The 558,887-nt window shown below is 47.3% G+C and overlaps 6 protein-coding genes and 1 long non-coding RNA gene across 17 annotated transcripts; 5 read left to right on the plus strand and 2 right to left on the minus strand.

Moving 5' to 3' along the window:
• Positions 1-14,150: 14,150 nt before the first annotated feature.
• NINJ2 (ninjurin 2) lies at positions 14,151-98,545 on the plus strand. 2 transcript variants are annotated; one of them, XR_012643904.1, is made up of 5 exons: positions 14,151-14,241; positions 91,292-91,523; positions 94,508-94,697; positions 96,261-96,524; positions 97,341-98,545. XR_012643904.1 is itself a non-coding variant. In XM_074983778.1 (4 exons), exons 1-3 carry the CDS (start codon positions 14,209-14,211, stop codon positions 94,672-94,674), a joined length of 432 nt encoding a protein of 143 aa, XP_074839879.1. In that variant the 5' UTR covers positions 14,151-14,208; the 3' UTR covers positions 94,675-94,697; positions 96,261-98,545. The 2 variants fall into 2 exon arrangements, 1 of the variants encoding a protein (XP_074839879.1); XM_074983778.1 differs by having other exon boundaries at positions 96,261-98,545.
• Positions 98,546-99,104: 559 nt separating this feature from the next.
• Positions 99,105-203,764, minus strand: B4GALNT3 (beta-1,4-N-acetyl-galactosaminyltransferase 3). The gene is made up of 20 exons (XM_075000571.1): positions 203,605-203,764; positions 136,720-136,817; positions 132,133-132,210; positions 123,979-124,074; positions 123,496-123,586; positions 122,036-122,136; positions 121,592-121,659; positions 118,468-118,546; positions 117,955-118,021; positions 116,365-116,508; positions 115,246-115,355; positions 114,554-114,654; positions 113,123-113,202; positions 111,141-112,170; positions 109,703-110,001; positions 108,560-108,713; positions 107,026-107,098; positions 105,733-105,886; positions 103,816-103,942; positions 99,105-103,023 (listed from the first exon to the last, which is right to left on the minus strand). Exons 1-20 carry the CDS (start codon positions 203,762-203,764, stop codon positions 102,915-102,917), a joined length of 3,219 nt encoding a protein of 1,072 aa, XP_074856672.1. The 3' UTR covers positions 99,105-102,914.
• A 554-nt stretch (positions 203,765-204,318) lies between these two features.
• LOC142019422 (uncharacterized) lies at positions 204,319-231,757 on the plus strand. Its single transcript, XR_012647072.1, has 3 exons — positions 204,319-204,458; positions 204,660-204,785; positions 231,620-231,757. It is a non-coding gene; the product is annotated as an uncharacterized LOC142019422 (long non-coding RNA).
• CCDC77 (coiled-coil domain containing 77) lies at positions 215,069-236,003 on the minus strand. Of its 7 annotated transcripts, none has more exons than XM_075006259.1 (12): positions 235,879-236,003; positions 235,056-235,114; positions 231,587-231,803; positions 229,749-229,891; positions 228,184-228,280; positions 226,831-226,903; positions 226,429-226,523; positions 223,916-224,064; positions 223,341-223,596; positions 218,557-218,673; positions 218,269-218,421; positions 215,069-216,744 (listed from the first exon to the last, which is right to left on the minus strand). In XM_075006259.1, the coding sequence occupies exons 2-12, from the start codon at positions 235,091-235,093 to the stop codon at positions 216,598-216,600; spliced, it is 1,485 nt and encodes a 494-aa protein (XP_074862360.1). In that variant the 5' UTR covers positions 235,094-235,114; positions 235,879-236,003; the 3' UTR covers positions 215,069-216,597. The 7 variants fall into 7 exon arrangements, with proteins under 7 accessions (XP_074862360.1, XP_074862337.1, XP_074862340.1 ...); XM_075006236.1 differs by having other exon boundaries at positions 226,429-226,526; XM_075006239.1 differs by having other exon boundaries at positions 226,429-226,526; positions 235,859-235,904.
• A 10,941-nt stretch (positions 236,004-246,944) lies between these two features.
• Positions 246,945-323,994, plus strand: KDM5A (lysine demethylase 5A). 3 transcript variants are annotated; one of them, XM_075006308.1, is made up of 28 exons: positions 246,946-247,467; positions 249,603-249,680; positions 251,980-252,102; positions 252,896-253,066; positions 254,370-254,504; positions 262,518-262,623; positions 263,962-264,050; positions 272,692-272,850; positions 274,914-275,033; positions 276,202-276,360; positions 278,801-278,982; positions 282,345-282,507; positions 285,111-285,230; positions 286,657-286,851; positions 286,982-287,163; positions 287,436-287,560; positions 287,885-288,035; positions 292,190-292,307; positions 297,012-297,367; positions 297,916-298,054; positions 299,000-299,179; positions 299,562-299,717; positions 308,819-309,370; positions 310,601-310,744; positions 315,290-315,449; positions 315,765-315,985; positions 318,338-318,748; positions 321,404-323,994. In XM_075006308.1, exons 1-28 carry the CDS (start codon positions 247,303-247,305, stop codon positions 321,614-321,616), a joined length of 5,073 nt encoding a protein of 1,690 aa, XP_074862409.1. In that variant the 5' UTR covers positions 246,946-247,302; the 3' UTR covers positions 321,617-323,994. The 3 variants fall into 3 exon arrangements, with proteins under 3 accessions (XP_074862426.1, XP_074862417.1, XP_074862409.1); XM_075006325.1 differs by lacking the exon at positions 308,819-309,370 and having other exon boundaries at positions 246,945-247,467; XM_075006316.1 differs by lacking the exons at positions 262,518-262,623; positions 263,962-264,050 and having other exon boundaries at positions 246,945-247,467.
• A 33,918-nt stretch (positions 323,995-357,912) lies between these two features.
• Positions 357,913-421,196, plus strand: SLC6A13 (solute carrier family 6 member 13). Of its 2 annotated transcripts, XM_075006338.1 has the most exons (15): positions 357,913-357,935; positions 360,837-361,052; positions 368,935-369,069; positions 373,175-373,315; positions 374,046-374,130; positions 379,083-379,215; positions 387,860-387,994; positions 401,341-401,444; positions 414,101-414,225; positions 414,952-415,064; positions 416,532-416,669; positions 418,048-418,150; positions 418,541-418,641; positions 419,514-419,684; positions 420,707-421,196. In XM_075006338.1, the coding sequence occupies exons 2-15, from the start codon at positions 360,842-360,844 to the stop codon at positions 420,824-420,826; spliced, it is 1,815 nt and encodes a 604-aa protein (XP_074862439.1). In that variant the 5' UTR covers positions 357,913-357,935; positions 360,837-360,841; the 3' UTR covers positions 420,827-421,196. The 2 variants fall into 2 exon arrangements, with proteins under 2 accessions (XP_074862439.1, XP_074862450.1); XM_075006349.1 differs by lacking the exon at positions 387,860-387,994.
• A 22,285-nt stretch (positions 421,197-443,481) lies between these two features.
• Positions 443,482-519,615, plus strand: SLC6A12 (solute carrier family 6 member 12). The gene is made up of 16 exons (XM_075006364.1): positions 443,482-443,647; positions 461,273-461,459; positions 466,783-466,993; positions 472,626-472,760; positions 473,398-473,538; positions 475,635-475,722; positions 477,967-478,099; positions 481,901-482,035; positions 488,661-488,764; positions 490,059-490,183; positions 491,665-491,777; positions 493,129-493,266; positions 494,931-495,033; positions 500,412-500,512; positions 502,030-502,200; positions 518,615-519,615. The coding sequence occupies exons 3-16, from the start codon at positions 466,804-466,806 to the stop codon at positions 518,777-518,779; spliced, it is 1,842 nt and encodes a 613-aa protein (XP_074862465.1). The 5' UTR covers positions 443,482-443,647; positions 461,273-461,459; positions 466,783-466,803; the 3' UTR covers positions 518,780-519,615.
• The last annotated feature ends 39,272 nt before the right edge of the window (positions 519,616-558,887 follow it).

Raw genomic sequence — 558,887 nt, forward strand, 5'->3', positions numbered from 1 at the left:
AAGTATCATCGGAAACTTAATTGCAGTAAATAGTCAGGGCCCTAGTTTTAATACAGACCTGAAAGATGGAACCTTCTGGAGCAGTCTGCCAGGAATTAACTCAATATTGATTCACAAGAAAGAGGGCCACCAACTGGAATACCAACATCACTTTGTGTGGCACTAGATTTTCCTGGGAGACTGTAACTCCATCCCCCAACTAGTACAAAGAAAGTGGGAGCATCATGAAAGATACATTTACAGGTTCACTGAGAACAAGATTTTTCTCATTTTGTACCAGTTTCCATAAGTGATATCAGAGTGATTTACACAAATCCTGGGAATAGGATTAATCAATCTTCTGCTGGCAAATAAAACTTATAAGCCGCATCTACACGTGCCGGCTACTTCGAAGTAGCCACGCCAACTTCGAAATAGCGCCTGCCACGTCTACACGTGGCAGGCGCTATTTTGAAGTTGAAATTGACATAAGGCGGCGAGACATCGAAGTCGCTATCCCCATCAGGGGATGGGAATAGCGCCCTACTTCGACATTGAACGTCGAAGTAGGGCATGTGTAGCCGATCCGCGTCCCGCAACATCGAAAGAGCAGGGTCCGCCATGGTGGCCATCAGCTGAGGGGTTGAGAGACGCTCTCTCCAGCCCCTGAGCTCTATGGTCGCCGCATGCAGCGGCCCCTTAAAGCTCCCCACCCCCCTGCGTTCCTGTGCAGGAAGCTGAGAGCACATGCAGGCAGCAGCACTGCCACGTGGCCAGCCTGCAAGCATCTCTGCAGCTCCAGGCCACCACCCCTGCAGTGATGGCCTCCCACCAGCCCCCCAAGCGACCCCAGGGCAACCCCCTCAAGGGGAGCCAGGGCTCCCAGCCTGGCAGCCAGCCCGGGAAAAGGCAGCAGGGCCCCTCCTGGATGGAGGCCGAGCTTCGGGACCTGCTGGGGCTCTGGAGCGAGGAAGAGGTGCTCCAGGTAATGGGGAGCAAGAGGCGGAACGCGGATGCGTTCACTCAGCTGGCCGAGGGCCTGGCTGCCCGGGGTCACCCTGCCCACACTCCTGATCATGTCAGGAGTAAGGTGAAGGAGCTGCGGCAGGGTTACTCCTGGGCCCGGGATGCGGCCAGCCGATCTGGGGCCGCCCCCACCACTTGCCCCTTTTACAGGGAGCGCAGGTCCATCCTGGGCCCCGGTACATCTCCTCCCCGCCGGTCACTCTTGACACCTTGGCCAACGAGCCCCAGCAGGCTCCGGAGGCAGAGTCTGCCCCGGAGGCAAGCTCCGCACCCCAGGGGCCTCCCCAGGAGCCCACCCCTGGGATGCCAGAGGAGGAGGAGGGGGAATCCTCCTCCAGCGATGGGGGGCTCCACATTGCGCTGCCATCCCGGAGCTCCAGCAGGGCGTCTGCCCAGAGGGTGTCCCCCGACTGTGGGAGCAGACCATCAGGTATGTACCCCCCTGGTGCACACCCCCCGGGGTTAAGGGGCGGGGACAACAGACATGACCAGGGCCCTCCACATGCCCAGATGACCATGGCCCCAAGGACAGCAGTGGCATGTCCCTCAGAAGAGTGCATCAGCCCCTGCCCCCCAGCAAGACAGTGCCATGCCCCATCCCTGGGGATGGGGGGAGCGGAACCTAGGGTCCCCCAGGGTGGGGTGGGACACCCATCAGCAGCAGCAGCATCTCCCGGGGACGGGGATGGGGACCCAGCAGCAGAGGGGTGGGGGGACAAGGGCCACAGCTTGGGGCCCACACTAACGGCTGTCTCCACTCTTCTTCCCCCCTGTGTTCCGCAGCTGCACCATCAGAGGGCCTGGAGAGCGCTGGCGAGGTGTCAGTGGTCCCGGAGAGCCCACTGGGGCCATCCCCTCGGCGGAGCACCAACCAGCCCCAGGACGAGGCCGCCAGAGGAGGAGCCACCACCAGAGGACAGCAATGGACCCCCAGCTGCTTGCGACCCTCCGGTGTCAGCTGGAGGTGTTGGAGTGGCACTTGCGGGTGGAGGAGTGGTGGCTGGAGCTCCAGGAGCGAGCGCTGGCCTGGCGCCAGGAGGCATGGGGGGCCTTCATGCGCACCTTCGACCGCATAGTGGACAACCTGGCCCCCCCATGCCGTGCCACCCGCCGCTCTGCCCGCCCTGCCCGCTCCACCCGCCGCTCCAACCACCATCCCACCACCGTCTGCCAGCCTGGGGCCTCCCGCCGAGGGGGACCTGGGGCCTGCTGACACCCGCCAGCCATACCTGCTGGTTCGCCCGGCCCCCAGCCAGCCTTGGCCAGGGCTCAGGCCGAGGTGAGGGTCGCGCCCGCCAACCCCGGGCGCTGGACAGTAGAGGGGTGCAGGGCCCAGGATGTGGCCCACCCCCCTTTGTACATATCCCCCATCATACCTATTTGTTGTATATAGTTTGTGTTACATCCCTGCTCTGTTATATGGTACCTGCCCCCCATGTAAATAGTTCCCCCTTTTGTTCTGCTATATATATATATATATATTTATTTGTATTATTAATAATAAGAAAAATCACTGGTTTTGGTTTCAAAAACAACAGGTCTATTTTTATTTGCAAGAAAAGTGTGGGGAGGGTGTGCTCTTGGGTACTCTGTGGTGTGGGCGTGGGGGCAGGAAGTGTTGTGGAGGATGGAGGGGTGCAGTGAGGGGACTGCCAGTGTTCACCCCGCGGCCTGGTCGAAATGGGCCCGCAGGGCCTCCCGGACCCGGATCCCCTCGGGGTCCACCTGGCGACTGGAGGCAGCGGGTGGCTGCATGTCAGCCCTGCCAGCATCCACAGCCCAGCCCTGAAAGAATGCCTCCCCCTTGCTCTTGACCAGGTTGTGGAGTGCGCTGCACGTGCCCACAATCTGGGGGATGTTGGTGGGGCCTGCATCAAGGTGGGTGAGGAGACACCTCCAGCGCCCTTTGAGGTGGCCAAAAGTGCGCTCAACCACCTGGCGTGCATGGTTCAAGCGCGTGTTCAACCGCTCCTCGCTGGCTGACAGATGGCCTGTGTAAGGGTGCATGAGCCAGGGCCGGAGGGGGTACGCCGCGTCTGCAACTACACAGAGGGGCATGGTGGTGTCCCCCACAGGGATCTCCCGCTGGGGGATGTAGGTCCCCGCCTCCAGCCGGCGACACAGACCCGAATTCCCGGGCGTCGTGGGTGCTGCCAGGCCACCCGACATAAATGTCCAGGAAGCAGCCCCGGCTGTCCACCAAGGCCTGGAGGACCACAGAATGGTAGCCCTTCCTGTTCAGAAAGCATCCTCCGCTGTGCTCTGGAGCACGGATGGGGATATGGGTCCCATCCAGAGCCCCGAAGCAATTTGGGAAGCCCAGGCTGGCAAACCCCGCAATGGCAGCATCCGGGTCCCCAAGCCGCACGAGCCTGTGAAGGAGCAGGGCATTGATGGTGCGGACGACCTGCAGGGGAAGGACATGGGAGAGCACCAGTGAGGGGTGTGCAGGGTGTGTCTGGCCCTCCCCCGCCCAGGACTCCCTCCCCACAAGGCTGCCCTCCCCCCCGCAGGGCTGCCCTCCACCCCAGGGCTCCCCTCCCTCCTCGTGGGTCCTCTTACCTCCATGAGGACAGCCGCGACAGTGGCCTTGCCCACACCAAACTGCTGCCCCACGGATCGGTAGCTGTCTGGAGTGGCCAGCTTCCAGACAGCGATGCCGACCCGTTTCTCCACAGTGAGGGCACGCCGCATGAAGGTGTCCTGGTGCCTCAGTGCAGGGGTGAGCCACTGGCAGAGCTCCAGGAATGTCTGCCGGCTCATGCAAAAGTTCTGGAGCCAGCACTCATTGTCCCACTCACCGAGCACCAGCCGCTCCCACCAGTCAGTGCTCGTGGGGTAGCTCCACAGCTGGCGGCATGTGCGGCGGGGGGGGCGGGGGGGCGGAGGACAGCAGGGTCTGGGGCTGCTTCCTCCTCCCCTGGGGGCAGCTCCTCTTCTTCTTCTGTGAATAAAAGGTGATCAGCTGCCTCCTGCATGGCATCGAGCAGGGCGAGCACTGCTCCTGCAGGGGAGGCTGTGTGGACCTCTGCCTGCTGCTGCTGCTGCTGCTGCTGCTGGGGGTCCATGGTGCTTCATGGGGTGTGTGTGCTTGTGGCTTTGCAGACCGTGTGCTGTGCAGGCTGAGTGTGTCTGGGAGGGGCCCTTTAAGGGAGCGGCTAGCTGTTGCTCCGGAAGTGCTAGTCCGCCCTGTGACCCTGTCTGCAGCTGTTCCTGGCACCCTTATTTCGATGTGGGCCGCTTTGGAGTTTAGACGCTCCCCTGCAGCACCTACTTCGACGTGGTGCTGCCCAACGTCGACGGCACCAGCCCTGGAGGATGTGTAGACGTTATTCATCGAAATAGCTTATTTCGATGTCGCTACATAGAAATAAGCTATTTCGATGTAGCATTCACGTGTAGACGTAGCTATACATTGGTTTTGATGTGGGAGACAAAACGGATGGCAATTTTTTTCAGTTTACACACACACACACACACACACACACACACACACACACACACTGGAGGAACGGATAGGCTGATGTAATATGTTACAGGTCATCCCACTGGGCTTATCTGCAGAAGATATGACTTTGTTATAGTCTCCAGTTCAATAGTCTTGCTATGTTAGCTTGTGTTGTAGCGGCTCGTGTTTTTTTTTAACTCAGTCCCTGGTGTGTCCCTGCTGGCAGTTGTCACACTGACCCAGCAGTGGCGCCTTTCATGCATGCTCAGAGAAAGGTGTCTATTTCGTAATTGTGATGGGATTTCACAGGTGCAGTAGAGAGCAGGATTTGGCTTACTTCAACATATTCACTGGACTAGATTCAGATCTCAGCTGTACCAATGTAAATTTGGAGAATCTCCACTGAAACCTACTAAGTTATTTCAAATTTACAACAAAGTAAATGAAAACAAAAACTGGCCTAATAATACTTAGTTAGTCCTGCTCGCTGAATGATCATCAGTGCTACAAGAAGTTATTCTAAACATCTTTCATCCCAAAAGACTAATTAAAGGAACAATGCTTTAGCAATTGCCTGTCGTTACAGTCAGAAACGTAATTTCCGACTTGGGATACACAGATGAATATGACCGTTGATGCTCTCTGGTTATCAGTTTCCATTAATTCACATCCTGGATCTGATTGAAAAAGGTGCTGAATATGTGCAGTGGTAATGTTTGCAGGGACTAGCCTCCTATGGAGGTTTGAGGTCAGTACTCCTGTCTGAAATGAGGATGCCTCTGGTCTTTTAAACAGCTATCTTTATGCCCATTCATCTATGAGGAGCACATGTGTTAATTTGTGCTCAGATATACTTAGGCACATGCAACTCAGCTTCCATACTCATTTGGGTCTCAGTCCTACAAGGTTTGGAGCAGTCTGGCCCTGGTCCAGAGAAGGGATCATTTATCCCCACTGGATTTAAAGGGGCTACTTAGGTATTTAAAATTAAGCGCATGCTGGATCAGACTCTAAGTGCTTAGCACTTTGCAGGATTGAATTCATTCTCCTTTACACCTGCAAGGAATCTTTGGCTACACAGGAGAAGATTCTCACCTCACACCAGATTTATACTTATGTAACTATTGATTTCAATAGAATTATACCTGATGTAGCCTGGTTGAATGGAGAATCAATCTCTTAGTACATTTGAACCTAAAATTAAGTGCACCATTGTTAATGCACCATAAAAGCAACTGAAGTCCAGAACTTATTGTTCAAATCTGCATTAACTTTTATTTATTTAGAGCGTGTGGATCTGTTTCTTCAACTGTAGCTTTTCAATGGACTTTGTATGCGTCTGTACAATGCTTGGCACAGTGAGTCTCTGAGCTGGACAGTTTGCTACTATACAGCAATATGTATGTTAACTACTATTACTTCAGTTCTCTTAGTGTAAATCAGCTGCAGCAACCTGTGACTTGATGTGGTTTCCATTATATATGGGGTTTACAGTTTGGTTCAATGCCTCTCAGCAACCCCCCTATACATATTGTTCCAGCACTCTATGCCAATTGTCTTCAACGGCCTTTATATCAGTCATTAACCATTATTTAGCCAAGCCCTACGTACTTAACTTTTAAATGTTTTTTAATAAATTAGTCCTTCCACTACTTTTTGTCACTCTTTGCTCAGTTGCTTGAAGCTTGTCAATATTTTTATTGCAGTGAGGTGTCTAAAACTGAATCCAATGTTCCAGGTGCAGAGCTGTATAGGAAGATTTTTTTTTTCTCCCATTTTACACTCCTCTTACCTCAACATACTCACTTACAACAAGATAATTCTCTTAGGCTATGGCCTTACAGCAAAATTGTTTTGAGATAGCAGCCATTATTCTGAAATAACTTTGTGAGCATCTACACTGAGTGCTTGCTAGTTTGAAATAAATTCAAACTAGCAGGCATGTTATTACAAATTTCATAAACTTCATTGCAGGAGGAATAATGCCTATTTTGAAATAAGCACTGTTAAGGCATGGAATAGTGCTGTTTCGAAATAAGCCATAATGGTGTCCAATGACACTATTTCTAAATATGGACTATGTGTTAGACCATGATATTTAGAAATAGCTGGGTGCTATTTCAAAATGCATTCCTATGTGTAGCTGTGTTATTATGAAATAGAATAGCTATTCCAAAATGGGTTATTTTGAAATAACTCTGCTGTGTAGATGTAGCCTTAGGCTTTGTCTACATCTGCATTCCTCTTTCAAAAGAGGCATGCAAATGAGGTGCAGATTTACATATCTGGTGCCTCATTTGCATATTCTTTTGAATGAAGAAAAGCAGTGTGGATGCAGCTCTTTCGAAAGTAAACTCCATCTTCAAATGAACCCTTCTTCCCCTTTTTTATGGATGTCACTAGATCAGACAGCCAGGCAGGAGGGTGCAGCCCGCATCCTCTTGCAGCCCTGGGGAGGGGGCTGCAGCAGAGCCCACATCCCTCCAGCACCCCAGGTGTAGGTTCACAGGGCTGGGGCTACCATCTGCCAGCAGCCTCTCAGGGCTGGGGGAAGCCCCCTTCAGGGCCAGAGCTAGCTTTCCCCAACAGTCCCATGGGGTAGGGCCAGAGCCAGTTTTCCCCCGCAGCCTAGAAGGTTTGGGGCTGGAGCCGGCTTTTTCCAGCAGCCTCCACAGTGTGGGCCGGAGCTAGCTTCCTGGCAGAAGTTAGAAGAGCAGTCCAGTGGTGAGGGGGCGGGGGAGAGGCATGGCTTGGGAGAGGTGGCAGGGAACCTTCCCTGGTCCAGCAAATTCTCTTGTCCAGGACCAGTCAGGTTCCAGCCATGCCAAACCACGGAGGTGGAACTTGTAGTGGCATTAACCTGGTTTAATGAAGCACAGTAGTCTCAGTCTGCTGCAGCAAAGGTTAAATCACTCTATTGGGCTCTGCTAACCCTACCCTGTCCCCCTTGCAGGAAATGCAGCTGTGAAGCAGGAAGAGCAGGGCTTTGCAGCTCAGTTGGAATCAGGCCAGGCCCCATATGTCCTTTCTAGAAAGCAGAACTGCCAGCTGAAACCATGACTCTCTGTGATGGGTGATGACTCTCTAGAGCTGGCCTGGAGAGAAGGCAAACTGCTGCCCTGGGAGACTGACAAACTGAAGAGGGAATGGAGAGCAGGCCACCTGGCAAGGAAACTGGGACCCAGACCAATGAGGTTGTGAAGCAGCCCCACCAGATGCCTGGAGGAGGTAGGCCAGGGAAATGATGTACTGGTCCTTGTTGTGTTGCCAGGCGGTAAGGCAGTGACCCCATTTTTCCCTGTCAGCCTTCTGATGGGCTCACCTGTTGCTTCCAGCACCTGGGCTGGGACTTGGTGGAGCAGGCTAGGCATATGGCCCCCTATCACTTGTCCCACACTTGGAACTGGGTGAGCACTAACCCTTAGGCGAGAAGGCCTAATCTACTGACTGACTGCTTGGCCCTCTTTCAGGAGCAGTCACCTAGTCACAAGTTAGGATTCCTGACAGGGTAATCTGATGTGAGTGTTGATTCCCTAAAGCTGCAGGAGTGAGTGCCCCGGCCCTGACAAACAGGAAACTTTACACCTGGGAATTAAAAAAGTTGTGTCAGTTCAGCAATGGGTATTCCATGAACTTATTTTTTCAGGTTTACCTCGCAACTTCATTGTTGGTTTAATCCCTTACAGTGCTTGTCATTTTCCTAACCCACATTCAGGAAAGCCCATTGGAAGGAGGCATGAGAGTCTGAATGAGGGACCCAATTATCTGTTCTATCAAGAGGCTTTCATTCCTGAAGAGTGGAATAACTGCCACTGATGTCAGTGGGAGTTATTTGGATCCTGTGAGAGGAGAAGTAGGCTCCCCAAATGGCCTATAGAAAAGTGGCGCCCCCTATGATCAACAACTCTTAGACCTAAGGACTGCTTCAAAATCATGAAATCTATATCCAGGTTAAGTCTTTTTTCCCATAGATGGAATTCCATGAGAACGGATCACAGTGTTCAGAGGTGCCCAGCGCTAGCCCTGCCCTCACACAGAGATTTGGGGAGAAGAGGTTGTATGTGAGAACACTGGAAGGAGAGTGCAAATGGAAGTGCAGGGGGTGGGTCATTGTTCTGACCATTTCCCAAGAGACAGGCTCATAGGAGTCCCGTGGAAGAAGGAAAAGTGCAAAAAAGTGTGGGAGGGTGTCACATGGGATTAGTTCTCTGGCCTTCTCTCACCCTCACATTTGAGGATGGTTGTCAGCATTGCCAGTCACAGCAGGGTAGGAAATGCTTTTAAGGTCAGAGTGAGACCTGGGCTAAATTGGTAATTGCATTGAAGTCAATGGAAATATTCTAATGATGAATTTATCCTTATGGCAATAACAGCAAGCTTTTAGGTCCAGAGATCCTATTGAAGCAAAAGTTCTTTTGAATGTTTGGAGGGTCAGAAGAGGAGGGTTTCTCATGGCTGTCAAAAGGCTAAGTTGTTGGTAACTGTAAGGTAGCTAGTAACTATAAGCAGGTGGACTCTGTACAGTTTTCAGGGTGGGAAATAGGTATGCAAAGGAAGAATTTGTGGTTCAATATAATAAACACAGAAGAATAAGATCTCAGGCATGAGAACAACTGAAACATTCTCTTAGATTTGTCCTACCTTTAATTTTATCATTCATCTTTACAGGTTCTTTCTCTCCCCAGCTTCTTCATTCCTTTCTCCTTCTCTAACACAGAGGCACCTATCTCTGTCTGACTGAGGGCCATTGCGCCAACTTACTCAGAGACTGAAGACTTCATCTTGCAAATGGCAGCCTCCCTTCCCCTCACAGGTATTTGTATTTTGCCTTTTAAATTTTCCACCAGCTTGATTAGAAACCTTTATTGGTCTCTACTGATTTCCAGTTTGAACTGAAGAATCAATAACTCAGTCCAGTCATAGCCCCACAAACCAGAAGCTCAAATGGTTTGTTACTCAGTTTTTAAGTGAAAGAACCAGCTGAAACATTCAGCTACAAGTTCTAGTACACATGTAGCCTATGGAAGGTGTAGTGTATGGAGTCTACAAATGATAGCATGAAGTACTCCAGCTTGAGCCAAGCAGAAGTCTTTGCCCACTTCTCAAAACACCCAGGGTGGCAACATTTTGTCTATTTCTTGAGTGATATCCCTCTCTGGACAACGGCGTGGTTCTAATGTCAGCATGAAGTGGGGGCTGGATCAGCCTCTTGAATTCCCATTTCCCATGGTGATGGCCCAGGAAAGATTATAAACAATCTGACATCAAAGCGCTGAGGGTTCACCAAGATATAGTTCCCCATACTCATCACAATTTCACCTTTCTGAACTCTTCAGGTGAAAACTGAAACAAAACAAGATTGCAACGTTTTCCTGAGAATTTCGGTAGTCATTTAGTAACGAGATCTATCTAGTAACTGGGGTCTGACCTCCTGTAGCCTGACCTATCTGTATCTTTTTCTCACTTTGTTTATAGTGCACCACAAAACTAAAATAAAAATTTAATTCTGCAGAAATTAAAATAAATGTATTTTGTTTGGATTAATTACATTGTTCAGGGAACAGAGAGGAAGCCGTGCTAGTCTATACGCTATCAAAACAAAAAGCAGTCAAGTAGCACTTTAAAGGCCAGCAAAATAGTTTATTAGGTGAGCTTTCGTGGGACAGACCCACTTCTTCAGACCATAGCCAGACCAGAACAGACTCAATATTTAAGGCACAGAGAACCAAACAGTAATCAAGGAGGACAAATCAGAAAAAATGATCAAGGTGAGCAAATCTTGACCTTCCCCCCGCCCCGCCACCCCTCCACTCTCTGATTTGCTCACCTTGATCATTTTTTCTGATTTGTCCTCCTTGATTACTGTTTAGTTCTCTGTTCCTTAAATATTGAGTCTGTTCTGGTCTGGCTATGGTCTGGAGAAGTGGGTTTGTCGCACGAAAGCTCATCACCTAATAAATTATTTTGCTGGTCTTCAAAGTGCTACTTGACTGCTTTTTGTTTTGATTCTTCAGGGAAGTGAGCTTTTGTAGTATTGATCAGGCCTTAGAAGCCTGAATCTCATGGAGAGGCAGTGGAACAAAGGTTTCTAAATTCCTAAGTCAATTTTGAAAATGGGACTCAGGCTCCAAGATTGCTTAGGTACTTTTGGAAAATTTAGGCTCTCTAGTAAGCCCTACAACATGGGATATCAGTCTGCAGGCTGGTGGGAAGGGTTGCAGTGTTCCAAGGAGGATTACAAATGGGTCATAGCCTTCCTCCCTTTCTTTCTGACTAGTTTGAAAAAGTTTCCTGAAACTGTTGGAGGGAGAATCTCAAAAATATATTCTCTCGTAATACAAGGTCATGATCTGGGAAAGGTTGAGAATACCACCCTGCAAATGCTCCTCTTAACCAAGTCACAAGACCAAAGTTCCTTTGGAGCACGGTGATGCATCTTAGCTCTCCCAGGGAATCTGTTTCTATATCTCCCCTTAAGACAGAGTGGAGTCCCCTCCGCGACCAGCAATTTCTGATGACTGGTGCTGAGGGAACAAGTTCATGGCTCTATCTTCTTATCCAGTTCCATTGCAGAGGCTAGCATCCTTAGTGGTAGTAGAACCTTAAGAGCAAAAACTCCCATTGTACCTGGGCCCTGTGTAAAAACTCAGGGAACAAAGGGAAGAGGCTGCTTTGCACTCTCACCCCCTAGAACAAGAGCTAGGTACAAGCTGCCTTCTACAGCCAATAGCTCTGCAGTCACCTTGTACTGCTCTCTTCTCTCTAGAGATTCTTTTCCCATCAAACTCCCTTTCACATCCTCATGTGCATATAACAATTACTCAGTTTTACTCTGTTCAATCATTTGTTACACCAATAACCAACTCTGGACATCTCTTGTCTTGCCTGCACTCTGTGCAGCACTTTATGGGCCCTAATGAGCACTTTCCAACCAAGGCGATGGCAGATTCTGGTTGTGACAGTTAATGATTGTTATATGTTTGCAGTACTATAGCCCTACTGGTCATGATGAAAAGCTGAAGAGCTTGAAAAATTGTCTGTTTCATCAGCAGAAATTGATCCAATTAAGAATATTACTTCACCCACCTTTCTCTCTACTAATTAATTCAAAAAACATATTAACTCTTCTTTGCAATCAGGAGTGATCAGAACACCTTTTCTGTCAACACTGGGATTTTTCATTTGAGGACTTTCGTCTTCCCTTGGCAGTTCAGAGAGTTAAATGGAAACAAACCCATTTTGCTATTTTCATGCAGATTTAGACTTATCGCTTTGCTATTAATAGGACATACAAAATAATCTCCAAGATCAATTTTTTTGTTTGAAATTATATCATTTTAATGCATTTGAGTCCAGATGGCCTCAGAGAACCTGCATAGAGTCATTACTACTAATATGCTTCTGCAGAAAAAGACTCTTTCATGCTATCTTGGGAGAGGGAATGGGGAACATGATTTGATTTAGTTTTGCTTGTTTGGAAGGACACAGGGTTACAGTAGGTCTTGCTTAATTACTCTGGATTTTATGAAAACACGGCATAAGGATATTATTCTTTGGGACATCTCTCTGGAGAATATGCCAACAGTTTCAGCATAACACTTAGATAAGTGCTTGAGAGAAGCTGGTTTAAAAGGCCCTGTGTTATATATTTGGTGGTCTTGTCTGAAATTAGCTCAGTATTAATAGCTAGATATTTAATTCACTTCTCACCACAGAATATTTTGGGCCTACCATGATACAGGCAAGATACCTAAGGACAGCATATCTTTGTCAAGAACTCTTGCGTCTTTCCCTGTAGATCCAACTCACAAAGATCAAGTATAGCACAAGTCCTCCTCAGCTTTCAGGAGTAGGTTTGAAAGATGTGGTAAACACTAGGTATATAAATTATTCATTATTACACTGCACCTATATATAATCTGAGTTGTGGTATCTTATTATAGACAGCTTTAGAAAAGTAATTTAGAACAGGTCATTCTTTGTATTAGTGCCTCTGCAGTTGTACCTTTGTAGGGAAACTGGTAGGCAATACTGAGATTTCAATCCTAACATGTAAATAAGAAAAGGAAATTGCTATACTTTGTTTTCAAAATTTCTTACACAGAATTTAAAAAATTAAATGGGAAGCTACTGTCATAACAGCCTTATGTAGATTAGGACTCAGAAGCCTGCATTCTGACCCCAACCCAGGCCTCACACGTTATAAGTAATAGTCACTGACTTCTATGCCAATGAGGCTGATGAATTGTACATGAATGCATGCGATGGACAGGTGAATTTCAAATGGATGTCAGATAAGGCTTTTATGTAAACAGTGGTCACCTTTTAAGAGAACCAAAATGTTTTTTTCTTACCATTTCAGAAATACATTACAGCAGCTTTGCCAGCTGCTTGCTTTTTCATGCTTTCATACAGAAACTACATTAACTATATGCCAAATGATGGGACGAAAGTTGCTCATGTAGATAAGCCACAGAACTGAAAGTCAAATGATCTGGGCTTTAGTCCTCACTCCGCCAGAGACTTTTCGTGTGACCTCAAGCCTGCCACTAACACGTACCTCTGTGCCTCAGATAATACATCTTTACAATGTGAATAATACAACCTACTTTACAAGACTTTTGTGAGGCTAAATACATTAATTTCTTGAAACGGTGCCACAGAACTGCTAAGCATTAGCATTGTCAAACTGGACCTTCTCCTGAGACATATCAGTACAAGGGCAGATTCCCCCGAGAGAGACTCCTCCACAGACGTGGAGACACAGAAAAGGGTAAACACCGGGTAACTACACGCATACTGCAGAGCACGCTTCTTAACAAGAGAGTTTCCTTCCGTAAAGATAGAACTTTCAATGCTGTTCTCATTGATTGGTGAAGTTGCCCTTCAAAGGACAAAACATGTCCACCCAATCCTTGATTGCTGTAAAGTTTCATAGCTACATTGAAGTCAATAGGGCTATGTGGATGTTCACTAGTTGAGAATCCCACTTGTATTAACTTCATGATTCGTGACTTGATTTTGGCTGCGTACATTTCCATTCTAAAGCAATTTTTGGTCCCTTCTCACCTATCAATTAAAAGAGAACCTCATTAGGGGCTGGGAGACCAGGGATAAAAATTCCCATCCCAAACGACTTTTTTCTCGGTTGGGAAAGTAAGAAGTAACTTAAAATGGATTTAGAATGGAAATTCTATCTCAGCTTTCTCTAATGCTTTTCTGTGATGTAAAACAACAGCAAAGGAAAAAGACTTTCTGGCCCTAACCTCCTCAGCCACTAGTTTCCACATCATCTTCATATGGTAGCCCTGATGTGAACACAGGGGCTCTGTGGCTACAGAGAGGGTTCAGGATGGTTGCTAAATACTTTGTACAATCTGTACCATGACCCCTATGGTACGCTAGCTGCATCACAGAATTCCAGCTTGAGTGATCTCACAGGGCTCAGCTGGATCCAGGGAGTTTATGGAGAGAGCGAGACATACTGAACAAAACTGTCATATCCAATTTAAGAGGGATGTTTATTCCATGGACCATTCAGCATCTTGAAGACAAAGAATTTGTATGCCACCCCCTTCCTCCCCCGTACACTTGTGCCAAGACGGGCGTCTCGCATCAGGCGTATGAATAGCAGGTCTGTTTCAGCAGCTGTGCTCTCCTACCCAAAAGAAACGTTAGAGAGTCCCTGAGACTGAAGAGTCCCACGTTACTGTGCAGTCTGCAGTGGGCTGAGGAAGAGATCTAAGGGCAAAAGGATGGCATTAGAAGGGGAAATCATCAACCTTCAAGTGAGTGCATCTTGGGGAATTACCAAAGGGGAAGTGGGAGGGCAGAGGGAGGCAATATCAATTCCTGTCACTCACTCGTCTCTTTTGAAAACTCTTGGCTGAAATTTTCAGTTCCCTTTGGAAAGCGACTGATTACAGGCTCTTCTCCACGCTCTGCTAATGAAAGTGTCGATTAGCTCCTTATTGTGAAGGAGACTAGATGAAAGAGGGGGCTACTGGACCTTATTAGACAGACCTATTTTTGTGGAGAGAGTAAAACACCAGAGGTGGTTCGCGTCCAGGTCTGAGAGGGAGGCAGTGTGAATTTTACTAGCTGTAAGAGTTTGAGCTGTTCCCCTCCTCACAAAGCCCTTCTGTGTTTGGCAGAAAGTGCTCCCAGTCTAGCGAGGAGAAAAGAAATACATACAGCAACTGCTGAGCGGGAGAGCACGAGCCAGGCTTTTGTATGTGGGACTGATAGAGAAACAACATTTACTGATAAAACTCCTTTAGCAGGTGTTTGTTTTTGAAGGAGGGTGTTCCTTTGGACTCTGTCTAGCTTTTAGGAAAGGGCAACTCCCCAGGGGTTTAGAAAGAAATTATGAGAGATTGCAACTCAAACCCCTGATCAGAAACATTTGCAAAATTTGGGAAAGTTGCAGTTCAGATCTGCACCTGGTAGCTACATTCAGCTCCTAGATTTGGGGGAGTTTGAACCAGTATCCAAACTTTGCAGTTGGGCTCCATCTTTACAGTGGCCTAAGCCGCATTTTTAGATCTGAACACAGATTCCTTAGGGAAATTCAGATCTCGGTCAAAATTTCTAGAGACTATAGTGCACAGAACTGAGTCTGTTATAGAAATCATCAGAGCAGTAATGAAGAAGGCTCCAGAGAGTGGCATAACAAAGAAAGTAACAGACAAGGGCAGGGCCTGATGCACACAGATTCACAGGGTCACTTCAGCAAAGGAATGTGTTGCAGGGCAAACTCCGAAATGGCTGGAAAGGGTGTCTTCAGATACGACGGGGGGGAAAAGGCAGTGAGCAGAGGTAGCTTTGCCAATTAGCAAAGCTGGATGCTGCTATGGATGCCTCTATTTGAACAGGAAACAGAGAGGGGCTGATATTTCCCAAAACAAGGTAGAAAGGGTAAAGGTGGAGAGTTGTACAAACCAGGAACAATTGTAAAAGGAAACAGGTCAAGAAATATGAACTAAAAACAATAAAGCCGCCTTCATAGGAACCTAACACACTTGGGGAAAATCCAGATTTGTGCACTAACACAGCCATGGTAACAGAACAAAACAACCCCCAAATCCAAATACAACTGAGATTCAAAAAAGTTTGGCTCTGCATTCAGATTTGAACCTTGCAGATTGGGCCCACCTCTCATGTGAATGAAGGGCCGTTAAGAGTAATTTCAATCAAGGGGGACAGGATGTGAGCAAATGAAAAGAAAGAGGTGAGTTTGATTTCAAAACTAAAATTAACATGTTTGTTTCTGAACCAGGCAAGTGCAAGGTGTCATCCGCTTCTCTGCCAAATCCCATAAGACACAGTGTTTTCATGAGGTTCTCCTAATGGCACCTCATGGGATTTTGCTAAACCAGAGTTTACAAAACTTAGGCAAATACTCATAGGTTCCTGCATCCTCATCATCAGAAAACCTCCATGATACTGGCAAAGGAAAAATAACACTGTGGATTATGTAGGCGAGGGAAGTACAGGGGTCTTTGGAGGACCAGACTGTAAAATAGCCTTAAAGGCAGAGCAAAAGAAGCAGGAGATGAAAGAGGAAAAAAAGGAGTGAGGGGACCACAGTAATATGCTCATTAATTAAAGGCTCTTTTTGGGATGCCCTTTGTTTTTTTGTTCTGGCTAATGAAGTGTAGGTGCCCACTCTGAAGTTCAGCAGTGAGAGCCCCTGGAGGCCCCTGAAAGTACAAGCACTGCATGCTCTGGGACAATCCCACAGCTGTTGCATGAATCTTTATATGAAAGTGCTACTGTAGGCAAGTACATTAACAGCCAAGAAATCTAACGTATTGCATTTGGCTTTATTCTCTAGACATTCTGTGCCCAAATGGTTGCTCCCTGCCAATGAGGATTTTTATACTGCATCACATTTATAGACTTTCCATTTGCAAAAAGATTTCAAAACCAATGATTCTTTAGCCTGCGGTGTAGGAGGTATTTAGGATTATACAGGCTGTAGTGAGAGGTGATCAGTCTCCTCTTCTTTAGCCTGTCTGATAACATGAAAAAAAGAACTCACCAGGAGAAGTTAATAGATCAAATAAAAATAAATACTTCTTCTCTCATCTCAGTACATAGTTAGCGTATGTAAATTTTTGTCCTGCAGGAGGAGTCAAATATTGTAGCTGGCACTAAATAAAGGAGAGGATAATTTTATGACCAATAACAACATTTAGAGTTATGCAAGCTACAAGAGGCACTTTCTAGTCCCCTACTTCAGTTAATGGTCTATGGACATCAGGAAAAGTACCCCTCCTGCCTCCAAACAACACTGTGTAGCAGAGAAGGTATATTAAAAAGGATATCGGCCAAATGTCCCTGGATAGAAGACACTGCTGCTTTCCAAACACCAAGTACCTAGCATTTTTCCACTCTCTCCCTCCCACAGACTCGCCAAGTCCAAAGTACTTGCATAGAGTTTATTTTTCAGTTCCCACTTCTAGGCACACATACAAAATATCTAAGTGCACACAGGTCCTAAAACAAGACAGATGAAGTGAAAAGTGCTCTATATTAAGCTAGACTTAATCTCCTTCCCCATCCAGCAAAAACCTGGGTAAATAGATAAAACTATAACTCCCATTAAAAGGTGTGTCTGTATTTTTTCACCCCAAACATCTCTATTCATGACTTTCAGATGTTGCCAGCAATGGCAGCTTCCTTCTTCATTAGAAAGCAACTGGTATTGGCTGTTGGCAAGAAGTCAGAAAAGCTGGACCAGTGTTTTAATGTGTTACATCAAGTTCTATTCTGAGATAACTGGGAGCTTAAACAACTTTTGGGATATCCGTACAAATAAAACCAAACGTGCCACAAGACGTCCCAGCCTGCCTCAAAATTGGTGCATGATACTGTAGTGATAGATGATTTAGAAATTTAAGAGTTTGGTTAAATGAATTAGCTTAGAGTTAGTTGACTATCACAACATAGTATCAGTGAACATATGCTCTTGTGTGATACTGGTTACCACCTTATTATTTGCTATTCATACACAACTGGGTGAATGGGTTTGGATTCAAAGGGATGCATGCAAGATGAATGTTGTTCATATTAATGTGTGAAGAAACATATTTGAAGATGAGTGCCCTCTGTAAGCTTTTGTTAGATTTTTTAGATTGCTATTCTTCTTAAAAAGTTACATTCATCAAATGCATAGAACAGAAATGATACCTTGCAATCTAAGGCTGTGTCTACATGGCAAAGTTATCTCAAAATAACAGAAATTGTTTCAAAATAACTTTGGCAGTGTCCCAACGAAGCACATGCTATTTCAAAATAAAATCAAAATAGCGGGTTTGTTATTCCAGTAAACCTCTTTCCAACAGCAATAGCACCTATTTCAAGCTCACTATTTCTAAATAGCATCTATTAAGACATGGAATAGCGCTATTTCGAAATAAGGCATAATGGACTCCAATGGCACTATTTCGGAAAAGCACCACGGACCCGGAAATGCTATTACAAAACAGCTGGGTGCTATTTCAAAATGCATTTTGTATGTGGATGTGTTATTTCCAAAATCCTATTTCTGAATAGTGCTGCTGTGTAGATGTAGCCCAAATTATCAATCGTACATCACAAGTAACAAAGAAAGAACAAGTTTCCTGGGGGTAATTAGTTAATTTCAGCAAAAACAATGAGGCACCATAAAGACTAACGTTTGGTCATAAGCTTTTGGGGGAGGGAATCCACCTCATGTATCCTGAGAAATGGGCTTGAGCCCACAAGACTAAACAGATTGAGTGAAGAGTTTGAGAATACTCCATTGATTGAAATTTGCTTGCATAAACTATTCAGTGATTACTTGTGAATATTGAGCATATTTGCATAAATCAGAATGGATTTATAAACAATTGGTAATCAGAAAAAAACCTCCCAAATAGTAGTTTGACCAGATCTTGATCAAATAGATTTTAGACTGGCCTTTTAATACAATTGCTTGGCTTTAATGAGTGGGGCTGTCAACCTGGCCGTTGGCACTTTCCTAAAACATTCACAAAATGAATGGAAAGTCCCACATAAGCCATAAATTCTCTCTCTCACATCCCACTTTTCACACTGTGCCTGATGATGAAATGTAGTGGGTTTGTTCACAGCTAGCCAAGACTTTTATTTATTCTTGTTTTTGTGGCTTTAAGCTTTTCCCTCCAGGCAGCATCATGGTTTCAAGATCTCTGTATGGTACATGCTCGTCTGCATAGCCAGTTTGTGCTTTCTAGTGCTGCAGAGACCTTTACTCTCACTCAGCAATTTCCAAGAAATGTGGCAATGTGATGTTATAATCCAAGCAATGTTCGTGTCCAAGAGGGTTTCAGTAATGTCATTGGGCACCAAGTAAAAATTATACCGTATTTCAATAATGATACTCTGCATTCATACAGATTCTTTCATGTGAGGATTCCACGTGCTCTACAAACACTAAGTAAACCTCATCATATTCTTGGAAAGCAGGGAAAGATTATCTTTATTTTTCAGATGGAAAAACTAAATATCATTAACTCAGACTGTGGAATTTATGAAGAAGAACAGACTGTGTACAACACAAAGTCTAAGGTGGGATTGGAGGAATGTAGAGGGTTAGGAAGAAAATTCACTGTGGAAACAAAGTTCTTCTAATGTAAGCAATGAAACCAGAGATGTGAAATCTGATATCATATTGGGGAAAGGGAAAGGTCTTATGTCTGTTCCCCAAGTTGCAGGGATGTGTGATTCTGCACAGCAATATCCAGGCTGCCTATCACACTAATGATAGAAGGCTCGGAGAGGTGGTGCTAGCACATCACATTGGAGAAAGGGATTTTTTATAGCAGTACTAATTTGATCTTTGTTATCAAGTAATATTGTGATATTTCTCCTCATTCCTACAAATTCCTCCTGCTCCTGCTCCATTCCTCTGCCTGGGTGTGAACAGCAACTTTACTTAGCATGTAAGGGCATAATGGAAATCTTTCAAGCACGGTATTTTATGGGGAGGGGTCTTGAAGAAATTGAATCAATGGTAAAGGAAATCTAGAAGCTGAGAGTATTGTTGCATGTGATGTGTGCATACACAAACACACACACACACACACAATAGGGGTCAGATTAATCTGTGGTGTAACTACACTGAAATTAGAGGCCTTCAACTAGAGATTAATTTGGTCCCAGGTGCTCTATCTAGGAGAGATTTGGTGAGAGAAAGGCATCACATTTTAATTAATATTTATGAGAAGTCTTATCCATGCTACTAACTCAGAAGTCCAGGACAACAACAGAGTTAAGAGTGGGTAAATATATAGAGGAGTAGAAGCTATTGGTGGGACATCCTTCAGGTAGATGCAGAACACACTAAATAGTGAATTAATCCTGCTGTCTATAATTCTCCCTGAAACACTATGCACAAAGACACATTGGTGGCTACCTTATCTTCCCTAAAAGGCGACATTCAAAGACCCTGGGAGACCATGTTCCCCCTCCTTCTAACCTGATACTCTCCTTCATTCCTACTAGCCACCTGTTAGATGTATTTCACCTCTTATACACCATGCACATGTACTGATCTGGTTAGGCCCGGCCTTCGGGCAAGGTGAGCAGGATGGTTGCCTTGGACCCTGAATATAGCATCCATTGCCCACCATCTGGACCTATCATCAGTGTGCTGCCTTGGGCCTTGCCCACTGGTGGGGCCCCACTGGGCCATCTCTGGATCTGATACGCAAGTCCACTCATACATGAAAAGGCTTGCTCGCATGAAAGACTGCGTGTGCTCCCACTTTCAGTGCAGATGAACCTTAACAAACACACACACACACAAATATATATATATATATATATATTCTTTACAGTATGACATCAAATCTGGACTCCCCCAGAGCCTGCCCAGCTCTCCACTGAGCGAGTCGCTGAGCAGCAGAGAATCTGGCCCTCTGTGTCTTGACATTGCAGGGAAATTGAGAGTGCTGCATCACCCAGTTCAGCTTTTATAGGGTATCAGTGCAGCAACATTCTCTTCTTGTTCTGTCACTTCTCTCATGCTAAGCAGAGGTCTCCTGGTGTTGTACTTTGATAAGAGATCCTCAAGGATGCCTAACTGCAGAAGGACATAGTATACAACGATACAGTAGGTGGAACTTTTGATCATTGCATGCATTATAAAATCCATAGCATCCTTTGGAAGAGATATTGGGCCAGACCCTCCGCTGGTGTAAATCAGCATAACTACTCAGCACTACTCAAATCACTGGAGTCTTGATAATTTAAATGACTTGAGGATCTGGCTCATGGTTTTTGCCCTGCTGTATGGCCAAAGTACAACAGGGATAGTTATGTTCTCCTGCCTAGACTGAGTTCTGCAATTTCTGCTGGAAACAGATTCTTGACTTCTGGTCCTTAACTGTTCTATAAGGCAACTATTCACTGTTAAACAGCCACTCCATTTTACCCTTGTGGCAAACATAGTGAATCCCGTGTCCAGTTTGAAGGTTAGCTTTTAAAATACATTGTGATGAGATTGCTACGGTGCATGAATATGAGATGTTGTCGTTACTCTGTGCTGACAAGCAAGAGTTTGAATAATGCGTGGCCTCATTTATGTGTAAGATTAACATAATTTCTGCTACTACTGAGACCAGTAATAGAGAAGGAAAAAGTTAATGACTCAGTGCAAACAGTATATAGTAAGATGAAGGCCTAAGCCCATGCAGCACAGGCCTGGTCTGAGGCCTAAGGCCAAGCAACAATGGACAATACATGGTTAAAAGCAAAGCTAAGTTGTGAGGAAGAAGCAAGTCCCTGAGAACAGAACATGGCACAGACAGGGCTGAGAGTACAAAGCACTAATTAGTAATCGGCCCAGGTGCAGACCAATAATTGGTACCTGTCACAAGTTGAAGTCACAAGGTACCACCAGCTCATTAAAAAAGACCTTGGGACCAACTTGTCACAGATACAGATCCAGGTTCAGGAAAGGGTCTAAAATGACAGCGTGATGGATAAGAGATGATCTAATCAACCCATGAAGTACAGGGTGATGGGTGGTAACCTGACAACATCAGAGGCTGGCAATCTGATACATCAGCAGTAAGGTGTGATTTGCGTGTATCTGTATGTAAAGTGGTGTCTTGGGGGAAGTCTTTGTATGACCTAGGGGACAGTGTAAATTTCCCACTGACTGAGTCATTCCATTGCGGCAGGTACATATGTGCAGTGGTTTGGTAGAGTCTACCTGACAGCTGTTAATGCACTTTGCTCTTCAGTAAACCAGGCCAGGCTCCTTCGATCCTCATCTGCTCTGTGGTCTTTGGGGAACTTGCAGGGTCTGCTGTGATCATTGGGCCCACATCACTGAACACACAGGCAAGCAGCCTTCTGGTTATCATCATCAGTGGGGGGCAAAGACCCATGAGGACACAACGGCAGTAAATCCGCTGAACTACACGGTATGGGGAACTTTCCCTCCAGTGCCTATAAAAGTCACCTGCCATGCTGTAAATTACTGAAAGTGAGAGGAAATAGAGTCTAAAGATTCTCTTAAGCTTATGTCATTCTGGTAATGAATTCCAACCCTCGGTCTGTCCGGCCGTTTCCACACATGCCACTTTCTTCAAAAGTGGCATGCTAATAAAGGGCCCAAAATATGCTAATGAGATGCAGATGTAAATTCCCCACACCTCATTAGCATAAGGGCACATGATTTGGAGTCCAGAAGATGTTCTTCCGGGCTCCAAAACGCTGTTTAGAAGCACGGCCCCCAAGGGGTCTTCTGGAAGTCCTTCTTCTGGAGGCCCCTTCTTCCTGAAAATTTTTGGGAAGAAGGGGCCTCCAGAAGAAGGAGTTCCTTCTGGAAGAGCCCCCAGGGGCTGTGCTTCTAAACCACATTTTGAAGTGCGGAAGAACGTCTTTCAGACTCCAAATCACGTGACTTTATGCTAATGACGTGCAGAGAATTTGCATCCGTGCCTTATTAGCATATTTTGGGCCATTTATTAGCATGCCTCTTTTGAAGAAAGTGGCCTGTGTAGAAACGGCCCCTGAGTGGAAGACTGAGCAGGTGTCATTGTTGCATAAGCAATGTCCCACTGTGTGCAATGGAAAGAGCCAGTGATAAACAAGCCTTACAAAAGTTTGGGTGACAATTCAGGTTTCTAAAAGGTAACCTACATCTCACAGTGCCCTTCAGGTGCCAAATCCATCTTTAGTGTATTTCTGCTGAAGTCAATTGGGTTATCTCAAAGATGAATTTAATCCCTTAAATCTGAAATGCATGCAACAGGTTCTCTCAGGAGGTCTTGGATAACTTCTTAGAACAATCCTCTTTGTGATTATTAAATATTTGTATTGCAGTACTGCCTAGAGATTTCAGTCAGGTCAAGGCCTCATCATGCATATATAATATATGCACCAATGGGTTTTCGTGAACCCCTTTACACAATATTTGGTGCTAGATCCCTAATCAATATGTAGCACAAGATGACAAGCTAGAACAGCCCATGAAAGCTTATGCTCCAAAATATCTGTTAGTCTATAAGGTGCCACAGGACGTCTTGTTGTTTTTGAAGATACAGACTAACTCGGCTGCTCCTATGAAGCTAGAACAGAAGTTTAGCCTGTTCCTGTTCTACATTATCAGACCTACGAGCCCAGTCCTGCTCCCACTGTATCTGTACAGCTCTGAGCGCTCATTATATGAAAAGATTATCAACATCTGCTTCCATCTGAGATAGAAACACGCTTAAGAACTGACTTTTTCATTGCCTCTCAAATCCTCATATGCCAGCCAGAATCCTGAAATAAACAGAATCTTTTCTAAACATTTCAGAACCATAAAGAGCTAGTTCAAGTTCAAGAGCTAGAAATAGGCGAAGGTTTGTGAGATGGTTATATAATAATTAGGGGGTTATCCACCTGCCCTGAAAGAGAACAAAGGTGAGGCTGAGTCATCACAAAGCCTTGTGTCGGGGGATTCCAGCACCGACTCATATCCAATGCTACAACATTCCCAAGGGTCAGCAAAAGAAGGGCTTGTGGGACGTAATGTCATTGGCTGTTGCTGCAAAAATCAGCAATTGGGCTTAATCAAATGGAAGCACATAATTTCTTGTCTGCAGTACTCCAGGAGCTCAGGGAGACTCATAGGTACTTGGAGGCATGTAAGGTGAAGAGACACATAGTATGGGGACTAAACACATTTTAAGAATAACGTGTTTTTTCTTGATCTGCTGTTAAAACTCACAAGAGTAGAGTAAGAAGTAGTAGAGAGGGATTAAAAGCTTGGGGAGAGGGTCACAAAAACAGCTGTCATAAGGAAAGAGAGATGAGATGTTCTGTGGCTGAAGAGGTAAGACAAACCCATGTGGTTTCCAGAGAGAAGGAGGGGGATGCCAAGGACCTTTGGTGGCGCCATTTGTAGGTAGAGCAAAACAGCGAGTCAGCACAGCTGCACCAAGACCATGATCGAGGGGCAGCTTGGAAAAATAAGGTCAGCTGATGGGTGGAGGAAATACACACAGGGACAAAAACATCCCCTCCTCCCCCTGCCCTTTCCTCCAGCCCATCCTGGTTGTTTGGCACCTTTTTTAGGTCAGTGGCCTCTAGTATTTTATTGTTTAGTTTTAGAGACTCCACCTTAGCACACAGTAAGTGGGAGGCCATCCAAAGCCACCTGGGAGCTTCCTTCCCTCACAAGGGGCAGAGAACACATGGCCTGTGAACTCCCCCACCTGCTCACAGGAAGGAACGTTATATGGCTGACAGTCCACATGCAAACAGTGAATGAGCCATTTATTTCTGCTTAACACCACAGGGACAGTTGAGTGCCTCTAAACCAGTGATGGGAACCTGTGGCAGGTGGGCCACATGTGGCCCATCAGGGTTTTATATGAGGCCCACACAATACCCCTCTGCCTCCTCCCGCTCTGCTTCTTGTGCACTCGGGACCTTGCAATCACCTGTTCCTTCCCCTCCCTCCTGGAATGCTCTGAATAAATGGATTCATGTCGCATCCCTATTCCTTCCCCTCCCTCCTAGTGCTTGAATGCTGCAAATCATTTTGGGGTCGTGGTTAGGGCACAAGCCCAAGTTCAATCTTGCAGCTCACTGAGATGGAGGCCACTCATGTGGCCCACTCACTCGCCTTGGTAGCCCATCACTGCTCTGAACTAAGGGCCAGCCAGCAGTAAAGTCACCTTTAGGGGCTCTGACCCTCAACACCAGCATGGAGTGTAGCCTTCTTTGGGCTCTTCCAGGTGGAAAAACAGCTCTGGTCAGTCTCCTCAGTTCTCAGTGTTTCCCTCAAGAACTTCTCCCTGCTTCTGCTAGCCTGCCACACAGGCTCTGTGTCCTATGGTGCAGCCCTACTGGCTCCTTGTTGCTCAGTGCCAGGTGGTATGAGTAGGAGCATGAGTTTTGTTCAGTGTAAAATCAGAAGCCTAAGCATGGCTGTGGTGATAAACTTGATGAATTGTGCTCTCTGTGTCCTTTATGAGTTACAAATGAAATCAGATTATGAATCACAGTTCATATTGGTGTCCGTGTCCTTTCCCAACAAGAACTGGACAGGACTGATACCCTTAGAACTGAAATGACAGGGCGTTTTTTCTGCCGGAACACCCCAGAATAACATTCCGGCACCTTTTTTCAAAAGCCGACTGGGCGGCTCTTTCTAAGCCACATGTGGCTCTTTAAGAGCCATTTTCAGCTCCAGATGCAGCCGCTGCTGGCTGACTCCTCCTCCGCTCCCTCCCTGCCCTACCTGCTGAGCTGAAATGCTGGTATAGGGGAGCTACATGGAAGAGACAGCGGCAAGGCAATGCCAGAGGGGTGGCTCGGGCCTCACATGGGGTAGGGGGCACGTTGGGCCCTGTGCAGGAGAGAGGATTAAGCCAGAAAAGAGGTGCAGCTTCGGGGCCACAATAGTGGTGGCTTGGGTGCCACATGGGGGAGTAAGCCATGACGGGGTGGCATGGGCTCTGTGCTGTGGGGGTTAAGCCACTGGGGTTGTTTGGGATCACACAGGGGTGCAGCTCAGGGGCCACACATAGAGGTAAGCCACTGGGGGCATGGCTCGCAGCTGTGTGTGGGGGCAGCTCAGGGGCCGTGCAAGAGGGGTGGCTCTGGCCCTGCTGGGGGCAGTTAAGTGGTTGGGGGCAGCTCAGACCCCACCGGGGGGTGCAATTAAGCCACCAGAGGAGTGACTGGGCCCTGCCAGAGGCAACTTGGGCCCCAACAGGTGGCAGCTTGGGCCCCACTAATGGGCGGCTCAGGCCCTGTGCAGGGAGGCTGTCACCCAGGGTCAGTTTGGGCTCCATAAGATACCGGGCAGGTGTTGAATCTTGTGGTGGTGGCAGGGTGCTGTTTGGGGCTTGAATTCCACCATGTTTTTTTCAAGAAAAAAAGAACTGTGAAATGCTATATCCATTCACCTTCCCAACTAGAACTCTATGTGATATGGCAATACAAATTATATAATAATAATAATAGTAATCATCATCATCACTATTCTGCTACCCCAACCATCTCAACAAGAATGTAGCTATATTCATCTTTCTTTATGTCCTTTTTCTGTGAGCCAAACTCTCATGCCTGAACAGCTCCCAAGAGCATATAACACTTTTACTAGAACCTGATTCTCAGTTATGCCAAGATCCCTGTTATAATAGGTGACGTTTACATCCACTCTAAAAGACTTCTTAAGACTGTTAAAATGGTGAAAAGTCACCTTAGTGCAACTGAAAAGCAGGCTTATTTTCCGTGTGAGCTCTTGTGCTTCTGAAACTGTTGGTTTCAACCGTTCTGGGCTTGCTTTCCTGTTTGTGAAATGGTGATATCCACCTCACAGGGAAGTGATGAGCCTTAGAGGTTTTTCTCCTACAGGTTTTCAGAGCTGCAATTCACTTTCCACTCAGCTGGCACAGGAGCAAGTAGGTCCCCATCCTTAGTCCTCTGGAAAATGGGGGGGAAACCTACTGAGAAGCCCCAACAAAGGGGAATCTGGACTCTTGGGGACATGCCCCAAACTTAAGGACATGGATAGAGAGTGGGTTGGAGTTCCTGGGCCAGAAATGCTGGGGGTAGGGGGCCAGCACTCCCCTTTTTCTGCCTGCTTACTTAACAACCTAGCCATTAGGCTACTCAGCCACCTGACCTGAGACAAGCCTTGTTTGGAAGAGTGAGGTCGTACCAACAAATTCCAAAACTATATTGATATTGAGTTCAAAGCTTTTCCTTTCCTGGGGAACTCTAATATGCCAAATAGTAGCAGAGAGGGAGCCATGCTAATCTATATACTATCAAAACAAAAAAGCAGTCAAGTAGCACTTTAAAGACTAACAAAATAATTTATTAGGTGAGCTTTCATGGGACAGACTCGCTTGGACAGACTTCAGAAGAGTTAATGGGCACAAAACAGACATCAAAACATTCCTGATCCACAAACCACTTAGTCTACGTTTTAATGGAGTGGGCCATTCTGTTAATGACTTAAGAGTTTGCATCTTATTGAAGAAGAATTTTCAGTCTGCTTTAGAAAAGAGGCTGCTGAACTCTCTTTCATATTCAAATTTGACACATTAACACATGGTTTGAACCGGGATGTAAATTTTCTGGGACATTATAGGGGCTCTTTGGCATACTTGGCTTAATCTAATTCTTGACTCCCACCCAGCCCCTCTGCTCTCTGATTTGCTCACCTTGATAATTTTTTTTTGATTTGTCAACTTTGATTGATTACTGTTTTTGGTTCTCTGTACCTTAAATATTGAGTCTGTTCTGGTGCGGCTATGGTCTAATATGCCAGAAGTCTTTACACCAACATCCAAGGGCTCAGCCAGAGGTTAGGGGCCCCTTCCAAGCTCGGATGGTGAGGTTCTCTGGCTTATGATGTATTAGATGATCTGAACTGGGGTGTCAGACCAGATGATCAGGATGGTCCCTTCTAACTTTATAACTGAGGAGTCTAAGTCAGAGGTAGGACCCAAGTGTGCCATAGACAGAGGGCAAAAGCACCGTAGCACTGGGCCTGCAATTTATCAATACTTAAGGTTGGGGACTTGCAGATGGGGGAATCACGTGATCACAAAACATGGTGATCACAAAAGGGTGCTGCTTAGGCAGCCTAGTTACACTTGTCTATTTAGATGATATTGCCTCATTGTTTCCTTGTACTTTCCCATCTATGGTCTTTTGCTGTAACTGTAGACTATATGATCTCTGGGGTGGGAATAGTCTGTCCTGTGTTTACACAGTACCTAGTACAACGGGGCCCTGGTCTGGGACAGGGTTTGTAGGTGCTATGACAGTAATCAGGTGCCACTTGTGATACATGGAATCCACGGCTATTCTCAACTAGGAGGCATTTAAGAAAGAAAAAGAGAGAGATACGGTCATAGGGAAAGGGATTTCAACACGTGAACTCCAGATTTGACTGCTTTGTTGGTCAGGGCCCAGATCCCGCCTGGAACTGTGCACAGCAAAGCAAAAGACCTAGTGACTGAGCAATGTATTGCAAGTAAACAATACACCACCATATTTTTCTCTTGTTCAGATTATCTCTGATCTCTGGTTTGATCATCACATGGTGGATTCTTGGGAGCTGGTGCTAGGCTGATTCGTTGGGCAGTCCCCATTTTTGGCATATCGTGAAAAAGTTGCTTGAGGAATAGACACCATTTCAGTCTCATTGGTGAGCTTCGTCAAAAGGCCCTTGTTTTGACAGGGTGTCACCAAAAACATTTCTAAGTTAGTTAATATTCGTCGCTGTCATGGACTGTAGTTCTCCCTCTGGTGTTTGCTGTTCAACTGATAGCCAGTTTACCCTTTTAAAAATATTGTGAAGTGGATCATAAGCACCAACTCCATGGGTGTTTTGTGGTTGGAATACCCATAGGAAAAACAGAGGGACTGCTTAGCACGCACTGACCACTTGCATCCCTTCCTCTCAAGTGTCTCTCATCCACTCACAGGCTCCACTGATCAGCACCTTCCCTTCCTTCCCAGTGCCTCCTGCCTGCTGCAAACCAATCAGCTATTCAGTGGGATTCAAGAAGCACTCTGGAGGAGGGGGAGAAGTGGGGACAGAGAGAGAGGCAGGGGGATGGGATGGAACAGGGTAGGGGTGGGAAGAAGCAGAGTAGGGGGTGGAGGTTTGGGGGGAAGGATTGCCACCTGGAACAGGAACTGGGGAAGTTGGTGTTGCTGAAATGAATCGAATACTTGTGAAAAGCACTCACTTATTTAAATCCTGGAACTGGTGGGCCCACCCAAATCACCAAGGCCACCTTCACAAGGGGCCTCAGACCTCGACTTAATACAGGGGAGAAAGAATGAAAAGACAAGGCTGAGGTACAATCTGTCTGTCTTCTAGGCAAGGTAGTATGAACCAACCAGAATAAAGGGCCTGCCTCTCTCGGGAGGAGGTGGGGCCACCGATGAAGAAACAACTAAAGACGGGAGGGTAACAAATGACAAAGCAGAGACATGAGGCCAGATTGAACTTCGCTATTCACAGAAAAGTTACGGGACAGATTTCCCCATGATACCTGGCTAGTCTGCCACAAGCCTGACCTGGAGGGACTAGATCAAGAGTGGGAGGTTAACTTAGCCTGAGTCTGCTGCAACAAAGGTGACAGTTAACATCAGTTGTGTCGGGGACACCGTTTCAAAAACGGTCTATGGCTTTTGCTTTGCATGGCACGTCTCACTTGGGGCCAGGCTCGTTTCACAAAGGCCATTGAAGAACAGCTAGCAACAGTGCTTGGTGACTACCCACTTGAATTAGTTTTCAGCTGGTGATGTGGCGTTAAATGGCTCTGCAACCTATTACCAGCCCACTGAGATATCTTGGGCTACGGACCTCCCTGTACATGTCACAGCTACTCAGCTCAGGCAGCGGTATGGACTCACTTTCCAGGCCACCTGAGTGGCAAAATGGAGATTTGCTGAGGATTAGGATCCAGGAGTGAGGGAACAGTTTCAGAACTCTGGGAGTGGGGCCAACATGTTGGTGAGGCCAGGTGTTTACAGTCTGGGTGAGGCAATGCTGATTTTAATAGGTCATTTTAAATCATTTCCTGTTGGCTCATTCCCACAATGAATAAACCGCAACATTGTATCTTCTGTGGGAGAATCTGACTCAGCCTCTTGCCTGACTGCAGAGAAAGGTGTTTGCCTAGAAGGCTAATACGCCAATGACAACCCATGGCAAACAGCAAGAATAGGGGTACCAGCACTGGGATATATCTGAGGGAAATCTATCCCTCCTTATTGCTCTTTGAGTGTCATTCACTTCTTATCTTGTTCTCCACCTCTGTTTTCCCTCTCTGCTGAGAATTTGTTTCTCATTGGGCTAAGAGTAGGCAGGATCCAGTCTGTCTGTTACTAATGCATCCATCGTCATTATACCTGCACCCCAAAGTAGCTTCTGATTTTGTTTAATATACTAAATGCCACAGACATACCTAAAAAGGAAAATGCACAGGCTAAATTCAGACTAGTCAAAGTGGCTTTGGACTATTATCTCAGAGTTGGAACATAAGGTGGGAGCAATGAGCTCTAGGTTACATGCCCCATTCTGCCACTGATCATATCTCTGTGTTCTTCTGTGCCCTAATTTACTGTGTGCATGTTTGGTTATGTTTACATTATAATCAGAGGACAGATTGCAACATGAGTAGACACACCTGAAGCTAGCTTCAATAACTAGCACACATACCGACGGCAGGGACGATGCAGTGGCACAGACATTAGTGTGGGCCAGCAGCACCAAGAGATGCCTGTGCTGCTGCATCTTTGCTCCTGTTTTCAGCTGTGCCAGCTAGATAAAAGCTAGGTCAGTCGGGTCAGCATGAAATGCAAATCACACCTCTAATTCCAGGGTGCGTGTGTGTGTGTGTGTGTGTGTGTGTGTGTGTATTTATAAAGTTTTCTGATCATCGAATGAAAGTCACTATACATGTCCAAACTACAAGTCTGCTCGGCAAGCACAATACGCTGTATAGCCAGCGTGGGGAACCCACGGTCGGTCCATGGTCCAAATCCAGGCTGTGGCTTGTCTGGATCCAGCCTCGCAAGACTTAGGACTCCCCCGCCCCAGCCCCTAGCATCTAGCCTGCTGCAGGGCAGGGGTGTGGAGCTCCATCCTCTTGCGTTGGAGTCAGGCAAGCCAAAGCCTGATTTGGCCCATGGGCTCTGCCTAGTGGCGGGAAGAAAACACTCCATGTGCTGCTGCTGTGGCCACTCTCTATCTCCTGGCTGGAGAAATAGCAACATGGAAAACAGCTACCTGGAGGCTTCCCCCTGCCTCGCTGCTCTGATTGGCTGGAACTGCAGCCAATAGAAACAGCTGGGAGTGATGCCTGGGAGGAGCTGTATAGCAAGAAGAATGGAGCAAACCTTTTAATAACCGTTAAATACATGGTATTGGCAGAGTTGTTAGTCTCCAGTAGGCTTTGCAAGGAATTACTTAGAGTAAACTTTTTTTCAGACTAAGCTCGACCGCTTCAAAAGGAGCAACAAATTTGTAAATATTTGGTGTCAGATTCAAGGACAGAGAGGAGCGAGGGTGAACAAATCTCTTCCCAAGCAGGTGTGGTCAGAGTGTATGGTGGATTAGAAAGATGGATTATTAGAAAATATAATTTACTGAGGGAGCTCTTTCCCATGTTCCCTTCGCTGATGGACTGTTATCTCCAAAGCAGAAGTGTTGGGCAGGTTATATTTAGAGCTGACCATAGACAAAACAATGGAAGGCCGCATGCATTTTTAGCTTGGAAGACTGACAGTGGGGGAAAAGAATGGCAGCCCAAAGCAGCTTCGTGAGACATTGTGCAACATGTTGGAAGTAAAGTGTATGGGACCTTAGGAGAGGTAGAGACCCTGAGAGAAAGAGAAGTTACTGCAAAACTGCAAACTGCAGGGGAATTATTGCCACCCTTGCCGCCTGTGCCTGGAGTTTTTGTAACTGACTAGAGTTACTACTGAGCAATGAGAGAACAAGAGTGCTGACTTCTTTGAGACAGCCTTGAGGCAAATGTCTGCTCCAGATTCAGATTTCCTCTCACCTCCCTTCCTACCTGATCCCCACTCCCAAAAAATGTCAACAAGTTGTTTGGCTCCAAACTTTTGGTCAAGCCATTCTAATAACTAGCTTTTGCTGCAAAATGAGAGTTCCAAAGCAGAAGCTCACTAGAGATCATGGGCATTTGTTTTGCATCAGCAGTGACATGCTCCCCTCCACTGGTCCCCCTTGTACAGACCCAATAGAGGATGGATACCAGATACATTAACAAATTCATACCAGTTTCTCAGAGTTCCTCTTCACTTCCTTTGCCCTAGCCCGGTGACAGTAATTTAAGAGCTATCTAAACTTGAAGGAAATATATATTAGGTAATGACAACGTCTAATTAATAGGCATTCTCGCTGACACTCCAGCTCAGGAGCAAGTGCTCCCTTAACTCAGACCTTCTCCGTAACATCAACCTAAGTGACCTTTGCAAAACCAAGTCCTCATTGAAGGCCATAAAGATCTCACTGATTTCCAAGTGTATTGTGCCATAACTTCCATGGCACACCTACCAGCCTCCCCAGTTTAGTTCTTTAGTGTTCAACCTCTCCATGGTCTTTACAGTTCACTGTAAAATCACGAGCCTGATTCTCCACCAATTTGCCTTTGGTGTGAGGTTGGATGTAAAATGCTACTAAATCAGAATTTTCCATCGTTAGCATTTTAAATCAGGTATTTATTTCCTTAAAAAAAAATCATAGTAGAAAGATAATGGTGGGGTGCGGGGGGGAGGAAAGATTGGCTAAACTCTAGTGTGGGACCTGAGCTACAAAAGGAAGAGGGCTGACATTGGTCCAATATGAGCACTCAATTCACAGGGAGGACACATGAAAAAAAAAAAAAAAAGTACATTTATAGAGGCGACCCAGGACTGGTTGTTGGAAGATTCTGAAGGGTGTTCCTTTTGGCAGGACATCAGGTTCAAAGAACAAGCCCTGAGCTAACAATAATACTTTCTATGCATTGGTAGTGGCTTTCATGTAAAGATCACAAGGGCTTTTACAAACAATAATTAATGACAAGCTCTGGAAGAAAGGGGAACAAAAAAAGACTTGATAATTTGGAAGATGCCACAGATTCACTGATGTTGAAAGCTGGCCTTTTATATACAGCTGATACTGGAGGAGATGGAGTCCACATAAGCATTTGTGGGATAGATTTGTCAGCGTTCTTTGTAGTGGATTTGGGTAAACTTAATAGATCCATTTTTTATTTTGTTTTTGTTAATAACCCAGACATCTAAGCTGTTACATGCAAAAATGTGTGTAATCAGGTCACTGCAGGCGAAAGAACTGCATTTACTAGTGAAGTGTTTGGTGCTTGCACGTACCACTAGTTGGTTTCCATGTGTATATTTATATGCTGTGTTTGCAGTTGCCTGCATTCATTGATTTACATATGTTCTGGGATGAATCCAGTGACTTATTCTTGAAAGACATTTGTATGAATATACAAAAAGCTGCAGACTAGAAAGGAGAGAGAGGCCCAAACTGAAACCCCATCTCCTCTAAGTTCTCACAGGCTTTGAATATAGACCAACACTTTTCACATTAGGACTATCTCTGCTAGCCTATGCTACCTGCCTTTTCACAAAGCAAAGAAACGTGGACATCCATATAGACCTCCCCGGGCTTTCTGTCCCATTCAGGATGCAATTCAAAATGTCACTCTGTTTTTAAAACCTTCCAAGGACTTGCTCCATCCTTCCTCAGCCACCATGGGCCAAATACTCAGGATAGTCTGAGGGGGTCTGAGACACAAATTACGTCTATGACACTTTACTGCAAGCCAGAGTGTGAAGCAACAACTTGCCACACAGTAACGTCCCATGTGGACACTGCAGTAGTGCACTGCATATCCGTTGAATCTGGCCCTTTATTCTCCATGCCCCACTGCCTTGTGGGTTATCCTGGGAAGGAATAAGGCTAAGGGAGTAAACCCTGACAGAAAATCCTGAGGGGAGTCCTAAGGCAGTTCTGTGCCAACTTCTGGCATTGACCCGGCAACTCCTGCAGCTGAGGTGGTACCAGACGTAGAGGTTATCCTTTCCTTTGGACTATATCAGTAAAGCGGAGAGGGGGACACTGGCGTCTGGGCAGCCCAGGGTCCCAAAAAAAAATTGCCCAGGCTCGCGCCTGGAGCGGTACTCCAGCATCGCTTAACAGCATTGAACCAACACAGGAGGCAACAGATACCGGTTATAAGCTCTTGCTCGACTGGAGTAGAGAACGAGCGCCAGGGGTTGCCTTCAGTGGTGGGGGAGATCCTCGCATCTCACTGGACAGTCACCGCCTGCCTCAAGCCGGGCAGCCCCCAGCCAGTAGGATACAGTCCCACCACAGTTCACCTGCCTCACTGGGTGCGTGAGGCTTAAGGTTCCCAAACCTGACAAGTGACTGAAATTTGAGCACCAGGAAAACCAATAAGAAAATCAACAAGAAAAGGAAACCATCAAAGTTTTAAGCTTGCTTGCTGGAATGTGCGGACCATGCCGACTGGTTTGACTGAAGATCTTCAGGACATCAGTGACACCCGAAAGACCGCTGTCATCAATGAGGAACTGAAGAGGCTCCAAGTCGACATTGCTGCTCTGCAAGAGACACGACTCAGAGATTCGGGATCTCTAAAGGAAAAGGACTACACCTTTTTCTGGCAGGGTAAAGCCCAAGAAGAACCCAGGGAGCATGGTGTTGGCTTTGCCATCAGAAACACCCTTCTACAAATGGTGGAATTAGTCATGGGCAGATCAGAAAGACTCCTTCAGGTCATACTTCAAACTTGCGCTGGTCCTGTCCACCTGATCAGCGCTTATGCTCCAACCCTGTACGCCACGCCAGAAGTAAAAGATAAGTTCTTTGACATGCTTAGTACTGCCATAGCGCAAATGCCTGCTCGCGAACAACTGTACATTTTGGGTGACTTCAATGCAAGAGTTGGAGCCGATTGTGACTCATGGCCTTCCTGCTTAGGCCACTTTGGTGTGGGAAAAATGAACAAAAACGGACAGCGTCTTCTCAAACTTTGCACGTGCCACAATCTGTGCATCACAAACACATTTTTCCAAACCAAGCCACAGCACAGAGTGTCATGGAGACACCCATGCTTAAAAAACTGGCATCAACTAGATGTGGTCATCACTAGATGTGATAACCTCAAAAATGTCCTTCTGACATGCAGCTATCATAGTGCCGACTGCGATACAGATCACTCGCTAGTTTGCTCCAAACTCAAGGTGAGACCCAAGAAGCTGTACCACTCTAAACCAACTGGAAGGCCCCACATTGATGCCAGAAAGACAGCAAACTCAGAGAGAGCCGAAAAGTTCAGAGAGACCCTTGAGGAGAATCTGCGCAGGAGCCCTGGGGATGCCAATGTGACATCCAGATGGCAGCATCTGAGGGATACAATTTACAGCACGGCCTTGTTGGTGTTTGGAAGAAGAGCTAGAAACACAAATGACTGGTTAGAAGCTAACTCCGATGAGATGATTCCAGCCATCGAAAAGAAGCGCACTGCACTCCTGGAGCACAAATGCTCACCGAGCCAGAGTACCCTGCCTGCACTCAGAACAGCCAGAAGAACAGTACAGCAGACAGCCAGGCACTGTGCCAACAACTACTGGCTTGAGCTATGCAGCAGCATCCAGACCAGTGCTGACTCTGGTAATCTCACGGGAATGTACGAGGGCATCAAGAAGGCATTAGAACCCACCCAGAACAAGATGGCACCTCTGAAATCCAAATCTGGTGAAGTTATTGCTGACAAAGCCAAACAGATGGAGCGCTGGGTTGAGCACTACTCCAAGCTGTACTCACATGAGAACGTTGTCGTTGATACAGCCCTCGATGATGTCGAGCTCCTACCAGTAATGGATGAACTGGATCAGGAACCAACTGTGGACGATCTGAAGAAAGCCATCGACAGCATTGCAGTAGGAAAGGCCCCAGGCCAGGATGGTATACCACCAGAGGTAACCAAGTGTGCCACGGACACCCTCCTGGAACCCCTACATGAGCTACTGTGTCTGTGCTGGAGAGAGGGAGAGGTTCCACAGGATATGTGCGACGCTAACATTGTAACCTTGTATAAGAACAAAGGAGACAGAAGCGACTGCAACAATTACCGTGGAATCTCCCTCCTAAGCATCACTGGTAAACTGTTTGCTCGCGTCATCCTCAGCAGACTCCAGAAGATTGGTGAGAGGGTGTATCCTGAATCACAGTGCAGATTCCATGCAGAGAGATCTACCATTGACATGGTCTTCTCCCTGAGGCAGCTGCAGGAGAAATGCAGGGAGCAGATGAAGCCACTCTATATTGCCTTAATCTACCTGACCAAGGCCTTCGACTTGGTCAGCAGGGATGGACTGTTCAAACTGCTCCACAAGATAGGCTGTCCACCATGGTTACTCAAGATGATCCAGTCTTTCCACGAAGACATGAGAGGAACCATCCAATATGATGGCACATTTTCGGATGTTTTCAGCATCAGGAGCGGCATCAAACAAGGATGCGTCCTCGCTCTGACATTGTTCGGGATCTTCTTTGCACTCCTCCTGAAGCATGCCTTTGGATCTTCAACAGAGGGCATCTTTTTGCACACAAGATCTGATGGGGAACTGTTTAATCTTGCAAGGCTGAAAGCTAAGTCTAAGGTGTGGGAAGTCCTCATCAGAGATATGCTGTTTGCAGATGACGCTGCTGTAGTGTCACACACAGAAGACCAGCTTCAAAAACTGTGGGATCAGTTCTCCAAAGCATGCAAGGACTTCGGGCTTACCATCAGCCTAAAGAAGACAAACATACTTGGTCAGGACGTTGCTGAACCTCCATCAATCAGCATTGACAATTGTTCGTCAGAGGTCGTCCACGAGTTCTTTTACCTCGAGTCCACCATCACTGACACCCTGTCATTGGAGACTGAGCTAAATAGGAGGATCGGAAAAGCAGCCACAACTCTGTCCAGACTCAGCAAGAGCATGGAATAACATCAAGTTGCACACCCACACCAAAATGCAAGTCTACAGAGCCTGCATCCTCAGCACCCTCCTTTATGGCAGTGAGTCTTGGACCCTGTACGCCCGCCAGGAAAAGAGGCTGAACACCTTCCACTTGCGCTGCCTCAGGTGCATCCTTGGAATATCATGGAAGGACAGAGTGCCCAACACTGCCGTCCTTGAGCAAGCTGGAATCCCAACCATGCACACCCTCCTCAGGCAGCGGCGGCTCCGCTGGCTTGGCCACGTCCACAGGATGAATGATGGAAGGATCCCAAAAGACATCCTGTATGGTGAGCTAGCCTCTGGCAAAAGACCTCCTGGACGCCCCCAGTTGCGCTACAAAGATGTTTGCAAGAGGGACCTCAGGGAGGTAGACATCGAGCTGGACACCTGGGAGAAGCTGGCAGAAGATTGCAGCAGATGGAGGCAGGAACTACACAAGGGCCTTCAGAAGGGTGAGATGAGGATCAGACAGCTAGCAGAGGAGAAGTGAGCCCACAGAAAGCACAGTAAGGACCTGCCAGACACCCATTACACATGCAACAGATGCAGCAAGGACTGTCACTCTCGTGTGGGCCTTCACAGTCACAGTTGACGCTGCAAATGATGATCCCAAATGGAACTATGAAGGGTGCAATCCATAGTCTATGTAGACTGAAGGATGCCTACTATTACTACTACTATTTCTTGCTCACTCTACTCTGTGACATCCCCTCATTCACCACTGTCCTTTTTTTTGTCTCTTCGTGCAGTTTCATCCCATGTTTCACATGGCAAGAGCTGATGAAAAGGTGACAGAGTCTCGTGACTTATGTCAGAAAATCATTTAGCCACTTTTGAAAGCCCCACCCATAGTCTTTGTGAAAGAAATCACACAACGTGAGCTATTTCTCTCTACTACATTATGGTATTGCGGCGTGGGAATCAGTCTGAGGCATGAGCAGTGGAAAGAATGGAAGTCAGAGCTGTGTGGATTTCACTGAGCTATTCCCTTTGATTATGATTTAATTGTGTTGGGCTGTGTCTACACTACAGCTCTGTTTTGAAAGACCGTCTTTCGAAAAAGAACATCGAAAGATGGCCTTTCGAAACGGTGTGTCCACAGACGCCAGCGGGGGCTGAGGGTTCGGTCCATTCTTTCAAAAGGCCTCCAGCACAATTTCAAAAGAGCGCCCACACATGCCAGGGCGCTCTTTCGAAAGAGCAGGGGCAGGAAGCGCCACAGGCAGGGTCTCATGGCTGACAAGCCCTTCCGTGGCCGCTGCCTGTCGTCCCCTTAAAGGGACCCCCCGTGCCTCAGCCTGCACATGCCAAGGGCCAGCAACCCTGTCCCCAGGCCAAGAGGGAGCAAGAGAGAGAGAGAGAGATTGCAGGAGGCATCCTGGGCCCCCCTGGACCCCAAGTAGCACCCCCCGCATAGCAGCCGTCCTGGCCGCTGTGCTGCAGTGGCTCCAGCAGCTCCACAATGCCCGTCCCCCCGTGGATGCCATCCTCAGGGTGCAATGTCCCCAGCTGGTCCCTGAGTCATCCGCTGCCTGTGGCGCTTCTCCATCAGCAGCGACTGGTGGGACCGGCTGGTGCTGGAGGACTGGGGTGATGACTGGTGGCTACAGAACTTCAGGATGACCAAGGGGACATTCCTGGAGCTGTGCCACTGGCTTGCCTCCGTCCTCCAGCGCCATGACACACACCTGAGGTCGGTGCTCCCCCTGCACAAAGGGGTGGCCATCACCCTATGGAAGCTGGCCACCCTGGACAGTTACCAATCCATTGGCCACCAGTTCGGAGTGGGCAACACCACCACCGGGGCCGTCCTCATTGAGGTAAGCCATGCCCAGCTCACATCTAGACTGCATGGGAGTGGGGGACAGCCTGGCGAGGGACACCATCGGAAGACAGGCGGGCACCCCGGGGACAGGGGAGGGGATGGGGACAGGCATGGGCGGGTACCGCGGGGATAGGGGCGGGGATGGGGACAGGCACCCTGGGGACAGGGAAGGGGATGGGGACGGGGACGGGCATGGGCAGGCAAGCCACACCCTCACCTTACACTCATGAGAGAGCCCCCCTATGCCCTGCAGGTTGTCCAGGCAATCAAAAAGGTGCTCCTCAGGTGGCTGGTGTGCGCTGGGGACCTGGATGATGCCTTCCAGGAGCTGGGCTTCCCCAGCTGCTTTGGGGCACTGGATGGCACCCACATCGACATCCGGGCCCTAGAGCACAGCTGCAGGGCCTATGTGAATTGCATGGGCTACCACTTGGTGGTCCTGCAGGCCCTGGTCGATGCCAACAGCCGGTTCCAAGATAGCTACGTGGGCTGGTCTGACCACGTCCATGACATGAGGGTCTTCAGGAACTCAGGGCTGGGACATTGTATGGCTGAGGGGAACTTCATCCCCTGGTGGGAGCTCCCCATCAGGGACACAACGATGCCTCCCTGCATCGTGGTGGATGCGGCCTACCCCCCTGCAGGCCTGGCTGATGCAGCCATACACCGGGCACACCCAGCTGAGCCAGGACCTTTTTAATGAGTGGCTGAACCGCTCCTGGAACACCATGGAGCGGGCATTCGGCTGTCTCAAGGGGCGTTTTAGTTGCCTCTGTGCCAGGCAGGAGGTGGGCCTCCCCAATATCCTGGCAGTGGTTGGGGCCTGCTGCACCCTCCATAACCTGGTGGAGGTGAAACACGAGCCCTATATGCAGTGGTGGGCCACCAAGGCTGGGTGCGGGTATGAAAAGCCCCCTGCCGCGCTGTGCCACCAGGCCCAGCAGGACGGGGTGCATGTCAGGGAGGCCCTGTGCTATGCCTTTGAGCAGGGGCACTGTAAACCACCCCACCCAGCACACACCTCCCCACCCACACCCTGCACATACATGCACACCCACCAGCACACATGCACGGGGGCACAGGGTAAACCATAAAAATAAACTATTTACTTACAAAACTGTGCCCCTCATTTTCTAAGGGAACTATATACATCCGTGGGGGGAGGGTGAACAGGGAGAACTATTTACACTTGTGGGGGAAGGGTGAATGGGGAGCCAGGGTCGGGGGCCTCACCCCTCCACAGGGCTCGACGGCTGGGATCCCTGTCACCCGTGCCCGCCCCTTCCTCCCTGTGTCTGGGGCCGGGCCGGGGCCAGGCCAGGGCTGGCAGCACAGGGAGGTAGGGCCACGGCTCGTGCGTGGTCCCTGTGCCTGTGCTGGGCTTGGCACGGGGGGCCAGGAGCTTGACCTCCAGCTGGCCAGCCCTGGCCAGCAGGGTGTGGGCCAGGCGTACGAGGCTGGCTGAGAGGAGATTGGGACGGAGCGGGGCCTCGAGGTCAGCTTCCTCAGTGGGTGGCCATTGTGGGGGAGTCAATGGGATGGGGGATTAGAGCGGGGGCGGGGGGAACCGCTGGGAGGGAGGGGGCATGCATGGGCGAGGGGAGCATGGGGGACGGTGGGGAGGGTGTGTAGGTGCGGGAGTGACCTGCGATGGAGCGGCGGCAGGGGCCAGGTGGCCGACCACGGCCTGGGTGAGGACGTCCAGGTTGGATGCCACCCAGTCCCATGCCTGCTGCTCCATGGCAAGCCACTCCCGCACGACACCCGTCAGCTCCCTGAGGGAGGTCGTGTGGGCCATGTCCCCCGCCTCCTCCTCCCCGGCCTGGTGGTGCTGGTGGAGGGACAGGCGGTGGCCCTGCACTGTCCCGGTCTGCGGCCTGGGCCACTCCCCCTTGCTTTCTGTGGTTGGGCTCCCTGGGCCCGTCATGGGGCTGGTCTGGCTGTTGGCTGCTAGAGCTGTGGCGGCGTAAAGGGAGAGGAATGGGCCATTAGTCCCAGTGAGGGACCCCTTGAACCCCCACATCCCTCCCACCCCATCCCAGGGGCCCTGCACGGACCTCATCCAGGGTTACCCCTCCGGGTTGTGGGAACACTAGCTCCCCTCTGCCACCTTCTGTCCCTCTGCAGCCTGGCGGCCTGTGGTGCTGTCCAGCCCTCATGGTGCTCAGTGCCACATGTCAGCCCTCTGGGGCCCGCTCGCTTGAACCGTCATCATCGCTGCTGGCCTGGCTCCAGGGTGGGGGCGTGTACCTGCAGGCGGCTGGTGGTCTGGGGCAGTCCTCTCCCTGGGTCCCCATCTCCTCCAGCTTGGCCAGGGGGTCAGCAGTGTCCAGGTACACAGTTGGGGGCCCTGTCTTCTTGGGCCCAAGGAGGCAGTTGAGTTCTTTAAAATAGGGGCAGCTGGTAGGTGCTGCCCCGACCACCCGGCCATGTCCTGAGCCCAGCAGTAGCCCTGGCAGAGCTCCTTGACCTTTGACCTCACCTGTCCAGCGTCTGGGTGGAGTGACACTGGCCGGTGAGGCCCTTGGCCAGCCGCTCGAATGCAGCCGTGTTCTGGCGCCAGACCCCCGTCTGCTGCAGGACCTCCTCATCTTCCCACAGGGCAAGGAGGTCCTGCAGCTCGGTGTCGGTCCAGGAGGGGGCCTGGAACTTGGGGGGCTCCTCCCAGTCCCTGAATGGCCCCTGGGATGGGTGGGAGTCCTGGCTGCTGTCCATGGTGCCGGAGGTGGTGCGGCTTCCCCTGGGGCGTTGTGGCTGGCAGCGGGCTGAGCAGCAGCGTGGGCTCCCTGCTGCCTGCACGCTCTCAGCTTCCTGCCTGAGGGCTTCTGGGAGCCTGCGTGCTGAAACACAGCCGGATGCTGGAGCCATAGAGCTCCGCTTGCGCTGTGAGGGGCACCGCTGCCTGCCAGCTGATCGCGGCCATGGAGGACTGCCTCTCTTGAAAGAGTGGGCCGCGGAGCATCTATACTTGCTCTCTTTCGAAATAATCTTTCAAAGGCGGGCGCTTTTCCCATCCCGGGAACAGAGGACCGCCTTCGAAAGAACGGGGCAGTTCTTTCTACGTTAATTTCGAAAGAGCGCCGTGTCAGTGTAGACGCTCTGCAGGTTCTTTTGAAAGAACTCAGTCTTCCGATCTGAATGTCAAATGTACTTGCTCGTGTAGACACGCCTTTTATGTGGCTGACCAAGCCGGTTCTTTTGTTTTGGTTTGTTTTGCATTTGGAACAATGGTCAGGGCCACTGCCAAGGTAGAACAAGGAGGGCAGACGCCCAAGGTGCAAAGCCAGCAGGATGAAAAATACACCTCCCCAGTCAATTTCTGCCTTTCTTTTACCACAGAGGTTTTCATTCTTCAAGGCACACTCCCCACAGTTTGAAAACCACTGACTCTCACCAGGAGCAGGCAACTTGGAAGCTTCCAGGCCCACTTGCATCCTTGGCTTTCCACACCGTGGGAGGAGAGGTGCTAACTGACTGTGGGAGTGCCACACCGTGGGAGGAGGGGTGCTAACTGACTGCCCAGAAGTTCTCTCTGCTCTGCTTCCCAAGCCTGGCTGCCTCTGCATGGCCAGAAGCTTTGCTGGCAGCATGGGTGGCACAGCTCCAAGCTGCTGCCCAAGCGCTCTTCCCTCTCCCCCAGAGGAGCCTGGCACTGGTTGTCAATGCCGCCTGGACTCTCCTATTGCTCCTCAGCCCAGAGTTGACGCATGGGGCGGTCATATGGCTTCTTCACCCCTCTGAGCAACTTAAGCTATACTGACGTCCGTGATGGTATAGCCATAGCCAGAGGCTGGAAGTGAATTAGCAAATAGCTGCTTTAGTGAAACGCTAAATTCAGCTGGCAGAGCAGGAGAAAGGAAAGATGGTCGCCCCTGGCTGGGTCATTCACTAGAGAAGCTTCTGCAACCTCCTGTTTTAGAATTTGTGAGGAAGATTTTATGCTCATATAATCTCCCACAGGCAACCCGGACCCTGGGACCTTGGGAGCTTAGTGCAGGAGTCCCTACACTTTGAACTAAAATGCCAGCTGGCTCCCAGCTAAGGCTGGAAAGGAGACACGGTCTTTCTCTGTGTAAGTGGTCGAGGTGCCACTACATGAGCCAGTGAACCGCACATAGGTGTGTGGGTTACACTCAGTTATGAGAACACATATTCTACTATGCAGTGTTTGTGGATTCTCGTGACAACATACATCAATCATACATAAGACCTCGTTATCTGAGTATAAATCATAGAATCCTAGGGCTGGAAGGGCACTCAGGAGGCCATCAAGCGTAGATTACCTTTCAGATCTTATCTATACTTCTCTGGCTTCTGTCTACTGTTGGGAACTCTGTGAGCAATCACAGTTGCTGCTCCAACCAGGGACCCCTCCCAAGCCAAGATTATAGATGCATTGGGCGCCCAAAGGTATTAACACCTGTGCAAGTGGAAAAATCTGCTTTGTCGGTGCTGTGACTCCACTGAAGACACTTAGCATCTCACTTGCAGGATTGGACTCTGCCAACATCACGGACAATGCCATGCGACATTTTTGAGAGAGAACACTGCCGATCCCATGATTAGTTTCCCCATGCTATATAAAAATTTGCACAGATGTTTTGCCAGTTAGATACACACAAAATGAATTTTTCCATGGTGGTTTGCAAAACCATTTAGCAACACTGCACAGCACACTCCTGATGCTAATTTTTATAATTATTTGTATTACCATAGCTCCTAGGAGCTCCAGTCATGAGCCAGGTCCTGGCTGTGGCAGACCCCGTGCAAACACATAATAAAGATGGTTCCTGTCTCTAACAATTTATAAATTCAAGTGGATGAATTCCTTCACCCTCAATTGTATCTATCATTTAGTCACATAAAAGTTAGTGATGGCTTGCTAATTTAAAAAAGGGAGATTCAAGATGGCAGCCTCCAAGCCTACTTTTGTACACATTTCTGCTAGACTCACTTGAAATTGCATTTTCAGGGTTTCAGGAACTAGCTCACAGGTATCCTGCTTTTCAGGTCACGCTGTTTACTTCAAGAATGGCGGGTTATCAGGCTAGCACCATACTTGACACTGACGTTGTTTGTAAGTCAGACACCAGAATGCCTGATTGGGGCTCTCTCCATTCAGGGTTCTCCAGACAGACAGAGCTGAACTGAGACAGGAGTAAAAATGAAGTGTTACTTCAATGCCACTTTAGATGCAGAAGGTTAAGCACTCCAAAAATGGATGTGTGTGTTTCCAACTTATCTGTGAGTCCTAGGGCAGGTTTAATTTTTTTTTATTTTGATTGAAAATATTAACAATGTGCAGCCCTCCTTGCTGCACTCTGGAGTCAACCTGAGCCAATTTTTTTTCCTGGTTTTTTAGTGGAGGAATTTGCCAATTCCCACGCCTATGGAATCACTTCGGGATTTGCCTCAGGTAAACAGTTGTCTGATGAACAGTTCAACATGTGATCTCCTGTTGGCAAGTTATCACAAAGCAACTTCAGTGTCCTTTGGAGTCCTTTGAGTTTCTTGCTCTTTCACCCTGGGGTAGGACTGATGGCTACCCAGCATCTCAGAGTGATCAACCAGATCAGGTGTTGATATCGGTTCTTTAGGCTGCACCAGCTGGCTTGGATACTATTAACGTTGCAGTTTCGTTGCGTCCCTTGTAGCTTGCAGTAGTACACAGTATTGCCCTTTAATAATGGTTCTGCTCTTTCCTCCTACACAGATCCCAGAAGGTAGTTATTAATTATACTGATGTATTAAGTACAGCTGTGCTGTTGTCGTAACTATCTCCCAAGCTCCCTGTATGTAAGAACACAAGTCTCCTGCCCCCAAAAGTTTACGATTTAAGGGCCCAAATAGGTAAGGTGATGAACCCCCTGCACTTTTGTTTCAATGAGAATGAAGGCCGCACAGTACCTTGCAGGACTGATTCCTAAATTAGACAAAGGGAATTGATGCAACAATTTATTTGAATATGCATTGTTGAAGTCTGGCAGTTATCTTGTAGCTCCACAACTTCTTTCTAAAATTACTGAGCGTTACAAAAATGAGTCTTCAGGAGGGAAACATTGCCTGTTCCGTAGGTGTCTCCTTCAGGTTAGTCCTTGGGCTGATATTACACAGTGATTTGAGTAAGAGGAGAGGAATGGTTTGGTGTGGCCAAAAGCACTAGCAGAAGGTAATGCAGGAGCAGAGGTATAGTATGAATGAGAGCAGGTGTATGGTCAGAGATTAGATAAATTAAACAGCTGCCTGAAAGGCACCACCTATCACCCCTCCCGTTGAACTTCCATGTCAGGACATGGAGGTAAGATGGTTTGGGCTAAAATGCCTTCAACATATGGCAGGTACTGAGACTGACAAGCTCCCCCCTTTTAAAAAAAAACAAACCTGGGTGGTGCAGTCTTTTTGTTAGGTTTCATTTATCCAAACTCCCATCACCACTTGGTGATGAAGAAGTAAAACTTTTAGATAAGAAAAAACAAATGAACCAACCAACCCAGATGCTGGCAGAAGGATTAGGAGAGGGTGGCGGGTGAGATGTCTACTCCTGTTACAAAGAGGCATGTCCAGCCTTTTTCAAAGACATCTCCAAGCCAAGGGTGTTGTATTACATTGCATTATGGTAATGAAAATGGTAGTGAAGCCTTTTGTGTAGTATCAGCAGTATAAGGCATATATCACAGGATGATAGAATACTAGAACTAGAAGAAGCCTCGAGAAGTTATCAAGTCCAGTACCTATACTAATGACAGGACCAAGCACCATAACATCCCTGACAGATGTTTGTCTAACCTGCTCTTACAAATCTGCAGTGATGGCGATTCCACCTCCTCCCCAGGCAATTTATGTTGGTGTTTAGCCACTCAGATAGTTAGGAAGTTTTTCCTAATGTTTATCATAAACCTTCCTTGATGCACCTATTGTTTCACAATGCTGAACTACATGTTTCTTGTATCACGTCACTGGAGAGTAGCCTCGTCTTTAAAATACTTCTGTACAGTTATTTACAGACAACATCCCTCCTATCTTTTTCTTTGCAGCTATGTACATCACTAAAAGTCATAATTATCAGATGCAGTTTTACATATTCATACTGTGTTCATTATGTAAAGGTCCAGTTGTTTCATTATCTGACCATGTTTTAAAAAACTAAAACAAGACATTGTTAGAGCAACACATTTTAGGATGGCAAAATACTTCTACAAAACACAATTGTTCATTTTTACACATGTGCTGTTGTTACTGCTGCCAGTATGCACTTCAACAGTGACAGATGTGTATTTCTTGGGTGATGGAGGGGGATTTTTGCCAGGAGTTTAGAGAGTTCTGAACAAGTTTTTCCATGACACGTTGACCAAGCATTGTTACCTGTCACCTGAAGAAAAAAATAATCGGTCAGTATGTATTATAGATCCTCCTCTGTGCAGTAGACAGGAGTCTGTTACTGCACTTTTTAGTTTTGAGAGTCTGGATCTTAAACTTCAGCTATACAGACATATGCTTTCCAGATACCCAGCTGAATCCTCATAGTCAGCTGGAATAGCAGTTGTCACACGATAGAGCTGTGCGGGAACTGGAATTTCTGTGTCCCATATGGAAAACTGGTTTTTTTGTCAAAATCAAAACATTTCCTGATTGAAAAACCACTGTCATTTTTTTCCTCATTGGATTTTCAGCTTCAGAAGTGTTAATCCCAAAGAACTTTTTTCCACTGGGCTGGTTGTTCCTAGTAAGCACAGAGCAAATTCTGCTCTGTGTAGCAATGGTAGGTGGGGGCAAGGGTAGCTCAGGGGTTTGCTAAACCCAGGTTGTGAGCTCAATCCTTGAAGACATCATTTAGGGGTCTGGGGCAAATAGACTTAAGAAAGAAATCTGTCAGGGATGGTGATAGGTCTTGCTGTGAGTGCAGGGAACTGGACTCAATGACCTCTGAACGTCCCTTCCAGTTCTATGAGATAGGCATACCACCATATTATAATGCATTTTGATTTCATATTCTATAGCTAAAATAAACCTGTTTTGATTGACTCAATGACAAGGGGAAATTTTAGGTTTTCTGAAAGACCCCGGGTTAGAAAACACCCAGTAAAAAAACCCCACATTTCCCTTTGTCTGCAGTCCTTTTACTAAGCTCTTTAGAAGATGTAGGACAAGCAAAAATTACTCAACTAGTACTTGCTCGTTGGTACATGCACATTTGCTTGGGATGCTAAGACAGAGAATGAAGCCTGGGTAATGTTAATGTGTTTTCCATCTTTTCACTTTTATAAATTACCCCGTCATCCTTCCTGAGTTCTGGATGCTTGTCATCAACATATGTGCGGTCCCTTAAAATCTATAGCCAGAAGTCAGACAGAAAGGAAATGGGGAAGATCTAGGCAAAAAGTCTACACTAATTTGGGGGTGGGGCTAGAGGGACAGCTTTGGAGAAAACACTTTTCCTTAGAAATTGTCTTCTTATTGTTGCTTCAACTTCTCTTCTTCCTCCTTCCTTTTCTCATTGAGCTTGAGGGGGCTCCTCAGAGTGCTCTCCTTGCCATTTTCCCTAAGGCAGGCTGACATGTGAGGAGAGCGAGTTCATCCATTTACATGGCTTATATCATTTCTTTGCAGATGACTTGACTCTCTCACCTTCCATTCAAGTATTTGCACCTCAGTCCATTTCTGACACCTGCTCTTGGATGTGTTGTCATGAGCTTAAAATTAATGTGGCCAAAACTGAACTTTTCTTCCCATATCCATTCCACAATCTGCCCTATCATTCAGGTCTATGCTGTCAGGGTAATTTTTGACTCCCACATCTCCTTGATGCCACATATCCAGTCAGACATTGGCCACTATCAGCAGCCAGTATACCAAGCTAGATGGACCTTTAGTCTGACCCAGCATGGCCATTCTTATATTCTTAAAGGGCTAAGGAAACTGAGAAAAAGCCACTTAGTGCAACAGATCACACAAGAGACTTTGGCTGGAGAACAAACCCCTGGCTGAAAATATGGCTCAGTTGAGCAGAACGGGCTAAGCAAATCTGAAGCCAGGAAGCTGGACACAGAAGTGGTTGTAGCGAAAGAGCGTATAGTTACCATCCATGTGTTGGAGATGCAAAGAGGGAACCCAGGATAAAAATAGGATCTGGAGAGGACTAGTGCTAAAGGAAGGAGATACCCAGAAGAGAGAGGGATGAAAAGACAGCCTGTGGGAGGTGGCTGGGAGGAAGTCAGGGAGAGGTCAGCATGACTGGGGATTGGCTGTGTGTTGCATGGTCCTTGGCTGGAATCCATAGTAATGGGTGAGGGTATGTTCCCCTACCTGCTGCTACTGTAGTGGAAGAGCCTGGGCAGCAGATCCATTAAGACTTAGTGCCCTGGAAGGGAAAATAATCTTTCTGGAAGGCCAAATCACAAAGGAGGGGTTTCAGAGAGAGAGTCGGGGAGACAATGAGGCGGGGGTGAGGGGAGAGATAGCAAGGGGAGGTGCTAGATCTTGGAAGAAACAGAATCTCCAGGACATCCTGGCGGAGGTACCACCTATGGTGGGTGAGTAGCTAGTGACACTGTGGTGAAGAGACCATATAAGGACAGCTAAGACATTGCTTTTAAGCAGGTTGAGGAGCATTTCATTTCAAAATGGAATGTGATATGCAAACAGGCATGCTTTTACCAGTGTGTCAAGAGGTGAAGGGAAAGCATGAGAGCCTTTCTAAAGGTCCTAAATCAGCCAGCAGAGCAATGTATCTTCAGCTTCACTGAGAAAGAACATGTGAGCATTTGTCCAATAGTAGAGGTTTTAGATCAGGATCTTTAAGGAAAATTACAGCTAATGTTGGGGTACCCTCTGAGACAGGTGGTACAAGTGGCATGGACATCTGGAAATGCAAGTCATCCAGTAAGAGAGCAGTGAGTGGCATGATTCAACAAGTAGTAAAAGAAATAATTTCCATGCAGAAAACAGAAGTACCATTGAAAAAGAACTCATGGGTCTTAAAAGGACTGAATTCCTTGGGCAGAAATGTAGCACATGGAGCAAGGGAGCATATGGAGAAGATATACGTGATAAAAATGTTAGTCACATCATTCAATGACCTGCTGGAAAGTGCTCAGGTACTGTAGAGATAAGCACAGTAGAAAAACCTACAAAATGTTAAAATAAATAGGGAAGCAGATGCCGTCTGCCTACATAAAACAAACATATGAGCAAGGGGCGTGTCTGTTACACAAAGGAATGAGAGAGCCAGAGTAGAGCAAGAATCCATGTTGCCTATTTCCCACAACCTGTGTCCAGAAATGATATTCACAAAATAGGCTTCCACTCTTTCTCTTAAAGTTTGCAGTGCTATAATATATAAAATCGATTCGGGGGAGAAGTAGCTGATTTTATAAAGAGACAAGTCCAGCCCCTATACTGGAGTCCTCAGTAGCCCAGTGGAACAGAAAAGCTGCTGAGGAAAGTCCATATAGTAAAAATACCAGGAGTGTGTATTTGATACCTTTGTCACTGCATCACTAACAACAGCCAAGACTGTACCTCAGCCATTGAGATGGGCCTCTCACGATGCACCAAGGAAGCTGAGACAGCATTAGGTGGAAATAGTCTGCTTAAGGAAAAACTAGTACAGGTTCAAAAGAGAGTGGGGTCCGTGTCCTGTGTGCTCAATCATCCCTAACTCTGCTGTTTCCAAAGAACAGAGGTCGTCAGTGGGTGGACAGCATTCTGTCCCCCTGAGATGACTGTTCTGGCAAATTCTGGTCCACCTGGACAGCGCCAAGCTGACAACTTTTCTAAAGCTGTTTGAAGATACAGCTTTTGACACCTCACAGTGAGCATCAAACCCAGCACAGCTTTTCTAAACTAACATGACTGAAATTCTGCAAGACCCAAAGGGAGTTTACATGTGTGACATTTTAAACACATGAGCTACGTCTACACGTGAACCCTACATCAAAGTAGCCTATTTCGATGTGGCGACATCGAAATAGGCTATTTTGATGAATAACGTCTACATGTCCTCCAGGGCTGGCAATGTCGATGTTCAACATCGACGTTGCGCAGCACCACATCGAAATAGGCGCTGTGTGGGAACGTCTACATGCCAAAGTAGCACATATCGAAATAAGGGTGCCAGGCACAGCTGTAGACAGGGTCACAGGGCGGACTAGCGCTTCCGGGGCAGCAGCTAGCCTCTCCCTTAAAGGGCCCCTCCCAGACACACGCAGCCTGCACAGCACACGGTCTGCAGAGCCATAGGCACACAGACCTCAGGCGACGCAGTCATGGACCCCCAGCAGCAGCAGCAGCAGCAACAGCAGCAGCAGCAGCCAGAGGTCCACCCAGCCGCCCCTGCAGGAGCAGGGCTCGCCCTGCTCCATGCCATGCGGGAGGCAGCTGAGCACCTCCTTGCCACACCAGAGGAGGAGCGGCCCGCAGGGGAGCAGGACTCACCCCGCAACCCTGCAGCACCCTGACCCCCCCCCCCGCCTCACATGCCGCCGCCCGTGGAGCTACCCCACCAGCACCGACTGGTAGGAGCAGCTGGTGCTTGAGAAGTGGGACAACGACCGCTGGCTCAGGAACTTTAGGATGAGCCGGCAGACATTTATGGAGCTGTGCCAGTGGCTCACCCCCGCACTCAGGCACCAGGACACCGCCATGTGGCGTGCTCTCCCCGTGGAGAAATGGGTCGGCATCGCTGTCTGGAAGCTGGCCACTCCAGACAGCTACCGATCCGTGGGACAGCAGTTTGGTGTCGGCAAGGCCACCGTCGGGGCTGTCCTCATGGAGGTAAGAGGACCCACGGGGGGGAGGCAGCCCTGGCAGGGCAGGGGGGCCCGGGCAGGGCAGGGCAGGGGAGGGGAGGGGAGGGCAGGGGGGCCCGGGCAGGGCAGGGCCACGCACACCCTTCTCACCCCTCATTGGTGCTCTCCCATGTGCTTCCCCTGCAGGTTGTGTGCGCCATCAATGCCATGCTCCTCCACAGGCTCGTGAGGCTGGGGGACCCAGATGCCACCATCGCGGGCTTTGCCACGCTGGGCTTCCCCAGTTGCTTCAGGGCTCTGGATGGGACTCACATCCCCATCCACGCCCCGCAACACAGTGGAGGGCGCTACGTAAACCGCAAGGGCTACCACTCAGTGGTCCTCCAGGCCTTGGTGGACAGCCGGGGCCGTTTCCAGGACGTTTATGTGGGCTGGCCTGGCAGCACCCACGACGCCCGGGTTTTCCGGAACTCGGGCCTGTGCCGCCGGCTGGAAGCGGGGACCTACATCCCCCAGTGGGAGATCCCTGTGGGGGACACCACCATGCCCCTCTGCGTCATCGCAGATGCAGCATACCCCCTCCGGCCCTGGCTCATGCACCTGTACACGGGCTATCTCTCTGCCAGCCAGGAGCGCTTCAACCAGCACCTGAACCACGCGCACCAGGTGGTGGAGCGCTCATTTGACTGCCTCAAAGGGCGCTGGAGATGTCTCCTCACCCGCCTGGGTGCGGGCCCCACCAACATCCCCCAGCTTGTGGGTGCGTGCAGCGCCCTACACAATCTGGTGGAGAGCAAGGGGGAGGCCTTTTTTCAGGGCTGGGCTGTGGAGGCCGGCAGGGCCGACGTGCAGCCACCCGCTGCCCCCAGTCGCCAGGTGGACCCCAAAGGGACCCGGGTCTGGGAGGCCCTGCGGGCCCACTTAGATGAGGCCGCGGGGTGAACTCTGCCAGGCCCCCCCACTGTGCCCCCCCCTTCCTCCACAACACTCCCTGCCCCTACACCCACACCACGGAGCACCCAACAGCACACCCCGCCCCCCAACTTTTCCTGGACAAATAAAAGCAGACACTTGTTTGTAAAATCAAACTGGTTTCCTTTGAACTGTTGTTTTAACTAATACCAAACTATATCCAAGAACTTCTAACTATTATAAGTGAAAAATAAAAAAGTATGCATATATTTACAAAAAAAAAACACGGATTGCAAGGAAGGGGAGAACTATTTACATGGGGGGGGGACGGGGCAAATGGGGGGGGCACAAATAAATAAGTCCAAACTATATACAAGGGGCGGGGGCCACGTCCTGGGCCCCACGCCCCTATAGTCCAGCACTGGGGGTGGGCGGCCAGGAGCTGGGGGCCGGGCTGACCGGAAGATACGTCCGGCGAGTGTCAGCTGGCCCCAGGTCTCCCTCGGTGGTCCGGCCCTCGGTGGCGGGTGGCGGGGCAACAGCGGACGGTGCGGCGATGAGCGGAGCAGCGGGTGGCGCAGTGGGTGGAGCACTCAGGGCGGGCGCAGTGGTGGCCGGCGCGGCATGGGGGGCCAGGTAGTCCACTAGGCGGTTGAACGTGTCCATGTAGGCCCCCCCATGCCTCTTGGCGCCAGGCCAGTGCCCGCTCCTGGAGGTGGAGGCGGCGTTGCTCCACCCGCAGGCGCTGCTCCGCGACCTCCAGCTGCCGACGATGGATGGCCAGCAGCTGGGGGTCCATCGCCGTCGGGTGGTGGTGCTGGGTCCGCCGTCTTGCCCGCCGTGGGGCCGGTCGGTCCTCTGCTGAGGGGCTGGTCTGGCGCGATGGCCCCAGAGGGGATTCCAGGACCACTGATGCCTCGCCGGCGCTCTCTGGTCCTTCCGATGGTGCAGCTGCGGAACACAGGAGGGGGGGAAGAAGAGTGGAGACAGGCGTTAGTGTGCGCCCTGAGCCGTGGCCCTTGTCCCCCCACCCCTGTGCTGCAGGTTCCCCATCCCCGTCCCCAGGAAATGCTGCTATGATGGGGTTCACGGGTCCCCCTGCACTGCACCCCGTCCCCCAGCGGGAGTGACTCTCACGTCACTCAGCAGGGTCTGACAGGAGAGGTTTCTTAGGCCACAGATGCCCAGTTTCTCCCAGAAATGACAGTACAGCAGTCAGAGACAGTCCTTCCAACCCGTCCTGGGGAGAAGACCCCAAGGGGTGCCCCTCTGGGGTGTAGCTTTCCCCCTCCTCAGGCTGCCTGCCTTCCAGGTCTCCCTTCCCCTAGCCTCTACCTGCGGCTCCCGCCCCCTGATTCAAAGCCAGCTCGGCTCCTCCCTCCTCTTTGTTCAGGGCAGAGGTGTAACCTGCCAGTTGTAGCCCCAGGATCATCCTTTGCCCCTGGGAGCTATTCAGCTTGTTGCTCATATCTAGCCTGAGTCTCGCATTTGCACTCCCCACACTCCATCACATGCTGCTGCTGCTGTGGGGTGTCCCACCCCCTCCTCCCGGGGGATCCTACAGGTTCCGCTCCCCCCTGCCCCGGGGATGGGGCATGGCACTGTCGTGCTGGGCAGGGGGAGGGCAGGGGCTGATGCACTCCTGTGAGGGACATGGCACTGCTGTCCTTGGGGCCATGACCATCTGGGCATGTGGAGGGCCCTGGCCACATATCTATTACCCCCGCCCCTCAACCCCGGGGGTGTACACCAGGGCGGTACATACCTGTAGGTCCACTCCCACGGTCGGGGGACACCCAGGGGGCGGAGGCCCGGCTGGTGCTCCGGGATGGGAGTAGGATCTGCAGCCCCGTCTCAGTGGAGGAGGAGTCCCCCTCCTCCTTCTCCTCCTCCTTCTCCTGCTCCGGTGCCCTGGGGGTGGGCTCCACGGGAGGCCCCCGGAGTGCGGGGCTTACCTCCGGGGCGGACTCTGGCTCCGGAGCCTGCTGGGGCTCCTCATCCGGGGTGTCAAGAGTGGCCGGAGGGGAGGAGGTGTGCCGGGGGCCCAGGATGTCCCTGAGCTCCCTGTAAAAGGGGCAAGTGACGGGGCGGCCCCAGATCGGCCGGCTGCATCCCGGGCCCGGGCGTAACCGTGCCGCAGCTCTTTCACTTTACTCCGGACATGGTCCGGAGTGCGGGCAGGGTGACCCCGGGCGGCCAGGCCCTCGGCCAGCCAAGCGAACGCATCCGCGTTCCACCTCTTGCTCCCCATTACCTGGAGCACCTCCTCCTCGCTCCAGAGCCCCAGCAGGTCCCAAAGCTCGGCCTCCGTCCAGGAGGGGCCCCGCTGCCACTTCCCGGCCTGGCTGCCAGCCTGGGAGCCCTGGCTCCCCTTGGGGAGGGGGCCCTGGGGGCGCTGGGGGGGGGCTGCCGGGTGGCCATCACAGCTGGGGTGGCTGTCTGTGCTGGCTGTGAGGCGTGCAGGCTGTCTGCGTGTCTGGGCTGCCGCCTGCACGTTCTCTCAGCTTCCTGCACAGGAAAGGAGGGGGAGGGGACCTTCAAGGGGTCGCTCCACGCAGCCACCATTGAGCTGAGGGGCTGGAGAGAGCATCTCTCAACCCCTCAGCTGATGGCCGCCATGGAGGACCCCGCAATTTCGATGTTGTGGGATGCGCAACGACTACACGGTCCCTACTTCAACGTTGAACGTCAAAGTAGGGTGCTATTCCTATCCCCTCATGCGGTTAGCAGCTTCGACGTCTCGCCGCCTAACGTCGATGTTAACATCGAAATAGCGCCCAACACGTGTAGCCGTGACGGGCGCTATTTTGAAGTTAGTGCCGCTACTTCGAAGTAGCGTGCACGTGTAGACACAGCTATGGAAAGTCAAAGGAGCAGAGTACCACAGAGCTAAAGCGAGGTCTAAAAGCAACTGAAGTTGCTAAACTAAAATTATAAAGAAAAAATTTACACTACATACTTAAGTATCATTTTGAGAGTATGTGATTGATAAACAGGGAGTACAGACAGATCCAAAATAAAAGTCAAAGTAATAATTGGAAATCCACCTCCTAAAATCATTAAGAACTGATGCATGGCTATTTGGTACAATAAAATCAAATCCACTTTTAACCTGTCTTCAAAAGTGCAAACTCTTTATGCATTGGTTAGAACAGACTGTGTAGATCTGGCATAAAACCTAAGAATGTGTGGCTAAGGTTTTAACCAATCTGTTGACCACAACCCCACTACTCGCTTGTTATGTTGTCTCCAAATGTGGAGATGCTCAGAAGATGCCAGAAATTAAAGACTTAGTTGGTCCTACTACAATTACCTAGAATTAATGACAAGTATCAGAGGGATAGCCATGTTAGTCTGTACCTGCAAAAACTACGAGAAGTCTTGTGGCACCTTGTAGACTAATAGATTTATTGAAGCATAAGCTTTCGTGGGCAAAGACCACAAAAGCTTATGCTCCAATAAACCTGCTAGTCTATAAGATGCCCCAGGAGTTCTCATTGCTTTTATAGAAATAATGCTAAGGTATTGTTCAGATGGATCCAAGAGGGTATTCCCCAACAGAGAGAGAATGTTGGACAAGCAGATAGATGTGTATGGGATTCACAAGTGGCCAGCAGGTTCTTGTGAATTTCAAGCTAGTAACAAACATTGCAAGACAATTGTAATGCTAATAAGCAGTTTAGACCCAAGCAACTTCAAAGTTGAGCATCTACACACACCCTACTTTGAAGGTAAACTTCGAATTAGGGCACTACTCCATTGCCAGGAATGGAATAAGGACTTCGAAGTTGGGGACATTTGGGAGGCTGACCTCCAGTCTTGTGAGGAGGCTGTGAAACCTCCCCTTCAGCCTCCCAAACGCCCACTCTACTGTGCCCCTGGCATGGTTGAGGTGGCCATTAAAGGTGTCCTGGCCTGGTGTGGTACAGATGATATAGGGCCACAAAAGCCATGGGTGCAGCGGGTACGTGGCGTCAGCCACGAAGCAAGGGGGCATTATGACGTCCTTGAGTAGGAGCTCCCATGGGGGTCATATGTGCTTTCCTGCATCTGCCATCCCAGCCACAAATTCCAGAACACCTGGGCATCAGGGGCCCTGGCTGGCCACCCAACACACACATCCAGGAAATAGCCCCTTGTGTCCACCAGGGCCTGGACTACCACTGAGCAATACCCCTTCTTGTTAATGTAGGTGCCCCCACTGTGGTCCAGAGCCAGGATCGCCACGTGCATCCTGTTCAGGGCTCTGAAACACCTGGGGAAGCCCATGTCCGCTAACCTGGCAAGGGCGGCATCCAGGTCCCTGAGGGTGACAATGTGTCTCAGGAGCACTGTGTTGATGGCTCTGACCACCTGTGGGGGTGGAAAGATGATACATCCATGAACGCCAGATTAGGAGAGCCCACTTTCCCCTGCTCCCTCCCCACCAGGAACCCTTTTCCCCTTCTCCCCACCCTGCCAGTGGCTCCCTTCCCCCTGCCCAGTGGCCCCTCCCCAGGGTGGGTCTGTGGTGGGGGCTGGACTTACCTCTATCAGCACCGCTCCGATGGTGGCCTTGCTGACTCCAAATTGGTGGCTGACAGGCCGGTGGCTACTGGGGCTGGCCAGACTCCACAATACAATGGCCACACTCTTCTGCACTGGGAGCGTTGGCTGCATCTGCGTGTCCCAGTGCTGAAGGACTGGGGAGAGCCGGTGGCAGAGGTCCTTGAATGTCTGCCAGGTCATCCTGAAATTCCTCAGCCACTGCTCATCATCCCAGTCCTCCAGCACCAGCCGGTCCCAACACTTGGGACCGGCACATTGGTGCTGGATTGTGGGGGCTGGGGAGGGGCAGCAGGGCCCTGGCCAGGGCATGGAGGGTGGGGCCAAAGTGGGCGACCCAGCCACACTGCTGGAACAACATGGCAACCAGCATGGCCAGCAGGCTGGCCAGAGTGGAGAAGAGGTCCTCCTCGGAGAGCATCTGGGTGGGCATGGTGTGAGGTTCTGCTCCCCAGCACACGGTCTGTCCTGCTGTGTTCAGCCTGGCATCCTTGAGCAAGTGCAGGGTGGGGGTTTTGCGAAGGGCCCTTTAAGGGCTCAGCTGGCTGAGAGCCTGGATGGGCTTGTTGGCCATGTGACCCTTGCCTGCATCATTTCCTGGCCCCTTACTTTGAAGTAGCGGCTATAGGTGTGTAGATGCTTACTTTGAAGTAGGGGGAGTCTACTTTGAAGTGAGGGAGGAGTGCTTTTTGTGCATAGACGCTCTACTTTGAAGTTGCTTACTTAGAAGTTGTACTTTGACGTAAGCAACTTCGTAATTATTTTGTAGTGTAGATGTGGCCATTGGCTTTTATTTTGTCTTTCAACGTGTGGCTCAATTGTTTGCAGCTCTTGAATTATGTTGAGGCTCTTCTCTGCATTCTCTTCAGTTGTTCAGTATCTTTCTTAAAATGTTAACACTAGAATTATAACTCAGTATCCCTTGCACAAATGCTGCATAGAGGTAAAAATCACCTCCTCACTCCTATGTCCCACTCCCTTGTTTAGACAGCTAAGATCATATTAGCGCTATATGCTAGAGCAGTGGTTCTCAACTGGGATACCCATACTCCTTGTGGTATCAGAGGTCTTCCAAGGCTTACCTTAACTCAGCTAGATATATGCCTTGTTTTACAACAAGCTACATAAAAAGCACAAATGAAATCAATGCAAACTAAAATTTCATACAGATGATTTGCTTAAATTGCTCTATGTACTGTACACTGAAATGTAAATACACTATTTATATTCCAGGTGATTTATTGTATAATTATATGGCAAAATGAGAAAGAAAGCAAGCAATTTTTCAGTAACAGCATGTTGTGATTCATTTGTATTTTTACGTCTGATTTTGGAAGCAGGTAGTTTAAGTGAGGTGAAACTTGGGGGGTACTCAAGATGAATCAGACTCCTGAAAGGGGTAAAGAAGTTTGGAAAAGTTGAGAGTTGTGCTTTAGCACCGCACTGGGAGCTTGTGTTGAGCTCTATGTCCGTTTTACTCCCTAAATTCTTTTTTAGACGGTCACTACTTTCTGGGACACAGTTCCCCATTTTCTTAGTTCCTAGATGTCTGACTTTGCATTTTATTTTAATGAGTTCAGCTTAGTGAGTCAGACTGTACTCATTGCCTAAGCCTCATGACTATTTGCTACTCTCACTCCTTGTGCTCTTCACAGACTTCACCAGCAGAAATTCTGCATTTACTTCTAGTTAATTGATGAAAATACTGAGTAGCATTGGGGCTAGAACTGATCCCTGTAGCAGCCTTCTATTTGATGACTATTCCCCATGGACAATTATTATCACATCTGCCAGTCAAGCAGTTCTTCATTCATTTAACATGCTTTATTTATACTGAATATATTACTTCATGTATCACTAGGGACCTGCCAAATTTAAAGCAATGAAAAATGCATCAAGTCCCATGGAATCTGTCTCCCCCAGGAAATCTGGTCTTTTGTGGGGTTTTACTATATACAATACAGATTTCACAGGGGCAACCAATATTTCTCAAATGGGTGATTTTGACCCCAAAGGGGTTGTGTCTACGGGGGCATGGTAATCAGCCTGAGCAGGAACTAATAATGAAGTGCTGCCATGAATATGCAGCACCTCATTAGGCTAATTTTCCCTGTGGCAACTTTGCAAATTTTTGGGAGTAAGGGCACTTCGAAGCTGCACAGGTACTTTGAAGCACCCGTGGCTACACGGCATGCCGGCACTTCGAAGTCTACAACTTTGAAGTTGCCGTGGTGAGAATTAACCTAATGAGGTGCTGCATATTCATTGCAGCACTTCATTATTATTCCCTGCTAAGGCTGATTACCACGCCCCCTTTGAAGAAGGGGGCTAGTGTAGACAGAGCCCAGTAGTTGCTCTGGGGGTGCGGGGGTCACAATTTTATTTTGGGGAGGTTGTGGTATTGTCTGATATACTTATCAGTGCCTCATTAGCATTTGCAATCCACTGAATTTACATGCCCTTCTGAAAGGGAGGGGTAATGTAGATGCAGCTGAAATGCGATTTCCAATTTTGAAATAAGTTAACCACAGTTTCAAATTTATTTCAAAATAGCAGCTGTGTTGTGTAGACACTAGGTTAGTTATTTCAGAATAAAACGAATAAATAAAACAAATATTCTATTTTCCTCTCACTCTTCAGAAATTTCCTTTGTATTCAAGAGTTATGAAAAATTAATATCAGAGAGCTGGAAGTCTCCTGAGTCAAGTCTTTTAATATTCTTGGATACAAGTTATTTTCTAGCACCCTTCTTAATTACTAATAGACTGTACTTCATCATTCTCATGGACTGTGGCTACACTGCCCCTCCCTTTTGGAAGGGGCATGTAAATGCAGCTGTTTGAAAATGCTAATGAGGTGTGGATTTGAATAGCTCACGCCTCATTAGCACACTTCCATGGAATCTTGCTTGAGAAAGGGACTGTATTTGAAATGCAAACAGCCATGTAGCCGGGGTTCCCTTGAACGGAAACCCCAATTTTGAAAGCACACTTCTTCCCCCAAAAAATTGGGAAGAAGGTTGCTTTTGAAATCGGGGTTTCCTTTCACAGGAACCCCAGCTACATGGCTGTTTGCATTTCGAAAGCAGCTCCTTTCAAAAGTGAGATCCTGCGGGAATATGCTAATGAGGTGCAAGATATTTAAATCTTCTTTCCAAATACAGAACAGAAATATTCATCGCTTCAGTTTTACCATCTTCCTGTTGAAATGGGCCTACACATTTATTAGAATTTCTTTTGTTCCTGCTTTACTTAACGCCTTATTGTCAGTAGGGGAAAATGCAAGGCTTTCCCTTTCTTGCTCAGTTTTCTGTAGATTGCCACTTTCTTCCTCTTTATTCACTTGTTATATAATTTTTTCTGTGTGTTATTTTCACTTCCCCACTTAACCAGTGTGGGATGTCTCCTTTCACATTTGTGGAATTGTAGCTTTTTGGACATCTTAAGTAACTGAATTTTCATTACATTTTTCCATCAATTTCTTTAGTTTTGGGGGGACTACCCCTTTTGAAGCACTAAGAGGATTGTAGTGAAATTTCAGATACAACTGAGGCAGAAAGTAAATCGCGTACTTGAGTTGGAATTTGGCCAGGGCCCTGTGGTTAACATACCAAGTCTTGCAAAAATTGCACAGAAACGATGAGCACAGGAAGTTAGGGCCTTGGTTTAAACACTCAGGCAAAACATAGTGCTCTGGTATCCTTCACAATATGTTGGAACGTGGGTTCACGACTGGTTCAAAGGTGTCACAAACCGAATCATTAATAGTAATGTCCCTTCATGCTCCCTGGGTGCCTCCCATCCACCAATTAATCAAAAGCGGTGCTGCTTAGCTTATGAGAACATTCAAAAATGTGTTATTCCCAATGATATGATTGCTGGGACAAAGGTGAGGATAGAGAAAGGTGACCTGTAAGGCTCAGAAAAGCATCAAATTCTGGGTGCTTGCCAATGTGCCCTCCAATTTTTCTATCTGCGTATGGACCACTGGTAGAAACATATGCTACCGCATGTGGGCACTCTGCAAATTGGCTAGGTGGCATTTGAATCTTTCCTGGGTGGACACTCAAGCACATAGGTTACAGGGAACACTGAAGCTCACCCGTGATGCCTTCTGGAGGTCTTCCTCTTATTAATGGTGACGACTGATCCGGTGGTACTCCTAATAAGCTGTGACTGAATCAGAGTTTTAAAGTTCCAGCTATGGGTTGCTACAGTGAGATCATCCATAATGAAATTGAGAACATCCTATTTATTGAAGCAAGCAGGACAAAATATCTAAATAAAAATTGGATGAGGTCACGGTCTGGTTGCTTTGCTGCTGAATGTTGGTCCTGGATGAATGCAGTGAAGCAGCGCCAAAAGGCAGAATTTTGCTAAGGAGAAGACCCAGAGCTGCACAACCACCCCAAATTCGAGTGGTATTGCAACATTATACACGGGGTCAAAATGCCACTCCAGTTTGGCTTAGCCAGAATGACCAGTGATGAAGAGACTCTGATCCAGATCCTTGAAGTTATTTAGACTCCTGACTTCCAGGATCTGGGCTTAAATGGCTATTTTGTGCTTTCTGAGCATTGCAGCTGATGAAAAAAAAATAATTACTCTGGGAAATGGCTGCTGTTCTATCCATAGGAGAAGAGAGTACATAGGAAAGTTAAAGACAGGAGAGACTGACTGCAGAAGGGTCTGGCTAATGGTGCTATACACAGGTGGGACAGTTGGTTAGAAAGGAAAGCACAGTCCTGAGTTTCTGGCTGATACATCCCAGAAGTATTTTATACAGCAGGCAGTATAATTGCAGTTGGGGCCCGGGTGTGTACCTATGCATAGTATTGTAGTGTAGTAATAGCAAAGTCATGGTTGGCTTTGTCTTCACTGAAAAAAAATCACATCAAGGTAGCCGATTTCATTGTAGCTAATTCAACCTAAAATCTTCTTGGAAACAAGACACTTTATATTTTCCTCTGACGTAGCAAGTCAACTCTATACCCTTCACCTGGGGTTGATGTCAACTAGCTATATCAGGGTAAAAACTACCATGTCTTATCCCTGCTTGAATTTTACACTGAGTTAGTTGAGATGAAAGAGAGGACTTGATATAAAGTTTTTTTGTGCTGGTGGGAATGGAGCCAGGGGATAAGTGGAATGAAGACATAGCCTGTAAGATTGTGTCAGGAAATTGTGTTTAGTGGGGGGCTGGGGAGATACTGATGTCTGCTAACTATTTTACTTCAGGAAAAAAACCTGAAGTAGACTGTAACAGAGCTTTCATTTTTGTGCAGTTGGATTTTGTAGAGGGGTACAGTATTTTGGAAATAAGAAAAGATGACAATATTGTGTCCTTGCTATCTTACTTTTTTGGAAACCTTTTGTAAATTATATACATGAAGACTCCATATTAGACTTGTGGTCTTGTTTGTATGACCTGCATAGTAAACACCATGTTTGAACAAAATATTTTTTATGAAATAACAGATAATGTGCAGATAGGTAGCAACAGATTCTTCAAATTTCAGTTTAGCTTAATATCAGCATTGACTTTAGTGGCACCAGTTTGAAAAACTGCATAAACTAATGGTGACATTCTTTACAGTCTATCTCTTTTATACATGACAGTAGATTCACCAGTTTACATGGCCACATTTAATCTAACACTGACATTTCTCCAGAGTAAAATCTGCAATGCATCTGCCATGTTTATCCAGTAAATAGTCATCATTCTTTGTAAGGGACTGTTTGCTTTTTTATATTTGCTCCCATGGCCAGTCACCAGTTTACAGTTTTCTTAAAAATTAAGGTAAGATATGGCTGCTCTGGGCTACTTTATTAACGTTTCCCTCAAATATTGACAAGCTAGAAAATACAGTTAGGATCAATAATGACACCGTCTACCTTCCGCAATATTAAATTTATCAGTTCTTACCTATTACATTTAACATGCTCAAGGCTTCACAAACTACCATGCAACCTTAACTCAGCCATACATGCATGTTGAAAGTAAGTTCTTTTAAGAAACAGTTTTCCCTTTGGATTTCTTATAGAGGGGACAAGGGAAACAGTTTTTCTTTTATGTGTATTTCTACTAGGTACAAATAGCTTCTCCAGTACTGTCACTAAAGGAAGATTGTTAGTTTCTATGACAGGAAAAGTTGCGTGTTTCTTATTTTGGTATGCATCATAATTGACAAGGTGATGCAGTGCGTTTGTGTGGTGCTTTTGCTGAGAGCAGTGCTGTGGCTTTGCCTGTGGTGATGTTCACAAAGATGCTGAGTTCTGATGAGGATGGTAATGCTGGTTAAATGGTCATGTTCCAGGCAGCAGTGATTAGAACTGGTGCTCGCTGTGGTATTAAAATAGGCAGGTTATTTCTTAGCGAGTGGATGATCTTTCTTTCAAAGGCTGTCGGACACAAGAAGCAGTTTTCATCTTTCCCCTAGACTGGGAGTGAAATACATGTGAAATAATTATGAGCTGAATGTGAAGTGAAGGATCACTGCCTCCTGACCTACTTCTTAGGCAATAAAGCAGAACTCAGTACCCTCCTGTCTGGAAAGGTAAAGTTATCACCACATTCCCCAGACTCCACCTAATCCTCCATTGTTTGGTGCTAGTTATCCAGCTAATTACCACATCTGAGATACTTTGAACTTCCTTCCATCTCCTGTTACCACACAAGCTGACTAATCAGACAGGTGTTTTTAGTCATCCATGTCTCTCTTTACACCTGCAAGTAGAAGTTAGTCATTTTTAATGGCTGTGGAGTAAATATTGACAACGACAACTCAGGTTAGGCTTGGGAAAGAGGCAGATTAACATGAAACACCAGTAGCCTGTGCATGTTCAAACTGTTTTGATAGCACATTGGCTAGTAGTCTGTTGTACTCAAGAGGCTGAGGGATCCTTCTTAGTTGATCCCTGACCTATGAACCTAACCATCCTTTTCACTGACTCCTACTAGAGTGTTAGGTTAGGCCCAGAGTCTGAGTGTATGAACGGTAGTACTAGTTCTCTGGAGTTATGCATTTATATTTTCAGTTATGGAAGCTGAGCCATTGTGCATCACTACCACGGCCCTAGTGCACTTGGAGCAGGGATCCCACTGCATGAAATAGTTTATAGACCTCTCTGCTTTATCACGATATTTCTAAGAATGCCGAGTGGACATTGTTTTATTTCCCCCAGAGCTTGTCCTGGGGGCTGTAAGAGTCGTGTGGGCTGACATTCTAAGCACAGATGCAGGATCAGGGTTGGTATAAATAAGCCTAGAAATGACACTATTTGGTGCAGTCTGTATTCTTACTGGAGGAGGAAGAGTTAGTTTGGAATGCTTCAGACAAATGAATCAGGTGGGAAAGTTGGATGCAGAAGAGATTCCCATTAGAGAAATGTTAACAAATCATCTGTTTGTTGCTATTTAAAATGCTGCTGTGCCTGAACGCAAGGTTGATTTCAGCTCTCCTTTACAGCAGCGCAAATTAGAAATAACACCATTGAAAATCAATAGAGTCACAGTGCCATAAAAGCCATGTGCAAATAATCAGACTCCAGAGCTCTAACTGCTTTTCTTAAGATAAGGCCCTGAAAACACAACTTGCCCTGGGAGCCTCCCGCATGATATATCCTAAATGACATCCAGCCTATCTGCCAGACTGTGGCATGAGAGAATGAAAAGAGTAGAGAAGCTGAGGGACAGCTGAATTCCAGCCAGGCCCTTTCAGAGAACGACAGAGGCCTGGGCCACTTTGAGCTTAGAGACCCCAGTTCCTCCGCCATATCCAACTTCACATCCACAGGGTCATACTAAAACCAAAAGAATATATGAGAATGAACACTTGAGACACTTATCTGTTAAACAATTAAGTCATTATACCGATAGCATGTATATGAAAAATATACCTTCAATGGTGAGTTTCTGCTACAAGCAAAACTCTTCATTTTAGGAATGCTTTTCTGGCTTTGTTGTGTGCAAATTTGTTTATTATTGAAAAAAAATATAATTTACGTGCAACATCACTCTTACTGGTAAGCAATGTGAGCCCATTTAAATGCTCGTTTCCCATTGTAGAACAATAATAGTTTTTTACTTGTTTTTCACTTGGTTTAACACGTTGAATGTGCATTCACCTCAAGCCACTGATGCAGGGAGACTGACAAAAATAGGTAATGCAATTGTGATATTAGGAAATACAGTCAACAAGCTAAGGTTGAATGTTTCTTGAAGCCATTCTTTTGACTTGCAATCCAATTTAAAGTTGGTGGAATGTATATGTTTCAGAAAGATGATCTGGTCACAGAGATCTCTTGACATATAATTTGTTGTACCTTTGTTGAAACTGTTCAGTTGCTGAATATAAATCTTCATCACTTAGTTCTCTGGACTCCCAAAATAATCGAAAAAGAGTACAAATTTGTCACATTGACTCAAATCAGTGTGTAAGACCAGATTTGATGACATCAACAAAACATCTATTGACTCAAGAGTGCCTTTCTGCATCAGCTCGAGATGTTGGACTGTGACTGGTGGAAAACTCAGACGAAATGTCAATACCCTGTGCTATTGATTTGGACTCAGAAAGGATTGAGTCCCATTGAGTACAAATCTTTTGAATATCTTCACGAAGTCATTCACTGTTATACCTCTCAACATCTAATGTAGCAGTTCATGCTTCAGTTACAAAATTAGTTTTGTGGATCATTTTTAGCAGCTTCATCCACATGGATAACATTAAAATGCTTTCAAATTTGGATGTATACACCTGAATTGACCTCAGTGAAAGCCTATGTTGTAAGGGTAAGAGGTTCGAGCTCACTTAGGCTATATCTAGATTACAGGGATTTGTCGGCAGAAGTTTGCGTTGGAAGATACCTTGCAACAAAACTTCTGTCGACAGATCGTGGACAGACTGCAACTTGGATCAAAAGAGTGATCCACTCTGTTAACAGAGAGTGGCCATACTGCCCAGCCACTCTATTGGCAAAATGGCCTTCCAGAACCACAGCAGACAAGGTTGTGCAGTGTGCCAGAGGCTGTTTTTTGTTGACAGAAGGTCCCCCAGGAATTTTCCAGACTGGAGTCTGTTGACAGTGGCATTCTTCCTCGTGGTAAGTGGGGTTGGGGTATGGCTGTCGACCAAAGTGCTGCATTCCCTCTACTTACTGGTGACAGAACACGCTTGGAAATCTGGATGCGCCGTGGGTTTTGTCGACAAAACCCTTTAATCTAGACATAGCCTTTAAAGCCTTTTTCAGAGTCTAAATGCCACGTAACTGGTTTAACACCATCAATTTGTGCTGACCGTCTTGTTGTCAACATGCCATGAAGGAAAATAGGCAGATGCTGCTCCACTTTTGAGGACTTCTACTGAAGAAGTTGTACAATTGCTGGACTGTTCCAAAGTATGTGATTGTTTCCTTGCATGATTTAGTGGAATCACTGCTGACAAGATTTAGTGTGTGGCTGCCACAACTGGAGAAAATACAGCTTGGATTTTGCTCAAGAAGGACTGCTTGTACTCCATTGCACTTCCCAGACATTTTGCAGCCATTATCATACTCTTGGCCAATGAAGGCTTGAAAATTTAATTTGTAGCCTTCCAGATTTTTTAATACATGAGCCATGATTTCTTTTCCAATTTTTGTGAAATTATTGAACAAAATGAATCATTCAGCTGAAACCTTTGAACTTGCTGCAATTTCAACATTTCGAGCAACCAAGGTTACCTGTTCCTTATGAGAACAGTCTGGAGTTGCATCAATAATAACTGAGAAGTACTTTGCATTTCATATCTCTTCAAGACTTGTTTGCACAAATGTCCCATGCAGCTCAATACACCTATTTTGTATTCTAATAGACAGATAATGGACTTGCATGCATTTTCCAGACTCTTGTGAGTCACAAACACACTGAACATGGCCTGGTAAAAGTGGGTCATACTTGCTAAGAAGCTCCATTTGTAGAGTCACCAGTATGATGACTGGAACCAAACAAAGCCAATCCCTGTTCAGAAAGAAAAAGAATAACATTCAACATGTGCTCAAGGAGCTCTTGCCAGTTATCAGTTTCTGTGTTCATTTCACTCAGGAGTACGTTTTCAACTGAATTGTCAGCTAGTGCTGCTCTACTAGCTGCTTTCCATGTAACAAAGTTATCTTAATGCTCTAATGAAATTTCATGTGCAGATATTCTGTCTTTTAACTTCCTCCAACCTCTACTAATGCTCCAACCAGATGGATCAGACAGTATGGGTGTAGCTGAAGTATTACTGTTAAAAATGGAACAGTGTACACAGTACAGAGACAGCTTTTCCATGATCCAGCAAAGCTAGTCTCTTGTGTAGATCTCTCCTTCTGGAAGAGTTTTTGTCAGCAGAGAGTAGGAAAAGCATGATTTTCAGCATCTTTTGGTGTATTACTTGGAATCTGAAAACAACTAGTCATAAGTTCTTGGTCTTGCTATGCAGCATCTCCAAGGTTGTCATTTTCTACCTACACCATCTCTAAATCGAGTGTAGATTCTACATCTTTCACTACTGTTGGCATTTTTGTGTCTTGATTAATTACTTTTTCATTTTGAGGGAGTGGCATTGTGGCATTTCATTTGAGGGAAATGTTATTTGTGGGTACAAAGTTTATCATCATCAGAACAGGAAATGTCACTGTCAGTATGGTCTCTGTCTAATGGCTGAGGTATCTTTTCTACGAAAAACGTTATTAGCTTTAAACTTTTAACTGCTGCTTCACTCTGTTAATTTTGCCATCTCTTATTTGCACTACTTTCAAATCTTCACTTAGTTTTTATGAAAGGGTTCTTTTAAAACACAGTAACGCACAATAAATTAATTTGCTAAAGGCTATTGGTTATATAAAAATTTAATTGTATATACTTTGCAATGAATATTATATAATAATGGTTTGGGGATGTTATTTACTACAGCCCTTATACCTTTATTTCAAAATCTTGAAATTTCATCTGCTAACATGTTCCTGGTATAAAATTCTTCTAATAATTGGTGTGTTATTCTGAATGGCAGTACAGTCATACCCCGAGATATGCCCATTCAAGTTATGAGAATTCGACTTTACAAGGAGTTTCATTTAATATCCCTACTTCAGCTTACGAGGCATCTCTTTGCATTTATGAGGACCGATTTGGAGGCTGGCGCCTCTGGTAGGGAAGCACTGAGGGGATGGAGTCGACGGCATTGGTCTTGACGAAGAGGCCATGCAGGGGGGTGGTGGCGCCCTGCAAGAGGACGGCAGTCTGGTGCGGGGAGGTAGACTCGTGCGAGTCCCAGAAGTAGATTATGACACTCTGTGAGACATGGATGCTGAGTGAGCAGCCCATCCCGGTCCCGCTGCTGCCGCTCACCCCCATGGCAACTAGGGGGCCGCCGCTGCCCGCCCTGCACAGCTGTGCCTCGGGTGCTGCTCGCCATCTGTGGTGCTTCCTCCCATTTAGTGCCTGGCTCGCCCGCCTCTGATGCCTCGGCTGCTGCCAGAGGGACCTCTCCACCGCACAGTCCCACATGAGCGAGGCATTGGCCCTCGCCAGCCGGGGGCCCCCTGTGTCTGCCTAGCTCCCCGCACGGCCAGCCCCTGGCAGTACCCACCCCCCGCTTAACCTAAGCTGCACTCAGGCCAGGCTGCCTCCCTGTGCCCTGCTCTGCCCTGCCCTCCCCCCTTGCACCGGATTTAATGGGATTTGGTGTTGTTTTAGCATAAATGGGTGTAAATTTTGGGGCTCAGGAACGCATAAAATTTTTCCCATTGAAATTAATGATAATTACATTTTCAACTTATGAGAATTCACACTAAGAGGGGTTTTTCTGGAACGAATTACCCTCGTAAGGTGGGGGAAGACTGTAGTTCCCAACCTTTTCAGTAAAATGGCACACTTCAATGAAACAAACAATTCCACAGCCACTCCCACCTTTTTAGCTGACTCCTTTGCTCATAAATGTCACAGTTACTTACATTTACTATGGGTACCCTCATAGTAGAGAGGTTTGCGACATAGTTGTACATACAACAAGCTAAACAAGGATCAAATGCATTAATGTTTCAAATCCACCATAGAATACAGTATTTTCAATAGCAAGCGCAGACACATTTTAAAAATCTGCTCAACTCAGCTATTTTTAATTATTCTAAGCCCTAAAGCTGTTCCACATGCAGCATTCAGTTTAGGTTCTGAACTTTGCCTTTTCATGTTATGAACTTCATACTTGTAACAATATTTTCAAAAGTATAATCTTTATTAAATAATTGAACTAATAAATAATTGAAATTCAATGGATCAGAGCAAATTGCAAAGTAGAGTAAACAGCAACTTACTGGGCTAGTGGGAAACCTGGGCTGCTGGTATGCAAAAGGGTGGGCAAGATGGGGATGGCGGGAGAGGGAGGCAGCTCAAGAGAGCAGGTTCTCCTCCGCTTCAGATTGTTGAAGCCAGACATGCCATTTAAACTATGTCCCCGCTCCAGCAGGCTCCTGCCCTTCCTTTTGCATTGCCACAGTAGGGAGGAGGGTGGGCTCCCCAGCAGTCCTTTTGGGCTTCAAAGCAGCATTTTAGCTGCCTCCCAGTGTGAATGGGCTCCTGTGGGACTGGCATTTCTCCTTGTGGCAGCTCTGCAAAGAGCCACCACGGAGGGTAATTGACCAACCCAGGGCCAGCTGGGTCTCAGGCAGTCTTGCTGCTTGAGCCCCTGCTGGTGCGGGGTCATCAATTTCCTTTGCAGGGTGGCTCTGCAAAGACCTGTGGTGAGGGGAAGTTGATAAAGTTTCACAGCATGCTTGGACAGCTCTCATGGCACAGCGTTGTGTCATGGCACACTTTTTGGAATATGAACATGGGGCAGCCACCAAAGTGGATATGAAGTTTACTAAGCTAGAATTAAATGTTTATTATCACAAAAACACCTTCAAAGGTGAATCTAAAGCTCGATGAAGAGGTAGCTTACAGCTGAGCCTGATATGGTTATTGTATATGTAGACACATAGGATGTGTCCACACTTAACAAAAAACTTCGAAATGGCCATGCTAATGGCCAAATCAAAGAATACTAACGAGGCACTGAAATGAGTATTCAGCGCCTAATTAGCATGCCACTGGCCACGGCACTTCAAAAGTGCTGCATTTCGTTCACCCGTGGCTCGTCTACACGGGGGGTCCTTTTTGAAAGGACGCTGCAAACATCAAAATCCCCTTATTTCTTTCTGCTGATAGGAATAAGGGGATTTCAATGTTTGCAGGGTCCTTTCAAAAAGGACCCCCATGTAGACGAGCCATGGGTGAGCGAAACGTGGCACTCTTGAAGTGCCACGGCCGGTGGCATGCTAATTAGGCACTGAATACTCATTTCAGTGCCTCATTAGTATTCTTTGATTTGGCCACTAGCATGGCCATTTCAAAATTTTTTGTAAGTGTAGATGTAGCCATAAAGAAAATCTCCTATGCAGAGACAAACATTTGATTTAAAGGTTAACTCACCCTCAGACCAAGCAACATCATTTTACAGAAACAGAATTAATTACAACTTTCAAAACCTCTAAAATACGCAAAGACTGCAAACAGTGTTTCATAACATAGAATCACTAATCATAGAAGCTACTCCAGTCATGCAGATGAAAACTTGGATGTGGCTGAAAAGTTGGTGAAGGCTCAAAGTTTCACAATGATTTAAATCAATTTTTGCAGGTATATATAGCGGTTTTTTTGTTGCATCTAACTGCAAAGTGTATTACAAATGGAAATGACTTCGTAGAAAAAAGTCAAAAGTTTGTTTGCTGACGCCCAGGCCAAATTACACCCCACCACCCCTCGTGCGCTCTTCTGGTAGGGCCTGATTCCAACATTTTTGGTTAGAGTGGAGACTATAGTTAAAATGCAGAAGAATAAATATGAGAACAATAGCCTAGTCTATATTTATTTTCTTCTAGTTGCATAATTTTTTCCCAGTTTTGTAAGGCTAAGGATTGTTTTTCTAACTTACAGGTCTGCAAAGCACTAGGAATTTGAACATCCAGCTAGGTTTTTTTGGCTTCCAATCCATAGTTGCTATGAAAAGCTGTAAGAAGAGTTGGCTAGCAACCATAAATTATATGCCGATATTAGACTCCATATTTGTCTGATCTCAGCCTGTTTTCCTCCAGAGCTGCACACAGCTCTTTCCACAGAGAATACATTTCTGCTGTTAGAAGACCTAAATCTCCTTGATGATATTTAAGTATTAGAATAATTTAAAAGTAATTATGCCAAATCCCAGTTTAGCCTAAGTATGTGCAACTTTTCTCCCTTCAGTGAAGTTGAGTTCTCTTCCTAAGTGTTGAATTTGTCCTAATTTTCTTAATTTATTTCTCTGACCTGATTAGAATGTCTAGCATGTTAAGACTGGCAACCATATGGAAAAATGAGGAGAAGAACAAAAACCAAGAAATGCATATAATGCCACTGGCATACCCCACATTTTTATATGCTTTTGAAACATGGCAAATGGTAGAACCCCACATCAAGAAAATTAATGTTTCCTATCAGAGGCTTATAAAGAGCATTTGCGTTCACTGGTGGGATAATAGTACATCAGCCTGGGGTGCTCTAAGGACTGGAGAGCAGACTGTAAAGACAATAATTGGAGAAAGAAGGATGAAGTGGTTTGGACACATTGTATGAATGTCAAAAAATTACATTCCTAGCTCTTGACTGGGAAGGTGACAAGCCCTGTGGGAATCTGGAAAACAGGAAAGTAACAGAGGCCATAGGAAAGCACTGAGAAAGGTGCTGCTGTCAGGGGAACAAACTACAAGTTGAGTCTCTCTAGTCTGGCACTCTCTCCTCCAGCAACATCTGTAATCCAGGATGATTTTAATTAGCTGAACAACCATTTATCACGGGTGTGGCCAAGTTTCCCATGGTCCCACAAAGTTTGTTTACAGCCACCAGGTCTGGCTCTCAGTGTTCTGTGCAGTTATTGAGCTGTAACTTACCCTTAAATGTCTTCTAAGAGGCCACTAGGGCAGTGGCAATGTTGGTAATATCGCAAGACAATATTGACCTCCTGTGGTACGGCAAATTCTGTCGTTCAGCACCGGTCAGATTCTGAGGGTGCCAGACTAGAGAGGTTCAACCTTTATTACAGAGCAAGAAGCAAGACATCAGGCAGATGAAGGTGGAAAGGCTGAGTTGCCTTGTATGTCACAAGACCTTCTGGTAAATAAAATTAATTTGTTTTTTTTTAAATAGAAGGTGTCTCCATTTACACAAATATGGTCTGATTCACAGAAGTGCTAGTGTTCACAAATTCCACTAAAGTCAACAGGACGTGCCAGGCCCTACTACTACAGTCCACTAAATGCCTGATCCTGTTCCTGCACTGAAGTCAATGGGAACTTTCCCTAGCTTTTGTTGTGAGTATGGTTAGGCACTAAGTCAAGTGAAAATCCAAAAGGGTCTTTGATATAGTGTTGTGGGCAGTGACTCATTGTTCAAAACAAATTTGTTTAAATACTGCCTGTTTCCCTTTGAAGTCCAGCTACACCAGCAGAGTGAATCTCATACACATTTCCAATCTCAGCCTCGTTCCAGAGGACAAGGTTATTGAAAGTTGTCCAGTACGCAAGCTCCAGTTTAGCACACTCTAGTATTGAGAAAGAGAAGATTTTGTGGTTCAAAGGAGAGTACTTATTTTTAATTTTGCAACAGAAGAATTGTTAATGCTTCCCACACCAAACACTACACTGTTTGCTCCATTTCTCATGGCCCTGTTTCCTACTGGCCCATGAATTTCAAGTAGGGTGGCATGACAACACGGATGACTCACTTACATGCCGTGCCAGAGTGATCAAAGGAAGACCTCTGCAGAAAGTTTTGGAACTCCTGCAATGCTAGTAAGGAAGTGCCTGATGTTTGCACTGTGCTGTAATGGACTGGAATTTAGCCATGCAAGCTTCTTCAGTAGCCTGACAATGTCAATCAGGATACTGTATTAACTGACTTCTTTCTCCTCAGGTTTCCACAGAGCACCTGCCATATGAGAAATACCAAAGCTTAGACAGCCCCATTTTTCTGAGATCCTAATAAGCCTCTTTGACAGTCTACTCTCTTATTACTTTGCTCTCCTGTTCATGAGCTCCATAAACTATGTTTTGGGTTACAGACAAATGCTGTGTGTTTCTTCTCCCACCAGACACTGATCAGGATTAGATTTGCCTTTGAATAACTGGACTAGAGCATTCAGGACAGGATGAATAGCTTTCAAAACTCAGATGGCAGAAGGAGGTTCTGCCTTTGCTTCTACCCTGTTCATCGTCAAGTTAAGTGGTGCTTAGGTCAAGGGTGGACAGGGTCCTACAACATGACGCAAATCTGATCATTAATGTTATTGTGAATAAAGCCACACAGGTGAGAGAGATTATGCCTGAGACACAATCCCTGCCCCAGCTCCTAGGGCAGCCTTCTTGTCTGGTGCACTGCCATGAACTCCACATTTCCCTCATTTTGAGGTGATGTACATTCCTGGGGACTCCAGGAAGAAGTGAACGTGATGGTCTTTTCAGATGTGGGTGTGAGAAGGGAAAGGATTCCTGTACTTCCCAAACTGGGACTATGCACAATATACCCCTAACCTGACAAGGATGAGGTTTGGAAGCAGGAAACATAGCCCATGAGGCTTGTCAGGCAGAGACATGATGGGGGTGGGGCTGACTGAAAGAGAAGGGAGAAATCAGGGGCAGGTGTTGTTTGGAAGGATACTAAAAAAGGCTAGAAAGCATTTAGAAAATTCACCACAAAATTTATGAAACTACAATTCAGTCTATGTGATCAAGATGGAGAACTTTCCCAGCAGGACATTGGGATACACTTTCGTCCAATGAAACAAATTGGAATTAGACTGCTTTGGCTTTCCTGGAATTGTTAGTGTCTTTTTAAATACTGCAGTTACAATTTACTCTAGGATTCCAGGTTTTGTTTTATTCTCATAGTTTTTCCCCAGTTCACGATATCAAGATAGTTCACAGCATGTTAGATCATCATAGCTTTTGTATTTTTAACTGTTTTAAACCCTAAAGCATCAATTCTCTCTTCTAAATAAAGCACATAACATATGTTGAAATAAAAACCATTTCCCCGCTGAACTCTTCACCCATATGCACTTCACCCCCTAATCCTGTAGGCTGCTCAGTGAAGCTTTCAAATTACACAAATGCACTTGTGGTTTCTCCCAGAACTAGGATGTTATCCAAACATACAACCCATTTTAGGTATTCTGTCCAAATCCATAAAGCACCGAAAATTGGTGTTACGTTAGCCACAACACAGGGTAAATGATTAGGCTGTAAAATAATCTTTTCAAATGCATAAATGCATTGTTTAGATTTACTACCAGTTAACAACTGCTGGTTAGTTTATGTCAGTTTGAACTTGGTGAGTTCCTCCTTGCTTCCCAATAAATATTGAAACCAGTCTTGACCTTTATGAGTATGATATTTATAAAGGTTTGGGTATCTGGGTAACTGACAAGTCAAGTATTTTTAAGTGGTAAGTTATTAGAACATTAACAAAAAAAATCCCAGCTACCTCCAAAGACTATAGTCTGTAATAGGTTTAGCTTTAGATAGCTATTTATGCCTCATTATAAGAGAGATTACTTAGCCAAGTTATTTTTAACTCAGATACAAAAAAAATGAAATTTTCTTAAAAAATTAAAGAATTATAGAAACATAGGGCTCAAAGGGACCTCAGAAGGTCATTTAATCTATCCTACTCTGTTGAGGAAGGACCAAGCAAACATGGATTACCCTGACAGGTGTTTATGTAACTTGTCCTTAAACCTCCAATGATGGAAATCTTCATCCTCCCCTATAAACCTATTCCAAAGCTTAACTATTTTTGTAGTTAGACATATTTTCCTAGTAACTAATATAAACCTCCCTTACCACAAACTACTTCAGCTGATGTGGAGAATTGATAACTGTCCTCCTCATAACAGTCTTCTAATATGTTAAGGGCTGTTAGGAGATACCTCTTCAGTCTTTTCTTAAGACGAAAGGGCCACTCTGTTAAAGACCTGAAAGTTTGTGTTCTACTGAAAAGGGACTTTAACAACTGTCTACAGAGGGAATGCTGAGAACTAACATTCATATTCAAATTCAACACATTAACGTGGTTTGCACAGGGCCTCACCTGTGCCAGATATTGGGACAATTACATCCTTTGTGTTAAATATGACATTTCTGTTAATGCACCCCAGAATATTAGCTTATTTCACAACCATGCCATGATGCAATCAAAAAGGTGGGTCACTGCCAACATCAAGCCATTCTTGGAATATTTGACTATGGTCAAATAAATGGTCAGCTGATTGTCAGTAAACATTACTTGACTCTTCAGCTGACCAGTTTGTGAATCCTAGATCTCTAGAAAATCAACTATTTTAACTGACCCTGCTTGATTTGACAGTAAATTTGGTACCTGGAACCTATCCTTAAGTTTCTTCCGTTTGAGAGGATAACTAAGATGAAAACATACATAAAACACACATGGACTGGCCTCTAGACAGGGACAAATACCTGTCCTCTTTTAGTATATGTTATGATTGTCACTAAATGGTCCTCACAATTTTTCACTTTGCCTTGTTTTAGATACATACACAAAAGATGCAGCCCATTAACCAGAAATAAAAAGCAGAAGTTCTTCCTTCTTTCTTAAAGCCAGTACCTTTAGTTGCTGATCCTGAGCATCACTCTTTGGCTACATGTACACTACAGCAATCCTCTGGAAGAAGTTCTTCTGCAAGATCTCTTCTGAAAAAATTTCTTACAAAAGAGCACATCCACACACAAAAAAGCAGATCAAAAAATTGGTCCACTCTTTCGATAGAGAGCATCCACACAGCCCCCACTCTTTCGAAAAAACTGGCCAGGGATTGAAAAATCTGGTGCCATGAGGAGTGGTCTTTCAAAAAAAGGGTCCCTGGGGCATGTACACGTTGTTTTCTGAAAGAACCTTTCAGAAAAAAGGGACTCTTCCTCATCCAGGAGTGGAAGAAGTCCACCAGCTTTTTCAAAAGAACTCACGAGCGTAGACGTAGCCACTGAATAAAACTCTGACCTGGTTTGCAGAAATTTTATTTGTCTTTGAAGCACAGTCTAGTTCTACTGCCCTTATCCATTATTGGTTTGATCATGAGACACATTTAGTACCCATTTCCTCTGCATTTCAATGAACTCGTTAACTCTTGGCCAGTTTAAATTTAATTTCCTAATTTGATTTTGACTGAAAGAACACAAATGTTGTTTACCAATGCAATATTAGATCACCTGATCCTGACAACTCATTTGTACTGGCATTTTTCCACTACTCTTGCTATTACGTAGTCAATATGGATAGAACTACACTGATGATTACTGTGGAAGATGTCTGAAATCAGGTTAAGATATTGACAGCCAGCTATAACATTTAGTCATGCAAAGTCCAATATTTTAACAGGAGTTGTGTGACTAAATCCTCTGCTTTGACTATATCAATCTAAGTCTTGTATAGTCTTTCAGAGGTAAGATCTTCTTGCCCAGTAGCCATTTCCATTCTGATAAATATACCATATCATTTTATAATGTATGTAAACTGTTATCACTCTTCATTATATAGACTCTCTTATTAGTTCCCTCAGTTTTCTACAGTTGGTTTCCCCATTGTCAATGGGATGGTGTGGAGGCTAGAAGATGCGCTCTGTGTGTGTGTGTGCCATATTCTAAATACAAGCAGCTCTACAACTCATCCAACAAAGCCATCTGCAAAACCAAGAAAGACCAAACTTGACATTTCTGATGTTATGAAAAAACAATGAGAACTCGTGTTGTACCTCCCCAGCTCTCTGCCCCAACATTATAAACACTTGCCTGGCCTTCAGTATTCATCACAAACAAGTGTATGATCCCAATTTAAAATTAAAGTATTCACAGGTGACCACTGAACACTGGACTGGAGTATCACCAACTTAGACTCTTGTAGTTTAACAGCCCCATAAAAGAAGCATAACAAGAAGACTAATACAGCTACCTCTCTGACAGAAGCATGACACTCCAGTGACAAGGGAAGGACTCATGTGAACTGGTGAGTTGGTTGCTAGGGGTCCTGTGCCCTGCTGCCCCCTTGTGGAATATTTGGGATCCACTTGGATGTAATGGAGTAGCCGTGTTAGTCAATATCTGCAAAAATAAGGAGGAATCTAGTGGCACCTTAAAGGGTAACAGATTTAAAGCTTATGTCCAAATGAGTTACTCTTCAAAGTTCCATAGGACTCCTCACTGGTTTTGGATGTAACAGTTCTCTGTGAAGGGAATTGTTCACTCTCTGGGAAGAAGAGCTAGGCTAGGCTAGCAGCAGAACTTTGGGTTCTCTCTGTCCGGATAGGAAGGAAATTATTTCAGCCTGAAAAATCATTTCTCTCCCCATCCCGTTCTTCAGGGCTGACCTCCTAATACATTGGTGGAAACTACAGGTTGGACTTCTCTAGTCCAGCATTCTCTTGTCTGGCAACATGCATAATCCAGCATGATTTTTGGTAGCCAGATAACCACTTATCATGGGTGTGGCGAAGTTTCCTGTGGTCCCATAAAGTTTATTTACAGCCATCAGTCCTGGCTCTCAGTGTTCTGTGCTGTTATTTATCTGTAACTTACCCCTAAATGTCTTCTAAGAGCCCCGTAAGCAGTGAAAATGTTGGTAATGTGCCAGACAATATTGACCTCCTGTGGTTCAGCAAACTCTCTCATTCAGCACAAGTGCTGGACTAGAGAGGTTCAAACTCTATGGGGATGGAACCATGTGGGCCCTAGGGCATCCATGCCTCAGCCTTGCCAAAAGAAGGACTCGCTGTGCTCCTGTTGGAGTGCCCTCTATGTGTAGCTGGGCTCTACAGGAAGTATCGTGCAGCAGGGTCAGAGTGGCAGTCTCAGACATCCCTGGCTTGGCCAATATCGGTATCTATAGCAGGAAACCATGAAAAGGAGCTGTCAGAACAGCAACACAGACTTTCTGCCTATTTCTGCTCCAGAACCTGCTAATGAGAAACCCTGGACTCTGACTCTTGACCCAGTCTACCTTCTAACATCTGACTCAGTTTGGTGTGTCCTGGACTTTGACATCCCAGTACCTGACTCTTGCTTTAACCACTAGGGATGACAGCCCACATTCTGCTTATGACAGATTAGGCTGATTAAGTGGGACAGTAAGAGATTATCATGGTGATATTGCAGCAGTGATTTTGTATTACAATTCAGGGTTTGAGTTCAGAGAAGGAAGATGGCCTTACCTGGATTTTCCAGTTGGTTCAGAAATGTAAATTCTCTGAACAGCTGAATTCCAGGGTGAGCCTCAGCATTTCATTGGTGATTATCTCATCCCTAGTGCAATATCTCTGCCCAGAAAAGCAGAGGTCATATCATGGAGGATTAAGCATGCAGCAAATAGAAGTGAAAACTGGAGAGAAAGGGCGGAAGGAACAGGACTAGGATTCCAAAGATTGGATTCATGAGGAGGATTAAAGGAAGTGGAGGAAAGCAGTATGTTTCAGAGAAAACTTGTTCAGACTCTGGCTTCAGCACCCAGTTCTGCTGTTGACACTTCCCACATGATTGTGGGCAAGTCTGTGCCTCACATTCCCATATGACTATTGGGAATATAATCCTTTCCCCTGCTTTCCCTGCTTGTGAGTTTTGCCTATTTAGACTCCGGGCTCTTCCAGGCAGGAACTCCCTCTCACAGAGTGTTTCTGTGTAGTCTGGCACAGTGGTATTTAACCTGCAGCCTGCAACATTTGGAGGTTCACAGACTATGTAAAAGATTTCAAAAGGGGTCTTCACCTGTATTTGAAATTTAATCATCATCATCATCTTCCCATTACACCTCTGGTGTTTAGCGCAGTGACTAAGCTCCTCCACTCCTGTCTGTTTCTGTCAAACCTCTCAATGGTTCCCCAGCCATGCCCCTGGTTTTTCACCTCAGCTTTCACAGCTCCTCAGCATGTTGTTGTTGAGCAGCCTCAATTTCGCTTGCCTTCAGGTGTCCATCTTATTCCTCCTCTGGTGATGGAATCAGCTTCCATCCATTCAACATGACCAATTCATCCCCCACTCCTCCTGGTAACGATGGTGCTCATATCCTCCTGGCTGCACGGTGTCAGCAGATCTTGGTTTGAGATTGGTCTGGGGCAAAAGGTACGGAAGACTTTTCTGAGGCAGGTTGCATAAAATGAAGACAGTTTGGACAATCTTAGCTTCTCATTCCCCTGCATCTGCACCATAAAGTAGTACTGAAAGTACGCAGCTCTGCAAAATCTTGAGTTTGGTTTTGGTTGTATTTTGATGATTCCCAGACTGCATTTAAGCTCCTAAAAGTGTGCCTGGCTTTACTGATTTTGTTTTGGATGTTGGGGCTTGTCCCATCATTCTGGCTGATGGTGCTCCACAAGTATGTGAATATTTCTACATTAGTGTGAACATAATGTGCTATCCATATTGGAGGTGGCCAGGCAAGTATTACATTAGAGTATTAAAATGTTTAAATTTTTAGGGTCTGCAGTAAAAAAATAAAAAGGGGATGAAAAACACTAATCTAGCACAGCGGGATCCCGATTTCAGTGGTTTTCTCTAAGCATTATAAGAGTAAAAATAGCTATGACCACTTCAACCCAGCCCAGCACATCCACCACTTCTACTTCATCCTGACTCTCCTTGCATCCCAGCTCTGCTACTTACAATCCAAAGTCAGTCTCCTCCTCAGTTTGTCCAGTGTGACCAGCCTGAGGGTCAATAGGGAGCCAATACTGCACCACTGACCTCAACTGCAGAACTCCCATTGACTTCAGGAACCAAAGGATTGCACCAAAATACCCGTAACTGGATGGAAATCTCACCAAAGCCTTGCATGATGGAATACCTACTTCCCATATTGGGTTTCAAACAACCTCTATTAGAAGCAACCTTGTCTTCTACTGACCTGCTTTGGAGCACTTAAACCATACACTTCCAAAAATTTCTCGGTTCATTGGCACAAAAAATGTGTGTGTGTGTGTGTGTGTGTGTGTGTGTGTAAAGGAATTTAAATAAGAGAATCTCTGCAAAAAAAAGAGCGTAGGGATAGACCTTAACATGTCAACGCATTTGATGTAGGAGATCAAACATTTATTTACTAGCTAAGTTGTACACTAGTTACACCCTGCTATATTAATGAAAAAAAAATCATACTTACTGGGAGAAACTCTTGATTTAGATGGAGAAGATGAGTAAAAGGAGTAAAAGTACCATATAAAATGTAATTTACCTTTTACTGATGGGAGGGGGGAGGGTGCAGTGTTTAAGTGACCTGCCTAATATCACACAGGATTTCAATGACAGCTCAGAATTTATTGCAAATTTCTTAAGCCTCAGTCCAATACCTTAACCCACAAATGCCCCACCAAACCTAAAAATGTAATTAATAAATTGGCCGCTTGCCAAAATAAATCCCAGAACAGGTGAAATACCCTAGCCCAGACAATAACAGAACAAATCCAGAAATGTTATGTTATTACAATACAAGGCAACATAAACTCTGCAATGTAAGAACAAGCCCCAGCAGCTCAGAACGATGTTGGAGATATACTCTGGGGTACCGGGAGATGCTTGCATGGACAAGATGCAGAAATGTGCCGCCTGCTAAGAAGGACATTTCTTGTCCTTTCCAGCCTACATAATGGAGAGAACAGCAGTTCCAGTCTTGACAAGACAGTTTCAATAACAACTGATGCAGCAGAACATCCAGAAACAGAGCAGGCCCCTAAACAACTTGGTTTAACACCAATTTAAATTGAGAAGCCATTGCTGTGCCACACAGTGCTTTTTCTCACATAAATACGTGATAACCAGTTGCTAGACCACCCCTGTACTCTGCTTAAATATCCCTTACCAAAATCCAATCCCTTCTGCTGTTCTGGCTGGTGATATTTCCATTTATTTTTGCCTTTCTACAAGCACAACTATTATTAAATACCACACTAAAAAGCAGCAGCTCGTTGTGGGCTTCTCCCATTGGAGCTACATCTACACTATATCAGTCTTTCGAAAAAGGCTCTTCCGGAAGATCTCTTCTGAAAAAAACCTTCTTTTGAAAGGGTGCATCCACACACAAAAAAGCAGGCTGAAAGGTCGATCTGCTCTTTCGATAGAGGGCTTCCACACAGACCCTGCTCTTTCGAGAGAAAGGACAGGGATCAAAACATCTGGGGCCATGAGGAATGCGCTTCCAAACAAGGGCCCGCAGAGCACCTGCACACACTTTTTTTTGAGAGAAGCTTTCAAAAGGAGGCATTCTTCCTGCTCCAGGAGCAGAGGAGGGCTTCTGGTAGAAGAGCCACGGTCTTTTAGTTTCGACTCGAAAGGACACATATTGCGTAGTCTAGAAAGGACAAGAAATGTCATTCTTAGCAGGAGACACAGTTCTCCCCCTTGTGTGCTCTGCATGTTCTTTCAAAAAAGGGCCGGATTTTCCAAAACATCTTGATAGTGTGGACGTAGCCTGGGTGTGTCTACACAGCAAAGTTATTTCAGAATAATGGCCTCTATTAGGCACAATAGTGGCCAAACCGCTATTTTGAAATTCAAAATAGTGGATGGCTTATTTCGAATTCTGTAAACCTCATTCTACGAGGAATAGTGCCTATTACAAAACTAATATTTCAAAATAGCAGCTGTATAGACACAGGGAATAAGGGCTATTTCAAAATAAGCCCTAGTGCTGCCAGGGGCTCTAATCCAAAAAGAGAGCATCCACACACAATAGAGCCTATTTCTAAATAGCAGAGTGCTATTTCGATACACATTTTGGCTACGTCTACACTAGAGAATTTTGTAGCCAAAATTAGGGTTTTGTCAACAAAACTTGCAAAGCGTCTACACTCAAAATGCATTTTGTCGACAGAAACTGAAGATAAATGTACACTAGCCAGCAGATATGGCTGAAAGGATGGGCATAAACACACTTCACCTTTGGATTTGTTTTCAATCTATGCAGTTTAAGCCAAGCTTTTCTCAGCATTTCATAGCATAAGCTATTCAGGCCTGAGGATTTATTCATCTTCACATTTTTAGCTTCGTAAGCACAATGCAATAGTTACTGTTGTGCCTCCCGGCTGCTCTTCATTGTTTTATAGCCTCATTTTCTCTGTTAACCTACTTTTAATTTCTCATGCGAAGCTGGATGGCTGGTTTTAGCCTCTACTTGCTTTCCCCAGCACTGGCATAAATCTACCTCGGGTGTTAAATAGAAGTTACTGAATTAGGTACATTGTACATCCTGGTTTTGTTAATAGTTGTTTCAGCTAATCCTTCACTGTGCACTTCCAGCGTTCTGCATGTTAAAAAGGGTTCATTCTCTACTCTCCTACTTCTGTCCAACAATCAAACCTCCCGCCCTCCCATCAGCAAATGGTGACTGGTGGAGCCATGCTGTTCTTCAATATCAAGTTCCTTATGTCAACTGAATTAAGCAAATAAGCTCTCCCCCCCAGCACCCCAGCTCAGGAAACCCTGAGAACCTATAAAGTTCAGTTCAATATCATAAATACACTTAACTAGAAGGATTAATATATATTTGATAGGACGGTTATTTAAGTGATACATTATTTGTATTGCTCTGTAGCACAGAAAACTCTAACATCAGCTGAGAGCCAAGGGATTTGAGAACATCCTACCACAGCAGTGCAGATTGCCCTTATGTGTGAGAAAGAGAGAAGGAGCATCTAGCAACAGGGGGCGGGGGGCAGGGGAAATGGGGATGGATCTTCACAAGAAAAAGGCAGATCTCAGCAGAAGGAGCAGTGAAAGGGGAAAAGTACTGAGTGAAGAAGCTAGAAGAGGCAAGTGATGGCGCGAGGAGAGAAAGGGAAGAAGATGGGGCAGGCCAGCTCCCGAGACAAAAGAGACCAGAAGCGTTTGAGAGAGGCAGAGCACATATTTGATCCACCGGGCAGGTCTCTGCAGGCTGCAAGCACCCAGCCAGACAGCTGGGAAATGGAATCTTACCACAGTGTCAGCCGGAGGGCAAGGGCAAGAGGAGGAGTGCGAGCCTACGTGCAGCTATGTCACTTCATTACTCATTCATGCTGCTCTTCTGAGTTCCAACTAGACAGGTCCCTTCTGCAAGCCACAGCCAGGAGACAGCTTGGGCTCAAGTATTCCGTTCCAGGCACCACCCTGGAGATTTTAAAGGCTAAATTCCTGATCTTTGTGTGGTATTATGTTTCTATTTTAACCTTCTGTTCCCGGGTATCTTCAATACAGTCAGAGGTAGTAAGATGAGCTATTGGGCAGACTCTTGCGCCATGTAAATCAGGAAGGCTCCATCCATTTCAGCCAGCTGGCACAAGGCTGAGAATTTGACCCATTTTTTAATATTACAGTAGTCCTTCTGAACTCTGTCCCCAGTGGGGGAGGAGTGCCTATTGTGCTAGAGGCAATACACAGAGGAAAAAAGACATTTCCCGCTGCACACAATTAACAGTCTACACTCAGACAGAAAGTAGCAGGTGAAAAGAAAATTAAAGGGCTTTGAGCACAGGATAAACTGAACCGAGTGCAGTGGAAAAACAGGCACCTCAGCTGGAGCTGGCTGTAACCCCTCAGGCTGTTGTGAGCTTGCTAGAAAGATCCTTTCTGATTTCAGAGTTATCTGGTTACTAAAACCTCTTCTGTACATCTAGATGCTGCCCTTACTAGAAGGGCTGCGTCTCCCAGTCACTGGGATACTACATGAACTCTCTGGGAAGTGTTCATGATTAAGGTGCCCTGGCCGTGCCTTTACATAACAGAAATCTATTTCAGTCCTGGTTCCTGGGGCTGACCCGGTGCCCTTTGAAGTCAATGGGAGTGCTTCCAGTGAGTTCAGTGGGCTTTGGGTCAGACTCCTTGTCAGCCGAACAGGTGGCCTTATTACAAAAACTAACCACTGCAGACAGAGAAGGGAATGGGCCCTGAAGAATGAATCCACCTTTTGCTCATGGCAGGATTTGTTACTGTTTTTATCTTCTGAACACTGCCAATATGTTTGGTGCTTGACAAAACCCAAATCTAGGCACTCTCTCTAACTATAATCTACATGTTTTAATTATTCACACTGCTGTGTGCATGCATGCCCTTGTAGATGCCTAATAGCTCAGGACTATGCATGACACAGTTCTACATATCTGTCCATGGCCCAGGGTTTGTGTGTTGGCATGTATCTCTTGGATGAGGGGGCAATCACAGGGCACAGTTACCACCAAAGACTCTCTTTAGAGCAGGCCATGGCATGGCAGTGGTTATTCTAGCATTGCTTTTCCCCATCTGCCCGTTCTGCAACAATGGCGCTTCCATTGCCTAGCCCTCCCACCCTGTCACCGCACAGTCCGGTCCCCCACTAGGGTTAACAGAAAAGTCCAAAGCCAGGAGCTCAGTGCTCATTCAGGGCTCCTCATTCTTGTCCTTTGTTCTTAGGCCTGTACTTCCTTCTCTGGGTCTGGAGGAGAGGCAGGGTACCCAGGCCTTCCTGCCCTCTCCTTGGGGTTCCTAAGGCAGCTAAGGACTGATCCTTCAATCCCTCACCACTGCTGTCCACCGCTTCTACCATTTTCCTGTTTGTCAACATCTTCCACAGGTCTGGTAACTCCCCTGTTTCAAGAAGGGAACCTTGGCTAGCTCATTCTGCAAGGCTTCGGGACCCCAGCCCTTAAAGACACAGTAATGGAGTTTCCTCCCAAACACTATTTGTTCCCAGGACTGCTTCCTTTCTACCAGTATCTATTTTTGTCTTTTACCATTTTTCTCTAGCTCAACAAGAGCTCTGTGTAGCTCAAAATCTTGTCTCATCCACCAGCTGAATATCTCCTAGGCAGAGATCCCTGTAAACTGAGCACTTGGGATGCCGCCCAGGAAGGAGTCAAGTGCCACCCAGCCAAATAGCAGAGTGCCCACAGCCACCCACAGTGGGCAGCATGTATTTCTACGGGTGGTGCACACCCCCAGGTGCCTTGGTGCACATAACAAAATTTATTCCACATGCACGGAAACAATTAGAGGGGACCCTGCTCCTAGGTCCTTTTATATATCAGACCCCTCAAAAAACCTTAAAGGGCCACAGAAGAGGACAGGGAGGGCTGACTGATACGCCCCACAGACTATTCTGTCACAGAGAGGAACATGGTTTAGTAATTAGAAGAGGGGCAGGGGTAGGGAGCTCAGTCTACTGAGTAGAGTAGAGAAGGGGGAATCAGTTTATCTAGATTTTTGTTCCCAATGCTGTCAATGGCTCTGTGTATAGTTAGGCATGTTATTCTGGGCAACATTTTTCAAAGTGGCTTCTTATGGTGTCCAAGCTTGATTAACTTTGGAGAAGATATTCAGAATTACTGAATAGTACACCCCTAACTCCAGAGGAAGCAATCTGGAGCTGCAGGTACCTGTGTGATAAGTGCGATGATAAGTACCATCTTGTGGCCATATTGGGAATATATCATTGTGACTTCATAGGTTTTTATGTTACGCACTCAGTACAAAAACTCATAACTTAAACCTGCACATTTCCCTGCTTGTATTTCTGACACCACAAATAAAAAATAACTTAATGAAACCTACATTCTAAAATGCATCTGTTTTAAATAAACGAAAGAGGTTTTTGTAAATTTTTTTGCACAAGGCCTAGACCTTGGACACAAGCAGCCAGAACCTCACCCTTTGATATACATTATCACTATATCATATAAGAAAGATAAAATAAAGGGAATTTATCCCAGATCACCAGGAGTTTTGCACTAAGGATAGCAGTGTTGTGGGTAAGAGGCTTGTTTAATATGAAAAGTGGAAAGCAGTATTATTCAATAAGTAGAACTAGGACTGAAGGGACCCTTTGCACTTTTTCCAGCTCAGCTGCTGACTTGCTGTATGATGTTGGGCAAGCCTATGATAGCTTGTGGTATACAGGAAGCCAGAGTACAAGATCTGGTGATCCCATCTGCCATTAAACACTATAGCTATGGTTACACTACAGCAATCTGTTGACAGAAGACACTGTCAGAAGAGATTTCCCAGCTAAACGTCTGTTGACAGAGTGGCCATACACAAAAGCATCGGAAGAGCGCTCTACTGTGTCGACAGAGTGGCTGGACAAAACAGGCCCCCAGAAGCATTGCAGACAGGGCTGGCCATTGTTCTGGATGTCCTGCCTGTCGAGAGAAGGCCCTCCAGAGTGTCCACACAGTTCTTGTGTTGACAGAATCTGTCAACAGCAGTGATATGCCTCATGGCTGAGAGTCAGAATGCTGACAGCGAACGTGCTGAGTTTTGTCAACAAACTGGCAACAAAATGCATTTTGTGTGTCGACATTCCACCAGTTTTGTTGACAAAACCAGAGTTTTGTAGGCAAAACTCGCTCATGTAGTCATAGCCTATGATTTTCATCTCTGGGGCTCATTTTCCCTGTCTGTAAGAGGAGGATAATTATACTTATCCATCTTTGTGATGCATTATCAGTTGAGAAATGCCTCATACTGGTAATTGCTATACATAGAGCCCAGCGTCAGGACAGTGTCTAGAGTCTGTATTATTGTTAATTCTCTTCCCTGACAACATGGTGGGAGAAAGATGGAGCGTCTCACGCTACATGAAGGTGAAACCATTTCAAGATGGGACAAGGACTCAGTTCTTTCCAGTCAACACATAAAATACGGCAGTTGACCTTGTTGCATGTATTTGGCTTTGCTGTATCTCAGGGCACTGCTGGCCTTGATACACCTCACATTGTCAGCAATCCCAGAATAAAGGGACAACTCTAAAGTCACTTCTGGGCTGTATTTATCCTGGGAGCAAACATAACAGTGGTATCCAAATGCTTATAGGGAAATTTGATATTACTGTTATAATGGCCAGAATCCTCTATGAAGGCCAAAGCCTCAATGCACTGAGTAACTGCAATTCAGCTGAAAATGGGAGCTTGTGGCATTCAGCATCTCTGAAAAATCAGGTCATTTATTCAGTTGCCTATTGGTGCCTAATTTTTGGCATTCAAGCATGGACATTTTGCTTACATTGCCGTGACAAGGGCTAAGCAAAGAGCTAAAACAACTTCCGTAACCAAAGCCATAGACCCAGAGGAGGAAGTGCTGATTGGACAATCCATACTTTTGGCAGTGAGTGAATGCAGGTGCTTATGAGAGATGTAGTCCTGTTTTTGGTCCCAGCAAGACAGAAAAAAGTTGTTTGTATTTTATGCCTATTACAAACACATTGAGCCCATCACCTTCCATACTGCACCATCCTAGTCACATTAATTTAATATGGGGGATGAAAGAGGACCCAGGGGACTATAGCCCTGTCAGCCTAACTTCAATATCTGGACAGATACCAGAACAAATCAATCCATTTGGAAGCATTTAAAAGACAATAGGATTATAAACAGTCAGGATGGATTTGTCAAGAATGAATCATGTCAAACCAATCTATTTTCCTTCCTTGACAGGGTTATGGGCCTAGTGGATACGAGAACAGCAGCCATGAAATATCCTGATTTTATTAAGGCTTTTGGCACAGTTCCATATCACATTCTCATAGGCCAACTAGGGAAATGTGGTCTAGATAAAATTACTATAAGGTGGGTGGAAAATTGTTTGAAAGCCCATATTCAAAGAACAATTCTGAATGATTCTCTGTAGAACTGGCCATTACCTAGTGAGATCCTTCAGTGGTCTGTGCTAGGTCTGGTACCGTGCATTATTTTAATTAATTACTTGGCTAATGGAACGGAGGATATGCTCATAAAATTTGTGAATGGCACCAAGTCAGGAGGGGTTGCAAGCACTGTGGAGGACAGGATTAGAATTTAAGTGACCTTGACAAATTGAAGAATTGGTCTGGAATCAAGAAGATACAATTCAGTACAGAGAAATACAGTGTGTGAAGTTTAAGAAGGAAAACTCAAAAGCACAACTTCACAGTAGGACATAAGTGTCTACACAGTAGTGCTGCTACAAAGGATTTGTGGGTTACAATGAATCACAAATTGAAGATTAGTCAATAGTAAGATGACATTGCAAAAAAGGTTAAAGTCGTTCTCAGCTGTATTCACAAGAGTGTCGTACGTAAGTCCCAGGAAGTACTTGTCCTGCTCTATTCAGTGAAGCTGTGCCGTCCATAGGACGCTTCTGGGTGGCCTCCCCAGGGCCTGTGCTTTGGGGTGCCCTGCAGCCACCACCTCAACAGTCCTATGCTGGGACCCAGGGGATTATCTGGGGGGGCTTGGGCTGGAGCAACAGCAAGGGTTGGTCCCACCTCCTGCACTCACCTCATCAGTGGGACCTGGAGCAACCTGCAGCCTGCTCTGCTCTGCTCTGCCATGGTGCCCTCTGCCAGCCCACTGCAATTTGCTTCACCATGGCAGCAGGAAGCACAACACCCCAGCTAAGGGTGCTCTGCTTCCCACCACCGTGGTGAAGAGGAGCACAGCAATTTGGAAGAGGGTGGCAGGCAGAGTGGAGAATTCTGCCAGGTCGCTCTGGCTCCCATCCCTGCAGTGAGTTGGGGGTGAGGGTGGTGGGGGGTCGACCCCTGCTGCTGTCCTGTGCCAGGACTCAAAAGTAATCCCCCGTCTCACATTGCTTGAGGGAGAGGGCGTCAGGTAAGAGAGTGGAGGAGACGTATGAAAGTGGGGGGTGAGGGTGGAGCAGAGCCAGAGTTTGGTGGCGTGGGTCATGGCTGGAGCAGAGGCAGAGCGGGGAAGTTCCTGCTGCAGTGGGGTTGCTCTGGGCCACATGCCTGAGGCACTGAGGGAAGTTGTCCAAGGCCCCGCACCCCCTAGGGATGCGCTCGCTATTTGGCACTGGTAGGACTCAGTGGCTACGTTTACACGTGCACGCTACATTGAAATAGCTTATTTCGATGTAGCCACATCGAAATAACATCTCCACGTCCTCCAGGGCTGGCAACGTCGACATTCAACGTCGATGTTGGGCAGCACCACATCGAAATAGGCGCTGCGAAGGAACGTCTACACGCCAAAGTAGCACACATCGAAATAAGGGTGCCAGGAACAGCTGCAGACAGGGTCACAGGGCGGACTCAACAGCAAGCCGCTCCCTTAAAGGGCCCCTCCCAGACACAGTTGCACTAAACAACACAAGATCCACAGAGCCGACAACTGGTTGCAGACCCTGTGCATGCAGCATGGATCCCCAGCTGCCGCAGCAGCAGCCAGAAGCCCTGGGCTAAGGGCTGCTGCACACGGTGACCATAGAGCCCCGCAGGGGCTGGAGAGAGCGTCTCTCAACCCCTCAGCTGATGGCTGCCATGGCAGACCCCGCTATTTCAATGTTGCGGGATGCGGATCGGCTACACGTGCCCTACTTCGACATTCAAGTTTGAAGTAGGGCGCTATTCCCATCCCCTCATGGGGTTAGCGACTTCGACGTCTCGCCGCCTTACGTCGATTTCAACTTCGAAATAGCGCCCAACACGTGTAGCCGTGACGGGCGCTATTTCGAAGTTGGCGCCGCTACTTTGAAGTAGTGTGCACGTGTAGACGCGGCCAGTTAGAATATTGTCTAGGTCTGAGCGCCATGCTTTCAGAAAGACGTGGCCACATTGGAGAAAGTCCAGAGGAAAGCTACAAAAATGATAGGTTTACATAACCTGATCTACAAGCAAAGGTTACCAAAAATGGGCATGTTTAGTCTTGGGAAAAGAAAAGTAAAGGGGAACCTGATGACAGTCTTCAGATACATTGAGCCATAGTGAAGGGAACAGTGATCAGTTGTCCTCATTGTTCACTGAAGGTAGGACATGAAGTAATTGTCTTAATCCGCAGCCAGTGAGTTTTAGGTAAGATATTAGGAATCTTTTTGTGAGTAAGGCTAGTGAGGCACTGGAGTCCCTGGGAGGTTGTGGAATTCCTGTCATCTGAGACTTTTTGAAGAGCAAATTAGACAAGCCCCTGCCAGGGATGGCCCTCTCAATTTACTTGGTCATGGCTAAGCCCAGGAGGTTGGACTAGATGATGTTTTGAGGTGCCTTCTGGCCCTGTAGTTCTGTGATTTCTCATTCAAGCTAAAGGGTGCCCCACACCAGATTAAAACAAGAAATGTTTTCAATTGAGAAGACCAACCAAATTGCTTTATTTGGCTCTGAGTAAGTGGTTAGGAACAGATGGCTAGGCCTACTTGTGCCAGTCACTTGTTTGATAGAATCACTGTCTTTTTTGCTGAGCAGCATTGTTCTCATCTCCTTAACTCATCATTACACAAGAGAAGTTATCAATGCCCAGTGTTATCTCACTGGGAGGATGTGCTGCCTCCTCCAGAATGGGAGAAAAACACAGGAGGAAACCATATAAATGAAGCAAAATCGGGTTGCTTCAACCTGGCCCAGTATCCCAGTCTATATGGCCCTCAGTCTGTTATTAGTGGACCCACTTCCTGTATCCCACATTATTCCACTTCAACTAGACGCAACTAGAATCTAGTCACTGTTTCTAGCTCCGGGACTCCAGGGCACCATCCCAGATGCTGACCGCTTGTCAGACCCATTTCCTTGGGACATGAGATGACACTGTCCAGCGCATTAGACCCTGAAATACTTGTCTCTCCTGAAATCCCCATTTATGGATTCATGCTCTCCCAGAGCTCCACCTAGCTATGGGCCATTGGACCCACTTACAGTCTAGCTGAGGGGTGCTTGACCTGTCTTTCGACCACAGGCCCTGACCCCACTCCACCTCCCTCCCCCCACCCTGCCTCTTTCCACCCCTGAGTGTGCCACATCTTTGTTCTTCCCCCTTCCTCTGAAGCCTCTGAATGCCACAAAACAGCCTTGTGGTGGCAGGAGGCACTGGGAGAGAGGGGAAAGAGTAGATCAGCAGGGCCACTGGTGGGCAGGAGGCACTGGGGGAAGGGATTTGAGGAGGGAGCTTGTCTTCCAGTGGGAGCTGAGCACCTGCTAATGTTTCCCTATGCTGTAGGCACTCTGGGCTGCTAGTGTACCCCTGTGCAAAGACAGCAAGGAACAGAGGCTTAGACAAGGAATTTGTTAGCCAAAGTTTTTAATGTCAAAACACTCAAGAGTTACAAAACATTAGACATAACAAAAGCCCTCCGATGCACCCTCCACTAGGCTGAGCTCACCTCTTTCTTTCAGTCCAAGGGTCTGCAGTGTTTCCATCTGCATGGAGTCCCATCCCCTGGCTCCTGCCAGTACTTCTTGAATGTGGGAACAGTTGTCCCCCTGCCTTCTCTCCTGCACAGAGCAGAAGAAACACAGAACCTCTATTGCTGAGCATGTGGGGAAGGAGAGAGGGATCAACAAGTTATGCCATGGAGCTAAAATGATCACCTTTGAGCTGTAGCTGGTTCTCTTCTGTAGAGTTAACGGGCCACCTAATGGGAGACCCAATTAGGAAAGGCTCAGCTAAAGAGATAAACTCAAAATTGGGAGTTCAGTAAAGGCTACCTAGCCAGAAAACTAGGAAGTGGATGATCTTCCTGCTTTCTCAGGCTCTGGGGAATATGAGTGAGAAATAGCTTGTGCATGCTACAAATTTAAATTAGTTATGTCTTTTTCATGGCGTCCTGCTGATGTAGGCAGATCCTTCAGAATCTCCGTTCTTTCCTTCACTAGAGATTTGTTACCATCTGATCACATTCCTAGTGAATTATTAAAGATCATTGTCTCCTGCCCTTCTGTGTCTCTTACTTGCACTCCCCTGTGCCTGTGCCCATTTGAGTCAGGACAGTGAATCTATGCTGGCTGCAGAACTCAGAATTCAGTCAGGATGGCTGACACAGGCAAGGAAGAGGAAGTTGCTGGCAGGATCTAGCAGTAGCTGGCTCTTCTCCTCTGTGTTCTTTAAATGAGATATAGCCAAGTGCAACCTGCAGTCAAAAGGCGGCCCAGAAAGCCCTAAAATGCATCATGCCACAGTTGCCTTCTTGTCCACTATGAAGCCATAGCTCACATAATGCAAATCCCAGCTCCTCTGACTGAGTTTGGCTTGTGGTTTATTTACAAGCAGACCTGTCGTTCAGTGCCTCTGCAGCTCCCTGCAGAGGCTGACATACATCAACTGACCTTGTGTGTCCGTGTTTTAGAGCAGCTGATGGTTTGCATGAGTGGAGTGTAATGGTTTCAAGAACAGGAAGCTAGGAATAGCCAGACTGGATGAGACCCATAATCCATTGAGTCTGGTAGCTTTTCTCTAACAGCAGCCAGCAGTAGAAGCCTCAGAGGAAGGTGTAAGAGCTCTGCTGCAGATAGTCCTGGAGTACCTTGTTCACAGTGAATACTGCTCTCTAATCCACCATTAAATTATGGTTGCTTTGTTCCTGGAAGAATGAGGGTTAAATGTCCCTTTCAAAACTCCTGGGGTGTGTTACTCCATCTGCTTCAGACTGGCCATTCTTAGTGATCAAACAAATGTCCAATTCTTTTTGTAATCTCGCTGAATTTATAGTCTCCTCAGTTATCTTGTGTCAGTGAGATCCACCAGCTAATAGAGAGAGAGGGAGAGAGAGAGAGAGAGAGAGTGTGTGTGTGTGGTGGGAGTCCTGTAACAGTTTTACATTTGTTGCCTTTCAGATTTAAGGTATGTCCACTGAGTTTCCTACATTGACTCCTTTTGGTGGGGCTAGTATGCAAACTGGAATTGACTGGCCAGTCTGCTTAGGAATCTTACTGGATGTCGCTCTCCCTTCTCCCCAGGCAGGGAATCCTGGCTCAAGGAGGGACAATCAAATCAACATCAACCACTATGCAACGAAGAAGAGCGTAGCAGAAAGCATGCTGGATGTGGCGCTCTTCATGGCCAATGTCACACAACTCAAAGCAGTGCTGGAGCAGGGTGTTTCGTTCCAGTATTATGCCACCCTGATATCGCTCATCAGCATCTCTCTCTTCTTCCAGGTGGTGATTGGAATACTCCTTATCATCATTGGTAAGATATCTTCTGATCTGCTCTTTGTCTCATCCGTCAGCAGCAGTCAGGGCTTGGTAGGAGGAATCAGGTGGCTGGAGCAAAGACTCACGTTATTTCTCCGTCAAATTAGTAAATCTGCCAGCAGCACATTTCTTCCTCCTCCATCTTAGCCCTGAGTTTTGCCACTCCTTCACGCCCCTGCTTTCCCATCACTGTACTAGGAATGGGGAGTTGTTTCTGCCATCTCCCCACATTGCACCCCTGCATGTCCCCCTCCTCCCCAATGACCTGCATAACACCTTTGCACTTTGCCCTCATCCATACTGCCCCGGGTAGAGGCCTGACAGAATGATTCTGCCTGCGATCCTGGCCAACCCTCATTTAATCGATCCCAAACCTGTCCTTGTGTGGTTTGTACAACAGCTAACTTGGGTCTCTAGTGTTTCAGGGCTCTCACTCATGGCTGGTCCTAGACATGTGCTTAAAGGCCCTTGACAGTGGTGGTGTATGGTGGTCAGGTGACTGTCCTCCCCATCCGGCTCAGAGAGAGCCACCTGGCCTCATAACACCAAGCAGCAAGCAGTCAATTAGCAGGTTAGGGCTCTGGCCCTCTGCTCAGGGTGGAGTCACAGAGTGTCTTCAGCCCAGAGACGATTTACACTCTCTGTAGCGCTGGCCCTCTGGACAAGGTAGACCAATAAGCAGCCCTTAGTCCACAGTCTCCTGGCTCTGGCAGAGCAATTCAGTGTCCCTTTGGCCTCAGCCTTCAGGCTGGTGCAGACAGCATCACAGTCTAGGGAGGTCCCTAAACTGTGGGGTGCACGTTTGGGCACGGGGGTGCAGCAGGCCCACGCCAGCCCCCACGCGGAGCAGGGAAGGAAGGCAGGAAAGCCATCTGGCCCCTCTGCACCCCCAGCCCTGCTCCCAGCTGTGGCCCAACTCCCTTCCCTGGGGCTGGCCCTGTTTGCAGCCTCAGCCCAGCCCACAGCTCCATACCGACCCATGGGCCCAACTGGCAGCACTCACCACTGCTGAGCTGCAGTCTGCTCCCACCTCTGTCCCCAGCCGCAGCCTCTGGCTGCAGCTCTGCTCTCGCAGACCATTCCCAGCTGCAGCCCCCTTACTCCTGACCACACCCTCCCCTCCCGCAGAGCTGCAGGCCCTAGCTCCTGGCCTGGGCTCAGGGCAAGGGGTGCCCAGAGGCATACGGGGACTGTGACCCTGAACGTTTGGAAACCACTGGGCTTGGGGCTGAGAGCTGGGGTGAGCCACAAATATGGCCCAGGTAAGTAGGTCACCTCCCTAGGGGTGGGTTGAGCAGCCAGGATAGGGATACTCAGGCCCACACGGCTCCCAGCTCAGGGACCCAACGGTATCAAGTGGTCCATCACAAGGCCAGTTGGGCAGTCACCAAAACACACTGAGTCATTTCCCACTGTCACAACTGGCCTAATGTCTGGTTCCCCTGGGCTACTTCTTACCACCCACCCTGGGCACTGCTCAGTCCTCCAGGAGTTCCCAGTCTCCTCAGGGTACATGGTGGCTGGCAGCCCCAGCAATTCCTCTCCAGCACAGTTGGTCTCCTCTAGGGTGGGACGCAGCACAGCTTCAGCGCTGGTCCAGAAGTCAGAGCCCCTGAGTGCAGGGCCCATCCTCTCCTACCCCTCTGCCCTTTCCGCACAGGGAGGGAGGCGTTACCCACTGGGGGTGGGGGGGTGTTCCTCTCCCTGAGGCTCAGAGGGAGGCTCATCTGCTTCACTACAAGGTGCCTGAACTGTCGCATACCTGTTTCCAGGGCCTCTCCCGCCTGCCCCGACCCCTTTCTCCGCACACATACTCTGAAGGAACGTTTGAGCAGCCAGCTGTCCCTAAGCCCCTTCCCCTCCCTCTGCCACCCTCTCCAGTGTCCCCCACCTCCACTTGCAGAAATGTTTCCTGGCCCTCCCTGACGAGCACACCAGTGCCTCTGCTGTGTCTAAAAACCTCCCATTGCCTTATCCTCCTCACCCGCCCTAAATGTAATGGGCTTTGGCAGCAGTCTGCCGAGGCCCGGTCTCTGCGTCTGCAGGCTGGGCAATGCTGGCAAGTTAGGCTGACCCAGCTGCATTGCTCAGGCTGTGAAATATTTGCAGATTTACCACAGCACCAGAAGACACCCCCCACCCCCCTTCGTGTCACTGCTGTAATTGAAGTCTGCATTACAATGCTGCTGTCATAGTGCTCCTAGCACAGACACAGAGCGGACTTGGCAAAAGTCTCCACAGACCCCATCACGGCTGGGTCATCCCTTCAGCAGATAAACAAAGGCCTGTCACTCAGCACTGGTGTGTGAATGCCAGCACATCTCTGTTTGGCACTGTGAGGAACGACAGTGGAGCATGAATCCGGACAACAGAGGGCTGTAACTCCCTTGTTTGTGTAGGGCCTGAGCGTGAGAGGAGCCCATCACCAACAGTGCCCATTGACTCTCCCCACCCCCTGAAGCTGCAGGTCCTGCTTCTGGCCCTAGCTCGGGTGAAGAGGTGCAGAAAGGCAGAAGAGATTGTGACCTGGAGCTGCAGGTGTGCTTCAAAAAACTAGGCCTGGCTCAGTTAACTTGTGCTGCCTCCTCCTCTCCCACAAACACTGTCCCCTTTAATCATTGCATCCATGCATGGACTTTTCCATCCACGTGTGGAATAAGTTTTTATGTGCACAGAGATGTACACAAATGTGCACCCCCCATTAGAAACAAAAAACTAGCTGTGGGCACTCTGCTAATCAGCAGGGCAATAGCTGAATCTCTCCTCAGTGGCTGCATAAGCGCACAGCTTACAAGGAACACTGCCTACAAACCTCTTAAAATTAATAAAAATCACCCTCCCAGCAATGATCTCCCAACTCCTGGGGCAAATTGCAGCCACTGATTCACCTGTGATCAGCAGTCTGACCAGCACACGGTTCCTTAGGCCATGAGGCTGATCTGTTTTCCAATTCTCCCTTTCTTTTGTGCTGCCTCTCAGCTCGGCTGAACCTGAATGACGTGTCAAAGCAGCAGCGCCTGAATGTGCTCAACAACGTGGCCACAGCACTGGTCTTCATCACCGTCATCCTCAACATCTTCATCACTGCCTTTGGGGTGCAGAAGACGGGTCTCTACCCTACCAGGAATACCAGGAGACCTTACTGAGTCCCGGGGAACAGGTGAATCAGGTAATGAAAAGATGAGGCTCTACTACCACCTGCCTTTGGGAGGGTCAGCTGATTCTGCATGCATGAGGTCTCACAAATCATCAGTGCTGTTGTGGAAGCGTGGGGGGTGGGGCTGGCCCTGCACATATACCCTGGCCCCTTTGAGTATAGTGCTCTCCCCAGGGAAGCCCAAGTTGTGTTATGGGATCTCTCAGGAAAAGGAATTCCCTTGCTCTGTTTCTAAAGCAAGAATGTCATGAGCCCACATGTATGAGACGCCTCAGGAAGCTGGTAGCAGCTGTCTGTCTCCAGCAGAAAACAGATCCCAATACGAATTAGTGATAGGTGCTATGGGAAGGGAGCCAGACAGTGGAAAGAAAGGTGTGCGAAAAGACTGGGCTGCCAACAGCTATTCAGGCAGTGGGAGGTATTAGAAGAGAGAGCAATGGTGGCAAAAGCAGTGGAAGGAAAGAGAGGCAGTCAGGAAGGGAGGCCTTCAAAATGGCCACTGCCATGTGGTGGTGTCTGTGTAAAGAATCTGATTTCTGACCTTCATTCCTGAATGAGAGTCATGTGACTTGGAGTCCAGACAAATGCCTGGGCTTGCAACTCAAATCCAATCCAGTGTTTGAGTGGGCTCTCAAGCCTGAAAGGAGATAATGGCTTGTAACACTTGCCTGCATGGCTCCAGCTCAGGGCGCTGGCCAGCTGGAGAATCCGATGCAAGTTTGGATTGGAGATGGACACAGGATCCTGGATTCAACACAGAGGCACAAGGTTTCCATGAGGATGGCATGGACTTTGGATCTTGCAAGATCTGTGGGGTTAGGGGCTGAACACCATATTTGTTGCAGCAGCAATTTCCTTCCTTTTTGAGCATGATAGACAGCAGCCCCTACAGATTAACAGAAAGGGAAGCATGCAATATTCTAAACCCCTTACGCAGGAGTGGGTTGGGCCTGGTTCATATAGTGCTTTGGAATTCTTCAGTGTGAAAGGCAAGAAATAGAATTGCAAGGCTTCTAAATGCCACCATAAGCCCTGAGCTTGCAAACCTGTATGCACGTTAACTCACAAGCACAGAAGTCATCTCATTGGACGAGAATGATGCAATGCTAGAAGAGGTGAGGATAGAGTCACTGCTTTTGTTGGATGGAAACAAGGGAAAACTATATGAAAACTAATGAACAGTGCTTTATTTTAAGGGCTTTCAGGAAACCACCATTTCTCTTAGTATCTATTTCCACTCTCCTTAAGTTTACAGTGCAACTATCATAAGTGTACAATGGTCAAGGGACCCCCTTAAAACAAGTGACAGGTGGTCATCATAGCTAGGGATCCTGTAGGAATTAAGAAAACTACATTGGGCAAATAGAATGAAAACAAATGTTACAGTGGTGGCAGGCTTTCTTCAAGGAATGGTCCCATACAACGTAGTGGTGAAGACTGAATTTTGAGAGGCAACACAGGTGCACGTTAGAGGGAAAACTGTCTTCGGATCCTGTTTATTAATCTTTTGGAACATATTTGCTGACCTGAAGAACCCAGTGGATTCTTATCTTGAATCTTTTGTTTTTCTTGCAGGTTGTGTGTATGGCACCAGCTGTAGGGTACCTTCTTTCAATTTTTACTGACCTCAGCAGAATCCTATCAGCTGACAGGAGATAGAGAACTCCTGAATTAATCCTTAACAATTATGTGCAAAGTACTTTATGTAGGTTGCTTGTGTAAAGCAAGTGTAGCTTTGCAGGAGTGAAATTTCCATTGGTTTTTCAAAGCTAGTGCAAACTGTGTAGTGATTTCTAGAGAGCTTCCAAAGGCATTTTCCAAACATGCTCCTGTGTACAGGTAATAGCACCTTTTCTCTGATTTTAATTGTCTGCTTCTCATTCAATATTAACTATTTTTTTACAGGGGGCTGAGTTCTATGCTCAGTTATATTTATTTTGTAAGCAAATGTAATCACATCATGTACAGATGTTTTGTAACTGGCAATATTTAAAGTAACACTATCAAAAAGTTTTTGTCTGAAACATAGGTTGGTGGATCGCTTTTTTGGGAGTGAAGTAGTGGGTGACTGTGTTACAATGACTAATAGGAATAAAAATGTTTTCAAGGTTGTTTTAAAAAAACCGATACATTTTTGAAAACCATTTAAAAAAGTGCAGGAAACTTAAACCTGACAGCAAATAGATACGATGTTCAGATACCACCACAAAGACCCTATTAGATATCCTCTGTGGAAACAGAGGGTACTACAGGAGAAGTAGGAAATTAAGATGATTAAACACAGAAAGTGAAACAGTCCAGTCTATCTTCCCTTGTCTACATTAACTGAGGTGCAAAAAACCAGCCTATACGTGTTCAAGAGTACACTGAGTTTAAAACCTTTTTCAGAGTTATAACTTAAAGTGTTATCAATAACATATGTTATTAAATACATACTTTTAAACCTGCTGAGAATTCTAGTGTATTGGAAAATGGTTTTGCGTTTATTTCTAATTACTGCTTTGAAATTGCGTATTTTCAGATCATTCTGAATTTCTGGCAGCTTGATTTTTGGACTATTGATGTCATACTCAAAAATCAGAAAATTTTAACTTGTCAGTTATTTGCATATTTGTGTACTGTTTTCCTGTTTCTTAAATGATTTTTCATTCAAAGGCACAGCCATATTTCTATCTGGGTGGAAATCTACATATCCTAACTGACAGAAAATTCCTAACGTGGACATTGTGTACATTCCCATCACTGCTGCAGAGGAATCCTAAGGCACAGAACAATTACATGAAGATATTTACATATTCTCCTTAGAAAAGCTTGAGAGATACTGGATCCTGCCCATATGTCTGCTGCTAATGTGGCTTTGGCGGGTGTCACTATTTACCTTCCACAAGCTGAGCCAAACTCCCATGTATTTGATTTTTCAGATCCCCTTCCAGAAATCTTCCATATCAAATTTCAATTTAAATCAAAGGTGCTGGCTTCGCTCTGGAGACCAGGCCACATGACATTTTTATAGCATACTCCAATCCAGCATCTCAGTGTGACTTAAGCAAACTGTAGCAATGCAAGGGCATCATTACGTGCGCAACTCCCCAGTACTCTGCCTCATAAGATTTTGCCTGATCTCTCCAAGTGTTCCTCTACAGGTAAAATCCCTAGCGTGGGTATTTTTCAGTAGTAGCCATGATCGATCATTTGAGTTTTCCTGATTCAACTTATGCACACAATAATATTAACAATCCATTTGTTGTCACCTACCTTTGTTTATTTGGCCCAATGGCAATTAAAGCTGCCTCTTCTATGTTCTGGATGCACCGTCTCTAAAGGTTTGAGGATTGTTTGATCTCTGTGCTTATTTCACTCCTTGGCGTCTCTAGGGAGCCAGCCAAGAAGTTACTATCTACCATTAGGATTTATGATGTGGATACTTCCCTGCTAGTAGCTAGCGTGAAGTTATTTCACTTAGGCCACCAAGAAACTTTCAGGTCATGGCTTTCAACTACTGCTGACCTGATCGGGTTTAAGCAAAGGTGACAAATTTCCCATCCTCTTCTCAGGTGCCAGCCCACCCACTCCCTTGTAGCCATAGCCTGCTTTGCCAGGCCAATGGCAGAATGTCAAACAAGTGACTCAGCAGAGGCGGAAGAGGCGAGGAAGTCTCCATCACCAACGATTAACTTACATTTCTGTCTCTCTCACAGAGGTGCTAAGCCACATAGTGCTGCATGTGAGGCATACTGGTGTGGGTCCCGCTTCCCATTATCCAGTATGACAGACTGGGAGACCAGCACACGGTGGGCTGGGATGGTCTGCCCTTGTCAGAAGCATTGGCACTCCTGGCTGCCTTCTCACTTCTGTGTGTCCGCTCTGTTTTGAACCTGCTTGCACTCCCCTGGGTAGCAGGGAAATTTTTTAAAAAACCTTTTAAATAAACAATGTTTATGAAAAAACTGTCCATCCATTGTCGGCCTCAGAGACTGGGCTAATTCTTGTGTTCTGTCCTACACTTTAATCCATGAAAAGGCCTCTGCCGGATGAGGCAGAGATTGGTCTACCATTATAACTGTCACATTACCTATTGTGATCCTCGCTTGGGGTAGAAATCTACCTGTCTCACTCACCGTCTACCTGTTCTTCCCCTGAAGCATCCCCTATGAATAGGAGAGAAGCTACTCTGTCTCCCCCTTCCCATCCCCTGCAGCTCCCATTCTTGAGAGGGAGAAAACCAGACCATGATCCAACCCCCTGAATGCCTCCTCTTTGTCTCTGCAGTGCCCCTCTTGGGGTACACAGTGATCTATATCCCATGTATTAACTTTGTCTTTTGCTGGATGAGACAAAGAGGGGAGCATTTGACCTTTAATCACTAACATGTTGTTGGCAGATGTTTGAGGAACGCACAGACAGAAGTGAGCTTTTGTAAGAAGAAACTGTATTTATAAACCTCTTGAGGTGCAGTCAACCCCCCTCCTAACAGAGGTGAGGCCTAAGAATCATCTTTAAGGCACAAAGCCACTGTAAGATGTGGAATTCAGAGGTATGGTACAGATTTAAAACACCAGGCATCAGGGTCTGGATAACATTTACAAGCAACCAAGTAAGGCAAGACATTTGTCTCAGGGAAACATTAAAGACAATGACAAAACAGTAACAGCATCTTCACACAACAGACTCCTTCATGATAAAACCTATTCCTTCCCAACCCCTTTGTTGGATTGCAAAACAATCTCAGTCCCACAGTTCACGAGGCAGTGGAAAGGGTCCAATGCCTTCAAACAAGGCCAATGGAAATAAGATTGAGTTTATGGAGAGGCCTACCGCCCCCACTTTGATGAAGCCAGGCTTCCCACAGCCTGTGATGGGGCAGTTGCCCCACACAGGCAGGTGGAGGGTTAAAGCAGCCCTTAGGGAGGCTGGACAAAATCCAACCAACAGGAAAAGGCTTGTAGAGAACCAATCAGGAGACAACTTATTACAGCAGCCAATCAGAGACAGGAAGGGTGATGTAAGAAGGGTTGCTCAGTAGATCAGAATCAATCTCTCCAAGGAGTGCAAGAGAGGAGGACTGGGCTGCCTTAGAGGCTACTTTAGCTACAGTAACACTGGGCAGAGGCTGGGGAGCGAGAGTACACTCCAACCTGTGGACTGCCAGACAGAGACCCCTGATATAAAGGGCTGGGAAGGTGTTAGGGCTATGGGGAAATAATCTAGGGAAACAGTAGGAGTTAGAGTGGCAGCAAGTGGCTACTGTTTGTAGGGTCCCTGGATTAGCTGGTGGGCCCAGCCTTCTCCCCCGCTTGCCACTGAGGGGAGTGGCTAGACCACAGACTGCAGTTTGCCACCACAGCAGGCAGCTGGACTGAGGACTGTTGATCATCTAGAAGCGGGGGAAGGAATAAAGCGGGGCTCTGCCAAAGGGCTGTGCCCAGAAGAAGATGCCCTGAACTGGGTAGCAACATAGGTCCCAGAGGTAGAGCAGAAGTGACAGTGGGTGAGACACACTACAGGAAGGTGCATTGTTGGATTGAGCTAATTCCCAGGGCAGCCAGCAGGAGGCACCACAGGGGTGAGTTTTGGTGCCCCATTGCATAGGCCTTTTGTGATCTTTGGGGAGCTGCCACTCTTGAGACCTGTCTCCTTTCTGATAGAGAATCCCATGCCCTACCCCAGTCCCATCAGTGCATAGATAGGAGACAGTTGGCGTAAGCCAGAATCTATGAGCCTCAGCTTCCAGACTGTTCTTGATCTTCACTGGGATGTGTGCGGAGGAGCATCCTTATGGCTAAACCTTTGACTTTATCATATTCATTTCATGCTGGCCTGAGAGCCCACCAGGAGGTACTCTCCCCACAGCCAAGTGCCAGTCTGAACCTGGACTTCTGCTGACTATGCCAAGGGATGACAGGCAGGTTCGGTCTCCAGGGAGAATTCTCACTGACGGTTCTCTCCTGAGACTGCCGACGAGTGCTGCTAGTGATGGCGGCTTTTGTGCTGTGCATAGAAACCCTCTGGGAAGAGGACTGAGATCCTACCACCCATTTCATACAGCGCACCAAAGAGCCCTTAGGAAGAAAGCAGTTTTGATCTCTACCTATAAGGCTGACAGGCACAAAGGAAGGAGCATAGCAGAATGAGCACCAGAAAACCACGGGTGGAAACCTAATCCCGCTAAAGTCAATGGTAGTTTGGTCATGGGCTATTAATGGAGCAAGGATTGCAGCTCAGTTTTTCCTGACCAGTGACAGCACTGAGACCCCTATGGACAGTCTCTGTCCTTCCTTGCTTCACTTTCCCCATTGCTAAAATGATACTCTCTCCTTCAGAAGTGCTGAGAACAATTCCTGATTCATTGGCTCCCACTTCTTGTCTTCTAGGCCAGCCAATCCTTGTTCCACATGTCTATCAGGGATGGTCTAGACAGTACTTGGTCCTGCCATGAGGGCGGGGGGCTGGACACGACCTCTCAAGGTCCCTTCCAGTCCTACCATTCTATGATTCGATGATTTCTTTATAGAGCCAGTTCAGACTTGCTATGAGACTTGTAGTCTGAAGGATTCCAGAGTTTGGAGAGTTCGCAAGTGCTAGAAATTTGTTAAACGCTGCAAGCAGGTGCACAAGCCTCTGAATAAAGCGGTATGATAGGACACGCCCTGAAGATGCAACTGACAATGCATATCAACTCTTCCTGTCAGAAACAATCAGCTGCCCAATTATTTAACTTCTGAAAAAGTTTTCATCTGTCATGTCCTTTCTCCTCCAAAAAACTGTTTTTATGTCTCCCAGGCTCTAAACATGAAAAGCACATTCTCTAGTTATGAACACATTTTTCATCATTGCTCCACTCTACACAGCATGCCCTCCCCAGCCCTAGAGGCTGGTGGAGCACCGACTTAGCCCATACCAGCCAAATTGCTGATCTCTGCACTTCTCGAATGATGAGAAACGACTGCATCCCAGGCACTAGGGTGACATTTTCCCCATTGAAGACCACAGGAATTTGTCCACTGACTTTAGTGAGGGCAAGGTTCCACCCTACTTTTGGGCAGAGTTTGAACAAGGTCCTGTCCATATTCTTTTCACCAATGCAAACTCTTTTCACAAGTGCAATCACCAAACGCCATGGTGCTGTCACCTGTGCAAGCCCCACTCCTTAAGGCAATCCCACCAGTGCCAGCAGAAGCCTTATTTGGCCATTCCATAAGTGCAGTATTGTTCTTCCACCATGCAAACAAACTGGTCTTTACTCACACAGAATCTACAATGGAAAACAGCTGTGGAATCATAACTTATTAAATCATCACTTCAGATGCTGTGTAATAGACTAGGTCTGAGGAGCAGGAAAATTCTCCTTCTCACTGACAAAGATATAATATTTCAGCCTGTCAAATATTCCAAATAGCTGGGGGACACACTTATCTGACTGGGCTACAGCTGCAGATATGGCTTCTCAGTTCTTACTGAGATAGTTTCTCCAATCCTTTCCAAGAACCCAGCATGAGCCTCAGGCATGGAGCAACTAAGGAAAGTAGGTTCTTAACACTAGTTCCAGCTGGCTGCAGGCAAATGAGGTCTCCCCTAAGGGAAGAGCGTTTGGGTCTCCAGATGTAGCCCATGGTTTGTTGAACAGGAGTGTAGTTTTTCCCAGTGATTTCAATTAAAGGGTGGGAAATAGGATGAAGCACTGGCATGCTAAAGTGCATAACAGCTCCTCAGTCTTGTCTGGGCTGGTACATGGGAATGAGGATACAACACAGTTCAGAGAAATTCCTTTGGTCCCCCGTTCAAAGACATGGGTGTCAGAGTTTTTCAAGTATCAAAATGAGACAGCAGCTTTATTGTAAATAATCCATTTTGGTTGTAACTGGGATTTGTTCCTTTTCTTAACTTTGCACTGTGCAAGACACACCGTCTGGTTCACCACCATTTCTATCGTACGACCCATCAGGGGTTCCTTGTGCACCCGTGTTAGAGGTAACCAGTTCTCCACTTGTCTAAGGCTCCCTCAAATTCAGAGCGTGTCACTGATCCTGTCTGGGACCCAATGGCTCACAAGTGCCAAAGAGAAGTTCCCACTTCTAGACACTGATCATCCCTTCATGCAAGCACCTGTATGTCTGGTCTCCTATGATTTCTGCAGAAGGAGAAGTGGGCACTCTTGGCTGTGTGCCTAGGCAAAGTGCATGCTCTGACGCAAAGGTGGCTGGCTCTGCCGGGCAGCTTTGTGGATGAACATTATAGCGTCCTTAGCTGTTGTCGGTTCCACATGCCACGCTTGGAGTGAAATCGGTGAAAGAAATTCCTCAGGGAGAGCCGTTCCACTTCCAAGCCAGCCTGCAGAATCCTGTGGGGAAAGGGGATGGGGGGAAATTCAAGAGACAATTAGCCCAATGACCCAGTCCAAGGAAGGGTTGGCAGTCAGGGGGTAAGGCAGATGTGGGAGTCTCCTGCATACAGTGTCCTACAACAGACCATTGTACTAATGTAATGGGCCAAAAGACTGTTCAGGCTTACAGCCCAGGGCTGCAGACGTCTAGGACTTGTGCAGCACACAGAAGAGCTGTGAGCCACAAAGTGGTGAGGGAAAGGGATCTCTCATATCACAAACTTCAAAAAAATGTACATGCACCATATGGCACCTGAAAGACCTCCTGATAGCTGCTCGGCTGGGCATTTATTATTATGGTTATTATTACTATAGAACCCAGCGGCTGTGGCTGAGATGGGGGCCCTTTTGTGTTAAGCACTGCTCAAAGAGCAGGAAGGGGTTGAACATGTGCACTGGGAGCAGCTGTATGTGTCTGATGTACCTAATGCCTGCCCGGGGTGTGTCAGGAAGGTACCAGGAATCTGGGGAGAGATAGATAAGGCATTCTGGTGATAGGAGCCCCGTTAGCTCCAACAGCAAATGTGTTACTCAAGAGGACTTGCTCAGGGGGTCACTGTCCTCTGATGGGGAATACACACTGTGACCTTTGTCACCTTCATTTTACTGCTGTGGGCATTACTCCTACTCCTCCCTGTCTCAGCAGGAATCCCAGCTCACTTCTCTCTCCCTCCCTGCCACGTCAGGACCATGTGACACTGCTTTACTGAACCCCAGCATGGGCAGAGCCAGAGGAACATCTCTACTCACCTGTCCACAAGCTCCCAGTCCTCTCCTCCCCAGCGATCCCGGAACTCTTTGGTGTTCATCCCTCCAATCTGAACCAGGTCAGACTTGTATATACCTAGGAGACCAAATCCATTCACCTCCCAATAGCCTGCAGACAGACAAAACCAAAAGTCATCAGCCTAAAGACAATTCCCAGCTCTGGTGATTCCCACCTCCTCAGAGACAAACCACTGCACTTCCCTGGGGGCAATAACTTACCCCAAGAAATGGGAGGGACACAAACAAGTCCCAGCATCTCTAGTGGCAAAAAATTACCACCCAGTGCTAAGATAATGTGTTAATGTTCAGGGCACCCCAAGAACCAGTTTTGGAACTGGCTAGAGAGATCCCTTAGATCTGATAGGTGCCCTCACCTCTTAGGTAACCGCAACATACTTTTCAATTCGCTTGCATTATCAGAACAGTGAGGGTCTCGCCCTGTGTCCTGAGAGTTAACACAGAAACTGGAATTTTGCACTGATTTTGATAGAATCGCAGAAGTCTCACCCTCCCTCCTTGGATGCCACCTGCGCCTAACATCAGCGCTGTACTGTGTGTGCAGCCGGACAACGGTTTTGCCCCCTGTCCCACTGCCTTTAAGCTCTTCTCAGCTGGGATGAACTAAGCACAGTGAGAACAGACCAATGTGATCAGATTGAAGAGAGAAGACCTATGTCAGTGGCTCTGGTGGCCCAGGCATCAGTCCCCTTTGGAGCAATTGAGGGGTCAGTGGAGATAAGTCTGGGAACAGTTATGGCCACAGCAGAAAAAAATGGAGAGAAACAAATGAAGGAGCTGGACTGAGAGGAAAGAAGCTGAAGAGGGTAGAGATTTTCTTGGGGAAGTCAGTGTATAAAAAGACCCAGAACGGTGTCCAGCCTAATTCTCGTGAATCCTGCATCATACACCACTCACATGCAATATATGGCTCTGCTTGATTAACATGCAGATACAATGCACAATACCAATCCCCAGGGCATCTGGCACTAAGATTATACCTCTGTTAAGCTCTATCCTAGTTCATTCTCTTAGGGTATATGTCTTCACTACGCAGAAGACCAACCCAGATAGGGTCAATTTTCTTGGGTTCAATTTTGCGCACCTGGGAGGGATGCGTGAAATGGAACTATCAGGAGTCGGCTGTGTGATGGGGTTCGGGGTCCCCCTGCACTGCAACCCGTCCGCTGGCAGGAGTGGCTCTCACTCAGCAGGTACAACAGGAGGTTTATTAGGCAACAGATGCCCAGTTTCTCACAGAAGCGACAGTACAGCAGTCAGAGACAGCCCTTCCAACCCGTCCTGGGGAGAAGACCCCGAGGGGTGCCCCTCTGGGGTGTAGCCTTCCCCCTCCTCAGGCTGGCTGCCTTCCAGCTCTCTCTTCCCCTAGCCTCTAACTGCCGACCCCGATTCAAACCCAGCTCGGCTCCTCTCTCCTCTTTGTTCAGGGCAGAGGTGTTACCTGCCAGTTGTAGCCCCAGGGTCATCCTTAGCCACTGGGAACTGCTCTGCTTGCCTCTCACATCCAGCCTGACTTACACATGCACTCCCCCCACTCCATCACAGGCTGTCAACCCTGTACTCCTCAGTGTCACAAAGAGTAAGAGAGGTCGATGGGAGAGCGTCTCCTGTCCACCTCCCTCTGTGAGGACAGGCAGGTAAGGGCAAGTTGACTGTAGATAGGTGGATTCTAGTGACATGATTGCTGGAGCTAGAATTGTGCATCTACAATCGACTTTAATGTGTAGTGTAGATCTGGCCTTATTGGCCCTGGTAATACCCGCAAGGCCGAGATTTTGGAGGACCCCCATAGTAATGAAGGATCATGTTCTGAGGGTATTTCAGACTGCAAACATCTTCACCCTACCCCCAACTCTGAGCCACACAGCCCTGGCCTCTTACCTTCAGGCCACTGTGGAGATGCGCCGCACTGCAACCTCATAACCATGGGTGCAAAGGCCATCTTGCCCTCGACACAGTGCTTCCGAATCGAGTCAATGACCCCAGGTGGGAAGTGGATGTGTAGATCGCACAGGAAGATGATGCTGTGTGGATCCTGGAACCAATCACACAGCTATCAGTCAGAGAGATTTCGTTCTCTGCCACTGAGCCAGCACCACAGCTTATCCAAAGTGTGGGCAGTAGCTTCGCTGGCACTGCTACCAGCCACAGCATCCAACAGTCACTGTCAGCTATATAGATTATGCAGCTTCTACCGATTGTTAGCACTGTTGAATGAGGCCACCTTCCCAGTCCAGTTCTGCTGAATGACTCTAGTTGCACCCAACAACTACAATGCTGCCCACCCCTCTCACAGGCTAGGTAAGCAAAAGCCAATCAGCTGCCAGCAATTATTACCCTGTAGTTGCCCAAGTTTTACAGGGTCTCAACCTCTTTTGGAGTAGGTCCCTCCACACTGCTCTGACATGTAACTTACACTCACTTTAAGGCTATACTGGCAGAGCAGTTTAAAGGGACCCCTCATGTAAATAAGAGTCAAACCCCTAGTCTCTTCCCCATGACTCGTAGGCCACAAGCAGCACACTCTCAACTCGCTTGGGGCCCCAAGCCGGTGGGCAACCACACATGCTGGGATGTGATCTGTCCCCAGCTTATTCAGAGACTTGCTGGGGAGTCTGCGGGTGGGGGATGGGGGCAGGTCAGGGCTTTCTCCTCAGGAAGAAAGTGCCAAATGCATTTGGAAACATACAGACAGGATTAACACCGGCCTGTGTAGGGTGGGCAAGTGGTGGGAGGTTGGGAATGAATTCAAACAGCCTTTCACCTCTCAGTGACAAATCCAAATCCACCTCCGGTTGGTAGAGCTCTTGCCATGTAAGGCTGTTCAGTGACGGGGGTGAAGCATGTTGTTACCACAGTCTGCTTTCTTGCAGGCCATGATTACATCACATAAATCCACTGGCACTAAATCTTCCTCCTTGTTTGGTTGTCCCAACAGGGAGGCTAAGAACTGAATGGGCCACAGAGCCGGATCTCCTCAGTGCGGCCTCTCCAGGTCGTGACTGAGGCATGCTGTCAAGGCAGCATGAACAGGACATAGGCACTGACCCTGGCAATGCACAAAGACAAATGTTTCTGTATGAGAGTTGGTGGTGCCTGAGCACACGGTGTCCGTACCGTACAGGGACCACACACCTTTCTGTAGCTCGGGCTCCATAGCTGTCAGGCACTCACCTTCACGAGGTCTATCCCAGCCTGCAGCCCTGCAGAGCGCTCGAAATTACCCGTCAGCTTCAAGTACTGATAACTGTTGGCAAGGCAGACAGGATTCAGGTTGAGTTCCTTAGTCACACAACAACTCCTAGTGAGGCTCTTTAGCTCTCTCACAACTGCCCCCAGTTCCTGGAATTCTCTCGGGGAAAGCACAGGGGGATAGTGGGAGAGGAGGAGGAAGAACCTTGGTTCATTGACAACTCTTGGGAATGTTCAGTTTTACGCGTGGAGGCGATATCCCACACTCACCTTTACCTTCAGTCCCTGTGCAGCACAGTTGCCATTTTCCAGGGCCCAAGATATAATCAGGGCTTGGACAAGAGAGACATGTGCTTAACTGAGGCCTGCCTTCCAGAACTGGTGCCTCCAAAGTGTTTCGAGACCCACAGACGACTGCATCATCAGCACAGAGCTCTATTTAGCTGTATGATTTTACACATATTTGAGGTCTCACTCCCGAGCAACCAAAAGGCATCTCCACATCGTGGTTACAAGGAAGGAAAAAGTGCAGTTGTTGCTTTAAATCAAACTTTTTGTTACTTTACTTTCCAGGCTTGTGCAACAAGGCAACGTGCTGCTTTGTTTCTATTTATTTACAGCATAGAGTCTCTTGTGAGGGTAGTCCTCAGTAAATTGTTTATCGCTACTTGGCATTCCAGAGCTCTGGACTAGACCTATTAATGGGATGTGGTCTAGGAGAGTGGTTCTCCAAGTTTTTCAACTGGGCCCACCTTTAAAATATTTCAGGCTGTGATGACACCCCTGTCCTGCCTCACCCCTACCTCCCACCCCAGCTAACTATGTTTCAAGTGCCCAAACAGCAGATACTACGAGGAGAAGTTGCAGGGGGGGAGGGAAGCAGGGGTACAGCCCTCTGGTTGCCCACCTCTGAAGGCAGAGCCACTGCCAACAGCAGCGCAGAAGTAAGGACGGCATGGTGTGGTACTCCCATCCCTTACTTCTGTGCTGGTGTTGGCAAAGACGCTGCCTTCAAAGGTGGGCAGCTGGCAGCAGCTGCTGCTCTTGTGACCCACCCCTCCTCCATTATCACAATAGCTTTTTGACCCCCTTTTGTGTTGGGACCCCGCATTTGAGGGCTGCCGCTCTAGAACACAGAGGGAAGGCCCTGGTGGTCCTGTGTTGCACATGGCCATTTCAGACAATAACTGCTCCCCTCTCTCAGCGCCGTTCATCACGGATTCATCATCTTCGTGGCCTTTCCCCTCTCTTCACCCCTTGGAGACTTGCCTTTGATCCCATACTGCAAACCTGAACAGGTGCTACGAACAGGGAGATGCATGTGGATGGATGGACTGTGTAGACGCCTGGAGGCAGATGGTGATGTTGTACTTGCTATTAGTTGCAATGGGGTGTGTGCGTGGCTTGTGTCTGAAGGGGTGCGTGTGTGCAGCTGGATGTGGATGTTAACGTGTGTGTTGTGTTTGATGGGGGGTGGGCAGGACATCTCGTTTAGGTGGATGGGTGGCACGCTCACCTTCGTAAACTGGATCTTTTAAGAGCCTTCTCTACATCCATGTCCTCACTGCTGTAGTCTGCGATGATGACATTGAAGTATGGGTCCTTGGTGACTCTGAACAGTTCTTCCATGTCAGAAATGAACTGCAGCACCCAGCGTGCCTGGTTTTTCACTAACCATGGTGGGGACAGAGACAGGAGAGGAACAGAATTCAAACAGATTTCATGCCTTGACTACCGACAGCTGAGATTTTCAGCCTCCTGTCAGAGCCCACTGAGACAGACAAAAATGTCAGGCTAAGTTCCTGCTAAGCTGCGCAGCTGCCTATTCAGTCCTGTGCCCAGCAGGGACCTGCCCTGGAGGGAATAGGCACCTCTCTCCCACCCCCGACACAGGCCTGACACGGATTTGCCATGATCTGGGAAGAGGTGCCACAGCCAGGGAGAGGAACCTCTCACTTGTTCCTGAGCTGCTGCAGTGAGAGAGCCAGAGGCAGTCCTCCCTCCCTCGGGCAGCCTGCTGCCCAAATGCCTAATCACTGTCCCCACTCTGTAGCCTGCACCCCCAGCCAGACCCCTCACCTTGCCACACGGCAACCCAATACCCAAGTCCTGAGCCCCCTCCCACACTCTGAACCCATGTCCCACCTCCGTCACATACCATCCATGTGCAGAATGAATGCACCAATATGGACATGATGTGCCACACACCGCCTCCATATTGGTGCACGTAACAAAATTCATTTCTCACACAGATATAAAAAATTAGAGGGAACACTGGCATCAGGGAACAACAGGTACAGGACCAAACTGCAGACCTGGGTCTCAATGCACTGAACTTTGGGGCCATTGGATCCAGATCCTGGGACTGCAGCGTGAACTCATTCCTAGTGTATTTTGGGAATCGTGTTTCAGGGAGTTCAGACCACTCAGGGGCTGGGCCAGATATTTGTGATGTGGTTTCAGTTGGGGAGAAAAGGAAGAGCAGAGTGACGTGAGAGAGGTTGGGGACACTGGCACAGACATGGTGTTCGGAGATGTCTCAGAACTGGTTCCTAGCAGCTTCCCACTCCAGCGCCAGCTCAGAACCAGACCCACGACCTCCCGCTCATGTTTTACTTTGGAAGAGCCTAGCACTCCTGCACCAGGACAAGACCCTGACCTGGTACTATGAAGTGGACAACAGCATGATGGTTCCAGTAGAAACCCAGTGGCCAGCAGAGGTCGGGCTCGTTTGCCATTCCCATCGGCTGATGTCGTCGGCCCCATGCTAGGTTCCTCATGTTCGTCTGCTCCAGCTTGTCGGTGCTGATGCCCTGCCAGCCCCGGGCAAAGACGTACTCCGAAAAGCGCATGAGCTGCCCTCCCCTGTCCAGCAGCTCCAGCTCTAGCAGGTAGCGGCTTCCGCGCAGGCGGTCCTGGCGCTTCTCCACATTCACAATGCGATGCAGGTGGAATCTCCTGCAGGGATGCAACAGGGTTATTACATACGTTCCCCTACCAGCGCCCGGCAGCCACTCCTCCCCAGGTCATCTCTGGGCCCTCTGCCAGGAATGGTATTAACTCTTTCACTCCCAGTCCACAGCTTCACTGCACTGCCCCCCTGGATCCAGGATTAGGATTTGGATTATCGCTTGGCCTCAGGGCTATTCACTTGGGATTAGGTCTGGGAGCCAAACAAAGACAAAATAGCTGATGAAGAAAGGAAAACGAAGTTCATGACATAAATAACTGTTTAACAATGAATTTAAGCTATTTTAGTGCCAGTGATTGGTGCTGTATGCAAATCCTTGCAGGCTACAGACTTCTAGGCACAGCATGGCTGGTAGTGACTCTATTACATCCTGTCAGGGTAGCTGAAGCCACAATTGGCAGGGGGACACTTGTTCTTCTTGGCCTCTGAGGACAGAACAAGAGGCAATGGGCTTAAACTGCAGCAAGGGAGGTTTAGGTTGGACATAAGGAAAAAGTTCCTAACTGTCAGGGTGGTCAAACAGTGGAATAAATTGCCAAGGGAGGTTGTGGAATCTCCATCACTGGATATATTTAAGAACAGGTTAGATAGATGTCTATCAGGGATGGTTTAGACAGTACTTGGTCCTGCCATTGGGGCAGGGGGCTGGACTCAATGGCCTCTCGACGTCCCTTCCAGTCCTAATATTCTATTATTCTATGACATGAGCTCAGCTCCGATGGCCACTCAATGCTTAGCTGCTCACAGGAGACAGTCAACAGGAGACTCATGTCAATGCTGGAATATACATTGTGGGAACCTGCTTGCTAGAAACTGGACTGAGATCTCCACTCATTTCACACCAGCCCTCTCACCATCGTCAGAGGAGAACTTTTCGCCACTACAGTCCTGGGACAGACCAGTCCTACTGAGCTACGGTGAAGGTGTTTACTCCCATTCTGATTCCATTCAGGCGTTTGGAACTCCAGGGCCCTTCACAGTTCATCTCCTAGGGTTGTATTTTCCACCTCTGGTGTTTGCACCCTTATTTCTACTGGCTCCTTTTACCATGCTGTGCCTCCCATACAGTGTGGAAAGGAGAGCTGTGAGAGAAGGCCATGGGGCTGCAAGAGACAGTTTTCCTTACCCTTTGCTTCTCTGGTTGAGTTTCTTCATGAAGGCATATGTGACCTCCAAAGCTTCCCTCTCTTTCAGCAGCAGGTTCCCTGATGTGTTGCACTTCAGGTCTATCCAGTCTGTCCGCAGTGTGTGGAAGTCCATGTTGTTTGTGCTGAAAGTCTGCTCCCAGTTTACTACCTGGTCAAACGGTTGCTTGTACTCAAATCCCTCCTCCTCTGCCTCCTCCTCCTCCTCCTCCCTCTCTACCTCCTCTTCCACTGTCAGTTCAGCAGGCTCAGGCTGCGACTCCCTCCGTTCCCTTTCCAAATCCACATCAATGCCATCAGCTGCCTTCTGCTTGGCAATGTAAGACTCTACCTGGTTTAGCCACTGTGCCTGGTAAAGTGTCTGCTTGCTGCGGCTGGCAGCACTCACCGCTCTGCTACTTGTTTTGCCAGAGACTGGGCTTCGTCTCCTTGCTTGCACGTTGCCTGCTGGCTGGCCCTTGGTGCTGGTTGCATTAAGGTCTGTCTCAGGAGGCCCCACCTCTCTTGGAATCCTGCCAGTGGAGTCCCTGGATTTGCTGGGTATATGTTCCCAGGACTCTTGAGGGCTTGTGCTAGAGGGAAGGTCCTGGACTCCCACTCTCCTCTTGGGCAGTGACCTTCTGTGGATGTTCCTGACACGATGGGAAGGGTGTCTGGAACTACCCTTGACCTGGCTTTTTAGATGGGACCTTCTCATTGGTAGGTTCCTTTCTAGACCAGTTTGACTGATGCTCTGGTTGGCTGAAGTCCTGTCAGCTGGCTTAATGAGGGGCCTTTTGACTCTTCTCTTCTGCAACACCTCACTCACATTACCATCCACGAGCGAGAGGAGCCTCCGATGCCCTGGGAGGGAATAGTCACTGTAAATGTCTCCATAGCCTGCTATGGTGTTGGGGTTTGCCTTGACTCCCACTGGCTCTGCTCCCCAGTTGCTGGGATTCCTTGGGGGAATGGTGCTCTCTGCATCCTGGTCCGTGTACTTAAATTCATCAGGACTGACTTCCTCCGAGCCTGCAACATCAATCCTAGTTACACCTCTAACACCCGCTCTGCTGTCCCCACTGCCCTGACCCACACCCCAAAGCAGAAGGATGAGAACCCATCTGCTCATGTCCCTTTATGGGTCCACCACCAGCAGAGCTGCCTTTGCTTATTCTCATTTACTGCCGTGGTGTGGATGGTGAGCAGTCCCTCTTCCAATGCCTCAGGGGTGCTCTGGGGAGGGAAAGCTGCATTAATACTTCCACTGGTTTCCTGGGCATGTGTGGGGCAGTCTTCCCAATGGCCATGGGTCTCTGGCATGTGTAGACTTTTCCCTCCCACCCAGCTACGGCCCTCTTTCACACGCGGAGCAGGGTGGTCAAGTGTACACTTCTCTCCTGCTAGCCTACAGCTTAGCCGGAGTCGTACTTATTTGGCAAAGCTGTGGGCTGGAAATGCAGTTCTTATGGAGGTCTTTAGCACCCTCTGGGGTACCCGACATTAGGTGCCCACCCAGCATGAGGCCAGCTCCAAGAAAGAGGCAAGGTGGCATCAGGGATCTGGGGAAACACTGAATGAAGAGCATTGACATGGGGAATGGAGGGAGCCCTGAATGTTGATAGTGGGTGGATTGTATGGATGAAGGCGACTGGGATTTAGGGACCAGAGGGGAAGGCTACCTCACACTGAGCTCTCAGTGATATCTTTAACTAGCAGTAAATCTGTATGTTTTGAAGTTTAAGGCTATGTGCAAAATTATATTAAATATGCAAGTCATACAATTAAATAATTTGCATACGTCACACGTGCAGCTTCACAAAACTTGGCAGGTCTGGTGGTCTGCCCCACCCTCCTGGCCACAGCTCTTGGGCACATATGCATGTGAAGGCAGCTGTATGTTCCATCCATTCCAGGAAAAAGAAGACATTAAAAAATTTGACTGGCGGGAGCATCTGCCTGTCTTTTGTATCAGGGTCTCTACCTGTCTGCTCCGTTTTCTCCTCAGACTCCAGATTTCTTCTCTCTGGCTGGTCGAGTTTCATATACTTATAGAATCCAAACCTTCAGGAGTAAGGAGGAAATGTAGGCACAGCTGTAAGTTACAGATGAGTGTTTCTCTGTTGGAAGTATCACGCCATGATAAATGCCATCTTACTACCCCTTAAAGCCATTCAAAATACTGCTGCAAAGACCATGTCTCATCATTCTGACTTTTCCAGTCCCATTCTTGGCATCCACTGGTCCCCTCTTTTCCTCTGTATCAGGCACAAACTACTTGTCTTCCTGCTTTACTCTGGTACCCTGGTACAGCTTTGAGTCATTGACCCCTCCTTTATTATCCATCATTTCTATGTCCCCTCAAACACCTTCCTTCTTCTCCCATGCTGCCCCATATGAATGAGAACATCTCTGCCCCTCAAAATCAACCCTGCAGGGGAAAGAGAAGCCTCCACAGACTCCACCCGCAAGGCCTGAAGGGGCCATTGGGATCATCTAGAGTGGAGGTTCTCAAACTATTTACCCTTGTGGGCTGCATATGCTGCTCTCTGTGATTTATGTGGATTGCATCTACCCACAATATATGTACTACCTGCATGGCCCTGAGGATACTACTTGGGCCACAGCAGCATGCTAACTGGGCTGCAAGCGGCCTGCGACTTGAGACCCAATGAAGACCGACTTCATATGTGGCACAGGCCATATAAACCATCCAAGAGGATGCCCAGAGCTGATCTTTTGTTTAAAAAACGAAACAAAACAAAACACACACATCCAGTCTTGATTTAAAAATTGTGAGTGATGGTGAATCCACCATGATACTTCTTAAATTGTTCCCATGGTTAATTACCCTCATTGCTAAAATGTAAGACCTATCTCCTAGCTTCAACTTCCAGCCACTGTGGTCTTGTTAGGTCTTTCTTTGCTAGACTTAAGAGCCCATTGCTAAATATTTGTTCCTTGCAGAGACACTGATCCGGTCATTGCTTAGCTTAATAAAAAGGTTAAACAGATTAAGCTCTTTGAGGCCAGGTCAAACCTAGACAGTAAAGTTGGTCTTAGCTGGAATTGACATATCTATGATAAACTTATCTGGCCATGCTCACTGATGGAATTCGATGGAAGAACCTCCCTTACTCTTTGTGAGAATCAGGAGTACGGGGATCAACTGTAAATCCCTTATGTTTCAATTTTGTGCGTTCCCACTAGATGCATGAAATCGAACCCTGGAGGATCAACCCTGACCAGGTCAATCTCCCAGCAAGTGCAGATGTACCCTGAGTCTATCAGTATAAAAGGCAGGTTTTCTAACCCTTTAATCATTCCCATGGCTTTTCTTCAAAACTTCAGCTGCGCACCAAGGCAACTGCCTCACCAACCAGTCCTGGACTGTGACAAGGGAAGATTGTTTTACCTCTCTAAATAATAGGGGCTCTCTTGGTAGAAGCATTTGTTGTCTGTCTCCATGTGGCTCAAGCGGCTGTAATCATTAGGATAAACAAAGGACAAATGAACCTGGAAAGAGGAAAAAATCCCAGGCACAAAAATTAGTGCTATAGACATGCATGAACCTCAGTGTTTAAATCCAGAGGTGAGCTGTCAGAGCATGCAAGTCTGGGCTTGGCCCATTACAGAAATCCAATCTTTCTAGAGCTGTTTGGATCTAGATTTGATTTGGGACCTGTGTAAAGACAGGGGTGAGTTGCAAAGGCCAGAAATTCATCCCAGCTTTTCCAGTGTTTAGCACTGTCTGGAGCTGGGGCGTGGGTTTGAGTCCAGTTCTGTTTACTGTAAGGCTTCAGAACTGATTCTGTGGGACAGGTTCTTCAAATCCCCCATCTGCTTCTTGCAGTGTGTATCCAGGTCAGGAACAGGTCTGCTTGAATTAGGAAACAGGGAAGCACAGGTTGGGTTCTTCTATGGACCATGGAAGTGACACCCAAACCCTCAGCAGGCATCGCTCTGGGGCTCCTCCACACATTATGAAGAGAATGCCTCGACCACAAACAGGCATTAGTACCAGCTATGTTCCATGTTCTACAGAATGGACACTCCTGCTGCAGGGGTGAGCTGGGCAAACATCTCTGTCTTAGGAAGCAGACTTACGAACTGGAGGCCCTGATAGCGCTGCAGGGCGAATCCATTCACTAGATAACTGGGCTTGTAAGGGCACTCTGGTAGGGTCCTGCGCAGGCGTGACTTGCTAATCAGCGGCACTGAGAAGCACAGACACAAAGACACAGAAAGAACAGTTATGTGGGCAATGCACCAAACTAAAACCATCCTAATTGATGCAATAGGATAGCCACCACCATGGCCAGTCCCTATTAACTTGTACCAATTTGTTTTGCAGTGATGCCAGCTGCATCAAAGACCCTTGGGGTCACCCCGCTACACCTTCTTTGAGGTGGGGGCCACTGGCCCACAGAAAAATCACTCAGGGGCCACACAAAAGTGAGAAGCAAATAAATCAATCAATCTGGACTCCCACTCACATGGCCCCCTGCTGAGATTCCTCACTCCCCTTGTGCTCCAGACTCATGGGGGGAGGGGGAGAGGTCCAAGGTTCAGGGTTTCTCCCACACTGGATTAACTTTTCTGGGGACCCAGGGCTAGTAGATTTTGGGGATTCTCCCAGGTTCCAGGGTGGTGCCAGTAATGAGGGGTTCAGTGTGCGGAAGCTAGGTGCTGGCGAGGGGGGTGGGTACGGGGGTCGGGGGGACTGAGCAGGAGGTGGGGTGCAGGAATGAGCTGGAAGTGGGGGGTCTGGTGGGGAGGGACCTGCTGGGAAGTGTGTTGGGAATGGGCTAGTGGGGTCTAGGTGGGAGATAGCATGCAGGAGCAGACTGTGGGTGGGTGGACAATAGGGTGCAGAAGCGGGCTGGGGGTGCAGGGTCTGGGAGGGAGCCCTCTCCCTGCAGGGCCAGGGTACCACTGCCAGCTCTGCACTTTCTGGGGGGAAGGAGGAAGTTCTGAGCCTGGCGGGCCAGACTGAGGCAAGCCATGGGCTGTAGGTTCCCACCCCTGTGCTACACTAACCTCTCCCATTTATAATTTATCCACCATAAGCCATAGCTGTCTTGAGTGTCCTGAAGTGACAGGGTAGCGCATGGAGCAGCTGTTTCCTTATCCCAGTCTGGCAAAAACAGCTTACAAAAAACCACCATCCTCAGCTGCCCTGGTGTGCGGGATGTGATGAGCTGTGACTGTTTGCTAGTGGCTCACCTTTATAAAGAGTATCCCGAGGATCAGGCTTCAGCATGTCAGCAGGGTGTTCCATGCTGCCCAGATTGGCTGCAGGTGGGCTTGCATGGCTGGCCAGCGTCTGTGGGATATGATCAACTTCATCCATCTTTAAGAGAGTCTCATCTAGAAACCAGAGACAGAATGGAAGGGAGAGGAAGGAACAATCCATCATTTCATCCCCACTAGAACTGTTTCACCCTTGGTGGACAGTTCCAGTGCCCACTCTCCAAACTCAGTTTGGCATCTCACTCTCAGAAACATTTAATCATTAGTTATATTATGGCACTGCCCACAAGTCCCCAGTCAGGTGAGACCTTCACTGTGTCAAGCCCTGTATGAACATTTCCCTGGAAAGCTCAAAACCTGGAAGATGCCAGAACAGATGAAGGATGGGGACAGGGAAATCACACACAAGCCATGAACACACTGACACTACTCTGGTAGTTATGTACTTTGTTATTTGCAATGTGGGTAGGGACAGGCTGAAGGAGTTTGGGGGGAATCAGTAAGAAGCAGGGACCAATGAAAGAAAGGGGGCAGTCACTGCACTGATCCATCCAGCAGGAAGAGAATTCACCCTCTGCCTAGTCAGGGTCACCTGGAGATTCTGAAGACTTCATAGCAGAGGTGGTTTTCAAAGGAGGATTTGAAGAAAGAGAAGGTAGTGGCTGTATGGATTACATCAGGGAGTTTCCCCTATGCATAAAGGACAACCTGGGAGAAAGCCCAGAAGAGCTGGAGAGTGAAGCTGACACCAATGATCACTAAAGGCTAGGAGTGCTGGTAGAATGAATGTGGGGCTGATTCTACAGATGTTAGGTAGGGCCAGGCTAAACCGGGGAGGACTGTAAAGATAAAGACAAAGCACTTGTGTCTGAGCGAAAGGACTTTAATGGGGAGGGTGACGTATAGAGGAACAAGTCAGGGAAATCATCTAAGCAGCAGGATTTTGAATAGAACTGAGGCGCTCAAAGTTGTAGTTGCATCTCTATGTATCTTCAGTGGCTTTCCTTTCATTCAGCCTCCAGTACCAGAGCTCTCCTCTAGCATTAAAAAAAATCCTTCGCGGATCCACCCCCTGCATCTCACTGTCCTCATTCCGGTCTATCTGCCAGCACATTCCCTGGGCTCTCATATTCCAGGCTTCACTCTGCTCCACGCAGTCTCTGTGCAGCAAGCAGTTGGTCTTTCTCCTGTGCTACCACCACCATCTGGAACAATTGCTCAGTTTGTCGGAGACTCATTCAGTCTCTTCAGATTCCATCTCTTCTCACCCGCGAAGGACTCCAGATCTCTCTGAACAACTGTTCACACTGAAATCCCACTCCATGGAACTCCCAAGTTCCCCATGCTTGATAATGTACCCCCAAACTTGGCCAGAGCACATTTTCTGACCCCACACCCTGTTAAATCTCCAGCTGCCCCTCGTAACATGCTGTGTACACAGCACGATTTCCATATGGACACACAGGCTGCAATCAGATGTGAAACAGCTGTGGTGGCTTGGAATGAGCAACGAAATACACAGACAAATCTGTGAGGCCTCAAGCCTGTGGGGGAGACACTTACTAGCGAAAAGGGAGAGGAACTGGGAGTCTATCACTGTGAACGTAGTTTCTGGGTCACTCAGTCTCCACTGGAATAGAAAAAAAGAGATGAGTGTGACGTGTTTATTGAATTAATCCATCCAGCAGGAAGAGAACACATCTGTCTATACCCATATGGGCCTTTTAGAAGCCTCCTTCCCCAAGCCAATACAGAACTTCTAAGAAGGAAGGGAAGGGAAGGGGAGTCAGTTTAAAATTCCACATGACTCAGCCTAATGGCAGGAATGGGAAAGGATGGTGCCCAAGGGGAATGATGGGCGAGGTTAGGGACTGAACAGGGCTGTCCCAGGCAGAATGAAATAAGGGGCCAGGATACAACAGGACTATCCCTCACTGAACAGGGTAATGACTCAGGATGGGAACAGAGGCATCCTGGGCAAAGTGGGGAATTGGGCAGGGAGTGAATCTGTCACCTAATCTTGCTCTCAAGCTCCACCCATACGTACACAGAACTTGTCTGCATGGGTGCACTTACTGCCACCTCCACATGGTCTGTTCCTCTGTCATCCTGTTTGTGCAGCACCTCAAAGTAGTATCTGCCTGCGGCTGATAATCTGCAAGAGAGAGAAACTCGTGTCTATCACTGGGAACATTCAGTAGCATTTGCCAGCTTCGTTGCTCTCATTCAGGGACCGTAGAGCAACCACACCACATTTTGTGTTGCAACCCACTTTGATCTCAAAGTAAGCAAGCTTGGGCCTGGTCAGCTGTGGGATGTGAGACCTCCAGAGGAAGCCCAGATACTGCAGGCAGAGAGCGCTAAAGATTCTGAATGTGGCACTCTTCCTTGGGAGGCCAGATTCAACCAGTGCTCCTAGCCAGTACTCTCCACTTCCTCAAAGGCTGTGGGGTTAGCCTCCACCTTCAGCTAATGTCTCTGGAGGCAGGAATGGTATTCCCCCTGTTGGGTTTCTGAGCCCATAGGAAACCTGGCCCATTGCTCGGCAGAATGTTGTGTGGGATCTGGGCAGTGGTGTGTGGACTCTTTCTCTCTCTCTTTTGTATGGAGGTGATTATTGGCTTCTCTTATTTTTGTGTTCGTTTCTTCAGGAGAAACTGCTTTTCCCCCCTGCCAACAGCACAGTTCTCCAGGGAATTCTGATAGGCATACACCAGGGGGCACACTGTCACCATTTTAATGTACTTTGAGTGCATATGACCCCGAGTACAGCAACTTTATAATTTTGCAGTTTCCCTACTTTTATGTTTCTTTCCCAATAATCTCACCCTAAAACATTCAACACCCATGAAATTAAAGATATACAGTCCTTTTATTTCCCTTATGGTTTTTGAGCCCTTAGGATACATTGATTCTCTCAGATCACATTTTCAAGCTGCCTCCCACAGTTAGGAAGGCTAGAAGCTGGGGCTCTCATATAGGTGCTTATCTCCAGAAACTGATGCTATCAGTAAAATACCACAAGATTTCTGACAATATTGCAAGAGCTAGCAACACTGTTTTCTACGATGTTGAATAGTAACAAAGAGGAAGCCATGCTAGTCTATACACTATCAAAACAAAAAGCAGTCAAGTAGCACTTTAAAGACTAGCAAAATGGTTTATTAGGTGAGCTTTCGTGGGACAGACCCACTTCTTCAGACCATAGCCAGACCAGAACAGACTCAATATTTAAGGCACAGAGAACCAAAAACAGTAAGCAAGGAGGACAAATCAGAAAAAGATAATCAAGGTGAGCAAATCAGAGAGTGGAGGGGTGGGGGGAAGGTCAAGAATTAGATTGAGCCAAGTATCCAGACAAGCCCCTATAGTGACTCAGAAAGTTCCCATCACGATTTAAACCATGTGTTAATGTGCCGAATTTGAATATAAAAGCCAGCTCAGATGTTTCTCTTTCCAAAACGGTGCAATAATTCCTTTTCAGTAACACACATACCTTTAGGTCATTGACAGAATGCCCCATTCCATTAAAATGTTGACTAACTGGTTTGTGGATCTGGAGTGTTTTGATGTCGGTTTTGTGCCCATTGACCCTTTGTCTAAGGGAGTTAGAAGTCTGTCCAATATATAAAGCATCTGTGCATTGTTGGCACATGATGGCATATATGATGTTAGTAGAGGAGCATGAGAAAGTGCCCGTGATTCTGTGAGTAACCTGGTTAGGTCCAGTGATGGTATTTCCAGAGAAGATACGTGGACACTTCAGATCCACAAACCAGTTAGTCAACATTTTAATGGAATGGGGCATTCTGTCAATGACCTAAAGGTATGTGTGTTACTGAAAAGGAATTATCGCACCGTTTTGGAAAGAGAAACATCTGAGCTGGCTTTTATATTCAAATTCGGCACATTAACACATGGTTTAAATCGTGATGGGAACTTTCTGAGTCACTATAGGGGCTTGTCTGGATACTTGGCTCAATCTAATTCTTGACCTTCCCCCCACCCCTCCACTCTCTGATTTGCTCACCTTGATTATCTTTTTCTGATTTGTCCTCCTTGCTTACTGTTTTTGGTTCTCTGTGCCTTAAATATTGAGTCTGTTCTGGTCTGGCTATGGTCTGAAGAAGTGGGTCTGTCCCACGAAAGCTCACCTAATAAACCATTTTGCTAGTCTTTAAAGTGCTACTTGACTGCTTTTTTTGTGTTGTCTTCTACCATGGAGGAGTCTATGCAAGTTGTCAGCTGCCAGTATCCTGCGTGCCCCGAGCAAAGAGATCCTGGGGCAAATTAGAATTTATCAGACCGTATTATAGGCCTGGGTCTTTTGATAGGCCACCAAAAGCTCCTTGATCTCCCAACACTGGGGCCAAGTGTGGTGGAATCTCATCACAGCCAATGTAGAGGCTCACATTTTAGTTGTTGCTTTCACAGCAGTGAGCCTGGTATCAAACAAAATTCCATGAATGCCTCACAGTTAGCCTCTGGCCATGCTCAGACCAAGTACTCAATGGGCCCGTTAGAAGCTCTATGTCACAGATCATTTAAAACAGGGCATAAATAGATGACCAGATAGGCCACTGGATCTGGATCCTGCGGGACTACAGAAATGCATTGAGGGGCCATCAGCTATTGTGTCATGGCACTAACCTGAATTCACACTAGGGAAACCTGGAGCAAGTTGAGGGAGGCCCATTCAAAGTTTGCCTTATACTCCATCATGCCAGCTGCCTTAAGTAATGCCACCAGCAACACATAACTGGGGACCGGGTGGGGTGGGGGGTGTCTGCATAAGAAGTTGGTTAATGGGAGCAATCAAACTGTAACTCCTATTCAATTGCTCGTAAAGACAAGCCCTTACAAACAGAGATCCCAGCCCTGCAGCCACACTCTGATAGTAGGAAATTAAAGAATGGGGCTAGGGGGAGGGGGAAGACCCATTTTAAAAATACAGTGTTCAGTTTTGAAACCCTCATGTGACTTAGCTGATCCATCAGATCTGGCAGTGGGGTGGGAGGACAAAGAGACAACAGTAAATGAAAACCAAAACCAGCAAATGGAAATGGAAGACGGTAAATGAAAACGCTGGTAACTTCAGTTACCAATAAACGCAGGCTGTGGAGTGGGTGAATTTGGGACTAAATCCAGCATATTGGTCTGAGCACCAGGGGAAAGCCAGCAACCACACCTGTTCACTCACCTCACAGGCCTTGATTGCTGGCTCCGAAATTTCCCAAATTCCCCAGGCGCTGTCCACTCCTTCCCAGTCTGTGAAAGAACAGGAAATGCCCAGGTTATAACGCACTTCTTCATCTACCCAGGCTCCCTGGTTTCTGTCCAGTTGTGGGAATTACACCCATTCTTCTGGGAAACCTGTCCATGAGCTCCATAGTGAGAGACAGAGCCATGTCTGTTGATTACTGCTCAGGACTCCAGCAGCCTGGGAATAAATCAAACTGTCTAAGATGTGCCATGTGGTGTAAGTCCTCCATTTGTGGAGACTTCACACAGTTTGATCAGGACAACGGCTTGGCTATTCCAGCCACCATTTCTTCCTCCTAAAATGCAATGTAAGCCATGAGGATTTTCATCCCTCCAGACATATTAGAGCTGGACTAAAGAAGACTAGCAGCATGCACTGTACCTTGCCTACACTGGCCAGCAACTGGAGACCAGAGGTCTTCTCATCTGAACTCAACCAGAACTCCGCATTGTCATCTGCAGCAACAGCAAACTCAAAGTCCCCTGTGGAGAGATTTCTGGGATTAAGCAGTGTTCGGCATTAACAGGGTCTGTACACAGACAGAAAAAGGATTCCACTTCTCGAAAGACGTCACCTGATCTCCTACAACACAGCACATGCCCCCTGCTCAACTGCCCTTTCCCCTCTGTTCTTCGGGAACTGTAAAACTCTACTTTCAAATATCAACTTTCTGCTGCAACAAAAATGCAGATTCTTTCCTTGCTCTCTAGATAGTGCAATTTGTTAATTCCCTCTTGTGCTGAGTTTGTCTGAAATCTAATGGAGGAGGAAGCTGAGACGTTCACACAGGTTCTCTTCTGCTTCTCTTTTGCTTATAAAGGGAAAAAGAGTGCATGTTTGTATAATCACATACTGGCCCATCTAGTGGCACTGAGACCTCTTAGGGCTTGTCTACACTACCACCTTCTTTCGAAGGAAGGATGGTAATTAGGGTGCTGGGAGTTTAATAATGAAGTGCTGTGGTGCATATGCAGCACTTCATTAAGCAAATTCCCCCCCGTGGCAACTTTGAAGTTTTAAACTTTGAAGTACTGGCTTGCATCTAGCCTTGGCTCACCCACTGGTACTTCAAAGTGCTGGGGCAACTTCGAAGTCCCTTTACTCCTCAAAATTTTGAGCCATGGCTTGACGCAAGCTGGTACTTCAAAGTTTAAAACTTCGGAGTTGCCACGGGGGGGAATTTGCTTAATGAAGTGCTGCGTATGCACCACAGCACTTCATTAGTAAACTCCCAACACCCTAATTACCATCCTTCCTTCGAAGGAAGGTGGTAGTGTAGACAAGCCCTAAGTGGTCTCAGTGCCACGAAATGGGCCAGTATGTGATAAAACAAACATACACTCTTTTCCCCTTTAAAGCAAAAGAGAAGCAGAAGAGAACCTGTGTGAATGTCTCAGCTTCCTCCTCCATTAGATTTGCTTAATTTGCTTAATGTGCTGCGTATGCACCACAGCACTTCATTAGTAAACTCCCAACACCCTAATTACCATCCTTCCTTCGAAGGAAGGTGGTAGTGTAGACAAGCCCTTGCAGAGAGAATAATAAGCCTGTTTTATGTGCTCACAGCAAGCATGTCTGGACATGTGTATGTGAACTGGGGTTGTGCATGCAGCAGGTCATTATTTGTTGACTCAGAAATTACATATCTGTATTCTTCTGAGTTCTCCCATGAGGAGTGGGACCAATGATCCATGTCAAGCAGATTCTGTTGGAGTCATAGCTGGAAACATCCCCGGCTCCTCACTGGGGAGATATCGAACTAGGGCTGCCAACACGAGAGCATTTCTGTTCATTTCCACTCTGCAGCAGGACAACCCCGATTTGCCCCGGCACCTCCTCACCATCAGTGAAAGGGTGCAGATAGCCGAAGAGCCGGAGTCCATAATTGGTCCATTTTGGTGCTACTGCCAGTTTCTTCAGTGTGGTTCGTGTCTAAAGGTGGAAGAAACAAAGACAGAAAACTGATGAAATGGGACGGTCATGGACGTATCAGTTTAGGAGGGGCGGGGACTGACTGAAGAAAGGGGAGAGAAAGTGAGATGAGGGGCAGCAGAAGGAAACAGGATGAAGGGATGAGGAGGAGATGGACATGGGGGATGGGAATAGCAGGAGAGGGTGCAGTAAGGGCAAGGGAGGAAAAATGGTGGATGAAGTCACAAAGATGGGAATGGGAGGAGTGAATGGTCGGCCTGAGGAGTGGAGAGAGGAAAGGGAAGAGGAGGAGAAGGGACAGTGAGCGTCCTGTGAAGAAGAAAGGAGGGGCAGGCTGGAGTAAAGATGCTGAGTTGTGCAGGGAAGGGGGCAGTGTGTTGGTGTATACGCACATGGGGGTACAGTGGGAAGTGAATGTTCCTTCTGAGCTGCTCAATGGAGCTGCCACACCAGTCCTCAAACACATGGAGATTGACTTGCCCCTGGAACTGCAGGAAGATGAAGACACAAAGACAGACTACCATTAATGGCTGCCTCCCTCCTGGCTCCCTATAGCTCTGCAGCAGAGGATGTCATTAGAGTACTCTGTGCCTGTCATGGGAGAGGGAGGGTGACACTTGCCGTTACTCTGGAAATGTGTCTCAAGGCAGCTGGCCATTTAAGGAGCAATAAGCAGTGCTTCCTGACAGCTGAGCGCTTGCACAGCTGCTCAGGAGAGATTAAAGTGCTGCCCAGCTGACTGGTGGAGCACCCAAGCTAGGTATTTTTTCTATTGGTGGTGCACGTTCACACATACCTTGGTGTATGTAAAATTATTCTGCACCTGTATGGAGAAGAGTCTTGGGCACATTGGTGATGGGCCCAGCTCCTCCCCTCTGACCATCCAGCTGCATCTGTGGGGCCCTCAGCCAGGGCATAGCCTGAAGAGCACTTGGGTCAGATGGAGAGAGCCCTGAAAATCCACAGATACTCACTTTGGGATATCTGTTGGGAGGAGTCAACTTGGGTAGCCCTATATTTGAAGGGAGAGACCCAGGCAGTGTGCTGAGCTATCCAGCTCATATCTTGAGAGAAAAGCTGCCATTTTGGACTGATTGGCACTAACTCCAGAGGAGTATTGCCACCTGAATTGTTTCCATGTGAATGTAACAACAGAACAGCGGCAGGACCTCCCTACTTCTTGGCTGTTCCCCAGATGAGTTCCGCTGAGAGAACCATGAACCAGTGGGCTTGTAACAATTCTGGCAGATCCTGTCTAACTGACCAATATCTGACTCCACTCTCAAATCCCCACCAGCACAGGTTAGTTGGGATCGAAGTGGAAGCTCAATGAACAAACAGCAGCACAGCTGAAGGGCTAATTAGAGGGACAAGCAATTGGGAATGACAGGAGCAGATCAAGAGAGAGGAAAGAAGCCCTCAGAAAGGGAGGTGCAAGAGTCTAAAGGAAGGCTGGGCTGGCTGAGGCTAGTACTGCTGCCTGGTCCCCCAGAGCAGAGCAGCTGACTGGGGCTTGTATATATGCACATAGTATTAATGGCAGGGGCCTGATAAAATACAAAAATAAAGCACTGTGGTGGTGATGGTAGCCTGAGCATAGTTTGTATCTAAGGCAAGAGAGATGTGAAGTGGACCACCCTGTAACATCCTCCTGGAGGAATTCTAAGCTGGGCAAGGAATTTCTGACCATCTTCTACGGGCAAGGCAGGGAACAGAGAGTAGAGACCAAGGAAGCCGAGCAGCCTGCCAGACCAGGAATGTCCCACTTGGGAAGGTGAGAAGGCACAATACTGTCACCTGAGCAGACCTCCAAAGAGGAGCATGTCCTTGTTAACTCTAGTCTGTGGGTTTTGGACGAGCAGCCAGCCTCCAGTGATTCCTACAACCTAATGAAAGTTCTCCTGGGGTTGCAGGGAAATCAGTAGTGTATTTTTCAATGGGGAAAGCTGGGCACATTAAAAGAATGCTCAGTAATGGGGTGTTATTTCACCCAAGAGGCTAGGCTGAGATCCCCTACCAAAGGCTTGCCTCCTAGGCTGCGAGGAAGGGTATCACACCACAGTGGTGGAAGAGTCATGCCAAGGTCTATTTTGGATGTGTGAAGACAGGACATAAAGGCATGGCCTTTTGAGGATTGAGACCTCAGAAGTGGGTGACAGCCCTGAGAAAAATGGGGTGCGTGAAACAAGAAAAACAGTCCCTGGGCATGAGTCAAAGGTGGAGAACAGCACGGGTTACAAACTGAACCTGTCAGCCTCACGAACCTGAAGTGAAGCAGGAGGAGTCAGGTGTCCTGTTCCCTTTGGGGATTCAGAGGACTGGATCTGTAGGATTGTACACACTTGGAGGTGGTGGTGGGTGGGGCAGATAGGACCGGGATGGCTGTGGCCTGGACAGCCGATGAGCAAACCAGTCTAGGATAGAGGACAAAAATCGGGGGAAGACGGTTTCTGTGGCTGCCAAAAACAGAGCTGAAATCGCTGCACAACTTAGCAGCCTGCCAGCTCAGATGGCCGGGTACTTGCAGGAACTGAAAGAAACAGGCTCCTCGAAGAATAAGGTTTGAACACAAGCCATAAAGAGAGCAGGAGCTGGTCTGCTCTGGAGTAAAAGAAGAGAAGAGTGAGTAGCACAAAGAGTGAGATTGCTTCATCAGGAGGAGCTGACAAAGTTGGGCACTGAAATCCTCCTGCAGAGACAGAGCCTAGCAGAAAAGGATGAGATGTTGGAGACTCTGGAAGCAGAGATGGCGGCATTAAAACAAAGAGACTGAACTCTGGGTGAGGGTATGGTCAGCAGGGCTTACACTGGGACCTAGCAAGGCTCTCAGGGTAAGATATGTCACAGGGTGACTGACCCTACTAAGGAGAGACAAACCAGCTGCCTCCCTACTGGGGTTCAGAGGCCAGGGGATAGCTTCAAGAGCATCTGGATCCTTCTGGAAGCCAGCAGAAGCTCAGCTGAGTAGGTGAATTGGAAGGAAGAGGTTGGCTGGTCCCTGGCTTACGGCAAGGGAGCTGTGAGAAGTGTGGGAGAAGCCTCGGGGAGCTCTACTCCATATCAAGAGAGGCATTACTTTATGCAACAGTTTGCCCAACTTTCAGTTTAACCAATAAAGCTATACTCTGGGACAATGGCCTGAAACACACTGTCTTGGCATCAGTCTCTCCTGAGCTGGTCAGACAGCCAATAAGCTGACAGCCGAGGTAGCCGGGGGACAGACAGACACAGCAGTGTGCCTTCTCCATGGCTTCCCCACAGCTGGGAGAAGCTGCACTGCCACAGTTGTCTACCCTCCCAGCTCCCCAAGCTGGGGGAAGCCGGTGAGAAGCTGCACCTGGCTTCCAGAGTGGCAGGGAGCCAGGAACCAGGCTTCAGCACCCTCATGTAACTCAAATTTTGCATAAGTTGGGGGGAGGGCTGGGAACCAGGCTTGCGGGAGCCTTGAAACTCACCAGTGCTGGTCAGTTTCCTGGCTCCCACCAGCAATGGGGAGCAGGGAGCCAGGCTGCCACCTGGTTCCCCCCGGATTTATGCAAAATTTGAGTTATGTGAGGGTGCACAGGAGTGCAACGCTCATGTGACTCAGGAGTCTACTGTATACATATTTGGGTAGAAGGATCTCAAAGTTCTTTCTTAAGGCATGCAAGTATCATTATGCCATTTCACCGACAAGGAAGTGGAGGCCCAGAGAGTTTAAGGGAATTCCCCATGGTCCCACAACTAGTCAGTGACAGAGTCTGAAGTAGAACTGTGATCTTCTAACAATTTTAACTATGAGGTAATGCTGTCTTCCTCTTCCCTCCCAAGGGAGGGGATCTCACACATCTCTGTACTGTGTGCAGCAAACATACTACAGTATAAAATGCCTCTTGCAGAAGAAAACCCAGAAGCTGTGGAGAGACTGGGTTATGACTTTACTGCTCCACAGCGCCTGACTTCATGGGTAATAACATAGCATGGCAGGCTGTTCACCCAATTCAAGACCGCAAATGAGCCATAACTGTGGCAGCTGAGGCACCGAAGCAGGACTTAAGTTTGCAGAGCTCACAAGAAACTGACTAGATTTGCTCAGGTTATTGTAGATACAAAGCAGGCTAGTCATGGTAAAATTAATTTCTGCAGGATATCAGATACTGGATTTAAAGTGGCTGGAGGACCAGTAGCCCCATTTTAACTACAATATAAGTTAAGGGCACTCAGATTTCATGCTCCAGGGTATATGCTGACCACTGTGGAAATTCCTCTACCCGCAGCTACACCACTGCACAATTAAGTGCATTATTTATGCTGAATGAAATTGGCCTTTACCCTTCTTCAAAGCATCAAAGGTCAGCCACTTCCAAGGAGACACACCATGACTGAATCTACAGTCTACTCTATTGTAGCACTGTCCTTAGTAGGGCTGTAGCAATGTCTAGACGAGACACTAGTCAAGGATCAGGATCCTACTGTACTGGGTGCTGTACTCACAGTGAGACAGTCCCTCTCTACCTTATTTTGAGAAGCAACAGGCAGGGAAGACAAACATATGGGGGTGGAGGAGAAGAGGTCACAGCAAAGTGAGTGAGTTAATCAGAATATCTGATTAGACAGAGCAGTTGTTTGATCTGGACTGCAGAAGGCAGTGTCAGACTGAGACCCATGGCCTGATATGGCACAGCAAATACCACAGGACATATTCTTAGTAACTCTGGAACCCCTTCATACAGCTTTGGCAGTGTAAAGAGCCCTTCATGTAACTGGGAATCTGGCTTTATAGCACTATGATCAAAGGCAGCGGGGCTTTACAAGGTGACATGAGGGCAGTCTCTGGCAGGGTCAGCTGTCAGGAGCTGAAATGCTGGGCTTGCCTTTGCTGAGCTCATGGCCATGAGGAAACGTAATGATAAATAACAGTAATTCCTATCACAGCAGTGCATGCTTCAGAGTGGCATTTCAAAAGCAGTAGAATCCAGCAGAGGCTGAACTGGAGCAGCCTGGCTTTACCTATGGAGAGCAACAGAAGCTGCAGAGACCATGGCCCTCCTGGAGGGGAGTGGAGAAATGCTATCAAAAGACAAGTGCTGGCCGATAAAGGCACTGCTGCTGTACCAAAATCTGGAGTTGGGCTTTAATTTTAGGTCCCTGAAAAATGAAACCATATAAGCTTGGGCTTCTTCCAGCCCCTCCAGCATGATAAATCATTGAGAGTACTAGGAAGAGAACCTAGACGTCCTGTGCCCTGGCCACAGGATCATGCCCCTGCCCAGCTGTACTACCAGCCAGCTCTCATTTTTAGAACCTCTCCCAAATGCTGTGGGATTATTTCCCACATACCCCTGAGTCTCCTACCTAGTAGAGGACCGTTCCTGACATGACGGGTGGAACATCCTTTGTGGGCCACAATGGGATTGTCATAACAAGATTTTCTTGGATTTGAGAGCTCCATTTGTCTCACAGGTCTCCACCACCTTCCTCTCTCCCTGCCTCTATCATTCCTTTTTTTACCACAACCCATGGAGGTGCTTATTCTGAACATCCACCCTCAGAACCAAAATGGCTGGAAGGGGGCATGGCTGGATCATTTTCACAGTGCCATAGTACTAGCAGAATTTGCACCAGGGATAACAGGGAAAAGTTCAGTGAGGATAATTTATCACACACCAATACCTCCCTAAACTAGATGCCAGGCTGAAAGCAAGGGGCTCTGGGCATGGAGGACAGAGGATTCAGTCTGTATGTGATTACTAGCACATGCATGTTTGAATCCCTGGCTTTGTATTAATAGACTTAAGCCCTTCCACTGATTCCAGCCAGGCATTTTAAGTTAACAGCATACAGCCCCACCTGGAAAAACTACCTCAAGGACTAGATCGGCTTAGACACAGCAAAAATTCCTCCTCCCTGCCTGTCTTTCTCTGTGCTGAAACCACCCTGCCAGGAGTTCATTAGCAAAAATAACACTTCCTTCTAGACCTTAGACCTTCTCTCCCTGACACCGCCGTGGCACCAAAGCACTGCTACACACACACAATCAAAAGCAATGTGAAGGGACACTGGGGTAGGTACAACCCTGGAAAGGTGACTCCCTAGATTATTACTGGCGCAGGAGGGGAGGAGAGGCCTTGTCTAATTTAATCTTCCATGGCTATGCGTTTCAGGGGCAAATCAGCTGCTTACAATGCAAAGAATGCAGAGCACTGGGGAAGATAAACTGGACAAAAAGAGGGTCTGAGCCAGGGAAGAATGGAGACATTGTGCTGCCAATTAGACATTCTGTAAGCCGAGTTTATAAGACTCTTCTGTCTCCTCGCAGTGGCCCGGGCCCCTCCCCTTGCCTCTACCAGCTCCCGTCACTGGGTAACATTCCGGAGTAAGCAGCTTCAGCTTCAGGGTCTTCAAAGCCACAAGAGGGAAAACACCTTCCCTTCTTTGCACTGCGTTGCTGCAAACTCACTCAAACCCCTTTCATTATTCAAACAGGTCAGCAATATACATCATCTGTTCACACAAAGCCCGACTGCATGACCCTTAGGAGGAGGGGATTCACCCCCACATACCACCACACACACACACTCCCAGCACAGGAATCTGGCTGCAGTTATGTTCTTATCGATGTTGTGGATGGAGCAGAGAGGATACAACAGGATCATGGATCTCACATAATTAATTTGTGCCGACTTAAGCCCTGAAAACTGTCCACAGATGATGAACAGGAAAGTAAGCCGCTCTCTGGCCCTATCTGTCCCTTCCAGGGAGGTGTTATGCTAGGCATAATGTAAACAATATCACTGGAGTAAATTAAGTTCAGTGACACATTTATACAGGTGTAACTAGGGGCTACATTTGACCCTGTGGGTACAGGACTGTGCCATGATCAGCACAAGGGCAGGGATATAGCTCTATCAGTGCAGCCTTGCTACACAGCAGAACATTTTGTTTTTACAGAGAATGACACAGGATGCCCTGGTTCCAGGCACCTGGGAGCCATCACTGAGGTGCTGTGTAACTACACACAGGCACATTTGAACCTGAGACCCCTGGAGCTTAGTACAGGCACCTCTACAACTTGAGCTAAAGGGCAGCTGGCTCTCAGCTTAGGCTGTAAAGGACACTTACTCTTTTGCTATGAAATGGTCTAGGTACCCCTACATGAGCCAGTTGACCACACATAGGTTTGTGGGTTACATTGCACAGTGTGGGCTGAGGCCCTGGCCCTTTCCTTTGCATTGTGTAGCATCACTTCCTCCTTGGCATGCTGCAGTTTTGCGCCTCCGCCCTATGTTTTGTGTGGCACAGCACTGCTTAGGGGGATGACATTGTCTCAGGTCTGGGACAGTCAGGGTGGGCACTCTTGGCCAGCTCATGATGTCCTGCCGCTCCAGGGTACAAAGCACATGCTCGGTCACACTTTTAGCTAGAGCCAACATGCTGAGGATGGATCAGACAGATCAGGTGAGCACTAAAGCTGTCTCCCAAGACAAGCATACCTCACTCTGGTCTGAGCCATCGCTGTGAATCAGAGTCAATGTGCAAAGCCCTGAGGCACAAATGCCCAATACTGACACTGCAGGGGAGGAGAGAAGTTAAGACATATCATGCACACAGTAGCATTACTTACTGTGGCATCCTGATGCCCTAATAACAGGAGCTACTCAGCCAAGAGGAAGCCCTGAGGCAGGGTGAAGTGCCAAGCACGCAGCCTGCCACTGGGACAGTGCCACACAGGTGAAGGACCATGTCAGACTCAGGCTGTGATCATGCTTTTCTGTATCAGACAGAAGCCAATGCTGGCTTCAAGGAAAGCTTTAACTGCCCCCACCATGCCCCAAGCTGTCCAATGCCGTTGGCAAGGCAAAATTTCATTCTTGCTTCCAGCTGGTGATCAGCTTATGTCTTGAAGCATCAGGACTTTAGTTTGTTTCCTAGCTAGAGCAACTGCAGAGGCCATTTTAATTTGTGTGTGTGTCCAGTCAGCCTTTGGAACTTTGGTTAGCAAAACACCCAGTGGTTGGCCCGTCTCTCGTTATCAACACACTGCAATGAACCGTTATCCGAAGAGAAATAATACCATGTGGGGAGAATGGAGGGGACAGTAAATGAGACGTTAAAAAAAAAATTTACCTAAGTTCTCAAGGGTCACCTGAGATGGCCTCTGCTTCCCAAAAGTGTCACCACAGGGAGGAGACCTCTATGCACAACATATAGGGATTGAATAACAGGCAAATGCTAGAGCAATAGCACAGAGTGAGATACTTAAATGCCACAGTCACGTATTTGCCTGTTAACTTTTTCCTCAGCTCTGAATAAACGTCATCTTTAAGGGGGCAGCAATTTGGCTGCCTTCCAGAGGCTGAGGGTGGATTTCTGGTGCCTTGATGGCTGGGTCAGAAGCCAAATCTCCAGGAATCTGGGGATTCCTGTCTTTCCAGTTTTTTTTCTTTGCTCTGCAATACCAAAGCTTTCATTAACCAGGGATGGGAGTGGGCAACATTGGACTTCCAGAGAAACAGAGGCGTCTACTTACAATCTTCTAACAGGAAATGGTTCCATAAAATACCAACCTCCTGGAACCAAGGGACAGGGATTTCCCTGGCTGGATAAACAGACTCATTTCTCGCATCTCTACGTTGCACTTGATTCTAAAAGACATGCAGATAAAAGGAAAAGTCATTGTTGAAGTGATCACAAACACCCCAAGTTGAAACACTTTCACAAGTCCATGTGAAGCTAGCTGCTAGAACTATGGGTGCAAGTGCTGCTACTGCACCCCCCAGCTCAAAATGGTTTCCATTAGATACAGAGTTTACAGTTGGGTTCAGTTGGGAAGCGCCCCCCACTATACAAATTGTTCCAGCACCCCTGTAAGTGAGCAAACAAGCTCACAGCGGCTTCAAAAAGTCTACAGGTAAGAGTGAGAGGAAGAATGGCCTCCCAGCCCAGGATGCATTTTAAGACTGATAATTTTCCCCATCCTGAATCAGAATGAAAAGTTAAAATTGCAAATTTGCAAAAAAACAACAAACTGGGTGGGGAGTGAGAAGGGAGAGAATATTGGGGTGGGTCAGTTGAAAATTTCATTTCACCTTTTAAACTCTGTTTTGATATCTTTATATGGATAATTAGCTTTACTTCCGAAACAGTCATTTAAAAAAGAAAAGGATTTTTGCATTTAGACAATATTGAAGTGGGGTTTTATTGGACAACATTGGATTTTTCCTCCCAAAACTTGTCAAAGTGAGACATTAATCATAAGTGTTTTGGTTTTGACAAATCTGTATTTTCCAGTTAAAAAACATTTTCTTGGAAAATTCCTAGCCATTCACAGGTTAGTGAAACATAAGCACTCTCTGCCTTAGGGATTGATGATTGGGGCCTTGTCTACAACTGCAGAGTGTTGTCAGCAAAAGTTTTGTTGATGATCAAAAAGCACTGTAAAAAAAAAATCAATACAGTATGGTACACTCCCTCAGTTGCAGAGTATGCCCACTAATACTGGCAGTGAGAGCAGTGCATTTTGGGTAGGCTATGCCACTAGTTCAGCTCACTATCTTCTGCTACTAGGTCTTGTAGTGAGGCAAAGTGAATCACAGCGCATCCTGGGGCCAGGATCAATACCCCACAATGCACTGTTTCCTCTCCAAGCATTCCATATGCTTCCATCTTCAGGTAGTGCGATTTTTCAATGGCCCTTGTTTACTATTTGCTCTGCCATCTGCGCTCTCCAGTTCTCTGCTGTCAGTAACACATCCGGTATGGAAGTGCAGCTAATCGTGAAGTTCCTAATTCAACATGATTCAAAATGATCCACAGCTGCCTGACATGCTGTTTGACACGCACCAGCGCAACATTAGACTTCTTTCAGCATTCGTGGAACAACCGCGCATGGACTGTCACTTCTCTGCTCTGAAAATTAGCACTGAGTGGTGCGATTGAATGGTCTTGCCGGTCAGGGGTGACAAGAAGTGGCTAACTTGCTGCATCAGTGTGTGATGCTCACCCCAGCCCTGTGGGGCAAGGACACCAAAATGAGAGCTGCTGTTTTGCTGGAGAAGCACATGGTGATCACAGCATGGAAGCTGGCAACTCCAGAGTGCTACCGATTAGCTGTGACTCACTTTGGAATTGGGAAGTTGACCTTTGGGGGCGTGTTAATGCAAGGGTGAAAGTCCATTGATCACATCCTGCTATGACGGACTGTGGCTCTTGGCACTGAGTTTGAAACAGCACATGGCTTTGCAGAAATGGGTTTCCCCAACTGCAGAGGGGCAAGAGATAGTACATATATTCCACTTTTGGCAATGGCCCACCATGTGATGGAATACATCAGTTGGAAGGGGTATTTCTCCAAGGTTGTAAGAGGGTTAGTGACTCTCCACTGTTGCACCTCTGGGAATCAGCTCCAACTCTTCAGCAGGGCTGGCCAGTGTCTCATTGTCATCCCTCTCCGCTCTCTCTCCACCCTCTAGTTCTGAAGGTATGTTGCTCCCCAGACCATGGCATCCTCTTCAGGTCACCACCTTCCAGCAGTGCCCACTACTCTGGTCTCTCACCCTTTCCGGCAGTCCTGTCTTGCACCTGTCACCATGGCCAGCTGAAGCCAATGTCTAGCCCCTCACCTCAGGAGCAAGCTGCACGCAGGAGTCCACTCTTCAGTGGTGTGCAAGGGGGAAAGAGGGACCCAGGCTGCCCACTAGTCTGTGTCCCAGCCCAGGGACCCTTTGGGACAACCTTGTCCTGCTCTCCTTCACTCTCCTCTACTGCCTCCCATTTCCGAGGTCCCTTCGTCATGATCCCTTATACCTTCTTGGCTCTTGTATCAATGCCACAGCCTGGCAGGTGCCAGGCTGGAGCCTTGCTCTACAGCTCCCCTGAGCCTACCCAGTGCTGCTCCACCAAAGATGCTTCCTCTCGGGGAACCAGTCCTGCATCCTCCCTGGTCAGGACACAACTGCCCTGTACTCTGATGAGCAGCTCCTGATAGGGCTGCCCCAGCACGCTGCTCTCTGATTGGCTTCTTGCAAGCCCTTTCCTAACTGACCGGGGTTCTATGCAGGCTTCCTCCAGCCTGCTTTAAGCCTTCCTCTGCAGGAGTGGGACAGCCATCCCACTACAACAATGTTGCAGGCATTTGTGGATCACCACAGACCTTCTGGGCTGCGTCTACACGGCCAAGTTGTCTTGAAATAACAGGAGGTGTAACTTTTGGTGATTGCAGAGTGGCACAGGAAAGTTTCCTTCATTGGGGGAAGAACAAATCAGCTCTATCAAAGAATCTCCAGCAGAGGATTGCTAAGTGCCTCCAGGAAAATTTCCTAGAGATCTCCTATTCTGCTGCGCCGCTTAACCGCTCATGGAAATGCCCAGCACACAGAAGAACAGCCAGACTTACTGGGGTGAAAGTAACTTAATTTTCTTACAGGAATCGTAATACAGTAGGGTTGCAACATTCGCGAGGGTTCGGTGTTCAGAACCCTCGTGAATGTTGATTTTCGCGAATGGGGGCGCGGCTCGGAGTCCTGGGGAAGCGGCAGCTGTCTGGCTCTCTGGAGAAGGGCGACAGACACTGGCGCTCCCCACCTGGAATTCTGGGGAAACTGCAGTAGCCGCTGGTGGTCCCCGGCCTGGAGCCCCAGGAAGTGGCAGCCACCGGCACTCCTGCCTGGGGCCCTGGGGAGTGGCGCGGATGCTCCCCGCCCCAGCGCCACTCATGAATAATTGAATTTGCGAACGTTAAGCTTGCGAATGTGGGGATCTTCCAGTATTACAACTCCTGCCCCTCCCGGGGGGACAACTCAGGGCAAGGGTGGGGAGGCAATATGACAGTACCTATAAGACATGTAAGTGTGGGTTGGAGTGTGGGAGTGGGGAGTTTGTGGGGGTGGGGACTTGAGCAGTGCAGCGGTCAGGGCAGGGGGTTGGGAACTGTGGGGAGCTCAGGGCAGGGGGTTGGGGTGTGAGAGGACAGGGGATTGATGGGGCTGGGAGTGAAGCCACTGAGCTGCCTGCCTGCTTGCCTGCCTGATCCTCAGGGATGGCAGGGGCACAGCAACCACTGGATCTCTGGGGCTGGGCAGGCTGCAGTGACTGCTCAACCCACCTGCTCAAGCAATAGGGCTGGAGCCTGGGTGCACTGTGGCTGCATCCCCCAGGGGCTGTGGTTGCTGAAGCAGGCCCACCAGGGCTGGTGCCTTGCCTCCCCCGTCCCCAGCCATCCAGCACTGGAGCCAGGGGCTACTGGAGAGGGAGTTCTTGGGGTCCCACACCCACCATGTCACTCAGTGGGCTGCACTTCACAAAGCAAGAGCCATTTATCAGGGACTATGGCAGAGAGTGACTGGGACACCAAGCCACTGCCGAGAGAGACCCCCAAGATGTACTTTGCAATAGGAAGTGACCCAGGGAATGTAATAGAAGCTGATGCTTAAACCCTGAACAGGGAATTTCCTGGCTTCATAGGTTGGAATCTGGCAGAGTAAGTGGCCCTGGTTCCACGGTCCCTGCCCCCTTTCACGCATGCCACTAGGCATGTCTACTGCTTGCTCGCTTTGCCCTGCCCAGGGCAAAAGACTTGATTGTTCTGCCCTGCCCAGAGGGTCAAAACTCCCAACTGCTATTGTCTGCTATAGCCAGGAGTCTCAGGGGCCACAGACTCTCTGCTTCGCTCTGCCCTACTCAGAGGCTGTAGCCTGATTGCTTGCTTAGCCCCACCAGGGTCCTGAGCCCTCCTTACTGAAATAGCCTGATCCCACAGGGAAACCTAATGCCTGTGTGATGGAGTTTACCTGTCCTGCACTGAGCCAATAGGGTGGAGCCAGCTGGCACACCATTCCCTTTGCAACACTACTCTTTAGCCTAAGTTCTGCTTTTCTTAATTTAATCTCACCATTCTTAGTTATTCCTTTTTGTGTCATATAACTGGGGTCCGATTCTGATTTCCATTGTACTGATGTCAGTCCAATGTAACTCCATTGACTGAAGTGGTGTTATTCTGTCTTTACACTGTGGTTGCTGAAAACGGAATATGGCCCATGGTCTGCTCCTATTCCGAGCAGGTAGGGAGAAATGACTACTGGAGCTGGGATCTGCTATTCAGACCTAAAAAAAGAACTTGACTCTGAATGCTTAAGACTATCCCTGAGCCCCGTTACCTGGTGCTTCTGAGGAGAGTAAAACTGAAGGTTTGGGTCCACAGCAGGGATGTCCCTGTTTGCCAAGGCTTTGGCCAGTTCCCTCCAGCTCCCATATCCTGCAAAGAGGAAGGGAAAAAAAAGATGTCACGGCCCACCTTAAAGAAAAAGAAGAAACAGACAGTGATAACCCAAGAACATAAGAATGGCTATACAGGCTGTACCTCTCTTGTCCCAGACCATGGATGTTGCGGGACAAGAGAGCCCCAGCAGCTGGGAGGGGAAAGCTAGGCTGGTGGCAAGGCAGCCCAGGTGCAGCAGCCATGCCAGGCAGCCAGCAGGCTGGGGACACGGAGCCAGCAGCTGGGCTGGGGGAGTGGGCGGCCTGGAGTGGGGCAGTGCGTGGCCTGGGTCTGGAGAGCCACAGGCAGCTGGTCCGGGCAGCCAAGTCCAGACAGCTGTGAGCAGCCCCTTGGATTGGTCCCTCTGACTACTGACGCCTGAGGGAACACAGACCATTGCCCCAAACCACCTCTGATACGGATTGACCTGACTACCCGGACACACTTGACAATGTATCCAGAGTGCTCCCAATCCTGTCAACGGGCATTACAGCCAACGAGCATTTTAGTTTGCTCAGACCACTTCAGTTTCCTCCTAGACTCCTCTCACCTGAAAGGGGTATGGGACTCACTGGTGCAGCCAAGAGGGCTGGGACAGTTTGTATAGTGAGGGAGCTGAGGGCCATGGAACCAAACTGCAAATCCTCTATATGACTGAAACCACATGTAGCCAGGGGCTGCAGCAGGACTCCCAACATCTATGGGCACTGTGCCACAGGGGCCAATTGACCTCCAGGAGCAGACTGCTCCCCTACAGGGGAAAAAAACACCCTTACGTGTCACAGTGATCCAGTTTCTGGCAGAAAAAGGTGCCCTGCAAGGACAAGTCAGGGGACTACAGGGGGAAACATCTCCCACAATCCCATGACCCATTCGGCCATCAGGACCTGGTGGTGGATATGACTTGGAATGAGATGGACCAGCTACGCCAACTCTGTCTGGGTCTCACTGAAGAAATAAAAGATGAGCTTGCCTGCGTGGGGCATGCCCACCAACCCAGATGTGTTTATTGAGCTGAACCCCCAAATCAACACCAGATTAGGGAATGGTATCGTGACAGTAAAGGGACTCTGCCCTGCATCTAGCCACAGCCCACAACCCCTGGAAAGGCCCCCACTCCAAAACCCACTTAGGTGAACAAGGCATACAGCTGATTGCAGCAATGGTGAGAGCATTTATATTTCTACAGTAGTGGCACTGTCTACATGGTGTCTGTCTGTCTTGCCATGTCCCTGAACCATGTGGTTTCAGGAAACAACCATGTCTAACTTTGGTGAGGGCTGGGTGTGTCAAACCTGAGCAGTATCAAGAAAACTCCATCAAGAAAACTCCACTAAGTCCCCTCCTGAAATCCATACCAGGTGCCTGGCCCTATACATATACATACTGAAAAAGTAACTGTCCCTACAACTCCAGTTGCAACTCTGGCTCTGGATAAATACTTTGTTCCCACTGTGGGGAGTGATAAAATAATGAACACTACTTTGGCTCTGGTACTTGTTCTAACCAGGCACTGATTTCATTGAGACAGTTGATAAAGCACTGCTCATCTCCAGCCTCATCACTCAGAAAATTATACAGTTTTGGAGGTGATGAGCTTCCCCAATTTAGCCTGATCTGGTCCCTACAGTTGCCTCAGATACTTAGAATCTGCTTGCTGGAGAAATGTGACCCATATGTCTCCTGGTGTCAGCAAATCAAGACATTTAATTCTAAGTTTTGCAAGGTCAGCTGCTTCCTGACTTCCAAGTTCACGACTCAGTTTGGATGCTTTGCCCGGTCTCCAATAGGAGAAATGCAGAGAGATATTCGGGTAACACATCAGGCCTGCTTGCTGTGAGGGACAACCATCACTCTTCAAAAATACCAAATCTTCAGATATATTTGAAAAATGCAGGCACTGCTTTCGCACATGGAACACAGATGTCTAATTGACTTACAGCCTGAAGCTAAGATTCAGTTTGGCTGAATGCATCCCATGTTAGAACATGAATTAGCTGCTCTTAGAGATTACAGAATCTGAGTATCTGGAGAAAACTTTCTTCTGGCATTCCATAGCCCTGCCAGGAGCCCTGGTCCTCTTTAGGAAAAAGAATGAGTCTATGTTGACTACTATCATCTAAATAAAATCACAGTATAAAACTGATACCCACTATCCAGAGTTCCTGGATTGGGTCAGAGCAGCCTGGGTAACCAAATAGACTACAGAGGGACATACAACCTAGTCAGACTCGAGTAAAGTCATGATTGGAAAATCATTTTTGAACTTTGAATATCCAATGTTGCCTTTTGGACTTACTAACTTTTCAGCATCTAATTAATGATATCTTAAGAGATTTGCTGAACTGCTATGTGGTCACCTACTCGTTCTCGTAACTGATGGCCAGCCTACGCACAACCAGCACATGTGCAATGACCACGGGTGTCACAAGACCTGATGCAGACCTGAATTGCATTTCTGACTACCAGAATGACAAGCATGCCATGCAAGTAGTCTTTGCTTGACTGAAGTGGCCAGTCTTCCCGATACTTCAAGTTGTGGCCTATATTCTCTGCTTCCCACCTCAAACCTTGCTCGGAAAATCCCTGTTCCCAAAGAAAACCTCCTACTCTGCCCATGAGCCTTCCACAGAGGCTTCCTGCCAAGCCTGTCCCTTTAATGCCCCAAGGCCACCCAAAGAAGGGGGAATGAAATCAGGATCTCAGTACTGAACCCAGGCCTGCCAGGTCCTTAAGAAATCTCCTTGGAGGCGGTGCCACTGTAATAAACAGAATAACTGCCTCTAAAAATCCACGTGCCCACAGCAGCCACACCCTGGCCCAACAGGATGGACAAGCTGACTCACTGGGCACCTGGACTATATAAAGGCCCGAACAGCAAGAGGAAGCTATCTGAGTTACAAACTACTGCTTTCCGCCTTGTCCTGACACCTTGCCTGACCCAGCCTTGCATGACCTCCCTTCCCTAACTCACTGACCCTTAGGTTGGATATTCTGGGTACTGATGCCTAAGAGAACTCTGCCACAAACTGCCTCTGATATGGATTGACCCACTAGCTGCCTGAACACTGGAACACACTTGATTACTGCTCTGGGTTGCCCCCACCACACCTTGTAGGCATTACAGCTCACAGACTCCTTGTAAGGTAGAGTAGCGCTATCTACATTTCATAGTTGGGGAAAACAAGCAAGGAGAAAATATGTCACTCGGCAAGTCAGAGGTAGAGCTGGGAATACAATTCTTGAGCCTTAGTCCTCTGCCACCGGATTTGAGAAACTCCCAGTGAAACCAACAGGGCTCCAGTTATCCTGACACCCAGATGAAGCTGTAGGGTTGCCAATGTGACCCTTAGTGTTATAAAGTATTTCTCTCTGACTTTCCTTCCCAGTAATTCTTTGGCATCCCACCCTGGAAAATGCCACTGTTCTGGGGCTTAATCCCACATACCTCGGAAAAACAAAAGAAGCGTCCTTCACAAATATTTACTAGTGAACTAATCTGAATGGCCTTCGACATTAGGCTAAGTTCTTCCTAGAAACCTCACAAAACCCCATAAGCCAAGCCATGGATGGCCAGTGCTGTTAACTGACAATAACACAGAAGTGAGGGGTAAGTCGATGATAATCAAAATGATTAGGCCAAACATGCTGCAATTTGCAAATTAATAGCTCAGTCTTCCTGTGAGAAGTCTCTCATGACAGTGATGACAAGCTCTAATGGGGATATTCAGTAGTAATCACTAAATTATTAGCAGCGAAATAGTTAACGCGATTTAAGTGAACAATTTTCCATTTCAAATTTAATTGCAGTAGGCACAGGGAAGGAACTCTGTCACCCCAGACATACTGTTTATCTTGACACAAACCTCGGTGGAATCTGAGGCCCAAGCCGATCTGACTTGCACCTCTGCAACCTCCTCATGTCACTGGGATAACCCTTGCATGGCATCTTGTTAAATGGACTTGCTGATGCTCAGTTATTTGTATTTCAGGATGCCAGCTCTGAAGTCCATCTAAGCCAGTCACCAGCCTTGTTAGCAGTGCCAAAACCAGCATCTGAACTGGTGCCCCTCAGAAATAATTGTTCTGATGAGGATGCTGCAGAAGAGCCCTATTTCATGGCCTTGGGTAACCCCTTCGTACGAGGTGATTTTCAGGTCTGGTATACACCTTGCTCTTGCTTTAGAGACACGGGTGTGTGAGATAATATCTTTTATAGGGCCAAACTTCATTGGTGAGAAAGACAGGCTCAGGTCTGGGGAAGAGAGTGGGCTTAGCTTTCGCAGTTAAGTTACCTGGCAGGAATTTAGATCCTTATGTACTGTTTGAAACAACACATTATAGCTTAATTAAGATGAAGAGGCAAAGACCAAAGGTCTCTTGCTGCAGCTGTTTCAGTCTGCCTGCCTGCAGCCCTACAAAGCAGTAACTTTGTTCAGGTTAACCTATCAAGGCTTTTTGTGCCAAATGGGCCAGAAGCTGCCTCTTAATCTAAGCGACAGTGTAAGTCATAGAAAATACCGCCAAATCTGTTCCTTAAATTCTCTGAGCTCACCCGTGTCCCTGCATTTCTGTTGTCCCAATATGAGAAAACATAGCCACTGAAGCAGGTGAGGGAACTCACATGTGAGAGAAGCTGTCCTTATTATATAGCCAAAACAAAAAGCAGTCAAGTAGCACTTTAACGACTAGCAAAAAAGTTTATTAGGTGAGCTTTCGTTGGACAGACTCACTTCTTCAGACCATAGCCAGACCAGAACAGACTCAATATTTAAGGCACAGAGAACCAAAAAGAGTAAGCAAGGATTTGTCCTCCTTGCTTACTGTTTTTGGTTCTCTGTGCCTTAAATATTGAGTCTGTTCTGGTCTGGCTATGGTCTGAAGAAGTGGGTCTGTCCTACGAAAGCCCACCTAATAAGTTATTTTGCTAGTCGTTAAAGTGCTACTTGACTGCTTTTTGTTTTGTTAGTGTATGGACTAGTGCGGCTTCCTCTCTGTTACTATTTATGATATAGATAACACATTATTTCAGGATTCAGACAAGTCACACAAGTGATATGTGTTCTGCTTACATAAAGCTTATGTACAGGTCTTAGAGAGAAAAGTGGACTAAAAGCTGCCCCACACGGATAGCAGAAGATTTCCTTGGTACTGGCAAAGACATCTCTGTGCCACCATCTTCCCCTGACCCCGCTGCAGAGGGGACATGGCCAAAGGGTGCCATGGGGGGATCATTAAAAGACAGCATTCCCTTGAGCATGAGACAGGCTTCTCTCAACTGGGCTAAGGATAGCGCCAGTTGAAAATGAGCCCCAGGAATTGGCTGTCACAAATGGCTCTCTTGCAGCTGCCCTTTCAGCTGTGCCCAGCCCATCATCCCTGATTAGCTCTACAGACGAGAGGAGGAAACTGTCAGCGCTTGCTTCGGAACAGGAATCCTGTGGTGCTCAGGACCACTGGCTTACATATGAGCAGAGACTTCCAAGTAAGAATGGTTGAGCGTGGAATGAAGGGAGAGGGAGGCAGCCTGATAGATGTGGTATAATTGCAAAGGGTATAAAGAAGCCTGATCATTTCCTCTTCTTTACCCTGCCCCCTACACTGTGACAACAAGGATGTCATTCAGCAAAAGTAAAAGACGGGACTTTTAGCACAAGGGGAAGGAAATATTCAGAGATGAACCCACGGAACCAAAATTCAGTTGCAAATTTCACATGCCCCAAAGTTTAGGGGTGCTTGGATCTGAGGTCCACATTCAGTTCAATAGCATTCAGCTGTAAAATTCAGATTCTGGTTTGCACTCCAGTTGTCTCCCTTTCAGCTCCCAGATGTGTATCTGACATTTATGTCCATGCCTAGAAATAATACTTCATACTGTGTATTGTTAACCTATGGGACCCACTACAGCAGAAGCTCATCAAGTTAAATACTGATTGGTTAATCTAATGACTATTCCCTCACTTGCCTCATGAGTGTGGCAAGAGAGGGGAGCTGAAACATTAGTTACTGAGGCAGGGGGTGGGGTGGTGCAGTCTGCCAGAATTGCCAGGCTCCCAGGCCAGCTGTGAGGAGGTGCAGCTCCACGCTCCCGGAAGGGGCAGGGCATTGGGCAGAAGGGGCGGGACTGGAACTACTCGGAGCACTGCTCAGAGCGCACCGCCCTGGGGTTCAGCAGTTGCCCCCTTTACTCCACCCTGTCAGCGGACCTGATTACTGATGTCACTTGAGTCCTTGTGCTTAAAACCAGCTGGGGACTAGTAACAACTAATCACAGCCAGTGAGACCCTACTTCCAAGCCAGTAGTGACTGTTCACAAACTGACCTGCACCCATAGACACAAGGGTCAGACACAGCATGGGTGCAAATGGTAGGTTTATACACTAGGCATCAGGCCATCAGAAATGGAGTTAGCCTATAAGCCAATAGGCTAGAGAGAGAGGCAGGGAATATGAAGAACCATAAGTAACAGCAGGGTGTAAGGGAAAGGTGGGTGCCTCTATCCTCATAGTAGGGCTGATTCAGGCCCAGGCACTTTCTCTCACGGAATATGGCTGTTATTGCAATCACAATAAGCCAGCCTCTTAGAAGTGGCAAAGTCAGCAAACACGGGACAGACAGAGAAAGAGACAGAAAGAAAGAAAAGGTCTCTCATGTCTCATGCAACAGCAGGTGCTCCCGCTGAACAATGCAGCTTAAGACCTTCCAAAGAGCAAACAGTCCAAGAGCCAGAAATAATGACATACTGGGAGCTATCAGGCCTCAAGGTAGGAACGTGATAGGAGCTGCCATAGCTACTCAAAGATTACATCCACCTAGTCCATTGTCTTGCCCGTGGCCCCAGCCAGTATTGATGTTTCAATTAGTCACATAATGCACCTGGCCAACTGTGCAGGGGAAAATCCTAGATTCTGTACCCCAGTGCCCCAGATGATCAGCTTACACTCAAAAGGGTGCGATCTGACCCCATACGCATCACTGATGTTACTTGCTTAGCCACAAATGCTATTAATGCCCATCAGTTATCAGTTTGTTTTGTAATCATGGTATATATTTTGATTTAATGGCTTCCTGAGGCAGAGACGGCCCTAGGCTGGTTTCACTCGAGGCATATAATCACAGAAGGGCTAGATGGGACCTTGAGAAACCATCTAGTTCATCCCCTGCTCTGATGCAGGACTAAGGATAACTAGACCATCCTTAGACCATAGGGAAGCATTTCCTTTTGATTTTAGTGTTCCATGCTGTTCTCATGTTATAGGGACTGGGTTACAAAAGAGAAAGGGAGACAAAGCTGATTAAAAGAGAAGACTACTGTACCAGTAGCTGTATCCTCAGACTACCTTTTGCTGGAAGGGACTGCTTTGTTCTAGGATAAAAGGGGGCTTCTGTCTGCAGAACCATTAATTTCAGATGGGTTTCCAAACATTGCTGCAACAAGGACTAACTCTGTACATCCATTATGACCTTCTCCATACTGCTCTAGCAGTAAGATCCCAAACGAGTGGTCACCAATTGACAGAACATGATCGACTGGTCTATCATGGGGCCTCTGACAGCTGATCGCACTCTTGGGCTATTAAAAATCTGGCAGTACAGTGGGGCTAAGGCAGGCTCCCTGCCTGCCCCTCACTGCTCCTGGAAGCAACCAGCATGTTCCTGCAGCCTCTAAGAGAAGTGAGGGAAGAGGTCTCCACCTGCTGCTTTGCCTGTAGACCTCCCCATCCCCCACCTGAGTTCCCAATGGCCAGGAATAAGGAACTGTGGCCAATGGGAGCTGTAGAGGCAGTGACTGAAGGCAGGAACAGCATGCAGAGCCATGTGGCCTGCTTAACCTAGATGACCTATGTCATTACAAAGGGACACAGAAACTTGAATGAATCTCCCTAAAGACACAGAGGGGAAGTGGAAAGATAAGGAAAAATGAAATGGCATACGCTACGTGTGAAGTTTAAGTGAGGTGATGGAGAAGAAGGAGTGGTTGTTTTATACATAAATGTGACCAGTGCTTTTCTTGTGCTGGTACTTGCTGGTACTGAGTACCAGCACCTCAGTAACCCTAGGTGTGGGACTAATGGGGAGATGGGGGAAGGGAGGCGTGCTGGCTGAGTACCAACTCCATTCTCTCTTTTTTTTTTTCTTAAAAAAAAAGCACTAAACACGACCATAGGTAGTATAAAACTATCACTCCAGGGCAGATAGGGCATGGGGATGAATTCCGTGTGCTATAAATTCCAGTTAATGAAAACTACAGGCACAAAGGAGTGAACCCATGTCCCCGATCAGAACCAGAGTGACACTCAGAGGTTTACACAGATTACAGAAGCTGCAAAATCTGCTTAGACTACAAAGAAAGCAGAGGAAACCCTCTCTTTTCTGTTATGCACAGGATTCTGCAAACCCCAGGCCTGCCAATGCAGGGTGGGGGGCAAAGGGGACAGTTACCCCAGGGCCTGGTATTTCAAAGGAGCCCGGAGCTCTGGCCTCCGCTGCTGTTGAAATAGCAGTGGCAGCAGCTGGAGCTCTGGGCCCCTTTGAAATGCCGCAGCAGCGCTGTGCAGTCAATGGTAGTGGAGGGTAGGACAAGGCTGTTTCCAGAGTATTCCTGGGTTACGAACCTGAGTAGTGGGTGGGTCTGTGTTCGTCTTCTCCCTTGCACCTCACCTTGCTACGCTGCAGCATGGCCTATACAGACTGTGGCTTGCCCCTGAGACACGGGGCTAGACTTCGGGGCTGCAGTAGGCCATGGTGGCAAGTGTAAGGAGTGAGGACTGATGAGATCCCTGGAAGAGACAGAACGGAGTTGTAGGTACTGCTAGAGGACAGTGGCATGAAGAAGACACCTCAATCCAGGAAGACACATGGGTCCAAAGCCAGAATGCGGATACAGTGGAGCAGAGACTGGAGTGATGAGGGGTGAGACACTGGCCAGAAGGTGGCACACGCAAAAACCAGAGCTAATTCCCAGTGTGACCAGTAGATGGTGCTGAAGCAGTGAGTCAACCCTCCATTACAGCCAGACATCTGGCAATGAAGAAGGATTACGATATTGAGACTCTTGTGTCAGTATTTACCCCTGCACACAGACCAAAGTCAGCACACATAGAACTGATCACGTTTCTTAATGTGGTGCCACGTGTGGCACTCAGGTACTCTGGTGACGGTGGGACCCAGGAGATTGCGACAGAGCATCCAAGCTGACCAGGGCTGTCAGCCACAGCTGCACTGGGTGACAGTGGATGGAAAACAGCATTCCTAATCAGAGCCTCTCTCCAGCAAGGGTAATGTTAGAGGTGAAATTCATCCTATGCAAAAGGTCCTTTGAACTACTTCAGTCTCTAAACAAGCAGCATCCCTGCACGTGGGTGAATTTCATACTAAAAGAGCAGAATCCAGAACTAGGGGGGAGGTTGAAGGGCAAAGTACAGTAATTAAAATATTACATCCACTGAATATTTAACACACTATGTTCGTCATCGTTGGCATTCAGCTTGAATCTGACGTGCAAATGGTTTGTGTAGTTCCAAGCAAGCACAAACGCACCAAAAGGCGAAGTCAAATCTGCCAACCGGGAGGCGGGCAGGGGGACACATGACGATGGGACAAAGGGGGCAGTTGTCCTCAGGCTCTGTCCCCGGGCCCAGCATTTCAAAGGGGCCTGGAGCTCCACCCACTGCTGCTGCTGCTACTTTGGTTGTGGTGGCAGTCAAGAGGTCCAGGCCCCATGGAAATGCCATGACAACACTGCTCCAGCTGCACGTGCCTGTGAGGGAGTGGGAGGGGGCAGCACTACAGTCCAAGAGATGGTGAGAGTTGCCCTTGGCCTTGCCCCTTCCACTACTGGTCCCACCCCTTCCGGGGCACAAGGCAGGCCCCTCTCCCAGCTTGCCCCAGGCCCATGGTGGCTCTCAGTGCTGCTGCTGCTGCTGCCTGAAGAAATATAAGAACTGGTTTGTTTATTGTATGGAAATTTGTTAAAAGATGCGAAAATCCTGTCAAATGCCATGAACATAACTGAAAACCCCGATTGTGTAAGGTCAGGATGGAAATAAAACATAAGCAAGAGAAAAGGTGATAAATTAAAAGATAACCCAAGATACTTAATCTGGCGTTTTTAAAAAGTTCTTGGGCAACTAATTCATGGCATAAGAAATTCTAAAGGACAGAATAGCCCTGTAAGGCTGAAACAAACTGGATTTTCTCCCTCTTCACAAAGGGCCCACTGCCACACCAAGTCTCCTACCGAGCAGTGTAAATTTCCCAACACAGGCACAATGTGTAAAACTAGATTCTTAGGTAATTGTGGGATACAGCTGTCGGGGCACTTCCCCCTTTACCTCTCACCATCCTTGATGAGAGGTTTCCCACAGGAATCTTCTGTGATGAATTCACTCAGCCCTAGCACCTTGGGCTTTCTCCCTCCAAGTTTTTATCCTTAGCAGGTACCCACTGCCTCCAGTCTCAGTGAACTTCTGTCTACTGACAGTTCTTGCAGCTCTCTAGCTCAGCAGTAAGCAAACTTTTTGTGTTGGGCCTCGCTTTTCATCCTTGCAATGAGCAGGGCCCCTGCAACCTGTCTAATGTAATCCAACCTGATGGAAATTTTACTTAACGTGCATATGAAAAAAAACCCAACCCTTTTGGCATGTGTAAGAAAATAAGGATGTAGAATGTAAGACTTTATTAAAGTGGTATACAAATGTGAATACACATACATAAAACCAGTAACAATTCACCACTTTTGATGAGAAGGATGAGCCTGAGACTCAGCAGCTAATCATGCTGTGCCCCGCTTATGAAATTTTGTGACTCCCCGCGGCAGCCCACCCCCCATCTTAAGCACTCCTGCTCTAATTCACCACATTTCCAGCTCACTAGATTTCTCCCTCTAGTCCAGGGATTTCCAGCCTCTGGGTCGGGACCCAAACATGGGTGGCCATTAGATTTTCTAAGGGTTGCCAGCTGGGTGGCTCTGAGCCACATGTGGCTCTTTAAGGAGTCATTTGCAGCTTCCACTGCAGCTGATGTTCACTCCTCTGGCTCCCAGTCCATGCCCCGCCATGCTGAAATGGAACTCAATTTAATTGGTTTAACAGCTGGCAGGAGGGATCCCACCCTTAAGCCAATTAAATTGAGTCCCATTTCAGCACGGCACAGCAGGGAACCGCCCATGCTGCAGGTGGGGGGAAGGGAGTAATAGGGCTGGGGGAAGCTGCATGGAGTAGGCGGTGGCCTGGCAAAGAAGCAGAGGGGGGCAGCAGTGGTGCTCATGTGAGGTAGGTTGCGGGGGCATTTTGGGGCTGTGAGGAATTTAAGCCTGGGAGCAGGGGGTGGGTAGTTTGGAGCTGTGAGGGGTTTAACCTGGGGTGGGAGCAGGGGCAAATCAAGCTTCATAAAATTTTGTTTCCTACAGGACTACCTGCCTCTGTCCCCTGGTTTTGAATTGCCTTGGGCCACAAAGTCTTACTGAATTGTCAAAATGAGTCACTGTCTCGAAAAGATTGGGGATCACTGCTCTAGTCCCAGTGCCCTTTCCTAAACTTGAGATCAGTTGACCCATCACAGATGTCCGACCTGGTTCCATCTTGCCAGTCAGCTATAAAAATGCAACCTTGATGGAGTCACCATAAGGTGGATGCAAAACTGGTTGGAGAATTATTTTCACAGAGTAATCCATGGTTCACAGGCTGGAAGGGCATAAAGGGTGGGGTCCCACAGGGATCAATTTTTGATCCAGTTCTGTTCAATGTCTTCATCAATGTTTTATATAATGGTGTAGAGAGTACATTTATAAAGTTTGCAGATGATATCAAGGTGGGAGGGGTTTCAAGTGCTTTGGAGGATAGGTTTAAATTCAAAATAATCTGGACAAACTGGAGAACAGGTCTGAAGTAAATAGGATGAAATTCCATCAGGACAAATGCAAAGTACTCTGCTTAGGAAGGAACAATCAGTTGCCCATAACCAAGATCGGAATGAATGCCCAGAAAGGAGTACAGTACTTCAGAAAGGGATCTGGGGGTCATAGAGAACCACAAGCTAATGAGAGTCAACAGTTTGACACCGTTGCAAAAAAGAGAACATCATTCTTGTATGTGTTAACAGGATTGTTTTAAGTAAGCTACAAGAAGTAGCTCTTCCACTCTACTCTGTGCTGATTAAGCCTCACATGAATTATTGTGTCCAGTTCTGGGCACCCCATGTCACGAAAGATGTGGACAAATTAGAAAATGTCCAGAGAAGAACAAAAAAAAATGATTAAAGATCTAGGAAAGATGACCTATTCGGGGAGACTGAAAGAAGTAGATTTGCTTAGTCTGGAGAAGACTGAGAAGGAGACATGATAACCATTTTCAAGTACCTAAAAAGTGGTCATGAGGAGGAGGGAGAAAGAGAAGTTACTCACCTGTAGTAATGATGGTTCTTCGAGATGTGTCCCGGTGGGTGCTCCACAATAGGTGTCGGGCTTGCCTGGCGCCGCAGATCAGAATTCTTCCAGCAGTTTCTCCTGGATCGCACATGCGCCGGTGTGCGCCGCTCCCCACGTGCCCCTGGCCACATGCACGATCCAGTCCCCGCCAGTTACTTGACCAACCGCCTCGAATGCTCCTGAAAAACACCAGACAGAGATCCGAAGCGGGGAGGATGGGCGGGTGGTGGAGCACCCACGGGGACACATCTTGAAGAACCGTCGTTACTACAGGTGAGTAACTTCTCTTTCTTCTTCGAGTGGTCCCTGTGGGTGCTCCACAATAGGTGACTACCCAGCAGTAACCCAAGTAAGGAGGTGGGTAATCAGTTCACGTGCAGCTTGCCCCCGAGAGGACTGCTGTCGACAGACGGGTATCCTCTTCGAATACCCAATGTAGGGCATAATGCTTGGCGAAGGTGTCGTAGGATGACCAGGTCGCCGCTCTACAGATGTCTTTTAACGCGATGCCCTTGAAGAAGGCTGTTGACGCCGCCACCGCCCTGGTGGAGTGAGCCCTAGGCAGGGCCAGCAAAGGAGTCTTTCGAAGCTCGTAGCACATTTTTATAAAGGACACAATGTGTTTTGAGATTCTCTGTGAAGAGAGACCTTCTCCTTTTGACCTGGGAGCGAGAGAGACTAGAAGCCTGTCCGTTTTCTGGAAGGACTTAGTTCTGTCTATGTAGAAGGCCAACGCCCTCCTCACATCCAGGAGATGCAGGCGTGCCTCCTTGCTGGAGCTGTGAGGCTTCGGGTTAAACGAGGGTAAAACTATTGGTTCGTTAAGATGGAACTCCGAAGAAACTTTTGGAACAAAGGCTGGGTGCAACCTTAAGGTTACCGCCTCCTTTGAGAATACTGTGCAGGGCGGCGTTGCCATCACTGCTGTGAGCTCACTCACCCTGCGGGCTGACGTAATCGCAAGGAGGAAGGGTGTTTTCATTGTAAGGAGACGGAGGGGAACTGTGGCTAATGGTTCGAAAGGTGGACCCGATAGCGTGCTGAGCACCAAGTCTAGACTCCATGATGGTGGAAGCGGTTTCCGAGGGGGGTACATGTTTACCAACCCCTTCAAGAACCTTATGACGATAGGATGGGCGAAGACAGTGGGCCCTTCCTCTGTATGCCGAAAAGCTGGTATAGCAGCGAGGTGGACCTTTAGCGAGGATAGAGAAAGCCCGCCTCTTTTGAGGTCCAATAGGTATTCTAGTATTACAGGTATAGGAATGTCAAGGGGAGCTAACTGCTTGGCGGAACACCAGGCTGTAAATCGAGTCCATTTCTGCTTATAAGACCTCCTGGTGGAGGTCCTTCGGCTACATTCCAGGACTTGTTGTACTCCCTCTGTACACATGCTCTCGAAGAAGCTGAGCCATGGATTAACCATGCTTGCAGATGCAGACTCTGAGGGTGCAGGTGCACTATGGACCCCTGAGCCTGCGTGAGTAAGTCCGGCGCCACCGGTAGAGGAAGCAGTGGGCAGTCCGACATGCGCAGAAGCAAGGGAAACCATTGCTGCCAATCCCAAGTTGGGGCTATGAGTATCATGCGAGCTCTGTCCCTTCTGGCTTTCTGCAGAACCTTGTGGATAAGCACTGTGTGGGGAAACGCGTAAAGCAGAGGGCCCCTCCATGAAATCATGAATGTGTCCCCCAGGGACCCCCGTCCCACTCCTGCCCCGGAGCAGTATTGGGGACACTTCTTGTTGTACTGGGTGGCAAACAGATCGATCTGGGGAAACCCCCATGTACAAAAAATGCGCCGTAGCAGATTGGAGCGGATCTGCCATTCGTGCATGAGTGCGAAGCGCCTGCTCAGCTGATGTGCTTTCGCGTTGTGAGCACCCGGCAAGTATGAGGCTTTCAACATTATGTTGTTGGTGATGCACCAATTCCACAATCGGACTGCTTCCACACATAGAGCACGGGATCGTGCTCCTCCTTGTCGATTGATGTAAAACATAGTGGAGGTATTGTCGGTATTGATCCCGACTACTTTGCCGCGCAGGTAATCTCGAAAATGTTTGCAGGCGTTGAACACTGCTCTGAGCTCCAGTATGTTTATGTGCAGTGTCTGTTCCGCAGGGGACCATAGCCCTTGCATCACCTTGTCGCCGATGTGCGCTCCCCATCCTATGTGAGAGGCGTTGGTAGTAAGAAAAATAGAAATTTGTGGTTGGTGAAAGGGCACCCCCACTAGCAGATTCTTGGGATTTTCCCACCACGCCAGGGATCTGCGCACCTCTGTCGTGGGCGACACCACCCTGTGGACAGTATGGGATGCTGGTTTGTAAACGCTCGCCAGCCAATGCTGCAGGCTTCGCATGTGTAACCTGGCATTCTGTACCACAAATGTCGCTGCCGCCATGTGGCCCAACAGCTGTAGGCACGTTAGGACCGGCATTGTGGGGCTGTATGTGAGGACCTGCACCAGCGCACTGATGGCGTGGAAGTGGGCGTCGGGCAGGTATACTCTTGCTGTGAAAGAGTTTATGCGTGCCCCTATGAACTCTATATCTTGTGTGGGTTCGGTCTTTGACTTTGCGAGGTTGATAACTAGGCCCAGCGAAGAAAACATGTCCGCTGTGACGCGTATGATGCGTAAGACCTCTGCCTTCGAGGCCCCCTTCAGCAGGCAGTCGTCCAGATATGGGAAAATAAACACCCCCTGTCTGTGCAGGTGGGCTGACACCACTGCCAGGGTTTTGGTAAAGGCTCTGGGAGCCGAAGAAAGGCCAAACGGAAGAACCCTGTACTGGAAGTGCTCCTTGCCGACCGTGAAGCGGAGGAAGCGTCTGTGTGCCGGGTGGATTGTTATATGAAAGTAAGCATCTTGCAAGTCGAGGGCTGCAAACCAGTCTCCATCGTCCAGTGCCGTGAGTATAGAGGCAACTGTGATCATCCGAAAACGTTGCTTGCGCAAGTAACGGTTGAGGTCGCGAAGATATAAGATGGGCCTCCAGCCTCCTGTTTTCTTCTCTGTTAGGAAGTAGCGTGAATAAAAACCTTTCCCCTGGAATTTTTCCGGCACTCTTTCCACTGCCCTTATGAACATAAGGTGATCCACCTCCTGCTTGAGCCTCGCCTCGTGGGCAGCGTCTCTGAGGTGAGGCCTGGCAGGAGGCTTTGTCAGTGGAAGCGACTGGAAGGGGATCGTGTAACCCGTGGCTATGATCTCCAGCACCCATTTGTCTGTGGTGATCTTTTGCCATTGGGAGTGGAACGGTCTGAGGCGATGATGGAACATGAGATGAGAGTGGCATTGAGCGATGGTATTGATAGTGCAGCCCCCGACATGCCCGTCAAACTTGTTGCCTTTGGGCCTGCCCCGAAGGCATACGGCTTTGTTGAGAACGTCGCCTGGGAGTTCTGTGCTGCTGTTGCTGTTGATGGCGCCCCTGGTCGTAGCCTCGCTGATATTGAGCACGCTGTGGTTGATAAGCATAGCGGCTTTGCTGAGGGTAAAATTTTTTCTTCCTGTATGGGGGAGTATAAATGCCCAAGGTTCTAAGTGTGGCTCTCGAGTCCTTACTGGAATGGAGGACCGAGTCGGTGGAGTCTGCAAACAGCTTTTGTGTATCAAAGGGAAGATCCACGATCTTCGCCTGCAGGTCTCTGGGGATACCAGATGTCTGGAGCCAGGATTCTCTACGCATGACCACTGCTGTAGCTGCTGAATGTGCCGCCGTGTCCAGGGCAATCTGTACTCCCGTTCGCGATGCTGCATAGCCCTCTTGAACAATCGCCTTTAACACTGGCTTCTTGTCTTCCGGGAGTGAATCCATGAGGGGAGTAAGCCTGGAGTAATTATCAAAGTTGTGGTTTGCTAGGTGTGCCGTGTAGTTTGCCATTCTCAATAGCAGGGTAGAGGAGGAATATACCTTCCTGCCAAACAGCTGTAGCTTCTTAGCATCTTTGTCCGATCCCCCCGATTTCTACTGAGAGGCTTCGACCTCTGCTGGGACGATTCGACCACCAAAGAATTCGGTTGTGGGTGACTAAAAAGGAACTCCATGCTCTTTGCCGGGACGAAATACTTCTTATCCGCTCTCTTGTTCGTAGGCGGGATAGAGGCCGGAGTCTGCCATATGGTAGTGGCTGACTCCATAATGGGTTCGTCCAGTGGAATAGCAATTTTGGATGAAGCCGGGGGTCTCAAATTTTTCAGGAGTTTGTGATGTTTCTCCTGCACCTTTGCCGTTTGAATATCTTGCGTGAAAGCCACTCTTTTGAATACTTCTTGAAATTGTTTAAGGTCATCCGGGGGGCAGACATCCCTGGGCACCATGGCCCCATCTGGGGAGGATGAGGAGGAACCACTGGGGTAAATCTCCCTCAAACTCTCAGGCTCCTGTGGTCGATGATACGCTTGCTCCCTGGAGGATTGTGAAGCAAAGTCCCGGGGTTCTAAAACTAACTCCCCTTGAGACAACTGTGCTTCCGTCCCAGATCGAGAGTGTACACGGGGGTGTTGAGCAGCAGGTGGGGACCTGCCCCTGGATGTAGGCCTGTGGTGTCTGTGTTCAGCATGATGAGGATGACCATAGCAGCATGGGCAAGGGCCCGGGGATGGAGACCTGGACCACGCATGGAGAGTGTAGCCCCGATGTCTGGGAGAGTGAGACCTCCACGACGACACAGATAGAGGCGAAACTGGCTTGTGATAGTACTCCAGGGGATCCATTCCCAGAAATGGTGAAGGTGGCCCAAGCCATGGTGACATTGGTGGGAGGAACGGAGAGGGAGGTTCTGGATAAGCCGGTGGAGTCACAGGCCTTCGGTGCGGCGTGTGTATCACGGGGGAAGGGCTTGGTGCTAAAGGCAGCGCAGCCCTGTCCGGAGATGGGCTGCAGTGCCGGGTTTTTGCTTTAGCCTTGCCCCTCCACTGCGGGGCTGGCACCGCCCCCTCCTGTGCCAGGGATCTCGGCCCTGCTGTCGGCGCCGCACTCGGCACACTCAGCTGCGGTGCCGCACGGGTAGTTTCCTCTGGTGCCTGCAGGCTCCGTGCCTGGTGTCCCTGCGCCGTTGGTGCTGCGGGGGCCGGTGCCGCCGATTCCGGCGCTTGCCTCACTGGCGCTCTCGGCGCCCTGCGTGCCGGGTGTTGTGTAATCGGAGGCTCAGCCTCTGCCACGTGCGCTGCCGCGGTGCCGCTTGCCTGAGTATGCGGCTGGGGACTGTGCGCTCCGCTCGTCCTGCTCGCTGCAAATGCCGGCAAGGATCGAGCCGGGGAGAGTTTCCTCCTTTTCTGCACCGAGGGGGTCAGAGAGGCTGCCTTCCTCTTATGCAACCCAGAGGGGTGAGGCTTCTCTGGCAACTCCGGCTGGAGAGCCTTATCAAACAAGAACATTTTAAGCCTCATCTCTCTGTCTTTCCTGGCCCTGGCTGTGAGCTTAGCACAGTGAGAACACTTCTGGGCAACGTGTAATTCCCCCAAGCAGCGGATGCATTCGCTATGCCCATCGGAGGCCGGCATAGCTTCGCGGCATGACTCACACTTTTTAAAACCTGAGGAGACCATTGCGGTGAGTCCTTTACTGTTAATAGGGTACTTAGCGTGTAATCAGTGCCTTTTCGCCCCAAATAGCGATCACCGGCCCGCGGGGCAGCGGGCGGCCTAAGTGGCCTTCTCGTCCGCTCCTCTCTCCTTCGCTCCTCTCTCTTTTTTTTTTCAGTGACAAAAACAACAAATTACATGAAAAACAGCTATCTTATCTGACTCTGGCTTTACCCTGAGCGGATTCTGTCTGCAGCCGATGGCAGTTGAGAAGGAACTGGCGGGGACCAGATCGCGCACGTGGCCGGGGGTGCACAGGGAGTGGCGCGCGCTGGCGCATGCGCGATCCAGGAGAAACTGCTGGAAGAATTCCAATCTGCGGCGCCAGGCGAGCCCAACACCTATTGTGGAGCACCCACGGGGACCACTCGAAGAAGAAGAATTATTCTCTATAACTGCAGATTATAGGACAAGCAGCAACAGGCTTAAGTTGAAGGAAAGGAGATTTAGGTGGGACATTAGGAAAAACTTCTTAATTATCAGGATAAGCACTAGAATAAAACTGCCTAGTGGGTGTGCGGAATCTCCATCTTTGGACATTTTTAAAAGCAGTTTAGACACACGTGTCAGGGACGTTCTAGATAATTCTTAGTCCTGCCGTGACTGCATGGGACTGGGTTAGATGATCATTCATGGTCCCTTAGGCTACGTCTACACGTGCACCCAACTTCGAAATAGCTTATTTCGATGTTGCGACATCGAAATAGGCCATTTCGATGAATAACGTCTACACGTCCTCCAGGGCCGGCAACGTCGATGTTCAACTTCGACGTTGCTTAGCCCAACATCGAAATAGGCGCAGCGAGGGAACGTCTACACGCCAAAGTAGCACACATCGAAATAAGGGAGCCAGGCACAGCTGCAGACAGGGTCACGGGGCGGACTCAACAGCAAGTCGCTCCCTTAAAGGGCCCCTCCCAGACACACTTTCATTAAACAGTGCAAGATACACAGAGCCAACAACTAGTTGCAGACCCTGTATATGCAGCACGGACCCCCAGCTGCAGCAGCAGCAGCCAGAAGCCCTGGGCTAGTGGCTGCTGCCCACGGTGACCACAGAGCCCCGCAAGGGCTGGAGAGAGAGTATCTCTCAACCCCCCAGCTGATGGCCGCCATGGAGGACCCCGCTATTTCGATGTTGCGGGACGCGGATCGTCTACACGTCCCTACTTCGATGTTGAACGTCGAAGTAGGGCGCTATTCCCATCCGCTCATGGGGTTAGCGACTTCGACGTCTCGCCGCCTAACGTCGAAGTTAATTTCGAAATAGCGCCCGACGCGTGTAGACGCGACGGGCGCTATTTCGAAGTTGGTGCCGCTACTTCGAAGTAGCGTGCACGTGTAGACGCAGCTTTACAGTCCTATGATTCTTTCTGGTGACACAAGACCCTTTTGAAATCCCAGCCTAAAAGAACAACAGACTCACAGCAATGTAGGGCTGAAAGGGGTCATCAGAATTCACCCAGTCCAGTCCCTTTGGCTGAGACAGGACCAAATGAACCTATACCACCCCAGACAAGGGTCTGTCCAACCTGTTATTAAACATCAATAGTCACTGGGGATTCCAGTCTCCCTTGGAAGCCTATTCCAGAGTGGTATCTATTCTTATAGTTATGAAGTTTTTGCTGATATATAACCTACATCTCCACTGGAGATTATGTTCATTACTTCTTGTCCTTCTTTCGGTGAACATGAAGAACAATTTATCACTGTCCTCTTTATAACAGCCCTTACCTTATCTGAAGATTGTTGTCAATTCCCCCACCCCCACCCCATCCAATCATATTTTCCTCAAAAGTCACAGGCCCAGGTTTTTTTTAACCTTTACCTGTAGGTACGTTTTTTAGACCTTTATCATTTTTATTGCTCTCCAGTTTATCCATGTCTTTCCCAAGATGTGGTATCCAGAATTGGATTCTGTACTCTGAAGCTCAAAAAAAAATTGTTTAAAACGCATCTTGGGTGATTGGTCAAAAACTGGAACACCTGAGAGGATGTGGGGAGCACAGAGTCCTGTTAGGAGCAGATGGATGGGCATGGGAAGCTTCTGACAACTAGAGGAGGAAGATAAAAAGCTACTCACTCCCCCTCTGAATCCAATCATCCCCTCTTTCTCCTTGCTTACCAGCCTGCCTTCTTTCCGAATGCAACTTGGAATGTGTTTTAGTTAAGAGCAAGAAGGAAATAGTCACGTGTGGACTTTTCTGTGGCACTGATAAGCCGTGTCTACACATGCACACTACGTCGAAGTAGCGGCACTAACTTCGAAATAGCGCCCGTCACGGCTACACGCGTTGGGCGCTATTTCGAAGTTAACTTCGACGTTAGGCGGCGAGACATCGAAGCCGCTAACCCCATGAGGGGATAGGAATAGCGCCCTACTTCGAAGTTCAACGTCGAAGTAGGGACCGTGTAGTTGTTGCGCGTCCCGCAACTTCGAAATAGCGGGGTCCGCCATGGCGGCCATCAGCTGGGGGGTTGAGAGATGCTCTCTCTCGAGCCCCTGCGGGGCTCTATGGTCACCGTGGGCAGCAGCCCTTAGCCCAGGGCTTCTGGCTGCTGCTGCGGCAGCTGGGGATCCATGCTGCAGGCACAGGGTCTGCAACCAGTTGTCGGCTCTGTGGATCTTGTGTTGTTTAGTGCAACTGTGTCTGGGAGGGGCCCTTTAAGGGAGCGGCTTGCTGTTGAGTCCGCCCTGTGACCCTGTCTGCAGCTGTGCCTGGCTCCCTTATTTTGATGTGTGCTACTTTGGCATGTAGACGTTCCCTCGCAGCGCCTATTTCGATGTTGTGCTGCGCAACGTCGAAGTTGAACATTGACGTTGCCAGCCCTGGAGGACGTGTAGACGTTATTCATCGAAATAGCTTATTTCGATGTAGGCTTCACGTGTAGACGTAGCCATAAGGTCATAAGTTTGAGAACAGAGACATACATGCCTGGAATACATACATGATCACTTTGAACAGGTGAGGAGGCTGTATGTGTCCAAGCTTTAGCAGGTGAGGGGCAAAGAGGGAAATAAAGAGGGTTAGGCATTTGTTAGGGGTTAAATACATTATTTTGGGCACAGCTGAATTAGATTTATAATTTTGACAGATAATGCCAATGTTTATTTTAAGCATATTATCAATTTTTTTATCAATTTAAAATTTTGCAAATGAGGCAGGTGTCAGTAATTATTTACTCACAGTAGACATTGAGATTCAAAAATTTAAAGCTTTATGAACTGAAAGCATTGTTAAAATACAAATTGTAACATCACATGTAAATATATGAAGTAAATATCCTTAAACCAAACTTTAATAAGTTCTCAAATAGCATTTTTCTTGCTTTGCCTAGCTATAAAAATTGACTATAATCAAGTGATACATTGTTTCGTTTGATTGTGTTCATATTGTGTAATGGATATCTACTGATCTTTGTAGATTAAAATCTGTTTCTTCCAAACCTAAACTATTTTCCTCATTCAGTATCATTTGAAACAATAGAGAGACTTCTCTTCTAAGGACACTTCATACTGGGAAACCAAGAATGTTACCCTCACTCATAAACTAACGTCTTGAAGAAAGACGCTAAGAAGAAACTTGAGATTCTCAAGATGTAGGATTGTATGATTCTTATCTGAGTTCTCAGGGAGATCAAGTGTGAAATAGCAGAGATACCGAGAAGGAACTGCAGTACATTAAGCAGCAACTGTTCCCAAAGGCAGGAAAGACAAATGAATATAACCCTCAGAGAAATAGCACTGGGCAGAATAAAACCAGAACAGCCTGTGCAAGGGGAAATTGTGCATCTCTCATCTGTGGCAGTGCTCTGGAAAAGTTAGTAGAGAATGCTGACCTAGTGGACACAGTTTACGTGGATTTGCGCAAAGCTTTTAACAAAAGCCCTCATATAAGCCGGTATTAAAAACATAAATATCCAAAGGGTACAAGTGAAAATTGTCAGGTTAAAAAATGGCTAAATTCACATGCCATTAACACACACGCTTTGTTAACTCAGAACTAAGGTTGCTGGCACTCAGCACTGCCCTGTGCTCCTTGTGTCCTTCCAGAATGAAAGTGTTTAATTCCCAAAAGTCAAACACTGACAAACACTGGCAGGAAATGTACAGTTAAGATCCTCTTGGAAGACAATTACTGGTGCAAATAAAAACAAAACACCAGAAAGCCAGGAAGTGTGGATTACAGTGACTACTTACGCATCACACACTGCATGGTGCCGCCCCATAACAGAAATCACATGACTTCAAAGCACAGCTTTTCAAAGTGGCAGAAGTTAATGGGGGGCATATGTTCGCCAGCTTTCTAGCTGCAGACAATGGAATGCCTTTGCCCTGCCACAGCCCCTCCTCAAAGCTTTGTCCCATCCCACCTCTTCTCTGAGGCCCTGCCCACTGCTCTTTCCGCTGCCCATCACTTGCTCTCCCACATACTCCCTCACTTCCTGATTTTCACCAGGCAAGAGGAAGAGGCTGGTGTGAGGGAGGGAGTAAGGGGCTGGTTCTGGGGTGGGTGGGACCAGTGATAAGAGGGTTGTGATGCAGGAGGTGGCTCTGAGTTGGGAGGTGGGGCCAAGGGGTTGGGGTGTGGGAGAGGGTACAGGTGCTAGACTGGGGGTGCAGGCTCTGGGATGGGGTCAGGAATGAGGGGTTCAGAGTACGTTAGAGAGTTCAGCAGAGGGTTGGTGTGTGGGTGGGGGGAGGTGAGGTCCCCTTTTGAATGAACATCCCATTTGAAAACTGTACTCCTGGCAATCCTCGGAGAATATCCTGGTGCACTGTTTCAGTATCAGTATTATTTTGCATGTATTAATTACAGATGGTTTAACAGGTTGGAGTCAAAGTCCATGGAAGCCAATGGGAGTCTTTCCATTAATCTTAACTTTCAAAAAAGAGGACACCCCTGAGAGGTAGTACCTATATCAGTATCCACTAACTCACCTTGTTATAGTATATATAATATGTTAATACAGTGTGAGTTATTTTTTGACAGTTCTAATATGGTAACCCCTGGCTTTGGCTCAGACCCTAAAACTGACATCTCCCTTGAATTCAAACTCCTGGATCCAAACTCACCTCCATGGTTGAGGTTCCAGATTCAAATGAGAAGAAGATTGTTTTCTGATTTTGGTTTGAATGTGGCCAAACACTCCGAAAAATATTTCATTCAAAAACAGGCAAACTCATGTCATCAGCTGAGTGTCTGCAATTATATGGACATACCAACTGAGATTCTGATCCCACCACATCTGAACCCAAAGTGCGGGTGTAAAACTAAACTGGATCCACTTAGACGCCACCTCTTTGAAAGGAATCATTACCCCAGTCATCAGCATGTAAAATATTGTCTCAAATGACACAGCCATTTGTGCACTTTTATCTCCCTGTGAAGCATCGGGTACTGGCCACTGGCAGAGGCCCGTAACCATGGAAGATGGTCCAAGGGTTTGATCTGCTATAGGAAATCCTAGGTTCCTATGCACTAATCCTCTTAAATACATGACAGACCTGTCACACAGCATGCTTGGAGTTAAGAGCTCTTCCAAACGCACAGAGAGACAGAATCAGAATTCTGACACACAAGCCAGGCTGCTCACCAGCCCATCTCTGACACCCTGCCTCAGAGGGAATCTACGTTCCATAGTGGAAAGGGACACACTGCAGACATTGAGTTCTGGGATACCTTTACCAGGTTTATTTATATAGGCCTGCGTTGCTATGGGGAAGAACATTACTATGTAAAGGAAACTCTCCCCACAAAGCTCTAAATGGCAATAGAATGCCAAAACATGAACCTTTTTCATTTTGTTATTCCTCCTCCTCCTGCTGTGCTAACTTCCACCTACTCTCCTGCTCAAAGGTTCAAATGTGACTATAAGACGCTTATGGCAATGTTCTTCCTAGGGATGAAACGAATCAGTGTCCACAGAAATTACTCGCAAACCCACAGGCTGTGTCTACACTAGCTCCCATCTTCGAAGAGAGCACGGTAAGTAGGGTGTCGGGATGTTATTAATGACATGCTGCGGTGCATGCGCATCACTTCATTAACCTAATTCTCCCCCGTGGCAACTTCCAAGTGTTAAACTCCCAAGTGCCGGCTTGTGTGTAGCTGTGGCTCACCTGTGGGTCCTTTGAAGTAGCCCAGGCATTTCGAAGCACCGTGGGTGAGCCATGACTACAAGCAAGCTGGCACTTGGAAGTTAAACACTTCGAAGTTGCCACGGGGGAGAATTAGCTTAATGAAGCAATGCATGTGCACCGCAGCACTTCATTAATAACATCCTGACACCCTACTTGCCGTGCTCCCTTCGAAGTTGGGAGCTAGTGTAGACACGGCCACAGTGTTCACTAAATAACAATCTCCTTTAATAGGTGATTTATCCACAAAGCCCTGCATGGGTATAAAAATGTGGATCCGTATCCAATCCACATCTGCTGGAAACAATGTGCATCTGATCCGCACTTTGCTCTCTGCCTTTATGTGTATCCACGCCCACACCTCCACAGCAGCTAGCAGTCTCACAGTGCCTCGCTGTCAGGAGGGGAGTCTGTGTGGGTAGGGGGGTGTTCTAGGGGTGTCTGTTCCTGTCACATGAGATGCTCCTACCAGGGAGCATGGTCAGGGTCCTCCTCTGCAGGAGCATGGTTGGTGCTTGTCCCACTCTGCCTTGCCAGGTACTCCTATGGGGGACCAGAACAAGCACCTATACCTCAATCACTTTCCTTCGCAGGAGTGCCCCGACCTTGCTCTCCGATAGAGATGACCCCACTCTCCAATAAGCACTGGGCAGGGTAGAGTGTGACAAACACCCATGTAGAGTCCTTTTGGTTGTATCCACATCCACTCCAATAGCCACAAAAATTAATCATGGCTAGCCGCACCCACAGGTGCAGCTATCCACAGATATCCATGAATTTGCACAGCTCTATTTATCCATTCCATAGCCTATTAAATTCCATAGGCTGACTAAAGAAAATCATAACACTGCTATCATTTTCAATTCATTTCTATGGGGAATTTCTGTGTGAATAGAAGAGGGTCTCTTATTGTGTGATTCCAAGTCTGTAGGTGCCTAACTGATTCACAGATTTTAGGGCCAGAAGAGACCAATATGATCATCTTCCTTTTGACTTCGTACCACAGGCCAGAGAAGGTCACACAGTGCCTCCCTCATCAAACCCTCAACAAGAACATTAGGATTACAACCTCATGGTGGCACTGCCAACCTCACTTACTGGCTCTGACAGAGGACATTTATAGCCTCACTGAGACTTCATCCAAAATCTACTTCTGACCTTTATGGAATAGAATTTAAGAAGAGCATGATCAACTGTCTATACCATTCTAGAGCAGGATATAATTCTCTAGAACAGGTCGATTCTAGAAAGTCTATAGAAATGCAGTCACTCTCTTTTAAATTCTCTGGGGTTCTAGAGCAATTTCTGATGCATTCTTTGGATTCTATCCCTGTTCAGTTCTGCATGACTTTTGCATAAGAGGAAGTTTATACACCTTTATACGAGTTAACCATCTTGGCAATACATCAATTTCTAACTACTTCTGCTCAGGCTGAAGAAGTGAAAAGACAGCTAGTCTGTTTCTTACCTTTTCCACGTGAACCCCCTGGGACAAGTTCCTAACCATCTTTCCCTAAAGTCCCAATCACAGATGCACTAATGAAGTAGCACATTCATTTAATTAGAAATGACAGAGCTTCAGACCTCAATGCTGACTGCCCATAAATGCATGATGTAACTGACATGTTCAGTATTGTTATACAGCAGTGAGTTCTTATGCTACAACTCCTTCTGGGATGAAGGTGACCCCATAACTTTCTAACATCACAAAAAGTCCATTGCAGTTTACAGTGTGACTACTTGCTAAATCCTTTCCTGTTCAGCACACTGATACTCCTAAGGCACCTTGCAGGTGCATTCACCACTGAGGGGCAAACAGCATCTGGGCAAAGGGAGTAAATTGTCCCATGTCAATGGGTTAGCGACTCTGAAACCCAACATGTTACAATTAAAGAGTTGGAAACTGCCCAGGTGACTTAGGAGCACATATCCCATTGAAAGGCACTGGCACTTGTGCTTCAAAGTCCCATTGGTGCTTTCAAAAATCCCACCCTAAAATGGTAACATTGTTAACTAATTCACTGCTGACTGGTTTGTGAGAAGCATCCAGTTACAGGAGCTTCCTCAAAATCCTAAGCTATCTGCCAGATCTTTTTAGGTTTCAGGAATCTCAACAGCTTCCTGCCCAGCTGTCAAAATATCCAGCTACATCCCTGACAACTTTCACAGTTATCAGTGCAAGACTCTGCAGCATATTAAACACTAAAAATGAAGGGACAGTATTAAATACATTTCATTTAATATCCAAATAAATACCATGAGGTTACGAGACTATGCACAGTACTTTTGTTCTTAGTTTAGTCATGGAAACCTTTATTTTTTCATTTAAATGATGCTGTCCCAGAGTGGTAGAATTAGCCAGAGTGGTGGAATTAGAACTATCCCATTACGTGTGAACTTACCCACAAACAAATGTTGAAAATGTGGTGGAATCCACTACTGTGTGCTAGGAAGTTAAGACAAAATCATTGCTTCTATTACCTCAGATGCCTTGCTGGTGTAAACTAGCGTAAGTTCCTTGACTTCAGCTGGACTATGCCAGTTTATACCAGTGCAAGACCTGTCCCATAAGAAGCAGTGCAGAATGCATTTCATAAATGAGTGTCCCTTAGTAATAGGTGACAATGAAAGACATGCACTACACATCTTATTTCCTAATTTTCCCGATCATATGTGCTGCTGAACAGAGCTGTGTCTGATATTTTTCAAGAATCAGTTTACTTCACAATTGTGACACAAGCCATTACTGATTTCAACAGCATCTCCATGGTGATGGATGGTGATCCCAGATCTGCATTATGTGAAAAAGGTCAATATAAGAGAAACTAATACTCGGACACCCTAAGTGCAGCACAAGTCAAGAGCACTGCATACACTATGGGTCAAGTTCAGAGCTGGCGTGAACTGGTGCTTGTCTGTAGACTGCAGTGGAGATGCTCTGATTCACCCCCCGCACCCCTTAGTCTAGCTGGTGACATTTAGCACACTGCTTTTCCCATAGCAGACAAATGTGTTACTTCAGTGAAGGCAGTATTTAAACATGGAAAGAAAGACATACAGAGACAAAAATCAGTTGCTTCCTCTTCCTCCAGTGCCTCTTGCCACGTGCTGGAATATGTGGTTCAAAGCAGTGAACTGTTACAGAACATTTGGACACTTGCTGGGATGCCTTGACGCACAATTTCCTATAACTGATGCTCACGGCCAGCATTCCCTCTAATTTTTTCCATGCATGGGCAGAATAAATTCTGTTGTGTGCACTGAGGCATGTGTGGATGTGCACCACCAGCGGATACACATGGTGGTAGCTGTGATCGCTCTGCTAATCAGCTGGGCAGCGCTGGAAGCTTCCCCGGGTGGCCGCCCAAGAGCTCGACTTACAGGGAGCCCTGCTCACAGCCTGTAATGTTCTAAGGCTTCTCCCCTAACAGCAGCATGGATGTAACCTGCCGTTTGCGTAGGCATACCCCGGTAGCATTCATCTAGCACAGCTAAAGAGAACCATGAGGATGCAGTTGTGCAGGCATCAGGTTGGGCAGAAGCTCATCTGGCCTCCCATACTATGCATTCGCTTTGTTAGCCTGTCCTGAAGCCTGCCCCACAGTGCTGTTTTTAGTGAACTAGCTAGATTAAAGCTACCGGGGCAGGTCTACACAAGCTGCAAATGACCTCTGGTTTTACGGCAGCAATAAGTTTGATATTTGCTCTTCACAGCAAAGAATGCAGAGTCAGTCACTTCAGTGGGAAAGAAAGAACCCCCTTAGATTAGAAAAGTAACAGAAACTTACTGGGGAACTTAGAAGATGCTCCACATTCAGCCATCTGACACACATCCATATACTGGATCACCTGTACTGGTCAAAAGTGCAGTGACAAAGTGTGAACAACACACCACATACCTAGGCAGAGGTGTACTGTAGAGGTCTGAGCACAGGTGAGGGAACAAGGCGTTCTAATCCTAGCTCTGAATAAGACTCCCACTTTGGCACCTTCTACATACAGTTTCCTTTCTGCAAAAGCTTTGTCTTGTTCACCACTGCATTTGCAGTAAACATTTTTGAAACCAGGTATGTAGTTAGGGCCTTAACTTCCCTGCCTCTCCTTCCCCATTTATACAATGCTGAGGGTAATACTTAGCTACCTCCCTTCTTCCTTACCTCCTGGGAGTGTTGAGTCTTAATTAACTCGTTTGTAAAAAAACACTGAATATGACATGCACTAAGAGCCTGATTTACAGTAGGTGCTGAGTGTTTTTGCATCCACTGTCTAGATTTACAAATGGTATTTTGCTATCACATTTGAAATATCAGACCCAAAGTGTTATGATCCTCATTAACGCAAAGAATCAGAGCTTTTCAATGAAATAAAGGATGAACTGCAACAAGAATGTGAACAGAGACTGGACAAAAAAAGAAAAAAGAGTTTTCTCATCATGAGCTGTCTGCATTTCCTATCCATTGCAAGCACTAAAACTTGTAAATGAATCCACATTGAATGCTATTTCAGTCTTTAACAATGCAGCATGGTCAGAATTTGAAGCTTACCAATTCCATGAATCTCAGCATTGCATCAAGAAAATGGTGTGCAGTTAATGTATGTGATCACACAGCTATGGTACACTGACCTTATAGAAAGATCCTATACAATTTAAATACCCATTAAGAACTTTGTTACTGCCTTTTTGGATCATCCTACTGAATTTCATAGAATTTTATAAATTTCATCCTTGTTATAGAAATGTTAAATGATAATTTTAAAAGGCTGCAGCAAGGATCTAATTCTCTATCTGTAGGTCTTCACAGAAATTTTCTGTAGAACACTATTACATTGCTGTAGAGTTGTGGCCCTTAACCTGGGGCACAGACACCCCCTCGGGGTGCGTAATGTCCCTTCTGGGGCGTGAGACATGCCAGTTTTTTCAGAAGTCAAATAATTGAAAACACAAATTAAGCACAGGCATGTAAGTGCAACTACTTTGTTTCATCAAACCTATGTATGAATTCAGTTAGTTGCTAACTCTTCGTGTGTTGGTAACTGGTTACTTCCACAGCAAAACTCCACAGCATTTCTGGGTAGTGCTTGCATATTTTTGTATGCCTACTGTACTATTATTTGTGGTGAGTAATGACAAAACTATTTTACATATATTTAATATGTATTTAAAAATGTATATGCCCCACATCGCCATATTTGATAAGGGGTGCGAGAACATATTTTAGAACCAAAGGGGTACAGGCTGCCGTAAAGGTTAAGAAGCGCTGCTATAGAGCTTAACTGATTCTCTATTAAATTCTATAGGACCTTTTTAATAACAGGGTCTGTGATGATGCAGAAGAAAAAGTTTCTAAGCACTGTTGAGTGTTCACTAACCAATGCCACAGAATGAAAGGACGACTCTCTAGGTACCACGTTATCAGAGGCATTAGCAAGCTGAAAGGAGACCACAGAAGTGGGGGGGAAAAAATAAAGTGGTTTTCTCCAGTCTTCAGCATAGTATGCAGGCTGGTGAGCCTCTGCCACCCCCTGCCACACCCTCTCTAGAGTTCTCTAACCTCCCTTCTTCCCCCAGTTCTTTACTGGCATCCTCCAACTCTGCCATTCTCAACCAGTTCTCAGTGGCCTGTTTGCTGGCCCAACTCATTGTTACCTCACCTCTCTATTCTGAGTTGTGTGACTCCAACTGTGTGTTTCTATAAAGCCCCCCTCTCTCTCTCTGAGTTTCCCAAAGCATCTCCATGAAGTCTGTCTCCTTTGTCACCATCTCTCCTTAAGTTCTGCACAAGCCCTCCAGAGACAAAAGGAAATTCAACACTCCAGTATTAATAAGTGATAGCCTATCCCTTTGCTTCCCTTTTGTCTCCTCTTCTCAGGCAGGTAAATGATCTGCTTCTGCAGGGATAACGACAGAGAACGAGGCCTCCAAACCCAGCTACTACACTTTCTTTAACCCCATCAGACAATCCTGTTGTGCACCACCACACAGAAACCTGGGGCACACTGCAGCCTGCAAAACAGTCTTCCAGCCAAGTTAGCACATGAACAGGTAGCCAAGTGAGCTAGGACTTGTGTTTCATTGGCTGTATCATGATTCACACCAGCATCTCAACTGATGAAAGACTGAGAATAGGGCCGAGATATTCTGTCTCTCCTCTTAATGGCTGTGACTTGTAGAGACAACACAGTCAGTCTCTTGCCACTTGCCCCAACCCTGCTAAGAACACAGGACATCCTGGACTACCTGTTGCAAAGTGCATCCCCAACATGCAGGGACAGAGGTTTGACTAGAGGTCCCTGTCGAGGTTGCCGAGCATCCATTTTTTGACTGGAAGGCTTGGTCAGAAGAGGTTGCTAGTAGCTTCCATAAGCATGTGTCCCTGGGCCAAAGTCGAGACAGTGGCGCAATGGGACTCTGGCAGGCTCCCTGCAGCTCCTAGGCGGAGAGGCGATCAGACAAAGACTGCACAGAAATGCCTGGCTGTTTCTCCACCTAGGAGTTGGATGTGCTGGCCACTTCTGGGACCAGTGCAGAGCCTGGGCAGACAGGAAGCCTGCCTTAGCCTGGCTGAGTTCCAACTGGGAGCTGCCTGAGTTAAGAACCACCTGGCTGGAGCCAACACCCTGAGCCTCCTGCCACTAGTCAGAACCCTCTCCTGTCCCCTCATTCCATCCTGTGGCCCGCACAACCACCTGCACCCCAACCCCTTGCTACAGGTCAGAATTCCCTCCTGCACTCAAACTTCCTCCTGCAGCCTACACCCTGCACTCTTAACCCAGCCCTGAGCCCCCCACACCCAAACTTCCTTCTGAGTTTGCACCTGACAGCCCCTATTGCACTCATAACCTCCTCCCAGGCCTTGGGCCTCCTTCCACACCCAAACTCCCTCCCAAAGTCCACTCCCCCCTCCTATACCCCAATCTCCTGCCCAAGCCCTGTGCCTGAACCCACATTCTAAACCCCTTGGACCCAGCCCAGAGCCTCCTCCTGTACCCTTATCTCTAGCCCCATCTCACAGTTTGCACCCCCAACCGGAGCCTTCTCTCCATCCCATACACCAACCCCCTGCCCAGTCAGGAGATACCTCCTGCACCCTAAACCCCTTATTTCTGGCCCCACTACTGCACCCTCAGCTAGAGCCCTCACTCCCTCCTTTACCCCAGTCCTGAAGAACTAGGGGATTCTATGGCAACAGATAGTTACGGATATAACAACTAAAAACAGGTTGCCTGTGGCAGGGGCTCAGTCAACTTGGAGGCTAGTCACAGCTATCCCCCCCAAAGGACAGCTGTCCTCTCAGACGATGGCATGCAAACCCCAGGACTCCTCTCTCTCCTGACCTGCTCCCCTTCATCTGACTGAGTGCCTGCTCAGTTTCACTGTCCAGAGAGGCCTGGTTGGTGCCCTTACTTAAAGTGCTCTCATCCAACTGAGCACCCAAACCTTAACCAAGGGAAAGGTTTCACTCAAAAGAGCACCTGGCCAGCATCCTCACTAAAAGGAGTGCCCACACATCCCCCTCCCCCTAGAATGTCCCACAACTCACTGCCTGCTCCATTTAAGCAAAGTACTTCCATGGTACCAACCGGTCTGTTTTCCAAAGCTCCTCAGGTCGCTCAGCAGATGCTCCTTTGTCCCCTCCCTCTCTGTACCCAGCTCTCTTCCTTATAAAGCCAATTAGACGAAAGGACGCAGAATGCACTTTCAGGCAAGAAGCTGAGCAAACCACGGATGAAAAGACAGAGCAAAAGGTGAACGAGTTTTATGTATATGCGACTTATAACCTCCCCACTTTCCCCGGTCTCATAGTACTCTCCCATCCAAAATTAAAACACAATTAAACCTCTGTGTAAGATTCAGAAAGAAGTTGCTATGGCTGTTATGTAATGACAATGAAAAGGTTGCAGTGATTCCTTACTGATACCTTGCAAAAATCCTTTAAGAATCATGGTAAATGTGATGTGGGTTATTTATGATCTGGAATTTGACTTATTCAGGCCTAAGGACAAGGAAGTCTTGGCCCCCTATTCCCAGTCTGATCAACCAGTCAGTGCAGAGCTCAGATATGGGCTCTGCAAACCTCAGTTTGACTCCCCAAAGACATCCATGCAGTATCAACACTGGTGAGCAGGTGAGGAGCTGCCGTTGAGAACACCTGCCCAACATATTCACTCTAATCATGCCCCAAGAGACATTAAAATGCAGAAATAAAATCAACACTAGAAAAACATCCAGGGGTTCCACAGTCAGACTCTCTCTCTCTCTCTCTCTCTCTCTCTCTCTCTCTGTGTGTGTGTGTGTGTGTGTGTGTGTGGTTTTTTTTCCCCTCTAAACAGCCAACGTCACAAGCTGCAACCTGGAATTTCAAAATCAAGCCAGGTGCTTTCTGCTCCTCGCTAAAACAAATGTTCATGCCGCAGGCACCCCACGGTCAATTTACCTTACAAACTACATACCTACCTACTTATGTTTAACTAGTTGTACAGCAATTATCTGAGTGAATAATTAAAAAATAATTACAAATATTAATTCAAGTTTGAAAATGAATTTACCTGGGTCCTGTTGATACTTCTTTCCTTTTGTGTTTGTGGCTGACTTATACCAGCACAAACAATTGCAAAGAGCACAGTTTAAGGCCATACTTTTGACTTTACACAGAAAACAAAATTTAATTCACTTTCTGCCATTAGAAAGCTAATTCTAGGTGATTCTTATCCAATCAGGAGACAGAAACAATAGCACGCACCAGGCATGACAAGCCAACACAGTTAATATTTTATCAAACATTAAATGCACATGTGATGGGGGGAGAGATAGCTCAGTGGTTTGAGCATTGGCCTGCTAAACCCAGGGTTGTGAGCCCAATCCCCAAAGGGGCCCCTTAGGGATCTGGGGCCAATGGATCTGTACAAAAAAAAAATTGGGATGGTGCTTGGTCCTGTCAAGAGGCCAGGGGACTAGACTTGATGACCTCCTGAGGCCCCTTCCAGTTCTATGAGATGCATATCTCCATAAGATTCTGCTCTGGCCATAAACATTCCCTAAGAAAAACACACGTAAAATGTATTAAATGCATTACTTTTGAAAATCATTTACTCAGCACTAATACTTCAACTACTGTTGAACTAAACACACCTCACACAGGTCTTTGTGGGGCTATCGGCTTGCAGATGATGTTTAAGCTCGTTCAAGTTTTGGTTATTTGAGTTAGAGACCAATATTGGCACTTTATCTTCATGTAGCAGAGTGCTCCATCACAGTCATTGTCTGCTCTACACACTCCCCATCCATAGCGTTCTCCCTGACTATTCAATGTAAGTCCCATGCAGGAATTTAGTGTTTATTATCCTTGATCAGACGATTCGTCCAGCCCATCAAATATCCTGTCTCTTACAGTGTCCAGTTCCGGATGCTTTGGAGACAGGACAAAACAACCCTCAAGCTCCTGCAGTAGTATTGCTTTAGGTGAGGGAAAAATGTCCTCCTGACCTCACACAGGCAATTAACTTTTATCCTTAAGCATAAGAGCTAATTAGCTCTTACCTTAGAATGCATAGCTGTAAATGTTATTAGTCATAAAATTATCCAGCCTTCTAACAAATTCAGTCAGGGTATTTGCCGTATTGACCTCCCATGGCACTGAACTGATGATGTTGACAATAGCCTACACTATGAAGGACTGACCTGATTGTAATGTACTGCTCATTAAATGGTGCAACTCCTTGTTCTTGTGTTAAGGGTCAGGGTAAAATGGAGAAAACTGACAATTTTAAGTGTAGCCTGTGTCATTTTACATACCACTTGCAGGCCTGTTCTTAATTCTTCTAATTTCTTGGCTAAATATTCCCGTAAGTCTCTTGAGCCCTGTACAATCTTAGTTGGCCTCCTCTGGTTCTTTTCAAACTCCAGTTTAGTTTCCTGAATGCTGAAGTGTCCAGAATTAGTCACAAGGCTCCAGATAGAGATGCATTTTTGTCCAACAAAAACATCAGAGTGCAATTAAATCAACAGGGATCCTTCCACTCACTTCAGTGGGCTTTGGATCAGTCCTAAATCTCCACCCTGCTTGTTTTTTTTTAAATATCTGCAGCTCCAAATGGGACAGACAATTTTATCACTAAGTCAATTGAATGTGCCTCTTGCCCCTTGTCATTTATTTTCCTTAAAAGCCCTTTACGTGAGTGTGTCTATATATAAGAGCCATATAGCCTGATTTCAATCACAGATATTCCATTGCAAATTTGAGGTCACCCCACTGACATCAGTGCAGTTACACTTTTGTGAAAACAGAAGTTGGCTCCTTTGCTACACTTATGTAACTCTGCTAGGAAGTCCATTCAGCGGCATAGGCGTAACTGAGGGTAGGAGCTGGCTTTCAGAAGCCAGTTTTCAAACCTGGGCACTCAAACCAGCCATTGGGCACACGTTGGAACACTTGCTTGTACTAGGAGCCTCCTTAGCCATTCTGTCACTTGTGACAATAATCTGTGTTACCCAATGCAGCTCCTGCACTCAGCCCCTGTATTAACATTTGTGTCTGACTGTAAGAGTGACTGCCACTGATGTGCCCCTTGGTGGGTGGAGGTCACCCTGCAGCCCCCTTCTTCAGTTTCCCTTCTGGGGCTCTTCAAGAACTGCACATCAGAGTCCAAAAGCTCATTAAAATACTGACCTTCAGAGGCCCAGGGAATTTAGTCCTTATACACATTGGCTGTCAAGGTCCCCTTCTCAGTTAAACATCTCTTAATTCAGACCTCCTTTTGGAAATTAGGTTACAGTAAAACTGTATCTAAGAGGGGAGGGAAAGAGAAGAGAGTCTCTAACCATCCCTCCTGGACTCAGATCACAGTTCCTTTACTCTCTGCAGGACTTTCTGCTCTCGCTGACAGTAGAGTTGCCAGCTGTTTAATCACACAAACCCAAACACCCTCATCCCTCTGTGACAGGTTGGATCATAGAGAACCCCTTGAGACTGCCACCCAATGTGATCATATTACTGACCCCACCTACCTGCCTTCAGGGGCACCCCACCACGCTGTCCTGCTAGGCCAGATGCTCTGGTCTCCTCCAGCAAAGGCACAGAGTTGGAGTAACTGTCACCCAGCAGAGTTAACACTGGCACTGATAACAGTTCAGCTACAGGGGCTTGTCAGTACCCAAGAGCAATACCCCAGATAGGACTAACCCCCCAAATAAATATGTCTTACTCTGTATAAAAGATTTACACATTGCAAGCTCATAACAATGTTTGCCTCTTTTATTAATGAAAGAGGGATATGTACAGCTGTTGATCCCCAATATAACAGTTACATACAATTCATTCGATAATAAAAAAGAGTGATTTTATTAAGCTTAAAAGTAGGATTTAAGAGGTTGCAAGTGGTGACAGATAGATCAAAGTGAGTTACTAAGCTAAAATAAACAAAACACACCACCTAAGTGTCATACAGTAAGAGAAACTGTTACAAAAAATGTCCTATCTCTAGTACTTAATTCAGGTAAAATTCTTCAGGTCAAAGCTAATCTTTTCTCTGATCTGGGTGTGACAGACCACACCTCCCCATGCTTTATGGAAAATGGGTTATGAATATAAATATGCATAACTCAGAAATGCTTTGGACAAGATGTGAGTTGTGACGTATCATTTTTATGTTATAAATTGTTGGATCTGTAAATCCTATTTTTGTGCATGTATCATTTTTAGCTGAAGTTTTAAGTACTGTCTACATATTTGTGTTCAAAATATTTTTCTCCATGAAGACTTCAGTATAGGTGTGGCTACCCTCTTGTGAGAGTACAGCTTGTGAGAGGATAGCAGTACTTAGCCAACAAAGAGCCTTCAGTGCGTGTCAATCCACATCTGAGGATCTTGACTGCGAACTTGCAGTCCAGCAGACAGGCAATGGCTGACTACCTAAAAAGGACTTGGACAGGGGACCTGCTCATGTGACAGTCTCCATCTTGGAGTATACTCTTACACAAAGAGAACAATGGAATTCCCTCCATAGGGGAAAGTTATAAAGGGACACGTGGGGTTCCTCCATCTTCTGTCTTCAGCCTGCCTTGCAAATTGCCTGACACACCCTAAGAAAGACAAAGAACTTTACTGGAGGCTCAGGTCAGGATAAGATCATTTCTGACCTGAAGATTTCACCTAGTATAAAAACAGCTATGTAGGGTAAGAACTCACAAGAACAGAATTAGATGTGTATTTTCTCTTTGATTTGGAAACTCATTTTGATCTGCTTGTCCTTATCTATAACCACTTCAGTCCTAGTGTTCTGCTTAATAAAAACTCTTTTGTTCATAATCAAACCCAGGGTAAATTGGCATTACCTGGGGAGAGCTACTCCTGTGTACATATCCCTTTCATTGCCAAAGGGGGCTTACCCAATGAATTCTTCCTGTGCAAAACTTTTACACAGAGAGACAAACTTATTTGGGGTTTGGATCCCTTCCGGAGGTTGATTCCTTGTGTGCTGTGCCCATGAACGGCTTCCACCCACAGCCCTGGTTAAATAGTGTCTGCATAGCTCTGCAGGGGGCTAGTAACTCCTACTCAGCAGAACAGGGAGGTCGGGGAACCCCAGGGAGCAAGAGGATGGGTGTCAGTGGCATGATCAGCACACTGTAGAACATCCCAAGGAGTCTTCTCTGGCCACACCCAATCACACCGGATCTAATAGCTTCTCTCCTCATTAGTGTTCTTTGTTTCCAGGTCTCCTCATGCATCCTCTGGTGAAGGGTGGCAGTTGGTAACACCAGCCGAAGACCATCCTTATTTGCTTCCCATTTCTGAAATAGAATTTTCCCAGACCAGGAATCGTTTGTTCAATTCTGCCCCTTTCTGTGATAAAATACCAAATTTGAGATGGATTCCAGCACAAGGTGGCATGGTCACATGTCTTTGTAGGACCAACCACAGTTTGGGCTTACAAGAAAAACAAAACCATTGTCTTGAGCACTGGGTCATTACGTTCCTTAAGTACCAATAAGGGCTTTCACCAGAAGACCTAGAATTAATAAAACAGGTTTCCACTTATTATTTCCACCTTACCATACATGAACGCCACAAGCACACAAATAGAATGCACACTTTCAGGATTCCTGAATGATGGATTACTTGCCCTATTGTGTATAAAAGATATTCAGGTTATGCATATTCATATTAAACCATATTTCCATAATAAATATGGGGCCTAGTATCATATCTCTCACCTGTCCCTTCTCTAAGGTCCCACCCCTGCTCACTCCATCCCTGTCCCTCCTTTGCTCACTGTCCTCCATGCTCACCCACTTTCTGCAGGAAGGGGCAGGAAGCTGGGGTGTGGGCTCTGGACTTGGGATGAGAGATTTGCAGTGTGGGAGGGGTTTTGGGCTGAGCCTGGGGCAGAGGGTTAGGGTGCAGGATGGGGTACAGGCTCTGGGAGCTAGTTTGGGTGCAACAAGAAGTTCAGGGCTGAGCCAGGAGTTTGGGGTGCAGAAGGGGGTGCAGGCTTGGGGAGGGAGTTTTGCTGTGGGGGGCTTGGGCCTGGAAAGTCACAAAGAGCAGGGGCTGTAGAAGGGGGCACAGGAAGTGGTACAGGCTCAGGGAGGGAGTTTGGGTGAAGCCTCTGGCTGGGCAGTGCTTACTTTGGGCAGCTCTGCATCCCAGTTGTCAGCACAGTAGGGCTAAGCAGGTTCCTTGCCTACCCTGACTCCGTGCCACTCCCAGAAGTGACCATCACATCACTGAAGCCCCTAGGCAAGGGGACCCCTTGGCTCTGTGCTTTACTCCTGCATGAAGTCACAACCTCTGAAGCTCCCATTGGTCACAGTTCTTGGCCAATGAGAACTGTGGCGTCGTCACTTGGGGCAGAGGCACTATATGGAGACCTTCATCCCTCCCGGCCCTAGGGGCCACAGGGAGGGATGTGCTGGCTGCTTTGCTTCCAGGAGTGGCAGAGGGCTGGGGGGCAGGCAAGGATTCTGCCTTAGCCCACTGTGCCACCAGACTTTTAGTGGACGATTTCCTGGTTTGGCTTCAGGAGCCTCAGGGATATCGAGCTTAAGTCTAGGAGACTCCTGGGCTATGTCTACACTAGAAACATCTGTCAACAGACGTTACTGTCGACAGGGAAGTCTCAACGGAATGTCTGCCGACAGATTGCATCCACACACAACTTGCTCTGTCGACAGAAAATTGCCGGACGGCGAAGTCCTTTCTGTCAACAGAAGTGGCTACACTGCCCTTCTGTCAACAGTACTCTGGTGACAGAGTGTTGTGCCTCAAATTTTGAGGGGGAATACTGTCGAGGTAAATGCAGAAGCCTGTCGACAGAATGCTATAAGTGTGTACGCCCCCCTTTGTAGCCAGACAGCCAGCCCCCTCTCAGACCAGCATTGCTGGGAACACAAGGGAGCCAAAACAACAGGGCACTTAACATAAATTCCAGCACAGCCTTTGAAGCTGTGAGAAAGCACAGGTGTGCTGCTACAATGTGCCTCTGGGAACATATACAACGATTAGGCTCACAGCAGACAGAGAAGCTGTGACAGACATGGCTCTTAGCCCCTACTAAATAACGTGATGCACACACACCAACATCCTAGGTGGGAAAATATTTACCCTAATAAAAGGAATGTCCAGTAGTCGAAACTTATTGTTTCTCTCCCTTGCAAGCGTAAACTACTCTTGCGAGAGCTGGCGTCGCCCAGACAGACCAGCCCCAATTTGGCATAAGAAAGGAGAAAGAGAATAAAGGAGTACAGAGGTATAAGTATGGGACCTACAGCACCATGATTTTTGAGTGCTTTTCACTATCTATCTGCTGGTCAGATAAGTGACAGCCTCCCAAGGCTTCTGCAGCTAAAAGGGTCCCTAAGCCTTGTCCCTTATTCGTCTTTCCGCGGAATTGAGTGACCGACCCTGGCTTGGCACCGCTGGAATCGAGAGATGCAAGGAGGGTAAGAAGCACCCACACCTGATCTCCTATCTTTAGTGTACACATATTTTGAAATAGAGCTATATACTTTGTTTTCTTTCTTTGGGATCGTGGCTTCAGTTTTGTAACTTGTTTGTGTGTGTAACATCTATACATTTAAATAAGTAGCCACTAGCAATTTTGTAACCACATGATTAGAATCTAGGTTAATAAATTTTGGTAACCGTTTGTGCATAAGCCTGACTTGTTTCTCTGGTTTACTGTAAAGCAGCCAACACAATTAAAGAACCTCAGCCGTTTTGGCTATAAAGCCTGGCCATTAGGTGACAGTACTAAGAGCCTAGCGTTGAGTTGTGCCGCCTCCACAGGGCAAACTCTTGGGGCGCCTGTCAGTCAATCCTGACTGCCCACTGCGAAGGGGCTCTGAGCTCTAGCAATTAAAGTCACGGGTGTGGAAAGGCTCTTAGTGCTGCCATTGGGGCACCTGTCAAGTCAGTGTTGACTGCCCACTGCGAAGGGGCTCTGAGCTCTAGCAGTTAAAGTCACGGGTGTTTAGGACCTTGGGGCATCCGTCAGCCTAGCCCGGGCTGCCCGCCGCGAAGGGACAGTGCGTCCTAGCGGTTAAAGTCACGGATGGTATAAAACGGGCATAGCTGGCACCTCACCAAACATCCTTGGCCATCGGCTAACACCCTTCTGTCGACAAAACTCTCTAGTGTAGACACAGCTCTGGTAAAACTGCGAGGATTGGTACCTCTAGCTGGTAAGAACAAGCCTAATTAGGTCATCTGACCCACCAATCACAATCTTCATTATCCCCATCATGACAGGCACTTGGAGCTTGCACTGAAGCTCCTCTCCCCTTAAGAGGCCAGTCACTCTGTGACAATGACATAGAGTTAAGGCCTTGACCATTGCGGGATTTTAATCGAGGTTGCAGCTGTTCTAGTGCAAATCCCTAGCAAAGACTCCACTTATCCTGGCGTATCTTACCCTGGCTTGAAACTGGTGTAAGCTACACCACTGTAAATGGCATCTGTGCTAGGGAATTGCCAGAAGTGAAAATCCCAGGGCAGACTAGGCCTATGAACTAAATCACAGAATGAAGGAAAGCTGAGGGTGGGGAGCCGCTGGAGTGCACAAGTGCTGGGAGAGGGGCAATAAGCCTCTTTAAAGCATAATGGACTACATTCAGCACTAGCATAATGAGGTGCAACCTCTCTGACTGCAGTAGAGGTGCTTATATCAGAGCAGCATTTGAGCCAGTGCCTTGAAGGGCTAGGAAAGGGTTCCCAGACTGCCAGCATTTGGCCTCCTAACTGAACTTTCACAGCTGTGGAGGTTCTACTACTGTTCTGAAGCAGATTTCCAGGGGCTGAGGACTGTTCAACTTTTATCAACTCCTCGTGCACCATGAACAGTGCTGTGGAAGGGTCTTGCTGATGATTTGCAAACTACTGGATGTTCTTGGAGGCAACAGTTTGGCTGCTCACATTAGAAAGTATATTTGTACAAACATGCTCACAGACAGCTCTTTATTGGTGCCACAGCACAGAAGGGTGCCAAAGGTTAGTTCATCTGGCACAGGGATGGTGTTGAACTCCTGCTGCCTGCCAACCAGTACACTGCTGTCCTTGTTCCAGCCTTTCCTATTAGCCACCCTGCTGCCTATTCCACCTGCTACTACTGTTAGCCCAACCTAGCCACTCCCATCTGATGCTGCTGTAGTTGTGCTCAGCATTCCTAGAGCTGCTTGTGTCTTGCTCCCTTGGCTAAACCCTTGGTCAGATGTCAGACAGACCTAAGCCCTTTCTTCCTTAATGCCTTCCCTAATACTGTGGCTGCTGCTCTCGTTTCTTTGCCAACAATAGCTCATACAGCATCATGACCCTAATATTTCCATTATGCCTTTTTCCCTCTCTGCAATTTCTCATATAAGCCCTCTACTACAAATATCACCTACATCAGTGTTTCTCAACCATATTTTATAAGAACAAAAAAGCAGTCAAGTAGCACTTTAAAGACTAACAAAATAATTTATTAGGTGAGCTTTCGTGGGACAGACCCACTTCTTCACACCATAGCCAGACCAGAACAGACTCAATATTTAAGACACAGAGAACCAAAAACAGTAATCAAGGTGGACAAATCAGAAAAAAAAATTATCACGGTGAGCAAATCAGAGAGTAGAGGGGCAGAAGGGGTGAGGAGGAGTCAAGAATTAGATTAAGCCAAGTATGTAAATGAGCCCCTACAGTGACCCTAAAAATTCCCATCCCGGTTCAAACCACATGTTAATGTGTCAAATTTGAATATAAAAGAGAGTTCAGCAGCCTCTCTTTGAAGAGTGTTGTGAAAATGCCTCTTCAGTAACACGCAAACTCTTAAGTCATTAACAGAATGGCCCTCCCCATTAAAATGCCAGCTAACAGGTTTGTGGATCCAGGAGTGTTTTTATGTCTGTTTTGTGTCCATTAACTCTATGCTTAAGAGAGTTTGAAGTCTGTCCAATATACAAAGCATCTGGGCATTGTTGGCACATGATGGCATATATGATGTTAGTTGAGGAACATGAGAATGTGCCAGTGATTCTGTGAATAACCTGGTTAGATCCAGTGATGGTATGTCCAGAATAGATATGTGGACAAAGTTGGCAGGGGGCTTCGTTGCAAGGAAAAGTTCCAGGACTGGTGTTCCTGCGGTATAGCTTGTGGCTGTTGGTGAGAATCCTCACAAGGTTGGGAGGTTGTCTGTAGGAGAGAACAGGCCTGTCACCTAGGGCCTTCTGGAGTGTGGCATCCTGACTTCAGAGTCTGCGTGTTACTGAAGAGGAATTTTCACAACACTCTTCAAAGAGAGGCTGCTGAACTCTCTTTTATATTCAAATTTGACACATTAACATGTGGTTTGAACCGGGATGGGAATTTTCAGGGTCACTGTAGGGGCTCGTTTGCTTACTTGGCTTAATCTAATTCTTGACTCCCCCTCACCCCTTCTGCCCCTCTACTCTCTGATTTGCTCACCTTGATTTTTTTTTTCTGATTTGTCCACCTTGATTACTGTTTTTGGTTCTCTGTGCCTTAAATATTGAGCCTGTTCTGGTCTGGCTATGGTCTGAAGAAGTGGGTCTGTCCCATGAAAGCTCACCAAATAAATTATTTTGTTAGTTTTTAAAGTGCTACTTGACCGCTTTTTTGTTTCGATAGTATATAGACTAGCACGACTTTCTCTCTGTAAATATTTTATAAAGTATCCCCTTAAAAATATTATTTATATATCAGACTTCTCTTGCATACTCCGATGGCACACATATCACCAACTGAGAAACGTGATCCTAACGTACTGAGGTCTCGAAACAAGCCCCCTTTAACCTTTCCAGATTACTGTACCCTTTTCAGGAGTCAGATTTGTTTTGCATACCACCAACTTATACCTCACTTAAAAACTATTTACTTACAAAAACATGTAAAATATCACAGAAGACTATTCCTGAAAACTTTCTGATTTTCTACCATCTTATTATCAAATAAATAAATTGGAATAGAAATACTGTACTTACATTACAGCCTAAAGCACATAAAGCAGTAGAAACAAATCACTGTCTGAATGAACTTGGAGATTGTATTGACTTCACTGGTGTTTTTATGTAGCCTGTTGTAAAACTAGGCAAATATCTAGATATGTTGATGTACCCCCAAGAAGACCTCAGTGTACCACCAAGGATACACATACCCCTTGTCAAGAAACACTAATTTACATCCATCTCCAATCTACAGCTCACACAATGTAACAGGCCTGATTTCTCACCACCTTGTACTTATGACTTCCATTTACACCAGTGCCACATGACAGCATAGTGGTGGAAACTGCTATCATTTTGATTTGCTAGGGTTTTACTTCTACTTTGTGCAAGGTACAAGAGCAAGGCAGTGGAAAGTCAAACTACGGGATATTTTTGGAGGCAACAGTTTGGCTGCTCACATTAGGAAGTACATTTGTACAAACACACTCACAGACAGCTCTTTATTGGTGCCACAGCACAGAAGGGTGCCAAAGGTTAGTGATTCCCTTGAATTCAACTGGAGTTTTGTCATTGGTTTCAGTGGGACATAAACATCACTCAGGACATGAGAGCGGAAGGTGCCATGCTGGCTTGTAGTGTAAATGTAACCCTTTTACACACCAGATTTCATGGCTGGTCCCAGTTCTTTTTGATAATTTAGTTTGTTTCTATTATGAACCCTCCTTTATCTGATCAATTTCTTACTTCATTGTCCCTAGATCCCTGAACCAGGAGCTTGTTACCCTGAGTCTACGTGGTCTTTCCACAGCAGCTTTCTGACAGGAAAGATTTTGCTCATAGCACTGGGGAGAGATGATGAGAGAATAAACCAAAATTACTGGACTCAACAGCTGTTCACTGCAGAAAAATTTAATGATATTCACAGAAAGACCATTCAAGCAGCTCTTGAAAAGGAACAGGCACTAAATCCTATAGTTTGCTTGCTCCAACGTCAAATAACTTACATACCTGGCTCCCTCCCTCTCTGCTAATTGAAATGATTGCATGAGATGAGAGAGTATCCTAAAACCAGAATAGGCTTCGGAATGGAGTTATTTAGGAATTTTCTGGCAATGCAGGTTTGTTGCAAAATTCTGATTCATTGAAACTGAAATGTTTAGAGGGAACATACCAGTTTTGGTGACCTTCCAAAGAAATAAAGGCAGGTTACTACCTGATTTCGTGCCAGCTTGCCTGGAGTGTTTGGAAACCCTGAGGTTTCTGTCTACCTGTCACGGAGCCAGGTAGTTCTGGAAGTCCAGGGAGACCTAGGCAGGGCTCTTCAGGCATGTCTGTATATTGCAATAAAAGTCCTTTAGCATAGCCGTGGTTGGCCTGGGTCAGCTGACTTGGACTTGTGGAATTCAAGCTGTGTGAACAGAAACTTGCAATCCAGATGTACGGGCTTGGTCTGGAGCTCAGGCTCTGGGATCTCTCCCTCAGAGGAACACAGAACCAGGGCTCCAGCCCACTCATCTACACTGTAATGTTATAACCTCACAGCCTAAGCCCTGAGAGCTCAGCTCAGCTGACCCAGCAGTAGGGTCTTTTACTGCTGTTTAGATGTGCCTTTGGAGTCCACAAGCATGGCTCTGCAGCAGGGAGCTGATCGCCCTGAGAGCCTCAGCTTCTGCTAAGTTTCTTTGGGCTACACAGCTCCCCAACATGGAGATGGGAGCTGGGAAGCCCTTGCTCTACCTAGGGCTTGGCTCCTGGATTCACAGCAGGAAACCTAAAAGCCCAGAGACTCACCAGGAGCTTAGGTATTCAATAGTCCCTGTCAAGGGAATAAACACACTTGCACACACACTCCTACCATATCTAGAATGAGTTCCTAACAATTAGGCTTCTTGGCTAAGGTCAGAAAGGGGTATGACTGGCTAGGGCAGGCATGTCAAACTCAAAGCCTACTGAGGGCCACACAAACAAAAACTGATCGCTTTCAGGGCCACCAAAGAAAATGTGCTTCTATTATTTTATTTTATTATTTCTATTGGAAAGCCATAATGATTTATTTTAGATGTTGTTTTAGGTATATTTTAAAATATTTTTCAGGTTTTGTTTGAATATAATATAAGAATTTTAGCCGACAATGTAATCATATGAATTTTGTTGTTTTATAATTTTATTAATAGTTCATAAAATTTGACGTGTAAAATTGTCATTTGCTCATATATAATAATTTTTATTTTAAATATAAATTTAAGGTACTCCACGCCCTCACTGGCTTCCAGCACCAGGGCTGCTGGGGTTCCTCCAACCGGATCCCTGGGGCTGGAACTGCCAGCAGGGCTCCATGTCATGGCCGGCTCCCAGCCCTGGGGTTGCAAAAAAATTCAATTGGGGCTGCAACCTTGGGCATCACCAAACCTGGAGCTTGATCCCATGACCCTGAAATTAAGCTGCTTATTTGCTACTAACTGAGGTAGCAAGGCTACATTATGACTAGTTAGTAAGGGAATTACTTATCAGGGAGAGACTCTCCATGACTTCATCTCCTGGGAAATTTATATGGACTTTCCTAAATTAATACTGACCTACCAGCAGCATCTTACATCAATTCCCACTACTAGATGCCTTCAATCTACCCACCGCTCCCAGGTAGAATGCTTTTGAGCCAGGCCTGTTGAGTAGCTTGGGACAACACGGAACAGGGCAGCTGATGAGTACCACAGAACATCTGAGCTACCATGTAGACACCCTGATTCTGCGTGATCTCCCTCTGGATCTGCCATATCCATGGCTATACCCCTGCTAACTTTGTGGGTGGCGTGGGCTTTTCTGATAGCCCAGATCATGAGGCCTCTGGACATGGCCTGCCTTGTGCTATTTGTTTATACCAGTGCCTCATACCATGGAGCTGTATGATACTCCAGCAACAGAACTGGTAACCAGTAATAATGTGTTAGGATGGCTACGTGCAGGGTGTGGGGATAGGGATAAGGATGGTTTTAAACTGTCAAAACTTAATTATGGCTTCCTGGACTTTTAGATGCTTGCTTTTTTCACTACAACATTCTTCTGATGCTTACGTGACCTACAGCTACAACTTTAGCTGTATATGAAGAACCACAAAATCCGGCAGGGAAAAAAATGTGGTTTAATCTAGATGTTGCCCAGTCTAAAAGGGTTGAAAGTTTAGATTGCATGCTTATATTTTTTCCTTTTGGGAACTACTCTGACTTTTTGCTTATCACTTATAGTCACTTAGAATCTCTGTTTCCCTTTACCAGTGAATTGCCTGAGATGTCTGGTAAATTACTCGGGTTTACAAGGCAGGAGACAGTGAATCCATTAGTAAATTTGCACTTCTTATCTTGAGCAGTACAAGAAGGTATTTTCCTGAGGTACAGTGCTGATAGCTGGGAGGGATTTATCTGGTGCCTTTCTATGTGTGATTCATGAGTGGCTCTAGGATTATTCATACAATCTACTGGGGTGTGGAGCTCCACCGTTTGCACTGAATGACAGCAGTGCCAGGAAGGGGTGGAGTTGCTGCTTGTCACTAGCAAAAGCATTGAGAGAGACTGGAGAGTTTGGGAGAACAGTGGTCCCAAAGTCCCAGGCTGCACTGTGGATCTGCTCACAGGCGTACTGGAACAGAAAAGAGGTACAAAGATCATGCACATGGGACCCTTTTCTTCAACCCGCAAACAATGCAAACTTGTGGTGCAGCATTTTCCTGTTCAGGCTTTGATTTATTTATTTATTTATTTAAAGATATTCACCAGCTGCTCCTAGGTGTCATTTCTGATTTGAACAGCCATACACACACACCTGAATACTCACAGAAGTGACACTCAAATGCAGAGACAGGTATCAGAGGGGTAGCCATGTTAGTCTGGATCTGCAAAAGCAACAAGGGGTCCTGTGGCACCTTATAGATTAACAGAAATGTATGAGCATAAGCTTTCGTGGGCAAAGACCCACTTCGTCAAATGCAGAGACGCTGACACAAAGTCATCCTGAGCAAAAGTGCCCCAGAAAAACATGTGCACATGTTTATTCATGATGGTATAAAACACCCATACCCACATGCACATATACAGAAATAACCACACATCTAACTTCCTTGCTAACTTATTCCTGGTTTCATTCTCTTGACTCATTCACACATATCCAGCCTGAAGCTCCCCATGAAGCACTGCCGGGTTCAAAGACAACACTGATAACAGCTCACCTCTGCTATCCTCTGGGGTAGGCTTTATAGCTAGAGTAATGCAAGCAGACCCATGCATCCTTTGTACAAGAGATTCCCCTGTCACCACTTAACCAAGACCAAAAACTGTGCACTGTTTTACTTCACTCAGCAATAAACAAGCACATGTGTACCCGGTCCTAGCAATAGCTATGAGTTCCATGAAGTGGCTGTTCTGGGTCAGTCTGATCATGGAATGCTCTGACAGGTGGAGCAGATTAGCAGATGTAAACCACTCTTATCCTGTCTGGTGGATCTGAGGATAACGAATTTCAATCTCACAACCTACTGATCCAAGGAAAGGGATCTCACTGGGAAATTCAGGAGCTGGACCCAGAGAGCAGGATCATCTTCCAGGATTCAAAGGCCTGGCTGTAGACAGGGGGAAGCAGGACAGTGTTACAGTGTAATTTAACAGATTGGTTTGATGCCTTAGTTCAGCGGTGACCAACCTTAAACAGGAGGGCCACACAACCCTAAGCACAATCCTGTGTGGGTCAAACAGATTCTACATATTTTAATAATAAATAAAAACACCTTTACTGATATGTATTTTAAGTTCAGATTGTTTCGTATGTATTTAGGTAGGCTGTTTCTATGTACAAGTAGTCCCTAGTTACACACTTGTGTAAACTAAATGACATAAGCATTATGACAAAATGATCATGTATCAACCATTAACATATTGTGTTGAAGCAGGCCACAGGCTTTATAAAATTCTTTGGTAGACTGTACACAGTTCACATGGGCCTTAAGTTGGGCCCCCTGCCTGAACTATTAGGGTCCAGCTAAATGTAATTTCCAGCAGAACCGCCTATTCTTGATTTTCTCAAGAGTGAAGTCTCCTATGCAGCAGTTCCATACAAGCTGATGGTACCAGCATGTCTGAGTGCAGCAAGCACGGGGAACCTGAGGTTGCAGCTTATGATAGTTCCCTATCAAACTTTGCCATCCTGCTCTTTAAGCTTCCCATCAGTTCTGGCAATAAGGATGCAAATGAAATCTCAAGCCTCAGTTATTGGATTGCAAAGCGATTCCTGCCAGCTCCCTACCACCTACAGCTTTCTTCACTTGGCCAAATTCATTATCAGGTTTAGAAAGGGAGTATTTTTTTTCTTTTTTGCCTGCATTTGAAACATCAGACAGTGGTCACTGTCAGTGGCAGGACACCACCATCATGGAACTATGGTCTCCTCCATTGCAGCAGATGGATACTGCATATTCCTGTGCACTGTGGTTTGGGGCCATCCCTAATAAAAGAGCAAGGCTAATGATTTACACTGGAGTGGTATTGCTTTGATCAGGGTTCCCTCTACCAATAGCTGAGCACTAATTGGATCTCTTTTTTCATGTTAAAAATACCCTAGTGTCCCCAAAGCAGCCAATCCCTTTTTGGCCTCTGGCAAAGAAAAGGAAAGGGAAGCTGGAGAGCCACTTCAAAGTTTGATTTCTTATTTAACTGGAATGAAAATTACAGAGCAGAGATGCTGGGAGGGAGGTGTCCTAGTGGAGAGCAGCTGTGCACGTGGTTGACACCAGAGCAGGGGCTGGGAGCTTTCTCTCCCTTAGTCCCCTCTGCTCTTGGAGCCCTTTCTCCCTACAAAGAAGAGTCCCCAGTTAATTTTATTGTAACAACTTACAAAATGGAAACTAAACAAGGGGCTCCTGCACTTCTGTATGTCCTGCCATGGGGATTAAGGAGGCTGTTTCATGGCTTGATGCCTCGGACCACAGGTAGGTGCACAAAGTGGGGGTGTGCCCCCTTGCAGTGTTGTGAAATTTCTTAAGGGGAGTGCAGCATGATCAACTGCTGGGTCTCAGGCTCATCCATCTCATTAAAAACACTGAACTATGTTACTGTTTTTATATCTGTGTACTCACATTTATATACTGATTAATAAAGTTCTCACATTCCACATACTTATTTTCTTACACGTGCTGAAAGAGGCTTTTTTTCCCCCATATAAAATTTCCATCGGTTTGGATTACATTAGACAGGCGGTTGTGGTAGGGGGTGTCCCTGTTAATTTCAGGAACAAAAAGTGGGGCCTGACAAAAGAAGTTTGCTCACCCCGGCCTCTGACCTTCCAACTTCATCTATCCTGTACACCCTCTATTCTCAGTTGATAATAGGGAAAATGGGATTTTGCCTCCATTTCAGTGCAAGTCGTCTGGCAGCCACTCCCAGGCCTGAGATCCACCCTTCTTTTTTTTTTTTCTGCTCTGCTGACTATAGTCCTTTCCTCTCTGGGGCTTCGATTCCTCTGTGCTGCACCTTTTCCTACTGCCTGTTGGCATCCCTCTTAAGTCATCCGTACCCAACGGACTGTCTATATCTTGTAGCTAACCAGGGGTGGCCTTAGGGGAAAGGACACCTTGGGTGAATTTGCATTTTGGTGTCCCTGGCCCCTGTGGCTGTGGTGCCCCTCATTGCCCTGGTCCCCAAGGGGCTCCCCAGGCTTTCCCTCCACCCAACATCTCCCTCCTGTACCATAACCCCTGCACTGTGCTGTCTTTGCCCCCAACACCTGCACCTCTCCCCTGTGCCCCAACCGCTTCAGTATCCTCTTCACTCGTACCCCTGCACCTCCCTGCTCTGGGGGGGCTAGGAGTGTGGGGGGTGCAAGAGTCAGGGCAGGGAATGTCGGGGGGGGGTCTCACGGCAGGGGGTTGGTGTGTAGAGGGGTGCAGGAGTCAGGGTTGGGTGCTGGGGGCTCAAGGAAGAGGCTGGGGGTATGGGGGCGCAGGAGTCAGGGCAGGGGATTGGTGTGTAAGGGGTGCACAAGTTAGGACTGGGAGTGGGGAGGGCTCAGGCTAGGGGACTGGGGTGGGGGGTGTATGGGGAAGGTGTGGCAGGGAGGCTGAAGCATATCAGAGCTATTGGCTCTTCCTGTCCCTGTCAGGGAGCGAGAGCAAAGTGCACAGCTCACCCGCCCCCTGCGCTCACCAGGCTGGGAACCTGCTGCCTCCTCCTCCCGCAGCCAAACACACTAGCCAGATGGCTGCACCAGGGCGCACTGGCTTACTTTCACCCTCCTCCCCGCACCCCCGTTGGTGGGCTACCCTCAGCGGGGGCCCTCAGGCCACTCAATGGCCTCATCTCTCTGCTGCTGAATGGCCTCCCCACCTCCTCCCCATAACATGGTTCCACCTCCCCACTTGAGGCAGCCCCAGCTCTCATATTCCGACACCCTGGGACTCTGCTCCACCCCCACCCTCCTGCTGAACATTTCAACTTCTGTCTTTCATATATCACTGAAACACAAGATTTACCAAATTTGATCAGCCCTGGAGTCCATCAAGTCCAGAATCCTGTTTCTAGCAGCGACCAGCACCAGGTGACACAGGCACATGAAACCTGGCTGAAAGCTGAGGTGGGATCATCTGCTCCCTGCCTTATATTAGGTTTTGTCCTGCTAATAGTGAGGGAGTGGTTCAAGCCTTAAAGCAAAAGGTTTAATATCCCTTCTAAAATGTGTCAGCATTATTTATAAAAACTCTGCATCGTCCTGTTAACTATACAAATGTGCCATCCCTTTGTGAATCTTGCTAAGTTCTTGGTCACCATATCATCTTGTTGCGAAGAGTTCTACACTTAATTACACATTGCTGTGAAAAAAAGCACTTCCTTTCATCTGTTTCGGATTGGCCATTTTTAAAATTTCATTGGCCATCCCTTTGTTGTTGTGTTATGAGACAGAAAGAGCAACTCTTCTCTGCGCCATTCATTGTTTGATACATTTTTATCACATACCCTTTTATTTGACTCCATTCCATGGTAAACTATTCCAGTCTGTTTAATCTCTCTTCATATCAGTGGTCCCAAGCCCTCTGTCATTGCTGTCACCCGGCTCTAAGCCACCTCCAATTCTGCAATATCCTCTTTGTGATGAGGTGACCAGTGCTGTACACAAGATTCCAGATGAGACTGGATCACTGATTTATACAAAGGCACAATATTAGTTTCTATATTAATCTCCATCTCACTTGTGGGCATGCTAATATATGGTTTGTTTTTCATATCCCAGTTACACGTTGAACCAAGGACTTCACTGTCTCCTGTGTGACACCCACATTCCTTTCCTGAGCTCAAATAGTTAATTTAGAACATTCTAAGGGGTAGGAGTACTTTATTTCTTTCCCTGCAACGTACACTTCTGTGCACTTTTCAACACCAAACTTCATTTGCCATCAGACTGCCTATTCATCTAGCTTGACTGAGTCCACCTGAAGTTAACAGACTTCTCCAAAAAGGGCCAGATAAAAGGACAAAGGTGACAATGACCAGTTCTTCAAAGAGTTTAATTCCTCCTCTCCTCTGCTCTCTGCCACCAGTGCTGTCCCTGGGGGCGCCTAGGGAACCCCACTCCAGTGCCTCAGATGCAGGGTCCAGGGCAACCCCTTTGCTGCAGGCCCTGCCCCCACTCCATCCCCTTGCCAAAGCCCCCTCCCCCAAGCAATGTAAGACGCAGAATTTCCTGCTTACTGGCGGGCCAGGTACAGAGCAATAGTAGGGATCATCACACTCCTCCAACCCCCCACATTCACTGCTGCACGAGCCAGAGCAACCCAGGAACCTGGGTAGCCAAGCACAGCATGATGGGAGAGGGAGGTAGGACCGGGAAGGCTGCTGGGTCGCTCTGACTCCGGACACCACAGTGAGTATAGCGGGGCCCAACCCTTGCTGCTACCCTGCACCAGGCCCCTCCATCCAGGTAATCCTCTGGGCAGCCCTGCAGAGTTTCCACTGATTTGTTCCATCCATGGGTGGAATAATTTTTGTAATGTGCACAAGGCATGCGTGTTGACTGGTATGCCTGGCCAAAAAGGAAACCAGCCGAAAGGAAAATCCCCCTACCTGCCTCAGTCATGGAGGTTTGTCCCAAGCCCTTACGAAAAATAAACCAACTAAAATACGGGTGCTAACAAATGGGATTTATTCAGCAATTCAAACAAAACGAAGTAAAGAATAAAACTATAACCAGGACCCCCACAACTAAAGGTAAGTAACACAGAGGTGGTTCATGACTGCACCTCAGGTGAATTCCCTCCCCCAGCACAGGACCCAGGTAAGGAAGTAGAACCCAGCACCATATCCCGCTGTTTCTTATCCTCATGGTGGTGAGGCAGCTCTGGATCCAGGTGAGAGAGATCAGGCTGTCATTTCTGCTCTGGCGATGGTCAGCCCACTCCCCTCCCTGCACTGTGGTGGGTGGGTGCATGTCCTTGTTGTTGAGGGGTGGTAGCTGGTAGCTCAACCCGTGTGTGCAGGTAAGTGCACCCTCCCACAACCAAAACCAAATAGCGTGGTGCTGGCGTATCAGCCACGCAGCTCCATGCTCTGCCACTCAGATGGGCAGCCCTGTGGAATGCCAGAGACAGCCCTTCAATTAACCGCTGTTGCTGGGCAGAACTAAGGTCACGTGCCCCAAAAGAGGAGGAAAATGCCTCTCAGGGGAGGAGGGAGAAGGGTGGCCAAGATGGAGTCCATGTTGTTGTGTGGACTTTTACAAATGACCTACGTGTTGTTAACTACGTATAGGGATGTGTACTACCAATAGAAACACATGCTGCCACTGTCTGTGACTCTGGGCACTCTGCTAACCAGCTGGGCAGCACCGAATCTCTCCTGGGCAGTCACCCAAGTGCTCAGCTTACAGGAAACATTACTGCCCTGGGACCCATCTATAGGAAAGTTGAGGCAGCTGCCACTGGGCCACCCAAAGTGCAGGGCCAGGAGTGGCTGCCCCAAACCATCCCATGTACACAGGCTGACCTCCACCCTCCCTTCTCCTCAGGAAAGTTTCATGAGTGGGAACCATGAAATGTTTGAGCGTGACCCCATGTAACCATCAACAGGGAACTTGAACCTGGGACCTCTGGAGCTTAGTGCAAGAGTCTCTATAGTTTGAGCTAAAAGCCAGCTGACGTGCAGCTAAGCCTGCAGAGGAGACTCACTCTTTCTCCCTGTAAGTGGCCCAAATGCTACTACCTGGGGCAGTGAACCACACCCAGTAGGTATGTGGGTCACCCCAGCACTCCCTTGTTGGGTTTAGTTATGGTAACGTGCACTGTCACATACTATACCTGGTGGGAGAATTTTGTAACTCCCATACTCCTCATCTGTATAAAATGCTGAAGTCACATATAAAGCATGCCATGTGAGGCATCAGGGAAACGTTATGATCAGCTGAAAGTCACTGTTCTATCTCAATACATATACGTTAGCACATGTGAAGTTATGAGATTGTATTGTATGGTTATTGCTAAAACATGCTGTCAGTTAGGGAAATCAGCCAGATATTAGGCCCCCAGTGACAAAAGTGCGGAAAGTAACCAATAACTGCCAGGTGTCAAAACAACCACCTCCAGCCATGGCACAACAAGGGAGCTACAATGACTCACCTGCATAAGGGCACACCAAGGGAATTGCTCAGCCTTGCCTGGGGCTCAGCAATGCCCCACCAGACATGCCTGGCCTGTGTTCTACAAGCAAATCCACTAAGGGTATAAAACAAAATACAGGGGGCCCACGCTTTGTCTTTTTCATCTCCTCACCTACACGGCAAGCAACAGGGACACTAAGAAGAAGAAGACTAAAGACTCCAGCAGAGGAGACTGGCCCAGGTTAAAGGGACAAACCTGTATATTAAAGATTGCAAAATACAGTATGGTGAGAAATATGGTTTAATTCAGATGTTGCTCAATCTAATAGAACTGAGAATTTAGATTGCATGCTTACATTTTTTTTTCTTTTGGTAACCACTCTGGCTTTTTGCTCATCATTTATAGTCACTTGAAATCTATGTTTGGTAGTCAATAAATTTGTTTTACTGTTTAACACTGAGTTTGCCTGGAGTAACTGATAATTTGCTGAGGTTTTACAAGGGCTGATGTATGTCCACACCACTTTCCATTGATGAAGTGGTGAACCAATTAATAAGTGTACACTGCTCATCTTGAGCTATGCAGGACAGCATATTCCTGAGGTACAATGCCAGTTGCAGAGGGGATTCAGCTATTGCTTGTCTGTGTATGATTCATATGTGGCTCTGGGAGTATGCATGCAATCTAACTGGCTGAGTGTGGGATGCCATATGTTTGTGCTGAGTGATAACAGCACCTGGAGTGGTTTGCTGCTTGTCACTGGCAAAGCACTGTGAAAGGCAGCCAAGGCTGAAGAGTTAAGAGGGTACAGCACTTCCACAATCCCAGGCTGCACCCTGCCATCACACACACATCAGCAGAGAAGGCTGTGTAATAAAGACAGAATACGTGAATGCCTAGGGAACAAAAGTAGGACAGGCTGAGTCTAGCACAGTGGTTCCCAACCTTTTCAAGAGGGTGTCTGTGCTCACGAAAGCTCATGCTGAAAACTTTTCTGTTAGTCTATAAGGTGCCTCAGGACCCTTCGTTGCTGTTACAGATCCAGACTAACAGGCTACCCCTCCGATACAGAAAAACCATGTGACCCACGGCAATTCAAAACTGGAGGGGGTAGAGGAGGTTGTCCCCCGGGAAAAACACACCCCTCTGCCCCCCCCAGCTTAAACCCCTCTCAGCCCCAAAATGTCCCCCACCCCTCTGGCTTAAACCTCTTTCTGCTGGGGCTGCCAGATTTTTTGAAAACTTGTGGGACAGGCAATCCCACCTGCGGGATCCTCAGCCAGGGCTGTCTGTCTTTCATAAGATTTCCCAAAAACTGGGGCAGGGACCCTGGCAGCCCTGCAAGCTGGGATCCAGCTGGGGCACTGAGCCCTGACTCTCAGCATCAGCCATGGGATCCCCAGTCAGGGTGGGGGGAACCCCTGCAGCCCCGTGTCTTGAAGTCAGCTGGGCCACAGAGCCCTAGCTGGCAGTGCCAGCTGAAGGATCTGCAGCTGGGGTGCAGAAGACCCCTCAGCCTGCACAGTGAGAACAGGCTGGGGTATAGAGCCCTGACCAACTTTCAGCCCCCTCTGCCCCCACATCCACAGGCTTAAACCTATCTTAGCCACTCCCAGGTCCCGGCCTACCTCAGAGGAGAGTTCCACGCTGCTGACCCCCACTGCTCCTTCGTTGGGCCATCTCCTTCTCTGCCCGAATCCCCCAGCCTTCCTACTCCTTTCTTCCACCTGTAACAGGGCAGTTCCCTGCCCTGCAGGCTTAAATGGGACTCAGTTTAATTGATTTCAGGGCAGGATCCCTCCTGCCATCTGTTAAACCAATTAAACTCAGTTCCATTTCAGAACTGCAGGGCAGGGACTGGGAGCCAAGCGGCTGCAAATGGCTCCTGAAGACCCCAGCCAGCGACCCTTAGAAAATCTAACAACAACCCGTGTTTGGGTCCGGGCCCATAGGTTAGGAATCCCTAGTCTAGAATAAAAGATTGCAACATTACTGCCTGCTCCAGCTCCTACTGAAGTCAACTGAAGCCCATATAAGGCTTCAGTCTGTACATATGAAAGCACGTCACTAGGATCAGACAGCAGCAGGAATTTTACAAACAACGTGAACTGAGGCACAGACAGGGCAGATAATCATTTAGGCAGCTAACTATCAAAAATATTTGGTAGCTGTTTATTGTGGGCCTGGCGGGGAGTGCAGATACATGACCATTTTTCTAAAGCAACAAAACCCCAACTCTTCCCACCTCTGGACCCCATCTTAAAAATGGGGAGATGCTGCTCCAAAGAGAGTACTGAGACTGAAGGAAGAGTAGGTCTAAGCAGAGTTCCTTATAAGCTGACTGCTTGGGTGGCCACCCAGGAGAGATTCAGTTGAGCGTCCAGAGTCACCTAGAGTGGGCAACATGTGTTTCCACTGATGGTGCACCTCTGCACATACCTTGGTGCACATAACAAAATTTACTCCACCCACGGATGGAAAAAAATTAGAGGGAACACTGTCTGAGAAGCAGGACTTCCTATGAAGCCCTACGACTACACCTGCACGGCCCCATCCCAAGCTTTTCCTCTGCGGCACCTCATATTCCTCAGCGTGGCAGTTCAGTTTCTCATCTTAATATGATTTTCAAAAGACAAAGGACTCTGGGTTCTCGGCAAGGAGATTTAATACTGTTCTCCTCTTGGACCCAGCCAAGCCTGTAAGAGTCACAGCTCTGGGCAAGAAATGCACCATCTAAATTTAGCGTCCAGCTCTCCACCCAGGCAGCTCAAATGCTTTGGAAGGCTGGGCCATGGTGAAGTAATGACCGGGAGATTCTTTCCTTAGGCAGCCCACATGGCCACATACTGCCAGCTAAATATAAACCTAGCACCGGAGAACAGAACCTGCATTGGTTTGGATGAAGTAGCTCCCAGTGGCTGTCTCACAAGGACTGAGAAGGGCCAATTTCAGCAACCAGGGAAGCAGGGTTTTGGACACAGGGAGCTATCACTAGTGATACTTAGTCCCCATCAGAGCACTGCCCTGCCTTTGCCCACTGGATTTTAAAGGCTCCTTCAGGAGCACATGTGGTCTCTATTTTTATTGAAAGGTCAGGGCCCGGCACCTTGGAGTCCATGTAGCCACAGGAACATCACACAGCTCAACAGGCATGAATGAGAACTGGCCTCGCTCCCTCCATTCCTTATCCATTTCCACAGTGTTACCTCCTACTGGGAAGGAACAGCTATGAAAAACGAAGCAGACAACATTCAGCCCGGGTGCAGCTTATCTTGCACCATTCCTGCCTCACAACTGCCTGAACCTGTGCATGCAACGAAGTTGGATATTAATTGTATTGTAACGTGGCTCAGTGCAAATTTCATGCCCAGATAAACTTTCAAGAGAAATTAGCATTCGCCTGACACAGAAAGAAGGAAAACAGGTTGTTGTAGTACCAGGGACAGGTTCAATGTGCCTCTGAGTAACCACAGCACAGACTGACTCAGACAGGCAGGAAGGAGTGGCATAGGAATATGCACCATGTAGAAATCTCGTCATGTCTATATCTGCCAGTCATGAACGCCATGGATAAACAAATCGGGTTTTACAATAGTCCCTTTGTAATAATCATATATAACATTTCTATGGCACTTTCACTCCAGAGGGATCCCTAAGCTCTTTCCAAACTATGGGCCTCATCCCAAGAATGCTAAGCACTTGCACCTCACACTGACTGCGGTGGGAGGCACCAACTCTCAGCACCTCATAGGATCAGACCTGGCATAGACACAGGAATCCAATCGCAACAGAAATGAAATGGAACGGAAACAGCCCAGCAAACATACAACTTGTGCATCCCACAGACCAGTGGCAAGGAGGTATTTCAGCCCAGGATAGGCAATTATACGCAGTGTTATTCCAAAATCCCCCACATGGCCCTGCCAACATGCCTCATTACTGACCTGGAACAAGACAGAAGAGCTGGCTTGATGGTCTTAGCTTCTCTGGTCACCATGCCAGTAAAGGCAGGAGGCTGTAATGATACATCTTGTGATGTGAACACAAATTCGCTAGGGTCTGGACTGAGCTCCATCAACTTACTTCAACTAGGCTAGTAAGCCTTCAACAGACTTCTGCTGACTCCCACCCTCAGCTGGAGTTAAATGTAGATTGTAGAAGAGAAAGTCTCTATATCCCATTAGCAATAGCCGGTGTGATATTAATGCCTCCTTCCTCCTCCCTTTAGCTTGTTAGATAGCAATCCATCCTGTGTTCTAGGAAAATGAGTTCCTGGAAAAGTGTGTATTAAAGGAATATGCAGGAAAAATTATCTCCTATGGCTTTCAAAAGCCTAAGAACATTGCAAGCAACTGGAAGTCAGGGCACTTTTCTGCAACAAGCATTTTCCTTGAGGCAACCATTTTAAGAGTGTTACCTTTTAGTCTGTTGCCTTTGGCTTATAGTTTATATTCACTGCACATAAAAAAGTACATGCAGCGGCATATCAGCAAGTCTCTGCCTGTGAGCATTTTGCCACCCTTCATGCACATGATCATGCAAAACTGTGTGCGTACATGTGCGTGCACATGAATTCTGTGCATGAATCTATTCTCACACATCCCTCTGTGTTTCTGGGTGCTGCTGTTTCTCAGTTTGTGTGAGCACCACAGCTACAGACAGAAAAGCACACATTGGAACAAACCAGAGTTGGTTCCAAGGAGGCAACCTCAGGCTGCACTCAGCTTGCTGCTTCCCTGTACACAAATGCACACATACACACACACTTGCCAGTACTACGACAGATTCAGAGCAATCCACAGTGCTACACTGTACCCAGGAGACGGAAGAGATCACCTCCAGTAAAAAGAAATGGGCCTCCCTTGGAGAAGTAGGGAGAGAAGGGAGCCAGGAGCTACATGCTGGGAGAATAGAAGAAGGTATTGCCAGAAGAGGCACATCACTCTTCAGAAGGGATATTATGAGCTCATTTGTCAGAATTCTTCAGAGCCCTTCTCATTTTCCACCTCAGTCACTACAGTATGCACAATTGTGTTAGAAGAGCTGCTGTGCTACACTCTGGAAACCAGGCAAAACCATTTGCTCCTCAGCCTGTCACAAACAAGACAGAAAGACACGGCACTCACAGCACAGCATTCTCTATAGATAAAGAAATTAGGAGGAACAGGTACTGGATGAGAACAGCAGCAGATACTGGGAGGGGCACATTTAGGCAGGGCTTCTGGTCCCTCCCAGAAATCTAATCTAATCCAGTCTTCCGCACAGAATAGTAAGAGAGAGGTAGTCGTGCTAGTCTATATCCTAACAAAACAAACCGGAAGTCATGTAGCACTTTTAAGACTAACAAAATAATTTATCAGGTGATGAGTTTTCGTGGGCAGATCCACTTCTTCAGATCTGGAGACCTCCAGACAGCGGTCATGATTGCACAATTGCTTTGTGGTTTGAGCACTGGCCTTATAAACACAGAGTTGTGATTTCAGTCCTGTGGTGGGTCATTTAAGAGTCGGGGGCAAATAGAGTTCAAAAAAGAAATCTGCCAGGAATGGTGCTCCATCCTGCTGAGAAGGTAGGGGACTGAACATGCTGACCTCCCAAGGTCCCTTCCAGCTCTATGAGATATGTAAATCTCTGTTATGTCATTCACACCTGCAACAAGAGAATTCAGTCCTTGTTAGGACTATTGGTCCTTTTCATAGGCCCAGGAGAAAGCTCTGCTTCTGGTGCAGAACATATCTGAGACTATGCAGGAACAGCTAATCTCTGCATTTCATGGGGTCCAAAGATTGCTTCTCACTGTGTTAACACAAGGGGGAGCACTGCAGAGAGGGGCTCTCGTTCCTCTTCTAAAGGCAGAGAGAGAGCTTCCCTGCTGCTTCTGGCTTGGACTCTGCTCCCTTGACCTTCCTCCCCTCCACTTTAGTTGGTTCCACAAAGATTTCCTAGCCCAGAAGTGCACAAAATGCGGGGAGGCCCTCTCAGACTGTGTGTGTGTCAGGGTCATCCATCTCTTAAAAATGTTGAAATGTTACTGTTTTTATGCATATGTATTCACATTTATATACCAATTAATAAAGTTTTTACATAGCGGCAAGTCAGCAAGTAGACTGACTTATTTTTCTTACCCGTGCCAAAAGGCTATTTTTTCATATGAATATAACAGAAATTTCCATTGGTGCGGATTACATTAGACAGGTTGCAGGGCCCTGCTAATTGAAGGGATGAAAAGCGAGGCCTGACATAAAAAGTTTGCTCACCCCATTTTAGGTAAGGGAACATCAAGTAACAGCAGCAGGAGCTGCTATGTGGATGGGCAATTCCTATGGTTTTTAAGCTTTCCACCAGGGGATGACACAGAAACAGCAGCTGAAGAGACAAGATAAAGAGGCCCAGCCAGAAGCCCACTATCCCCCTTAGTACCACGAAGTCAGTGGTGTTGTGTGAGAGTATAATTCAGAGCAGGTAATTTGCCTGCCTCTGTCTTGTTGACAGAGGACTTCAATTTTCAGACCTGTCAGTTCAGCCCCTTTCCCCAACACCACATCCTATTGAGAAGAACCCAAAGCTACTTCACTCTCCTGCACTCAAGCTGGAGGAGACAACTGATTGCAAAGCCTTTCCCCTAGCAACCCCACACCAAAGATTTTAGCTCAGGTTAACGGTGGGGGATAAACAAACTGCCTATGACTCCTCAGATTCCTTCCAAGAGGGCCAATTTACTGCCCGTGGCAGATTGTTTTAAATGACAGCCATACAGGGTGAGAAGAGCTGCCCATCACTGACATGCAGCTTTGCTTTCCCAATGCTGTATGCAGTTTATGCCAGTTTCCCCATTTATCTTCTGCTGACTGTCAATATAAAGATCCTAAAAATACCAGTTAAATTCATCTGCTGTTGCATTCCTATGGTCAGACTTTCAGGCAACAAGCAATCAGAATGGCTTGGAAGATTAAATGTAATTAGAAACTAATAACTTAATTGAACTGAAATCTGATGTGTGCATGGTGACACTGAGCATCTTTCTCAAAGCAGTGGACTCAGTCCTTCACGTGTGACGGTCCATGCTCTAATTTGCCACTCTGAGGCATTCCCTTGATTCACAGAAAGTCTATCCTGCCCCCAGCCCACTAGAAAATATCCAAAATGAATCACTTCAGTCAAAGTATTTGATCCAGACTGCATGTTCTCAACCTGAAATCTGTGACACAGGCTCATTTCTCAGGCTCTCTCTACACTAGAGAGTTTTGTCATCAAAACCTGGGGAGCATCCACATTCCCAAGGCATTCGGTCAATAGGAAATCAATAGAACATGGCACTTTTGTTGACAGCATTCTGACTCTCCCCCATGAGGCAGAATGCCCCTGTCGACAGAAAGCCAGACTAGACATTGGGCGGGGGGTCCTTCTGTCAACAGAGAGGACTCCCAGGACAACAGGCAGCCTTGTCTGCTGTGCTTTCAGTTGGCTGTTTTGTCAAGAAAGCAGACAGGCAGTTGGGCTGCTCTCTGTCAGCAAAGCAGATTGCTCTTTCAATCTACTTTGCAGTCTGGCTGCAACCTGTCAACAGAAGTTTTGTTGGAGGATCTCTTCCGACAGTAACTTTTGTCAAGAGATTGCTCTAGTGTAGATGTAGCCTCCATCTCCAACCCTTCTGAGTTTACACTCAAACAGACATTTGGAACCAAACCCTCAGCAAGTGTAAGCCCAAGTAAGTGTAACCCTCAGCAAGTGTTGAAGTCATCGGACACTGATTTACACCAGCTTTATTTGACAGAGTCTATGTTAAGGATCTAATTCTCATCTCACTCAGCTCATTTACACTTGTTTAATTCCACTGAGTTTGGTGGAATTACTGGTCTGAAAGGGGGATCAGAGCCTTAGTTTCCATACTTCTACTTGCCAGGTCCACACTAATTAGGGTTGCCAACTCAGTCAGGCCAGACCGCTTTGCCATCAGTGGTGTTCAGGCTGAGAGAGTTGGCAACCCTAACGCTAATGTGAGGCCATTTGACAACTTCTCCTTGTATCTTATGAAAATGCTGCGGGGGAACAAATCTTGGAACGAACTGGGATGCCTCCAGCCTCGTTCTACAAAATGGACTCTGGAGGCTGGAGCAGCGTAAGTCTGAACCACTCATAACTCAGACTCTATGCTGTGACTAGTGGCTATGGGGGATGGGAGTGTTTCTGGTGACTCCAGATTTGGCCTCGGGGAGCAAGCTCACTTCTGCAGAAAGTGTTCCATGGTCATAAAGGAAACATCAGCTGGGCTTCAACACAAAGGCTATTCCATAAGCACCATCTAGAGACAGTTGAGAGAATTCTGACACAAACACAGGAATGGAAATGCTGATCTACTGTAGGCCCCCTTCCAACCCTAACAATTCGAGGATTCTCTGCCACTGAGGGAGAGTCTCAGCTCTCTTGCCTGGAAAATTACTGAAAAAGAATCAACTGTGAGTATGAAAGCAACAAGCATGGAGACTGTTGCATCAGAAAAGCTGCTAATATTAATGCTAACTGGTACCCTGTTGTGCTTTGCAACAGAGCTTTCCACCTGGGAGAACGGGAAGGAAGGATATTGAAAAAAAAGAAAAAAGACTGAATAGGTCTGAAAACCTCCCTATTTCAGCTCTGAGTGGGGGGTCTCAGGAAAGATCATCACAATGGAGGCAAAACCAAAGCTGCCTCTGCCACAACAGGTGAAACTCTTACTGAGCTGTAACAGCCCAAGGGAAACAAATACTGTTTGTTTTTCACGCTTACCTTTCATTTCTTTTCAAACAAAAAAGGCTTCTCTAGGTGATGAGATTAGAAGGAGAGTCACGAATTATCTTTTTGACTCTAACCAGCAACTATACACCGCACCACAGTCACTCTAACTCAGGGACCCATCCATGCAACAAACCTCGTTGCCAGCTCTGCCCACATATCTACACCAGCAACACCATTACAGGACCTAACCAGATCAGCCATACCATCGTGGGTTCATTCAGCTGCACATCTACCAATATAATTTATGCCATCATGTGCCAGCAATGCCCCTCTGCTATATACATGGGACAAACTGGACAGTCTCTACGTAAAAGAATAAACGCACCCAAATCAGATATCAGAAATGGCAATACACAAAAACCCGTAGGAGAGCACTTCAGTCTCCTGGGCCACACAGTAGCAGACTTAAAAGTAGCTATCCTGCAGCAAAGAAATTTCAGGACCAGACTCCAAAGAGAAATTGCTGAGCTACAATTCACCTGCAAATTCGACACCCTCAGCTCAGGCTTAAACAAAGACTGCGAATGGCTGGCTAAATACAAAATCAGCTTCCCCTCCCTTGGTGTTCACACCTCCAGATCAACTGCTGGTAGTAAGCCTCACCCTTGCTGACTGAGCTAACCTTGTTATCCCCACCCTTGCTCTGGCTTATTTATACCTGGCCCTGCAGATTTCCAAGACCAGCATCTGATGAAGTGAGTCTGTGCTCACGAAAGCTCATGCTCAGAACTTTTCTGTTAGTCTAATAAGGTACATAAGAACATAAGAATGGCCATACTGGGTCAGACCAAAGGTCCATCCAGCCCAGCATCCCATCTGCCGACGGTGGCCAATGCCAGGTGCCCCAGAGAAGGAGAACAGAAGACAATGATCAAGTGATTTATCTCCTGCCATCCATCTCCTGCCCTTGTTCTGAAGGCTAGGGCACCATACTTTATCCCTGGCTAATAGCCATTTATGGACCTAACCTGCAAAAATTTATCAAGCTCTTTTTTAAACCCTAATAGAGTCCTGGCCTTCACAGCCTCCTCGGGCAAGGAGTTCCACAGGTCGACTGTGCGCTGTGTGAAGAAAAATTTCCTTTTATTAGTTTTGAACCTACTACCCATCAATTTCATTTGGTGTCCCCTAGTTCTTGTATTATGGGAAAAGGTAAATAATTTTTCTATATTTACTTTCTCCACACCATTCATGATTTTATATACCTCTATCATATCGCCCCTCAATCGCCTCTTTTCCAAACTGAAAAGTCCCAGTCTCTCTAGCCTCTCCCCATATGGGACCCATTCCAAGCCCCTAATCATCTTAGTCGCCCTTTTCTGAACCTTTTCTAATGCCAATATATCTTTTTTGAGGTGAGGAGACCACATCTGCACGCAGTACTCAAGATGTGGGCGTACCATAGTTTTATATAAGGTGCCACAGGACCCTTCGTTGCTGTTACAAATTATCTTTTTTACTGTTGGCAGTTAGATCAGTCTTCCTCGCCACGCCTGGAAAATAGGATTCTCGATTACTAAGGCGTTACGGGTGACTGAGCTCTCCTGTGTACGCGCATTTGCTCTGCCCCTGTTGCACCACAGCTATCTGTTTCCTCATTCCAAGGTTTTAAAAGTTGTATCTGATCCCCTTCCACATAAAACCCAGAGCAAGGTCCATAGCAGACTTCATGGAGTTTCCATGTGTTCCTTTTTTTAAGGAACAAACCTGTGACTGAGTCACCTGTTCTGTTGCATGTGTGTGTGTGTGTGTGTGTGTGTTTTTAAAGTTTGGTTAGTAGATTTCCTTATTTTGCAGTGGGGCTGGTAGGGCGACAGTGCTGAGTGTTTTTCTTAAGACAAAAAAGCTTTCCCATGTGCTAGTGCAATTCATACTTCCCAGGGCAGAGGAGGAAATAGGTCACAATAGCCATGTCTACACGTGCACGCTACTTCGAAGTAGCGGCGCCAACTTCAAAATAGCGCCCGTCACGGCTACACGTGTTGGGCGCTATTTCGAAGTTAACTTCGACATTAGGCGGCAAGACGTCGAAGTCGCTGACCCCATGAGGGGATGGGAATAGCGCCCTATTTCGACGTCCAATGTTGAAGTAGGGCACGTGTAGATGATCCGTGTCCCGCAACATCGAAATAGCGGGGTCGTCCATGGCAGCCATCAGTTGAGGGGTTGAGAGACGCTCTCTCTCCAGCCCCTGTGGGGCTCTATGGTCACCGTGTGCAGCAGCCCTTAGCCCAGGGCTTCTGGCTGCTGCTGCTGCAGCTGGGGATCCATGCTGCATGCACAGGGTCTGCAACTAGTTGTTGGCTCTGTGGATCTTGTGCTGTTTAGTGCAAGTGTGTCTGGGAGGGGCCCTTTAAGGGAGCGGCTTGCTGTTGAGTCCGCCCTGTGACCCTGTCTGCAGCTGTTCCTGGCACCCTTATTTCGATGTGTATTACTTTGGCGTGTAGACGTTCCCTCGCAGCACCTATTTCGATGTGGTGCTGCCCAACATTGACGTTGAATGTCGACGTTGCCAGCCTTGGAGGACGTGTAGACGTTATTCATCGAAATAAGCTATTTCGATGTAGCGTGCAAGTGTAGACGTAGCCAATAAGACATCCTTCTCACTATCCTTGCCTCTCTTCTGCCCTTCTCGTTCTCTCCACTTGTGCCTTCCCACCTTCTCATCTCTACTAGGAGGAAAGCTTTTTCATTGGCAGCTCCTGCCATCTAAAACAGCATCTACCTTACGAATATTTTGAAATATCTTAAAATGTCCCATTTTGACTCTTTGTCCATGTCTCAAAATTCCATCATCCCTCTCTGCCATTTAGGGTACAGTCTGCATTCAAGGGATACAGTGAGACACTTGGACAGAGTGTCACACAAAGTAAAATTGTATTACAGTGTATCTCCCTTTTCTGAAGGAAACAGACCCCAAGAAATGCCACTAGTTGCAAAAGAACAAAGTTAATACAGAACAGGCAGGTGCAATGTAAAGCCCAGCTCCTGCAAAGCATGATGGGAAGGTAGACACACCTGTGCCTGCACAGAGCTCATTTTTGGATCAGCTTTTGATTTTCAGAATTTAGGCCTTGATTCTCTTGTCTCTTAAAACTCCGAATCAAAAAATTTAAGGCATTAGTTTGAGAAGTGGGCTGCTTAAAACCATTAGTGGTTAAATGGTCCAAAGTCATGGTTGAAGAGGCACAGTCAGCTCAGATGTGGCCCAGAATGTGGATTTGTGTAAAATCCAAACAACAACAGACATCAAAACTTTCCTATCATCAAAAAAATCCTAACTAATAGAAATACAGTAGTCGTCTTCCAATAAACACCAGCAAAAACAGCATTTCCTAAGCGTTTGAAAGCTCAGCCTCCTTCAAACAAATGAAAACAACTGCACATGCTTACAATCCAGCCAAATTGTTAAAGGCCTCTCCAAAACCAGCAATGACTCAGCACAGCCTTTGTAAATCTTCAAAATATACTTCACTTCCATTTTAACAGGCTATGACAAACAGAGACACTCTCAACAGGTTGACATTTAAAATGCCATGGCATCTAAGTTAGCAACCTCCAAAACAAAGGAACAGGACCATTCATAGAGCTATTGTTCCAGGCTCTTTGCAAACTCAGGCAAGTGTCACTGCATGGGTTACAGATGGGTCACAATTTAAATTTTTTCTTTGCATCAGAACTGCTAGAGCAGTGGTTCTCAATCTATTTATCATTGTGGGTCATATATTATAATGTGGGTCACATCCAACATTCCTTGTATAGTTCTGAGGATGTCATATGGGTGCAGCTGTGTGCTGATGGGACCATAAGTGACCCCTAGGCTATAGGCTGAGAACCACTGAGCTAGAGGCTTACTGTTTTTTAAAAATGAAAACTAAAGCCCTGGAGAACATTGCAAAGCCTGTGTGCAACCAAGGCTAATCCTGTGTGCATATGCCATGCCATGGGAATACACCACCTTACTGTATTAGGATGCAATGCTTTTGCAGATGGGAGAACCTGACAATAAAACTCACTATAAACAAATCAAAGCAGTTGGCTTTCCCATTTTTCATAGCCAAAGGAAGAAGAAATACAAATAGGAAACAACCAGCAGGAAACAGACTATAAACTGGGATTTCACCGCCCTCCAGTTTTCTAATCCGTATTACTGATACCGTGAGTGGAATTTGTTTGTTTAGCCCACATAATTAGTCTGACAGTGTCCAGGGCTACCTCATCTGACCTTTCAAAAAAGGTGATGCTCCTGAGAGGGAATGTCTGTATCAGTATCTACCGACTCAGCGTGTACTAATGTGCTATATACTATAGCACCAATACAAGCTGAGTCGGTAGATACTGAGAAACTCCCTCTCCGGCGCGTCCTCTTTTTTATAGGGTGACCCTAATAGCGTCCCACCTTTATGCTAAGGTGGAGGATGCCCGCTCTGGCTGCAGGTGCTTTTCCAAGGGCAGCAGCACCCGCAGAGCAGAGCGGATCACATGGGATTCCCCGGCCACGTGAAAAGGCGGCCCGGCACCCTTCCCTCTCCCGCCCTAGGCAGCTGGGTCTCTCCCTCTCCCCGCCTGTGAGCGGCAGAGTCCGAGCTGGGCCAGGGAGCGCGGAGCGAGTCCTGCCTCTGTGAGCAGCCACGCCAGGGCCCGGCGCCGCAGGGAGACAGGCGCCCGCTGCGCTGAGCTCTACCGCCACCTGCGGTGGGGCCCCATGGCTGACCGGGGGCAGCCTCCGCTCCCCGGCAAGTCCGGCGGTCCCAGCCCTCCCCGACCCGCTCTCAGACTCACTGTGGTTCAGGGGGTGCCCGCTGGTCTCCGCTGACGCCACCAGCTCCAGGTAGGCGGCCCACAGCCCCACGAGCAGCACCCCGAGGGCCAGCAGCAGCCCGAACCGCCTGCGCAGCACCTTCCCCAGCGGGCGGCTCCTCACGCCGCTGCTCAGGGACATGCTCTGCCCCAGGGTACCCCCGCCTCAGCCCTCGCCTACTCCCCCCACGCTCTCTGGGCTCTGGGACCCCGCTGCCCCTTCCGCCTCTGCCCCCGGCTCCCCCCTCTGTTCCCCCTGCTCCCCCCCCCGGCTCTGCCCTCGGGCCGCCTGCAGTCCCCTGCGCCCCCCCCAGCTCAGCCCTCGCTCCCCCTGACCGCCAGCAGCCCCCAGCGCCCTCCTCCCGGCTCGGCGCCCGGTTCTCTCCTCCCGCTCTTCCCCCTCGACCGTCCCTTGGCTTCGCCGGCGCCCCTTCCGCGCTGCTCCCAGGCTCCCTGCTGCCCCCTGCCCGGCTCCCCTGTCCCTCGCTCTGCAGGCGCGGCTGCTGCGCGCGGCTGCCCGGGCTCTCACACTCTCGCAGCCCGAGACACACCCTTCTCCGGGGCGGGATCTCCAAGGGCAGGACTCCAGCCTCCTCCTCTCCTTACAGCGGCGCTTCCCCACGGCCTCTGTCGCGCCGCGCTGGGCCCGGCCGGTGGCTCAGGAGGGGGAGCCCTGGGCGCCCGCTGCCCGCGCCAGCTGGCGTAGTCCCCTCCTGCGTTGTCCCCGGGCCTGCAAGCGGGGGAAGGAGGGGATGCTGCTGTGTACCTGCCTGGGGGAGCGTCTCCCCAGGAGCCTCTCGGTCCATCCTTGTCCTTCGGTGCAATCCCTAAGAAAGGTGAGGAAGACGAAGATGTTCTTGACCCCAGGCCATGGCTCCCAGAGGGGAACGTGCTCCCACAAGGCATCCTCTGCTCCCCTTCCTGTTTGCCCCCTTCTGATTGCAGAACCATTGTTCTCTGGAGGGTGGATAGAGTGTGCAAGAGGGGGGTATCACTTAATCTCTTTGAGTCCTATGAAGCCTATCTTTTTTTTTTAGATGTCCTTAACCACTCATACAGCCCCTAGGAGTGAATTCGGGGAGCTGCAGGTGCACAGCCCTATACAATTTTGCAAATCCATCCAGTGCGGAGTGATCTTTATGCAGTGCTGCTGATTAGCCATGGTAAGACATTTAATTTAAACTGAAATTTTGCCTGTCCACGTTCAAATGTAATCTGTGGTCACTCTGTCCAAAAGGAAATGATCTAAGATCTCAGGCTCCTCTGACGTTATGACTAACATCCCTGATACTGGCTACTTACCTATAAGAGATACACACGTCTACAGGAAACTGAAAGGGACTTCAGGACGTCATCAAGTCCAGTCCCCGTACCTGATAACTTTTTTTTTTTAATCTGTTTGCCTTAGACGTCCTTCTCAACGATTGCACTCTCTGCCCTGGTTTTAGCGGGTTAAAGCTCAAACCACTGAGTTATCCTCTCCTCCATTGCTAAGATGCTGCAGACAGTCTCCTCCGGTCAATAAAGCTCAGTCACCTGTCACATTCTTCAGCCAACACCTTTGTTGATTATGGGGAAATATACAGGAATTGTCATTTCATTACAGACACTTTGTAACTTATTTTTAGAACCAATAGAAAAATGTTTGTAAATTTCTGCTGTAGACATGGGCTGAGTAATGTGAAGAATCTAGCTGGTCCCACAAGTCATATAAACTGAATCTATGTTTATAGTGGTTTCGGTCTAACATGGGTTGAAGATCCTCGTTGGGAGGGATGAGGGTATTGGCATGTAACCATGATTCAAAAGTTGATTTCTCAAATGGGCTGCGCCTCATTTCAGCTGGTCCACACACCCTTTGTGTTGCATTCACCCCTAAAAATCCCAGCCAGGGACTAGACTGGAGCCCTGCTTGTTCTAGGCACAGCACACACATAATGAACCTGTATTAGATTGAAACTCATTTTAAAAATGAGTTCACCTTGCGTGGACGTTGGAGGGCACAGGATACCTCTAACTTTTTTGTGTGGTGTCCTGTGGAAAGGTAGGAGAGGTGAAACTAACTTTTTGTTTAGCTACAAGAAAAGTGCAGGGGCCCTGCAAGGAGCATGCAAATTAAATAGCTAAAGTCACTTTAGTGGAGGTGTGTAAAAAAAAAAATCCATTATGTAGCCCCAAATCTGTCCTATGCGGTAGCTACGTGAAACAAGACATGGCTTCACCTCCTAGTGTTACTTAGCTGCTATGGCAGAAAGAGGGTGGAAGGGTTTATCTGCTCAGATTATTTTCAGAATTATATGCCCTGCGTGATGATTGTGTTTAAATTAATAAAATGATGCCTGAGGCCTTCTGTCTATTATTAGATATTTAGCACAGCTGATGTACTTGGTGCAGAACAGTGTACAAAAATAAAGACAGCTGCTGGCCCCCAGAAGCTTGGGATTTAAAAGGCAGACATACAGAAGACAGGACACTCTGGAACATTGAAATGGGGCTGAGGAGGAGGAGTATTAATTATATACTCACTTATGAATAACAGGTCTGTCAGTGCCTCATGATATTGTAAAAGCAGTTTCCCTCCCTCTTCTTACCCTATCCTGAAGACTTTTATTGAGGGAGAGGTTTTGATTTTTTTTGTTCTGGATGTGTGGAGAATTGAGGTGGTTCTGATCTCAGTTGGACGAGAATTTGCAGGCTGCCAGAATATCTTTGTCTCTTGTCCTTCCAGATCTCACCCATGTGGATGGCTTTTCCTGTGGATTGCACTGGTTGTGGGAAGTCACCACTGCAAAGCAGAGTGGCTGCTCATGCATGTGGGTTAGCCAATGCAGTGGAGGTCTTTGAACATTGAGTGAATATGTAAATAAAACCACCCAATATTTACTGGGGACCTAATGCAGCGAGTGGAGCAAAAGGTGAGGTGCCCTAGGTGGCCTGTGTTACTAAGCTGGCAGGCTGCTGCATTCTCAGTTATGTGAAAATGTGTCACCCTGAAAAATGTCTTCCTAGGTACACCATAGCTGCATTAGAGGTCACAACAATCAAAGTCTGACTCTGCCACTGTGGGGTACAGCCTCTTAGTCAGTTCTTGGTAGATGGTGAAATTTTAGCGGACCTTCCTGTATGGGTATCCAGTTACCATGAGTAACCAAACTTGAATCTGTGCACCATTTTGATTTTGAAGGCAGACACTGAGGATATGGAGCGATGGTGAGTTCTTCATAGTATTTCCTTCTATCAGCTAGCATTAACTGCATCTTGCTTGGGTTTATCATCAACCAGGTGCTCCTCATCCAGGCACTGATCTCTCTTGGCAGAGGCCATTGTCCATGCCCACCAAGAGTAATAACAGTGTGTGGTGGTATGAATCCCATTTGGGAGAGAAGTTCTGCACGATCAGTGGATGAGTGAAGTTGAAACAGATTCTTTGCCAGGGTTCTGTGAGCTTGTTAAGGGAGGTTAGATGCTAGGGCTGGAGTTGGCCTGGCTGAGTTTTCTTGAGCAATGTTTTATTCCATACTAGTCAAAAATAGTTCTCTCTTCAAAGGAAGTGCCAATAATTGTCAGTTTAACCAGCTGTAATTTTTTTTTGCTTAATTTCTTGATCATAAATGCAGCCTTTGAATTCAGGGCCTACTCTGTAGACACCACCATCTTTGCTTCACTTTCAGTATGGTTAGGGTGACCATGTTTCCCTAGGACAAATACGGGACTCTCTGGAGGGGGCAGCTGTGGCTGCTAAGCAAGTGCAGCCATTCCATGGGGTGCCAGAACGGGGCTGCCACCCCATTGGGGAGCTCCCTGTTTGCAGGGGTGGTTTCCCTGTGGAAGTTAGCAGGGGCAGGGTTGCCAGATGGCCCATGCCGCTGCGCACTGGGATCAGGGCTTCTGCCCTGAGGGGGACCTTGCCGGTTGCCTCACACTTCTGGGCACTGGGAATGGGCTGCTGCCCCATGGGGGACCTTCCCAGCTGCTCCAGGCACCAGGAATGGGGCTGCTGCCTTGTGGGGGACCTCTCTGGCTGCCCCATGCCTCTGGGTGCCAGGAATGAGGCTGTAGTCCTGTGGATGAGGCTCATGGCATCTGCCCATGCTGAGGAGAGCCAGGAGCATGGCTGCACACCTGCCAGTGAAGCTCACGGCTTCTCTCCAAGCCACAGGGAGCTGGGAATGGGGCTGTGGGCCTGTCAGCAAGACTCCTAGCTTCTCTTCAAGCTGCAGGAAGCCGGGAATGGGGTTGCGGCCCTGTCACTGAGGCTCTCAGCTTCTCTCCAAGCCAGAGGGAGCCAAGAATGGGGCTGCAGCCCTTCCTTGAAGGGTGGGGGTTTCTCTGGCTGGAGGGGTAGCTGCCTGGGGCACCTATGTCCCATTAAAATCTTAAAAAGGACTCACACTAACCCCCCACTGCAAGATCCCCTGCCTTACTAACCTATGGCATGGTCCTAGCCAGCTCCCTCTCCTGCTGCTGTCTGCATGCCTGGCTGTTGAGTTCGAGCTACATGTCTTCTCCAGCCAGCAGCTGCAGCTGTGCTGACTTGGGGGAAGGGCAGCTCAGCAGGGGCGTAAATATGGGACAATTAACCCCTTTGTTAAAATAAGTTGGGACACCTTCCTGGTGCCTGAAGTACGGGACTGCCCTGGGCAAAATGGGATGGATGGTCACCTTAAATATGGTCCTGCTTCCTGTTACCAGTCCACTGCTTCTGTTTCCACAAATGGCTTTTAGCTGTTCCAAGAGATCTCCTACATGGAGTTGCGAAAGTTTCAGTTCTCTGCCCTTTTTCTTTTCCATCTACCGCTTCCATTTCTGTTATGTTTTCACTAATTACCAGCTCCATATTGCTGATACCCAACTGTATATAACCTTCTGTAGCTCTTCTGACTCTTTTTTTGCATACCTCAACATTCTGTCTGGTGATCTTAATCACATTATAGCTCAACAACATAAACTTGGGGCTTTATATCAGCTTCCTTAATCTAAACGTCTCAAAGGCCGAAGTGTTTCTCTTGGGCAAAAGCGGTATCTTAATGCACAACTCCTTACTTCCTTTCTTGACTTAGGTTGCCTGTTTGTTTCCACCATTGATATCAACAATTCACAAGCTCCCTGTAGAACTCCTATAGCTGTAAAATATGCTCATTACCACCACCAAGGCTTGTGTATACTTGAAAGGTACATCAGCATAACTACACCTGTAAGCCCAATTGACATAGCTGTGGTGATATTGCCTGGACTGTAGCTGCAGCTGTGTTGACAGAAGAATGCTTTCTTCAGTGTAACTGATGCTCTGGGAGGTGGTGGTCCTTTACTGGCAGAAAAACTCTTCTGTCAGTGTAGACTAAGTCTATACTGTATGGGGCTATGATGGCAGAGCTATGATGGTATAGTCCAGTGGTGTCCAAAAGAAATTTACTGCTCGCCACCTCCTCCCCCGAGAGCCGGGTGCTGCATCCCACCCAAGGCACTGCCCCTCATGGGGTCAAGCACCCGTCCCCCCTCCCCGCAAACTGCCGATGACTCACCAGAGCTGCCCTGCAGCTAGAGCCGAGCCACCCACACAGGGCCGTAGGAGGAGCCGCCTCTGCTGCTGCCACCATGCGCTTGTCCCACCAAGTAGTGGGGCACGTGCACAGAGCCTGTAGAGGGCATTCCACGTGTGCAGCGCTAATGAGCCACTTTGCCATGCCACGGTGTCCAGTTCTCCACATGGCAAATGGAAAGTGAATTGGACACCGCGGGTAGTCTCTGTAGCGTAGACATAGTATCATAGGATACTAGAACTGGAAGGCAGGTCATTAAGTCCCATCCCCTGCCGTCATGGCAGGACCAAGCACATCTATATCATCCCTGTTAGATATTTATCTATCCTGTTCTTAAATATCTCCAGTGATGGAGATCCTACAACCAACTTAGGCAATTTATCCCAGGACTTAAGCACCCTGACAGGAATTTTTTCCCAATGTCCCATCTAAACTTCCCTTGCCGCAATTTAAGCCCATTGCTTCTTGTCCGATCCTCAGAAGCCAAGGAGAATAATTTTCTCCCTCTTCCTTGTAACCCACTTTTAGAGACTTGAAACCTGCTATCATGTGCCCTCTCAGCCTTTTTTTCCAAACTAAACAAACTCAATGGTATTAATCTCCTGTCGGACTTCATATTTGCTAGGCCTTTAATCATTTTAGTTGCTCTTCTCTGGACCCTCTCCAATTTCCCCACATCTTTCTTAAAATGTGCCCAGAACTGGACACAGTATTCCAGAGGAGGCCTAATCAGTGCCGAATTCATATCTGGAATGGGATCTGTACCATGGCACCTTCACAACATTGCTCATATACTATTGCATCAGTACTCTACCACCTTCTCCCTTTCCCATTTGTTGAAAGTTTCATGGGTGCTTGTATGTCCTCAGGCCTTGACTGTCAAACCATGCAAGTCTTAGCTGTCCAAACTTCAGAATATGCGTCATGAAGCTTCCTACCCCTTTAAGATGTACTGACAACAATTTCAGTATTGGCTCCTTCTCCAGACACCTTTAGCGTCTCATTCATTTCAAGATCCGGGTGAAAACTACCATCTTTGGCTGCAAGGCACTCTGTGCTCTTTCTCCATTCAGGACCTTAAAACTGCCTCTCTCTTCATATCCAGAGTCTATCTTCTCTTTAATCTCTTCCCAGAGTTTGCATTTTCAGCTCCTGCCATGAGAAACAGATTTCTGCCTCTCTCCACCTCATGGATGCTCCAGCTAAGATTTTTCAAAGCAGTCTAGTCAATCAGACTTTTACTTACTTGTAATGGAAGGTATATGTCTAAATCCTTTAAAAAAAATCTCAACTTCCATATCTTTTGTTTTAAAATCTCATATTAAAATATATTTTCTTCTTTGTCTATGTTCCCCCTTTCACCTTTTCTTATTTGCCTTATGGCTAAATGCTTTACATTTTAAATTATAAAATGTGTTGCATATACAATGTTTTCTTTAACATATACACTGCGCCATCCTGTTTAACTCTGTAAAACACCTTGCAGTAGTTTTTGTGAAAGAAACTACATAACGTAAAACTATAATAATGTCTCTGTGAAAATGCTGAGCCGGTTGCAACATCCGCATCTGCAACTGAAAAATGATGATGCACTGGAACCTTGCAAGCATGTCAGAACCTTGATATTGTGTGTTATAACCACAGCCTAAGATAGATGTTTACAGTAAAAACAACAGCCTCACATCTCTAAATCAATACAGCAGCATTCAGTGTGTCCTGGATAAGTATGGTTGGTGAAATCTAAGCTTTTTTTTTTTTTTTTAAATCACACTCATTTAAATCAATGCAGCCTTTGTTGTCTCTTTAGCAAGACACCTACTTGCGCTGGCATTAAAGCTTTGTTGTGTAATGAAGCACCCACTTGGATTTCCTTAATAACACAATGAACTCCTATTATTAGCTTGTAACGTGTTCCTTGCACCCAAAGCACTACAGTTTGTTTGACATGGCATTTCCTCAGTGTAAGTGGACAGCCACTCCCTTTCTAGTAGAGGGCTGGAGTATGCCGCCTGACTGCTAGTATGAGGGACTCAAAGCATGTGTAGAACATAACAGAAAGGCCAGCTGTTCTGACACTTCAGGAGAGGTCCTTCTTTTCAGACTGTTTGCTGGAGAGATTAACAAAAAACAACAAAAATTTTTAATCATCTGCCTAAAAATTCTTTGTCTTCTAAATTATTCAGCATTCAGACACTGTTAATGGCATAGTTTCACTACTTCTTCATTCACCAAGGAGCCATCCAGCGCAGAGGAGGACTGTGCTAGCAGGAAACACAAATAAGGAAAAAAAACATCCTTCCTGTTCTGACTCAATTATAGAATTCTAGGGCTGGAAGGGAACTCAGGAGGTCATCTAATCCAGCCCCCTCCCTAAAGCACGATCAACCCCAACAACATCATCCCAGCCAGGACTATGTCAAGCCGGGACTTAAAAATGTCTAGGGATGGAGATTTCACCACCTCTCTTCGAAACACATTCCAGTGCTACACCATACTCCTGCTGAACTAGTTTTTCCTAATACTCAACCTACACCTCTCCCACTGTAACTTCAAACCATTGGTCCTTGTTCTGCCATCTGTCACTACTGAGGACAGTCTCTCTCCATCCTCTTTAGAGCTCCTTTTCAGGAAGTTCAAGGCTGCTGTCAGTTCACCCTTCAGTCTTCTCTTCTGCAAACTAAACAAACCCAAATCTCTCAGCCTCTCCTTAAAGGTCATGTGCTTCAGCCTCTTAATTGGTTTCATTGCTCTCTGCCGAACCCACTCCAATCCCTCCACACCCTTTCTATGCTGGAGGGGTCCAGAACTGGATGAAATACTCCAGATGTAGCCTCATCATTGCCAAGTAGAGGGGAATAATAATTTCTGTAGATCTGCTGGAAATGCTGCTCCTAATGCACCCCAATATGCCATTAGCCTTCTTGGTTCCAAGGGCACACTGTTGACTCATCTCCAGCCTTTCATCCACTGTAATCCCCGGGTCCTTTTCTGCTGTACTGCTACTTAGCCAGTTGGCCCCAGCCTGTAACAGTGCTTGAGATTCTTCAAAGCGTCCCAGGTCCAGGACTCTGCACTTCTCCCTGTTGAACCTCATCAAATTTCTTTTGGCCCAATCCTCCAATTTGTCTAGATCAATCTGGACTTTATCCCCACCCTCCAGTGTATCTACCTGACCCCCTAGCTTAGCATCATCAGCAAATTTGCTGAGGGCACAAGCCATCCCCATATCCAGGTTATTAATAAAGATGTTGAACAATACTGGCCCTAGAACCGGTACTTGGGACACGCCACTTGAAACTGACCACCAACCAGACATTGAGCACCACCTGCTGGGCCCATCCATTAAGCCAATTTTCTATCCATTTTACAGTCCATGTATCCAATCAAGCTGCGCACCACAAAGGGGCAGACACAAGTGACAGTTCCACTTGTTCTTTCTTTGCAGGTCTCCATGACCTTCAATCCCATGTCCCTGCCACCCTGTAAGCTAAATAGTTGGTGTGGAATCCAAGCTAGCAGACATCTTAAAGCTGGGGAAGTTGGCTCAGAAGCTTGGGAATGGCTACTTAAAACTGTACCAGTTTCCAAGGGAAAGGGAGGGGTGAAATTATAATTCAGGGGGATTTAAGAATATTAGTACAAAAGTGTCAATTTTTTGAAGCCAATCTTTCATATTTTTTTTTTTAAAAAGACCCTTTGTCAATTAAAAAACCTGAAAATTTTCAGCTAACTAGTCACTATGCAGTTCTGAATGTGGGAGTTCTGATCTATGTACTGGATCTGACTGAGCAGATTTATATACTTGGCTGTAACAGAGAGTATTACATACTATTATAATAAATTATCTGACCTCTTCTATGCTGGTTCATAATGTGTAAAAGCCTAACTGTACAAGAAAGAGTTCAGGAAGGGATCTTGATCCCAGTGAGAGGCGTTGAAAGTTAAAACAGCTCTCATACGCTGAAGTGTCTGCTTGCATAATCATAGACTTGTTTATGATTAGTGGTTCAGTACATTCCAGCCCCCGACTGTTAAACTGGCATGCACAAGGTCCATCTACACTAGCACAATCTGTGTTTTTCTAAAGCAGTGCTCCTATAGCTGTAAGTGGCGTGTAGACTGGACAGAGTTGTTTTTACCTCTGAGTCAGGTAAACTTGCTCTGAACAAGGCTGGGTGACTTGATAGCTCCATATTATGTTGGAAGGGAGAACGCAACTGCATGATTGCTGACAAAAATTTTGCAAATATTCCACTTACAGAAAATTCAGAGTTTAATGCCAGATGAGCCCATTAGATCACCTAGTCTGACCTCCTCTGTATCACAGGCCATTGTGTTTCACCTAGTAACCTCTGTATGGAGCTCAGTAACTTGTTTGCTTAAAGTGTATTGTCAGGTATGAAGACATTGACAGAGTGAATCCACCATTTCCCTTGATTCTTTGTTTCAGTGGTTAACCACCCTCATTGGTGAAGATTTGCTTCGTATTTAAATTTGTCCAGTTTCAGTTTTCAGCCACTGGTTTCTGTTATAACTTTCTCTGCTAAAGAGCCATTTAGTATTTAGTATGATCTTCCCTTTAATTTCCTTATACACTGTAATGAAGTCCCTTCTCAGTCTTATTTTGACAGTAAACAGATGGAGATCTTTAGGTCTCACTGCAAGGCAATTTCTTTATCATTAAATACTTTTATATCTCTCTCCTGCTTTGACATTCCTTTTAAAACCTTGATACCAAAATTGTATGCAATATGCCAGTGTTGGTCTCACAAAGTGTGTACTGTACACAGATTTGCTACTCGTTTGTAAATTCATGAATCACAATAGCTTGCTTTGCACAGGACTGCATGAGAAGCTCTCATCCAGCTGCTTTTCTGTTATTGACCCCTGAATCTTTTACAAAGTCCCTGCTTTTCAGGATACCATTTTCCTATCCTCTAGGCATAGACTGCATTCCTTGTTCTTAGATGTAGAATTTTGGCTGTATAAAAATTCATTTTTCTTGAAGGGATCTAGTTTCCCAACCACTCCTCTGGGGTCTGTATGGCAGTTTTTTTTCTTATTGTTAGATAACACTCCACCAGTCATTGTCATTTGCAAATTTTATCAGCAGTGATCTTATATTTACTTCTAGACCACTGATTAAAATGTTGAGTAGCCTTGGGCCAAGTACCTTTACCTACGAAAGCCTCCTTCCTCCCCAAAACATCCCCTTTGATAATGAGTCCCCATTGGCTACTACTTTTTGAGATCTGCCAGTGGCACACTGATTGCTTAAGTAGTCACTTTTGAGCTTTAGACCCAGCATTACTTTGTTTTGGAAATGGATACCATAAGCAATGCTCTTAAATATACCTCCCATGCTACAAGAAAAAAAAAAGGTAACATTTTGTGTTTTCTGCCCTTGGAGTTGACCTATGAGAGTTTCCAAAATAAAAGGATTTACAGAGTCAACAGTAGTAAAAATTTTGCAGGGTTTGTGTCCTATGGTTACAGACAATAAAGCAGCTTGGGTAGCACTTTTGTTTTGCTGGATAGATGTCTTGACAGGCAATAGTACCAGGGGGTTTGCTTTGCAATAAGCACAGGGGAATAAACAGTGGGGCATATGCACAGAGCAGTGGATGGCACTCCTGGCACATGGCTCAAAGACCTGTGGGTTGGCCACCCCTGCACTAGTGCAAGAGGGCTCTTTGCCTCATTTCCTCTCTCACGCAGTATGAGCCACAGACTCAGAACCTACTTTGTCTACCCCTGAGCCTTATGGAAGATAACTGTACTTATCCCTCTTGTGGGTCCCTTCAGCAGGAAGAAGTGCTAGTAGTAGAGCTGTTTGGTGTGGGGGAGGGCACCTATGTTAGTCACACCCATTAAAAAAAGAAAGAGAACCACTTGACAAGGAAACTTCCAACTTCATTTTTAATTTTAAAAAAAGTCTGGATTACAGGAAAAAAAAAAAAAAAAAAAAATCACAAAATTGGATTTTTTTAAGCTAGTTTAAAAAAGTTAAAAAACCAGGAGGCCCTGATGGGGCACGCCAAAGATCCCAAAAAGGAATGTATTTTGTGGCATCACATTTGGCAAAAATGGTATAGAGTTGCAGCCAGACACTCCATCAAGGAACTGAGACATCTTTATAAACATGGTAAATCATCATTTAGTTGGTGTGTAGGAGGGGAGTTCAAGCTGCAATACACTGGACTATAAAGGACTGTATACCTGCAAGTATAAGTAGGAAGGCTTCAGCCTAGTTACAAACTGCTGCTTCAGTCGAGCCTACGTTCCACACTAAATCTATCTTGTTATCTGGTTCGGGGACCAGGATCATGCAACCAGGTTGTATTTACAGGATACGCTAGCTGTTTGGCCTTATCTACCCTAGCCCTTTTTCTCCTTCAGAAGTTTTCTAACATTGTTACTACTCATTTATACCCACCAGCTAAAGCAGCAGTGAGAGGTGCCAGTGGGTGCTAGTAGCTTAACCACTGTGTTGTTCAGAGCTGTAGGGTTAGACAACAGTGTCAGTTAAAAGGAGGAATGGCTGATCTTTATCAGGACTTCCACCACTGTTGGAGATGAACTGGTAGTGACTAATAAGATCGTTTAGTGAAGTGCTAGATGTGACACAGCTTTTAGTGTGTGGCGCGAGAGGGGGATGGTAAGAGAAGGTTGGTGGAGGTTTGAGATGAGATCTCACACTGAAAGGAGCTTTATAATGTGAATGTTTCCCTTTGAGGCCTGTCCAGGCTGGACGAGAACCATGGGAAGAGAAGCAATTTGAAAACAGTTATGCAGCTGAGAATATACAGGATTTCAGTGTTTAGGCAGAATTAAGACTCTTTCTACATGAAATAGGGATCTGTTAGAAAATCTGAATTATGCCCTGGTAATATTAGACATCCTACACATTACTCATTTAAAAATGACTTCCCTTAATACAGTTCCCATGACTATAGAGCAGGGCCTCATACAGAGTCCCTCCCCTTGTAGAACACCACGAAAGAACATGTGAGACCCATAGGACTAGTTTCTCACATAAATCTGTTGTGTCTGGCTGCACTCTGGACATCGTACATTTTGTCCTGTGCGCATAGTAGGTGAAGATGCCTAGAGCCTATAAGCACGTCCTGTGGAAATGACAAGTTAAAAGATGACTTGACAGTCTACAAACGATCTCACCTACTAGGAATGGGCAACAGAGAAAGACATGCTAAGATGAAAGGAACGTCCCCCTCCGCTATACCCTAGCATTAACTTGCACAGTCTACCCAAGCTCACTGATATACCCTTGATTCACACCTTAGGTTACGTTTTCTTAAGGTTTTTGTCACAGGATGCTGGAAAGCTGATTTATGAAAACTTTTCTTGTGAATGTGACCTTCCTAGCCTAGCACTGGTTATGTTGTGTGCACCACTGTGCTGGCTGATACATTTGTCAGCAGATCCGTAATTCATTCTCCAAGCCGTAGATTTTTGCCTTTAAGTTTCTTAGCTCTCCTTGAATTTTCCGGGTGCGTCTGTTCCCTTGGCGGACCTCATGCAGAATTGCGAGGTCCTGGTCTGGTCCAATGTTCATGGTAACCTACAGAGAGAAAGTAAAAATAAAACCAGAAAGACTTGGTCTGTGGTGTAAGATCTGGAGAAAGTTATGAAAAGAATCCAGGAAGGAGTCGTGCCTAGTAAGGGGGAATTCTAACCATAGTGTATCTGAGCTGCACTGACATTCTACATGGAAAGGAGTCCTGGTATGAAGTGTAGATAATGGATGGGTCTTATCAGTAAGAAGGGGTGTTCTGCCAGTACAAGGGAAGAGGGAATGCTGAAATGTAAACTGAAGAAGTTTTCAGTAGTCAGTTTAACAAATTTTAAGTATGATTAAAAAAAAAGGACTCATTACAGAATGACAAATTTATCTAATTCTAAATAAACCAGCTTTTTTGTTCTTAAATCTCAATTGTAGAATCAGGACATCCTCTGCTGGTGGTAGCGAGGATCACACCTTACCTTGGCAGAAGACTGCATTTAGTGACCTAATATTCTTTTTGATCTAGTATGATGTAGGATTATGGTTACGTCCAGCTTGTATGTTATATTTTATTCCTGCACCCCCTTGTGGTCAAGGATGTAATAGGACAATACAATTAGGCTGAAATAACTAGGTATTGACTTGGATTTGATTAACCATTTCCTTTTCTTTTGTATTTCTGCAAGTTAACCATTCCTTGCGGTATCATGTGCATTATACTGGCTGCAGAGTATTTCAGAAGTCATTATATTTGGTGCATGACCACCTGAACTTACTTCTGCACTCAGCCCTAATTCTTTACACCAAGTGCTCAGGCCAGCTTGCACTGAAGTTGAGAGCCTCATTATCACTGATTTCACCATCAAGAAGCGTCAGGAGAAAAGCCAAACAGCATATATGTCAGCACTTGATACTTATTTGTCTCACAGTGGCGTCAGGAGAATTAGATTTTGTAGAGTGATTGGAGAGCGATGAAAAGTAATAAGTAGCATAACTACATCCATTGCATAATCATGCCAGTCCCTAGTAATTTGAATGCCTATTCAATTAACAGCTTTGAATAGTTCTCTCTTCATAAATACATATAACCTGTAACTTTCCATAACACTGAAAGATACTCTAAGTCAGGCATTCTCAATCTTACTTTCTCTGATGCGTTCCATCTCCCAACATGCTGTAAAACCACCATGGCCCATCTGTGTTACAAGAACTGTTTGTCTGCATATAAAAGCCAGTGCCAGCATTACAGGGTAGCAGGCAGGGCAACTGCCTGGGTCCTGTGAAGCTAAGTTGCTCAGGTTTCTACTTCAGCCCCAGGTGGTGGGGCTTCAGCTTTCTGCCCTGGGTTCCAACAAGTCTAACGCGAGCCTGTTTGGTGGATTCCTGAAGCCTGTTTGCATCCACCCCACCCCACAGCTCTAACAGGCTCTGGAACCCTGGTTGAGAACCACTGCCACATAGTACAAGTATCTAAAGGTCTAAGTGAAGGAAAAACAGGAAATTCAAACAACTTAGGTTCCAAGAAAATACTGGATCTGAATATTCAGCTGTGCCCCACAAGCCAACTCCACCCCTCATTACCTTGAAGAGCTGTTTTTCTAGGTCCTTCAACCTCTGCCGAAGTTGCTTGATGTCGTTCCTGAAGCCCTCCACCTCCATGTTACGTCGTTTCTCCAGGGCCTCATATCGTTGGGTCATTAGTTGCAAACGCTTCCCCATCTTCTCTGAGCGCTCCTGGGAATAGGAAAGTACAACAGAATTTGTAGGGAAAGGCACCATTGATGACACCAATGTGGAAGATGGCAGGGTGGGGGGAAAGACAACCCCAAGACTGCAAAGCTATCCCACTGAAGCAGGCAGAGGAGTCACCTTGAAAAGTTCTCGGCCAACATCTCCTTCTTCACGAATTCTAGCCAGCTCACCCTCCAGGGCAACACATTGCTCTCGGTACATATCTGCCAATCGGTGCGCTTGTGTCAGTTGCTCCTGTAATGAATGGAACCCAGGAGAAAGAATTAGGATTAACAGATGCTTGGAGGCAGGTAGCCAATACACAGAGCATATTCCTTCCTAAAGGAAAAAAGGTGGGAGCCAAGATCATTATTGCCATTCCTCATGTGCTCTTTGGTGAAGATATTATAAAACAGAAAATTAAACCAAATGAGAAGTCCTAGAAACTGATGTGGGTGCAGACAACCAACAAGACAAGAAAGATAAGAGACCTAATAATGCAAAACTCCTTCATATTACAGGATCAACTCTGTACAGATGAGACATCAAAATACAAAAAAAAACAACCCCATGTTTCTATCCACCATGGAATCATTAGTACCCAAAATGCTTTTTTTAAAAAAGTAGTTAGGGTTGGTCACACTGTCTTACGTCAAAAACTCCCCATCTCACATCTGTTTGTTTGCTGCTCCAACGGCAGATGCATTGCAGTGGTGAATAAAGCAACTCCTTTCAGTATACACTGGGGTTGGCAAACTATGATGGTTGTAATATGAAGGCACTACAAGTTTCCAGGGCCCCAGCAAGTACATTAATTGCTGAATTAAAAAAAAAAAAAAGACTGCTGGCTGAGAGCAGCACAACTTTGAGCAACATTATACCCAGAAAAGCAGTATTCTCACTGCATTAGAAAAAAAAAAACCTAAGACTGTGTTCTTATAATGGTAGTCCATCGACCTGATGATGACAAATCTGTGCAGATCATCCGTTATTGGTCTTATGGTGTGCCCTCTGGTGACTGTATAAGCCAATTCTAGAGGTGCACATTTTGCCGCAGATGGTGCATGGGAAGTTTGCAATCTGTGGGTTGTGCATTGCTGATGCTCTGTGATGTCGTTTGCATGCCTCTTGTAGATGCTGGCAGCGGTCTTCCTCAAAGGCAATGCAGGTATTTGACTGTTGCACGCCACTGTGTTCTGTCACTGGCGGTGTCCTCAAGGTCCCTAGGTTTGATACTGCTGTACTGCAGATTGGCTTTGAAGGTATCCTTGTAGCGTTTCCGTGGACGACCTATACGCCAGATGCCCTGGGAGAGTTCACCATACAGAAGCTGGTGGGGGATTCTGTTGGCATCCATGCGGCTGACATGACCAGTCCAACGTAGTTGTGACTTCATAATCATCATTTCGATGCTTGTCATCTGGCTCTCTCGAGGACCTCAAGATTGGGCACTTTGTCTTGCCAGCAGATCTTCATGATGTTACGGAGGCAGCGCATGTGGAATGCTTTGAGCTGCTTGATGTGACGCCTATATAGTGTCCATCTTTCGCACCCGTGCAAAAGAGATGAGAGAACAACAGCTCTGTACACAAGTAGTTTTGTTGACATCCGGATATTATGGTGGTTTAGAACTTTGACACACAGACAGCCAAGTGCCTGGTTCACTTTAGATATTCGTGTGTTGATCTCATTATCCAGTGATCCATCACTGGATATGACACTACCTAGGTATTTAAAGTTCTCCACTACTTTAAGATGAGTGCCATCAATGGAGATACTCGGGACAGGAGCATGTGATCCACGTGCAGGTTGATGGAGAACTTCTATCTTTCCAGGGCTGACAGTCCAAAAAGTTGCAAGGCCTCAGCAAACTTGTTGACAATGTGCTGAAGATCGTTTTCAGCAAGAGCCATAAGGGCACAGTCGTAGGCAAAGAGTGCCTCAGAAAGGAGTTTCTGCACTGTCTTAGTCTTTGCATTCAGGTGACAGAGGTCAAAAAGTGAACCATCATGCCGGTATTTCAAGTATATACCTTGGTCTAGATCTTTCATTGCATGGTTAAGGACACATGCAAAGAACAGGTTAAATAAGACAGGAGCGAGAACACATCCTTGTTTCACGCTGTTGGTGATGTTGAAGGGGGCTGATGTGACCCCATCAGACAGTACTTCGCCTGTCATGTCGTCATGGAAAAGGCATATAATCTGAACAAAATTTTCTTGGGCAGCCTAGTCATATTAGAATGGTCCCAAGGGCTTCCCTGTTGATGGTATCAAACGCCTTTGTCAGGTATATGAAGACAGCATACAAGTGCATGTTCTGTTCAATGCACTTCTCTTGTATTTGTCTGACAGCAAATATCATATAGGCTGTGCTCTGGCCAGGTCAAAAGCTGCATTGACTTTCAGGTAGATTTGCCTCGGAAATACTGGCTATTAGGTGGTTCAAGATGATGCGGGCAATGATCTTCCCTCCATTGGAGAGGAGGGATATGCCTCTGTAGTTTCCACATTCTGCTTTGCTGCCTTTATTCTTGAAACGGGAGACAATAGCAGCATCGCAGAAGTCCTGTGGTATGTTTTCATCCTCCCAGATGCTGATGATCACGCTATGGAACGCAGCTAGTGCTGCTGGACTTGCCGGTTTAACTCTCACCTGGTATCCCATCTTTTCCAGGAGCTTTTCCTGAACTCATCTGGCTAACAGCTTTCTTAATCTCATCTATAGTGGGCGGAAAGTCAAGATCTGTCAGGACGGGTTGTTGTGGAATTTCATTGAGGACGTTGTTATTCACGGTCAATGGTCTGTTAAGGAGGTTGCTAAAATGTTCTCGCCATCTTTCGTTGATGCCCTCTGTCTTTGACCAGCGTTGCGTTGTCTGATGAGAGCAACGGGGTAGTCCTTGGCTTAGAAGGTCCATAGACAGTCTTATTAGCACTAAAGAACATCTTTGAGTTGTGGGTCTCAGCATAGTGCTCAATTTCTTTGGCTTTGCTCTTCCATCAGCTGTCTTGTATCTGACGGAGGTCTGTGTTTTGCTCTGAAGGTGCTTGAAATGGTCCCGTTTGGAGGCTGAGGAGGGGTCATTCTGCCATTCAGTAAAGGCTTTTCTCTTTTCTTGCAGTGCTGAACATATTTCTTCTTGGTTCTCATCGAACCAATCCTGATGTATTCTTTTCTTTGGTCCAAGCGATGTTATTGCTGTGTCAGTCACTATCTGCTTGAACTGATCCCACTTTTTGGTTACAGTACTGACCAGTTGACTGTGGGATGTTAATTTGTCATCGAGGCTCTTCTGAAAATTGTTTAAACATTGGGCATCCTTCAGTTTGGCTATGTTAAAAGCAGGTCGCACATGCTTAAGGCATTTGTGCCAAGAGGGAGCGATGTAAAGTTGAAGAGATATCCTGACTAATCTGTGATCTGTCCAGCATGTGCGCCTCGCATTACTCTGGTGATCAGTACGTCTCAGATGTCTCGCCTTCTGACAATGGCATAATCTATCAGATGCCACTGTTTAGACCTAGAGTGCATCCACGTTGTTTTGTATTTATCCGCTTGTCGGAACAGAGTGTTGGTAACAGTCAGGTCATTTTCAGAACAAAGGCTCAAAAGTAGTAGTCCATTGTTGTTCATTTTGCCTATACCATGTGGCCCGGTTTCTCCTTTCCAGTTCTTGTTGTCAGCCCCGACTTGGGCATTGAAATCGCCAAGTAGGAGTAGTTTGTCTGTTGCAGGTGTGGCCTTGATCAGTCTGTCAAGATCTTCATAGAATTGTTCCTTTGAGTTGTCAGGGCATGTTAGAGTGGGTGCATATGCACTGATGACGGTGGCATGATGTTTGGCGTTTAGTGGGAAGCGTAGTTTCAGCAATCTTTCATTGATACCCACTGGAAGGTCTGGGAGTTGACACATCAATGAGGTTTTTATTGCGAGACCGACTCCATGTATTCTATCCTCTGTCTCAGTCTTACCCTTCCAGCAGGTATAACCACTTCCTGGTTCACTCAAGAAACCTTCCCCAGCCAATCTTGTTTCACTTAATGCTGCTATATCGATGTTATAGCAGGCTAGTTCACGAGCAATGATAGCTGTCCTTCTCTCAGGTCTTGCAACAGCTTCTCGATCCATGAGAGTACGAACATTCCATACACCAATGGTAAGTTCTCTCGAATTTTTCTTTTGGTTTCGACTGCAAGGAGGGTTGAACTGCCAGCTGTCACTTGCTGGCCAGTTGTTGTTGTAGGGCAGGCAATTTTTAGGCCACCTTTTGTAGGCCCCACCCTTACTAGGGTGAGCAGTGCTGTCCTAAAGAGGACTGCTCAGACACCTGGGATGCTGCTGGGCTACTCTGCTGCCCCAGGTACAGAGCTGGATGACCACTTGTCCACAGGCCACCTACGTGCGGGACTGGGACTAAGACTCCCAGTGGTAACCTCCACCTGTCACTTTGCCCCTCCCCCATCGCCGCAGGACTTGGGTGATTCTTATTCTTATTACCAATAATTAACAGCATTAATTACAAAGATGCTAGCCAATTCCATGCTTAGAAATTCCTAATCCTAATAAAGAGTTTGAGAGCTTTATAACAATAAACCACTTGAATGCTAGAAAAATCTGACGAGCTATGTGCTTGTTGTGTGTGTGAAAGGAGTGGGGGATATTAGTCTTGTGAGACACCTCTGAGAAGCACTACGACAAACTACATAATATTGTATTTTTGAAGTCGATACACCACAACTTCTCCTGTAAAGTAAATCTTTCAATGCTGTAGCCAGCATAACAATGTATTCTGGGGCAGAGAATTCCAGCTCTAAAACATTGAACACCAGGTAAGGCACTACCATGAGACCCAATCCTATACTCTCTCAAGTCTTCCTCCATGAACAGGTGGATTTCCTGTTCAAGAGAACAGCAATTACCTTGAATTCTCCACTCTGTGCTTTCCAAATTTCACTCTCTGCTTGAGAAATCTGCTTGAAGTCTCTCCCCTTTTCCTTGTGCTTCTTCTCTCTCTCTGGCTCTTTGCCGATGATAACCTGATCTTTATTTACATCAAGCTTTCTCAGCAAACAGTCCTTCTCTGCCATCCACGATTTTTCATTCGCTCGTGCATCAAACTTCAGCTGAAGGAAGTCACGTGTGCTCTCATACAGCAGGTTCTGAGTCTGATGGAGCCTAAAGTCAGGGATTGCACTGGAGTAAAAATATCACTGCCTTCCCCCCTTCCCTTCATCATTCACTTATAATTTCACTGGGAGTTGGGGTGGACATGGAACAACAGAAGCCAGTGGCTTCACTTGCATACTTTCCAGGGCCACGTTCTCCAAGTATGAAAGAGGATTTTTAGCTGGTTTATTCACTCACTCTCCAGTTACATGCCAAGCAACTGACTAAATACCCTGCTTTTTTTGTCTATTAGGCTTTTCCACATGGGTGATTTTTATACTCTGGCTTTCCTGCTGTGACCAAACCAGAACCACTCTCTTGTACTCACTTCTCTGTCAGGGTTTTGATCCTGTCCTGATCCCTCTGATGCTGGACCTGGACTTCCTCTATGTGAATCCGCCTGTCCTCTAGCAGTGCATCAAGCTGCTCTTTGGATAACCGGGCCTGCTCTTCCATCTGAGCCTGCAGGGCCTCCACCTGGATTGGCACAGACAAAGTCTAGAGTGAGCGCCTATGCCATGCATGTTGCCCTCCTTGAAAGCCATTTAAATTATAAACCAGACAGTGAGAAAACATCGCTTGCCCCATAATGCTGTTATATCATCTAATTTCTCTGCAGGCCTTGATGTTAGGAGAAATCAGGTGTCTTGTAACAGATTTCCCTACCCTGTGTGTGAGAGAGACTTCACAGAAGGTGAGCTAGATTCTTCCTTCACTTATTTCCTACACTGGACAAAGGAAGGGAAGGGGCAATGGTGAATGCAAGTCTCTTATGTGGCTCACTAAATCTGGTCCCTGTTGCAATTGAGAGGAGTCCTAACTATCTCATCACTCTAGTGCTTTTCTTGTTTCATGCCACCCTAATCCCAACTTGTAAGTACACTGCAGAGCAAGTTCAATAGACTGGGAGCAAGACGGAAGCACTACCAGGATAGCATAGAGTAGGGATGGCCATGCACAATGTAGGTGTAGAGGGGATAAGCAGGCAGTGTGTCTGACTGTAATATAAACCCATGTGTGATGCCGTATGGAATATGTGGGACGCTTCATATTGTGGGCACTGATATTATAAAATTTCAAGGTGTCTGATGGGATAATCCATGTGAGGGATCTGCCAAAATGTTATAATTTGCCGAGTATTATAAACTAGTTTATATGTTTCTCTCACCTTTGTATTGTCAGTTATAGATATTTAGTGTGTACCTGTACTTCAAACTGCTGCTATGATTCCGAGTGACCCTCTGGGACAGATTGGCATCAGCACCATCTAAGCTGCTTGATGGCCCTGTAAGTGACAATGGCTGTTCAATAAACTCACTAAAAGATCAGGAACCACACCTGGTGACTCAGCAAACCATGCAGGGGCATGGTTATGGACAGCGAAGTCTGAGGCTTTTCCATGTGCTGTGAAGCTTGCATTTTGGGACAAGAGCTGTCTCTACACGTGCACTCTACTTCGAAGTAGCGGCACTAACTTCAAAATAGCGCCCGTCACGGCTACACGCGTCGGGCGCTATTTCGAAGTTAACTTCGACGTTAGGCGGCGAGACGTCGAAGTCGCTATCCTCATCAGGAGATGGGGATAGCGCCCTACTTCGACGTTGAACGTCGAAGTAGGGACCGTGTAGTCATTGCGCGTCCCGCAACTTCGAAATAGCGGGGTCCGCCATGGTGGCCATCAGCTGAGGGGTTGAGAGACGCTCTCTCTCCAGCCCCTGCAGGGCTCTATGGTCACCATGTGCAGCAGCCCTTAGCCCAGGGCTTCTGGCTGCTGCAGCAGCAGCTGGGGATCCATGCTGCATGCACAGGGTCTGCAACCAGTTGTCGGCTCTGTGGATCTTGTGTTGTTTAGTGCAAGTGTGTCTGGGAGGGGCCCTTTAAGGGAGCGGCTTGCTATTGAGTCCGCCCTGTGACCCTGTCTGCAGCTGTGCCTGGCACCCTTATTTCGATGTGTGCTACTTAGGCGCTGCGAGGGAACGTCTACACGCCAATTTCGATGTGGTGCTGCCCAACGTCGAAGTTGAACGTCGACGTTGCCAGCCCTGGAGGACGTGTAGACGTTATTCATCAAAATAGCCTATTTCGATGTCGCTACATCGAAATAAGCTACTTCGATGTAGGCTTCACGTGTAGACGTAGCCAAGAAGTGCAAGTCACATGGCAAAATAATATAGTAAAAGGCAGACGCAGCATCTCCATTTTGTCTCTGGAGTATCTTTTTTACAACTGACGCTCTGAACAAAGGACTGAATGGCCCATCCAAGTGGTGGATGTGCTGCTGGCTTGAAAATCCCCCTGCAGAAATCAGTAACACTACCATGGATCTGATACATAGACTTTGTAGTCTGATGTATGTACCATATTGTTTTGGCATTTAAGAACTATCATCTTATTCTTTTTTTCTTAATAAATTGTTAGTTTTAGTAACTAAATGATTCGCTGGCAGCCTGAAATTTTGGGTGAGATCCAAGCTTACGCTGACCTGTCTAGGTGGCTGACCCATTGGAGTCAGTAGAAAATTTTGTGTATGTGAACAGAGCTTTGAAGTAACTCCTCTTTGTAATTGATCTAGATGCTGACTGGGAATCATCGAACTAGAATACAAAAGAGGGCTGTAAGATTCCTTTTTTAAATTCTTAATAATCAATGTGGGGATGAGATGTACAGTTTGGGACTGGTTAACACTGAAGTAAACTGACTAACCACCAGTCTTTGAAAAAAATCTGCTCTCCCTTTAGCAGCCTACCCTTGCCATTTTCAGTGAAGGTACCCCTGTGACAAGATGGGGTCCCACCATGCATAGGCAAAAGTTGTATCTATTGATCACAAAATGCTCTTTACCTGCAGTAAGAGTGTCTGATTGTCTCTGTGATATCTCTCAGGACTTTCTGGTTCCTCTTTTTTTGTTGCTGGTTTTGATGCACCTCCTTTAGTACCTGCTGCAGAGAACAAGATAAACTGAGATAACTATTTCATTCCTTTCTTCTAGCCTGCTGGTGAGACTTTGCCCAGCAGGGAATAGCTTAAGTTTGGTGGCTGGCAAAAAGAAAAGGCAAAGAAGAGCTTGCAGTTACTGCACTACACTGAGTCCTCCAGCAAGAGTCACCACAGAAAAACATTCTAGCACTGGCTTAATGGAGTTTCTGGTAACCACATGCTTTTCACAAATTCAGCACTATCCTGTTTAGCTACCCTCCAAGTATCTGTCTTCTTGGCAGGTATGAAAAGTCACTTTCTGGGTACCTGTCCTGGAAGTGTAAGTATCATGCCGTTCATGTGGATCCCTGGATTTGATTGGTTTTTGAGGAATGATGACCTACAGGAGCAAAAATAGATCTGTTACTGATTTTCCTGCATTCTGTTCTCTGATGCCAGTCATCAAAAATGAATACTAAAGTGTGTGGGAAAAGACCTAAATGAACAGCATGCCCATCAGTGCAGCAGGACCAAAGTAAAGACATTTGCAGTAGAAATACCAGTGTTAAAAGCAGGTTCCGCTAAAATAGGGCTGACTGAATGTCTCTGTTTCCACCTCTTCTGCCATTGTGTGGTTCTCAATGCCTGGGGACTCATCCTATCCTTACTGGCTGGCAGGACTAGGCCTTTAGCAGAAGATCAAGCATTAAGATATGAGAGAGGAAAGAGGAACAAGTGTGCTTTCTTCTCCACTTACCCTTCTGACAGCTGGCACACTGAGAAATATACATACAACAAATCAGTATATACCGATCCACTTAAACCCAGGAAGAAATCAAAGGCAAGAATAAACTGCTTGGTGTGGATATTGATCCAAATCTTACTTGTGTGCTGAGATCCACTCAATGCAAGAAGAAAAAGCAGCCATCTGGGAGCTGTTATAATTCTCTCTCTCTCTCTCTCTCTCTCGTGGGACTTCTGCCAGAGCCAGGGTTTATACCAGTTGGCCAGAACCCCCAAGGTAAGGCATGCTCTAGGTATATCCCTTCCTAATTCCTTCTGCCAAGGCCGGTTAGATTGTCCAAACCAACTGAGAACTCCCCTACACAAAAGGAAATTCAGGGCTGCTTTCAAAGGCTTTTGTAGAACCTGAGCAGTACAAAGAAACTAGACAATAGTGAATGTGGTCCATTATTTCAAGTCTCATTCGACATGCTCACGTTATGGGATACTCTTTTTGCCAGTATAGAACATAGCCTTCCTGCCCTGAATCACAGTTCTGACCTTTCTGGTCAAACAGGGTTACAAACCCCCACCTTCAGATCCCACACGCTCTGCTGCTGAGAGAGTCACCACTCTTGGAATGCTACTCTCCTGGAGGGAAGCGTACTTCCTCCGCACCTCTCCTGTGCAGGAAATGAAACTTGGTGTTCCCAAGACAGTGGAAAGGGCTTCACTTTGTCTTAAGTCCCAGCAGCAGTTAGCCCGTGTCAGACCAACACAGAGCCAGCTGAATTTCAAACACACAAACTTTTCCAACAGCAGCCTCTGCAGTCCCTTTTTTCAGTTTTGTGTGTCGGGCTCCACAGTAACCAATCACTGGACAGAGCTTCTAAGGACTGAATGCAAAGGAAAGCTCCGATAGAGGTGGTCTAAAGGGTATTCTCAATTAATGGTTACCTTGTGGGGAGGCTCCTTATGAAAATAGGTGATTTCTCCTGTGTCTGTTCCTACCAAAGCCAAGAGATGCTGAATCTTTTTTCTGTCTTCCAGCTCCCTGGAATTCATCAAGAAACATCAGCACATTTTATTGCAAAATGCATTAACCCTGCATTCACTTTCTATAGAGCATGGGTGTCCAACCTTTTGGCTTGCCTGAGCCGCATTGAGTGAAGAGGAATTGTCTTGGGCCACATATAAAATATATAATACAGTTAATGTATATAAATCACATAATAATGTTAAAAGTTTACAATCTTGTGGGGCTGCATTACTAGCTGTCTAGGGCCGCATGTGGCCCGTGGGCTGGACACGCCTGCTACAGAGGGTTGTTACTGTAGTTAAAGCAGCAGCTGTAACCTGTTCTTCAGATTGTCATAGTACAGGAAACAATGTTGTTCTTAAACCAGACTGCTAGAGATCCAGTTAACATGGAAGATGCATGAGAGTTCTCATTCTACTGGTCCACTGGGGAATCCCCTTTCAGTAAGGCCCAGTAGTAGCACATGGGGTTATATAAGGATAGCATATGCTGAAAGGACAGGGTCTGTAAGTTTATTAATAAAAGCGCATAGTCCAGGGAGAATATGACCTACTTAAGAAAACCTCAATCCTATAAATTTTCTACTTTTCAAAAGACTGAGGACATCTTTTGCTGCAGAAGCACACATGGCAGCTGGGGCACTGCTCCAGCCCCTATGAGTTAACTGGAACCAGTAAGCATCAGCCCTTAAGGGTGATGCTAACTAGTTAACCATTAACCTTTTGCATCCCTAGTGCAGCTAAGCCTATTTGGGCAATGAGCTCCTTACCTTAGAAGACACAAACAGGAGGTGTTGCCCATATGACAAAACAGGTAACTCTGGGAAAACAGATGAGTTAACCCCTCTTTGGTCTGTGTTTTGTGTGGGTTACCTGCTTCTAAGACTGCATAAAGGAAATGCATTTAAATAATTAAGCCAATCTCATTTGAGTTAAACCACAACTCAAGCTGAAAGCAGGGATTTTGTGTTCAAACCTGACCCTTTGGTAAACTTTCACTCTTTATGTCCCCGGCCCTATTACATGGGTGGAGGATCCTTGGTTTCTTTGGTACAGCAGACCAGGAGTCCTGCAGAAAAGTCATTTAAACTTTTTTTTTTTTTTTTAAAAAGGTAGTTTGAAATAACTGAATACTACTACAGTGGATTTGCACAGAACAGAGGAACAACAACTGCATTCCTTTTGCACAGTTCAGCATTTGGGAAGATGGAATAGGGCCTAATCCTCAGAACTGTGGCACACCTGCAATTTCCAATGACTTTAGATCCATAGAAAGATTAATTAACTAGGTGTATGACAGTGCTGGGGTGCTCCAGTTATAGACCAGGGCAACATGCTGTACAGACACAGAACAAAAAGCTAGCTGCTTTCAAGGCAGCTCTAACAATTCTTATGGCTTCCAGAAATACTACCTGCCCAAGAGAAAACAGCTAAGAAAACTGTTCCCTCCGACAGCTCCACCCCTCTCATTTCCACCTACATACCTGATTTTCAGCCGGTCATTTTCAGCATAGAGGCGCAGCACATGTTCCCTCTCCTGGAAGAGGTAAACTTGCATGTCACTCAAAGCCTTCTGTAACTCTGCAATCTCTTCTTCCCGTTGGCGCATTTCCCACTGGAGTTTGTGCTATGGAGAGAAAACAGGGCATGTGAACTGATACTGGTCATCTGACAAGAGACCGAAAGCATCTTTTTCCTCAGATGACTCTTACCTTCATCTAAAACTAGGAGTTGTTTGTATATCAAATGACTAGGCTTGGCAGAATTTGATTTTTTTTTTTTTTTTTAATAATTGATGAATACTACTGAATTTTATTTTTATCAGTTTAAGTTTTCATGGTCGAGCAAAATCACGTTTAAGCATTCTTTTCAATTTTAATCAATTTTATCTTTTTCACAGTTGCAGGGGCTTATGGGGATGGGGCAAGTCAGATAATAATTTGATGACAGTAGACCCTGAGATGCAACACATTAAAGCTTTATAACCACTAAACACTCATATCTGAAAACCTACAGAGCAAATAACTTTAATTTAAACTCTAGTAAGTTCTCAAACATCTTTCTTACTTATAAATGCTAATCCTTGTTGGTAATTTTTTCATTTGTGTGTGTACAATGAAACTGACTTACCTACATTTACTGATAAAAACCCAAGTCTTCCAAGATCTCAGATGACTCAAACTGGATCACCACACTTTAAACAGCAGACGGCAGTATTGGCAGCTTATCTGGAGAAGACTTCAACAGCAAGCTAATGTTCACGGACACTATAGCTTCCCTCATGCCATGGTCTGCCTTTATCAAAGTGACCATGAGGTATTAAACAAAACAGAGCTACCCACCCTAAGTTTTAGTCTCAAAAAGAATACTGCAGGATTTAATATTAAGTAAGTGGTCTGACCTATTACAAAACTGGCTCAGTGATCATGCTTTTCATAGGGGGAAAGGGAAGTAACTAGCTCATCAGAACAACAGTCCTACAGGAGAGGGACTTGGGAGACCTGTAGTATGACCCTTCTCCCCACTTTGACCCAAATGTGCAGCTGAAATATTTTCTTTATCTCCTGAGGAGTCTCAGCTATTTCAGAAATGGTCAACTCATGAGCAACTCAGGATATAATGCTTTAAAAGATGATCATTCCTCTGCCAGCCACCTGCTCAGTGGCAATTACACAGTACACGGCTACACAAGCAGCCTCTGTATGATAACGTTAGGAATCAAGAAATCATCCTGCTTGTTAGAAGAGGCTCCATTTTTGTAGGATAGTTTTATTTAGGTTATACACATTTTGGACTGGGGATCATTTTTATTGTGTTTATCTAGCACCTAACACAACATGGTCATAGTTCATGGCTGAGGGTCCCAGGTGCTGTGGCAACAGAAATAAAGTCTATCCCTAACAAAACACTCAGTATTCATTCTACACAGGTCTACTGTGGAATTCAGGGCAAATTAAAAGCCTAGCGCAACAGACCAGGTGAACATATAACCTGTGTTCTGAGATTAAGAAAACTCCGAGCAGCATAAAGGCTTCCCACAAGTAGGGCTCAATAAACTAAAACAGAAGGACTTCTTGCAGTCAGCAGTTCTCCTGCACCTAGCTTTGAAATTGGGCAACCAGATGTCCAAAATTCATTCACTTCTAGTGGCTCAAGACATAGTGATTCCCTTGCAGCTCAGCCCTGCCACATTCCCCAGCAATTCCTATAATGAATTATGTCAGCCACTTTAAGTCTTCAACTAAAAAAGAGTATTAACTCCTTCTCTGCTAACCAATGGTGTGTGTATATATTAGTCCAACACTACCAGCAAGCCGTTTACCTGCTCATCATATGTTCCTTTGTATCTCTCCAGCCTTTTCAAAAGGTCCTCATGTTCTTCATCAAACTCTGCAATCTTCTTGCGATAATATTCCAGCAGTTCCCGGGAGGGACGGAGGAAGGCCAGGCGTTCGCTGATAGGAGGGAGAGGAGTAGAATCCCCCTGACCTGGAGTTGGAGAATCGTTGTATCTGGAGGAGACACGGGCAGCTGCCAATCTGGACAGAGTGGTGGAAAACAAACATGAAAAAATGCTGCTAAAACAACAAAGATGAAAGAACTAGTGCCCATGCCATTCATTCAAGCTTGCCATACCCTACAATGGTGTCTGTTTTCATGGCAGAATTGTTTTCTCAAGACAAGTTTGAACTCCACACAATAAATGGACTAGAATAACATGAATCTAATTTCAAGGATATCACCTTTTCGTTCAAATAAAAGTTGTTTAGCTTTTGTATTACATGTGATTTACATCTTGTCTGCCTCCAACAGTGTGATCTCAACATTACCAAAACAGGATGTGTGGCATTTTGGAGATACAAGTGCCTTAATGTGAACTATGTGTTGTTGTAGCTGTGTAGGATATTAGAAAAGGTGGGCAAGGTATTTTTTTTTTTTTTTTTTAACAGGACCAACTTCTGTTGATGAGACAAGCTTTTGAGTTATACAAAACTGTTTGTAAAGTGTAGGAAGGGATTTCTGGTTTATTACAATAATCTTTAAATCACTAATCCCCCCCCAGGATCCCTTCCCCTTTTTGTGTTATGACTACAGGAGTGTTAAGAGGCCACTTCACCTGGAATAGTCATAGAATGATAGAATACTAGGACTGGAAGGGACCTCGAGAGGCCATCGAGTCCAGCCCTCTGCCCCAATGGCAGGACCACGTACTGTCTAAACCATCCCTGATAGATCTCTCTCTAACCTGTTCTTAAATATCTCCAGCGCTGGAGATTCCACAACCTCCCTTGGCAATTTATTCCACTGTTTGACCAACCTGACAGTTAGGAACTTTTTCCTAATGTCCACCCTAAAGCTCCCTTGCTGCAGTTTAAGTCCATTGCCTCTTGTTCTATCCTCAGAGGCCAAGAAGAACAAGTTTTCTCCCTCCTCCTTATGACACCCTTTTAGATACCTGAAAACCGCTATCATGTCTCCCCTCAATCTTCTCTTTTCCAAACTAAACAAGCTCAGTTCTTTCAGCCTTTCTTCATAGGTCATGTTCTCTAGACCTTTAATCATTCTTGTCACTTTTTTCTGGACCCTCTCTAATTTCTCTACATCTTTCTTGAACTGCGGTGCCCAGAACTAGACACAATACTCCATCTGAGGCCTAACCAGCACAGAGTAGAGTGGAAGAATGACTTCTTGTGTGTTGTTCACAAACACACCTGTTAATGCATCCCAGAATCATGTTTGCTTTTTTGCAACAGCATCACACTGTTGACTCATATTTAACTTGTGGTCCACTACAACCTCTAGATCCCTTTCTGCTGTAGTCATTCCTAGACAGTCTCTCCCCATTCTGATTGTTCCTTCCCAAGTGGAGCACTTTGCATTTGTCCTTATTAAACTTCATCCTGTTTACCGCAGACCATTTCTCCAGTTTATCCAGATCATTTTGAATTATGACGCTATCCTCCAAAAGAGGATATCCTCCCTTAAAATATGTGCTAAGTATTTATGCTAAACCAACTGCTTGATTTTGTATTTAATTGTGATACTCTTAATACTTTTCCCAGATTGAAAAAGAGCTTTGTGTAGCTCAAAAGCTTATCGTGCTCACCAACAGACATCGGTCCCTCCCCTCCAAAAAAATCTTACCCACTTTCTCTCTTCAATGTGGTAGCTTGTGAGAGAAGGGTCATGGGGAAATGGGACAAGGTTCCTGGGGGGTGGGGTGGCAGAGCTGGAATCTGAGAAAAAGTTAGGAACAGAGAAAGAATAAGGATTAGTTGGGGCAGTACACAAGTCTGTTGCTAGACAGAAACACAAAAAAGCCAGACGCTGTTAGAGGAAAAATATGCCTGGTACCAGTAACCCATGTCATTCAGTCGGGAAAGATGACAGAGATAGCAGCATCAGAACACTGAAGTGAAGAAGGAAGAGGGAGAGAAGAAAAATCCATTCAATCAGAAAAGATGTCTGACTGCTGAGTCTAATATACATTCTCAGTGTCCCACTAAATTAGCACTGCTCTTTGATTCAACAGCAGCTAGAGGTGGCATTATAAGTTTTTGTTCAACAGGAGACTGCATTCTTTCTTTTAAGCTGCACAAAAATGCATCTCTCTCATACTCTGACAGCAAGAGACAGGAAAAAAAAACAAAAACAAAAATAAAAAAAGAAAAAAAAGTTTAAATGGTTGTACCTGGCACCTAACTACGATATAGAGGGATGCACTAAGAGCACATATATAGGTTGGTATGCAAATTCCACAGGTTATTGTGCATATAAATTTTATCACAAAAACTGAACTTTCTGAATCATTAATTTGTAAATTTGGTATGTGTTTGAACAAGTGCAAGCGTACATGTGCACAAGCCTTTAGTCTTTGCTCTGAAAACTTGGCCCTTAGTAGCCAAACTGAGTAGACTATGTTGGTTTTAAAATGTCAACACTAAAAGGACTACAAGTAAGAAAGCAGTTTAACTAATTTAAGTAATTCTTCGTTAAATCCATTACCAGAATCAGAGTTCTCTGAAAGCTCTGCGCATGCACAGCTGCTGAGGAGAGATTCCAGTGCTGCCCAACTCACTAGCAGAGTGTTCATAGCTAGGTTTGTGTTTCCCCTTGTGGTGCACATTAAAACATACCTCCATGCACATGCGTTTTTTTCTGCACATGAAGAGAAAAAATCTGCACACAGCTGGAAAAGATTAGAGGGAACATTGGCTAGAACACAGTTGGAAACTTAGACCTCAAAACGCTGCCAGATGTCTGACAAAGGCATGAGACCAAAATGACCATGATATCTAGAGATCTGTTATCAACACTGCTGCTCACAGCACATTTGATATGTTAGAAAACTGAAGAATTCAATACCTTTCATCTCCAGGCATCTTAAGTGAGTGCTGAAGACACTTTAATACAACAGTTCTGTATACAGTTTTCACACCAACTATATATGAAGTTACTTTAAAGTCATAGAATATAATTGGAAACAACTTTGGAGGGAGAAAACAACAGCAGAGGGAGAAAATAAGAATAATCATTGGTAATAACAGTTTTAAACTAGTTAAATTTGAGTACAGTGGAGAGATGCAGAGGAAAAGATTCTCACAGCAGCAGTGATAACAGTAGGGGATGGGCAGACTGGATGCTTGTGTTTGATCAGTATAGCCAGTGGAAAAGGAAGACTGGGACTATGCAGTATGATGAGGTTACAGCAAATTGCAGGAGAGTAATTTAGAAACTAAATTAACGGGGAGGCAGAGGAGCTATCTGAGGACAGCAGCAGTCATACTTACTGTTTGGAAGTGGGGGACATTCCTGGCGAGGACTCCATGATGCTCACACCACACCACCTCTATAAGTGATAACAGCGTATATTATAGTTGCAGAGAACATATGGCCAGGTAGGCCAGAAAAACATGTTAAGGTTGCTGTGATTAGCTGTGTGAAAGAAGAGGCTGGGTTGAACAATGACTAAAACTGTGCCAAACGTACCCAGTGGAGGTTAAAAAAAACACTGACTGGGCAGGAATTTTGCACTTCGTCCTCACTTGCAATGAAACTAATCCCTCAACTCCTGGGGCTGGGGGAGAGCCAGCGGGAGGGAGAAGGACCAAAATACTGTAGAGTTTCATTAAAAAAATAATAAAATAAAATAACCCACAGCTCTTGGCAGCAAACACCTAGCACTTTCCCAACTTCTGAAATTTCCTTCATTTCAAATTGCCCTGTGTTGCCTGCCCCATCATCATCATGCCCCAGGCAGGGACACACCAACCAGCCCCTTCCCCAGGTTCCCAGTAGCATTCTGCCAGCTGGCCCCTGCCAAATACCCTCAGTAGCCTCCTGCCATCCCGTCCCTGTCCCCACATCCTGCCAGGCACTTCCAGTCCCCACACCCCTAGCAGGGCCCTGCCAGGTGCCCCTTGTCCACGGGGGTGACTGGGGCCTGCGCAGGGAGGGACAAGTTTTGGCAAGGGCATTGCACCTCCCAAGTGCTATGAGTCACCGAGGGTGCTCAGGTTCCCCCACTGCCCCCCCGCAGATCCCTCCCTGTCCTCACACACCCCCCGCCGCTCCCTGTCAGCGCGCCCCCTACCAGCCTCTCCCTGTCCTCACCCCCCGCGCCGCCCAGCCGGGGTCAAGCGGAGCCAGGTCCCTGGCACCCTCCAGCCCGCGCTTCCCAGCCGCGAACCCGCCCCGCGCGCGTCCTCGGCACCAGCTGTGGCTCAACGGCCAGAGCCGATCCAACGCAACGCGCCGCCGCCAGCGCCGCCCAACCACAGGCCCTCCAGCGCCCAGCCCCGCCCCCTGGCCCTCCGCGCGCCGGGGCCGGCTCTGCGCAGGCCTGGCTGGGAAGTGCACTTCGGGGCACCGCCCACAGCGCTCTCGTTGGTGTGGTCACGTGTTGGAGCAGGCGGGAAGAGTTGGACCCGCGGGTTGCTACGCTGGCTGAGCGTGACCGCCCCATTTCGCTCTGTCTCGTACGCCTGCGCGTGTGGAGTCGTTTTAGCGCTGGAGGTAGTTACCGGTTAGTCTCTCGTGAAGGAGAGGTCCTGTGGCACCTTAGAGACAAACAGATAGTTTGGAGCATAAGAGTTCTCGGGCAAGGACCTGCTTCGTCAGGTGCATGAGTGGGGGTTCCAGGGGAGGGGCTGAATTAATAGGCTCGTGAGAAGGAGTCCCAGTCAAGAGGAAGGCCAGAGCTGACTAAGTCAGTTCAGTCTGGGGTGTGGGGTTGGGGATGTGGCCCATTATCAGTAGCTAATGTGGAGGTGTGAACATCAAGAGAAGAGAAACTGCTTTTGTAATTAGCCAGCTGCACCCAGTCCCTGTTCAATCCTTGGTTGATGGTGTCAGTTTTGCAAATGCATTGTATTAGGTGGTTTCTGGGTACGCATTTGACCTGTCTGCTACAAGATAGGCCCAACAAGGAAACCAGCAGAACGCCATGGGCCGTCTCATACAGTCCCCAGCTAAAACCTCTGTGGTGTGTCATCAGTGATCTACAACCCATACTGGACAACAATTCTTCACTCTCACAGACCTTGGGAGACAGGCCTGGCCTCACCTGCAGATAGCCTGCCAACCTGAAACAAATTCTCACCCGCAACTATAGACCACAGCACAGTAACTCTAAACCTGAAACCAATCCCTGCAACAAATCTCGGTGCCAACTCTGCCCACACATCTATACCAGCTACACCATTACAGGACCTAACCACACCATCAGGGGCTCATTCACCTGCACATCTATTAATATAATACGTGCCAGCAATGCCCCTTGGCTATATACATTGGCCAGACTGGACAGTCTCTATGTAAAAGAATAAATGGACACAAATCAGGTATCAGGATGGTAACATACAAAAACCTGTAGGCGAACACTTCAATCTCCCTGGGTACTCAGTAACAGATTTAAAAGTAGCCATCCTGCAACAAAAAAACTTCAGAAAGAGACTCCAAAGAGAAATTGCAGAGCTGGAATTCATTTGCAAATTTGACAACTTCAACCAAGGATTGAACAGAGACTGGAATTGGCTGGCCAATTACAAAATCAGTTTCTCTTCTCCTGATGTTCACACTTCCAACATTAGCTGCTGATAATGGGCCACATCCTCCCTGACTTCATCGACCTTGTCAACTCTGGCCTTCCTCTTCACTGGGACTCCTTCCTTTTCATGATCCTATAAATTTAGACCCTCTAGACCCCCAACTCGTGCATCTGACGAAGCAGGTCTTTGCCCACACAAGCTTGTGCTCCAAAATATCTGCTCATCTATAAGGTGCCACAGAACTTTTTGTTTTTGAAGATAATAACGCTGCTTCCCCTCTGATAGCTCTCACAAAGTACATCCTAGCTGTCACTTATACGAATTCCGTGCCATAGGCACTATGCTGTTACGTTATTATTAGTACTATAGGTGAGTGTAGGGATGTCTCTAAATATTAGGACTTAAAATGAGACCTTTATGAAAGGTACGTTATTCCACCTCCATCTGTTAGGTTTTGTTTTTTTTTTTTAATATACTTTCCTGTGAAGCCTATAGATAGTTCATGCAATTTATCCAGTATGGCAATTTCTATGTTTTTAACAATGCTTTCTATGTGTTGAAGTTGGAGGCCCCAGACACTGGAGGTTTTGAAAGCTTCTGAAAGCTCCCCAAATGCACTGTGTTTAGTTTTCTAAAAATCAGTCTGTCTCCCTTTAGAGACTGTGGTCCTGTACTGATTCCATTTTGCTAGAAGGGAATCTGAGGTGCTGGATGCTCTTGTGATGGAGTGTAAACTGGGGATAGAGACTGACAGAGTTAATCCCTCCTTGGCCTCATCTTCACTAGCCCTCTCCTTTGAAGGGCGTATGTAAAGGAGCCAGATCGGAGACTAGCAATGAGATGCTGCACTGTATATGCAGCACTTCATTAGCATAATTCCTGATACGCAGACTGTGAGATTAACTTCAAAGTAGCGGCAAGCAGTGTAGCCACAGGTGCTTCGAAGTACCCACGCGACTTCAAAGTTCTTTTACTTGGAAAATGGTTTGGGAGTAAGGGCACTTCAAAGTTGCGTGGGTACTTCGAAGTGCCCACGGCTACGTTGCTTGCTGGCACTTCGAAGTTAGCAACTTCAAAGTTTGCGTGGTGGGAATTATGCTAATGAGGTGCTGCATATGCAGTGTAGCACCTCATCTCTATTCTCCAATCTGGTTTGTTTACATGACCCCTTGGAAAGAGGGGGCTAGTGTAGACAAGCCCCTTCTGAGTAAAGGCAGGACCCGAGTGGCCTGTCGTGAACAGAGGATTTTACAGGGTTGCAAGGCTCAGTCCTCTAATGGGAATTGATATAAGCACCTTAATAGAAAATCATCCTCTAACCAACAGCTCAAAAGCAATATGGTTTAAACAATACAAAGAAGAAAGGTTCAAAATTTCATTGCCAGAGCCCAGGTTCAAATGTCATGGTTTGTGGATTATTCAAGTGTTACTCTTGCACCCTATAACCAATGCTTAGTGTTATTTTTACAGTATAAGGCTCATTTCTCACTAATCACATAAAATATTTAACCTAATGTAAGATAATGTAAGTGTGCAGGAAAAATTTCAAGTTTCCAAACCAGCTTTGTTTTTTAATTCCTTTCTTAAATGGGTTTCAGAGGTAGCCATATTAGTTTATTTCAGCAAAAACAGCAAGGAGTCTGATGGCATCTCAGGGATTGCTCAGTGGTTAGCGCAGCAGCCCACTAAACCCAGGGCTGGGGGTGCAATCCTTGAGGGGGCCATTTAGGACCCTGGGGCCACATAGATTAAAAAAATCTGTCAGGGATGGTGATAGGTCCTACTCTGAATGCAGGGGACTAGACTCGATGACCTCTGAAGGTCTCTTCCAGCTCTATGGATGTGTCTACACAGGCACAAATCTTCAAAATAGCCATGCTAATGACCATTTTGAAGATTACTAATAAGGTGCTGAATTGAATATTCAGTGCCTCATTAGCATTAGGACGCTTCCGGTCGCGGCGATTTGAAAGAACCACTTTCGAAAGCATGCAGCTACACGGGGGTCCTTTTTGAAAGGACCCCACCTTTTGAAATCCCCTTATTCTGATCAGTGAGCAGGATAAGGGGATTTCAAAAAGGACCCCCGTGTAGCCACACACAGCCACATGCTTTCAAAGCGCTGCTGCCAGAAGCATCCTAATGCTAATGAGGCGCTGAATATTCAATTCAGTGCCTCATTAGTAATCTTCAAAATATGGCTGTTTCGAAGATTTGTGCCCATGTAGACACAGCCTATGAGTAAGGTAAACCCTAACAATTTTATTTTGGCATAAGCTTTTATGACTTGTAACTCACTTCATCAGATGCATGAAATCAAAGAAAGAAACAGATAGTAGGGATACAGAAATGGGAGTGTTACATCTTAGCTAATTCATCAGGGTGGATGTGGATAAGAAGCTGGTAATACTTAAGTTAAAGAACAAAGTCACAAAGCTCAGCAATCAGCTGTGCCTGACAGCTTTGAGTTTGTTTTCAGCCACAACTGCTAAAAGTACCTGTATGGATCCACAGCAGACCAATATTTTTATGGGTGACTTAGAACAATGCTTCCTCAGCTCTCATCCCCAATTGTTCCACTTCTACTTGTGCTAGGTTGATGACATCTGTATCATCTGGACCCACAGGAAGGGGGTCCTTGAAGAATTCTACAGGGATTTCAACAATTTCTTACCCCACACATCAATTTCAGCCTGGATCACTCCACACAAGATATCCACTTCATGGACTTTAAAGTGCAAACAAGTGATGGTCACGTAAACACCATCCTATGTCAGAAACCTACTGACTATGCCTACATGCCTCCAGCTTTCATTTCGAACATATCACATGATCCATTATCTACAGCCAAGCCCTAAGATACAATCACATTTATTCCAATCCCTTGGACAGAGACAAACACCAACAGGGTATCTATGAAGCATTCTTAAAATTATATACCTACCTAGGAAAGTGAAAAAACAGATTGACAAAGCCAGATGGTACCCAGACGTCACCTACTACAGGACAGATCCAACAAAGAAAGCAACAGAATGCCACTGCATTCACATATGCAAAAAACAAGCAAGAAACACTCCCTACAGAAGGATGTGTGGCTTATATACATTGATCATATTTGATGAACACCACAGCCAAACGTTCAATACACACACTAAGTTGGAGAAGAAAGTGAGGGTAAGCCAAAAACAAAAAACAAAAATGAGAAACAAGGCAAACAGAAAATACAAGACAAACTGGTCTTTCTAAGTTACTCTGGGTTTTATATTCTTTTGTTCATCTGAACTACAATATTGTTCACAGCAGTCTTTTCCACAGAGTGCCACTACTCTCTTAACCCAAACATTTTAAATCAAAACCAAACAACCTTGAGCAGCCTCAAAGCATATCACATAGAAACCAGTACTCAAAACAAGGTTTTCAAAGATAATGAGCCTTTCTAGAAGAAGGCTGTTTTGTTAAAAGGTTTTAGACTTTTCCCCTAAATGTTCCAGAGGCCTTTCATTTATAAGCATCCGGTGTAGCTCCCAAGGGACAGCTAGGAAGCTCAACAAAAATACCTGCATCTCTCTCCCCCTGGAATATAGAATTATTGGGGGTGTAATAGGGTGTTTCTCTCTTCAGTGAAGGACAGCTGCTGGTTGATGTCACATACAAAGACAAACGCATCAGATGTTGGGGCAGCCTTACAAACAGGGTGCAGAACAATCCTCTGAAAACATACTACACATAGAACATGTAGTTAAAATCCAGTTTATATGTTTACCAAGTTTAATAGTCTGGACTTTAATTTCGTCAGGTGTCTGTTTCAGGCTGAATGTTTTGGAAAATTTCTGAATAAATGGTTAAATGATTCAGACTAGGAAAAAATACATTGTTCTTTGCCAATTTTTTTTCTTACAACTGTTTTGTTAAAAAGCACTAGTGTCTCTACACATTGGAACAGGGAATTGAAATTGAGCAGGAATGTGCTTTTTTGCTGTTCCTGTGGGAAAAAAAATAACACCTATATTTGACCAAGATATAAGCCTTTTGAAAACTATCCACATGCACATATTCACGAGGGACTTGTTATAATTCAGCAGCTAAATTCTGTGAAGATTAGGCTTCAGAGAAATCCATCTGTATTAGGCAGGCTCCAGCCCAAAATGTAGGGGGCTGAGTAGGACAATTGCTGTTCTTGGCTGAAAGATGACTAGATCTAGTGTGGGGAGACAGAAATTGGATGAGGATCTGCAGTAGGGTTGTATGGGAGTCTGGGATTGGCTAGGTGAGAACAGCTGTTTATTCAATGTACATGGCCAAGAAGAATCGGCAACCAAAACAGCAAGAAGAGCCATTCTTTCTATTTCAGTAAACACTCAATATTTCAAGAGCCGCAGTACATGTGAATATGACAGTCTTTAATAAATGAAGTCATACTATGCTTTTTGTAACCCTATTTTAAGAAGAGTGCACACACAATTATTTGTCAAGCAATACATGTTTACTCTAGGAAGTTCACAATCTTTTTTACATATTGTATTTCCTCATACTTTACATGTGTGTTTGTACCACTGTCTTCCTGACTTTCACTTCTGAACCTTCTCAATCTCTGGGTCGTGCTAGGGGGAGTTATCCAACATTTTGAGATCACATGTTTTTTGGTATTTAGATATGAGTTGTTCATTTTGCAGCTTTTAGTTGTTCACCATTTATTGAAAATACTCTGAAGGGTTTTTTTTTTATTTACCTTGCAATTATAGTGTTGGGATCCACAAAGAAAACCTCAAAGAGCTGCATGCAGCTCTGGAGCCGCAGGTTGCAGACCCCTGTACATGGTGGACAGTATTCCAGGGAATCATCAGGACTGTGTAATGAAGAAAGTTGTTGTCTGTAAGACCCCATCTCATGTTTCACAAGTCAGCAAGCATTAGTTGGGACCATATGTTGAACCATGAGAATAAAACAAAATAGTGAATAGCTGCTCATTTGGTGAAGGCTGTCAGTTCTGTGCTCTAAACGAGGCAGGGGAGTGGTAGAAAAAATAGTATTGATCATATTGATCATGTAATTAAAGATTTTGTCATGCATATGCACAAGGGAGCCAAATTAAAGTTGCAAAGGCAGTCTTAATTCTAGCATATCCTAGCTTTTGAGCAATCCATAAAATCCCATTAAATTATTCATTATTTTTACATTTTAAAAAAATTATTTCTGAATGTATTATTTTGTTTTACCCTGTACATAGAAGACAAAGTAGCTCTGCGTGTGGGGGTAGGGCTCTGCCTCTGGGACTGTGTGGGAGGATGAGGAGTGGATTGATTAAGTGGAGGAGAGAACTCTCTTCCATCAGTTTAGAGTGGGTACACAAGAGAGTTTACAGCAGCACAGGGACCCCAACTTGCAGCCCCGTTAGGTAGAAGCTGCAGGAGCCACAGCTATGGGATGAGTTTTTAATTTTTGTTCACATCTGCAAAAAACATGAGGTTCTAGTGATTCAGCAACTTACTGTTCTCTAATGTAGCTTTCTGTGAGTAATAGCCCAGGGGATAGAGACCAAGATACTGCAGGTGAGTTTAGGTGCTTAGTCATCTACTAAAACTTTAGAGGTCTCAACTGACTGAAAAGCTGCTAGCAGTCTTACTTTGTTCCACCATTGGCTTCTTTTGATCTGTGCTCACAGGAGGGAGAGAGGAGATAGGCACAGTGAGTGCCCCTCTACACCCCAGGATCTCTCTCTAGGCTAATCCCGCTCTGGGAGAGGACTGGGGTATGGGAACACTGAACGTATGAGTCCTATCAATCTACAGATCAAAGGGTAACTGACAGGAAAGTGCAGAATAAGTAGAGAAGAAACACTAGTTGTGATATAGGCCTATGCAGACTGTTGGGCCATGGCTACACTAGCACCCTCCTTTAGAAAGGGGGATGCTCATAAGCCACTTTGGCAGATGCTAATGAGGTGCTGTCATGCATATGCAGTGCTTCATTAGCTTAATGGCAGCTGCACGCATTTTGAAACTGCTGCTTTCAAAACGCACACCGCTGGTGTAGACAGGGGGCCTTTCAAAAGGAAACCTGGATTTCGAAAGCCACTTCTTCCCAAAATCAAATGGGAAGAAGGGGCTTTTGAAGTCCAGAGGCCCTTTCAAAAGGGTTCCATCTACACCCGTGGCATGCATTTCAAACATGGCAGTTTCGAAACGCATGTGGCTGCTATTATGCTAATGAGGCACTGCATATGCATGCATATGTATGGCAGTGCCTCATTAGCATCTGCTGAAGTGGCTCATTAGCATCCCCCTTTCGAAAGGCGAGTGCTAGTGTAGCCACACCCTTGCTGGCGTAGTATTTGGGGAGAGAGTGAAAATTAGAAGCAGGTGATTTTATACATATTGTAAAGAGAGGCACAGAGATTCAGATCAGTTTTTGCAATTTGTGAAGACTGCTGAGTTAGTTTTAGTTGATAATAATCTCTTCACTAGCTTTTCAGTTTTCAGAGTTGCACACAATTACTTTATCAGCTTTAAAGACAGCCTAAGACTTATCTGTTCATGGAAAGCTCAGATACCTGAAGGTATTCAGGTCAAGGAGAAGGGTCAAGGAGAAATCAGCTGTTTGGGGTTACAAGTGTCTCAGAAAAGAGGGTCCAAGCCCAGTCACAGAGGCTGTGTCTACACTTGCCCCCAACTTTGAAGGGGGCATGGTAATCAGGGCCACGGGAGATTACTAACAAAGTGCTGGGGGAAATACTCAGCACTTTATAGCTACGTCTACACGTGAATGCTACATCGAAATAAGCTATTTCGATGAATAATGTCTACACGTCCTCCAGGGCTGGTGCCGTCGACACTGAACGTCGACGTTGGGCAGCACCACATCGAAGTAGGCCCTGCAGGGGAGCGTCTACACACCAAAGCGGCCCACATTGAAATAAGGGTGCCAGGAACAGCTGCAGACAGGGTCACAGGGCGGACTCAACAGCAAGCCACTCCCTTAAAGGGCCCCTCCCAGACACACTTGCACTAAACAGCACAAGATCCACAGAGCCGACAACTGGTTGCAGACCCTGTGCATGCAGCATGGATCCCCAGCTGCAGCAGCAGCAGCCAGAAGCCCTGGGCTAAGGGCTGCTGCACACGGTGACCATAGAGCCCCGCAGGGGCTGGAGAGAGCGTCTCTCAACCCCTCAGCTGATGGCCGCCATGGCGGACCCCGCTATTTCGATGGTGTGGGACGCGGATTGTCTACACGTGCCCTACTTCGACGTTCAATTTCAAAATAGGGCACTATTCCCATCTCCTCATGAGGAGAGTGAACGCACTACTGCTGTAGTGTCTCACACAGAAGAGCAGCTTCAAAAACTACTGGATCTGTTCTCCAAAGCGTGCAAGAACTTTGGGCTTACCATCAGCCTAAAGAAGACAAACGTACTCGGTCAGGATATTGCTGAATCCCCATCAATCAGCATTGACAACTATACGTTAGAGGTCGTCCACGAGTTCCTTTACCTCGGGTCCACCATCACTGACACCCTGTCTTTGGACACTGAGCTAAATAGGAGGATCGGAAAAGCGGCCACAACTCTGTCCAGACTCAGCAAGAGAGTGTGGAATAACAACAAGCTGTACACTCACACCAAAATGCACGTCTACAGAGCCTACATCCTCAGCACCCTCCTTTATGGCAGCGAGACTTGGACCCTGTATGCCCACCAGGAAAAGAGGCTGAACGTCTTCCACTTGCGCTGCCTCAGGCGCATCCTTGGAATATCATGGAAGGACAGTGACCAACAACGCCGTCCTCGAGCAAGCTGGAATCCCAGCCATGCACACCCTCCTCAAGCAGAGTCGACTCCGCTGGCTTGGCCACGTCCACAGGATGAATGATGGAAGGATTCCAAAAGACATCCTGTATGGTGAGCTAGCCTCTGGCAAAAGACCTCCTGGACGCCCCCAGCTGCGCTACAAAGATGTCTGCAAGAGAGACCTCAGAGAGGTGGACATCGAGCTGGACAACTGGGAAGAACTAGCAGACGACCGCAGCAGATGGAGGCAGGGGTTACACAAGGGCCTTTAGAAGGGCGAGATGATCAGACAGCTAGCAGAGGAGAAGCGAGCGCACAGAAAGCACGATAAGGACTTGCCAGACACCCACTACATCTGCAAGAGATGCAGCAAGGACTGTCACTCTCGTGTGGGTCTTCATAGTCACAATAGACGCTGTAAATGAAGTCCTCAACTGAAACTTTAAAGGGCGCGATCCATAGTATATGCAGACTGAAGGATGCCTACTACTACATGAGGATAGTGACTTCAACGTCTCACCGCCTTATGTCAATTTCAACTTCAAAATAGCGCTCGCCACGTGTAGACGTGGCGGGTGCTATTTCGAAGTTGGCGCGGCTACTTAGAAGTAGCCAGCACGTGTAGATGCGGCTTATTAGGTTAATTTTCCTTGGCAGCAACTTTGAAGTATACATATAATTACTGTAACAGAATTGTTCAGTAATGACATAGATGTACATCTGATTTTGTCTTTCTGCATAATAGATGTATGCATTTTATTCACCTTTTGAAAGTACATAAGAAATTAGTAGAGAGGAGTAATTGTTGCCTTTTGCTTTTTTCAAGTCTCTTCAAAATTAGGCAACTAAGATCACTAAAAGGTCATTTAATGAAAAACTTCTTCTAGGTATTTCAGATTGTTCAGAATACCAAATTACCAGAATGCCAAATTGCACCAATCAGCTTGATACACACAGATTTAGTACTCATTGTTTTCAGTGGGAGATGCAGCTACTTATGGTGATACTGGTCAGTTGATTGTTTTAATTGTAATAAACTTGCTAGTCATTAAGATTCCCAAAAGTTTTCTTTAACACCTTTGAGCCCCCCTCCGTTTACACCCATTTTACAGGTGGGTAAACTGAGACATAGGGCAGCTAGCCTCTCCTAGCTCTGGCAAAGCAGTCAATAGACTCCCCCTCACCAATGCTGCTAGGGAGATAGCTAAGACTACAGCTGCTTGGAAGCCTTTGGCAACGGGCATGATACAAGAACCACTGGAGTCTACCAGAACCAAGTGGAGCTCGCCCCCCTCAGCTTGCAAAACCAGAAGACAACTGGCCTAGCGTCCCAGACCCCGGTGTGCATGTGTTAAAATACACACGGAATAATTCTTAGCGGATAAAAGTCTTGGGTAAGGCATTCGTGCCCAGGGGGAAGGAAAAAAACCACTAGGCTTTCAGTCAGTCTGGATGGTGCTCGCTCACGTCAGCCCTGCCACTCGCGTGCTGGCCAGCGCCCGACGCTGAGGGCTCCGGCGGGGGGGCTGTGGGCGGCACGAGAAAGGAAGGGTGCTCGGGGGCGGGGCTAAGAAGAGGTGTGCCGGGGTGGGGTCAAGTCGCTCCCTTGCATTCACTCAGACAAAGGGGGAAATGGAATGTCGACACCGGAAGTGAATAATTCTAACCACTTCACACATTCCTCCGCGCCGGAAGTGGCTGGGGCTGCCGCTGTGGCCGTTCTCAAGGGCAGGGAGCGGGTTCTGGGCTGGGTTTGATCGGATCAGCGCGCGCCGGCACGTGGGTGAAGTGGGAGGTTCCGAGCGTCCTGTTGGGGTCAGGGACTATATGTCGGTTTGGAGGTGGAGGAGCACGGCGACCATCGCTTCCGGTCGAAGGATTTTATTGATAGACGTAACTTCCGGCCGACTCAGACTCCAGAGTGGGGGAGGGGGAAAAAAGAAAAACAAGAACAGCCGCAGCTGGAGGGGAACAAAAATAAACAGGAGGAGCCACCACCGCCAGCCCCTGAGACCCCGGCCCGGGCAGCCCCGGCAGACCGGCCCCTGCTGCCGGCCGGCTGCAGCCGGGCCTGTAGGATGCGCCTCAGCCCCCGGCTGTGACCCGCCCCTGGTAGCGGAGGGGCGGCAGCCCAAGCCCCCTTCCTCGGCCCTGGCTGTTTGCGCGGCGCTGGTGCCCTGCACCCCCACCCCGAGCGCCGCCATGTCGGGGGGTGGCGGGTCGCGCTACGCGGCGGAGTTTGTGCCCCCGCCCGAGTGCCCGGTGTTCGAGCCCAGCTGGGAGGAGTTCAGCGACCCGCTCGGCTTCATCGGCCGGATCCGCGGCCTGGCAGAGAAAACTGGCATCTGCAAGATCCGACCCCCCAAGGTACTGCCGGGGGGGAGGGCGTGGGGCTGGTCACGCCCAGCAGCAGAAGGGGCTTCAGGTGACACCGAGTGAGTTGGGATTCCGTTTCGTGGGATCTCTCCCTAGTGGGTGTGATGGGCCCCTCTACGCAGCCCCGGGACTTTGCTTGGGATTCAGAGGCGGCTCCCGGGGTGTCCGGCTTCGTGAGGCCGGGAGCAGCCACAGACACTCCCCTCTTTGCACTGGGGCCGCTGTGAAGCTGGCATTTGGGTGCTTGGCCGCCCCACAGGTGATGCTTGGGCGTTGTTCTTACTGCCTGATAACGATGCAAAACAGTTCTCCATTCCCTTCCCCCCGGAAAAGAAACAAACATGGCTGGGGTTTAAAGCCCTTCCGGCTATGTCGCCCTTTTCGGGTAGCAGACCATGATGTCTGTCAGGGACAGGCAATTCCTACGTTTATCTTAAGCCTCGGAACAGACTGTGATAAGTCTGCGGCCACGTTAATACTGGTGAATAATTGTACTCAGTGTCTGAGACTTCCCTGATTTGTTACTCTTCAGTGCATTATTTGTTTGAGTCTTAAATGTGCAAAGATGGCTTACATGAAAACTGCAGTTTCTTCCTTTTGGGAAGGAAGGATTTTCTATTCTCATACCACTCTGCCTAAACATGATTCTGTAACTACAATACTGTTAGAACTTTCAGTGATTTGTTGCGTATGGGAAAATTAGTATTGGTGTATTTAAAAACATAAAAATCAGGTCAGAATAGCCAGATTATGTGTGCAGTCTAAAGGCTTCTGGTAAGCACAGCAGCTTCTCAGAATGCACTTGGAACCACTTCAGATTAAAACACAATTTTTAGGTGCAAACAAAAACCGGCTTTTAGAGTTGCAGAAATAATAAAGATTAGAATGGTGCAGGGAGGACGGAGAGGAGAACCCAAAGAAGTGTGGTGTAGGAGTGAAGGTAAAGTTCTAGAAGCTGTTGCTTACATTTTGTGTTCCTCATCCTTTTTTTCCTTCTGTTCTATGTGGGTTGCTGGAATCTGCTTACTTGGCTTTGTGACATGGTGAAAGCTTGACCTCAAATGAGTTACCCTTTCTAAAATAAGCAAATTGCTTTGGCTTGATTGTCAAATCAAGGAAGACTGAAAAAGCCATCCCAAATTTTGTCCAGAAAAACAGCATGGAATTTCTTTGCAGCTCAGCTCAGCTCTTGGTTTTGGTTTTGTATAATTGAGTAGTGGGTTGTAGTGCAGTCATCTTCAAGTTGAACATTCAGGTTTGGTTTAACATCTGCAGTAACAGTTAGATGAAACACTTTATACTAAACTTAAATCATTCCTCTCAGTTATTTGAAGTTGAAAATATTTTACAGTCCTGATTAAGGCTTTTAAGTGCTTTTGTATGAAGAATAATGAACAATTTTTAATTTGCCAGTTTATCTTCTAATTTTAGTGTTGATATGCTGTATAATTTCTTAAATGTTTCCTAAAAAGTATGAGAAAATTTCTTGTGTTTTCTTGACGTTCACATCAAATTTAAGTAAGAGAACTGAGTTGCAAACTGAGTTGTGTTTTTTTTGTGACTGTTTGGAGTTTATTGGACTGTGATGCTCTAAAACCCTCTCTCTGAGGGTTAAATTTCTGAGCGTAGTATTCTCTTTGTAACCATATGCACCGATGTCCCTTCTAAAAGGCTGTAGTTTATTTGGCTTTACTTGCTTTTGTTAGACTTAGAAATATCCAGGGTTTGCAAACTTTTTGTAAAACCCCTACAAGTTCTGCCATATGGGTCTTTCCTTCAAAACTGCTCCTATATTCTAACTCAGTTTGAGTAATATCACTCTAAACATCTTAAAATATGATATAGTTTATATTTCAATTTTCATGGCTCTGCACTGAGGCAACTCTCAATACCTTTTCCTCATTCCTAACTCCAATATTAGAAGACACTTGTGAAGTTACTATGCTTTTCTAAAATGGAAAATCTCTTACAAAGTATGGTACCAAAAGCCTTTCGTTGCCTTTTCAGTGATCAGTTGATGAGTTGCACTGTTTTGAAATTCTAGGGAGACTTTATTTTTACATTTGTGGGAGAGGTGATAGTGGAGTTGTTGTATCTTTGACATGGTAAAATCTCTCTCTCTTTAGGACTGGCAGCCTCCATTCGCATGTGAAGTACAAAGTTTTCGTTTCACCCCACGAGTCCAGCGCTTGAATGAACTGGAGGTGAGCATTTACATCTTTGACATAATTTTGTATTCACACGCGACCCAGTAAGTCTCCTTGCTTGAATTGTGCATCTTGACTGGTTTGTAGATTGGTAGACTCTAATATCCCACAGACCACATGAATGTTTACAGTTGGCACTACCAGAGTTTGGATAAAGTAACTCTCCAAGACTTTGAGAAGTCTGGGTTTTATTTTATTATTCAAAATAACTGCATTCATTTTTTTTTAACTTTCAAATGGAAAAGTCTAAAATGAATGCCAAGGCCCATATTGTATAGTAAGAGTAGCCAGTGTTTAGCCCTCAGAATTCCCCACTGTTTTTCGTAAGGTATTTACCGCTGTTCCCAATCCCTAAATGGCCTAATATTTAATGACTTTGGTAATATTGAAGACTGTAAAACAAAAAGCTCACCAATAATAGTTCTTCTTATAGATATAGTCAGGTTAATTGTAGTCATGAAAATTAAGTCTTTTTTATAATACAAGTCCCTTTCTGTCAAATTTTTTCAAAAGCATTTCTCCTTTCCTCATGCTAGTTCTTAAATCCCTGTCTTATTCAGATACCAAACCATCATGACCTAGGTTCACAAAAGGGCGTGGGTGCCTCATTGCTACTTCAGTCACCTAAATTCCAAAGTCAGGCCCTACTGGGTTTCACAAAATCTGTGCTCAGCTGCCTCCAGATCTTGTAGGTGCCTATCCATGCATGGTACTCACATGTTTGCAATAGAAGTTTCTCATGTGCCTGTTTTTCTGCCTCTCTGCGTGTGCACTGCAACCTCACTTCAGGTGTCCAAGCCCCATGGTGGTACATGAATTGCAGGGAAGATAGGTATTCTGCTGCCAAATATGGTTGTAGAGCCAAATATAGAGAAGAAAACTTGCCTCATTATTTTGGGCCTGATAGTTAGCATGCTTACCTGGGATGTGGGATTCAGGTTGAACCTCTCTAATCGAGCGCTCTTGGGACCTGACCAGTGCCAAACAAGACAGTTTGCTGGACCACAAGAGACCAATATTGTCTATCAGCAATAGCAACACTTGTACTGCTCACTGGGCTCTTAGAAGACTTCTGGGGGTAAATTACAGCTAAATAACTGCACAGAACACTGAGAGCTGGGACTGGTGGCTGAAAACAAACTTTATGGGACCACGGGAAACTTGGCCACACCCATGATAAATTGTTTTCCGGTTAACTAAAATTATGATGGATTATGGATGTTTCCAGACAAGGGAGTTCCAGATTAGAGAGGTTCAATCTGTACTGTCTATTGTAAAATCCTTCCACTACCTTAGGTGGACAGAGGATTTGCCACTTTTCAGGTGTGTGCCTTAACCACTGGCCTGTAGCATATTCTAATGTGGGCTCCCCTCAGGCTCTGAGCTACAAGTTATGAGGGAGGTCCTGTTTCTCCATCCCCTCCCAGCTTTTTGCAAAACTCTCCTCCCTACCCCACATTAATCAACCAATCAGAAGTGCTGAAAATCATTGTAGATGCCTAGTGACAAAAGAGGGCTTTGCAGATGTTAATTCCAAACAAATTAGAAGTGCTTCTCTGGAATGAGGTGCCGAACTTTTGAAGTGTGGCAGTGCTGAGGACACACCCTTCACCTGGGCATTTCCCATTGGCTAGTTTGGCAGGAGCCACCAAGGAGTGTGCCGTTCTGTGTATCTTGTACTGAGGTGCCTCTCTCACTGCCAGATGTTGGGGCTGCTTGGCAAGGGATAATTGCCCTGTTCTGTTCATTCCCTTTGAAGCATCTGGCATTGGCCACTGTTGGAAGAAAGGTTTCTAGGGTAGGTGGACCAATTGTTCTGACCCAGAAAGGCTTAAGTTCTTCTGTGAATCTAGCCTTATTCATATCTTGGTTTGTGAGTGTGTCTCCTTGTGCAACAAGAACCATCAAGTGCTCCAGAAATGTTCCAGGAGATCTTGCACAGTCCAAGGTATTTAGTAGGACTGCTTTTCCAAATATTTACAAGTTTGATAAATGACCGTGCATTCTTGGCTAGAATGTATGTTTGTTTTTTTGAGTTTACATCTTGGTTTTAAAAAGAAAAACATGCTCTGCGTAGGAAATTAGCTCATAAGGTATCAACTAGAGCACAAGTTTAAACAAGGTTTGAGGTTTTTTCTCATTATTCATATTTCTGCCTCCAGTTGTTTTATAGGGCAAGTGAATAGTAAATTGTTGCATTCGTAGTTACCCCAAGAATGTGTTAATATTCCTTAATGTCTGTATTTTAGGCATTTATGTCATGTTTCACCCATCTCTATTCTTGTTGTGATTATAGGCAATGACCAGAGTGAAACTGGACTTCCTGGATCAGCTAGCAAAATTTTGGGAACTACAAGGTTCTACTTTAAAAATTCCTGTGGTGGAAAGAAAAATTTTGGATCTGTATTCTCTGAGCAAGGTGAGTAAGATTCTTTAGGATTTGGGGAAGCGTGGGACTACCTGAGGTGACAGTAGCGGTTTCATGCAGGCTGAGCACTGGATATGCCGTGAAGTCAAGGAGATGTTAAAATGTTCATTATCAGGATGATTACAGAGAGATGCCAGACAATTGCAGGTATGGATAACAATTACATTTGTGTTGGCTGCGCAGTATGCAGTATGAAAGTCGGGCAAAATTAACCAATAACTTCATTGGCAGTTCTTTTTTGTACTGCTGCTTACACATGGTAGGGCAGAGCTGCAGGAGTGTCGAGCCTTTTGCAAGACTTAGGGCCTGTCTACACTTAGCAATTTATCAAAACAGCTATTTGGAAATAATTATTTCATAGGGGCCAGTGAATGCCAGCACAGTAGGTGCCAGCCTGGAGTGGGAAGGAGAGCCTATAACCATGCTGGTATAAGCTCCCGTGTGGGTGTCTTAAAATATTTGTAACCTGGTTGATTGGGAATAAGAGTGCTTTTTTCTAGTTTACCTGCTAAAAGCAGTCTTTTGCTGATATAAACCGTATCTACGTAAGAAGGATTTTGCCATTGCTTTTTTAAAAATGTAGATTAAGCCTGTGAGTGTAAGGTGTTACTAGCACTGCTAGGTGAAAGCCAGTTTCCATTTACTGACCAAAATTTACTTGTCTCATGTTATTGGACATTTGAAGGTTTGGTCTGTCTGGTCACATCTGGTTCTTCATACACAATGGTGAGAAGAACTCAAACTTCCTGATAGAAATTTTCTTTAAAAAAATGTTCTGTTTCAGATTGTTGCCAACAAAGGAGGTTTTGAAGTGGTCACTAAAGAGAAGAAATGGTCTAAAGTGGCTAGTCGTATAGGCTATCTGCCAGGAAAAGGCACTGGATCGCTGCTGAAGTCACACTATGAACGGATATTGTACCCCTATGAACTCTTCCAGTCTGGGGTTAGCCTTATGGTGAGAGACTTGTTCCCTTCCATGACAGAAAGATGGGACGCAAACTTCTTCATGCTATATGCTAAATTATCACATGTGGTTCTGTGCTCCTGAAAACAGCAACTATTTTCATCAAACCAGCACCTGCTCAGATTTGGAAGAAGAATAGCATTAGCCTTTGCATTGTGATCTGGGGTAGGGATTGTACCTTCAGGTTTCCCTTATAGGCCTGAGCTTCATTTGTTGTTGGGGATGGGAAAACGGGCAAAGACTGATACATTTGTTTGGGAAGGTGTCTCTGTAGGAGGCGGGTTCAGTTTTCTTATTTCAGGCTTTATTCTGTGGTTATTCTACTCCAAATGGCATGTGCAGGGGGCCTGCAGCCTCACTAGTGAGAAAAACCATTTTTTCAAATTCAGTTACAGAATCAATACTTCAAGAGCCTCAGTGTATGCGAATACAAGACAGTCCTTTCAAACTATGCTTTTTGTAATCCCTGCTTTAAGAACAGCACACACACAATGATCTGTGCCAGTTAGAAAGTTTATTTTCACCCCTGGATTGGACAGCAACTGAGGATCAGGAAATCGCTGAGCCTAGGGATAGGCTCTTAAGCAGGAAGGAGCAATGTTGACATCAACTCTCCACCTGCCCACCCCACCCCATTTCCAGGATCTACCTCCCTTGGTGCTCAAACCCGCCCTGCATCTCCAGGCTTTACCCACCTCAGCCCCTAAATCCAATCTCTTCCCCAAGCTTTACCCCCCGCTTCTCCCATCTCCAGGCTTAACCTGCCTCAGCCCCAAACGGGCCCCTGGGACTAACCTATCCGTGGCACTGGCTGGGGAGCTAATGCAAGGCAGCCACCTGTGCGCCTAGCAGAAAGAAGGTTGGTATGGAGGTGTTCTGCTGGCAGGGGTGAGTGAAGCCACACCCACCATGGGGTGTGGCCGCTCAGGTAGCCGGGTGAGTAGGGGCTCTCTGTGGCTCCTTGCCCTGCTGTCACTGAAATAATGGAACTAAATTCAGTTGGTTCAGTGGCCGGATCCCTCTTGCCACCCTACCAGCTGTTAAACCAATTAAATTTAATTCTGCTGTTTGAGTGACAGGCAGGGTAAAGAGATGAAGAGGAGTCAGTGGTGGCAGTGTCCAGAGCTGTAAATGACTCCTTTAAAGAACTGCAGGTTGCTGAACCCTGGGCATGTGTATTGCAGTATGACTTCACTGATGTCCTGACTCTTGAAAAATAGGGCTGATTCACAGTCCATTGAGTCTGACCCTCTGATCGATCAATCTGGAGTCCTTCTGTGTTCTGATCCTTTAGGGCATCCAAAAGCCAAACTTGGACATTAAGGAAAAAGTGGAAGCAGAGGAGCTCAGCTCTGATGCCCAGACTTCTCCAAAGCAAGGCACAAGAATGAATGTTGTACTGAAGAGAACCAGACGCATCAAATCCCAGGTACCCACATTATGTGGCCACTAGAGAGAGAATGCATTTATTCTTTGCACAGTGTGGCAGCACTCAGAGCGCAACAGCCTTTGTCTGGCCATGGGAGCCCACTCAAATGTGCTAAGAAGATACAGTCCTTTTTTAAACTCCAGAGACATATCTCTTAGGCTTGGTCTATTCGGACATTGTATCAGCTCAACTGGTGTTTGCTTTTATAACCAATATAGTTCAACTGTTTTCATATTTTCAATGTCTTAGGTTTGTTGATTTTCATCAGTGAATGCACCAATGCAAGGTAACTAGATAAAAGCTACTTTTAAACTGGTATAAAAGTGTATCAACATGGGGTTTGTGTCCATTCAACTAAATCTTAGAATAAGCTTGAGTGCAGGAAAGGCTTTAGAGTCTGTGGGAAACTGAAAGTGGGACCAGTTATCACAAGATTAACTGACAAGTTCTTTGTGAAGAGCTTGCAATGGGGAGGGAGATGGCGGGGTGGTGGCTGAGGAATCTGCTCCACTTCCACACTTTTATCCTGAATATAAGCACTCTCTTTTGTATGGGTTCAGGCTGCTATTCCTACAGCCACTTTTGCTGTTTTACTAGGCAATATCGAAGTTCCATGAAGACTGCCAGTAACTTTCCTTTCAAACTGAAACAGCATTATTTTACATGCCAACTTGTCAAAAAGGGACATGGTGTATTTTTTACTTTCTTTCCTTGCAAGCTTGTTCAAGTAGGCCATATCTGTTTCTGATAAGATAACTTCTTCATTATAAAAAGAGACTCTCTGAAAGCTTTTGGACTAGGTCCATGTGGCAGAGTCTAGCGGCTTCTTGCTGGCCAGTCAGTGGGAGGTAGGTGAAAGCTAAATTTTAATTTAATCTTTAACTATTTGTGCCATGCTGTTTTGTACTTACTTTAAGCACACTGATTTTTTTTTCCCCGTATCTAAAAGCTATGAGAAACACAGAGTGGATATCTCATGCCTCTCGGGTTCTTAATTTCTCTGCACTTCTGAGTACTCTTCAGCTTTGAATAGCATGTTCTGTTTTTCTTAGTTTATGATTCATTTAGACAGGATTACTTTTTATCTGATCTCCTCACTTCCTAGCAGACTTGCTACATTTTTGTAACATAACCATATACAAAAGCATTACAACAATAGTCCTAAGATGTGAACATGTGAGATCTCTCAAAGGCCGTTTGTACACATGCCACTTGTTCCGAAAGCGGCATGCTAATGAACAGCCCGGAAAATGCTAATGAGGTGTGGATGTAAATTTCTGGCACCTCACTGGCATATGGTCACATGATTTGGAGTCCAGAAGCAGCTCTTCCGGACTCCAAAATAGCCATGTAGAAGTGCAGCCTCTGGGGATCTCCCAGAAGGAAATCCTCCTTCCAGAAGTTCCGTCTTCCTGAGGATTTCCTTCTGGGAGATCCCCAGAGGCTGCGCTTCTACATGGCTATTTTGGAGTCCGGAAGAGCTGCTTCTGGACTCCGAGTCATGTGACCATATGCTAATGAGGTGCCAGAAATTTACATCCATGTCTCATTAGTATTTTCCGGGCTGTTCATTAGCATGCCGCTTTTGGAACAAGCGGCATGTGTAGAAACAGCCAAACTGTGTTTCATGGGGTGTAGTCAGTAGTGTGCACAGATGGGAGACACCTATTCGAGAAAAATCTAGCATGGTACAGGAACCTTTGGTTCTTGCTAAGTGTGTGGCACTCTTCTGCATTGGTATTGAGCCACTCTCTTGGGGGCACTGTGCTATTGTGTATCTTGTAGATCAGATATAAAAGAGACAATATATCATTAAGATTTCATTGCTCTTTGAGAACTCTATAGTAGTTTTCAGTAAAACAATGGTCTTCCTCACTCTCCCTCATAAAAACTTTTCATAGTGTACCTGGCACAGAATAGGTGCTGCACTTCATTCATCATGAGTTTATTTTTGCACACGAAGTCTGCACAGCTCTTTGTAATTAACCTGTAGAAAATGACTCTCTTAAAATCTAAACACTTTTTAGCACTTAACAAAAGAAATAACAGAAGTGAATTCTCTGAACAAGAAAAGCCCTAATACTTTTAGGATTCATTCCAACTTGTTGGACTAACTGGGGAACTCAATTCAAAGCAGAGACCTGTCCCTTATTCTCATGTTGAGAACAGCCCCAAATAGCATGCTGGCCCCAAACAGCATGAGAGCAGTTGTAGGGATCATGCAAAAGAGTCCAGATTTCCAGAGCAGGTGCTTAAGGAGAGGAGCAGCCTCTACTATAGGCAGGAATTCGAACCACCTAGCCCTTTGTAGGTTAAAGTCAACGTCTTGACTGGTAACAGAAGCCAGCTGGAGAGCCTCCAGACCAGTGTTCTTCCTAATTTTTTTTCTATTCATGCATGGAATAGATTTTTTTGTGCACTGAGGCATGTGCAGTTGTGCCCCACCAGTAGAAACACATGCTGCTGGCTCTTGATGCTCTGCTAATCGGTTGGGCAGCATTAGACTCTCTCCTGGGTGGCTGCCCAAGCGCTTAGCTTACAAGAAGCACTGCTCCAGATCCTGTATTTAATATGCCTCATGTGTGAATAATCGTCAGATAATCATGCTCCTGTATTCTGAATCGAATGAAGATGACCTGTATAGAGTGTGTCGCCAGTAGTCAACTGCATGTAACAGTTATTGGTAACTGATAGCATGTGTATCTGAGAAGATTTTTAGACAGGGGAGGTAATATTACTTTCCTAAAAGCAGAGGAAGCATTGTGAATCTACAGCTTACAGATCAGGTAGCTTAGGATGAGAATAGTAACGGCATAGAAGTAGCAACTGCAAGTTACTTGAATTACATATGTTAAGGATCGGAGGGTAGCCGTGTTAGTCTGGATCTGTAACAGCAACAAAGGGTCCTGTGGCATCTTATAGACTAACAGAAAACTTTTGAGCATGAGCTTTCATGAGCCCAGACTCGCTTCATCAGATGCATCTGATGAAGTGAGTCTGTGCTCAACGAAAACTCGTGCTTAAAACTTTTGTTAGTCTATAAGGTGCCACAGGACCCTTCGTTGCTGTATATGATAAGGAGTTGTACTGCTGCATTCTTGAAACAAGAATATTGAGTTTCAGGAAAGCCAGACTTTAAGGAATTTAAGAGATGTGTGAGATGAAGGTTCTCTGTTGCGAAAGACACCTGGGAATCATTAGAGACCATAATTAAACTACAGCTGACTACAAACCTTCTGAAAAAATTAGGAATGAGAAAGGGATGATGGGCCTTGGAAGGACTTTTCCAAGATCTGATTTAAAATTAGTCTTTTTTTTTTCTTTTTTTCCCTTCCCTGTTAGCCCCAAGCTAAAACTATTGTAAATGGCAGTGGTGGGGAAGGCAAGCAAGAACTTAATAAAGTTGAGCAAGAGAGGGAACAGAAGGAAAAAAGATTAACCTTAGAAAATAAGGATGGCTTTACAAATGTTGTGGGTAAAATAAAAGGTAGCTTGAAAGCAGATCACTTATTAGATGAGGACTGCTTATTAACAACTGAAAAATGGCTTAGATACATTTTTGTTTGCTACTTAATTTAATGAAAGTTTTAAGGAACAGCCTGTTTAAAAACAAGCAAAAGAACAGATGGGGAATACTGGAAAATACGTAGTTAAGAACAAATAAGCTGTAAGGATGCATCGAGAACTATTAAGGGATTTGACTAATGAGTTTACTGAGCTGCTGCTAATTTTTTTCTAAAAAAACATTGTACAGGGAGGAAAGAAAAGCCTCTGTTGCTCCAGTCTTTTAAAAGGGGATAGTGACACCAACTTCAAGTCTAGAGAAGTTTTTAGAAGAACTGAAAGTTGCAGGCAACACATCTGCTCTGAGTTCCCTTACCAATTTTTGTGTTTTGGCAATCACACTTCACTAATTTCGTAACATTTGTGTGTTACATTGTGGGAGAACATTGCAGTGGATACGATATACAAGGAAACTTTTTAACTCACTACATATGAAATGCTGAGAAGTGCACAAAGCTATAATGTTTAATTTTCAGTTTATCATAATCTTAAGTGCCACTTCTACTAATAGAAGATTAAAAATATCTGGTAGTAGTTGGACTTCCTTCAAAGGATGGGGTACTTAAACCTATGAAGTAGTCATTGTATCTTTTTAGTGTTTTCCAATAGGGAGATAAAATCCTGATCCCTGCCCCCAGTTTGGCAATTGTGGGACAATGAAGTAACTAGAAAAATCTATTAAAATACTTGAGGAAAAGGTGGTGATGAGACTACTTCATTACATGCTCCGTCACAAACCTTTATTGGGAATAATAACAGTGTGCTTATTAAACCACAACATTAAGGCAGAATAACTTCATAAGCACTTGTACTATGTGACTGACACAAGTGTGTCAGAGGTTGTTGGTTATTTTTCTAAAGTTGTGATACATATGGCTTTTTGTTGTCTTTTGGAGATAGAAATGAAAGCCTCATGGAAAATTGCAGCATGTTATGCTGTAGAAGTAGCAGGAAACTCTTCCTGTCCTATCTCTTTAATTTTGTGCTTTCAAAGTTATAAGTTCTCTTGATGGAACTGTAAGTGTCACTAAGGCTTTGTGTACATTAGCCAAAAACTTCGAAATGGCCATGCAAATGGCCATTACGAAGTTTACTAATGAAGTGCTGAAATACATATTCAGTGCCTCATTAGAATGAGGGCGGCCGTGGCACTTTGAAATTGAGGTGGCTTGTCCAGGCGGGGCTCCTTTTCGAAAGGACTCTGGCAACTTTGAAGTTCCCTTATTCCTATGAGCAGATAAGAATAAGGGGACTTCGAAGTAGGCGGGGTCCTTTCAAAAAGGAGTCCTTTCTGGACGAGCCACGTGGTGGCAAGCCGCGTCAATTTCGAAGTGCTGCGGCCGCCCTCATTCCAATGAGGCACTGAATATGTATTTCAGCGCTTCGTTATAAACTTTGAAATGGCCATTTGCATGGCCATTTTGAAGTTTTTGGCTAGTGTAGACATGGCCTAAATGAAGTTTTGGGTTTTAATAATCTTGAATGGTTTCGTATTCATAGTTAACTCTGTTTATAAACAAGTGCTGTTTGCTATGTAATCATTTTAGTGGTTTTTTTATATGTTTCTTTCTGAACATATAACTTGTTCTTTTGAAATGTGGCATTCCCCATAATGGAGGAGAGAAACTGGTGGCTATAGATAAATTCACCGTTACTTTTTAAAATTGTGTTCCCTTAGAGGGATTGAGAATCATGGTGCACATGTAAGAAAAGCTAGCCTGATAAGTTTGATTTTATTCTGTAATTCTGGCTGTGCCTAAACTGCACGCTTCTTTTTGGAGCCTGGAGGTCTCCCAGCAGAAATCTGCCATGTTGGGAGTGTTCTGCCAACATCCTTTCTTCCTTGTGGAATGAGGAAAACAGGGTTGTCTCAGCAGAGGGGGTTTTCCTGACATTTGGTCCAGTTTTGCTGGGCCAGACGTTGGGAAATCCTCTCCCGACAGCACTGTCAGCAGGAGATATGCAAGTGTGTTATGCAGTTTGTGTATCATTTGTCAACAGGTCTTGTCAGTCTAGACAGTCTCTGTAAAAAGGCAATGTCTGAGGAGAACTGGATAGATGTAAAGTTTAGTTATCTGTAAAGAATGATATTCGATTTAATTTTTCCATGTGAAACTAAGGATTGAGATTGCAGAATCAAAGGGAGTAAAAATTGTTTAAAAGTCTGTAAATATTGACGATTTATCATAGAACCATAGAACACTAGACTGGAAGGGACCTCGAGAGGCCATCGAGTCCAGCCCCCTGCCCCAATGGCAGGACCAAGTACTGTCTAAACCATCCCTGATAGACATCTATCAAACCTGTTCTTAAATATCTCCAGCGCTGGAGATTCCACAACCTCCCTTGGCAATTTATTCCACTGTTTGACCAACCTGACAGTTAGGAACTTTTTCCTAATGTCCAACCTAAACCTCCCTTGCTGCAGTTTAAGCCCGTTGCCTCTTGTTCTATCCTCAGAGGCCAAGAAGAACAAGTTTTCTCCTTCCTCCTTATGACTCCCCTTTAGATACCTGAAAACTGCTACCATGTCTCCCCTCAATCTTCTCTTTTCCAACCTAAACAAGCCCAGTTCTTTTAACCTTTTTTCATAGGTCACATTCTCTAGACTTTTAATCATTCTTGTCGCTCTTTTCTGGACCCTCTCTAGTTTCTCCACATCTTTTTTGAACTGCGGTGCCCAGAACTGGACACAGTACTCCATCTGAGGCCTAACCAGCACAGAGTAGAGTGGAAGAATGACTTCTCATGTCTTGTTCACAACACACCTGTTAATGCATCCCAGAATCATGTTTGCTTGTTTTGCAACAGCATCACACTGTTGACTCATATTTAGCTTGTGGTCCACTATAATCCATAGATCCCTTTCTGCTGTAGTCGTTCCTAGACAGTCTCTTCCCAGTGTGTATGTGTGAAAATGAAAAAATTGTATTGTTTGGGGAAAGGAGGTAATCTGATACCACTGGGATCTCTCATAAATCCCATTTTGTCTGTTTTCATTAATCATGTGGCGTAGTGGGAAAATAACAGTCCAGTAAAATTAAAGGGACACCAACTTGAAAAATTACATTTGTCTGAATGGTGTACCTGTATATTAAAATGACCTAAAATATTTATTGTGTGTTTTAGGTTATATGCTTTGTAAGTTCTCTTGTATGTCAAAATCAGTTGCAGCATTGCCCAATGTCAGCTTTATGTTTGCTGTATTTAAAAAGCAAACAAACAAAAAAGAAGTATAAACATAAAGAGGTTAACAGAAAAAACACTTTAAAATTTAGTTTTGAGTTTTGCTTACCAGAAAGGCTTCTTTTTATATATCACCAGGAACTGTGATAAGTTCCTTGCAGTACCAACAGAGACTGATTCATGTCTGGCAGGAGCTAGTAAACTTATTTGGTAACATCAGTAAAATAATGCAGTTTCTCAATGAGCATCAGTGAGCAGCATGATGGATTAAAAATGTTCTCGATGACTGTACTGGAGGCCTTTAGGAAGGACTTGAATGAAGGAAAAAATAGTTGTCCGGTGGGCCAGCTGAGGAAGGACATTCCAAGAACAGGGAGTAGCATAAAAGAAAATATTGACAAAATGAGGAAGTTTGTGAGAGGTAAGGGGACGGAAGATGTATTGAGGCTTCCATCTCTGGCTGAGTGGAGCCAATGATTAATAAAATAGGGTTGGATATGCATATAGTACTTCGTACAGTAGAATTCTGATTCATTCCGAGAGCTTGTAGACACTGTAGTAATATAAAAATAATGAGGCTCAGTGTTAGGCAGGACTGTGAATGAATGGACAGAAAGGGACAAAACGTTAGAACAACCCGTCGTTAGTAGGGGGTTGGCCTGGATGACCTAGTAAGCAATTTCCATTTCTGAATTCATGTGATTTGAGGAGTATCATGTGCAGGTTAGGGACTGTGGGGAATCGTAACTCTGTCATGGCATCTGAAAACCTATGCCCAGACAAGGATTCAAGAAGATCCACGAACTGTGAACCTCATTAATAGTTAGTGGATATAGCCATCCGCCACTCAAGTAGCAGATGAAGACTGACATAAACCAGGGTATTAATATCAAGTTATTCCTGATCCATAGTAACTTGGAACTAGTCACATTAGTAATTGTTTTTACCAGAAGTCAAATCTTCTCGATCCCTTCGTGTATAGAAATACCTTTGCCACAAAACTTTAATGCTAAATGTGGAGAAATCTTTTGGAGAGTTGGGAGAGAAGTTCCAGTCTGAAGTTGGTTCGGGTTCCATTCTTGCATCTGGATACTGGGTTTGGGGATGAAAAATCAGGCCTTCCGTGTTCTCATGTGTAAAGTGGGTGTTGTCAGTGTGAATGGAGCAATGAGAGGAAGAGAGCAAACAGACAAACGTGCAGTGAGTAGTGGGGATCTCAGAATAAATGCTGATGGTGTTGTGCTGATGTGGTCTTGTTTTTAGGCAGAGGCAGGAGAAATGAGTAGAAATACTGAGCTGAAGAAGCTGCAGATCTTCGGAGCTGGACCAAAGATGGTGGGACTGGCAATGGGAGGAAAGGATAAAGAAGGTAAATTAGGCCTCTGTTTTATTCTGGGGGTAGGAATCTGCATCTAGATTCTGAAAGTGTCTTGTGAACCAAATCTCACTGCTCCCACTTCAGAGAGAAGAGGTAAAAATGAGCCATCTTGACCGGAAAACGTTAGACACGTCGGCATTTAATTCATGGGGACGTTGATGGAACTCATGGTAGCTAACCACAATAGCTGGACCTTTAGTTGTACAGATGTATTCCTTTTATTTCGGAAGTGTGCTGAACAGGTTGAGAATTACTGGACTTGAAAAAGTGATTGATCAGTATTAATGCCAGTCATGCTAGATAGGCACACAGATTGTAAGGGCAATTCACTTTGCTTTATGATGTAACTGGATCTCCTGTGGAGATGAGCAAGGCAGGGGGTTACCTTTCCCTAATTATATGCAGTTTAGTACAATGGTCAGTTTGCTTCTGGTGAAATTATGTGCCAGGAAATTAAAAATTTGATGACAATATTTTAAAACTGCAAGGTTTTGCATATTTCATTTATCAGAATAAAAATATTATTCCAGTTTCAACTATTTTGGTGACTTATTTCAAAATACCTGTCAACAAGTATATCAACAGTACAACAGCAAAAAAGATTCCCCCAGAGTTAATAAAATAAAATAAAAAAAAAACAAAACCCTAAAACCACCCAGTTCCAGTTGGAAGGGGACTGCATGGACCCCCCCAAAGCCCAGACACTTGCACTCCCACCCAGAGCCCAGGTGCAGAAAACCCTCTGTCTAGATTACCGTACCCTCCCCCACCCCATTCTCTTCAGAGCCCAGCTGTGGGGCAGCCCTCAGGCCAGACTAGCATCCCCCCTCCCCTCAGAGTCCATCATTGGGGTAGCTCCTGGGCTGGACACCAGAACCTCAGAACCTTTACTCCCCCCCATTTGTTTACTGTCCCACCAGGGGATATGGTGTGCTGCAGCCCTGCCCTTCCTCAGCCTTTGCCAGAGCTGGCTACATCTCCCAGACCCTCTCCTACACCAGGAGAATGAGGATCAAAGAGAGTAGAGCCTCCAGCTATGTCAGGCTGGCTGCTCGGCTCATTGCAAGCTGAGCTCTGCAGAGTCCTGCAGCCCCTCATGTCAGCCTGAAATTCTCCAGGAGAAACAGGGAATTCTGCAAAATTTTGCATAGTAGAGAATGCCCTTAGGAGTACTGGTCAGGTATACCAAAAAGTTTTGGCTTTCTTTGCGGCATTAAGTACAAATTGCTTCCAAAGGCAGAGTACCAGGCTAATCTTTACATGATCTTTGTATGCTGGATTTTTTAATGCTACCTTAATGAAATGTGTGCAACTTTCCTTTACTTCAAGATGAGGTCTCTCGGAGACGTAAAGGTACCAAGTCAGAACCATTTGGCATGCAGATGAGGCAGCGCAAAGGGACAATTTCTGTCAACTTTGTAAGTGTGATTTCTTTGCTCTCGAGCACATAGTATAGGAAAAGAAGCTGTCAGCTGGTGTTACTTTTGATGGATTTATGCCATTGGGAAAATAGGGCACTGTAACAAATTCCATAAGATTATACTATCAGCCTTAAGATGAGAATATGAATTAATCACGGTAAAATCATTCAATTTTAGGTGGAATTTCCACCTTTTTTTAACAGGAAAAAAAGATATTCCATCCTGAAGGGTGTGGCCTGAGACTTGAGACCTAGGTTCAATTATCTGCTCTGTTATACACATACTGAATGATCTTGGGTAAATTGCTTGGTCTCTCTTTGCTTCAGTTTTCCAGCTATTAAATGGAGTTAACAATATTTTTTCTCCTTAGTGGTGGTGTAAGGAAAAATACATTATATGGTAAGTACTTAAATTCTACAGGAATGGGGCCATACAAGTAAATAAAATCATTTAAACCAGCGCTTCTCAATCTTTTTGATACAAGGGCCTGGCTTGCCACTATCCTAAGCTGTCTATGGAACCACTTCACACACTGGTCCTTGAGAAATGTTGGTTTAAATTACTGAATACGAGGCTAGTTTTGTGTCAAACTGCTGTCTTGCAATGAAAGAGGTAATTTTTGTTAGTTTACCAGAGGGAAAAATAAAGGGGATAAATAAAATTCTGTAGTCATTTGATAGCGGAGCATGGAAGAACAGTGTATAGGTTTTTTTATTTTATTGGATAATTCAAATGACTTCACTTTTAAAAATGTCATACTTTGTGCCTGTATGCAGTCCTGCATAAAGATTAGTACTTCTAACATATTTGAAGAAACAATGCTTTATTTTTCCAGAGCTTCAGAAAGTCTTCTGAGAAGCTTGTTTCAGTTATTTGAAATACACTCATCCCTCACTATATAAGCATAATTGGTTCCCAAATTTCTGCTCATAGGTGAAAACTCATAAGAGCAAGACTAAATTCCCATTAAAATACATGTAAAAGTCTCCAATTTGTTCCAAGTGCTTGTAACTTGACATAAATCAGTTGTGTTTAGGTACTTTTCTGATGTATTTGAACAGTTTGGCACCAGAAATAGGATGTAGTATATGTATGTATGTTTGTAGAACAGGGATTCCCAACCTATGGGTCAGGACCCAGACATGGGTCACCATTAGATTTAATGGTCACCAGCTGGGCAGTTCTGAGCTGCATGTGTCTGTTAAAGAAGCCTTTTGCAGTTTCTTAACACTGCTGCCTCAGGCAGATATCTGTCACTGGAGGTATCAGTTACCTTATGCTTAGATGTTGAAAGCTTAAACACTTGAGTTAATTGGTTTTGGTGACTGTTACCTGCTGGGAGCAGGAGGACTGGGGGAGCCACTAGCCTAGCAGCCCTGGTGAAGAGCGGTGGGGGGAGAGGGGGGAATCTAAGGCTGGGGGCATTTTAGGGATGTGGGTGCGGGTCTAAGACTGGGGGGAAGTTTGGGGCTGCTGGGGGGGGTCTCCCTGCTTCCTGGCCAGGGACCCCATGGTTTGCTCATATAAACGAGGGAAGTTCACTCATTTAGTGAACATAAGTATACGTGTCCCTCATTTTAGTGAGTACTCATAAGTAAAGTACTCTTTAAATGAGGGATGGGTTTCCTAGTTATTTCTAATTCCAGGGGGGTCCTGGGACTTTTAACGAACACTCATATAAAATGTTTTAGATAAAGCGATGGCTTCTGAGTTTAAATTGAGGGTCAAACCGTGTAAATATAAACCAGCAACAGCTAGATTCTTGAAAACAGATGGTGTTACAAGTATGAATAGGCTGTAACTTGTCTGATTTGCAAAATTAAAAGCATTGAATTCCTTTAGTATTTGTGATATTTTTATGTGTGCTGTTTCTCTGTGATAGGAGTGGCTGCTATTAGTGATTTTCATTTAATAAATAAGATTTTATTGTAAAAATGTTGTCTTACCCAGTCAGTTTTCCTTATCAGGGAACTTAAGTCGGATTTAAGTTATCTCACACTTGTGGGAGGGGTTCAAATACAGTAGCAATAAAACCAGAAGCTTGCAGCTTATATTTTCTGGGCTTAAGTTTGTAAAATGTCCAAAAATAAGTGCTGCTTGGACCTGGATAGCATTTAAGTGAGAGCTCTTCAAGGAAATAAGAGTTTGAAATGTACACGTCTCTTCTAAGTCAGTCTGTAACCTTCATCTCTAGAATATCCTATTGCAGTTCAGGTTGTCCTCCTTCCCCACCCATTTCTTATATGATCTTTGTGTAAAATGGTAGCTCCATGCAAAATGCAACATTAATTGCACAACAGTCATGAAGTTTGAGATAGTTAACGTGCGGTCAAATATCAAGTATACAGTGTACATGGGTGGCGCACGATTCGAAAGCGGCATTTCAAACTGCGCACAGCCAGCATTATACTGATGACGCACTGCATATTCGTGGCACCGCCTCATTAGCATCTGCCGATGTGGCTCGTTACCATGCCCTTTCCCAAAGGAAGGGGCTAGTGTAGGCATAGCCCTACTGTAGCAACTGCCACCAACGAATCATTGTGATGCTGAGGTGTTACCATCCTTTTCCCATAATCTTCAATACACACTGTCTGGTTTTAGAAAGAAGAGGCTTTTGAAGTTTGGGGAGTCCTTTTGAAAGACCCTCATCTACGTGGGCAGCACGTGATTTTGAAAGCAGCACTTTTGACCCATGCGCGGCCAACATTATGCTAATGAGGTGCTGCATATTCGTAGCAACGCCTCATCAGCATCTGCTGATGTGGCTCGTTACCATGCCCCGTCTGAAAGGAAGGGACAAGTGTAGATGGGGCTCACATATTTCAGAACAGTTGTAGTTGTAATCCTCTCCTTTTACATACTTAGTTTCTTAACTTGTTTCAGTGACACCTTCCATCTAGATTCTCTGCCAGCTCAGTTTGAGATGAGGGTGTATTGTTCCTCCCCTTCCCAAGTTTAAGAAATAAACCCCCAAAACAAAAAAATTTCTCACCATACTTTCAGACATTGTTGGGGTACAAATAACTTAACTTTGAGCTTGTCTTGGACATGCGCTTCCATGAAGATTAATGTTTTCACTAAATCTGGGAAATGATGGTTAAAAATCTGCCAAAAAAAAAAAGTCTCTTTGAAAATTTCCTGTCCACCATGTGTAATTGAAAATAGCAAGATTTTAAGGGGCATTGCATGCTTGTGCGCTTAAAGTGCACATACCCTCCTAAACAGGGTGAGGTAACAATAGGGCCTTGCATTATGTGATGCATTCCTGTTGTTTTTCAGTAACTTAAAAAACTTGATGTGGTAAAGACAGCCTGACGTTGTTAAAACCAATGCCATCTCATCTGAGAATAATGCGGGATTTTGGATCAAGTAGCGTATTAAGTCAGCATTGCTATTAAATGAGTAGGCAAATTATTCTTTGGATACAGCAAGCTAGCTATTTATTTAAATTGTATGACAGCTGAGTAGTTTTGTAAAACAAATATTTTAGGAGATTAAGTATATTTTAAGGAGAAAAATAGCTTTTAGACAGATCTTCAGGCCAGTGTTCTTGTTGGACAGATAGTAAATGAGGAATTGGTGTGCTGGAGTGTGAATTCTTAGGTTTCATTTACACTAGGAGAGTAATTCAAATTTAGGTGACTTATGTCAAATTGTAAGGAATGAGTCCATGCTACAGAGTTTATTCTGTGAACTTTCAGGGGTGCTAAGATTGACTTTTGTATTCCTACTTTTCACTAGGAGTAACACCAAATTCAGTCTTGCATGGGTGACTTTAGCATAGTGCAGGTGGAGTGCTGCGAAATTTGACATACTTGACCTCCTTGATATGTTCCAATGTGATCACTCTGGCCATCACTTTCAGCTCCACTGCTCTGCAGGTGTGCAAGAAACAGTCCGATAAAATTTGTAACTTCCAGTTTGGCCAGAGTGGTGAGTGGAGCAGGCAGCACACCTCAGTAGCATATCTGGCCATGAATTTTCAGAGTAGTAGATGAGCTCTAGCATGGAGCGTGCAGGAGATCCAGGATCTCACTGCTGTGTGAGATGACATTTTCCCAACACAGATTCTGCAGAGCAGCCAAAGAAGGGTATGTCAGGGATGCCCAGCAGTGCCATGTGAAAATAAAGGAGTTCAGGCAGGAGCACCATAAAACAAAGAAAGCCAACGGGCTTTCTGGGTCATCACTGTAAACAGGCTGCTGCTTTGAGCAGTTGCATAGGCTTCTAGGGAGTGATCCAACCACTGTCCTCAAGTAGTCTGCAATTACCTCTGAGGAGATTCCTCGGGAAACCCCTGAAAACAGTGGATGAGGAAGAGGAGGAGGATGACAATGATCAGCAGGTGAATGGAGCAGCCTATCTCACTGACAGTCAGGAGCTTTTTTAATGTTGGATGTCATCCCCTCCTTTCAGGATGTTTCCCCAGCCAGACCCTGATGACAAGGAAGTCACTTCTGGTGAGTTCTCATTTTTAATAATGCTAAAATGGGTTAAGGCAATAAGGTGTGATCTCTGGCAGGGGCTTGTACCTACATAGCCCAGGGCCCCTGGAACAGCTTTTTAATGTGTCTGGGGACAGAGCGCTGATCCTTCTTGCACATCTCTATAAAGTTTTCAGACAGGTGGTACTTATTTCTTCTCATGAAGTTTTTGGGGAGGCCTGCCTTATTTCAACTTCCTTGATTGACCTTTCCACGCCAAGCCACCAGTAAGTAATCTGGTGTCATGGCACCACAGAGTAGTGCAGCGTAACAACCAGCCTTGTGCTCACATTGTCAGCATTCATTCCTTATCAATATTGCTTATTCTAAGCAGACTAATATCTCATTTCGCAACCTAGAAGAAGCAGGGGAAGAAGCATTAAGTTACTATGTGATAGGACAAGTCACTCCGTCATGCCCGGGCCAAGTTTCACTGTCCCATCAGAGTGGGTAGCAGAAGGACACCCTGACTGAGAGATGCAAAGCTCCGACAGCAAAACCACATTGTCATACTTGCCTCCCCCCCCGACCGTTTCCTTTTCTTTCCCCATGCTTCTGGGGGAAGGGAAAGGCTCAGTACTTCTGCAAAAGGGAAGGAGAAGCACGTGGTTACCAGACACTAACACAGCCCTTAGGTGTCTCCCCGTACCTGCTTGCAGCATGTACAGCTGCACAAACTGCTTTTGCAATCACAGGCTTCAAAGCATGCCCCTAACCTGTGCCTTACTGTGGCTGGAAGCAAACTGTGTCAAGCAGGTCCCTTAAGATCACTGTGTAGTGTCTGCTGCATAGAGTAGGCTTAAAAGCCAACATTTGTTCTTGCAAGGAACACATCCCTATTGTGTCTCACAGAAGTTCTTTTACGATATTCCTTTGTGTTAAACTTGTCCAGAGTAAATGCATCTCCTTAATGTCTGGTCTTCACATATGTTTTGTTGCAGTATGTGCTCAACAGTGGGCTCTTGGACCACCGCTTTGCCCACCTCCCTGCAATTGTTAGACTGGCACACATCCGCAGGAGAAAATGGATGTGGAAAGACATGTTCTTAAAGCCCATGGAAGCCACCCGCAGTGATAGGGCACAGTTAAATGCTTGGAGGAGAATCATTCTGGAGGAAAATTACCTGGGATGGAAGAGAACCCCCAGACAGTGTGAATTGGAGACCCAAGAAGAGATGGTGCAGCTGATGAGGCAGCAAACAGCTTCTCTGGTGCCTGATACAGGAGCACAGAGCCCCACTGTAGCCCATGATGAGCCACGTACCCTCCTCACCATGTTCCTTAACCTCCCCCGCATCAGCACGTCAGAAAGTGGGGTGGAAAGTTAAGGGCTGCCTTGTGTCTTACTCCCAGGGACTCTTCTGAGAGCAGAAGACTGACATTTCCTTACCTGTAATGGCAAAATGCCCTTGCTTACCCACCCCTGGAAGCCGATGCCATGAGCTCCTTTAGTGTCTTCTGAATAAAAAACACTTAAACTTGCAAAATCAGTATATTTATTGCTTGTGTTGCATGGGGGAGGGGGAGGTGGTTTACAAGCTTTACAGTCAAGCACACATTCATGGGGCATCTCCTTAAGAGCAGCAGACATGATTGTCATGTTGCTGTATGGTCATTCATAAAGTTGTTTTTCAAAGCTTCCCTCATTAGCAGTGCCCTTTCTGTGCTTATCTTACTGCCCCAGTATCAGACTGCTCATAATTACAGGCCACGTGATCAGCCTCAGCCCCCCAGCGTGGCATGACGTATTTCCCCTGGCCTCTCTCATAAATTATGAAGCACACAGCAAGCTGCCACCATGAGGGGGAATGTTGCCTTCACTGAGGTCTAACTTAGTCGGAAGACTCCTGAATCTGGCTTTTAAATGGCCAAAGGTGAATTCTGCCTTTCTGTACTTGCTCAGCCTGTAGTTGAACTGCTCTTTATTGCAACCAAAGCTGCCTGTGTATGGTTTCATGAGCCAAGGGAGCAAGGGGTAAGCTGAATCACGCTTGGCATCTCCACATCTTCAATGGTAATTTTCTGGTTTGGAAAGAAAGCTTCATTCTGCAGCTTCCTGAACAGACCATCATTCCTAGAAAGGTGCACATCATGCATCTTTCCCGACCATGCAACGTTTGTCGGTTAAATGGCCCCTGTCATCCACCAGCACAAGCAACGCCATTGAGAGGTGCTCCTTGTGGTTTATATACTTTATGGGAAGCAGGTCTGGTGATGGGATAGGGATGTACATTCTATCTGTCACCCCACTGCATTTAGGGAAACCCATTGCTGCAAAACCACCCACTGTGTCCTGCACATTTCCCAGATGCGCTTTTGTAGGAGAAAGATATTGATTGCCTTTGTTACGTGGATGACAGCAACTGCCACTGTAGATTTGTCCACTGCAAACTGATTTCACACTGATCAATAGCTCTCTGGCATTGCAAGCTTGCATAGAGCAATTACCACATGCCTCTGAACTGTCAGAGCAGGTCTCTTTTTGATATCCTACTGCTTTAGGGTAGGGAAAAGCAGTTCACAAAGTTCCATGAAAATGGCCTTACATATGAAGAAGCTTTGTAGCCACTGCTGATCATCCCTTACCTGCAGAATAATGTAGTCCCACCAGTCTACGCCTGTTTCACACCATCAGAACAATGGAGCTCTTTGTGCAAAGCATTGAGTGCAGCCAACGTTTTCCCTGTTTTCCCTCTCTAGTGTCTCTCTCATGTATGTCGGTGTCATCCTCAGAGTCTTCATCTCTCTTCTATCTGCTTAGGCTCAGCATATACCACAGCACAATGCAGGAGGTGCTCATGCTACTTGCCACAACTGTTTTAAGGTGCATGGGTTCCATGCTAGCCTTGCAATGCCATCTGCATAAGCATGAAAAAAGGCATGAAAGCCTTTTCTGCCATTGCTTTCCACAGGAAGGGGGAGAAGACAGGTTTCCTATGGGATGTTGACAACACATACCCAGAATGACCCATGGCATGTTTTTTCCTGTCACACTGGGACAGAAACCCACAATGCAGTAGGGCAGCAGGAACTGTGCAATAGGTAACCACAGTTCTTTGCTGGCAAGGTCAAACCTAGCAATGCTAATGGAGATGCTCCATTGACTTTATTTGACCGTAAGGACATGAATCTTCAACTTTGCAAAATCCAGTGCTAGAAAATTGACCTTTACAAATTTGACATAATTTTGTATTGTAGATGTACCCTTATGCTTTTTACTTTGCTATTTACCCTTGTGTAATCGAAGAGAAGAGATCCAGGGGAATAATTATTAGCATCAGCACATGCAGCTTTTGCCTTTGTAGCTTGTAATTCTTAGCTTGTAATTTGCAGAATTTCTCTTCTTGGCATGGTCTGTTTTTTTGTCCCTGCATTTGAGAATAGCTTCAGGTATAATTACACTTGTATTATGGATAATAATGTGGTACCTAGTCAAGGGGGTTCTTGCAGAGTGCCCATGCTGAGATCTAATTTGAATTAACAATCATTACTGGAGTTCAGAAGCTTGGGAAAGCATTCATATTGAGACTGGGGCAAGGGTGGATCCTCATCATCTCAGATTAAAATTAATGTAAATTAGTTCTTCTGGTTATAGTAAATGTAAATAAGTTCTTTGAGTTACCTAGCTGGAAGATACTTGATAATGTCTTTTCTTCCCTATAGCTCAGCTGGGTAGGTATTCCCATCCTCCCTTTGATCTTTGTGTGTTTCTTGTCCCACGCTAACCACAAGTCTCAGATGGATGGCTGTCTTGGGAAACAGCTCAGCGGAGCTTTATCAGTGCTTCTCTTATGGCCCTGAAGGAGAGGCTTACCTAATGGGAAGGATAGCTCAGTGGTTTGAGCGTTGGCCTGCTAAACCTAGGGTTGTGAGCTCAATCCATGAGGAGGCCATTTAGGGATTTGAGGCAATAAGCTTAAAAAAAGTGGGGGAGGGGGAATGATGCTTAGTTCTGCCAAGAGGGCAGGGGACTGGGCTCAATGATGCATCAAGGTCCCTTCCAGCTCTATGAGATGTATACCTTCAGATATTTTAGATTTCATCACTGTGTAGTTTAGCTTGTGAAACTCTAGCATGGCAACGTATGGGGTGTAGCTTTTGGGTGACGGAAAGTGACCATGACATTACACTGCTGATTTTTTCCTCTACAGGTTGATCTCTATGTTTGCTTGTTTTGTGGCCGTGGAAATAATGAGGACAAATTGCTACTGTGTGATGGATGTGATGATAGCTACCACACTTTTTGCCTGATTCCCCCTTTGCCTGATGTGCCCAAGGGTGACTGGAGGTGCCCAAAATGTGTTGCTGAGGTACAATTCAAGAACTACTCAAGCTCTTTGCATCTATTCATATTGTTAGAGAAAGCCATTTACAATGCTCGCTCAGCCCTTTGAGCACTGTACTCTTCCATTGTCATTGGAGGTGAATGTGTTTTTATATTTAGTATGGGATACTGTCAAAATGTGACTGACTCTCCAGAGGCCCCTTGGTCAGCAAACAAAGCTTCTGGGCAGCATCAGAAGGAAGGTTGTCTTCTAGATGAAGCCTAAAACTCTATGGGTAGCTGAACTTTTCTTTTTAAGAGCTGAGATTGAATTTGAGTTATTAGTGGATGTTAAAAAAAAAAAAAAAAAAAAAAAAAAGTAACCCTCTGACTTGTTTGCATGTTCAGATATATCTCTGTATACCTAAATATTGTCAGAGGGCTCTAAGGGTGTTGAAAGAGACATTGTGGAAATAGGTGAGGTGTGATAGCTTCTGGTGTGACCTGAGGTTGCTCTTTGTCTTCTCTCTGTGGGTAAGACCATGAAGGAAACCCTTCTGAATTTATGCACGTCAGATGACTCAAGTTACTAATCAGTTAGCATAAAACTATTATACCAAAGCAGTTATCCGAATAACCCTTTTACATTTCCTTCCCTCTTCTCGTGTAAACTTATCTTCTCTACAGTTAAGCTAGATACTGGCTTGCTAATACAAGATGGGTGAGGTAATGCCTTTTATTGGACTAGCTTTTTTTGGTTCTCATCCATCTTGTCTCTGTAATATTCTGGCACTGACAGGTCTATAGTTGCACTGCAATACAAAGACTAAAGCAGTTGTAGGTTTTGTTTCAGTGCAGTTCTGCTGCAGTTGCTTATCTTAGTGCCTGAATTTCACCTGATCCCCTCTTAGCTTAAGGTTTCAATATAGCTTGACCATATTTCCCTATGCTGAATATGAGACTTTGTAAAATTACTCATGTTCAAGTAAGTTCAATGGCAATCAGTCAGAACTATGGACTATAGACATTCAGATTAGCATCAAATATCTGAGCCCATGTTAAACAAATACTGCATAGTTGGATTATTTTTATTTTAAGGTTTTAGGGTGAACGGGGGAGAGGTCAGACAGACAGACGTGCACACACCTTCCTGTACCCCTCTTTCTCACAGAATAGATGACTGACTGATTTGGCCCTGCATGCCTGGTGCTGGCCAGCACACAAGGCTTGCAGGGTCTTGAGCTTTTCTGGAGTGCCAGCTCAGCCAGTGAGTGGTTTTTGGTGGGAGGAAAGCAGGAACCTGCTGGCCAGGCTGTTGGTTAGCTCAGCACTGACCATGAGCTAGTTCTACATACAATGCTGTGAGTGGGACATGCCCTGCTAAGGGAGTTATGGAAGAGCTGGGGGTCAAGAAGGGGGAACATGTAAAGGACTGAACCAAGGGGTATACAGCAGAGATGATGTGAGCAACTGCACTCTGATGCCCATCCACGCTTATCAGCCACTACAGCTTACAGTATATAGCCAATGCGGGCTGGAAAAGGGAATGGGAACCAGGTGGCTTGCTGGCCAAGAACCAGTGCAGACTGGGGGCTGTTGACTGACCAGCACGTGGAGGCGCTGGTCCTGCACGTTTCAGCTTTGCCCTGCCACCAGCCTTGTACGTCAACCACTGGACCCTCTCATTCATTGCTGATAAGCAGGTGGCTAGCATCCAGCCAGCAGCAGGACTCTCCAGTACTAACGGGAGACAGAAAATATAGGACTTGTTTGCCCATTTAAAAAAAATAGTCAGGCCAGCTGCAGGTTGCAGTCCTGTCCCTTTAAAAACTGGATGTGTGCTTCAGTATCTCTGGTGTCCCTTGTCATTCTGCCTACTTCAGCACATGCTCAGATGCTGCCTTTTGAAGAGCAGGTGAGGCTGTGTGGCAGTTGGTTTGAGCCCATTAGTTTGGCTGCCAAACTGTCAGTTGTGTGGTAAGAACTCGCCCATCTGGATAAAGCAGTTGAAACCATATTTTGCTTTTGTATTAGACCAGGAAACAGTTTGACATTGATTCTCCAATAAGAGCCTCAGCTGTGGAGTAATACTTCTATTTCCTCTCCTAGGAATGTAACAAACCACGTGAGGCGTTTGGGTTTGAGCAAGCTGTCAGGGAGTATACCCTTCAGAGCTTTGGAGAGATGGCGGATAACTTCAAATCTGATTATTTCAACATGCCTGTTCACGTGAGTATCCATATTTGTTGGCAGTTGTTACTGGGGAAGGCAATAAAGTGTCACCTGAGCCAGAGTTTGATGGCCATCTCATGATTGATTTTAAGCGACACTGTCAGTTTGAAACATGTAAACAAATAGCGTAGTGCTCTGGTATCTGGTTATGTCTCCTTCAATTTCCCTTCTTTCTGCTGGTGGCATACTGTCTCTTTGATGAATGGGCAACTTAGGCCTATACTCCAGCAAAATATTCTGGACAAACTATTAAATTCCAGTTTGTCGCACTAGATGGACAGTCTGTTTTTGTTCTGTGAGTATCGATCTCATTGAATTAATGGTATTTCATAGTTGCTGTCTTCTGTTCTGATGGGTGTGTGCATAACCTGCCCTGGTGATGAAATGACCCTTCAGCCCTTGATGCAATGAATGTCATCGGAGTGCATGGCGCTTGCTTTTTTATTACAGAATTTTTATTGCAGATATTTATTTTTAGTTTTTTCTAAGTAGAGCTATATGGGGGTATATTGCCTCTTTCTTAGCTTTCTTTTCCAAATACTCTTTCCCATACAATGTGACATCATGCTTCTAAGGGTTTGGTCTGTGCTGTAGAGTTAGATCAACATAAGGCTGCTTGTCCTAATGCTACAAGCTTCTACACTACCGTGTTGCTCCTGCCAATTGAATTTGCAAGCTACACGGACCTAACTCCACCACCTCAGGAAGAGGAATAGTACTTAGGTTAATGTAGTTAGGGTGACACAGTATCTGTGTAGGCATTGTGTTACTTACATTACCTGTTTAACCTCTGGGGCTGACTGCTGGAACCTCATTGCACCCTGGGCGTGACAGTTGTCAGACCCCATTGCCCACTTCTACATCAGTGCAAGCACATGCCAACTATCAAAGGAGTGTAGTGTGGCCATGACAAACAGCAGTAATGACTGCAGTGGCTGTATGCCAAGCTAACTTACGGCAATTTAGTTTTGTAGTGTAGACAAGGCATCAAAATGTCAAATCAAATAATCATTCCCATAGAACTTTATGCTTGTAGGTGGTGTGGGAGAAGATTGAATTTAATGCCTAGTCTGTGAGGTTTTTGGAAAGGTGTATTACTGCGTTTGGGTGGGTTTTTTAGCCTGGGTATAATGCTGCATGACCTGAAAAGCCTTTGTCTTTACAGATGGTTCCCACTGAGCTGGTGGAGAAGGAGTTCTGGCGACTGGTGAGCAGCATTGAAGAGGATGTCATTGTGGAATATGGGGCTGATATTTCATCCAAGGACTTTGGAAGTGGCTTCCCTGTGAAGGATGGTCGTCGAAAGATGATGCCAGAGGAGGAGGTGTGAATAGTGAAATGTTAACTAATCCCAAACCTTGCATAGTAAAGTTACAATCCTTAAAGCATTTAGGACTAAAACTAATGTGGGTTTTTGCAGTTTTTTGAGGAAGAATGGCAAAAACCTTTTTTGTCCCAACATTTCTGGAGTGTAAAGCAGGAAGATTTTTGAGTCAAAACAGACAAGATTTTGTTCTGAGTTCTTCAACCTTCTATTAACTATCAAAACATCAGCCTTTTCATATGTCCCAGATTTAGAATCTGTTGAGGATCTATTGAACAGATTGGTTTTCAGTTGTTCTGCTTGTGTGTGTGTGATCTCATACTCACAACATACAGCATATGTCATACCATCTTAGGAAGTAGAAAGTAGGGATGTTAAAGAATGAGTAATCTGGTAGCTGAGTAACTGCTACAATTTCTGTTTGTGACTCTGTTAACCGCCCTCCCCAACCTGCTGCTCTGCATTTAAAAGGCTGAACTGGTACACAGGGTGGGTCAGCTGCTGTCCCCACCCTAGGGATTGGGCTCTGCTGCTCTTCCTCTTCCTCCCTCTCCCCAGCCACTCTGCATTTTTTCCTGTATGCTGGCTCAGTCTTTTAAATGCAGCGTGGAAGCCAGGGGAAGCTGCTTGATCCCGGCTCAAGCAGGGGTAAGAGCTAAGCCAGCCACTCCCTATTTATTTTGGGGTGGGGGAGCTGCAAGTAACTAGTAGCACTAACTGATAAGCAGATGCTTATTGGTTCGTTGTGTAAGCTAAGCACGCTTTTACATCCCTTGTAGAAAGGTAAAAGAACCACCAAAGAATATTATCCATCTTCCCCAGACATTTCTAAAATAACCAGGATTCAAGTTCTTAATACCCTTTTATATGGCTATTGCTCTGTTCTTAAATTACTTTAGCCAGTGTAAGTTGCTGATAGTAGCCTGCAGTATATCTGCCATCCTGGAATGTGAGCTGGTGAGAGGGAGCTTTGATGAGCATTTGAGGCATGTTATGTATGAGGCATGTTATATATGAACACAGTTCTTAACTTTGTCTTTCTGGTGATAGCAAGTCAATGTGTCTGTAACTAAACCTGAATTTGGGATCATTTGACCAGGACTTTAACAGGGTTCAAAAAAGAGCTAGACAAATTCATGGAGGTTAGGTCCATCAATGGCTATTACCCAGGATGGGTAGGAATGGTGTCCCTAGGCTCTGTTTGTCAGATGCTGGTAATGGATGACAGGAGAGGGATCTCACTCAATGAATACCTGATTTGTTCACTTCTTCAGTGGCATTGGCCCCTATTGGAAGATGGGACACTGAGCTAGATCGACCTTTAGGTCTGACCCAGTATGGCAGTTCTTATGACTTGTTGTTCTTTTGCTTTTATTTTTTTTAAACTATAGCAAGTGTTTACTCTGTTTCTGAATGTAAAAACTAGCATCGCCTGATGAAGTTAATAAAAATATATGTTTAGTTTCAAACCACAGGAAGTAATTTTTCTCAGAATACATAGCTAACCTGTGGAACCCATTACCATGGGATGTTGTGATGGTTATAAGTATAACTGAGTAAAAAGAAAAAACTAGATGAAGCGTTGGTCTGACCTGGTATGGAAATCTTTGTTCTTAGCAAAGATAGTTAGAAGTTCTGCTGTTTTAAGTATATACCCTACAAGCAGTTTTTGAAAAGAAGGGGATAGCAACCTTTCTGAGGTGGAGTGCCAAAATGTGACCTTTTGACCTCTATGTACTGGCCGAGTGCTGGTGATATTTTTCAAGTTGCTAATAGTCCTACTAACAGCATCTTTACTGTTTAGGTGGTGATTGGTAGCATTAGCTGATCTTTTGTTAATCCACAGGCAGCATGGGGTGTGCCAATGAACACTGGCTTGTGTGCAGCTCTTGGCATCTGCCACAGGGATTGCTGACCCCTGTTGTAAAGGTTAAGATCAATCTTTTGGCAGTAGATTGGGCCTTTGAATAACTGGTTTACCAGAACGTGATTCTTAAAGATGAAGCAAGATGTGAGTTTCATGATTTGTTTGAAGTGTGTTCCGGGCTTGAATTTGCCTTCAGCATATCATGCTGAGATCATTTGCAACTTTGTAGGGACTGTTGCTTTACTTTGAAGGAGCAAAAGAAGAAATAAAACTGAAAATTTTAAGCATGCTTAGGTTTCTATCTAAACCAGTGTGTAGAGGGAGAATTACTTCAATGCAGTCTTAAAAGGATTGGCTTCTAGAATAGGTTGTAAAAAGTGGAAGACTTGATTAAGTGCTTGATGTAAAGAAATTCTTCCTACTTCCAAAGCTTCACTATGAAAGAATACCAATCAGAGGCTAATGTGTAAATTAGTAAGCTGCTCCATTTATCCTGCGGGCTACTGCCTCCAGAGTCTTGCTAAAGTACTTGAAGGTCTTCTAACATCACAGCTTTTTCTCTTCCTTTGGCAGGAGTATGCACTTTCTGGTTGGAACCTGAATAACATGCCAGTTTTAGAACAATCAGTCCTTGCTCACATCAATGCAGATATCTCTGGCATGAAGGTGCCCTGGCTGTATGTAGGGATGTGCTTCTCCTCTTTCTGCTGGCACATTGAGGACCACTGGAGCTATTCCATCAATTACCTGCACTGGTATGATCTTTCTTCCGTTCACCCCATTCCCTTGCCTTTCCCTACTTCTCTTAACTGATTTAGTTCTCACATGTAATACCTGTACCAGGTGAAATCCATTCTTGTTACTGTTTGCTCAAGGCCGGAGAGCCATAAGAAAGATAAGCAGTTCATTTCCTTTTAGTGAGAGTGGTGGGAGAGATGGATGCAGATATCACTGTATGTAAATGTAAACCCTTTGGAGAAATGTAGATGTTTGAATGCTATCACCAATGATAAAGGAATATTCTGTTTTACAGACATCCTTTCTGTGCAAGTCTTGGTACGCTCATCTAATCAATCAATTCTTTTGTCTGAATGACAAGCCACTTATATAATACAAAACAAACCAGCAGTCCTGTAGCACCTTAAATACTAACAAAATAATTTGTTAGGTGATGAGCTTTCGTGGGACAGACCCACTTTTTCATTTGAAGAAGTGGGTCTGTCCCACGAAAGCTCATCACCTAATAAATTATTTTGTTAGTCTTTAAAGTGCTACAGGACTGCTGGTTTGTTTTGTGAAGATACAGACTAACAGGGCTACCTTTTTATATTACAAGTTTAGATGTTAGCATGTCACATCAAAATAAACAGCTGACCTGCTTATTTTGATATATTTCTGCTTACTTTACTGCCAGCTGTTAAGAATTTCACAATTACATTAACTTGCTGTTAGGCTCTCCAAGACTATTTTGATGATTGGACTTTATTTAAATTAAGACTCATTCTGCGATTTCTACAAGTCCAGGCTCAGTCATAATGGAGCGGTGTTTGTGGGTAAGCTGTGGGAAGCACAAAATAAAAAGTGTGTGCTTGTGCATACCCCTGGTAAGTCAGTTTGCCATATGACTCTGTTTGTAATTTTGTGGAGAAGTATTGTAGGGTGTGAGAAGACATTGTAACGGTCGAGAGTGCAGTGCGACCCCTCTGTGAATCCTCAGGAGAATCTAAACAGACCAGTCTGTGCAAGGTGAAAAGCTGCAAAATAACTGCCATGGGAACTGCTGCAGAACAAGGGGCGCTTGCCAAAACTTCAAGGCTACGCTGGCAGTAGGCCACAAGAGATAGTGATAAGGAATGCATAGGCAATTTTAGGCAATCTTATGTTAATGAGTTCAGCTTTATCAGCTAGTGTTAGGAGGCCTGTTACAGAGCCTCTCCCCCAAGCGAAGCTCCGATGTGTCGGGTTTTCCCCCACTGGTGACTGCGGCGTCTCCGGGGCTCCCGTCACAGGTGTCATGCGCTTTCAATAAACCAAATATAGCACTCGCCTTCTGGGTGCAGCCTCGTTTCTGGGGAACCCGAGCGTGGTTGGCTACAAGTATGTTTGGGAGAACCCCAGAGCCCAGAGTGTGTTTTTGTTTAGAATTCAGTTATTAGTTTCAGCATCCCATGAGCTGGATCACTGTGGTGGTTGATACCTCATGAGTTTCGAGAGCCCAGACAGATTTGAGGAGAGAGGAAAGGTTGGCCTAGTGGGATTTGACTGGCTATGTCCTATCAGGAGGTTTCAGTGAAGATTTTAGGATTCAGGCGAGGTGTGGGTCTGAACAGAATGAGAATTTTGGATGAAATGTTCCTCCTCTTAGCTCTTTGGCTCTCTTCTGAATACTTTTCCAGTGTGTTTAGGCCATAAGTGTTAGAGAGAGATTGAGGTGTTTAGACAAAGTTGTTTGCAGTTCTGAGTTAGGAGACAATATTTCGAGTAGTAGAAAACTGTTGACAAATTTTTGAGTTCATACGGTGGTACAGAGTGTTCTGATGCTAAGATTTAACTGGAAAGAATGGAGTAATTTGTTTGGAAGTTACACTCTTTTTTTTTTTCAGTTGGTTTCATTCTTGTTTGTCCCAATCTTCAATCATATTGAATTTTAGGCCCATTAACTGTCACTAGTACATAATTCTCACCTCAGGAATTGTAGTCAGCTGTCTTTCTCTTGTGGCTCAGAACAGAGGTTTCCAGTACTATAACTGGTTGTGTTGCAAAGTGATTGCTGTAGGCTGCATTGCCTTGCTGGAATGTTGAGTTTGTGTGTTTTCATCGCTTCTGATGCAGTTATGCACTCCTCAGTTTGTTCCATGCCCATCCTGAGCTCTGGTCTGGGTCTTTGTGTGATGTTGGGAATTAGCTGTTCCAGTCAAGATCTAAGTCTGGATAAAACTCAATCAGTTGCCTGCCTGGGGAGAGGGGGCACCCTTTCCTTGGGCTAGAACATAGTATATAGCATCTGTCTTGCACTTCCACCTCTCATAGCAAAGTGCATGCTGGTTTTCTGTCAGTTAATGGAAGAAAATGCAGCAATGGATTGCATTCTGGAGTAAGTCACTGAACAATTGAGTTAGAACACCATATTCCTTTTAGCTCAAGAACAGAGGAAATTCAGAGAATGTCTCTTGCCATATACGCAACGTCTCAAGGGAAGTGGTGAGAGGCTCTGTGAAATCACTGAAGTATACCTTGTGTGACATTGATAATATCCTGACTAAACTGTATTGAATTTAGTTAAACCTTTTTGAATTAGGTTTAATACCTTTTGGGGTCCATTGTATTAAAAATGCAATTTTGGGTGTTATGGACTTTGTGTATAACTTCTGTAGGGGACTAATGAAAGTATTAAGAACTTCAGAAGGCTATTTGGAGTAATCCCTGTGAAGTGACTTTCCTAGAAAGTATGTGGGGTTAAAGGGAATGCAGACATAACCCTCCTGAATCCACCCATTCGAAGCAGAGCTCTAAGGGGAAAAAAACAAAACAAAACATTATCTTCTAATTACCTTCTCCTGGAAACTCTATGTGCAAAGCGTGGACGAAACGTTATGAATGTGCATGTTCTGAATTGAGGCTGTGATGAACTACAAAAGAAACCCCTAGGGTGGAGTTTGGAAGGATTGGTCCAGCTGGAGGCCATGTTAGGACTGTGTGATCTCTGGTAAGCTTAGTAGCATGTGTACAGGTTACTGTGTTGCTTTCTCTATAGTGCTTTTACCTTAGTAAAAAATAGGTTTGCATAGAAAGAACTGTGTGGCTAACTTATAAATGTTGACAATCACTATTATAAATTTCTGAAGAGAAAGTGAGCAGGTATGGTTGAATAGCCTGACTTTGGTTTGGGATAACACGAGAAAGCACAGCTGGGAACTGTGCTACCTGGAAGTCTCCTGAACTGAACAGGGTCATCTGCACACCTATACTCAAACACGATGTCTGGGGTGTTTAGAAGAGTGGGTGCCATTGCTGAGGGGAAGTGCAGGTGCAGTTGTCCTGAGTTACTGCCTTGCATTAGGATGACAGTTTCACTTTCCTTTAGGTAATATGTGTTCTGGGCTATGTTTTCTGCCAGGGGAGAGCCGAAGACATGGTATGGAGTGCCCTCTCATGCAGCAGAGCAACTAGAGGAAGTAATGAGAGAGTTGGCCCCTGAACTGTTTGAGTCGCAGCCTGATCTCCTGCATCAACTTGTCACCATCATGAACCCCAATGTGTTGATGGAGCATGGTGTGCCTGTGAGTAGGAGCGGAGAATTTCTTCCATGCTTCTGTAGCCCACTGTTTTTTTATATACCTTTCACTTTGACACATTTTCCTTATAATGTGATGGAAGAGCACTTAAGAACCCTTATGGTGATCCCTTGGATTCAGTTAAGGAGTAGTCTTCCCTCCAATTTTCTAGCATGCTTCAGTAGAAGGTCATGTTCTGATGGACTTCAGTGCGAAATGGATGTCAGTGCAGATGTAGTAGACTTCAGTTAGATTATCATTAGTGTGTTCTCACTGTCAAAGGATCTCAAGTGGCTCACTTGATCGGGAGAAAAATCTTTTGCAAGAAGACCCCAAAAAGTTTTAAATAAAATAAAATATGATATAGAACAAATACACCCATGGCGTATCATAATTATTTGATATTTGTTCCTGTATTTATCAGCTGTTAAAGAAGCAGATGTCTGAAATCGACATGTTAATTAAATAGTATAATTAAACCCTGAGCTTTGGTTAAATGTTTTCTTAATATTGTTGAGTATCCTGTCACTGATGTATGGCCCGCAATAGATGTTTCAGAAGACAGTGTAAAAAAGCCTATTGTAGGCAGATGTGAGGTAATCTGTCCCCTCATTAGGTCTCATCAAGATCTCTAACAGGTTGAGATTGATTTTTCATCTTGAAGCATGAGGTTTAGTATCTCTTAACATTGTTTTTGTTAGCATAATTTGTTTATTACAGTTGTAACTCTGTAGGTGCTTTATAACATATGACCTTTCTCTTTTTGAACTGGGAAGTAAGAGAATATCATAATGTGAACTGGATTAATGGAATTTAGTCAGTTTAAGATCTTCTGTAAACAGGTTTCTTACGTTGCTGTTGACATTGTAGATTCGGGGTGCCCAACCTGTGGCTCTTTGAGGCATTGAATGCTTCTCCCCCTCAGAGCCGCGTACCAGGAGTGCCGCCTGCCACTTGGTGCACACGCCCAATTGCTTGGTGGGAGAAGTGTGTGGTGGTGGCGGCTCTGGTGAGTTGCAGGCACCAAGTTAGAGTGGGGAGTTGGGGGTGCCTGACTCTGGGGGAGGGCATTGAGCCATGTATTTATATACACTCATCCCTTGTTTAACAAGTACTTTACTTATGAGTACTCGCTGAAAGGAGAGACACACACACTTACCATTTTTCACTAAGCAAGTGAACTTCCCCCCTGCTTATATGAGCAAGCTGCAGGGTCCCTGACCGGGACATGGGGAGACCCACAGCCCTGCATCTGGCTCCACTTCAGCCACGGGGCCTCTGGCCAGGGGGCGGTGAGACTCGCAGCCCCGCGGCTGGAGCTGAGCCAGCTGTGGGGTCCCTGGCTGGGGGACGGGGAGACCTGCAGTCCCGCCCATCCCATCCCAACACTCTCCCTTGTGTCAACTCCCCACGCACCACCCCCCCACCAGCCCAGCCGACTCCTAACACCCACCCCATTTCGTCCGGAACCCCTTGGCCCACCATACTCCCCGCCCTACCCAGGTACTGCTGCTGCAGCCCGGAGGAACAAGCCGCCACTTCTTCTACTGGAGCCACCGCCAGGTTTTAAACCCCCGTTCCCGCTAATGGACCCAAACTGCCCCCAGCCTTTAAACCCTCTCCAACCCCCTCACCGAACCAAACCCCAGGTTCATTTAGCTTTCCAAAGCAGCGCCACATCCTGCCGCTCCTTCCTAATCAGAGACTTTCACATGTATTTTAGTGGTAATTTAGAGTCCCTCTTACAAGTTTTTGCCTATGAGAAAGTTGGGAGCCAATTGTGCTCGTATAGTGAGGGATGAGTGTATTTGTCTGTCTATAGATAATTAGATCTATATCAATGAAATATATAGTATGTTTCTCTTTGCACTGTATCCATGGCTCTCAGTTCCCAACTAGTTGGTCACCCCTGTTGCAGATGATTAAAACTGGAACCTTTAAAACTCATGCACACTGCTTTAGCTGTTTGCTTTACAGTCATGTAGGCCAGTGAAAATCAGTTAAGTTGGATTTATAGATTCACTTTTAACATTTTCGCTTTCAGGTTCTCTGCAATGCAACATTATAGCGATAGCTGCAAGGTAGTTGTGTGTATTTAAAAATATTTCCTTTGGAATTTAAAAGAGAGGATTTCTGTTCCTAAGTTTTCATAAAATCGATGTTTCTTTGTAAAATACAAGTTGTGACTGGTGGTGATGCGTGGTTAAAGGAGCACTTTTGGTTGGTTAGATAGCATCCGTGGCAAATGTCCCAACAAAGCAATTACACTGTTTCACAAAGGCTTTTAAACTTTAGGTGTAAAAGGTTAAGAGAGGACCCAGTCAATGAGAGTAGAGAAACTATCTGCCAGAATCTCAAAAGGGATATACCCAGTGCTGGGCCTTTACTTGCTGATTCATTTATTTAACCTTTTATATTAAGGCTGTCAAAGGTTACACTTTCTAAAGGATAAATGCCCTCATAATCACTCCTGTTATAGCTAACTTCCCTGTTGTCTCCTGCAGATAGAGATGGTTCACATTGTCCTTTTTTAAATGAACCATTTAAATTGGCAACAAAAAATCTCACAGTTTTCTTCTTCCTTTCACCCCACCCTAATTTGTATTTAGGTGTACAGGACCAATCAGTGTGCTGGTGAGTTTGTTGTGACTTTTCCTCGGGCATATCACTCCGGATTTAACCAAGGCTACAACTTTGCTGAGGCTGTGAACTTCTGCACTGCTGACTGGGTGCGTTTTTGGACATGTCTGTCCATGTCTGTTAGTTGGCTTTTACTGGGAGAATGTTAGTAGCTTGTTTATCTAGATGATAATTTCATGTGTTACAGCAGTACCTGGTTCTGCAATAGTTGTCACTTTGAGTTTCCGTATTAGGAAATGCAGTTTGAAGGTCTTATAAATCAATTCTAAAGAGCTTCCAGTTTATAATTTTGAATATTGGCTGCCTTTTAAGCATCTGTCTGAACTAATCCTGACAATTCACACTTCAGTTAACTGCTAGGAGTACAGAGGTGACCTCTGATGCAGCTGTCCTTTCTGCACTTGTGTAAATTAGGTAAAACGCTGTGCTAAACCGCAAAGAGAAATACTTGCAGCTGTGTTCTCCAGTTACCACAGTTCTTAGTTGTAGGAATATTAGCTCAAGAACTCTATTGCAGCGGTTTTCAACCAGTGAACTCTCCCAAGTGTGCCCTGAAATGTGGTCAGTTTCCCTGCTGGCTTGGAGTTAGTGAATTTCCTCCCCCACAGTGACTCTTTGCAGAGCCACTGTGAGAGGGTATACCAATCTCACAGGACCCTGTTTGCACCAGGAGGCAGCGGTCATGTTGCTTCCTGGCCTGAACAAGCTGGAGGGGAGCCCACCCCCACCCCCTGCAGTGGCAAGAGAGAGGTAGGGCAGGAACCTCTTGGAGCTGAGGCGTTATTTAAATTCCACATCTTGGTTCCAGCGGGTTGTAGTGGGGAGCCTGCTTTCAGTGGTTACTTGTTTGTTCAACATCCATAGCATGGAGTTGAGCAGATTTTGAAAATATGTCTTTGCTCACTGTTTGAGACGGTGTGTTCTGTGGTGGATTTGAAACATTAACACATTTGATCCTTATTTAGCTTGTTGTATGTGCTAATATGTTAAAAACCTCTAGTAAGACCATAACCATAGTAAATAAATGTGATGTTTATGAGCAATCGATTCAGCTGAAAATAGTGTGAGCTCCATGGAATTGTTTGTGTCATTGAAGTGTGCCATCTTACCGAAAAGTTCGGGAACCAGTGCTCTATTGTGCCATGACACTGCATAGGTAGAAAGAGATGCAGGACTTGCTTTGGTATTTACCTATATGAGATTCTTTATGCTTAGTTTAAAATATGGGCCCATTGGGTTCCAGAAATCCATATACTTCACTCCATTAGCTTTTTGTATCTTAATAAAGAAATGCAAAACATGGTGCTCTTTCCTGTAGGCTGTGGACACCTTGCCTCTGATAAATGTGACACAATTTGTCCATTGTAATTGGCTGCTTTTGTAAAGACACTGTTCTTTAGTTGATATAGTTGAGTCTCCCTCTTTCCAGCTCGTGTTGAGGGAGTCAGAGATGTGGGACAGCCCTTTGGAACATGCCCCCAGATAATGACTTTGTTGGTTTTTGGCATTTCTTAGCTTCCCATTGGACGTCAGTGTGTGAATCATTACCGACGACTAAGGCGTCACTGTGTCTTCTCCCATGAGGAGCTGATCTTCAAGATGGCAGCAGATCCAGAGTGTTTGGATGTGGGGCTTGCTGCTATGGTCTGCAAGGAAATGACTCTCATGATAGAGGAGGAAACGCGTTTAAGAGAGTCAGTTGTGCAGATGGTGAGTGTCATGAGTTCACCTCCGCTTTTCATCCTGTTAATGTGGTGCAGGGTCTACCATAGATGTTTTGAAAGGAAGTGCATTGTTTCTTTTGACTCTTGTCCTTATCAAGTGTCAAAATTTTTGTTAGGGAGTGCTGATGTCAGAAGAGGAGGTGTTTGAACTTGTTCCAGATGATGAACGTCAGTGTGCAGCCTGCAGGACCACCTGCTTCTTGTCTGCTCTCACCTGCTCTTGTAATCCAGAGAGGCTTGTATGTCTGTATCATCCGACTGATCTGTGTCCCTGTCCCATGCAGAAAAAGTGTCTCAGGTACATGTTTCCCCATTTCTCTTTTTCCATGTGCAGTTTGCCCTGTTATCTAGAGACTTAAGGCAAAATATAGCAGTTGATTTTATGTACGTCCTTTCTAATTAGTAGGGTTATACTTGTTGTTTGTCATACCTTACCATGTGGCCAAGGAATCAGGATGCAATATAGCACTTCTTAATCCTCATCTGCTGGATTCTGTGAATAAGAAACTAATGTCTTTTGTGTACTGTAAGAGGTTTAATACTCTTACTCTTTTCCCCTGTTATATATAGATACCGGTATCCATTAGAGGACCTCCCTTCTCTTTTGTATGGAGTGAAAGTTAGAGCACAGTCCTATGATACTTGGGTCAATAGAGTTACAGAGGCACTGGCTGCCAACCTCAACCACAAGAAAGGTCAGACTTGCATTGTTGCACTCCATAGCAGTTTGTATGGGGGGGAATTCCTGCCTTTTTTAGCTCATTTTCCAGAGACTGACATACTGAAATATATGTTTCAGGTGAGGCGTTTCAGGTGAGGCATTCCAGCTGTGTGAAAGGAGGAGAATGTTTTTATGGAGGTGGGGAGATACAGCTAACTGAAAGTGACACCAGACTAGATTAATGCTTTCCATTATTGCTGTGCATTTCAGATCTAGCTAGGGTATTTGGGAACTTGTTTGGGGTTCAGGCGAAGGTGTTGATTTTTGCAAGCAGACTACTTGTATCCTGTTATTGCAGATGTAATTGAGTTGAGAGTGATGTTGGAGGATGCTGAAGACAGGAAATATCCAGAGAATGATCTCTTTCGTAGGCTCAGAGATGCTGTGAAAGAGGCAGAGACCTGTGCTTCAGTAGCACAGCTGCTTCTGAGCAAAAAACAGAAACACAGGTAAGGTCAGGAACTTTTCGTTCTTTTCTACATGTCACCTTATACTCCTCCTTCCACCATCCTCTTTACCCTGCCACCCCGCTATTGGAGAGTGGCAGGAATGCAGTGGTAGGGGACCATACTGCTTATTATCTCAGATGTGTTCAGCATCTTACTTGTCAGCAGAACTGTGTGTTGAAGTATGGAAGTATAAGGGAGAGAAAAGGGTATTCAGGTGCTGACTAGGGATGCAGTGACCATGGAAGGGCTTGCAGGGAAAGAGCTCAAAAAACGTGCAAGTAATGAAAATTGGGGGTTAAATAAAATGAAAGTGTAAGAGCAACTTTTGTGGGTCAAGTACACCTGTGGAAATGAGAAACATCTTAAAAGTAGTACTTTATTTAAGTTGCAAAGTCAAGTACTCAGAAGTCATAAAATATCAGATGTATGGCTTCCAATGCAGCCTCAGTCTTGCTCCATGGTTCACCAGTACCATGGAAAAATACAGTGTGATATCTTGGAATTGAAGACTCATTAATTGATTCACGCCATTGTGCGTATGCATAAACTGACATAGGTAACCTGAACTCTGGCACTTTCAAACTCTTTAGTGGTTTGACTTTTACAACTTAAATGTTCTTTTTAATAACAGAGAGAAAGCCGTGCTAGTCTATATATTATCAAAACAAAAAAGCGGTCCAGTAGCACTTTAAAGATTAACAAAATAATTAGGTGATGAGCTTTCGTGGGACAGACCCGCTTCTTCAGACCATAGCCATACCAGAGCAGACTCCATATTTAAGGCACAGAAAACCAAAAATAGTAATCACAGTTGACAAATTAGAGAAATTATTATCAAGGTGAGCAAATTAGGGAGCAGAGGGGCAGAAGGAGGGGGGAAGTCAAGAATTAGATAAAGCAAAGTATGTAAAAGAGCCCCTATAATGAGCTAGAAAACTGATTTGCTCACCTTGATGATAATTTTTCTGACTTGTCAACCTTGATTACTACTTTTGGTTCTCTGTGCCTTAAATATTGAGTCTGTTCTGGTAAGGGTATGGTCTGAAGAAGTGGGTCTGTCCCACGAAAGCTCATCACCTAATTATTTTGTTAGTCTTTAAAGTGCTACCGGACCGCTTGTTTTGTTCTTTTTAATGTAGTTTTCCTTGTATAAGTTTATCTTTTTCAAAGAAAAGATAAAATCACATCGCATATGGAACTGTACCCACTGCATGATCATTGGCGTTTGAACCCTGAATCTTCAAAATCATAGCACAGACAATTGATCACTTGAGATATAGGACTATAGAGCATCTGGCAGCAGCAGAAGGCTATTGTGTGACAGTGAGACTGGTTGGGTGTGTGTAGAGATGCAGTCTGGGAAGCTTGGTCCAACTCTCTCACTTTTCCGACCTTATATGGTGTTCCTCCCAGTTGTGGGGAAAGGTGAGGGGGCTACTGTAGCACCAAGTCCTTTGCTGGTTTGCAGCATCAAAGGTCGTATATTTTCCTGTCACCCCCCTCCCCCCAAAAAAAAATAAAAAAAAAAACAAAAACCAAACCACCACACCTCTTCCAGCAGGACCCAGGTATTCTCAATATGTTGTGAGCTTGCTAGTGCTGCAGTGGTGGTATCAGTCTGATCTCAGAATGGTCTTGTTGTTAATTTGGCAGTCTGTGGAATTTTCCCTCCCTTGCATTCCTCAGAAGGGAAACGTAAACTTTCAGCAGTTTGTATTTTAGGCAAAGGACAAAGAAGTTTCCAGGAAAAAGAAAATGACTTCTGTAGCTTGAGTGCTGACCTGTATTTAGTATTGGAAGTTCCCTGCATACTATTCAGGCACAAGGCACTCTCAAAAGAAGTCTCAGGAATCCTTTCTAATGGAGAACGTTAGGCAACTTATACTTTAGCTATTTTCACCTGTCTTACTTTTCTAAAGTAGAACAGATTTGCTGTTTTAATACAGTAAACCCTTGAGCTATGTGGGGGTTGTGTTCCTGCAACCCCTGTGCAACTCAAATTTTCGTGCAAGTCAAGAGCAGATGGGAACCAGGCTGCTGCCTGGTTCCTGGCTTTCCAGCTGGTCCATTTCCTGGGTCCCACAAGCAGCAGGGAGCTGGGAACCAGGCAGCAGCTTGGCTCCTGTCTTCCATCTGCTTGCAGAGAAGGGAACCTGAGCCGGGCAGCAGCCTTGGTCAGTTTCCTGGCTCCAAGGAGTGGAGGGGAGCTGGGAGACAGGCTGCCACCTGGCTCCCAGCTCCCTGCAGCTCTGGGAACCCGTAAACTGCTGCTGTCAGGGACAGCACCCTGACTCCACTCCTGTCAGGCTTGAATGGCTGCCATGCCCTTGACAGAATCAGGAAAGCGCTCCTGTCAGGGGCGGCAGTCGCATTAACCTGAGACGCACGCAATTTGATTGCCCGTATCTTGAGGATTTACTGTACTTGCAAAGCAAAACATGACAGTCAGGCATCAGGGTTTTTCTTTCTATTCACTTATTTTAAAAAGAGCACGTACAGAAATAACAGATGTAGCTATTCACCATCTACTCCTAATGTTAACAATTTATTTCCTACTTTTAGCTATACTTTATTTAATTATATAAGTATGAATGATTAAATATAAACGAATTATTTAATTACCCAATTTACAATCAAACAGAATTGTTTATAAAAATAAAACCATTTTCAAAGAAACTGTCAGGAGATAGCTGTGTTAGTTTGTGACTGCACAAATAACAAGCAGTCCTGTGCACCTTAGAGACCAGCACATTTATTATTTGATCATGAGCTTTCATGGGTAAAACCCACCTTATCAGCTGGATTTGGAGTGGAAAAACAGAATCCAGCATTTATATAAGGGTGGAGGGAGGAAGTTATTGTCACTAGTGGAACCAGTTAATGAAGCAAATTAAGTTTGATGTGCCTCATTCCTGCAAATGTGAGAGGTAAGGAAATTTCCCTTGTAATGCATAAGCCAGCTAAGATCTCTCTTCAAGCCAGGGTTAAAGGTGTTACATTTGTAAATTAATTGCAATTCAGGTGTCTCCCTCTGGAACCTTGTGGTAAAATTCAATTGGAGAAGGATGACATTATTCCATTTTTGAATGTCCTGAGATGTTACAATGCTCTTCTGCAGGTTTATGTGTGTACCATTCCTGATGTCAGATTTAAATCCATTTATCTTTTGGTGCAGAGACTCTCAATTTTGTCGATGACGTATATCATGTGAGTGGATGTGCAAGTGTGTGAGATCCGGATGATGTGGCTGTGAAATCTGGTCCCTGTCCCCCTTGTGAAATTTGGTCTGCAGTATGCTTTTACCCTACAATGTAAAGATTTCACAGGGAGGCCAGTGTATCTCAAATTGAGGGGTGTAATCCAAAAGGAAGTTGCAGGGGGGGTCACATGGTTTTTTTAGGAGATTAAAGTATTTCCTCCACCTTCATGTGCTGCTTTCAGAGCTGGGTGGCTGAAGAGCAGCAGCTGTTGACTGGATGTCCAGCTCTGAAGGCAGCCCTCTCTCCAGGAGCAGTGAAGAAGTAAAGGTGACAATACCATACAATGCTATCCTTACTTCTGCTCTGCTGCCTTCAGAGCTGGATAGCTGGAGAGTGGCAGTGCTCGATGACGGGCCCAGCTCTGCAGGCAGCAGCTCAGAAGTAAAGGTGGCGCTGCCAAGCCATCCTTCCTTCTGTGCTGTTGCTGGCAGCAGCTCTGCCTTTAGTATTGGACACCTGGTCAGCAAGTGCTGCTCTCCAGCCTCCCATACAGTGGGATTGGTGTGAATAAAAGCATATAAAAGATCTCCAGTTACTGTAAAGTAACTTCTGTACGCCAAGTCCACTATCCTAACCTATTGCTGGATGTGGCTCCTCCTACATAATTTCTTGATGTAATGCTACATTGTGTTCAGCCCAGTAGAAACTGTCATTAAATTACAATATGCATGTTGGCGAGGTAGAGACTTTCCAGGCTCCTTGTTAGTAATACTTGGGAACTTTTTGGTGCTTGTGAATGGAACTGACCAGAGATTCAGTTTATGGTCCCTTGAGCTGTGAAGTGAAGCTTCTTGCTAATTTTGATACTCTGCTGGTGGGAGCTCACTCAAGTGAGTGTTGCCTACTGTTCCAGCTAATCTCGTTTATAACTTTTGCATCCCTTTGCTCATACAGCAGGCTGAACCCAGATAGCGGGAGGACTCGGACCAAGCTGACAGTGGAGGAGTTAAAAGCATTTGTTCAACAGTTATTCAGCCTTCCATGTATCATCAGCCAGGCCCGACAAGTAAAGGTAGGTTTGCATTCATTGCTTGGCACATGGGTTTTTCTAATACCTACTGAAGTTCCCATTATAGACTGCAAGGTAATTTTGCCTCTGATGTGGTTTTACCCTTTCTGATTTTTCTTTGCTGCACCTTTTTTCCCCTACTCCTGCCCCAGAAGTATACTTTTCTCCCGGCTTCTTCTTTCATAGGTACTGGCAAGGTTTTCCAGTTTCATCAATCTGCTTTGGTACAATTGAGCAGAGAGTAGACATTGTACTATGCTCTGGTTGACCAAGTGACAAAGATTAGGAAAAATTATTTTAACTCAGAAAAAATAATAAAACCTTTTCTTTCATTTTGCAATCTTTGCTGTGTTATCACTTGAATGTGATATCTACTCAGATAGTCCCAAGGGGTGGAAAACTGCCACTTTAGTTTTTGAATGTATCATCGGGTATGGAGTACAAATAGAATTACAGTGCCTGCCTGTTAGTATTCCCTTGACATTTAGTCTGTCCATGGATGGAAAAAATTAATGTATACCAAAATATATGTGAATGTGCACTGCCAATAGAAAAACATATGCTGGGCAGCTGTAGTCACTCTGCTCATCAGCTGGGCAGCACCTGAATCACTCACAGGCGCTCAGCGTACAGGGAACACTGCTGCCCATACTGTGTTTCTAGGTACCACATTACAATTGTAAGCACCAGGATACCACTGAGAAAGTGGAAGAGATTGAGATAGAGATCAATGTTAGACAGATAAGTATATAATTATCCCAATGATCCCGTTTACCACTTTCAGTATTTAAAAAGGGTAAATTTTAAATATCTGAAAGTGGTACAATGTGAGTATGTAGACAAGTCCTTAGTATTTTCAGAGGCACTTACAAATTAACATGACAGATTTTAGCAGAGTGTTCATTTGAGGTAGTTTCTAGTATGTATGTCATGCAAAACTACCCTTAAAATAATGAAGATTTGCATAGTAAGATAGGAAAAACAATTACTAACCTTTCCATAATTGTTTTTCTTTGAGATGTACTGCACACACCCATGCCATCTCAAAAATTAATTGTAAAGTGGAATCCTAGCGTGGTTATGTTTAGTACGGTTCCACAGAAATCTCTTTTTGGCCCTAAACTAATTGAAATTTTTATTAATTACCTGGAAGAAATAAAATCATCCTTTGTGGAATTTGAAGATGACCCCAAAATTGGGGTCTGGTTAACAGTGAAGTGGATTAGTCACTGATAGTGCTACCTGGATTGCTCAGTAAACAGGAGATAGGCAAAACTGTGTGTGTGTTTTTTTTAATATGCTTTCAGAGTAAATGCGTACATTTAGACGCAAAGAACATAGGCCACATGTACAGGAGGAGGGACTCTGTCCTGGGAAGCAGTGATTCTGATTTTGACCAGGATCTCCCAGTGTGAGCTAATATGATCTTGGGATGAAAAATAAATGGGGAAAGCTTGTGTAGGAGGAACAACAAAACATGGCTATCTCTCTGATACTTGTGTAGGAGGATTATTTTCCATTTCTGTGTCACTGGTATGATTTGCTTCTGGAATTCTGTTGTCCGGTTCTGATAATTGAAGAAAAAAGTTGAAAAATGGAAGTGCTGCGTTCAGAGATGAGACACATGCACGATTAAAGGATTAGAAAATGTACCTTACAGTTATTACATTCAATCTATTGGAATTTAACAAAGAGAACCTCAAGAGTTCCTGTAGATTGGAAGCTTGGCATTAGTTGAGCACTCTGAGCATTCTTTATCCAAATACTTCAATGAACCAGGTACACACTTTTTTCAATTTCATATGAACGTTGTCTGTGGTCATAAGCTGTTTCTTTTGCTGCTAATTCAGGCAAGTCCAAATACTACTATTCTGAGCATAAGGCACATCTGTTTTTGTAAAACTCATGCATCATCATCATCATCAATAACTGTGGGCTCAGCGCCTGTTGGTGTCTGATGCCTCTCTCACTATTTCCTTCTGTCTTTCCCTGTCCTGTGTGGAGTGGCTTAGTTTCTGTAAACTAGCGCTGCACCAATCTACTTTATCATTAATCCATTCTCTGTGGGGTCTACCTCTCCTGTTTGAACTGTCCATTAAGCCGAATATCAGGGTCTTGGTTTTTCTGTTAATCGTTCATTCTATAAATATGCCCCAATAGTTGTAGCTTTCGTTTTATAACCTTCTGCAGCAGGTTCTCTTTTGGCTGTATCTTTCTATAGAATTCCTCATTGGTGACCTTCTGCATCCATCCTATTCTCGGAATCTTTCTGTAACAACTCCTTTCGAACGCCAATATTCTTTTTGAACCTCTCTCTATCACCCATGTCTCACATCTGTACAACATGCCGCTGAATATACACGTTTTCAAGACACTCAGCTTTGTTCCTAAGCTAATTGCTTTGCTTTTCCAGATCTTATCCATCGCCTTCAAACTTGCTCTTGCTTTTGTTATTCGAGTTGCTATTTCCTTCTTACAGTCTAGATCATACGTTATGTTGCCCCCCACATATGTGAACTGGTAATAATTATGGTCCTCGAAAGTCAGTGTCTGTCAGGTGAAGTTAAGTCCAGCATAGTAGACAGACATACCCAGGATATAATTTCCAGCTGAGGCTTCATTGCTGAAGCTGAGCTATCTTTTCACTCTTGTATCCCCTTCTTTCTGCAGCTGCCTGACCGTTGAACAGTCTCACAACACATTCGTCAATGTTCCTTTTTCTTTATTAAAGCACCAACAAGTATCAGGACAAAGCATGCATCTTGCACAGCCCCTGTGGCACGCAGTAGATTTGGAATAAAATCTCTTGTCAGGCATACCCTGAGATTCACGGAAGCATTTCTAACACATTGGCCGTGTCTACACTAGCCCAAAACTTCGAAATTGCCATGCAAATGGCCATTTCGAAGTTTACTAATGAAGCGCTGAAATACATATTCAGCACCTCATTAGCATGCAGGCAGCCGCGGCACTTTGAAATTGCCACGGCTCATCCAGACGGGGCTCCTTTTCGAAAGAACCCTGGCTGCTTTGAAGTCCCCTTATTCCTATCTGCTCATAGAAATAAGGGGACTTCGAAGCAGCCAGGGTCCTTTCAAAAAGGAGCCCCATCTGGACGAGCCACGCGGCGGCAAGCTGCGTCAATTTCAAAGTGCCGTGGCCGCCCTCATGCTAATGAGGTGCTGAATATGTATTTCAGTGCTTCATTAGTAAACTTCAAAATGGCCATTTGCATGGCCATTTCGAAGTTTTGGGCTAGTGTAGATGTAGCCATTGTGACATGCTCTGTCATTGGAATTCTTCTAGGAGCTGCAATAACTTCCCTGCAATTGCTTTCACAAAACTCCAGACCAGTGGAGTTCCTCTTCACTGGTAAAACGTGCATTGTGGATATGGGCCTTGGAGTTTATGTAGCTGTTCACAGTAGCTCTGGGTTCTCTAGCAGTCTTAGGACATCTAGATGAAATTGATATATTAGTAAGCATTTTAGTTGTAAGTACTGCCTCTCTGCTGAAGGTGGCAAATCATATGTTTCTAGTATTAGAAAAGAGACACAACCCACATCTTTGAGGAACTGATGGAAATCATTATTCTCTTGCTCAACTAGTTCAAAATAATTTTTTGCCACATTTGTAAGCCTCGGTTCCCCAGATAAATGCTGTTGTATGATGGTGAAATGAAATTGGTACTTATTTAGGATAGCTCAGATCATATCCTATCCCCAGATCTGTAGGGAACTGGCTGCATCCGTACCCATTCAGTACCTGCCCCCATGAGAACAAATGTGCCTGCATTTTAGAGTGAATGTGTGGAATAGCAAAAGCATAGTAATGTAGGATATCTGGGAACCCAACACCATACCCTCTTACCTATAGGGAATTGGAGTTAAGTATTAGTAGTAGGCATTGACCATGACCCTGCAGAAAGGGTCTAATAATGTTAATTACTCAAAAATAAGTTGGAGGGGCATATTCAAGTGGCCCACGTAGAATACAGAAGAGCCTTAATATAATACTTTTTTTGTATTAATTTTTGTCCACTGCCTCAGGGAGAGAGGTGGTCATGCATTAGTATCATTATGTGTTTGATAAAGTGCAGAAATTATATTTATCCGTTCTCAGTATTTCTCATACTTTTATATCTAGGCATGTGACTTGATCTATGACAGTTGCATTAAGAAAAAAGCCTTGCCAGATGACCAGGAGATTGACATAATTTTTAACAGTGAGCATGATTAATCATTAGAACAGTTTACCAAGCATCGTGGTGGAGTCGCCTTTACTGGCAATTTTTAAGTTAAGATACATGCTTTATTAAATATTTTGGGGACTACTACAGCCTGACTTTATACAGAAGGTCTGACTAATGATCACAGTGGTGCTTCTGGCCTTGGAGTTGATGATTCTATGAATCTCCCCGGTGTAGGTACAATTTGTACTTGACTAGTACAGCTTTCTCCTGTATGACTAGAGGAGCAAGTAATACTGAAATAAGCATATTTATACTGGCTTAACTCTATCTACCTTTAGGGTTGCACTGATAGAGTTTAGGGATGTTAATGGTTAGCTGGAATAACTCCTAACCTTTATGTGACTGGTCATTTTATCTTGATGCAACTCATTGACCAGCTAGATAGCACTTGCTTTGATTCTGCTGTGCATATTCAGAGCTGAACGGCTGCCTATTGTTGCTGCACATCTGTTTCAGAACCTTTTGGATGATGTGGAGGAGTTTCATGAGCGTGCTCAAGAAGCCATGATGGATGAGATCCCAGACTCTTCCAAGCTGCAAATGTTGATAGACATGGGCTCTGGCCTCTATGTAGAACTTCCAGAACTGCCCCGTTTAAAGCAAGAGCTGCAGCAAGCACGTTGGCTGGATGAGGTGAGGTTGACTCTCTCGGACCCTCAAAGAGTCACTCTGGATGTGATGAAGAAGCTGATTGACTCAGGTGTAGGGCTGGCACCGCATCATGCTGTAGAAAAGGCCATGGCTGAGCTTCAGGAGCTGCTCACAGTGTCTGAGAGATGGGAAGAGAAGGCCAAGGTCTGTTTGCAGGCAAGGTGAGCTTTCCCTTAGTAACTACATTCTGTGATAGTCAGAAGTCCTCTGTAGCTTGAAGGAGAATGTTCCCTTAATTATACATTTTGTCTGTCCTAGGAAAATAGTGATGAGCGGGGGCTATGAAAAGTTAACCAGTTTCTCCACTGGTTGATGCTGTCTTACTCACCAAGTTTTAAACTGAGGTAGTGACCTGTTGTGGTAGAGATGATTCCCTGTTGGGGGTTGGTAGTGACTGCGGGAGGAAGCCTAAGCGTTTTCAAAATGACTTTGCTGCTGTTTCTCTATTCTCATGAAATTGTCACCACTACCAGCTTCCTGTCAAGGTTGTAAGATTGAATTTGAGGTCTGTTGCTGGTACAGTGTGCTTTGACCTTGGTGGTGAATAGAACCTCTGCTGGCATCTAGTAGTAAACCATTCCCTGCAAGACCAAAGCTGTTGCATCTTACACTGCAGTGGTATATCTCTCTTGCCACCTCCCCTAATCATGACTTCACATGACTGACTGTTTGTTGAAATGAGGCTGGAATCAGGTTTTTCTCATGCTAGACCACGACAAAGTATGATAGCCCTGGAAAGCATTGTGAACGAAGCAAAGAACATTCCAGCTTACCTGCCCAATGTATTGGCACTGAGAGAAGCCCTACAGCGAGCTAGAGACTGGACAGCCAAAGTGGAGGCCATTCAGGTAGGGCTAACAGCAGGCAGTGAAATATATTGACATGTGCTCTTTTCTAACAGTTCTGTCCATGAAGGAAGTCGGAGGAGAAGGATTGCTTATTTGACCTTTATAACACCCTTACCTTGTTCTCCCATGTTGAACTCTTTACTTTGCATTCTTAGCTGTTACCTGTTTTCCTATGGGAAGCTTATTCCTTTCTTTTCCACTTTCCTTTGGGTACCCCACCATGAGTTACAGAAAACAGCAGTTTTCTCCTTATCTCAGGTGCAGCTCTGTAAAAGGGTCTTATTTAATCTTAATACTGTTATGTCTATATGTTGCCTCTATGGATGCATAGCTGTGATATAAGACTCAGTATGGCTGTGCAAGTGATTAAGCTCAACATAGAAAAGATTTTGACTATTCCACATGTTTATGGCTCCTTATGAAAGCACAATTTGACCTCTCTGAAGACTGAAGTCTGTCCACAGATTAGGTACAACATGTGCAACATAGTCTGTCTCCTTTTTTCACTACCCTACTGATTTGGCTCAACCTGGGCTAAGAGAGGTCTTCTCTACAGAGGTGAAGGGAGTTGTCTCCATTGTCCATGCAGTTCTTGACCACTGAGCTGAGACTGCCATTGATGGTGATATAGTCACATTTTTTGCTAGAAGGGATGCTGAGAATTACCAACTCATTTCACATGGGCTCCTGAGACCTTTCAACTAGTAACTTTGGTTGCTGCTCATTTGGGTGGATTTCAATGACCAGTCAAGGTGAAATGCTATCTGATTGTTAGATCCCTGAGCTAGCCAGTCCCGTCATAGATTATCCAGTAAGCGGGAGATCTGCATTGCACAGAATAGCTATGAGATGAGGGTGAGGGGTGGTTTCAGAGCAAAGTTTGGTCAGTGAGTAATAAATTTGGTGCTAAAGTTCCATGGTTCATAGCATTGTGTTCTTCCCCAGAATGGTAGCAACTACGCCTATCTGGAGCAGCTGGAGAACTTGTCTGCAAAAGGCCGTCCAATACCAGTACGTCTTGATGCCCTGCCGCAGGTGGAGTCACAGGTAGCAGCAGCCCGTGCTTGGAGGGAGCGCACAGCAAGGACTTTCCTAAAGAAGAACTCAAGCTACACCCTGTTACAGGTGAGCAGTAGACAGTTACGTATGAGACCCAGGGAACCGGCTGTGGTGTATTTCTGAAACGTGGGAAGTGAGCATATGAGTTACAGCTTACCCCTTCTAATGGAGTCAAACATAAATTTCAGTCCTACATCAAGGAGGGACATAGTCATGCACAGTCTCCTATAGGTGAGTTCTGTACTGAGGTTTTCTACTATTACTGCTAAGGTGATGGAGTAGAACTTGTGTTTTGTGTGGGGAAAAAGGGTCTCTACTATTATGTGTAATCATTCTATGGTATATTGTGCTAGTCTGAAAGAGCATAGAATTATGGGTTGGAGTGCCATGTATGGGTTCATGTGACTAGTATCATTGGGTTTTATGTTGTTGCCTTTTTTGCTCACAGATTTTGAGTCCCCGAAACGATATTGGGATTTATGGAAGCAGTAAGAATAGACGGAAGAGGGTGAAGGAATTAATGGAGAAGGAGAAAGACCTTGATCTGGAATCCCTGAGTGAACTGGAGGATGGGCTGGAGGAGACCAGGGACACTGCATCTGTGGTGAGGAGCTGTGTAGAAAGACTGGTGTCTCAAGTGGCTTGAGGGCTTTTTGGAGAAAATGTGGTTTATATTACATTTAAACTCCAGCCTCCTAAGTGTTCTTGTTCTTATGAAAATCTAGAGGACCATTAAATGAATGCTACTGAAATGAATACCTCAATAATAGGCCTATCAAAAGCATGCAGTTCAGCTGTTTTAGGGATGTTTTAAATACTTGGACAGTGGGAGGAAAAAGAATACAGCTCACAAAGAAAATATACTGGGTAAAATGCAGATTTGCTAAGAAAAGCTTTAATTGAACCAGGATTAATAAATGTGCGCTCTTCTATTCACCATTTATGTATGTGCACTGAAATCCTTTTTAAAAAAAAAACTGAAAGGAATGAGCTGGCACCAGCCCGCAAAAAACAGTGAAGAAAATGTGGCTAGATTTGACCCTGCTCTGTACCAAAATTAACTAAGTTCTACCCAAAGAGGGTTAGCCACCAGAAACTACAGTTAAAGAAGTAGACCTGTTTGAAGTAAGATGTTGGTGCGAGCAGATTGGCTTTTTTGAGAATTCCACCCCGCCCCCCAGTGGGGAAAGGTATGCAGAATTTGCTCCACTAAGGGCTGTGTAGCCACTTGCCAGTAGATCAAGTCATCACATTATTGAAATAAGGAGACTGTTATGATTTTTTCCTGATCTCAAATACATACAGCGGCTGTTTATATTCCAGACTCTTTGGCCTGAAGTAAAGTTGGTTTAAAACCTTATGTATGTATGTATGTATGTATGCATGTATGAAGCTATTCCATCCCTCGCGCGCACACTGCAAAAATAGATCTGAATCACTTGTTGCCTAGTACTCATCTTCTGGGACAGGGTGGATCAGATTAAATCAAGGCAGTTTTAAATAACAAGAATCACTGATTTAAATCAAGTTACCAAGAAAGCTCAGACTGTGCTTAGAGTTAACTTAATTTTGGAATAAGCCGTGTTGAACTCACTGCCCTCTCTTTTTTTGAGAAAACAAGTATAAAATGGGGTTCTTTTGGAAAAGCTTAGTTATACTGAAGTAATACAGGGAATAATCACCATTATGGTGTGTGGCCATGATGTTCCAAAATAAGGGGCATGTATTATGAGATATAAGAAAAAGAAACCAAGTGGCAACTGGCAACTCTAGTTTTCTGTTGTTGTATCTTTCTATATTATATACTTGAGTGACAGATTCTGAACCTACTAAACTAATTAACAAACCGAAAGGATTAGCTAAGATAAACCTTTATTTTCCTGGTGACATCCAACATAGCAAACAGTTTTTGGGAATTTTCAAATCAACTTTCTCTAAAAGGCATAGAGAGTTTTTTAAATAACTCACTTTGGAGAGCATCATTCTTCATGTTACTAACCAGTGGATCCATTCAGCCATATTCACATTTCATCCACACCATTTTCTCTCAATAAGCAGTTTTCCTTATTATATTTCATTCATACATCTTCCTGCACTGCTTACACTTGCTGTGTTTTTTTTCCTTTTTTACCCAAGGAATGAATTTCAAGTATTTCCAGATAAGGTCTCTTACGCCCAGAAGCCGTGACAGTTTTTCTGTTGCAAAAATGTGGGGGAAATAGGAAGCTGTGTATGCTTAATAAGGGCTTCCCTTTTTCTTTCCAGTCCACCCCACTGTTCTTCTTCGAGTGTCCCCGTGCGTGCTCCACATTAGGTGTTGGGCTCGCCCGGCGCCGCAGATCGGATCTTCCAAGCAGTTTCTGCCGGACTGTGCATGTGCTGGTGCGCGCCGCTCCCTTGCACACTCCTGGCCACGTGCGCGATCCGGTCCCCGCCAGTTCCTGTTAACTGCCGTCGGCTGCAGACGGAATCCGACTAGGCTACGGCCAAGTTAGCGTATTCAGTGGTTTTAGCTGTTTTCTTTAAAGTTTTCAAGGTCTTAGTCTATTGTTAAGTTAGCCAGTTGTTATTTAAAAAAAAAAAAACAAGAAACAACAAGCGGGACGGAATTCAGTCCGGTCCTAGTAACAAGCGGAGCACTGGAGGCCAGGAGCCTAGGGCCGTTAGCCCTCCTGCCGCAGCAGGCTATCCGAGAGGGGGAAAACAGCACAGAGAAGGTGCTAAGTACCCCATTAACAACTAAGACTCACCAACAATGTCCTCTTCAGGATTCAAGAAATGTGAGTCTTGCCGAGAGGCAATACCAGCGTCTGATGGGCACAGTCACTGTATAAGGTGCCTTGGGGAGTCCCATGTCACGCAGAAATGCTCCTTCTGTGCAAAATTAACAGCCAGAGCAAGGAAGGACAGGGAGATGTGGCTTAAAATGCTGCTATTCGACAAAGCCCTCCAGCCAGACGTGCCGGAGCGGCCGCAGCAGGAGGGACCCTCCAGGGCCCATAAAAGGAAAGCTGCGTCCCTCACCCCATCAGCGCAAAAACGGAGGAAAGTCTCCCCAACCCGATCCCTGCTGGCAGCAACAGCGAGCGGGACGGGAGGAGCGCACAGCCCCCAGCCGCAGCAACAGCTGATCGGCGGTGGCACGGAGAGCCACGTGGAGGCGGCTCAGCCTCCGATGATCAAACAGCCGCCCCGCACAGCAGGCAGGGCGGCGGCTAAACAAGCGCCGGTACCGGCGGCACCGCAGGCAGCGGCACTGACCCCCGGGGAACCAGCGGTGCAGAGCGCGCAGGCACGCAGCCTGCAGGCACCGGAGCACACCGCCCGCACGGCACCACCCATGAGCGTGCCGAGCGCTGTGCGGACGGGGCCGAGATCCCCTGCACGTCAGGGGGCGGAGCCACCCCCTCAAGGGAGAGGGAAGGCTGCACAGAAAACAAGGCACCGCAGCCCCTCTCCAGACAGGGCTGCAGAATTGCTTTCTCTCAGCCCTCCGCTCATGCTGCAGACTCCAACTAGAAGGCAGGGTTCCCCCCTAGCCTACCCGGAGCCCCCGTCTCCATTTTTACAAGCAGCCTCTCCCTGGCTGGGACCACCTTCACCCTTCTTGGGGTTTGAGCCGCTGGAGTACTATCACAAATCGCTCTCTCCAGTGTCCCAGGTCTCTCGACGATCTCGCTCCCCCAGACGCAGGGGGTATGCACCAAGGGAGTGGTCCAGGTCACCTTCCCAAGAACAGTGCCCATGCTGCCATGGTCATCCCTATCACGCGGGGCATAGACACCACCGGCAGTCTACCAGGGAAAGATCCCCACAGACGGTCCCGTATCCCCGAGGGCAATTGCGAACGGGGACAGAGACCTCAAGTATCTCAGGGGGAACTGGTTATGGAACCCCGAAATTTTCCCTTGCAAGCTTCCAGCGAGCAGATGTACCATCACCAACAGGAACCAGAAGGGTCCAGAGAGGCGTATCCTAGTGGTTCCTCGCTCTCCTCCCCGGATGAGGCTACGGCCCCGGGGGACGTCCATCGTCTGGACGATCTCAAACAGTTTCAAGAGCTGTTTAAAAGGGTGGCCTTCACGCAAGGCATCCAGACAGCAGAGGTGCAAGAGAAACACCATAAGCTCCTCAAAAATCTGAGACCTCCGGCCTCCTCCAAAATAGCAATACCGCTTGATGAAGCAATCTTGGAGTCCGCCACTATGATATGGCAGACCCCTGCGACTATTCCGCCTGTCCACAAGAGAGCGGACAAGAAATACTTCATGCCGGCGAAGGGCATGGAGTTCCTGTTCCGCCCCCCACAACCAAATTCCTTGGTGGTAGACTTGTCGCAACAAAGATCAAAGACATCTCAATTCAAGACAGGGGGAACAGACAAAGATGCCAAGAAGCTAGAGCTGTTCGGCAGAGAGGTCTACTCCTCCTCCACTCTACTGTTGCGAATGGCAAATTACGCAGCGCATCTAGCGAACCACAATTTCGACAACTACACTAGGTTAACCTCCCTCATGGACTCGCTTCCAGAGGACAAGAAACCGGTGCTCAAGACCATCGTGCAAGAAGGCTACGCGGCCTCGAGGACGGGAGTTCAGATCGCCCTGGATGTTGCGGACACAGCAGCACGCTCCACAGCTGCAGCAGTGGTGATGCGAAGGGAGTCCTGGCTCCGGACTTCGGGTATACCGAGGGATCTGCAGGCAAAGATCGTCGATCTTCCCTTCGACTCGCAGAAGCTGTTTGCTGAATCAACTGACTCGGTCCTTCATTCCAGTAAAGATTCAAGAGCCACACTTAGGACCCTGGGGATTTACACCCCTCCATACAGAAAGAAAAAGTACTACCCTCAACAAAGACGGTACCAGTACCAGCAACAGCGTCCCCAGTACCACAGGGGTTACGAGCAAGGGCGACATCAACAGCACCAGCAGTATAGAACTCCCAGGCGACGTTCCCAACAGACCCATGCGTCCTCGGGGCAGGGCCAGAGGCCACAAGTTTGACACACAGATCCAGGGCTGCGCCATCACTACCATCGCACAAGGTCATCCGAAGCGGTTATTCCACCATCGCCTCCGACCATTCTACGACCAGTGGCGAAGGATCACCACAGACAAATGGGTGCTGGAGATCATAGCCACGGGGTACGCCATCCCCTTCCAGTCGTTCCCACCGCCACGACCTCCACCCAGACCCCACCTCCAGGAGGCCTCCCACGTAGCGAGGCTGAAGCAGGAGGTAGACCATCTCATGCTCATAGGGGCAGTGGAAAGAGTGCCAGAGCAACTGCAAGGGAAAGGGTTCTATTCGAGGTACTTCCTCACGGAGAAAAAGACAGGAGGCTGGAGGCCCATCTTAGATCTTCGAGGCCTCAACCGGTACCTGCGCAAGCAATGCTTTCGGATGATCACAATCGCCTCCATCCTTACGGCAGTAGACGATGGAGATTGGTTCGCAGCCCTCGACTTACAAGACGGGTATTTTCACATAACTATCCATCCGGCTCACTGACGATTCCTCCGGTTCATGGTAGGCAAAGAACATTTTCAATACAAGGTCCCACCGTTTGGCCTCTCCTCGTCCCCCAGAGTCTTCACCAAGACCTTGGCAGTGGTGTCAGCCTGTCTGCACAGACAGGGGGTATTTATATTCCCGTATCTGGATGACTGCCTACTCAAAGGGGCCTCGAAGGAGGAGGTACTACGCATGATACGTGTCACAGCAGGCACGTTCTCTTCGCTCGGCCTGGTCATCAATCTGGCAACATCAAAGATAAACCCCACACAGGACATAGAGTTCAGAGGGGCACGCATAAATTCTATTACAGCGAGAGTGTATGTACCAGAGACACGCTTTCGGGCCATCGGCTCCCTCGTGCAAGTCATCACCTTCAGCCCTACGGTGCCAGTTCTGACGTGCTTACAGCTGCTGGGCCACATGGCAGCAGCGACGTTCGTAGTACAGAACGCCAGGTTACCCATGTGCAGCATGCAGCACTGGTTGGCGAGCGTATACAAACTGGCAGCACACACCGTTCACAGGGTGGTGTCGCCCACAACAGAGGTGCGCAAATCCCTGCAATGGTGGGTAAACCCCAAGAACTTTCTAACAGGGGTACCCTTCCACCAACCACAAATATCGGTTTTTCTTACTACAGATGCCTCCCTCATAGGGTGGGGAGCACACATGGGCGAAGAAGTGACGCAAGGGCTGTGGTCCTCCACGGAGCAGTCACTGCCCATAAATATACTGGAGCTCAGAGCAGTGTTCAACGCCTGCAGACACTTTCGAGACCATATACAAGGCAAAGTAGGTGGGATCAGTACAGAGAATACCTCCACCATGTTTTACATAAATCGGCAAGGAGGAGCTCGGTCCCGTGCCTTATGTGCGGAAGCAGTCCGGTTGTGGAACTGGTGCATCGCCAACAATATAACCTTGAAAGCCTCGTACTTACCAGGCGCTCACAATGTGAAGGCAGACCAGCTGAGCAGGCGTTTCGCACTCATGCACGAGTGGCAGATCCGTCCCGATCTGCTACGACTGATTTTCCACGCATGGGGTTTTCCCCAGATAGACCTGTTTGCTGCTCAACACAACAAGAAGTGCCCACGATTCTGCTCCAGGGCAGGACTGGGACAGGGGACCCTGAGGGACGCATTCGCGATCTCCTGGAGGGGCCCCCTGCTTTACGCTTTTCCTCCCACAGTGCTGATCCACAAAGTCTTGCAGAAAGCCAGGAGGGAAGGAGCCCGAATGATCCTGATAGTCCCAACATGGGATTGACAGCAATGGTTCCCCTTACTCCTGCGCGTGTCAGACCGTCCACCGATGCCCCTTCCGGTGGCGCCGGATCTGCTCACGCAAGCCCAGGGGTCCATAGTGCATCCGCACCCCCAAGGCCTGCGACTACAAGCGTGGTTAATCCATGGCTTAGCTCCCTAGAGAGCACATGTACGGAGGAAGTGCAGCAAGTCCTAGAAAGTAGCAGGAGGACTTCCACCAGGAAGACCTACAAGCAGAAATGGACTCGCTTCACGGCGTGGTGTTCTACCAAACAGTTAGCCCCCCTTTCGGTGCCTATACCTGTAATATTAGAGTATTTACTGGACCTCAAGAGAGGAGGACTCTCACTATCCTCGTTAAAGGTCCACCTTGCTGCCATTTCGGCGTTCAGACACGAAGAGGAAGGGCACACGGTGTTTGCCCATCCCATGGTTATCAGGTTCCTCAAAGGGTTGGTAAACCTATACCCTGCTCGGAAACCGCTTCCACCTTCGTGGAACTTGGACCTGGTGCTTAATGCGCTAATGGGACCACCGTTCGAGCCTTTGGCCACGGTTTCCCTCCGCCTCCTTACGATAAAGACGACCTTTCTTCTCGCAATCACGTCAGCTCGCAGGGTGAGCGAGCTTGCGGCAGTTATGGCAACGCCACCCTGCACTGTTTTTTCCAAGGAGGCGGTAACCATACGGCTGCATCCAGCCTTTGTTCCTAAAGTTTCTTCTGAGTTTCATATTAACGAACCTATTGTTTTACCCTCGTTTTATCCAAAGCCTCATAACTCTAACAAAGAGGCGCGCCTACATGTCCTGGACGTGAGGAGGGCGCTAACCTTCTTTATAGACAGGACCAAGTCCTTCCGGAAAACGGATAGACTCCTAGTCTCTCTTGCTCCCAAATCGAAAGGAGAAGGTCTCTCTTCGCAGAGAATCTCGAAGCACATCGTATCCTGCATAAAAATGTGCTACGAGCTCAAAAAGACTCTTTTACTGGCCACGCCCAGGGCTCATTCCACCTGGGGCGGTGGCGGCATCAACAGCCTTTTTCAAGGGCGTTGCGCTAAAAGACATTTGCAGAGCAGTGACCTGGTCATCCTATGACACCTTCGCCAAACATTACGCCCTTCACAGGGTATTCCAAGAGGATACCCGTCTCTCGACAGCGGTCCTCTCGGGGACAAGCTGCACATAATCTGATTACCCACCTCCTATCTTGGGTTACTGCTGGGTAGTCACCTAATGTGGAGCACCCACGGGGACACTCGAAGAAGAAAGAAAGGTTACTCACCGTAGTAACAGTGGTTCTTCGAGATGTGTCCCCGTGGGTGCTCCACTACCCGCCCATCCTCCCCGCTTCGGATCTCTGTTTAGTGTTTTGCAGGAGCATCCGAGGCGGTTGGTCAAGGAACTGGCGGGGACCGGATCGCGCACGTGGCCAGGAGCACGCAAGGGAGCGGTGCACACCGGCGCGTGCGCCGTCCGGCAGAAACTGCTTGGAAGATCTGATCTGCGGTGCCGGGCGAGCTCGACACCTAATGTGGAGCACCCACGGGGACACATCTCGAAGAACCACCGTTACTACGGTGAGTAACCTTTCTTTCCTTTCTGTGCTGCCTCCATCCTTTCCCATATATTGCATTTCTGTCTTTAAGACATTGACTTAACTAACTCTTCTGTGCCACTTGGCCAAGGTCCATCACAACATAAGCACAGAGCAAAACCAATACTATCCAGCTTTGCACCTGTTACTTCTTGGCCTTCTGAGAAACGGGAATTGAAAGCCCAGAACTTTCGAGAAGGAAGAGCTGGTAGTTAGGCTGTACAGATAAGAGCCAGTAATTCATTTTTATGAGACTATAAGTGTATGTGTAGCATGTTTGTGATGATGTAATTTAATTGTATTTTATTTTTAAATGAGTATTTTAAAATAGATAATCTATTTTTTTAAAAAAATCATCAATTTTATCCATCCTGTTCTGGGGCAGAGAGGGAGAGAATAGGGTTGTTTTGTTTTGACGGTGTGGGAATTGAGAAAAATGTTGTGTGACCACTCTATAGTGAGTTGATGATTCCAGCAATTAAAGGGCCCAGTAAACATTGTCTAGATTTCCTTCTTAAAGGAGTGAGGAAAATAGTGAGACTGAGAGCCGGCAGTTATACTAGTTTGCATATTGTCAATCAGATCACAAGTTGAACAAGATCTCTACTTGAATGAGAGACACTAAGACACTAGGTGCTACAGGGAAGGATGGTGGTGATTCAGTAGGTGATGCTCATCTCTCCAGACTGGTTTCAAACCTATGCCTGACTATATTGCATAGGGAGGGTGAGGTGACATGCTGTTGGTAGCTTGTCTGAAATTCGGACCCTGTCCTAAAGAGGCCATTGCCTTACATGGGATTAGGGAGCATTAGTGTGGGTTTGTGAGTCAGATTCCAATTTGAGCAAGTACATTTCACTGTCTAATTTATCTTGCAATTTAAATGGGGAAAAGAGAGCACAGCAGCAAACCTTAAGCCAATACACCCCTTGAGAGGTGGCTGAATTTCAGTGGAAAGTGTTTCCTGGCACAGTTTGGATAGCTGTTTTCAGTTTGAAGAGTACTTTGGAAGCTTCTGGGAAGATAGGTGCTGTATAAATACTAGGTATTGATTGTGTGTCAGAAGAAGTCTGGCAATAGCGGTGTTCTGGGGAGGAAATTGGAATTGCATTTTTCTTATGTTTTTGAGTCACTTTTCTTCGGAGATTCTTGAAAAGCTCACCCTACCTTATAGTCTCGAATCATTTATATTTGTAGACAAGACATGAGGTACATAGTGTGGCCTTGTATCCTCCCTTTCAGTGTTGTTTATTCTGGAAGCAAAATCTTGTGACCATTTGCTGTGAAGAGTTATCAGCTATCACTCTCTGTGCTGTGCAGGTGGCTGTATTCAAGGACCGGGAACAGAAGGAGATTGAAGCCATGCATGCCCTCAGGGCAGCTAACCTGGCTAAGATGACCATGGTGGACCATATAGAAGAAGTCAAGTTCTGCATCTGTCGCAAAACAGCTAGTGGGTTCATGCTACAGTGTGAACTCTGCAAGGATTGGTTTCATAGCAGCTGTGTGCCTCTCCCCAAAATCAGCTCCCAAAAGAAGGGCTCCAGCTGGCAGGCCAAAGAAGTCAAGTTCTTGTGTCCACTCTGCATGCGTTCTCGAAGGCCCCGGCTTGAAACCATCTTGTCTCTGCTGGTATCTCTGCAGAAATTACCAGTACGGCTGCCTGAGGGGGAGGCGTTACAGTGCCTGACAGAACGTGCCATGAGCTGGCAGGACCGAGCGCGGCAAGCTCTGGCCACTGATGAACTGTCATCTGCTTTGGCCAAGCTTTCTGTTCTCAGCCAGCGCATGGTAGAGCAGGCAGCTAGGGAGAAAACAGAGAAGATAATCAGTGCAGAGCTACAGAAAGCAGCAGCTAACCCTGACCTCCAGGTAGGTTGTGTGGGGTATCTTTAGTCTTCACTTCTTCACTATGGCTATGCTTAGATTGAAGAGATCTGTTGGCAGAAGATACATAAACTGCACAACGCATTTGCGTATCTTCTGCCAACAATTCTGTCACAAGAGGCTTTCCTGATATTTGGCTCATCTGCACGGGGCCAAATGTCAGGAAACCCGCTCTGCTGGCAGAAGGCTCCTGGAGTGGCAGACTTCTGTCAGGAGACATCCAGGTTCCCGACAGAAGCCTGCAATCTAGACATAGCCTATAATTCATCAGTCTTTCTATGAGCATCTTGGGTAAGAAGCAATTATATGCTCAACTTTAGTTGAGTCCTTCATTTAGTTCATTTAGTTATTTGAATGTAGCTCCCTGGTAATGTCAGAAAGTCATCAGTAGGCTTAAGTATTTATAAAGCACTTGAGGCATCTAAATTCCAGTACTATCTGGCAAGTTGAGTGGCTTGTATGACGCGTTGAATAGTAACAGATGTAGCCTTGTTAGTCTGTACGCCAAAAAAACAAACCAGCAGTCACGTAGCAGTTTTAAGACTGACAAAATGATTTATTCGGTGATGAGCTTTCGTGTGACAGACCCACTTCTTCTAATACAGACTGACATTTTATAAGTACAGAGGACCAAAAATAATTGCAATAAAGACTGGCAAATCAAGCACATAGGACTGAAGTAGGTGGCAGAGGGATGGGGGGGCTTCAATATTGGTCTTTGCAGATAGTTGTCTGTAAAGCAACTGATGCCTTTTTGGCAGTTGCAGGAAGGACTTCAGGTGTTCTACTGCAATGGCTAAAGATGCTTCCTTCATATCAAGATTGGGGCTTACTGAGATGATGGTGAGGAAGAAGCTTCAGCTACCACTGACCGTGCTCTGACATTTCTGGATAAAATGAAGAGTCAGTAGGGTCCACCAGTCACTACTTCTCAAAAGGATTGGAGGGTTGTTTTTTTTTTTTTTTTTTTTTTTTTTAAACATATAAACCCCACTGGCTTATTTTTAGACAGCCTCCCAGGTTTTCTGCCCAAACCTTAAAAGATGGTGACAGTTTTGCCTGGGTTCTGCTATGCATGTACAGATGGTATTCCTGAAGCCAAAGGAGGGCAATTAGCCTTCGTATAATCAGTCTCTCCAGAAATGTTTTTTGTTGCAGTTCTTTCGTGTATCCATTTGTTTGCTGCTTTATTCTTCTTTCCCTTCTGTCACTTAGGGCCACCTGACTAGTTTCCAGCAATCTGCTTTTAACCGTGTGATAGGGAGTGTGTCGTCATCCCCACGACAAACCATGGATTATGATGATGAAGAAACAGATTCTGATGAAGACATCAGGGAGACATATGGCTATGACATAAAGGTAATAAGCCTTTTGGAATAATTCCATGGCTACGTCTACACGTGGCCCAAACTTCGAAATGGCCACACGAATGGCCATTTTGAAGTTTACTAATGAAGCGCTGAAATGCATATTCAGCGCTTCATTAGCATGCGGGCGGCCGTGGCGCTTCGAAATTGACGCGGCTTGCTGCCGCGCGTCTCGTCCAGACGGGGCTCCTTTTCGAAAGGACCCCGCCTACTTCGAAGTCCCCTTATTCGTATGAGCTCATGGGAATAAGGGGACTTCGAAGTAGGCAGAGTCCTTTCGAAAAGGAGCCCCGTCTGGACGAGACGCGCGGCGGCAAGCCGCGTCAATTTCGAAGCGCCACGGCCGCCCGCATGCTAATGAAGCGCTGAATATGCATTTCAGCGCTTCATTAGTAAACTTCGAAATGGCCATTTGCGTGGCCATTTCGAAGTTTGGGCCACGTGTAGACACGGCTCATGTGTGAACATTGCTGTTCTGGAATAGGAATGCTTTTTGGCAAGTTAATTCAAACCATCTCGAAAGTGGTTTAAGCTAAACCAGGAAAAGAGTTTTATTTCAAAACAGTTGTCTGTACATGGAGTTTACCCAGAGCAATTGTTTCATTTAAAACTCGCACTCAACATTATTTCAGATGATTTCTGTTTGTACACAAGACATAAAATACATTATGTGGCCTTGTGTTTTCATAAGAGATTTTTGATGTTGCATCTCTGTGTTATAGATTTAGAGTTCTTGAACATCTTTGATTGTAATATTCTTATTTAAAACTCCATAATGCATCATCATGACTAGATTTAAAACAACACTGCTCTAGTACTGAATTCTCGGTACTTGCATTTCTCAGGGATTTGGAGCCACAAGTAGACGAGAGGAATTGCATTTTATGCTATGCACACATGGGGATCATGTTTTGCTTTGTACTTTTTCACTAATACTGTGGCTGTGTCTACACTTGTATTCCTCTTTCAAAAGAGGTATGCAAATAAGCTAAATTGAAAATGCAAATGAGGGGCAGATCTGCATATCTGGCACCTCATTTGCATATTTTTATTTCAAAATAGCTACTTTCGAAAGAAGAAAACCAGTGTAGACACTGCTCTTTTGAAAGTAACCCCCATCTTCGAAAGAATCTGCTTTTGAAAGAGCAGTGTCTACACTGGTTTTCGTATTTTGAAAGACGCTATTTTGAAATAAAAGTATGCAAATGAGGTGCCAGATAAGCTAATCTGTACCTCATTTGCATTTTTGATGTACCTCATTTGCATACCTCTTTCGAAAGAGGAATGCAGGTGTAGACACAGCCTTTATGTTTGTCACAAATTAAATAGTGCCCAAAACAGGAGGAGTTCTTCAAGCTACCATGTAGGAAAACGTGGGATTTGAAAATTCCATTCTGTATGAAGAGTTGTTTTTTCTTGTGCTCAGTCTCCTTTTGGCATTTAGCGAGCCATCTGTTCTCTGCCCCGCTTGTGCATTCAGAGGAGGTAGCACTGTTCACCCCCACCTTGGGGAGGAGGTCAGGATTGCGGTTCTGGGTCTAAATGTAAACTTAAGCTAAAGAAAACTGCAGAGCTTAGTCATGCCACCCTAGGGAGTGGGTGTTTTCAGTGAGACTATTAAAATAAAAAGGCAAAACTATGCTCTGAGATGCTTCTCATTGCTTTTGGTGAAGAATGCGAGTGTGTTCTCTTAGGGCATGTATACTCAGCGTGGTTCAGTGCTCTGGAGGTTGATCTTCCGGAGTTTGAGTTAGCACATCTGGTAGGGATGTGTTTAATCAAACATTCAGGACATACCAGTCAACCCTGGTGTTCCTTGCAGTTGGGAGGACTAAGGGAAGCTAACAGGAGCGTTTCTCCTATCAAACTCCTTCTGTGGGAATGGTGCCAAAGTTCAGATCAAGGTACGTTGACTCCAGCTACCCAATTAACATAGCTGGAGTTGCCGATCTTAGTTCAGACTTACCCTGTATTGTAGACTTGGCCTGAGTGCAAGCGGTCACCTTATTGATTCAGCATTGTATTTTCTTCATGAGGCATAGTAAAGTTGAAAAAATTTGAAGTCCCTGTGAATACAATAGAGTTAAAAGGCAATGAAACATCTGTGTTTTTTGTGTGTTTTTTTTTTTTTTTAGGGGAGGAGTATGTGTGTGTTTTTAAGGTAAAATCTATAGTTTCTATAAGGAACTCAGCTTTTTCAGTCCTGATCTGCCTCACTTTTTGCAGTTACTACTTTTAGCACTCTTCAGATCCCATTTTTTAACGGCTTAGTATTTCTGTTACTACCTGTGGCAGTAAAGAAAAAAATGCTACATAATTGTTCTGTAATCCTATGTGAGAGACCAGTGAAAGAACTTTAGAAATTAGGGATTTCAGTTAGTTTGGTATTAAGCGATTTGTTTTTAAAAAATTCCAAACATTTCAAAGCATTTCCTTACACGGTGATGAGGGCTTTCTGGTACATGTGGCACTTCACAGGTCTGTATTAAGAAATGGCATGCTGGGAAAACTGGAAATTCCTGAGTTTTTGCAGGGCTGCTGCTTGGATTTTAGGGAATGCAGTCTATAGTCCTGTGGTTTCAAAATATGTCATTCACTCCTGTAAATCTGAAATCTCTCTAGATTCATAAAATTGGATGTGGGATGGACAGCTAGATAATCTCGTACTTCCCCCTGTTAATTCAGGATTACAGCCTTTAAAATACGTGAATGTCTTTAATTTGGCACCTTTTGGATTATGCCAGTTTATGGAATTTTCTAGATCATGGGCGTTCGCCATAATGAGGGGTGAAAGCTTTTGTTTATATGTATGTATGTATGTACAAGCCATTATAGAATATGTACATGTGTAACATGCCATAAAATAAATCCTTAGTGCACTGTATTTAAACTTATTGGGGGTACGAGAGTGGGGTCTGTGAGGGAAGGAGGATGTGTGAGTGGGATTGGGGCACAGGACCTGGGCATGATGAGGCACTTACCTGGTACCCTGCCCCCAAGGCCACGCGTAGCTTTGTGCTACGCCTCTGCTCTCAGCGGCTGTGATTTGCGGCAGTTTAGAAAACTCCAGACAAATGCTCCACTGTGCTGTTTTTCCCCCAGCTAGTGGGTAGATGAGCAGCAGTACCCACATCTATGTGCCCTCTTGAATTCTGTCCTGTGTAGACAGTCATAACCAACCCATATATGAACCTCGCTACTTATTCCTGCATGTTGTGTCTCTAAGATCTGGCCTTTCCTGTGTCCATGCTTCTAACCCTCAGTGTATTTGTGTATAGTGTCTGCAGCTTTCTCCTCTTTAATCCTAATAAACACCATCCTGTCACCTTAACATCAGTTAAACACTGCTGTAAGTATCATCTTAAATTTATCCTTAGACCAGGAATGAGCAAACCTTCTTTTTTTGCTGGGCCCCATGTTTCATCCCTGCAGTTAGCAGCCCCTCCCCCCCAACATCACCTGTCTGATATAATCCAAAGCAACAAAAATTTTGGTTATGTTCACATGAAAACCTTTTGTCCCACGTCAGGAAATAAGTATGTAGAATATAAAAACTTTATTTATAAATGTGAGTACACATACATAAATATAAGTAACCGATTTCAACATTTTTAATGAGATGGATGAGCATGATCATGCTGTACCCCCACCTTTACAAAATTTCATGCCCCCTCAAGGGGGGGTGCACACCTGCCTTGCATCATGTCACCCCCTCCTGTTTACAGCCACCTGCCAGGGATCGCCCTTTTTTACTACATAAAGCACAAACTTGTTTTCTTTCTTAATGGCTTTTCTGTGTAATATCCTTATCTGTTCCCTCATGTAGAGCAGTACACATACGTCTACTCTGCAAAAGATGCCAGTTGTTCAGTAGTCATGTTTCCCACAAGCATCTCTTCACATAAAGGATAGGATAGGATTATTTCTTGTTAAAAATTACTTCAGGTTTAAACTCTCTTGTCTGGCAACATCCGTGGTCTGTGTCCGCTGGAGCTTCAGCAGCCTTGGAGAGGTACTTCTCGTCTGGCCTGAAGCAGCTGCAGTGAGAGAGTGCTGGGATAGTCCTTTCTTTTGTGGGAAGTCTGCGTATTGAACCCTTCACCCCGAGCCACACCCCCGAGCAAAGGTTTAAATGAAGCATATATGTTTTCTTTTATCTTTCTAAAAAAACCCAGAAATTAAGGACTGGGGCTATGCTAGGTAAATCTAGTATGCCTATAAAATCCTTGTTTCTAGACCTCAACAGCAGAAACTTCCATCATTCTGTTGACAATGGAGTTCACGCCTGGGGAATTAATCTGTGTGGAAATCACTCATTTTCCACTGCATTCAACCAGTATATATGGCACAAGTTGCTCTTTGTCTACAGCTGCTGCTGCCATCTCATTATTGAAATAGATGGATGGCACTGTGGATTTCTGTGGCAAGGTGGTTCTGAGCAGGTTCAAGAAGTAGTGGGCTTTGGATCTGTCCCAAAGTAGATAAATTCCAGCTGCGACAGCCTACATATGTGTTTTTCTCTATTTGGCTTCTTCAGGATAACGCCAGCGTGAAATCTTCAAGCAGCCTGGAACCCAATCTATTCTGTGATGAGGAGATCCCCATCAAGTCAGAGGAAGTGGTGACACACATGTGGACAGCTCCCTCATTCTGTGCCGAACATGCATATTCATCTGCTTCCAAAAGTTGTCCTCAAGGTATCGCCTTTTGTATGCATTAGCTATTAGAAGGGATCTGAGCTGGTGATTGGGACCCCTAGCCAGTGAAGGGTAACGATAATTATCTCAGAATCTCAGAGGGCATTATGTCTGTATGTGAGAAACACAGCCAGCGTTCAGCATATTAGGAAACAGAAGAAACGTAACAACATTCTTATTTGCTCTTGTTCAGTGGATCTACTAACACCCAGAGCTTCTGTTTGAGCCTTCTCCATCCTCAGACTGTTACTGAAAAATACCCCTTTTTTTTGACAGACTTTGTCTAACCAATCTGATTTACCTTCTGTTTGATAGGTTCTAGCACCCCAAGGAAACAGCCCCGGAAAAGTCCCCTGGTGCCTCGCAGTTTGGAACCTCCTGTGCTAGAGCTGTCGCCTGGTGCTAAGTCTCAACTTGAGGATCTAATGATGATAGGAGATCTGTTGGAAGTATCTTTGGATGAGACCCAACATATCTGGAGGATTTTACAGGCCACTCATCCACCCTGTGAAGACAGATTCCTTCACATCATGGAGGTAAAAACGTGAAGAAAAACTGTAGTATAGATTAAAATTGGGTCATTGTTGTAAGTTTTAAATGGAATTTCAGATTATTGTTTCAGTAGATTTTTGCTTTGACACTTTGCATCTGGTTTCAAAGAAATAGCCCTAGATCCAAAAAAATCCAAACCTCCCTCATGACATTCTTTTCAGCTCAGCATTTGTTTGAGGTGGGTATCTCACAGTCGGTGTTTTTCACAGAGAGCTTGTCTTCTGTATGCTACAACAAGAACGCCTGTCCTGTTAATTGTACTTATTGTTCAGTAAAAACATTCCACTGCTGTCCTGAAGTTGGTGGAATTGCTTTTATTAGAAAAACTGATTAAAAACTAGGAAATTCCATACACCAAACCATAAGGTTAAGTTTGCAGACCAGTGCATTCAGAAGTAACAAATCAAGTGTTTGGAATCTGAACTACTTTGAAAGGATAGTGGGTATTGTTATTTCAGAATAAGTAACACTTGTCCCTGTCATCTAGCTTTGTATCCATTTATTACAGGGGTTCAATATTTTATTAGTGGGAAAGGAAATTGTGTATACACACAGGCTTGTCCATACTTCAGTAACAAATTTTGGAGGAAAATGAGAGAATCCTCCAGTGAGGGTTACTTTTTTATTTACAGTTGGAAGCAGGAATTTATGTATTGCAGAACTTTTATGTAATCACGCAGGGTTTTTTCACCTCATAACCTCAGCCTCATTCATTTTGCATGTTGGATAGAGAATGAGTCGGGTTATGTGATTTGCTCTGAGGTTCACTTCCAAGCCCCTTAACCTCATTCACTCCAGAAGTTTCATAAGGTGCCTGAATAAGTTATGTATCTTCTGGGAGAGCAAACTCAGGCAACCTATAGTTTTCTAAGGTGTCTCAGGCAGGTCACTTCATCTTTCTCCCCCCTTTTCTGCATCTGTAACAATGAAGATAGAAAGGAATAGTGAATAGCTGCCTCATTCCCTGAGCACATCTGTCTTGAACACTAAGTAAAGTATGCTTCTTGCAGTTGAACATAGTATTTCATCAAGTAAGACTATACTGTAATGTCTGCACACACAAGGGCAGAGTTAAGGTTTTGTGTGCAGTCATCAGTGTATTACTGTTTGTATGGTCATAGGACCAGGAATCTGCTGTGGACATGGTCCCCATTGAACTAAGGTCTGTACAAACACAGAATACAAAGACAATCCATGCCTCCAAAGAGTTTCCTTAATCATTTTCAGTGCCAGCAAATAGCTGTCTGTGTGCCTACAATCAAAAGAATTTGCTCTGTAGACACAGACTGTAGCAGTTTACAAAGCAGATGAGTTTTATGTTAACTGTGGGGAAAGCTTTTTTGGCCAAAACTAATTATTTTAAATGGAAAATCTTTATATGCTCACTTAGCATGCATCTAGCTATGCAGTAGTAGGGTTTTTTAAAAAACTGAAGCTTGCAGTGAATTTGTTTTAGGCTGAATAACTGTATAGGAAACTTGATTATAAATACAAGGAGTCTCCCTTAACATGTGTTTAGTCTTTGTCAGTGCAACTACGATTTTAGCATATAGTTTGACTGCAGATACAAGGCTCCTGTGCTAACGGGAAGAAGGTGATTTATTTTGGGAATCTTTTGGATATAAATATAGGGTTTGATGCTGAGCATGTTAACTATAGTGGCAATAGTTGCCTTTTTTCCCCCCAGCCTTTACCTCTGATCTGAATCTGATCTTTACAGTGATCTAAAGAGTTACAGGTGCTAGTTGTGGCACCTGCAAGTATATTTCAATTCAGAATCCATTCTAGTTATGCACCTGATATTTCTCTTTCCCTTCGCTTTAAGCACCAAGGCATCTTCTTGAAAAAAGAGACATTTTTTAGATTTCATCACTTGCTGTTTTGTATTTCCTACCGTAAGTAAGGATGCTGCCTGACCACCAGGTAGGATGCCAAAGTCTGAATAAAGGGGACTACTTCCTAGCTTTCACTTGCCGGAGTTAAAGTGGTAAATGAAGTTAGTCAACTTGGTAAGAAGAGGAAAGGTTAAGAGTCAGTGATGGCCTTTGGAAAAGCAAAACAACCTAAGAAGAAGGATTCTGAATAAGTTGTTACTATGCTTCTTCATTGAGTTATGTAAAAGACATTTGTAGGAGGACTAAGATTTGGTTTTGTTCTTGCTTATTCCCAGTCCAAGGCCAAGCTTGCTTTTGATAATTTTCACTGAAGCCAATTGTTTCTATGCCTAAAACCTGGGAAATAGGAGGTAGAGATGTGAGGATGTCTCCAATACATAATGGAAATTTAGCATATACAATTATCTTAATTTGTTTTAAATCCTCTCCTTTTTTATGAAGGATGACAGCCTGGATGAGAAACCGTTGAAAATGAGACCAAGAGATTCTTCTGAACGGAAACGGAAGCGAAAGCTGGAGCGAGTAGAGCAGTTCTTTGGAGAAGTGAAGCAGAAGTCTAAAGAGCTGAAGAAATTGGAGAAACCCAAAAAGAAGAAGCTAAAACTAACCATGGACAAAACAAAGGAGTTGAATAAGTTAGCCAAGAAGCTGGCTAAAGAGGAGGAACGGAAGAAAAAAAGAGAGAAGGCAGCTGCAGCAAAAGTGGACCTGACAAAGGAGAGCACAGAGAAAAAGAGAGAGAAAAAGGTGCTGGATATTCCATCAAAATACGATTGGTCAGGAGCTGAGGAGTCGGATGACGAGAATGCTGTGTGCGCTGCACAGAACTGCCAACGGCCGTGCAAGGATAAGGTGAGTTGTAGCTTAATTTTGCCACAATCAACTGGGGAGAGGTAATGAAAACCTCTTTAAGAGTTATTTACGGTTAATAGACTTCGACCAGTAGTGAGGGATATGGTTAATATGCTAGGCACACAAAGACTGGTAATGTGGGTTTGACTTTCAGAATGCTGAGTAGTCAGGCCAAAGAAGCCCTGCCAGCTATTCCATGCCCAAGCAACTGAATTCTGTGAACCAGCACGCTGCACAGCGACTATGAACTAAGCTCAACATTCTTCGTATTGCCTCAGGCTGTTGGCGAAGGGTGTGTAGGGTAGATTTTGACAGCATTTCTCCCATCTGAATGGGAATGTTACGCCACCTACAAGCCTTCCTCCGTATTCTTTGTTGTTGCTCATGAGGAGGACATCCTGCTGCCTCTCTCTCCTCCCAGGATTAATTCGGTGTTTTAGCTGGAAGTGTTCCCTGGCTACGGTCTCTTTCTGAATAACAGTTCTAAAGTGGACACGCAGTCCTGATAAGTAAAAATTAATCATCCAAAGCTCTTGCATAAAGCCCATGAGCTATGAGGCTGCTGGTTGAGTGAAACCACAGGCTGTACTGCCCCACTTTCCTAGTCCTAGGTAGATATTTGGTGGTTTGGGAATTAAGTATATTTTGACTGGAAATGAGATTCCCAGTAGAGGAATAGTGTCTGTGCGTTTTACATTTTGATAAAGTATATATTTATTTAAATACCGCAGGATGATAAAGCTACTCTAACAAGCAAATTCTTAGTATTCTGTTTAGCACTCTGACTAGTCGGAACATTTCTTAGTATTATTGGGTGGGTGAGAGGGAGAGAGAGAGAGGGGTCTAAAATCATGAACAATGTGGAGAAAGTGCTTAAAAAAAAAGGAAGCTTTATTTACCCCTTCACCTAACAGATAAAACTAAGGGTCATCCACTTAAACAGTCAGCAGATTTAAAACAAACTAAGGGGGCATTTTTATACACAACGAAGTCAACCTGTGGAATTCATTGCCAGGAGATGTCATGAAGGCCAAAAGTACAATTGGTTTAAAAAAAAGAAACACTAGATAAGTTGATGGAAGTTAGGTCCAGCAATTTCTGCTTGCTGTGATGATCAGGGATGCATGCAACCACCATGCCCTGGGTGTCCCTAACCCATTGTCTGCCATAATCTGGGACTGGATGACCGGATGGATCACTTGATAATTGCCCTGTTCATTCTTTCCAAAGCATGTCGCACCAGCTGCTTTTGAGAGGCAGGACACGGGCTAGATGAATCACTGACTGACTCGATATGGCTGTTTTTATGTTCTTGATGTACAACTATAGTTGTTTGATCTTCACACCACTGCTGTGTAACCCATGTCCCATCTAATCTTCAATACACCTGGGGCGCAAATATATTTTGATAGGTGGCTGAGCCCAGCTGGATACCAAAAGCCTGACTTATTCCATGGTATCAGAAAGTAAGAAGAGAAATATATTTCAGTTCCATAAGATTTCTAGAAGGGGGGATTTAATAGTAAAAGTTGGAAGTTGTGGCTTTGAAGTGAAATTTCTTTCCAGATCATTGTTTCAAGTGATGATCCACAGGAGTGTTGGGAAAGTTAATAAAAACTAAGCCCCATGTCAAGCAGTAATGCAGAGTAAAACATTTATCTTCCAGCTTACTCATGCACAGGTGAGGCTTTCCCTTCACTTGTTGCAAATCTAAATCTCACAGAAAGTGCTATTTTAGAAGGGTTTATCACCTGTATGGATCTGAGACTCCTTTTATAAATGCATCTCTAATGCTGCTTTCTTTCGTAACTGGGAAAGTCAAAACCACTGTACTGTCATTGAGGTAGATTTCTCTGTATTCTGAAAAGCCAATGTAGGAACTTGGCTGTTTGTCAGTAGCCTTAGTTGAACTCTGATGAAAAGGAAGGTAATGATAGGCAAAAAAAACCAAACAGTATTTTTGTCTGAAAAGTGACTACCACTGTAGTTGCTCTTTTCCAAAGGCTCGTCATATGTCCTTGCCCTGTGATAACATGTGTTCTAGGCTTTCCTGGATTTCAAAAAGGCTTTTTCATTCTAATATTTCCCTTGTAATTTTTCCCTAGGAATCACAATAGTGCTAATCCATTCCCTTTGCATGTATTGCCCTTTGCCTCCATGCACTTGAGTAAACTTTTGTGTGTTTCTGCTTCCCTGGGCTCTTAAGGAGATACTGACATAAACACAACAGATTATCATGGAGGAAGGTTCCTGAATACATAGGCCTAGGTATTGTGTAGGTAGCTTTGGGGCAAGTTGGATTTATGATAACTGACCGAGAAGAGTCCTCATGTTGTGAGATATGATCTTTCATCTATGCAATGGTATTGAAATCATTCCTAAACCATAGGCCACCCTGAAGCCATGGAATTTCTACACCTTTAGGGCAATCCAGCTTGAGTGTGAAGTGAGTGAGCTGTAGAAGACAATGCCAAGTGTGTCTTTTTCCCCCTTATTTTGGTCATAGTGAAGAACTCTTAACGATTTTGGCTTCTGTGGACTGTTCATCCAAACAGAGCTCCAGGCTTATTTTCTGACACGTGGTCTAGAGTCTTGAATCTGACTTATTTCCCCCTTGTAGCGTTCTTCATGTGGTGTTGATCTTGTCTCTTGCAGGTAGACTGGGTACAGTGTGATGGTGGCTGTGATGAGTGGTTTCATCAAGTTTGTGTTGGAGTCTCTCCGGAAATGGCAGAAAACGAGGATTACATCTGTATAAACTGTGCAAAGAAACCGACTCAGGGCCCAAGTAGCCCTGCTCATGCACCACCTCCCCCCTTCTTACTGAGCTACAAGCTACCAATGGAAGATCTCAAGGAGATGAGTTAGCAGCTGCTCATTCTTGCTGGGACTTCAGAAAAACGGACCATGGAGACCCTACTGAAAGAGGGTGTTTGATGCTAATGTAGCCACTCAGCTTCACTACCAAGGATGTACAGCCCTTCAGCAAAGACGGTCCCTTATTTTTGGCTTCCTCCGTACAATGGGGATGTCAGAGGCACAATGGTTCCAACCTATTAATGCAGGCACCACCATTGTGGGAGTTCCAGCCAGAATTTTAAGTGATCTTTCCAGCTGAGTGTGGGTGCTGCCTTCAGAGGCTGAGCAGACATGAGGCTGTTAGATTAGACACTTGGATGTGTTACCAATGCATCTGTGAAATGGGAAGCGAGGTTGGCCTGGAATTGGTGGTGGTTGGCTGGAGCTCTCAGTCCTATCAGGATGCCCCATGGAGTCACATTGTCCATGCAGAGATTTGGAAGTTACCTTCAGGCCAGTGATCTCTCCATACCAACTGAACCAACAGGGAAGTGTCCAAGGACAGTGAACCTGCCTCAGTGGCCAGGTCGCTCACACTACATTATGGGGATGAAAGGGGGTGACTGAATAGCTCTTAGTTTCTATTTTGTAGTTAGAGGGCAAAGGAGCTCAAGGTCTCAGAAATCAGCACAGGTTCTGTTTACCAAAAAGGCACCCAGCCCACCCGACCACGTGTATTTCTCTGATGGGGAAGGTCAATCTCCCCATCTTATGGAGGGCCATAAAGCATCAGTCAAAACGTCAGTCTGTGCCAGAGCCTGGAAAGCAAAGAGCATTTTCTCTCACTACAAGGGTCACCTCTCCTGTTCTAGGTATTGGGTTACCCAGACGTGCTTCTGTGAAACCTTAAACTCACAAGTAGTTCCAGTATCACAAGGCCAGCAAGCAGTCTGCAGATATTGATGACAGCGCAGCTCCCCTCCCTGCTGGCTCTGCTGGATACCAGCCTACAATCTGCAGCAGATCCTGTTGGAAGTTGCCCCTGGCTTTGCTGGAGGACAGAGGGTGTGGGGTAATCCTGGGTGACAGCTGTTTTAGTAAATCCATTTTTAAAAAAGGACTTGTTTTTACTTTTTTCTAAATGTCTCAGACTACTGACTTATTCTATAAATAGATTATTTTTCTTTGATTTTTTTATACTTACCACTGTTACCAGCAGCACAGAGACAGAGGTTCACAAAGCAAAAAAACCTGCCCAGAGGCTTGGTTTTTTTCACTCGGTTCTTTCCTTGTAGTACAAGGAATTAGCAGTTATCTTCCCCATCCTAGCTTAACCAGATGCCTGTGTTTAAAGAGGTAAATACATTTCACGTGCAACCTTCGTGTTTGGGTTTGTTCCTGTTAGCAGGGTATCTGGGCCTTGCTGACTCCAGTCTTTGCTGGTTTTATGTATGTGAGTGTCTGAAGCTGGCCACTGTGCTGTCTTGCCCCCCTTCCCTGTTGTGTTTCCACTCTTCTACAGTTTTAGGAGTGTTGTAAGTAGTGACCAGTCTTATTAGAAGCTGGGCTGGGATTTAAAAAAAAATTGACAAAAAAAATGTTCTGTCTTGACTGTTCTGTGTCCCTTCTCTTGTACTTTAATATTTGCGAGTTTTTAGCTGGGTTAGATACCAGCCCATATTTTCCAGAAAAAGAGTAACTAGAAACACAGCACAGGTCCACTTTGTGTAGATTAACTTCACCTGACTAGCTTCTCTGTTCCTGACACCTGGGAAGTGGTGGTGGTAGCAGCAGCAGCTATGTAAAGTGGGAGGTCTGGGCCTATCATAAAAGAAATGATTGTAGACACTGAGAGATATGGTGGATGTTATAGGGGATGGAGTGCCTTGGAATGAGAAGTTGACATGGTCAATTTTGACCACTTGCATGCTATAAAGTAACTGCATCCAGTCAAGAAATTTGTGGCCTAGAAGTGGTGAGTGAAGCCACGGGAAACTGAACCGGTGACTCATTCCTGTTTATATTCTTTCTTTGCAACCCATGATAACCAGAAACTCCAAATTTAAAAGCATCTTTTTTAACCCACTATTTTTATAAAGCAGTGACAGTAAGTCGTTCTTTTGTTTTCTATAAAGGCTGGTACTCTGCCTTAATCAAGACTGAATTAGTGCCTCCAGACAGCAAGACCTGTCACCGGTGAGTGAACATTTTACATAGGGAGAATTACTCAGTTCAAGAAATCTTAAAACAATACCTAGGTCTCAGCATTCTTCAGAACATTTAAAATCCATGTTGTTGGAGAAAAACATGGTTAGCATTCACTTAGACCAGTGATTTGAACATTCCTCCTTTTGATGGAGGAAATACTGTATACCACAAAGAGAATCCTAAAGGGCATCCCTTTGCAAACAGGATGAATGTTCTTGTTTCTCTGAGCCAGGACATAGAGAATCTTCTTCCTGGTACCTTCCAAACAACAAGTGAGCCAATGGAGGAAGGATCACCAAACAGAGGATGCAGGGTTTAGGGTTTTTTTGCCTATTCTTTGCAGGCTTAGAGAACATTAAACAAAAAATGAGTGGTAAGTATTGGAGTTGGACACACTATTGATTGCAGCTTTTTGAAGTCCACACCACTTGGAAATGCTAGCTGTATTTATTGGTAGTGAGGGACTACACCTAACCTGTTCCATGTGCTGTATGCTGTCAAGGAAAGTTTTCAGAACCAAGACAGAAGGCTATAGCTATTGTACATGCAATGTGTAACTTTAGAAAGGGGGGGTGGGGGGAAGCAAAATGCTTGTCAATGGGTGGCAATAGTTACAATGATTTAAATAATTGTCTTACGAAGTTTGTGGAAAAAACTGGCAGTGGTAGAAGATGGTACTAATCAAAACCATAAAAATGTTCTTAGAATTATCACAAATCCTGAGTTGCTTAGTAATTTGGATTTTGACTCTGAGATTTGAACCAAAAATCCCCCAAGTTAAATTGTGCAAGACACTTCCTTAAATGTCTGCCTTTTTTTCAGAGCTAGTAAACAACCTTACCTGCAATAGCCAGAACTAAAATACATTTTAAAATAGGGTGTTTTGGTGCGTGCAGATGACCCCATAATAGCCTGGTGAAGTAGTTCTTAGAATCCTAGGGCTGGAAGAGACCTCAGTAGGTCATTGAGTCAAGCTCTTGTTAACTAAGTTAACAATCACTGATGGAATTTCTCTGAATGAGAACATTTTTTTATTGAACTGGAGAGAGGAACATTCAGTGCACAATTACAATGTGGAACATACTGTCACAACACTGAGACCAAGGCTGTGTCTACATGTGCCTGCTATTTCAAAAAGACCAGCCTCTTTTGAAAGAACAGAGGGAGCATCTATACATGCTGTGCGCTCTTTCGATTGAAAATTGGAGGAATAGGGCCCAGACGTCGAAAGCCGGATCCTGATCCTGTAGTGGGATGAGCACCCCCTGTTGAAAAACTACAAAGAAAGAAGGCTGTAGGTGTAGATGCTCCCTGGCCTGCTTTTTTGAAAGAGGAGTCCTCCATGGCGGCACCCATCTGGAGCATGGAGATGCCCTGCCCTGCAGAGTGGAGCTCTATGACCCATGCATCTGGCTGCTCTTAAAGTTGCATGGACCCAGAAGTCCTGTGGCAGGAAGCTGAGAGCAAGCAAGCTGCAAGGGCATGAGCTGCCACCAGCATGCCCGCTCAGCTGCCCCTGACGACAGCAAAGGCCACATGGCCAGAGCCTGGCAGCCTCCTGAGCCCCCGGACCCACCCCCCCTCAGAGTCATCACAGGAATTCTAGGAGCCTGTCCCAGAAGAGAAAAGGACCCCCTCCAGGACAGACTCCAAACTCCGAGACCTCCTGGGTCTCCAAAAATAAGATGAGATCTTCCAGGAGATGGGGGGCCAAGTAGAGGAATGCCGCAGCCGTCGCCCACCTGGCCCGGGGACTGAGGAGCCATGTGCAAGTCCAGAGCAAAGTTAAAGAACTCCGGCAGGGCTATGCCCGGGTCTGAGATGAGACCAGGCACTCGGGCAGGTCCCTCTACCTGACCCTACTACCGGGAGCTCTGTTCCATCTTGGGGCCCCGGGACAGCTCCCCACCCCCAGTGGTCCTGGATACCTCCACGGACCAGCCCAATTTGGAGGGGCTGGAGGAGGCAGGACCAGCCAGCCCAAGCCAGGGGATGGACACCACCTAGGCCTGGTCCAGAGAGGAGGGTGACCTTATCATAGACATGCCCTCGCAATTGTCCAGCTGAGCCACCGGAGATCATTGTGGAACTCCCTGGTAAGTGCACAGCAGGGCTGGCACGCTGGTTGGCAGGGTGGGGGCAGGTCTGCAGTCCCAGGGCCAGACACCCTGACTGGCCGTGGCTCACAGCACACCCCTTGCACCTGCCTGCGCCACCCAGCACCCAGATCTGTGGACAGCTCCAGGCACCCTGATGTCAGCTGGGACGTCAGCGGGCTGGCCCACACCCCAGTATGGTCCCACCTGTGGGGGAAGCCCTCTGCGCACCTGATGCTGCGTGGATGCCGTGTCCCCCAGGGCCGGGCCCTGTGGGGGGGACAGAGTCCTAGGGAGGACGAGGATGGGGTCCTGCTTGGGGACTGACATGCCATCAGTCTCCCCTTCCAGGTGCAGAAAGTGAGGGCACACACAGCCCATCGGCCTTGGTAGTCCCTGAGAGCCCCCTGGAGGTATATGGGCCAGGCGCCTCCAGCAGCATAAACACACCAGCTGTGCCGCTGCAGGTCACAGCGGCACATGGGGGATGACCCCGCCAGCCTCCACCAGGAGGAGCTGATGGAGCAGCGCCTCTGGCTGGAGGAGGCCACCCTGGTGTGGTTAGAGGGAGGCATGGAACCGGCTCATGTCCTGCCTGGAGGGCATCCCCGGGACTCTGCAGGAGCACATGGGCCATGTAGTGTGGTTCCTGGGCCCTCCACACACACCCCCGAGCCCCCTGCAGGGGCACCTGCTGCTGTCCTGCCACACACCTACCTTCTGGTGATTCCCCTCCCCACCCCAGACCTGCTGTGGAGCTTGCTCCCGGAGGGAAGGGGATCCTGGGACTGCTGGGCTTCTAGGCCTGCAACCCCCATGCCCAAGTGACCCTCCCTGACGTGCAACGTACATGGCTGGCCTGCCCACCCCCATTGTAAATAGTTAAATGTTTGCATACATACTGGTTTTTGGTTTAAGTTGATAAAGGTTTTATCATGCACCAATGCCCGTGTCCCATGGTGGGGAGGCATGGGTGTGGTGGTGGTGCATGGGGGAATGATAAAGGGGTGGGCATCGGGCAGTCAGTGTAACCCAGAGGCGAGGCTTACCCAGAAGGCCTCCTGGATCCGGACCCTGTCATGGTTTGCCTGGTGACTGGTGACAGTGGCCGGCTGCTCAAACCCTATGGCGGCCTCAGCTGCCTACCCCTGTATGTAATCATTCCCCCTGTTCTCCACAATGTTGTGGAGGGCACAGCAAGCACCCACCACTTGTGGGACTTTGCGCACCCCAACTTCAAGATGGGTGAGGATGCACTGCCATCACCCCTTGGCATCCAAAGGCCTGCTTGACCAAATGCTAGTCCTGGTTGAGGCGGGTGTTGAAGGCCTCCTGGCTGGGGTCAAGGTGGGCAGTAGGGGGGGCTGCATCAGCCACAGCAGTAGGGGTATGCCATATCCACAAGCATGCATAGTGCCATGGTGTCTCCAACCAGCATCTCCCGCTGGGGGATGAAGGTGCTGGCCTCCATACACCAGCACAGGCTGGAATGGCAGAAAAGCCTGGTGTCATGGGTTCACCCCGACCAGCCCACATAGATGTCCATGAACTGGCCTTTGTGGTCCACCAGGGCCTGGAGGATGACTGAGTCGTAGCCCTTCCGCTTGTTATAGTGACCGGCGCTGTGTGGTGGGGTGTGGATAGGGATGTGTAGAAACCCGTGCTACGACAGCGCCCCCTTGTGGGGTGGCACGAGCTACCACAGCTTGCCCACGATCCTAGCGGAACTCGGGCTCAGTCCCCATTAACGAACCAGCTGGCGGTTGGCCCCATGTGGGGAGGCTGCCTCTGGCCCAGGCGGGGCGGCACTGTAGGCTCGCCCTTCCCTCAGGGCAAGGCAGCAGTCAGCCCACAAGTAGTTCGGATGGCCCCAGCCCTTGCAGCAGGGCGGGGCAGCAGTAAGTCTGCAGTTGGGGAAGCCCAGCCCTTAGTTCAGGGCAGGGCAGCAGGTACATGGAGTCGGCTCTCCTCTACGTGGGGTTGGCTTTAGCCCAGCGAGGGTTTACCCCGCCAGGGAGGGGGTAGGGGGTAGGGGGTCGCAGGCCCTCCCACTCCACTGCGACCCGGCCTGGGCCCTGTGGATCGCTTACACCTGACCGTGGCAGTGGGGATCCAGGCCCCAACACACCACCATGGGTTCCGGTGAAGCGTTCCCCAGGCCACTTCCTACCTCCACCTCCATCTGGGTAGGGTCCCAGTCAGCCTGGTGGGTGGGTCCTGGAGGGTAGGTCGTCTGCCTTCGGGGGCTCCGGCCAATCCGACATCTCCACGTCATTGGGGTAGTCTGGCGGCGGCAGCCTGGTGGGTCCAAGGGAATCAGGGGCCTCTGCACTGCAGGGGTCCAGTGGAACTCTGGGGTCAGCCGCTTCCGGGGCCTCTGGGTGGCTAGGCCCAGGCCGTCTGTTTGGGCCTGGTGGGCCCTCCGGGGAGGGGGATCTCCACCGGTGTGAGGGCCCTGGTAGATCCAGGAAGTCCATGTAGGTTCCCTGGGGCATCCGTATCTGTAGCTGCCCAGGCTGGTCTGGTCAGCTGGGGGGTAGCTCTCGCCAACAGGCCGGGCGGCAGCAGGCTGTCTGCCCCTGGCACCCAGGAGCCCGAGCAGGAGCTCCCTCCCAGCATGGCGGCCCAGCAGTTAATGGGCCCTGAGCTCCGCCCCTGGCCCTTCTGGCTTTAGGCCGCGCCCTCTGAGGGGCAGGGCACCGGTGTTCTGACTCAGGGCCCACCCACCAGCCTCCTCCTCTGAGTCTGCGGAAGGCTTCAGCGGCTCGCTACACTCCCCCCACAAAGTCCGTTTCCCATGCCAGGGGGGCGGACTCCTCCATCTCTCCCAGGCGGGATAGAAAGTCAGCGTTGGTATGGTCCTTACCTGCTCAGTGCTGCACATCAAAGGCGTAGGGCTGTAACGCTAAATACCAACGCATGATTTGGGCGTTGTTGTTTTTTATCTGGGACAGCCACTGTAAAGGAGCATGGTCGGTGACTAGAGTGAAGGGGGCCCCCAAAAGATAATATTGAAGGGCATCACAGGCCCACTTCACGGCCGGGGCCTCCCTTTCTATTACCACATAGTGTTGTTCCCTTGGGAAAAGTTTCCGGCTAATATAGACCACCAGATGATCTTCTCCATTAATCTCCTAGGATAGGATGGCCCCTAGGCCTACCCTGGAGGCGTCGGTTTGCAGGGTGAACGGGCAGGCAAAGTCGGGACTATAGAGGATGGGTTCCCGGGTCAGGCAGTGCTTCAGGGTTCAGAATGCCTTCTCCATAGCCGCTGTCCATACCACCATTTGCGGCTGGGTCTTTAACAGCTCCATGAGGGGGGCGGCAATTGAGGCAAACTGCGGAATGAAGCATCGATAGTAGCCCGCAAGTCCCAGGAACTGCCGTACCTGTCGTTTGGTGGTGGGTGGAGGACAGGCTGCCAGGGCTTGCACCTTGTCCACGAGGGGCTTTACCTGTCCTCTCCCTATGGTATACCCAAGATAAGTTGTCTCTTGCCATCCAATGTGGCATTTCTTTGGGTTCATTGTCAAAGCAGCCGCTCTCAGAGACCTAAGGACCGCGGCCACCTGGTTCAGGTGTTCCTCTCAGTGGCAACTATACACCATGATGTCATCGAGGTATGCCACTGCGTAGTCCCGATGGGGCTGGAACAGATGGTCCATAAGCCGCTGGAAGGTTGCCAGAGCGCCGTGGAGACCAAAGGGCATCCGGATAAACTGGTACAGTACCGAAGAGGCGGTGAAGGCTGTTTTTTCCTTGGAGGAGGGCACTAGGGGGATCTGCCAGTACCCTTTGCTGAGGTCGAGGGTGCTAAAATAACGGGCCTCTCCCAGACGTCCCAACAGTTCATCGACCTGCGGCATTGGATATGCGTCAAATTTAGAGATGGCGTTCACTCGCCTAAAATTGATGCAGAACTGCCGGGTGCCGTCAGGCTTGGGCACTAACACTACGGGACTATGCCACTCACTTTGGGATGGTTCGATCACTCCGAGGGCCAGCATCGCCTCTACCTCTTCTTCCACTACTTCCTGCATCCAGAAGGGCAGTGGACGAGCGGCCTTGCGGACCACCTTTCCAGGCTCCGTGCAGATGACGTGGCAGACCAGGGAGGTGTGTCTGGTGAGGGTAATGAAGTTGTCCCAGGATGCTTGAAGGAGGCACTGGGCCTGCTTACGTTGCTCTTCAGTCAGCGTTGTCCCAAGGGCTGGTTCTGCAGGTTCCTCCCCGTGAGGCACCTGGGGTCCCAATTCGGGATCCGGGGGGGGCAGGGATTTATCATGAAGCCCTCCCAGTCCCGCCACGGTTTCAAGAGGTTGATGTGATATCACTGCATTTTCCTTCGCCGGTCAGGCTCATGGATTTCATAGGTAATGGGCCCCATGGCTTGAATGATCTCATAGGGTCCCTGCCACCGAGCCAGTAACTTAGATTCACTGGAGGGCAGCAGGACTAAGACCCTGTCACTCGGCTCGAAACTGCGGCTCCGCGCCTCCCGGTTGTATGTTTGGGCTTGGGACGCCTGTGTGGCTTTCAGGTTTTCCTCAGCGAGGGCCCCCACCTGTTCCCAGCACCTCTGGAGCTGGAAAACATACTCCAGTAGCCGCTTAGAGGGGGACGACGTTTGCTTCCAGACCTCCCACATAAGGTCGAGCACTCCCCGTGGGCGGCGTCTGTACAGTAATTCGAACAATGAGAAACACGTGGAGGACTGGGGAACCTCATGGATGGCTAAGAGCAAGGGGGGTAGCAGCTGATCCCACCAGCGCAGGTCCTCTGGTGGAAACTTACGCATCATGCCTTTCAGAGTGCAATTAAAGTGCTCTACCAGGCCATCGGTCTGGGGGTGGTACATGGAGGTACGTTGTTGTTTAATCCCCAAGAGCGCACAGACCTGTTTCGTCAGGCGGGATGTAAAATTAGTTCCTTGATCCATGAGGAGCTCCCACGGCAGCCCCACTCGGGCGAAAACTTTCATTAGCTCTCCCGCGATGGTGCGGGCCGTAATACTGCGCAGCAGGATGGCTTCCAGAAAACGTGTCGCATAGTCTACGAGGACCAGCACGAATTGATACCCCGCAACGCTTTTTGGGAGTGGGCCCACCAAATCCGTGGCCACCCGCTCAAACGGGGTCCCGACGATTGACATCGGAATTACAGAAGCCTTGGGGACCCGTGGAGTGGCGGCGAGATGGCACGTGGGACAGGAGCTGCAGTAGTTCTTGACCTCCTGGTGAATCCCTGGCCAAAAGAACCGGGAGAGTATTTGGGCTAGCGTCTTTTCTTGGCCCAGGTGGCTGGCGGCAGGGATATCATGGGCCAACTTCATTACGACCCGTCAGTGGCATCTAGGTACCAGTAGCTGCATTCTTTGTTCCTGGGTGTGGGGGTCCCGGTCCACCTGGTACAGCCGGTCCCGGCACAGCTCAAAGTGGGGCCACTGGACCACCAAGGGGGTGTCTATCGCCACCCCATCCACCGTGGCAACCTGGGCTTAGGCCCGGCTTAGAGTGGGGTCATCCCTCTAGTCCTGGCAGAAGTCTGAGGTCGCCCCGACATTGTGGCTGGTCCCTCCTGCTACCTCGGCCGGCCCTTCAGCCAGTGGTTCAAGGTCTGGCCCCGTCCTCTCCTTGGGTGGGGCATCCGGTGTATCCCCCTCCAGGACAGGGGTCACTCCCTGCTTGAGTCCGGTGGCTGGGCGGAAGACACCGGCGAAGCCTGGCTAGTCCTGGCCCAATACGACAGGATAGGCCAGTCGGGGGGCTAGACCAACCACCAACCGATGGGTTACCCCTGCGACAGTCAGGGATATCCGCACACTGGGATAGGGACGCACGTCTCCATGGATACACTGCAACTGAATGGTGCCTAGGGTGGGGTCAGTCTGCAGCCTGGCTCGCTGGCGGGCCAGGGTCTGGCTGCATCCTGAGTCTACTAAGGCAACCGTGGCCTCTATTCCGACAAGCACCGGGACCATAATCATGGGCGCCTGTGGGGGGCCGGGCCCTCCTACTGGCCTCCCATACTCGGCCAAAGCTGTAAGACTGTTCTGGGCAGTCTCTCCGGAGGTGTCCCCATTGCCCACAGATGAAGGAGGGGCCAGGTGCTGGGTGGGTCCCCCGGGTCTGGTGTCCTCCTGGACCTGGTAACAGTGTATTGGCAGCCCCCTTGTGGGCTCCTTGGTTCTGGCTTCTGATGTAGACTTCGACGGAGACTGGGTGGTTCCCGTAGCAGGACGGGTAGTTCAGACCGAGGCTCTCCTTGTTTCTCAAGTCCACAGCGGGTGGGGTGCAGCGACTGGGCCCAGCTCATGGGCACTCCCAGCTCCTTGGCGGCAAGGAAGTCCTCCATGAGGTTGACGGCTGCCTGAACAGTGGCAGGTCGGTGGCGCCGCACCCAAGCCCGCCCCCTTGGCAGGAGGATGCAGAGGAACTGTTCCAAAATAATCTGCTCCTTGTGCTCTGGGGCGGTCCTCACCCCCAGCTGCAGCCACCGCCAGCATGCATCCCGTAATTCCTGCACCACGCACCATGGACGGGCCCCTGAAGAATAGGTTAAGGTCCGGAACCGTCAGCGGAATGTCTCGGGGCTAACATCCAGGGCATCGAGGATGGCTGCCTTCACCTGGTCATAGTCCTGGGCATCTTCAGTTGATAACGCCCGATAGGCCCTCTGGGCTCCCCCAGTCAAATAAGGGGCCAGGAGCATGGCTCACTGGTTCCAGGGCCAACCGGCCACCGACGCCACCTGTTCAAAGGTGACTAGAAAGGCCTCTGGGTCATCTGCTGGCCCCATCTTTGTTAGTGGTACCAGCAGGGTTGGTGTGGGGGCCCCCCCTTGGGCTCCGTGCTGCGGCTCTGCCAGCAACGGCACCAGGGCTGCCAATTGCTGTAAGCATTGTCTCTGGTGCTCTTGGTTCTGGGACATGAGTTCGTTCAGCAGCTGCTGTTGCTGCTGTAGCTGGGCAGTCTGCTGCTTGTGTCGACTATCGACTAAATGCTTCAGCAGCTTGTCAATCTCCATAGTTTCGGAGGAAAGAGAACCGGTGTGTAGTTACTGACACACACCCTCCGAGTACTTCCCCACCTTTTGGGACTCCTGGGGCGCGTTCCCCACCCCTTACGTCAGGGTTTGGGATCAGTTACCCACATTCTCCACCATGTGTAGAAGCCCGTGCTATGACAGCGCCCCCTGCAGGGCAGCACGGGCTACCACAGCTTGTCCACGGTCCCAGCGGAACCCGGGCTCAGTCCCCTTTAAGGAACCGGCTGGCGGTCGGCCCCAGCTGGGGAGGCTGCTTCTGGCCCGGGCGGGGCAGCACTGAAGGCTCGTCCTTCCCTCAGGGCAAGGCAGCAGTCAGCCCACAAGTAGTTTGGATGGCCCCAGCCCTTGCCGCAGGGTGGGGTGACAGGTAAGTCTGCAGCTGGGGAAGCCCAGCCCTTAGTTCAGGGTGGGGCAGCAGGTACATGGAGTCGGCTCTCCCCGATGTGGGGTTGGCTTTAGCCCAGCGAGGGTTTACCCCGCCAGGGAGGGGTAGAGGGTCACAGGCCCTCCCACTCCACTGCGACCCGGCCCGGGCCCTGTGGATCGCTTACACCTGACCATGGCAGTGGGGATCCAGGCCCCAACACACCACCATGGGTTCCGGTGAAGCGTTCCCCGGGCCACTTCCTACCTCCACCTCCATCTGGGTAGGGTCCCAGTCAGCCTGGTCGGCGGGTCCCAGCGAGTAGGTGCCCTCCAAGTCATCTGCTTTCGGGGGCTCCGGCCAGTCCGACATCTCCACGTTGTTGGGGTAGTCTGGCGGCGGCAGCACGGTGGGTCCAAGGGAATCAGGGGCCTCTGCACTGCAGGGGTCCGGTGGAACTCTGGGGTTGGCCGCTTCTGGGGCCTCTGGGTGGCTAGGCCCAGGCCACCTGTTTGGGCCTGGTGGGCCCTCCAGGGAGGGAGCTCTGCACCGCTGTGAGGGCCCTGGTAGATCCAGGAAGTCCAGGTAGGTCCCCTGGGGCATCCGTATCTGTAGCTGCCCAGGCTGGTCTGGTCAGCTGGGGGTAGCTCCTGCCGACAGGCCGGGCGGCAGCAGGCTCTCTGCCCCTGGCACCCAGGAGCTGGAGCCTCCTCCCAGCACGGCAGCCCAGCAGTTAATGGGCCCCGAGCTCCGCCCCTGGCCCTTCTGGCTTTAGGCCCCGCCCTGTGAGGGGCAGAGCCCCAGTGTTCCAGCTCAGGGCCCACCCACCAGGGCCTCTGAGCAGCCTCCTCCCCCTCCGAGTCTGCGGAAGACCACAGCGGCTCGCTACAGGATGTACATCCCATCCAGGGCACCAAAGCGGTTTGAGAACCCCAATGAGGAATAACCCCCAACAATGGCGTCCAGGTCCCCGACAGATGACCTGATGCAGGAGCATCGCGTTTATGGAATGCACAGCCTGCACGGGAGAGAGGCCCTGTGCTCTCGTGTGGGTTTTGGCAGGGTGTTCCCAGCCGGTGTCTCCCCATCCCCCTCCTGGCCAGCAGTCCCGGGGGGGTCCTGTGTCCATGGGCCCCCTCCTCCCTACCTCCCTATGTTGGGGGTGTGCCCTGGGCCCAGCTTACTTCCATGAGCACCGCTCTGACGGTGGCCTTGCCCACCCCGAACTGGTGCCCCACTGAGTGGTAGGAGTCTGGAGTGGCCAGTTTCCACATTGTAATCATGACCCGCTTCTGAAGGGGGAGTGCAGGTCCCATGGTGGTGTCCTGGTGCCTCAGGGTGGGTGCCAGCCAGTGGCACAGCTCCCGGAATGTGTTCCGGCTCGTGGAAGTTCTGCAGCTGTGCGGTATCGTCCCATTGCCCCAGAACCAGTCGCTCCCACCAGTCCATGCTGCTGGGGTGGCTCCACGGGTGCTGGGGGTGGGGTGCAAGCGGAGGGGGGTGTATGTCCTCGGGGGGGCTGTTCTGTCTCCTGAGGAGGAGGGGGCAGCCACAGTGACTGTGCAGACAAGGCGGGCAAGAGTGCCTACAATGTCCGCATCCAGTGCGAGGAGCAGGGTGGTGTTGGCCATGGTGCTGCTGTTCTTGAGTCTGCGTTTGTTGCTGGCAGCTTGGCGGGCCTCAGCTAGTGCAGGGCGGGGAAATTGGAGGGGGGCCTTTTAAGGCGGTGGCTGGCTGTGGGCCCCAGAAGGGCTTTGCAGCCATGCCACCCCATCCATGGCATCTCTGCCTCCCTTCTTTCAAAAGAGTGCTTGGACGTGTGTGGACGCTCCCTTTTGAAACACCGGGACAGGTCATCGAAAGAGGGGGTTGGACTGGTGATCTGCCTTTGCCATGTGGTCATATGCTTTTGAAAGCCGGGATGTCGATTTCTGGCTTTCGATTTTGCCCTTTTGATGGTGGGGTCCCGTGCAGACACAGCCCAAGTGTTTACAGGATTTAAAGAAGGATAGGCATTTATGTGGTTAATGAGAACACCCATAATTAGGCTAGCCCAGCTCTGTGTGGTGGATATGTATGAACACATTCACATTTTGATTTGGAAAGTGTAAGCCAGTGCTGCTTCAGGATGCAGATTACATAACTGACATATCGGGGGCAGGTTTCCTCTATACAAACTTTATTGACTACAGAATACAGGAATTGCTTTGTCCATCACAGAAATGTAACAGCACGTGGGCTCCAATAAAAGAGCTCCTTGCTCCTGTAGGACAACCCTCTGCAGCTATTCAGGTCAAAGTGAAGTACATAGTTTCCTATGGAAACTGTAGCACATATTTTGGGGTCGAGAATGCAGTCGCCCCCACAGGAATTTCTGTAGCTCAATTAGGGCTTAATACCTTCTGAAAATTGCCCTGGGAACTATAGAAAAGAGTTAGCAAGACTTTAACAGTAACTCTTGTCCGAAGACTATCTCCAGCATTGTAAAGCCCCCTAATGCTAGGTGGTGTTTGGGTGCTAACAGAAAAAGCTGTCTGCCAAGCAACAGGTACCCTTTTCCTGCAGCAGTTAGGTCAGTTCCACAGGGCTCCTCTGAATGCTGACTGCCTACATCTGCTTAGTGTGAGAGCCTCACCGGAGCAGATCCTGCTCTTCACCGCTTTCTGAGATAGTTGTCTATCACACCCATTTTTATAGATAGGCACAGTGCAGCAGTGTGGAAGTAAGTTGACTATGGTCACAAAATGATTGAGCAAGGTATGGAAATTGAAAATGAGGACTCTGAATTCTCACTCTCACCACAACATTACAATGAAGACTACAGAGGTGTTTCTAGTAGTCACTGGAGTGCGTGGGACAATAAGTGTATGGGACAAAGATGGATCTTAAAGGGTTAATAGAACTGATGCTGCTGAAAGCAATTTCCTGGCCTGTGTTCCCAGGTATGGTACACTGGAGCAGATAAGATAAAATAGCTCCTAGAGTGCAGGGAGGAGTATAGGAAACTCCGAATGGCAGATTCAAGGTCCAAAAGATGCTTCTGTGCCCTTAGCTAATGTGGATTAGTAAATACTAGCACTCTTGTAAAAGATAAGGCTTACTGCATGTACCAACTTGCTCTAGCTAGTGCGGTGTTAAAGGTGGGTCATTACGCAGCTGTTTACACAGAGCAGTTGTTACAAATTAACTTGGACAGACTCATCCAGTCAGCTGTTGCCTTAGTTTTTTTTCCCTGCTCCAAGTGAAATAGAAAATGTCCAAAACTTTTATTCACTGACCCAACATAACTAGCTACTTTACCCCATGCAATAGGTGACTTTCCCATTGTCTGTGCTAGAACCATCTCTTTTCAACGGGTAAGTTCACAAAACAAAGGTTGCTAGAAAATGGACACAGCTGTTTCTGGAAGCCAAAGCAGCTGTGTGGATGGGTTCCTCTGAACGTAAAGCCCCCAGCTTCCTGAAAAAAGCTTAGGAAGGGTGCTTTAGAAAGGAGGGGTGTCCTTTTGAAGGAACCCCATCCACACAGCTGCTTTGGCTTCTGGAAGTGGCTCTTCTGCAAGCCAGATCATGTGGAAATGTGCAAATGAGGTATGAGATATTTAAATCCCTGCCTTATTTGCATTTCCGATTGGCCATATTTGTATGCTCCTTCCAAAAGGGAGGGGTCCTGTAGATGCAGAGAGTAGAAATACTAAAGAAACCCTAGAGCTGCTATTTATAAGAGTTACTGGTTTCTCCTCCCCTCCGAGTAGCATTTGAATGATATAATCATAGGGCTGGAAGGGACCTCAGGAGGTCATCTAGTCCAGACCCCTGCTTCAAGCAGGTTCAACCCCCAAAATTTTGGGGGGAGGGTTGTCTTCAGCTCTTGAAGACAAGTTCACTCATCCATGTTATACATCAGAAAATGAAGCATATTCTTCTTTTTTTATGTCAGTATCACAACTTGTTTTGGGACAGGGGTGGGAAAGCTCCTGAAAGGGGCTGAGAAGCTTCAACCATTTGATTATTAAGTGTTGAGGCTACTTCATTTAGAGAGACAAATGAAGATGGGAAGGAGTGTAGGCTCCCTGAGTGCTGACTAGCACAGGAACATATTCATACTGCTCTCCCCAACCCCAAAATGATTCCTGCTTGGTGCACCACAGTCAACAGGGAGAGAATAATTTCAACCCTTACCGAATTCTAATCATGCCAGAGAGGGAAGGATGACAAATGTGCTTATAGCAGCTACAAAGTGTACAATGATGAGTGATTCCGAACAGAGTGTCTCATGCAGTCCAGTGAGTTTCAGTGCAAATGAGTGAAATCTCATGCCAATGAACTGAACAAGAGAGATGCAAATGAGGAAACTGCTATTTGTCTCTCTAATGAGGCATACAAAAAGATGCCCGTTAGTTGGGGTACTTTGAAACAGGGCACCCACTAGTAATCCCCAATAATAATTCAATCCCAATGCTAGAACTTTCCTCTCTTCGAGTTCTTTGTAAAAAGGCAGGTCTTGCAGCATGCCTTGAAAATCTGTATGTTCCAGTGCTAAGTGGGGAAATGGTTCCGAAGATAAAGGGCCCTTACTGAATGTTGTGCCAAAGGTTGGTGTGAACTAAAAGTTGAGTACCTCTACTGGACTGTGCAGCATTTCCTGCAGGGGTGGGAGAGAGGAGAGAGAAGAGAGAGGCCTCTACTGAAGAGGATAAGAACCATCCCTTCCTGCCTCAGAACTTCATAGGGCAAAACAATACTTGTCTCCAGTGGAAGTCTAGGTTCGTGCAGTGGTCTGTACATGGGCTATACTTCAACATCAGTTTGTTTTCAAGTTAAGGGTAATTGTGTTCCTTGAAAGGACATCAATGGTCATTCACATGCATTGGAGAAAGATGGCAGAGTCCTGTTCCCTGACACCTGGATAAAGTATTATAAGGCACCATTGCTCTAATTTTTTTTGAGTAACTGATGACAGAGAGAGCCTCAGAAAGGGCTGTGAAAGATCAATGTGCCATCTATTCGCTACTTTCCCCTACCTGCCAGCTTCACTTCTGCCACATCCAGACTGAGCTTTAGCGAGCTAGTTCTCCAAACATGGCCAGGAAGTCAACAGCATGGGTAGAGTCGTGCATGCTAGAGAGCAAGAGCTGGGTGCTGTCAGCATAGTGATTGCTCTCTGTTCCCTACTTCCCTGCTAACCGAAGATGGGGGAGAACCCTGTGAAATGCCAAATTATGGCACTCTTAGGGGACAGAGAATGTTGATTCAGGACACCTGCCTTCTGCCAACCTTTGAGAACATTCGGTCAAGGAGGAAAGGAGCCACCCAAGAACAGCTTTATCTATTGCCGGCAAGGACCACAAGTAAGTCAACAGTACTTACTGGTAGTACTTTCTACAGGAGGACTTGGTTTAATGGGTTTAATGGCCTGGTCCCTCCTGCGGGCTGATAAACTAATTAAATTGAGTCCTACTCTTTCAGTGCAGCAGCCAAAGAGCTGGTGGAGTGAGTGGTGGAAGCAGTGGAGCCACAAATGGCTCTTGAAAGAGCTACATGCAGCTTGGAGCTGCCCAGCTGGCTTCCAAATTGGCCGTGCCAAGGGAAAAAGGTGTGGGAATTGTGTCCCGGTGCATTCCACCGGGGGGAAAAAAGCCCTGCCTATTGGTATGATTGCAGCAGATAGCTCTTAACATCAGGAAGAACACGAGCCTCATCTATTGCCATGAGGTGGTGATCAATCAATGACACCACTGCAATTGCAATTCTATATCCATGGCTTTATCTACTATGCGGACAAGGGTTAAGGAGACCTGAGGAATTTAAAGTATGCTGGGAGCTGTCTCAGCACAGCCTTCTCACTAATTTTTAATCAGGAATGTAAGATGAGCTACTGCGCAATAAGTTAGCAGTTACTGCCAAACATTAGTTTTCTGAGCAAAGGTCAGTCAGTCATTCCCTTCAGGGAAACGGGCACCTTGCTACTCGTAAGAGAGGAACCAGTGGTCTCCACCAGTAATACTTCTCCCATTCCCAAGAGGGGGAGCCCTTTAGTGATAGCTCCAGGGTGGAATTCTTGTTCCTGTGCAGGCCACAGACTTGCCAGGCTCCCAGGGCTTTTTCAGATTCTGTGAGAAGCAAGGCTCTGGCTGGGGGTGTGGGGCTGGTGATGAGAGGCTTGGGGTACAGAAGGAGGGTTCAGGGCTGAGACGGGAGCTCAGGGTGTGGGACAAGGTGCAGGGTATAGGTTCTGGAAGGGAGTTAGGGTTTGGGGGGGTGCAAGCTCTGGGTCACATTTACCTCAGGTGGCTCCTGGAAGTGGCCAGCATGCCTAGCTCCTAGGTGGAAGGACAAGGTGGCTCTGCACACTGCCTGCAACTCACATCTTTGGTATTTCCTGGACACTGTGCTGGGGCGCAGGCCCTGGTGGGTGAGAGGACAATCCACTGAACTTCTCTGGCAGCTTGTGCGCCTAGGAGCTGGCCATACCAGCTGCTTCTGGGAGCCGCACAGAGCTAGGGCATGCAGCAAGCTCTTAGCCTCACTATGCTACCAACCAGACTCTGAGTGGCCTGGTCAGCAATAGTGACTGGCGCCGTTAGGGTCCCTTTTTGTTTGGGTATTCTGGTCAAAAACTGGGTACCTGGCATCCTTAGATGCATTCTCTGTGTAAGGCTGGGGGCCACATTCATCGTTACCCCCACCCCAAACACATCTCCCACTGGCCCCGGGAAGTGTCTTGTGGGGAAGAAGCAAGCAGAAACACCACCACAGGGCCAAATGGTGTTTCAAAACGCAATTTAGGATGGGGGAGTCTTAGATTTCTTTTCCATTTTATCATGGCACAAAGTTAGATGTAGGAACATAACTGCCTTGTAGCAGCCTTGGAAGCCCACTAAGGCTTTGCTAGAGCTGTTTAGCTCTTCTGACTTACCCTGTCACAATGATAAAGGCCAACTTTGCTTCCTCAGCAAGGCACTTCCTCTGAGGGCCCTGTAGTCCTTGTGTTCCCTTTTCAGTCCACTGAGCGTCAAGTTCTGAACTCTCAGAGGGAAACAGAACTAGGTTTTGGACTTAAAGAAACACAGGGCCCTGTTCAGCTCTGTTGTCCTGTTATCAAAGCAGAGCACTGACTTAGCAAATCCCCTGTGGCAACAGCATGTTCTGAGCTCTTGAGGTGTGGAATCTGCTCTTTTGGGCTCCATCAAAATTCATGTTACTGCAGGAGTCCCAGGTAAATAATCAAATCAGTGTCTCCTGTCCCCATTGATCCCAGTTAGGGTGAAAGCTGGAACTGAAAGGCTTGGCTGGCTCTGTGTTTTTTTCACTTTTCCATCCTTTACCATGGCCTCCTTGTGCCTGACTGACTATGGGCCCAGGATTAAGGCTTTGCTATGTGGCTGAGGAAAGCAAGAGGCAGTCTCTTCCATAGCTCCTGTGCAAATTTCACTTCCCGTTTATGGCAGATGGAGTCAAGCTGCACCCCCAGCAATTTCTAGAGACTGACACTAGCATCTGACTTGGGGCTCTGCGCCCCCCCGCCCCCTTGCCAGAGATTTGAAGACTGAGTCCCATCTACAGAACTGTTTTGTGCCATTGAGGCACCAGCCAACTAAAGTCAAGCATTTATGGACAATAAAAATGTCTGTCTCTCCAAGCACACCTGTGTACCACCTCCTGTGACTGATGGCCAGAGCTTCAGATTGGTTCCAACATCCGAAAAAAGATGGAAGTGCACACACCTTTTAAATATGAGATAACAAGCCTTTCCAAATAATGTCGCCACTAATGGGCTTGAATAAATGAAACCCCTTCCAGCTCTTCCTTTCTTTCTCCAGCAATACAGTGGAGTTTTGCTGCACACGGCTTTCTGATGACAGGTCTGTCTACTGCACATCCTGGTCAATGAACTGCACTGCAATCTCCCTGCAAATGGAAGGGGATTATAATGTTTTCTTTATAACACCATCCTAATAACTGTTGAGGCTTCTCTTTCACACCCTGCACTTTGTGTTTCTGAATGATAGACAGCAGGTGCAAGAGAGAGACTTCCTGAAATTTTCAGGAGCCATGAAAGACTTTTCACCTCAAAGTGTTGAGGAAACACTCTGCTTAATCCTGGGCGAAACAAGAGATGGCCCTCTATCTAGCTACTACCCTCTGGTCAGCCCAAAATATGCTAATGGGGCATGGATGCAAATTCCCAGCACCTCATTAGCATAAGGTCACATGATTTGGATCTTCTGGACTCCAAAACACCGTGTAGAAGCACGGCCCCTGGGGGGGCTTCCAGAAGGAAGTCCTCCTTCCAGAGGCCTCTTCTTCCCAAAAATTTTCAGGAAGAAGGGGACTCTGGAAGAAGGAATTCCTTCCAGAAGACCCCCCCGCCAAGGGGCCATGTTTCTGCATGTTTTGGAGTTCTTCCAGACTCCAAATCACGTGACCTTATGCTAATGAGGCACTGGGAATTTGCATCTGCCTCCATTAGCATATTTTGGGCTGTTTATTAGCATGCTACTTTCGGAAAAAGTGGCATGCGTAGAAACAGCCTTAGTGTTCAGCTTGATCCTGGGCAGATCCTAGCTAGCTATGGTGGGCTGCGTCTACACTAGCATATTCTTCTGGAAAATACACCCTTTTTTTTCAAAAGAACGTCCAGGCTGTGTCTACACTTGCATTCCTCTTTTGAAAGAGGCATGCAAATAGGGGAAATTGAAAATGCAAATGAGGTGCAGATTTACATATATGTTGCCTCATTTGCATATTCTTTCAAAAGAAGAAAAGCAGCGTAGACACTGCTCTTCCGAAAGTAAACCCCATCTTCAAAATAACCCTTCTTCTGTGTTTTTTTAAATGGGAAGAAGGGTTCTTTCGAAGATGGGGCTTACTTTCAAAAGAGCAGTGTCTACGCTGCTTTTCTTCTTTTGAAAGAAGAATATGCAAATGAGATGCCAGATATGTAAATCTGCACCTAATTTACATTTTCAATTTCTCTCACTTGCATGCCTCTTTTGAAAGAGGCATGCGAGTATAGAGACAGCCCCAGAGTGTCTACACACAAAAGCTACATCTACACTAGGGCACCCTTTCAAAAGGGTGCCTTTCGAAAGAAAGTGGACGAAAGACGCTCTTTCAAAGGAGAGTGTCTACACAGGGGCTGGGGCTGGGGCTGGGGCTGGGGCTGTTGACAAGTGTCATCGACAGGTCTGTGCGCCACATTGAAAGGCACCGTCCAGGACATCAAAAGAGAGCATCCAGACGCACCCAAGCCCTCTTTCGAAAGAACAGGGCAGGAAATGCTGCAGATGGGAGTCACAGGGTGGCCAAACCCTTCCGGGGCTGCAACCAGCTGCTCCTTTAAAGGGCTCCTCCTCAACACCCTTAGCCTGCACAGCATGAGACCTCCAGAGCTGCCACAAGCCCTGCAGACCCAGTGCCTGCAGGAACGGACATGGAGCAGCAGCAGCTCGACATCCTGCTGACTGCCACCAGTGGAGTGGGCGCCCTGCTGGCCGCAGCACTGGTACCCACCCTGCAGCTCCTGGCAGGGCCCCCCCACCGGGGGCAGAAGGGGACACCCCAGATCATGGGGTCCTCTGGGCACCCCCCAGGTGCTCCGCCGGCTCTGGAGCTACTCCACCAGCTTCAAGTGGTGGGAGCAACTGGTCATGTGGGAGTGGGATGATGACAGGTGGCTCTGGAATTGCCAGATGAGGTGGCAGAACTTCCTGGAGCTGCGCCAGTGGCTGTCCCCTGCCCTGAGACACCAGGACGCCTGGATGTGGCATGCCCTGCCCGTGGAGAAGGGGATCACAACAGCTCTCTGGAAGCTGGCTACTCCAGACAGCTACTGCTCTGTGGGACACCAACTCGCTGTGGGCAAGGCCACAGTTGGGCTGTCGACATGGAGGTAAGGAGGCCCAGGCATGCACCCACTGGGGGGTGGGGACCCAGGTGGAGCCCGGGGGGCACCGGGCACACCCTCACAGGTGCCTATACCCCCCCTGCAGGTGGTCCGTGCTCTAAATGCCATGCTCCTCTGGAGGGCTGTCTGCATCAGGGACCTGAACGTGGCCAGTGTGGGCTTCACCACACTGGGGTTCCCAAATTGCTTCGGGACCCTCGACTGGACCCACATAGTTATCCACGTCTCGGAGCACAGCAGAGGACAGGACATCAACAGGAACAGCTACCATTCCGGTGCAGGATGGAGGCAGCAAGGTGAGTGGTCTTCCGCCGGCCACCTCTGACTCCGCTGTGACTGGGCCCATCCTGGTGCTGGGGATGGCTCTAGCCAGTTGCCGTCCCTTGACTCCAGGGAGCTGCCCAGGACCACAGATGGGACAAGGCTCTTCTGGCCCTTGGATGGTAGGGCTGCAGAAACAGCGGGAAAGAGAGGAACAGGCAATGAGTACTGACCCCTGACCTGTGGCCCATGCCCCCCATCCTCCTGTGGGTGATGGGTCCCCGTCCCCATCCCCTGTCCTCTGCCCGTGAATGTGGTGGCCCTGTGGGCGGCCCCTTTGTGCAATCTGCGCCCCCTACACCTGTGGGCAGGGCGTGGCACTCTCTGCAGGAGTGGGTGCTGACAGGCACTGGTTGCTGTGCCATTGTCCTGGGGCTGTGGTCTGGCTGGGCCCTGGCAGGCAGTGGTCTACCGGAGGTGTGCAGGCCCCCAGTCATGTATGTCGCCCCCGCCCCATGATCCAGGGTGTGTGCCTGGTTGGGTGTGTATCTGAGGATCCACTGCTGAGGGGGATGGCCATCTGGCCAATGCCCCACTGGAGGTGCAGGAGGGGAAGTTGATGACTGGCTCCCCCTCCTTACTGGCCCAGGCTGGATCCGTCTCCGGCCCTGGAGGTGCAGGACTGGCCAACGGTCCCAGCTCCTGCTCTTTGGCCAAGGTGTGCAGGAGGGCTGGGGGGAGGACGTGTTCTGGGGGCTCAGAAGCAGGGTGGGGGCCCAGCTGGCTGGCTGAGTCCTGAGCCTGGGACTACATAACCCTGCTGCAGCTCCTTCACCTTACTCCTGGCCTGGTCAGGAGTGCAGGCAGGGTCACCTCAGGTAGTCAGGCCCTCGGCCAGCTGGGCAAAGGCAGCCGCATTCCGCTGCTTGCTCCCCATCACCTGGAGCACCTCCTCCTCCTGCCAGAGCCCCAGCAGGTCCTGGAGCTCGTGCTCTGTTCAGGAGGTGGCGCACTTTTTCCCCTCCACCTGGACCCTTGAGACCCCTGGTTGCGCTCAGAAGGGGGCCTTGGGGCTCCTGACCTGCCTGGGTGCTGGCCATGTTTGTCGGGCAGTCACTGGGGGTCACTCTGAGGTGTGCAGGGGCAGCACATGGAATGGCTGCTGCCTGCACACTCTCAGCTTCCTGCAGTGGGGTTTCCTGGTCCATGCAGCTTTAAGAGCCACTGCATGCACAGACCATAGAGCCCCACAGGCGCTGGGCAGGACGTCTTCGCCTAACAGCTGACTGCCACCAGGGCAGACCCCACTTTTTCGAAAAAGCAGGGAATCGGAGCGTCTACACACGACCCTTTTTGGAGAAGATGTTGAAAGTGCAGCCTCTTCCTGTTTTCTGTTTGGAAGGGCGGTTTTGATTCCTGCAGCACCGAACATTGATTTCATCTTTGAAAGAGCACGCAGCCTGTGTAGATGTGCGGCGCGTGACTTCGAAGTGGGACCTGCTTTTTCAAAAGAAAAGGCTAGTGTAGGCACAGCTAAAATGTGCTCTAGTGATCCGAAGTCCAAAGAATGTGGCTTTTCTTCCAGAGGCCCTGTTTCGCTCCTGGATCAGGAAGAGCGCCTCCTTTCAAAAAAGTCGGTAAAAAAACAAAAAGCAAAAAAGCATGTGTAGGCGCTCTGCGGGCTCTTCTTTCGAAAGAGGGGTCCTCCATGGCGTCTGCCAGCTGGTGCATGGAGACAGCCTGCCCAGCGCTATCAGAGCTCTATGCTTGCTGCCTCTGACCACCTGAAAGGTGCGGGAAGCCCCGCAGATCCAGTGGCAGGAAGGTGAGAGCGTGGAGGCAGTAAGGATGCAAGCTTGGCAGCACCATGCCCTCCTAGCCACCCGCTGCAGTCAAGACATGACCCAGGGGCCATTAGCCAGATGCTGTGTGATCTCCCCCTACCCCCCCAGGGAGCCAACTGAGGGGGTCCCAGGAGTCCACCCTGACCACGAAAAGGAGGGTGCCCTCTTGGATGGCGCCAGAACCGAAAGACCTGCTGGGTCTCTGGCATGAGGAAGACATCCTCAGGACCTACAGGGCTGTCCTCCACAAACAGAATCAACTGTTCAGGGGGCGGCCGGCACTTATCGCGCTGACCTGGCCTGGTGACAGGAGGCCTGGGGAGAGGTGGTGCTCATACTCCAGACCATGTGCAGGGTCCTGATGGAGCTGCCAGTCCTGCCTCCCAACCCGCCCCAGCTGCACCCTCCCCCACCCACCCCCGTGGCCCTCCCTGACCTGCTCTCACCTGACCTTCCCCTGCTGCCATATGGGGCCTCACCAAATGGCTCATGGCCAGGGTGGAACCTGCCAGGCAGCCCCTGAGCCTGCTGCACGTCCCCATGCCTCTATCTCCCCATGATCCTGACCCCATCTCAGCCCTGAGGGGGACTTGGCATGCAGTGTGGGAGGGGGTTCCCGTAGTTGCTGTGGCTCACAGCCCTCCACCCTCCCCATGAGGACTGGGGCCCCACCCCCTGTCCCAAGACCCTCTAAGTTCAGGTGCCCCCCAGTTCCTCCCCCCGCCATGTATATAGTTCCCCCCCACCCCCGTACATAGTTCTGAGAGGATTTATCTAGTTGAAAAAGATCCACTTTGTTTCAGAACATCGTTTATCTTCTCAGCATCCCTGTATCCCTCGTTACTGGGGGGAACAGAGTGAAGAGTGGATGGGTGGGAGGAGTGAGCTCGGGCAGTGTGAGGCTCCAGGCCAGAGGAGCCTGCAGAGGGTGTCTGGGGAAGGGTCACTGGGGCCTGTGGCTGAAAACCTCCCAGTGAGCTTCCTGGATGTGAAGCCTGTTGTGGTGGGCCTGACTATTGGGGGCTGCAGAGGGCTGCTCATACAGTGAGGGGGCCAGCCTGAGCCACCCATCCCATGAGGAAGGTCTCATCCTTGGCCTTGACGAGGTTATGGAAGAAGCAGCACGCCCCCACAGCCTGGGAGGCGTTCTGTACCCTGACATCAAGGCACATGAGGAGGCACCTAGATCACACCTTCAGGACCCCGAAAGCACACTCGGTGAGGTAGCATGCCCAGGTGAGATGGGTGTTGAACAGCTCCTGGGAGGGGTTGGGGCAGCCTTTGTATGGCCACATGAGCCAGGGCTGCAGGGAGTAGGCTGGATTGCCCACCATACACAAGGGCACGGTGATGTCCCCGAGCACGAGCTCCCCCTGGGGGATGTAGGTCCTCTCCTCCAGCCTCCAGCAGAGGCCAGAATTAGGAAGACCCACGCATTGTGGGCTCGGCCCAACCAGCCCACGTATATGTCCATGAACTGGCCCCTATGGTCCACCAGGGCCTGAAGCGCCAAGGTGTGGTAGCCCTTGCAGTTCATGTATCAGCTGGCACTGTGGTCCAGGGCTCAGATGGCCATGGGGGGGGAAGCAGTGGAGGAAGCTGAGGTTGATGAACTCCATGATAGCCAGGACCTGTTCCTCAATGTGTCCGAGCCTCCGGAGCAGCACCTGGTTGATCACCATCATGCCGTGCAGGGGAGAGAGAGTGAGCACACTAGTGGGTGTGTTAAGGGGTGCCATGCCCTCCCCCTTTCCCTGCAGCCTCCTGGTCCCCTTCCCCGCCCCCCGAGGCTACCCCTCTGGAAGGGGGACTGTGTAAGGGCGAGACGCCACAGCACACCCCCCGCAAGCCAAGCCTTCCCTCCCCCACCACCTGCCCTCTCTCACCCTCCCCCTGGCTCTAGCCCCCGAGGGTCTCCCTTGCCTGGCAGCCCCCTCCCCACTGCCTGTGCTGGGCTTGCGAGTGGAACATGCTGTACCTCAAGGAGGACAGCCCTGATGGTCAACTTGTCCACCCTGAACTGCTGCCCCATGGAGTGGTAGCTGTCTGGGTTGGCCAGATTTCAATGGCAATGGCCACGTGCTTCTCCAGGGTCAGCACGGGCCACATATGGGTGTCCTGGGGTCACAAGGTTGCAGCAAGCCAGGCACAGAGCTCCATGAAGGTGTCGTTCTTCACTTGGAAATTCTTCAGCAAGAATGCATCATCCCACTCAGCCAGGGCCAGCTGGTCCCACCAGTCAGTGCTGGTTGGGTAGCTCCAGAGGTGGGGGAGCACAGCTGTGGCTGTGGTGGGTTGGGAGCCCCGAGGATAGGGCTTAGCCACCACAAGAGGTTGAGGGTGGCCATGAGAAAGGTTGCCAGTAGCCCAGCCGGGACGTGCAGGGGGCTCTGGGACCACTGTGGGTCCATGGATCTCAGTTCTGAAGGTCAGGACTGTGCCCTGGCTCACCGTTGCTTGTGTCAGCTTGACAAGCCTCAGCAGCATGTGCAGGGAGGGTGTGTTTGAGAGGGGCCCTTTAAGGGAGCATGTGGCCGGCACTCCCGGAAGGGCTTGCTGGCCATGGGACCCCATTCGTGCCGTTTTCTGGCCTGTTCGTTTGAAAGAGCACCCAGGGCTGTGTGGCTGTGCTCTTTTGAAAGAGTGGATTGCAAGATTGATCCACTTTTAGTGTATGGATGCACTCTTTTAAAAGAAGATTTTCTGGAAGACCTCTTTGGGAAAACCTCTTTTCAAAAGATCACTGTAGTGTAGACATAGCCCTGATGTCTTAGGGATCTGTGTCACTCAGGCTTTCACAACTCTTGTATGCCTTGTCTTATCAAATAGGGAATCAGTCCAGAACGCTGGACATTGCCAGCATTCACTTTCCCTGGGAGGGGAGTTCTTACTTTCTGTACCTTTTACAATATTCCATGCCGCACCCTGGCAAGAGATGCACATGCAGACCAGACAGACTGTACGTGAGAGGAGATGTACAGCTTAGCTCCCCTGTTTTCCCCTCCTCACATCTCTGTTCTTTGGTCTGGAATCAAATGTCAGATCGAAATAGTAGAGACAAAATATTGCTGACAAGAAGCAGCTGGAAGTCAATGGCGATGCAGTTTCAGAGCACGATGTACGCTCAGAACATTGATGCTTGGAGGAAACCTGACAGGGAGGGACCAAGCTCAGGAATCCCACTTTGAAATCTCTTGCAACACTTGCACAAAGCATGAATCACTTTGCTCTAACCTGAATTCTGGTGGCAACCCCAGGATCCTGTGGTCATCTTCTCTGTGCCAGCTTGGTCAGATTTTTGGCTTATTTTTACTTATAATTTTGCACAACTAAATAGAGAATGCCACAATTAAAAGCCTTTTACAGGGAAAATGTTTTGATGAAAATAAAATTTTTATGGGGAGTGTTGCCTTTACTGCACTATGAGAGGCACATTGACTTGATTTTGATTTTTCTGCTTTGCCTATTAACCCCGTATAGCTTAGGTAAGGAACCGTGTCAGTTTAATCAACTTAGGCTACAGAGGCCTAGTGGCCTAGCTTTTTGTACACTTAGCCTTGCTTTTATTCTACATGCAGGGTGTCCCTGTAGGTATTCTTGCATTACTGCTAACTATTAGGCGCCAGTTCTGTCCACATCTTTTACTTATCTTGCAGCTATAAGCAGAAATGTCTGTACAAAAAGACTGATGTTTCAGTCACCACCCTATGAATTGGTTGGCGTTACCTAAAATCCAGTTAGATAGGGCAGACCTGTGGGTAATGGTGGCATTTCATCGATATTCTGAGAAGTTTGGGGAAAATTCCAGGAGTTAGGAGTATACTATAAGTTGAGAACAAATGACGTATAAATATCTTCCCGCTGCAGCTGTATGTACATGTTCCTCAGTACTCTGTGTTGGGAACCACCTTCCTTATCCTTATCTATTGGTACCAATTCTTCACTTTATTAAAGCCTTGTATTTCTGTGCCCTGCTTTGCTACTCTTGCTATATTTTGCTACAGATGGGAGTTCCCCTGGGTCCCTTCACCAAAGGAGTAATGAGTATGATTTGTTATGAAAGCCTGGCAGATTTTTAATTTAACATAACCATTTAAGCCACTTGTGTGTATGTGTTTAGGATTAAGTTGTATTCAAATATTAACTATACTTAACGTCATATAGTTTGTATGTTATTTAATTATGTCTTTTACCATCATGCTGAAAACAAAGAAACTGTAAGTGTTGTTGAACAGTGTTGCCTGTGTAATCACTAGGAATCCCAAAATTACCTTCTAATTACAAGTTGCATAGGGATAGGCACAGACTTCTAAGATTTTTAAATCAGACTGGCGAGCCTAAATTCTCATTTACAATCCCTGTGGTTAACAGGATATTGGAAACAAACTTTGCACTTTTAAATTTTGAAATGCCGACTTTTTTATCTCATTTTAACATTTTCACCTTCGAACTCTTCCTTCCATGAAAACTTTCCCTATTTTGACGTTGTCTAATTTCAGCAAGAAAACAAATGTCAAAATATTGAATTTTTTTTTGAACTGCAATAGCAGGGGCTGTTTTTCTGTACATTTAGTAAATCCTCTGATTTAACAATGCATCTCTTTCAAGCATCCTTAACCTGGACAAACACTAAAAACAATTCACTACTTGCCCTGTCTGCGTGCCTCTCTTATGACAGTTGTTGGGGATGAGAGTGCAGGCTTTGTGTGGAAGAAATCAGGTGAGCAGATGGAAACCCAGCTATCTGAGAGATGTATCAGAGAGGTAGCCATGTTAGTCTATATTCAACAAAACAAAACAGCAGTCACAAAGCACTATAAAGACTAACAAAATGATTTATTAGGTGGCGACCTTTGGTGGGACAGACCCACTTCTTCAGATCTATATAATTCCAGTCCAGACCCAGTTATATAGCACAGAGGTCCAAAAAAGTGCAATAAAAACTGACATCAAATACTTGAACTGAAGGTGAGAGGTGGGGATGTTAAGCATCTTGCCTGAGATCATTACGAACATCAAAGGAAGGGAAGCAGTCCTTATAATGTGTGAGATAATTGTTGTCTTTGTTCATACCAAGTGTCAATGTGTCAAATTTGAATATGAATTCCAGTTCACAAATCTCCCTATGTATTCTGTTTTTAAAGTCCCTTTGTTGTGGGACACACATTCTCAGGTCTTTAGCAGAATGGCCCACTCCACTGAAATGCTCACTGACTGGCTTATGTGTATTGAGATTCCTGATGTCTGCTCTGTGTCCATTCATTCTTTGGCAAGTGTTTGCCCAGTTTGTCCAATGTACGTTGTAGAGAGGCATTACTGGCACATGATGGCATATATAATATTGGTCAAAGTACAGGAGAATGAGCCTCTGATCTTGTAATTAATGTGGTTCGGTCCAGTGATGGTATTCCCAGAGTAAATACATGGACAAAGTTGACAACGGGGTTTGTTGCAAGGAAAAGTTCCAGGATTAGTATTACTGTGGTGTGTGGTGTAGCCTGTGATTGCTAGTGAGAATCAGTGATTTGTACTGTGGTGTCTAGGAAATGGATCTCTCGTGTGGAATGGTCAAGGCTGAGATTGATGGTGGGGTGCAAGTTGTTAAAATCACTGTGGAATTCTCTTTACGATGGGTCCAAATGATAAAGATGTCATTGATGTCGCATAAGTAAACGGGACTTTAATAGAGGATGAGAGCTGACGAATCGTTGTTCTAAGTCAGCCATTAAAATGTTAGCATACTTGGGGCCATGCAGGTGCCCATAGCAGTGCTGCTAATCAGCCAGTATAAGTTGTTCCTAAATTGGAAATAATTGTGGGTGAGAACAAAGTTACATAGGTCAGACACCAGATTTGCTGTGGTAACATCAGGGATCGTGTTCTTAATCACCTGTATTATCCATCTACATGTGGAATATTGGTGTAGAGAGCCTCTATATCTATGGTGGCCAAGATGGAATTGTTAGGAAGGTTTCCAATGTTTTGTAATTTCCTCAGGGAATCAGTAGTATCTCAGAGATAGCTAGGAGTGCTGGTGGTGTAGGGTTTGAAGAGGGAGTCTACATAGCTGGATAGGCCAGTAGTAAGGGTGCCAAAATGATAGGGTGTCCGGGATTTCCAGGTTTATGGATTTTAGGAAGCAAATAGAATAATCCAGGTCAGGGCTCAGATAGGGTGTCTGTGTGAATTTGGTTCTGAGTAGAGGCACAGAGTTCCTTAAGTAGATGGTGTAGTTTCTTTTGGAATTCTAAAGTGGGCTCAGTGGACAGAGGTCTGTAAAATGTGGTCATCTGGTTGCCTCCTGTTCATAGTCTGACTTCCTGAATAAGTTAACTATTAGTTGAGTAAATTCTTTTACGCAAACTTAACAGATGTTGCCCTGTCCATGTTTGTGGGCTGAGGTGTCTGAAGGCAGGAGGGCTGTGAGGCTCACACGGGCTACTGCTCTCACACTGCTTATGGAGCCTGGCTGACTCAGCTGTCCATTTACCTAGAAGTGAATACGGAGATATGTCTATCTCATAGAACTGGAAAGGACCTTCAGAGGTCATCAAGTCCACTCCCCTGCCCTCCCAGCATGGCCTATCACCATCCCTGACAGAACTTTTCATTTAAATCTATTTGCCCCAGGTCCCCTCAAGTACTGGACTCACAACCCTGGGTTTAGCAGGCCAATGCTCAAAACACTGAGCTATTCCCCCCCATCCACTTCCACCCCTGAGCAAGCCTCTCCTTGAAGCTAGCAAGGATTCCAAGGGTTCACTGGCTGATGGAGGGAGAAGGCAGGTGCAGGGGAGTGCTAGCATGAGGCGTGGGAGACTGACATAAGTGGAAATCAAAGCCAAGGTAGAATATAAAGCATTAGAGTCCCGTGTGTGCACTCTGCTTACTTCCTGCTCCAGGCAAGCTCTGCTAAGTCCTGCTCTCATATGCACACTGTCCTGAAGTACTTCTCCCATGTGCAAGACACACTTGTGCATGTTTCCTAAAATCCAGTTTTGATACTGCACTCATGAGCACAAAGATAGCTGATTTGATTCCTAAATGGGATAGAATGGCTGTTCTCAGCAGCTGGCTCTGGTTCTGTCTTCACATTGACTCCAACATGAACTTTCTTGCACTTTGATCTTAAATTCACACTGCTCGCGCAGAGAACATTCTCGCCAGGGTTCTGTAATCCCAGGCTCAGACTGGAAGCAAAGGGGATCTATTCCCCTAACTCAGAACACAGAGAAATCCCCTAATTCCTCAGGAATGTTTTCAACAGCAGGATGTCCAGTTCGGCAGTCACCATGGATAGAATAGGCAGTTGCCCTGAGATGTGTTCTGGTCCTGTGTTCATGCTGGCCAATGAGCTCTAGCTATCACTGTTTATCTCCTGTCTCCAGAAACAAAGGCTGTAACAAATTTGACCAGAAGTGCATATCAAGGCCCCTGGATTTTGTAGCACTCCAAATGTGCAAATTGTTTCTCCTCGGCTCAGAATTCTGGTAGTGCACATAATTACAAAGAAATGTCCACAAGGAAGACGTCCCCTTCCACTTGATCCAAGCTTTTACACGAGTAACTCATACAGATTTAACTGCCTCTATGCCAGTGGTTCCCAAACTCTTTGACTTGATGTCCCTTGGGGTTTTCAAAACCCTCATGTCCCCCATTTTTTGACTGAAATAAATTTAAGCCTGTTTCATGGTTATCTAACTTATGATTATTTTACAAATGTATCTGGTGCATATGGAGAAGAGTGAAAAATGTGCATAAAACATTTAATATTTTATTTATTGAAAATTTCCAAGTGAACAAAAAATGTCATTATATATACTTAGTCAACACTTTTAATGTACTGTATCACAAAAACACTTCAAATTCAAACCACTTTAGAACTGACTAAAACTTGACTAAACTGCAGTAAACGGAACGAGACAGCAACAGTAGTTAACAGTTAACTGAATGACTTTTCTTTATCATTTGCTTTTGAAGATAAAAGACAAATTTAAAAAAGCAAAAATTTAAGCACATAAAAGCAGTTTGAACTGCATTAATTTCATGAGCCAGATGATACTGTTTTTCCCTCACAAAGTTAGTCTTCATTCAAGCAGAAATCACTCATATGTTTGTGATCGCTGCTTTCTCCATCAGTGGGTCTCAGGTCTGCCCTAAAATCATAGAATGTTAGGACTGGAAGGGATGTCCAGAGGACATCTGGTCTATTCCCCTTACTCTGAGGCTAGGCCCAGTACACCTAACACCACAAAAAAGCAGTCCTGTAGCACTTTAAAGACTAGCAAAATAATTTATTAGGTGATGAGCTTTCGTGGGACAGAACCGCTTCTTCGGGTCTGGAGATAGTGCTGTACTGGAAATAGTGCTGAAAGTCAACTGGCATTCACACACTGGCACTTACACAATCATCATGCCAATTGACTTTCAGCATTATCTCCAGACCTGAAGAAGCGGTTCTGCCCCACGAAAGCTCATCACCTAATAAACTATTTTGTTAGTCTTTAAAGTGCTACCGGACTGCTATTTTGTTTTGTTAAGATACAGACTAACACAGCTACCTCTCTGTTACAAGGACATCTAGACCATCTCTGACAAGTGTCTGTTTATCCTGCTCTTAAAAACTCTCGATGGGGATTCCACAAGCCCCCTCAGAAGCCTGTTCTTGTGTTAACTACCCTTGTAGTTAAAAAGTTTTTCCTAATATCTAACCTAAATCGCCTTTGCTGTAGCTTAAACCCCACTGCTTCCTGTCCTCCCTTCCTTTAGGCACAAAGAACAATTGATGACTGCCCTCTTTTCATCAATCCTCCCCTTACCATATCTGAAGATTTATCGGATTTCTCTTCAGGCTTCTCAAGACTAAACAGATTATTAAAAAAAAAAAAAAAACTTTTTCATATAGGTCAGGATTTCTAAACCTTGTATCACTTTTGTTGCTCTCTGATGGACCCTTCCCAATTTTTGCATCTTTCTTAAAGTCAGGCACCCAAAATTGGATGTAATGTTCCAGCCAAAACCCCAGTAGTACCAACTAGAATTGGGACAACTGATTCCTGTGTTTTCAATATGACTCTCCCGTTAATATAGCCCCAATTGAGATTTGCAATTGTCGCAGCTGCAGCAGGCCGTTATCCATTGTCCTTTGATGCTTACAAATTGATTGTTAGCTCGTTGGCTTTTATTCCTTCAGCTGGCTTGTGCACAAAAACATGATGTAAAATGTGCTTATTCATTTCATAACAAGTTTTTAAAAGTGAGGGGAACTCAAAGAAATGTATTATTTCTTAAAAAGCGAATGTTGTTGACTAGACCTCGCAGAAGAGCCAGTGTATCAGACATTGCTCTCCACTTTTGTGTAGCTATATTACAAACTTTACTGCAGGCTCTTTCTTTTTAAGTGTATGTCCAGCACCTACCACCCTGGAGCCCTGATGTTAACTGGTGTCATTAAACAATAATTTTTCTAATAAATAATGTGGAAGTACATGCATTAGTGCATGCCAGATGTATACACATGAAAGCTTACGTGTATCTGCATGTAGATGTGGGAATCAATTTCTACAGATTTAATTATACAGGTATCTGGACAGGTGTATTTCTGTGCTTGTGCTCTATGGATTTGTATTTGGGCTCCAGGAATGGGCCTTTAATGGACCCATTGCAGCTTTGATAATGCGTGATCCTGATTCCACACATAAAATTACAGTAACAGTGAATAAAAATATGGAACTGATTATGAAAAATGGACAGAAGGGAGGGAAACAATCATGAAAATCTTTGTGCAATTTCATTTTTTAAAACATCATCCCTTTTGACTATTTTGCTGCCAGCTCTAGTGTTCTGTAATGAATAAGCCTTGAACTTAATATAGCTGTCCAAACAGTAAATGTCTGTTTGGGCCTTGCAGAGAAAATGAGCATGGGAGCAGGGGTGGGGAGGAGAGCAAGCAAGCGAAAGAGGGGAGGATGATGGAGTGAGAGGGGGTGGAGCAGTGGGTGGGCAAAGGTGTTGGTTTTCTGGAATTAGAAGTGTAAGGAATGTGCCAGCAGGAGCTCAATGCTGCTGAAGGCTGGGAAGAATGTGTCTCCCAGAGATCATTTGCATGAGAATGCAAAGGTGTGCATATGTGATATCTTGCAAACAAAGACTGATGGGTAGCAAGGAAGCAATGAGATTTTGTCTATTGTAAACATGTTGTAAAATCACAATTTATGCTAACACACAGTATAAGAACTGTGAAATCTCATCAATGCTCCAAGTCATTGTGGGGGACAGGGCAGTCGATATAAGTGCATAAGTCATGGATAACACAGGGCTCCCTGGTTTAAAGCATTGTAAAGCAGATGGGGAGGGGCTATGGGTTGAATCAGCTAGCTGATTGCCAGGCCCATATGGCTGTAAGCTTGGTTTGACTAGCCCTCCCCACCTGTTAAAAGATAGAGCTAGAGCTAGTGTTTTTTTTATGAGACTCCACTTTGGTAGATATCAAGAGCTCAAATCACAGGGTTTTGCCTCAGGCCAGACCCATAGCAGATGGATGGATGGACAGTGTGACCAGCGGGTGGCCAGTAGGAGGCGTGGTGGACAGCATGACCAGCAGGCAGCCGGTAGGAGGAGCAACAATGGACGGTGCAACCAGCAGGCGACCAATGGGAGGAGCAACGGACGGCGCAAATGGCAGGCTGCTGGTAGGAGGAGCAGCGGACGGCCAGGAGGAGCAAGCAGAAGGCCGGACCAGTGCAAAGGTGGCATTGTCTCAGGTTCCATGAGGGAATGCATCAGCGTGAGGTGTCAGGGCCTGCATGGACTGGACCAAGTTATAAGTGGGGCATTTGAATTGGGGTTGTGGAGAAAGTTGAGTGTGTGGATTGGCTGTTTACAATATGGGACTGGTGAGCCTGAGAGGCCAAGGACATTGCTCAATGCAGTTGAGCTGGGACAGTTACTGGAGGATTGGTTATGAACTCTGGGTGTGATAGTTTTCCCAAGCTTATACTAATGGACTTTTCTGCCTCTTTTATTAAAAGTCCTTTTCTACACTCAGACTGTGTGCTTGTGAGTGGGGAAGCATTGCCTCTCCAAGGCACCCAGGGGTGTGTGATGTTCGCAGGCTACTGGGTGGGAGCTTGAGCTGGTTCTGTGCGAGATGGATGAAAAGGAACGCCTTGATGTTGAACCCAGCCCTGATTTCTGCCAGTTCCTTCCAGCAGAAGGGTTACAGAAAGTTGACAACTCTAGCCCTAACAATGGCAGAGTGGTCTGTCACCAAATCAGTGGGGATCCAGGTTGCAACACATTGACTCTCCCCGGTCAGTGTAGCAGCCTGATAGGGGTCTGCCATCCTTGGGCCACCTCTGTTCTCCCCATCTGCACATAGCTTTTGCTGTAGGGGTACATCCTGGTCACTGGGGTCCTCTGTCATCATGAGCAGCTACTTTGGGGTTTGATCAGTCAGGGGTCTGAGCAACCTGGACCAGGAATCAGCTTCTTCTGCTGCTGGTTTGCCAGAGGTCCAAGTGGTCCAAGCCAGTCGATAGCTTCTTCCAGGTGTACTGCCCTGCGCAGGAGGTTGGAGGATGTATCTGTCTCTTCTGGTAGTTGGGCTCTCACTGAGCTATCAGCTCTGTCCTTTATACTTCTGGCCATGCCCTCTGATTCCAAGGGGCAGGATAAGACTGGTCTGGTCCCACCCCCTAGGGTATAGTGAGATGGTCTTTCCCTTCTGTGAAAGAGGGGATCCAACCTACCCCACCACAGTCAGCTTGTACTTCTCACTGGGATACCCTAGTGTCTCCCCTATTAAGAGTGAGATCTGTGGCACTTCACTAGTTCTAGAGATGTGCCCTTCTCTCTCTTGTGAGACTCCAACGATGCACATCTCCTGCCACTGGCAGAGACACTTAGGCAAAAGCTCAGGGGTCTGAGAAAGCAGTGGGGCAGAGATTACTGGAGTGTTCTCCCACCATTGGGACATGTGCCCTACTCCTGCCACCCTAATGTCCTGCTTATGATCTTAAAATCCTCCCCCCATGCTTTCCCCCTTTATTAGGAGGCAAATCCAGAGAGCAGTCACTGGGTCTTGCCCCCATGCTGTGCTCACTCACAAGCCTTCTGAGGGAAAGCTTCAGGCTGTGTTATTGTTGACTGCAATGAACATGCACTATAAGTTAGATTCTGGTCTTACCTTTTTCTGACACCGCCTGGAACCAGCACTTGAACTTGCCTCTGGTACAGCCTGGACAGGCATGTGTCAATGTTTCATGTACTGTCCCTTGTGCTGGCAGGCGAGAGAGACACAGAATGAGCAACAGGGAAGGAGGAGATTGACTAGGGGTAGAAACAACCAATGAGAGACAGACGGACAGACAGACGTGTACCGGGGAAAGACTCAGCTGGGGTCCACATGGAGTCAGCCAGCCCCCTCCACCCCTCCCTCCCAGCAAGAAAAGCAGTGAGACCCGTGAGCGGGTGAGACCATGAAATCAGCCCTGTGGAGGCTCTTGTCCAGCTCTAGGGGAGGGGGGGAAGGAATGTGGGTGGGGAAAGTGCAGTTGCACCACGGCCGGATTTTTCTTCCGCCCTTTAAATGGCCAGTGCCTCCCGCCACCGCGCGCACACTGCCCCGCGGCCGGACGCTCGACAGCTCGCTCCTGCAGGTAAATGGTTCCCTGCTCCCCTCTCGCGCCTTCCGCTACCCACCAGGCGGGCAGGGTGCGCTGTTCGTTTAACTCGCGAGCGCGAAAAGTCCCCTCCCCGCTTCTTCTGAGGCAGCGTCGGACCCCGGGCGGGCGCCTTACTGCGGTGCGGGGGGAACTCGAGCAGCCCTCCCGGCGGCACAGCCCGCTGTCCGCGGAGCCCCGTGTGTCGCCACTGAGCTCTGCTGCGCTCTGCAAGAAGGGGCTGCACGACAGTCACACGCGGCTACCTCGGGGAGAGGGAAGCGATCCGCGGCGGGCGCTGCGCGCCGGCACGTGCGTTCCGTTGCTCGCATAGTTCTCGCAGTCGTGGCGTATGCGCAGTACCTAAGTGGGCGCTACCGCCGTCCTCCACCCCTGCTGCCTTGAGGTCTCCTGGCTGGGAAGGGTTGGGCACAGCTATCTCGTGAAGCGATGCGGCAAGATCGCGGTACAAGCTGTACCTCCAGCTAGCGTTTCCCTGCGGTGTTGTGCAACGCCGGCTGCGCAGGGGTTTGCACTTCGTCCAGCCCCAGTCGCGCTCTGGGAAAGACTCTCTCTCGGCGACTTTGCAGGGCAGGGAACAACGAGGATGAAAGCGGCTTTGAGCTTCCCTAACAGCAGAAAGGCTTTAATAAATCGTGTAGGAGCAGCCTCTCCCTGGGAATCCACAGCTCCTGCATTCCCAGCCTCTGCTACTGGAGTCACTGTAGGATAGGAACATTGGCTTTGGGCTGTTCACAGCTACTGTTTTCTAACCTCACCTAGCATCAGAGAGGCAGCCGTCTTAGTCCGTATCTTTGAGAACAGCGAGAAGTCCTGTTGCACCTTATAGACTAACAGATATTTTGGAGCATAAGCTTTTGTGGGCAAAGTCCCGCTTCATCAGACGCATTAGATCACCTAGGATACGTTGTAGGGAATGGGTTTTAGGGAACGGAGCAGGGACACTACTTGGAGGAATTCACAGATGCTGTTCATCTTATGCTGCACTTAATTTCACAACTGCTGTGCCTCTTCCTGCCCTATAAACTGCACCTTTCAATCACTAAGAACTCTGCTCTGGGCAGAAGCAGCTTTCCTGAGCAGCAGAGCTGCTGGAGCCTGGTGCAGAGGAAGCGCATGCTCTGCTGTCATTGAAGCCTTACTTCACTGATCCTTTGTGTGCTCCTAAAGGGGCACTGTCAGCATAGGAAAAAATCCCATTTCTGTCTGGGAAAAATTATATCTTTTCTACTTCCATGTTAGGCTGGTAAGATGGCTACACCTGATAGCCAAAACACTTTTCCCTGTGTTTGTTGGTTTGTTTACTTTGTGCATGCCATGGCCTTGACTGCATGGGCCATAACTCTGGACATAGTTACTTGCACAGTTTCTCTGTGGAGCTGAGCAGTTTCTTCATGCCTCGGGGTGGGGGGGGATTAAAAATAGAAAAAAACACAAACTAAAACGGGTAGAGACAGTCTTGTATAAAATATCTTCAAGAAATTTTAAAAAAACAGATAAGGTTTGTCTCCTACGTTTCTACAGCTTCTGGAACAATATGGCCTCAGTTCAGACTGGGGCCTTTGGGTGTTAGTGTAATATACATAATTGACATTAGTAATACAGCTACTATTTTAAGGATGCCTTTGGTAGCACCCATTTCATCCCAAATAAAACTGTGAGAATAAAAATATGTGCTTTTTAGTAGATGGAAGAATAATGTTTTCTGTCAGGAATTGTAAGGAATGGTAAAAGAGTATCTAGTTGTGTGTGTCTGTCCCACAGCTGCTCTAGCCTGAGACAGAGGTAAATAGAAGGGCCCCAGAAGAACTGTTCTGGGACCAGTGCTATTCAGTGCATTCATAAATGATCTGGAAAATGGATAAATGAAGTGGTGGCAAATTTTGCAGGTGATTCATAATTACTCAAGATAAGTCCAAAGCTGATTATATAGAGTCACAGGACAAGGTGTCAGGCCAACAGAATGGCAGATTAAATTGGGTATCAGTCAGTGCACGTGGGAAAACATAATCCTACCTATACATACAAAATAATGAGATCTTAGATCCATTGTGAAATAGCTATTCACTGGGCATTGGCAGTCAGAAGAACTCACAGAATGTTAGGAGGGAGGTAAGGGATAGATAATAAAATGGAAAATATCACATTGTCACAAAATAAATCCATGGTACACTTGCACCTTGAATACTGCGTGCTGTTCTGGTCACCCCATCTCAAAAAAGACATATTAGAATAGGAAAAGGGTAAAACAAATGATAAAGGGAATAGAGCAGCTTTCATATGAGGAGAGATTAAAAAGACTAAGACTGCTTATCTAAAAAGAGAATTGACTACAGGTGTGTGTGTTGGGGGGGTTAACATAGAGTTTTATAAAATTAAGACTAATACTGAGAAGGTGAATAAGAGCGTGTTGTTTAAGTCTTCACATAACACAAGAACTAGGAGTCACCCGATGAACCTAATAGCAGGTTTAAAACAAACGAAAGGAAGCACTTCTTCACACCACACACAATCATCAGGTGGAACGCATTGCCAGGGGTTGCTGTGAGAGCCCAAAGTATAACTGGGCTCAAAGAAGAACACAGAGGATAGATCCATCATCGGTTACTAGCCTAGATAGTCAGAGATGAACCCTATGCGCTGTACGTCCCTAAGGCTCTGACTGCTAGAAGCTGACACTGGATGGTGGGAGATGGGTCACTTGATAATTACCCTGTTCTTTTCATTATTTCTGAAGATTCTGGCATTGACCACTGTTGGAAGACAAGATACTTGTTTAAATGGACCACTGGGTTGACTCAGTATGTTCTTATACATTTCTAAGTTGCAGAATGAATTGTAAACATAATGCTGAAAGATGGTCTCAATCTTTTGAAGGTGGGATGGATTACAGAGTCCCTGGGGCAGTGAGCAATGGAGAGACGATACCTGTTCATCCAGGCATGGAAAAGGAGAAGGAAGAAGAGGGGACTCAAATGCTGAAACGAGGCCATTGGAACAACAAGATGGAATATATGCTCTCTGTGGCGGGGGAGATTATTGGCCTGGGGAATGTCTGGAGGTTCCCTTACCTATGTTACAAGAACGGTGGAGGTAAGGGCAGCCCTAGCTCTAAACACTTACATCAGCTGCCCCATCTAGCTGCTGATATCCCTCCTTTGTTCTCCATTGGCTTTAAAGCTCTGTGATCACTTGCAACTGAATTACTCTCTCCCCATCTGCCCTTGAGAGCTTTGTTTCCTAGGGGTGCCCGGTGAACTTGTTAAAACAACAAGAAGTCCTGTGGCACCTTACAGGCTAACATATTTTAGAGCATAAGCTTTCATGGGCAAAGACCCGCTCCATCAGATGCATGAGTTGGGGGTGGGGTTTCAAAGGAGGATTTAAAGGGAGGGGGTCTCCTCCTCTGAAACCTTCCCCCCCGCTCATGCATCTGATGAAGTGGGTCTTGGCGCATGGAAGCTGATGCTCCAAAATATCTGTTAGTCTTTAAGGTGCCAAGGACTTCTTGTTGTTTTTGCAGATACAGACTAACATGGATAACCCTCTGAGACTAGTGAACTTGTTTGCGCCTTGGGAGTATGCACAGCAGCCCTGATTCCTGATTGACCAAGAAATGCATTTCCTTGGCACATATCATGTAAAGTAAACCCTTTCATAGCTGGCAGCCCCGGGACCGGGAGTTTGCTCGATGTTCAAATATTCTGGATAATCGAGAGGAATACCTATCAGTGCATAACACTAAAGAAAAGCACAATTAGATATTAAGAAACAAACAAAAATGTAGCAGAGTACTTTATTTACTTACAACAGCAGTACTCTACACTGTAAACTTATACTGTATTTATTTGTATTTTCTTTCACTGTACTGTACTTACAGAAAACATAACTAAAATTTACGTATGGTTAAAATGCTGGTTACTTGAGAGTTTCAGGTGATAGAATGCTGGATATGAAAGAGTTTCCTATAGTTTGTTTTTCAGAGTGTCGGTCAGTGCCAGGTTTCCCACAAGTGCTGTGTGTGCTTCTCCGCTGCCAGGAACTCTGTTTCCCAGAGGTTGCCGGAATCCACAGGGCTGTCCCAGGGTCCCATTTGCTGGCAGGCCATCTGGTGCTGGAAGGATGTCTGCCATGTACTCATTGGGGGTCTGAGAGGATCCTCTCATATTCATGCATTAAATCATTGTAAGTGGAGGACCTGCCTACCAGAAAGTTGAACATTTAATAGCTAAGTGCCAGTTTTCCAGAGGTGCCAGGTACGCAGCGTTACTGCATATCCCATCCTCTGCCTCTCTTGTGTGGCTAGTTGGTGGGTGCCATTTCCAGGAGAGAGACAGGGTGAGGCCTAGCCCAGTGAGAGCAGTGTCTGTCAGATGGGCTTATGGGGAAAAGAGCCAAGGCACTCTTCAGAGACTCCTCTTGCATCTGTGAGGAAACACAGTGGTGGTCCTGTGGTCTGCAAAATCTTCTTGCCTGTCTGTGACTGGGTATACATGAGATGGTGCACACTCACGTATGTGTGTAACGTATGTCTGAAGCTGTATGCTGTAGGCGGGAGACAGAGCAGGAATGTTTGTGTGTGAGAGAGACCTGCCCTCCTTGTCTGTCCCTCTGAACACTCTGGAGCTATACAGATAATAATTAGTGATGGATAAGTGAGCCTGTGGTGGGTATTTCTGTACATTCTCTCTATGGGCAATTCCCTAGAGCAGCAAATTCACTTTTTGTGGGGGGATGGACATTATGAGGCTTCCTTTTCACTTTTTTCTTAAAACAAAATTGGAACCTTGCCCCCTTCCCCCATGTCCTGCTAGAGGTCTCAGATATTTCTGTGTTTTTCTATGGAGAACTTCTCCAGCATGTGGAGCAGGAATTACCTTCCCTGCTTGTCTTTTGGGGATTTATTGCCAATCAACTCTCGAGGAGTTCTCAGTTGGCAGCTTGAGGGTGTTGGGGGCCTTGTACTGAAATCTCTTGGATTTCACTTGGAAAAGTCTCCTGGGTCTAACTAAACCTCTTTCTCGTGCCATTGGCATGAGTAGGATTAGACAGTTAACTACTTTCACATTGGCTTTCACTTGGTATTTGTTTCCTTTCACCTGGTGCTTGGGAATGTAGTTTTATTTTTGAGGGGGGATTAGAAGGAAGGATTTTTCTTGTTTTTCATTTTTAATCTGGAAGACATCTAAGTCGCTAGCTGTGTGATTTCTGCTTTCATTCATCGTACTAGTCCCATGGGCTCTGTGCACAGCCCCAGCAGTAGTTAGGGATAATGTGAGGACTAGCTACTGCTGCAATGGGAGAAGCACCTTACATAGCTTCCTTTCTGCCCTGTTGTTGGTGAACCAGGATCTGGTAATGGTTGTCAAGTGCTAGTGTCCTGAGAGAAGAGGGCTGGCTTTGGGTAGTGTAGAGCCTTTGTGAAGCTGCCTTATCAGAGAGAACAAGACCCAGAGCAAGAGCTGAACCAGACCCGGAGCTACGTATCCAAACACTCACAGGCTGTGGTGGGGCCAAAATCTATAACAGAAGCTGGCATCTATGGACAGAAGCAGTGTGAAATTATTCACGCAGTATTTTTCAATAGAAAATGCAGATTCAGTGTGACCAAAACAATTTGTGAATTGAGGTTGATTTTCATGAATTGTTTTGATCATGGAGAGAGAAATCTAGAAATGTCAAAATGGTTTGTTTCAGCATTTCCAAAGCAAAATGTTTCATTTTGTTTCAGAGCTGCCCTCAATTATATTAAAAACAATAAAAGCCTCAAAATCAAAATGGAACTTTTTATGGCATTTTGTTATTTTGACTTTTTTGGGTCACCCTGAAATTAATATTTTATTTAAAAAAATCAGACCTGCCTTTCAATGGGATATTCAGTTTTGAACAACTCTGACTGCAACCTTCTCTAGCCACCTTTCTCCAAAGTAAGAAAAAGAATGATTCCTAATGGCTTTTTTTTTTTTTGGATGGGGCAGGTAAAGTGAGGAGGTGGTTATTAAACAGCCTTTACTGGGGGAAGAGTGATGTGAAATGGGGATAGCTGAGAAATCTCTTTGAATTGTGTGAAACAGGGCAGTTCATTACTTTGCCTGTCTTTCTGGCTCATTTTCACTTTGCAAGCAAAGAATCATCTCTTGACTATCATTAGAATTCAGTCTTTGGTACCCAAGTGCAGCATAGCAGAAAAAATAACTGTTCCTCCTTTTCCCCTCTGACTGGGCTTAGGTTACACCTTGCCTGCAAGGGGTTAAACACTCTCTACAGACATTGGCCTCTCTGATTGAGAAATACCAGGGAAATGTGTGGAGAAGGAAAGGCGGGGGTTATCTCTTCCCTTCCCTGCATGTCCCGTATGTACTTGTCTTGTGTTTGTACTTGGTCTTGTACTTGGCTGGAATCTTATTTGTGAGAACAAAGCAATGACACAAAGGAATTGTGGGAGGTTAGAATTACAAAGCCAGACGTCAGAGTCCTTGCTGGGGTCAAACACCCGCTGACTTCACTGGATTAAAACCTCTGTAAGAGCTTCAGAACTTGACCGAGCCTGTACCTAGGGCAGGATAAAATGAGATTCAAACTTGGAAAATAGAACTAAAACAGAAACCTGTTTTGGAGACGCAGTTAGGGGCCTTGAAGTACTAAATGGAACCCTGTTGTGACCAGCTTGACTACACTGCAACTGATTCTGGTGACAGTTGTAATGCATGGCTGAGTTGTTAGCACATTGGCCTTATGAACCCAGGCTTGTGAGCTCAGTCCTGGAGGGTGCCTTTCAAGAGTCTGGGACAGGTTTTTTTAAAAAAAAAAAAGCTGTCAGGGATGGTGCTAGGTCCTGTTGTGTGTGCAGGGGACTGGATTTGAAGACCTCTAGAGGTCCCATCCAGCTCTATGAGATATGTATACTGTGAAATGTCATTGTTCCACTACATGATACCACTTTTTGTGACTGTGTCGTAGCAATCCTATCCACATCTCCCACTGCTCTAAGTACACCAGGCCAGAGGCCCGATTGTTTGAAACCTGCTATGTAACTAGTGTGATTCATAGTTCATTATCATGGAAACCATGCGTCTTTTCTAGTCTGTGCAGGCAAGATTAAAATGGCATATAACAGCGTTGCGTATGTGCTGTCCAGTCCTGGATGGACCGCAGCGTAGATAAGGGACTGCCACCCCTAATAAAGGTCCTTCTTTGTTGTTAGAGGATTTTGCTGGGAGCCCATGAGTGGGCCTCTAGGGCTTCATGTTCTGACTTCTCGTGCTTTTTCACTGTGAGCTTATGGTGGCATGAATAACATGTTACTGGATGTCTGAAAGGGTCTGATGAACTGTACTTTCTTCTTAACTGCCAGTGAGGCATAAGTGACACACAGAGTTCCCAGAGAAAAGAATGGTGCAGGCTGTTTGGCAGGTCAAGTGTGAAAATACTATAGGAAATCATTGTGGGGAAGTACTGAGTGAGGGCCTGGGTTTTGCCTAGAATGGAGAAAGGGAAGTGATATGATGCAAAAGGCGTCCCAGGTATGTGTGTGTGATGAATGATCCATGTGCCCTTATTGCCTGAGGTGTGCAATGCAGCAATGTGTCAAAACTGGATTCCTTGTAATTGACTGGCTTTGAAGGCTGAAATTGCAACTGCCCCTGGCCTCCCACAAAGGCTCAAGCTGAGATGTGTCAGCTGGAGGTCAAGTAGAGGTAAGTGGGTCTGTCCCAGGAAAGCTCATCACCAAATAAGTCATTTTGTTAGTCTTTAAAGTGCTACATTTCTGCTGGTTTGTTTTGCTGGAGTACAGACTAGCATGGCTACCTCTCTGCTACTGTTTGTTTTTGGTTGTACACTTCAGAAAATAGCCACTTAGCATTTCCATATGTAACAACTTGAACTTGTGCATCATTTCATGATCCAGGCAGTAGAAGGGGAGTCCGAGGTAAGACTCCAAACTGAGCAAACCATTGGCTTTATCAAGAAGATGACTTGCTAGGGGACAAAGTAGAGAGAGCCAGAGATCTTGATGAAGAGGGAGGGGGTAAGGATGCTGTTACCCATCAAGTATGGGGAGATGGCTAAGGTCTAGTCTACGTAGAGTGGTGCTGACAGCCGCCCTGGGCCCAGACAAAGTGTGGGGGGGGGCAGCTCCCTGTCCCCAAAAGGGGCGGGGGCTTGGGCAGAAAGGGCAGGGCTTAGGGCAGTCAGCCCTGGGCCCTCGCCCACCACACTTGGAGTGGTGACACAGTGCTCCACAGCACTTCAGAGAGGTCCAGGGGCAACCGTCCGCTTTGTCTGCTCCCACGATCAGGCCTGAGTATAACTATGTCAATGAGTGGTTTGGTTTTTGTACTTATATAATTATACCAGTATACATCCTGCCCCCCTATCCCCAGTATGAGTGCAACTGTATCAGTAAAAATGAAGTATCCTCTAGACGATTCCTCTGTGAGAAGGGGAATAACCTATACAGGAGTGAACTAAACCGATATAAGCACCTTTATATTCCAAAACAGGAAAGTGCACCAGTGTAACTATACCAGCATTATTTAAGCAGTACAACTTTTGTGTCTTGGCAAAAAGTAACTCGCATCCTCTACACTCCTTCCCAGTATTCTGACGCTACAAATTTCACTAACGAGAAAAGCTGTTAAAATAAAACCACACAAGATTACAGCTGACTGACAAATAACCAATTACTTATGGAATTAGTTAACTTTTGGGTGATATTTTAATTGTAAATGTTAATCAAGTTTTGTTATTTCTAATGCTTTCAATTTTTGAAATGATGATTCTAAATTTTTTGTTTAGCTTAGACACAAGGTGTGTGAATGTGTGTATTTTAAACCAAAATACAGTATTTAAATAGCCTTAGTGTTTTTGAAAACTAAAAAGAATAGCTGATTAATGAAAACTTTCAATAAAAAATTCCATGAAAATAATGTGGGGGATTTTGGACAATCTTTTATTTGAAAAGTTTGGACCAGTTCTGCATAATATTCTCCCTCCCACCACCCACAAAGGACTTCACTTTTGTTCCTGGAAAGCTTCATGCATGTGCATAATTTTATTTAGGTGACCAGTCCCAGGGACTTCAATAGGGGCTATTCATAAAATAAAGTTACGCATGTAGGTAAATCTTTGCAGGAACGTAGCCTTCCTAGCACATTGATTTCTGGCTGATCTATTATATGTAATCTCTGCAGCTGTTGGGGCTGGTCCAGTCTCCTGGTTTTGCTCAGTAATTTTCACTGGCATTTTCATTTGTATTGTTGGAAAAGTGTGGACTTTCTCAACCGTATGTTGGCACTTTGGACTCTTTGGACCCATCAGAACCTGACAGGTGACTTGTTAGCATCTGATCCACATGGATCTAGTCACCTATTTATTTCTGCTACATAGATTAAACTCTAGTTTGGCCTAGGAGCATGCATAAAAATGGGCCATGGTTCAAACACATTTCACGAAGAGGGAAAGCAGGCAAAAGGAAGGAGGCATTTCTGTGTTCCTTGTTAAATGTGTCCACAAATTAGATGAGAGGTGCAATGTGGATGTGTTGGTTGATGTAAGCAACTTAAAGTTTACATTTTCTGTTATTTTTATTATAACAACATGATGCACTAACAAAGCAGGAAGGATAGATTATGAAACCTTTTCCTTCAGCTGCATGGAGGAAGAATCAACTGCAAGTATCACCCCAGCACAGAGTAATCATAGACCTGATTCATTTCTTTCTTTTCTGCTGTTTCCAGGGCCTCACAATCCCACTGTAGTTAATGGAAGATTTGCAATGGATTTGGGATTGGGTTCTCAGTGCGAGTGAAATACCTTACCTTACTTCCTTCCTTTCATTTGGGCTTCTGCCTCTTATAAACTGTTAATAAGATGAACAACAACTCAGCTGGCTCCCATTCCACCCAGTCTGAGCTTATTCAATAGTTCTACGTTAACATCCCAAATGTTACCAACTCCAAGCATTCAAAATCATGATAATCTCAAAAGTTCTTTAAAAATTTGTATGTGTGTGTCAGGTGTTTCTTTGTACAGTATTTGTATTCTGTTTTTTCAGCATTTAGGTTCATATTTGAGCTTCCTCCCCATTCTGGGAGCTAGAAACGTTTATATCAAAAGTGAAGCTGAGATTCTCACGTAATTACATGATTCCAGGAGCCGAGGCTTTAAGAAGCTATCATGAGCCTCCAGCTAAAATTATGAGCATTGGCAACAGTCCATGGATAGGCCACTTAAGCCTGTGGGAACACATGTAAAGCTGCTGCGCCGGCCTTGGAAAGTTTACAACTGCAGTAACAACCCAACTTGTGTAAAGTGATCCGGCCTCTTCCTCAGAGAGACAGATATTAATTTCCTGTGCCAACTGGCAGGTTTGTCTTTAGATCCCAACAGGTTTTAATGCTTCATTCATACTATGGTTGAAACTATGCAAGCAGTTATTGTACTTGAACTAGGGATGGAAAATCCCTTTTACTTGGATAACCAGTTTAACGCTAAGTTTTAACCTGTTAACTGATTAAATGGAGGTGTGTATATGTGGTCGTCACGGACAGGTCTAGTCGGTTGGAGTGCCCCTACCCATGGCCAGCTCCAGGCCTGCTGTTGACTAGGGCTGCTCCGGCCAGGCTGAAGCATTCCCCACCCATGAGGGGCCACCGTGGAGCTGGAACAGCCCTCTCCCCATGGTGAGTTGGGGTTGTTCCAGCCCTCATGAGTTACATGTAACCAGTAAGCCTCATCCATTCAGGCAGAGTCCTACTGATTAACATTCCTAATTTGAACTGGATTATTGCTAGCATGGTTTCCTTGACAGGTTGATAAGGAATTTCCCCTCTCCCTGTTTCTCCTGTCTCCCCATTTTTCAGGGACCCTTCATAGAGCAGTCTCTTTCCTCGGCTAATTTTTCAGTCCCAGGCCTACATTGTTCAATGTCTCATATGTTTTCTTCCCCATGTACAATGCTTATATCTGCCAGGTGCCTTCTTCATCCCCTACCTCATCTTCCTCTTCACCTGCGGGATCCCACTGTTCTTCCTGGAGACAGCACTAGGACAGTACACCAGCCAGGGAGGGATCACTGCCTGGCGGAAGCTCTGCCCTCTCTTTGAAGGTGAGTAGACCTCAGAGTGTAAGCCTTTCATGGTGGGAGAATGGCGGGCGGGGAAATTAGTGCTGGGTCAGGAAATAGAGCTGGGACATTTATCCCCCTTCAGAAGGCCCAGGTAAACCCCTCTCCCTGTACTGCTGTCTGAGAAACTCTTTGAAAGTGCCCGCAGTGGTACCATGAAGAATTGTGTTTACCTTCTCCGATCAGTTCATGATGTTCCTCATCTGCTGTTCTGCTGCCTCTCACACCATCCATATAAGATGATGCTTCAGAGGAAAGTGACAGCTCTGCCATAAAAGTCTCCTGGACTTTCCCCTCACTCCCCTGTTGTTCCTCCAAAATGGTGCAGAAAAAAAATTCTCTTGCCTTTCCCACCACTCTGGTCATGTTCACCCTCCTGCTCAAATCGTATCACTGGCTCTCTTCACTTCCTGTGTTTAGGTCTCAGCTGTGGCTAGGGAATTTGCCCACAGGCAGAATAGTGAGCTTTCATTTAAATAATTAAAACTGCTGTTGTTTTTACAAAGAAAACCTAACATACACAAACTCGTATCCTCTTCTTTAGTTTGCAGACAGCCTGCATCGATAGCTCTGAGAGGTGTGAACTACTCCAGTTTACTTAATGTGATGTTAATTCTCGAGCCCAAGTATGACATCATTTTAGGATAATCATCCAATTACGTGATTAACCCGCAAGCCCAAACCACTTTCAGTGCTTTCTTAGGGACCGATAACCTCAACTGTCCTCCTATTGATCTGCCAAAACATCCAGCTTCTCCCCTGACGGTTTCCACAAATCTGGTAGCATACAGCTCATGTAAAAAATACAAACACAATGAAAACTAAAAAAATCTGTGGCTAGCAAAATCAAAACTGTATGGAATCGTAGGACTGAAGGAGCTTCAAAAGGCCATCTACTTCAGTCCCGTGAACTCGTGGCAGGACTAAGTATTATTTAGACCAGCGTTTCCCAAACCATGTTCCACGAAACACTGGTGTTCCAGTGATGTGAATAGGCGTTCTGTGAAAAAAAGTTGATGCTAGCAATATTTTCCTTCTAAAATATAAATAAGGAATTATGTGTGTGTGAAAAATACTAAGGTATTTGAATAACATTTAGATTATAGGTATATTAGCAGTTATAATGAATTTATAGTAGATATAGTTTTTATTATGCATCTTGTGCCGAAACTGAGATGCAAAAAACTTTTCCCATTAAAAAACTGTAAAATGTTACTAATTTTTATTTTCCAGTAGTTTTCTGTAAAAATAACAAATTTATAAAAACACATTTAAAATATTTTTCCATACCTAATTTGTTTTTCATAAAAATGTTTTTTTAAGCTTTAGGGAAGGACAGTTGTTTTTTTAACAATATCATCCTTTCTATTTTTGTACAAAAGGATGACTTTAATCATCCTTTTGGCTGTTATACTGATGTTTTGGTTTGGGTTTGTACTTAAGTTTTATTTTTTATACTTAATTATAGGGTTTCTAACCATGCTCCTATCAGAAGGATATTAGTTGTTCATTCAGATGATTTTCTCGAGTTATTTTTGTTCTTTGTAAAATAAAAGATGTCTAAAAAAACTAACTCTTTTAAATCAATTTTTGAGCATTATGCATGGCAATTTTTCAGTGTGAAACACTCGGTTCACCCTCACAACCCCAGCAGGTATGTGTTCCGTCAATATATTACAAGCCCAAAAATGTTCTGTGGCCAAATTAGTTTGGGAAACACTGATTTAGACCATTCCTGACAGGTATTTATCTAACCTGCTCTTAAAAATCTCTAGTGATGAAGATTACACAACTTCCATAGGCAATTTATTCCAGAACTTATCCACTCTGACAAGAATTTTTTCGCAATGTCCAACCTGTACTTTCCTTGCTGCAATTTAAGCCCATTGCTTCTTGTCCTATCTTCTGAAGTTAAGCATAATAATTTTTTACCTCCTCCTTGTATAACCTTTTAGGTATTTGAAAACTGTTATCAGGTTCCCTCTCAGATTTTTCCAGACTAAACACACCACTTTCTAAGTCATCCCTCATGGGTCATATTTTCTAGACCGTTAATAATTTCTGTTGTTCTTCTCTGAACCTTCTCCAGTATGTCCACATCTTTCCTGAAATGTTGTGCCCAGAACTGAACACAATACTCCAGTTGAGGCCTAATCAGTGCAGAGTAGAGCAGTAGAATTACTTCTCATGTCTGTCTTTACAACACTCCTACTGACACAGCCTGGAATTATGTTTACTTTTTTTTTTCCCCAAGAGTGTTACAGTCTTGACTCATATTTTGAATAATATTGAATGGAATGACAGGAGAAATATTCATTATTTCCACATTTAAATTCAATGAAACCCCTTCATGTTCCATGGTCCCTAAAAGAGCTGTAAGATGTTCTGTCCAGGACACCAGGGCCGTGTCTACACTAGCCCCAAACTTCGAAATGGCTATTTCAAAGTTTACTAATGAAGTGCTGAAATACATATTCAGTGCCTCATTAGCATGCGGGCGGCCGTGGCACTTCGAAATTGACACGGCTTGTCCCGTCGGGGCTCCTTTTCGAGAGGACCCTGCCTACTTCGAAGTCCCCTTATTCCTACCTGCTCACCGGAATAAGGGCACTTCAAAGTAGCTGGGGTCCTTTTGAAAAAGAGCCCTGTCGGGACGAGCCATGTGGCGGCGATCCGCGTCAATTTCGAAGTGCCACAGCCACCCGCATGCTAATGAGGTGCTGAATATGTATTTCAGCGCTTCATTAGTAAACTTCGAAATGGCCATTTACATGGCCATTTCAAAGTTTGGGGCTAGTGTATACATAGCCCAGATGCTCTGGAAGGCCAGGAAGATAGCTACAGAATTGATTGAGGATTGCCACAGTATGTGGGGCCACTTGGCTAGATGGACCAGTGGTGTAAATTTGTGTTTCTTTAGGTGTGTAGGTGTCTGTCCCAACACACTGTGCAAAGTCCAGGCTCCCTTCTCTTCCTGGGAAATGGCTTTATTAACAAATAAATACATTATATGAAAACACAAAGAGCAGCTCACATCACTTCAAGCATGGCTGCTCCTAGTATTCCTCTCTGAGGACAGCTCAGTCCACTCATAGCTCCTAATTCCCCAGGAAACCACCCATTTTCCATTACCTTCAGATGAAATGAGTTGCCTGCAGAGCTTGCTTAACCCTTTCCCAGAGGAACAATCCCTGGCTCACAGGGTGCAGTATTACAGGAAAACACCACAGAGGCTGGCATTGCACTAGCTTGGAGAGCTCTGTGAAGCTTTCACACCACAGCTATTCTCGTACTTTGAGTGCCTCACAGAGATCGCAGCTGGCAGGTGTTGCTCTGCGTACCTATAAGCAATAACCTCCCTCTCCCCTGCCGCTCAGCAAATGCTTCTGCCTCAGTTGCTCATAACAGACAGTGGTTTACTTGAACTATGGACATCCTGTCAGCTGTGTCTCAGTTGAAAGCATAGGAAATTCTGGCCTAGAGAGGACCTTATGGCACTCTGTGCTGTGATGTTGGAGGTCGTTGACATCTGCTAGAGTTTTCAACATTATTCCATAGCTTTGGTTTTTCTCTTTTCTGTGGTGGTAACGTTTGGTTCCAGTACCTATTAAAGCTTAATTCTGACCTTGCTGTACTCATTAGTCTTTACAGACCCAAGCCAGGGCTCTCGCGCCACTTAGCAACATGTGAAGGGCAGTGATTGTGGGGAAACTATCACACCTGTTTGCAACTGCCCTGAAAGCCACAGCCCCTCCTCCCTTGCCTCCCCTTGCAACAGTTCACATACAGTCAAGTCTCCCAAGGAAGATGGGTTGCCACGGCAACGTGAGGCAGTGGAAGGTAGCCTGGCTATCACTGGGAAAATGGTGATGGATTGGCTGCCAAGCCAGTGCTCACGTTGCAGTAGGGGAATCCCATTATAAGACTCACAAAGAGGTGGGGAAAGGGGGAGAGAACTGGAGCAGTGGGCGGTACACACAGAGGTGGGCTGTGAGAAGCAGGGTGCTGCACTATACTCTGGCCCTGAGCCTATTCCAGCTGACATTCCTGTCCTTTTTGATCAACATGGAGGCCCTTCTCTCTGCAGGGATTGGTTATGCATCCCAGGTGATCATCCTACTCCTGAACTTCTATTATATTATCGTCCTGGCCTGGGCCTTGTTTTACCTCTTCAGTTCCTTCACCACAGACCTTCCCTGGGGCAGCTGTGACCACACATGGAACACCGGTAACAATTCTCCACTCTCTCTTCTCCCCTTCCAGCTCCCCATCAATTTGCTGGAAAAAAACCTGCCCCCAGCAATGACTCTCTGACCTGAGCAAGCAACATCCAGCTTGCTGTGGGGGAGGGACCAAGGCAGCTGTGAGGGAGGAAGAGTCCTGGTTTATTGCCATATTATCCGACGCAGCATGCGTCCTGCTCTACTTCATTTGATAACCTGGGTCTCGTCTAGAAAATGCCCTAAAGCGCCAGTCACCTACAGCTCCCATTGACTCCTGCCTTTCACTGTGCCTGATGAGTACAGCAGACCAGCTGGGGGGTTAAGCACGCAGCCTCATGCTGCTCCAACAATGTATCTTAGCTTTGGGATGGGGTGGGATGGCTTCCCTCTCCTGGCAGTGGTGGGAGGGGAGGGAAATTCAGTCCTCTGCCTCTTGTGCTCTGCTTTAGTAATGGGATCCAAGTCATACCTGGGAGGCCCTCCGCCTTGAAGGGAAAAATGGGAAATTTAACTTTTATGGTCTTTCAGCCTGTAGTTTATCCCCAGCACTGCTTGGCCAATGGGACCCAACCCTGCCCTTGAAGGACGCTCTCGTTCTGAGCAACGATAAGGATTTTAGAATATTTTTCTCCTTTTGAATATTAGATTGCTAGATGGAAAGGGGATCTGCAGCATTTCCCAAGGGCTCTGCTATTCCAATTATATCTCTTCTCTCTCCTTGGGCCTGTTCTGCAGGGAACTGCATGGAGTTCCAGAAGGCAAACACCTCTTTAAATATGACGACCGAAAATGCCACCTCCCCTGTCACTGAGTTCTGGGAGTAAGTGAAAGGCTTGTGATATTCTGACCCCTCTGGGAGTTACAGCTGCCAGCAATGACACTTAGCCCCACCCCACACCTCCTACTTTATAAACCTCAGAGTTTTCAGAACACCTCGAACTAGACAGCACCAGGGAGAACAAGATAGGCCAGATTTTGCTCTTGATTACGGGGTGACCATATCTCCCTATCCCAAATACGGGACAAGGAGATATGGGGGGAGCTCCCTGGCTGCAGCTGCGAAGGGCTACCACCCTGGCTGACTTCCCTGGCTGTCTCGCAGCTCAAGGCACCGGGAAGGAGGTGGCAGCCACTTTGGTGCTCCTCCTGGCTCCCGCAAGACACAGGGAGCTGGGAACCAAGTGGCTGCTGTAGGGATGGGCTCTTGTCTTCCCTGTGCCTCAGGAAGCTGGGAAGGAGGAGGCAGTGACCCCTGGCCCCCCAACATGCCTCTCCCTCTGCTGGGCCCCCTGCTGGCTCCCTCTGGTGTGGCTGGAGAGCATGTAAGTACCTACTCTCCATGTGCTCTCTGGCCAGCAGCTGCCCCTGTGCACCAGTAGGGGGCCGAATACAGGGCAATTAGACCCTATGTTAAAATAAGTTGGGATGCCTTTCTGGTGCCCAAAGTACAGGCTATCCCACCAAAAACGGGGTGGATGGTCACCCAATTACTGTTCTGTAAATGTAGAGTAACTTTACAGAGGTCAGTGAAGATCCTCTGGATGCACACAGGTGTACCAGAGAGGATACTGTGGCATTCTGTGTTATTTATAAAATCCCTATCTTTCCTGCAGCCTGACCTAAATGTTTCCCCTACATCTAAGCAATATCACTGACTTCAGTAAGGTGTTGCACATAGGTAAAAGAGGTTAGAATTAGCTCTCTCTGAACATCATCTTTACTGCTCATTCTCCTGCTCCTAGTCATCCTCTGTTGATGGTTCTCTTCTCATGTATCAGTTTCTCTTTTCTTCTCTCTCCCCTTTTGGTTACAGAACAACTACTCTTCTTTTTCCTCCTGCATCTCCTTTCTCTCCGGTCCACTCTCTGTCATTGTTTGTACAATCATATTCCTCCTCCGCATAAGCTGATATGGTCAGAGATTTTCAGTCCAAATCTCTTCTTGATGCATTGGGTCAAATTCATACTGCGTATAAACTCCACCGATATTGAGGAGTTAAAGTGGGACATCAGTGGAGTTACACCAGGGATGAATTTATCCTTTGTTTCCACTCTAGAGAGAAGCTGAGCAGGCCTCGGGGCTATTCTATGCTGCTGGAGGATGGTGATGTTTGAATAAAATGTAAAAGACAAGTAACAGAGAGGAAGCCGTGCTAGTCTATACACTATCAAAACAAAAAGCAGTCAAGTAGCACTTTAAAGACTAGCAAAATAGTTTATTGGGTGAGCTTTCGTGGGATAGACCCACTTCTTCAGACCATAGCCAGACCAGAACAGACTCAATATTTAAGGCACAGAGAATGAAAAACAGTAAGCAAGGAGGACAAATCAGAATTATCTTTTTCTGATTATCTTTAAAGTGCTACTTGACTGCTTTTTGTTTCGTAAAAGACAAGTGTTTGTGATTACTGAAGATACCACAGTCCCTGGTGGAAGGAGAAGGATTGCTAAGCAAGGTGGCCACCCTCAACCCCCCTGTCAGCTTTAAACAACTTCAGTCTCCTTCCCTGCCTGTCCCAGACTGTTGTGCAGAGCTGGCTGTACTTTTCAGCAGCAGCCCGAGGCAGCTCCATTTGAGCCCAAGGTAGTGATTCTGACCTCTGTAATGTGCACTCGAGTGCGAGGAGGGATGTTCCTTCTGCTCCTGTATCAATGTGTTAAGAAGCAAATAGCATTAAGTCCAGCCATAGTCCGTTTCTCTCCTCTTTTATGCTGCCTCTTCTGAACTCTCTTTGTTTATTTCCCACCTTCTCTGTCCTGTGGCTTCTTTTAAATTGTCACCAGTACAGAGTGAACTGCCGGGCTGGCATTTCTGGGAGTGCTCTGCCTGTGACAGCTGCCAAGAGACTGATGTTTAAATCGATGTTTGGAATAGTTTTGTAGTACTGGGATAAGAGCACATGGGAATGTAAATTTCCATTATTCCAGCTTTTCAGTCAGCCTCTGATGCAGCGGAGAAACATGCTCTGCTCTCTCTCATTGGGAAATGGAGGATAGGGGCTGTGGAAGAGGGCAGATGTTTGCTTGTAAGATGCAAATCTGCATTGTATTGTGTGCCATTCTGGGCCTTCCTTGACCTGTACTTGGTGCCCCCTCCATCTAGTGGCCCAGGTTCCCTTACTGTTACTCACTTGTACTCTGCCCATGGCCTTTCCGGCTGTAAGTCCTTGTGTCATTCACTGCTGCATGCTACATGCCAGGTGGAGCCAGCAGCAACCTGGGCCAGGTTCAGTATCTAGGGATTCCTTTTCAACCCTACAACACAGAAATATCTCAAGAACCTCCTCCGTCAAGTAACACGGTAAAATTACATACCACCCCTGAGTGCCACTGAGAGGCAATATTTCCCCACTCATCAGCACAGAGTCTGCATGTAGAAAAAACCTTTTAATGAAAGGAGGGAAGTCATCTGACATTAATTAGGGAAAATGCCACAAGCAGGATTTATAATCCTAAAACTGTGAGCAGGACATCCATCCCAGAATATGGGGCAGTGCCTGCCACCTCATGTGCTTGAGTTCTGTAACCAAAGGTTCCTTTCCTGTGCCCCTCTCTGCTCCTTGACCACCCCCCGACTTGCAGTGGTTGTGCTTGGTTTGTGAGGACTCAGGGTTCAGAGATGCAGCTGTGTGAGTTTGCCTTCCACCCCAGGGAAGGGGGAACCTTTCTTATTCTACCATTCGAATGCTTGCTGTGACTGGCCACTCCGCCAGGCATGGTTTCCTCTGCTGGCTGCCCCACCAGCCACAGTTCTGCTTGCTGCCTTGCCAGTCGCTTGTTGCCTTTCCAGCCACTTGCTCATTGGCCAGTTGTCACCATCTGCTGCCACCTGCATCTCTGCTGTGACCTCTGTACCTCAGTTTCTTAGTGATTTGTAGCTCTTTGTAAGCTGTGCAGAAATAATGCCCCACTGCAAGTTACTTCAGCTCCTAGTGACGTTAGCTCTTAGCAGGCTGGTCAGAAACACAGTCCTACAACACCTGACTTCAGCTTTGACTGTGCATTTAAAACAGGAGTTCTCAGACTGGGGATCAGGACCCTTCAGGGGGTCACAAAGTTACTAGAGGGTGAGGGGACCACAAGGTGTCAGTCTCCACTCAAACCCTACTTTGTCCTCACATTGATAACAGGGTTTAATAGCTGCAAATGTGTTTTTAATTTATAAGGGAGGGGGGCTGCACTTAGACAGTTGCTGTGTGAAATGGGTCCCTGTACAATTTTGAGAACCACTGATTTAAAATGACAAAGAGGTTCCTAGTGAAGCCTGTTGAGCTCTGTGTTTGAAGCATGGGGGGAAACAGGTTAAACCAGATTGGGGACCTTTAGGGAGAGTCCATACCTCCTGTTTGGGACACCTGTAGTCACCCCTCTTACTTTCCCAGGGCTTTTGCTTTCAAGCCGTTGCTTAATGAGGTCCTCATTTGGGCCAGGTTAACCACAGTTCTTCTGTCCTTTATGTATACAATAAAGACAGCAACATTAGAAACAAAATTTATCCGCCCCTGCACACAGTACTAAAGTGATTTCTAACACAACACCAGCCAAAACTGATCATTTCGAGCAATGGTGCTCTGTCTTGCTGGACGTCTAAGCAGGATAGGTGTGCTCATGTAAATACAAGTTGCCCCTTAAGTCTCTCCCCATCCCAGCAAGCTGTCAGGGGGAAGTTCATACAGACACTGCTTACACACACAGGAAACATCCATTTAGCTGGCAGCAGGAAAATAAGTGAGACAGGGGAATGCCAGAAAGGGAGATGGGATTTCCCCCGGACTCTGTCAAATTTAGTCTTTGTAGAGGGCTGTTGATGGAGAGAGCAGGTGTTTTCTCAGTCCCTGGCTGTGGAGCAGGAAAAGATGCAAATGCGTCAGCCCTCTAGGATTGTTGGGGTTCCAGGATGTGCACCTTTTAGCAGCTGGATGGAAGGACACTTGTGCATCACCTGTCTCTAGTAGATGGGGCTCTCGAGTGTTCCTTGGCCCATCTTCTAATCTCTGGGAATGATGTCATGGGTGAGGAGGCAACTTCCATGCTCCAGTTGTTAGTGTCGCACAGCTGGGAATGAGTCACCAAGGCTGCAGCATGGGAAGCTGCTATATAGTTAGTGTCCTCAGGCATTTTCTTTATTTGCTTCTTTGTCATGCAGTGTTCTACACTCCCACGCATGGAATGTGCTGCCTTGCAGCTATGGATCTTAGAGGGGTCTACTTTGTATGGTGTTGTTATCCCTGCCCTTTGCCATCCTACCCAATGGGTGACTCCCAGTGGAGGGACTATAGAGAATGAGGTTAGGAGTTAGCTGTGGATGGGCCTCCATCAGCTCCACCAGCCAGCTTAAAGCACTTTTGATTGGTAGGGAAATCTTATTATTTGTAAGGAAGTTTGCAGCAGCTGCAGTCAGGGGCCATTTTGTGTGAGGTGCTGTATGTTGAGGGAAGAAGAGCGTTCCTGCCCAAAAGTCTCTGCAGTCTAAATAGACAAGACAAAGGAGGGAAGGGAATGGAGGTGAAATGGCTTGCCCCAGCAGGTCAATGGCACACCTAGGAAACCAGCTCTCCTGCCCTTAGGCGGGGATCCTGCCCACCAGGCCCTTCCTTTCTGAGAGGGAAACAGCTGAGGAATATCCTCTGCGCTTCCCTGAATTGCACATCCCAGAGTTAGGGCTTGTTCTCTCTAAACTGCAAGGCATCACCAGGGGATCTCAAGGACTGGCTGGTCATTGAAGATTTAATGGTGGACTTCAGGAAGACTCAGTGTCTGTTTGACTCCCTAGGAGGAGAGTGTTAAAGATTTCCTCGGGCATTCAGCACTTGGGGAGTCTGCGCTGGGAGCTGGCTCTTTGCCTCCTGCTCGCCTGGGTCATCTGCTACTTCTGCATCTGGAAAGGAGTCAAGTCCACAGGCAAGGTGAGTGCCTGGCTCAGGTCTGGCCTCCATTTTCATTGCAGTCCAAGATGCTGCAGCTCCTCGGCTGAAACCCATTTCTTTCAGACTCAAAGAGAACTGGCATCTCCTCCTAGAACTGGGCAAGCCCCCCAGGGTTCAGACCCCAGAGGGGGTGGGGAACTGGATTCTGCAAATGGATTCACAAGGGAGGGGAGCAGGTGGGTTTGTACAAGTATGAAGATCCAAGCAGAACCCGTCTCTCTAGCTAGACCTCTCCCCCAAAGAGGGACTCCCTTTACCACCCCAAACTGCCTCAACACCCCAGAAAACCCTTCGGCCCCTCATCAGAAATGTCTGCAGCGCTGTTGCAGCACTCTCCCTCCACATCCCCACTGCTTCAGGGCAGGTCCTCAAGGAGCATAGGCTGTCTCTTCTCTTCTTGGGGGTTTCCAGGAGGGGCCACCAGGCAAGCAGTAGTGCTTCTCCCATGCCCTTAAAGGGCCATTCTTATTTGGAGGCACATGTATGTGTGAGATGTGCCAGCCACCAGTCCTCCACTTACACAGACAGGTTAGGGAGAACATTCCTTCTGTAGCTGGCAGCTGGGGTTCAGAGTAACCTGCACCCCAATCTCCCACCCTAGGTGACAACCCCCTCCTGCCTTAGGTCACAACCCAAACTCCTATGCCCCCTCCTGCCCCGCAGACGGCTGCCCCAGGTCACAACCCCCTCCTTCACCCAATTTCCTTCCCAGATCCCACCCCTCCTGCACATCAGTCCCTTACCCCAAACTCCCTTCTGCCCCCAACCTTCGTCCCAGAACCCACACCTCTTTCATTAATATAATGGAAGAGTGCGGCTCTTGACCACTTACCAAATTCTTGCAGTGGCCCACCATCAAAACTTATTACCCTCACCTGTATTAGAGTGACAAGGTGAGTAAAGTAATATCTTTTATTGGACCTTCTTCTGTGGGTGAGAGTCAAGTGTTCAAGCCATACAGAGTTCTCCTTCTCTGGCTCTTCAGCTCAAAAGCTTGTCTGTCTCAACAACAGAGGTTGGTCCTGTAAAAGACATTACCTCACCATCTTGTTTTTATAAAATTAACATAGCACACATCTAATGAGTTTCAAAATGTAATTGTAAATGGGAAATTCTTTAGTGGGTGTGCTTCTAGTGGAATCCTGCAGGAATCAGTTCTGAGCCCTTTGCTGTTTAACAAATATACCAATGAACTGGAAGAAAATATAAAATCATGACTTGAAAAGTTCCCAGATGGCACACAGCTTGGGGACATGGTAGATGAAGAGGATGGGCCACGAATGCAGAATGATCAGGATCACATGATAAAATAGACACAAACAAGCTTGTGATTTAATACATCGAAATGTGAATGTGTACTAGGGAACACAAAGTGTAGGTCATATTTCCAGGCTGGGAATTGTATCCTGGGAAGCAGCCACTCTGAAAAAAGATTTTGAGGTTGTTGTGGGTAAACAGCTGAACTATGACCTACTCTTGCAGTTCTGTGGCCAAAAAAGGCTAATGCAATCCTCAGGTGCATAAATAAAGGAATCTTGAGTAGGAACAGAGGTAATTTTACCTCTGTTTTGGGCATGGGTGTGACCTTTGCTACAATACTGATTCCAGTTCTGTCCACAATTCAGTCAAAATGTTAATAAACTGGAGAGGATTCAGAGAGCCAGAAGAATTACCCATCTATTAGAAAACACACCTTATTATGATAGACTCAAGGACTCAGTCTAGTTAGCTTAACATAGAAGGTTAAGGGCTATGTCCATTAGTCTCTCTAGATACATGCCGGCATGGGGACAGATATTGGATAATGGGCCTCTCAGCTGAGCAGAGAAGGGTGTAACACGATGCAGTGGCTGGAAGCTGAAATTAGACTAAAGTCAGACTGGAATTAAGGACTCAGTATGTAATCATGAGGGTCAGCAGTCATTGGAACAATTTCTCATGGATCAGGGTGGAGTCCCTATCATCAATAATTTTTAAATCAAGTTGGATACTTCTGTGCAGGATCTGCTCTAGGAAGCATATTGGGGAAGGTCTATGGCTGGTGCTACACATGAGGTCAGACTAGTCCCTTCTTTTCTTGGAATCTGTGAACTTCATGGTATCTCAGTGGGCTGAGGAGTGGAGTGCCCTGGTCTGCAGTGCCAGCAAATAACTGGTTTGAGATGCGGACAAGTAGATGAACTAGCATCACTCGGCCCCAGCAATGAGGCAGCCGTACTCCAGAGTCCTTTAACAAAGGCTGGGGATTGCCTATCTGAGAGTAAATGAGGCTTAAATCATGCACGTTGGTGAAGTGCTTTGCTACCCTCTCATAAAAGGCCATAGTAGATGTGCAAATTGTAATATATGCAGTCATGGGAAGTGGAGCGAGAGGGAAAGAGATATTGACCCCTCTGCTCTGTGACGAGCACCCAGACCTAATTCTCTCTACTACCAAGGCTTCCCACCCTCTTTCCGGCAAGACAAACATCCTCCCACATACTCCCTTCTCCCCTCTATGACAACAAAAGTGTCTCAGTTAATTGTTCTGCTCACCTTACCTGTACTTTCTTGGTTGTTTGCATTGTCTCTTATTCATTTTTTTCTGGAACTGAGCTGTGTGACCTTGTCCTGCCCTATTCCTGACTTCATCCCATCCCTGCTTCCTCGATCTTCATTATGGGATGTGCTACTCTTATTTGCACTCAGATCATTAGTTTCTGCTCCCCACTCCTCAGCCATTCCTGTCGGGCTTTACATTTGGAGTCAGCAAAGGCAGGGAGAAATAAAAAGGTTTTCATACCAAATGGTGTCTTCCTTTTGCACTTTGAACAAGCCAGAACCATTATGTCATGCTAGAGCTGACTAAATCTTCAAGCCATGAGTGACAGCATGAATGTCAGTGGCTTTCCTGAGCTTGTTATGGCCCAAGAAGCTGGCAAATCTCTTAGGAATTTGCAGTACTAGGAAGGGAGGAGCAAGGGAAACCAGACAGCTTGCGAAGCGTATTCTCTCTGGTTCATACAGAACAAAATAGGAAGCAGGATAGGCAGTTACTGATTGTTATGGTTTGGTGAAAGGAGACAGAGGTATCTGTGACACATTAATACCAGTAGACATCATGAGAAGGCACTGCAAAGTAAATTACAAAGCATATACTCTGCCAAAAGCAAACCCAGTTGATGCTTGATACAATTCAATGCAAAAATGACAAAGGATCTTAATGAAAAAGAAGGGTGAGAGTAATTTCTTTGACACTGAGGCCTCAACGACTTGTCAGTGAGGGAGCTCTGCTTTCCCTAGAAACTGACATATATGCAGCTAGGGCCGATCAACATAGAGAAACTCAACATCAAACAATGGCTGGTGGAATGCAAGCCTGTCAGAAGGGAATGGCTTCACCAATATTGGGGAGTTACCTGTTGCCAAAAGAAAGGGACAAACAATGACTTGAAATCATCCTCCAGTGAAAGCAGAGATAGGGACCGAGTGTATCCAAAGGCACAGAAAAACTGCGCATGGCTGGCTAGGAAGCTATGTGAGTATGCAGTTTCCCGGAGAAGGTCGTCACAGATGGAATCACTTTGCAGAGGCACGGGGCTCTGACTCAACACAGCCACCTAAGTGACTTGACCAGTGTGTGGTAGAACAATGTTTCTCATCCCAGCAAGGTTTCTAGAAATATGGTTAGTGCTAACAACGCTCAAGAAATAAAAAGGTTGTGCCTGCGCCAAGCATCAAGTAATACTTCATTAGACCCAGATGTTCACATTGCTGGATACAAGCGTGACATCCTTAAACGGGAGAAAACAGTCTCCAAACTGAAACTGCCACTTTCATGGCAGACACAAGTGTGAAATTAAAAGCTTAAAAGGCAAGGCCTGTGCAAGCTGCAAAGCAGATGCTCGACTACCTGACTCATCTGTTTTGTGGGAACTTGGGCAACACCAGTTCATGGCCCTAGAATCATATTTGGGTCTTGACCTTATAAAACTTGTGTAATCTCTAGATCCAAGTGGGAATGCAAAGCTTGATACTTCCATTGAAAGCTTCGAAGGAGATGGGCTATTGCCATCAAACATTTCCTTTTATCTTACCCCACTTCTCACCCACTCATCTGTGGGCCAGGAAAGGTATCATCTGCCTACTCTGATTATCTGAATCAGATGTTAGCTCACTCAGAAAATATTGGGATAATCATTGCAGACTGGACTTATTTGCTAGCTGTTGTACAAAAGCCCTCAACAGGCAGAGCTGGAGCCTTCAGCAGCCCTTGAGATTGTAAATGAGAGGTATAACCTTCATCAGTATTTGAAGACATTACCTGCAGGCTACTTCAGTGTCCGGGATGCAAAGTCAAAGGGTCAGTCAAATAAACTTCCTGAACTTTCAGTACACATGTTTTGTGGTTATGGATACCTTCACCTACCTTTTTGGCAAAATCTAAGCATCAGATAAAATAGTGCAAGGCTCATGAGCTGTGTGAAGGATTCATTGTCATTGTAGCCATCATCAGTGACATTCTAATATTTCCATGTTAGAGGTGACCAAGGCGGCTGGAACAAATTTTATAGTGGAGATGGTGTTTATTCTTACTACAGCAAGCTGGGAACTCAGCAGCAGCTCCAGCACTGCTGGAGGTGACAGAGAAAAAACTGTGCACCTAACCTAGGAAAAAGCATGATTTGCATCCAGCAGCAGTTGTTTTGGCCATTGCTTTGTGGCAGAGAGAATGAATCCAGCTAGCAATATTGTGGTAGAGAACATAGAAGTGCCACGCAGTCTTGCAAAGAGGGCAATTCTCATATAAGAAATACAGCAGAATATGCAGAACATAGTTGTACTGTGAGCTATTTGAGGCAGAGACCTGCTTTTCATTATGTGGGTATCGTATGCTTAGGATGATGGGGACCCAGTCTAGGATGGAGCCTCTAGTTACCACTACAATACAAATGACTGATGTTCCTAATAAAAGCAAAGGATCCAGTGAGTTTCCTACCTTGATCCTAACAGAACTCTATAAGCAAACGACTTTAAGAAGGGAATTGGTGCAGCAGAAGTCTAGTCACATGTCAAATCCTTCATGCCACCAGAAGAAGAGCATGATCAAAGGGGAAAATATACATATGTATATGCAAAACCGTATCTGAGTGCAATCCACTTTGCGAGCATACATTACGGTCAAAACTGGCTACTAACTGCTAGGCTCAGCCTGAAAGAAACCACTCATAGGATCAGCACCCTGGTTATAGAGGGATAATGGCCAAATTGTGTCTTCCCCAGGAAAATGCAGCCCCCGTTGCTCACAATGACACTGGTACCTGAGACAAGACTAATGTAAGAATTAGTATGCAGGTGTACAAAATATTCCAACAAGCAGGAGAAGATTAGACGTGATTAAGACAGAAGGATGAACAAATGAAACTAGTAATACTTGTTGGATGGATGGGATGACCTTAGACAGAAAATCATTTCACATCATCATGCGATAGAGGCACCATAGAGATGAACTTTCACTTCTTGCATGGTATATGCTTTAAGGTTGAAACAACAGTTATCCTATTGCATTCAGACTAAAAAATCTGAGATGAAACCTCATTAGGCACATGGCTATGGAAAAATCCAGAGGCTTGGACATGTTCTTTTGGCCCAGTACATGTTAACCAACTTGTTTCAGGATGTCTGATTTGCCTTGAAAAACATATAGAATATGCAAGACCATCAGTGATACTGAATGAATAGCCAACAAAAACATGTCAGCCCTGGGGTACTGATTTGTTGATGTGGAACAATGTTGACTACAGTATATCATTGTTGTGGATTACTATAATAATTAGTCTGGGCAATTCCCAAAGTACCAGAGTAATCCAGGTTATAGCAGCAAAACACAGAATCCCTGAAAGGATTAGGACTGACATTGGACTTCAGTATTTCTCAAAGAATGCAACTATTTTGCCAAAATAAGGGCTTTCAAATGTATCTAAGCCTATCTTATTCATAAAGCAAGTAGGCCAAGGAGTAAGAAGCATGATGCATTAAACAAAGCATCACGGTAAAGACCCCTATTTTGGTCTACCGGAGTATTAGAGCACTCCTGTCTGCAGGTCTAAGTCACTTGGTCCACATGTTCATGGGATGGTTGTGTTCAGCATTTATCTTTTTGTAGGAACAGCTAAAACATAAAGTTGTGAGTTTCAGACAAATGTCAGTGGTTAGGTAGGCCCTGTGCTGAATGTTGGGTCTTCAGTACAAAGGGGAGGGTGCGGTGGCCACTGGAAGCCAAGCAAATATGGTAAGACTGTATCAGGTTCACACGTTGAATTCATGTGAACAGTTGTTTGCTTCGCATGCCACAAAACCATCAAGCTAGCTGAACTTGCTGACAGAATCCTTGCTCCAGTATTGATATGGGCCAATAGACCAGAAACTGATATAGGCCACACCTGTCAGATTATACGTACTGTTTCTCCACCTGTAATCGTAACTTGTGAACTACTGCAAGTAGCATCAGGAAAAATATTGCCCTCTAGAATGGCATAAATGCCCCTACCTGAAAACACATATGTTCCTAGTTCTGTCTGACCAGCAGAGCCGAGGGAAAGTTTAGATTAATGAGGGTTTTGATGTGACGTCATAGTTTAAATGTCTTGCAACATCTAGGCAGCCAGTGCATTTCTGTATTTCCTCAATACAGAGTTGAAATGTCCATTCTTTACTGCTAGGTTGAATTCAACTCATAAAATTAGACTCTTATTATTACTGATGATTCCTTGATAATATCTGTTACCAGATCTTTGGATTATTTTATGTCGATTACTTATGCACAACAGCGCCGACAGCTGCCCCAGGGCAAGATGGGAGGCAGGGCCAGGTCTGCACCCAGAAGGGGTAAGGCCAAGAGCAGTCAGCTGTTGGTGTTGCCCAGACCAAGGGGGCTGCCTCCCTCAGTTCCCTCAGAGCCACACGCAGCTGGAGCAGCATTGCTATTGCATTTCAAATGCCAGGCCCAGGAACCTTTGAAATGCCAGGCCCAGGAGGAACAGCCCCTTCCCCTCTACCCCCCACCTCCCGGTGGGCCTGCTTACATATTTCCATTTACCACCTTTATGCTGACAGGCCCTTCAGGCCCAGTATTTAAATTACTCTATGATTGGGAACCCTGATGTGCACAGTTGCCACACTCACACTAAAGGAACTGTTGTATATTTACAAATACAGCTTACTAACACATTTAGCACAGTCACAAACATCCCAGCTTCACAAGACAGATAAGAAATGTACACCTGCATTTCCTTATATTCACTCCATTCCTTCTAGAACAGCCTGAAGTGTTATCCATCATCTTCCTCATCACCATCACCTTCTCCATCATCACCTGTGGCTATCATTCTGGTATCTCCCAAGGACTGCATCTCCTTCTCCTCCTGCACTTAGGCTGGGATGCCACTTTTATAAAATATGATGCTGACATTGCTAGGTTTTGATATGTATTTGGTAGGGGATGTTTCCCTTTCTCTTTATTTGTATTTCTGCCCTTTAGTAATGGTAAAGCATCTTTTTCTTAAAGGTCCGTATACCACTGATTTCAACTTATTACTGATAAATATCAGTTTGTTACCATGGTCTCTTTTGTGGTTATGTCTTACATTTATTACTGTCCTACGTGGGTAACTGATCTGGTCTTAACTGGTTATTTCAGGTTTTTTCAAGTTTTGGTGTAACTGTTAAGTTTGAGGATGTTCTTGGAAGCCCTCTATGCCATTAAAGGTTGCTTCATCTTCCCACTGTCTATATAGGTGAAAGGATCCAAATATATGCACATTGATGATGCTATGTAGGTGAAAGGTCCCAGACCGTATGTATGCTAACTTAGCCTTAGCTCAACATACGTGATCTGGTCTGTAGGTCCCTCACGTCACAGCCAAACTATTTCAATATAAACTCATTGTAATCTATTATAATAATCTATTACAATAATATTATAATAATGAAACCAAACAGCTATGAGAACTCTATTAGAAAATGTATCCGTAGGCAGGCAAGTAGGTTAGGCCTATAGGCTACATATCTCAAGGGATATCTTGTCATGAAGGGAGATGTATCAGGACAAGTTGCCGTTATTTGCCTCTACCTTGTTAGTTTTTAATTATGCCTTCCTGGCTTACTCCTAGCGAGAGAGAGAGAGATCGAGATCTGTTAGGTGTGACTCCTTCCTTTGCTTTCCTGTCAGACTGGCAGGTGGAAATAAGGGGCCAGGTTCTCAGCTGGTGTAGATCAATGGAATTACATTTTCTTCAGTAGAGTCAGACCTTGACTTGTGCTAGTTAAAGACCAGGCCTGGTGCTTAGATTCCTGCTAAGACTAGACAGTGATTCTAGTTGTAGATATAATGGCCATGTTGTGACCTTACTAACAATTCAGTGGAAGTGAATAGCTTTCTACTCATCTTTAAAGAAGACCTGAAACATAACAACACTGACCTTTCCTCGACCCCCTCTTGCTGATCTTGTCTTATCCTGGCCTTTCTAACTTGCTCTTGCACTGCACTTGCTTCCTTTGTGGCAAGGTTTCATTGATGTCAGAGGTTTCTGGATATTTCCTCAGGCTGCTCTCTCACACTGGCTCTGTTTTGTTCTCCTGCCAGGTGGTGTACTTCACTGCTACATTTCCATACCTTATGTTGATTGTTCTGCTGATCAGGGGAATCACTCTGCCAGGGGCTTTCCAGGGGATCCTGTTCTACCTTTACCCAGACCTCACTCGTCTTATGGACCCTCAGGTAAGTTGGAAGGAGGACTGATTGGTTGAGCTGTGTGTGGGTGTATGCACGTGTTTGTAATTCTCATCCATCCAATTCCCTCTCTCTTTCCCATTTTTCCTTCTTTTCTATTACTCTTTCTCTACTCCATCACTTACACTTTGTTTCTTCCTCCCTCCCTTTCATTTGCTCTTTTCTGCATTATTTCCCGTTGCCTTTCTCCTTGTGACCGTAATGCACAATGAAATTCACAAGCATTTGGGTAACATCCTCAGGCCCCGACCCCCAGCTGAGCTCGCTTTTATGCTTCAGTTTTCACCAGCAGGTTAAGTAATCCCAAAGTGCTTTCTCTCTGTGATGTTATTTGGCTGGTGCTATTGAGGTAGGCTGCAGACACTACTGATGGGGGCCACTAAATTTCTTAGCTGGTTGATGACCACAGTCAATCATCTTTGTCTTCTGCAGATGCTCCTTGTAAAATTCTACTCCTCTCAATGGCCAGATCGAGGGGGTGGAGGTGTAGGCCCAGGGCCACAAAGGAACCTTTAATAACCTTTATTTTTTGATTGAATGCTGTCATTTTTAATATCACTGGTGGCAAAGCAGAGGCCGTGAGCTCTTTCTGTTCCCTCCTAAAGTATGGGTGGAAGGTACTTTTGAATGCTGCTGTAGTGCCAACCCACTAAACACCCTGCTCCCCATCTCCCTTGTTTTCCTCTCTCTCCTCTTTCCCTTGATTAGAAGTTCCTGCCAGTTTGACTGAAGGTTCTGTGCCCAACTCCCATTCTTAATCTCTTCAGGACAAGTTCTTCCACATTAAATCCTGGCTCCAGCTGAGCTGCTGTACCAGCCATTGTGTGAAGGTGTCTCCAAAGGAGATTAAAGGGTGCCTGCCTGGAAAATAGGTCAGCGAAATCCTTCCTAACCCCTTTAACTCTTTCTGGGCCAGCCCAAGCATTTGATTTTTCCAGGGTAGAAGTGTTAAGAAAATCATCCCTTCACCACTGCTGTCTAGTGGTTCCAGTGGCAGAGCTGGAATCAGGACCTCCTGGGTTCTGTGCTCGGTTCCGCCATGGATTCTCTGTAACCTTTAGCATGTCATATTGGCCAACGTTTTCAAATCTGGGTGCCTAAAACGATGTGCCTCAATGTGGAATCACACAGCAAGCGAAAGCTGGCCTGATTTTCTGAGACACTGAACACACTCTAAATCCTGATGATCTGAGTGGCAGCCAGAGCTGCTCCACACCTCTGGACATGAAGCCACTTTTTAACTATGGGTCTAAACAATGATTTAGGCACACAAGTGAGAAAATGGTGGCCTTTCTCTCTCAGTTAAATGGAGGAGACAGTAACCTATCTTGTGGTAGGGGTGTTATAAGCCTTGTATGCTTTTAAATCCCCTTCCCAAATACCTTAGGCCAGGTGCACACTAGATGCTTATGCCAGCATAGCAGTTGTGGCAAAGGGATGATTTTCTTGACGCTTCTACCCTGGCAAAAGCCATAGTGTTGGCTCAGTTACACTGGCAGAAAAGTTCTTTTGCTTCTTTTGTTTGGGAAGCTGGTATAAACTGTACTAGGAAAAGCTAGGTTTTGGTTGGCATAAGCTCTGTCTACACTGTAGCTATACTGATTAACTCTTTCTCGTGTAAATAGGTTGAACTTCTCTGATCTGGAAATTTCTCATCCAGCAATAGCCGTAATCTGCACTAGGCTCTAGAAACACGACTGCCAGTGACAGTCAGTGGCTCCCAGCTCACTTTAGGAAAGTCCTGTGGAAATGCAAAGTAAACTCAAGTATGGGAAAGTCCCACAGAACTTACTAGGGATGGTTTTCCACTGACCTTTGTGGAAAAAAAACCTCCTTATGCCTGCTGACTCCCTGGCTAGTAGGAGCTCCTTCTGCTTATATAATGACTAATTAATTATGTTCAGTTGCGATGAAAAGCCTTCCTTGGTATTTGGTGCCCTCTGGAGCTAGGTGTGGTACAGACACACGGGAGGACATCGTACAGGAAGAGGTTGCAGTCTGTGCCCCTGTTTCTAGGGTGAGATCCACATGGGGGACTCACAGCCATCCAGCGCTGCTGCAAAGTTGATGAGCCACTATATGGTTAACACGTCCGCCCCCAAGGATCTGAGCAGGGCAGGGGCTTAATCTGAAACATATGAAACATCCAAATGTGGCAAACAGGAAGGTGGGTGAACATACCAGTGATGAGCTCTCCTGGTTCTCGAGACTAACTGTGAGCTCCAGCCTTGACCCCAGAAGCACTTAGCTTCATGAGGAGTACCACTTACTTCACTGCAGCTGCTTGGGCACAAGGTTAGACATGTGTCAGTGCTTCCCCAGATCTAGTGGCTCCACCTCTGGTGGGCGTGAGCCCTATCTGTGTGACTTGCTGACCGTGAAGCATTTGTCTTTTTTTAAACCTCCATTTCTGTTTTTCTTTTCTTAATAATCTGCCTAGTCGATTTTATTGGGTCAGACTTTTTCTCTCACTCTTTTTTTCGGAAGGAAAGAACTTGTCTTTGCATATTTTCCCCTCTTGTTTATATTGTATTTAACAAGTTCTGTTGCCTTTTGTAAACTTCTGCCTGTTTCTGGGTCATTAAAAATAGCCTTGATCTTTAGTATAAGAATCTTGGCTTAAGCTGCTCTCTGACCCTAGGCCCCATGCTCCATCCTCCCTCAGAACAGTGAGGTTTGCCTTTCTTTGAAGATTGCCCACGCCCTCCTTTGCCAGGTGCAGTGTGCAGGCCAGGGAATGGGTGCAGAAGACATTACAGACAAGGTGGACTGGAGGAGAGGGGTTAGGTACCCAGGGGCAGCACCACCTGGCAGATGGAGAAGGGGTGGAGGGAGATCAGAGAGGGCAGCCAGTCAGGAGGGAGAGGGCACCTGCAGTTTGTTGTAGAACATGCCATGTGCTGACATCACTGCTGTGGATGAAGGGCTGGGAAGGAATTTGCAGCTCACCCCTGGCCTACTGATGGGGCGGGGGAACAGGATGGAGATGCCCAAGGGGTCTGACCTTTAGGGCTATGGGAGGAGGGAAGCAGGGCGATTTGTGTCCTTGTTGGGATAGATTTGGATCCAGCTGGGTCCTTCCCCACCACTCTTCTGCTGCTGACACAGCAAGGGGACCCTCGATGCTTCCCAGCAAGGGGGAGCGTGGTTGGATCCAGCTAAATATTATTTTTCCCCTTATTTATTTTTCCCAGCAAGTCTTTAAATGAGGCAGTGTGTTCCTGTGTGAGTCATCACCACCCCATCGCCTTTTCATTTCTGAGAAAGAGAGAGAATATTGGCAGGTGTCTTTGGTTTTGCCGCTCTGCCACACAGGTGGAGGGCAGAGCACTGGGGCGTGTATGTGCACATTGATGTTGGTTGTTTACATGATGTTCTGCTCTCTTCCCTGCACACCTATGTCTAATAGTGTCTCCAGGCATGTGTCTGCATGGTCTCCTGCTCTCTGTTCCCATGTGCATGAACAGGGTTAGGCAGGAGTGCATGCTTCTATCTGTAGCCCTCCACAGAGGCCATGAGATGATCTTGGCTCATGGCTGCACCGGAGTGATACCTGATTGTACTGTGCTTCTGCTTGTTCCCTTGCTTTGCATCCTCAGGTTCTTTCCTGTCACCTGACAGGTGTGCACCAGTAGGATAACATAGTGAAGGGATGCCACTTGCTCTTCTTCCCTGGCTTTTGCATCCTGCCATCTAGATGGCTCTGGGTTGGGCTTCTTTTCTAAGGGCCATATCCAGTGCTCCCCATCTCTTCCTGTTTGTGGACCTCTGTGTGGTATCCTAGTGGAATAATATACAGCTGTGTTTATCTTGGTACCTCCTCCCCACTGTCTCACTTGAACCCCTCCAGTGTGGGGAACTGAATTCGTTCTGCGGGCCAGATTTCACTTGCGGCTGCTCCCCCATGCTGAGTTTGTCCATGTCGCTGACATCCAAGGAACAATTAGGAAGTCATTTTTAAAAAATTCATCACGCAGCAGGCGAGGGCTGAGCAAGAACAGGCTGTGCAGTTTGGCTTCCAGGGCAGTGTAAACAAGGGGCAGAGAGCAGATTCCCTCCTCCCACCTCCCGTCTACAGGCAACTGTGCTTTGTAGTTTCAAACAAAAACAGATTTGCTTTCCTGGAGGGTTTAAAGGGCAGGTAAAGGAAAACTGCCCCTCTTGCTCAGCGAAGAGGTGGGAAAGTTCACAGAGGGAAAGAGCCCTCGTTGCTATGCATGCATTCTTAAATGTATATCTTACCGAGTCAGTGCTGTTGTAGCCAGGCCTGTTCCAAGATATTAGAGAGACAAGGTGGGTGAAGTAATATCTTTTATTTGACCATAGTCTCTGTTCAGGGTCCAACAGGAGGTGAGTGACTGTGTTTAGGCTTTTCTGAGAGACGGCACAGGCTACAGGGCAGATGGAGAACGGGGCGAAGAGGGAGGAGCTCCTCAGCTCTGGTCCCATCTCTGACTTGCCTTAGTTTTTGAGGTACAGTTGGAGACACACATGGCTCGGCGTTTAGAGACAGGAGGACAGGGAGTGTGGTGCCATGGCTATGCCCACTGCCATTGACGAGGTTAAGGGTACTGCTGTGCAGCACAGAAAACTCTCAGCTGGCCCATGCCATGTAGACATTCAGGCTCTGGGACTCTCCCAGGGTTTGAGAGCCCAGGCTGCAGCCTAAGTCCAGACGTCTACACAGCAGTGAAACAGCCTGAGCCCTGTGAGCCTAAACTGGTTGTCACGCGCTGGTTGGAGGTGGATAGTTCCTGAGTAGACATACCCTTAACCTGGCCAGGCATGATGGGAAAAGCAAAGGGGAGGATCCTTTTGGAAGCGGTGGTAAATTATTCCCTGCCTTCCTTCTTCACCTTGGAGTGAGAGTGCAGCAGAGGAGGAATTGTGTGCTCCCCCTGAGTTCTGCTCCCCCCGAGGAGGTGTTGTGTTGCACACTGTCCTTTGCTCAGGACCAGGCCTGAAAGGCACACTCTGTCCCTTAGGCTGTACACTCTGTGGGGCAGGAGCTCCATCATCTCGTGTGTTTGTACAGCTGGCAGCGTACCAGGGCCCTGAGCCTGAGTGGAGCCTGTGGACATTGTGCAGAATATAAACGGTGTAAATATTAATTAACTGAGCACTTCTGGAAATACTCTGCACAAATGCTGACCTAGCAGCTTTTATTCCCACAAATGTTTGAGACAAGGTGAAAATCTGTGTGTGAATGAAGGACAGAGAGTCATGGGGGAAGTGGCGCTCTTCGTTCTTCTCCTGTTTCTGTAAAATTTCAGTCATCCACTTGAGGCAGAAGTCTCTTGCTACTAGTTAGTCATGTGACATAGTGGCAGTTAAACAGACTCTGTACAGTCTTTGTGGCCTTCTGAGAATCAGCTGTAGGATAAGCACACGTACAAGCCACTGCCATGTACAGGACAAGCTGAGACCAGGTGGCAGCTGATGGTGTAAATCTCACTTTTCTGTAGATGTTTGCAAGGTGGCAACTTGGTTGGTAGGATGCTCCCAGCTTGCCCCTTTATTAATAGTTTTAGATCTTGCTACAGCTGATTGAGACGACCTGCTGTCTCCAGGAGAACTTCTTTGAACTCTCCATGTCACCAGCTATGTCTATAAAGCAAGTTCATGTATTCAAAAGAAAAGTTGGCAGCAGGGCTGCTGGGCCTCAGTCTCAGTCACTGTAGCCTCCTGTTGTTCTCTCACTGAGTCCTCTGTGGCCTAGTCCTCCAGCTGTGCCACTTAGAATTTCAATAACTTTGCAGGGTATCCAAGTCCAGCTACAGCTGGAGAGGTCCTAAGCTGGCATCACCGAAATCCCTTCACCGGCAACAAAGTCTTTCCAAAAAAGTCACACTCTGCTTCCACAGAGGAGCAGGTCCCAGGGCTTCTCTTTAGGCTCCTCACTAAAACAAACCAAATTAAACACTACCAAAGGCATCTTTTGAATCTCTCAGGCTGTGTCTACACTTGCCCCCAACTTCAAAGGGAGCATGGTAATCAGGACCATGGGAGATTACTAATGAAATACCGTGGTGAATACGCAGCACTTCATTAGGCTAATTTTCCCCCATAGCAACTTCAAAGCGGAAACTCCCTTGAGGAGCAAAGGGACTTCAAAGCAGTGCGGGCAATTCGAAGTGCCTACATGCCTCCTGGCACTTTGAAGTTTGCCGCTTCAAAGTTGCCGCAGGGGAAAATTAGCCGAATGAACTGCTGCATGTTCACCACAGCACTTCATTAGTAATCTCCTGTTGCCCTGACTACCACGCCCCCTTCAAAGTTGCGGGGGAAAGTGTAGACACAGCCCCAGAGATTCAAACATCTTTCAAACCTTTCAGGTCTCTTCAGCTGCTCCTCAACTCCATCTTCCTTCTGTGGCCCACTGGCTGCAGGCAAACCCTCTGAGAGGTTCAGAGTGGCCCTGGCCACTTCCAGCTTTTGAGGCCCCTAGCCATAATGGAAATAGGAAAACAACATAAGGCTCAAAAAAAAGAGTGAGACGTAACTTGAATTTTTTTATTTAACAAATGCTTTTTCTGGCCCTTTTCTGTGGAAACACACTAGTTATTGGGGCAAAATCTAACTTTCAGGCCCCTGTTAAGCTTCAGGCCAAGGTCAAAAGGCCCTCCTGGCCCCTTTTCTGCTTGTCTCTGGCCCCAGGACTGCTGCCTTGGAGCCTGGCCCCTTCTTCCAGGGGCCCACTGCAGCAGTTAATTCCATTCCTGTGTCTCCAGCCACAACTGAGCTCAACGTTCCCTTCTGCAGCCAGTCTCTAACTGTTGGGTTTCCTCTCATTGCAAGCCCTACACTCAGCACAGATGTGGCAAGGCTAATTAAACAGAGCTGGCTATCCCCAGACATCTTGGCCCTTATGGGTATGTCCACTCTGCCCGCTAACCAGAGGCTCTGACTGAGATGTGAGACCAAGGGCCCTTCCTGTCCACACACATTCAGTAAGCATGCAGGACCTGTGCTCAGTAAGCACTCAGGCCCATGTCCTAGGATCCAGCTGAGAGTAGGCTCAGAGGCAAAATATTATTGTGACTCAAGTCCAAGCTCTATTGTTCTACAGTGTGGATACAGGGAAGGGCTCCAGCAGCAGACTGGGAGGCACTGTGTGTAGACATGGGAGACATTGCTTGGTAGTGTGATGACCCATGTAGGGTATATACCCTGAGGTTCTGGCATTTCTTTACTCTGCTTGTCTAAGTAGTACGCCCTTGTCTACTCTGCTGTTTATACCCATGTTGTGTGTGTGTGTGTGTGTGTGTGTGTGTACTCTACACCCTGTTATACATGTAGACCTAGCCATAGTATTTAAGGCCAGAAGGGGCCACTGGCTCATCTAGTCTGACCTCCTGTATGTCATAGGCCACCTCACTACCCAGCATCCAAATAACCAAAATGAGACCAAAGTATTACAGCCCCACGAGAGACCTAGACTATGATGTGCCACCTGCAGAGAACAGGAGCAGCCAAGGTGGACCTGTGCCTGAAGCCCCCTCAATGGTAGGGGAATGACTGAGACATACCCAGATAACTCTGGCAAGTGACTTTCACCCACAAGCCGCTGAGGGAGACAAAAACACTTCAAGATCCCTGCCAATCTGATCAGAAGGAAAATTCTTTCCTGACCCCACACATCCATTATCGACCCTGAATACATGGGCAAATCCAGCCAGCCAAGCATCCGAGAGAGAGAGAGAGAGAGAGAGAGAGAGAGAGAAAGAGAGTGCTTTGTGCCACTTCAGGGCCCCGGTCCTCCTCCCCTCAATGTCCCATCTGCAACCATGGCCATCTCTGTGCTGACAGAGAGCTCTGGTAGCCGTGACTGTTATAATTTACAGGATAGGATCTTCTAGAATAGAGGCTCAGTCCAGAGTTCCAGTAGCTGGCAAATGGCAAGTTGGGGTTACCTGTGAATTGGATTGTAATAGCATGTTGCTCTGAGATGGCGCCTTTTGTTAAGTGCTTTGAGATATTCCGAAGGACGGCACTATTTCAGTGCAAAATATTACGGGATAGAGAAAGCAACAGCTGCATCAAGATTATTCATCCCATACAGAGTTCACAAATAATATCTGTGAAGACGAAACTGTGGATCTTCAACACAAATGTGAAGCGTGTGCTCTTCTATGGATATGAGACCTGGCATACTAAAAAGTTTTCAAATCACAAGCCACAGACGTTCATAAACAGATGCCTGAGGTACATACTTTGCATCAAATGGCAAGGCTTTGTCACAAATGAGGAGCTTTGGAACAGAGCAGGATAAAAACTACTTGATGTTCAAATGAAGAGAAGAAAGTGGGGATGGCGAGGCCACACTCTCAGAAAACTATCATCCAGCATAGTCCTTCAAACTCTCACATGGAACCCTCAAGGCAAACCAAAAGAGGAAGACCTTGGAGAATGTGGAGAAGATCTACTGAGACTGAAGGACAACAACTGGGGTACTGCTGAAGTCAGATAGAAGTTTTGTCTTGAGACAGAGTGAAATGAAGGGGACTTATAGATGACCTATGCTCCACGCAGAGTACAAGGGCTTACGTCAAGTCAAGTCACTTGTAATAAATCAAGCCTAGCACAGACAAATGAGAGAGGAAGTGGGTCTTTGCCCAGGAAAGCTCATGCTCCAAAATATCTGTTAGTCTATAAGGTGCCACAGGACTTCTTGTTGTTCTAGTGTATTGTAATCATTTGGGCTAACTGCCCCTCACGTGTTGGAGACTCAGGTTAAAAACAAAGAGCTGGAGGTTATTTTGGTGAACAGAAACAAAGCAGAGAAGGAAAACAAAAGAGAATGGGACAGTATAAGGAGAAGCTGTATCCTCTTCAATTGGGTCCAGAGAGATCTTTTTCATTAGCAGTCAGGGTCTCTTACGTGGATTGAGGTAAATGAAGTGAAACCCTCAGTTTAAGTTAGCAGTGTTTATCAGCTAGTTCATTTGTACTTCATTTGTTTTCTAAAAAGAGGTGCATTCTTATTGGTCGAGGTAACCATTGATTAATTGTAAATCACAATGTATTAGAGCTGTTACACTGGATTTGGGACATTTGCTATTTAGGAGGATACAGTGTAGCTATATTCATTCATTTCAGCAATTATTTAGCTTAATATTTTCAGATTCTTATTCTATAGTTTTAGTATGTTAGAAAATGGAGAATTATGTATTTCTTGCTTAATAGATGATTAACTTTTTGCTTATGACTTATGTCAGGCTGCATTAGGATGGCAAGTGGATTTTAACTGCACACTCTGGGTTCTGGGTGATGCCAGCTCACAGATGTTGCCAGATTTGAGAATCCTGGATTAGAGTTTCAACCTGCATCTACAAACTGAGTGGGTGCTTGCTCTGATTATTCTGATTTATAGGTGACCCATGTGTTTATAGATAATTATATGATGGAGTCATGTTAACACGTTTTGTAGAAGCACTAGGGCATTGGGACCAGCTATATTCCCTGTTCATATGCCAGGCTAAAGGTTTGTTTGCATTGGTTCCATCACAGAGGCTGTGTCTACACTAGCAAGTTCTTTTGAAAAATCTGGCCTTTTTTGAAAAAACACACAGAGCATCTACACACACAATGCATTCTTTTGGTCTGAAATTGAAAGAACGTGGCTCTTCTTCTGGAATCCCTCTTCCGCCCTGCATCAGGAAGAACAGCTTCTTTTGAATGCTTCTTTAAAAAAAAAAAAAGCATATGTAGCTGCTCCATGGGCCTTTTTTCAAAAGAGCAGTCCTCATGGTGCTGGATTTTTTGATCGCTGGCCCATTCTTTCAAAAGAGTGGGGGCTGTGTGGACGCTGTCTATTGAAAGGGTGGATTGATTGTTTGATCCGCTTTTTTGTGGGTGGACGCACTCTTTCAAAAGAAGATTTTTTGGAAGATCTCTTCTGGAAGAACTTCTTTTGAAAGATTGCTGTATTGGAGATGCAGCCAAAGTGTTTGGTTAAAGCACTAAATGTTGCTAGGAAAAGTACTTCTTTGGTCACTTGCCCTAAGTGGCAGAGATGCTCTCTCTGTCCTTTGCACTCTAAAGACGCAAAGAAGCCCCTAGCTCTCGTGCTCAGTGATTGCTTCAGCTTTGTGAGGCACTGTCCTGGGTGAGAATAGGTGAGTGAGTGGTGTAATATGCTGGTGGCTCCCAGATCACTATTATGCAAACAATAGTCTTGTTGGCTGGCAGGATTGAAAGAAATAGAACAAATACAGTGAACTGGTGAGCTTCAAACTGAGCTGTGACTGTAACCACAGCTCTAACACTAGACATTGAGAATCATATCCTGTGGGCTTGTCTACATCGAACCACTCAGGAAAATTAAACCAAATTAATTTTGATTAATTATGAATTGAAAGTGGATTATTTAAACCCATGTATTCAATTTGTCTTAATGAACAAACTAAACCAAATTAAGGCTGCTTTCATTCTGAATAAGAGTGTCCGCACAAGCTAAATGCAGTTTAACCAATCTACTTTGCAAATGAATTTGTATGCACTTTCCTGATTTTTCTCATGTAGACAAACCTTGACCTGATTAAACTGGGATGTAGTCCCCTTAAATTGCCAGAAGACAATGTCCTACACAATTGCAAAGGAGACTCATTTTCAGCCCTCTGAATGCCTCCTATCTCCAGTCAGATTTCATTCTTTGTTCCTTTTGACCTCACAAAGTAAGGCCCTTGGACTGAAAATCTTCACTGAAGTCATTGGGAGCCTTTCCACTGAGTTGCCTGGAGGATGGATTGACAATTTTGGCTGGACCCCTTACAGAAGGGAAACAGTCTATGAAAGAAATCAAAACCAAGTTTAACATACATGCTCTGCCTTTTCTACTATCCTTTTGGATTTTGCTTCTTTATGGTGATTGTGGGCAAAACAATGTAGCTGCCTAATGAGCTAGAACAGGGTTTTCTCTAGAAAACAACAGGAAGAAGGATCATAGCATCTTTGTTAAAGTGCATATTGACATGGTCACATGAATAAAAAAAGAATAAAACCAAACCACCAATGACAATTGAATCAAATCAACCCTGACACACACAATTGGTTGGGAGGAAGAAATACAACAGATGAACTAGGAGAGTTCTGGGAAAGAAACAAGTCAGCTGCTCCTTCAGGCTGAATACCCACCCTGAAGTGCTGCATGGGGCTCCCTTGCTGTGTATCAGAGAAAGTGCCCAAAAAGAGAGAGGACAGAACGATCCCTTTGGTGGGAGCAACTACAAAGAGGGTTGATTTAGGGCATATGAGGTGGGCTTGCCCAAAAGTTGGAGTGTTGTGAGAGAGGGTTCAGGTGTGCCCCCAGAAGATGTAAGATGGAAACATCCTTCTTTTGCCTGAGAATGGTCTAATTCGAAGACCACTAAAACTAATAGGAGTTGTTCTACTGACTTCAGTAGGCTTTGGATCAGGCCCTAAAGGTGCTGATTGCTCGTATTTATAGCACTTCTTGCCAGGGGCAGCTGTAGTGTTGACCTTAGTGTGTTGGCCACATTGTAATTTGGATCAGAGGAGTAGCCAAGTTAGTCTGTATCTTTGAAAAATAACCTTATAGACGAACAGATATTTTGGAGCACAAGCTTTCATGGGCAAAGCGGGTCTTTGTTAGTCTATAAGGTGCCACAGGACTTCTCGTTGTTATTGTTGGCTATTTGCATTCTTTGTTTTGAACTAGTTGTCATTCCCACTTTTGTTTAATAACCAAGTGAACTCTCCTGCAGTGTTGTTAACTCAGACTTCCTTTTTCCTATCATCTTTCTCACTACCTCCCTGAGGTCTAAAGGCAAAAGGTGGCATAACATGGGAGATATTATCAATAATCTTTATTATTTCCTTCCTCATTAATTTCTCCATTAGCTTGTCTCTCCAGCAAGCTATAATGAAGCCTTTTGGATGAATGTGAATGGTATCAGTGATCGCATAGGGCTAAACTTTAAGATTTGACAGACACATGATGTGACTTCTTTAGAATGCTCAGATGTATGTAGATCAGTTGGATTGATCGCTTTCCAAGATAATTGGGCCAACAACTGTTGGCCACATTCACAGGTGGGTGAACTGTAAGCATGCCCCAATCAGGGTTGGCTATATTTATTAGAATACAGTTCTGATGAAACCATATTAGCATGTGACCAGTTTCATTCTCATTGGAGCTCGTCAGATGTGCGTAAACTGCTGTCTATAGTGTCATTTGAACCCAGGACGCCTGTGTCATAGTCAAGGATGGTACCATATCTCCACAGGTTCACAGCATCAGTTGTGGGAAATGAGGATATGTAGATCAGTTGGATTGATTGCTTTCCCTTGCCAGTGATTGCAACTGTGCTTCTTTTGTGCTGGTACTTGCTGGTACTGAGTACTTGGCACCTCAGCAGTCCCAGCCATGGGGTTTGGCTGGGAGGGATGGTAGAGGCAGGGAGCTGTCTGAGTAGCAGCTCCTCTTTTTTTTTCTTTTTAAAAAAAAAGGAAAGGCACTGGATTGCAGTATAATTCAAATGCACCTCATGACCTCTGACTGGGCCTGAAATCTCTCTCCTCTTTCCCTTTTTAGTGACTCTTGTAACAATTTCATGTAGCCTTTCTCATGAATTTTGTTAAAGTATTTGAGTCAAGCCTCAGAGCCAAGTAGAACTGTAATAAATTGCCAATCTGTATGATTAACATCACCCTCTAGTGGATAGAATCAGCACTGCCCGTCTCTGTCACAGCTGCTAAACTGCTAACAGCGACTGGAGAGTCTCCTTTAGCTCCAGTAGTGGGAAATTCGGTATTGTATCTGACTTCCTCTCACTGTTTGGAGAGCTCTTATTGCCACAACATCCTGTAGTTGCTTTAAAGGAAAATTAGAATCCTTACCACGTCCCTGGAATTCCCACACATGCCTCTCTAAACACCAGTGGGCAATGATCCTGCTGATATTTGCCATCCGTATGTGGGATAATTTTATGTGAACTGAGGCATGTGCAAACGTGCATCACCAGCAGAAATAAAAGCCTAGCTGTGCGTGCTCTGCTACTCAGCTGGGTGGTGTTTGAATCTCTCCTGAGTGGCCACACGTGCCCAGCTTAGAGGGAGTGATGCCAGGTGGGTGCTTTGACCAGGCTCTAGAATCCATACATGCATCTCTAGAACCCTGTTGTCCTGCGGCATGCTCACCTGCCTACCTCATGCTTAACTTTTCTCATTGTCACTGTTGTTCTTCAGGCTTGATTGGTCAGTCCCTTTGGCCTCTGGAACCCAGCTGTCTCACCTCACTTTCTGGAGTCTGGGTAGCTGCCTGCCACGCTGGCCTTGTTACCTTCTCCTCTGTGTTTGTCTCTTCCTTACAGGTGTGGATGGATGCGGGTACGCAGATCTTCTTCTCTTATGCCATTTGCCTGGGGTGCCTGACAGCCTTGAGTAGCTACAATAAGTTCCACAACAACTGTTACAGGTAATTGGGAAACATTCTATGGTTCAGGGACCCTGCCTCTGTTGTATCCATCTTCCTCCCTGCATGCCGCTGAGCCCTGGCAGGTAGCGGATAGCTCTGCCAAAGCAGACATTGGACCATGTTACATTTGAGCATGTGCCTCACATTCTCTTTCCTCTTGAGGCAGAAGAGCACTTCTGCCAGTTGCTTCTTAACTTGAAACCCAATTTTTCCCACCATATTTCTGAAACCAGACCTTCCATGAGCTGGTCGCAGGAGTTTCCCAGGCACTTGATAGGTGAGAGACCCCTCCCCCCTGAGCTTGCAGCTTGTTTACATGTAACCTTTTAAGAGCTCTGGGGGCAGAATTCTGCATATGGTGCCATTGAGCAGAACCAGTCTCCCTTTACAAAGGCTTGTGAGTGGATTTAGAACCCACCCAGGTGATTTGTTGGTAGCATTTGAGTCTCTCCCCCTGAAGCTCTGCCATTCCATTCAATCCTCACCTTGCAATTCCCTTTGCTTTTCTGGTCCTGGCCCCTCCCACAACTGTCACGACACCTCATTCCTGCCCTACAGCCCCGCCCCCATGCATTCCAGTCCTAGAACCCACCTCCCGCTTTGCCAGTGCATCTGACTCCCAACATGCAGCCTCGCCTCTGTGGTTCTAGTTAGCATTGGGCTATCCTTGCACAGAAGCTGACAGTCCTGTTAAACTGTAGCCACTCGTCTGACAGTCCTCTTGAGAAGCATGCAAGTAGGGAAGAATGTGGGAGCATTTTCATATTAGATGCTTCCAGCCTTTGTAATCACGTCTCCAGTGGTGAAAGGCTCTTGCAGTAACCCAAGGAGCCTCAGGAGACTTCACCCTCACTAATCAGAAAGCCTTTTATTTTGTCACAAAGTTTATCTGTCAGTACAGTATCCAGAGGGACTTCCTGAAGTGGAGAGAACTGGGGCATTGAGCTTCTATCCAGACAAGTCCCTCCTATTCTCTATGATTTAAACTACACTGGGATGTCTTTTCTTTTATATATATATATATATATACATATATATATATATATATTATTAGAAGACTTAGCTGGCATTGCTCAGGTCCTTCAGGGCTTGGGTTTGGGGATGTGGAGGGTGTAGGGGTGTGAAGGAGTTGGGGTTGGGAGGTGTGGGTGGGCTCAGGGCAGGGTGTGGGGACAGTCAGTGGCTTTTCCCTCGGGTCAGCTGGGGGCCATGCAGGCAGCCCAGCAGCCCTGGGGATGGCTGGCCCACGCTAGCTGGCCAGTGGCTGTTCCACAGCGCAGTCTGGGGTAGCAGAGGTTGTGCTGCCAGGCCGTGGTCACTCCCCATGCCTGGGGCACTTGCTGGCCTCCCTGTGATCATTTTGGGGTCTAAAAGCCCTCTGTGCCTGCTGCCCTTACATAGTTATTCATGGGTATAACTGTCTCTGCTCTCACACCACTCCATTTCCATTTGATAAGAAACAGTTGGATTCCAGGCAGATCCCATTGTCCTGGCACAACCAAACCCCACCCTTGCTTTACGTTATGATAAGAGGAAGCTGCATAGCAAATTTGGTGGTTCAAGCTCTTACTGTTTAAGAGGAGTTATTGAACAAATGGACAGACACACAAACTCTCTCAAATATTCAGTAGATAGTTTATTTGTTGTAAGTATGGCCTCTGTTGCATAGTGCTTCTCTGAAAGCTAAAAAACATGGGCTGGGCCCTGAGGAGCTTAAACACCACTGCTTCGGTCTCTTCTCCCCATAGGATAAGGTTCACTGCCACTTGTTGTAGAGGGGACATCTGCCCAGAGAGAAGGGGACTGAGAGCTCCCATCTCGTTTGAGGGGAAGAAGGATGGCGGAGAAAGGAAAGAGAAGTTACTCACCATAGTAACGATGGTTCTTTGAGATGTGTCCCCGTGGGTGCTCCACAATAAGTGTTGGGCTCACCCCGGCGCCGCAGATTGGAAACTTTCCAGCAGTTTCTCCCGGACCGCGCATGCGCCGGCGCGCGCCGCTCCCTTGCACGCCCCTGGCCACGTGCGCGATCCGGTCCCTGCCAGTTCCTTGACCAACCGCCTCGGATGCTCCTGAAAAACAGTAAACAGAGATCCGAAGCGGGGAGGATGGGCGGGTGGTGGAGCACCCACGGGGACACATCTCGAAGAACCACCGTTACTACGGTGAGTAACTTCTCTTTCTTCTACGAGTGTCCCTGTGGGTGCTCCACAATAGGTGACTACCCAGCAGTAACCCAAGTAAGGAGGTGGGTAATCAGTTTATGTGCAGGTTGCCCTTGAAAGGACTGCTGTTGACAGACGGGTATCCTCTTCGAATACCCGGTGCAGAGCATAATGTTTGGCGAAGGTGTCATAGGATGACCAGGTCGCCGCTCTACAGATGTCTTTTAACGCGATGCCCTTGAAAAAGGCTGTTGACGCCGCCACCGCCCTGGTGCAGTGGGCCCTGGGCGGGGCCAGCAAAGGAGTCTTTTGAAGCTCGTAGCACATTTTTATACAGGACACAATGTGCTTCGAGATTCTCTGTGAAGAGAGACCCTCCCCTTTCGACCTGGGAGCGAGAGAGACTAGAAGCCTGTCCATTTTCCGGAAGGACTTAGTTCTGTCTATGTAGAAGGCCAACGCCCTCCTCACGTCCAGGAGATGTAGGCGTGCCTCCTTGCCGGACCTGTGAGACTTCGGGTAAAATGAGGGTAAAACTATAGGTTCGTTAAGGTGGAACTCTGAAGAAACTTTGGGAACAAAGGCTGGGTGCAGCCGTAAGGTTACCGCCTCCTTTGAGAATACTGTGCAGGGCGACGTTGCCATAACCGCTGTGAGCTCGCTCACCCTGCGAGCTGACGTGATTGCAAGAAGGAAGGTCGTTTTTATCGTAAGTAGACGTAGGGGAATTGTGGCTAAGAGTTCAAAAGGTGGGGCTGTTAGCACGCTGAGCACCATGTCCAAGTTCCACGATGGTGGAAGCGGTTTCCGAGGGGGGTACAGGTTTACCAGCCCCTTCAGGAACCTGGTAACAATAGGATGGGCAAACACCGTGGGCCCTTCCTCTTCATGCCAAAAAGCCGATATAGCGGCGAGATGGACCTTTAGCAAGGATAGGGAGAGCCCGCCTCTTTTGAGGTCCAGTAAGTATTCTAGTATTACAGGTATAGGAGCATCAAGGGGAGCTAACTGCTTGGCAGAACACCATGCAGTGAATCAAGTCCATTTCTGCTTATAAGTCTTCCTGGTGGAGGTCCTTCGGCTACTCTCCAGGACTTGTTGTACTCCCTCCGTACATGTACTCTCTAGGGAGCTGAGCCATGGATTAACCATGCTTGTAGGCGCAGGCCTTGAGGGTGTGGGTGCACTATGGACCCCTGGGCCTGCGTGAGCAGGTCCAGCGCCACTGGAAGGGGAAGTGGTGGGCGGTCCGACATGCGCAGAAGCAAGGGGAACCATTGCTGTCGATCCCACGTTGGGACTACTAGGATCATGCGGGCTCTCTCCCTCCTGGCTTTCTGCAAGACCTTGTGGATGAGCACTGTGGGGGGAAACGCGTAAAGCAGGGGGCCCTTCCACGAAATCACAAATGCGTCCCCCAGGGACCCCCACCCCAATCCTGCCCTGGAGCAGTACTGGGGGCACTTCTTGTGCTGAGTGGCAAACAGGTCTATCTGGAGAAACCCCCATGTATGAAAGATCGGTCGTAGCAGATCGGAGCAGATCTGCCATTCGTGTGTGAGTGCAAAGCGCCTGCTCAGCTGGTCTGCTTTCACGTTGTGAGCGCCTGGTACGTACGAGGCCTTCAACGTTATATTGTTGGCGATGCACCAGTTCCACAGCCAGACTGCTTCTGCACATAGGGCACGGGATCGAGCTCCTCCTCGTCGATTTATATAAAACATGGTGGAGGTATTGTCTGTATTGATCCCGACTACTTTGCCTTGTATGTGGTCTCGAAAGTGTTTGCAGGCATTGAACACTGCTCTGAGCTCTAGTATATTTATATGCAGTGACTGTTCCGTAGGGGACCACAGTCCTTGCGTCACCTTGTCGTCGATGTGTGCTCCCCACCCTATGTGGGAAGCGTCGGTAGTAAGAAAAATAGAGATTTGTGGTTGGTGAAAGGGTACCCCTGTTAGCATGTTCTTGGGGTTTACCCACCATTGCAGGGATCTGCGCACCTCTGTCGTGGGCGACACCACCCTGCAGACAGTGTGGGACGCCGGCTTGTAGACGCTCGCCAGCCAATGTTGCAGGCTGCGCATATGCAATCTGGCGTTCTGCACCACAAACGTTGCCGCTGCCATGTGGCCTAGCAGCTGCAAGCACGTTAAGACCAGCACCGTGGGGCTGTACGTAATGACTTGCACCAGGGAACTGATGGCGCGAAAGCGAGCGTCGGGTAGATAGACCCTTGCTGTAATAGAGTTTATACGAGCCCCTATGAACTCTATGTCTTGTGTGGGGTCGGTCTTTGACTTCGCGAGGTTGATGACCAGGCCCAGTGAAGAAAACGTGTTCGCTGTGACGCGTATCATGCGTAGTACCTCTGCCTTTGAGGCCCCTTTCAGTGGGCAGTCGTCCAGATATCGGAATATAAATACCCCCTGGCTGTGCAGGTAGGCTGACACCACTGCCAGGGTTTTGGTAAAGACTCTGGGGGCCAAGGAGAGGCCGAATGGAAGGACCTTGTATTGGAAATGTTCTTTGCCGACCATAAAACGGAGAAAGCGTCTGTGTGCCGGGTGGATCGTTATATGAAAATACGCATCTTGTAAGTCGAGGGCTGCAAACCAATCTCCATCGTCCAGTGCCGTGAGTATAGAGGCGACTGTGATCATCCGAAAACATTGTTTGCGCAAGTTCCGGTTGAGGCCCCAAAGATCTAAGATGGGCCTCCAGCCTCCTGTTTTCTTCTCTGTGAGGAAGTATCGTGAATAAAACCCTTTCCCCTGGAGTCGCTCCGGCACTCTTTCCACCGCCCCTATGAACATAAGATGGTCCACCTCCTGCTTGAGTTTCGCCTCATGGGAAGCATCCCTGAGATGAGGCCTGGGCGGAGGTTTCGGTGGCGGGAGCGACTGGAAGGGGATTGCGTAACCGGTGGCTATGATCTCCAGTACCCATTTGTCTGTGGTGATCTTTTGCCATTGTGAGTGGAACGGTCGGAGGCGATGATGGAACATTAGCTGGGGATGGCATTGCGCGATGGTGGTAATAGTGCAGCCCTCGACCTGTCCGTCAAACTTGTTGCCTCTGGGCCTGCCCCGAGGATGCACGGCTCTGTTAGGAACGTCGCCTAGGAGTTCTATACTGTTGCTGCTGTTGATGTCGCCCTTGGTCGTAGCCCCGTTGGTACTGAGCACGCTGAGGTTGGTACGGGTATCGCCTTTGTTGAGGGTAATACTTTTTCTTTCTGTATGGAGGGGTATAAATACCCAGGGTTCTGAGTGTAGCTCTTGAGTCCTTACTGGAATGAATGACCGAATCGGTTGACTCTGCAAACAGCTTCTGCGTGTCGAAGGGGAGATCAACAATTTTCGCCTGCAGATCCCTCGGGATACCCGATGTCTGAAGCCAGGATTCCCTGCGCATGACCACTGCCGTAGCCGTTGAGTGTGCCGCCATGTCCGCCACGTCCAGGGCGATCTGGACTCCCGTCCTCGAAGCTGCATAGCCCTCTTGCACGATGTCCTTCAGCACCGGCTTCTTATCTTCCGGAAGCGAATCCATGAGAGAAGTAAGCCTGGAGTAATTGTCGAAATTATGGTTCGCTAGATGTGCTGCATAATTTGCCATTCTCAACAGCAGGGTGGAGGAGGAGTATACCTTTCTGCTGAATAGCTCTAGCTTCTTGGCATCTCTGTCTGTGCCCCCCGCTTGGTAGTGGGAAGTCTTTGATCTCTGCTGAGACGATTCTACCACCAGTGAATTTGGTTGTGGGTGACTAAACAGAAACTCCATGCCCTTCGCCGGGACGAAGTATTTCTTATCCGATCTCTTGTTTATAGGTGGAGTGGAAGCCGGGGTCTGCCATATGGTGGTGGCTGACTCCATGATTGCTTCGTCGAGCGGGATAGCGATTTTGGATGAGGCCGGAGGTCTCAGATTTTTGAGGAGCTTGTGGTGCTTCTCCTGCACCTCTGCTGTTTGGATGCCTTGCGTGAAAGCCACCCTTTTAAGCAGCTCCTGAAACTGTTTGAGGTCGTCCGGGGGAGCAACATCCCCGGGGGCCGTAGCCTTGTCGGGGGAGGACAAGGAGGAACCACTAGGGTAAGCCTCCCTCGAACTCTCAGGGTCCTGCTGTCGGTGGCACACCCTCTCGCTAGAGGCTTGCGAGGGAAAATCTTGGGGTTCCAATATCAATTCCCCCGAGACCGCTGTGTTTCCGTCCCCCGTCTGTGAGTGCCCGCGGGGGTATTGGACGGTCGAGGGGGACCTGCCCCTGGGTGTATGCCTGTGGTGTCTATGCCCAGCATGGTAAGGGTGACCATGGCAGCACGGGCACGGTTCCTGGGATGGAGACCTGGACCACTCTCGAGGCGCATACCCCCGATGTCTGGGAGAGCGAGATCTTCTCGATGACTGAGACAGTGGTGAAACTGGTTTGTGGTAGTACTCCAGGGGATCCAATCCCAGAAAAGGCGAAGGTGGCCCGAGCCACGGTGACACTGGTTGGAGGAATGGAGAAGGAGGCTCTGGGTGGGCTGGAGGAGACCCATGCCTTCTGGTTGGCGTGCGCAGCATAAGGGGAGGGCTTGTTGAAAGGAGCACTGCAGCCCTGTCTGGAGAAGGGCTGCGGTGCCGGGTTTTTGCTGCTGCCTTTCCCCTCCCCTGCGGGGCTGGCACCGCCCCCTCCCGTGCCGGGGATCTCGGCCCCGCTGTCGGCGCCACGCTTGGCACGCTCAGCTGCGGTGCCGCGCAGATAGCCTCCTCCGGTGCCTGCAGGCTGCGTGCCTGTTGGCCCTGCACCGTTGGCGCCGCGAGGATCTGTGCCGCTTGCGGCGGTGCCGCCGGTTCCGGCGCTTGCCTGGCCGCCGCTCTGAAGGCTGTGGGTGCCGGCTGTTTAGTAATCGGAGGCTCAGCCTCTGCCACGTGCGCTGCCGCGCTGCTGCTTGTTTGGGACTGCGGCTGGGGGCTGTGTGCTACTCCCGTCCCGCTCGCTGTGACCGCTGGCAGGGATCGGGCTGGAGAGAGCTTCCTCCGTTTCTGCACCGAGGGGGTGAGGGACGCCGCCTTCCTTTTATGGAGCCCTGTGGGTCCCTCTGATTGAGGCCTCTCCGGCACGTCTGGCTGGAGGGCCTTATCAAACAACAGCATTTTCAGCCACATTTCTCTGTCCTTTCTGGCTCTGGCTGTGAGCTTTGCACAAAAGGAACACTTCTGGGTAACGTGTGATTCCCCCAGGCACCTCATGCATTGACTATGCCCATCGGAGGCCGGCATATCTTCGCGGCAGGACTCACAGTTTTTGAATCCTGAAGAGGACATCGCGGTGAGTCTTTTGAGCTGTTAATAGGGTACTTAGGACTGTCTCTGTGCCTGTTGCCCTTTCATGGACCCCAGCCTGCCGCGGCAGGAGGCCTACTGGCCTCCACAGCCCCGCGTTGTCTCCGCTCCTCTCTCTCTTTTACTAAAACTTTCTATATATATATATATTTTTTTTTTTTTTGTCCTTTTTCCTTTTTTTCCTTTTTTTTTTTTTTTTGGCAAGAAAAGAAATCAACAGTCTAAACTAAAAACTCTAACTACGCTGACTCTGGCCGCAGCCTGAGCGGATTCCGTCTGCAGCTGATGGCGGTTAAGAAGGACCTGGCGGGGACCGGACTGCGCACGTGGCCGGGGGCGCGCAAGGGAGCAGTGTGCACCGGCGCATGCGCAGTCCGGGAGAAACTGCTGGAAAGTTTCCGATCTGCGGCGCTGGGGCGAGCCTGACACCTATTGTGGAGCACCCACGGGGACACTCGTAGAAGACCAAAAGTTTTGTGGATGAGGCATTGCACTGTAAGACCTGGATTCTCTTCCTGGGTCTGCTGATGAACTGCTGTACAATCTTAAGATTGCCTGGGCAATTGTCTGTCTCTCCATTTCCCTACATGAAAAATTGAGTTAATGCCAACTACCTACCTCACAGCAAGGTTGTAAAGAACTTTGATGGTCTGAAAGGGAAGATGCCTTCAAAGTGGAAACAACATTTCTGTACTGCTGAGCTAGATGAATAGTGCTTTATTCTGGTGTCAGTCCTTCATACCATCCGCTTCTCTAGGTATAGTTCCGCTCTTCATAGAGTTGCCCTTCATTCTTCCAGCTTGGGTCTTACACTGGAAAAAAGAGTCAGTTTTCCCCATGGCAAAAAGAATAACAGCAAAGGTTCCCCAAAGATCCCTTGTAGGCTCAGCATTGTGCCAGATAGTCACTAATGATTTGGAAATTGAGATGGACAGTGAAGTAGCAACAAAATGATTTAGGTCAGTCAAAACTAGAGAAGCTGGTGAGAGACTTCAGAGAACCCCAACCCAGCTAAGTGAATGGACAACATGATGGCAGATGCTGTTTAATGTTGACTCACACAAAGTAATTTATAGTTACAGAGCCCTGCTAGTCTATATACTATCAAAACAAAAAAACAGTCCAGTAGCACTTTAAATACTAACAAAATTATTTATTAGGTGACGAGCTTTCGTGGGACAGACCCACTTCTTGATCCTGGTATGGCTATGATCTGTAGAAGTGGGTCTGTCCCACGAAAGCTCATCACCTAATAAATGATTTTGTTAGTCTTTAAAGTGCTACTGGACTGCTGTTTTGTTTTGAAAGTAATTTATGTAAAAATGAATAATTTGCACTACTCTGACCTGGTGTGTTTTTCATTAACTGTAACTGGGTGTCTTTGGGGGAATGCATCAATGAAGAGAACTACTCGTCGTGCAGGGGGTCTGAAAAAGCTATCCAGTATTAGTTTTATAGCCTTATGGATGAATGGATGGAATAAAATTATTTATTAACCTGTTTGAGCAAAGTGGTCAACATAGGCACAGTCTCCAGAGAGCTACAGCATCTCAGGACTATTACCATCCCTACTATTGGAATCAGAGACCCTAGAAGCACACAAGGAATCATTCAACTTCTCACAAGTCCCTTTATTAACAAATCCACTTGCAGATAAACACAATCTCACAAACATGGAACTACAATAGCAGATAGAGAGGCAGTATTTAGCTCTTTGACTGTGTCACATCTCCTGCTGGCAGACCCTGGAGTGTCAGTCATTCTCTTCATCACTGTTGTCCTCACGTGGGTTTGTCATCCTGGCATCTTGTCATTCATGTCACCCAGCACGCAAGCCAGCCAACACCGTTTTATTCTGAGTTATGCTTATGCCTACTAAGCCTCATATCTATCTGTCTGTCCGTTCATATGCCATTCCATTCAGTCCTCACTTTGCAATTCTCTTTGCTCTTCTGATCCTGGCTTCTCCCACAACTACCATGATACCTCACTCCTGTCTTACAGCCACCTCAGGCTATATATATGGGATTCAACCCCTTTTTTCATATGCCCACATCCCACTAAGTTAAGGATGCCCAATTTCCTATAGCCTATTTCCTTACTTCCCTTTATTTTCATTAACATCTATGTTAATCAGTCACATAGTGACTTGAGAGATTATTAGCAACCCCACCCCCGCAACATCCCTGCTGGGCAACTTGTGGTATTAACCGGGTCATTGTGGCATATTTTTTTCAATTTATTGTTTCATAGTTTCCAGATCCTCAGCACATAGCACATCTGACTGTTATTGGTACTTTGCTGTCAGGCCTCCTGTTGGGGGTGGTGGGGCAAAAGAAGCAATTGCAGCAGGGCTTGGAGATTAGCAGTGGTGGCAGCCAGAGGCCCGGGCCTCTTTGAATTGCTGTTGAAGCACCGCTCTGGCTCTGAGGGCTCAGGGTGGAGCATGCTGCAATCTGGGTGGAGATAAGGGCTGACTGCCCTTGGCCCTGCCCCTTTTGGGGGTGCAGAGCCCCCCCACACACACACCTCGCCGCAGGGCCTGTGGTGCCTGTCGGCTCCACTGTTTGCAGTACACATTTATCTTTGTCAGCTAGAGGGTCCAACTGGTTTAAGGACTGAGGCCTTGTGTCACTAAACTGAGTATTTTGCTGCCAGAGGGCCACAGGCCCCATGTTACAACATTAATTAAAACTTACATTTCACCTCTATATCCTAAATATATTCACTGTCTTGAATTGTTGGTTGGCTACAAATTAGGAAAATAACTAATATAAACTACTGAATGTATTAAGTACCATAAATTAATAAAGTTTGAACCTCTCTAGTCTGGCACTCTCTTGTGTGGTAACATCTGTAACCCAGCATGATTTTAGTTAGCTAGATGATCACTTACCAAGCATGCGGCCAAGTTTCCTGTGGTCCCATAGAGTTTGTTTACAGCCACCTACCTGGCCTTTACTTTTCTGTGATGCTCTGTAGCTCTAATTTACCTTTAAATGTCTTCTAAGGGCCCAGGACTAGCAGGAGAACTGCTGGTAATGCTGCAAGACAATATTGACCTCCCATGGTTTGGCAAATACTCTCTTTTGGCACCAGTCAGGTCCCAAAGGTGCCGGACTAGAGAGGTTTAAATCAATGGTATGGACTTTCCTGGAATGTAGCATTTAGTTCTGGTCTCTTCATCTCTAAATGACAGAGCACAAATGTGGCAGTTGAGAGACAGCGAAAATGACTAGAGGCCTGGAGAGACTTGGGTATGAAGAGAGACTGAAAAGAATGGCTTTGTTTAGGTTAAAGATTTGATGGGTGAAAGAAAGCCAATGATTATAAAACTGATTCCACAAAATTTCGAAGATTCTAATGCAAGTACCAAGGGGAATTTGCAGGTAAAAGATATTATTTGGGACAGAAGTTGGTTAGGGTTCAAAAAATGATCAGGCATTCACACAAGTAAAGAGACTATCCACAAGAACATTGGCTAGGATATAAACCCATAGGTTTTGGCCTGTCAACCAACCACTAACAGATAGGGTTGTGATGGGAAGAAACCTCCCATTTGGTTACTCACTTTTCAGGTTTTTGCGCCTCCTTCTGAAGCATCCAGTTTGCACCATGGTCATAGAGAGGTTACTGGATTAGATAGGTCACTGGTTGGATCCTTGTGTAGGCCCCTCTGTATGTGGGAGCCTCTAGCTGTTGCTGTGTGTGACAATCTGGCTGTAGAGGCTACAACTCCCATGAGGCGTTGGGAAGGAGAGGGGGTGCTATTTGGCAAGTCTGGAAAAAGAAGATAGTGGTCTCCTCTTGTTGGAGAGTGAATGCTGGTTGAACAGACCACTTCAAGGCAAAGGTGAAGTTTTCTCCTAGCCAGGAACTGCACTGGGGAGCTACAGCCTGCTGATGAGAGACCTTGCAGGAAAGGAGTTTGATGGGTGCGTGTTAGAGTGCTGCGGAGGCCAGCTCCAGGTCTGAGGGCCTGGTCAGTTGGTTGCTTTGCCTGGAGTGACGCATAGAACCCTCAGCAAGCTGTCTGCAAGCCAGTGAGCAACAGACGCCTGCCACCGCAAGCATGTAACTGGAACTCTGATAACTAAAGAGTGTGCACTGCGGGGTGGGAGAACTGAGGGCAGTGCACATGCCAGTTATGCTCCATTCATTTCTGTGTATATTGTTAATTGATTTCATGCATGTTTAGTCTGTAACCCTGTCTCCTTAAGTCAGTAAGTAAAGGTGTGTGTCGATTCTCATGTGGGCTGTTAGAAATATACTGTTTATACTGTTTGGGAGTTAAATCCTATTATCTCTGAAATAAGTTTCCTGGAGTTTTCCAATGGCACACCACTGAGTGTGTACAGGGGCCAGCCAGGTGGAGGCACTGCCTTTTTACAGAGCTGTAGAAATCAGGGGTGGAAAAAGGGATTCCCAGCTATCCAATATCACCACTGGGACCCTCAGAATCTCCTTTAATATTGAACCTATCAGGCACATAGACACACAACTGAGCGCTGCCTGCTCCTGAGTAAACCAGGGAGGAGAGAAAAGGGGTTACATTCGCTATCAGATGTAAGGAGGTTGGATGTTTGTCTGGGACATGGGAGTGCTGAGTTCCAATCCCTGTTCTGTTGCAGACTCACTGTATGACTGTGGGCAAGTCATTTAGTCCCTTGTGCCTCTGTTCACCATTTATCAAGTGGACAGAATACCCACGTACAAGGATGTTGAGGATAAATAAAGATGGTCAGGAACACAGACACTGAGGTAATGGAGGGCTAGCTGTACCTGAGATAGAGAAAGGTTGTTGTTAATAAGTAAAGAGTTCTGAATTTATTTTAGGCTTTATGACGTTATCAGGCTGTCAGTATGTTGTATGGAGAAGAAACATCAGCATTGTGATATGAAGATGCACATGTCCTATATTTATCTCCAGATGAATCCACATCCTCACACTGTCGAGACATCTGCTCAAACATCTGTGTAGAAATGATTAACACAGACATATGTGAATGTCTCCATGTGGATGCTTTCAACCCATTGGCTGATGTGCCTCGCTGCCACTTGTTTTGGATTAGCTTCTTCCCCTCACCTGCCACGCTGATGCTCTTCTCTGATTGGCTGTCTGCTTCCCCCATGCTGATACTCGTCTTTTCTCCTTCCCAGGGACTGCATCGCACTGTGTTTTCTGAACAGCGGTACGAGTTTTTTAGCTGGCTTTGCAATCTTTTCCATCTTGGGCTTTATGGCACAGGAACAAGGTGTGCCTATTTCTGAGGTAGCAGAGTCAGGTGAGTAGGCTCGGTGCGCAGGAAGAGCAGAATGCAGAATAGGATGAACCATTGCGTATGTTGGGGCAATCTCTGGCCACCTGGCCCTGACCTTGGACTCCTTTTCTGCATTGCCTCTGAGAGGAAAGCTCATGTAATGAGAGCAGTGCAGAGAACAGAGGGAGGGGTGTCCCAAGGCTGCTGTGCTGACCCCCTGAGATGCATAATGGACCACGATCAAGCTAAATTAATTGCAACCCCATGTTCAAATCCCAGAAGGATCAGTTCAGCTATTCTGAGGCAGATAAACTTAGCCCCATGGCTGCAAGCGTGCATAGATCTTTGTCATGAAACCTTAAGATCTGACTTCCTGAGTTTGCTCTGTATGGGCATTAGGAATCTGCCAGCCTCAAGTTCCAGCCATGGAGGTGGAGCCCACAGCCTGCCCGGTCCTGCCTGGCCCCACTCCTGTCAGTACAGCCATAGCTTGCTCCGGTCCTTCTGATCTTCCTCGCCCAGCAGTGGAGCCACTGTTTCCTGAAGGCTGGTTCCCAGTGCCAGGAGTGAACAGATTGGGGAAGGTGGGATGTTTTTCAGGGGGTGGGTGCCATAGACCTGTTTTCAACTGCTAGTCTCCCTGATTCTGCTTTGGTGACATTTTCCTCACTGCCTGGCAGGGCAATGGTACAGCTGATAGATTCTAGATTTGGCTGCTGCTACCTACTGTAAATGACCCTCTTCTCGCAGGGCCTGGCCTGGCATTTATTGCATACCCTCGAGCTGTTGTCATGTTGCCTTTCTCCCCGCTCTGGGCCTGCTTCTTCTTCCTGATGGTGGTTCTGCTGGGACTGGACAGCCAGGTATGGATGGGACACAAGTACTTCCTTCTTGTCTGGCAGACAGACTGCCAGCTTCCCTTCAAACTGACTGCCAACACACCCCACTTGATAAATGGCCAGGTGGTGAGGGAAAGACCTAGGTACAAGTTCTGAGAGAACAAAGCACACTCCCCTCTCTGGGCAGAGAATAATGCCCCCTGCGGCCCGTCAGCTCTCATTTAATCTCCGATGGGCTGAGACACACGGACAGGCCCAGTGAACAGGGCACTTTTGATGGGGATTCAGGCGAGCTGGGTTCTATTCCCAGCTCTGCCACTCACCTGCTGTGTGATGTTAGGCCGGGAGTGTCCAACTTGTGGCCCATAGGACAGAATCTGGTCCTTGGAGCCTTTCAGTCTGGCCCGTGGAGCTGGTAGCAGTGCCATGCGGCTCTCGGGGCTCCAGTGTGCTTTGGGTGGCTCTTGGGGCTGGGTGTGGCTCTCAGGGCTCCAGCAATGTGGCTCTAGTGATGGCTCTGGTGAGTCACCGGGGTTGGGGTGTAGGGTGCCTGGCTGCAGGTGGAGGGGGGTTAAGCCTGGGGGCAGCTTGGGGCTGTGGGGAGTTAAGCCTGGGGGTGGCTTGTGGCTGTGTGTGTGGGGGGTGGGGAGGTGGTTAAGGCTGGGTGCGGGAGGGTGTGTGATTTGGGGCTGCGAGGGGTTAAACCTGGGAATGTTGGGGGGGGGTTGGATTTGGGTCTATTTTGTGTTTGGCCCCTGGAACATGTAAAAAATTGCCATGTGGCCCCCGATGAAAAAAGGTTAGACACCCCTGTGTTAGGCCAATCACTTCCCATCTCTGTGCCTTCACTGCCTGCCTGGCTTGCGAAGAGCATAAACCATCTGGTACAGGAGCTGTCTTGCTAAGTGTTTGTGCAGGGCCTGGCATTATGGGACCACAATCTCAGCGGGAGCCTCCCTGTGTGATGATAATAGTAGTGTCACGCGCACTGCAAGCCTCTTCCTTCCATCCAGCACAGGGAGGAGCTGGAGCTTATTCTGTGCTTGTGTAGGAAGGAGGGATCTGAGCAGATGCCCTTAAACCTTTATGCTGGTTTGCAGCGATACCTGCAGGAGACAGGCGTGCAGCTTAAGCAGCACCCGCTAGTGGGAGCTCTTGGCGTGGCGCTGCTATGGGGGTTGGAAGCCAGCTGCCGGAGCATGGAGGGAAGGCTGTGAGCTGATTCCAGCAGTGTGCCGAGTGGGGGGTTGGGAAATGGCCCGGTGCTGGTTTCCAGCAGCGTGCTTTTGAGGCACAGAGAGCAATGAAAGTTCCTGGGGCAGGCCTGGCATGGTTGGGGCTCGTTCTCAATGCTGAACATGTGTGGTCTCTCCTGGCTGAGAGAAACCTGCCCTGAGTGCAGAGGGGAGCAGGAGGCCATAGGGGAGTGAAGCCTGGGAAGCTGACACAGGAACAGCGTGCAGACGGGTGTGTGCATTCTCTTCTTCCTAGTTCGTCTGTCTGGAGAGCCTGGTGACAGCCATAGCTGACATGTATCCCACCATCTTCCGGAAGCGAAACTGCCGGGAGATCCTTATCCTGCTTCTCTCCATCTTCTCCTATCTTGTGGGACTGGTTATGGTCACAGAGGTACAGCCCAGGGACGGGAGTCCCTTTCTTCCTGTAGTTCGCAGTCTGTGGGGTTTTCTTGTCACGGCCGACTGAAAGCCCTCTGGGCAGAAAGAGGGCTTCCGGCTCTGTGGCTGTCAGGAGGCCAGCTGCAGTAATTCCACCACGGTCAATGGGCTTTTATAAACTAAGCAATGCTGGGTCAGTGCTCAGATGGGGCACTGCTAAGGGGCACTCCCTGGTGTGGCAAGCGTCGGTGTTACTGATTCAGCAGCTGGTTCTCTGCCCTCTTATTCCGGTAGAGATCCAGTGCCTCAGCGCAGCGGCTGGAGGCACTTGGCTGCCGGAGTTGCCAGCTTTGGGGCAGATTTGAAAGTGAAGCACTGACCCCCTGCAAGGTGCATTTCCCAAGAGCTGCTCTGCAGTGATGGGGCCAAATCCCAGCACAGGGTTCTACGTCCTGCCTTGCTAACCATTCTTTCACGGGACTACTTCAGCGTTCATTGCCTGTCCCACGCTCTTGTGCAAGGCTGCTCAGTGCTGCCCTGAGAGAGGACCTCAGGGCTTTTCACAGTATCATGCAAACTAAGCCTTACCCTGTCTCATCTGAAGCCAAATAGAGCATCTTTATCACTTTCCTCCCTATTGATAGAACTCTTGTGAGCACTATGTGTGCAGTGAGCACCTGGGCCTGACTGGGACCTCACCTTCATTCATGTAAATTGGGATTATCTGCATGGAAGTGAATAGAATTCCGCTGGGGTAAAAACTGGTGCGAGATCAGACTTGGGCCTGGGTTCTTTTTTGGCAGTGGGAAGGGGTGATGCCTGAGTGTGGGTTTCTCTCTCTTTGTCCTTTTCTGTCTCTCTTTGGGCCTGATTTTAAAAAGCTGTTTCTGAATTTGCACCTGCAGTTTTGTGTCTGGAATGAATTGCATTTGTAGCTGTGCCTGTAATTATGTCACCTAAAATGTGGGCCCCCAGTGAGCTGTGCCTGCAAAATTGTACTCTGTTATATCTGGGTGCAAATTTGGCATATGTGTCGATGTCTTGGTGTGTGGGGTCTCCTTTGCCATTTCCCTTTATTTGGCATGTTTTTTTTCAGACTGTCCTAAAAATAACCCTGAGCTTCTGGACAGTGACTTTCCTTTCCTGGAAAGGAGAAACCACAGAGACAGTGGGGAAGGAAGGCGGGAAGGTCAGGATTACCATGGAGGCTCCCCAGTGCTGAGCTGGGTTTTGGCCAGGTTGGGCTTACAAGGGAAGGATCGTCGTCAGATTGTTGGGAGAGGGTCAAAGTGAAAGGTTCTGAAGACATTAACTGGTTCTTTTTCCAGCTGAATAGCTTGACCTTGGTTAGATTTCTTCTCCCTCTTTTCTCCCTGCTTTGCCCCTGCTAGGGTGGGATGTATGTCTTCCAGATCTTTGATTACTACGCTGCCAGCGGCATGTGCCTGCTTTTTGTTGCCATCTTTGAGACGTTTTGTATTGGCTGGGTGTATGGTGAGTACAGGCCTGGTGGCCATTGACTTCGAATCCCGCTGTGGAGACTCTGTTACTCCAGAGAGCACTAGGCCATAGATATTCTTGGTAAATCTGGTACACTGGAGCCCTTTACAAACAGTAACACAATGTGCCCTTGCTTCAGGGCCCTGGAATAAGGTGGGAGCTTCCTGCCAGCAGTGTCCAGTGGGTGCTGGCTAGAGAAGCTTCCTCATGGCAGCAAGGAAGTCCCTTGTTTGTGCTTATCTGCATTACCCACAGTGCCCCCTTTCTGAGTTCCTTCCTCGTCATGTGGGTCTCCCCATCAGTCAGTAACCACTCTGGCCCATGCAGACGCTATTACTATTGTTCCTTTTTATTAACGGGAGTCTCCTTCCCCATCTTCCTCAGGTGCCGAACGTTTCTATGATAACGTTGAAGACATGATTGGTTACCGGCCATGGCCTATCATCAAATACTGCTGGCTCTTCATCACACCAGCTGTGTGTCTGGTGAGATCTTGGAAGCTGTTGGTCTTGGGGGTCCAAGAGAGATGTGACTCAGGGAAGAGTGGGGCTGGTTTAGGTTGTGGGAGAAATGGGTAGTTCTGGGAGCCCTATTTAGGGGCCATACTGAATAGGTAGTGAGCACTTTCCCATGGAATGGGAAAAGTTGTAATGGTTCACTTGCTGAGCATGGCCATCATGTTGTCCTCCAGCAACTGATCCATAGACGGTAAGATGTCTACTGCTACTGCCAGCTATGGTAGGTCTGCACAGCCAGCAGAAACTCATGGCAGCAAGTCCCAGAGCCCAAGTCTGCAGATCCAGGCTCATGCTATGGCACTAGAAAAAGCTGTGTAATCATTTGGGCTGGAGCTCGGACTCTGCCTCAGAACCTGAGCTACTCTCTGAGCCTGAACATCTGCACAGCTATTTCTAGTGCCATAGAATGAGCCTGACTCTGCAGACCTGGGCTCTGAGATGTGCTGCTGCAGGTTTCTGCTGGCTGTGTAAACAACACTCTCATGAGCACGCTCCTTTAGCTCAAGTGGCCTGTGGCTTAGAGGCCAATAGTTCTAAACCTGCTGCTGTGTGTGATCTCTCTGATCACCGTGGACAGCTGTGAGTGGGGATACAACAACTGGGGGAGGGAACAGATCACCAGGGAGTGCTGCTAGGGTGAGCGTTTGGCTGGGATTACATACCAACTGAAGGGGCAATAGTACTAAAGTGGAGCTGATTGGTGCTCTGATTGTTGCCCTTCAGGGTCTGTCTGTCCCAGGGAAGTCCAGCTGTGGGTGTGAAGTCAGAAGGGAAATCCATGTTGGCTAATGGCATTGCTTCCCCACTTCTTCTGTGCTTGGCTTCTTCCACTTTCCCAGGGCACCTTCCTGTTTTCTCTGATTAAATATACCCCTCTGACCTACAACAAGAAGTATGTGTACCCTTGGTGGGGAGACGCCCTGGGTTGGCTGCTGGCCCTCTCATCTATGGTCTGCATCCCTCTCTGGATTGTCTACAAACTCTCCATGATCAAGGGCTCCCTGAGAGAGGTGAGGCTGCTGCTTTGGGAGTGGGAATGGACCAAAGCCAGGCTGATGAGGAACTTACAGGTCACTGGCCTGTTGCAATGACAGCCCATGGAGGTGTGACTGTTGTGGTGTGGGTTAATAAACAGGAGCCTAGAACTAAGTCACTGGAGCTCAGTCTATTACTGTAAAGAATTAGTGGCTTTATTGAATTCCAGCTAGCTGGAGGGGGACAGAAAACTAGCTGCTTTCCTGGGTCTTGCAGTTCTTGGCTCGCTCTCTCTCATTTGTCAAATGTCATAGGAAAACTGTTTTGTGAGAGATTATGGTAAGAGACCAAGTGCAGGCCCCAGGCCAAATGCACGGAGGTCTACAAGATAGTTTGTGGGCTGCCTGCATCTCGGGCATGGCGCTCTGGATTCCAGTGCATGTTGCAGGCTGGGGTGCATACTAGGACCTCTAGGTCCCCTGCTGAGTCTGCACCCCCCCAGAAGTGGCTTTTGGCCTTGTCCAGCTCTAACTGCAATGAAGCAGTGGCTGGTGTTGCTGCTCTCAAGCACTGCGGGGATCTAAGGTCTGCATTTGACTCACATCCTGGATGGCTCAGGTGTAAAAGCTGGGGTGAGTATGCGGGATGTGACTTTGCTTTGGCAGCATCACAGCCCTTGTCAGGAATGTGGAAGGGAATTTTCCCTGGGTTCCACGCAAGCCCTGGATGCTCCCAGCTGCCATCCAACAGCTAAGGTGGTTTTCAAATGTTTAAATTGTCGTATCTGGCTGTGGGGATTGGGGCTATTCTAGGGCATGTCTGGACCTGAGGGGCTGATGTCTCGGCTGTGGGGGGCTGTGGTGTTGAGTGCTGGGAATCATTCACTTTGAGATCTGTATGGGAGTACCTCAAACTCCTCCCTGCCTCTCCCTTCCCTTGCTGGAAAATTACTTAGAGAGGGGCTCTTTGACTGGGGTTGGGGTGGGTCCCAGTGTAGGGAGGAGGCTGTGGGTGAACCAGATCCTTCCCTACCACCTTACCTGACTTTGTCTTTCAGAGATTCCGCCAGCTGGTCTGCCCGGATGAGGACTTGCCTTTCAGTCTGGGTGTGCGGCAGTCTCTTCCTTCCACTAGGTCAGGCCTGCTGATGCTGACAGAACTAGAGTCCCATTCCTAGGGCCGCCACAGCCCCCTGGATTGTTTGATGCACACCTTGTAGCTGTTGGATGACTGAAGGATTCTCCACTTGCTGAGGGGAGTTGGACTTGTGAGCTGATTGCGCCTCCCCTGGAGGATTTTATGGGCTCAACAGGGGCTGCTACAGAAGGCTCTCCAGGCACTGTGTGGAGTCAACAGTGCACCTTAATCATCTCCTGGGAAGTACATGCAGGAGCTCATTCAAATATCGGAGAGTCCCCAACACTCCAGAGGGTGGGACAGGAGAAGACTCAGGCCTGGAGTGGAGATGGTGAAAGGTCACAGAGGCTCTTCTCCAACATGGATTTTGAGGACCTCTTCATTCATTCCATTAAATCTTTTATCTTCTCTCTTCTGAGTGGTTCTGCCTCAGTTTTGTCTTTTGTTCTTTCCTTAGAATGGAACTGTCCCTGCCACCCACCAGTCATTGCTCCCAGAGGGGCTGCTTGTTTCCAGAGCTGCTCAAGGGCCACCTCTGTGGGCAGGGACAATGGGTACTTTGATAGCCCAAGAACCCAAGTCATTGTTGATGATGGGGGATGGAGGTAATTAGTCTAAAGTGGAAAGTCAGTGGCCCTGGTCAGGACTATGGTATTTGGGGCATGTCTGGAGGCTTCTGCAGCTCTGGTGCACAACAGGGGTGGCATGGGAGGGAGAACTGGAGTAGCAGGGGTTGTGCAGGCCAGTCTGGAGGTGCATTAGCAGATCTGCATGGGACTCGCTGCTAGTGACTGGTATATGTGGAGAGTAGGGAAGGCTCTGCAGCCCAATTTAAATGTAATACTGATTTGTGAATATTGTTTAGATTGTACCTTTAAGCAGTAAGTTGCCATATAAATATTCAGGGGATCATAATGGCTCCCTGGCTCCAGAGGGCATGTGCTCTAGCTCTTCTTTTTTTCCAAGCTTGACATGTCACTCGTTCCCGAGTGGGAATGCATAAGGAGTTGACTGAATGAGCCAAAGCTCTCTCAGCCGTGTTGGGATTGCAGCTGAATCGTTGTATTTGGTGCTGCATGATTCAGTCCCCTGAGCTATGACGGGAAACTCACTAAGACAGAGTGGGGTATCCCAGCTGGCTGTTTAAAGCAAAACCAGATAAGGTGTAATTGCAGCTGGTAGTCACAAGATGGCCTTGCTACTGTAGCTCTTGCGCCTAATAGAGCAACTGTTGCAAAAACATGTCATTTGAATGAATTTGCAGCTAAGCAGGCCACAGGTTTGGGAAGCTCTCAGTTCACGAAGGCAGCCAGATTCACACCCTGGAAATCACAGCTTTGGTACAAGAAGGCGCTACAGTCTCACACAGCTTGTGTTCCGATTCTCATTCCCAGCCTCCCACTGCAGCAGGGCCCTGGTACCCGTGGGGGGAATTAGACATTAAGAATTAGACGTTAACGTGGGTCTGTTGTGGGCAGAGCTGGTGCTGTAAGGTGTGGGCAGAGCAATAATTAAAATCCTTTCCCCTGGAGCAGTGTCAGCTATGGCTCTAGGCAGCCATACGGTCGCTTATCAGGGCCCTGAAAGATTTTCCCCTGATATATAACTGAGGCATCAGCAAAGGGCCACAGTTGGACGCAGAACACCAGTAGCATTGCCAGCTTTCTCTAATGGCATATGGCCAGGCACCTTTGTCTCTTCCCCAAGACCCCGCTTCCCTGTCCCATGCCCCTCCCCTCACTGTCACTGAGCTGGGGCTGGGGGTTAGGCTGCAGGAGGGGGTGACAGCTGTGACTGGGGCTGTGGACTCTGGGGTGTGGGATGAGGGACTGGTTGGCAGGAGGGGGTTCAAGACTGTATTGTGCCATTGACAGGCGCAACTGATCCTGTGACAGTCTGAAAAGACTCTGCTACTTTTCCCATATACAGGTGAAAGTCTGGACTGGGAGTTCACGCACAGGCCTGGGAGGCTGGTGAGCTAAATCCAGTTCCTGGCTTTGTCACAGATTTAGCATGTGGCCTCAAGCAAGTCATGTAACGTTAGTGCGCCTTAGTGTCCCTCATTTATGGTAGGGAGTAATTCTTCCCTACCTGGAAAGTGCTTTGAAATCCTTGGAAAGGCCCTTATAGAAAAATTCCACAGATTTTAATAGAGATATTACAAATAGAATTCCATTGGAGGTCAGTGCAGACCTATAAAATGATTTGGAGAACTAAGGGAATTGAATAGAGAACGTAACAGAGAGAAAGCCGTGCTAGTCTATATTCTATCAAAACAAAACAGCAGTAAAGTAGCACTTTAAAGACTAACAAAATAATTTATTAGGTGATGAGTTTTCGTGGGAAGAGGTGGGTCTGTCCCATGAAAGCTCATCACCTAATAAATTATTTTGTTAGTCTTTAAAGTGCTACTGGACTGCTCTTTTGTTTTGAACAGAATGAAATCCTTTCCATACGGTTCTTGGGTGGGGGGCAGGGAACGAAGGGGGATGGGGGTGTGTTCGTTTTGCCCATCTGCTGAAGAAGGCGCTACTAGGAATACTATTCTCCACTGATAGTATTGCCCCCCCCCAAAAAAAAATAGATTTTCATTTCCATTAGTCTCTTTGGGATTTTCCAGTGCAAGTTACTTCAAACTATTGTTTATTAGCTGACGTCCCTTCCAATTATGACTGATGTGTAACATCCAGTGCATTGTCTTTAATCAAGGAGGGAGTCCAGAGATCCTGTGAAAGGGCTCTAGTTCAGCCTGCTTAATCAAAATAGGCTTGTGCCCAGTGACTCTGACACCTGGACAATGCCAGCCCATTTGTGGGGTGCAATATCTTAGTTGCTCTAAATCCCCCAGAAGACAAACCAATGATGCAGCAGGTAAGTTTACTGTGTGAGCGCTCTTGATAAAGACTCAGGTCTGAAATTAATCTATGGGACTGTTACAAAAAAAGCAGTAAAGCAAGGCATGTGCATTAGATTAGGTTTGTGTGGACACCACCTTGTCACTAAAAGCTACGTAGTATAGATGCAGCCCGAAGCAACTTATGAGTCTCCCAGCTGTAACAGGGCAGGAATATTGACGGGGATTTAGTGTGTGTAATTTTCAAGCAAGCACCTTGCCCAGCTCTGCTACCATTGAAATCAATGGAAAGTTAACCATGACTCCTGCCTGTTCCACTTGGGGAGACGCGTATTTTACACTAGCTCAGAGGCACGCAAAGACTTTGCATACCTGATTCATAAAGTCCCAAATCTGCCACCTAGCCTGAAAAGTGAATCTAATAGTTTGGGAAGATGGCAAGAAGTCATATTGCCTGTGTTATGCGGGCTGTAAAATTAGAAGCTTGCATAAAAAGTTAAGAGGCTTATGAGATTGCGACTTGCTTCAGCATCACTGGAAAGCTGTCAGACCCTTCTTTTCCATCTGATCTAAAAAAGGAAACTATGATCCCTCCCTCTCCCCAGCTCTGGCACTTGCATCAGTGATACTTGGGGCAGAAGCTTGGAGAACAGTAATCCCTCAAGGTACACGAGGGCTGTGTTCCACGCAACCCTCACATACCTTGAATTTTGCATACGTCAGGGAGGGCTTAGGTGGATGGGTTGGGGCCCTGGGAGGGGGCAGAGGGTTACGCCTGGGGTGGATTAGGGCTGCTGGGGTGGGGTGGATTAGGGAAGGTGGGAGGGTGCAGCTGAGCCAGGGCATGCGGGGGGCTGGACCCAGGCAGCAGAGGCTTGGTGCCCGGCCAGGCGGTTTGGGTTGGAGGCTGGGGCCACGGGGCTGGTGGGTAGCAGGGGTTGGAACTGGAGCCCTGCGTGCATGTGTGCTGGGGGTTGTGAGCCCTGAGCACAGGTTGAAGCCAGAGCCCTGCATGCTGGGGGCTGTGAGCTGGGGCCACAGGGGGGTGGTTGCGGGGGCTTGGGTGGTGGGGGTTAGAGACTCATGCATGTGCGGTGACTGACAGCTGGAGCCCTGCATGTGCTGGCGACTGACAGTCCAGTGCACGCGGAGGCTGGGAGCCCAGCATGTGCTGGGGGGGGGGTGAGCTGGGGATGGGGGGGGTTGAGCTAGCAGGGGAGTTAGAGCCCCTACGCACACTGGAGGCGGCTGATAGCCGGAGCCCCCCACACGTGTGCAGGGGAAGGTGGGGAGCCAGGGTTGAACAGAGGATGCACCAGGGTGGGGTGGTTGAGTGGGGGGGCAGGGGCTGGAGCCCCATGCAGCATACTGGGGGCTGGGCTCTGGAGCCCTGCATGTGGGTTGACGCCAGAGCCCCACACCCGGCTGGGGTGAGTTGGGGCCTTGGGGGGCGTGTTGAGCCAGGTGCGGGAGGGGTTGAATGGAGGTGCACTGGGGTGGGGTGCTTGAGTGGGGGGGGTTGGAGCCCCATGTGCACTGAGCCAGCCGCACAGTGGGGGGGGTAAGCTAGGGCTGCACGGGGGTTGGAGGGGAGCCCCAGGTGTGCGGGTAGAGCCCCCTGCTGGGGGAGGTGAGCCAGGGCTGTGGGGGTGGGGCAGGGGGTTGAGCTGGCAGGGGGTTTGACGGGTGAACCAGCTCTGCTGTCAAGCGGCACCGCTCCTGGACATGGGGAGAAGGGGGTTTTAGTCCGCCAGGCTGCCCACAGGGGTAGGCAGCTATGTGGGCTAAAAACCTTTCCCCCACCTTCCCAGAGGGGTGTTTAGCACTGCTCTGGGAAGGCCAGGGGAAGGGGCTCTTAGCCTGCCTAGCTGCCTGCAGCTGCAGGAAGTTAGGCAGCCTGAGAACCCAGTAGCTTCACATTGTGAGAAATTCACATTAAAGCGAGCTTTGCGCAACATGAAATCATGTGAAGTGAGGGATTACTGTACTTCTAATGGGAAGACGAGGCGGTGGTGATGAATCTCACTCGTCAGTAAGAATGGGCCACCATCCTTGATCAGAGAGCATGTTTGTGGTCATGGACTTCCTTGTCATCATATCATATGGAAAACAAGAGAGAACACTACCTGTGCCCCCCCACACCCCATTCAGTGATTCTTTGTTTGTTTTTGTTGAGTGGAGTTCTGCTGTTTGTGACGGATCTGCATCTAGGCCTGAGGAGGGAGATTTTTCCAGTAGTGACTGCTCTTTTTAGCTGCTCTAAATATGATCCTCTTTTTCCAAGGCTTGCTTAGGTTGCGGAAAGGATCACAGAACATCCCTATGGCTGTGGGATCAGATAGCGAGAAAGGTAAATGCTGGGTGGGCCGGTAGTGCCAGAGGCTCTATGAAGAAATTTTAAAAATGCAGAATGCTGAGTAGGAGGGTAAGGCAGAATGGCTCTGCAACATTGCAGGATCTTGCCAGACTCAGACCCACCGCAGTGTTGTTATGACTCTCGCTTAGATACCTGTGAGAATGAGCATTTCAGTGAAGAAAATTATGATGATGGGTGTTTGAAAACCCAGACAAAGTCCTGCAGTCTGGAGAGTCTCTATATCAGCTACTTTTTGGAGTGCTGGGAACAGCTCTGGTGAGGAGGGGGAAGCATGTCTAAGAGAGTTATGGTATGACTACTCGTGAAGGGGCTGTACCATGTGTCAGAATCTCCACCTCTTCTTTTTTCCACTTTACTTCTCCACAGTCCCACCGCTTTGTCAGCAGGTATCACAAGCAACCCCAGATTGCCCATCCCACCAGATCCATATTGCTCTTTGCACACTCGTAGCTTATGTTGTCCAGCTATTTGCTGGTCTTCTGAATTGGTTCTTTTCCAACAGCTTCATCTACAGTCTGGTTGGCATGGAGAGAACAGATGGCCAAGATTCCGCTGTTTTCTTTGTTCTGGGGCCCTCTCTGCCAGTGTCTCTAGGAGCGCATTGTCTCTGTTGTAGAACAGAGAGGCCAACAATCGGCCAACGTCTCCATAACCTACATACCTCTCCAAACAGACACCTTTTCTACCGATAGCTCTGAGATCTTTATGACGAGTCCTTGTGACAGGGCGTTTGCCCTGCACTGGTCGAGAGAGGGTTAAAAACAGCCCTGGAAGAGGGCCGTCAATGAACTCCCAGGGGGCTGTATAAAAGAGATGGCTGGCTAGGATGAGCCCATTCTTGCTCCAGACCTGGAGGGAGCGGGACCTAGGTGCCTGTTTGAGTTGGGTACCATGGGCAGAGCAGTGCTGTGGAAAAGCAGGGTGAACCAAGGGAGCTCTGGCCAGGCAAGCCCCAGGCTGCAGGGCCTGAGACAAGGCCTGGGGGTTCTAGGGCGTCAGAGAGGCAGCCAGGGCAGCAAAAAGCAGAAAGTCCAGTTCTTTGCCAATGGTGAGTGGCCATTTCAGACTGCAGTTTTCCCCTGACGTAAGGGGCTAGGTGAAGACTGGTAGTGGGACACTGGGGCAAGGTGGGTCTAAGGGGCTGAGAGTTCCCTGGGAGCAGAGGACCCGTGCAGGCTACTGCAGTGGGGCAGTAGCCTGAGGAAAAGGCTCCGTGGCCGGAGGGGACATGGGTCCAGATATAAGGTGGAGAACAAAGTGATGGACAACAGCAGGTGAGACATCATGCGTAGGAGACTGGAACAGCTAATTCAGATGTAACCAGCAGAAGGTGCTGCGTGGTGAGTCATGTCCCTTACATTCTCCTTCTGCCCTCTCCCACCCGTCTGTGTGTCTACTTTTTGGTGCAGTGCAATAGATGATTCATGACATTACTCCCATGCTGGAGTGGAGAGACCTTGACAGACCTTCTCCACTCAAAGGGCTGGGAACGATGTGCTGCGAAGGTGTAAAGCACTAGAGTGAAGTCCCAGCTCATGAATCTTTTTATGGACTTTGTGACATCTCATGGCCAGTATGCAGGATGGTTGCTGTCGAGGGCATATAGGTCACATGAGCCAGTCACTTAGCTAGCTTCTGGGATATGGTGAGGAACATATGGGGAACACACATACGCACAAGCAAAAAAACCAACCCCACAACCAAACAAAACCTCGAAGAGATGGAAATCTTAGGATAAGAAATGTGGATCTACCACAAATCTGTGACGTCAACAAGACATGGACAGTACATCCAACCACAGTTTTCCCTGTGTAACGGGAAAGAAACACTAAGCGAGTTTTCAACCGAAGTATGGGGGCCCGAGTAGCAATACTACAGCCTGAGTTGCAACTTTGTTAGGAAGTGAGGGTTGGAGGGACATTGCCATGATTTTTGGCTAGGATTTTTTTATTTAAATTGGTGCATTGGAGTGATAGGAGATGATGTCATTAGTCTCCTTTCCCTGATTAAGAATTCGGGTCAGATGCAGTGTTTCATGAAGAGAGGTGACCGAGGGAGGCGAGAGCAGACAGACGTATTTGCATCTAATGGGATGTTGCATGTCTTGGGAAAAGGAACCAAAAACCTGCACTGAGCCAGATGGAATTTTTGGAGATGTAACTGTGTGACTCTATTGCACTGTTGAACTTTTAAGGCATCGGCTTGTCTGAATGCACAACCGCCTTTTGTATGGCAGCAAAGATGTAGCATATTGTACAGGAGACCTGCACTATGCTATCTCACTGAGATTTCACTTTTTCTTGCTTCCCTTGATTCAAGCCGGATGGAGATACCAGGAACGCTCAACTGTGCAGCCATCAGCTTTGGAAGCCCTGTGTGCGTGAGGGCATTTAATAAAAGTCTTCTAAGATTTTGATATTAAGGATGGGCAAACTGGAGATAAACAATATGAAATTCAATAGGACAAATGCAAAGTACTTCACTGGAATAATACAATTACCCCATCAGAAGGAGTACTGCAGAAAGGCGTGGGGGGGAGGGGTGCAGTCAGAAAGGACCACAAGCTAAGTGAGTTAATATGACAGTACTGAAGGAAAACCTTCATTCTGGGGTGTGAAAGCAAGAGTATAGTAAGCAGAGCGCAAGTAGTCATTATTCCACCCTACTCTGCTGGCCTCAGCTGCAGTACTGTGTCCTGCTCTGGGTGTCACAATTCAGGATAGATTGGACAAACTGGAGAAGGTCCAGAGAAGAGCAACACAAATGATGAAAGGTTTAGAAAACATAACCTACGAGGGAAGATTGAAAGAACTGGGTTTATTTAGTCTGGAAAAGAGAAGTCTGAGAGGGGACATGATAACTTCCAAGTAGATAAAAGATTGTTACAAGAAGGAGGGAGACAAATTGTTTTCCTTAACTTCTGGTGATAGGACAAAAAGCAACGGGCTTAAATTGCAGCCATGAGGGCAGGGGACTGGCCTTGATAACCTCAAGGTCCATTCCAGTTCTGTGAGAGCCCTACTTGATTGTGGAGGAGGCTGTACATGTGCTAAAGAACACTTGGGCCACACATACCCTTATAGCAACACTGGCTGTTTGACTGCAGTAATTTCCTAGCCTGCATAAAAGGTATTTGAGAGCCGCTGTTTGCATCCCCAGTGTTTGCCCTGTTGGTGGATCAAGAGTGACAATACTATGGGGTGAGAGGTGCTGTCTGGAATGGACCCTATTTCCAGGACCTTAGCGGGCACTCTGGACTCTCTGGAGGCAGTTTATCCACATGGACTTATGATCAACTTGTTGTGGTGTGAAGGCCCCTTTAATGGTATGTCTACACTCCAGCTTGAGAAGACAAAAACCAAACCGGTTCCGCTCAAGCTATCACACTAAATGTGGAGTGCACCCACAGTGGCACTTCTGAAGGCTCATAGGATGGGCATACTGAGACACGTGGGCTGCAGCACACCCCATGAGCCTTCAGAAAATAATGAGACTTTAGAAGTAACTAAGTGTGAGTTCTTTTTCTTTGCCTTTTGGTTTCTGAACACTTCAGGTGCGCTCAGATCACACTGCTAAAGATTTCTGTGCACCCTGTGGAGCTGGAAACATTTTAAATGAATGCTTGAAGCGTCTCCCCTAGCCCCATGATTCTGGGAGCTGGGAGTTCCAGCAAAATGCAACAATTAGACTTGTGTTAAAAATCACACAAGATGACAACACTGCATGAAAATGTTGGCACCTGCAGAGGGCAAAGAGTGGTTCCCGGGAGCGTGGGCACTGGGATGGGGCTGCAGCATCTCTGTGGGCATGCTGAGATGGCTCTCCTGTTCCAGGAACAAGGATCTTGGGAACTGCTATTGTCTCTGTTCTTGTTCAGCCCTGGTGAGGCCACATCTGGAGTACAGTGTCCAGTTCTGAGCCATCCCAGTAGAGAAAGAATATGGATGCCCTGGAGAGGGTCCAGCACAGAGCAACCAAAATGATTAGGGGACTACAGCACATGACCTTCGAGGAGAGGCTGATGGATTTGGGCTTATTTAGTTTGCAGAAGAGAAAAGTGAGGGGTGATTTCATGGCAGCCTTCAACTTCCTGAAGGGGGGTTCTAAAGAGGATGGAGAGAGGCTGTTCTCAATAGTTACAGATGGCAGAACAAGGAGCAGTGGTCTCAAGTGACAGAGTAGGAGGTCTAGGATGGATACTAGTGAAAAACTAGTTCACTGCAAGGTTGTGAAGCACAGGAATGCGTTACCTAGAGAGGTGGTGGAATCACCATCCCTAAAGGCTTAAAGTCCCAGCTAGACAAAGTTCTGGCTGGGGTCATTTAGTTAGGGTTGGTTCCACTTTGGGCAGGGGGCTGGTCTCGATGACTGCCTGAGGTCTTTCCCATCCCTGGGATTCTATGATTCTGGGAAAGATCTGCATGCCTTCTGGAGGCAGCCCCTCCCTTCCACACCCACAGTGTCTCACTGGTGTGCCAGGAAGGGAGTTTCCTGAAAAGGCTCAAAGCTGATTGTTTGGAAGACATGTCATAACTAAGCAGAGAGGCCAAGGGGTGAAAATAAATCCAGGGGGGTTGACTAATACATGCACCTGCGTGAAGAAAGAAGGGGCAGGGAGAATGGGAGGCAGAGGAGCCCGGCCAGCTGGTAAGAAGTGAATAGAGAGCTGGGAGGAGGAGAACACTGTTACAATACAAAATGTTCCCATCATCAGCCAGTGGAAAATAACATAGGTATCCATGGGCTGTAGGGACAAACTAAATATAAGCCTGCCAAGCTGAGCACTGGTCTCTAAGCAGTGCGGGAGGTCATGGTTCATATCTGGCATGCACACTGTGTGCCTGGCAAGCTGAGGAAAGGCTAAAAATGGACAAGACCCCCCTGCAGAGGACAGCACCTTGGTGTGAAAGGCACTGTGTGGCACTCAGCTCACAGGCCTCTCCACAGACTAGGTAGAGCAACAGCACTGGGCTTCTCAAACTGCTCTTTCCATTTGCTTCATGCTGGACCAGGAGGGATCACTGCTAACGTGGCTCAGTCAGTTGTCTTTGCTGAGACAGCCTACAAAGGGGACCTGGTGCTTCCTGACATTAATAGTGCAGGAAAGTTGTTCCCAAAGGATGGGCATCCTTCCTCCCATCTAAACCAATTTGTAAATTATCATTGGAAACACCACTATGGTGGCAAGGGCAGATGAACCTTTATAGTGGGACCAAGCCATGCCTCTGCCCCGATGCTGAGGGAAAGATAATACACCCCACTGAAGTGACTAGAATGGACTTTAATATGCCAGAGATGGTTGCATCAGAACCAGCTGAAGGACCACTCCTCCCCAGGTCCCCTTATCACCCCCAGATCAGAACATGATACTTTTATGTACACAGCTCAACAGGGCATTGGGTTCATTTTGCTACCAAGTCATTATAAACTCACACATTATTTATTTCCCATTCCAGCTGCTAGGTGCTTTCAGCAAGGGCTCGAAAACAGCCAGTATGCTCACATCCACTCTATTGGCGCTGCTAAAAATTGAAAATGAGAATGGAGTATTGCTGTTATACAAATGAGTCGTCACGAATGCCTGGAACAACATCTCAGACACGTGAACATCCTCACTCGTTTCAGGGAGGTGGTAACGTAAGATGAGAAGTGATGACACTTTTAATGTTGACATTGTTGACTATTTTATTACTTGTGTAAGAAAGCGGGAAGAGTGCCACCGTGCACAATTCAGTGCAACTGGTCTCTTTTTGCAGTCACAAGCAGGTGGCATTTGGGAGATACCAGCAGTGTTCTCCTTGCCCACTCCCCCCCTCCCCCAACACCGAACACAAGCGGCAAGACCCAAAGATGTCATCAATCCTATGCGTACTGAAAGGAGAGGGAGATTAGGCAGTCCAGTGAAGTGGGACACCTGATCACGGACTGAACATCTATAGTCTACTGCGAGTGGTATCTCATTTTGGTGTCTCAGGTGGGTGGAGTTTATTTAGTGGGTGAAGTTTGTAAAATACCACGTCCTACCCTTTGCACCTCCAACCCCAGCGTCACTTTCAAAATTGCTGCTTTCTAGGCTTCTCCCTTTACATGTAGAATCCTAGGGCTGTAAGAGACCTCAGGGAGGTCATAGAGTCCAGTCCCTGCCTATGCAGGAACAACCCTAACTAAACAGAATCAGACTCTATCAAAGCAAAAAGCAGTCAAGTAGCACTTTAAAGACTAGCAAAATAGTTTATTAGGTCAGCTTTCGTGGGACAGACCCACTTCTTCAGACCATAAGAAGTGGGTCTGTCCCACGAAAGCTCACCTAATAAACTATTTTGCTAGTCTTTAAAGTGCTACTTGACTGCTTTTTGTTTTGATAGTGTATAGACTAGCACGGCTTCCTTTCTGTTACAATAAGAATCAGAATCTGTGTATCAAGATATGAATCCAGAGGCTTGGATTTATTTTTTGGCATGAATCACTTTTTTTTTTTTTGTTTGTTACCTGCCCTTGTTTCTTGCCTGTATGCTGGTAGATTCCCTTTTATTTTCTCTGCCTTCCACATTCTAGTAGTTCCTGTGAACCTCATGGCTGGCTGCTAACAGAACCTGCAAGTGTAGGGTCTAAGGCCCTGCACTCTACCACAAGCTAAAGGCCAGCTGGTCTAGACACAGCAGTTGATACTATTCTAGCTCTTTCAAGACTGAGGGGGAGGGATGGGTGGGGAGTGAGGAGAGAGATTTTTATTTTTTAAACCAAAATAGTATACACCCGCACCACTTCATGTGTGGGTGCAATGGTAGCAGAACAGAGGCTCCTCATGCTGGTATAGCTAAGGAAAAATGAAATTCCCATCCCATGGGAGACTGAGACTTAGAGGTTTCATTTTGGCCTGAATCAAAATGATAAGCAGAAATATCAGATTTTTTTGCAAAACAAAATATTCCAAAATCTTTTGCTCAGCCCTTATTTAAGCATAAGTTGAACCTCTCTAGTCTGACACTGTAGTCCTCTGGGCTTCCTGGAGGGATTCCTCCCCCTCCAGGTCAGTTGGCGGCCACTCCACCCCACTGCCATAGGTCCCACAACAGACCCTCAAGTCAATAGTTCTTGTACTCCCACCTTGCCTCGGGTGGGTGAGAGGCGACAGTTCAGAAGCCCGGCCTCGCTTCAGGCGGCCACTGGGGAAATTAGCTCAAGTCATGGCTCGCCCTAGGTCAGGGCAGTCCACGTATGCTCTCAATGCACCTGGGCCCTAGCTCCGGGCAGGGTGGCAAATCAACAGCCTCACGATGGCCCAGCCCGGGTTCAGGGCAGGGCAGCAGCCAGGAAATCTCAGGAAAAACTGGTTTCTAGCTCAGGGCAGGCAGCAAATCAGTTCACCACAAGCCCTGGCCCTAGCTCAGAGCAGGGCAGCAAACACACTGTTCAGCTGGGGCAATTAGGTCACATCTTGCTGACGGTCCAGGCCCTAGCTCAGGGCAGGGTGGCAAACACAGTTCACAAGAGCTCTGGTGCAGGGCGGGGCAGCAAACAACAGTTTCTAGAGGGCCCAAGCCCTGGAGCAGGGCAGACAACAGCCAGCCTCAGAAAGGCACAGATACTTCACCCGTGCAGGTGGAGAGGGGGAGACAGTCACCCGGCAGGTGGGTGGCAGGGGGAACACAGGACCACCCACTTCACTGCGCCACGGCCCAGGGCCCCTAGTCACAGCAGCACAGTTGGGTGCGAGGGTCAGCGGGGAATCCACATGGCAACATGCCGACCCGAGGTCCTTTCACAGTCCTCTCTTATCCCTGCCCCACTCTCGGTCTCCCCCTTGGCACATACCCAGTGTCCAGTCAATCTCTCAGGGCTCACAGAGTTCCAGGTCCAGGTGGCCTGATCCAGGCTTCTGTGGGCTGTAGGTCCCACCGCCTCAGCCTCGCTTGCGGTACAGACCGAGGCCAGTACTCAGCTCGGTTCCTAGGAGGTGCAAGGGGCTGGTCTTCTGGATCTTCCTGAGATTCAGGGTTGGGTGGGGTCCCGGGGGGTCCGATCCAGACCGCCACTCTCAGCAGGTCCTCAGCTTCCCAGGCAGCGAACACACAGCCAATCTCTGGCTCCTCTGGAGGCTCGGCTTTTATAGCCCTGGTCCAACTGGGAGGGACCAGGCTCAGTCAAAAATGGCCCCCAGCAGGCTTCCTCCCCCTCCTGCTTAGTGGCTGCTTGCTCTGCCTCCTACAGCTGGGTGTGCTTTTCCGCCTGCTGCTGCCCCAGAGAAGGAGACGCCCCTGCCCCCCCTCAGCTGCCTGCCTGGCTGCACTGCTACTCGCCTGTTGCTGCTGCTGACCCTCTTCCCTGGACTGCTGCATTACCACTGCCACCACCCCCTGCTGTTGCTGCTGCAAAGGGGGAGGCTGGCCGCCTGCCCGCACCCCCCAGAGGAACAGACCGAACAAGGGATCCCAGCACTGCCAACACCACCAGCGTCAGCAACACCCCAGAGTCCCCTCCCCGGCCAGCCGCTGCTCCCTCACCAGCATCCTCCCAACCCCCCTGCCGCTGTGGCCCTTCCACCCCCCCGACTTCTACTGTCCCCTCTGCCAGTTCTCCCAGCATGCCACCTGCAGCCCCCTGTGCCTATGCCCAGGTGGCCACTGCCCCCCTGGAAACTACCAAACCATCTGTCCTGACCACCTCCTCCAGCTCCACCTTGAGCAGCTGCTGGTCCTTCCCAAACCTCACCAGGAGGCACGAGGTCCATTGCCTCCCGGTGCCCACGTTGCCCCACATAGGCCATGTCTACACGTGCCCCAAACTTCGAAATGGCCACGCAAATGGCCATTTCGAAGTTTACTAATGAAGCGCTGAAATGCATATTCAGCGTCTCATTAGCATGCGGGCGGCCGCGGCACTTCGAAATTGACGCACCATCAGCTCATGGGAATAAGGGGACTTCGAAGTAGGCGGCGTCCTTTTGAAAAGGAGCCCCGTCGGGACGAGCCGCGCGGCGGCCAGGCGCGTCAATTTCGAAGCGCGGCTGCTGCCCGCATGCTAACGAAGAGCTGAATATGCATTTCAGCGCTTCATTAGTAAACTTCGAAATGGCCATTTGCGTGGCCATTTCGAAGTTTGGGGCACGTGTAGATGTAGCCATAGAGACCTATGTGTGGGTGTTGGCGAGGGTGGTGGGTTCTGCAGCCGTGGTGGCAGTCTCCAAGGTGTGTGTAAGGTAGTGTTTTTTCTTGCCTCGGCAGCCACCGCCCATGAGGTGATGGAGAAGGGCATAGCAGTAGCGGGGGTTGTCTTTGTGCCCCTGGAGCCACTAGAAGATCTGGGCTTGCAGGTGGTCCTCACCTCCATCCCACCCTTCCTGCCTAACTCTGCCCTATTGCCTGCCCTCTCCACCCTGGTATGTCGATCTCAACCATCAGCCCCCTCCCACTGGGCTGCCAGGACCCCGCCCTCTGTCACAGCCTGTCATTCTGCCGGCAGGTACAGCTGCGAGTGCCTGACAGAATGGCTTTGGAGGGGTCCTTCCTGGTGCCCTTCCAGGGTGCCATATCCCAGGTCCATTATTTGTCAGAGACCCAGTGCTTCTTGTGCCAGGTGATGAGGCAAGTCTGGAGGGACTGCCCCCTGGCCTGGCCAGACAAGGCATCCAGGCCTCCTGGGACCTGGAATGGCACTGGGGATGTGACCACCAGCAGCCCAGTGGTGGCAGCTTCTGTGGCTGCCCCTCCTCCTGCTGCTGCCACCCCTGCCTGGGAACCGAAGGGCAGGTGGAGGAGAGGGTGGTGTGGTTTTCACCAGGGGAAGGGGAGGGCCTGTTCCATGGGCAGACTCCCCCCTCCTAGGTTGCTTCCTCCTGCCCTCTTGTCCCCTGGGCCTGATGTCGACAGCTCCTGGCCCTGCTCAGATCTCTGCCTCCACCTCAGAGGGCTGGGCACTTGTCTGCAGGAGGAAAAAGACCTGTGGTTGGCGGGCCCAGTCCCCTGCCTCTGACACGGAGGACCAGGGGAACCCCTGCGAGCTGCTCCAGGAAGCTGCTCCTCCCAGTCGAGTTCAACCGTCTGCAACCCCCCCATGTGGACATAACAGTGGAGGGGGACGATACCAACATCCGCCTCACGGAGTCCAAACCCCATCCGGCCCCCACTTCATCCGTGCCCCCCCGCTGCCATCGCTGAGGTGATTGTCACCTCAGGGACCGGGAGGGAGGTCCTGGGGGCTCAGGGGAAGGATTTTGGCTCCATCTTTGAGGAGATCTAGGCCCTCGGTCTGACCCCACTCATGCCGGGGGGAGAACAACCCTCTGCCAGTTGGCCTCGGTCTGGGTGCTGGCCCTGTTCTGCTGCCCCCTTCTTCCCCCATCCCTGCCCCCCACAAGTGGCCACCCCCAGCCTCGGGGAGCCCCGACACTGCCCGCAGATCTGGCCGTGCTGGCATGTCACCTAGGCCCCCAAGCACCTCGGGGCAGTGGCTGACACAGAGCAGCTGTGTGGTGGGTTTGTGGACCCCCCATTTGCCCTTCAGGAGGAGCAGCTGCTCAATCTCCCCACGGGGGGTCCAGCACCTGTCTCTGTCTCTGCTGACACTGTGGCTGCCTTGGAAGCACCATGCCCAGCATCAGCGAGGACCCCCCTCTCGTCCCAGCCCCTTTGGCTCCCAGCTGAGAGGTGCTGCACCCCAGGGACCCTGACCCTGGGTGTTGCTCTCCACCCCGGACCCTGCCCTCACCACCGCTCTCATCCATGCCCCAGCTCCCACTCCTACTGCAGTCCCTAGCTCTGCTCCTACTTCTGCCCCAAGCCCCACCCCTGGGCCTGTCACCACCCCTGCCCCTACCCAGGCCCCCATTGTCCTCCTCCTGAGCCCTGCCCTGCCCCCGGCCCTATCCCTCCCCCTCCATCTGCCCGCACCCACTCCCCCTCCTCGTTTTTCGACCACCCTCCCCCACCATCACCAGTGCCAACTCTGTGGTCCTAGTATTTCTGCTCTCCTTGGGTGACTCCCGGGAGGTGTTTTTTTCACTTCCCCAACCCCTGACACAACAGGGGCTGCCATGTTCCCCATGCTGCTCCATCCTGTGCCGGGGTCAGGCCGCAAGGGCCTCGCAGGGGCCCTGCCAGAGGTGGGTGATGAGTGTTTCACCCCATCCTCACCTGTGCGACCAGGTGAGCTGCACCGGTTCCTCAAGGAAACTCAAGGAACCAAGGATAAGGTGCGGATCACCCTGCGGCACTGGGGGGATTTGGATTGTGTTTCGCAGGCCACCGAGGCCCTATAGCAGGAGGGGAGACCGACTGGGTGGGAGGACGCAGTGGCCTACCAGCAGACCTGCAGGTTCCGCGAAGCCCGCCTGACTGCGAGAGCCAGGAATGGCCAGATGTGGGCCAAGTCCTTACAGAGCGGGGTCCTCCCTTTTTCTTGCAGGCGAGCGGTGCTCATCTTACTTCCCATGAAGGGGGACCCTCGCAGCCTCAAGAGCTGGTGTCCCATCTTCTCCTCAGTCTGGACTACAAAATCATCGCCAAAGCCATCTCCCTGTCGCTGCAGTCCGTGCTGGCGGATGTCCTCCGTAGAGACCAGACCTGCACCATCCTGGGCCATTCTGTCTTTGACGATTTGTACCTGGTCTGGGATCTCTTGGTGCTTAGGTGTAGGGATGGCTTGTCATTCACCCTCCTGTCCCTAGGCCAGGAGAAGTCCATCCTGTCATACACCCATGGGTACCTCCTGGGCACTCTGCAGGCTTTCAGCTTTGGGCCCACTTTTGTGGGGTTTCTCCGGGTGCTGTCTGGTCAGGCTCAACTGGACCTGACTGAGCCGGTCAGCTTTGGGTGAGAAGTACGTCAGGGCTGCCCACTGTCAGGCCAGCTGTACGCTCTGGGAACCAAGCCCTTCCTCTGACTCCTCCGTTGGAAATTGATGGGGTTGGTGCTTCATGAATTGTAGCTGTGGCTGGTCCTGTTGATGTATGCTGACGACATGGTCCAGGACCCTTGGTGGAGGCCTGCCAAGCTGTGTACTCAGCAGCTTCCTCTGCCCAGGTCAACTGAGTTAGAGCTCTGGCTTGGTGGTCGGGGACAGGTGCTGGCTGAGCTTCCTCCTACCTGCACTTCTGGCCAGCTGGTGGAGCACAGGTCCGCAGCTCTGTCTGGGCGTCTATCTCTCTGCCGCATGTCCCTCTCTGCAGGAGAACTGGCAGCGTTTGGAGGCCAGGGTGGGCGAGTGGCTGCAGAGATGGACAGGACTTCCCTGGTGCCTCTTTGTTTGTGGGAGGGTGCTGGTGCTGAACCAGCTAGTCCCGTCCATGCTCTGGCTTCAGCTCAACACCCTGAAGCCTGCCCTGGAGCTCCTGGACAGACTCCAGTAGATGGCTCTGGAGTTGTTCTGGCCAGAACTGCACTGCACTGGGTCTCTGCAGAGGTTCTGAGTCTACCTTTAGAGGAGAGGGGTCAGGGCCTGGTCTGCATCCACAGCCAGGTCTACACCTGCCTGCAGGCCCTGCAGAGACTCCTTTATGGTGCAGGTGGTCTGGCATGGAGCACCTTGGTGCGCGCCTTCCACTGCTGCTTCCAAGAGCTCCTTTATGACTGGCAGCTCTTTTTTTCTCTGCCCAAGAGGCCTTCCATGAAACCTCTCCGAGCTGCTGAAGTTCGACCAGGACCTCCTCCAGACTTGGAAGCTCTTTGCAGTGACCATTTCCTTTGTAGCCACCGAGGGGGCTGCCCTCCTCACAGAGCCCCTGCTACACAGTCTACCCTTTTGTCTGCAGCTGGCGGCGTCTCCCTTGGTGTGCCGAGGGTTGGTTCTGGCAGCAACCACGCTCATTGGGGATGTCCTGGACTATGCCGGGGTAGCTGGGTGGATCTCCAAGTGCTCGCATGTCACATGGGGCTCTCCACCATTTGTACCCCCTTGCGCGTACTCTTGCTCACCTTCCTGGAGTGCTCATTGTGAGAGGGCATGTCTTGCCCCTTCCCCCCACTGCAACTTCTCCGGCACTGGTTTTGGGGCCCCAATGCCTCGAGTCCCTGCCCCAGCCTCCCACCCCTCATAATCCCAGCCGGCTGTACCAACTGCAGCTGGCTAGTTTTAGAACCACACCTAGAGAACATCTGTGTGGGCTTGTGTTCCACACTCTCCATTTTCTCACCCTCCAATCCCACCCTGACACCAAACGGCAGGACTACTAAACACCTAAGGGGGGTGAGGAGCCCTAGTGGGCCAGCCTGTACTCCACCTGTAAGGGCCACTGGGGACATAAGTTGGTGGGTCCTTCATGGGGCCATGAACATTGGCATGAACCTGGCGCAGTTCACCCCCATCCTGGATATCTGCCCTCTTGCGGCATGCGGGAAGACCTTGCGCACGCCTACCTTGAACACATCAGGCTGCACTCCCCATTCTGGCTCTTCCAGAACCTCTTGTTGAGGTTTTGGCTGCACTTTTCCCCACATTTGTTCATATTTGCACACCCCGTCCATGGTCCCACAAAGTCGCAAGGCCTCCTCGGCAACCTCCTCCTGGCCCTTGCCAAAGCTGCTTTTCATCATACTAGGAGGAGGATGGTGGACGAGGGGGTGCTCTGTGCCTGTGGGGCTTACTTCTGTTCCTCCCTTGTCTCATGTATCTGGGCAGACTTCTACGGGGTGGCATCTTAGGCATCCTAGGCCCACCGCTGCCACCACCAGCACTCATATAGGCGCCCTCGGGATGTGACTGCTGACAAACCAGAGAATTTGCTAGCTCATGGGAGGTCAGTATTGTCTAGCAGCATTACCAACACTTCCACTGCTTTCTGGGTGCTTAGAAGATGTTTCGGGTAAATGACAGCTAAATAACAGCACAGAGCACTGAGAGCCAGGACTGGTGGCTGTAAACAAACTATGGGAGCACAGGACACTTGGCAACACTTACCATAAGAGGTCATCTGGCTAACTAAAATCAGACCAGTTACAGATGGTGCACATTAAAGAGGTTCAACTCACATTTTGGTTTACACAGTATATACAATTTAAACATTTTGATCACTTTCCACTTGGGAAAAAAGTGATGAAATCAACGTTTCCTCAAAATGTTTGGGCATCTTTTAACCGCATCGTTCTACCATTTCTATAAATCTTGGCATATTCCCTTTCTCATACAGAAATAAGCAATGCCAAAATAAAATAAAATAAAATAAAAATGAAATAAAAATTATACCAGTATAACTGCACCCATGCTATGTGTGGGCTGTAACACTTAACTTTATTACCATGGTTTGAAACTGGACATCTTTAGGACAAACCCTCAGTATTCAGATTTATTCCTGTTAGAGCTTCAGTCTAGTCCCACTAGAGATTTATAAGCTGTATTTACACTAGCCCCTTCCTGGCAAAAAGGACATGGTAATGAGCGTGGTTGGAGGATGCTAATGAGGTGCTGCCATGAGTATGCAGCACCTCATTAGCATAACGGCAGCCACGGCAATTTAAAAGTGACGCTGTCAAATTGTGCGCTGCCCATGTAGACGGGGGCATTTCAAAAGGACCCCCAAGTCTTTGAAAGCCCCTTCTTCCTAAACCAAATAGGAGTAAGGGTTTTGAATCTGGGGAGGGTCCTTTTGAAAGGCCCGCATCCACACGGGCTGCATGTGATTCGAAAGCAGCACCTTTGAATTGCTGCAGCCATCATTATGTTAATGAGGTGGTGCATATTTGTGTAAGCACCTCATTAGCATGTTCCGACCTCGCTCATTGCCATGCCCCTGGTGTAGACGTAGCCATAGAGCCTGGCTGTCTTGTCAGAAGTGAGAGAAGAATAAGCCTATTTCTGTGCCCAGGTGGGGGGCCCTTACCGATGCATCAACCCATCTCTTGATAAAGTGAAGTGCTTTGACAGTAGCTGGCACGCTCGTGTTTAATGATGAAACAAGGCCTCAGATCATTAGGTCTGGTCATGCTCTGTTTGGCCACAGCAGCACCACTGAGCTAGGCATTGCCATCTGTCCCATTTTCACTTGACCAGAGAGGATTTCAGCTTGCGCATCTGGATGCCATTTGACAAGCCCTGATGTTTGCTTTTTTTAAATCTATGGCAACCCTAAGCAGGAGAGCAGCAGCTGTTGCTTCTGCCTGTGGGGCCACGCTGCTTGTCAGAGGTGGAAAAAGTATCCTAACAGTTACTAGAGTAAAAGTACAGCTACTCTGGGGGGAAATGTAATTCTGTAAAAGTCAAAGGACTTTTGTCCTTTTACTCAAAGCGTGCGACTACACTTGCATTCCTCTTTCGAAAGAGGCATGCAAGTGAGGGAAATTGAAAATGCAAACAAGGTGCAGATTTACCTATCCGGCAACTCATCTACATATTCCTCTTTCAAAAGAAGAAAGCCAGAGTAGACACTGCTCTTTGGAAAGTAAACCCCATAGTCAAAAGAATCCATCTTCCCTTTCTTTATGGGAAGAAGTGTTCTTTTGAAGATGGGGTTTACTTGTGAAAGAGGCATTTTGTTTTTGAAAGAAGCTATTTTGAAATAAGAATATGCAAATGAGGTGCCAGCTATGTGAATCTGCACCTCATTTGCATTTTCAATTTCCCTCATTTGCATGCCTCTTTTGAAAGAGGAATGCAAGTGTAGACACACCCAAGTAGTTTTCCAGGGGGGCACTTTGACTTTTTAACTTAATTACACTTCCCCAAAGCAGCTGTACTTTCACTCAAGTAACTTTTTGGCATACTTTTCCCACCTCTGCTGCTTGTAGAGTGCAGGTGTGGGGACTTTGGGGTGGGAGGGGAGAGGCTTTGGGAGGGGTAGAGGTAGGGGAAATGACAGCGCCTCAGTGGTCTGGTTTCCATCCATTAGGAAGATGGCAACCCTATTTCGTGCTCCCTGTTGGCTACTTGGTATCCAGTGTGACTTCTTCGATTTATACTGGCTATAATAGTGTCAAGGGATTGTTCCACCAGCCAGAGATCAAAAGAGCACAGCAGGCCTCTGGCTCCAGCCTGGAGCTGACCCCTTTACGGAGAGCACCGGAGCTGGGAAAGGGCAGTGTGCAACTTTCCCCCACCCTGGAGGAATTCTCAGCAGCCTGATTAGAGCAGCTTCAAAGTCTCATGCTGTGGCTCTGACAGCCTGAAGGGGTGGTTCACCGACTCGGGCTCTGGCCCTTTGGTTCAGTGGTTGTATGGAGATAAATGCACCCCAAATTGAATATAGGCTTTTCCCCCACTACCTCAAAAAAAAAATCCTGAGTGGCTGTGTTATGTCTTATGCTGAGGTGTCAACCGTTCATTCTAAACACTGCCCACTGAGGGCTCTGTCTGCATCAGGACTCATTGAGGATTTGTAGATATGACCTCACCACTACTCTTAGAGTCTAAGCAGGGTTTTGTTGGGAAATGATATCAATAAACCTCCCACCTTTCTCAGAAGGCCCAGCAGAGCCAGGGGCTGGGTGGTTCCTGCTGCTCCTCATATGCTCCCAGCTTCCAGCTGATGGGTTTGCACAGGTGGCAATTGTGGGTGCTCAGCACCCCACCATGTCGAACCCAGATACATGGCTCAGGAGATGCAGTGGGAGCCGTCTGTGAATGCATAGGCCCTGCAAACACTTAACTTTGAGCACATGGGTCAGTGTCTGCAGGGGTGTGGGGTCAGCAAGTGGGGGGGTTGCAGAGGGGGAGATACTGAATTCTAATGAGAAAGCTGGAGGCACGCTGGTTCCTGTGTAGTAGTCCTGCCAAAACTGCTGGTGATACAGATACAGAAAAGTTGCTTTAAAGAGGAAATCTGAGCATTTGTGGAAAATATACTGGGAATGTTCATTTAAACAACCGCATGGTGTGAAAACAACCAAGGCAGCATCTGTCAAAACAAAGGCTTGGGCTGTGCTGATACTGGCCAGCAACAATACTGTGACACAAGCCATGAAGTCACTGGGTGTAGGTGCGGGGGCACAACAGAATGCAGACATTCCAGTATGTTGCTCTGAGTGCAATAGAAAGATACTTCTCTCTCCCTGCACAGCTCCTAGTTCCTCTCTTGTATGTTGCAGTTGGACAGCTGAATTTTTCATTCTTAGTCCGTGCTGAGCTCCAGCGGAAGCGGGTTTAGCGTGATTGTCCCTGGTGGAGTTTGAGGTAATTCATTCCATGACCCAGGACAGTGTAAGGGGATTCCACTGTTTAAAGAGCTGAGAACATGAAACAATCTGGTTAGGCTTCATCAAATGGTGTGTGAGAGAGAGCTTGCTTCATTCCATCGAGTGTAAAGGGACTTGGACTAGTTCCACGGAATGTTGTAACTTCTGCCTGCAAACTTCTGGCCTTAATTCTGCCTGGCATGGCTTCTTTCTCTCATGCTCTGCCAATACCTCTTAGTACAGTGCAAAGTCTGGAAAGGGAAGAATTGGAAAGGAGGGGAGGAGAAATTTCCATTGCTCACACACACACTTCTGCCTCTCCCACTCCACTCTCAAGGGAACGTGGTGGTAATTTGACAGGGAGATCTGATGGAGGGGAAGAAGGGCAGAAAGGGAAGGATCTTTTCCCCTACCCTTCTCTCCCCTTGAGTCGTAGACACCTTGACTTACCTCTTCTTGTGGACAGTGGGTTGCTCGTTGGCCCCAGTGATTCTGTGCCGTGCTGCCTGGGCAGACCTGAGCTGGATTCAGGTGAGCTGGGTAATTGTTCTATCCATGTGTCTGTCCGAGTCTGTGCATCATACCGTCAGTGCTGGGGTCACAGGAACTCCCAAGCCCCTGGCTGTCACTGAGGCAGTGACCCTGCAGTCTTCATGAACGTTTCAGGAGAACTGGTTGCTGGTGTCTAGGGAGCATTTTGACGGGTGGGCAAAGGAATGTGTGTCAGAGAAGCCCCTGCTGCTGTTAGGGTAGGAAGCGGGGCTTGAAGAAAACAAGGGAATTCATTTGGAGGGACGAACTGAAGGGAATTTTCCATGTTGGGTTCCAATGGAAATTCTGAGGGGAAAACGTATGGGCACCAGAGAAGGAAATGGGGTGTGAGGACATAACAGCAAAAGATGCTAGAGAGACGAGCAGAGGGATGCATAGCAAAGGAATAGACACCGAAGGATTGCTGGGGAGTGGAGAGCACCGTGCTGTGAGAGGGACAGGCAATAAGTAGGTAATATTGTTAGGGAATGCCTGGGCCAGGTAGCAAAGGGGACTGGGGGAGACAGTCACAGGCTCTGAGGAGGACGCACTGAGGGGAGCAGGGAAAGCAAAAGAGTGTGTGGGGGATTGCAAGGCAAGACCCAGGGGACAAGCTGCAGGAATTTCATTTACTGTAAGCAAGGGATAGAAATTTCTTTTCTTCGCATACTGTCTGTCTGGCGAGATTGGTGTCCTGAGATATACTGGGCACTTGCAGGCTGCTACTTAGTGAGAAGAACTGTAGTGGTCTCCTGGGGTGGGATTTTGTGTGTGTGTGTGTGTGTGTGTGTGTGTGTGGGTGTGTGGGTGTGTACACATGGATGGAAGGACAGGGGTAGAGTGCAGTGAACAGGATTGTGTGAAGAGCTGCACTTTTTGCTGGTGCTGGAAGGGAAAAAATATATAAAGATTTGATTTGGCCAAGATCTGAGCTTTGTGGAAAATCTTTATGAATTGAAAAAGTCTGTGTTGGGTTGACTGAAAGCAGTGGCCCCCTTGTAACTTTTAGGCTACACTGGAGGCAGAGCTGTACTGTTATGTCACCTCTGGAGCAGCCGCCCTATGCTGACAGACAGGAGAGAGTCCTCCCTCCCCTCCAGCTCCATGAGCAGCTCCAGCTATGTCAGCAGGAGAAGCTGTTCTGCCACCATAGTATTGGCTGCACCCATGTTTCTGCCATTGTATCCTCTGTCAGGCAGGGGTGCAGGGTTTTTTTATTTTCCCACACATCCCTCTTAACCCCTGCCGCCCGACTGACAACAGCTTTACCACAAAGGCGCTAGTGTACCCATTGCCTTAGGCCAGTGTTTAGTGTCTTAAATATCCATTGGCATGGGGACCTGAAGTTGGATGGCCCACACTCCAGGGGAGTGCCCTAATCCCAGAGCGTGGAGTTATTTTCTGGCCCAAAGACTAATACAAGAATTCCAACAGGTGCGAGGGGTGGAGAGGAAAAGACCCACCACAGAAGAGCCAAGAACTCGCTGGTTAGGGCAGAGCTGGGTACAAATCTCAATTCCAGAACTTGGGGGAGAGCTGGGTTTAAATTTTTGCTCCAGAGCAGGAATCCAGACGTAGGTCTTCAATGTACCCGGTTAGCGCACTGTGATCAAAGTCACAAAGTACTCTAACTTCTGCCTCCTCTCTCCATTTGGTTAATCCTGTTGGAAACCTCTTTACTCCAATTCCCCAGTTGCCAGCTGCTGACCCGTGAGTAGGCCTTGGACTTTAGCATCGCCTCACGAAAGAGCCAGATTTCCTTCAACTGACAGACACACATTCTGAACCAACTGGGGCAGGCTAAGGAAATGCTCTGGGGGAAGCTTGCAATCAAAAGCTGCTGTTGGTTTGTGTGTCTATTGGCAGCCCTGCAAATCTGCTGATATCTGCTTTATACTGGTGGGTACATGCCTCTGGACAGCCGCAGCTCATTTTTGCAGCTATGGATGCACATACACATTTTGTGGCTGTGCAGGGCTCTCCCTGTTGGGAAGGGAATTTCAGAGCCTGTGAAGGTGGATCGAGCTGTAATCTTGGCAGAGCTGAGCATTGCTTATGTGAGTGCCACACTGACTTCCCCTGCTCATTGTGATTGTCACACCCCCTTGACAATCCAGCCTGGGGCCAGGCAAATCTCTCCCAGTGCTTCTCAGTCCTGGCCTTGTAGCACCCTCATCTGTGCCACCCACAGAGCCCAAGACCATGACTGTTCTGTTCTTGCAGGTATGTGTTTCAGACCTGCCAACAGAAGATGGAACTGTGCCAGCAGGGAGTGCATCTGCCCTGCGCCTGATCAGGACTTCAGGGTCAGGGCACTTGGTGGGCGTAGAAGGGTGAGGTTAATGACTTCCTGGACACAGCAGGCAGCAGTCACTTTCTACTGCTGGACATATTGCCCGGAGTGTCCGTGAACGCTGCCTGAGGTTGCTTAAGAGCCCTGCAGAAGGCCCCCAGGGCACCAGTGCAGCTGGCGAGACAAGGGCTCACCTTTGGTGGCTGCTGTGTGTGCACTTGCATAGGCTGAAACATTTTCTGGAGGTAAAGGGATAAGGCAGGGACTCAATTCTCCCCCTAGCTGGCAAACACTTTTCCTGGCTTATGAAAATGTTGCCTACTTCTTCCTGCCCCACACTGCACCTATTGATTTTTGCACAAGTCCTTCCAGAACACATGGCTGATTCTTACTGTGTGTGTCCAGCTCTGTGGCTTCAGGAAATCTTAAATTGTGGGCAGCTCAAGAGGGCTCTGGATGAAGGTGGGGGATTGTGCATACTGTAGACCTGCAGTGGGATTCTGCCACTAGCATAAGTACGTGCTCTTGACAAAGAATAGAGATGTTCAGGCCATTGGCCAGTCTAGCTGTGAATTTATGTGGCCTGGCCCTGACTCCCTGGAATAATGTGAGCCAGGAAAATGGCAAATGAAATTTAATGTGGGTAAGTGTAAGGTAATGCACATTGGGAAAAATAACCCTAATTATACATACAATACGATGGGGGCAAATTTCACTACAACAGATCAGGAAAGGGATCTTGGAATTATAGTGGATAGTTCTCTGAAAACATCCACGCAGTGTGCAGCAGCAGTCAGTAAAGCAAATAGGATGTTAGGAATAATTAAAAAAGGGATAGAAAATAAGTCAAAGAATATCTTACTTCCCCTATATAAAACTATGGTACGCCCACATCTTGAGTATTTCATGCAGATGTGGTCTCCTCACCTCAAAAAAGATATATTGGCGTTAGAAAAGGCTCAGAAAAGGGCAACTAAAATGATTAAGAGTTTGGAATGGGTCGCATATGAGGAGAGGCTAGAGAGACTGGGACTTTTCAGTCTAGAAAAGAGGAGACAGGGGCGATATGATAGAGGTATATAAAATCATGAATGGTGTGGAGAAAGTCAATACAGAAAAGTTAGTTAATTGTTCCTATAATATAAGAACTAGAAGACACCAAATGAAAGTAATCGATAGCAGGTTCAAAACTAATAAAAGAAAGTTTTTCTTCACACAGCGCACAGTCAACCTGTGGAACTCCTTACCAGAGGACGCTGTGAAGGCCAGGACTCTAACAGAGTTTAAAAAAGAGCTCGATAAATATTTGGAGGCTAGGTCCATAGATGGCTATTAGCAAGGCGTAAGGTATGGTGCCTAGCCTATTGTCGAAGGCGGGAGATGGATGGCAGGAAACAAATCGCTTGATCATTGTCTTCGGGTCACCTCCTCTGGCACACCTGGCATTGGCTACTGTTGGCAGACAGGATACTGGGCTGGATGGACCTTTGGTCTGACCCAGTATGGCCGTTCTTATGTTCTTAGGATGTTTTTGTGAGGTGCAGCTACCTCTTACTGTGAATGTGCTGGGAGCTCTTTGTTCTCTGGTAGCAGATAGAACCAGCCTGGGAGCTGAGCCTGACTAATTGTTTCTTTAACTTGGACTAAAGCAGTTACTCTTCTTAATACACAGGCAGAGGGAGCTGACTCTAGTCTTGCTTACACCTGTGTAATACTAGTGGCTTCACCAGTTACTCCTCATGTACACTTGTTTACGTGAGAGCAGGATCTGGCTCTCTGTACCACAGTCACTTTGTGCACCTTGCCTGACCAATGCGCAATAATGAAGCAAAAAGAGCAGGGGAGGAGAAGTTCCCTCCTGAGCTCAGCTGGGTGGTTGTTCCCTCGAGCATGAGAGTCAATAATCTTTGTATTTAAAATCTTAGCTACCGCTCTTGCAGATGGCGAGCTAGATTCTGATCTCACCTACCATGTGTCAATCCAGAGTCACTAAACTGATTTCAGTAGCATTATGCTGGTTTAACTCCAGTGACTCCGAGGGCAGGATCTGGTCCATTGCTCAGCTTCTCAGTCTTGCCTCCATGAATCTCACTGAACATGCACCTTGAAATGTCCTGCAGCAGCAAGTCTCAGGAGTCAGTTATAATGTAGGTAAAAATAATTTTCTCTATTCAAGACGACACTCTAATTCTGAGTGCATGCTCTGGGGTAATATGTGGAGTGCTTGGTTTTTCCTTCCCCTCCCTCCATAGCATTTTGCTGGTCTACACACAGCTTGGTGCTGCTCTTAAGAATTTGTTTTAGAAATAGATATACTTAAAACGGTATTAGTACTTCTACCATAGATTAAGTTATATGGTAGAAGGACATTTCCATTGCTGTGGCTTGCCGTAAATTTGCAGTAATAAACAGTACCAGTGGAGGCACTTTTATACCACTTTGACTATACCCATTTCTAAATCAATAAAGTGCCAGTGGCGCAAAACGTGTACAGCCCTAATAATACTGTTTTTTAATTTCTCCGTCTATGGATTTCCTTCTCCTGGTTTTGCTCCCCACTGTTGTTGCCCTTGTGATGCTGGCCAGTCAGGTGCTAGCTTATGCCCAGGACCCTACACCTCTGGGGAACATTGACAAATTCATAGCCAGAACCTGTCTGGCTAACTTGGGTGTTACCACCTGTCAGATTGGTATTAGATTAATGAACATGTGCTTAGAGTCTGGGCTTTATTGAGTGCTTTCAGAAGACAAGAAATGTGACTGATTGCCCTTGCCTGCACTCAGCACCCCCACTGAGAAGCAGACATGCAAGAGAATTCTTCCCATCAGCTAGGTCTGCAACATGAAGCATAAGTGGGTAGGGATAAAACCCCTTAACAAAGAGAAATGTATTTTTGTGCTGCTTGGACAATGAGGGGCAAGGAGTACTGCTTAGCGGGGGTGAGCCCTAGAGGACATAGAGCCCTTATTCACTATAGGTGGCATGTGATTCTTGTGTTTGGGGAGGCTGGGTATGAGCGCGGGAAGATCTCTAGAAGTGGAGGGGACACCAATGGCTGGACTGTGTCTCTGCTCTGCCTGAGGCCTCTCTTGCTTGGCATCCTTCCCCCAAGGCCCTGCCCATGTGTCACCCTCAGGACCACTCTGAGGCCACCCTGACTGCTGATTGCTCCTCGCCACCCCCTACTCCCCATCTCCCCTACCTGCCACTTGCTCTTTTCCACTCTCCACCTTTTTTACCTTTCCAATTTTTTTCCTGCCTCAAGGGAGAGCAACGTGCATTGGGGGGGGGGAGTGAATGAGTGTGGGGAAGAGCTTGTGGCAGGTGGGAAGGGCCTTGGGGGAGGGGTAGAGAGGAGTGGATGGGAGGGGCCTTGGGGCAGTGGGGAGAGAGGAGTGAGTGGGGGAGGCCTTAAAAGAGGGAGAGCAGAGAGGAGTGGGCTGGGCAGCCGTGGCAGGGGTGGGACTGAGAAGAGTAGGCAGGGTAGCCTAAGGGACGGGGGCAGAGCTGGGGCAGGGAGAGGCAGAGCCAGGCCAGGATGTCAGGGCAGAGTCAGTGCAGGAGGCGCCATGGAGGAAGAGGCCAAGGGAGGTGGAGCCACTGTCTTGTTGCTAAAGGACGATTTGCTTCTCAGAAGCTTCCAGAGGTGGTGCTCCAAAAGCAATGGGCTGGCATGGCACAACAAAGGGAAGCATCACAGCTGTCACTTCTTGCCTCATTTGGGGAGCTTAGCTTCCACAGGTCTCTCACACCTGTGACCCCTGCTAGGCACCATTAGAGCGGGGACCTAGGAGAGCAATTGGCCTGGGCCTCAGGAAAAAAAAGGGACCTCAAATTTTGCCATTTTTCTACTGAATCATTTCCACTTATCATACACCTTGCAGTTATGACAGAGACAACAAAAGAAGTTATATATACACTGGGTAAAACTGATTTTAAATGATTGTGGGATCTTGGACCTTTTCCAATTTTTCAGTCACATCTAAGTTTCCATCTGCGTGACAGTCTCTGATTAGTGACTCTATGTTGTGAAACACGGTTTGCAATCTTTAGATAATTTAGAGGTTTTGAAAGTTGCAATTTGACTACTGTAAAGTGGTTTTGCTTGGTCTGTGAGTGAATTTAACCTTGAAATTAGCTTTTTATCATTGCATAGTTTTTTTGGTATTCCTGTTTTTTCTTGTGTGTATTCATGTACAATAACTGTATCAGGCTCAGTTGTAAGCTACCTCTTCATCTAGTTTTAGGTTAATCTTTAAAGCCTTTTTTTGTGAAAATAAACTTTTAATTCTAGTTGTTTAATAAACTTTTTATCTAACCTGGCAATCTCATTGTGTTCACTTTCATAAGAATGCTCCAGTTATCAAAGGAATTTTAATAATGGGAACACGATAGAGGCCAAATTTCAAGATTTTGAAATAAGGCTATAAAAACCATAGTCAATAGCATCTCTGAACTATTGTTATATAGTACTCACTGTGCAGTATATGCTAACACAATTTTGTATAACCAACAGCCCTCAGCAAATTAAGTTATTGTGAGGTACTGTGTTTTAAAAGAACCCTTTATCAAACTTAAGTGAAGATTTGAAAGTAGTGCAAATAAGAGATGACAAAAGTAACAGCATAAAGCAGCAGTTAAGAGTTTAAAGCCAATTAAAAAGACCTCTCAATCAGTAGGTGGTAACCATACTGACAGTGATACTTCCAGTTCTGACATGAAAACGTTGTGCATACAAATGACATTTCAATGCCACTGCCTCACAATGAGGAGGTCATTAATCAAGACAGAAATTCCAACACTAGTGATAGATGCGGAATCTGTGCTCAGTTTAGAGGCAGTGGTAAGGAGAAAATGAGAACATCAAAGATGCTGCAGAGCAAAACCTTATGACTAGTACAGAACACTGTGTACCAACAGCGGCATCTGAACCTGACATTGGACTTCTTGGTAAGTCAACTGCAGTTGTTTCTCAAAGTTAGTTGGTTTTGGATTCTGAGTAATATACCAAAAGATGCTGAAAACCATGCTTTTCCCACTCATTTGATGACAAAACCTCTTCCAAATGGAGAGATTTATACAAGAGACTGGCTTTGCTGGAGCATGGAAAAGAGGCTTTTTACTGCGTACCCTGTTTCATTTTTATCAGTAATAGTTCAAATGCATCAGTACTATCTGATCCATCCAGTTGGAGCATCAGTAGTGGTTGGAGGAAGTTGAAATACCTGCACATACAAATTCATTATCACATTAAGACACCTATGTTGCATGGAATCAGCTAGTAGAGCAGCAGTAGCCGACAGTTCGACTGAAAAGTTACTCCTGAGTGAAATGAACGCAGAAAGCGATAACTGGAAAAAACTCTTGGAACACAAATTGAATGCCATTCCTTTTCTTTCTGGGGAATTGGATATTGGCTTTGTTTGGTTCCGGGCAACATATAGGTGACCCTAAAAATAGAAACTTGTTGATATATTTGAGCTTCTTAGCAAGTACCGCTCACTTTTATTAGGCCAGGTTCAGTGTGTTTGTGAATCAGAAGAGAGGGGAAAATACATGCAAGTCCATTATCTGTCTGCAGAATACAAAATGAGTTTGAGCTGTGTGGGGCATTTGTGCAACCAACAGTCTTGAAGAGATATGACACATGATGTACTTTTCAATTATTATGATGTAACTCCACACTGTTCTCATAAAGAACAGACAACCCTGGTTGTTCAATATGTTAAAATTGCAGGAAGGTCAAAGGTTTCAACTGAAGAATGATTCATTTTGCTCGATAATTTCATAGAAAAATGGAAAAGAAATCAGTGCTCATGTATTAGAAATTCCCGAAGGCTACAAATTAAATTGTCAAGTCTGCATTGGTCAAGCCCATGACAATAGCTCCAGTATGGCTGGGAAATAGAAGGGAGTCCAAGCAGCCCTTCTTGACCCAAATCCAAACTATATTTTCTCCAGTTGTGGCAACCACATACGAAATCTTAGAGGGGTAGCCGTGTTAGTCTGGATCTGTAACAGCAACGAAGGGTCCTGTGGCACCTTATAGACTAACAGAAAAGTTTTGAGCATGAGCTTTTGTGAGCAAAGACTCACTTCATCAGACGCTGGTTATGGAAATCTGCAGGGCCAGGTATAAATAAGCCAGAGCAAGGGTGGGGATAACAAGGTTAGCTCAGTCAGGAAGGATGTGGCTTACTACCAGCAGTTGATCTGGAGGTGTGAACACCAAGGGAGGGGAAGCTGATTTTGTATTTAGCCAGCCATTCACAGTCTTTGTTTAATCTTGAGCTGAGGGTGTCAAATTTGCAGATGAATTGTAGCTCAGCAATTCTCTTTGGAGTCAGGTCTTGAAATTTTTTTGCTGTAGGATAGCTACTTTTAAGTCTGCTACTGTGTGGCCCAGGAGATTGAAGTGCTCTCCTATGGGTTTTTGTATATTGCCATTTCTGATATCTGATTTGGGTGCGTTTATTCTTTTATGTAGAGACCGTCCAGTTTGTCCGATGTATATAGCAGAGAGGTATTGATGGCACATGATGGCATAAATTATATTGGTAGATGTGCAGCTGAATGAACCCACGATGGTGTGGTTGATCTGATTAGGCCCTGTAATGGTGTTGCTGGTGTAGATATGTGGGCAGAGCTGGCAACGAGGTTTGTTGCATTGATGGGTCCCTGAGTTAGAGTGACTGTGGTGCAGTGTATAGTTGCTCTCCTCAGACCCTATGCCACCAGAACTCCCAGCTATCTCCGAGACACCACTGACTTCCTGAGAAAACTGCAATACATTGATGACCTACCAGAAAACACTATCCCAGCCACCATGGATGTAGAGGCTCTCTGTACCAACATCCCACACAAAGATGGAATAAATGCTGTCTGGAACAGTATGCCTGATGATGCTACAGCACATCTGATGGTTGAGCTCTGTAACTTTATCCTCACACACAACTATTTCAGATTTGGCGGTGATGTGTACCTTCAAATCAGCGGCACAGCTATGGGTACCCGCATGGCCCCTCAATATGCCAATATTTTCATGGCTGACCTGGAACAGCGCTTCCTTAGTTCTTGTCCACTAACACCCCGTCTCTACTTACGCTACATTGATGACATCTTCATCATCTGGACCCATGGGAAGGAGACTCTGGAGGAATTCCACCAGGACTTCAACAACTTTCACCCCAACATCAACCTCAGTCTGAAATAGTCTACACAAAAGATCCACTTCCTGGACACCATGGTGCTAATACGCGATGGCCACAATACCACCCTGTACCATAAACCCACTGACCGCTACGCCAACCTTCATGCCTCCAACTTCCATCCCAGACACACCACACGGTCCATTGTCTACAGCCAAGCACTAAGATATAACCGCATTTGCTCCAACCCCTCTGACAGAGACAAACACCTACAGGATCTCTACCAAGCATGCTTGAAACTGCAATACCCACCTGAGGAGGTGAAAAAGCAGATCAACAGAGCCAGATGTGTGCCACGAAGCCTCTTACTACAGGACAAGCCCAAGAGAGAAACCAACAGAACACCACTAGCCATCACCTACAGTCCTCAGCTGAAACCTCTACAGTGCATCATCAGGGACTTACAACCCATCCTGGACAATGATCCCCCACTTTCACAGGCCTTGGGAGGCAGACCAGTCCTTGCCCACAGACAACCTGCCAGCCTGAAGCAAATCCTGACCAGCAACTATACACCACACCACAGTCACTCTAACTCAGGGACCCATCAATGCAACAAACCTCGTTGCCAGCTCTGCCCACATATACACACCAGCAACACCATTACAGGGCCTAATCAGATCAACCACACCATCGTGGGTTCATTCAGCTGCACATCTACCAATATAATTTGTGCCATCATGTGCCAGCAATGCCCCTCTGCTATATACATCGGACTAACTGGACAGTCTCTACATAAAAGAATAAACGCACCCAAATCAGATATCAGAAATGGCAATATACAAAAACCCGTAGGAGAGCACTTCAATCTCCTGGGCCACACAGTAGCAGACTTAAAAGTAGCTATCCTACAGCAAAGAAATTTCAAGACCTGACTCCAAAGAGAAATTGCTGAGCTACAATTCATCTGCAAATTTGACACCCTCAGCTCAAGATTAAACAAAGACTGTGAATGGCTGGCTAAATACAAAATCAGCTTCCCCCCCTTGGTGTTCACACCTCCAGATCAACTGCTGGTAGTAAGCCACATCCTTCCTGACTGAGCTAACCTTGTTATCCCCACCCTTGCTCTGGCTTATTTATACCTGGCCCTGCAGATTTCCATGACCAGCATCTGATGAAGTGAGTCTGTGCTCATGAAAGCTCATGCTCAAAACTTTTCTGTTAGTCTATAAGGTGCTACAGGACCCTTCGTTGCTGATACGAAATCTTGTCAGTGTTGATTGTGCTGAATCATACAAGGCAGCAATCCAGTGCTTTGGAACAATTCCAGAAATTGTATAACCTCTTCAGTAGCAGTCCTCACAAGTGGGAAATTCTTTAGCAACATCTGTCTGTTTCTCTTCACGGCATGTCGACAAAGATAGTCAGCATGAATTGATGGCATTAATAAAACAGTTGCATAGCATTTGGACTCTGTGAGAAAAGCTTTAAGTGATCTTGAATCTCTTACTCTCAGCACTGACTTGTACTGATCTTAAGTTAATTCAGAATTATATGTGAAAATTTGAATGCATTTTAATGTCATCTGTGTGGATGAAGCTGCTAAAAATGATCCAGAAAACTAATCTTGCAATTGAAGCATGGAATGCTACATTAGATATTGAGAGGGATAACTTGGAATGACAATTTTTAAAGGTATTAAAAAAATTCATGCTCCGTGGGATGCAATCCTGAGTCCAAATCAGTAGCACAGGGTATTGATATATCATTTGAGTTTCCCACCAATTGCAGCCTATCATCACAAACTGATGCAGAAAGGAACTACCAAGTAATTTTGTTGTTGTTGTTATTGACTCCATCAAATCTGGTCACTCCTGTGTAATGTTTTCTTCCTGTGCTTTACCCAACATGCCTGATGCTTCTGCAAACCTCTTGTGACAGCTTGCTGGGGCAGGACAGCCACTTCATGAGTACTTGAACTAAATAGAAAAGCTTTACAAATGTATTGAGGAGAAAAAGGGGGAAAATCAGGTGCAAGTTTATAGAGATATTCTGTTCGGTTTGTCTTGGGATGCTTGTGACCGACTTTCCTACTTCCCCTTTATCCTGTGAGTGAATTGAATGAAGGGTTTGTTAAATAGTGTGATCTCAAGTGGTACAGTAACAGGAACCTTAATAAATGCATGCAATAATTTCCTAGTTCTTTTCAGAAGCACCTTAGAGTCTTTTGGTCTGGGAGAGGTAAGGTTGGTTTAATTCTGTGTAGCATTATTCATCTTAATTATTGCAATAGTGCCACAGACCAGGGCCCCACCGTGCAAGGGATTATTGCGCACACAGAGAATAAAATGGAGCCAGTGAGAGAACAGAAAGCTCGTTTTAGAACTGGCCTTTGAAGAAGAAACATTGTATTGAAGTGTCAAGATCTGACTGATTCAGCCTGTGCTTACAGCTACCTTGTGGTGGTCGTGGTTATTTTAGTGAGACCAGAACTAGCTGAAACCAGAGTACCACTTTGAATCACGGCTTTTATTGAACTGGAACTGAACCTGACCCATAACTTTGTCCTACCTCCTGAATCTGAACCAGAACTGAACTAGGGTGACCAGGCAGCAAGTGTGAAAAGTTGAGACAAGAGTTTGTGATGGGACCCCCAGGCTGCAGCTTGGGACTGTGATCCCTGAAGTCTCCAGCCTGGGCTGTCTCTCCCAATGGTTTGCTTGCTTCTCAAGGTGCTGTGATCATTTAGTCAACAACATGAATGGATATATCCAACTAATTGCATGAATGCTCTCTAAGCCGTACATGAATCATACTCAGGGAAAATCCAGCAGATTCCTCCCAGCCCCAGCTTTGCACCCCAGAAATGTACCATCTTATATTACTCATGTCTTTAGCTTGTGCAAGTTCACTGATTAAAATAAAATATTGAAATAAATTTAACTATAGAAAGATAGGTTTTAAGCAGCATAGCTAATAGCTACCACAGGCTTCAGGCAAGGTGGGAGGGTTCCATAACCCCAAAAGGGTAGGACCAAGAGCAGAAGGGATGGGGCCTAGGGTAGCCTACCATTAGTGCCACTCAGACCATGACACTGTCCCACCCCAGGGCCATGTGGAGCAGCACTGTTGCAGCATTTCAAAGAGGCCTGGAGCTTCAGCTGCCTCTGCTGACCCAGTGGCGGTGGTTGGAGCTCCAGGCTCCTTTGAATACTGGACTACCGTGCAACTTTGCTCCCTGCCAGCAGGCCTGGTTTTAAGTGATTATAAGTGGGAGGCATAAAGGTCAGAGATAAAGAATATGAAATGAAAAGACAAACACACATTCCAAACCCAAAATATAACCAGATTCAATAAGATTTGAATCAAGTAGCTTCTCTCAACCCACTGGAAATTGCAGGCGGATTTTAGTTCATAATTCACAGACTGAATTCTCTGTCAGACCTGAGACCAATCTCCCTATTTCAAAGTGTTTGTTTTTCCAGCATTTTTGTTGCCTTCCATGCCAGCGGGGGAGGAGAGAGGTGGTCTGATGATGCCACTGCCCCTTATTTTATATTCTCACTTCACGTCCCAGGGAAGATACTGGTACAGAAACGTTTCTGGTGGCCCAGACTCTGTTGAGCAATCTCTATGGTATGGGGCCTCCATAGGGGTCACTTACTGAACTGTATAGCTCTTGTTTATAATTCCGTGGCTGGGCAATGCCTGGTGATGGTCACTTAGTGCTTGCCTGGGTGAGGATCACCTGTCTGGTTGCCGCTGGAGAGTTAGCTGTAGGCACTTCCTAGCCTCACAACATATTTCAAAATCAACTCTGGCGCAGCACCTAGCATTAATGCGGCCTTCATTTAAATCAAGTCCCATAGGTGCTGACATAGTACAAAGAGATATGAATAGAAGGGAGTTGACTCTATGGTTTTGCCCCAGATCCATCTCAAATAAATAAAGTTAAGACATCTGCTTCCAGCATCTAACAACATCTCCAGTAAGCAGAGACGGAAACATCATCCTGCATAATGATGTGCACTGGGGCTGCAGCAAATTGGAGCGTAGTAAAGACTGCACCAGCAAACAAGCGTCACTAAGCGTACTGTTTTCATTGGCCGGCACACAGAACACTGCTCTTCTGGATGAGAAGGATGGTGAGGCATCTAACCTCTCTCTCATGCCTTGCCTTTGTGCAGAAGCATCACAATAAAATCCATAGCTGGGTGGCCTATTGCTTCAGATGAGATGACAGTGCAACACACTTGCGGGGTTGGGAAGCTTAGAAAAGGCTGTCAGGAGAAAGCTTTCAGAAGTGACGAATTCAGAATGGCATGGGGGAAGGAGACCTGACTGACGGTGACAAAGTGGGTCCAAAAGATTCCTTGCCCTGCTGAGTCACAGGGAAACTCACCTGTGCTTCAGCAGTCAACATTCTGGGACAATTTAGAAATTTCTGTAGAGGACAAAACTTTAAGGGATGTCTGTGCCTAAGAATACCTCAGTTGTGTATAGTACTGCTCACCAGCTGATCTCAAAGCTCTTTACAAAGGAGGTTGGTATCAGTATCCGCATTTCCCAGATGGGGAAACTGAGACACAAGTCTAGAAATGACTTACCCAAGATCACCCAGCAGCTCACTGGCCTGGATTGGAAACCAGGTCTTGTGGGTACCAGCCTAGTGCTCTGCCTACTAGGCAACACTATTCCATAGAAATATGTGACCAGCTCAGGTATTGTGCGAGATATATAAGCCCCAATTCAGCATAGCACCTAAATCAATAGGATTGGGCTCAAGCTGAAAGTTAAGCACCTACTTAAGTGCCTTACTCAGCTCCTTGCAGCATAAAGACCTCAGTAGAAATCTGCAAAAATTCTAAATTACTCTAGAATTGAACAGGGGATGAGAGCCTCAGTAAGTGGCTTTTAAAGCCACCTGTAGTGTTCTATGGTAAATGGTAATTCTGTTCAACTCTTCCACTACCCCTGCTCTTACTCTAGGTGCTGCAAGCTGCTTTACGAAAGGCAATTTCAGCTGCTTTGCTCAGGACCTCATCCCCTTTTGCACTGAGTTATACATACTGCCATTAAAGGGAACGGGATGGGACCTTTTCGCTCCCAGCCAGTTGCAGAACAGAACACAGTTCTTGGTTTGCTGGGCATATCCAGAGGAGAAGGCATATAGTCCACAGTTTATGCTGTGCTGTCTTTATTTGTTTCAACTGGAGAGAAAAAAATGCATTACCCCAGTACTGAGACCTTTGTTATGAAACTTTGATAAAAATTACCTGCTTGTGTGTCGGTGCCCTTCTTTTCTGCTGGTTGGCCTATTCTGTACAAACAGTTTGCAAATAAAGTGATCTGATAAATGCTTTGTGCAACCTGCAGAAGCAAACAAGACACGGTGATAATGTTTTCTGCACAGTATTTGTCAGCTTCCCCTGCCCATCTCCCACCTCCTTTCCCCCTCTGAGATAAATTCTGCTTCACCTCCACCAGCATGTGCATTTCATCATAAAACCGCTTGGAGAATGACTGGTCATAGAATCACCGGGTTCACACACTATTAGGACTCCATCCGCTAGAAATACCACAAAAAAAAAAAAAAAAGAGAAAGAAGTCCACAGTTACCCACTTACACTGTGCTCTGTTGTGCTCTATAATTAATCTTACTGGGTAATGAAGACCTTGAGTGAAATTCAGCCTTGCTGTAAGCAAGAACTTGAGCCAGAGTTTGATTTAGCTCAGGAAATAGGTACAAAGCAGAGATTCCCACTAACCATCTCTTAACTCTGGGGGCTTGGGGGTCCAGCGATGGCTCTTGAGTTTTCTGGCTCAGGCCTTTCTCTAATGGGCCAAACTATAGCACGTTGCAAAGTCACATGATATTGAGAAGTTTTCTTAATGCTCCTGGAGGTGTTGTGATTTTAAAAAATAAATGAACATGAGCAAGAAAGAGAACTTTATTCTCCCGGCATTCACTAGTCATCATAACGGTGGGGAACAGTTCGAAAATGTGACCTGCATGCACTTTAAAGACTCACAAATCAGAAAGTATATACAAACTTGCTGAAATTGATTATTTTGTAAGAAACCTGTTCTTATGCTAATCTTGAGTTTTTGAGCTGGCCTGGCAAGATTGGAAACCCTATATCTGATTCCTGATCCTAACTTTCAAATGGGATCCATCTCTGCTGCTGCAGAGTGGGGCCAGGTGTCTGGTTTCTAGCGGGCATTGGCTACTCCCTGCAGTAGCTGGTGAGCGCAGGCAGGTAGCATCCAGTTATGTGTTGCCTCTGCTGTGCATTCATCAGCTATTTATACGTTCCTCTTCTGGCTGTCTTCCCCCTGCTTTGCCCCTTCACCATTCTCAGGCCACTGCTCCTCCATGTTCCCCCTGGTGGGGTGTCACATGACAGGATTTTTATACTGGATCTGGAAACCATTTTAATGCCCAGTGTGGCTATGGGCCCCAAATATTGTGTGTGCGGGGGGGCGGGGGGGCGCTGTGATGTGTCTAAGAACAGCTAACAATGCCATGAATATGCGTATGCTACTTATGTGTCTCTGCCATGTAGGTAGGTAAAGTTATAGATTTTAGCTACGTAGCTGTGTTTAGAAAATGGGTCAGTGCTAAGCTTCACGATCGGAGGTGCAAATTCTGCTCCAGTCAGGACATTGGGCTGAACTATAGAGTGGAGACCAGGTGCTCCACATTCCAGATGCTTGGGACAAGTCAATGGGATGCAGCCCACTGGTCAGGTGACCTGGATTGAAACAAAGGAACACGTCCATTTCAGAAATTGGAGAGTGTCTCCTGGGAGTCATCCAATGGCAGTTTGCCACAACTGCCCACCTGAGTCAGGTAGGGGAGGACCCTCAAGGGACTATGGGAAGAAAAAGGGGCTGTGTCCCTGAACAGAAGAGAACAGACAACTACAGAGGAGAGCCATGCTGTGGACTGAGCAGTGTCCATCCTGGATCCTTTGTCTTTTGGTCTCCAAGGGTCCATGTACCAGCATGTGGACCCCAGTATCAGAGGGGCAGCCAAGTTAGTCTGTATCTTCAAAAACAGCAGGAAGTCCTGTGGCACCTTATAGACTAACATATTTTAGAGCGTAAGCTTTTGTGGGCCAAGACCCATTTCATCAGATGCATGAGTGGGGGGTTCCAGAGGAGGGTTTAAAGAGGGAGTCTCAGTAAAGAGGAAGGCCAGAGATGACAAGGTCAGTTTAGTCATGGAGGAGGTGGCCCATTAGCAGCAGTTAAGGTGGAGTTGTGAACATCAAGAGTGGAGAAATCAGATCTGTTCAGTCACGGAGGATGTGGCCCATTATCAGTAGCTAATGTGGAGATGTGAACATCAAGAGCAGAGAAACTGCTTTTGGGCAGGATCTACAAAGCTTTGGTAACTGCATCTATGTGACCTGAAGTGAACTTTGAGAGACTTTTAAGGATCAGCAAACAACATTGCTGGCCTGCATCAGTAGTTATGCCTGATGTATGTAAAGTATTGCTTTAACAATTCTTCTCACTAACCTTGCTTTCTCTTTTATTAATATATCTTTAGATAGTCAATCTAAAGAATCGGTAAGCATGTTGTTTGGGTAAGATCCAAGTATATATATAGACTGGGGTCTGGGGCTGGGCCCTATGGGGTCTGGAACAATCTGTGCAGTGTTGGGTAAAACAGGCTTAAGAGCCTCTCACCTTAAGTTGGGGGTTGCTGGTCTGGGCTGGTACAGCAGCTGAGAAGACTGTGGGTTTGCTTGTGTGGCTTCTGGCTGGGCAGTGGGGCTGGCAGAGATGCTGTTGTAGCTGGTTGGATTTGCCTTAGTGAGAAGGAAATCCCAGCCTGGGGCTGTAAGTAGCTCGGATTTTAAGCACAGGTACCCTGGATTGATTTCTCTAGCTGTGCCCAGAAACTCTGCCCTATCACAGTGGTGTACTCATCCTTAGATCCACAAAACCTGATCAACTGAGCTTGGGATCAGGACCCCAAGCTGTTCTAAACTTGAGTTTGGGGTTTTGAGAGAGTTTTGGTTAAAGTGTAGTTGCAATGGAGTCGCAGCAGTGTGGGAGCCTTGAAAGGAAATTCCTGGGAGAGAGGTGCTCTGAAGGAAATATCTCATTTAGCAAGGCAGCTACAGGAGGTGAACTTTGTTCTGTGTTGTGGGTGTGGTGCCTTGCAGGTTCAATGCGCAATGAAGGATCGATCAAGTTGAAAGAAGAAAAGTGGAGTTGGAATATCAGGGGAAACTAAGAAGCTACGTTTAAAGGAGAAGGAAGCCGAACTCTGAGCCCTGAAATCACAGTCAAAGCCATTGTGGAAGAAGCAAGAGCAGCAGTCCCCTGGAACTCCAGTGTGTAACTATTCTGGTATGGACTGATTGTAACACATTGGATATGCCTGAAAATGGGTATCTATGTAACTCTGCTGTATATGTGTTGCCTGTATGGAACAGCGAGATTGGTAAAGGGGATGCATGTAGCTCTGAGAAATGCTCTGTAACTAAGCTATATTGTTATAGCCAGAGAAAAAGTTTCTCTGGCTGCGGGTTTGAAGCATTTAGCTGCTTGTCTATGCAGAAAAGCGGTGTGTCTCTACATGCAACCCCTGCATTGAGTCTGAATGCTTAGAAAGGGCTCTGGGAGGAGATCAGTGACAGGAAAAGTGCAGGGAGCAGGCGAAAGTTTCCTTGAAGCAAGTTGAAGCGAAGGATCAGGTTAACATCTGCCTAAGAAAAAGCATAAGGTTTATGTTAGGAAATCCCAGCCTGGGGCTGTACGTGGCCCAGATTTGAAGCAAAGGTACCCTGCATTGATTTCTCTAGCTGTGCCCAGAAACCCCATCCTATTACATGGGGCATGTCCTGCTCCTTGCACTGTGTGGAGAAAAGGGGTAAAAGTAATTGCCAGAACCTATCGGTACAGGGAGATCCTTGGCAAGGTGTGGGGTAGCTCCCAGCCCCTGGAAGGAGTGCAGCCTTGGGAGGAAGGGGTGAAGCTGGGAGGCCAAAGTCCCCCAGCCAGCCCTTCATGGCCACTGTTGCTATAGTGGCTGCGAGTTCCAGGGCTCTGGCAGAAATTTGAATAGCCCGGGACTCCTGGTTGCTGATGTGGTGGCAGTGGACAGGAGCCCCAGAGCTTTTTAAATCACCAACCTCTGTGCAGCTGCCCCCTTTGTTCTACCCCCTTTGGCAGCCCGGCAGATAGGGTCAGGCAGCACTGTGGGAGTCAGACCCTGCTGGCAGAGCTATCGCCAAGGCAAGAGCAAAAGGTGAAGTGACATTATAACACTGCCATGGCAACAGTTTAACGTCAGCCATGTCTGGGCCAGTGCCAGCATCTGGTTCTTTCCAGTGGAGCATAACAGCACCTACCAGCCCACTGTCACCTCTGGTAGTGGACCAGCCCCTGGCCGGAGCACTCAGCTGCCTAACAGTTAGGCTCCTTGTTTTTCCCATTGCTGCTGTCTGAGCCAGCATCACAGGAAAGCCAAAGGCCCTCTGGCCTAGGGTGCTGTCCAGGAGGAGGCCCCTGGAGTCAGGTTTGTAGGGCTTTGGTGCACAATGCACCCTTAGGACTTAACTTCTTCCTGTCTGCACCCTAACTAGCACACAGGAGGCAACTGCATTATGTCCATGGCCAGCAGCAGCAGCAGCCTGGATGGGTTACCTGTCTTACAGCACTGTTTGGGCAGGATGGGACAAGCTGTTTCCCTACACAGGGGCTGGGAGTGGGATGAGGGTGGAAAGATGAGCTCTGCAAAGATAATGACCAGATCATCCTCCCCCCGCACCCCATTGCAGCTGGAAGCATTTCCCATCCCTTCCCTCCTGCTCAGTACCAGAAGGCTACTGCTGGTCACATTCTGGCAGCAATCTGGGGTGGGCATGTGATCCTGTGTGCCCCCATCCCACTTGTGTTGTGCCAGGAAGATCCCATGACAGGTGCCAGGAGAGGCAGGCAGGGAGGGTCCGTTCAGGCAGGTAAGTCACCCAGTCTGTAAGAGATGTACGGAGTGTGTGTGTATATGTATCCCTGTGTGAACCTTAAAGATAAGACGGTAATTAAAAAGACTCCAGCTGCTCAGTGTTCCTTTTTTATAGCAGGCCAAGTTATGACTGAGTGTTGTTGAACTCACTTGAATATAAATAATTTTACCGGGTGTCCTGCATTCAGCATAGGGAAATATGGTCACCCGCTCAGAGACTAGGGCTATGGTCAAAGTCTATTCTATGGTTCCACAAACAACCAGGATTTTACTGCAATAATTGATTAGCTAACACTTTTCACACGAACCAGTCTCAAGTGAACCTCTGTCTAGAGATCTGTGCTTAATGCAAGACAGCTAAGGACCCCTACCCCAACACCCCACTGCCCACAGGCATTTTCTTCTGTACAGGTTAAGATGGAACCCTCTGGAAAATAATGGCTTTCTACCTTAGACCTGGCTTGTCTTTACCAATCTCAAATAGCAGCAGCCAGTGGGATGGTGTTGATGTTAATGGGACTCATTCATATGAGTTTGGGCTAGGTTTAAACATTTGGCACTCAAAAAGATCATGTGTATGCTGGGGAAACACTTCAAGAGAGTATTTTCTAATATGTTATAACTAATACAATGTTAAGAACAAATTCGGATATAGCATAGAGCGCAGGAAATTGTGCTTAAAACTGGTTAGCTGGTCATTATTTGCAAAGCTGGGTGAATTTTTTTCAGCAAATAGTAAATTTGCTGAAATTTGCATTTGTGCGGGGCACTGAAACTTTAAGTGAATCTGAGTCAAATTTGACAAATAGTTTTGACCAATAAATATAGATTTAAAAAAAATCAAAACAACCCCTTTTCACTTTCAGAATCAAATGTTTCAACTTTATGTTTCCAAATTAAACATTTTGTCCATTTTGAAATGTTTTGTTTTTGACTTTCCATTTTAAAATATTTCATTTGGAAGTTTAGCTAAATAAATACACACAAAAAAAGAGAACCTGGGAGTCACCTGAAAAGAGCTCTCTCTCACAAATCATTTCAAGTTGAAACTATTTTTCCCCACATTTCAGTAGGGCAGCAAATTGTTTTAGTTAGAAACAACCCATTTTTTTCTCCAGATTTTCTCTCTTGTCTCCTGAATTGAAAATCCTGGGCGCAAATATCTATATCACAATTTTTCATCCCTGTAGCTTGAACCCTTCAGTCTTGAGTCAGTTGACGTGAGCCAGTTGTTTGTGTTCAATTGCGTTCAGACATACCCTATCTGTCTAATTCTATTATATCCTGCCCATCATTAAAATATCTGAGAACTTCACACATTTCAAGAAGTATCTGTAAATATTTCTGTCTCCCTCTCTTTTCAGAGATTTTGTGTTTTTTTGACTTTTCTGTTTGCTTGGGTTAGGTTCTGGTGTGAAAATGTGTTTCTTTTGTTATTGAGGGATACACAGGTCAAGGGATGAGCAGTCCTATAGCACTTTAAAGACTAAAAAAGTGCTTAGGTCATGGTCTTTCCTGGGTCATGCCCACTTCTGCAGACTTTTTGGAGTAGATAATTAGAATCTAGGGTTTATATAGCCAGAGGGGTAGTGGGTGGGGAGGAAAGAAGGAAGAAGAAGGGGTTACTTGTCACTAGTAGGACCAGCAGATGAAGCAAATTAAGTTAAATAGGACAGGATGTGTGCCATTACTGTAAATATTAAAGGTGTGGAAATTACTCTTGTAATGCATAAGATAGTTGAGATCTCTGTTAAAGCCTAATTTAAATGTGTCAAATTTGCAAATGAAATCCAATTCAGATGTCTCCCTCTGTAACATTGTGATAAAACTCTTGTAGAAGAATGTCTACTTTTAAATCCATTACTGAATGCCCAGGGAGGTTAGTGTTCCCCTCTAGGTTTATGTGTGGTCCAGTTCCTGATGTCGGATTTATGTCCATTCATCCTTTGGCACAGAGACTATTTGGCTTGTCCAATGTACATGGCAGAGGGGCATGGCTGGCACCTGATGGCATATGTCACAGTAGTAGATGTGCAAGTGGATGAGCACCTGATGGTGTGGGTGATGTGGTTAGGTCCAATGATAGTGTTGCTAGTATAGATGTGCGGGTGGAGCTGGCAACAGGGTTTGTTGCAGGGGTAGGTTTCTGGGTTAATGTTTGTGGTATGGTGTGTGGCTGCAGGTGAGTATTTTCTTGAGTTTGGGTGACTGGCTGTAGGAGAGAACTGGGCTGTCACCCAAGGCCTAGGATAGTGAGTGATCGTGTTCCAGAATACGATGCAAGTTGTCAATGATTTGCTGGCGAGGGCGGGGGGTAAGCGGAGGGCTATAGCTAATGACAAATGGTGCTCTGTTATTTTCCTTGTTGGGCCTACCCTGAAGTAGGTGACTTCTGAGTGCTCATCTGGCTCTGGCAATCTGTTTCTTTACGTCCCCAGACGGATAATTAAGTTTTACAACACGTTTGGTAAAGATCTTGTAGTTTTTTTTTTATCTGTCAGTGGGTGGGACTGGAGCAGATTCTTGTGTCTTAGGGTCTGGCTGTAAACAACGGATTGTGTGATGTGTCTTGGATGGAAGCTGGAGGCACGTAGATAAGAACAGTTGCCTGTGGGGTTCAAGTACAGAGTGGTATTAATGTGACTTTCATTGATTTGTGTTGTAGTATCCAGGAAATGGATCTCTTGTATGGAATGGTCTGAGATTGATAGTGGTTTGGAAATTGTTGAAATCCCTGCAGAATTTTTCAAGGGTCTCCTAACCATGGTCTATAGAATGAAGATGTCATCAATATAGCATAAGTAGAGGATGGATTCTAGGAGATGTGAGCTGAGATAACTTTGTTCTAGGTCAGCCATAAAAATGTTGGCATGTTGCAATGCCATGTGGGTGCCCACAGTAATGCTGCTGACTTGAAGGTATAAATTGTCCCCAAATTGGATATAGTTGTGGGTGAGGACAAAGTCACATAGCTCAGCCACAAGATGTGCCATGGCATCATTGGCAAGGGTGTTCTTGATGGCTTGTAGTCCATCCTCATGTGGAATACTGGTGTAAATAGCTTCTACATCCACGGTGGTGAGAATGGTGTTTTCAGGAAGATTGTGGATATTCTGTAGTTACCTCAGGTCACATTTTACAATATTTCACACTCTGCAAGGGTGGTGGGTAATGGGAGACACTTCCTGATCGCACCAGATGCATTGATCACTCTATCTCCCCACAGCATTAACTTTGATCGTTTTTCCCTTTCCTGGAATTTCTGATCATAAAATCATAAGTAGACCTTTCAGAACGGTTTCGTCATCAGCAATAGGGCAGCAATTGGGAATACGAACGTGGGCAGGAAGTGGAGCTGATCAAAGGGAGGTGAAATGAAAGTGGAACCAGGACTCTATTTCATATGATGAATCAATTTGCTACCATCTTTTTAGATACATCTCGTCGCATGGTGCAGCTAGTTCTTAGATGGAGTTTCCATGGACTACACTGGGAACTGCCCTAAGGCTTCTGTCACAGTACAAATGAATTCAGTTGGATGACTGAGTCCCTTCCCCATTCATTTCACCTGTGTCTTCTGTAACAACTGAGTCCCTTCCCCATTCATTTCACCTGTGTCTTCTGTAACAACTGAGTCCCTTCTCCATTCATTTCACCTGTGTCTTCTGTAACAACTTCTTATTGCTTCTATTCTTTTCTTCCCAGTTTCCCCTGCTCCGTTGGACCATGGAGGAAAAAGCAGCTATGGAGGCTGAGTCTGCTGGGGGCATGGTGGTCCTTGAGAAGGAGAAGACAGAAATGGAGGCAAGGGGCCAGTGGAGTAATAAAGTGGAGTTTATGCTATCTGTGGCTGGGGAGATCATCGGCCTGGGCAATATCTGGCGATTCCCTTATCTCTGTTATAAAAATGGAGGCGGTAAGTCCATAAAAGTGCAGGTTATGTGAGACGTTGGAACAGGAATATGAGTACCAGATCAGGCACCTTCACCTATTCATATATACAAACCTGTAGGTAGCGACACCCCCACCCACATACACACACACACAGACCTCCAGCGAAGCAGTCGCACAGAGAGGGTAAGCTGAGCAGTGTGAGACAAATCTTGCGCCACAGGTGGGCGCTCAGAGAAGTTCTGCGAGACGGAGGGGAGCAATTCAGTTTCAATAGGCTCCCTGTTTTCTAGGTTTGCCTGTGGTAGAAAGCTTCCATGTGACTTTTTGAAGAAAATAGATGTTAAGACACTGGTATCCTGACTAGCACTTTGGAAATTTGAGAAAGGAAGGAGGTTTTAGAAAAGTAAGGAAGCACTTTTATAAATGATTTTTATCGATTACATTGATCGGCCCCTGGGACAAACAGAATTAGAAAACAGGGCATGGGCTGTCCCTAAGGATACATCCAATCAAATCCTGGATAATACTGTTGTCTCACAAGAACGCTGACTGAAATTCTTTTGTGTGGCAGTGAAAGGAGCAGCTGCCTTTAGCTGGATATATACAGGATCCACGTTCCCTACTTCATGAACCTGGACTGTCTGGATGTGAAGTGTCTTCTGGCCCTAGGTCCACTGCAGCTAAAATACACCTGTGTTTAGGGAACATTTTGATACTGCCTTTTATTTTAACATTATTGACATAAGAACAAGGCTAAATGTTCTTTCTTTAGACCCAATTGTTACTTAACCACACTGGGAAGCAACGTGGGTCTGCTTTATGCCAAGGAAGAGAGAAACACACAAAAGGCAAGTCTGGTTCTTTTGAGAAAAGGAGCCCAAATCTTTGTTTCAAACATCTGTGTTTTTATCAGAGAACTGGGCGAAGAATGGGAATGTATTCACATATCATTTATTCCCTGTGTCTGATGAGGCCCTGAGAGCTGTTGTTTTAACTAGGAAGATATTGGCATTTGTCTGCCGTTGGACAAGAGGTCCCTCAACTTTTTACCTCACGCTCCTCCTTACCTATATCTCTGCCCCTGCCCCTGGGAACTGGAGCCTGGAGTGGGGCCATGGCTCTGGGAGGTGGGGGGGAACATGGACAGGGAGAGGGGTTGAGGCGGGGTCCATAGCTAGAGATGGAGATGGGAGCAAAACCTTGGCCAGGGACTGAGACCAGCAGCTGTATTCCTAGGCACAGGGCTGGCAGCCACAGCTAGAGGAGGATCCTCAGGAGGAGGGCTGGTAGCCAGGATCACGACTTGAGCTGAGCTGTGCTCCTTCCCTTCCCCCTCCGTGGGACCTGGCCTGCCCTCCAACCACGCCCCCCTAGGGGTGTGTGCCCTACAGACTGGGGCCTCGGTCTTCAGCTGAAGAGTGAAACCCAGATGGTCTCTTTGGAAAGGCATATTAGGGGCTGGGAGAAGGGAAGGCTGGAGAGCAAGCCAAGATGCAGCAGTGTAGAATTGATTGGAGGGAGCTGTCCTGTTATTGATGGGTAAAGAGGACTGCACTGTGTCTGAATGGACTGTAGTGCGAAGGGTTGCAAGGCTCACTCCGGGGCTGGGCTCTGGCACAGTGTCTACCTCTGTATGTCCAGTCTTTTCCCTAGGAGCTTCCAGACATACCTGCACCCAAGTATCCCCAGGAGACTTTTAGAGCATGGTAGCCTATTCCCATACTGTGGTAGGAAATACCCCAAGGGGACCAGAGTCTAGTCCAATCCTGGTGCTGGAGCCTCAGTCAGTATTTTACAGCTACAATCCCTGCTGACTCCCTTGCAAATCATCCTGACCTGTTAGAGCCGTGGCTGGGACACAGAGAAGTCAGGTGGGCCTGTGTTCCCCTACCTCCTACCACACTACTCCTGGGTTGGCAGCTTCCCCATGATCGGCTAGGAGGCCTGTTTTGCACTCACCCCTGTCCAATCCCCTAGACTACTTGGGCGCTCACCCCTCTGCCTGAGACCCGAGACTGTTACAGTTCACCCTTGAATACAATTAGGACTTCAGCTTCTTTGTGGCCTGGCTCCACCCAGCAGGAGCCAGAGCTCCCTGATAGACTATGAATAGCTGTGCGCTCCAGCCAAATGGCAGTGGGCTAAAGACAGTTGTGTTCCATCCTGCCCAGAAAGCCAGAGCTACCTCACAAGTGGCTACTTTGCCTGTCTGTAGTGAGGCAAAGTGGCTTCCCTCCTGCACTTGAAGGTGAGGGACTACAACAGTTGGTGAAGAAAGCCGGCAGCATCCCACCCAAGGACCAACAGCGGATCAAGTCCCTCCTTTGCTGGATAAGACAGTGAACTTCCCCAACCAGGAAGGGGGGAGACTGAGAAGCTCATCCAGTGGCTTGCCAAGAGCCAACAGCAGCAGCTTCTAGTGCAGCTGCAGCTCCTTCAACAGCTTGGGTACCAGAAACAGCAACTGATCCAATAGCTGGCAGCCCAGCGACAGCGGCAGCACTTGCAATAGCTGGTTGGGCTAGTACTAACATTTAGCAGTCCCAACCCTGTGAAGGCAGCAACTCGACTCTCCTCAAGGCTGTGGGGCCCGTGCACTTGACAAAGCCACGTCCTTAACATAAGAACATAAGAACGGCCATACTGGGTCAGACCAAAGGTCCATCTAGCCCAGTACCCTGTCTGCTGACAGTGGCCAATACCAGGTGCCCCAGAGGGGGTGGACCGAATAGGTATCGATCAAGCAAGCTCTCTCCTGCCATCCATCTCCAGCTTCTAACAAACAGCGGCTAGGGACACCGTTCCTACCCATCCTGGCTAATAACCATTAATGGTCCTAACCTCCATGAATTTATCTAGCTCTTTTTTAAATGCTGTTATAGTCCCAGCCTGAGAATGACCCAGAGGCCTTCCTCAATTTCAGCCAAAGCTAGAGTCGAGATTCTTGGGCACATAAGTGGCCCCTAGGCCAGGGGACAACCCCAATACATGTAGATGGAATTTGTGTCTCTGGCCTTGTTGACCCTGGTTGTAGACAGACTCTGATATGTGAGGACCTTATCAAATCCCCAGACCTGCAGCTGGGGGGTGATTTGGCTGCAGTGCATTGGTGAGGACATGAAAGCCTATTCTTAAGCCTGAGCCACGCTGACTGCGAGGGGAGATATGAGGGTTATGTCTCAAGGTTGGCCTGCCCTGTCACTTTAGGGCAAGACTGCAGTGTCTTTGCAGAGGTCTTATGTGCCTTAAATCTCTATGGCCCCAGGCGGTGGTCCTCTAGGGAGAGCTTCTTGAAGGGGCAGAGTACCACAGGGTTTCAATATATCCTGGTTGTCCTGGCCTATGCTCACCTGGTTCTCAGAGGGCATCCTCTTCGAAACATCACATCAAAAATGGTACCTACAGAGCTCTGGAGGATCTTTGCTCAGGTAGATCTCCCACAGGAAGTCCTAAAAATCCAAGGCACCAATTTCACTTCAAAGCTGTTCCAACAGGTCTGTGACCTGTTAGGAATAAAAAAGTTACAGACTGGTGGGTTGATGAAATGTTGTAACTAAGCTTCTACAGGGATGTTAAGGAAGTTTTCCCCAGAAGATCTTTATCAGTGGGACCAGCTCATTGTGCTCTAGTTACTAGCTATTAGAGAAGTTCCCCAGTCATCAACCAAGCTTTCCCTGTTTAAACTGTTGTGTGGCAGCAACCCTGGGAGTATTAGACTTCATGTTAGAGAACTGGGAACAGATATCATCACCATCTCAAGGTCTCCTACAGTGCATCCAGAAACTCCAGGGGCAGTTGGCACAGGCAGAAGATCTTGTGAAGGAAAACCTTCGGAATACCCAAGCGGCTTAGGAACGTACTTACTGGGGTGCCTGAGAAAGAACCTTTGGGTCTGGGAAAAGGCTCCTCCTTTTGTTACACTATGAGGAGTCAAAACTCCTGGCGCAGTGACAGGGGCCTGATGGGGGTTTTTTCACTGGGCAGGGCTAGTCACCTATGAAATATTGCAACCCACTGGGAAGAGAAAGTGACAGCTTTATCATGTCAGTCTTTTTAATGATATGTATGGAAGGAATGAGAAGAGCTGTTAATCACCCCCGGCCTTTCTAGAAACAGACTTAAAACCTCAGCTCTCCAACCCAACAGATTCTGAAGGGCTCCCACTTGAGGATACCCTGCATCCCCATACCCCTACCATCCCACTCCTGAGCTGTGTCTACACGTGCATGCTACTTCGAAGTAGCGGCACTAACTTCGAAATAGCGCCCGTCGCGGCTACACGCGTCGGGCACTATTTCGAAGTTAACTTCGATGTTAGGCGGTGAGACGTCGAAGTCACTAACCTCATGAGGGGATCGGAATAGCGCCCTACTTCGACGTTCAACGTCGAAGTAGGGACCGTGTAGACGATCCGCGTCCCGCAACGTCGAAATTGCTGGGTCCTCCATGGCGGCCATCAGCTGAGGGGTTGAGAGACGCTCTCTCTCCAGCCCCTGCGGGGCTCTATGGTCACCGTGGGCAGCAGCCCTTAGCCCAGGGCTTTTGGCTGCTTCTGCGGCAGCTGGGGATCCATGCTGCAGGCACAGGGTCTGCAACCAGTTGTCAGCTCTGTGGATCTTGTGTTGTTTAGTGCAACTGTGTCTGGGAGGGGCCCTTTAAGGGAGCGGCTTGCTGTTGAGTCCGCCCTGTGACCCTGTCTGCAGCTGTGCCTGGCACCCTTATTTCAATGTGTGCTACTTTGGCATGTGGACGTACCCTCGCAGCACCTATTTCGATGTGGTGCCGCGCAACGTCAAAGTTGAACATCGACGTTGCCAGCCCTGGAGGACGTGTAGACGTTATTCATCGAAACAGCCTATTTCGATGTTGCTACATTGAAATAAGCTATTTCGATGTTGGCTTCACGTGTAGACGTAGCCCTGGGGTGTTAGTCTCCCCACAATAGATCAGGAGGCTTGTGTTGGTGCTCACATGGCTGCCTGAGCCCCGACTCGCTTTGGCACTCATCCCCCTGCCTGAACACCTAGGCTGTTACAGCTCTTCTGTGAATATAGGCCAGAACCCTAATCGTGTGTGGCTCAGCCCCACCCAGAGTCAGAACTCCCTGGCAGGCTGTTAATTACTGTGTGCCTCACACAGGTGGCTGTGGGCCAAAGACTTTTCTGCTTTACCTCTGGAATTTTCCCCTGAAAACTGTTACTTACAGTCTGCCTACCATAGTGAGGCAGAGTGAGCTCCCTCCCCGACTTGAGCGTAAGCGTCCACTACAAGGATCCAGTAAGGTTTCCTCTGACTGCCCCCAAACCTGTTCTAAGTCTTGAAAAGTACAGTCTACTTTCATCTTTTGTGGTGTGGGTTTGGTTTTTTTTTTCCTTCCCCCTTGCCATTCTGCTCTTCCAGGTTCTGGCTATGACTGGATGAGGACAGCGGTGCTTGTGGTATTGCCACGACAAAGGGAAGAAAGCCGACAAGCTGTTCTCTTGCAAGATCTGCAGTTTTCCAGGCCTGTAAGGTCCATTTTGCTCAGATAAACATCTACATTTGGAGATGTTTACGTGGGCCTTCATGGTACATCTCACTAGTTAGTGCGCCTGGTGGCTATGGTAACGCTGAGTAGTAAAGATTCCTGCATTTGTCTCCCCCTCTCTCTGTAGGTGCCTTCTTAATTCCGTATCTCATCTTCCTCTTCACCTGCGGGATCCCAGTGTTCTTCCTGGAGACAGCACTAGGACAGTACACCAGCCAGGGAGGGATCACTGCCTGGCGGAAGCTCTGCCCTCTCTTTGAAGGTGAGCCAGGGAATGGGTTCCTCGGGTCCACCGTGGAATTTCTGGTCAAAATACTATGGAGAGAGAAAGGTGGTGCATTGGGCTTTTGTGTGGAAAATTACAAGAGGTCTAATTTTTGTTCTGAAGCAGAATAAAAACAAAAGGTAAAACTTTGCGCTTTTTTAAATTGAATTCTTGTTTTCTAGATAGCTCTACTTTAAAATCCCAGAGAACTGACATGACAACTCCCCTGAAATTTTATCATCCTCATTTCACAGAGGAGAAAATGGATGCCCTGAAATATTAAGTGATTTTTCTTTTCATTTTGGCATTTGCTCACTTGTGGATATCGGCAGAGCTAGTATTAGAAGCTAACGTGGGAGTGTGTGTTTTTGCTCTGACACCATTCTTTGGGCATTGGATGTAGTTAGCAGTCAAAAACCCTTTTATTTTTGATTTTCCCACAATGCTGAAACATATCTGGATGTTCCACCCCCAACCTGAAAGTCCCGGGGTACTCTGGTGCAACAAATTGTGCATTAATCTGTCATGCCCCCAACTCCCATGGGATGGCCCATGGCACAATCAGAAGTTAAAATCTGATATAGCTGGGGCTAGTCAGGGGCCATTTCCTAACCACTCCCATTTTCTCTTCTAGGAATTGGATATGCCTCACAAGTCATTGAATCCTATCTGAATATCTACTACATTGTCATCCTAGCCTGGGCTATCTTCTACCTGTTCAGCTCCTTTGCTGCTGTGCTTCCCTGGGCTACCTGTAATAACCGTTGGAACTCAGGTACAACTTCAGCTAGTTTGCTCCTAGAAAGAGGGAGTGGGTTTGATAACTGTCCATCAACAATATTTTTGGACAGAAAATTGGGTATTTAGTTCAACTTTTTTTTTTGGTTGCAGTTTGGTTTCTGTGGAAAATTTTGAATTTTCATTGAAATGTTCATCTGAATACTCAGAGAGGTTGATTCTGATATGCAGTTATGAGCCTGGAGGATGCTGCAGGGTTTCCTCATGCACAGATTTATCCTGTGCACACCTCTGCACGCGTCACACCAGCACGGCTGTAGGAGGACGCAGTGGAGAGGGACCTTCACCTGCTCTGGCCCAGGCCCTGCAAACCCCTAATCTGCCTCTGGTGCTCTCATCATCCAGCAGCAGATGGGAGCTGCAGGAAACCCCCAATGTCCACAGCAACTCGGAGCTCCTACCTGCTGTGAGTGGCAGAGGTACTGCCACTGTTAGGTGTCCTGCTACCCTGTCTCCCCCTCCTCACAGACTCCCCACTGCCCAGCACTCCATCACACACACATGTCCCCCAACCCGCTGCCCAGTACCCTCCATGGACCCTCACAGCCCAGATCCCCCTCAGAAGTCCCCCAGAGACCCACTCTCCTATGCTCTGTTCTCTGGCTGTGCTCACCAGCTCCTCTGGGAGGTGACCCTGCCCACTGGGCTGAATGAGGATTGCTCCAGCAGGGCTGTCTGGGGCCATCTGCCCCTCAACTGACCCCAACCCTGCCCCTGCTGGGACCTGGGAGCAGCAAAATTTTCATTTTTCGATGCCTCTAAGCACATGCCTACTCTGCCTAAAGGAAAACCCGGCCCTGCTCAGGTGTCAATTCTTCTCTATGTGCTTAGCTCCTCAGCTAGACGACTACTCCAATGAGGCACCCTGGCAAGGAGGCGACAGCTCGCTGTTGACATGAGGAGAGGCCATGGTGCATCATGGGTTAGGTAATCTGACCAGGCAACTGAGCTTACAGCAGGAGTATGAGGCACCCAAATGACAACTCCTCTGAGGCATGGTGGCACTATTTCTGAATCAAAAGGTTTTGGTTTTCTTGTCCCCCCAGAAATTAAAACTTTTCAGCAGGAAAAAAACACCCATTTTCGAATCTGCCTGAGTCTGGAATCCTCACCCTACTCGAAGGCATGGAAGGTGCTTTTCCTTGGATCTGCCACGTCCCGTATCTACAGCACAACCCGCTCCCCACGCCTCAGGCCTTCAAGAGTCTGGGCCAGGCCCCATTACATGTGCAGAGAATTGCATGTTCAATCTTTGGCTTACTCAGGCCAGGTCATGCTACAATTGCCTGTCAATATAGCTGAAAGAGTGTGCTGTATAGGCAAAGTATGTCTCCTGTGGCTGCAGCTTGGACTGGCAAAATTGTGCTATTTTGGGAAAGGTCTCTGGTGTGCCTTACACTGGAGGTCAGAGCAGAAGCTCACGATGGTCCATTTTGGTGATAGAATCTACAGATCTATGAAAGTTCCTCTCTCCATGTTCAGTCTGCTAACAGTCCTTCCCTCCCTGTACCCTTGATAGAGGTCACTGCCTTCCCCAAAGGGGATCTGACTCTTGCAGCTCCCCAGACAGAGCTTTATTTGTGGGTAAAGCCAGGAAAATTCCTCTCTGAACTCTTTCTTAACATTCGGTGACTCTCTCTGTGGTTTACCTTACTGTTTGCTAAATGTATTATGAGATGCCTGTGGTACTATTTCTGCCTTTTGCACTTTAGGCATGCCGCAAGTCAGTCATGGTCTGTGGCTGTGTGGGGAAGCATACATGCATGGCTGGTGCAGGGAACAGGGCAGGGAAGAGTGTGTGAAGGCATCCTGCGTAATTAGAGTTTCTGTCCCATGCTACGCTGCATTCTACAGCCCTGTGGGTTCTATGGGGTGGAAGCTGCCACTTCCCTCATCCCATTGGCTGCTCCTGAGCTGGGAGTCTGGGTGTGGCGGGAGAGTGAGGGTTTGCAGGGCAAGGGGAAGTGTTTGTGGGACACTGGAGTGACCTTGGAGCCGGGAGGTGGGCAGGGGCTCAAAGGCTGAGAAGTAGGAGAATTCTCTGGGATCACCGATTTGCTTTCTCTTTTGTAGACCAGTGTGTGGACTTTCTGAACAGCTCTGGCTTGAAGAACTGGACAGTGCCTACTAATGCCACCTCCCCAGTTACAGAGTTCTGGGAGTACGTAGCCTGGTTTCAGACTATCTCTCCTCAAGAGGTCACAGTGATGTGAAAGTGCCAGATGGAGTAAAAAAAATTGGGCAGGTGCCGCATTTCAGAACCCAGACCTGTGGCACGTCGCACATTAGGGACACATGAGCAGACTCACTGCACACGCCAATTTGCATAGTGGCTGGCCGGACTGACTGACAGACATCCCATGGTGCATGTGGGCACTCCCAAGGCACATGCTGTCTTGCCACATGTACCACACAGTCCCAGAGGTCAGACGCTGACCCTCATTGAGAACACATGCATGGACACACACGCTCTCACCTGGCAGATACACTCCACACCAGCAGGTTGTGGATGCACAAGGCCTGAACACATGTTGGCAGCACCCCTGCGCCCCCAACAGACATCTAGAGGGCATGTGTGTATGCACACCAAGTGTGAAGATCTTTCTAGGGCAGGAGACCAGGTGGGAGAGGGCTGGAAGAGATTTTGCAAAGACGCTGTGCTGTGAAGCAGGAAGAGGCAAAGTAGCTTCCCTGTTATTCTAGTAGAGTTCCTTTTTCAGTGTCAGAGGAAAGCAACTTTTTCGGTCAAGCTTTACTGCCTGGGTTGTAGATCCCTGGAGAAAGGGAGGGTCCCTGAGCCTTGGTTCTAGCCCAAGCCCAGGTGTCTAAATTGCAGTGGCACAACCCCACGAGCCCAAGTCGGCTCTCATGCGCCAGCAGCAGGTCTTTCCTTGCTGGGTCTCAGCTTCCCTGTTGGTGAAAGGACTTGCTGCATGATCAGTCAGAGGAAGAGCTGGCACCTCACTGCTGGGCTCCTGGCCCCATCCATTAGTAGCTCCTAAAACCGCTGTGATTTCAGCACACCACTGCCACCTACGAGGGGCCCACTAGAGTTTGGGGGGAATTGGGGGGTTCCATAGAGTTGTCATACATATTAGGGTAGTGAAAGGCTACAGGAGAGCCAGCTGGGCTACAGTTAGCCCCCACGTGGTCCCAGTTAGGCTACGGGTGTGCTGTGAATGAGGGCCGTGATCCCTGCTCTCGTAGACGTACTGGTGCTAACTCTTCTCTGAGCTTAGCATAGGAGTGTAGCCACGGCAGCCGGGGCAGAGGCAGAACTGTGCTAGCTGCCCTGAGTACAAACACACCTGAACTCCACGGGTGTTTGGGGGGGCTGCTAACTCAAGCCACTCCGCCCAGGCTACCATGGCTGCACTGCTGCACTCAGCACGCTAACTCTGCTGAGCGTGAGACTGAGCATGGCTGTGTGAAGTGGGACTCTCCCACGCAGACCCTCGCCAGTGGTCCCTATAAGCTGGGTGCTTGGCCGGCCGCCCAGGAGAGATTCAGGTGCTGCCCAGCTGAGTGGCAGAGCTCCCGCAGCCACCCCCCCGCTGGGCAGCATGGGGTGGTGCACGTCCACACATGCCTCAGTGCACATAACAACATTTGTTCCACCCACAAAGGGACCACCGCTTGTGCTCTGAGTATAGACATAGCCACAGGGAGCCTGTGTGCTGAGGAGAACCCGTAGGGATCCTCTTGCAGGACAGCCATATAACCATAATTGTTCCCGGAAGGAGCCATAGAACATGGGGTGGCTGGAGGAAACAGCAGAGCCAGCAGGTGATTGGGAGCCATTGGTGATACTTATGTGGCTTCAGGGGATTGCGGCGATGGGAGACTGGGAGCGACCATGCTGTGAAGGCCAGAATGATTAGGAGACGGCGTTGGGGCTATTGAGGGAGAGTTGGAAAGCCCCAGTTGACTGAAGGGTGAGGTGGAACTGCAGGGCCAAGCTGCTAGGGGATCCCAGAGGGGCCAGAGGCATTTTTGCAAGTACCTGCCGTCTTTCGGGTTGGTGGTGATCCCTTTCACACAGCAAGCCTCTGAGTGTGACCTCCCTCCATGCTTACCGATTAAAAATAGTTTTAAATATTTGTTACTCCTTCAAATGCTGGAGGTGAAGCGGGATTAGGGGGTGGAGGTTGGCAGCTTTCAAGCCCCCCCCCCATGCAATAACCTTGAGACCCTCCGGAAGGGTCACAACACTCAGTTTGAGAACCTCTGCATTATGCCAACCAAGAGTGTATATATAGTAGGTCTCCCAGAGTTCGGGTGCCTGGAGGTGGAGGAGGAGGGACTGGGCAGCTGTGCTATGGGGTGTGTATGAAAACTCTGGGCAGGGGGCTGCTGGGAGAGAGGTCTGGGATGTTAACCTTTCACTCTCATGCTGCACTGCCAGGAATCGAGCCCTGGGACTCACAGATGGCATTCACAATCTGGGCACTGTGCGCTGGGAGCTGGCACTCTGCCTTCTGCTTGCCTGGGTCGTCTGCTACTTCTGCATCTGGAAAGGAGTCAAGTCCACCGGCAAAGTGAGAGCAAACTCTGTCCCCTTAGTCCCTAAACCTCCTCCTGGGTGCCATTATGTCTCCCCTCTGCCTCCTTTCCCTTCTCTGTGAGACAGAGAGAAGAGGAAGAAAGCAGGCGGGGGACACAGAAGACCTGGGGCCAATCTCAGGATGGCGTGGGTGGGTGCAAGTGCAGTGCAGTGCAGCTGTCCCTGCTTACTCTCGGTTTGAAGAACAAAGAAAACTAATCAAACAGAGAGGCTATGTCTACACTAGCGCCTCCCCCTTTCGAAAGGGGGATGCTAATGAGACACTTTGGGATATGCTGATGAGGCACCGCAATGAATGCAGTGACTCATTAGCATATCCCAAAGTATCTCATTAGCATCCCTCTTTCGAAAGGGTGGGAGGGGGCTAGTGTAGACATAGCCAGACAGGAGACAAGGGAAAGCTTAGAGGAACTGGTGAATTTCTAGGCCAGCTTTGCCCACTGTGATGGGTGGAAAACTTGTGAAAAGCAGGGTTAGCATGTAAAAAAGAGGGCACCTCATGACAGGGAGTGTATCTGTATCAGTATCTACCAACTCACACTCAACTATAATGTACTACACACACACACACACTATAGCACATTAACACAATATGAGTTGGTAGAAACTCAATCTATTTATTTCAATAATGAGAATGTTTCAAGGTGACTTGATCGGTCATAAATGTTTATATGGGTAGAATGTCTCTGACAGCACAGGTACAGGTACAGATACTCCCTGTCATGGGGTGTCCTCTCTTTTAAAAGGTCGAATATGGTAACCCTGTGAAACCTGCTGCTTCACCGGTAACAACACACAGGCATCCAGATGCTGATGTGCAGCCCCCACAAGGTTAGCCTCTTTTATTGTCAAATGTCCAGTCCCCAACAATAATTAAACACCAGAGCTGAGTGAACAATCCACTAGAATTAATCTCTTCAGGGGGTCCAGCATGGTTACCTCCCACCTCCTCTTTATTTGTAGCTGCTCTGTGTGTGTATGTTTCTTTAACTCAATGGCTTGCGCACACACAGAGCGCTGCTGTGAGCATTCCACACTCGATATTGAAAATTTGAGCTGGGCTGGCTGGTTGCCATTGCGTAAGTCACGTCACTGTTTCTATTTCTGGGTGGGATTAGCATAACGTAATTCACATGGGCGGCTTAAATAAACCACCAGGGCTTTAACGGTCCAGGGTTGGACTATCATCCCCTGAGTAGCAGCGAGCTAGGGAGCGGGTGTCTTTTATGTAGGGTTGGTCTTGCAAACATCCAGGGGAAGTGTGACAATCACTGAGGAGTAAGTGGTCAGTTTTCTTCAGTTCCCCTTCCTCCCAAAAAAGGTGTTCCCCACTATTTGCTCTCTTTCCACCCACAAAGCTCCCGTCACTAGTCTCATCCTTTCCTGGTACAGGTGCTGGCAGGCCTCCTTCAAAACCAGATGTCTCTTTAGTCCTGTGTCAGGGAGCTGGTGACTCCACAGGGCTGTCTCCATCTCCCGTATTTATAAGCTTTTTAGTACTGTGCTCCTTGGCTCAGCTCTCAGATGGGAATGTGTGACGCCTGCAAGACTTTTTGCCTTTAATGGAAATGCACTGAGTTGCCCTCTCCTGCTTGCTACATGTATATGGAGACACAGAGAACTCGATAAAATCCATGTCTCCTCCCCACTCTTCTTTCTTTGCACTTCGGAAATTAAGTACGGAAGAATAAACATGGGGGGTGGGTTAAAGAGCCACTTTAAAATGACAATAATTTGGAAAGAGTTCAGAAAAGCTGCAAGACTGATCTGAGGCCTGGAAAATCTGCATTCTGGTTAAAGCTGGCCAGGAAACACGTTTCACTGTTGTCCTGTTAAAGTTTGAGGTTTCAGAAAACTTTTCCCATCCTGAATCAGGAAAAATGGTCAACATATTAGGTTTTTTTCACAAACTGAAAATAAAGAAAATCCATTTGGGTCAAGTGAAATGTTTAGTTTCAGTTTTGAAATGTTTCCTTTCTATCCTAATTTTTTAACTTTTTAAACTTATATTAGTTTAATTTTCTATCTCTAAAGTCATTTGGAACTGGTAAGCCAGAATTTGTCATGTTGGCAGTTTTGAAACTACTTATACAAAGAACATGTTGAGTTGATATTTGTTTAAACTGACCCTTTGCTATTAAAAATTTTAGTTCTGACAAATTGGTATATTTAGTAGGCAAAAGTAGTTTCATAAAAAAAATTCCCAGTCTTATCTTCTTATAATGAGAGATTAAAGAACCTCAATCTATTTATTTCAATAATGAGAATGTTTCAAGGTAACTTGATAGGTCATAAATGTTTATATGGGTAGAATATCTCTGACAGCACAGGGCTCCTTGATTTAGCAAAGTTATAACAATATCCCATGGCTGGCAGCTGAAGCTTGATCAATTCAAACTAAAAATAAGGTGCAAATGATTGACTGTGAGTTTACTAAATTGCTCCAGTGATTAATATAATTATGTGGTGGATTCCCTATGATTCAAAATCTTTAAATTAAGACTATATGTTTCTCTGGAATGAATGTTCTAGCTCAGTCCAAAGTTATGGGCTTAATGCAGAAGTTGCTGTGTGAAATTCTATGACCTCTGTTATACATGGAGTCAGACTAGATGGTTGTAATGGTCTCTTCTGTTTTAAAATGTACGAATCTTATGGTGTAGGGTCAAGTAATTTAAACATTCTGCTTTGTTTCTTACACCCCTAAAAAGCTAGGATTTGGCATATTATGAAAAAGCAGGAGAGAGCTTACAGAATCTCTAAAACATATGCATCTTGGTTTAATATTTGCAGTGGTATGAGATTATTTGTAGAACTTTTTAATCAACAGGAAGTTAACTCTTGATTAAAGTTAACCTGAAAGTTCAGGTTTAATAGTAAGTTGTTAAAGGCAAAGTATCAGTATCTCAATGGATACTATAGCTGGGGGGAGAATAATTTTTATGAAAAGTTTGAATGAGTATTTTTTAAAACCACTTGACTTTGGCCACATTTCTGTTCCTTTTGTGTTGCCCTTTCTCATACTTTGAACATTTATGCTAGTAAACTAGATTTATTTATGCAAAGTGAATTTTAGAAACAAATTTCAGTGCCAGCAGTACTTGTGTGCTCATCCAATCAGGGACCACAAACAATGCTATGTTCCTTATTTGACCAATTACAGGCAAATAATACAAATTACTTGAAGTTTGAATATTTGCCATTACCTCATAGTGTGAATAAAAATCCCAAAGGACATTATTTGAATGAATCTGAATAATGAATACATTGAAGGAAATTGTAGCTTTCTCACTGATATTCAGTTCCACAAGGGGCTAAAATATTTAGTTAATGATTCATTCTGCTCTAACAGCTCCTTAATGACCCCATTTAGTTTCCCACACAAAAGAGAAGGCAGGAGGGTTTTGCAAACCATGCGGTCAAGGCTTTCAAAAACGCATCAGGATTTTGGGGGTCCTCAGATTCAAGCTGAGATGCCTTGAAGAGCCTTGGCCACTACTTCTTGGTGTGCTGAACAATTGCTCTTTGAAAATCAGGCCACTCTAAGGTGTCTCAGGTTGCTGCCCTGCCCCCTTCAGATTCACTGCTCACTTTAGAAAATCTTGGCCACGAATAGAAATGTTTTCATGACCTTTACATTAGAATTTAATGAAATCAGAAGCTTTGGGGATTTAAAGATTCAGGTGTTGTTAATAACAGAGTTAGGGGATTTTCTTTGTATGTGTAATTTATAGGTTGACACAACATCCCTTGTAATCATTCTCTCTGCTTCTAGGTTGTTTACTTCACCGCTACGTTTCCCTACTTGATGCTTTTTATCTTGCTGATTCGAGGGGCCACCTTGCCTGGTGCTGTGGAAGGGATCATATTCTACCTGAAGCCAGACCTTTCCAGGCTTGCAGATCCACAGGTGGGTGAATACAGCCTGATATAGTGAGGTGTGATGAGACTCCAACAACACAGGTATGGGAAAAGCAGGAGTTCAGCACCTTGCAGGCTGAGGCTTTACTCGACTGCTATCTAGCTCAGGTTGGATTTCCCACCCCTCAGAGCAGGTCTGCACTAGATTTCAGATACACAGTTCTAGCTATGGCAATTGCAAACCTAGAATCGACGTGTCGGAAATAGACGGTGGTGGTGGTGGTCTAACATTTCTCCCATCAACCTCCCTTACGCCTTGCGATAGTGCGGAGTACAAGGGTTGACTGCTGACCCCAGAGAGATCAATTTTACGTGTCTTTACCAGATGCGCGAAATTGAACTCTGGGTCAATCTTCATGGAAGAGTAGACAAGTCCTAAGAGACTGACACAATATTGAGGCCTCTTTAAAAGGGCTGAGGGTAGGGTGACCATCCATCCTGCTTTGGCAGGACAGCCCCGTATTTCCGGTGCCAGAAAGGCATCCTGACTTATTTTAACAAAGGGGCTATTTGCTCCATATTTGGCCCCCTGCTGGTGCGCAGGCACAACTGCTGGCTGGAGAGCATGTGGAGTGCAGGTACTCGTGTGCTTTTCAGCCACACCCGAGGGAGCCAGCAGGGGGCTCTGCAGAGTGAGGGGTATGCTGGGACACGGGGTATGGCTGCCTCCTCCTTCCCGGCTCCCTGAGGTGCAGGGAGCAGGGAGTTCACCAGCATGGCTGCTGCTTCCTTCCCGGCTCCCTGAGGCTCGGGGAAGCCCCAGCTCTTGGCTTCCCTATGCATGGGGAAGCTGGGACCGCGCCCGTTCCTGGCACCCCGGGGCGTGGGGCAGCTGGGGAGGTCCCCCCTATATTTGGGATAGGAGGATATGGTCACCCTACAGAGGGGAAAATCTCATTCCAACACAAACGTAGCCTTTTTGCTAGTGTGCTTGAAACACATGGATGTGTTAGGTCATTTCCATTTAAGGGCTTGGCAAATGCCGAAGCATCTATTAAACATTCAGTATATGACATATGGTTTGGTTGAGTCTTAAGTGAAATGAGGATTAACAAAAGGGGCGGGGAACCTCTCCATTTGTCTCTGGCCTGGCTTCAGCTTCTCTTGGAAGAGTCTGATGCTTCCTCAGGGAGGCCAACTTCCTAGTGTGCAAAAAACTGCAGTAGGAAGTGTAGGTAACTACAGGAGCTACAAGTGGTCAGTTTTATTAAACAAAATTGTTCTGAGATTCTGCATCTCTGGCATTTGTTCTGAGATTTTCACTTTCTTGCCGAATTGTGCACCAGAATCTCTGCTTCACTTAAACAAACAAACAAACAAACAAACAAACAAACAAACCACTTCCAGCTTTTCCTGATGACTTTCAGAGGTAGCTGTGTTGTCTATAATCTATAGCATGCTGAAAACTCTGGCATGAAGCCTCTAGGGATTCCATGCCAGTCCCAAGCCTGGATAAAGGAGGAGGGTTGATCAGATGAGTGATGAAGTGCTGATTGTAAAACAACAACTTGAATGAAATCTGATGCCATTATGACTAACCTATAAAAGATGCCATCTCACACTTCACCTGGATGAACAAAGTCCACAATACCAATCAAGAGATCAGGGTTGGGTCGATACATTAGCTACCAAAAGAAAATTACAGCTAACGCGTATACTAACTATTGGAATGTGGAACATCCCAACACCATGGGTGACTGGAAGGTTAGAGCTTCTTTGAAAGGAGATGGAGAGATCCCGATGCGATATACTTGGACTGGCAGAGATGCGTTGGACGGTGTCTGGAGAGATGTGCGATTGCAAAGTCATTTGGTCAGGGAATGAAATAAAGCATGAGGCAGGAGTCGGATTTCTTCTTAGCAAAAGAGCTAGAGGAACATGGTTAAGGATACAAACTGGTGACTGCAAGAATGATGGTAGCAAGATTTGAAGCAAAACTGTTCAACTTCTCAGTTGTTCAGGTGTGTGCACCCACGTTGGACAGTACAGAGGAAGAGATTGAGCTATTCTATAAAGACTTAATAAAGACACTGGAGGAGATACTGAAGAGTGATACATTGATCATCAGAGGCAATTGGAACACATAACAAAGGTTGGGAGAGAGTCATGGGAAGGTTTAGATATGGAGAAAGAAACAAATGAGGCGAGTAACTACTAGAGTTTGCTATGGAACACGAGAGGGCGATCTGCAATATGAGAATCCAAAAAAGGAGTGTAGGAAGTGGACATGGCGATCAAAGGATGGGAAGTCCAAAAACATGATAGATAGGATCTTGATAAGAAGATGGGTAACATCAGTACAGCAGTGCTGAACTTTCCAAGGAGTGGATACAGACTCAGACCACAGTCGAGTGATCACGAACATCAAGACAAAACTCAGGAGAAAGTATAAGACACAATTCAGGAAATGAAGAGATGTGGCAAGGCGAGGCAAGGAAGAAGAAGGGAATGCATACAGAGCAGCACTCGAAGACATGATCAGGAATGTGGGCACAGAGAAAGACCTAGATAAAAGAGTTGAAGAGACAGCCACAGTGATAGAAGAGACAACTGAGTAGATGGTTCTGGAAGAAGAGAAGAGCAATAAGAAGTGGATTACACAGGAGACACTGAAGTTGGTCCAAGAGAACAGAGTGTTGAAGATCAGAAGGGATGTTTCTAAGAGGGCAGAACAGCAATATAGACTGAAATGCAAACAGGTAAGGAAAGCAGTCAGAACAGATAAGGCAAAATGGTTAGACAAGCAGTTGAAGATATAGAGAGGTATTACAGTGGGTGTAAGACCAAGGAAATGTATAAAATGATTAGGAATATATAGGAACTGGCAGCCAAAGCATATGGCAATCAAAGACAAAAATGATGAGGCGCTCATGAACAAGGAGAAAATTGTGCACAATGGAAGAGATATTGCACCGATCTATACAAAGCATAGCTGAACCTGAGTGTCTCAGAGAGACTGATCGAAGAACTTAAAGAGATATCTCCACCAAGCATCAAGAGCAAGACTGATATTTCAAAGAAGGAAGTAGAAAGCACAGTGAAATGAGTAAAGAACAATAAGAGCCCTGGAAACGACAAGATCAAGGGAGAGATGATCAAGTACGGCAGAGAAAGTATGATTCAGGAAATACACCGACTATGTAATATAGCAAGGAAAGAAGGGAAGGCACCTAAGGGATGGACAAGATCTGTGCTAGTGACAATACACAAGAAAGGAAGTGCATTGGAGTGCAAAACTACAGCGCAATTGCCCTAATGAGTCATCTAGGAAAGGTGCTGCTGCTGATACTGATGGAGAGCAAGGGATTCAGGAAAGACAGAAGTACCATAGAGCAGATATTGGCACTAAGATTGACAGCAGAGAAAGCTCGACGAAAGAACAAGAATAGCTACTATTGATTTGTCGATTTTTCAGAAGGCATTTGACAGTACAGATCAGAAAGTGACTTGGGCAGTGCTGGAGTCAGACAGAGTGGATAGCAGACTGTTATGGTTGTTGAAGGACATCAACAACAATACAGAGGCAGCACTGAAAACAGGCAGGGAGTTGGGAATGTGGTTTAGAACATGTATAGGTACGAGACAAGGAGATCCGATATCGCCAAATATCTTCATTACACACCTAGAGAGAGTGATGAACAAGATCAAGGAAGAGATAGAAGGGATATTGGTGCATGAGATGAGAATTAACCTGAGGTTTGCAGATGATATAGTTATGATTGACGAAGATGAAGAGAAGCTAGTGAGAATGGTGTAGATGCTAAATAAGGAAGGGAAGCAGTACAGACTGGTTATGAACATTGATAAAATGAAAACAATGGTATTTGTAGATAAGGAATTAAAAAGGAAGATCAGTGCAGATGGGATCGAACTAGAGAACACAGAGAAGTTCATGTATCTGGGGAGCAACATGATGTATGATGTAGACTGTAAGAAGGAAATAGCAACTAGAATAGCGTAAGCAAGAGGGAGTTTGAAGATGGCTAAGATTTGGAAAACCAAAGTGGTTAGCTTAGGAACAAAGATGAGTGTCTTGAAAATGTGTGTATTTAGCAGCATGTTGTATGGATGTGAGACATGGATGGTAATGAAAGATTTGAAGAGAAGGACAGTGGCATATGAGAGGAGTTGCTGTAGAAAGATCCTGAGAATAGGTTGGATGCAGAAGGTCACCAATGACGAATTATATAGAAAGATACAGCTGAAAGAGAACCTGCTGCAGAAGTTATACAACAGAAGTTACAGCTGTTCAGGCATATCTGCAGAATGAACGATGAGTGAAAAGTCAAGACCCTGATATTCAGCATAATGGACGGTTCGAATAGGCAAGGCAGACCCCACTGAGAATGGGGAGATGGTACAGTAGACTGGTGTGGAGCTAGTCTACAGAAACTAAGCCACTCCACGCTGGAAAGATGGATGGAAATAGTGAGGGAGGCATCGGACACCAACGGGTGCTGAGCCCATGATTGTTGGTGATAATGATGACGATGATGCTGAAAACGGGGGCATCTTAAAATAAATTCAGGTTTACTATCAAAATAACCATATGCTAGGGTTGAGTCACCACTGATGTGCCCCCTGCTGGTGACACCAGGAATTAATTTTGTTCCTCACCAGGACAGTCTCTTCTAGCCAGCGTCTCACCTGTGATTGTCTCTGCTATGATGTCTTCATTAACTGGACCAGCATTGCTCCCTGAACTGCAGCATCCTCTTCAGGTTACTGTCCTCTGGTAGTGCCCACCGCTCCATTCTCCCTCTTTCTGCTGATATCAACAGTCCTCAGTCTTGCACCTGTCATCATGGACAACTGCAGCCAAGGTCTAGCCCCTCACCTCAGGGGCAAGCCACAGTCAATAAAGGCCATGCTCTGTGGTGGTTAGATGCAGTGCAAGAGAGTGCCGGGGGGAGGGAGGTGGGAAATGACCCGGGCCCTTCTACTACTCTGGGTCCCAACCCAGAGACCGTGGGGTGGCAGTTTTGTCCTGCCCTCCTTCACTGCTCACTCTCCCTGGAACACTTCCCCTGAACCTTGCAGCCTCATGGACCTTGTGTCAAGGATGCAACCTGGCAGGTATCAGTTCAGAACCTCTGTCTACTCCCCTGAGCCTGCCCAGCACTGCTTGACAGAAGGCACTTCTCCCTTGGAACCAGTCCTTCACCATCTCTGATCAGGACGCAATGGCCCACAGCTTTGCTGAGCAACAACTTATAAGCAAGGCTTCCCCAGCAAAATGTCCTCTGACTGGCCACCAGTGAGCCTTCCCGTGGTTGTCTGGGCCTCAGCACAGGCCTTCTCTAGCTTACTTTAATCTCTCCCAGTTGGAGAGGGGCAGCTGCCTCACTACAAAGCAACACAGAAAAAGTGTTTTATTTATAATCAGTTAATTCATTAAAAACCTCCATTTTCTAATGTAAATGAAGCTGATATAGAATTTCTAGTCTACCTCATGGGAATTCTGTAGGAATCAGACACAGTGTGGCAGAATTTGGGTCCAGCTTGTGGATAAGGTGGGACCTTGATTTCAATGGGGTGGTTGCGCAAGAGCTTCCCCTCTGAATTTGTAGTCTGGATCCAGGAGAGATCTCAGTTAATTTAAACAATAGTGGCTGGCTGGGTGTATGTATTTGAAGCCTGCCATTGTGTAATCACTTGGAAGCCTACTGGGTGTTGTTACGGGGATACCAAGGATACCGGACAGGGTTTTCCTACCTGGCCATTAACTTTTACCAAGGTCCTTCCTTGGCTGCATGGAAGATTCTGGGCACCACAGCCCATCTTTGTGTCTCTGTATATTAGCCTCACATTGTGTGAGAGAAAGTGTTATCAACACAGAAATGTGGGGGAGGGGCCAAAGGCTGAGGGCAGAAATAAACAATGGATTCAGTGCAGGCGAAGATGGAAGAGGAAAGTGAATTAATGAAAACTGTGGCGGTCATGAGAGACTAGAAACACATCTCCTGGCTGCTCCTTATCTTCCTCTATTCCGAGGTGCAGGAAATACTGTGTGGTGCAGTGTCATACAAAGGTTTTATTAGCACTTGTTTGGGATGATTGTGTAAGACACTCATAGCTTTGTCACTCCCAGGCAGTGAGTTACTCCCCGGTTTGTGCTGTTACAGTCTTCTACCGTGCCACACCCCCATGCTCCTTCTCCATACATTCTGCAGGCACATTAGCTTACAAAAAATGGATGGCATTTGGGATTGCCTAGCCCCTGAATCTCTGCCTCAGTAATATGGATGGATAATAGCCTGCTTGGAATCCACTCTCAGTCAGGGTAGCTGGGGAAGCAATAGATACCCCAGGGCTTAAAGGTCATTTACCCTTCTCCACTCAAATCCATTTTACCTTCGACTACTTGAGAAACCATTGAGGTCCAGAAGGAAAATCCTCTTCTTGAATGGTAAAATTTTAGTTCCCACAGCTGGGGCCATCAACTTGGTTTTCTCAGAGACATGTCACAGCCTGTACGGATTCCCCACTTCTCTGACTGTTTTGGATTTCTCTGTATCTGACAGGCTGCTGCCCACCGGTGCGTGTACCTTGACAAGACTTAACCATTTATTTCCTTGGCCATGGCTGCAAATCACTGCTCTTTTCTGTTCCAGGTATGGATGGACGCAGGCACTCAGATCTTCTTCTCTTATGCTATCTGCCAGGGGTGCCTGACAGCTTTGGGCAGCTACAACAAGTACAATAACAACTGTTACAGGTAGGAGCAGCCTGCGTCCTTCTCTCCTTCTCACATTCAGCTGAGGACCATGTAGGCAGCCAAGCAGCATGGAGTTGGAGCTATGGCACACACTGCCTCGAAATCAAGCGTGGGGGCCATGCGATTTCATCTTATGCTCTTGTCAGCTCTTACCAGCTACGCAGGGCTTGGCAACTGGATAGGAGACTACCCAGGAAAAGCCAGGTGCCACAAGAAATTACAGGGATCAGTAGATGGCACTTTTCCATCGGGGCAGTGAGAGGGGGCACAGTGCTCCAGCAGGTGCCTTTGTTGAGTTGATATGGGTCTTGTGAAATGAGACATGATATAGAAATAAGATTTAATGGGTCATGTGGCCAAATTCCGATCAGTTACCTGCATCTGATTTCAGGGGAATTACTCCAGATTCACAGTGGTGTAAAGAAGAGCAGAATCTAGTCCACAGTGTCGAGTGCAATAGGGTTCATCTACACGACCATGGAAAATTGACCCACTCAGGGTTGATCTTCTGGGGTTCGATTTTTGTGTGTCTAGTATGGGCACATGAAATCGAGCTCTCAGGGGTCACAGCTGACCCTTGTACTCCTTGCAAGATTCGAGGAGTAAGCTGAGGCCTAAGGGAGAACCTCTCCCATTGACCTTCCCCTTTGTGGACAGCCAAGTCAGCTGAGCACAGATACATCAATTTTAGCTATGCAAATTGGCATAGCTAGAATTGCATATCTGTGGTTGACTTTCTTGGTCTAGTATAGATATAGCCTTAATAAAACTCTCTTTACAGTTTCTTTTGGGCGTCCTCTGCGTGTTTTAATCAGAAAGAGCATCTGGTTTGCCTGGCATAACGGGTGCATTTTGTCCTGTGCTTATTGCTTCTAGTTCCTTTTTCCATCAGGCCAGATCCCCATTCAAGTCAACAGCAGTCTTTTTCCAGAGGGCTTTGGACCAGGTCTCTTCTTAGTTTAAGGGTTCTTTTTCTCTCAGTGGTGGTTCTGTTCCTGTTGCCCCTTGTTGTGCCAGGACCCTGTTGACTTCACTGGGACATCCTGCTTAGAGTGTAAAACTGAAGCCGTTGGTCATTTTTTTTTGGCCAGGTGTAATCATATAGTGCTCGCTGTGCCCTGGCTCAAGGTTGAAGGCTGCTGAATTCTGTTTCAGGCTGCTGGCCTCTGGCGGCGTCTCAGACTCGCGTTACTGTAGCCAAGTGCATGGAGTCGCCTCCCAGTCAGAAAGCTGCGCATAAAAGCAGTTGCCCAAAGTGCTGTCTCTGTATCTCTCTTTGGTTGTCCTCCAACAGGGACTGCTTCATGCTGTGTTTCCTGAATAGCATCACCAGCTTTGTGGCTGGCTTTGCTATCTTCTCTGTGCTGGGCTTCATGGCACAAGAGCAGGGCGTGCCCATTGCCGAAGTGGCCGAGTCAGGTAGGTGCTTTCTCTCTGTGGCAGGGCCAACAGCCAAACTGAACAAGTCCGCCCATGCTCTGTGAGTTAACAGCTTTTGAATATGAGCCCATGAGGGTGTCAGTGCTGCTACCTTGGACCACGTTTACATCCCTGGTAATTGCTAGTATCCCTAGTCCAGTTGCCCAGAACAACCTCAACTTATTCTGTGGTCCCAGAGGCTCTGGCTTCTGCTGTCCAGAGTTACTAGCTCAGGGGTCTGCAACCGAAATGGCGAGAAGAGATATTTTTTTCAAATTCGGTTACAAAATTAATACGTCAAGAGCCCCAGTGCACGCGAATAAGAGACAGGCCCTAATCAGTAATGTCCAACCATGATTTTTGTAACCCCTGCTCTAAGCACAGCACACGCACAATGATGTGTGCCAGTTAGAAAGCTGAAGTTACTTTCACCCTTGGGTTGTAGAGCAAATGAGGACAAGGAAAACACTGTGCCTGGGGATAGGCGCTTAAGCAGGAAGGAGCAATGTTCCCATCAACCCTCCACACCAGTGTTTCTCATCCTTTTTGTCTCTATAAAGTACCCCTTTAAAAATCATAAGTATTCCCAGATCCCCAGCCCCCAGCTTTAACCCAATCCTCCCTCCCCTCCTCCAGAGCCAGGCACTCCCAGCTCCACACCCTTCTCCCCCGCTTTAACCCAATCCCCCCCTGCCTCCTCTGGAATCAGGCACTCCCAGCCCCCTTCCCCACCTTAACCCAATCCCCCCTCCCCTCCTCCAGGGCCAGGCAGCCCTACCTCCCTCCCACCCTCCACTTTAATCTAATGAGGGTGACCCACTGGAGCCACCGCCACCACTGCCATTGCTGCTGCCACACGCTTCTCCCTCAAAATGCGGGGGAAGGACACAGGTGCAGAGTGATGCACAGCGCTCCTGCAGCTCTCGGCATTTTATTGCTCAAGAGCTGCATGCGGCTCAGACTTGCATCCCCACCCCCCAAAGACTTGTCTCTTGTCCAGGGGCTGGCAACCTGCCAGCAGAGCAGGGACCCCCTCCTGAGGTGAGCTCTGTGGCCAGGCCTTGCCTGGGGGGCTCTTGTCGGGGCAGGGGAGGGACATGTAGTACACAGCCACAGAGGAGTCAGCATCAGCAACATCCAGAGCTGCAAATGGCTCCTTAGAGAGCTACATGCAGCTCCAGAGCCACAGGTTGCCAACCCCTGCACTGCAGCATTGTCTGTTTTCCTGATGGACTTTGTTCCACTGTCCATAATCACAGCTTCATTCCCTGCTGTTTTGAAATCCTTGACACTTCATTCCAAAAACCAGCCACTCAGCCCGTGTCAGCAGTCATTAGTCTGTGTGTCCATGACCGCTGCAGGGTATGTTCTGGGGAACTGTGGTCTTGGCAGGCTGTTTTTCAACATATTAAACTGATTTGTGTGTTGCTGGGTTGTATTGTTGCGGAAACGTCACCCTTACTCGGACATCTGATTGGCAGGTCCTGGCCTAGCATTCATTGCGTATCCAAAGGCTGTAACAATGATGCCCGTGTCTCAACTCTGGTCCTGCTTGTTCTTCCTTATGCTGATCTTCCTGGGACTGGACAGCCAGGTACAGAAACATCCTTCCTCTTTCCCTATAGCTCCACGGTGTTTGCCACATGTTTGAGAGTTTGGTGTAGATCATGACTCGTGGGCTGGACATGGTTGTGTATCTCTCAACCACCTGACACACTTGTCACACATCTATGTCAGTGTGTTAGAGATGACCAGTATGTCCCAGCAGTCAGCTGGTGCTGGTTATTGCTCCTTAACAGTGACCTTCAGCACCTGGACCTTCCAGCATCAGTCTCTGACAATCATCAGCCAGATGTCTTTGGCCTTCCCACCAAGTCTGCTCTTAGGGGGCAGCAATTGTTCCCAATGAACCGGGCACTTTACTACACATTTTGTGTCAGTCGCCTCTCAGTTCACTAGGACGCCTTTTGCAGTAGTTTGATGGCAGCGTTGACTGTACTGTGAGTGTTTTTGAGTGTTTGTGACTTGTGACCTGCAGTATCCTCACTGTCTCCTGTCAGTAATCTCTTCTCTAGCACAGAGTTTCCTTGTAATAGATAATTTGTTCCTTGATTGCCCCTTGCAGTGAAATGTCTGTGTGTGCTGTGTATCTCGACATCCTCATTATTTCAGCTGAAGGGCTTGTGATAATCTCACTCACCTCCAAATGCAGCTCCAGTCCCTTCTCATGTGCAATCAGTTCCTGAAGTTGCATGCATAGTAACTCCACTTCACTTACAGTTTGTCACTGCTATCTGGTGGATCACCGATGTGGCAGTCGATCCACCAAGAGTCAATTTAGTGGGTCAAGAAAAGACTTACTAAATCAAATGCTAGATTGCTCTCCTGTTGATTCTGGTAGTCCACTGGAATAAGAAGAGTAGTCGATGGGAGAGTTTCTCCTGTTGTTCCAGCATGGTTTAGATCAGTGTTCCCTGAAAGCTGAGCCCTTGGGCAGCCACCCAGGAGAGATTCAGGTGCCATCCAGCTGATTAGCAGAGCATCCACAACCACCCACAGCAGGCAGCATGTGTTTCTGTTGGAGGTACCCCTCCACGCGTGACTTGGTGCACATAAAATTTATTCTGCCCATGGAAGGAAAATTAGAGGGAACCTTGGAGTAGACCCCATGGTAAATAGCTGCAAGCTACATCGATTTGAGTTACAAAACCAATGTAACTCAAATTGTGTAGCTTCGGTAGGCTTTTCCCCATTTTGTAGACCTGCCCATGGTTCTGAGCAGTTTCAGACACATCTACATCTCCCTGTTTTTAAGCAGTTCATACTCCAGATGTATGAAAAAGAAGAGAGAGGCTGACTGAAAGGAAGAATGGAATTCAGAAAGAAGATGGGTAGGGAAGGAGAAACTTTGGGTCCTTGATTTCTTAGCATGAACTATTCTGCAGTTTGTCTGTGTTGAGAGCCTGGTAACAGCCATTGTCGACATGTACCCAGAAGTTTTCCAGAAGAAAGGGCACCGGGAGCTGCTGATCCTGGCCATTTCCATCATATGCTACCTGCTTGGCCTGATGCTAGTCACTGAGGTAAGAATGGAAGTATGTGGTAGGAGAAGTATATGGACTTGTTCATGGAAGTGTTACCTGCAGCAAAGTTGCATTTCACACTGTTAGTTATTCTCTTTGTATTTATCTTAGTTTATTAACTGGTGCATCTCATGCCCAGTCGTTCTTTTTTCTTACATAAAGTCAGTTGAGATGTTGTGCTGCTGTACACCTGAGCCTTTCTTTAGGTTATGTCTCTGAGATAACTTCGCACCAGGGAAGGTCCACCTGAAAAGTGCTCTATATCCAAACTCCAGTCCTGATGGCGCTGGGGTCAACAGTAGCAGTGCATAAAAAAGCGAAAGCTGCTTGTCTTTGCCATAGTAGAGGTCTTCAAAGGGAAGGCACATGCTCTGTGGAAACCAGGACATGGGGTAGGAAGGCTGCCCGAGGCTAAGTTAGAGGCAAGAAGCTGCTGGTGTCTGCACCCTTTAGTCTCTCTGGGATGGCAATTCCTGCAGTGATGGAAAGGTCAGGAGGCCCTTGCTGAGATTTTACTTGAGAGAACTCCCATGGAAGCCGCTCGGAGCTTTGCCTGGGTCAGGCCTGCCTGAAAACTGAATCGAGACTTCAGGATCTATCTAACTTCCCTGAGGCTTTTACACACTGCCCGTCACTGAGGGTTAATCTGAACAACTCCACTTAATTGGTGGGATTAATAGGGAAACTTTACTTCTGTCTCAGTGGCCATTCAAGGGGTGAATAAATTTAGAATGTGTCTGCTCCACGTGCATTTTATTGAAGGCACTAATTTTCTTGTTGAGAAACGTATGAGAACACGACGGGCAAATTGTATGAATAACTCTCCTGATAGGAGAACAGAGACTCACTGAGGCTCATTGTACTGTCATTGCACAACAGAGAACCAAAGGCCGTTTCCCTCACAAGCCTTTGAAATTGGAACCCTTGTAACATACACAGAGGGGCCCAACCTAGACATCCAGCACCTAAACTTTATGGCTTGTACCCAAAGCTCAACACAGCCGAGGACCACATTCAGAAAAGGTACTTGAACTTGGCAGGAGGAATGATCTAGAGCAGCATTAAAAACACCCCAAGCCTGTTCTCTGTGAACACTGAAGCCATGCTCTGAAATGATTATGAAACGTTATCCTGGCCCCATACCTGATGCTCACTTTAGTATACAGGGGTCAGCAACCTTTCTGAGACAGAGTGCCGAAATCTGACCTTTGGCCTCTCTGTATGGTGCAAGTGCTGGTGATACTTTTTAAAGTCACTAATAGTCCTACTTACAGCAGCTTCATTAATAAATTAAGGTGCAAAGATTTACTGTGTAGGTGGTGGTTGGCAGCATTTGCTGGTCTTTTGCTAATCCACAGGTGACATGGCTTTGAGCAAGCTCCTGGCTGCATGAGGGAGGAGGGGCGGGACTGAGCTCCTGCCTTGCATATGGAGGAAAACCAGCTCAAGTGCCCCTCTTGTCACGTGTGCCTGTTGGTTGCTGACCCCTGTGGTGGTTCCTAGCAAAGTTAATCTCTCAGTGTGGACCTGCTTAATGAGTGATCCTGGCTGCTCTGTCCCTTTGCAGTTCCCCTGTTTTGTAATTGTCCAAATTCCATCTGACTCATCTTCTCTTGCACGTTCCCGTTTGCTTTTCTTGTCTCCCCTTTCGTTGACCATCCCAGGGTGGAATGTACATCTTCCAGCTGATGGATTATTACGCTGCCAGCGGTACCTGCCTGCTGTTCCTGGCTATTTTTGAAGTCATCTGCGTTGGCTGGGTGTATGGTAAGTAGAACACAAGGACCCAGGCTGCTGCAGGAGCGATGGGAATAGTTACATCAGCTCCAGGGAAAAGCAGGAAAGCCTCATGCTTCTGATTTAATCTGTTCCCCCTTGGGATTCCTCAGTCCCCACACACTTGATGAAGGAATGATTATTTCTGCTTTGAAAGGGATTCTCCCCAGAAAAGAAGTAAATTCAGTCTTCCTGACTGTTCAGGTATGGTTCTGTCCACAACACGCTGTGCTGTTCCACCCGTGGACCACTTGCTCTTTCTGATTGGCCCAGAGCAGAAAAAGATCCTCCTCATAGGACTGGCAGTGGCTGCTGTTCTCTGGCTGACTGGTCATGCGTTGTGTCTTTCTGCTAATTTAATCCTGACAATTTATTTAATCCAAAATTCCATATATATACACACTTGTGAATTAACGTGCGTAAAATTCATTTGGGTGCTATCTGGCCATAATTACAAATGGCATTGAAAGCCTGATAAAAATAAAAGCAAAAGCAAAATTGCCAGTAATTTCAACAGGAGCAAGGCCGGACCCCAACAGCGCACATTTCTTGTGTCTGCTCCCTGGGTGTGCATATATATGTGAGAGAAATATAGAGATGCAAAAGCAGAGCATGGATTCATTGCAGGGCTGTGTAAAATGCTGCCTAGGGTGTCACGTGCCTGCCCTGGTTATCTAAAGCAGTCCTCAGGGTTTCAATCTCAGCTCTGCTGCAGGGAAAGGATTGTGTGTGCGTTCACTGTTGTTTGGAGAATGCTTCCTGCAACGTTTTATTGTGGCATCAGACTTCAAATACAGAGATCAGAACACTTAGCATCTTGTTCTCAGAGCATGTGCAGCATACCCAGCTGCCTAGGGTACAGCTACATTTGGGGCAACCCTTAGTGCTGTTAGTCCTATAGGCAGACGAAAAACACATTAAACGGCACTAGTTACATTTTTCTCCAATTTTTTCCTGCTGGCACCATTTCAACGCTCTTAGAAATGAAGCCAGCAAGTGCAAATTAGAGAAAAGCCATTATAATCATAGTATGGATCATCCCTGAATGGACCTGAACAGTCTTCAGATACGTTAAGGGCTGTTTAAAGAGGTCAGGGATCAATAGCTCTCAGTGTCCACTGAAGGTACAACAAGATGTAATTAGCTTAACGTAAAACAAGGGAGATTTAGGTGATATATTAAGGCAAACCTTTAAACTATGAGTAGTTAAGTTCCAAATAGGCTTCCAAGGGAGGCTGTGGAATCCCCGTCACAGGAGATTTTTAAGAAGAGGTTAGATAAACATCTGTCGGGGAGGTCTAAGTCAGTGGTGTGCAGCTTGCAGCTTGTGGGTCACAGGTTTTGTACCAATGATCTAAGTTCACTTGGTCCTGCCTCTGAGCAGGGGCTGGACTCAATGACCTCTTAAGGTCCCTTCCAGTCCCAGCTGTCTCTGTTTCTATGTATAAGCATGCATGGTAACACTTAGCAGGATAGTGGCGCTCAACAGGGCTGGCTTCTATCTTCATTGCAGCTGCTATGTCCAATTACAGCCTGCTAGGCATGCACTAACTTCATTGCTAATAGATCCTTTCTACATGAACCATTGGTGAAGTTGTCACCCCTCCTCGGGACACTCAGCAAACACTGTATAGTAGACAATCCATCAAACTTGTCTAATTTATGCCAGAACATGACCTGTGCTTGCAGGGGTTATGATTAAGCGATTAGAGAGGCAGAGCTGTGCCCTAGCCCCAAGTGCACCAAGCCCACGGAGAGGCGTGAGATCTGGTTATACCTCACTGGGGTGCTGTGCTTCAGAAGCTCTGCTTTCATCACAATTGTAAACTCACAGGGCTGGGATTTTGTCTTCCCATGTGTTTGTGCAATGCCCAGCAGCCTGGGGCTCTGTGTTTAACACATAAGAATTAATTAAACTTTTTGGGCCCTCCTCCCATCTTCAACTTGGATTCCCGGGTAACTAATCTTTGCCATTGCATCTTCTCTTTCATAACATTTTCCCTGGCTGGTGCTCTTTCTTATTCCTCAGGCCCCAACAAGTCACTCTTTTGCTTTCCTTTCCCTTCTGCATCCTCAGCCTACTTGTGCTTTTCCTACCACCCAATGGATGAGTTGCATAGAGGGCTGTGCTGCCTCTTTGTTAGACTGCCCTATCTTAGCTTCTCTCTTGTCACGCATTGCAAACTTATGCTCTTTCAGGCATTCTCATCAGTTTTCTTCTGTTTCTGACAAGGAGAAAGCCTCTGGGGACTTTGACTTACTTGACTTAAACCCTTGTATTCTGCATGGAGCACAGGTCATCTGCAAGTCTCCTCCACTTCACTCTGTCTCGAGACAAAACTTATAGCTGACTCCAGCAGTACCCCAGTTGTTGTCATTCAGTCTCAGTAGAGCTTCTGCACTTGTCCGAGATCTTCCTCTTTTGTGTTTTCATTGAGGGCTCCATGTGAGAGCTTGACGGACTAGGCTGGATGATGGTTTTCTGGGAGTGAGGTCCAGCCATCCCCACTTTCTTCTCTTGATTTCAGTGTCAGTTGGTTCTTTTGCTGGTCAGTTCTAAAGTGCCTCGTGTGTGATGTAGCCTTGCCCATTTGATGGGAAGGGTGAACCTCCGGCGTCTGTTTATGAATGTCTGTAGCTTGAGGTTTGAAGATTTTTAGTACGCCGAGCCTGGTGTCCATGCAAGAGCACACGCTTCACATTTGTGCTGACGATTCACAGTTTTGTTTTCACAGATATTATTTGTGAACTCCATGTGGGATGAAGAGTCTTGAATGCAGCTGTTGCTTTCCCTGTCCTGGCATGGGTATCCTTGTCTGTTCCTCTGTCTCTGCCCAGAATACTTCCCAAGTAGGTGAACTGCTCCACATCCTCCAGGTGATTCCCTCCCAGTGTGATGGTGTTGCCGGACTGGTTGATCCTTATTGTCTTGATCTTTCCCTTGTTAATGTTCAGTCCAGTCATTGAGACAGTGTTGTCTAGTTTGGCGACCTCTTCTTCCATGCATTCATGTCGATATGAAAGGAGGGTGACATTGTCAGCAAAGTCAGTGTCCTCTAGCTGTTTTAAAAGTGTCCTCTGAATGCCTCATTGATGGCCATCCATTGTCCTGCTCATAATCCACTCTATTGGGATCACGAACAGGAAAGGTGATAATAGGCACCCTTGTCTCACTCCTGAGAGTATGCTGAAGGATTCTGTCAAGACACTGTTGTGAACAATTTGGCATGTCAAGGGTTCATATGTTGAATGGATCAGGTTAATAATTTTGAATGAGATGCCACGGTGTTGCAGCTGTTTCCACAAGATGTCTCTATCAATGCTGTCAAAAGTTTTTTTGAAGTCTATGAAGGTTATGTGGAGGGAGAGGTTTTCCACTTGAACGTCTGTTCTATGATAATTCTGAGAGTCGCTATTTGGTCAGTAAAAGACAGTTCACTTTGGAAGCCAGCCTGTTCTTCCCTGAGCTATCAATTTCACTCTTCATTCTCTTCAAGAGAATCCTATTGAACACTTTTCTGGAATAGACAGTAACGTGATGCCCTTCCAGTTCTTGCAGTTCTTCAGGTTGCCTTTCTTTGGAAGCTTGATAAGGTAGCCATATTTCCAGCCTTGTGGGATCTCCTCAGTGTTCCAAATTTTCTGGGGACTTTATCCTGGTCTAAATATTGCACCATGAGGTTTGCATTGGAGACTGCCCATGTCATTCCATTTGTTTATCTCCTATGATCACTCTGCCCTGCATTAGCTGAGTGCTTGAGTGGCCACCCAGGAGAGATTCAAATGCCACCCCAGCAGATTACCAGAGTGCCCCCAGTGCCCACAACCATCAGCACTTGTCTCTGCTGGTGATGCTCATCTGCGTATGCTGCAGTGCACATAACAAAATTTATTCCAGGCATGGAAGGAAAAAATTTGAGGGGCCATTGTTTCACTCCTCTTCTTATGCCACAACTCACTCTTGCCCATGCCTATAGCATTTTCTGGGTCAGAGAGGTGTCCTTCCCACTCACCATGTACCATGCACCTCTGCTTCATTCCTCTTCATCTTGCTCAGAGCCCATATTTCTGTTCCATGGTAGGCTGTCAATGTCACCATGATCTTTTCAAAAAGAGAAACTTACTCTTACTTTCCATGATGTTGAATAGTAATAGAGTAGTAGCTGTGTTAGCCTGTACTCCAACGAAGCTAAGCAGACGAAATGTAGCACTTTAAAGTAGCACTTTAAATGTAGCACTTTAAAGACCCTGGAGAAGTCGGCCTGTCCCACAAAAGCTCATCACCGAATAAATCATTTTGTTAGTCTTTAAAGTGCGACAGTTCTCCATGGTGCTGTTCAGCTTCTCCAGCTGCTTCTTGAACATCCTGAAGTCTTTTCCTCAGATCTGTCTTCTGTGGTGGAATAACAGGGGTTGGTTATCTCAGGCAAGCATCCACTTTAACAGCTTTCCCATCCATTATGCTTTGCTTTTTTTCTACATTTGCGTGTGACATTTTAAAGCCACATCTTTGCCTCCTGTGCAGATTGCTTATAACTGGGTCTTCAATCTCTCAAGTCTCATTTGCTTACCCTTCTACTCCACTCTCCATTATTCCCTCCTGAACTGAAATGACATTTTGAACCACTTTTGAAATAAGCTGACAGCATGGCCGGTTAAGTCCTGTGTAGCCAATGGCAAAGTAATGCATGTCAGGAGGAATAAGCCTGGGGTGTGTCTGATGGATATCTGAATTCCAATGGCATCTGAATTTGTTTTGTCCTCTTCGAGAAGGAATCTAGGCATCACTGTGGTCACCTCTACCGACACCCACAGTTACTTTAACAGGATTGGCTCTTGTTGACCTGTTGGGCCTGTTACAAAGCCTGCATATCCCACAGACTTATTCTAAGGGAGAAGGTTTCAGATGGGTTAGGAAGATCTTTCCAATCCAAATTATGAAAAATAGGTGCCTAATGTGAGACACCTAAGCATAGGGGTCATTTCAGAGAAATGCAGGTGGGCAAAGTTTGCATTTTCGGTGACCACTTCCCCAGTATGTGTGAGTGGGGGAAGGAGAGAGCAAAATATGGAAGACCTAGTGGAACATGGATTGGGGGAAAATGAAGGCCTCCCAAGGGATGAGTGCCCTTCTTGCCCCATAGCAAATAACAACTCTGCATCTAACTCCTTGTTTAGGCATCAAAATAGGTGGCCTGAATTCTAGAAATTCTGAGCACTTGGAGGACTAAATACATCTCTGCTGTGTGGAGTTAGTGTCTGTTTGACTAGAGCGTGACTAACCTAGATTTGGCAAAAATACTCCTGAGGAACAAATATTGTCACACCCTATCCTCTCACTTTCTCTGTCCCTTCTTGTGGTGTTCCAGGTGCAGACCGTTTCTATGACAACATCGAGGACATGATTGGTTATCGACCATGGCCACTGATTAAGATGTGCTGGCAGGTTATCACCCCTGGTGTTTGCTTGGTAGGTGCACAGTATGCTGAGGCATGTTTGTATAGGGATCCTAGAATCTGAGTGAAGAAGAGAATTTGTGAGGGAAGCTGTGATTTCATAGAATTGCTAGGAGGAGCTTCTCCGTATTTGAAGTTGTAATCTATTTCCATTGTAAAGCCTTGTCTTAGGTCTGGAGATTTCACTTAGCCTGAAAATCAGCATGTTTATTCTGAAGGCAAAAGATACCCTATCTACAAAGCCTGAAGGGAATCAAGTGAATCATTTTGGAATTTCAGCCCATTAAAGAAATACCTCATTCTGAAATGTTCATAACTGTCTACATTTTTGTGACTCCCTCTAGTTAAAAAAAATCTTGCTAATTCCTTAGCTTTCCATACAGTCTCAGATCACCTGGACAATGCACCCACCATCTATATTGGAGGAAAAATAATTAGGGAAAGGTATTAACTATTTTTGTCTCATGCTCAGTTCTGTTCCCACTGGTTTCAGCAGAAGTTACAGGCCTAATCCTTCTTCTGTGAACATCCTGAGTGTTGTTTGCCATTGACTTAATGGATTAGATCAGGCAACAGCTCGGATAGGCAAAACAGCTTTTAGAGCTGCTCCCTGAAGGTTCCAGTGGGGGTTAAAAACAACCAGGGAGTTTTCAGAGTCACTGCTTGGTCATGAAAGAGTTGCTGAGAGAGATAGATGCAGGGTGAGAGCAGCTTTCAAAGAGTATTTGCAGAGAGGGCCTGGGGTGTCCCAGTGTTGTCCTCAGAGCTCAAAAGTCAGTCATGTCAAAGGCATGACGAAACCAGGAGTCACTAGATAAGGTGCTCAATCTGCAGTCCCTCACCAGCTGCTCCAGAGTCTCTGCACCCTGATGAAAGAGCTTACAAATGAGGACCCTTTTCCTACAACTACATTGGAGAGACAGAGAGAGAGGACCCATGTTGGACAAGGCAAGGCCGGGGGGATAGGAGATAGAAGAGTACTGAGGCTCATACATCCCAAGTTCTGGGGAACGGGAGGGGTTGGTAAATTGAAAACAGCGCAAGGAAGAGGTAAAATTCCCAGACCAAAAATTATTTCAAAACTCAGTTAACACTGGTAAGCAACAGCAGTGTCTATATTCCTCCCAGTATTTCCAACTCCCCGACTCTCAGGAACAAGGAAATAACAAGGTAAAGACATTACACACCTTCTGCTGCTTATACTTGTCAGCAGAGGTGGGAAAAGTACCCCAAAAGTTACCTGAGTATAAGTACAGATGTTTGGAGAGGAATGTACTTAGGTACAAGTCACTGATGCCCCCTCTGGAAAACTACTTGAGTAAAAGTACAAGCGCATGCTCACGCACGCACCAACATGTCCCATCTTTATTGTACTCCAGTACCGAGTCATGAAAGCAGCTGTACTTCTACTCAAGTAACCTTTTTGGTACTTTTTCCACCTGTGTTTGTCAAGAACCATCTCTCACCACCTGTTTCTGACTCACCCTGTACCCACCTGCCATTCTGACTTCTGTGTTCTCCATTCCCCAGGCAACCTTCCTATTTTCACTGATCAAGTACAGCCCCCTGAAATACAAAAACTCCTACGTCTACCCTCCCTGGGGCTACACTTTGGGCTGGTTGATGGCTCTCTCTTCCATGGTCTGCATTCCACTCTACGTCGTCATCATCCTGTTGAAAACTAAGGGATCACTAAAGAAGGTAAAAGAAAGTCTGGAATGGCTAGGTCTCAGATTCAAATCCAGCCTAGGTCAGCAGTGACTAAAGACTGTGTGCTTCCCATTGGCTTGTGTGAAATGAATAGATGGGCTCCATATAGTACTTGGGTGAAATCATCTCTGCAACTGGCCCTTGTTGGCAGGCTGAGAAGAGAGGCCACAGATGAATAGATGTGTGGGGAAACATGAGTGGGACAGCTGGGATGAAGTTAAGTCTGATGCTGCACCTGCTGTCCTTGATCTGTGTCGCCATCAGTACTGCAGCTTTCATGATCATAAAATGTCATTCAAACAATTCAACACATAACAAGTCTATGAAGGGTTTTAACAAGAAGGAGGAACGTTTTAGGCTGGATGCTAGAGAAAATGCGGAAGCAGCAGGATCATTTGAACCTCAGGCTGAAGGCTATGTGATCTGGCATCTTGGGACAAAGATATTTTCATTTGGTAGCTTCCAGTTTATAGGAGTAAAAATCCTGAAGACCTTACTCAGGCAAAGCTCCCAGTGACTTTCAGTGGAAGTTTTACGTGAATAAGGAATTATGTGTCACTGGTCAAAGCACAAAACTTCAGTCTGGATCAAGTAGCAAGATTGGAATAACTCCCTCCCCCAGCCTTGGTCTGGATCACTTCCCACCTCCTGTGGTGGCACTCCCAGAGTAGGGTTCGGAGGAGGACATTTCAGTGAGGACTTTCTTGGCTAAATCCTCCCCTAATTATTCAGTGAGGGGACTCTTCTGGGTTTAATTACCACTAGAGATAAGCTGGCCCCAGGATCAGGGGACGTGAAGGTGGCATAGCACAACCTCCTGAGTTGTGCCAAGGGCAAGTCCTGAATCAGACAATTGGCTTTTTACCTTTGGTCTTCCCATGACTCTCTACAGTGTCTCGCCTGGCCAGGGCTGTCCCAGGGACCTCTTCACAAGGCGTACTGCCTGCCCTTGACCTGCTATAGGCAATCTCTCCAGGGCCAATAGAGCCAACATGTGACTTGCTCCCAATCTATACAAAGCTGCCTTCTCTCTTAATGCCTTTTCTCCAGTCACAGGGATCCTGAACCTGTGGAGAGCCTTATGCAAGATCTTAATGTGTGTGTTTTGGAATTAGGGCCATGGAGCTGGCCACTCCCTCTTCTGCCAATATGTCAGGTCAAGGTCCATACCAACTGGGTTCCTCTGTTGTGTAGCTCTAGGGAAGAACAGTCTCCTGGCCCCCACCCCCAGCACTGCATTTGTCCCAGTTTGATTGACAGCTCAGGCTGCTGGAAATGTAAATGAACTGAGGAGGATGGAGTGCAACTCCCTTCCCTGGTAAGCTGGGCAGGGGGAGGGAGTTATTCCAATCTTGCTACATGAGCTGAGTGGAGAAGAGAACCCTGCAGTACTATTGCACCAGTGAATAAACTGGGCTCACAATGTCCTTTCCAGCCCTCTCACTGCAGGGAAAGTGAATCTGTGCTCATGAGGCTCTTGTTTACTGGCTAGGAACTCTGAATGAATTAGAAGTGACTGGCTGTGTGTCAGTGCTGGGCAGTGTCCAACTCAGGTGCCTAACAAATTACAAGGCAAAGCCCCATTCAGAAGAGGGGAGAGAAAAGGCTTGAGCAAATGGGGAAGGGAGGAAGGCAGAGAAGTCAGTCAAGGAAAGCAACCTGGCTGGATTGGAAACAGCACTGGGAAACAGGAGACCTGCCTTCTAGTATTGACTCCTTCTCTGCTGTTATGAAAATGGCGTGGCTTCACTGGCCTGCTCTGCATGAGAGAAGAGGGAGGTACTTTTATCTGCTGAACCAGCTTTGCACAGTTGGAAAGGCCCTCACTACTTCTGTCTAGTCCACATAGATTTTATACCAGTATAGTTATTTGTTAGGGTTGTTCTTAACGAGACCAATCGTACTGGTACGACCCTCAATGCGGATGCAGTTATATTGGCATAAAGGTGCCTTTTGTGATCTTACCCTAATGCCCTTTGCAGATTGGAATAAGCTAGACTGGTTTGAGTACTTTTATGTTAGTATAAGTTTGAGGTCTTAGAATCTCCTGAGCCTGTTGGCACAACCCATTTCCCCACACTGCTGGCTGTGCAGATCAAGGTGTTTGACACCATCATATGTAGTTTCCATGATGGCAAAATCATTTTCAGAAATCCTGCAATAAACCATCCATTGTCCTCCATGATTACTTTCCTTCCCTGCCTCCAATTTAAGACATACATTGTGCTTCTACCACAGGGGTAGCCCTGACCTAACCACCATAACTGTCTCTGTCTGATCACAAGGGCCCTGGTGGATTTTGCATCACTGACCATTTTAAAATCAAGATTGGATGTTTTTCAAAAATAAAAGTGCTAGAAAGTTCTGTGGTATACACGAGCTCTGACCAGATGACCACAATGCTCCCTTTTGGCCCTGGCATCTATGAATCACTGAGTCCTCAATTTGCTGACCTGTGCGATGCAACATTTCCACAGTGATTCTATGAACTTTCGACAAAATTCCTTAGATTCTTTTAAAGCAATGTTCGTAGTGGGATTTCAAGCTTCCTTTTCTGTACTTCCGCCATCTGCCATGTTTCTGGGAGATCAATAGAATTGTACAATCTCATTTTGTATGTAGATGTGTCTTATTATTTCAGATGTTTGATGCATAGGCAAATGATCCACTGGCTTTGCCAATTCTTGCCTTCACACGTTTAGTGAAATGGCAATTAGCCGATATTATACTTCCAAGATAGATTACGTCATCAGTTCTTTTGTACTTTTCTCCATCAATCACGGTCTGTCCGTGCTGACAGCATTTTCCTCTTTCCATGATTTGGTCTTCTGTTTAGGAGGAGTTCTTGAACAAACAGACTCCTGGATAGAAAAACTCTGTCAAATACAGAGATCATATAAGTTCCAAGGCATCCCTCAGTCTGCATAGACTATGGGTTGCGCCCTTCATAACTCCATTTAAGATTGTCATTTGCAGCGTTGACTGTGACTTTGGAGGCTCACACGAGAGTGACAGTCCTTGCTGCATCTGCTGCAATATGTAGTGGGTGTCAGGCAGGTCCTTTCTGTCCTTTCTACAGGCTCACTTCTCCTCTGCTAGCTGTCTGATTTTCATCTTGCCCTTCTGAAGGCCCTTGTGTAGATCCTGCTTCCAGCTGCTGTGGTCGTCTGCCAGTTCTTCCCAACTATCTGGGTCGATGTCTACCTCCTTGAGGTCCCTCTTACAGATGTCTTTGTAGCGCAGTTGGGGGCTTCTGGGAGGTCTTTTGCCAGAGGCTAGCTCGCCATACAGGATGTCTTTTGGGATCCTTCCATCATTCATCCTGTGGACGTGGCCAAGCCAGCGGAGCCGCCGCTGCCTGAGGAGGGTATGCATGGTTGGAATTTCAGCTTGCTCGAAGACAGCGTTGTTGGGCACTCTGTCCTTCCATGATATCCCAAGGATGCACCTGAGGCAGCGCAAGTGGAAGACATTCAGCTTCTTTTCCTGGCGGGTGTACAAGGTCCAAGACTCGCTGCCGTAGAGGAGCCTGAGGATGCAGGCTCTGTAGACTTGCATTTTGGTGTGAGTGTACAGCTTGTTGTTGTTCCACACTCTCTTGCTAAGTCTGAACAGAGTTGTGGCTGCTTTTCCAGTCCTCCTGTTTAGCTCAGACTCCAGGGACAGGGTGTCGGTGATGGTGGACCCGAGGTAAGTAAACTTGTGGACGACCTCTAGCGTGTAATTGTCAAAGCTGATTGATGGAGGTTCCGCAACGTCTTGACCAAGTACATTTGTCTTCTCTATGCTGATGGTAAGCCCAAAGTCCTTACATGCTTTGGAGAACTGATCCAGCAATTTTTGAAGCTGGCCTTCTGTGTGTGTCACTACAGCAGCGTCGTCTGCAAACAGCATGTTTCTAATGAGCACTTCCCACACCTTAGCCTTAGCCTTTAGCCTTGCAAGATTAAACAGTTTCCTGTCAGATCTTGTGTGCAAAAAGATGCCCTCTGTTGAGGATCCAAAAGCATGCTTCAGGAGGAGTGCGAAGAAGATCCCGAACAATGTCGGAGCAAGGACGCATCCTTGTTTGACGCCGCTCCTGATGCTGAAGGCATCCGATGATGTGCCATTATATTGGATGGTTCCTCTCATGTCTTCATGGAAAGACTGGATCATCTTGAGTAGCCGTGGTAGACAGCCTATCTTGTGGAGCAATTTAACCAGTCCATCCCTACTGACCGAGTTGAAAGGCTTGGTCAGGTCACTGAACGTGACATAGAGTGGCTTCCTCTGCTCCCTGCATTTCTCTTGCAACTGCCTCAGGGAGAAGATCATATCAATGGTAGATCTCTCTGCGCGGAATCCACACTGGGATTCGGGATACACCCTCTCAGTGAGCTTCTGGAGTCTGCCGAGCATGACACAAGCGAACAATTTACCAGTGATACTTGGAAGGGAGATTCCACAGTAATTGTTTCAGTCATTTCTGTCTCCTTTGTTCTTATACGAGGTTACAATGTTGGCATCCCGCATATCCTGTGGAACCTCACCCTCCCTCCAGCACAGGCACAGCAGCTCATGTAGGGGTTCCAGGAGTGTGTCCAAGGCACACTTGATTACCTCTGGAGGTATACCATCCTGGCCTGGGGCCTTTCCTACTGCAGTGCTGTCAATAGCTTCCTTCAGTTTGACCACAGTTGGTTCCTGGTCCAGCTCGTCCATGACTGACAGGAGCTCGGCAGTGTTGAGGGCTGTATCAACCACAGTGTTCTCGCATGAGTACAGTTCGGAGTAGTGCTTGACCCATTGCTCCATCTGTTTGGCTTTGTCAGTGATGACTTCACCAGATTTGGATTTCAGAGGTGCCGTCTTATTCTGGATGGGTCCCATTGCCTTCTTTATGCCCTCGTACATTCCCCTGAGATTGCCAGTGTCAGCACAGGTCTGGATACTGCTGCATAGCTTAAGCCAGTAGTTGTTGGCACAGCGCCTGGCTGTCTGCTGTACTATTTTTCTGGCTACTCTGAGTGCTTGCTGGGTACTCTGACTCAGTGAGCGTTTATACTCCAGAAGTGCAGCACGTTTCTTTTTGATGACTGAAATCATCTCATTGGAGTTAGCTTCAAACCAGTCGTTTGTGCTTCCAGCGCTTCTTCCAAACACTGACAAGGCCGTATTGCAGATTGTGTCCCTCAGATGCTGCCATCTGGATGTTGCATCAGCACCCCCAGGACTCCTGTGCAGATTCTCCTCAAGGGTCTCTCTGAACATTTCAGCTGTTTCTGAGTTTGCCATCTTTCTGGCACCAATGCGGGGCCTTCCAGTTGGTTTAGAATGGTGCAGCTTCTTGGTCTCAGCTTGAGTTTGGAGCAGACTAGCGAATGATCTGTATCGCAGTCAGCACTGTGGTAGCTGCGCGTCAGGAGGACTTTTTTGATGTTGTCGCATCTGGTGATGACCACGTCTAATTGGTGCCAGTGTTTCGAGCGTGGGTGTCTCCATGACACTCTGTGCCATGGCTTGGTTCGGAAAAATGTGTTTGTGATGCACAGATTGTGGTACGTGCAAAGTTCGAGGAGACCCTGTCTGTTGTCATTCATTTTTCCCACACCGAAGTGACCTAGGCAAGAAGGCCATGAGCCACTATCGGCTCCAACTCTTGCATTGCGGTCACCCAAAATGTACAATTGGTCATAAGCAGGTATTTGCACTATGGCAGCACTGAGCTCATCATAGAACTTGTCCTTTGCTTCTGGTGTGGCATCCACGGTTGGAGCGTAAGTGCTGATCAGGTGGACAGGATCAGCGCAGGTTTGAAGTATGACCTGAAGGAGTCTTTCTGATCTGCCCGTGACTAGTTCCACCATTTGCAGAAGGGTGTTTCTGATGGCAAAGCCAACACCGTGCTCCCTGGGTTCCTCTTGGGCTTTGCCCTGCCAGAAAAAGGTGTAGTCCTTTTCCTTTAGGGATCCTGAAGCTGCGAGTTGAGTCACCTGCAAAGTGGCGATGTCAACTTGGAGCCTCTTCAGTTCCTCATTGATGACAGCGGTCTTTCGGGTGTCACTGATGTCCTGAAGATCTTCAGTCAAACCGGTCAACATGGGCCATACATTCCAACAAGCAAGCTTGAAACTTTGATGATTTCCTTTTCTTAATAACGTTCTTGTTGGTTTGTCTGGTGCTCATTTCAGTCACTTGTCAGGTTTGGGAACCTTAAGCCTCATGCACCCAATGAGGCAAGTGAACTGTGGCGAGACAGTACCCCACTGGCTGGGGGCTGCCCAGCTTAAGGTGGGCCGTGACTGTCCAATGAGATGCGATGGTCTCTCCCACCATTGGAAGCAACCCCTGGCACTCGTTCTCTGTGCCAATCGAGCAAGAGCTTATAACCGGTATCTGTTGCCTCCCGTGTTGGTTCAATGCTGTTAAGAGATGCTGGAGTACCTCTCCAGGCGCGAGCCTGGGCAATTTTTATGGAGACCCTGGGCTGCCCAGACACCAGGCCCCCCCCTCGGCTTTACTGATGTAGTCCAAAGGAAAGGATAACCTCTACGTCTGGTACCAGCTCAGCTGTAGGAGTTGCCGGGACAGTGCCAGAAGTTGACACAGAACTGCCTTAGGACTCCCCTCTGGATTTTCTGTCAGGGTTTACTCCCTTAGCCTTACTCCTTCCCAGTATGTGGGGCGTCTTCCTCCGCCTTCACTGGAGTTGTCGATTTGCAGCACCAAACCTCCTGGTCTGCCATTGAGACTGCACATTAGAAGGGAGAAGGAACAAGTCCCTCCATAAGGTCGGTATGTGAGACAGACCAGACCCCCCTCACTGTGTTTCGCCTGTGAGCTGGCGCAGTTGCCTGGGGGATGGCGTCGCTGTAATGCACAACAGCTGCTAGGAGCCAACAGTGAGAGTTGAGTGGTGGGTGAGGACCAGTGCTTCCGTCCGCCTGAAAAGGCGCAGCTGCCGGACAGTCAAAGGTACTACCTCTACCCCAGATACCCCATATCCACAGAGATCATACATATGCAATATATTATACACATGTCATAATTATATCATAATACGATCACTATGAAGAATGTGGGGTGCAGTCACATGTGACTTGTGCTACTGACAGTCATAGACTATTCTGTGTCTCTACTCTCAGTACTGACACAGGCTTGTCATACAATGCTTTTGTCAAATTAACAGTCTTTGCTGGAATTCCATAGTGTCTCAAGATCTCCCAGAGGGCTTTTCTGTGCACGCAATCAGACACTTCACTGAAAGCAAGGATATTGAAAACTATCTCCTGGTATTCTAAGCCTTTCTCAATGAGTTTTCTCAAAGCAAAAAAATCTGTTCTGAACATGACCTACCAGGCTGAAATCCAGCCTCTTCTTGCCTGAGCACTCTATCAGTAGCAGTGTTCATCCTGTTCAAAATGATAATACAGAACCCTTTTCCAGGGGCAGCTAGGAGTGTCACCCTTCTCTGGTTGTCACAAATGAGCTGCTTTGCTTTTTCAGGCATTTTGCAGATAAGACCACTTCTCCAGTCCTTGGATGGGAATCCTTTCCTCTGACCACTCCCTGCAGCCTGCACATGTAATTCACCATCACTAGCATTTAACATTTCAGCAGCTGTTTTATCACAGTCTGATACTTGAACACTTTTCAGCTGGTTTGAAGCCTAAGTTTCTTCCTCTGAGACGATTGTGCGCGGTGATATAGATAAGATTGCTATTTATTCACATTTCTCAGTACGTTAGCGATACTGTCTGGTTATGCAGAGCCTGGAAATGTACCGTCCAACTGTCATTCTGTCCGTTCTTTGTGGTTGAAATTGGACCACCATGAGCCTTGCTGCATGACGCTAGGAAGAGTCGGCTATCTCTAGACCGCAGAGTTTTGTTGACAAAATGACCATTTTATTGACAAAACCCAGGAAGCAGCCAGCTCGCAAGGTGCGTTGTGTCGACGGTGAGTTGACAGAAGGGAGTGGGTGTTCTGACAGCCGCACTCCGCTGGCCACGAGGAAGAGCGCCTCCGTCGAGAGAGATCGGTCAACGAAACGTGGATCTGGATGTCCCAGGGGGCCTTCTGTTGACAGAAAAGGCCTCTGGGATGCCATGCAGGTGCCCTGGTGGACACCTTCTCCACAGCAGTCAACAATCTATGGGTCCTGCCTTATTAAAGCCACAGGAGCCCAGGAAACCCCACGTCAGGAAACTGAGAGCATGGGAGCAGCCGCACAGCTCACAGCTTCCCCCCCAACACCTGATGGCCACACTGGCTTGTGAAATGGCAAAATGCCAGGCACCCCAAAACCTGCCTGGTCCCTCGATGGAGCAGCGTCAGGGGTACCAGGATCCTCCCCAGGGCTCCAAGAGATGTGTCCCTCCTGTCGTGGGGCTGAGGTCCAGGCCCTGCTGGACTTGTAAGTGGAGGAGGAAACCCTCCAGGACCCCAGAGCCAGGGGCAGGAATACCTGTATATACAGCTGCATGGCAGAGGCCCTGGAAGAATGGGGCTACTCGCGCTGTACCCTTGAATGGGTGCGGGCTACAGTCAAGGAAGTGCACGAGGGCCGTGCGTGGGCCCGGGATGCCATGGGACACTTGGGGGCAGAACTCCCACCCTGCCCCTACTATGTGGAACTGCACTGCATCCTGGGGGAGCCTATGACCCCCTACCCTCAGGCTGGACTTGGGGCTTGAGGTGCCCCTAGCTGAGCAGGTGCCCATGGAGGAGGACCAGCCACCCGAGGGGCAGCACCAGGAGCTGGATTCTGACACCGACAGTCTGGTCATTGTGCTGGACCCAGTCTCTGGCAGCTAGGATGCTTCCTAGGCTTCATCCGAGCGTGATGAGGGTTCCTCCGGTGAGTGCCCCGTTTGTCATGTGGGAGGGGTGGGCAGACGGGCTGTGAGTGTCACTCAGACAGCGTGGCCAGGACCCCGCGCTCAGTCCCAGCATTTGGAACCACAGGCAGCGGTAGTGCACACTACCCATACCCAGCAGAGAGCCCCGGGCGTGGGTGGCATTCCACGGCCAGGCTCACAGGAGGCCAGAGGAGCATCAGGCACTGCGGGGCTTGGGGGGGGCAAGGGCGGGGGCGATACCTCCCAGCACTTGCCAGGGCTGGAAGCAGGCTAGCCACCAGGGCACCGGCCTGACCCCACATACCCTGACTGAGGAGTGCGGCACATGGGCCTGCCTGCAGACATGAGGCAGTGCCCACTCCCACGGGCAGTGCTGTGAGCGGCAGGAATGTGAGCGGGCCACGCGGAGGGCCAGGTGGCTCCCAGCTCACCTGCCACCCATGAAGGGACCCCTCTGTGGCTGGACACCCCCTTGGCTGCTAGCTCATTGACCTGTGGCAGGGAGTGGCAGCCAGCACAGTCCCAGAGGCACCTCAGACCCCTTTGTGGCAGGGCCTGCTGTGTAGGCCACACCTGTCTTTGGTCCTGGGACATCCCCATCCCTTGGGCCAGGGGTGTTGGTTGTTGCTCACAGTGGGGGGCATGGTCTCATAGACTGTGTTGCATGAATGGCCCATTGTCTCTCCCTCCTTGAGTTTTGTACAGCTGGATCTGCACTGACCAGGAGCTGGGCCACCCCAAGAACACCACCAGACCACCCCCGGAGCTGCAGGACGAGGTGGAGGCTGCATAAGGACAGCATGCAGCAGCACATCACCATCCTCAAGGATATTCAGTGCACCCTGGCCTGCGTGTATGGGAGGATGTGGAGTAGCAGTCATGGGTGAGGGATCAGCTGATGTCCCATTGTGACTCTGTCACCAGCATCTGCTGGGACATGCTTGCCCAGCTCACCACCACCCTACACCCACCTGCCTTCCTGCAAGGCACCCTGGACCGCAGCCTGCTCCCCTGGACGAAGACCATGCCCCCCCCCGCCCCCTGTGCTCCCCATGTCCCCCAGTTCCCCACCCTGATCTCCCCCACCAACCCAGCCCCTGCCCCAGTGCCTGCTCATCCATACCTCCCCTGGTTCTGGCCCCAACCCAGCCCCAATGGCAGCCCCGAACCCACAGTGGGAGGGGATCTTGAGGCCAATGCTGCTTGGGGTCCCGCTCCCCCTTGGGTTTACATCCCCTCTCCACCATGTTCTGAGGCCCCCCCAACCCCGTCCCAAGCCCCACCCTGTGTCCGAGTTGAAAGGCCTACCACCACCCCACAGTCCCAGCCACCACCACCCCACAGTCCCAGCCACCACCACCCCAACATTTTGTAAATAGTTTTCACAGTAAACCCAGTTAGTGTTCACCACACGAGTGTCTGCCTTTGTTGTACAAGGTTTGGGGGTGGGGATGGGCTAGGGCTGTGGGCCCAAGGCACCCCCTAGGGCGCCCTAGGGAGGGTTACTGGGGTCCTTGGAAGAAGCTCTCCCTCAGGGCCTCCCCAAGCCACACTCTGTCCCAATAGGCCTGGTGGATGGTGGCTGTGCTCGGATGCTCATAGGCTTGCCCCTCCTGGCCAGTGTCCACCCTCACACCCCAGGAGGAAGGCTTCCCCCTTCCCCTCTGTGATATTGGGCAGGATAGAACAAGCTCCCGCAAGCTTGGGGATGTTGCACTCCCTTATGTCGAGGCAGGTCATCAAGCACCTGAACTGAGCCTTGAGGTGGCTGAAGGCACACTCGGCCTGCATCATGGCACAGGTCAGGCGCTCATTGAATTTTTTCCTGCTGGGGTCCAGCTGTCTGGTATTGGCTTCATCAGCTATGGCATGAGGGGTAGGCCACATCCCCCATGATGCAGACTGGCATCTGTACATCCCCCACTGCCAGCTCATGGTCAGGGGATGAATGTGCCCACCTTCAGCTTCCTGCAAGGCTAGAACTGTGGAACACACAGGCATCAGGCTTCCTGCTTGACCACCTGACGTAAATGTCAGTGAACTATCCATGGTGGTTGATGAAGGCCTGCAGCACCAGGGAGACGTAGCCCTTCCTGTAGATGAACTTGGCTGTGTGATGTTCTGGGATGTGGACTGGGGTGTGGGTCCCCCTTGATGGATTTGATGCAGTTTGGGAACCCCAGGACAGCAAGTCCAACCACAACCTGGCCAAGGTCTCCCAAACAGAGTACTCTCCGCAGCAGGATCGAGTCGATAGCCATCATGACCTACAGGCTGTGTCTACACGTGCCCCAAACTTTGAAATGGCCATGCAAATGGCCATTTCGAAGTTTACTAATGAAGCGCTGAAATGCATATTCAGCGCTTCATTAGCATGCGGGCGGCAGCCGCGCTTCGAAATTGACGCTTCTTGCCGCCGCGCGGTGCGTCCAAACGGGGCTCCTTTTCGAAAGGACGCCGCCTACTTTGAAGTCCCCTTATTCCCATGAGCTCATGGGAATAAGGGGACTTCGAAGTAGGCGGGGCCCTTTCGAAAAGGAGCCCCGTCTGGATGCGCCGCGCGGCGGCAAGAAGCGTCAATTTCGAAGCGCGGCTGCCGCCCGCATGCTAATGAAGCGCTGAATATGCATTTCAGCGCTTCATTAGTAAACTTCGAAATGGCCATTTGCATGGCCATTTCGAAGTTTGGGGCACGTGTAGACACAGCCACAGAGGGAGGTGAGCGAAAACGCAGGACAGGAACTGTGGGAGGGAGGGCTTGGGCCCTTAGAGGAGTCCCAATTCCCCTCCTGTCCGTTACTACACGGGCCTCCGGGAGGTGTCCCTGTGAGCCTGCCCCAGCCCCAGCAGCAGGGCTGTGTGAGGACAGGATGCCATGATCCCCCCCCTCTGCCCCCGAGACAAGGGCTTCCCCCTCCCGCGCTCCACCCCCAACTCTGCTTCCCAAGGGTCCCCCTTTAGTGGGACACACACCCCCATTGCACAGATTGCAGCCCGAGTGTGTTACCTCTATGAGGAGGGCCCCTCACCAAACTGGGCGCCCACTGACCAGTAGCTGTTGGGGTGGCGAACTTCCAGAGGGCACCTGCAACCCAATTCTCCAGGGGGATGGTGGGCTGCAGCTGGGTATCGCGTCTCCAGAGGGCAGGGGCGAGCCAGGCACAGAGCTCCAAGAAGGTTGCCTTCTGCATGCAGAAGTTTTGGAGCCACCACTGGTCATCCCACTGCACCATGACCAGCTGGTCCCATCAGTCCAAACTGGTGTGGTGCCTCCAGAGCTGCCTGTGCACAGTGAGGGGGAGGGGCGGGTGCAGGTGTGTAGCTCCAGCAACCAGGACAATGATCCCAAAGACCGGGGATGAAGACAGGGTTGACTTTGCTGAAGAATAGGAAGACAGCTGCCAGAAAGTTCAGCACAAGCCACAGCATGTCCCTGTGGGGCCATTGCAATGCCAGGGCAGCTCCAGCTGCATCACACCCAGGGACCAGCTGTGTCACCCACAGATCAGGGCAAACACGGTGGGCACAGTGAGAACTTTTTTAGTCCCGTGCAGGAGTAGGAAAGGCTGCAGCAGGGGTAGAGAACTGCTGTCTGGAGGGGTCCCTTTAAGTGCGCATCTATGCAGAGGGCCCCAGCACTGACTCTCAGTGGGAGCTGGTGACCTGCAACCCTGGCTGACATGGTTCTGGGTGGCTGTTTCGCTAAGAAAGTGGCCAAGCTGTCTGTCCACTCTTTGTCGGGAGAGCTGATCGCTCTTTCGATGCACCTTGGTGTCTGGACACGCTCTGTTTGCCGTTTTGTCGCAAGATATCTTCCGATACAAACTTCTGTTGACAAAGGCCTGCAGTCTAGACACAGCTGTAGAGAACTGGGATGTCAATTGTTTAGATCCTAGAGAAAACCTTTTAGGATCCTCTTTCTTATGTGCCTCCTGCTTTATTTTTCATCATTCTGTCGGATGATGCTTGTCCAGCTAACCTTTTAGTTTCCTTCTCTCTGTCCATATATTTCCTGTAAGAATAGCTCTTTTACTGCTGTCTTGCTCTTGTTGAATTCTCTTTATTATTTTTTCCTGTCTTTGACTAGCTTCCATGTGCTCAGGTGGATCTGGAGTTCTTTCTTAGATATTTCTCAGCTCCCCACCCTCGTCCTGGCTTTATTCTCACTTGCTCTTTCAAAATAACTGCCCCTTGTTTTCCTGCGTCATTCATCTGTGTCTCTCATGCTTTAAATCTGTTGCTAAGTTGCAGCTTGAAACGTGCCTTCTCTATTGGATCTATTAACTTTCTACTCTCTCACAAATCTTCCACCTGGAGTGGGTCTTATTTTCTTTAGTTTTATTTTGATTGTCCTTCTTGCAAGATGGTGATCATTTAGGCATATCTCCATATATATGTTTATCTCATAGAGCTGGAGCAGACCTTCAGACATTATCAAGTCCAGTCCCCTGCCGTCACAGCAGGACCTATCACCCTCCTTGACATGTTTTTTTTCTACATCTCTTTTACCTCAAACAGCCCCCTCAAGGACTGAGCTCACAAGCCTGGGTTTAAGCAGGCCAATGCACAAACCACGGAGCTATCCCTCTTCTAGTGCTCAGGTACAGGCCAGTGTCCAGCAGTGATTTTCTTTAGCACCCACCCTAACTAATGGCACCAGGAGCAAGCTGTTTCTGGATAAAGCCATGGTTTCATCTCCATTCTGGTTGGTCTTTCCTGCTGAAAATACACAGATGGCATAGGACACAGAATTCAAAAAACATTTGCAGTTATCATTCTGTTCTGTTAGGCTATGTCTGCCCATAATGTGTTCAGATCCAGTATTATGATCACCAACCTGTGCATTTCTATAAAATCCATGAAATCACAAACCTGTGCATTTAGATCTCCCACAGAGGTAACGGTATAGTTATTGACCTCATCAATGATGCTCTGCAGCCTTTCCTAGAAACAATCTTTGACTTGTTCATCACAATCACTTCCTGGGTGCGTAGTACTCAGCAAGTGTAACTTTTGTGTGCTTTGTCACAAGGCAACCTGTCCATATTCTGGAATTTACAAAAACCCATTCCTTCAGTGCTTGCTAAACTTATACCTTCCTAATGTTTATCATCCTTTCTTCAACCATGCCTCCCAATAATAATTATATGAGCTCAGTCCACCTCATCTTGGCCAGTACAAGTATTCTTAGGTCAAAGATGTTCATTTCTCTGATAACTTGTGTTCACCTACGTGTGCTTTGAAGTGATCCGACATTCCAGTTCTTGACTTCGCTTTAGCAGTGAAGATACACCATTTCAGATCATGAATTTGCTTGCAGATTTGATTTCCTGCGTGGCAGCTGGCTTTGCTGGTTGATCAGTCATATCTTGTCTTATGTCCAGTACATCCCAGCTTTCATCAGTTGATACTTATATTTACAAAAGTGTAAGAGAATCATCTTGCCTCTGAATTCTTTCTGTAATAGAGAGCATGTCTGCGAGACCCAAGGGACACCCCTTAGTTTGTCTCATACCATTCAACATCTTTGTCTTACTCTATCAGGAGATCTATGCTTGTGGGCTCTCAGGGTACTTGGAGCACACAAAAATATGCACCACATCAAGGTGCAGTCCCAGGGGAAATTATAACTGTCCCCACACTGGCTGGGTTATTATTGTGGTAATGATGCCAATATAATTAAAGCGGTATAATCTGTGTGTGAACAAGACATCAGCTACTCATGTACAGCACAACTAGCTTACACAGCCAAAAGGCATTAAATTATCTGGTGGTACCAGTAAATGGGGCTTTTGTGCCTTAACATCCTCATCTGTAAAATGGGGACATTACCCACCTCTGGTAAGCCTTTAGAGCACCATAGCCAAATGTTTCCAGTAGGTGCCAAGTATTTTATTATTATGTTAGCCCTAATTAGCAGGGTGCTCAAGTGGCTGATTTATCTCAGCATGGGTGAGGGTTTTTTGCTTACCTATTACTTTATATCATGTTAGATATAATTTCAATTGACTTTTTAGCTGCATCTTTATAAAGAAACTTCCAGAGACATGGTTTGGAAGCTCAGGTAGAGATCTGTGACTAAAGTGGCTTATATTCTGCCAAATTCTCTCCTTCCCCCAAAAGAAAAACCCACAATAAATATTTGTTCTGATTTTGAAATGTAGTCTCCTTCTCTGTGCTTGTGTCTCTATTTCATTCCCTACCTGTGAATATTGTAAGAAATGAATGCACTGGCAGCAATGCTCCAAGGAAGAGCATACTGTATTCAAGTGAATATTGCACTGCATGCACGGCCATCCAATTTCAAACAGGCAATTGTGGCTAATCACCCCTGCGGGTTGACTCCTAGAGTTCCACTGGGCCTATCAGGAAGCACAAACATTGTCACCTTATGTGTCCAGTTAAAAACAGCTCAGCTTCCAAACGTGGAATCACAAACAAGCCACAGGCCAAGAACTGTTCCAAAAGTGATTGGACAAATGTTTTTGAATAAATGAGAGAAAACCATAGGCTGTTGGCAGGCAATTCACAAACAGAGAGAGCATCAAAAGTAGGTCTATGAACGAGTCAGTTGCTCGGCCCTGTTCATGATACGGCCGGCGAGTGTGTGACCAGATGAGTGGTTTGAGCTGAGCCAGACTGTCTGAGTGGAAAGATGCAGGTAGCTATGAATATCAATGTGTGTTAGAGAAATGTTTTGATGCCTGCTGCGTTTGTGGAAACCACCGAGAAATGCTTCTTTGTGGTTGTGCCAGGTCATTCAGCTTCTTGGGAGGATACTTGGTGTGAGATGAATGCTAGAAAGACAGAAGGGTTCAGGATCTACAAGCATATGCATCCCCCTCTATAGAGCTGCTCTGTGGGTAGGTGTGTGCAGTGGGACAACAATATTACCTAGCCTCTTCCAGCCACGGACTGCAAAGCTCGTCTCAGCCTCTAATGCCAGAGCCTCCCTAGATCCCAGTAAGGAGGGCAGTGTTTGTAACCCTCTTCTACAGTTAATGACACAGGTACAAAGAGCTGAAGATTCTGATTTCTCTGTTGGTTTGAATGGCACCTGTGACTGAACATCACTACTGTATTATCAGCCCTCAGAAATGGATGACTTCAGGTGAGCCACAACTCCCACTGAAGTCAGCACTGGTGTGTCTACTCGGCACCACCGAAAACTTACATCATAAGGGGCTTGTCCGAGACTCCAGGAGATTTGAGACAGAACCAGAACTAGACCCCATGTGTATTGATTCCCACTCCTGTGCCTTAAAAAGAAGACCAGCTCTCTGCCTGTAAATACATCTCCCGTGAGCCTTGTGCCACATGTGACCCCAAATGTAAATAAACAGCAACCTTGGGGGCCTGGGGATTGAATAATCACGGCCATCAAGTGGCTAAAGATCACAAAAATGTGTGCGTGTGCGTGAGAAGACAGAGGGATGGAAGGGAGAGGATTAGCTCTCCAGAATGCCTTTGCCCCGAGCAATTATTGCGGATTGTTATTGGGTGTCAGTTTGTTTATCAGCTTAATTAACAGAAGCTCCATCTGTCTGCTGATCTCTCTGCAGAGGCTACAGCAACTCACTTCGCCAGCCCAGGACTTGCCTCAGCCGAAGAAGAAGCTCCCTGCTGGCATGTCTGAACCATCGAAGAGCCCCAACTCAGAAGACAGGATCTCAGCCCCATCCGCCAACCAAGTGCTTTTAACTACAGAGAAGGAAACCCACTTGTGAAGCACCCAGGAAAGGGTTTTGCCTTTGCATTCTGGAGCGATTCCCCCTTTCTTTTCTGAGATGGCTTCTTTTCTCACCTAGGACAGTGCATTCTCCCCTGCGCACCTGGGATGGAGATGCATTCTAGGTGTTGAGTCAGTGACCCTGGGACATCTGTCTCCCTCCCCACCTTTACCTGGCAACTAGTTATATAGGCAGCAGTTATTGGGACAGCAGTTCTTTTGAAACCCCTGGGACTGTTCTTCCCTTTTTCATAGGAAAGAGCAACATGGCTTCGCCAGAGGCTCTTTAGAGCCCTGACATTGAAAAAATAAAATAATGGAAAAAATAAAATAATGGAAAAAAGAAACTGCACAGACGAGAGAGCTGCAGAAGTAAAGTCAGAAAGGCAAAGGCGTGTGAGTAACAGGAACAAGTTTGGAGGCTGATGGAAAGTGCCAGGGTAGGTCTCCTACACAGCAGGGAGAGCTACCCAATCATATAAGAAAGAGGCTGCAGCGTTGAGTAGCTACATTGGCTGCAGCTGCCACTCAGAGGCCGCACCTTTGAGCTGTCTAGAGGAATTAATAGAGATGCTGGTAGGCCTGGTTCCCTGCAGTACTGCACTTTGTGGCACAGTTTTCACTAGAGCAAGTAATACTGTATCAGAATGGCAACCTTCTACCTCACTTCAGATTGGTGTGAGTGACAGCACAAAGTGCGACCTGGCCCAACAGCTGAGCACCTGCAGGCACATAGGTCATGAGTAGTAAGGCAACGAAGAGCCAAGATGAGGTAACCAGAGAAAAGGAATGCCTATGTACCTTCATTTCTTTCTTTCTCAGGATAATGCCTGATGGGAATGCAAGGGACTGGAGGTATTTCCACCTGAATAAGACATTGCATGCAGTTTCACATGCCAGTCTCCTGTGGAGACTGTGAATCCAAATAAAACATCTATAAACCGAAATGCCAAAAACTACACTGCTGTATCTTAAAACTACACAGTTGAAAACAGATCAAGCCAAAGTTAAGGACCCATCAGCAGCATTACCACAGCTCCTTGGCGCACATATTAGGAGGAAGACTGTGAGACACAATAGCAGCCTATTAAACTGAGGTACACAAAACAGAAAAAGAAGTGCAAATACCACACCGTGTGGGACTGGGTCTCCATCGCACTTCACTTTGTGGTGCGTCTGTGCTACACTTCGGAACAAGGCTCACAGCCTGAGGGGAGATACCTGGAGGTGGTGGGTCTGACGCCAGAGCACTAAAAATAGCAGTGTGGCCATTGCCGCGCTGGTGGAGGCTCACCCTAGCCAACCAAGCTTGGATTGTGCTTCTTTCTCATATAAGCTTGGCTGGCCAGCCTGAACTTTCATCTGTGTAGTGACATCCACACTGCTGAGTTTAGTTTGGGTGACCATATCTCCCTGTCCCTGGGTAGGTGCTTGGCAGTGAATATGCCTTGTGTGCATGTCAGAAAGTCACAGGGAAACATTTTATGAGATGGCAGGGATGTCAGCCAGGACTCCAAACCCACTTATATGACAAAAAAGAAATAGTCTGGTCCTCAACCAGGCCCTTGCCTGCCACCGCTCTAGCCATCACCTCCCAAATGGTTTTTCATTCTCCCCGAAATAGAACATTTCCTTCTAATCCTGAAAAGTAAAGAGACACTTGGAACTTGCAGTTTAATGAGGAGCCAGGTCTTGACATGCACATGTGTTACTTAAAAAGACCAGTCCCTTGCGAGCCCCATCCACATCCTGTTTCTGTCCCTGGCCCCGCTGTCAGTTTCTCCCTTTCCCCCCACAACCACAAGCTTGAAGGCTTCCCCAGTTTTACCACTCCCATTTTTTTTGTTGTTATTTCATCCTCTTCCACTCCTACCCCAGTGTTTGCTCAGCCTGTGATCACATTTTAAAACTTCAGCTATCTTGTCCACACGAGGATTTCACTTATGTGTGAGTTACCATTGTCAGCTAAAAATGGTGCAAAATTACCTTGTTGCCTTGGGAAAACAAGGCATAGGCGTTTGCTTGGAAGTAGCTATTCACATGGCCATGATTCTACTGGATTTTATTTTATACAGGTTCTTATATCCTGGCCACTACCCCAGTATCTGAGCATCTTCCAGCAATGCATTAGCAACTGTGACGAACACCTATCACATGTTACTTGTTGGCTTTGACTTCTGTCAAAGTTAGACTCAAGACTCACAATTTGTCAGACCACTCTGTTTATTAGCAAAGCTGCTCTGCTAGTACATTTAGAAAAGTGAGTTCCCTCCTAGGGCTCAGGTCTCTTAATTTATACAGATCAAGAAGGCAAGTTAATAGACAAAGGAAAAAAAGGAAAAAAACAGACACCCACCCACCCCATATAGTCCCTGAGACCAGTCACGTACCTTCATTTCCATATCACCCTTAGCAATCCCCTGCCAATGACTCCCTGGTTACCTTAATTAATTACTGTCTAGCACCTACTGCTCTGGTTTCTGCTTTCCCAGGCGCACCTGGCTCCATCCAAACCCACCCTACATTCCTACACACAGTATCAACATAACTTCCCCTTCTTGAGCTCAGAAGTAACATTGTATCATAGTGTGATTTAATTTCTTTTTACAATGTAACTCTTTTATGTACAATGTCACATCTTATACTTCACACTTCTCTAACCCTGTCAAATCCCCAGTGCAGAGGAGAAATGAATCATTCCCTGACTCCCAAGTCTGGGCTGAAGCATAAAGTGGCAGGGAATTATATCTGCTTCTGTAGAAAAAGTTAGTCAGTTTCCAGAGCTGTCAGCTGTCAGTGCAATGGGTGAGCATGCTACTAAGTAGGTTCAGTTTGGTCGTGTTCCCGTGGTCATGCTATACGAGTAGCTCACACAAGATTTTAGCTTTCACAATGAAATTTGAATGCTGCTATGCTTCCTTGAAAATGCCCATTGCCCTGTCATTGGTTTCTTCTAAGGGTTACCTCTTCTTTCAGTGGTCCCAAACCTGTGCAATGCAACAAGTTTAGGTTGATATAAATGATCTTAAACTGACCTATTCGTACCCGTGTCTACACTCAGATTTGTCTCTGGCTGATGTAAGTGAAACCACCTCCCACAACAACATGCAGCCATGGTTGCCCTGCTGAGGTGTAAGTACTATGTGACCTGTGCCAACACTCGCAGTCCCCCAGCAACTGAACCCAGACAACCAGACTGGTGCCACACGCTAGACACAATCATAACAGGAGTAGCCAAGAGAGAGGATGAATCTCCTGGGCCTGTAGAAAGACGAGGTTGTGTAAGCACAGCTATGGATCAGCCATAGGGCCCTGGACATCTGTAACCAGGTTGCACAGGGGGTGAAGGGGCATGATAAGGATCAGCAGCAGAGCCACATGAGAGCAAAGGAACTTTGCCATGAATACCGAAAGGCCAAGGACGGCAGTTAGAGAGCCTCTTTGGGGAGTCTCGCCTTGGCTGTGCCCCATTCACCCTTCTCGCCCCATGTCAGTGAAGCCCCAAGACTCCCTGACCTGCCCTTCCCATGTCTGAAGGTGTGAGAGAACCTCCCCTCACACACACACCCCTTCCTGGAGGACCCCCATGCCAGTGGCACCTCCCATGCCCACCCCACACATTAAGCCATCTTAGGAACAAATTTTTGATACGTCCCATATTAGTTCTGAGGTTGCTGAGGCAACAGTAGGCGCTACTCAGCTTTCTGAGTTCATCAGTAATCTACCCTTGAGTCCTTGATGATCCTGAGAAACTGAATAGCACATACTGGCTCCCTAGCTGTCCCAGAACCTGCATGGTGCATCATAATTCAAAAACTCTCCCCCAGAACCCTGCAACTGGGAGTCTCCCTGGGGTATTATACTCACTGCCTAGGAAGGAGGCCAAAAATACCCATAAAGCTGCTGCTTCTTTTAATGAACTGCACCTCATACTTGGCATAGACCTCACCAGAGACCTGTAGACTACTGTGGATAACTTGGAGGAGTCGCACAGAGCTCCCAGCCATGAAAAGGGAGGTAAAGGAGGACATAGACTTATCAGGGAACTTCAGCAAGGCTGTGAACCAGAACTTGTTTGAGACTCCATCACAGAAGACAGTCCTGCCAAGTAAATATGCATGAGCCTGATGATGAGAAGTAGAATTCAGATAAGTGTGTATATGCATTTTCCCTCGCAGTCTTTAAATTTAAAGACGGCACCCAGCTCATCCACAAATTAACACAGCTACTGGAGACATAGATGAGATGATATATTTTCATTGGACCATCTGCTGATGAAAAGTACAAGCATTCAAGCTACACAGGGGTGCTCTTTGGGTATAGGGAAGGAAAGTTGAGTGCATGAGCTAAATACAATTTGGAACAGATTGTTAAGTAAAAGGGGTAACACAAGTTGTAGGAGGCCACTTGAAAAGAGTGAGCAATTGAGGGTTACATTATTATGCATAAGGGTTTGAAGTGGGCAATTAAGTGTTAGCAAGCAGTGGGGTGTGTAACAAATTGCTGTAATGAGCCATAAAACTGGTGCCCCTGTTGAGTCCTTGGTTTTAAGTATTTAACAAAATTATGAATTTAATTCCCAGGCTAGACTTTTCAGGGTGTTGCACAGGTTTCCTTTTGGGAAGCAAAGAGTACTAGTAAATGTCAATCAAGCTTCACATAATTCCTAGGAGCGCTAAAATATCATCTTATTTATAAAAGTACAGCAAACAACAGACAGTTCCTAACAACACCTAAGCTCCAGACCAGGGAACACCGCAAGAGAGAACAGTACTGTGAATGACCCCTAAAGTGCTCATTCAAAGCGTCTCTCAGATGTATAGTTTCATGTTGTGCTCTTCAAATGGCCCTTGTGCCAGGTTATTCAGAGTCAGTCATGCCATCTCCTCATTGGTAGTAGCCTCCTCAACCCCTGCCTCGCAGATATTATGCAGGATGCAGCAGGCATCTGTAACTATGGAGGTGTTGTGATGCTATATAAAAGGTTGGGGACCATTTATGATATTATTGATATCATTGTTGCTTTATGGCAATAAATCTTTTACAAAGTAGCTCATGTAAGCTATGAATGGAAAAGTTACAGTTTGTCAAGTATGGTTATCCTGGCTAAAACCATATACCATCGCTGCATCTGACTGTATGAGTGAGTGGAGGGGGGCAAGTGGGGGTGGAGCAGGGGCAGAAAGAAGTGGTGTGGAGGTGGTGCATAGAGGGTTGGGGAAAGAATGGAATGGGGGTGTGGCAGAGCAGGGGGTGAGAAGAAGTGGGGCTGGGGTGGAGCCTGGGATTTGCCCCGGCACCGTGCACACTCAGACATAGCCTTGTGTATAACCATAGAAAAGTAGCATTTTTGCTATACTGTATGCCAAGGTGGGTAGGTGCCAATGCAGGGCTATGTGTGCCATTCTACACATGGTCATGACAATACCTCCCTTTGTGGCTTTCCCAGGTCCAGAATGGTTTCCCCCTGACCAGTAGCAATCTGGCATTGCATGCTATCTAGAGTGTGATTGACACTTGCTTCTCCTATGTCAGCGCAGCTCTCATTCTGGTGTCCCTGGGTAAGCCGGCACAGCACACGGGTGCAGGTATGGGGCTTCCTGCTTCTGTAAGAGTTGGTGGACAGCAAAAAAGTGCCACATGGGTTTGTGGGACTGAAAAAAAAAAGCACAAAAATTATGGGAGCTGCATGGCATTATGGAAAGGAGAATAGTGCATCATGGTAACTTGACCAGCCACTCCTGAGCAACTCATTTCTATCCAAGGATGCATTGAAAAAATTCCCAAGAGACAGTACACATGTCACCTACCTATCATTTACTGGCCTGTGCATCAACAACAAGCACTCTCAGTGAGTGCATGCAGTGCTGCCAAGTATGCACGTGCCTGAGAGATATACTGACTATATTGGCTTTATAGAGTCAGCAAGGCCCTAGTCCCACTTCTATAAAATGTGAAAATAATGCTTAACCTCATGGGGGGGAGGGGGCTCAGACAATGCTTCAAAGCCTGTGGGCTTGCTATTACTCCATTGGCTTCAGTGGTGCAAGATGATAGCAATGGCCATACGGGATCAAAGGCAGGTTCACGTAGCGTGTCTCAGACAGTGGCCAGCACCAGATGATTTGCAGGTAGTTATGAAAGAACCTGTTCCTGACAGCTTGTTTCTTCTTAAACCCTTGAGTTAGTGGTTGCTTTAGTCCCTGAATCATGAAGGTTTATATCCATACCGGACCTTTTAAAAAAACTCTTTTACATTTGTACATCCATATATGATGTGACAGTGACTGTTCTGTTTCTCTAAATATCTCAGCTTGTTCGGAAACCTGTTAAACTCTCAACCCCCTATATTGTGTGGCGGTGAGATCCATGGGATAAAAATGCAAGATGTAGGAAGTGTTTCCTATGAAAAGTTAAGAAGGTGTGCCCTGTTTTAGCTTCCTTATAGCCTCCTTGTTTAGCTAGGGCAGTGCTACAGAAGCCTTGGAGCGTGTCCCTCTTGTGTAGAGGTAGCATAAATGGACAAAAGCAAGAGTTCTGCCAGTGTGGGAACACCCCCTTCTCTAAATGACAATGGCCGGGCCAACAGAAGTGCTCCTTTGTCAACACAGCAGTTTCTACCCTTGGAGGCTTTGCTGGCTAATTTGCTAGGCTGTGGGTTTGTTCACACACTTGACCAACACAGCTGCAAAGAGTGTGCAGCCAGGCTCTGGGGTTTTTTTGGGGGGTGGGAGAAAGGGGTGGGGGAGTTTATACCAATGTACGATCAGAAGTCAAAGATGCTAAAAGGTCAAGATACAGCCCACTCTGAGATACTAATTGGAATGGCTGATGTTAATTTGCAAGGCATCTTTCACATAACAATCCCCGTAGTGCATGACTAACTTTACACTGGAGCCATCACTCAGGTGGAACACAGCAGATGTTCAGTAATATGAAACCACACTGCACAGTGTTCAGATAATGAAGGGAGGCATAGTGCTTCCTGCAATTCCTGCAAGGGGAAGCCAGGGAGAGAGAATCTAATTTCCTAACTGGAATCAGATCAGATCACTGGGGCTTAATTCCTGAACTCTTGAATCATAGAATTATAGAACACTAGAACTGGAAGGGACCTCAAGAGGCCATCGAGTCCAGTTCCCTGCCCTTTTGGCAGGACCATCCCTGATAGGCATCCATCTAACCTGTTCTTAAATATTTCCAGCAATGGAGATTCTACAACCTCCCTAGGTAACTTATTCCAGTGTTTAACCACCCTGACAGTTAGGAAGTTTTTCCTAATATCCAATTTAAACCTCCCTTGCTGCAGTTTAAGCCCATTGATCCTTGTCCTATCCTCCAAGGCCAAGGACAACAATTTTTCTCCCTCCTCCTTATAACCCTCTTTGAGGTACTTGAAAACCGCTATTATGTCCCCTCTAAATCTTCTCTTTTCTAAACTAAACAAGCCCAGTTCTTTCAGTCTTCCCTCATAGCTCATGTTCTCTAGACCTTTATTCATTCTTGTTGCTCTTCTCTGGAGCTTTTCCAATTCCTCCACATCTTTCTTGAAATGTGGTGCCCAGAACTGGACACAGTACTCCAACTGAGATATAATGGCTACGTCTACACGTGAAGCCAACATCGAAATAGCTTATTTTGATGTAGCAACATCGAAATAGGCTATTTCAATGAATAACGTCTACACGTCCTCCAGGGCTGGCAACGTCGATGTTCAACTTCGACGTTGCGCAGCACCACATTGAAATAGGCGCTGCGAGGGTACGTCTACACGCCAAAGTAGCACACATCGAAATAAGGGTGCCAGGCACAGCTGCAGACAGGGTCACAGGGCGGACTCAACAGCAAGCCGCTCCCTTAAAGGGCCCCTCCCAGACACAGTTGCACTAAACAACACAAGATACACAGAGCCGACAACTGGTTGCAGACCCTGTGCCTGCAGCATGGATCCCCAGCTGCCGCAGCAGCAGCCAGAAGCCCTGGGCTAAGGGCTGCTGCCCACGGTGACCATAGAGCCCCGCAGGGGCTGGAGAGAGAGCATCTCTCAACCCCCCAGCTGATGGCCGCCATGGAGGACCCGGCAATTTCGATGTTGCGGGACGCGGATCGTCTACATGGTCCCTACTTCGACGTTGAACGTCGAAGTAGGGCGCTATTCCGATCCCCTCATGAGGTTAGCGACTTCGACGTCTCACCGCCTAACGTCGAAGTTAACTTTGAAATAGCGCCCGATGCGTGTAGCCGCGACGGGCGCTATTTCGAAGTTAGTGCTGCTACTTCGAAGTAGCGTGCACGTGTAGACACAGCTAATGAGTGCTGAGTAGAGCAGAACGACTTCTCGTGTCTTGCTCACAAGACTCCTGTTCATACATCCCAGAATCATGTTTGTTTTTTTGGCAACAGCATCACACTGTTGACATATTTAGCTTGTTGTCCACTAGGACCCCCTAAATCCCTTTCTGCAGTACTCCTTCCTAGACAGTCGCTTCCTATTCTATGCGTATGAAGCTGATCGTTTCTTCCTAAGTGGAGTACGTGGCATCTATCCTTATTAAACTTCATCCTGTTTACCCCAGACCATTTTTTAAGTTTGTCCGGATCATTTGGAATTATGAGCCTGTCCTTTAAAGCAGTTGCAACCCCTCCCCACTTGGTATCATCTGCAAACTTAATAAGCATATGCTGTATGCCAATATCTAAATCATTGATGAAGATATTGACTAGAACTGGTCCCAAAACAAGTCCCTGTGGAACCCCATTTGTTATGCCTTTCCAGTGTGACTGCAAACCATTAATAACTACTCTCTGAGAATGGTTATCCAGCCAGTTATCCACCCACCTTATAGTGGCCCCATGTAAGCTGCCTTTGCTTAGTTTATTGATAGGAAGATCATGTGAGACTGTGTCAAATGCCTTACTAAAGTCTAGGTATACCACGTCCACCACCTCTCCCTTAACCACAATTCTTGTTAGCTTGTCAAAAAAAGCTATCAGATTGGTCTGGTATGATTTGTTCTTTACAAATCCATGCTTGCTGTTACCCATCACCTTATTTTCATCCAGATGTTTGCAGATGAATTCTTTAATTATTTGCTCCATTATCTTTCCCGGCACAGAAGTGGTCTGTAGTTTCCTGGGTTGGTTTTTTTTTTTCCCCTTTTTATAGATGGGCACTATGTTTGCCCTTTTCCAATCTTCTGGAATCTCTCCTGACTTCCAGGACTTTTCAAAGATGAGAGCTAAAGGCTCAGAAACCTCCTTTATCAGCTCCTTAAGTATTCTATGATGCATTTAATCAGACCCTGGTGACTTGAAGACATCTAATTTTTCTAAGTAATTTTTAAATTGTTCTTTATGTATTTTAATCCTCTAAACCTACCCCATTCCCACTAGCATGCATTATGTTAGGCATCTCTGCATCAGCCTTCTTGGTGAAGACCGAAACAAAGAAGTCATTAAGCACCTCTGCCACTTCCAAGCTTCCTAGTATTGTTTTTCCTTCCTCACTGAGTAGTGGGCCTACCCTGTCCTTGGTCTTCCTCTTGCTTCTTATACACTTATAGAATGACTTCTTGTTATCATTTGTGTCTCTAGCTAATTAGAGCTCATCCTGTGCCTTGGTCTTTCTAGCACTGCCCCTGCATACATGCATTGTTTGCTTATATACAACTCTTGTAATTTCCCCTTCTTTCCACGTTTTATATGACTCCTTTTTGATTTTGAGATCATGCAAGATATCCTGGCTTAGCCAAGGCAGTCTTTTGCCATACGTTCTAGCTTTCCTACGCATCAGTATAGTTTGCTTTTGGGACCTTAATAATGTCCCTTCGAAAAACTGCCAACTCTCCTCAGTCGTTTCTTCTCTTAATTTTGCTTCCCATGGGACCTTACCTGCCAGCTCTCTGAGTTTACCAAAATTTGCTTTTCTGAAATCTATTGTCTCTATTTTGCTGTTCTCCCTTTCACTATTGCTTGGAATCATGAACTCTGTGACGTCATGGTCACTTTCTTCCAAGCTACCTTCCACTTTCAAATTCTCAGAGAGTTCCTCCCTATTTGTTAAAATCACACCTAGGACTGCTTCCCCCTTAAGAGCTTTTTCTACCTTCTGACATAAAAAATTGTCATCCATGCAGTCCAAAAATGTTCTGGATATTCTGTGTCTCGCTGTACTAGTTTCCCAACATATGTCTGGATAGTTGAAGTCCCCCATCACCAACAAATCCTCTGTTTTGGATAATTTTGTTAATTGTTTAGAGAAAGTCTCCTCCACCTCTTCTGCCTGGCTAGATGTTCTGTAGTAGACCCTTATCGCGACATCACCCTTGTCTTTTACCCCTTTTAACTTAACCCAGAGACTCTCAACACGTGTCTCCTGCATCCACCTCCAGCTAAATCCAGGTGTGCACATTTTTGATATATAAGGCAACTCCTCCTTCCTGTTTACCATGCCTATCCTTCCTGAGTAAGTTGTACCCTTCTATACCAAACTGCCCCAGAACAATGGGTTAGTATTATCTTCAAGAGAACTGCACCTCCCCAGCACCATTATCTGTTGGAGAGCTCCTCATGGTGCACCCATCAGGCTCACACAAGCTCAGCTTGCAAGATCTGATGGAACCGCAGCTCAGAGTGACCCTGCAGCTTGTCCAGTGCAGGGCTCAGCAACTTTTGACTCTCAGCCCATCAGGGTAATCTGCTAGCAGGCTGTAAGACATCTGCTGACATTGACCATCCACATGCATGTCCTCTCCCCACCCCCACAGCTCCCCGGGGCTGTAGTTCACTCTTTCAAGCCAATGGGAGCAGTAAGAGGCGGCGCAGGCTGTGGGGATCTGCTGGCCATGGCTCCCCTCAGATTCCATTGGCTAGGAACAGTGAACTGCAGCCTCTGGGGGTGGTGGAGTCTGTCCCTGTGGATGGTCAACATTAGCAAATGTCTCGTGGCCCATCGGCAGATTGTCCTGGTGGGCTGAGAGCCAAAGTTTGCCAAGTCTGATTCTAGTTAAATGCCAGATGTGTGTGGACTATTACACAGATCAGTGGTAGAGGATTGTCCTTCCTTATAAACATTAACAGCCAAGAGGACTGAGTTTGTTTCAAGGACCTGTGATGTCCACAGATGGGAGGGGAAGAATGGGTGTGTGAGAGAAAGATTCTTTTTTCTTTTTGTAAGGGTCTCTGAGTTCCACACGTTACATCGCCTCTTGTAAATTTAGGCAAATATTTAGATGGGTTGATGTGAGATTAAACTTGGACTACACAACACAGATCAGACACCTGAATAGGGTACAGTGGTCTGAAATGGTTGAGAGCCAAAGAATGAGGGCGTATCTTGTAGAAACACATTCAAGCTGATTTTAAAAATCATCAGTGATGGAGACTTGTCCACAACCCTTGGTTAATTGTATGATGGATAATTGCCCTCTCTGGTATAAATTAGCACTTTAATTCTACTCTGAATGCATCTAGCTTCAGCTTCCAGCCAGGAACGCTGAGGTGTAAACCATGTGAATTGTTTGTAACAGAAATGTTTGTTGCTTTTTTTCCTTGTGTGTCTCTCTCTCACTGACATGCAGAGCTAATACCTATTTAGTGAGCTGTGTGTTCCAAATTCTGTGTATCCACCTCTATGGTAAGTTTCAGCATTCACTGGGGTGGGGGGATGCATGTGTGTGTAAGAAAGGATTGTACCTTTGTATTTTCAAATTTTTAATTGTGCTAATCTGATTTAAGTGTAGTGACAGAAGCCTGTTGAATACATCACTGCTGAAATTCTAGTACAGGAGACTAGTTCTCAGCTATAAGCAGAGGTGGTTTATAACCTTGACAAACCTTTTTGAAGTCGCCCTCCCTGTTTGGAAAAGTGGGAAGTTGTGTGTGCCGCATTTAGCCCAGGCAAACTCGTCAGCAGTACTGTCAGGTCATTCTGGATAGAGTCCTGCCAACAGGCTGACGTATGCCTCATCGAACGACTGTAAAACAATTTCAAACTGTCCAATTCTATTGACAGCAGCAATTGCCCCACGGGGGATGAAACCCTATTAATGACACCAAGAGCTCGTTTCCTGCCAGCACGTCACATGAGCAAAGAGGAGCAGGGCACTAGGCAGGACACATTTTTCTCTCTCCCAGTTTGCCTTTCTCTCATGCACGCACATAAACAAATCTGTCTGTCCATCCATCTATTTATCCCACCACTGCAGTGTACAAGAACTAAACCGGTAAATTGCATCTGCATGGGACTGTTGAATTCAATGTAGATTGGAAAGCACATAGAGGTGTTTGCCTTTGCCAGGTTCTGGGATAGCTCTGGTATTCTTTCTTTTTTTGTCACTTGCTCATTCACAACTTGCACTGAGGGCCACCTCCAGAAGGCCATGGCATGTAGTTGAACACCCCAGCATCTCCAAGGCAATATTAATAGTAATGGTAGTAGCAGTACAGGTTGAACCTCTAAAAAACAGGACTCTCTGGTTCACCAATGGATTGCACTGATTTAATTATATTGCTACAATCATCACAGAGATGGTGAGTAGACATTCCCTGACGTAGTCTTAAAGCAGGATAAGAGTGTCTACACCAAGGGCTTGTACTGGATTAACTAATCTGGTTTAACACAAGCTGGTGAGTGATGCATCCCATTGGTGAGTGTGTGTTACAGGTCCTCCTCTGGGCCCTATCCACAGAGGGTGGGAGGCTGTTACAACCTCTATTAGTGAGCCTTGGTGCTTTCATGCAAGCTGTAGCAGCTTGTGCTTTTAGATCTCAAGTCACTTGATTCAGTCCCTGGTGACTCAGCCAATATGGCAGCCTCTACCATTGCACAGTGAGTGATACCCAATAATCCACTGGCCCAGGTCATGCACAGCTGCGGCAGCCACTGGGGATGGATGGTGCGTGGTGGGGTGGGTTAAACAGAAAGCCCATTGTTTACCTGAATAGGTGCAGGCTGCTTGTGCTCTACCCAATAGGATGTCCATGTGCATCTCCATAGAGATGCTAGGACCTCACGGTATCCCAGACACACAGGCTCTTGGGGCTGCTGCATTAACAAACAGCTTCCTGCTTGTTGTTGAAGAAGCAAAACTCACACACTCGGTGGCCTGCAGCTGCCAGCCCTTACTTGGGATTGACCGTGTGACAGTTAGAAAGCTTTCTGGCGTCTCAAGGAGGACAGACTTCTATAATTACATCTCACATGTTGCTGGCTGCGGATATTTGGCTTTACTGCTTTCAAAAAGTAGCATGGGTGCTTCCTTGGTCAGCGTGAAACCGAAGCATCTGACAATGCCCTGATGGCGAACAGGGCAAGTGGCCTCTCAGTCACTAACTACACTGGACCAATAGGTTCTAACACTCTTACTTTGGTACCATCCACATACGCAATTCTGCCAGGTCATGCTGCCATTATCAAGAGGAAACAGCCTCAGTCCTCTTACCATCCAGGTGGTCTTCTTCCATCAAGAGTTAATAAAATCAGTAGGCTGCAAGTTGTTACTTTTACAGCAAGTATCATGTACCAGTGTCTGTTTTCCTCCTTTCAGAGCAGCCCACCCATATCATCAACAGGAAGGAGTATCTCGTACCCAGAAATATCATGCCAAAGGATGGAGGTGGGGTTCTTTCATTCAAGAAACAAAGAAAGAAAGAAAAAGTTGTGCAAGGAAGGGAAAAACATTCATTGTGTCCCTTTTACACACACAGATAAGGTCACTGATTTTTTTTAAAAAAGGTTTTTTTCCACCTTCCATCAAGAAATGTCTGGAATGTCAGGTCGAGTTTGCTACATTTGTTTTGGAGGAATCTTGGATGTTTCAGATGAAGATTATGAACAGTCTCAGAATTTACTTGAAGGGAAAAGATACTGAATCTTTAGCAAAGATACCTCTTTTCCTAAGTGCTACTCAAGCACATGAGTTAAATTGGGGTTAAAAAAAAAAGAAACAAAAACGCCAAAAAAACCCAACACATTTTAAATAGTCTGACTTTCTTTCTGATGAGGAAGATTCACTCACATAGCATCTCTGATTTAATTACCTCACTGGTTCTCCAGTCATCCCTACAGTCCTTCAGGATAAATAGAAGTAGACAAGCCCTAAATTTCTGATGTAAAAAACAACCAGGGAAAATTCTTTAATTGAGCAGAAACCTTTCAGACTTTCTTTATATATCACAAAAGGTGCAATCAAAGGGCACTAGCTCTGTCTTTTTGATTTGGTGGGTCACATTTAACCTTGATCCAGGTTGGAATCTCCTCCTCCCTGCCTAGTCGCTGTCTCTCTTTTACCATTGGCCTGTCTTTTCTCTTCTCACCTCTCACTTTGTTCTGCTCTGTTTGTGCTGCTGACAATGGCATGAAGGTGGTTAGAACTCCCACTCGTTGCCACAGATAAGTTCCTGGGGAGAATTGTTCCCTGGGGGGTTCAGAGGAGCTGCCTGGCCAAATAGCATAAATTTTGTGCTGAGGGTAGTGGGTAACTGAAGACAAAATTGCTGGCTGCTGATCTTGTTTGACAGGCTTTGTTTTGAAGCTCTGTGTGGGGCCTGTCAGAGTGGCTGGGAATTTGCGAATGACTGAAAATGAGAGGGCAGAAACTCGCCAGGCCTTGCATTAGACCCTGAGCATAGGTGAAGATTACAGGAGGTGCCCAGTGGAGAAGGGAGGAAGGAACCTGGACCCTGAGAGGCCCTGAAGAGAGAAGAGGGCAGCAGGGTCCAGTGGAAATTAGGATTCAGACTGTGCTGACTGTGTTCTTTGGGCAAGACTGATGCTGTGCCTAAATATAAACCAGTATTAATGACACTTGAGCCGCGTCTACACGTGCAGGCGACTTCGAAGTAGCGGCACTAATTTTGAAATAGTGCCCGTCACGGCTACACGCGCCGGGCGCTATTTCGATGTTAACATTGACATTAGGCGGCGAGACGTCGAAGCCGCTAACCCCATGAGGGGATGGGAATAGCGCCCGACTTTGACGTTCAACGTCAAAGTAGGGACCGTGTAGTTGTTGCACGTCCCACAACATCAAAATTGCGGGGTCCTCCATGGTGGCCATCAGCTGGGGGGTTGAGAGACGCTCTCTCCAGCCCCTCAGCTCAATGGTGGCCACGTGGAGCGGCCCCTTAAAGGTCCCCTCCCCCTCCCTTTCTGTGCAGGAAGCTGAGAGAGTGTGCAGGCAGCAGCTCAGACACATGGCCAGCCTGCACGCTCTTCAGCAGCCCCAACAACCCCAACCAACCTCATGGCCGCACGGCAGCCCCCCCAGCGCCCCCGGGGGACCCCCCCCAAGGGCAGTCAGGGCAGCCAGGGCAGCAAGCGGCAGCGGGGCCCCTCCTGGACGGAGGCCGAGCTGCGGGACCTGCTGGGGCTCTGGAGCGAGGAGGAGGTGCTCCAGGTAATGGGGAGCAAGAGGCGGAACGCAGATGCGTTCGTTCTGCTGGCCAAGGGCCTGGCCGCCCGGGGTCACCCTGCCCGCACTCCGGACCATGTCAGGAGTAAGGTGAAGGAGCTGCGGCAGGGTTACGCCCGGGCCCGGGATGCGGCCGGCCGATCTGGGGCTGCCCCCGTCACTTGCCCCTTTTACAGGGAGCTCAGGGACATCCTGGGCCCCCGGCACACCTCCTCCCCTCCGGCCACTCTTGACACCTCTGCTGAGGAGCCCCAGCAGGCCCCGGAGCCGGAGTCCGCCCCAGAGGTAAGCCCCGCACCCCGGGGGCCCCCTAGGAGCCTACCCCCGGGGCATCGCAGCAGGAGGAGGAGGAGGGGGACTCCTCCTCCGCTGAGACGGGGCTGCACATCATCCTCCCATCCCCGAGCAGCAGCCGGGCCCCCGCCCCCCGGGTGCCCCCGACCGTGGGAGTGGACCTACAGGTATGTACCCCCCCGGTGCACACCCCCGGGGTTGAGGGGCGGGGGTAATAGGTATGTGGCCAGGGCCCTCCACATGCCCAGATGGCCATGGCCCCAAGGACAGCAGTGCCATGTCCCTCACAGGAGTGCATCAGCCCCTGCTCCCCCCCCCAGCACGACAGTGCATGCCCCATCCCCGGGGCAGGGGGGAGCGGAACCTCTAGGGTCCCCCGGGAGGAGGGGGTGGGACACCCCGCAGCAGCAGCAGCCGCAGCAGCATGTGATGGAGCGGGGGGAGTGCAAATGCAAGACTCAGGCTAGATATGAGCAGCAAGCTGAATAGTTCCCAGGGGCAAAGGATGATCCTGGGGCTACAACTGGCAGGTGACACCCCTGCCCTGAACAAAGAGCGGGGAGGAGCCGAGCTGGCTTTGAACTGGGGGTGGGCCGCAGGTAGAGGCTAGGGGAAGGGAGAGCTGGAAGGCAGCCAGCCTGAGGAGGGGGAAAGCTACACCCCAGAGGGGCACCCCTTGGGGTCTTCTCCCCAGGACGGGTTGGAAGGACTGTCTCTCACTGCTGTACTGTCACTCCTGGGAGAAACTGGGCATCTGTGGCCTAAGAAACCTCTCCTGTCAGACCCTGCTGAGTGAAGTGAGAGTCACTCCTGCCAGGGGACGGGGTGCAGTGCAGGGGGACCCGTGAACCCCATCACAGCAGCATCTCCCGGGCACGGGGATGGGGAACCTGCAGCACAGGGGTGGGGGGACAAGGGCTACAGCTCGGGGCCCACACTAACTCCTGTCTCCACTCTTCTTCCCCCCCTCCTGTGTTCCGCAGCTGCACCTTCGGAAGGACCGGAGAGCGCCGGCGAGGCTTCAGTGGTCCCGGAATCCCCTCCGGGCCATCGCTCCAGGTCAGCCCCTCGGCGGAGGACTGACCGGCCCCACGGTGGGCAAGACGGCGGACCCCGCAACACCACACACCGGCGACGGACCCCCAGCTGCTGGCCATCCATCGTCGGCAGCTGGAGGTTGCGGAGCAGCATCTGCAGGTGGAGCAATGCCGCCTCCACCTCCAGGAGCGGGCACTGGCCTGGCGCCAAGAGGCATGGGGGGGCCTACATGGACACATTCAACCGTCTCATGGACTACCTGGCCCCCCGTGCCGCGCCGTCCGCCGCTGCGCCCGCCCTGCTCGCTCCATCCGCCGCGCCACCCGCTGCTCCGCTCGTCGCCGCGCCGTCCGCCGTCGCCCCGCCACCCGCCACCAAGGGCCGGACCGCCGAGGGACACCTGGGGCGAGCTGAGACTCGCCGGACGTATCTTCCGGTCCGCCCGGCCCCCAGCCAGCCCCGGACAGGGCTGCAGCCGAGGGGGGGCTCCCGGCTGCCCACCCCCAGTGCTGGACTATAGGGGCGTGGGGCCCAGGACATGCCCCCCCCCCGTATATAGTTGGACTTATGTATTTGTGCCCCCCGTTTGCCCAGTCCCCCCCCCCATGTAAATAGTTCTCCCCGTCTTTGCAATCCCTGGTTTTCTGTTTTTTGTTATATGTAAATATATGGAAACTTTTTTATTATTCACTTATGTTATGCTTTAGTTAGTAGGTCTTGTACATAGTTTTGTCGTTATTAGTTCAAAAACCAGTTGAAAAAAGAAAACCAGTTTCATTTTACCAACGAGTGCTTTTATTTGTCCAGGAGAAGTGCCGGCGGGGGGTGTGCTGTTGGGTGCTCCGTGGTGTGGGCGTAGGGGCAGGGAGTGTTGTGGAGGAAGGGGGGGCAGTGGGGGGGCCTGGCAGAGTTCACCCCGCAGCCTCCTCAAAGTGGGCCCGCAGGGCCTCCCGGACCCGGGTCCCTTCGGGGTCCACCTGGCGACTGGGGGCAGCGGGTGGCTGCACGTCGCCCCTGCCAGCTTCCACAGCCCAGCCCTGAAAAAAGGCCTCCCCCTTGCTCTCCACCAAATTGTGTAGGGCGCTGCACGCACCCACAATCTGGGGGATGTTGTTGGGGCCCGCATCCAGGCGGGTCAGGAGACATCTCCAGCACCCTTTGAGGCAGCCAAATGAGCGCTCCACCACCTGGCACGCGTGGTTCAGGCGCTGGTTGAAGCGCTCCTGGCTGGCAGAGAGATGGCCCATGTACGGGTGCATGAGCCAGGGCCGGAGGGGGTATGCCGCATCTGCGATGAAGCAGAGGGGCATGGTGGTGTCCCCCACAGGGCTCTCCTGCTGGGGGATGTAGGTCCCCGCCGCCAGCCGGCGGCACAGGCCCGAGTTCCGGAAAACCCGGGCGTCGTGGGTGCTGCCAGGCCAGCCCACATAAACGTCTTGGAAACGGCCCCGGCTGTCCACCAAGGCCTGGAGGACCACTGAGTGGTAGCCCTTGCGGTTGATGTACCGTCCTCCACTGTGTTGCGGGGCGCGGATGGGGATGTGAGTCCCATCCAGAGCCCCGAAGCAACTGGGGAAGCCCAGCGTGGCAAAGCCCGCGATGGTGGCATCTGGGTCCCCCAGCCTCACGAGCCTGTGGAGGAGCATGGCATTGATGGCGCACACGACCTGCAGGGGAAGCACATGGGAGAGCACCAATGAGGGGTGTGCAGGGTGTGCGTGGCCCTGCCCTGCCAGGGCCCCCCTGCCCCCCACCCCGTGGGTCCTCTTACCTCCATGAGGACAGCCCCGACGGTGGCCTTGCCGACGCCAAACTGCTGTGCCACGGATCGGTAGCTGTCTGGAGTGGCCAGCTTCCAGACAGCGATGCCAACCCGTTTCTCCACTGTGAGGGCACGCCGCATGGCGGTGTCCTGGTGCCTGAGTGCGGGGGTGAGCCACTGGCACAGCTCCATAAATGTCTGCTGGCTCATCCGGAAGTTCCTGAGCCAGCGGTCATCGTCCCACTCCTCAAGCACCAGCCGCTCCCACCAGTCGGTGCTGGTGGGGTAGCTCCACAGCCGCCAGCGTGTGAGGTGGGGGCGGGGTGCGGGGTGCTGCAGGGTTGGGGGTTGAGCCCTGCTGCCCTGGGGGCAGCTCCTCCTCCGGTGTGGCAAGGAGGTGCTCAGCTGCCTCCCGCATGGCATGGATCAGGGCAAGCCCTGCTCCTGCCGGGAGGGCTGGGTGGACCTCTGGCTGCTGCTGCTGCTTCTGCTGCTGCTGCTGCTGCTGCTGCTGCTGGGGGTCCATGCCTGTGTGGCCCGGGGTCTGTGTGCCTATTATGGCTCCTCAGACCGTGTGCTGTGCAGGCTGAGTGTGTCTGGGAGGGGCCCTTTAAGGGAGCGGCTAGCTGTTGCCCCGGAAGCGCTAGTCCGCCCTGTGACCCTGTCTGCAGCTGTGCCTGGCACCCTTATTTCGATGTCTGCTACTTTGGCATGTAGACGTTCCCTCGCAGCGCCTATTTCGATGTGGTGCTGCACAACGTCAATGTTGAACATCGACGTTGCCAGCCCTGGAGGACGTGTAGACGTTATTCATTGAAATAGCCTATTTCGATGTTGCCACATCGAAATAGGCTTCTTCAAAGTAGGCTTCACGTGTAGATGTAGCTTTGTCCACCTCTGTGAAGCGCTGTAAGACTAATGGACAAAATAAACCCAGAGTGTTAACAGAGTTAAGACCCCAAGGCCTCGTTTCCTATTCACTGGCAAGGACTGCACAGCTCGGGACAGCAGATGCAAGGGGGCAGAAGCAGCTGAGGCCTGATTTACATCTAAAACTAAGGTTGCCCTAGCTATGTCATTCAGGGGTGTAACTCCCTCTCCCTGCAGAGACATGCAGTTAAGGTGACCCACTAACCTCCCCACTGCCCTGGTTAGACACTGCTAGGCTGAGGGATGAATTCGTCCACCGCCTATAGATGTGGGCTCTGTTAGTGCTCAGGAGCTCATGCACCAATGGAGGAAAAATGGATGCTCAACACACCCGGGGCTCTCTGGGGTGCTGCTCTAGCGGCCTTGGGCTGGCTGCCAATTGGTCGTTGGGCAGCTAGCCCTTTGCTCCGCTATGTTCTCCAGTGGCTGCCCCACCCAACAGTTGTTGAGCGAGACTGCTCTGCTACTGGTTCCTCTCTGTCCCCTCCACCCTCTGACCGACAGGAGAAGACAGAAAGGGGCAAGCAGCAGGAGGCAGGGACTCAGGAATGATAGCCTGAGAGGGATAGCTCAGTGGTTTGTGCCTTTCCCTATTAAACCTGGGGGTGTGAGCTCACTCCTTGAGGTGGCCATTTAGGGATTTAGGGCACAAAAATTAACGAAGGGGTGGTGGTTGGTCCTGCTAAGAGAGACTGCCAGTCTCTCCTGTGGGATGGTGGCTGGACTTGCCAGGAGACTGGATTCCAGGACCTCCCAAGGTCCATTCCAGCTCTATGAGATCTGTATCTCCATGTACTTGTTTTAAGAAGATGGAGCGGAGGCAGGATGAAGTGGAATGGGGGGCAGGGCTATGGGTGTGTAGTGGGAGTGAGGTCTCAGGGGCAGATGCTGAGCCTCTGTGGGTCAACCACCAGCTAAACCACCTAGGCTACCGCCTCTGGAGGGGGTGGACTAACTACAGCTATGGAGAAACCTCTTCTGTCCAAGTGTCCGTACTACACTATGGCAGTGTAGTTGCAGCTGCTGTGTAGCCATAAGCTGTTAGCTCTGAGGTGTCCAATTTTTGCTTACAGCTGAGAAGATTCCTAGACTAAGAGAAGCAATAAGATTGACATAAACCCTTGCTTGGCTCCCACCTCAATCCATGTGCTGAGCAGAGCTTGGGTTGATCTGATAATCTAGCCCTGCTGCTCTAATCATGGTGAAACACATAGCCAGCTTGGCTCTAAGCTGAGCTGAAAAACATAGAAAGTTCTTTGTCTACGAAGTTGCTGCCTGGTGTAGGCTGCTCAGTGCCTCAGCCTGTGGGGTATGGCTACACTTACAACACTGCAGTGGTGCAGCTGCAGTGTTTCAGTGCAGTTACCACCTACACTGAGGGGAGGGATTCTCCTGGCGGTGTAAGTTATCCACCTCCCGAAAGGCGGCAGCTGGTGGTTGGAAGAATTCTTCCATTGAGCTAACACAATCTATTTGGGGACTTAGATCAGTTCACTACTTTGCTCGGGGCGTGGGTTTTTCACATCCTTGAATGACCTTATTATGCTGATTTCATTGTCTAGTGTAGCCCAGGCCTTGGGAGGGAAGGGGCTGGGTGACTTTTCCACACCCTTCAGAGCTGTAGCTATGTTGAAGCAACTTGTCAGTGTAGGATCAGTCCTAGAGCTGGTCTTGCTAATGGTAGCAGCAACGAATTCATTCCATTCATATTACCCTTTCTATTGGTCAAGCACTATCCCTGAGGCTTCAGTTGTATGCCTTTGTTTATTATTTAACACTATGTCACGAGTTGTTTTTGCAAATGAGTTCCAAACCAATAGGTTGCTCACAAACTATTTTGCCTTTATGTCTGCATCCAATATTGGTCATTCATACCTTGCTCTCTGCGCCGTTACGATTAGTCACCCAGGTCATGTGATATGACATTGCTCCCTGGTTGGATACATCCCCAAGCCACAAAGAGTGCTGCAGGTGGCTGCCTGAGCACATCTGTTGCAAATGCACATTTGCTTTAATGAACGAAAGTGCACTCACGTGAGTGTCTGTGGAGAACAGCCCATAAACAGCTCCAAATGCCATTCACCAAAGTACAGTCTCGGTATCTTCTTCGCAGGTCTCTTCCCAAATGCAGTCAGCATGACTGGCACTAGCCTAGTCACAACCCAGCATGGAACATTCTCTTCTCTTCCCTTCCCTTCTCGAACCCACTCTCCTTTGGCTTGGACAGTGAAGCATTTATGCAGTTTGGTACCATGTTGCAGCAAGCCCTTGGTGCCCCAAAATCCAATACCCTGGATGACGGCATGTTTACTTTTGTTGAAGCACAGGTGATCCTCTCCGGTGCCTTTCTTAGCCCCTCTAGCTAGCACTGTGCTCTGCTTTCTCTGCACGTCTGTGGAGAGCACGGCTTGGGCAGATGCCTCTGCTGTCCCCAGTAAAGGGGCTGTCCGTCCCGGGAAGTTTGCGCAGTGCCCACGGCATTGCCATTTCCGTTAGCGTTGTTTAATAGTGCCATTGTGGTAGCACTCAGAGGCCCCACTTGGTACTGTGTCCTGAGCTGTACAGATAAAAAGACACAGCCTCTGCCCCAAAGTGTTTAGAGCAGTGGCGGGCACCTTGCAGCCATGTGGCCCATCAGGGTTCTAGGTCTGGCCCACAAAAGATTGTGTTTACCGCTCCCCACGCTCAGGGTTGCCAGGTTCTTCTGGTTTCTGTCCAAGTAGATTTTTCCTACCAATATGACTAAAGTGGCACACACCTAAAGCAAGGACCTGTGAAGTGAGGTTCATGCTGATTACACACAACATTGACCGAGTGTTGTGGGCTCCCTCTGCAGCAGACCAAAGTGCTGCTACAGTTCGGTAGGCACATCCCTCAAATTCTAGGTGCTCAAGCGCAGTTAGCACAACTACCCTAACCTGGGAGGCCGTCTTGATTATGACAATGTTGCTGCCCACTGACATGAAGGAGGACCACTCACGTGCCTCTCCTACTAGCCTAGGTCTCCCAGTGCTGGTTAACTATCTACAGTCTCAGTTCACCAAGGTACTTAAGCACCTGTCTAATTTGAAACATGTAAGTAGTTTCTTTGATTTCAATGCAATAACTGATATGCTTAAAGTTAGTCACATACTCTAATACCTTGCTGAACTAGGGCTTGCCAGGGCAAGTGACAAGCCCAGGTCCTCGAATCACAGCATCATATAACACGAGATTGGAAGGGACCTAGAGAGGTCATCGAGGCCAGTCCCCTGCCCTCACAGCAGGACCAAGCACCGTCTAGATCATCCCCAAAAGGTGTCAGGAGAGAGGGTGCAATAAATACGCACAGTGCACTTATGCCTGTGTGCATTGGCTTTCTTGACATTATTATCGTGGAGGCTATTCCCAGCTATCGCTCACACCAGCCATCACGGACTGACTGATTCCATTGTTATTGTGGTCATGCCACAGATGGGTCACGAGGACGGATCTGAAGCCAGGGAGGGAACTGCGGTGAACTGTCACCGGAAACAGAGTATTCATGAAGTCGGTGAATTTGGTGCCTCACTGCAGAGTTGGCTTTATATTATTCTTTGACTGAGATATGGAAGAGGAGGGGCAGGGTGAAGACTTCCCACCAAATATACTATTTGCATGCACCGGGAACTGCAGCCATTAGGACACCTCCAGCGTGGTTTTGTCCACGGAAGCATCATTCAACTTGCTGGGACCCAGGGCAGATTGCTGAAGCCTCACCGCAGTGGGTTGGAGCCTGGGACCCTGAGCCCTGCCACCTGACTCAAGGCTGAAACTGATGCCTGAGCCATGCAGCTTTGTGAGGCCCCCTGTGGTGTGTGGCACCAGACTGTTGCCCGGCTTGCTACCCCGAATGCCAGCCCTGGCCTTGGTACACAGACAAACCACTGCTGTGGCACCAGTGGGCTATGGACATTTTACAGCATGTTGGGGTTGCACAGAAAGATGAAGGCTGAGAAGCCCTGCCCTGAGGGAGGTCAGGCTGGGGAGCAGAGGCATGACCCTTACATGCCTACTCCCTTCAGGAAGCCCTAGAGCATGCCTGCTGGTGTGAGTGTTGTGAGAGAGCAGGAGGACAGGGGCTAATGAATCTCTGACAGGCAGCACAGCTCTGATCTGGTCTCACCCTCTGGGTGCCTACCTCAGCTCAGGCCACACACGGTTCCCCTCAGTGTGCCCTGCAGGTGAGCCCAGGGCCTCAGATCCAGCCTCCAGTTTCTACAGGCATGTTAGCAAGAAAAGGTGATCAGAGAGGGCGTGGGGCCTCTACTGGATGAGGGAGGTAGCCCAGTGACAGATGATGTAGGGAAAGCTGAAGTACTTAATGCTTTCTTTGCCTCTGTCTTCACGGACAAGGACAGCTCCCAGACTAATGCGAGAAGTGATGCACTGTGGGATGAAGGTGGACAGCCTTTGGTGGGGAAAGAACAGGTTAGGAGCTATCTTAAAAAGCTAAACGTACATAAATCCATGGGCCTGGACCTAATTCATCTGTGGGTTCTGAGGGAGTTGGTGTATGTTGTTGACTAGCCCTAGACCTTTATCTTTGAAAAGTCATGGAGATCGGTAGATATCCCGGATGACTGGAAAAAGGCAAATGTAGTGCCCATCTTTAAAAAAGGAAAGAAGGACAATCCAGGGAACTATAGGCCAATCAGTCTTACATCAGTCCCTGGAAAAATCATGCAGGGGCTCCTCAAGGAAGTCATTTTGAGGCACTTGGAGGAGAGGAAAGTGATCAGGAATAGTCAGCATGGATTCATGAAGGGAAAGTCATGCCTGACCAATCTGATTAGTTTCTACAATGAGATAACTGGCTCTGTACATAGGGGAAAATCAATGGATGTGATTTATCTTGACTTTAGCAAAGCTTTTGATACAGTCTCCCACAATATTCTTGTCAGCAAGTTAAAGGAATGTGGATTGGATAAATGGATGGTAAGATGGATAGAAAGCTGGCTAGAAGGTCAGGCCCAGTGGGTAGTGATCAACGGCTTGATGTCGGGGTGGCGGTGGGTTTCTAGTGGAGTGCCCCAAGGTTCAATTCTGGGTCCTGTTCTGTTCAACTTATTTATCAATGACCTGGATGAGGGGTTGGATTGCACCCTCAGCAAGTTTGTGGATGACACTAAGCTAGGGGGAGAGGTAGATATGCTGGAGGGTAGGGATAGGGTCCAGAGTGACTTAGACAAATTGGAAGACTGGGCTGCAAGAAATCTGATGAGGTTCAATAAGGACAAGTGCAGAGTCCTGCACTTGGGCTGGAAGAATCCCCAGCATTGTTACAGGCTGGGGTCCGACTGGCTCGGTAGTAGTTCTGCAGAAAAGGACCTGGGAGTTGTAGTGGACGAGAAGCTGGACATGAGTCAACGGCGTGCCATTGTAGCCAAAAAGGCTAATGGCATATTAGGTTGCATCAAGAGGAGCATTGCCAGTAGATCCAGAGAAGTGATTATTCTTCTTTATTCTTCTTTGGTGAGGCTGCATCTGGAGTACTGTGTCCAGTTCTGGGCCCCCAATTAGAGGAAGGATGTGGATACACTGGAAAGGGTCCAGCGGAGGGCGACCAAAATAATTAGGGGGCTGGAGCATATGACCTATGAAGAAAGGTTGAGGGAACTGGGGCTGTTTAGTCTGCAGAAGAGAAGACTGAGAGGGGACTTGATAACAGCCTTCAACTTACTGAAGGGAGGCTGCACAGAGGCTGGAGAGAGGCTGTTCACAGTGGTCACGGATGGCAGAACAGGGAACAATTGTCTCAAGTTGCGGTTGGGAAGGTCCAGGTTGAACGTTAGGAAAAACTTTTTCACTAGGAGGGTGGTGAAGCATTGGAATGGTCTACCCAGGGAAGTGGTGGAGTCTCCATCCCTGGAGGTGTTTAAGTCTCGCCTCAACAAAGCCCTCGTGGGGCTGATCTGATGGGTTTGGTCCTGCTTAGGGCAGGGGGCTGGACTCGATGGCTTTTCAGGTCTCTTCCAGCTCTATTGTTCTACGATTCTATGATGCTCTGCTTGAAGAGGAAGTGCTGCACATTGAGGCTTGACATCTGGCTAGCAGCAGCCGGGACTTATCAGCACATCTCTTGGCTCGTCTCCCCTTTCCCATGCTCTGCACAGGCAGGCAGTGGGCCCCCTCTTTAGCCTGGCCAGCCCCTTCTATCTTCTCTGCCACTGGCACCTGTCTGCTTTGCCCTGCAGCCCTGCACCCCACTTAGTCTGTGCTATGATTTTATAAGCCATTTATGTATATGCTTGAGCTCTTTGGGGGCATGACTAGTCATTAAACATGGTTGAGTGGAAAGGGGCTAGCACAGCTTCCCTGGCCTGGGCTGATGGGGCCTTTCAATAAGGAGGAACCCAGGAGGGTTCCCATAACCTATGACTTTCTCCTATCAGCTGTGTAGTGATGCGTGTGTGGGCTCGGTCCTGCTCTAAATAAATAACACTTAAAATGGCACCCTGATCTGTGGTGCCGTGCTCACCTGGGGAAAGATTTTTTCCCCCTCGCTGTCATTGCAGCAAACTCAACCTGAGAGCTGAGTGCCAAGCTAAGTTCTATCCATTGCATGCATCACCAGCCATTACAAAGTGCCTCCAAGCCCCAGCATGAGCTCAGCAACCCCGGCGCAGCCCCATTGCTTTCCGCGAATGTGCAAAGGGGTAACTGAATGGATGTAAGCAAGCCACACCGTTGACAATGATGCACTGGGAAGAACTGAATCCAGATCAGTCTTGGCTGGGTCTGTCACAGGGCGAGAGCTGTGAAGTGCGTTTTTGTCACTAATTTACGCCCACATTCAGCTCTGCCTTCCCGCGAGGAGCAGATCAGCTAAGTCAGAAGGTGACTTTTTTGCAGGCCCTTTCTGAGTAGAATCCTATGTTCATTCCCTCGGGTGCATCTGTGTGTCTGAAAATACCTTCTCTAATGAAGAGGAGGCACTTGCACAGCAGTCAATTGTCTCACAAATCGTTTGAGAGACATTTCGGCATTCCCACTGCAAGTCAAGTGTCACAGGTCTTGAAAAAAAGGCAAAACGAGGACTTCAGGGTATTCCCACTGGGAAAAACTGGATTTGCAAAACCAGACTGGACCACTGGTCCTTCCTGCCAGGCTGTTCCACCTCTAGCAGTGGCCAATATGTGATGCTTCAGCAAAAAGCAGTTCTCTCACTTTCCTCTCCCAATACAAAACCAAATCAACAGCCAACAATGCAGTTGGCTGCCTGCAGTGTTGCACAGTGAGCCATGCTCCTTCCCTAGGCCTGCCGTGAGCTGTTTTTTTCCCAGAGCCAGAGATGCGTCTGCCCCGGCTTACATGACTGCCACACAAAAGCAGAGTGACAAACCTAAGCAGGAGAAGGCTACTGAGCAGAGAACTGTCCTCCTGTGCATTCACTTCTGGCCCTTGCTCCTCCGCAGGACCAAGAGAACTACACTCACCTGGTGCTCCACATGCCCTGAGGGTCCCCAGGCTCTGGAAAGCTCAGCTCCAACCATTGGGCGTGCAAGGGCTTAGAGCCAGCGCTAGCTACAGTGCCTTTATTGTTGACCTCAGCCCACCTCCTCTCAAGCTGTGCTTCAGTCAGCCCTCCAGGACTGCCACAGCGCCCGTGTCTTTGGGAAACCCTCTGCATCCCATTCACCCGCCTGCTTCTTATCATAGTTCTGCCAGCTTCCTCCTTCTCAGACCAATAAGCCCCAGGCAATGGCCTTGCTCTTCCTCGCCATCCCGCATGTCCCTGCCCTTGAATCCTCTTCTGTCCAGGCTACTTCCATAGGAACATGGTTTTTTTTTTTCAGCAGAGCCTGAGCCCCCCGACATGCGGCATGTTGATTTGAGTGGACGTGCGTTCAAAGCTCATTAGCCACTTGTCAATATGGGTGATGAGAAGCCAGGCCGTGTGAGTGATCGGGAGGAGGACACGTGGCAGGAGGGGCTCAAAGCTCTCCTGTCAGCTCCGAGGCTTTCCAGTATGTGCTCCTCTGGCCCGGTGTCCCCTTGAGCTGCTCTGAGGGTTGCTGCTGCCCTAAGGACCTTGCACAAGAAGCTCCGTGAGGTAAGTTTCTCTTCTGGTATGTGAGGATGAGTTCCTGTGAGCTCCTGGTGTGGGGAGGGCCTGCAGTGGGGCTGTGGATACCCGGGATCCAGCAGAGTGGGCATTTTAGCAGAGAAGAAAGAACAGCTGATTATCCAAGACGAGCTGAAGGGCAGTAAAATAAATCTGGCTTGGGTCATGTGAGGGCCCAGCGCTGCAGGGTGCTGGTGTTGGAATCTTTGCTCTTCCCAGGCCTTTCAATAGCTATGTCTTCAGCACAACACACGTCTAAGACTCTGTCTGTCAAACTGCTCCGATTCTTCATCTACCATTTTTTTAAGTCAGCTCTCTAGTAAGGTTGTGGTGCAGGGAGAGATGCTCGCTGCCAACCGAAACATTGCCCGACAGGGCTTTTCTAATGCTAGTGGAGCTGGGCCTGCCACGTACTACTGTCACCACTGGGAGTCTTTGTATGGTGCGGTGAGGGACCCTTCCCTGAGAGTGCCCAGGCCCTGCCAGTGATGCCCCTGAGCCCTGCTACCTGAGTCATAAAATGTACTTTTGGCAGCTCTGGTGCTTTCTCTTAGAACAGCGGTTCTCAAACTTTAGCAACCCAAGGGCCCCCATTTTGGTTTAAAACTTTTGTGACCCTCCTCTGCCCCCCAAAACTGTATTAGATTTTTTCCTGCCTCTCAGCCCCAGGCCCTGCCTCCACTCCACCCTTCCCTACAAGGCTGCTCCACCCACCCTTCCTCTTTCCCACCTCTTTCCACCCCCTCCCCTGAGTTACACCCTCCCCACTTTTCCCCCTCCTTCCCAGTGCCTCCTGCACACTACTGAACAGCTCAGGGGCATGTAGGAGGCACGAGGAGAGATGGGAGGGAGTTGATCAGTAAGGCTGGTGTCCCCCAGTATGACTCACCGACCCCTGGACGATGTTCACTGACCCCAGTTTGAGAACAGCTGTCCAAGAAGAAGCAAAGTGATACCTTCAGGAGTGGTAGCCTACACATCTTCTGTTGGCTGCATGAGTTTGACCCTGATGATTCTGTGAAGGAAAAAGACTCAGGAGTCATCCTGGATCAGTGAAGGTATCTGCCAGTGGTGAAGAGGGTGGCACTGAAAAAGAGGTAGAAAAGGCTATAGCAAATGTAATGGGAATGCAGAGTTCTAGTGCAGAAGCTCCGCTGAAACGCAGCCTTTTCAGGTGCCCCTGTCCTGATTATGTTTCTGCTGAAGTAACTGGAAATTTTGACATGAAGTTCACTGGGAGCGGGATAAATAGGGTGACCTAATCTGCTGGTTCCAAGCATGGGACAGGGAGCTGGGGGGGGAGGGTGGCTCCTCCTGGCTGCAACAAGCCCCGGGGAGCTGGCGCTTCCCCCACTCCCAGCCTTGGGGAAGTGACAGCTATAGGCGCTCCCAGCCCAGAGCTCCAGGAAAGCGGTGGCAGTGGGCTCTCCCTGCCCTGAGCCCTGGGGAAGTGGCAGCCGCGGGAGCGCCCAGCTTCATGCTGTTATTTTAGTACAATGTATGAACTGGTGGGACTCTCCCAAGAATAAGAACAGAGGCTGCTGTCCACCTGTCCAACCAATGCTAGGAACCGCTCGCTCGGAAGGTGAGAAACAAATGCCACGCAGGCGCACAGATCCTGGTAGGATATTCCTAATTAAAGTTCTGGAGATTAAAGCAGGGGATCACTGTCCTCCAAAGCACCTGAGGCCAGCAAATGTTACAGGCTGGGTCCTGGACTAGGTGCACTGGTGTCTGTTTTGATATTCAGTCCTGCTTTCAGGCCTAGCAGAGTCAGCCCTGAGTGACCACTGATTTGGGCAGAGGCCCTGCTGATGGGACAAGAGAGAGCAGCATCTGGCACAGCCATTCAAACACCACCTCTCTTCTGGCCTAGCGGGGATCAGGAGTTGGCCTTTGTGAAGGCCGATCCCCTCTCTGGCACTTCATGTACAGAAAGTGGGGAGCCGCAAGAGATTTCAAAGTAAGCTGCCAAGTGGGGCTTACAGCCACCTTGGATCCCAGGGCAAAATGAGGTGGGGGCCTCCGCTCTGCAGCCCCGGAAGGGACGTAGCCAAGGGTGGAAGGGACGGGGCGTCAGGCAGTCCGCCTTAGCACTGCTCTGACTGCAGCACTGGGCCCTGCCTCAGAGCCGTGTGGAGTGTGGGCAGCGCTGCCACAGTGTTTCAAAGGGGTCTGGAGCTCAAGTCACTGTTGCTGCAGTGATGGCAGCCGGCGCTCTGGGCCCCTTTGAAATGCTGGGCCTCAGCACAACTGCCTCCTTGCCCCACATCAGCTAAAGGCTTCTGCTTGAAAAACTCCCCAAGGTCACAGATTCCCTGACCTAGGGTGACCTTGGCCACCAGCCAAACGCAGACAATCCTTTGGGAACTCAGGAAGGCACACGTGGGCGTTTCCGCCTGCTGGGTGCTCCCAAGCTCTTTTGCCCACCCTCAGGAGAGAGCTTAAAAACACGTGGTCGTTACTAGTAGCTGACCTTTCCATCTCAGGCACGTGCACACAGAACCCCCCTGCCTTCTAGGACACAGGACTCAGACCATAGCCTTAAAAGAGTGATTTTTATTTAAAAAACCAAGGAGACATACTTGGTAATGCATACAGGGTTGATAGGTGTCCCAGAGCAACTGAAAAAGGCAGGTGAAAGCCCAGAGAATTGCTTTGCTGGGATTCAGTTTAAATGTTACATGCATGGGGCGGGGGGACATGGAACTGAACCCCAAACCAAAAAAAAAAAAAAACAAACGTGATTGCACCGGACGAAGCATTTCCCTCGTTCACTCAGCTGTTGTTTCTATGCCAAAGTTTAGTCTTTCCCTAGGCATGGCTATTGCTGGGAATTCCAGGCCTTGCTCCTGGCTTAACTCCTCTCATCCAGCTCACCTCAGCTTGCAGGTCCTCTTTTTTTAGGGCGACCATATCTCCCTGTCCCAAATATGGGACAGAGAGATAAGCGGGGGAGGGGTGGCTCCTCCCATTTGCACCAAGCCCCAAGGAGCTGGCACACCCCCACCCCCCACTCCCCCAGCCCCGGGGAAGCAGCAGCCACAGGTGCTCCTGGCCCCGGCGCCCCAGAGACGTGGCAGCCATGGGCAGTCCCCACCCGGAGCCCCAGAGAAGTGGCAGCCATGGGAGCTCTCACTCCCACCCCGGGCCCCCCAGGGCCTAAATACGGGACGATGAGTCCCTTTCAGAAAATAAGTCGGGATGCCTCTTGGTGTCCCAAATACGGGACCGTCTCACCCAACACGGGACGGAGGGCCACCCTCTCTTTTTTCATTTCAGAAGCTCACACTCTGTTCCCACTGGCTCTCCTGGCTTCCTGCCAACACTGCCTGCTTTCCTAGCGCTCTTGGAGACCCTGTGGTTTTAACCCTTGCAGGCCATCTAGTCCACTGAATAGCTGGGGATCCAGAAAAGGGCAGTGCCCCTCTCATTCCTCACAGCCTTGCTTTCCCCTGAGAGGAGAAGAGTTAATGGGGATTTCAGTGCTGTGCAGAACTGTGGGGTATCTGATGAGAAGTGGCCCCAGGTCCTTCATTTCATCTACCATGAGAAGTGGGGAATTACCTGACGCAGTGACTGGGCAGAGAATTTAGAGCACAAGATTAAGGATTAATCCCCCCCACAATACGTATGCTTGTGGAATTCCGAGACTCCCCCAGGAGATCCTGGAGCCAACAAGGAAAGTTCAGTTGTTCTTGTGCTGTCTTCTCTGGGCTGCTGGCAGCCCTAGTAGCACTTCCAGGTAGGGTACGTTGACAAGGTGATAAAAAGCCCCGCGTACCGAGTCTCAGAGCCCAGGTCGATTGACTGGGCTCAGGCAGTGCAGGCTACAGAGCTACATATTACACTGTAGTAGCTCTAACTTGTGCTGGAGCTCTGAGACACCCTACCCAGGGTTTCAGTGCCTGGGGTCCAGCCTGAGTCCAACTTCTACACAGAAATTTTCACCCCTGCATACCAAGGCCTGCAAATTTGAGTCAGCTGAGCCGGGTGTTGTACATGTACCTGGGTCTGCTGCCATTAGAATGGTGAATTCAGCATCAGCCCTTCAGCAAGGACACCTCCAGCAACCCAGTCCACACGTCTCTTAGGATTTCTTGCTTAGTCTAACAACAATTTGTTTGTCTAATGAAATGTCAGCGAGCACCACCTCTCCGCACCCGCCCTCTCTCTTAGCCAGCTGTTTTCTGTGGCATCAATTTATCCAGTATTAAATGTGAGGGTGACACTAACATTTGCTATGTCTACACTTGCCCCTTTCTTTGAAGGGGGCGTGGTAGTCAGGGTGATGGGAGATTACTAATGAAGTGCTGCAATGCATGTACAGCACTTCATTAGGTTAATTCTCCTCCGTGGCAACTTCGCAGCATCAAACTTCAAAGTGCCGGCATGTGTGTAGCGTGGGCACTTCCTAGTGTCTTTACTCCCCCAAATTTTGACACTTCAAAGTTGCCGCGGGGGAGAATTAGCCTACTGAAGTGCTGCATAATCAGCGCAGCCCTTCATTAGTAATCTCCCATCACCCTGATTACCAGGCCCCCTTCGAAGAAGGGCGCAAGTGTAGACATAGCCTTAGAGTAGTTGGGGGCTGCAGAAAACAGGAGACTGGGGAAGACACATCAGATCGGAGACCCAGAGAAGGAGAATAAACCAGGCAGACACAGAGCGAGAGAGGGAGGGGAATGGAGGGGGAGGAGACGGAGAGAAACAAAACAGCTGCACCTGTCATATTAAAGCAAGTTCATTTAAACTGTCTCTGTAACACTGTGCTAACATTAATTTGTCACGTAATCAAGCACTGAAGTTGCTTCAGGGAAAGTGCAGAACTGGGACTGGGAGGCAGCCGATCTCGGCCCTTTTCGTACCTGGTCTTTCTGACCTAGCCAGCCATCCTTCGAGTTTATTCCTCTGGTGTCAGTCACTCAGTGAGCATTACAAGAGTCTCTGGCCAGAAGCAGTCTGCCATGTGAAAGGCAGCAGAGAGCTGCTGATGTTTGAACTAGAGCTGAAAGGGGGACAGCGTTAATAACCTTTGGAGCATTGCCTACTAAGGAGAAGGGCAGTCAGATTTTATGTGCAGGGTCAGGAAATTATCCCTTTCCTCTGTGCTCTCAGAGGGCCAGATTCTGCCCTGCTTCTTCATGGGTGCATAATGGGGGAAGCATATGAGGAACTTCCCTGTCTTTGCATCCTTGTGAAAGGGTCACCCTGAGTCTCATTGGGGAGCACAACATCTGCTGCCTACTAGCATCACCTCTGAGTGCTAGCTGCCTTTAAGGCTTTGGGGGAGATTCGCACCATGGCCTCAGCTGCTTTCCCCAGCACTGGCCAGCCGGGAATGAGGAGCAGCAGGCACCCTCTCTATGGCTGTAGGGGCACTGCTCCAGCAAATATGCCTAGGAAACACCAGAGGATAGTCTGTCTGAGTCTTCTAGCAACACACCTCTTCCAGGGAGCCACCAGCACCCAGGGCAGAGCCTTTCCTAGAGACAAGCAAGGGGTATAGTGGGTGGGGAGCAGGCAACCATCAGCTGCCAGACTGCTGTACCCAGAACCGCTCAGCATGAAAAAACCCTCAGTTCTCTGGCTGTGGAAGCCAACAACCCCTAGTCTGTTGCTTAGGGCAACACGTGCCAGGGAGGAGTTTGTAAAACCTGGGCCAGCCTTGGCCAAATCGGTGCTTTCAGCAGGAAAATCATTTACATTTCTTGTATGAGAAGAATCTGGAATATTTTGACTGCTCTCCTTCTTTCAACATCAGGCAGGTTCTCCCTTTGGCTATGTCTGGACTGCAGGCTTCTGTCAACAGAACTTCGGTCAACAGAGAGCAAGTCCAGACTGCAGATCTGTAGGCAGAGATCTGCATGTTGGGACCGTTCTGTCGACATCCCTGCACACCTTGTTCCAGGAAGAAGAAGGGATGTCGTCGTCGTCGTGGTGTGTGTGTGTGTGTGTGTGTGTGTGGACAGGCCAAATGTCAGAAAAGCCTCTCTCGACAGAACTGCCAGCAAAAGATACTTAAATGCATTGTGCAATCTGGGTATCTTTTGCCCACGGTTCTGGGCAATCTAGACGTAGTCTTTGACTCGAAAGATTTCAGCCGAGGGAGCAGGGTTCCCAATCTTCATCTCTCTCCTTCCTGCTGTCTGCATTGCTGCTTGAGCTTGTTGGGAGGATAGGGGATGGGGGGCAATTCTGGAAGTATTTTTTTTCATGAAATATTCACCCCCATCCCCTTGTTTTTGTCAAAAAAATCAGAGGGAATTTTTGCTTTTCCATCAATCAAGCCCTGAATCACAATATTGTGAGCTTTTGAAACACTATATTTTTCACCTGAAAATGGCTGGAAGCAAACACAAAAATATGGTCTCTGACTTCCCAACAGCCCCTCCCCCCCGAAAGAAAATCCCACACACATGCACATTTGCAAGACAAGAGGGCACTTTGTGTGAAAATTTTCTTGGGTCTAAACTCCCATTTTCCTTTGGAAAAAAGTTTTGGTGGGCAATGTTTTGAGCACTCCTAATTGCAGCTCAACTGCTTTGCCACGGGTGCCAGTAACATGAATGATTTCACAGATGCAAAAGACTTAAACATATGTTTCCTCTGCAAAGAGCAGAAAATCAGCAGAGAATCTGCTGTAGTCTGATCATCTGTCCCAGTTCTAAACAAGAAGTAACGGCTGGAGGAGGAGTGTGGGGAGGCTGCTTGGCTGTCATTGACTGTGTGGATGGAAGGAGCAGGCTAATTGACTGAACAACTGCCTGAGCCATGTAATTAAATTAACAGTGGCGCTACCGGGGACGCTCATTTGTGTGGTTAGCAGAGCTTGGCCAAATAGGGAGGGTGTGAAAGTATCTTTCATGAACATTGACCTGGACGTTTTTGCTGTGTTGTTTCAGGCAATTTTGTACCCCTGAAGTTATGTTTTTCTGTGAAATTGGAGGAATGTGTTACCATTGCATGTTGAAGGCTGTGCAAACACAAAACGTCACTACTACCGCTCTCAAGTTCAGCCTGCCACATTTGAAGAAGAGGTTGGGCATTGTCAGGGGGATTTTCCTGTTTTAAGTGAAATCGGCCCAAACTTGAGGCTTGATCCAACACTCATTGGAGTGCCTGGAGATACAGCCGTGCACCACACCACAGCACGTACCAAGAGGTGGGCTCCTAATGCCTCAGGACTTAGCATTTTTAACACCCAGGTGCGGCAGGGCCCGTGCCCCAGAAGAGGAGGGGTTAAGGGCAGCCAGCCCTGAGCGCCGTTCTGCTCATGGCACTGCACCCCCCCGAGCCATGCCGAGAGGTAAAGCAGTGCTGCAGTGACATATCAGATGGACCTGGGGCAACTACCCCTTTTCCCCCGCCCCCTGTCGGCGCGGCTGCTCAGGTCACTTATTCAGCTGCCGTAGATTTAGGACTCTATGCGTGACAAGTGCTTTTGAAAAACATAGCTAGAGTTCACAATGCGTGCAAAGCCGGCTGCCAGCAGAACCTCACCACTGCACCACATTTAAGCTCTCTGACAGGGCGACTGGTGCCTGCAGAGGGGGGGTGCCAGCAGGGCCACCCAGATGGGCAGAGAGGTGAGAATGTGGGGGCACCTCGCTTCACAATTAAAATTTTGGAAGGGGCACTGGGGCGGAGGGGGTGCACCTCCTCGGTGCTTCCACAGGTCACCTATACTCTGTGGCCTTGTTTTCAGTGCTCCACAGAACACAGCCTAACTCCTGTTTGTAGATGTGCTCTCGTTAGGGCACTGTAAAGCCCATGGAACAGTAATTAAAATGGGTTAGGCCCTTTAAAGAACAACTAACATGACCTGGCAGAGCAGCTGAAAAGCACTCCGCCCTCCCTAGGGAGCTGGGGTAGAGTCTGGAGGCCAGGAGCTGGACTTTATGAAGACCTGTGTTCTTGAGGTAGAAGGACTCTTGCATTTTATACTGCTCAGACCTTTTGCCTGATGTGAGGCTACTTCCCTAGACAGGACTGCAGTGATCACAATGGGAAGCAACTTATGCACAGGTCAGGGCTCTGTCTGATAGGAGCGGGTATAATCTCCTGGCCTGTCACATATGGAAGTGGGTATTTTTTATTGCTGCCAAAGCTATCTGTGTATCGAGGAGCCTGAAAAGCCCCGAAAGCTGCAGATCCACACAAACATCTGAATGCAGGTGACTTCCGAGGTGACGGATTTTATGGCGGACTCAAATCCTCCAAGTGCTTCTCCCTTCTAAGCAGCACCGCTTCAGTCCTGCCAAGGTTCAGTTTTAACCAGCTGTTGATTTTTGACTAGCCCCGGGGCAAACTGGGACAGGGCACTGCTCACATCTGATGTATAGGGGATATAGAGCTGGCATCACGTGCAGGCTACTCATGTGTTGCCTTTCCCAACAGACTGCATTCTTCTGCCTCTGATACCCATTTTCTTCCACCTTTGCTTTCTGTCACACAATGGTCCTCGAGCTCCAGTGATGTGTGAAATCTATGGGGTGTGAGAGGACACTATGCTATTTTTGTTAGCGTCCATTGCAGAAGTCCAGAGGTAGTTGTGAAGCCTGCCTGATTCTTCTTCTCCTTGCCCTCTTGGTTGCCTGGAGCGTCTCCTAAATGAATTTCAGCAGAGATCAAAAGTCGAGTCAGCAGTAAGGTGAATATAAAATTTATTTCCCAGCGCAAGACAAGAAGAAATCTCCAGTCCAGTCCAGTTTCTCTTCATCTCTGTCGTAAATATAGAAAGTGTGAAATATTGTCATATAATCATTGTTTCTTTGAGATGTATGATTATGGAAACTTAGAAAAAGAACAAATGGAAAATAAGTGGTGCTTTTTAGACATCAACCTACATACAGTGACTGTCTCTGAGAAAAAGAGTCAAAATGTCTTTGGCAGATCCTTGCTTATCTAATCTGTTATGTCTCCAAGCAAAGTTCATTACTCTATCAACCAACCATTAAGTCCGCCCATAAGGTTTTCAGTATTTCCTCTGCTGTGCTATTTTATAAATAATCATTTATGTCATATGACATTTTCTACCAACTTTTTGCTCTAAAAATGAGTAATTTTAATACCAAGATTTACTTGCTGTTTTGGATTGGGTGATCAGATCAAATAGGACAGAACGATGCTCTGATAATTAGAGTTTTCATTTGAAATGTGAGGAAATGGTCTTTTCTGTCACTTGTATAATGGGCTATTGAAAAGCGTCTTCTTTCTTTTGTCAAGTATCAGAGGGGTAGCCGTGTTAGTCTGGATCTGTAGAGCAACGAAGGGTGCCACAGGACCCTTCGTTGCTTCTTTCTTTTGGAGGTTCTTGTGTCTTAAACCTATCAGCTAAGCCCTAGTTCTAAAATGACAGTTGACAGTTGGCTGGCGACAGGAGTTACACTGATCAAAATTGGCCTTGTAGCATGCAAGAAAGTAGTTAAAGTCTCCATTTTGTGCAGGGAAAGAGGGAAGCGGTAGCTTTTGCAGGTCCTCATTTACTGTACAAGAATTACTGTTATTTTCTTGTCCCTCCCATTCCCTTTTATTATCACCATACTTTTGCTGCCTTCCTTGTCAGATTATACAGCAGAAAAAAATCTGTCTATTGTGTTTAATAGGGTGCCAATCACTCTAAGTGCTAGGACCCAATAATGCATCTTAGCCATCTATGCTGAAAGCATTTTGGAATCATTTGTTAATGAATACTCATACTGTGGCTGATTTCCCACCCCGGCCCCTCAAGTGCAGGTAAAAGGGGGCTGGCTAGCCAAATTAAGCACTGTTACACCCTGTTCCTGCAGTTCCCAGAGACAGAATAGCTGTTCTGTTTTCAGTTTTCCCTGAAATCAGCCAGTAGCTGCCACTACTAAGTGTGCAAAATCCCCTTTCCAGGAAATAAATCACTTGGAATCTCTTCCCTGAGGGCAAAACCCCCAACCTTTGTAAATGGCTGGGTTTTAAAAATCATGAATTGGAGCGAAACACAGGAATTTTTCCCCCTGGGTCAGATTCTTATTTACAGGAGAGAATGAAAGGAACAAATAACTGGCTCAGATATAATTTCCAATCCCCCAAACAACGAAAACTTTACACAACTACCTAAATTTTTCCCTACTTACACATTATGATTAGCCCAGGGAATCTGTTCTGGAACCGCTCATTTCTTCCTTTCCATCCCTGGAGAAATCCTCCTTTTTATTTGTTTGTTTTTTCACAAAGGTGATGCTGCTGTGATTCAGTTTTAGGTTTGAATTTTTCTGCTACCTCTTATTGGCCTTCTTCCACTTTTCCCCAAACCTCCTCCCTGAGAGGCAGGTTAGCATAACCTTTCCCCAGCTTTCCAGGTAGGTTTAGGCTCTTTCCCATTCCCATTCATAACAACTGAGGGCCAAGGTAATGGATATTATTATCTCTGTAAACTAAGGCCAGATCTACAGTACAGGGGAAGTCCAAATTAAGGTACGCAATTCCAGCTATGTTAATTATGTAGCTAAAGTTGACGAACCTTAAATCAGACTCATGTGCCATCTTGGTTAAGGAAAGTTGATCGGAGCATGCATTCCTATCAACTTCCCTTACTCCTAATGGAGAGGCAGGAATACCAGCACTAACACAGGTGCCTGGAAGTTCAATTTAGTGTGCTCCTTCTAGGCCCAATAAATTGAACTCCAGAAGATTCACCATGGCAGGATTGATCTTCCCTGTAGTGAAGACACACCCTGAGACTGAGAGGCTAAATGACTTGCCCTAAGCCCGTGATAGGCACTAGATGCTACTGTGTCTTCACTGCATTATTCTGCATTCTAATATTTGCCCCATTATGTTTTATATTTGTCAATTTTGTTGCCCCAAAAAATCTCTCTGGAGCATAATAAGGATGTGCCGTTGTGTAGAACACAAGCTCCCTTTAGTGGAAGATTAAATTTTCCTGGTGCAGGGTGCCAAAATGAGGCCAAACCATAGCTTATGTCCTCTCCTTAGGGCCTCATGTCAATGGGAATCTTCAGTGAATTTAGATCAGGTGCTTGTGCTTTATGTTGAAGGCTTCAGAGGGAGTTAAGAGGTGCATAGGGCCAAAGATGGCCCTCTTCATGCGATGAATTTCATCTGGAGAGATCACCCATAGAAAATAATGATTAGCTACATTCCCACACCAATATTGCACAATAAAAGAGACCCAAACTTCACAACAAAACACAGTCCCCTTTTGATCCATGCAGTTAGTTAAATGCAGCATGTTACAGGTTGTTCCAGGTAGGAACAGAAATTGGTGATAGGCAATGTGCAATCTAATTTTCTACATCCATGTGTCGATGTTTTCTGTCAATGTGTGGAATATTTTTATGTGCACCAAGGCTTGTGCAAATGTGCACCACCAGTAGGAAAAAAAAACAAGCTGTGATTTCTCAGCTAATCAGCTGGGTGGCATTTAAATCTCTTCTGAGGGGCCATCCAGACACACAGTTTACAGAGAACACAGGTGATCGGTATTTTTTATGCAATCATGTTATTTACAAAGTCCTGTTTCCCTGAACACAAGACTCAACAAGAAAACAGTGCCATTTCTCACAGGGCCAAACTTCCCATCCCCAGCACTCCCTTCACTACCCATTTTGCCCTCCAAAGAGTGGTCCTGGGACAATTTTTATAGTGAAGATACAGAAGGCGGAAACCACATAGATGGGTTGGTGTTACTGCTTCAAGCCCTAGGATGAGGCAGCCCCACTCCCTTGTACCCCTAGTTCACCACCTCTGGTCCCAGGCTTTCTGGATGAGCTTCAGGCTGCTGGGCTTCTAGTGCATGGCAGTAGCAGTGCAATTCTAGGAGTTTGGCAAACTGGAGCAGAGGCCAGGAGCTGCCTCGGCAGAGGGGCCTGCAAGAACTGGGGGTAGAGCAGCAAATATGGACTGGGCACTAATGTGGAGTCAAATGAGTTGTCTTTCTTGTGCCTGAAGCCCTGGCAATGCTCATGGACCCAGCACCAAGCAGGGGAGGAGTGACTACATGGCCCTTGGGATGAGTTTGTTAGTTTGTTGTTGGTGTGCTTGCTGCTTGACTCTAGCATACAGTGTGGCCTGGGGGGCAGGGGGCGGAGCGACCATGTATTGAGCCTAAGGTTGAGAGCTCCTTAATGAGGCTTTGATCCCTAATCCCTTTTAAGGTCCATACACAGCGACAGGGGAGCAGGGCTACTCAGGGAAGACAGAGGGTTAAAAAGCCAGTAGCTGTACCGACGGGAGCAGAGGAGGTGTCACGCAACAGGATATTGTAAAGGAACCTAGAGAGGGAGCTTGTGAATCGGATACACCTAACATTTTCTAAACTTGGCCGACAAACACACCTTGTCCCCCACCCCACCCTCCCCTCCCCGCCCCACCCCCCAAAAAACCCCAAAAGATGCTGTGGGAGTAATTAAAAGACTGCAGGCAGAAGTCCAGTGGAACTTACCCAGTTTATTGTACTGATTGCCGTGTGTCTGCTTACCTGCCTTGAGCGCAGGTGGCATTCACAGGCCTGCCGACAATGGAGAGCAATGAAGTAATTGCACAGGGGCCTGGCATTTCAAATGGGCCCAGTGCTCCCAGCAGCCAG

The sequence above is a fragment of the Carettochelys insculpta genome, chromosome 1, assembly GCF_033958435.1.
Source record: "Carettochelys insculpta isolate YL-2023 chromosome 1, ASM3395843v1, whole genome shotgun sequence".
NCBI lineage: Eukaryota > Metazoa > Chordata > Testudines > Carettochelyidae > Carettochelys > Carettochelys insculpta.

Excerpts from the sequence above, each read along its gene's own strand:
- CCDC77 (XM_075006236.1), bottom strand. The coding sequence starts at position 235,093 with ATGGAGTCCTCGCCAGGAATGTCCCCCACTTCCAAACA. Across the intron at positions 224,065-226,428 it reads ATCAGACACTCTTACTGCAG|GTGGAGGCCCTGCAGGCTCA; the intron begins GTAAAGAGCATT and ends GTGCCAATCCAG. Across the intron at positions 223,597-223,915 it reads ATCAAAACCCTGACAGAGAA|GCTCCATCAGACTCAGAACC; the intron begins GTGAGTACAAGA and ends CCCTGACTTTAG.
- SLC6A13 (XM_075006338.1), top strand. The coding sequence starts at position 360,842 with ATGGATTACAGAGTCCCTGGGGCAGTGAGCAATGGAGAGACGATACCT. Across the intron at positions 416,670-418,047 it reads GACTGGTTATGGTCACAGAG|GGTGGGATGTATGTCTTCCA; the intron begins GTACAGCCCAGG and ends TGCCCCTGCTAG. Across the intron at positions 418,642-419,513 it reads TCACACCAGCTGTGTGTCTG|GGCACCTTCCTGTTTTCTCT; the intron begins GTGAGATCTTGG and ends CCACTTTCCCAG.
- NINJ2 (XM_074983778.1), top strand. The coding sequence starts at position 14,209 with ATGGCATTAGAAGGGGAAATCATCAACCTTCAA. Across the intron at positions 14,242-91,291 it reads GGGAAATCATCAACCTTCAA|GCAGGGAATCCTGGCTCAAG; the intron begins GTGAGTGCATCT and ends CCTTCTCCCCAG. Across the intron at positions 91,524-94,507 it reads AATACTCCTTATCATCATTG|CTCGGCTGAACCTGAATGAC; the intron begins GTAAGATATCTT and ends GCTGCCTCTCAG.
- KDM5A (XM_075006308.1), top strand. The coding sequence starts at position 247,303 with ATGTCGGGGGGTGGCGGGTCGCGCTACGCGGCGGAGTTTGTGCCCCCG. Across the intron at positions 254,505-262,517 it reads CCAGACGCATCAAATCCCAG|GCAGAGGCAGGAGAAATGAG; the intron begins GTACCCACATTA and ends TCTTGTTTTTAG. Across the intron at positions 288,036-292,189 it reads AGCAAAAAACAGAAACACAG|CAGGCTGAACCCAGATAGCG; the intron begins GTAAGGTCAGGA and ends TTGCTCATACAG.
- B4GALNT3 (XM_075000571.1), bottom strand. The coding sequence starts at position 203,764 with ATGTCCCTGAGCAGCGGCGTGAGGAGCCGCCCGCTGGGGAAGGTGCTG. Across the intron at positions 118,022-118,467 it reads CAGACCATGTGGAGGTGGCA|TGGAGACTGAGTGACCCAGA; the intron begins GTAAGTGCACCC and ends TTTCTATTCCAG. Across the intron at positions 112,171-113,122 it reads GGAGAAAACGGAGCAGACAG|GCTCGGAGGAAGTCAGTCCT; the intron begins GTAGAGACCCTG and ends TTGATGTTGCAG.
- SLC6A12 (XM_075006364.1), top strand. The coding sequence starts at position 466,804 with ATGGAGGAAAAAGCAGCTATGGAGGCTGAGTCTGCTGGGGGCATGGTG. Across the intron at positions 482,036-488,660 it reads CCAGGCTTGCAGATCCACAG|GTATGGATGGACGCAGGCAC; the intron begins GTGGGTGAATAC and ends TTTCTGTTCCAG. Across the intron at positions 490,184-491,664 it reads TGCCGAAGTGGCCGAGTCAG|GTCCTGGCCTAGCATTCATT; the intron begins GTAGGTGCTTTC and ends TCTGATTGGCAG.